The sequence below is a fragment of the Canis aureus genome, chromosome 8, assembly GCF_053574225.1.
Source record: "Canis aureus isolate CA01 chromosome 8, VMU_Caureus_v.1.0, whole genome shotgun sequence".
Lineage (NCBI taxonomy): Eukaryota > Metazoa > Chordata > Mammalia > Carnivora > Canidae > Canis > Canis aureus.
The window spans coordinates 69,431,389-69,878,012 of NC_135618.1; the positions used below are offsets into that span (position 1 = coordinate 69,431,389).

Here is a 446,624-nt window from a genome sequence, read left to right on the forward strand (position 1 = left end):
CAGCTTATGGGGTTCTGGAGGGCACGTGTGTAGCCTCTGCGTTTGCAACTCAAATTTTATCTTAAAGATTTTATTTTTATTCATTCATGAGAGACACAGAGAGAGAGGCAGAGACACAGGCAGAGGGAGAAGCAGGCTCCCTGCGGGGAGCCTGATGCTGGACTCAATCCCGAGACCCCAGGATCACACCCTGAGTGGAAGGCAGAAGCTCAATCATTGAGCCACCCAGGTGTCCCAGTAATTATTTTAAATAAGAAATCTATCTGGGGTGGCCGAATTAGACAATGGCAGGTGGGCAGAAGGAACCCTTTGTTTAGAAGCCATTCTCTTTCCCGACTGTCTGAAATATAAGGACAGTTACTTTTTACAAGCATCTGTGTGTATGATGTGTGCAATTCATTACTGCTCTCTCTTCATTTGGGAGATGATTTCTGAAGCAGACTCTTTTTTGGACCATCCTCCCAGTTCATCATTATGTCATTTCTTTGAAGAATGGCATCGTACCACCTGGATAGCACACAGTTTTGGGGTGAGGAGGGGTCAGCCACACTCTGTCTTGGGATTTAGCTGTAGTTAATTTTGGGACAGGCCTCTGTCTGTGGCTGGCCGTGAGGTATAAATAAATTCAGCCCTGTGGGAAGCCCTTGTCCTGCTCTGTGGACAAAGCAACAGAAAGCGGATAGAGACCATCTATATACAAAAAGACAAGAATGAAGTGAATATGGAAAGAAAAGCAGGGACAAGAGAACCTGAGAACCCAAAAAGAAACATCCTGAGCCATCCTGGTGGGCTGGTGTCTTTTCAGGATTCTGAAATGCCTCCTGAGACATTCTGGGTAGATTCTGGGTAAAGGTTCATACTCTTCTTTTCTTAGGCTAACTCAAGTTGGTTTCTATTATTTGCTACAAATATATAATATAGTGAGGTAGTGGAGGTTCTCTCTCATCCTCACAGTTGAAAATTACCAAATAAAGGCTAGCACTGAGCCTGCCAGGTGGCTCAGATTGCTCTCAGATGGACCCTAGCTGGTACCGATCACCAGTTTTCACATTTTTTGGCAATTAAATGAATTCCCAGGGTAACCAAGCTATATTATAGTCCTACCACTTAGCTAAGCAGTTTTAAGACCTTTTTGTTTTGAAGTATAATGCACACTTATGCAAAAGTGCACACAGAAAAATGTACAGTTCAGTGATTTTAGAGAATGAACCATTATGTAACCACCACTCAATTTAGAAATAGGACGTTGCCAATCTTCCAAAAGCCTCCCTCCCCAACCTGGACCTACTACCAAAATTACAGTCCCCTACTTTTCTAATAGTGACCAATATCCTGATTTTTATGGCCACATCCCCTACCCCCCAAACTAAGCATGCATATGTAATGCTATAGTTTACTTTTGTTGGGATTTTTTTTGAAACTTCTACTTTTTGGTGTCTGGCTTTCCTTGCCAAATGTCCTGTTTGTGAGGTTTGTTGATATTGTTGTATATAACTTCAGTCTGTCACATTTTTCACTGCTGCAGATTTTTCCATTGTGCGCATGTACCAGAGCAACTATATGTTGCACAACTGCATTTAAATAGAATGCAAAACCAGACAAATGGCATCTTTATTTTAGAAATTGTGTTAGTGGTCCTTCTTTGTGGGGGCAGGTAGAGATTGGAAAGGATAGTGAAGGGACTTCTGGGATGCTGTTCTAGTTTCTCTAGTGGGTGCCTATGCTCAATTGAGCTTTGATAAATTAATTCAGTAAAGTCACAGGATACAAAATTAATATACAGAAATCTGTTGCATTTCCATACACTAATAATGAAGTAGCAGAAAGCCAAATTAAGGAAGCAATCCCACCAAAAATAATAAAATACCTAAAATAACTTAACCAAGGAGGTAAAAGACCTGTACTCCAAAAACTATAAATCATGGATGAAAGAAATTGAAGAGGTCATAAACAAATGGAAAGATATCCCATACTCATAGATCAGAAGAACCATCATTGTTAAAATGTCCATATTATCCAAAGCAACCTAGAGATTTAATGCAATCCATTATCAAAATACAACCACATTTTTTCACAGAACTGAACTCTGGATGGAACCACAAAACACCCTGAATATCTAAAACAATCTTGAGAAAAAAGAACAAAGCTGGAGGTATCACAATCCCAGAATTCAAGATATATCTCAAAGCTGCAGTAACCAAAACAGTATAGTAGAGGCACAACAACAGAAAAGTAGGCGAATGAAACAGAACAGGGAGGCCCAAAAGAAACCCACACTTATCTGGTCAATTAATCTTTGACAAAGAAGGCAAGAATATGCAATGGGGAAAAGACCATTTCTTTAACAAACAGTGCTGGGAAAACTGGACAACTACCTGCAGAAGAACAAAACTGGACCACTTTCTTACACCACACACAAAAATAAACTCAAAATGGATTAGAAGGACACCTGGGTGGCTCAGTGGTTGAGCATCTGCCTTCGGCTCAGGGCGTGATCCTGGGATCCGGGATTGAGTTCTGCATCAGGCTTCCTGCTCAGTGGGGAGTCTGCTTTTCCCTCTCCCTCTGCTGCTCCCCCTGCTTCTGTTCTCTCTCTCACATATATAAAGAAAACAATATGGAGTTTCCTAAAAAAATTAAAAATAGAGATACCATATGATCCAGTAACTCCACGACTGAGTATTTACCCAAAGAAACATTAAATCAAAAAGATATATGCATCCCTATGTTTGTTGCAGCATTATTTACAATAGCCAAGATATGAAAACAGCCCAAGTATCCATCAGTAGATGAATGGATAAAGAAGATGTCTTATATATACACAATGGAATGTTAATCATAAAAAAGAATGAAATCGGGCAGCCTGGGTGACTCAGCGGTTTAGCACCGCCTTCAGCCCAGGGTGTGATCCTGGAGACCCGGGATCAAGTCCCATGTCGGGCTCCCTGTGTGGAGCCTGCTTCTCCCTCTGCCTGTGTCTCTGCCTCTCTCTCGTCTCTCATGAATAAATAAATAAAATCTTAAAAAAAAAAAAAAAAGAATGAGATCTTGCCATTTGCAACAACATGGATGGATCTAGAGGGTATTATGCTAAGTGAAATAAGTCAGAGAAAGACAAATACCATATGATTTCACTCATATGTGGAATTTAAGAAACAAAACTAACATGGACTTTTAAATACAGAGAACAGTCTCATGGTTGCTAGAGGGGAGGTGGGTGGGAGGATGGCTGAAATAGATAAAGAGGATTAAGAAATACAAAGTTCCAGTTACAGGGGCGCCTGGGGGGCTCAGCGGTGGAACATCTGCCTTTGGCTGCCAGGGTGGGGGGCGGATCCCGGGATCCTGGGATTGAGTCACACATCAGGCTCCCTGCAGGGACCCTGCTTCTCCCTCTGCCTATGTCTCTGCCTCTCTCTGTCTCTCATGAATAAATAAATACTTAAAAAATAAAAAACCACACACACACAAACTTCCAGTTATAAAAATAAATAAGTCATGGAGCCAAAAAGTCCACCAAAAAGTGCATAAAGAAATGTGGTTTAAAAAAAAAAAAAAAGAAATATGGTCTATAAGACGGTAATAACGTTGTTTTGGGACAGATGGTAACTATTCTTAATGCAATGAGCACTGAATAATTTATAGGATTGTTGAATCACTATATTGTACGTCTGAAACTAATGTAACACTGCATGTTAATTATACTTCAATTTAAAAAATCAATTGAGCTGTAAAGTTATGATCTGTGCACCTTGCAGGATGTATAATTCACTTCAATATTATGTTAAAAAAAAAAAGCCGATGGACATTCCAGCCAACAACGGTCTGGAATTGGGGGATGTCCCCAAGGAGAAAGGCAGCCAGCCCTCTTGGCCAGGTTCTCATTGCAGAACCTCTGTCCTTTCTGGGACTTGGGGCTGGTAATTTTTCACTTTTTTTGTTAGCTCTCTGGTGCCTTCAAGTGGATGTTTGTTATATTCCACCTGTTTTTTTATTTTAGTCTCCTCAGGAGAAGAGATGGGCTGAATCACCCAGCCTACTTTTATCAGAAGCAGATGTTATCATAATAGTTATCTCTGGGTTCCAAATTAAACTGAAATCCTGGATAGAGGTATAGTCACATCTGTTCAATTTTTGGGGGGAAATCTTCATGTTACCAGTGATTGTTACCCAATGTTATTTCTGAGAAGAAAATGTATCTTATTGATTGCTCAAACATTTCTGTTGTTAAAGTCAGATTTTGTTTTATGAATTTACTTAATTATATTAATAGGGGGAGACCTATTTTTCTACTGAAGTACAAAACTTCCAGAATTTTCCATTTGAACATTTTCCTATTCTGGTCAATCTTACTAAAAGCAGCAAGACTTATTCTATAAATACATCAGTACAAACCAATAATAAAATACACCTAGGGGTGCCTGGATGGCTCAGTGGTTGAGTGTCTGCCTTTGGCTCAGGCCATCATCCCGAGGTCCTGAGACAGAATTCCACATCGAGCTCCCTGCAGAAAGCCTGCTTCTCCCCCTGCCTATGTCTCTGCCTCTGTGTGTGTGTCTCTCACGAATAAATAAAATCTTAAAACAAAAACAAAAACAAAAAAATGCCAATCTGGGCTATTGCAACAATAGGAGCTTCCTTAAGCTTTATTTTTTTTTTTAAAGATTTTAAAAGAAATGAAAGACACAGAGAGAAGGCAGACACAGGCAGAGGGAGAACCAGGCTCCTCACAGGGAGCCTGATGTGGGACTCAATCCTGGAATCCCGGGATCACTCCCTGAGCTGAAGGCAGACGCTCAACCGCTTAGCCACCCAGCCATCCTGCCTTAAGCTTTACATGACATTTTAAGCTTTAAAAATTCCCATGGAAAGTGCTTTTCCTTTTTCTCAGCATTTTAATTTGGATATACTTACTTGATAACCAATGGATTAATTATTATCCTTGTCGTTGAGATTATTTTATCTACCTTCTTTTTGTAAGTTTTAAAAAAGATTTTATTTATTCATTTGAGTGAGACAGAGAGAACATGAGTGGGGAGGAGAGACAGAGGGAGAGAGAGAGAAGCAGACTCCCTGCTGAGCAGGAACCCAAGTGGGGGAAGTTTTATCCCAGGACCCTGGGATCATGAGCCAAAGGCAGTTGGCCTAACTGAGCCACCTAGGCACCCCTATTTTATCTACATTCTTTTTTTTTTTTTAACTTTTATTTATTTATGATAGTCACACACACACAGAGAGAGAGAGAGAGGCAGAGACATAGGCAGAGGGAGAAGCAGGCTCCATGCACCGGGAGCCCGACGTGGGATTTGATCCTGGGTCTCCAGGATCGCACCCTGGGCCAAAGGCAGGCGCCAAACCGCTGCACCACCCAGAGATCCCTTTATCTACCTTCTTAAAGGAACTTCTTGAGAAGTGTCATCTCTGAGTCCTTTTTGGCCAACTCATGGCCACTTTTCTGGTCATTTCCTTTTTCTGCTCCAAAGACTTCAAGAGCTAAAACTGATCTTGGATAGCCCCAGGTTCATTTTTCCATCACAAATAGAGCAAGAACAAGAGCACAGAGGGGACATGAGAGGGTGGCCATATAACTTATTATCCAAACAGGGGCACTTTTAAGGGTGAGACAGTGATGATACCAATCATTGCATAAGAACAATAGGAGTAAATTGGTACATCTTGGCAAACCAGCTATTTATTCACCCTAGTCAAATAGGACTAGCTTGGGAAGGGCGCCTTATGTCATGTTCCCTTTTCTGAACCCTACATCACTGCTTCACACAGATGTTCCTGTTAGCTTCACTATTTAGACTTGCCTTTAGTTGACACCAAAACTCAGGTTTTTACTTGAGTTCTAGAACAGTGGTTTTCAAATTTGAGATGCACCTGAATCACCTGGAGAATGCTAGATCATATCCCCGGTTTCTGTGTCTGGTGTAGGTCTGGTGTAGGGCCCAAGAGTCTGTATTTCTTTTTTTTTTTTTTTTTAAGAATCTGTATTTCTAAACAAGTTCCAAGTGGTGCTGATGTATCTAGGGACCATTTTATTTATTTGTTGGTTTTTTTTTTTTAAAGATTTATTTATTTATTTATTCATGATAGTCACAGAGAGAGAGAGAGAGAGAGGCAGAGACACAGGCAGAGGGAGAAGCAGGCTCCATGCAGGGAGCCCGACGTGGGATTTGATCCCGAGTCTCCAGGATCGCGTCCTGGGCCAAAGGCAGGCGCCAAACCGCTGCGCCACCCAGGGATCCCATATTTGTTGGTTTTTATTTGTTATCAAGACTCTAGGGGATTTACCATGCAACTCAGTGTTGCTCCTTGCTCTGACTGAACCTGAACTGATGTATACTAATCTAATTTGAAGGAGACTCTTACTTCAGAATCCTGATTTATAGCAGATAATTGTGATCATTGCTGGACTTTTTTATTCCCTGCAAATGAGCCCTTCCAGGTCTTGCAGGATGTTGATGTGGAGATACTTCACACCATGTGAAACACCGTAAGGTACACTATCCATTGAATCTCATCAATAGGGCCCTTTATGGTCATCCCAAGACTTTATTGCCCTATTTCCAAGCTCACTGCTGTTGAAATGCCTTTTCTTTTTTTCTTTCAAGATTTGATTGATTGATTGATGGGGTAGGGGGAGCAGGGAGATTGAGATTGAGAGAGAGAACAAGAGTGGGAGATGCGGCAGAGGGAGAAGGGGAAAGAATCTTAAGCAGACCCTGCAATCAGTGTGGAGCCTGACACAGGGCTCCATCTCACAACCCTGAAATCATGACCTGAGCCAAAATCAAGAGTCAGATGTTTAACCAACTGAGCCACTCAGGTGCCCCTGAAATGCCTTTTCTGTATAGTTTGCCAGGATTATCTGAACAGTAGGGAGTGCAACACATTGTGGCGTATCATGGGACTTGAAATGTTTTCAACATTTGAATCATTAAACCTGTAGCTCTATTCTCTTGAGCTTGACCAGCAACAGGCCACTGGGCTATGGGGCTGTAGGGGAAAGAAAAGGAGCTGCATGCACCTTTCCAAAAACAGGAAACCCTGATCTGGATAGAAACCGCTCATTTTCAACGAAATCAAATCAATTTTCAAAGGGTCTATCTTATTAGCATGGAATTTATCTTAAAATAACAATGCTTTCATGAAGCATCTACCACCTTTCATGAAGGTGGTAGAAAATAATATTGTCATCAAACTTTTGAATCACTCTCCACCTACTGAAAACATATAGTGTAACTTCCAAATATATTATGTTTTCATTTCCTCTGTAATCCCAGCCCTAGCCTCAGCCCATGTAAAACTCACTCTTCCCCTTGTGTCTCTCGTTTACTGTCTCACTATCATCACACGCTCAGCACCAGATGTGTGCTTGTTCTCCCCCCCAGACCAGGCAATTCTCTTGTAACCTGTACCACCTGGGTACCCCACAAGTCAATTCAATTCAACCACCCTTCCTTGGATTTGATTATTTACTAGAACAGCTCACAGAATTCATGGAAACAATTACCTATATTTACCACTTTATTATATAATAAAGGATACAGATGGACAGTCAGAGGAGATACACAGGATGAGGTCCAGAAGGATCCTGAGCTCTGGAGCTTCTGTCCCCCTGGAGTTGGGGTGTGCCACCCTCCTGGCATATAGATGTGTCCACTAACCCAGAAGCTTTCTCAACCCCATACTTTTGGGATTTTTATGAAGAAGGTAAAGTAGGTCACACATATTTTAAGACAATGATTAAGACAAAACACGATGCAAAATATGTTTTTAAATGTGCATCCATTTAGTTAATATCACACATATTTACACACTCGTTCTGTAGCGATTACTCAAAAGTACAAGGCAGCTTTATTATTTTTTTTATAAGTATTTTTTTTTTAATTTATTTATTCAGAGAGAGAGAGAGAGACTGAGAGGCAGAGACACAGGCAGAGGGAGAAGCGGGCTCCATGCAGGGAGCCTGACGTGGGACTCGATCCTGGGTCTCCTGGATCAGACCCCGGGCTGCAGGCGGCGCTAAACCGCTGCGCCACCGGGGGTGCCCCAAGGCAGCTTTAAAAACACAAATACAATAGTTTAAAAACCAAAAAATTAAAAACCCCACAAATCACTCGACAAAAAATAGCCAAGCTTTTGCAGATTAAAAAGTTTGTTATAATCTGTTTTTAAATGAGCTCTATTTTCCTAAGAGTAGGATGAAGTTAGTCACTCAACACACCACCCACTTTGCTACCCCACCAGTCCCAGCAGACATCCAGGGTCCTTGACCTGGGAGGGGAGGGTGACAGTGTCTATGGGTAGGCTTGAAAAGATTCTTGAACTCTATAAAACTGTAATATATAAACACATACACATTTATATTTGGGGGGGAAGAAGGAAGCCATAGCTTTCATCAGATACTTCAAGTCATAAATACAGGAAAGCAAGGACCTTTCTAAGTCATGGGGGTGGAACTCCATGAGGTGTTGAGGGCCGATCTGAAGAATCTGGGGGCACCTGGGTGGCTCAGTCAGTTGGGCGTCGGCCTTTGGTCATGATCTCATGGGTCATAGGTGTGAGTCCCATGTAGGGCTTCCTGCTCAGCGGGGACTCTGCTTCTCCCTCTCCCTCTGTGTGCTTTCTCACTCTGTTTCTCTCTCAAATAAATAAAAAATTTTAAAAAGAAATGAAGAATCCAGGGCACCTGGGTGGCTCAGTAGTTGAGCATCTGCCTTTGGCTCAGGTTACCATCCCGGAGTCCCGGGATCAAGTCCCACATTGGGCTCCCTGCAGGAAGCCTGTTTCTCCTTCTGCCTATATCTCTGCCTCTCTCTCTGTGTCTCTCATGAATAAATAAAATCTTTAAAAAAAAAATGAAGAATCTTTTTGAATGAGATGGGGGAGTCCAGGGGCAGAATTGTGGCTGCGGGCTAATATCACTACCATATGTTCAGGGTTGAGTCCCCCAGACTGATCACCCCCATGAGTTCCATCTTTGCATTGCTATGGGGTATCTAAGATTGGTAATAATTGGGTAACTAGGCATAAGGTCTAAAAATAATGGGATAAACTGTATTTTAAGCATGAATTAGGAGAATGCCAATATGGCAAAAGCTGTATGTTTGTTTTATATTGAACTTTTAGAATTTTATAGCGGGAAGGACATGAAGGTGTCTAATTCACCCACTCATGTTTCATGTGAAAGAACAGGATTAGGGAGGTGAAGTGACTTTCTCAAAATCCCTAGGTCTTCCTGGTTCTCAGTCCACAGCAGTTTTTCTATGCACTATTGTTTCTTCCTATATGTGGTAGGGCAACTTTTTAAAAAAAGGAATTATGATGCAAAATCATCTGTTTCTGGTAAAAAGGTAGGTAGCTCAGTCATTCAAGAACGTTTGCGTGAGTTGGATTACTTAAAATGTTCCAGTCTAAAAAACATCTCCTCCCACCACTTGGATGTGTTCAGATGCTGAGGATGTTCCAGAAGGCCAGCTGTGACTAAGTGCTGAACAGAGGCAGCTTCCTTTGAAACATGAGGTCATATCAAGCTGGGCAAATCTAAGAGCTTGAGAAGGCACCAAACCTTCCTGAATGTCAAAATGGTTCAGCTATTTTTAAAACCTTGAGACTTTTATTGATTTGACAACCAAAATGGGATGAAAGTGGTAAAAAAAAAAAAAAAAAGCCTGAAAAAATTTGTAACTTAGCTAACTTTTTATATACTCGGAAGATTTTTGTTCCATGTTGAAGCATCTGAAACTTGCATGTGTTGCGCGGCTGAGTTGTGGCTCCTGTCCCACTTTGTATGTCAAAAACCTAATCTCCAGTATCTCAGGATGGCTGTCCTTGGAGGTAGGGTCTTTACAGAGATAATTAAGTTAAAATGAGGTAAGATAGCCCATAATCCAATATGACTGGTGCCCTTAGAAGAAGAAATTAGGACACACATATACACATACAGAGGGAAGACTCTGTGGGGACATAGGGAGGAGACCATCTCTATAAGCCAAAGAGAGGCCTCAGCAGGAAAAACCCTGTCGACTAGATCTTGGACTTCCAGCCTTCCGAACTATGAGAAAATAAATTTCTGATTTTGAAGCTGCCCAGTCTGCCGTGTTTGGTTACGAGAGCCCTAGCAGACCAATATAACACGCAAATGTCATTTTGCATGAGAGGGCTCGTTTCTTTTTATAATTCTATGGAAACGTTCTTTACAAAGTCTTGGTGAGTGCACAACATGCTTCTCCCTTGGTTCTGTTTCTCCTTTCCAGAGCTTTTGGGATCTGATCCCCACACAAACCGCGTGTATTCTGGGCCTTTCTGCTTCTGCCATTTACCCTGAGTGTGGAGTGCAGAGACAGTTTTTCAGATACTGGCGCTTAATTCCAAAAGGCGCTAAGACAAAGATCCTTGTCTATCTCCTGTGATCACTGAGGTTCTGAACAGCTCTCTGGCCCCTTCCCATTCCGAAAATCCTATGGGGTATTCTGTAGGGAGTTGTGCAGCTAGAGGGGCTGGAGGGAGGGGCAGAGAGCTGGCCTTCAAAGTGTGTGGGGTGGCAGGTCTTGTGCTAAGTGAGGGGCAAGACTGGACACCTGTGAGCCCTTATCACACCTTCCTCCCTGCTCTGGCCAGACTGGGGTGTATATTGTTGAGCACTTACTGTATGCCAGCCTGGAGGTAAATTTTCCCTTCATCCTCACAGTGACATTCCATAGTGGCTATTATTACACTTATTTTACAGATAAGGATGTGAGTTCAGATGAGAACACTGAGGCATGAAGAGGCTACATAACTTCCCCAAGTTTACATGCTCTAGCAAGTAACAGAGCCAGAAATTTCATATAGTAAGTCTACTCAAGACCCACCGCATGCCTGCCACTATGTGAAGTGTGGCAACAATAAAGAAAAACCCAGACCTTTCTCAACACTAACTGGCTTTCTGTTAAGGGGAAATGGTGCAGAAGAGCAATTATTGCAGTATGATGGGCACAAGTGTTCTTATTCAGTTATGCCTGTGATCAGGGCATGGGGGCGGATGGTTTCAAATGCAAGACTTTGAAGTTCCTTAAAGTTTTCAAAGGTGATCGCAGAGCTGAGTTTTGAAAATGGAACAGTAGCTGGCCAGGCACAGAAAGGAAGCAAACACAGTTTATTGCAAAGACTAAGAATGACACCTTAGAGATGTATTCTTGGATAGGATCCAGGTCCAGTACCTAAGAGATGAACAACCTTGAGTAAATGTCTCAACCTCTGTCAGCCTAAGTTTTATTTTATCATCTATACAATGGAAATAGCCACCTCATATTATTTTGAGGATCAAATGAAATAACGCACATTTTTTTATCATCTATACAATGGAAATAGCCACCTCATATTATTTTGAGGATCAAATGAAATAACGCACATTGCCTGAAAAAATAAGTAGGTGTTCAATAAGTCATAAAGGATTTCCAAAGAAATGAAACTGAAGGACTCTTTATATAAATAGGGGAATGGCAGGGATGAGGCTAAAGAGGCAGCAGGGTTGAGATGATGCGGGCCTGTGTGCTAAGCTAAAGAAGCTAGGACTTCATGCTTTAGGCCATGGGGAGCCATTGAAAGTTGTAAGGAGGAGGATAGCATGATTGGATTTACATCTTAGTAATATCACTGGGGCAGCAGGGGGGAGGATGGCAGGAGGGAAGGAGGGAGCTGCATTGGTCCTACTGAGGGCTGATTTAGGAAGAGTCTGGATTAAGAGGGGGTTGGAGGGATGGAGACCGAGATATCTGATGGTAGGATGGCCAGGCCACTGTAACGGATACAGAGAGCCAGGGAGAAGGATGTGCCTCAGAAGATTAGAAACTCGCATGCTGGGGACAGACCAGCTTCAGAGTCAGGAGCATTTCCTGTGCAGGAATGTGAGAATTTGAGAGGCATCAGAGACAGGAAAGGCAAGAAAGCAGTTGCCCTCTTAGACTGCAGGGTTAGAAGGAGGTGAGCTCAGGGAAATGCTAGCAAACCAATTTATTTTATTTTTTATTTATTTATGATAGTCACACAGAGAGAGAGAGAGAGGCAGAGACACAGGTAGAGGGAGAAGCAGGCTCCATGCACCGGGAGCCCGACATGGGATTCGATCCTGGGTCTCCAGGATCGCGCCCTGGGCCAAAGGCAGGCACCAAACCGCTGCGCCACCCAGGGATCCCCAAACCAATTTAAACGAAGGTTGAAGAATAGCCTAAGTAGGAGGAAAACCAGGAGACTGGAGGCTTATGCCAAGGGAAGAGCGCTTTTTAATTTTTTTTACAGATTTATTTATTTGAGAGAGAGACAAAGAGAGAGAGTGTGCATACCCAAGTGGGGAGAGAGGCAGAAAGAGGAAGAAAATCCCCAGCAGACTCCCCACTAGCAAGGAGTCCGACTCAGGGCTCCATCCCCAGGACCCAGAAGATCATGACCTGAGCCACTGAGGGGCCCCTCCTCAGCCTCTTCTACCTCCAGCTTCCAAAGCTCACATCACACTCACTCATAAACAGCTGACTTCCTTGAGGTGTCATGGACTAGAGTTCACATTCGTAAGCCTAGTGCATGATGATCCACGTAGGCACTCCAAAAAAGTTTGTTTCATGAAAGACCCAGTCAGTGCTTCTAGACACTCATACCAACAACACAGAATGACAAAGGCTGTGACAGTACAAAGCGCACTGTCACAGTGTTTGGGGAAGCCTGCTTAGAAGATACGGGGGTGGGGGTTGGGGATGCCTGGGTGGCTCAGTGGTTGGGCACCTGCCTTTGGCTCCGGTCTGATCCTGGGGTCCGGGATTGAGTCCTGCATTGGGCTCCTTGTGAGGGTCCTGCTTCTCCCTCTGCCTATGTCTCTGCCCCTCTCAGTTTGTGTCTCTCATGAATAAATAAATAAAATAAATCTTAAAAAAAAAAAAAAAAGATACGGGGAACTTTTCGTAGAGGTCCTGCTTGGGCTGAGTCTTCAAGGAAAAGCAAGTCAAGTGGAGAAGGGAGTTTTGAGCAGAGTGAACAGGATGTTTTTTGTACATTGTGGACATTTCTACTTTCTAGGTAATCTGGGTCCACTTTCCTGGAAGGACAATTGACAATGCTGGATAAAGTCTAATAAGAGGCGCGCCTGGGTGGCTCAGTGGTGAGCATCTGCCTTTGGCTCAGCGCATGATCCTGGGTCCTGGGATGAAGTCCCACTCCCCACAGGGAGCCTGTTTCTCCCTCTGCCTATGTCTCTGCCTCTCTCATGAATAAATAAATAAAAGTTTTCAAAAAGAAGTCCAATAAGACATCTTAAAAGCGCTTACAGACCTAACAAGACAGCAAAGAATTACCAGGCTATAATTTAGGAGACCAAAGGACTCAGAGGTGGCAAACACACACACACACAAAACATAAAAAACTCTTTTTGAAAAATTGAGGCATGGGATCTCTGGATGGCTTAGCAGTTTAGTGCCTGCCTTTGGTCCAGAGGCATGATTCTGGAGTACCGGGATCGAGTCCCTTCTCCCTCTGCCTGTGTCTCTGCCTCTGTCTCTCATGAATAAGTCAATAAAATCTTTTTTTAAAAAATTGAGGCATAACTGACATGTAACATCATATTTGTTTCAAATGTACAACATAATGATCTATGTATATATTGTGAAATAATCACCACAGCAAGTCTAGTTAACACCCGTTATCACGTATAGTTATAACTTCTTGTGATGTGAAATTTTAAGATTTACTCTCTTAACAACTTTCAAACGTGCAGTACAGCATTATTAAATGTAGTCTCCTGCTGTACATTGCATCCCCAGGACTCATTTATAATTTGAAGTTTGTACCTCTTGACCCCCTTCACCCATTTCGTCTACCCCTTTGCCTTTGCCTTTGATAGCCACAGACCAACCTATTTTTGGTATCTCTGAGTTCATTTTTAAAAAAGATTTCATATATAGGGGTCAGTAGAGCATGTGACTCTCCATCCTGGGTCTGGAAGTTCAAGCCCCACACTGGATATAGAGATTACTTAAAAGTAATAAAACATCTTTCTAAAAAAGACTTCACATCTACATGAGACCAAATGGTATATGTCTTTATCTGACTTATTTCACTTTATGGTTGAATAATATTTCTGTGTGTGTGTGCATGTTCTTTATGTTCTGTATGTGTGGCATATTCTTTATCCATTTATCCATCAGTGGACACTTGGGCTGTTTCTATGCCTTGGCTATTGTATATAATGCTGCAGTGAACATGTGGGTGCAAGTATCTTTTCGAATTAATGTTTTCATTTCTTTCAGATAAATACCCAGAAGTGGAATTGCTGGATCATATTTTTAATTTTTTGAGGAACTGCCATACTGCTTTCCATAGTGGCTGCACCAGTTTGCAATCCCACCAATAGAGTAGGATGGTTCCCTTTCTCCACATCCTTGCTAAGCTTGTTATCTGTTGTCTTTTTTATAATCGCTATTCTCCTCCTCCTTTTGAGGAGGGGAGGGGCAGAAGGAGAATCAATCCTCGGCAGGCTCAACACCCAGCGCTTGAGATCATGCCCTGAGATGAAATCAAGAGTTGGACGCATAACCTGGGCACCCTGGTAATAGCCATTCTAACAGGTGTGAGGTGATGTCTTACTGTGGTTTGGGTTTTCATTTCCCTGATTGATTAGTAATGTTGAGCACCTTTTTATAGCATGTCCTGTTGGAAAAAATGTCTATTCAGGTCCTTTGCCATTTTTCATTGGATTATTTGTTGTGGAGTTTGAGAGAGAGAGAAGGAGCAGGAGGAGCAGCAGAGGGAGAGGGAGAAGCAGACTCCCACTGAGCAGGGAGTACGACAACGAGGACGAGGGGCTCCATCCCAGGACCATGGAATCATGACCTGGGCCACTCCACAATTATTGGAGTTTTTTGCTATTGAGTGTTAGGAGTTTCCTATATATTTTGGAGATGAACCCGTTACCAGGATTATGATTTGCAAATCTTTTCTCCCATTCCATAGGTTGCCTTTTTATTTTGTTGATGGGTTTCCTCGGTGGTGCAGAAGCTTTTTAGATGCATATCGCCCCACTCGCTTCAGTGCTTGCTTTTGTGGTGTTTGGTGTGTAAATGAACTCTTAGGACTGCTTTTGCCCTGAAGGCCTCTGCCAAACTCTGCAGGAAGCTGCTGTGAAACTGAGCCGCATTTCTGCTCACTGGCCTCGAAGCTGGAGAAAGACAGCAGTGTGAAGTCCGAGGGACACCCCCGCAACCCCCGCACCACACATGCTCAGGGTAAGGTGACACCAGACATATTATCTATGTTCTTTTGGCACAAGGGGCAAGATTCCTGTGAGACAGTAAACCAAGCCCAGGCATCCGGACGAATAGGAGACCCAATTTTCACCTTGAGGGGGTACAAGACCACTCAAGGGGGAATTTCACTGAAAGCGGTTGTTTTTGACGGTGCCCCAGGCATTTAGCAAAAGCAGATAGAAAACGTAGCAGAGATCCAGTTTTCATTTTAGCCACTTAATAGATGATTAAGTGCTATCTTCATTTGCATTTTCCTAATGGCTAAGGATGTTGAACATTTTATAACCTCTGGTGAAGCGTCTGTTCATATATTTTGTTCATTTTCTCACTGGATTATCTGGGGTGGGGGGGGTTTGTTTACTACTGAGTTCTTCGCATTTTCTAGATAAATCCTTCGTCAGATATGTGGTTTACAAATATTTCATCCCAATCTGTAACTAGTTTTTTCATCCTCTTAATGGGGTCTTTTGCAAAGCAAAAATTTTAATTTTGATAGAAATTAAATTTAGCGATTTTTCCCCCTTTACGGAGCCTGCTTTCCATGTCACACCTGAGAACTGTTTGTCCAGATCAGGGTTTCTCAAAACTCAATTTTCTCAATTTTGAGAATGCGAGCTAAAAGCGAACACGGCAGCTCTGTGTCACCCGTTTCTCACTTATCTATGTATCCATGGTGATGACCCTTTGGGCAGACTGTCAGAACTCCTGGAACATTTGCACAGCTGTGGGGGCGGCGGGTAGATGTTATTCTACATGCCTAGAGCAGTGGGTTGAGAAGAGCCAGGGTGTCAGTGTGTTTAAAACATAAAGAGGGGCGCCTGGCTGGCTCGGCCGTAAGACCATGAGGCTCTTGATCTCAGGGTTGTGAGTTCCAGCTCCATATGGGGGGGGGGTAGCGATTACTTAAATTTAAAAGGGGGGTGAGCTTGGGTGGCTCAGAAGGTTAAGCAGATCCCATGGTCCTGGGATCATATCCCACATTGGGGCTCCCTGCTGGGGCGGGGGAGGGGAGTCTGTTTCTCCTCCTCCCTCTCCCCCTTCCCTCTGTGCAATGCTCTCTTGCATGCTCTCCTTCAAATAAATAAATGAATAATCTTTAAAAAAAAGAAAAGGTAAACATAAGGATTCATGATGGTTCCCTGGTGCCTGCTGGCGCGCATGGCAGGTATGCAACCAGCTCGGTTTGAGATCTTTAGACCCTAAGGCTCAAGCAGTATTTCCTGGCCCAGGACATCTCACATCGCTCCCACTGTTGGCACACAGGGAAGGTGTGTCTGTGTTATCCCCGTAGAGAGATAAGAAAGCATGCCTGCATTTGACCTCTCCAGCCTTTGCTTATATCTTTTTCCTGCTGTTCCTGCATTCTGTTGTTTGCTCTAATAAATCCGAACCTTGAGTATAACTTTACATGGGGTTCTGTGAGTCCTTCCAGTGCATCATCAAATCAGTTATATGACCATTGAGACAGGGGGCTGTATTTTTAAAACTAAGAGTTCAGTTTTTTAAATTGTTAAAAGACTTCTAAACTCATCTGTGTCACATTGAGGGAGTTTGGGTAGTTTGTAGCTTTCATGGAATTGGTCCATTTCATCCAAGTTGTCGCATTTATACCTGTAGAGTTATTTACAATGTTCCTTTCTTTTCCTTTTAAGGTCTTCTGAGTCTGTAGGAATGGCCAGTATTTTATTCCTTGCGGCTTCTTTTGTTTTCAAAGCATCTTAATGGAAATCATCTGATGTGATTTCTAACTACCAGCCGCTGTGTATGGCAGGCAGGGCAGGCATTGTTCTGTGGATTCAGCTAACAAAGAAACATTCCTGCTCACAAGTGCCTGTTTCAGGGCGACGTGGACAGAAAATTGCAGAGCTGATATCAGAGCCCAGGGCTCCTAACTCCAAGCTTCTCTGTTGGTAATAAGATTCCAACTATCACTCCCATGTAGTCCTGTTGCCTTTCATACCTACCTCTTGGCCCTTTCTTAACTGGCTCTTGTACACTCTAACCTCCCCGTGTCATGCTTTTCCTTGAGTGAAGCCTTTTCTTTTTTTGGTTAAGATTTTATTTATTCATGAGAGACACAGAAAGAGGCAGAGACCCAGGCAGAGGGAGAAGCAGGCTCCCCGTGGGGAATCTGACACGAGACTCAATTCCAGGACCCCAGGATCACAACCTGAGCCAAAGGCAGATGCTCAACCACTTAGCCACCCAGGAGCCCCAAGTGAATCCTTTCTTAAGATTTTCCCCTTAGCGTACTCCCAGCCTTCTTACACCTGGCTTCTCTCCTCGCCCTAGGCCTTGACTTTGTCAGATTGTACTTGCTTTTCTTGGAGACCTCCAACATACCATGTCTAACCCAGTGGTTCTCTACAGGGAGCAATTTTGTCCCTCAGGGGACATTTGCCAAAGTCTAGAGATACTTTTGTCGCAATTGGTGAGGTGCTACTGGCATCTAGGGGGAAGGGGCCAGGGATGCTACTAACTATCCTACCAATGTCAAGATAGCCCCATCCAGAACAAAGAATTACCTGGTCCAAATGTCAGTAGTGCCAAGGTTGAGAAACCCCTGCTCTCATCCTATGCCTGGGGAGGCCTCTTCTGACTCCTGACTGGCTTTTTCTATGTGTGCCAGGACACCAAGGTTGTCATGCTTTGAATTTGTGGTGGATGACGTGCCAATCCGTGGCTCTGTGGGCCATGAGAGCTGCTTCCTGCTACATAGCCACAAGGTAGGACTCTAAACCCCTTTATTAGTCTTCCACATTGAATCTATGGAGATGGAGTTATTTTACCAATGTCTCAGTGTTGGGTGCTAAGCCCCATAGCCCGATTAGGTTATGGCCTCATCCACATAGTGTGTTAGTCACACTAACAGTGGAATGTTGGGAGCGGCAGGTGTCATGGGGATGATGGTGGGACTTCTTTCCCTAAGCACTGGAAATTTACGGTTGCCCATCATCAACTCTATGTTCTCAATGGTGGGTATTGTGCTTGTCTTTCACATGTGTTTGCTTTGGAATGACCTGGCTGGGTACAACCTGAATGAGGAGGTGACCGCTGGAGGTTCTGGTGATTGTTTTGACCGGGGTTGACAGTGGCTAGAAAATCATCCATATAGATGTCCTCTGCTTCCCTCCATACCATTCCCTCTATGGTTTGCTCTGTGCTGTGCTCAGCACAGGTGCCCAGTTTTTGAGCCCTGGCACTGGTGAGGTGATAAGAATTAATCAGGGATTTCTCTCAAGGGGTAGAACTAAGTAGATTGTTTAAAAAAGTTTTGCAGATCTTCTCTTCAAGGTGAGGGGCAGATCTAAGGGGTGGGGTGGCTTTAGTGAGGAGTATATATTTTATTGTAGGTTTTCTGGATAACAGAATCAGGGGAGATTGCTCTGCTACAGGCCCTGCGTCTGGGAGAAAGGGGACTGATTCTCCTAAAACATACTACAAGAGGGATATTTCCACTGCTACTCTACAGGCATTATTATCATGGCACTGCTGGGCATGTTCAGTGGCTATCATCCGGGGACCGATCATTAACCTAGTACTATCTTGTTGTATGCCCTGATCTGCTGAATCTTGGACACATGTTCAGCCACTTTTGTTGGCAGATCAGAGTTGAATGGTGGATATGGAATGTCATTCTCACCACTAGCCTCTTCTCTGGAGACTTCCTTTTCCCTGGTGGGCCAGCCTAGATTTAGGAATTTACAGCACATCATGGAACCTGGAATAGAGTCAGTGTGAGGCTTCTGGCCCGGATCCTCACATGCCTGCTCTTCCTTGTCCTAGATCTGCCAGTTCTTGGCCACCCAAAGATTTCTTCTTGATATTGGTAATTTGTGTCTTCATTGTCTTTTCTTTATTAGCCCTGCTAGAGGCTTACCCATTTCACTTATCTTTCACAGAACAGCTTTTTGTTTGCCCTTCTGTTGTTCTTAGGTCTTTCATTTATGATTTTGGCTTTTATTTCTTCCCTTCTGTTTTATTTGGACTTATTTTGCTTTTCCTTTTCTGGTTTCTCATGGTAGTACCATAACTTACTGATTTGAGCCCCTTCTGTGAACATTTAGTGCTATGAATTTTCCTCTCAGACTGTTTTGACTGTGTCCCACAAATTTTGATATGCTGCATTTTCACCTAGTTAAATATGATCCATTCCTTTGAGACTTCCTTTTTGACGCATGGATTATTATGTGTGTGTCCACGTGTTTGGAGAATTTCCTGCTATCTTTCCATTACTGATTTCTAGTTTGATTCCACTGCAGTCAAAGTTCACACTTGATATGATTTCAATTCTTTTGAATTTGCTGAAGTTTGTTTTATGATCCAGGAAACAGTCTATCTTGGTGAATGTTCTCTGGGTTGTCTGAACATTTTTTATAATTCCATTTTCATTTTTACTTGTTTTGAGTGCTTCTCTTGACATTAAACTTTTCATTGCTGTGGCATCCATTTCAAAGACATGAATCTTGAATTAAGTGGATGTCTGAGTGGATGGATGGCATAGATGCCAGTTGTTTTCAACTAGTAAGGAACCAGTTTACCCCCACCAGTTCTCCTTATAGAGAGCCCCAAGTAACCTAGATTAACTGACCACTTGATCTCATTTCTTTCTTTCTGTGCCCTAATTCCTGATTTTATGCCATAAATTTGCTAATAGTGTACTGTGAAACTGTAGGTACCCCACCCTCAATAAAGGCAGAGCCCTAAGTCCTTTCTCTCTCTCTCCACCCAGGACCTCAAGTGCACCATGTACCCTCTGGGACTTGTAAAAAACTGTGTTCTTCAAAGTTCTCCAATGGTTTTGCTGAGGTGCATCCTGAAATCATAGTAAGAACCACAAGGGCTGGGGAAATCTACGTGGCTCAATGACTAAGCATCTGCCTTTGGCTTAGGTCAGGGTCCCGGGGTCCTGGGATAGAGTCCTGCATCAGGCTCCCCACAGGGAGCCTGCTTCTCCCCCTATCTGTGTCTCTGCCTCTCTGTGTCTCTCATGAATAAATAAAATCTTTAAAAAAAATTCTTGATGTTCTCTCCACCCTCCAGAATCATCTTCTATTTGCATTAGACATTATGTCCAGGGTTTGAGCTGTAGGAAGAAGAAAAGAGAACTGCATCCATGTCATCTTATCTGTAACCACCATCAACCTCTTCTAATAGTTTGATGATTTTAGCTTATTTTTAAATAAAATTTTTATTTTAGAATAGTTTAGTTTTAAGAAAAGTTTGGAAGATATTAGAGTTCCCATATGCCCAGTTTCCTCCACTGACATGTCTTATGGTACTTTTGTTATTACTAATGAACCAATATTAATATATTATTAAATAAAGTTACCATTGATCTAGATTTCCTTAGTTTTTACCTAATGTCCTTTTCAAAGTGTTCTAAGATCCCATCCAGGATTCAGCATTCCATTTAGCTGTCATTTCTTCTCAGGCTCCTTTCAGATGTGACAGCTTTTTTCTGACTTTCCTTATTTTTGATGACCTTGACGGTTTGGAGGAGTCAGATATTTTGCACAAGGTCCTCAATTGGGATTCTCTGATGTTTTCTCTTCATTAGACTGGAATTGTAAGTTTTGGGGACAAAGACCACAATAGTGGTAAAGGGCCATTGCCATCACATTTTATTGAGGGTATATACCATCAACAAGCCTGATCACTGTTGGTGTGGACCTTCATCGTCTGGCTGGGATCGGGATTATCAGGGTTCTCCTGTAAAAAGCAGTGACTTTTCACCCCCACCTCATGCTGTGCTCTTTGAAAGAAGTCACTATGTGCAGCTGATATAGTTTCTTTTCTTTTCTTTTTTTTATCTTACACTTACATCATATCATTTTTCACAAATTCTGACTTACTGGAGGAATTAATCTATCCTGGACCCATATTTTTCCAAACATTTCATTTTGCTCATTACACCAATATGAAGCATTTATGTGGCAAAGAAAAGATCAAAGGCATGATTTGAGAGACTATTTCTCTTAATACTTCCACACACTCAAAACTGATGTCCTAATGCAGCCTTTAAATACTATAATAGGGATCCCTGGGTGGCGCAGCGGTTTGGCGCCTGCCTTTGGCCCAGGGCGTGATCCTGGAGACCCAGGATCGAATCCCACATCGGGCTCCCGGTGCATGGAGCCTGCTTCTCCCTCTGCCTGTGTCTCTGCCTCTCTTTCTCTCTGTAACTATCATAAATAAATAAAAATTAAAAAAAATTAAAAAAATAAATACTATAATAGCCATTTTTAGGAAAAATCTAAAGATCCTATGCAGCTGTAAGAGCAATGGAGTTCTTCTGAATCCTTCTGTTTGCTTCTGGGAAATTTATCAGAAGAAACAAATCACTTTCACTTTCTCTGGAAAGTTTATCTTAATTTTATTTACTTATTCATGAGAGACAGAGAGAGAAAAAGGGAGAGACACAGGCAGAGGGAGAAGCAGGCTCCGTGCAGAAGCCCGATGTGGGATTCAATCCCGGGTCTCCAGGATCATGTCCTGGACCGAAGGCAGATGCTAAACTGCTGAGCCACCCAGGGATCCCCTGGAAAGTTTATCTTAAAAAGAAACCTGGATCTTATACATCGTTTCCTCATGAATCTCCTAAATTCCCAAAAGGGAAACACATTTGTTAATGCAATATTTGTTCTTTTGACACAGATAGGGCTCTTTTTAGACCAGACAATGTTTTGTGCTTTGTGTAGCCTTCACAGCACACGGAGGCCTGTGATATTATCATCTTGAGTCCCCATAGGACTTGAAGCAAAAGGTTGCCCTTTTATATTACTAAAGACCATCCTCAGTTTTATGGTTTTGCTTTTATGACATATTTGTCAGAATTGGAACTTGTTTGATGCTACGTTTCTGGATATGAGTAATTATTTTTTTAAAGATTTATTTATTTGAGAGAGTGAGCAAGCGAGAGAGAACATGAGCAAGGGTGGGGGGTGGTGCAGAGGGAGAAGCTGACTACCCTCTGAGCAGGGAACCTGACTTGGGGCTCAATCCTGGGACTCCAGGATCATGACCTGAGCCAAAGGCAGGTGCTTAATAGACTAAGCCACCCAGGTGCCCCTGGATATGAATAATTCTTACGAGAAAATCTGTCTTGCTTACCAAATGGCTCCAGGAAAACATTGCAGAGGAATAGAGGAGGTTGCTTTGAATAAGAATATTGTTAGAATATTATCTGTATCCAGAAGGCTCTGTTCAGTTTCTGACATCACAGCAATCTCTGAGTGACTATCACCAACCCCCAGTTACCCACCTTAGCGTCATGTGAGTTTTAGAAAAGAGCAATTAGGTGGGAGCCTCATCAGACACAGAAACAACTTATAGAGAAAATTAGTTAAAATAATTAAGTATTGGAAAAGGTACAGACATGAAATAGAAATTCAAAGACCCACAATCCAATGGGAACTGAACCCATAATCGCAGAGGCATTTCACTAGCTGACAAGGTAGCTGTTTCTCAGATGGTGCTGAGAGAGGGTGGGAGGGTAGGGAAGAACCAGACCTTCACCACTCCCACTCCCCTACCCCGGCCTTATCTCAAGGTAAATTCCACTTGGATCCAAGATTTTAACATACAACAAGGAAACTACCAAATATACTGAACCAGCAAAAAAAGATTAATGTTTTAACAGCTCTATAGAGTGGGAAAAGTATAAATGTGCAACATTCAGAAGCCATAAAATAAAAATGTAGTAATTTGTTTGGCCTAAAAACCCCCACAAACTCGAGCCACAAACAACAAATTTGGAAGGATGGCTGCAACGCAGCTGACACACAAAGGGACAATACAATTCAATGAACAGAACTTTTGCAAAAGGTGAACAAAATTAAAATGTAAGAGGCAATGAACACAGGGAAAGATGCCTAACCTAAACGTGTATCACTTCTCATTGCCTAGATTAAACCAAGTAAGAGTTCCAGAGGTGAGAAGTTCAAGGCCACAGGCAAGGGACACCTTCCTTAGGCTCCCTGTGCCAGCTTTTGCATGTGGCTCTCCTCCACATGCTCCCAGGATGGCTGCTGCGCCTTCAGGCATCACCTCCAGGATGCCAGGATGCACGAGAAGAAGGGGGCCAAAGGGGGCCGGCAGGGAAAAGGCAAAAAGTTTCTGCTCTGGAAGTCCCCCACTTTAATGACTTCTCATGGAGGCCTAGTTTTGCTTACATCTCATTTGCTGGCTGCTCAGCAGTAGGAAGTTACTCACTTTTAACTTTGTCTCATAGAAAGCGCGTTAAGTCCTATGCACACTACTTAGGAATCTTCACAAAGTGAACACATCCATTTGACCAGCATCCAGATCAAAGAACAGAGGGGGAACAGCCGCCTTGCAAGTCCCTATGTGCTCCCTCGCAGTCACTGAAGAAGGTATTTTTAATGGGTACATTCTCAGTGTGACCAAAAGAGGGTACATTAAAGAAAACGAGAATATAAGTAACCAGCCATCTATCACACTCATCATATTCTAGATTGACCTAAAGACACTCTGACCCTTAAACCTTCTCCCCAAATCTTAAATTCTCCATCCAGGACATGTTCTGGTTCTTTGAGACAAAATGGCTGGGATTTACATTTGCTGGGATTTTATATGGTGAGACTGGGACACAGAGCAGGCTGGCCCAGAGCAGGAACTTTCTGCAGCAATAGACTCATAGGTGAAAGCAGTAAGGAGATCCTTATGGGAGGACGACTTGGTCTCCCACTGTGGAGAGATCTGTGACTAGGGAGACATCCCAGAGAACCATGAGGGACTCCATCCCGTGAATGGGATGAAGATGGGGGATAATTTGCACTTCTGTCTGTACCTTTGAGAAGTGAGAAATCCCCAAAATAAATGTGGCCAAATCTTAGAACTCAGGACTTATTATTACAGTGCTCATCCTGGAGAGAAACCCCATCATCAGTACAGGCACCTTTCACCAGGGCTTCCATCCTACTGAACACTGAAACATTCATCTTAGAGAGAAGCCTTATCTGTGGCAGAGAAGCCCCTGCCAGCACTCTAGCACCGCACGGCATCAACTCCTTCGCAAGCGACAGGAACTCTACAAATGCAATGAATGTGAGGGCTTTTGGGAAGGTAGAGCTCATTCAACGTCAGAGAATTCACACTGGAGAAAAACCGCATGCACGTAATGGATGCGAAACTGCTTTCAGGCAGTGCGCACAACTAATTAGACATCTGGGATTTCAGAACACAGAGAGGCTCTGCAAGCATAATGGGTAAGAAGAACCTACAATCCAGGTTCCAGCCTCAGATAATGGCAGCTAATTTCGCTGCGACTTGAGCCAGTCTTAGGTAATGAATATGGAGAACTATCTAGGGGAAGCAGGGAGTAGATTGAATGTGACGTCATTCACCCTCAAGAGAAGCCTGTGAACATAATCAACATGGAAAATCATCTGGGGACAGTGTTGCTGTTGAAGAGGTCACGGGAAAGACACTCTCATGTTGTATAGACTATGAAAGGACATTTAATCTGTAATCAGGCCAATTCATACTGGAGGAAAAAAAAAAAAAACAAACAAACCCTTGATTACCAAGGGAGGAGGAAAAGCCTTCAGTTCTCCTTCTTGGATTCCAGAGAAACCTTCGTGGTATACTGGCCAACTGTGGGGGTAGGGGGAACTCAGGGTGTATTAAGCATCACGGTAAAGCATTAGTCACATAAAGTAGGCGGTTACCCCCTTTCTGCTTCTTCCACCCCAAAGTTCTCATTCTTTCGTTTGATTAGATAAGAAACTGGGTGTGTGCCTTTAACGACTTATCTTCCTAATAGTATTGTTCTTTCTAAGCTTAGCTTGTAATTCTACTAGGTGTTCAGTACACTTCTGCTGAATGAATGAAGGAACACAGTGGGCAAGCGTCGGGGTTAGCCTGGTTTTAGCTTTGGGGCAGGACTCCTAAGATATGCAGGGTGCACAGGGGCTGCACCGAGGGGAGAGGCTTAGCTGTGGAGTTTGCTGGTTACAAACTCCAGGGTCACTATATCACATCGTGTTTAGATCCCATTTATCTGATGAACTTCTATGGGACACATGCCTCTACTACTGATGATGTGGGGATGGGAAGTAGGTGGCTGAGACTTTTCTCAAATTCTAGATGCAATGAAATATTGGCAGGATGCATTAGGAGGATGCCAGTTTATCTGTGCCATGTGTGTGAAACTAGAAATCAAAAGAGAAGATCTAGAGTTTCCGAGTTCAACATCTCATTGCACAAGGGAAGGGAAGACTGCACACTTTGTGTAATGCTGAGGAAGCACCCCCATCCCCCTTGCTTGATCAAGGTTGGGGCAGAAGACAGCTTAATCTATGCCTTTTCCACCTCCCAAGCCAACTAGGATTATCCCCAGACTCGCATTCGAAGTCCATAAGACACCCTTGTCTCCCACTATCTTTCCTCTCCAATTAAGGGAGAAGAGATTCAGATCTTGTGCATTTCTGGCTCCTAGCTTTGCTGAGAAGACAGGAAGAAATGGTGGAGAAAAAGGGAGAGGTGGAGAAGAGACAAAGAATGAAGAACATGAAGAACATGGGAGTGTCCCCACACAGGGAATGGCCTGGATTTTGTCCCTGTTAGGAATCTAATAAGGATCTAAAATGTCACGAAGCCTGACTAGAGAGGTAAGTAGAAGGCCCAGTTTTCCACCAGTTTAGTTCCAGTTGCCATAAACTCCTTCCAGCCAGTACTCAGCAATTCTAAAATCTTGCTGTGGACCTTGGCCTCCTGTAGAAGTGTTGCCCACCCACCCGCCAGCTGTCCATTCCAGCTTGCTGCTCCTTCCATGTGCTTTCCATGGCTTTCTGGCCCATGCTTAGGCTCTTCCCTTCTGCCCCTATGGCACTTGTGTGTCCCAAAATTCATCACTGAGCCCCATTTTAGAAGGCTCATGCTCACATACCTAGAACGTTCCTGAGGCTACCTCTTCTTGTGTGCAACAGGCTCTGGGAGTTGGGACTAAGTGTTGAACTTGCTCTGTAGGCTGTTAGAAATCTTGACTTGTATTTCCTACCACGCAAGTAAGATTCCACTGTCTAAATTTGGGGTGATTTCCCATTTGGATCTAAACCAAGAGCCATGGGGCTCTAAGAAAATGATGACCAAAAGGTTCAGAGGAGGGCTACACTGGCTAAGAACATCTTCGGCTTCAAATAGCAGAAATCTGCTTAGAAAATAAGACATTTAATTAAGGTATCAATAAAACTGGAAGTAGCTGGTTCCAGGATAGGTATAGTGGCTCAACGATGTCATCTAGGACCCAGGCTCTTTTTGTCCGTCTGCTTGGCCAACCTTGGTATGTTGGCTTCTTCCCTTGGTCTTGTGGCCTCATGGTCCCAATATGGCTGCTACTGCTCTAAAGTATCACATCCTCAAACATCCATGTTCAAAGCAGAAAGAAGAAGGGCCAGGCCATCCTTCCTTTAATCAAAAAGCAAAATTCTTCCCAGAAGGTCCTCCAGCCCATTTCCTTCTAGTTTTTATTGGCAGAATGAACTCGCATGGCCACCTCTAAGCCAAATGACGGCCAGGGAAATAAGGAAGGAGCTGGCCACAGTGACTCACAGGGGCCAGGTGGGCCCTGGAGCTATGGGACCTGAGGGCACCTCTGGGATAGGCTCTACCCTAGGCCTTCCATGGGGCCCAGTTCTGCTCGGCCGTCCTTTTTCCCTTCGCCCACAACAGGCTCATGGTTCCCTCCACTCTGAGTTCTTTCCGTGTCATGGCTTTCCTTCTCTAAGTTCCTTCTTTAGTCTCATTCTGGCCAGCACCTTGGTCCATGCAGGCCCTAGGTGCCCTAACACTATCCTGTCACACATGCACTGTGCCGATATGGTCTGAGTTTTTGGTTCACATTTCCCCAAAGGGGAATCCGACTGGTCTGACCGGCTTTCCTTCTATTTTTGAGCCAGTCAAGTGACTTCAGAAGCCACTGGCCAGCCTATAGTGGATCCTGTTCCAGTGACCCGTGGTGGGGAGGGACCAAGGGGCAGGGTCACGTGACACAACACAGCCCCCTGGTAGCAGAGGCCGAAGGTGGCAGCTCACCACAGAAGGGGCTCGGGGCAGGACAGGTACTGTGGCATGAGGAAGAGCGTGGGCAGGGGCTTTGTAGAGCCCAGAGCAACAATGTAAGGAGATGAAGTTACTTCATGAACAGAGAGGCTGTAAGGGAGAACATGGAGGCACCAGACACACAAGTGAAAAAGCCATTTTGGACATTTCCACCCCATTTCAGTGGATGCCGTGTGAAGAAGAGGGGAGGGATCCAGTTGGCAGACAGAACCAAGGCCCCTGTGCCATGGCCACAGTCCCTTAGCTGAATCCAGCCATTGGGGCCTCTCAGGTTGAGGCCCAGATGCGGCGGAGCAGAAAGAAATCGTCCCCACCTTGCTCTGTCGGATTACCTGACTCACAGAATTGAGAGCAGACATCACAGCTTCTTGCATCTGCCATGACTCAAGACCCTCCCCAAATTCCCGCAGCAGACACTCCAGTGAGTGCTGGGAGACAGGGTGATGTCTCTCATGATCACGGCTGCCCTGGGGATCGGGACCTTCAGCGCCTACTTGACTTGGTCTCTTAGAAACCATAGCATGGCTCCAACAGGCTGCAGAAGGGATTGTGGAAGGAGAACCATTTCAATGTGGCCATACAACCGAGACACAGAGTGGACTGGGGATTCCGGCGATGCTAGGAAAAATCCTGCAAGGGGAGAAGTAGCATCTTAAAGCCCGAGTGATGGGCAAATCTGGATTAGCAACCCTGCTCCTCCACTTATTCGTTGTATGCCCTTGGGCCAGTTATTTAACCTCTCTAAGTCTTATTTTCTTAAAATGAACATGAGGATAGGAAGATCCTACTTCCCGGGGCTGTGGTGGGGGAGACAAAGGGGTGCTGCATGTGAAGCCCTTGGCCACACAGGCACCAAATGCAGGGTGGTAGGCTGTTCTGGTCAGAGCCTCACACATGTGCTGAGTGGGCTCAGAGGCCCAGTGAGGCCCGGCTGCTCAGCGAGCATCAAAGGGCATGTCATGGCTGTTCTGGATGGGGAGCTCTACTGGTGTCCTCCACGAGGGACTAGTGGGGACAGGGGGTACACCTTTACATATCACAAAGCCCTTTACAGCTTCCCTTCTACACCGAGTTTCTTAAGCAATTTTCTAGAAGCCTTTGGAGTCGCTTCTTACGAAGAGCCTTCACCAGTTCCCTAGGAGAGCCAAGCTTAGAGCCACCTGCCCCTCTAGCACCCTGCTCCCCCGACACCTTCACTTGATTATCTCGATCTCCTCTCCCTGTTTGCATTAATTCCCATTCAGTCAGGTCTCCGGATGGTCATTAGGGGAGTCATCTGAGAGAGCATTCTGGAGACCCGCTGTAAATGACACTCCAGCTACAAACTTCCAAGCCCAGAGCACAGACACCTGGTGGCCAGCTGTGCTTCTGCCCAAAGACAATTGCGTGAGCTCCTGGTAAGCAGACAAACAGGCCACTGGCAAGGGTCCTCCCCTTCTTTCTCTCCTTAACCCTCGATGACCTAATCACATCTCCACCACTGGAAAGCAGCCCCCAGCTCCTAGGAGATGTGCTTCTACGGGCAGCACCAGCCCTCGGGACCGGCTCCTACTATCTGGCCAAGAACATTTTTAACTTGCTTTAAAAGAAAGCAGCAGAGAGCTTTCCAAGGCTATATAAAACCCTGGGCGTCCCCTCTTCGCGGTGAGGGGGAGGGGGAGGGGGAGAAGACAGGGATTCTGCAGCTTACAAAACGCAAGAGGGCGTCGTGTGCATTTGGACTGGACTTGGCCACATACCAAGGGGAGGATGCACTCACTGGGGAGTGTAGGGCTCAGGGGGACACTTGAGGACAGTCACTAACATCTGTTCTCCCAATCCCGCCATGAACTCCCTGGCTGCTGGTAACTACAGAGGCACCCCCCTACTGCACGCCAGGTGTATACTTCATTGCTCTTTGCCAGACACTAAGCCAGTCACTGTGAACACAGAGATGCTTCAGACACAGGCCTTGCCCTCAAAGAGTTGTTAAGTTCATGCCGAGGGGAGTCCCTACGCCAGCCAGACTTAATCAGGACACTGCACGGACAGCTGTGCAATACCACCAGCTGCTTGCCTGCCACTCCCAGGATTAGCCCCATGCTCACTGCTGCTGCTGCTGCTGGGGCTGCAGCTGGCAGCAGGGAGAATCTGGGTGGCCAGGCTGGCATTGGCGGGGGTTGGGGGTGGGGACAAGGGGTGGCAACAAGGACGAGATCACCTTCTTCCTGTGTGACCTGGAAGGGCACGGCAACCATCCCCGAGAAGGCAGGCCACATCTTCAGTCACGGGCACATCTCCGCCCACAGACTTGCTGAACCACAAGTCTGGCGGCTGCTTCCACTGCAGTGGCCACAGCCACAGCCCCATCTCCGACCCGAATCCTGTGGTGCTCAGAGGGGTCATGGAGAATACCGAGGACAGGATGTGAGTCTTCCTCAAAGAGCTGCCTTTAAGTCTGTTTGAGAAGAAGGCACAGAAATGTCATGAAAGCCTAGAGTGTTGCGTGAGCACTAAGGGGTTTCGTGGGCTGTGAACTCTCATAGAAGCACTGAGTGGGGGACACCTGGGTGGCTCAGGATTGAGCGTCTGCCTTTGGCTCAGGGCATGATCCCGGGGTCCTGGGATTGAGTCCCACATCGCACTCCCTACAGGGAGCCTGCTTCTCCCTCTGTCTGCTTCTCTGCCTCTCTCTCTGTGTCTCTCATGAAGAAATAAAATCTTAAAAAAAAAAAAAAGATGAAGCACAGAGTGGAGAGTCCATCCTCAGGCCTACAAAGTCCCAGGAAGGCTTTAGGGAAGAGGTAGGCTTCAGGCCAGGCTGGGGGGCGGGGGGGGGGGGCAAATTCGGAGCAGGGATGGGGGGCCTGCATTCCAGAAGGGGCCTGTGACGTTGGCAATGACCACGGGCGCTGGGAAATAGCTCACTCCTCACAGCCTTGTAAAAGTAATACCTTCTTCTCCTCTGTGCCATCACAGGAGGAGACAGCCAGGGGCTGGGAGGTCAGGTGTATTTTAAAACTGTTAAAGCAGTCACACAGCTTTGCTGCTTGGAATTGGGGACTTGTGATACTCCTGGTTTCATATGAGGTCATCACACTGTGAGGCCAGGACCAAGAACAGCCCATAAGTGCCCAGCCTTCCAGCCCCCAGGAGAACCATGGGGGCCACCCCAGGAGGACGGCTGCTCCATGGAGGCTGGGATCAAGACTTTCTGCTGACTCTAAGGCCAAACCTCACTCCACTGGCACGGTACATGTGGCCACAAGTGTGGACAGAATTCTGGCAAGATATCAAAGAGTTCATACAGAGGAAATCTTTGAATATTATGAATGAGGAAAAGTTTCCCTTCATTTCCTGCTGCATCCTAGAGAGATTCCCTGTGAATGGCACAGACATTGGAAAATCTTTAGGAGGAGACAAGCAGCATTCAGAGATGAGAAGGTCATGGGGAGGGGTGCGGGCCGCATAAAGAACACAAGCCACGTCAGCCGGACCACGTGGATGAAGGTGACATCCTCAGTGAGGCACCAGACCTCGCCCAACAGCAGATAAGCCATTCAATTCAGGAGCTCAACCTTGTAAACAGAATGAATTGAGGGCGGTGATCATTTGAGAAGAAATCAGCCCTCATTCATCTTCCCAAGATCCTGATGGGGGAGAGGGCTGAGGCTCCGATGAATGAGGGAGCTCATGGGGGGGTGTGTGTGTGTGCCACGTGGGCCTGAGTACACGGGATAGAAGATGGTCCTACCGCAGAAAAACGAACAGATTCTAGGGAAGGATTTTGCCAAACTTGAACAGACTGGCTGTGAGGAAAGCAGATGCCCTGTAGGACCTTCTGCTCAGGTGACAGCCAAGTTAGTGTGGTTCCTGGGGTCCCTGGGTCCATAGTGACTGAGCAGAAGAACAGAATGGGAACATCATCCCTCCTCCTTCTTTGTCAGTCTTCAGTAAAGTCTGGGGTCACCCTTCTTGTTCCTGCCTTGGCCTCCTGAGGGTGAGCTGGCACCCGTGCCTTCACATAGGCCCTGCCTGTCTCCTGTCTGAAAGGCCGGTGACTGCCATGACATGTTCCACGCTGGTGAACACAGCCCAGGGGAGGCTGCTCTGACTGGCTCAGTCATTTGTTCAACTGTTCCACAAGTGCCCTTTCAGCATCTCTTCAGCTCTGTCCCTGGCACTGTTATGTGGTGGGGGCAAAGGACAGGGGAGGAGGAGGTACAGGCAACAAGTGGCCCGGGGGACCATGGGGAGAAGAGAAGGGAACCAGGAAAATGGCAGCGCCTCTGAGATGGCAGGGGAGCGAGTCTGTGTCCCACAGTCTGGGGAGGAGGCTCTTTCAGGGGAGAGCACTGGGGAACGAAAGAGGAAGAAGTCTGATCTCCTGACCTGCTGCCATGTGTCAGGCAAGCGTATCATTCCTGGAGGGACCCCACAAGCCTGGTGCCCGTTAGTGCCACCTTGTAAATCAAGAGCATAAGGCATGGGCACAGCTAGTCAGTGGCAGAGCCAGAGCCTGAGGCTTGGTCATCTTACTCCTCGTGCAGTGGCCTTCCCACCACCACAGGGAGGCAATTGGCCCTTCAGCAGTGCTCATGCTCAGGCTGTTTCCAGAGAAGCAAGGGAAAAATGGAAGGCATCTGGTGATCTGGGGGAGCAGGGGATAGAAGGAAGATGAAAGGCGGATGGAAGGAAGGATGGAAGGGGGGATGGAAGGGGATGGGAGGGAGGATGGAAGGGAATGGGAGGGGAAAGGGGATGGGAGGGAGATGGAAGGAGGATGGAGGGGGATGGAAGGAGGGATGGAAGGAAGATTTGAGTGAAGGAAGGAAGGAAGGCAGGAAGGAAGGAAGGGAGGGAGGGAGGGAGGGAGATGGAAGGGGGAATGGAAGGAGGGAAGTAGACTGGCTTCTACACTCTACCTCAGGCAATGCGGAAGGGCTCAGACTCTCCCTCCTTCATCGGCTCAACTCAACAAGTCTATATTGAGCCCTGCAGAGCACCAGGCACTGTACTTCACTGCTGGGGATGTGAGTAAGACTGATATGGTCTGTGCTCTCATGGAACTTCCATTCTAGAAGGAGGCAGACAGTATCAGGCTATGTGATTTGAAAGGGGAAGTACTGGGCCCTGTGAAAGCACAGAGGAGAATCTCATAACCCAGATTCACAGGGTTGAGAGTGACTTTCGGGAAGAAGTAACCTGTTGGCTAAGACTCGAAAGAGGAAGGCTCTGCCTGTTGCACAGAGAACGTGCAGGAAGGTCTGCTGGTGATGGAGCAGAGGGAGAGGGGCCGCCTGACAGCCTAGCGTCTGCGAGGGAACAGCGCAGATGGGGAGGCACAGAGCCCAGAATGCACCCTGAGAACAATGGAAAGCCGTGAGGAGAGTTAAGTCTGGGGATGACCCAAGCAGGTTTGTGGCTTATCCCTTCCCTGGGAAGCCCAAGGCTGCCACAGTGAGGAGAGGAGAGATCCAAGGCTGCCACAGTAAGGAGAGGAGAGATCTGTCCAAGGGCTCCTCAGTTCAGGCAGGCATGGTCTTTTTTCCCCTTGTGCACCAAGAAGGTTTCCAAGAGAGGCAGTGAGCAGAAGGAGCAATGAAGCAAGGGCTCATTACGGGCCTTGGATGGAGCTGCCAATCCCGGACTAGAGCAGAAAACAGTCAGCTTGGGTACAGGTGTGTGTGAGCAAACACCCCCCTCTTGTGGCCGAGAACGGTATTGCCACTGTGTTCACTGCTTCCCGCCCTGAGAGCCAGGGTGGCTGCGGACCCCAGGAGGGACCCCAGGAGGGTCCCCACTCGGCTTGCTGCTGCTGCTTTTAGAGAAATCTGAATAACGGAGAAAATGTGCATACATGCTTAGAAACAGATATGAGAAAGACAATGTTACCAGTGATTCTGAACAGATGACTAATTTTTTTCATTTTGTTTAGGTGTATTTTAAAACTGTTAACGACATGAATTACTTTTGTTGCTAAAAGAATAAATGCATTGTTTTTGTCTTTAAAGGCAGATGCGACACAAAAGTGGCCAAAGAGGGGACTCAAAGTGGAGGCTGAGCAGCTCAGCTGATAGTGGTGTGGCTGGGTGATGAGCCAGCTCCCTGTGGCCTTGCACTCCGGGGGAGCACAACTCCAACCAGCTGCAAGGCCACACCAGGGCCCTTGTCTCGGATGAGGCCTCCTGAAGGAGCCCTCCCTGCTGTGTCTCTAGCTATGTCCCTCCTGCCCCTCTGCCTGTCTCACCAGACTGCTGCCCCTCTGACCTGGTCTTGCAGGTGGGCCTGACCGCCAGGTTCTTGGTGATTAGGAGGGTCCTCTCCTGGCAGGCTGATGCTGAATGAGAGTTGGGTCTGCCCAGAAGCTGTGACCACATACGCTACATGTATGGGGTCTCTGCTGTACAACTTTTCTAACTTGGAACAAGACACTCACCTGGCCTGGAGTTTTGGTCACTTCCATCATATCACTGTCGTGGCTGCTTCTTCCCTCTCCAGCTTGAGAACTCTTCTCTTGGGCAGGGAAGCTGCTTGGCCTCCCGTCTGGAGGTTCCCTAACGCTGGTCTAAGGTTCTGGAACATTCTGAGGTATATCCCAGCTCTGGTACCTGTGAAGCGTCACCCGTGGATCTTCTTTCAGCAAGTTCCTGATCTGAACAAGGTTGAACGCCCTGTCCTTACACCTTCACCATCTGGAATCCCTATGTTGAAAATTCAAATGTTACCTGTTTGCTCTGCAAAGAAAAGCCATGGAAATAAAATGCACACTCACTGCTGGGGATAGATTGAATAAACTATGACATACAATACAGCAGGGAAAGGTGAAGTATAGAAAAGTAATTAATGATCATACTTTTTCTAAAAAAAAAAAAAAAAGCCAAGGTTATGAGGGTGGTCTGGGTGTTGCAGTTGGTTAGGGAGCTGACCCTTGATTTTGGCTCAGGGTATGATCTCAGTGTCCTGGGATTGAGCCTGACTGGGGCTCCAGGCTCTCTGGGGAGTCTGCTGGAGATTTTTCTCCCTCTCTGTCTGCCCTTCCCCCTGCACATATGCTCTCTTTCTCGCTTTCTCTAAAATAAACAAGTCTTTAACAAAAAAAGCACATTATGAAATATTATGTGTACGGTAAGATTATGAAGTATGTTCTATTTGTTATTAAATTCAATTTGTAGTTTTTCAAATGTTCCATCATGAGCATATGGTACTTTTATAAGGAGAACACCCCCAAGTTATTTTACAAACCTGGATAGAAGATGAAAAAAACAGGAGCTTTAAAATATTTTTAAAAAATACCCTAATATTCAAGCGGTGGGGATGGAGGCAGGGCAAGAAGGAAATTCTGAGAAGTTTGGATAGACCTTGGGCTCTCCCGGCCACGCAGCTATATGTGCAGGAGGCGGGCAGCTGAGGAAGCTGCCCCAAAGGGCCAAGGCTAGTGACCCCTAAGAAGGGGTGTCCTGGGGTCGAAGCTTGAGGTAACTGTAGAAAGGGTTACCTGCAGGGGGAGCAGAGCTGGATTTGAGGGTGTGGCCCTGTGTTGGTCAAAGGACTCCTGATACATCATCATAATTAAAAAAAATAACTTGCACATGTAGGCACTTTATGGTTTACAAAGCACTTTCTCCTCCTTGAAGCTTATAGAGGAGGAAACAGAGGCACAGCACAGCCAGTATGCAGCAGAACCAGGACCTGAATCCAGCTGTTTCCAGCTCTCGCTGTACTGAGCTACGCTGCCCAGCTGCCCTTTAAGAGCTCAGGCACTGAGAGAGTATAAAAGTAAGGAGGATATTACACTTTACAATTGGAACCTAAACACTGACCCATTAGGACAGATGCTGATCTCATCTGGAGATCCTGAAGCCTCCTGTAGGGCCAGGCGATGGCAATTGGATGCTGGACTCTAGGAAGCACCTGAGAGTCAGAAGGGAGTCGCTGGGGTGGCCCAGGAGGCTGGCAGGGCACTCTGGGACACGGAACAGCAGCTGCTCACCAACCAGTCCAGAAGTATTTCACTACTTTAACCACTCATCCACCCATCCATTCTGGTGGCACCAGATAAACGTCATGCCAGCCTATGGCCTCCCCGATTGTGTCCCACAGATCCCGGTGGCGACAGATAACTCTAGAAGTTGTCCTATGTGTCAGTTATTTCAGCAGGGGAGCTCTGCAGTCAAACCACATTTCCACAGAAAGGGATGTGGTGGTCACCTAATGTAAGTGACCATGGACGTGTCTGAATCTGTGAAGTCCATTATTGGCCGCTTGGGCTCCTGCCAAGATCAGGGGCACTGTGGATCTAAAGCAGCAGCCCCCTAGCGGTGTCGTTTGGCTTTGCAATGAGCACTTACAGTCTGAGTACAAAAAATTGTACTGACTTCTGAGAATTTATAGCAGACGAACAATGAGGTTAACAACCTCTTCTCTGAAGTAAGAGACAGGAGTGTGCCCAGGCCACCCCCCGCCCCCCGCCGCCGCCTGCTTCTCCCTTGGGCTGGGATGGATGCTTTGTTGGGTCTGTTCTCTTGATTCCCAACTGAGAAGGCTCCCCTCCATATACCCAAGGTGGCTGGATCTCCCGGGTTCCCTTCAAATGCTCAGTACAGGCTACACGAAGGAAAGAAGAAAGGTGCTATTATTGTCAACAAAGGTCTTCATGAGCCACACCATGGAGTGTGCTTTAGCTAAAAAGCTAGCACACCAGAATTCAAAACAGCCTAGTACACTCAGCTGTGGCTGGGACACCAGTGGATGATGGAAATTCCCTGCTGTGCTCCAACTGGAGTTCAGTACCTCTTTGAAATTAAGGTCTCCTGCTAGTCAGATGATCACACTCCACTCCCAGCACAGGTCTGTAGGCTGTCATATCAGCCCTGCTTTCAACACAGGACCGACCACCCAAGAAAAAGATCGAAGACCCTGGTCTCCTCCCCAGAGGACGCTGCCTCTTACCACTGGTGTGGAAAGGGGTGGAGTTCTCAAGATCCATGTGTGAACTAGGGCCCACTGTGGCTAAAGCTGGTGATGTGTGGGGATTCTTGTGCTGGGGGTGGGGCTGCTATCTTCCTCCAGAGAACTTCCTGTCATGGAGATGGTTAAGAAAATAGAGGGCAGCCCCGATGGCCCAGCGGTTTGGCGCCACCTTCAGCCGGGGTATGATCCTGGAGACCCAGGATTGAGTCCCACATCGGGCTCCCTGCAAGGGCGCCTGCTCCCTCTGCCTGTGTCTCTGCCTCTCTCTCTGTGTGTCTGTCAAAATAGGGAGCTCTAAAGGAAATAAAGGTAATTACTTGCTTTTTTTTTTTTTTCTAAGAAAATGTCTTGTTAGACCTTTTCTTCCATTGTATTTCTTTTAAAATGATTCTTTTTTGGTCACAAAGCATTATTTGTTCATTGCAAAAAATAATTAAATGTTACATACTTAAAACATTCAAAGAGAATGTTCTTCGTAATCTTTTCTCCCAGAGATAATGTAAATTTTTAAAATTTAATTTTATTAAAAAGTTCCCCAGCTGAACCGAGGTAGAGTTGGGAACTGAAACGTAACTGTGTATATGTAAGGTGTACAACTTGGTGATTTTAAATTAAATTTTGATTCAAGTTTCAATAAAATAGTTATCTTAAAAACTAAGTAACTGGGAAGCCTGGGTGGCTCAGCGGTTTAGCACCATCTTCAGCCGAGGGCGTGATCCTGGAGTCCTGGGATCGAGTCCCACGTTGGGCTCCCTGCATGGAGCCTGCTTCTCCCTCTGCCTGTGTCTCTGCCTCTCTCTCTCTCTCTCTCAATCTCTTTCTGTCTCTGTGTCTCTCATGAGTAAGTAAATAAAATCTTTAAAAAATAAAATAAAAACTAAATAACTGATTTACGTTAAATATAACTAGGACCTACTAATAGGACCATATTTCTGGAACTTTCCCCTAAATGTCCTAGTTTCTCATAGTCTGTCTAGTTGCCCCCAAAGCCATCAGAACAGTCCAGAAGTTAGAAGTTCCAGTTTTTCTGAATCCAACCCACCTCTCCCCACTGCTTCAAGCTGAGTTGGGTGGTTCTAGCTCAGGGCCTCTTACGAGGGTGAGCCTAAGGCATCTACTGAGACGGAGAATTTTTTCAGACTTTGGATTTGTCATCCCCAGACATAGCAAGTCCGCTAAGAACAGTCTTTCCTAGTCTTTCTGCAAGACAGTATCCAGAAAGGATATGGGGAAGCCCTTACATCAAAGTTTCAAGAACACAGTGGATAAGGAACTCCAGGAGCCAGAAGTTTGGTCAGAAAGGTGAAACCTGCACATGATGTGTTGTGACAGAAAAATATGTATTATAGTTTCTGCAGAGAATGATTTAGATTTGAGTGGGTTAAATCAGGACTTAACTAAATGAAGCACCTCCCCATAGGAATGAGAATCATAATGTCAGGGAAGAAAAAATAAAAACTCTAGGAAATTATCCAAAATCTAATGGGATCCCCAAAGGCACCAGGGAAGAGCAAAGAGGAACATGGGCACAGTGTTGGACCAAAACAGATGTGGCCTCTGTTCTCCTTGGATAACCTACCCCTCCCTATCTTCACACGTTAGTCCCCTTTTCTACTCATGGGCCTGGTTCATTTTCTTACTCCCACTGTCCAGCATGACTCCCACCATAGCTCAGGGGTGCACTTGCAGCCTGTCTTACTGCCTCTGGGCAGAATGGCCAGGAGCTACTCCAGCTCCAGTAACTCCAGGATGGGCAACTCGCAGGCTGTCGCTGTGCCCTCTGCCACTGGCAGCAGAGCTCCCAGGGGCATCTCAGAACCTTGAAGGGTGGTCCCGAGCCTCCTGGTCCTAGAACTCCCTGAAGTGCAGACCAGCCTGCTCTCGGTTGGGAGGCTGATTACCTGGCAGCATGGTCTCTTTGCCCCACAAGTGGTCCTCTGCCTCCACCTTCACGGTTGGAATTCTGTCCTGCTTCTGACGGCCCTGGGAGCACTGGGACACAGCCCCCCTGACTGCTGTGCTCATTCTTGATGGGAGATGGCCCCAGGGAGGCTCACTTGTGCCGTGTGGGGGTTACATTTCAGAGAAACTTCCTGAGCTGCTTCAAATTTCAGAAACTTTCTGAAACACAATAAAGTGAAATAAAACTCCTTGATTAGGGGGTCCATTTCAACACCACTATAGACCGTGAAATGGTACAACGCACTCTCAGGTATTCCTCACCATTCCCGTCTCCCCTTGCCCGCCAGGCCAGTTTTCAAGCAGATGTCATAAAATTTTGGCCATAAGACCTGCAGTTGTCTCTAAGACCCTTTTCTTTTATATAGCATAACCCCAACAGCCTTTTCACAACTAGAAGGTTGAAACACTATCATATCGCCAATTAACCTGATTTTTAAAAACTGCACAATTAATTGGTCATTACTCATGATCCGAGTAAAGCTTACAGCAGGTTGCATTTGGCTGATAAGTCTCATCTATAGGTCCACTTCTTTAAAAAAAAAAATTCTTTTTTAAAATCTTGTAATCTGTTCAAAGTATGTCAGCTGGCTGTCATTAGAACGACAGGACACCTGACAGATGTCTGGGCGCCGGCTCTGCGAGGCCCGGCTCTGCGCTGGAAAGTGAGGCGTGAGCAGACAGACAAGGGCCCGGCCTAGCTCTGGGCTTCGGTTCCTCCTCCTCCAGCAGAAGAGGCGGGGCCTAGGCTCCCATCACTGGGACCCACCGGGCGAGCCGCCGCAGAACGCCCGCCGGATACCTTCCCCGGAGCCAGGGCCCACACTCCGCCGTTCCCGGCGGCCGCTCGCCTGCCTGGGCTCCCGGAGGCCGAGGCAAGGCGGAGGGAGCGCCCCTCGACGCCGCCAGGCTCGACCACAGCGGTGGCTGAGCGGTAACGGCCACCGCTCGGACCCCGGCACGGGCCCGGCACCCGCCCAACTACAATTCCCAGGGGCCTCTGCGGCGAGCCGGTCACCATGGAAACGAGTCGGACTCGTCGGCTCTGCAACCGTTGGTGGCCTGGTCCTGTGCGCGGAACAGTCCGCAGAGCTTCCAGACGGGACGGTCACGTGTCTCCGCCGCCCAGGCCTTGGTTCTGGGGCCAGAGGACACAGAGCCCCTACGCCTAACCGAAGCCATGGGAAGACGGAACTACATTTCCCAGAAGGCGCCGAGGGCACGCCAGCTTCCGGTCGCTCGGCACCAAAACGGTAACACCGAGCTGTTGCCAAAGGAGTCAAGTCCTGGGTATCTGGGCTTCTGAAGCCCGTGAACAGAGGAGCAGGAGACAGAGATGAGGGATAGAGGAGGAAAGGAGAATGGGAAATTTGGTTATAAAGCAACATTAAAGAGTACATCCCCGCCTGTTTACCTCTTTCACGGACGCTCAGGGCTAGCGCGAGCATCGCAAAGCCCCCTGGGAGAGGCTGGCGACGCTGCCCTAAGGCCTATGGGAAATGTAGTAATTGATTAACACTCCACTGAGCACCTGCGATAAACCTGGCACGCTAGATAGATTAAACGCCTTCTTGGCTCCGCTCAAACACACATTTTACCTCCTAAATCCTTAGGAACCTGTCCCTTTTCTTCATGCCAATCCTCAGTGCTGTATTTCAGACACTGCATTTCCTTGTCAACCTGCCCTCAGTCATGTTCCCCTTAAGTCATCTCTGCACAGGGCCACCAAAGTAATCGCTCCTGCTCTGCTTAGGGCTTTCCAGCGATTAATAATCAAGTCGACGCTCCTTGCTGGTAGATATTTGAACTAACTTACTGTTTTGGGCTGCTCTCCTCATACGTAAGAACCACATTTTAAAAAATTGTTCATCCTGTTTGCCACTGATACCTTAAAACCATTGTCACCATTTTTTTTTTTAAGTGAAAAGCACAACTTTTTGCTTTGACCAGTTGCATCGCCAAAAAGGGTGATAAATTCCAAGTGTATTTGGATTTGCAAAATATCCTTGAAAAGTACTTGAAGTAGGTTCCTATAATAAGAAACCAAGTCACTCCTAAGAAAAGCAAAGCAAAACAAAACAAAACAAAATTTCATTGCATGCTATGGGCAACACACCTAGGTATTTCCAGGCCTTGTAAAGTCACACAAAAGAGAAAAGAAGGATGGTTCTTGTATAAAGTACTTATCTCTCTCTCTCTCTCTCTCTCACACACACACACACACACAAACTACAGCTAGAAAATAATGTAAAATAGAAGAGCTATTTTTATTTTACATAGCATTTTGAACGTCAAAGGTCTGAAACTATGTCCTATCCAAAGAGCTGCTTAAGTGTGGGGTAGATCTGCACTGAGGCTTTTGAGAATGGTGGCATACTTTTAAAACCAATCAGAAAGCCTAGATAGGAATGAACTGCAGGAAGATAGATGAGGTGTTGCTCACATCAAAGCACCACGAGCTTTCCTTTTGAAGTGGGAATACTTGGCAGACACAACATTTCCATTGGCTTTTAACTTTGGTAGGAATAATGGCCAGTATCATAAATGTAGAGAATTATTTAAGATAAAGCAGTTTCAAAGTCACATAAAAAATCAGTAATCTTAACATTCAAAAGCAGAGAATTTCCTCCCTCCTCACTAATTTTATTTTTTTGGGTTTGGCTTTTTAAATAGGGATCCTTCATTTGTTGCTTAAGGAAAGAACACGTTTGTTGAGAAAATATCAGCCAAGGCCAGGATATTCTCAACCAAGAAGGTGGGGTAGGATGAAGTCAAGATCTGAAAGAGTCATAGTTCAGAGTAATTTTCTTAAGCAGTACAGTTACTCTTTTAATCGGTATATATATATTTTTTAATTTTTAAAGATTTATTTATTTATTTTGATAGACATATATATAGAGAGAGGCAGAGACACAGGAGGAGGGAGAAGCAGGCTCCATGCCGGGAGCCCGACGTGGGACTCGATCCCGGGACTCCAGGATCATGCCCTGGGCCTAGGGCAGGTGCTAAACTGCTGAGCCACCCAGGGATCCCCCTAATCGGTATATATTTTTTAACTCCTATATGTCTTCAGTTTCCAGCAAGTCTCTGCTCTTTGTTAAAACAAGTTAGCCTACTCCTGTGGCATAAGGTTCTTCTAGTGTTCCACAAAAAGTGTAACAATCTTCAGGAGCTTCCCTGAGCAATTCGGAGATGTGAATGTTCAAATTGTGATGTTAGGTGACTAACTCATGGTTTTCTTTACCAAGTTGGAGCTTCGATACTCTCTAATTTGATTGGTTTCAGGGAATATGATAATATGATGCTAGTTCTACCCAGCAAGTTAGTAACAGGGACAGAACTTGGCCCCCACACCCCTAACTTGCTGGGTTATCTTGAACTAGTTATTTGTCATCTCCTCTTACCTCCCCCAAGCCTGCTCCTCTTTCATTAGTGCCTCAGTGAATGGCATCTATGGTAGGCTGAGTTACGGACCCCAAAGATCTCAGGACCCGATCTCTGGAATGTGTAAGTGTTGTTTCATTACTCGGAAAAATCGTCTTTGCAAATGTGATTAATTTTTCTGTTGAACTCTTGGCTTATCATCAACAATCAGATAAAAATAATTCCTTTTTGTTCTGGAGCAGTGTTCTTCAGACCAATTATTCTTACTGCCCCTATTACATAAAGATGATTTGCTATAGTTGGCTTTAAGGTTATTCTGTGTTCCTTACACATGTTCCCCCCAAAGAGCAGGTCAGAAGGAAATTAACCTGACTTAAAATGTGCTCGCAGGTAACGAGGCAGTTTGCTAAGAGGTGACTGTAGTTCAATCTAAATTTACCAGGAAAGTGGCATTATTAGCAAATACCATTCTCTCTCACAGACTGCCCACACAGCTCCATTTCAACCTCCTGTTGTCAAAGTGAAGAGCACCCACGCCTATTGATTCATGTCTTAAGTGTCTCTATTTTTCTCTCACTCTCACTGGAAAAGACCTACATTTAACTTTAGATCTCCTTAATGTGTTTTCAGGTTGGCTATATTGAAAAAAATTCCAAATATAGGGGCACCTGGCTGGCTCAGTCAGTACAGCATGTGGCTCTTGATCTTGGGGTCATGAGTTCAAGTGCCATGCTGGGCCTAGAGCTAACTTAAAAAAAAAAGAATCCAAATAGAAAAATCATGGATGAACAACAATTCCTAAGATTAAAGCAAACAGTTTTACGATAAGCTATGAACTCACCGTATTTGCTTACTCTGAGCATTAACACTTTTGCCTTTTTTACAAATTAGGTGTTAGGACAATATAAACATTGTTTTTACATGTATTACTTGAAGGAATATTTACAAATTAAGTTCCCCTGAGGATCTTAAAAAACCTTTTACAAGATATATGTGTATTCTACCTTCTAAGCTGATAATGATGTCCAGATTACCAAGGATATTTAAATGAAAATAAAATATTGGAGAGTTTAAATGCTAATCTTTAAAAATATCCTAGGTGGGGGGTGCTGGGGGCGGGGCTCAGGCAGTTAAGCGTCCAACTCTTGATTTCAGCTCTGGTCATGATCTCAGGGTCGTGAGATCAAGCCCTGTGGTGGGCTCCGTGCTCAGCAAGAAGTCTGCTTGTGGATCCCCCCCTCTGCCTCTCCTCCATTCTCTCTCTGTCTCTCTCAAATAAATACATAAATCTTAAAAAAATATCCTAGGTGGGGTGCCTGGCCAGCTCAGTTGGTGGAGCATGCAACTCTTGATCTTGAGGTTGTGAGTTCAAGCGCCATGAGATTACTTAAAAAAGAAATCTTTGAAAAAAAAATCCTAGGTGAATTGTACACTAACGTTCTTAGCAAATTATTTACAATAACCAACAGATAAATGGATAAATAAGATGTAATCTATCCATGCAATGGAATATTATTCACCCCTAAAAAAGAAGGACATTCTGACACCTGCTACAACATGGATGAACTTTGAGGACATTCTGCTCAGTGAAATAAGCCAGTCACAAAACTTAAAATACTATATGATCCTACTTTTATGAAGTCCCTAGAGACAGAAATTAGAGAAAGTAGAATGGTGGGTGCCCAGGGGAGGGAGGAGGGGGAATGAGGAGTTTGTGTTTAATGGGTACAGAGTTTGAGTTTGGGATGATAAAAACATTCTGGAGATGGATGGTGGTGATGGGTGCCCAAATGCTGTGAATGCACGGAACGCCATAGAACTGTACACTTAAAAATGGTTAAAATGGTAAATTTTATGTTATGTATATTTTACACCAAGTTTAAAAAGAGTAACAGGATTGTTAAATTCAAAACTTGTCCTGGGAACACTCTTGCACTGTTGGTGGGAATGTGAACCGGTGCAGCCATTCTGGAAAACTGTGTGGAGGTTCCTCAAAGAGTTAAAAATAGACCTGCCCTACGACCCAGCAATTGCACTGCTGGGGATTTACCCCAAAGATACAGATGCAATGAAACGCCGGGACACCTGCACCCTGATGTTTATAGCAGCAATGTCCACAATAGCCAAACTGTGGAAGGAGCCTCGGTGTCCATCGAAAGATGAATGGATAAAGAAGATGTGGTTTATGTATACAATGGAATATTCCTCAGCCATTAGAAATGACAGATACCCACCATTTGCTTCAACGTGGATGGAACTGGAGGGTATTATGCTGAGTGAAATAAGTCAATTGGAGAAGGACAAACATTATATGGTCTCATTCATTTGGGGAATATAAAAAATAGTGAAAGGGAATAAAGGGGAAAGGAGAAAAAAATAAGTGGGAAATATCAGAAAGGGAGACAGAACATGAAAGACTCCTAACTCTGGGAAACGAATTAGGGGTGGTGGAAGGGGAGGTGGGCAGGCGGTGGGGGTGACTGGGTGGTGGGTACTGAGGTGGGCACTTGATGGGATGAGCACTGGGTATTACTCTGTATGTTGACAAATTGAACACCAATAAAAAATAAATTTATAAAAAAACAAAAACAAAAACAAAAACAAAAAAAACCAAAACTTGTCCTGGGCACCTGGTGGCTCAGTGGTTGAGCATCTGCCTTCGACTCAGGTCATGATCTTGGGGTCCTGGGATCGAGTCCTGCATAGGGCTCCCCACAGGGAGGCTACTTCTCCTGTCTATGTCTTTGCCTCTCTTTGTGTTCTCTCATGAATAAAATAAAATCTTTAAAAAAAACAATAAACTTGTCCTAAGTGATCAAGTAAACCTTATAGGTTTTTTTTTTTTTAAGATTTTATTTATTCATAAGAGACACAGAGAGAGAGAGAGAGAGAGAGAGAGAGAGAGGCAGAGACACAGGCAGAGGGAGAAGCAGGCTCCATGCAGGGAGCCCAATGTGGGACTTGATCCCAGGTCTCCAGGATCACACCCTGGACTGAAGGTGGCGCTACACTGCTGAGCCACCCGGGCTGCCCACCTTGTAGGTTTATAATGAGAATATTGTATCTCTTACTATTTTAACAGGGGTAATATTTGAGAATATTCACCTATTGCTATATTCTCGATTCTCCTGAAAATCCTATTTTTCTCCCAGGAAGCTGAGGGTTGAGAATGGATCAGATAGGCCAACTGTGGCAAGGAGTACAGTGATCCTGCCATATAGATCCACAAAAATCTGGCCTGTTTGGAGAACACAGCTGGCTCTCAGAGATGTGCAGGGCCAGGCCCAGCCAGGATGGGGCCAAGCCAGCCTGGGACCCCTGGTTCCATGCCAGGGGCTGTACCAAGCTTGGATTTGAAGGAGGTGGCCAGTAGGGTGGCCACTGACAACTTGACAGAAGTTAAAAAGGGAACCAGAGGACCTGCCCTTGGAACAGCTGCCCCAATCATAGCACAAACTCTGTCCAGGCACCCTGACACCATCTTGGGGAAAAGGAAGGTGAGGAAGTAGACTGTAACCTTATCCCAGAGACTGAACTAACTTGGAAACTTTTAAATTTGCAAGAGATGGAAAAAGAGTTGATTCTCACTACTCACAGTCCTTATATTCTGTAAAGTTGTCATGCGCACTGGATGAGAGAATGCCAAACCATGGCTTCTGGGGAAACGCAGGGTTAAGTTCCTGTGCGCCTCTGATCACATTTTCATCAACCATCAATATGCAACCTTGTTTTATGGAAGCTTATTTAAAGACACCTTGTTTAATATACTATATTGATTCATTGACATTGAACTCCCAGCCAACCACACTAGAATTCATGCTGAAATGAGGCTTATCGAAAGCACTAATTTTCTCCATAGGGCACATCCCAGCCTTTTTGCACTTAGGAATACTAGCCAGAGCTTCAGCACCATGTTTGGGGGTCATTGTAAACAGCGAAACCACTAACAAAAGCACAGAAATGTGAAAATATGTCACTAGACTGTGACAGGGACACTTATGTATAGTATGAGAGCTGAGACAAGAAGGCAGAGTGTGGTCTTGTTCAGCCTTGGCTGAAAACATTCATGACCAGTGATTCACATTTTTTGCCACTCTGAGTAACTGTGGAAGTGCTGTGAGTATTGATCTGGGGGTTGCAAATCAGTTTTAGCCAGGCAAATCTGCAAACACAGAACCATGAAGGAGGATCAATTATAGTTTTATTTGGCATCAGAGGTGGTCTAGGTTCCCTCACTATCTAGCATCACTATGCTTAAATGTATGAGATTTAAGCCAATTATAGAAAATGGACGAATCTAAGGGTGCCTGACTGGCTCAGTTGGTTAAGTGTCTGCCTTTGGCTCAGGTCATAATCCAGGGGTCCTGGGACTGAGCCCCACATCAGGCTCCCTGCTCAGGCTCCCTGCTCCTGCTAAGCCTGCTTCTTAGTCTCCTTGAGCCTGCCGCTCCCCCTGTTTGTGCTCTCTCCCTCTGTCAAATAAATAAATAAACAAAATCTTAAAAAAAAAAAAAGGAAGACTCTATCATTTTTTCCCCATATCTAAAGTGTAGGGGGCAGCCCCAGTGGCACAGCGGCTTAGCGCCACCTGCAGCCCAGGGCATGATCTTGGAGACCCTGGATGGAGTCCCACATCAGGCTCTCTGTATGGTGCCTGCTTCTGTCCCTACCTCTCTCTCTCTGCGTCTCTATAAATAAATAAAATCTTTAAAAAATATATAAATAAAAATAAAGTGTAGGGCTTAAGTTTTTGACTGTACCTCACTGTTATTTAGAGAAACAGAATGGCAGCTCTGTGAGGGTGAAGATTTTTATCTGTTTTGTCCATGCTGTATATCACCAATAGCCAGAGCAGTGTAGCACAAGTCAATATTTGTTGAGTGAACCAAGGAATGAAAATCACATTCAAACCAATACACATGAATTAAACTGCTGTATCATTTGGTTCTGACAGTTACAATTCCACAATTTTTATCACTTGACATATATGAAGAGGAAAGAAAAATAGCTCAGTTTTCCAGCTCGTGGAGAGGTTTGAGGCAAAGGAATCAGAATTCAATAATAGGATTTTCTCAACTGAACTTAGGACAGAGGACAAATGGTATGAGTCAACTCCCTGGCTGACTGGTACCTTAAAGCAGAGAAGGAAAATCTCTTCTATGGCCACAGGGAGAAGAAAATATCAGTAGCTGGGTAAGATTCCAGGTCTGCCCTGGGAAAACAGCTGACCTTATTTGTGAGGTGAAAGAATCAGAATGAAGGCTGCTTAGGTGATAATTGACATCTCCTCCCGGTCTCTGCTTTCAGACACTGAGTTGATTATGCTTTTTAAATACTTTATGAACTCCAACCTGATGTCTTCAGGGTCATCCTCAAGATTCGAGTGCACCAGCTTCAGCTTGTTCAAGGGGGTTGCTTAAAAAGGAAAATAATGTAATTAGGCGTGAACTTTTAACGAGGGGCCGTTTCTAGCTCCCAGTGACCTGAATCTTACTGAAGCCCATTTGCTTAACTTTCTAAAGGCCAAAAATAAAGTTGTGTCTTGCTTGACATGATTTAACAGATAAAGGTTTTATCACATGCCACTGCCGATGCACTTAGCATAGTGGTTGGCATTCAGTAGGTGCTCAATAAAGAGTGCTACCACACTGCCACCTGTTGATGGAATAACAACTCTACAAGCTATTTCCAGGTCCTCTTATGCCAGAAAGGAAGAGATTTCTGCATATCATGAGCTGTTTTCCATGAGCACCTTGAACCCTCTGTAAGGGTGTGTGTCACGTGCTAGTTGGGAATTTTTCTTGAGATAAGACCAGTCAGGAAAGAATGTCCCTAAAAGGACTGATGAGCAGCTAAAACCAGGTTTTTTCCATCTTGGTGTCTGCCTGCTTTTTTTTTTTTTAAAGATTTTATTTATTCATGACAGAGAGAGGCAGAGACACAGACAGAGGGAGAAGCAGGCTCCACACAAAGAGCCCGATGTGGGAGTTGATCCTGGGACTCCGGGATCACACCCTGAGCCAAAGCAGACGCTCAACCACTGAGCCACCCAGGTGTCCTATGTGTCTGCCTGCTTTTAAAGTCTCTCTGTCCTGGCCTGGATGCTATGCCAGACCTTCCAACCTGGTGATTCCCAATTTACATAGCAGGAAGAACAAATGTCAAGGACACAGTAGGTGCTCAATAACTGCACATCACCGCTGGTTTCAAAGACACAGAACAATATACAAATGCCCAGGCCACTCAAGACAAGAGCAGAAGGGAGAAATGGCGGTCTCCTTACGCAAAGACGGGTTTCCTTTATCACTTCCAGAGCCTGGTTTGTGGTGTGCAATCAACAGACACTGAGTGTCCTGTAAAAACTGCTGCTGGACGAAGCAGGAATACCACATCTCGATCTCCTTCAGGTGGCTTGGGATGTCAGCATTGAAGACGATCACTACTCCGTGTGAGTCCTTCATCAGAGCCGGCCAGCAAGACTCAAACCTACAAGGCAGAAAAGGAGACCTGGTGAATGTCAGGTGGTAGCTCTGGTTTAAAAATAATGTCTTTGTGTTAACTGATGGATGGCTTGTTATTGTGTCATGACCCAATCATTAAAGTTCCAAGGGCAATGCATGTCACCAAATAATTGATCATGCCCCTAATACATGCTAGGAAGTGTGCTGGGCCAGAGTCCAAGGTGGTTGGTGGGCAGCTGAGTCTTGAATCACTTGATGAAGCCAACCCTCTTTAAAGGAAACGTACTTTGGATCACCGCCACAATCCCATAGCTCAAATTCGCACCCCGTGCCTTTGGTGTTGCTGGTAATGTGTGGGTTCTCAAATTCCAAGATCCTAGAAAGAAAAACAACAGTAGCATCTCCACTTTGGACACATTATACTTTGGGAACGCCATCACCACCAAAAGTTGGGGTTGGGCCTCTCTGGGAAACCAATTTGTTGGGGCTCACCTCACTCCTTGGGTTGGGTTGTATTCGGTGATGTCAGAAGATTCTGTCAGGAAGTTGGCCAAAACGGTTTTTCCACTCTGTGGAAATGAAGATAATAAAGGGTCTTTGCTGAAGAGCAGAAAAGTAAACCATAAGCGAGCCCTCCAATCGCTGGCTTGGAACTGGGTGTGATGGAGTGTGGGCCGTGGCCACCCTGAGATCACCAAGGCAGAGGGTTCTCTGTGGCTGGGTGGACTTTGCTGCCTTATTATATGTGGTGGGCACAGCCTGGCCTGGGACCTGGCGTGCATGGGGTTCTGATGCTGGCTCTGTCGCTGTTTGACCTTACAACCTACACTGATTTCTTTGGCTGCCTCTCAGTCGACTTACCTGAGAACAGAAAAGAATTGTTAGTGTGAGTCTCTCTCCTGTCATGTTCCTTTCCACATCAAGAAACCAGTATGTCACAGATATAAAGCCACTGAGGCCCAGAAAGGGGAAGGGAGTTCCTCAAGGTCACACAGAAGTTCAAGGTCAGAGCTAGGTCCCACAGTGACTGGCCATGCCACACTCTCATACAGGGCTGTTTCTCCTCGATAATACAAGTCATACACAGTCCTCTTAAAAAAATAGCCCTCCTGGGGATCCCTGGGTGGCGCAGTGGTTTGGTGCCTGCCTTTGGCCCAGGGCACGATCCTGGAGACCCGGGATCGAGTCCCACATCAGGCTCCCGGTGCATGGAGCCTGCGTCTCCCTCTGCCTGTGTATCTCTGCCTCTCTCTCCCTCTCTGTGACTATCATAAATAAATAAATAAATAAATAAATTAGTTAAAAAAAATTAAAAAAAAAAACTTAAAAAAAAATAGCCCTCCTGGTCCTCCACCTAAAGTAGCCATCTGTCCATCCAGTCCAGTCTCTTCCCAAAAGTGGTAACTTGTATCTGTTTTCAGGTATTTTCTGTACATTCGCATCATTCATTTAGCAAATATTGTACAAGCTTGGATATAAGGCATTTTTTCTCTGCAAATTATTCCTCAGAAGAAAGGGAATCTCTTACACTTGAGTTCTTAAGAATCTCTGAAATTATGCCCTGCTCTCTTGAGTACTTTATTTTGAACAACTGTTTGACTAGAGTCATTTCAATTAATGCCAGTTTTGGAGGCTTGTAGAATCAGAAAGAGTGGAGTGGGGGGTAATTAATATGGCTTTAGTAATTTTTGCTGAGCATGTGGTCTCACAAATTAAATGTCACTTAAAAACAACACAGCTGGGACACCTGGGTGGCTCAGTGGTTGGGCATCTGCCTTTGGCTCAGGGCATGATCCTGGGTTCCCGGGATTGGGCTCCCTGCATGGAGCCTGCTTCTCCTTCTGCCTGTGTCCCTGCCTCTCTCTCTCTCTCTCTCTCTCTCTCTCTCTGTGTCTCTCATGAATAAATAAAATCTTTAAAAAAATAACAAAATAAAAACAACACAGATGAGCGGCACCTGGGTGGTTCAGTGGTTGAGCATCTGCCTTTGGCTCAGGTTGTGATCCCGGGGTCTTGGGATTGAGTCCCACTCCAGACTCCCTGTAGGGAGCCTGCTTCTTCTTCTGCTTATGGCTCTGCCTCTCTCTCTCTGTGTCTCTCATAAATAAATAAAGTCTTAAAAAACCCAAAAAACAAAACACAGTTGAGGGGCATCTTGGTGGCTCAGTCAGTTAAGCCTCTGCCTTCAGTTTGGGTCAAGATCCCAGGGTCCTGGAATTGAGCCCTGCATTGGGCTCCCTCCTAAGCTGTTAAGTGGGGAGCCTGCTTCTCCCTCTCCCTCTGCCCCTGCTCCTGTGCTCTCTCTCGAATTCTTATTCTCTCGAATAAAATCTTATAAAAAAATAAAACACAGCTGAGTGGTTGTTTGTAGAGATCATGAATATTTATCTATAGGATTAACAAATAAAGCAAATGGCCTGATATTATAGGAATGGCTCTTTGGGCTGGAATACATTTCTAGGAACAGGGTCATACACAGCTTCAAAAGGACTATCCTAAACTGCTCAGAATGGTGTGCTTTGTTGTGTGTGGGTTTTTTTTTTTTTAAGTTTATTTAAGTACTCTCTACACACAATGTGGGGCTCAAACTCATGACCCTGAGATCAAGAGTCACACACTCTTCTGACTGAGCCAGCCAGGCACCCCGTCATGTGGTTGAAAAGTGGCTTTGGTCATAAGATCCACTCGGGTGTCAAAGGTCCAGGTAAGGAGCTTGCATTGTAAAGCTGTGTCATGAAATGCAAATATGGAATAAAACAGTATTTCCAAATTAATATATATCTTTAACATAACTTTAAATGTATATGTCACTCCAGGAATACATAAAACCTTGTCAAAGTATATTTATGTTATTTCATGTAGGCCCTTAAAGTCTCTACATACGTGTTGGTCAAAACCAATTGATTGAGGAGAAGGGTTCTTCTAGGAAAATGAAGAAAGTATTAGGCACATAAGGTATTTTTAAGTGCCTAGCTTGCCAGGTACTGCTGAACCCAAGATGTAGTGCTAAGCACAGGGATAAAATCAAGCAGGATAATGCCACAGGGACTTTGAGCTGAGTGATCAAGTGATGAAGGCTGAAAGGGTGAAGTTTAAACCAAGATTTGGGATGACAATGAGTCACCTGAGCCTTCCAAGCAGAGAGGATAACTAGTTGGATGGCACCAGGCCAGGAAGGGGCATATGTTAAAAGGAATGGAAAGGCTGGCCAATCTGCAGAGCACTGAGGTAGAGAGAGAGTGTATGTGGAAATATATCCTGGTTGTTGAAGTTAGTTGATGAGTACTAGGAGTTCCTTATTTTTTTCTCTCTCTTTGTATGTTTGAGAATTTCCATTAAAAAAAAAAACAAAAGAAAATATCTATGGTTTACTTTTCATAATTCTGTGCATACTGTTATTACTTGTCTATTTCACTTACTAGTTTATGTCTCAGCGAGTTCTCCACGTCATCACTTCACACAGATGTGCCTCCTTTTGGGTAACTGCTGGAGTCTTCCCCAGTAAACCACGTCCCTTAGTTTACTTAGATGTTCTCTTACTGATGGGCACCTAGCGTGTTTCCAACTGTTTCATATCGTACATGGCCTCTGGGGAACATAGGTAAGTGTCCAGCTACTAAAGATTTTGAGAAATGTAAGTGCTGCACTAAAAGCTATGCATGTTTTATTTTTATTTTTCATTTTTTAAAATATCACTAAAGTCAGATGCATTTTATTTATTTTCTTGACACAGAGAGAGAGAGAGACTGAGAGAGAGCATAGGTGAGAGGGAGAAGCAGGGTCCCCCATGAGAAGGGTGTCTGATGTGAGGTTCGATTCTATGACCCTGAGATCATGACCTGAGCTGAAGGCAGACGCTTAAACCACTGAACTACCCTGCCCCGCTATGTATGTTTTAAAGTTTAATATTTGGATTGCCGATAAAGCTGTTAGCAATTTATAGTCCCATTGACAGAATCCTGAAGTACTCATTTCCCTAGAAGCATCCTCATGCTTCATGTTATCTGTGTTCTAACCCCTTTTTATCCAATCTGATGGGCAAATAAAGCATCATCCTCTTGTTTTAATTCGTGTTCCTGTTGACTCTGAGGCTGAACATCGTCTCATACTTCTTGGCCAGTTGTGCTTGTGTGCAGGGACTTCCCCTGTGCATTCTACCTGTTAATCCTTTCTTTGTAATGTTATTTTGCAGATACTTTCCCCAGGCTTACTTTCGCTGTCATTTTTTTCAAGGCTTCTTCATTTTTGTGTTGTGCTTGGAGACGACATTCCGTATCTCAAGCTGAATAACAATCTCTCTCCATATATGCATCTGATTACAGTGGTCCTTAACACGTGGTCCCTAGACGAACAGCATCAGTAAAAGGCAGATTCTCGGATCCCTCTCAGACCTACTGAATCAAAACCCTGGGGGCAGGACTGGCATATAGTGTTTTGAACAAGCCCTCCAGGCAATTGGGATGAGTGCTGAAGATGGAGAAGATTCACTATTTCCACGGTAGTTGTTTTATACATTTAGCTTTGGTCCCTGGGAATCTTATTCCTGTGTACGGTGTGAAGTCCACACGTAGATCTAATACCCCCATTCCCATCCCCACCCCCACCCCCGACACTATGAGCCAACCATTCAAAGACCTTGTCATGGTCGGTCTTTTCCTGTCTGCTTTTCTTGTCCGACGGGCATGATCATTAGGGCCAACCTCAGGGGCAAAGGAGAGTCGTGGGACCTAGACTCGGGTTCCAAAACGCCACTCACGACTCTCAGGACTTACGAAAACGGGGTCAAGATCTGGGGGCGCCGAGTGGAGTGCACGCAGAGGCCAGCGGCGCACCCCGGGGTGGGCGCGGTGGGACAGGTTTCCCCCCCCTCGGGAGCTCCCGGCGCAAGGCACGGTCCCGGGTCGCCCCGCAGCAGCCCAGGCCCCGCCCGCCGCCCCCGCCGGCCGGGCCTCACCTCGCAGGGCCCCACGAAGAGGATCTTGGCCTTCAGCATCGCGGTCGGACCACCGCAGGCCCGCGGGAACCCACAGCGGCGCGGAGGAGCGGAAGCCGCCCAGCCGATTGGCTGTCTTCGTTTCCAGGGCAACGGGAGCGGCCCGCGGGGGCCGACGGGAGTGGGCGGGGCCGCGGCGCGCAGGACTAAGAGCGGGGGAGTTCGTGCGCTGGCTCTCTTGCGCAGGCGCCCCTGGCCGGGCTGCTTGGGCTTGCGGCCGGAGTGGGCGTGCAAGGCCTAGGGGGTCGGCGGGAGGGAAGCCAAAAACTCGGGTCTAGACTCGCTTCTGAGCCGAGAGTACCCCAGAGCTCACACGTGCCGCCCCTCCCTCTGTGTGTTGAGGGGCTGATTGCAGGTTCCTGACCTGTGTTTTTCCCTGTAACCCGGAGAACTCAGACTGGCCATGCAGCTGGTGAGCTGGGTTTGGGAGCAGGCCTTCTGACGCCCTCATCACTCCGGCATGATACCGTCCACCTTGTGAGCTGGCTTCCCGCTCTAACCTAGAAAAAAGGCCAGAGGAAAAAAAAAAAAAAAACGCGTCTCTGGTCTCTGAATGGGTTCACCCCTGATTGTGCTTTGGGTGATCCGGGAGCAGCCAAAAGGACAATGCCCGGGCATAGTTAGGTCAGTATCCTTGCAGATGTCTGGACGCTTTGCTGCAAAATTCAGTCAGTAGTTCAGCCTTCAATTGTGGAGTTGGCCCGGAATTTCGGGAGAGGCCATGAAATTAAATGTCCAGACAAAATTTGCTAGGCCCCTGAAGTGCTAGTATGATAAAAAATACCAAAATAGGGATCCCTGGGTGAAGCAGCGGTTAAGCGCCTGCCTTTGGCCCAGGGCGCGATCCTGGAGACCCAGGATCGAATCCCACGTCGGGCTCCCGGTGCATGGAGCCTGCTTCTCCCTCTGCCTGTGTCTCTGCCTCTCTCTCTCTCTCTGTGACTATCATAAATAAATAAAAATTAAAAAAAAAAAACAAAACAAAAACCCAAAGCCGTGTCTTTAACTTTTAGTGGTATAGTTATATAGTCTTCATATTATAAAGAACTGCTGAATGAAGTGTAAGGAAGAGTCTACCTCAATTTCAAGATGTCATGAATTGACTGATTGATTGACTGAATGCCTACTTTATACCAGGCACTCTTCCAGGTACGGGGCATGTGTCTGTACCTCTGGAAGCTTTCATTTCAGTGGTGGGAATGGACATGAACTAGGCAAGAAAATAAAATACCTACTCTCAAGCAGAGATTATTTTTGTTAGTGGTAAGTGCTACTAATAAAGATAAATTACTAAAGAGTTAAGGAATGTGAAGGAACCGATTTTGGAATAGTCAAAGCACGACCTTGGCACAGAGGTGACATTAAAGCAAAAAGCTGAGTGAAGAGAGGGCTCAGGCAAACTGTGTGAAAGATCTTGGGGAAGAGCATGCCAACAGAACAGCAAGGGCAAAGATACTGAGGCAGAAATAAACTTGGCATGTACCAAGAACAGCCCAGAGAGTCCATGAGGCTGGTGCAGGAAGAATAAAGGAACATGGTAGGGTATGCTGTTGGAGAGTTCATGTAAGACTTTGGGAATTTATTCTGGTGGTGATGGGAAGCATGTGCCAGGAATTGTATCTGGCTATAGAAACTCTTTTACAGCAATTTAATCAAGTAATGAATTTATCTTTTTTCGTGTAACCAGAAATCTAGGGATAGCTATCCAAAGATTGATGCAGCTGCTCAAGAAGCGATATCCCGTCTCCCTTCCTGTCGGGGCATCTTTGGCATGGCTGCTCTATCTTTGGGTATTTGCTTTCCAGGTAGGAATAAAGGAGAACAGAATCAAAGGATACATATAGGCATCACACTCTTCCCTTTTCTCAAGAAAACAGTGACTTTCTTAGAATCCCTAGCCTGCTATTTCTCCTTATGTCTCATTGGTTAGAACTGGATCACATGACCTCCCTAACTGCAAAGGGGTCTGGCAAATGTAGTTTGTAGCTTTGCACATTAGTTTCCCCAAGGAGCCAGAGTGGGAGTGGGGGAAAGGAGGGTTGACTTTGGCTAGAAAGGAGCTGGTTGAAAAATCAGGAAGGTTTTGAACAGGGGATTGGCATGATATGATTGATGATGTAAAAGTGATCAGTGGCTGGGGTGCCTGGATGACTCATCAGTTAAGCATCCAACTCTTGATTTCAGCTCATGATCTCAGGGTTGTGAGATCAAGCCCCAGGTGGAGCCTGCATAAGATTCTCTCTTTCCCGGGGTGCCTGGTGGCTCAGTGGTTGAGCATCTTCTGCCTTTGGCTCAGGTCATGATCCCAGAACCCTGGGGTTCTGGGATCAGTCCTCACATTGGGCTCCCTGCAGGGAGCCTGCTTCTCCCTCTGCCTATGTCTCCCCCTTTCTCTGTCTCACATGAATAAATACATAAAATCTTAAAAAAAAAAAAAAAAAAGGATTCTCTCCCTCCTGCCACAGCCCCCTCCACAGCTTGCTCGCATGTATGCACACACACTCTCTCTCTTAAAAAAAAAAAAAAAAAAAAGGTGATCAGTGGCTGCTATGTGGAGCAAAGGGGACAGAAGTGACCTACAGATGCCAACTCAGTAACAGGTAACTTGAGAGAGGGATGCTGATGGCGGCAGTGGAAGCTTGATTAGGACACATTCTGAAAGTGGAGACAGCAGGAGTAGCTGATGGATTACATGCCCCATGTGAGGGAAAGAGGAGTTAAGGATGACCGTCAGGACCTTGACTTATGGGGTTTTGTGAATGTTTTGCTATTTCCAGACTTGAGAAGGCTGGGGGAGAAGCAGGGTTAGGGATGGGAGATTAAGAATTCTGTTTTGGGGGGCAGCCCGGGTGACTCAGCGGTTTAGTGCTGCCTTCAATCCAGGGCCTGATCCTGGAGACCTGGGATTGAGTCCCATGTCAGGCTCCCTGCATGGAGCCTGCTTCTCCCTCTGCCTGTGTCTCTGCCTCTCTCTCTCTATTTCTCATGAATAAATAAATAAAATATATAAAAAAAAGAATTCTGTTTTGGTGTGCCTGGATGGCTCAGTAAGCAGGGAGAGTCTGCTTGTCTCCCTCTCTCTCTGCTCCTCCTCCTGCTCACCTGCACTCTCACACGCGCGCACACACACTCTCTCTCTCCCTCTCTCAAATAAATAAATAAATCTTAAAAAAAAAAAAAGAGTTCTGTTTTGGCTATGTTAGTTTTGAGATGCCTATTTGATATTAAGGAAGAAATAGGATAAGATTCTGTACCTGATGGGAGAGATCAGGACTAGAGATATAAATCTGGAGGAGATATTAATCTGCACGTGAAGTACCATTAAAGCCATGGACTAGATGAGAATGAGTAAGGATAAGTATAGGCACAGAAGATAAGTGTAGACAAAAAGTGCTCTGGGACACTGCTATTTAGAGAAGAATCTAGCAAAGAAGTCTGAAAAGGAATGTCCAGAGGGGTGTGAGGCAAACTAGCCAAGTATAGCCTCATTTAAGCCAAGTGAGGACAGTGTCGTAAGAGAGGGAGTCATCCTTTGGTCAAATGCATCTGTGGATTCAGTGAGGTCAAGGAAGGTGAAGACAGAGTCGACCATCAGATATGATAAGGTGGAGGTCATTGATGGCTTTTAAAAAATACTTTTAACTTTAAACATAAATAGTTATGTCTGCACATAATATGTAGTTTTGTAAAAATGGCTAAATATGATCATGTGCTTGCTTTCTTTTGGTGCAGTTTCTGTTTTTCCTTTTTGCTTGGCTCCCTGACCTCACCCTTGACCTCTCCGCTTCCCTCCCTATCACTTGAAGTTTTTGTTCCAGTGAAGAGTAAACTCCCAGCAAGGAGTCTATGATAACAACCTGGGGAGTGTCCTTCAATATTTTTCACCACACATTTAAAAGATCTCATTCCCCATAGCTCTATATGCACATAGGTCTGTAACAGGTTACTAAAACATGACTATCCCAATTTCGGCTAAAGCTTGAAAGGTTGACAATAGATGTTAAGCAAGTTCCAGATTTTAGTCCTTTTCTATAGGACTTAGCATATAACCTGGAAATTATCCATGGAGAGTGTGCTGTTTGCTCAGCTTGGTCAAGTGAGAACTGGGGCTTCAGAGAATGTGTTCCTTGGTATTGGGGTGTTAGAAACTATGGGCAGATATGCTCCAAGGCAAGAAGGTAGGGAAAAAAAGAGGATATATCAGGAGTTGCCCAGAATACAGGAGATTTTCCTAGGGACCTAAGTAGGGAGGGAGTTGACCTTGAGTCATTTTGGATTTTGCCTGTGAGAACCCCTGGAAGAGGTGAACCTTCCGGAGAAGTTGGACTATTGGATGTCTCGGCTGAGGGAGGACATTGCAAGCTTTAATCTGGAGGGAAGTCACTATAAGGAAGAAGCAAATTAGAGCCCTCATGTGCCAGGGTCCCCCAGAAGATCTCCAGTGGGATGCAAGGTAGCATGGGGTGTCTGCTACTTCCAGAGGGCACCAGCACTGGATTATATCTTACTGTTACCAGTGATTGATTAAAAAGTTATTATGGGAAGTGCTTGAGATTTCATCTAAGGGATTGGAAGAATTAATTAGTCTAAGGAGAGGGTTTAAAAGAGATAGCTATGAAAAGGAATAAAGTTGTTTGAATAAATAACCCTATCAAATTCAGTTCATTTGATGCACTAGTTGAACACATGCATGCGCACACACACACACACACACACACAGAATATTCTGGAGGGTATTGTTTTACAAAAATGGGATCGAGTCCTAAGTATTATTCTTTTTTTAAAAAAGATTTTATTTATTTATTCATGAGAGACACAGAGAGAGAGAGGCAGAGACACAGGCAGAGGGAGAAGCAGGCTCCATGCAGGGAGCCAGACATGGGACTCGATCCTGGGTCTCCAGGATCAGGCCCTGGGCTGAAAGGGGCGCTAAACTGCTGAGCCAGCCCGGCTGCCACCTAAGTATTATTCTATATTTTGTTTTCTTTTTTGTGCTCGCTTTGGCAGCACATATACTAAAATTCTTTTCTTTTTCTTATTTTTTTTTTGAAATTTTAACTTGCTTTTTAAAAATTATTTTATTTTATATTAACATTTTGTTTGTTTGAGATAGAGTGAGAAAGAGAGTATGAGCAGGGGCAGAGAGAGAGGGAGAAGCAGGCTCCCCACTGAGCAGGGAGCCCAACATGGGACTCCATTCCAGGACCCTGGGATCATGACCTGAGCCGAAGGCAGACTCTTAACCGACTGGGCCACCCAAATGCCCCTATATATTTTTTTTTTTTTTCTTAATTTGACAATACCCTAGGAATTGCTAAGAATCATTTTTTGTGGTTCTGTTACATTTTTCAAAGCTTGTATGCTTCCTCATAGGCTGAATTTACCACAGTTATTCAGATTTTTTTAAAGGTTTATTCATTTATTTGAGGGAGAGTACAGCTGGGGAAGGGGCAGAGGGAGAAGCAGACTCCCTGCTGAGCATGGAGCCAGATGCAGGGATTGATCCCAGGACTTGAGATCAGAACCTGAGCTAAAGTCAGCCACTTAATGGACTGAGCCACCCAGGCACCCCTTGGATGTTTTCTTAATGATAGACATTGAACATGCTTCCAGTTAAGGACTCTAAAAACAATGCTGCAATAATGCTTTTGAATGTATACCTTTATAGACTGGTGCTTTTATGTCTATAGAACCCATGGAACAGAAAGAATTGCAGAGTCAAAGTATAGGTGTATTTTAGATTTCAACAGCTATTGCCAGACTACCTTGCCACTTGGTTGTTTTAATACTTAACATTCTAGCAGCATTCATTTTTGTCAATAGTATATATTTTCTTTTCTTTCTTTTTCTTTTTAGATTTTATTTATTTATTCATGAGTGACACAGAGAGAGAGGCAGAGACATAGGCAGAGGGAGAAGCAGGCTTCCCGTGGGGAGCCCAATGTGGGACTGGATCCCAGGCCCCGGGATCACTCCCTGAGTCAAAAGCAGACGCTAAACCACTGAGCTACCCAGGTACCCCTATATTTTCATGACAGTTGGTAATCTTGACAAATGGTTTCGGTGGAATGATGAGGAAGAAGATATGACTAGAGTAGGTTAAAAAGAGAATTTGATGTCTACTACTTATCTATTGTGATGTAACAATTTGCTCCAAAACATAGTGGCTTAAAACAATAAACATTTATATCTCATAGTTCCTGTGGGTCCAAAGCTGGGCATGACCTAGTGATGCCTGTGTCTTGGGGTTTTTCATTAGACTTCAATCAAGATGTTGGCTAGGGGGCTGGGGCCGGGGGCTGGGTGGCCCAGGCAATTAAGCATCTGACTTCTGCTTGGGGTCCTGGAATGGTGCCACGCAGCAGGCTCCTTGCTCAGCAGGGAGTTTGCTTCCCTTTTATTCTCCCTCTGCCCCTTCCCCTGCTCATGCTTTTTCTCTCTCTCAAACAAATAAATAAATAGAATCTTTGAGGGAAAAAAAAGATGTTGGCTGGTGCTGCAGCCCCCTCAAGGTTTGATGGGGGCGGGGGGAAGATTCGCTTCTAAGATCACTCATTTGGCTGTTGATAGGATCCAGTTTCCATAGACTATTGGTCTGAGGGCCTCAGTTCCTTGTTGACTGTTGGTCAGGGACCTCCCTCCCTTACTTGTTATATGAGCCTCTACAGAGGGTGACTTATAATATGGCAGCTGGGTTCTCTGAGAGTGAGCAGGTAACAGAATGAGAGGATGAGCAAGAGGGAAGCCATAGTCTCTTATAACCTAAGCCTATAACTGACATCTAATCACATTTGCCATATTATATTTCTTAGAAGCAAATCACTAGGTCCAGTCCACACTCAAATGGAAGGAATTACATAAAGGCATGAATATCAAGATGTATGTATCATTTAGGGCCATCTTAGAAGCTGCCTATGATGGGAGGTAATTGTAAGATGCTGATTTCCCAACCCCATCAATTTAACAATAGCTTTCACAAAGGAAAGAAATCCTGGCACGCTTGGGTGGCTCAGTTGGCTGAGCATCCAATTCTTGGTTTTGGCTCACATTGTGATCTCATGGGTCAGGTTTCCAAGCTCTGCAGGGAGTCTGCTTGGAGATTCTCTCCCTCTACCCATCCCCCTGCACAACTGCGCTTGCTCTCTCTCTCTCAAATGGATAAATAAATCTTTAGAAAAAAAGTAAAAATCTCTGCCACCTTAAATGTATTTATTGATTAAGATGAGTTTGTGCTGCCTATAAGGGCAGTCTAGATAATCTGGACCAGCTCTTCTACTGTGGAATAAATTAAAAGCTAAAAAAATAAAAAATTATTTGCCTGGAGGTACCAGGGAAAGAAGAGAATAGTGAAGAATTACCTGGCCAGGATCAGAGGAGGATGAAGGCCCAGGGAGGTGAGTCCCATGTTTGAGGTTAGACTTCCCTGGATGTTTTTGCCTGTTTCATAGGGAACAGCCAAGCAGCTGTTAGACTGAGCAGTAGAACTTCTTGAGACTTGAGGCCATGGAATGAAAGCTCAGTTCTGCCAAGTGAAAAGGGCACTGATGAACCTCTCTTCATTTGGGGGTCACCTTAGGATTAAGATAAAGTGGAAGTAGACAAGTCCTGACAGGGATGTTGGCTCAGCTTCAGCTTTTCATAATTCTTGTTTTGTTGTTGTTTTAAGATTTTACTTATTTTTGCAAGAAAGAGAGCATGAGCATGAGTGGAGGGGTGGGGCAGAGAGAGAAGCAGACTCCCTGCTGAGCAGGGAGCCCATTGTGGGACTCAATCCCAAGACCCTAGGATCATGACCTGAGCCAAAGGCACATGTTTAACCAACTGAGCCACTCAGGCACCCATAATTCTTGTATTTGTGTAAAGGCCATCAAAAATTGCTAGTGCCCCAGGTACCTGGGAGAAGGAAACATAAATCCTTTCTGGAGGAAGGTATATATATCATCCTGGGCCATAAATTATTTATACAGTGTTGGATTAACCATATCTAGCATGTAATAAAAATAATCAAACACATGAAAGACAAAGCAACATGGAAAGAAAAACCATAAAGAGGGGCACCAGGCTCTGGTGGCTCAGTGGTTGAGCATCTGCCTTCAGCTTAGGTCATGATCCTGGGGTCCTGGGATCGAGTGCCACATCAGGCTCCCTGCAGGGCGTATGCTTCCCTCTCTGCCTGTGTCTCTGCCTCTCTCTGTGTGTCTCTCATGAATAAATAAATAAAATCTTTAAAAAAATTGTAAAGAACAAGGATCTTAGATTATTGAATTAATCAGAAACAGATTTTCTATGTTTAGTATAGTATACTTAAAAAAATAGGATTTTTAAAGTAAAAGATAGGGAGGTTAAATGAGATAAAAACAAGATTGAACATTTTAGCAGAAAACTGAAAACTATGCAATTATATATGTATATTTATATATATATTCATATAGAACTTCCCATCCACATCTGCTGTGGGTACTTCCCCCTCATCCTCTCATGTCTCTTAAGATTTCTGTGCTGTTTCTCAGCCTGTTTTCCCAATTCCTCTTGGTCCTTTTGAATGCTCCATGATGCCTCTGGTCATAATTAACTTCACATAGTGGCCATTTCCAAAGTGTACCTTTGAAGATTATGTGCTTGAATTCTTGGTTTGGGGTTCTGAAGGAGAAGGAGGAGGGATGCATTCTCAGTTGATGAAAAATGAAGGTGGAGTGGAAATAATTTGGATGAGAGAGACTTTGTATTTTGCCTGGGGATTAATTTGACTGAAAGAACAAAACCCTTACAGTGACAAGGTCTGGAGGTTGACAATCTAGGGAGGGCTTGGCAGCTCAAAATTGGCCTCAAGCATCAGCTTCTTTCTGCCTTTTTTCTCTGCTGTCTTTAGGTTTAATTTAGTCTTTGTTCTCATGCTTGTTACCTCATAGTCACAAGGTAGCTGCTGTGCCACCAGGCGTCATGCCTGCAATTAAGGAAAGACTGCCGAACAACAAATGCTTTGCCATAGAGTCAGTCCTTTTTTGAAGCAATCAACGTTATTTAGTTATGAATAACTACATTTAAACATAAACATATATTAAAGTGTACCTATTTTAACGTTCTTTGAGTCTTGAAAAATGTGTAGACTATCATCTTACTTAAGACCCAGAATATTTCCATCACCCAAAAAGCTCCCTTATGTTCCTTTGTGGTCAATTCCTTCCCACCCCTGGCCCCAGGAAACCTCCGTTGTACTTTCTGGCACTAGAGATTAGTTTTGCCTGTTCTGGAATTTCATATAAATAGAATAACACAACGTTTACTCTTTTGTGTCTGGCTTCCTTCACTCAGCATAATATATTGGCATTTATACATATTGTGTCTATCAATAGTTCATTCCTTTTTATTGTTGAGTCATATTCCATGTATAAATATACCATCATTTGTTTGCCTGTTCACCTGTTGATGGTTATGTGGGTTGGGCTGTCTATAGTTTGGGGACTATTATGAACACGGTGTGTGGACATATTTACACTTGGTAAATACTTAGGAGTGGAATTGCTGGGTCATGTCATTATCTATCTATATCAGTGTCTATACCTGCCCCTGTATTTCTCTCTCTCTCTTTTTTAAGGAGTGTGTATGCACGAGAGCTGGGGAAGGAGAAGCAGTGAGGGGCCAAGGGAGAGAGAATGCTAGGCAGTCTCAGTGCAGTGCCTGACCCAAGGCTCAATCTCACAACCTTGAGATCATGACCTGAGCCAAAGCAAGAGTTGGATGCTTAACTGACTGGGCCACCCAGTTGCCCCTGTATTTCTATATCATACACACACACACTCCTGGTTCTTGATTTCCTATTTTATTCACTTGGTTATGCTCTATCACCAATTGTTTATTTGATGCTCAAATATCCTTGATTTGGCCATTGAGAGCTCCCTCAGGCTAGTGTCTGTGTCCTTTTGAAATTTTTCTTTCTGTGAGCACTTCTTTACTTTTTGGCACTGTTACATGTTCCCAGCTGGTTGTTTTATTAGTATCCCATCATAACCACCAAATGGTCTACAGGTCCTTCTGTATTTATTTTAAAAATTAAAAGTTTCAAAAGTCTAAGGAGCCTCAAAAACATTGTTCCTTTCACACCTGAAAAAACTGGGGGGAAATCTCACCTTTCCCCTGTCTTCTGCTTTTTTTAGGGCATGAAACATATACTTAGATCTCTAGCTGGGGCTTTAGAAGGCCTGGTGCCAGACACTTGGATAAACACTGGATTCCAGAGATGGATCTGCCTAGTTCCTGCCCCCAGGCAGTTCCTAGTCTAGATGGCAAGACCAAATCTGTACAGTGCTTTTCACATCATCATGCGCGTTCCCCTATATAATCTCATTTTAAATCACAGTTGTAGTTACTACTAAAAAGGAAGTGACTTTGGGGAGACCGGAAGCACGGGACTTCATAACCGCTCCAGTCCTCCTTTCTGTGTGAAAAGATGCGACACCCCCTTGTGCACAGAAATGGTACTGCCTCTCCTAGCCGGCCCCAGCTGTGTCAGTCCAGAGCCTGGGCTCCCTCAGCTCCTGACTTTACTTTATGTCACTGGTAGGTGCTATATCCCTTAACAACGCATGGCTTCTTTGAAAGGCATAATTCAAAAAGAAAAGAAAAAAGAAAAGAGAAAAGAAAAGAAAGAAAAGAAAAGAAAAAAAAGAAATGAAAAGAAGAAAAGAAAAGAAAGAAAAGAAAAGAAACAAAAGAAAAGAGAAAAGAAAAGAAAGCTGTCATTCATGCTTGGGTCCACTGGACCTAATTCAAAGCTTGGTACACAGTAGGTGCTCTCTAAATGTCAATTCCTCCTCCCTTTCTCCTAGCACACACACAGGCAGGTTCATTTATTCTATAAATATTTAAGTTAATGAATGTTCCCTTACACTTGCCTTGGGGTTTTAGTTTTTGTTTCCAGGTGAGAAAAAGAAAAAATGTGAACCGCTTTACATTTCTTGGATATGTGCACCATATAAATTTAGGATTATTATTATTGTGGATTATTGGAATACTTTGCTTTATGACTTTCATTTTAATTAGAAGAGGTTGACCTCAGATGGCTTAATACCCAGTCTTTGGTTCTGAGGGGAGCAATATGACATTGGCAGGACCAATACTGGATGATCTAAGAGTAATTTTTCTCTCAATTCTGTGACTGATGCAATAAAACCTTTCACTTGAAAAAACTTAAAGAAATACGTTTGACATATTTCAAATCCTTTCTATAAATTGTTGAAAAGATTTAATATAACCGCTAGTCATAAAATCTTTAATTTGATTTGACCTTCCACGGTCACAATTCTTACACATGCAGTTTTTATTACTAAAGAATAAATGGTGGATTTCCTGTTATTCAAGGGAATAAAAATGTCCTTCAATCACCTCCTTCTACAGCACAGAGATCTGAATGTATTTAGGCCAACTCTCAAAGACAGGAATGATCACAAAATGGTTTGTAACCTGCAAGTGTTCTGCTTTTTATAATTGCAAGCATCCCTTATTATTACCATTACTATTTTATTTTACTTTTTATTTTCAAATTTTTAAAACACAGGGCTCAGACCTATGACCCTAAGATCAAGACCTGAGTCAAGATCAAGAATTGGATGCTTCACCAGCTGAGCCACCTAGGTGCCCCACTATTATTATTATTTTAAAGCTCTAGCTGGGGATGAGGTTCAGCAAGTTTGGCTTAGGGCAAAATCAATAAGGTAAAGATTATTTTTCATCAATTCTCAATAGAAAGCCTGAGTTATGTCCTAACAAACAGGGATGTGGTTTAACCTGGCCCCTCTGTCTTCATTAGGTGATATCTTGTACTCGGGCTTTGGACAGGTAGTCGTGTGGTAGAAAGAGTGCTGGTTTTGGAGTAAGGTCGAATTTGAAATTAGTTAGGTGATCTTAAGAAAATTACTTACACTCTTGGATCCAGTGGAAGCCAGTATCCAAAATGGCTCCTGTGATCCTCATCTTCTGGTTTATAAGCTTTTCTGTGGTCCTCTCTTACCCTGAATAGGGCTGACCTATGTTACCAATAAGATGTTGAGGGATATGTGACTTCTGAAGATAAGTCCTGCAAAGACATTGTAGCATTCTCTTTGGTCAGTCACTCTGCAGAAAAACAGTTGCTATGTCTCCAGGACATAAGCAGCCCCGTGGAGAGCTCCGTGTGGTGAAAACTGCCTACACACTGGCATCCATGGACAGCCATGCGAGTGAGCCATCTTGGAAGCGGGGATGACCCTTGGCTCCAGCCAACATCTTGACTTGACTACAACCTTGTGAGACATCCTGAGCCAGAACCACCCAGCTCTACCCATATTCCTGAACTATTGAAACCGAGCATCAGAAAACAATTGTTGGTTGTTGTAATTTGCCATGTTTGGGAGGAATTTCTTATGGTAATAATAGATAACTAACTAACTAGCCTTAGTTTTCCACCCACTGAAATGGGGCTTAGCCCAGTCCCGGATAGTCGGTAAGAGGATTGAATGAGATGAGATGTACAAGCAATCTAGTGCAAGCCTTAGTGCACAGCAGGTGGTTGATATCTGGTGCCTACCACCCCTATAGCACTCTTGGGTCTTTGTAACACTTCCATGATGCTTTGGACTGATCCTCTCTTCATGCTCCTGATCATAAAGGTTTTCCCACTATGCCAAGTGTACCTTTTGAGCACTAAAACTTTGTGGTCTTCCTTTGCATTTTTGTTTGTTTTGGTAAGGAAGGAGCACTTAGTTGTTTAATCTCTCACCAATGAATTAATGCTTCTAACTAACACACCATGTCTTCCTGCTGTAACTTCTTTATTGATAGTTATTTCGCTCCTGCTCATTTCCTGCTTTTTTGACTTAGTCCACTCGAAATCCTGTACAGTATATTATATTTTCTTAAAACGGAGGCTATTGTATGTGTAAAAAGCAGCTGTGAATTCCAACTGCTTTTACTACCTAGAGAGGTCTTTGTTTACAGACTTTCTGCACTGTATTTATGTTCAAGAGTAAATCAGATCATGGAGGTGCATGACACTGTAGGGGACAATGTTTGGGGATGATTGTGACTCACCTGTGGACCACTTTGTTCTGCATGTGGCCCCTGCAGACTTTATGCACTCATGGAAAGACTCACTTTCTGAATGCAGTTTCAAATTAGATGCATTCTCTCCTCTTGGGCCAGGTTTGTTTTATTTGTTTGTTTATTTATTTATTTATTTATTTATTTATTTATTTAAAATATTTTATTTATTTATAAGAGAGAGACACAAAGAGAGTGAGAGAGAGAGAGCACAAGAGGGGCAGCTAGGGGCAGAGAGAGAGGGAGAAGCAGACTTCTGCTGGGCAGGAAGCCCAACATGGGGTTCGATCCCAGGGCCCCAAGATCATGACCAGAGCCAAAGGCAGATGCTTCACTGACTGAGCCACCGAGGCACCCCTTGGGCCAGGCTTTAATCTGAAATTTAATTAAGGTTGGGGGGCTTGGATGGCTCAGTCAGTTAGGCATCTGCCTTTGGCCCAGCTCAGGATCCTGGGGTCCTGGGATTGAGCCCTGCATTGGGCTCCTTGCTCTACAAGGAGTCTGCTTCTCTCTCTCCCTCTGCCTGCTGCTTCCCCTGCTTGTGTTCTCTCTCTCTCTGTCAAATAAAAAAATCTTGAAAAAAAAAAAAGAAATTTAATTAAAGTGATTCTAGAGTCTTCCTTTCGGAATAAATGCCACCCTCATATAATGTAGGCTTTATTATTATTCACGTATGGTGAGGCCAACAGATCAGGAGAGGACTGTCATTGAAAAAGATGGTTTGAGGGATTCCTGGGTGGCTCAGCGGTTTAGCTCCTGCCTTTGGCCCGGGGTGTGGTCCTGGAGTCCCGGGATTGAGTCCCACATCAGGCTTCCTGCATGGAGCCTGCTTCTCCCTCTGCCTATGTCTCTGCCTCTCTCTCTCTGTCTCTCATGAATAAATAAATAAAATCTTAAAAAAGAAAAGAAAAGAAAAGATGGTTTGTTACAGCTCCCCAAAGAGGGTATACATTCCACCATGCCTCCCCCATGATGGGGGGCAGACAGGGAAGCACCAGCTTGCCCACAAGGCAGAGGAAGTGAGGTGAACATGTGTAAAAGAAACTTTATTGTGGTTTCGGAACAGAATGAGTACAACAGGAAAAAGATTAGGCTGGCTAGTTTGAATAACTTCAGCAGGCTCTGGGGTCTAGGGGGGCTGTCTCTAGTGCTTCTGGCACTTAACCCTGGAGTGATTAGGACAGAAGGACAGTGGTCCAGAGTGTGTCTAATAAAGGAGGTGGCTGGGATACAGGCTCTGGATTGGCTGGTTTGCATATGAAAGGCACACTCAGCAGGCTAGTGGTTTCCTGTCTCTGAGAATTAGCTAGCCCTAGGAGGGCAGTCACTCCAGGGTCAACAAGGCTCTAGGTGTCAAAACACCAGAAACACATGCTTAATAATAATAATAATAAGTCACTTAATACTAGTTAACATATTATAAAATGCACCCTTTGATTTTTAAGTAAGATAATTATTTGTATAGGCTTTCATTTTTACCACTAAGTATGGATTGAAGGTTTTGTTGTTGTTTTAATACCATATGTTTAAGTCATAGGTTATAGTTGGAGAAGGAATTATTATGTAGTAGAGTGCAGGAGAACTCAGCCCTTTTCACAGGTTGGAGAGCTGGATCAGGAAGACCCTGATTGGAGGGTGTTGCCTGGCACCCAGCACGGGGAAGAGGAGCCGCAAACTATGAGACTAGATTGTGTTGTCTTCTGAAACAATTCCTATTGACTTGGAGAGATGTGTTTGCTTCCTAAGTCATGAGGAAGGAAACCAGTCACGAGGTCGGCTGGTAGGGAGATGGGGTGGGACCCCCATCGCCTTCCTTGCCCGAAGACAAGAGCTCAGCCCTCCCCTCACATTTGTCGATGCCTCAGTAGCCTGTGGGCCAAGCCTGAGGCTCTGGAGACAGCAAGACCCAAGAAAGGAGAAACAGGCAAGATCTCCTCTCCCTATGGGAAGGATGGAGAGTTCTATGAGAGAGGTGGATCACTGAGCTGGAAGGCTGGATGGTGCTGGGAGGCAGGGAGGAGTGGTTTGGAGAAGAGAAAGTGCAGGAGGCCTTGGATTACATGGGTACTTTCTTTTTCTTTTTTTTTTTTTTTAAACATGGGTACTTTCATATCTGCTCACTAACTTTCTTCCATAAAGCTCAAGACTAAATGTTGTTTTGTTTGTGTTTGTGTGTGTGTTTAAATAGGAAATAAATTTTCGTGGTTCAAAATAAGAATGTTAGAAAAAGAACTGTTCCAGTCCATCCCATTCTGCACCTCCTTCCTCAGAAAGAGGGCCATTTAAAAAAAAAGATTTATTTATTTATTTGAAAGAGCGAGCATGAGTGAGCTAGAGCAACGGAGAGGTGGGTGGGCCAGAATTAGTGGGAGAGAGAGAACCCTTAAGCAGACTCCTCGCTGAGCACAGAGCTTGATTCCAGGACCCCAAGATCATGACCTGAGCTGAAATCAAGAGCCAACCACTTAACTGACTGAGCCACCCAGATGCCCTAATAGATGACCATTTTTATTAGTTTTTCATGTGTCTTGCATTGTTTCCTTATATCAACAAATGTTAATATGTGAGCTTATTTCTCTATAGCACAAAGCCATCATACTCTACACAAGCCTGCCCAACACCTTTCTCTCCTTCACTTAGCAGCAGAACCCAGAAATCTTTTCATATCAGCACAGGGAGAGTGGCCTGTTCCTTTTGTACTGCTGCATAGTATTCCACTGTGTGGATGTACCACACTTTTAATTAACCAGATCCGTTTTGATGTACCCTTGGTGGTGCACATTCTGTTGTAAGCCATGCTGCCATGAATAGCACTGTGTGTATTTCATTTCTGACTTGTGTTGGTGAATATGTAGGGTAAGTTCCCGGAAATGGGACTGCTGAGTCAAAGAATATAAGCACTTTGGATTTGAATGAGTTGAGCTAATCTACCCTCTGTCTAGGCCGTGCCATTTTGGGCTTCCACCACTAAAGCATGACAGCCCCTGTTTCCCTGCAGTGTGTCATCAACAGTGTATATCATAAAATTAACTCTCAAAGTTCCAGACTAATGCCTATGGCTTGGGATAGGGAGATTTATGATAAAAACATTGGCTAACTGCCATGATATGTGTTTCTTCTCCTATTTGTCAGCTGGCAATTCATGTAGAACCTACCTGGCGGGTACAGGTATTCAGACATGGGCTGGTGACCAGTTGGCCTCATCAGGAAAGTAGTCTGGGAGGGGAGGAATAGACTTGACCATGGATGAGGCTGGACAAAATGCCCTGGGATGTTCCTTTCATTCCAATTGTCTGGTTTGATGATACTTTTCATCTATTAATCTGATTTTCTTCTTCCCTCCCACTATAGTTTACATATTAGAGTCATGTTCTAAAACATTCTGTAATTGTGTTTGCCCAAAGGCACACTTTCATGTCTAAGTACATGTCAACATTTCATGCACCAATCTGATTGACCTGACCGCCTAAATTCCCTTTTCCTTGTTTGACGGCCAGACTGAAGGAAGACATGCTTGGGTGTGGAGCATAGCTGAGTGGTTTTGGCAGCCCCTCCAGCAGACATGTTTTGGGAAACAGTTCCCTTCTCATGTAAAACAGCCCAGCGGCCTGAGCAGACCCATTCATTGGCCCTAATCTCATCCAAAGTCTCCTGGGAATTAACCCAATTACAAACACAGGGTGTTTCCCCACATCACTGCCCTTCAAAGCCCTTTACCATGATAGTCTAATCAAACTTCGAAGCTTGTTTCGGAAGGGAAGATGGTTTTCTTCATGTCACAGTGCCTGCAAGGCAGGACAGCACAAGGCAATGAAATAAGGAGCAGAAGATAGGTTGCCTATGGGCTTTCTTCCCACTGGCCGCCCCTGGGAGAACACTGCTGGGTTTGGTCCCCATCTTTTCTCTTTGAATCTCTTGGCTGGTAGTCATGTTCCTTAGACTATGAGCTAGAGGCATTACCTGTAGCCATTGGCAACTTAGGCTTTCTGGAGTCTCTCTAAACCCTAGCAATGTGACTTCGGGTCAGCCTAAATCTTGGTTGAGTCTTTATAAAATAGGGATAGTATCTGTTGTCATGGGATTCCTGGAGCAATAAAATGAGATAATGAAGATGCTTGGCATTAATTCATAGCCAGACATCAAAGTCAGACGTGAATTCGTTCAAGCAGAACAACCAACCAACGAACAAACCAACCAACCTGAAAACAAAGCCAACAGCATCATCATTGTCAACAACAGAGTGATTTGATCCCCTCGGCTCAAGGACCATCAGAAAAACATCACGGCCAATCAGACTGGAGCATTGCTGTCCCTGGCTCTCGTTGGGTGGGGAGCTGTGCCAGGCAGTGCTGGGTGTGTGGGGACTTTGTGCTCTGCAGCCAGACAGCCTGAGTTCAGAGCTCAGCTTCACCACTTCCCAGATGGGTGATCTTGAGCCAGTTACGTAACCACTTTGTGTCTCAGTTTTCCTGCCCGCAAAATGGCCAAAATAGTAGCACCTGCTTTGTAGAAGTATTGCAAAGATAGACGTGCTAACTCACCCAAGGAACTCTGCTCGGTTTCTGCTACCTGGGCAGGGCTCCATCACCGTGAGATTTTATAACTGTGCAAACCTGGCCCAACTCCAGTGTCGTACTATTCCATGGACCAGTCTTTCTCCATAGGCATGAAAAATTGCAGAAAAAGGGTATTGAGATCACTACAAATTAGAACCATGGGGGAGCCAGAAAGTGGCTTGATTGTGTTGTGTGGTGCTGTCAAATATAAACCGACTAGCTAATTAATTCTGCTCTGCAAAAACCAAGTGTACTTGTGTGAAGATTAATAAATCAGGAAATGATTCCTTTAAACTCCCCTCCCAAGCTTTGGGCCATGGCAGGGCTGGACAGGGAGCTGGGCTGCAGGACAGCAGAGCAGATCATAATCAAAGGTGTGCTCTCTCTTACATGGAGGGCAGGAGAAACCCAGGGCCACAGGACAGTCAGATGTGAGGCCCCCAGGGAAACAAGGCATGGAAGGTCGACTCCACAGCTCTCCTGTTATCAGCCAGTTATTTGGAAAGGTCAGAGATGTTTGGCAAATTCTTTTTTTTTTTTTTTTTTGGCAAATTCTTATCTGAGAAGAGATCTTTTGACTCAACTGAAGGCTCTCAAAATGGTGGAGAGGATCATGACCTGAGATGAAGGCAGAACTCACGACCCCGAGATTAAGAGTGGGACATTTTAACCATTGAGCTGCCCAGGCACTCTTGCCAGTGACTCTTGATCAGGTAACAAAGCAAGTTGGTGACCAGCCTGTTCCATCTCAGAGGGAAGCTTCTAGATTCTTCAACAGGGAAGGGAGGGCACAGACCTCCTCCTCTGCCTCCCCCTTCTTCTTCTTAACTTGTTAATAGGGACAATTTAAAATATGTACCTATAATCTGCTACAACAATTATCAGCCGTTTTCAATTTCATTTTATCTACCATCATTTTCTTCTTCTGGAGTATTTTAACGCAAATTCCAGACATCATGCCATCTTACTAGTATACACATATGTTTAACAGATTGGGGATTTAAAGAAAACCATAACCACTATGGCATTATCATACCCAATAAAAAAAGCAATGGGTCTTTAATATCATCCAATATCCAGTCCGTATTCAAGTTTCCCTGATTGACTTAAAAATGTTTTCACAGGGCACCTGGGTGGCTTAGTGGTTGAGTGTCTACCTTCAGCTCAGGTCGTGATCCTGGGGTCCTGGGATTGAGTCTGGCATGGGGCTCCCTGCAGGGAGCCTGCTTCTCCCTCTGTCTGTGTCTCTGCCTCTCTCTGTGTCTGTCATAAATAAATAAGTAAATAAAGTCTTTAAAAAAGAATTTAAAAAATGTTTTTTACAATGGATTTGTTCAAACCAGAATCCAAACAAGGGCCACCCATTGTATTTGGCTGTTAGAGTTTTTAAGTTTCTCTCTTTTTCTCTCTCTTTAAAAGCAAAACAAAGGGGGATACCTGGGTGGCTCAGCGGTTTAGCGCTTGCCTTTGGCTCAGGGCGTGATCCTGGAGTCCCGGGATCGAGTACCATGTCAGGCTCCCTGCATGGAGCCTGCTTCTTCCTCTGCCTGTGTCTCTGCCTCTCTCTCTCTCTGATGAATAAATAAAATCTTAAAAAAAAAAAAAAAGAGCAAAACAAGGGGTGCCTGGGTGGCTCAGTCAGTAAAGTGTCTTACTCTTGATCTCGGGGTCATGAGTTCAAGCCCCATATTGAGCTCTGTCCTGAGCATGGAACCTACTTAAAAAAAAAAAAAAAAAGTAGCAAGACAGAAAAAACCCTAACCTTTTAATTTTGAAGCAACTTCAAGGAAAATTACAAAGCCAGTACAGAGTTCCCCTGTATCTCTCATCCAGTTTTTCCTTAATGTTAATATCTTACACGACCATGGCACATTTCAAAAGGAGGGGATTAACATCGATATGTTACTATTAACTAAACTTTAGTTTATTAGAATTTCATCAGTTTTTCCCCCAATGTCCTTTTTCTGTCCTACGATCCAATCCATATTGCATTTGGTGTCTCTTGTAATCTGTAATGGTCTACCTTCTTTTTTTCCTCATGCTATTCATGTTTGGATAAGTTGTTTGGGTCAACTAGCCCATAGAATGCCTTGCATCTGGACTTTGCCAAGTGCTTCCTTTTGGCATTTGACTTGTCCTTGTCTCTTGTATTTACTAAAAATAATGGTTACACGTAGAGGCTTGATTAAATTGAGGCTCCATTTTTTTCTTAAAAGGGAGAAATTCCTTGTTGATGGTGCTTGGTACTTCCTGCTGTATCACATTACATGGCACACAATGTCTGAAGATCACACTTTCAGTGAGTTCTGGAGGATCTTTTTATTTTTATTTTTTTTAAAAAAGACTTTATTTATTTGAATGAGAGGGAGAGAGAGAGAGAGAGGGAGTATAAGCAGGGGGAGGGGCAGTGGGAGAGGGAGAAGCAGATTCCTTGGTTAGCAGAGAGCCCCATGTGGGGCTTGATCCCAGGACCCTGGGATTATGACCTGAGCTGAAGGCAGATGCTTAACCGACTGAGCCACCCGGCCCTAGAAGAGCTTTTTAAACCCTTATTACATGTTTGTTCTATCTACCATCACACTTTTGAAAAAAAAAACAAGTTTTTTCTCTTTGGCTGATTAGGTTTTTGTTTTTTGTTTTTGAGATGTCTGGTTTTTTAATCAACTCTTACCAGGGCCAAATTATTGATGCTAGTCATTCTACCCTTAAAATAAACACACTCAAAGGTTTTCATCATTATCAATGATAAGAAGTTTGCGAAACAAGCCAAGACGGCCTTTGTCCTTTTCTTCAGAGAGACTCTGCAAATGTGCAAGTGCCAGGGGTTGAGCTATCCCCGGACTGCAAGAGGTGAAATGCGATTTGCAGCCCCATATAACTCCTCTCACAGGAGGTATGGCAGAGTGGAGAGCCACCCTGAGTGATGTAATAGCCATAGGGCATGGATCAGGACCCCACCACGAGTGCCAGGAGCTGGTTGACCTTAGCCAAGTTCAGGGCCATCAGGTTCAGGTTCACATTTATGCAGAATGTGTTCTGCATAAACCTGGGGCAAACCATTCTCATGCATTGCAATGTGAATTGCAATGTGAATGGCAGCTCCTGAAATTGTGCAGTCTGCAACCTACACAAACATATGTGGCCACCCAGAAAAGTTACACAGCTCTCTGTGGGTCCCAGTTTTATCTTCTATGGACTGGCTGCACCAGGGTCCTGGCAGGAAACAGAATGGATCTTGGAAGGTTCAAATGAAGAGGCTTCAGTGAAGGAGGCCTTATAGACAAACTGACAGAGTTAAGGGAGCAAACCAGAAATGGGGAAGCATGTTGGGAATTATGCTGTTGTGGTCTCCTGGGAGCTGGAGCCTGGAAGGGGCCTCTGGCAGCAGCTGGAGTCCTGGAAGGACAGGTTATTGTCACAAACTTGGGTCTGAAGCTGGGAGGGAGCAGGGAAGATGTACCCCTAGCTCTCACTGCTCCCCCACCCCCCCCCACCCCACCCCCCAGGCTCCTCTCTTTTTCTGATTCTTCCCACTGGCTGGACTAAAAGCAGCCAGGTGATCCAGTCTGAGGTTCAGACTCTCAGGCTCAGAGTGCAGCAGAGAGGGGTGGCAAACAGAGAAAAGCCAGCGCTTCAGGGCACCTGCACCTGGGATTGGATATCAGATCTAAGACCCCTTACAATTCATAATTCTTTCACTCCAGGTATAACATTTAAAAAATATTGGGACCCCTCTTCCCCCTGAACCATGTTCGACCCTGATGAGGGAAGTAAATAGGGATGGGTAGATGTATGAGAGATGTGGACTAGCCAACAGTGATGGGACATGGGTCCCAGACACCCACTCAGAATGGAACACCTGTCTTGGCCCTGTGGACCCAGAGAGCACACTGAAGTCCAAATCCACACCTATCCTCTCTTATCCAAGGGCAGTACTTGCCCCTACCTTCCACACTGCTTTCCAGATTCTACTCTCGTCCCTCCTCTGGTTTCCCCTGATCCGAACCCCCACCCTCCCAATCCCCCCTCCCATTTATTCCATTCCAGCCACACCATTCTCTTTGTTTCTCCTTGAACATGTGACATTTCAGCATTTGCTGTTCCCTCCCCTTGGAGCATCCCATGCTTCTCCTTCCCATCTTAAAGTCTCTGCTCCAGTATCACTGGCTCAGAGAGGCCAGCACCCACATCTCGATCTAAAGCAGTGTCCTCCAACACCTAAAGTTTAGAAATGGAATCCCTGTGTTGCTTTCTTGTTTATTGCCGGAACCCCTGAGCGGAGTATCTTGATATCAAGGCTTTGTTCATCTTGTTCACTATAGACACAGGGTGGATTCCTTTCCACTGGTTTCCTAGGATGTAGACAATTCTTTCTTCCTCCCTTAAGTTATTCTATTGGTTTTGTTATGGCTTTCTTTCAAACGATTTCCCTGTTGCAAAGAAAAAAAATTCTTATGGTTAAGTGCCTGGCATGTTCTATGCCCTCAATAAATATCTGTCAAATGAAGCGATGAATTGGTGATTCCGTATATGTAGGGGGTGGCCTCAGAGGGTGGAAGGGGTGCAGGGCAGGCTGAGTGGAGATGGGTCCTGGCTCACTTCTCTCCTGGGCTCCTTATGATCTGCCCCATGACTTTACTGTCTCTGCCTCCATGGATTTGCCTCCTGAGTTCTAGGTCTGTCCCTCCTTGGATACCCTAGAGCACATCCACATTCAGTGCATCCCCAGGGGGCCTCCTTTCTTCTCTAACTCTCTGTAGGCCTGCTCCCCCATTCCCAGGCTCACTTCACGGCACTTCTAGAAGGGGGCAGTATACATGGTGACTAAGAGCCTAGACCCTGGGGTCAGACTGCCTGGTCTGAATCCCAGGTCTCCGTGCCTTAGTTTTTCAATCTGTAAAATGGAGATTATAATGGTACCTCATTAGCTTGTTGGGAAAAATAAAAAAGCATAGGATTTAAGGTGCTTGGGACAGTACCTGCATCTAGTAAGCTGGGGCTGTGGGTGTGACCCATTATCACCATGATCATCACTCTGTCTCCTGGGCAGAGACCCAGAGTCATCGTAGATACCCCCCCACCATGCTTTCTCTAATCTAGTGCTTCCTGATAAAAATATAACAGAGGTGGGTGTTATACTATATGTTGGCAAATTGAACTTCAATAAATAAAACAAATTAAAAAATAAAATTAAATAAAAAGGAAATATACTAGAAGTTCTATATGTGACGTTGAATTTTCTAATGGCCACGTTCAAAACATTTAAGAGAAATAAGGAAAATCAATTTTAACAATTTTATTTAGCCCACTATATAAAAAATATCATTTCAACATAGAACTAATGTAAAAGTTAGTGAGATATTTTACATTCTTTTATTTCTTTATTTATTAAAGATTTAAAAATTGTTTTTAAATCATCTCTACACCCAGTGTGGGGTTCGAACCCACAACCCCTGAGATCAAGAGTCACATGCTCTGCCGACTAAGCCAGCCAGGCTCCCCTTTCCCATTCTTTTTAGAATTTGGAACGAATTCTTTAAACCCAGGTGTGTATGCTCTACCTGCAGCTCACCTTGCTGTGGACCAGCCACCTCTCAAGAGTTCGATAGCTGCATGTGCTGGTGGCTAGGGCAAGTGGTCAGCAGGTTTTGGGGGAATTCTTTCTATCTGCTCTCTCATCACCACCTCTGCCCATCCTGCAGCTGCACTGTGAACACTTCTCTGCAAGAGCCTCTGCAAGGATTTTCCCAGCTCCAAACTCCTTGCTCCTGTTTGCTCTACCTTCTGTAGTCAGAGAGAGCTTCCTAATCACAAACTGGATCATTTCTGGCCTCTGTTTAAACTCTGTGAGGGTTGCTTCAGACCCTGGGAGTGGAGCTACTTTGGCCTTCAATGATGTGTCCCTGCTGGCACAGCCCAGCTGGCGTCACCTCTAGCTCTTGCTCATAGCTTCTCTGATTGGCTGCCTTGGGTACCATTCTCTGTGGGTTCACTTATCTATCTCCAGGGACTGTGACCCTCGCCTCTAGGTTCTGGACACCGAGCCCCAAACAATCTCACCTTAGCTGTTACAATTTCCCAAGCATGTGTATGTGCTCTGGGATTTATGTATACAAACTTTGTGTATGTGGCTTGCTCTGAGATTTATGTATGTAAAAGGAAACGGTGACAGATGATTTTAAAAAGATAGTTTGGGGCTAGATTATGAAGCACTTTGAATGCCAGGTGAAGAAGAGTTCGGACTTTATTTTGTAGGCAATGGGGAGCCATTGTGAGTGTTTGAGGGAGAGCAGCCGGGACAGAGGATGAATCTAAGAGGGACTTTTGGTATCAGGCTTAAAATGAGATCAAATCCAAATCCTTGGCACCCCCTCCAAAGGCCTGGAAGGGAATGACATGATCTGCTTTCTAGAACCACCTTTTCTGAAGGTCACTTAGGGATGGGTTGGAGAGAGGAAGTGAGGCAGAGGACAGGACACGTTGAGCTTCTGTAGGCAAGTCCCTTTTCTAATATTGTATGTAAGAATGAATATAGGCATGACCTGAATGTAGGTCCTAGTGACCCGAGGTGAGAATACCCTTTCCATCTTATAGAGACAAGGAATCTGAAGTTCAAGGAGGTTAAGACAGTTGTCCACTGCACTCCATAGTAAGTGTCTGAGCTGGGGTCCAGTTGGACCTGGATGCTTGCGGGAGGACCTGCAGGTGGCAGGGCAGCCTCTGTGTAGTATCAGCAGGTGCACCCCAGACTACGAGGCTGCTTCCCCATGGCATAATCTCTCGGGGTGGCTCTGTGTGAGCATACAGACCAGATGGGAAAGTGCCTCCAAGTAGAGCAAGACGGCAGCACAGGGCTTTGAAACAAATGGGTTATTTACTTTGACTCCCTGCTCCCCTGTAAGATTAAAAAAAATCCTTGTTTTACTTGGAGTTTAGTTAATATACAATATTACATTGATTTCAGGTGTACAACAGTGACTCGAAGATTATATATGTTACAAAATAGTTACCCTCTGTCACCATGCTAACTTATTACGGTATTATTGACTACATTCCCTATGCTGTACTTTTCATCCCCGTGACTTATTTATTTTATAGCTGGAAGTCTGTGGCTCTTAATCCCCTCCACCTCTGTTGCCAGCCCCCCACCCACTCCCCTCTGGCAACCACAAGTTGCTCTCTCTCTCTCCCCCACCATAAGACTGATTAAATTGACATGGTCTTCTGGTTATAACCAACGCCTTAGCTTTGATAATGCCTTAATTTTAAAACCCTAGAATTAATTTTTGGCTCTCTTTAGCATGAAAAGATTTCCCCCAAAGCCTTTAATTCTGCAGCCACCTATTTTTCCAATCAAAGGAAACACCGCGGGACTTTCATGGTCTTAATTAATGACTCTGTAATCAGAGTTCCACTCTGCCTGCTTTTATCTCCCCCTCCCCCCACTTTTTTTTTCTGGTTTCTCAATGAAGGGCTTATCTAGAACTTGTTTTGACTTCAAACAGACACTTCATGATAGTAAATGGCAATATGGTTTTATCAAGTGGAGCAACCTTTTCATTCTCTTTCTTCTGGGTCTTAGTATCAAAGCCACACTTAGAGAATGTGGTCTTCCTTCCTGTCTGGTTTTCCAGCAAAACATGCCTTCCCAGAAGCCGGGGGAAGGTGTTTTAGATTACAAGCCACAAAGACTTCCTGGTAAATCTTTCTCAGTGATGGCAGGCTGATATTCCAGAGGCTACCTGGAGGCTTTTCATTTGATGATTATGTCTGACAATCCTTGCTTAAGTAGTAAATGCAATAATTTTGGGTAGAGACGTGAGTGGGGCAGGTACAAGTCCTTGGAATGAATGGCAGGTTCCTTCTTTGATCTGGTCATCTACAGGACCCATCTGCCATTTTCATCTGTGGCTCTCTTTCTCTTTGTTACACACAGAGAAAGTACACACAGTAAATAGTCATGGTTACCCAGGACACAAAACTTGCATGAATGTCTGCCAGAAGCCATCGCTGGGAGGGCAGCTTGGCCCCCAGCTCTCCTCTTCCTGGGGGCGTGGGGGAAGTCAGCAAATGATTCACTAATGTGCTCAGATAGCCTGCTGATACCGACTAAGCTTTGCCTGAGTGGGAGTCTGTTAGGCCCAGGGATACAGAGATGAACGGGAAATGATCCTTGGTTTTGGTGTGGTGTGTTGTAGGGGAGATGACAGATGTGTTTAGAGGTAAGCATGGGGGCACCTGGGTGGCTCAGCGGTTGAGTGTCTGCCTTCAGCTCAGGTCGTGATCCCAGGGTCCTGGGATCGAGTCTCACATTGGGCTCCCTGCAGGGAGCCTGCTTCTCCCTCTGCCTGTGTCTCTGCCTCTCTCTGTATGTCTCTCATGAATAAACAAATAAAATCTAAAAAAAAAAAAAAAAAAAAGAAAAGAAAAAGAAGAAGTAAGCATGGCATAAGAAGATGGGTGTGGGCATAGAGGGTTGTGGAAAGATCTCTAGAAGCACCAAACAGGTTCAACCCTAGCTGGAGAGATTGGTGAAGCATTGGAGCCTGGCAGAGACTCATGGAGGAGGTGGGGAAACAGACTGAGGATCTTAGTCTGCTCAAGCTGCTGTAACAGAACACTGCAGACTGGGGGCTTATGGACAACAGTCATTTATTTTCCATGATTCTGAAGGCCGGGAGGGTGCCAGCAGATTCAGGGTCTGGTGAGAACCTACTTCCTGGTTCATAGATGTCGGTCTCCTCATGTGGCAGAAGGGGGAGGAGAGCTTTCTGGGGTCTCTCTCTCTCTTTTTAAAGATTTTATCTCAGAGAGAGAGAAAGAGCACAAGCATGAGTGGGGGGAGCGTGGCAGAGGGAGAAACAGACTCCCGCTGAGCAGGGAGCCTGAAGTGGGGCTCAATCCCAGGACCCAGGAAGCATGACCTGAGCCAAGGCAGCCACTTAACCCACTGAGCCACCCAGGGGCCCCTGGGGTCTCTCTTATTAGGGCACTAATTCCCATTCAGGGCACTCCACCTTCAGGACCCAATCACAGCCCAAAGGCCCCACCTTCTAACACCATTGCCTTGGGATTAGGGTTTTAACACGTGAATTTGGGGGGGAGACAGAAACATTTAGTCTGTTGCAAAAGGCATTCCAGACAAAGGGGAGCAGTCATGGTGATGGGAAAGATCTCACCCCAAGGAGGGAATATCGCTGTGGGGCTGGAGCAGGGAGAAAGGGTGTGTGGAAGTGGGGGAGGATAGGCAGGGAATGGATCATTTGGAGACCCCATCAGATACGGGGCAGGGGGAGTGGTGTGTGCTTGGTAGAGGAGATCCAGGGGTGGGGTTGGCCCATAGGGCTGTAGAGGGGCAACGGGGTGCTGACATCCATCTTGGGCTCTGCAGGCTGAGCCTGAGTGGGGTTATATCCACCCAGAAAATAGCAGGCACCTTTCCCTAATTCACACAAATGTGGATAGGCAGTGACTCTAGAGAGTGGAGTGTAGCTTTTAACCTGCTGAGTTTGAGGGCTGCTGGCAGATGAGGACACAGATGTCCGAGGGGTGGTCCATGGCCACAAAGGGGACTGAGCATTCAGAGAAACAGGACCAAGTGGTGGCAGCACCACCCTGTCGATGGTCACTTGGGTCCAGGGCTTGCCCTCTGTCATGCTAGACTTTTGTACACACCTTTCTTTGACTTGTTCCCCCATCTTGAATCCCCACCCCCACTCTGCCCTCTGACTTCAGACCTCCTTCTAAGAAGAACTTGGCTCCCTACATCACCCTAGCCCTGAGTCTGATCTTCAGATTCCCACAAACAAGTCCTCCTCATGGATTTCCTCTTGAACCCCGGGCTTCCAGGGCAGCCCTGGGGTGAGGATGGAACCCTAGAGTTGGGGTGGGTGTTTGAGGGGGATAGGCATCAGGGGATAGACCACAGAGAAATGTAAAGCCCTCACTCACCTGGACAACTGCCTTTGGGAGCAAGGATAGCTTCCTTCTGGCTCCTGAGAGGTTTGTGCATGTACACAGGTGTGGTACCCAGAGTGTGCACAGGTGTATGGAGCTAGGAGGCACCTTTCGCTCCATCCCAGCTCCTCTAACCCGAGCCCTTCTGCACCGCACATAATCCTGCCCTTCCCCCTTGCCATGTTCCTGCTCTTCATGCCCTCCCTTGCCTCTTACCTTTGTCCAAATCTCTTCTTGCTTTGAGGCCTCTCGTGAGTTCACTTGGATTTCCCGGTCACCAGAACCACCCCTCCCCCAACCCCCGCCTCCTCTGAGCTACTAACTTTGGATCACAGGGCATCAGGGACAGTGTTTCTCATTCACATCCTTCCTAAGGGTCCTGTAAGTCTGGCTGAGGGTGAAACTGATGTCTAACCTGGCAGGGCACCTCTAGGGCCTAGCACAGAGCCTCCCCTGTGCCCCTCGGTGTGTCATGCATTAGAATCTGCTCAGCGAGAGTGGCAGACACAGCTGGTAAAGCGAGAGAGAGGGACATGATCCAGATCCTGCAAAGATGTAGATGGACAGGCGCCAAAAGGTACAATCTCGCCCATAGGAGAAGATTTTCTAACCACCTCTGCAGGGCCAAGGGTCCCTTCACACCAAGCCACTAAGGCAGAGACATACGGTCTAGTCAGGAAAATCCAGGTGATGCTACAGTAATAAGCTACCCCTGGCATCTCAGTGACTGACCAAAGCTAGGCTGTCCAATGCCCGTTAGAGGATGGGTTGGGCGGGGGAAAGTTTTCAGCACTCTGGGGTCCAGGCTGACCCAGGCCTTACCCAGGGAACATTTGCTGTGGCAGGGACAGAGAGAAGACTTCGAGAAGCCACATCCCCCATCTCTCTTTGCCCACAAGTGACATGGTCTCTTCAGCTCATGCCCAGTGCCCAGAGCTAGTCACATGGCCCTGTCCACCTGCAAGGGGGACTGTGTGCCTGGAGAGGACAGCAGATCTGGATGTTGGTGAGCTCCTAGTGACATCTACCAGACTTGCTCAGGCCTGTTTGGGGCAAATTCCTCCACCCATTAGTTGCTTTTCCTGCCCCCAAGGGCCTGGAATCAGGCTCCACTTACTTACCTGACTCATGAATGAAGCTCTTCCTCATGTTCAGCTGACGCTGTCCATTTGTTGGCCCTCAACTCATCATCGAGGCTCAAAGAACAAGTCTGATTCCTTTCTTCTGCACGACTTGAGAGATCTGGATCATGTCCTGCTAGTCTTCTGTCATCCAAGGCCAACATCCCTCCTGTGGCCCCTCCTGCCTGCCCCGGCCACTCTTCCCAGCCACTCACGGTCGATGTGCCTTTCTATACTCTCATGGTGGTAGCCCTAAGTGCTGAGCCACAGCACCGGGCAGGGCATGGGGTGAGGAGCCCCGGGCAGAGCTCCCCATCAGCTTGGGCACTTGTGGGAGGGACATCGTTATGTGGCGTCATTGTGTCTCAACACCCTACCGTCTTCATCTCTGCACCAAGGTAAAGCCAACACTCTCCTGGTGTTGCCTCTTCATCATTTTATAATTTCAGTCCCCTGCAGTGGACTGTGTATTGGTGTCCCCCACTCCACCCCAATTCACACGGTGAGATCCTAATCCCTAGTGCCATGGAATCAGGAGGTGGGGCCTTTAGGAGGTGCTTAGTTCAAGAGGGTGGAGCCCTCCTGAACAGGACTGGTGTCCTCATAAAAGAGGCCCCAGCGAGCTCCCTTGTTGTCCCTTCTGCTATGTGAGGACACAGTGAGAAGACGGCCATGCATGAACCAGGCAGCGTCCCTCAACTAACACCGAATCTATCAGCCCCTTGATCTTGGACTTCCAGCTCCTAGAACTGTAAGAAAGAAATTTCTGTTGTTTATAAGCCCCCTCGTCTGTGGTATTCCGTTACAGCAGCGGACGGAGCCCAGTAACTCATCCTATCCTCTTTCTTTATCACAGAGCCTCCTCGTTAAGCTCTTTGGGAAAGCACTGTCTTAGCTGCGGCTACATCTGGGAGCAAACTTATCACCATATGAGTTGGGCTTTTGGCATTGGCAATTAGGCAGACTCCCTATTTTTGGGTGTTTTTTAGGTTTTGTTTTTGACACTTTTTTGATGGGGGGTTCGTTTTCCTTTCAAAATTCTGTTTGAGATCATGGGCTCTTGTGATAGGCAACCAATCTGCTGTCTTCTGAACATCTATTCCTTTTTATTTTATTTTTTAAGATTTTATTTATTTATTCATGAGAGACACACAGAGAGAGGCAGAGACACAGGCAGAGGGAGAAGCAGGCTCCCTGTGGGAAGCCCACTGCGGGACTTGATTCCAGGACCCCAGGATCACACCCTGAGCCAAAGGCAGACGCTCAACCACTGAGCCACCAGGTGCCCCTGAACATCTATTTCAAGACCAATGTCTGGGGAAACAGGTAGGCTTATACCCGCAGTTCTGCTGAGCAAAGAAGTGACCCCTTTTCTAGGGCCTGGCTGGATGCCTGTGGAGGTGTGTAGGGATAGAAGAAAAATTGAGGGTTCACATCTTCCAGAATATCCATGTTTTGCTCGCATCCTGTCCTGGCCAAGGATAGAAAGTTTGGAGCAGAACAAAGAAGCCCTTCAATTGTGACTGTCCTACTACCTTGAATCAACCCAGCCCATTTGCTGTGCTGTCCTGGGATCCGGAACAGCTGGGATTAGGGGCTGTTGGAGAAATGAGAGGAAACCTGCTCTGTGCCTGCATTGCCTCCCTGAACTTCTGGGGGAAACTGCAGAATCCACGACCAATAGGGCATTTGAGGGGGAGGGGGAGATTTCTGTTTTAGATTAACAGAAGGATTTATCATGCCAGAAGGTCAATATTTACCTTGGCTTCGGCTTGATGAGTATTTACTTCTCTGTTCAGTGGTTCATTCTGCTGACTTCAGCAGAACAGAAGATCTGCTTTTTGTCTGAGGAAGAGGATGCTTACTGATATTTTTCTTATCAGAAAGTCCTCACAATAGAGTTGTGGAGGAGCCCACTATTTGAGTGTGTGTGCGTGTGTGTTGGGGGGGTTGTCTCCTTTTACCAAGAAATCTGATCCCTCTTTGTACAAACAAGTCATTTTTTAAGGCACTTTTCAACTTACAAAATGAGGAAGGGTATAGGGTCCTAGACAAATCCCTTCTCTCAACTTCTTGTCTGAAAAATGGTAATTCTGAGAACCCCTGCCTGTCCATGTAGAGTTGTGGCAAACAGTTGAGGCACTCAGTAAAGCCCTGCCAATCCTCGTTTTTGTTGGGATTTTATTATATTGAGGTTGAGAGGGACAGGTTATGCGATCCCCCAAGGTCACCAAGGAAGAGAGGAGGAAAGACCCAGCACTGTAGATAGGGTTCCAGCTCTGAGTACCCCCATTTTTCTTAAAAAATATCTTATTTATTCATGAGAGACAGAGAGAGAGAGGCAGAGACATAGGCAGAGGGAGAAGCAGGTTCTTTGCGGAGAGTCAGATGCGGGACTCAACCCCAGGACCTGGGATCACACCCTGAGCCAAAGGCAGACGCTCAACCACTGAGCCACCCAGGTGCCCCTAGCTCTGAGCCCGTATGGCTCAATTTCTGGGGCTCTTGGGAATGGTGGTATCTGCCTCCCCAAAAGTGTTAATGTGTATTTGGGGGTGCCACAGGCATAGTTGTGTAATATTGAGACAAGTGTTGTGTGCCACGGTGACAAGACCAGCTAATCAATTCTAATGATTGAGGACCATTCAGTTACAAGGGTATTGCCTAGCCCTTTAGTTCAGGGTGCTCAAACTTTCCCACGGTTGCCACCCACCACAAGTATGTTCTATCTAAAAATATAACACAAATTGCACGTAATACACAATAATATCCCCATATTTGATTTATTTTTTATTTTAAAATTTTTTATCTTTCTTTTTTTTAGAGTCGGTTCCAGGCCCCATGTAGGACTTGAACCGACAACCTTGAGATCAAGTGTTGGATGATCTATCAATGGAGCTATCCAGGTGGCCTTCCCTTTTTTGTTTTAAAATAAATTTTTGTTTTAATTTGTTGAAGATGGAAGAAGACATACTCCGAGCCGCCTGAGAAAGCTCTGCACACTCTGGTCAGTTCCACCATTGGGGTTTGAGAAGGGTGGTGTTCTTCAATTTAATCCCTCACCAAAGCCAAGCAAATTATTTTTTTTTTAATTTTTTTTTAAATTTATTTATGATAGTCACACACAGAGAGAGAGAGAGGCAGAGACACAGGCAGAGGGAGAAGCAGGCTCCATGCACCGGGAGCCCAACGTGGGATTCGATCCCGGGTCTCCAGGATCACGCCCTGGGCCAAAGGCAGGCGCCAAGCCGCTGCGCCACCCAGGGATCCCAAGCCAAGCAAATTATAATTAACAGTTATCGACCATTATAAAGTGTTACCTGCAGCATTCAGGCACTTTGTGTGAATCATTCATTAAATTCTTTTAGCAAACCCAAACAAACATACGTGCCGTTATCATTACTCTGATTTTACAGTGAGGACGCTCCGAGAGGTTAGGTAACTTGTCCAAGGTCACACAGCTGGGACTTGGAGTTGGATTCTACTCACTGGCTTCTCTGACAGGAGTTTAGTGTGATGCCGCTGAACTGTTCTCCATTCTTCTTGGCTTCCATGGCCCTGCTGGTGGGGAGGGGGTTGCAGCAGCTGAAAATCTTGCCTAGAGGAGTGACAGCTTAATCAGCTTGGGTATATCCATAGCTGCCTTGGAGAGGGGAGGAGTGGAGGATGAAGGGAAAAGTGAGTTTCTGAAGACCAGAACTGGAAAGATCTTCAGAGACAAGCCAGTCCGGTTTTCACTTTACAAATAAAGACACTGGGGAGGACCAGAGAGGGGAGTTTACTCCAGGTTATCAGCAAGTTTGAGGGCATGAGGATGGGGGGCAGGAGTAGACATGGGGCTTCTGGGGTCTGGGCTGTGTGGGAGATATCATATTTCTTTTCTTGATTTTATGCATCTTTGTATTTTTATCTCTTACCATCTAAATGGAACTTCCTCTTGTTTGCAGAACATTTGTCCAAACTGCTGGCTGACTTTTGCCATTTTAGAGCCTTCCTGGTGGGTGGGGGGGAAGCCTTCCTGAAAAATGGCACAAGCACCCCGAGGGTGACAACCATGTTACTTGCTTTTCTACTAGCCTTCACTGCACGCAGCACAGCGCGGGACACACAGAAGTTGCCTGGTACGCGGTCATGGGGCCAGAATGAACTTATTGTCCTAGCTGTGAAGGGGAGGACCAAACTCAGACAACTGCTTCAGTCCGGAAGTTGCTGGGATGAATGAATTCTTTTCCTACAGCTTATCATTCTAAAAGAATCCAGCAGTGTACGGAGTAGTGTTATTCTGTCCTCTCTGAGGTCGTTCTAGCTGGGGTACAGCCTGTGGCCCTGGAAAAAGTGACTTTAAGATAAAAAGGAAATTCTTTTTTGATTTACTTTTTATTTTTAAGATTTTATCTGTTTATTTGAGAGACAGAGATAGTGAGAGAGAGAGCACGAGCGGGGGCAGGCAGAGGGAGAAGCAGACTCCCTGTTGAGCAGAGAGCCTGATATGGGGCTCGATCATGGGTCCTAGGATCATGACCTGAGCCGAAGGCAGACGCTTCACCGCCTGAGCCACCCAAGGCGCCCCAAAAAGGAAATTCTTAAAATACTAATCTTGTTCTCTTTACTGTCATGCCTGCAGCATAAAGATTATTTACAGTAACATGGAAATTCTCTTGTCTCATGATGAAAGTAAAGGAGAGGAAGAAGAAAGAATGTTTACAAATTCCTGGGAGATGAGGAATGACCTCATCACTTACTGGGTGTTGGCCAACTGTCCAGGGAGCATGGATCAGTTTTGGGGGAGGCTGTGAAAATACCCCGATACCTCAAATTCTCCAAATCTTTTAGATATCAAGAGGTGGATGGAGAGCAAGATGAAAAGGAAGTCATTCTAGGTCCAAGTGATGCTTCCCATAATGTGTTGCCCACTCAGAGATGGACTCATGCATCCTGAGTCCTACTCAGACTGGGGACCTGGGAAGTGTGGAGGTGCCACTGAAAAGGCTTCGGCAAGATTTGCACGAACTGAGTGGAGAAAGAGGGGTAGTTTGGGGAGAGGGTGAAGCAGTGTTGGATATATTTTGGGCTATACACTCAAGGGGGTACCGGTGGGATATGTAAAAAAAGAGGGCAAAAGCCATGGGAGTGGGCCTTTCCGACTACGTTCCCAAGGCCATCTTCCTGTCCTCCTCTAAAACCAATCCCACAGTTCTCTTACCAAATGTATTGCAGCCCATTAAGCACTTCCACATTGGATGACTTTTCTCCAGATGTACAGACATTTTACAGACTAGGAGCTCCCCACTGTTAACAGAGCCAGAGGTGGCCTCAGGGCCTCTGCCAGCCCCTAGGATCCTCTGGGAGAGAATTAGAAAGACCCCCAACCTGGGGAGTCCCGCACAGGCTGGATTTCAGGTCCCACCTGCGTCTCGCATGAGGTACACTGCTGTGGGGGTCCTGCAGTCCAGAAAAGACCAACTTGGGGCCAGGTTGGTGATGGGCTCAGCATGGGATCTGGGACTCCGCTGAACCATCTCTAAAAGGCGGGATTGTATTAGATCTCCCCCCACTCCCCCCATCAGTTACTTTTCAGATCCGATGCCTCATGAACCCGGTGACTCCAGGGACAACTTCTCACGCCAAATCCAGCCCTTTCCTCCTTCTGGGCTCACCTTGGAGAGACAGCTATCCAGGTAGAGGGTGGAGGTGAACAGGAAGAGGATTCGAGGCAAGCCTGGGTGGTCAATAGTTTGGTCCAAAGGGCCTTGGGCCAGGATCGTGTTATTTTTCGGCCGACTTCTCGTGAGCCTCGGTTTCCACCTCTGATAAATGGGAACGGTGCCCCCTAATACAGAGGGCAGTGTTGTGGGGAGTAAAAAGCTTTGGGCAGGTGAAACTGCCCGGCGTGCAGTGGACGCCCCACGAGCGTCCGCGGACCCGAACGGGGCTTGGCTGGGAAGCTCCTACAGGGCGTGTGCGCGCGGCCGCAGGGGCCCGGGCAGGTTCCCGGGCGCGCGGCTCCCCGGACCCCCGCGCCAGCCGCCGGCGCCTCCTCGGCCGCGGACCGCCGAGGGTTAATGAAAAAGCCCCACGCCCCCTTTGACGGCGCAGAGCCCACCTCGCCGAATTTGAAACGGCGGCCCTGGAGAGGCGTGGGCGCCCCCAGAAACTTCCAAGTCGTCGCCGGGCTCCGCTCGCTCGCCGGCTCCCCCGCTCTGCTGCCGGCGGGGCCGCGGGTCCGGTCCGGCCGCGGCTGCGCTCCCGCCTGTCCTCGCGCCCGGGCTCCGGCTCCCCCGGGCGGCTGCGCAAGATGAAGCTGGCTCTCCTCCTGCCCTGGGCGTGCTGCTGCCTCTGCGGGTCGGCGCTGGCCACCGGCTTCCTGTACCCCTTCCCGGCCGCAGCCCTGCAGCAGCACGGCTACCCCGAGCCGGGCGCCGGCTCCCCCGGCAGCGGCTACGGGAGCCGCCGGTGAGTGGCGCGGGCCTGGGGGCTGGGCGCTGGGCGCTGGGCGCTGGGCGCTGGGGGCTGCGCGCTGGGCGCTGGGCGCTGGGCGCTGGGCGCTGGGGGCTGCGCGCTGGGCGCTGGGCGCTGGGGGCTGCGCGCTGGGCGCTGGGCGCTGGCGGTGCGGGCCGGTGGGGGCTGCGCGGCCCCGCGGATCCGGGTGGTCGGGCCCGGGCGGCGGGGCTCGGGCTGCGGCGGTCTCCGGCCGCGCCCACCCCGTCTCTTCCTTTCTTTGCGCTCCCAACCTTCGCCCCTCCGGCTCCCGGCGCCGGGAGGAGGTGGCGGGAACCTGCGGCGGGCGCGCGCGGCGGGGGCGACCGTGGCTCGGTCCCCGCGTGTTTCCCGGCTCACGTGGCTCCGCCGGGCTCACCTGCGCGGCCGCGGCTTTGTGTTGGGGAGCAGGTTCCCGGGTTGCCGAGGCCGAGCGTCCGGGTCTCCCGCCTCTCCTGCCGGCTGCGCGGGGACACCCGAGGGACGACTCTGTCCCGTCTGGGGGGCTGCGGACGCGGAGGAGCCTCGGCTGCGCCTCCCCCAGCCACCCGGGGACCCGGACCCCGGCTCGGCTCGGATGGATCCGCGGCGGGGCGGGAGGAGGCGCGGGGTCGCGGCGCCCGAGGTGCCGGGACGCACCGGCGCTTCCTCCTCTGCCGGCAGGTGGCGCCCTGGCCATCCCCGGGACGGTGGGGCCGGCGCCTCCCCACCGCGCGGTTGAACCCCCCTCCCCCGCAAAACGCGAAAACGATGCTTAAGCACGCGAGCAAAAGTTGCCAAACGCCCGGTTTGCGCAGCCCCCTCGAATCTAGCTTTTCCTCATTTAATAATTACAACTCACGCGGCTGTACGAGCTCCCTGCAGCACACAACGTGCATTCACCGGGACTCCCCACGCCTTTTGATCCTAAAACCACTCCAGGGGGATCGGTTACAGCATTATCTTTCCTTGAAGTGCGGACGTTGAGCCCCAGAGGGAGGTCCCCAAGTTTGTGGCAACTCAGGACTGACCTTCTTCTGCCTGCTTTCTCCAAAACCTATGCTTTCTGCCGCGCCCCTCTGCTGATTATTAGGGAGGAAGGCAAGAGACAGGTCCCAGTTCTTTCTCCTTCCTGGTATTTATTTACCAAACCCGAGTGAGCTACCAAGATGAATCCTGGCAATGTCTTAGGGCCCCGGGGAAACTGGGATGTTTTGTGCTGGGCGGGCTGTACACTTAATGGCTGGGTAAGGCGAGACTCAGAAAAGCAAAAAAAAAAAAAGTGCTTCTGGAAAACTTTGCATACAATTTTACTTCCCTGATTTTGTTTGGAAATACTTACCCATGGCTTCTATTAGTAGTATTCTCCAAACACCCACAGTAGTGTGGCCTCTGCACACTTCCATATGAGAATAGTCTGAAAAAATAAACTTTTCAAGTTGTAGAATGATATGTATAACATGATCTCATTCATGAAAAAACACTCGGATTTATGGGTATTTCAATGCCCAGGAAAAAAAGCTTGTGGGCAAACATTTCTTGCAGTGATCTATATGGAGAGACCCGAGGCTGGAGGGCAGAGGGCGGTGAGGTGGGTGGACTTCCATTTTTTCCCTCCCTCTACTGGTGTCTTGTTAGCATCTCTTACAAGGAGCACATATTCATGTACTATATTTGTAATTAAAAGGTGTGGGAAGGAAAACTAAAAAAGGCTCCTGCAGGGTGGAACAGGCATGCTGAGAACAGCCAGAGGTGAAGTCGATGGGGAAACTGAGTGAATGGGGACTGGTGTTCTAGTGTTTGGTGGGCTGGAGCTTGGGGACCGCCACAGAAACTTGGAAGGGATTGTTTTAGCATAAATAAAAAGAGGTCCAAACAATTGTGGTCATCTTCCAGAACTCTTGCCAAGGATGGGAGCGGGGAGAAGGTAAATTAGGGAGGATCTGGATAAATCTGGGAAAATGGATTCCCAAATAGGATACTAGGAGATGTTAAGGAGGCTTGGGGCAGGTTCCAGATGCTTGAGATTGACGCTCCGGAGCATAACTGAACGTTGCTAGGCACAGTCCCAGCATGGGCATTGCAGGCTTGAGCTGGCCTGATGTCACCCGCTTCTGTGTCTCATGGACGGTCAGTCACAGGTGCCCTGCATCCTCGAAGTTCAAAAGCCCCAGAAGCAGAGGACTTGGAGACAGCGTTTGGCGCAGTGCCCTTCACAGCCCTGGCCTCTGCTTTGGCTCCGTATGTGTGTTTACAGTGGCTTGGTCTCCGTCGATGGGCCAAACGACAGAGCTGTTTCTTGACAAATCTTGAAAGACTTCTTGAAAGTCTTCCTTTATTTCACGGTATTGCTCCTGTTGGCATCTGATTTTTGGATGTGGTTTGTGTTCTCTTTCCTCTGCGTGCACCAGTGTGCACACATGTGTGTGTGAGTGCGCGTGTGTACTTGCTTATGTCCATGCCTCTGGGCAGGGCAACTGGGTCTGACATGTGCTTGTGGACATCTTGCCTAACCCAGGATGTTCTGATCTGATCACCTCTGTCCGAAGCCCAGGGTGGATCCGTCTATTTAAGTAATTTTGGTTAAAAAAAAAAAAAAAAAAAAAAGGACCCCACTTCCTCAGAGGTCTGGTCTAGCAGCCCTGCATGTGAGCCACTAATGATTTTTGCCAGCCATAGAGCTGTTCAGATGCCAAATCAAACCTGAAGGGAAATGCAGCATTAATCTACCTGCAGGCCTGCACTGAAAACAGAGCCCCTAATCCCCTGCCCCAGTTTTTCCATTCTATCCTAGTAAGCCTAATACATTTGTGAAACTCTTTAAAGTATGCAAATTTCACCCACTTCCCTTTCTCCTTGCCTCCTTGTCTCCCTCCCTTCTCTGCCACAGATATTTACTGGGGGTGGGGGGTTGGGGGGGCGGGGATCTTGTCTGTTGTCTCCTCCTCACCTCTGTTCTTTATCCAACCCTAAAGGGGCCAGAGAAGCAGCGAGTGATCAAGGCATAAGGAGTGAGACCAGACAAGGGGTTCTAGCCTTATCCGTGTTACACGTCTGGAGGAAGAAGTTTTAATTTAGATAAAAGAGAAAGCTTTATTTATTTATTTAAAAGATTTTATTTATTTATTCATGAGAGACTCTGAGAGAGAGAAAGGCAGAGACACAGGCAGAGGGAGAAGCAGGCTGCACGCAGGGAGCCGGATGTGGGACTCGATCCTGGATCCCGGGATCATGACCTGAGCGGAAGGCAGACACTCAACCACTGAGCCACCCAGGCATCCCAAAAGATAAAGCTTTAATATTAATTTTTGGAGTGGATGTGGTCTTCTGAGTAGGAGAAACCAGAAGATATGTGGGACCTGCCCAGATTTCAGCAGAGAAAGGAATGAGTATGTCCAGAGAGTGGTTTTGTGAGGCAGGGGACATAGGACAAAGCTGGTTTTTGCTTCTCCCCTGAAGGAGAGTGCTCATTCCAGAAAGCACGTACCCTTATATAGTGCCGAGGCATGAGAACACATGGAGCTCACACACTGTAGGGCTAAATGTCTACCTGCTATGACTCAGTCTAGCGGATGGTTAGGTGAGTGGGTTCTGTCCACCAGCCTTGGTGAGTGTACCTTCTCAGTGACCTGGAAAGCCGGGTCAATGAGGAATTCATAGATGCCTTAGATTTCTGTTCTGGAAAATGGTGGTGGGGGAGGGCTGGCTTTGGCCCACCCTCTATGGTGGATTCCTCCCACACTGTGAGGGGCTTTACGCACAGGCTTATGGACTTCTCAAGCTGCATGTCCAAGTTCATTCCAAGTTCACTCCAAGCTCCTTGACCTAGAAGGGGGCATGTTGGCTGCCGGGTCTGCCTGGAAGGATGGCCCGGATGGGCAAATTCTCTTGGCCCCACAGCCTCGTCATCTGGTGGGAGGGGCATGGCTAGAAGAGGCTAGAGCAGGACCCCCGGCCTGGGGCAGGGCCAGTCTAAGGGCCACTGCTCCTCCCACCTCGGCGTGGTGGGGGCTTTGGGCTCTGCCCATAATTCACGACATAGGCTTGCACATGTAACCTAACCTCCCTGAGTCTGTGTCTTGGTCTGCACGATGAGGATAACATGGAGACCAGGATGCTGGGCATGAGGCTTGCTGGGAGCCCCCATGTGCAAGACACCAAGAGCTGGAGGAGTGCACAGAAATGCTGGGTTTGCAAAAAACGGATCGACGTCATTCGATTGTTCTCACTGTGGTCAGGACAGATTCTGAGCTGCTTAACCACATGCGCAGGCCTGCTCCCACGGCCATCCTCTGGCCCTCTGGTCTTCTGTGCCATAGGCTGCCCCTCACCCTGCAGCCCCACTGACCAGCTCTTCCTGCAGATCATCTGGGTGTGCTAGCTGCTTTCTTTTCGGGTCACACCTTGGACAATGCTGATTCTACTGTGTGAGTAATAGTTCCTCCTACACCCTACCGGCTGGTGGCCTGTTCCATCCTTGTGGCTGTACCTGCGTGGTCTTGTCAACCTTACCACGCTCTCTCAAGGCTGCCCACTCCCTTTGCACCCCTCCCCCATTCTGCCATTATTCTGGGCACCTGGATGTCCAGGTGTGTTGATCACCACTACCCCATGTTACTCTAGTCGCCCTCTGCCCTGCCCCCCTCTTGCACCTTAGCCACTGTCCTTGGCCTTGTGCCTTGCCAGGCTTTCACTTCCCAGGAGGAACCTCCTCACACCTCAATATGTCAGTGCCATAAATTCTGGACTCAGGCTCTTCCATCCTACCCCTCGCTCACCTGGCTGACCCTTCCTTTGCTCACTCTGTCTTCTCTTAGCCTTCTGCTTGTCCCATCTTGGTGGCCTTCCTACCTTCAACTTCCTGTCCCCTTGACCTTGTCTCTCAGATGCCCAGAAAGGCCCCTGGGGGACCCTCCAGCCTTCTATGGAGGGTCAGGAGAGTTGTCGATCTGCTTTAGCAAAGCTGTTGCTCATTGGTAGTGGTGATGGGGTCTGGCATCGGGGCTTCCTGCCTCTCTGCCCGGGTACCTGGTGATGGGGCATTGTACATGCCAGCCCTATGATGCTGAGGCTGTGTAGCCTGGTCCATGACCAACTTAGCCCCTGTGTGTGTGTGGGGGGGGCGTTTTAGTTCTATAAGGATCCGTCTTTCTCCTCTGCACCACTGCCCAGTGGACCTCTGTCAGCTGCAGTAGAGGCCACTCTCCTCTGATTCCCTATGGTGGCTCACCATCGCCTGCATCAGCTTGGCACACAGGTTTCAATTCTTAGGTCAACTCTTAGTCACTGGTAGGAGCTGCCCAGGCCAGTGGGTTAAGAAGGATTCTGAGGTAGAGTCTGGGCTCTGTGAGGAGTACCAAGAGCATTGAGTGATGTCTCTGTGCCTGAGGGACAGGGAAATGGAGGCACGTGTGATATATTTGCATCCTTGGCCTTTATGATAAAATCCACTCTCTCCAGCATCTCATACAAAGGCTGCCTTTTTAAAGCCCAACTTTTGTCTTCTATGCCAGCTATACTGTGTTAGTTATTTCTGTTTCTTTGCATCTGCTGTTTAATTTGTTTGGAATGCTCTCCCATGAGCACCTAGAACACTCTGCTCACCTCTGTCTCAAGGTTTCTCATCCTCGGTACCCTTGACACCGAGGACTGGGTAACCCTTTGTCATGCAGCTGTCCTGGGCATTGCAGGGTGTCCAGCAACATCCCTGGTCTCTCCCGACTGAATACCAGGAGCACACCCTTGCCCCCAACTGAAACAACCATAAGTGTCTCCAGACACTGCCAAATGTCCCCTGGGGGCCAAATCACACCCATTTGGAACCACTGTTCTCTCTGGACTTGAAAAATCTTGATTTGGGAGACATTTAAAAATGCAGCATATAAAACTTTTTTTCTGGGACGCGTGGGTGGCTCAGTGGTTGAGCGTCTGCCTTTAGCTCAGGGTGTAATCCCAGATTCACGGGATCAAGTCCCACATTGGGCTCCTTGCATGGAGCCTACTTCTCCTCCCTCTGCCTGTGTCTCTGCCTCTCTTTCTTTGTCTCTCATAAATAAATAAAAATCTTAAAAAAATATTTTTTTTCTGCAGATGTTGTAAACCTATACCCAAGTAGAGAGCAAAATAAACCCCCTTGTACTCTGAGTGGGCTTTGTTAACTATGCACTTTGCCACACTTATCCTACTCCCCTCTGTCCTCCAACACACACATTCTGTTTGTGTGTGTAGAGCATTTTGTTTTATTTATTTCTTTCTTAAGTAGGCTTCATGCCCAACATGGGGCTCGAATTCACAACCCTGAGATGAAGAGTCTCATGTTCTACCAACTGAGCGAGCTGAGCACCCCCATATGGAGCATTTTAAACTATATCCCAGGGGTACTTGGGTGGTGTTTGGTTAAGCATCTGCCTTTGGCTCAGGTTGTGATCCTGGGGTCCTTTAACCGAGTCCCACATTGGGGTATGTCAAAGTCCTACCCCCAATATGATGACATTTGGAGGTAGACCTTGGGGCGGTAATTAGGTTTAGATGAGGTTGTGAGGTTGGGGTCCTCATAATGGCATTGCTGTCCTTGTAAGAAAGGGAAGAGAAACCCAGGCACGAGCTCTCTATCTTTGTCTGCTACGTGAAGACACAGAGAGCAGGTGGCCATTGGCAAGCCAGAAAGAGGGCTCTCACCAGGCACTAAATCTGCTGGCACTCTGATCTTGGACTTGCCCATCTCCATATCTGTGAAAAATAAGTATCTTTTAAGCCACCAGTCTATGGTATTTTATAGGTGGTGGCCTGAGCTAATTTGGGAAGACATGACTTTTTTTTTCCTGGAAAGCTGGCTGTTTCACCAAAACACCACTGTCTACTGGTTTCCTCTTCTCTTCTCTTTGCAATTTCTTTGCCTGGTAGAGTTTTCCTTCTTCAAGGGTAGTGTTGATTATGGTGCCTGTTAACATGTTCCTCTGTCCTCAATATTTCCAAAATACTGGAAATTAAATAGAGGTTTAAGTGGGTTTTGGTTCCTTCTCCTCCTCCTCCCCCTTATGATTATTTTAGCAAAAGTCCCTTTTTGGTTGTGTAGTATTCTTTTTTTTTTTGGTTGTGTAGTGTTCTGCCAACAATCATATCAAGAGTCACACTACATCTGGTAGTTTCTCTTTCTCTTGTGACATCAGCAGGTTTTGATGATCATTGTCTTCATTGCTCATTCATTAAGGGCTGCGAACTTGTCCTAATCGAATCCTGACATTTCTTTTTTGAATAATTAATTAATTAATTAATTAGGGAGAGAGAGAGCTGGGAGGAGCAGAGGGGGAGGGAGAGGGAGCATGGAGTCCAATGCAGGGCTCAATTCCCGGACCCAGAGATCATGACCTGAGCTGAAACCAAGAGTTAGGTGTTTAACCAACTGAGCTGCCCAGGTGTCCCCTGACATTTTTTTTTTTTTCATTTAATTATTGGAATACTTGTCTGATTTCTCCCTTACTTTTGTAGATAGTCATATTTTGAATTGGTTTATCTTTCCATTGTTCCTTTTTGCAAATGTAAGCATTTGTGTGTGCATGCGCATGCATATGTATAACTTCCTCTCCCTCATGCAAGGGTGGTGTACCAGTTGCATTGTTCTGCACTTGGCTTTTTGCTACTACTTTGGTGGGCTCTGGTGATTGCTCTACAGCATAGATATTTTCCATGTGGAGATATCTTCTGTGTTCATTTTTCACTCAGTTTAAAAAACTGTGGTAAAGGAACACATTACATAAAATTTACCATCTTAACCATCTTGAAGTGTACAGTTTAGTGGTATGAACTACAATTACAGTGTGTGAGCATCACCACCATCCCTCTTAGAATGCCCGGTTTCTCCTGTGTTCCTTTTTATGGCTCCGTAGTTGTGCATGGTGTGAATGACATAGTTTATTCAGCCCTTCACTGATTGACATTGTGTTGTTTTAACCATTTGTGTCATGTATAATGCCCCCATGATATGTCATTGTGCACTATTCATTTTGTAGTTTTGCAAATTGATCTTTAGGGTCCATTGTTACGAGTGGGTTTCCTGGGTTAAACAGCAAATGTGTGCATAATTCTGATAGTGTAGAACTTCCTGGCATAGGAGTTATAGCATTTGGCATCCTTATCAACAATTTTTTCTTGGGGTACATTTAAAAAAATATATTATTTATTTATTTTAGAGAGAGGGGGGCACCTGGGTGGCTTAGTGGTTGAGTGTCTGCCTTTGGCTCAAGTCGTGATCCCGGGGTCCTGGGATTGAATCCCTCATCAGGCTCCCTGTAGGGATTCTGTTTCTCCCTCTGCCTATGTCTCTGCCTCTCTCTGTGTGTCTCTCTTGAATAAATAAATAAAATCTTTATTTTATATAGATATTATATATTTTTTATATATTATATATATTTATGTATGTAAAAAAAAAATATATATATATATAGAGAGAGTGCATGAGCAGGAGAGGAGCAGAGAGAGAGGGAGAGGGAGACAATCTCTTGCAGACTCCCTGGTAAGTGCAGAGCCCGATGGTGGGCTTGATCCCAGGACCCTGAGATCATGATCTGAGCTGAAACCAAGAATTGGACACTTAACAGACTGAGCCACCCAGGCACCCCCTTGGGGTACATTTTGAATAGCCAGTTTAGTAATTCTGGGCAAAGTAGCCTTGTGGGAATGAGAGTAGACTTCCACAGCCTATACCACCTACAAGTTTGGCCCATCCCTCACTTTTGCAGAGTCTGTGGCAAGGGTACAGATGGAGCCCATACATCATATGTCCAAATATTGTCTAAATATTAAATAAAATCTGTTCCATCATTGACCTTGACAAACCTACCCTCCTAATGACTGGGTCGGGGAGTCAGGCTCACGTTTAGAACTCAAGACTCCTAGAGTTTTAGGCTGGAATTCGGCAGCGCAGGGAGCGCTATTGTTGACTTCCCTTCTTGTTCCATCTGACACCTTGCCCCTCGTGGGGCCTCATGCACACGCTGTGGACACTGTAGTCTAGCCTGGTACCTCCCATCCTGCCCTAACAACTGCAACAAGTATAGTCCTACCTCATGCCTGAGTGTGTCCAGCTGTTGGGGAGGGAATCCCAGGCCCCAAGGTACCTGCACTTGGTCTACAAGGGTGGCTGTGGTCTTGAGGATCATGTGCCCTCTACCCCACAGCCTCCTTGCCTGTGGGGAAGGGTGTGGCCAGCGGGAGGCTGGATGCAAGCCCTGGAAAGCACAGAGCTGAGAGTGGGGCTCCTCTTGCTTAGATTTAAGACAGTTCTGGGATACTTAGGTGGTTCAATGGTTGAGTGTCTGCCTTTGGCACAGGGCGTGATCCTGGGAGTCCTGGGATAGAGTCCCGCAATGGGCTTCCCCTGGGGAGTCTGCTTCTCCCTCTGCTTATGTCTCTGCCTCTCTCTCTCTCTGTGTCTCTCATGAATAAATAAATAAAATATTTTTAAAAAGAAGGAAAAAGAAAAAGAAAAGACTGTTCTGTGTACACGTTTCCTCTGGGGAGAAGCGGAGTGAGTTTCCACATGTATACCCCCATCTTTGAGAGTTAGATGGCCCTTCCCCAAATGTCCCTGATCAAAAAGACTCCATCACAATGACCACATTAGGCTGTGTCTGAATGTTCCCTTCCAGTTTCCTCCCTGCTACACCTGCATTTTATCCCCCATGAGGCTTGGGGACCTCCATCACCCACCTGTGAGGGAGGTCTCAGAAGAAGGGGGGAAAGCTTTGTAACTTAGTACCTTTTCCAGAACATTTCCCTAGCTTCTGGAATGAGGGGCCCCACATTTTCCTCTTCTACTGTGCCCCACAAATTACATAGCCTGTTTTGCTCCGGTGCTTAAGGTGTGGTGTCCCCAGAGCTGCAGGCTGCTGTCTGGCTCATCAAGATGAACCTGGGAGATGAAAGAATCAAGGCCCATCTGGACCTATCCATGATTCAGGAAGTCTGGGGCCCAAGGTCTGTGTTTTAGTGGCCTCCCCAGGTGGTTTATCATGCAGCCAGGTTTAAGAAGCACTGCGTAGGGAACAGTCTTTTCAGATTCTTTCATCAAGACCCAGAAGAAGAAATACCTTTTATATGGTGACTGAGAATGCCTGCGCATGCACACTTGTGCATCTGAAACAAGTTTCACAGAGTAATACTTACTGTTACCATATGTGATACTCTCTTTTTTATTGTATTCTATCGAGTTCATAAAAAAAGTGCTTGCCAAGACTCAGAAAATTGATTCCACAGCCCCTCTGGGTTAAGACCTGCCTGGGAGACCCTGTGCCCTGGGGGAATGTGGGGGGCTCCTTGCCCCCTCCACCCCCTACCCATCCCCCTTCGAGACTTGGCTCTCCTGCCTCTGCTCTGATTCTGAACTCTCTTTCTTATTGTTTCAGCCTAGCTGAGTCCTTGATGTGTCTCCTCTTAACCCAGAACACCACCCCCAGACTTTACTCCACTGTTTTATAGGGTAGCCACAAAGCCGCTTCCTTCAGGAAGCTTTCCAGGACTGAACTCCCTGCTCTGCAGGCAGCTCCCTGGGCCTCTTGGATCTGTGATTGTGGTTTTCGCCCTGAGAACTCACTTCCTATTTTCTTTCCCTGCAGATGGAATCATTTTTCCTGCCTGTTTGCTCCCTATTGTGGCCCTGAGCAGCCTACCTGGGACAAGGGTGCCTAAGCCAGCCCTGCCTGCACCCCCACCCCCTCTGGCCCCCACATGAGGGCCAGAGCAGGCTGCCCGAAGGCATGCACAAAAGGCCCTCTGCAAGCTCTGGGAGGGAATGATCACATCTGGGAGGCCTTGTCTCTGTGACTGGATCACAGGATTCCTGGCGCCTTACCTCCAAGGAGCTACTATTGAGCACCTATTGTATGAATGGTGATCAGTGGGGCCTTAGAGACTGGTTAGAGCTGACTGACCCCTGAGCGAGCGTGATGTGTGCTGAGTGGGGTAGGCAGGCAAGGGATGTTGGCAATTTTCTAAGGGAGTTTGGGTGTCTTGTGCCTCAGTTTTATCCTCTGTAAAATGAGGATTACAGTGTATACTTCGTAAGGTTGTTCCAAAGTTTAAATGAGTCCATACAGTGCTTAGATAAACGTGTTAGGAAACACTCTGTTTTGTCTGGTGACTAGGTACTGTGCTCACGTACCTTGCAGAGGTTGTGAGGATGGGGTGTTTCACAAACACACGAGGTCATGGCACCCTTTTCTGGGGAGCACTATGTCAGGCTGGTGTCCCGGACTCCATACTGTGGGAAGCATTGGCCTGGTGGATGGATCGGGGCTGCATGCTGAACACTTCCCAGGGAGTCACTTGTGACGTGGGTCTTGTAGGATAAACGGGAGTGTTCTCGGCAGTGACGGGAGGGTGTTCTGGGTGGACAGAACGGCGTGTCAGGGCTGGGAGGCATGACAGTGGTTATGTAGGTGTTAGTGTGGGTGAGTTCAGAATGGCTGGATCCAGGGCATCAGGCAGGCGCTGAGCAGGCTGGGCCCTTTCAGCCTGAGTGCAAAGCCTCTTTCTGCCACCCTGAGGAGTTTGGGGTTTATGTCTAGACATGGTCACAGTGGGTCTCATGCTAGCTTTGCTGGTGGGAGGAGAGCCAGCTAACAGACAGTGTCAGCAACTCCGGGCCACTTGGTGGACCGCTGATGGGCAGGGGAAGGTTGATGACCAGGGCTTCTGACCCTGCCCAGGGTTTGGGGGGTGCTGGGAGCCGGCGGCTTTGCTCCTTGGAACTTTGCAAAGACCACAGCATTTTCTCAGCTTTGAGAAGTCAGCAATGCATGGCGTTCAATGCACCTTGCATTTTTATAAAATACTTGTATTTTTCCTCCATGGGGCTTTTGTGGCATGCAGCCATGGGCCTGCACACGTCGGGATTCCGTGGCTGCTTGTTGAGTGAATGAATGAACAAAGACCTTGACCTCTCTCCTCTGGGAAATGGAGGCTGCAGCCTCTGCCCTCATGCAGTTCTATCCTTCTGAGGGGTCCAGGAGGGAGGTCCTTGTCTGCCCCTTGTCCTCACCAGGTCAGCTCTGGAAGCCGCCTATAAAGAAGCCATGGAGGCAACCTGCTTGATGCAGTCCTGCTTCCTCCTCTGAAATAGAAATGGGTGCACAAGTGGGCCTTGGCCTGAAAAACCACACGGAATGACCTCGATGTAAATATCTGGTGAGACTTTTTCCCAAGGCCCCAGGGTTTTCTGAATCTCCTCTCCTCCCCACCCCCGCCCCCAGCTTGTCTGTTATTTTAAAATCCATTCCCAGAGAAACAATTCCTATGGCAATAAGAACACTACTCCAGGCTTCTCTTGGCTTGAACGGGTCCGACACTTCATTGCCGCTTCGAGAGTGTATGAGCTGGACCCTGACCAACTCTGCCTGGGGCAGGGAATAGAGTAACAATAACTAACTGTTAGAGGATTTTCGGGAATCCTGCAGCCGATCCTAAGGAAGTAGACACACGGCACGCTGTTCTCCTCCCCGAGGAGTCAAGGGTCCCCGGCCTTTCCTGCCTGGTCTTCCTTTCCTTACCTCCCAGAAACCAGGGTGTAGATGGTTCTTTGGTGGCCCATTACAAGACCACCTTGAGAGGAGCTGGACTCCATCCAGGTTAATTCTGTAACTCTCCGGGGGTGGGGGGGGGGTGGAGAGGTGGGGGTCCCACCTCCTTTAAAAAATTTTTTTAAAAAAGATTTTATTTATTTATTTATTCATGAGAGAGAGGCAGAGACACAGGCAGAGGGAGAAGCAGGCTCCATGCAGGGAGCCCGATGTGGGACTCGATCCTGGGAGACCAGGATCACGCCCTGGGCGGAAGGCAGGCTGCGAGACCGCTGAGGCACCCAGGGATTCCCTGCTCCCGAGCCTCTCCTCCACTTCCCCTGCAGCTGGCTCCAGAGTGTTCTGCATAAAGGTCAGAGGTGGCTACAGACTGCTGACCTTCGCTGGCCTGCTGACCTTTGCCAGCTCCCCAAGGCCCGTAGTGAGGTTTCTGGAGCTTGTCCTGCCAGCGGTTAATGGCAGTTAGGAGAACCAGTTTGGGAAGTGAGTTTCCCTGATAAGGAAGGAGGGTGTGAATCCGGGGTCTGGGTGGCCCTGGCTGAGTCATCTGACCTTTCCTCATCTGCAAAATGGGGATGATGGTTGTATTTTCTTCATCCGATTGTTTTTCATCTGATCGTTCTTCATCCAATTGATCGTTTAGGTCCTTTAAGCTTCATCTGATCAGCTTCCAGGAGCTGATGTTCACAAGGTGCTTAGAACAAAACCTAGGAAGCACTTTCCATGGCTCGTTTCAATGATGAAGGCTTTCCCAGAATGAACCGGGTGCCGGGGGGGCCTTGCAAAGCCTGGGAAACGTGGTTTCACAGACATTGAGGCCACTCACCTCTTTTTCTGAGGAGCGTTTGGTTTGGATGGTGTTCCAGAAGATACGCTCTGGAAAACGCTGGCCTAGTGGGTCAGAGTTACTGTGTCAGTGGTTTATAGCACCCTTCGCCCTTCAGGAGCTGGTCTTGAGAAATCTCACCGGGGGCATTTCTCCCAGACTCCCCCTGCAGTGGCCCACCTGGTGCTGCCGGGGACCAGGGAAATACGGGAGTAAGGGTCCTATTGTCTCTTGAATCCCTGAGGACCCTGCTGGGGTTTTCAAGGCCACACTCCGGCTGAACCTCAGCTGGGGTCGGAGAGGGGGGTCTGAGATGCCCATGGTGGAATCAAAGGGCCCAGGAGTTTTTTTCTGTAAGAATTTATTTATTTATTCATGAGAGATGTACACACACACACAGAGGCAGAGACACAGGCAGAGGGAGAAGCAGGCTCCATGCAGGGAGCCCGATGCCGAACTCGATCCCCGGACTCCAGGATCACGCCCTTGGCTGAAGGCAGGTGCTAAACCGCTGAGCCACCCAGGGATCCCCAAGGCCCCAGGAGTTCTGATGAACTTCCCATCCCAGAGAGTGAGACCCTGTGAATGTGGATTTGGGGACAGGCTTTTTCTTTTCTTTTCTTTTCTTTTCTTTTCTTTTCTTTTCTTTTCTTTTCTTTTTTCTTTTCTCTTTTCTTTTCTTTTCTTTTTTTAAGATTCTATTTTATTTATTTATTCATGAGAGACACACAGAGAGAGGCAGAGACACAGGAAGAGGGAGAAGCAGGCTCCATGTGGGGAGCCCGATGTGGGACTTGAACTCAGGACCTCAGGATCACGCCCCGAGCAGACGCGCAACTACTGAGCCACCCAGGTGGGGAGACAGGGCTTCTTTGAGCCTATCGTGCCTGATTGGAGGACTCACAGCCCAGCCGGCCCTTCCTCTCATTGACTCTATGCCTCCGGGGTAACATGAACCTAATAGGATTGGGTGGGATTGAATGAGGAAGTGGGTTTGTTAGATGCAGACTGGTTATTACTCCCGCACGTTCCTGCCCATTGACAAGGGCTCCACCTGACAACATCCACCTCTCTGAGCAAGACTACGGGAGGGGGGTGGAGGGGGAGGTCCAACGCTTGCAGGAGGATGGGGGTTTACTCCGTGTGTGTGTGTGTGTGTGTGTGTGTGTGTGTGTGTTGCTCGCACCCATGATTGGCTGCAGCTGCCAGCCCAAGCATTTTGTCTCTGAAAGTATCTGGTCCTCCTACCCCCTTCCTCATTTTGGAAGGGCAGGGAGTGTGCAGCATTTGCTGAGAAGTCCCCCAGTCCCTGCCTCTCGGGAGGCCCTGCAGAGGGTCTTTCCTGCTCGGAGCCCCTGCACAAGGCTTAAGCTTCTGGCTTCCCTAGGGAGCAGGCTCTGGAGCCGGGCCACCCGGGCTGTCCTGTCCGCTGACCCCGCTGGCCCTGTGGGGCCCCGGAGGCGCCAGGGCCTGCGAGCACCGTCTCAATGGGGAAGCCTCTGCTCAGAAAGTGGCAGTTTCCTTCTGATTTGGCTCCAGCTGTCTTCGCCCTGGCCAGTTGCCTCTGGCATCTGACATTTTTGTCATTCCTGCTGCCCTGGAAGGGCTTATTTGGGGGAATCAGCACTTTCCTCTTCCTGAGCCTCTGTGATTGACTTGGCCACACGGCTGACTCTCTGGATTTGAGAGGGCTCAGCCTGTCCGGGCACCCACCGTTTCTGCAGCGATGGCATCCCGAGGCTGCACAGGGTTTGCTAGGCTCTTTTCTCTCTTGTGTCGCATGGCTGATGATGACAGTTAGCTCAGACTCTGGCTCTCTGTATGCAAGAGCCCTGAACATGTATGTGCACCTTCCTGGAAAGGTAGCTGAGCTTGCTGGGGAGACCCCCTAATCTGCTCTTTGCCTCTCTGGGTCCTCTGCTCACCCAGCTCCCTGTAACCTCAGCCTGCTTCCTGCTTTCGGCGTTCTGCTTCTCTTGGCCTAGTTAACTAACTCCTGAGCTCAGCCTAAGTATCACATCCTCAGGGTAACTTTGCTATCCCCCAAAGTGAGGCCAGGCCTTTTAGTTAAAGGCCCTTAGAGCTTGCTCTCAGACCTAGGAGCTCATTATAACTCTAAGTCAATCCTATAATTAATCGCTTGATAATTACTTAAGAGATGGTGTGCCTGGGTGGTGTAGTGGTTGAACGTGTGCCTTCAGCTCAGGGTGTGATCCTGGGGTCCTGGGATCGAATCCCACATCGGGCTCCCCACATGGAGCCTGCTTCTCCCTCTGCCTGTGTCTCTGCCTCTCTCTGTGTGCCTCTCATGTATAAATAAATAAAATCTTTTTTTTTTTAAAAGCTAAGATAATTACTTAAGAGTTGTCTCTATTGAAACTGAGTTTTCTGAGAGCAGGGGTCCTATCTGTCATGTTTGGTGCCATATCCAGGTTCTGGGAGAGTCCCTGGGTTACACAGAGTATCCAGCAAAGGACTAACTGCTTTGGAAACTGTATTAGCTCTCTACTGCTGCTGTAACAAATGACTACAGACTTCGTGGCTTAAAGCAACACAGGTTTATTACCTTATTGTTCTTGAGGTCAGAAGTCCAAAATGGGTCTCACTGGGCTGAAAGGGATTTGTAGAACTGGTCCTTCTGGAGGCTAGAAGGAAGAATCCATTTCCTTGCTTTTTCCAGCATCTGAGGGTTGCCTGCATTCCTTGACAGATAGCTTCTTTGTCCACCTTCAAAGGGCACTCTCCAGCCTCTCTTTGTAGCATCTCTCTCTTTGACTCTGATCTTCTTGCACTCCATCTCATAAGGACTCTGGTGATGAGGTTGGGCCCACACGGATCGTCCAGGATCATATCTCCACCTCAAGACCCTTAATTTAATCACACCCACAAAGTCCCTTTAACCATGTAAAATAACAGATTTACAGGTTCCAGGGATTAGGATGAGGACATCTTTGTGTGTGTGTGTCATTATTATTATTTTATTTTTTAAAATATTATTTATTTATTCATGAGAGAGAGAGAGAGGCAGAGACATAGGAAGGGGGAGAAGCAGGCTCCATGTGGGGAGCCCGACTTGGGACTCGATTCTGGGACTCTAGGATCATTCCCCTGGCCGAAGGGAGGTGCTTAACCGCGGAGCCATGCAGGGAGTTTGATGCGGGACTTGATCCCAGGACTTTGGGATCACACCCTGAGCTGAAGGCAGATGCTCAACTGCTGAGCCACCCAGGCATCCCAAGTGTGGGTCAGTATTTAGCCCATTATACAAACAGAAATGGAAAAGGAAAAGCAGATCAGACATTTGAGTCCTTGGAGAGTTGGGTTAATCCTGCATTTCAAACAGTGTTAATACTGAAAGTGGCTTGGAGCCTCAAAAGCCTGGTAAGACCCAGCCTTACATGAAGAGCCATACATAGTAAGAGCATGGCCTTCCCACCCAAGTTTTTATGTAGCTGTGAGGCAGGGACTTAATTTTAGTTTTCCCCCCAAACCTCCCCTCATGCTTCTATTGTATAATCCACCTTTTCTTAATAGTTTGAAATACCAATTTTATCATATACTAAATTTCCCTGAATACACAACACAGCCCTTTTTCTGAACTCTTAATCTGATCTGGTGCCAAAACCACACTATTTTAACTACTGTATCCTTATTGTATGTCTTGTTAGCTGATAGAGCAGTTCCTCCTTCCTTGTTCATCTTTATCAAAATAGTCTTAGCTGTTCTTGTACATTTTTTCTTTGGGGTGAATTTTATAGCTATCCTTTCTGGTACTGTAAAACATGCTGTTGGGATTTTAATCTAGGCTGTGTTGACTTAATGGATTCATAGAATTCGATGTTTATAAGTACTGTGTGTTTTTTCAGGAACGAGGTATATCGCTCCATTTATCTAGATCTTGTTATATTTCTTCTCAGGCGTTTTATAGTTTTTACTGCTATCGTGAATGAGTTCTTTTTGTTCCCTGACATTTGTAAATGTTTATGTCTGGCAAATAGGAAAGCTGTTGATTTGGGGCATGTTGGTTTTATATCCAATTACCTTCATGCATTAAAAACATATATTTTAATGGCTTTTCAGGTGGTTCTCTGAGGTTTTGAGGTAGAGTCCTAGAGTCTCAGTGTGTGTGTTTCCTTCCACACAAATGTCGCAGGTAGATGATGTTCCCCTCAAAACCCAAGTGGCCCAGAGCATTACGAAGGAAGAGAGGGCAGCGTTTCAGACTGGTGTGGCACTCTTAGAGAGTCACACCCACTAATTCAAGTGTTAGCTGTCCAGTTGCCTCATATGGCTGGGGGCTGGCTGTGTAGACAGATTCTGATCCTTCTGCACCTGTCAATGTTCATGTAGAGGAATCACAGAGACAGATAGGATTGAGTTATACCTGTGTCCCAGAGAATACAGAGGGTCAAAATTGCGAGTGTCTGGGATCTTGAGACACCCAGCAGGGAAACTTTGGGAGATTCTGGTATTGTCTGCCTTGGTTATCACCATGTCCCTGGCATCTGCCAATGTAGAGCCAGAAATAGGTGATCCAGCCAGGTGGGTTCCTACTGGGTGGACATCTGCCAGGTGTGATTAGGTGGGTAGGCTCAGCCAAGGTGGACTATGGTGGGTGAGCCCCAATCTCAGAACTTTGAAGTCAGCAGATTGGCATCAGAAACCTGGCTCCCCACTCTGGCCACAATCAAGTTTGCTGTTAACTTGCATCAGTCTACATATCCGCGAATCTTTATGTGGCCGGTTCCTGTGGAGGCATTAAATGAGCCATTAGAATCAGGGCTGTGTCGCACTTGCAATCCAGCATGGAGTGGTCCCTAGGGTTGGTCATGCTGCATTCTGGATTGTGTGTCAATCGTGAGCAGCTCTCCTCTGCTCCTGTCTCAACTTGCTTTATTCTTGTGTCACATATTTGTTCTGTAGCTGGGCTCAGGGTCAAGAGTCCCCTCCTAGATGGCTTTGTTTGCCGGGGCAAGTCACCCAGGAGTGAGCATGGACCGTGAGGTAAAACAATCTCTTCTTGATTCAGCAGCAACAGGACCAATTGGGACATCACTGTGTTTACTTCTCAGGCTAAGAAGTCCAACTCACTCAGAAGCTCATGATCTCAGGGCTGTATTCTAACCTGGGACAAACCAAGGAGTGAACAGGGAGCCCGGTGAATCCTGATCGGGTATGAGGGTCCAGGCAGTTGCACAAACAAGGGGTTGGGCAGAAAACCCGATTTTCAGCCTGGCCATTGACGAGGAGGCAGTAGTGCTGGAAATTGTCTGCCGGCTGGCCTGGGGCAGCTGCACGTGGGGACAGCTGTCTCAGCTTTGGACATAGGATCTGCCCTGAGATTAATAACAGAGCCTGGCCGTGCCCAGGGGGAGTGGAGAGGGGCTTGGGTTACAGTGCACCAGGAAATTCACCTGCCCTGCTGACAGTGGGTGGGTAGCCTGCAGGACGGATGGGCTCTGGGGGCTGGGGGTGTCTGGGCAAGACAGCTTACCACTGGCCAAGCCAAATCCACCCCCATGAGATGCAAGCTGATTCTCCCAAGAGCCGCTTTCTTTCCGCTGGACCCGAAACCAGCAGGAGCTGATCTCCAAGAATTATGTGAAGAGCCGGGAATGGAAACCAAATGTTGGTGTCAGGTAGAGAAAGCTGATGGAAGCCCTCGGCCCAGCAGGCCTGGGAGCGGTGGGGGCCTGGACTCCGGTGGCCAGCACAGATGTTTAGGTGAAAGGAGCCTGATACATTTGCTTTTAAACAAAAGTTTATATTTTCCTGATTATATTTATTGCAGATCATTTGGAAAATATGGAAACCGTGGAAAGGAAGAAATCATTTGTAATTCTGTTTTTTTTAAGTTTTAAGTTTTTTTATTCCTTTTATTGTGGTGAAACACACATAACATAAAATTTACCATCTTAACCACTTTTAAGTGTACAGTTCGGTGGCATTAAACACATCCACATGGTTGTACAACAATCACCATCACCCATCTGCAAAACAGAAACTCTAGGCCTAGTAGACAGTAACTCCCCAAACCCCTTACCCCCAGCCCTGGACGACCACTATTCTGTCTGTGTGAATTTGACTCCTCTAGGGACTTCATATAAGTGGAATCATACAGAATTTGCCTTTTTGTGGCTGGATTATTTCATTTAGCATCATGTTCTCCATGTTGTCCCAGGCATCAGCTGAATAATATTCCATTGTATGTATGGACCACATTTCGTTCATCCTTCCATCTGTTGATGGGTTATTTATGTTTCCTCAACCTTCTGGCTATTGTAAATAATGCTGCTAAGAACATGGCTGTACAAATATCTCTTTGAGTCCCTGCTTTTGATTCTTTTGCGTAGATACCCAGCTGTGCAATTGCTGGGTTGTATGGTAACCTATTTTAATTTTTTGAGGAACTGCCATACTGTTTTCCACAGCGGCTGCTCTGTTTTACATTTCCACCAACAGTGTAAAAGAGTTCCGATTTCTCCACATCCTTGCCAACACTTGTTATTTTCTGATTTTTTTTTTTTTTTTTTTGAGAGACACAGAGAGAGACAGTGTTTGCATGCGGGGTGGTGGAGGGACAGAGGGAGAGAAAGAGAGAGAGAGAGAGAGAGAGAAAGAGAGAGAGAATCTTAAGCAGGCATCAGTCTGCAGAGAGGTAAGAACAGCCTGACCAGCGGTGAAATGGCAAATAGTAACGCTCCCTGAGAATGTCTTAATGATCACTGTTTACCACCACCCTCTCTCATGGTCTGTGGAGGCTGAGCCATCATTTAGCACATGGGAGGAGATCTTGCCTAGGGCTTTGTTTCTGAGGGGGGGAGGGGGTGTAGTGTGATGACCAAGAGTCTGACCCACAGTTTAAGTCCTGCCTTTACCACCTGCCCACTGCATGACTGGCAAAAAGCTGTTTCTTCTCCATTTCCTCATCTGTAAAGTAGAGGTAGGCATTATCTCTACCTCGAAATTGGAGGTGACAAGTAAACAACAGACGTCTTTCAAGCACCTGACTTTATGTCTACTGGGTCATATATTTTAATTTTTTAAAATATATTTTAATTTTTAATTTCAATTTTGAATACTTATGAAAGTTGCCCATGTATGATTTATTTTTTAAAGATTTTATTTATTCATGAGAGACAAAAAAAAAAAAAAACAAACAGAGAGAGAGACAGAGACATAGGCAGAGGGAGAGCAGGTTCCCTGCAGGGACTCTATGTGGGACTCGATCCTAGGACCCCGGGATCATGCCCTGAGCCAAAGGCAGACACTCAACCACTGAGCCACCCAGTTGGCCTTATTTTTATTTTTTTAAAAAAGATTTTTCATTTATCATTTGAGAGAGAGCATGAGTGAGAGCATGAGCAGGGGAGAGGGTCAGCAGACTCCCTCCTGAGCAGGGAACCCAATGTGGGACTTGATCCTAAGACCCCAATGTGGGACTTGATCCTAAGACCCCAGCGATCATGACCCAAGCCTTAACCGGCTGAGCCACCCAGGCATCCCTTGCTATGAGGCTATTAACTCATCTGTAAACTCTCCCCTAGTTGAGCAGATTTCCTTCTGGTAATTCGTTAGGTATTCCGATACTTTCATCTCTTTGGAGTGGTTACTGCCCAGACCTCTGACCTGCTGAGATCTGGGCAGGTAGAAACTGAAACCTACAATCTTGGGTTTACTCTTCATCAACATCTGAGTGATTTCTTTTGCCCCAAGCTTTCTTTGCCACAGGGTCTCCTGTGTTGGACCCCCTCTTTCCTGCATTTTATATCCACAATTTTTGGTTTACTCCCTCACCGTAACGGAATGCATCCTTTAGTAGCTTTCTGAGAAAAGGCAGAGGATGCAGGAGGCTTGGTGTCAGGAATTCTGCCCCAGGGCCAAGGCTGAGACATCTATGTACCTTTCCTGTTTACCTCTGCCGTGGGGCTAATTTACACTAGGGTCTCCCACCTGAATTCCCACCCTCCTCAGGCTATACTGCCAGGGATCAATAAGCTTGGCAACGTGAGCTTATTGCTATGAATTCATACTTTCTATTAGGGTCTGGCTTCTTAGAAATTCCTTTCCTTTCTCTCCAGCCTAACCATGACTTCAATAATATGGACTTTCGACTTGATATTTTAACCAACATCATGAATTGAGCTGAACTGGGAAGGGTTTTGCGAGCAAGACAAGACAAGGATCTCGTGTGGGGGAGGGGGGGAGGGATAACCTGGGGAAGATGAAAACCAGAGCCTTTCTCCAAAGGCCCCAGGATAGGGGAAGCTGCTGTTTTTTGTAGGGAATTCAGTCTCAAATGATCTAGGTGGGCCTCCTACATGCTAGGAATTGTGGGGTTAACTGAGATAGATGCCACATGGTCCAGGGGCTCATATAGGTTGGACACCCACTGGAAGCAAAGACCCAAAGTGTCTGGGATGACAAACTTCAGCCCAGTCACAGATGCAAACAGCTGGGGATGAAAGCCAGGGACAAATAAGTGATGCATGAGTGAGTGCCTGACCCACTCAGGAAACTGAGGCACCCGCCTCGTCCCTCCTCCAGAGCAGGTCTCTAATTTCTCAGACAGGGTCCCAGAGTGAGGTCCTTGTCTTTGCTTTGTTCCTGCCAGACCCGCTTTCCAGAAGCCACTTTAAAGAAGCCACAGAGGCCACCAGCGTTAGGGGTCTTGCTTCTCCCTTTGAAGTGAGAGTGGGTGGAGAAGGGGGAGAGCTTTCCAGAACATTCCTTGAGACAGCCTCAATGTAAATATCTTGTGCTGTCTCCGGGATTGGGAACCCCTTCTGTGAAGTTGGGAAGCTGAGGGTCGGTCCACTCCAGGGGCTGTGCTGCCAGCTGGGCTGTGTGGAGGGGGCCTCTCACAGCCCCTGGAGCTCTGTGCCCCTCTCTTCCCCATGTGGCCTCAGGCCTCCTTCAGGAGCGTGTTCTGTCTCTCAGGTCTCCTCTGTGGCTGGTGCCCACGCCCTGGCCGGCCCCTCTGGCCTGCCCTGCTAACCAGAGCCTTCTGTGCGGAGGTCAGCGGGGCCTGGCTCTGGTCACGGGAGCTGAGTGGGGGACGGGACGGCGGAAGGAAAGGGGGCTTGGGGAGGGGCCTACCCCACAGAGCTGGAGCAGATGGTGAAGAAAAACATGGGCTTGTTTGCCTCTCTGGGGGTTCGAGCTCAAGACAGGAGTTTCTCTGGTTTGAGAAGTTTGCTCACACACAAGAGCCATGTGAGAATGTGTATGTTGGGGGAGGGGATGGGAGTCACCCGTTTGTGCTGCGAGGGCCCAGGCCTGGTGGGGATTCTGGTTGGTGTTTATCTTCCTGAGGGACTGACTTTGTCTGGGCTGTGCATTCATCCTGGGCAGGGGCTGTGACCTCCACCCCCTGAGCCCTGCACCCCTGCGCCCCTGCACCTCAGCTAGGAGTATTTTGGATGTGTGTCGGTTCAGGTCCTGTTGAGTGAGAGCTGGACTCAGGAGATTTTCTTTCTTTCTTTCTTTCTTTCTTTCTTTCTTTCTTTCTTTCTTTCTTTCTTTCTTTCTTTCTTTTTTTCTCTCTCTCTCTTTCTCTCTCTCTCTCTCTCTCTCTCTTCCTTCCTTCCTTCCTTCCTTCCTTCCTTCCTTCCTTCCTTCCCTCCCTCCCTCCCTCCCTCCCTCCCTCCTTTCTTTCTTTCTTTCTTTCTTTCTTTCTTTCTTTCTTTCTTTCTTTCTTTCTTTCTTTTCTTTCTTTCTTTCTTTTCTTGATTTTATTTATTCACGAGAGACACACAGAGAGAGGCAGAGACATAGGCAGAGGGAGTAGCAGGCTCCCTGTGGGGAGCCTGATACAGAACTCAATCCTGGGACCCCGGGATCACAACCTGAGCTGAAGGCAGATGCCCAACTACTGAGCCACCCATGGACACTGGTGCCCTGTGGACTTAGAAAGTTTCAAGAGGAAAGGAGACTCTTTATCTTCCTGGATGCTCTGCACCTAGGTCTTCCCTATGACTCTCTGGGGGATGGAGCGGATCTCTGCGTTTGGACCCAATTTTAGAGGACTTTCAAACTCTGTGGGCTTCAGTTTGGAACTAAACATGACCTTTTGCAGCGTTAGGCTGACTGTGCCTGCCTGTGTTTATTTTTCACTGCAAGTACAGGTCCTGTTACCCCCCGGCCCCTGAATGGGCTGGGAGATGAAGAGGGATTGGTCCAGGGTCACACAGCTGGGGAGTGGCTGCACCAGGGCTGGAATCGAGGTTTGCTGGCTCCATATCCTGTGCCATCTCTATATCATGCAGCCTAGGGTCTGTATTTAGATTGACAGAGTGGTAGAATATTCTAAAGCATACTGTATTAATAGAAAATGTAAGGTCTAGATATTTATTACTTATTACTTATTCCCAAGAATAGAAGGCAGGCCAGGCCACACAGGGCTGCATGAAGAAACATCAGAGTTCTCCAGGGGTGGTGTGGGGTGGAACGGGAAGCCTTGCTGTGGCTTTTGCTGGAAGGGACAGGTGAGAATAGGTAAGCAGGCTTAGGCTGGCTAGTTTGAACAATTTCAGGGGGCTCTGTGGTGTAGAGGCTGTCCTTGGTTGTGGGTGGCACCTGGCCCTGGGGTGAATAGGGCAGGTGGGTAGTGGCCCTAAATGTGAGAATCTCAAAAAAGGAGGCAGTTGGGTGTGGACTCTGGATTCCTTGGTTTGTATTTGAAAGCCATGCCCTGGGAGCAGGACTTTTGCAAGGTGACTCAGGCGTATCCCCGGCTTGTCCAGAGCAAGGCATGTCTGGCATATGCATGTAGGCAAATGTTAAAGCATCAAGTTAATAGAAGTGAGAAACACAGCTGATACACAGGTCCTGTGTGAGCTCATACTTGAGTGTTGTCAACTCACAAGTGAGTGCTGATCTGGCAGTTGGGGTTTTCAGGAGCCACTGCTTTTAGCTGCTGTGAACCCATGTGGGTCTCAGACAGGCAGGGGCATGTGTTACTGCTGTACACTGCTTAACTCGGTAATTATTTAACTGATGGTTTGTTTCATATCTTTGCGCTCTGTTAGACTACAGGCTTCCTGAGCACAGAGACCGGGTCTGTCCTGTGCACTACAACACTAAATCCATGCTTTTTATGTGTCACGTGTTTGGTACATTAACTCATTTATTCCTCACAATGATCCATGGGTTAGGAACTATTATTACTGTTTTTTAAAGATTATTTGAGAGAGAGAGAGAGAGAGAGAGAATGCAAATGGGGGAGGGGTAGAAGGTGACAGTATCCAAGGAGACACCTGCTGAGTGTGGAGCCTGATGCAAGGATTGATCTCCTGACTCATAAGAAGATCAGGATCTGAGTTGAAATCAAGAGTTGCATGCTTAACTGCCTGAGCCCCCAGGTACCCCTAGGTGCTATTATTTTATAGGTAGGGGAACTGAGGGGGAGATTAAACAGTTTGTCCCCGTCACATAGCTACTAAGGACAGAGCCAGGATTGAACCCAGGCTGTCCTAGTTCATGCCCCTAACCACTTAGCTGCCTGACCATCTGGGGCTTGAGGCTGGAGGATGAACCTTTGAGTACACATGAGGTGATATGAGTGGCCTGGTATGGACAGAGCCACGTATGTATGTGTCTGTATTGTGGGTGTGCAGGTGCATTATAGGAGCACAGGAGAGTAGTGTGGGAGCACAGGGGCAGGGAGCGGGGTGAGCCTGGGAGCAGGAGGATGGAAGTAGCTGGGGAGGAGGTCCTTCTGGGCAGAAGAGCGAGAAGTTGCTGTGAGTTCCCTGGCAGAGCTGGGATTCTGGAGGTGGGTGCAGAAGTGGGAGGGTTCCCAGGTTGATGGAAAAAGTAGGAGCAGAGGTGTCCTGAGGGTGGTGGGTCTGCATTCTTGAGCCATGTGCACCCATCTTCTGTATCCTGTCTACAGGACGTCTACTCTGTTCCTTTGACCTGTGCACCCTTTGTATTAACTAGGAACCAAGTGTCCAAGAACCAGATGTATGGTGATGTCTGGGAACCCTGAAAGCGTGCTGAAGGTTTGTGACCTAGTTCTCACTGGTCAGAACTGTGCCTCCCTCCATGAGCACAGTGTGGCCAGCTCCTGGCTGTGTGGCCTGGGGACCAGCCATGTGTGGGAGGCAGAATAATGGCCCCCAAAAATGTCCACGTCCCAATCCCCAGAGCCTGTGAATAAGTGACCTGATATGGTAGTGGGGACTTGGCAGATGTTGAGATGGGAGAAGGTCCTGGGCTATCCGGGTGCACACAACCCAATCCCCAAGGATCCCATTAGGAGGGAGGCAAGAGGGTCTGAGGGACTGGGGGACACAGCAACAGAACCTAGGGGTGTGATGTGAGGAAGGGACTGAGGAACACAGACCCTTTAGGGGGAACCAGGCCACTGATACCCTGACTCTAGCCCAGCAAGACTGAGTTAAGACTTCCAACCTCCAGAACTGTAAGATAATAAATACATGCCCTATTATACCACTCGGTTGGAGGTAATTTGTTATAGCAGCAACAGCAAGGCCATACATCACATCCCTACTCGGAACCCCAGTCTTTTCATCTGCAGAATGGTCACAACACTGTTGTTCTCTTTTGATTCCGAGTTTCTGAGGGTCAGACACCAGGAGACCTTCTGGTCTTCTGAGCTGCTGGAAATTTCTGTCACCCCAAAGCAGGTTTCTATCTATCGATGGATGAATGGGTGAAGAAAATGTGGTATTTATGTACAATAGAATTTTATTCAGCCTTAAGAAGAAGACACTCCAGCCATTTGGGATAACAGGGATGAACTTAGAGGATAGTATACTAAGTGAAATAAGCCAGAGGCAGAAGGACAAATGCTACATGATTCTATTTATATGAGTGATCAGAAATAATAAAACTGAACCTTTTAAAAAAGATTTTATTTATTCATTGGAGAGAAAGAGTGAGAATGAGAGAGAGAGAGAGCAAGCAAGAGGGAGAGGGAGGAGCAGACTTCCCACTGAGCAGAGAGCCCGATGCGGGGCTCGATCATAGGACCCCGAGATTACGCCCTGAGCCAAAGGTAGACACTTCACCAACTGAACCACCCAGGTGCCCCTAAAATAGTCAAACTTAAAAATGTAAAAGAAAATTGTCGAGTTTGTAGAAGCCAAGAGCTAGAGGGGTGGTGCCAGGGGCTGGAGGAGGGAGGAATCCGGGAGGTGCTTGTCAAGAGTACAGAGATTCAGTTATGCAAGAGGAGTGTCTGGGAGATCTGTGCAGCCAGGTGCCTGTTGTTAATAGTGTACACTCGACTTAAGTATTTGCTAAGAGGATAGCCCTGACCTAAGGGTTCTTATCACAAAATAACCATAATAATAAATAAAAAAGAGGGGATGGGTATGTTTATGGTACAGATGGATGGTGGTGCTGGTTTGTGGAGTTTATGTTTATTTCTGAATTCATCGTGTTGTTTCCATTAATTACACATAGGAATTTTCATATGTCAGCTGTATCTCGATAAAGTGGTTTATTTTAATTAATTAATTAATTTATTCATGAGAGACACAGAGAGAGACGCAGAGACACAGGCAAAGGGAGAAGTGGGCTCCCTGTGGGGAGCCTGATGCGGGACTTGATCCTGGGACCCCGGGACCACAACCTGAGCCAAAGGCAGATGCTCAACCACTGAGCCACCCAGGTGCCCCAGGAAAGTGGTTTAGAGAGAAGAAAAAAAGTAGATTTCCAGGCCTCACTGTCACATGTTTCCAAATGTCCCGCTGTGAGGTCTCTCCTGGAGGGGAGAAAACCTTATCCCCAGGAGTTCTAACCAAAAAGCTCAGCAATCCCACCACAGGACTGATTAAAAGAACCCTTTCCAGCAGCAAAACTGCAAGTCATTAGTTTGCAGCTTTCTCGTGTGTGACCGTTGGGTGGCCTGGTTTAGAGCATTCTGTGGCTCGTGATGGATTTAATTTTGTGTTTTGATCCCACGGTGGGAGCCACAGACAAACAGAAGTGCATTTGCTGGGCCCTGCGGTGGTGGTGGTGTCTGGGCTCCTGGGACCAGGAGAGGTGCGGAGGCCCGTCCTTCCCGGTGGCCCTGTGGGACCTGTCTGTCTGTAGGGGTTTCGGGGAGGGAAGCCCTTTCATCAGTGGGGCCCGAGGGGGAATGGCTCTGCAGAAACAAACCAAGAGCCAGATGCCAAGAGAGAGTTGTGATTCCTGCCTGGTGGTTTTGTGCCTTTCTTGCGGCCAGACGGCGGTGCCCGGAGGCCTTGGGAGAAGCAGCTGGAGGAGAGGGGAAAGGTGAAGGGAAGGTGGGCTGCCCGACTGCAGGGACGTTTGCCTTCCATCAATCTCCGTCCTGGGGCCGTCCACATTGGGGCTGCTAGGGGGAATCTTCTGGAACTCAGCTATGTGCCCATTGTCATTACCTTGCTTAAAAACTGCTCTGATGGCTCCTCTGGCCTCAGGCGAAGGCTGGACACCACCCTCCCCGTCTCCCCTGGGACCGCTCCAGCCCCACAGGGTTGCCCCGCTGGCAGTTCCAGAACTTTCGGGCCTCCACAGATGCCCGTCCTCCAGATGAAAGTCTATTCTTCAGTGCTGCCTGGAGTCAGATTGATGCTGGATGGTGGGGGGGACGTGGAGTCTGCACGGTCTGGTGCTTTCCATCCCTGCCCTGCACCAGCAGTGAGAGTCTGGAGGAAATCCGATTTCGTGTGTCCTGGGAGGGACCCGTGAGCCCTGGATGGACCATGCACAGGAGTGAGAAGGGAAGCAGTGACCGGGTAGGCCCCGGTCTGGTGGGGGGAGGCGTGAAGCTGTGCAGTGGGCGAGGGGTTCAGGGAGAGAGGGTGTCTGGAAGAGAGTCCTTGGAAAGGAAACTGTTTTGAGGTGCCAAGTGCTGAGCTTGCATTTGAACCTGGGGACCCGGCCATGCTGGGATGTCCTGGTGAAAATGGGCAGGGCCTCCTGGGGGAAGTCCTAGAGTGGATGAGCTCCCTCAGGGTGGGCACAGAGCCTCAAGGGACCTGGCAACCTTAACATCTAAATGAGGCTCAGAGAGGGAGGAGAAAAGCTGGAGCTGCTGGAGCTCAGAGTATAGGAGGCAGGGGTTGGGAAATATTCCTTCACCAAGAGCCAGGGACGAGGAGGATGGAGAACAGCCCTTAGGCCAGACAGTGGAGGTGTAGCTAAGTAGCAAGGAGGGGACAGGAGGCCAGCAGGCTGAGGGGTGACTCTGGGCAGAGGATGCTGAGCCTGGGAGTGTGGCCTCCTCTTCTGAGAACTGTGGCCCCGAAGAAGAGGAGAGGACTGTAATCCCCAGGAGTGGGGACCAGGATTTGATATGAGAGCCTGTAGCATGCAGATCTTGGGAGAAAGATTTAGTGCAGAATAGACGTGAAAGCATAGAAAACATGAGAGTTGGGAGGTGGCGGGGGGGGGGGGGGGGGGGGGGGGGGAGGGGGGAGGTTGGTCCCAAGCATGGCTTCCTGATCCCTGGTGAGTTGAGGGGTGGAGAGGGTCCCTGCTTCCCTGAGCCGGTAAGCGGGAAGCTTGGGGGCCTGGGGAGGGAGCCAGGTGCTCACCCACCTGTGGGCTCAGGGCTCCAGTGGATCAGGAGGTGGCGTGGCTTGTAGGAGGGGAGGAGGGGGAAGGGAGAGGAGGCCCGCAGAGGTGGGGGCGGAGCTGTGCCAGGCTATGTGGTTGGGGGATGGATGTCCCATCAACAGACCCAGCCTTGGTGTTGCTGGGCAGACAGGGCTGCAAGACCAGGAGGTGGGGGAGCCAGGGTGAAGACGGATGGACAGGAGCCCATGGATGGGAGGGAATGGCAGGGGCTGGGCTGAGGCGTGGCGGGTCAGAGTGCCTGTGGGAGTGTAGAGTTGACCTTCCGCAGCAAAGCCAGGCACCTCCCTTTCAGGGCTGCACCAGCACCCAGGTCCTTGTCTGTTCTCGTTACCTGCCTCCTATTTCTGTGGTTCTTTGCATGGTTGCAGACCCAGAGACCTCAAGCCTCCCTTGCAGCTCTGTCAGCTAGTGACTGCATCAGGGGCTGGGGCTTCACAAATGTTAATTGACCAAATGGCTTAGAATTGCCCTATCCTGGTTTATTTTTTATTTTTATTTTTCAGAGCATAACTACTTTTTTTTTTTTTTTTTTTTTAGATTGGGGAGGGGAAGGGTGAGATAGAGAGAGAGATAGAGAGAGAGAGAGAGAGGGAATCTTAAGCAGGTTCAGGTTCCACGTCCAGAGCAGAGCTGGACACGGGGCTTGATCTCATGACCCTGAGATCATGACCTGGGCTGAAATCAAGAGTTGGATGCTTAGCCCACTGAGCCACCCAGGTGCCCCTCAAAGCATCACTTAAATCACTTAAATACAATGAAGTGCAATTGGTAGGACTGTCCAATAAAATACAATCTTAAAGATGCCTGGGTGGCTCAGTGGTTGAGTATCTGCCTTTGGCTCAGGTCATGATCCTGGGGTCTTGGGATTGAGTCCCGCATCAGGCGTCCCTGCAGGGAGCCTGCTTCTCCCTCTCCCTATGTCTCTGCCTCTCTCTGTGTCTCTCATGAATAAATAAAATCTTTAAAAAAATACAATCTTAAGCATACAGCTTGATGAGTTTCTCCATAGGTGCATAATTACCTGACCTGATCACATTTTTGATCCAGAGCGAGCATTCCCAGCACCTGCGAGGCTCCTGTGTGTCCCGGTAGTGCCCCAAGAGGTGGCCACTGTTGTGGTTTCCCCACCATAGGACAGCTCCACCTGTTTTTGAGCTCCCTGTACACAGAATCACAGTGTAGATGCTGCTGTCTTGTCTGTTTTCATCCATCCCTCTCCACCCTTCAACTCACCAGGGATCAGGAGGCCATGCCTGGGACCGCCCCCCCCCCCCACCCCGCCAACTCCCATGTTTTCTATGCTTTCATAGATCTTTCTCCCAAGAGCCACATGCTCCAGGCTCTCATGCCAAATCCTTTTATTCTCTTCATGCTGGACATTTGGGTTGTTTCCTCCCTCATCCACTTTACAGCCTATTGGTGACTATCAGCTGGAAAGTCTCAGCCTGAGGCTGCTGCTTTCAAACGACTAGACTGAGGCACGGAGATTAGGGGTTGCCCAAGGTCACCTGGGGAGTTACAGGCAAGGCCAGCATGAGAACCCTATTTCTTGACTCACAGGCTAGGGATTTGTCCCCAGAGAATTTCTCAGCAGCTAAGTCCTGCTGGTGGCCCTTCCTGGGTTCAGGGTAGCCAGATCCACATGTCGCCTGGTGCTTGACTGTCCATGGCCCTATAGTCAGCAGGTTACTGAGCCCTGAATGGTCTGAGCTCTCACCTCCTGACCCCTAAACACGGCAATCGTTAGCAGAGGCGGCAGTTGACTTCGTGGCCCCACTGTGAGCCAGGCTCAGCACTGAGGGCTTCTGTGCCTTACAGACCTTCCCATTCCTGCTTCCCTGTCTATGCCTTGGGAAATGGATTTCCAGATCCTTCCCTAATATTTTGGCACTCTGTAAAGCTCTCTGAGGGGCTCCTTAGGGGAGGGGTGTGGACTCGGCTGACCTGAGGCCTTCATCATTGTGAGACCATGAATGGGTGGCAATCTGATTAAATCAGTTGCCTGGCTGGACTGGATGCAGGAAGCCAAGGAAGACTGGCAGGGCTGCTCACTCAGGGGTGGAACTGACCCCTGGGGTGTGGGAAGGGCTCTAAGGTGTTCATTAGGGGTTGGAATCTTCTAGATTACAGATGACAGTGTGTGTGTAGAGCTGTGGAATATGGTGGACGTGCTGGTGCATCCTCCATGCGATGCCTAAGTACCATCCCGGGAAGTATATGAATGAATGTGAGGCTGCTCAGGGTACCTCCTGGTGACAGCACAGTCGCAGGACAGCCAGGAGAGTGCCGGGCCCCTCTTGATGCACCTGGCTGGTCAGAGCTGTGATTCTTTCTCAAACACATCTGCCTGTGGTGATTTGCAGCTTCCTTTCCCTCATGCATCATATGTAGTCTCTAAGTGTGAGGATAGCAGATATTTGGATAAGGAATCCTATTTCTCTGGGCCTTGATTCTAATTTCAAAGATGCTTTCCCATGGGAAAGAATCTGGTGGTAAGGTATGTTAGCATTTGCAAGTCAGGATCCTAAACTTGTTTCTTCCAACATGTAGGTTATGTACATTTAATTCTCCCACGAACTCGCTTGTTCGCAGACATTTTACTTATCCCCCACTCGGTGCCCGCTGCGGCCATGGAGATACAAGTTGGATGCGTTTCTGCTGTCAGGGACCAGAGACAGAAAGAGACGGTGGTGTACCCCCCCTCTGAGGGGGTGCACAGAGGCTGTGAGTGGGTGGGCAGAGTTGAGGGGGTACCAGAGTCCAGTTTGTCCAAAGGGGATAGCAAAGATTTAAGAGAGGAGGGGCTGGATGGGGAGGAAGGGGCCTTTATAAATGTCGCTGCTATGGGCTTGGGCCCAGCAGTGGGGAGGGGCACAGCTCAGGCTGGGGAGAAGGACCACCGGAGGGCCAGACCTCAGGGGAGGGTAGCAGGAGTGGAACCTGCATCCACACCGCCACTGCCCCTTCTTTGTTCATTCATTTAGTCAGCACTTGTTCATGGATGGGCACCCTGTGCTGTAATGGGACCAGGGGCTGGGAAGGCGGGAGCTCAGTTGGGGCATCTGTCCTCCAGAAGCCAGCAGGCAGACTGGGCTGGTGGACCTCAGCATGTACCTGCCCACCATGTGCCCCACGTAATGGCTTTATTTTGCCGGAAGTTCTCATCCAGCCCCTGGTTTGGGGACAATTTTGCAGGTGTTTGCAGAACTACCTGCCTGGAGAGGGCATAGGCACCTCCAGCCCCGTGAATAGTAGAAACCTAGCCCTGGCTGGCTGGAGGACATGAAGAAGCCATTCATGCAGCCAGTCTGGTTTCCCAACAGTCTGACTTCTGGGTGAGAGACAGTGTCACTCTGGCCCTTCTGTCTGGGTGAGTGTGATGGCCTCTAAAAACCACCCGCTTCCTGTCCTGGCCCCTGCCGTCCCTCCTACCCCCCCACCATTCTCAGCTCCAATGCTGCCAGTAGGGAGTGGAAGCCCAGAGAGGAATGGGGCCAGTCCATGGTCACACAGTGAACCCAGGGCTCCAGATTCCTCTTCCAGGAAGACCTCTAGAACCCACTGGCTTGTCTCAGGTGGAAAGTGTAGGGTTCATGGTGTCTAAGCCATGTTTCCACGCTCCCCATTGGGGGCATTTACTGAGCTGCCAGCCTTCAGTGCTTTTGGCAAGCTGCCTCGAAGGGCTAGGGGAGAAAAAGGGCTCTAGGAGAAGCGGGGATCCCAAGGAAGAGGCAAACTCCATAAACAGCAGGATTTAATTCGGAATGCCGTGTTCATTCCCCGCCGGAATCGGAGTTGCTTCAAGTTCCCGGGCCCACCCTTTGCGGGGGGATGGAGGGGCTCCTTAGAGACTCAGAGCCAGCTGCGGGCTGCAGGGGGGCCACCCAGCTGGGCCCGGCATGTGGACGTGCAGCCCTGCTCTTTTGGAAATGGACACAGGTCTAGAAGGTGTTCTACTCACCAGAGACTTGCTGGGCTGTAATTTGTGTGATCTTCGGGGTATCGAATGCCAAATTCCACCCTCGTCCCTTTTGGCAGCCACATTCTTCAGATTCTTATCAGTTTTTTTTTCCCCCCAAGTGAACACTGGGAACCAGTCTCCCTGCCGATTGTGGGAGGATGGGAGAAAATTAAAACCAGGAGTCCTGGCTTTTGTCCCGACTCTGCCACCAGCTTGCTGTGCCACCTTGGGTCCTTCCCTTCTGGGGGCCTCATTGTCTCACCTGCAAAGAGGGGGTTGGGACAAGGCGATCTTTGCAGGACCTCCTGCAGAGCAGACCTTTCATAATTCTCCATCTGAGTCCATTGCAAGATGCTTTCTGGAAAATATTCCTAAACCAAATTCTGTCTGCTTCACAGAGCAGGAGACTCTTGGAGCAGTGCACAGGCAGCAGCAGGAGCTTAAGAGCGGTGGCCTTTGCACGTGTCCCCTCCCTCATGGGGCAGCCTCCCTCCTCCTGACAGTGCTGCAGTGAGACTCTCATAGACTGGCATTCTGAGTTCAAAAGGGCCAGGCCCTCAGGGGAATGTTCTAGTGACTTTGCACCTCATGCAGGCAGTCTGCTGGATGGCCTTTGGCTGCAGTATTAACCACCGATGTGGTAGCCTAGAGGTGTGCTGTCCATACGTCTGTATTCATCCATAGAGTTATTATTGCTCTTGAGACTTCTGGCAGCCCTGGAAAGTGGCCTCCTATTTTTACAGATGAGACACCAAAGCTCCCAACTTGAGACCTGCCCAAAGCCATGCAAGTTATAAGTGGTGCAAGTAGGACACAAGCTAGGCCTCCTGGCCTCACGTTTTTACATACTCTTTGACAGCAGGTTGTTTTGTCTGGGATGCTTTTAAATGTGGGTCATAAAAACTCTGCTGATGTAGGCTGAAACCACAAAGTCATTTAATATTTCACATACTAAGAAATGGGTGGCTCGAGGGTTCGTTAATTCGGCAGCATCGAATGCTCAAGGACTCTGCCTTTTTTTTTTTTTTTGGCTCTGCTCTCCCTAGGCTGTCTTCCCTCATAGCTCTAAGATGGCTGCCACAGCTCCAGGCATCACATCCTCATACAACTGTGTACGGAAATAGGGCTGAGCTTCTCTTCTTGAATCCTCCCTTCCCCACGGGTGATGGTATTTTCCAAGTCTCTTAACTAACTTCCTCTTGTCATTGACTAGAAATGAATGACTATCTCCACACCTCAGCCAATGAGATTATGATATTAGCCACCTTTCTTGAACTTACTGATGCCCAGAGTCTGAAGAAAACTGGGGTCTGTTAGCAAAGAAGGAGGAGGAAGAGGAGAGGACTACTGGGGACACACATGTCATACACAAGAGGTCAGTTAGGCGCTCATTTCCCTCACTGTTTGTTCTAAAGCACACAGTCCTCCAGAGTGCCAGCTTCAGAGGGCCATAGGTCCCCTGTTCTGTGCCATGTGAGCTCCCACACCTAAATGGACCTGGGGTATGGACATCTGACCCAAGGCCATAGGCCTTCTGGGGCCTGGCATGGACAGAGGAGTTGGGCCCACCAGAGTCTATGTCTCAGGGGACAGAACTGGGAGATAATGAGGCCTCCAGAACTGCTCAAAGTGTGGTCTGCAGGGAGAGAAGCCCGTACCAGCACGTTAACCAAGTGCATCACTAAGCATACATTTTTCTTTGTTGGAGGCAGGGCAGCTTCTTAGCCTGGCTGGCTGCTTCTGTGACACAGGCATGGTGGCAGCTCTCCCCACTGGATTACAGGGGGAGATGTGTCAGAGGCTTGCCACAGTGCCTGGCACATCCAAGTGCTCAGTAAATGTCAGCTACTCTTTTTCCTGTGTTTGATTCCAACTTCTATTGGTGGGTAGGGTCATTTTCCTTACATAGCATCACTGGGAACCCTGTTGCAAGTGCATATTCCTGGGGCGCTTGTGTGGCTCCATCAGTGAAGCGTCTGCCTTTGGCTCAGGTTATGATATCACGGTCCTGGGATGGAGCCCTGCATTGGGCTCCCTGATCAGCGGGGAGCCTGCTTCTCCCTCTCCCCCTGCTCTTGCTGTCTCTCACTTGCTCGCTTGCTTACTCTTTCTCCCAAATAAATAAAATGTTAAAAAAAAAAAACCCAATTCCTACAAATGCATATTCCTGGGCCCATCCCTGTAGGACCTGAGTTAGCAGGTGGTTTTGAGAGATGGTCCACTTGAGAAGGACCACTGAGGACATATTACTGGGTCCTGTCCTGATCTTGGACACAAAGAGAGCTCTTGCAGGCCCAATGCCTCATGGTCCAAGGTGGACAGTGAAGAACATCGGTCTGTCCAGAACAAATGTGTGGCACCTCACTACACAAAAGTTCTGGTGAGTTCCAATTCTCGTAGTGAGATCTGTGTCGCCAGAGCATTTCTCAGCAGGTGGCCTCCCGAACCGTGTGCAGGAATGCTGATCCCACGGAAGACATTTGGCACCAAAGTCTGGTTGCCTCTGGCACTCCTATTAATGGGAGTCATCGCGGATCATGATTGAGATGCTCCAGACCACGCTGTCTGTTCGGCCAAATTGTATACTCCCTCAGCTGCCCCCCATGCGAATGGGAAATTCAATCCGTAAGTGGCTAATGTTCCATATGAGGTTCTTTCCAGCCTTGTCTTGGGTGAGGGAGGCCTCAGGAATTCCCCACCATGGAAAGTGCTAGAGAATGAATGTGGACAGGTATGAAGTGGCACAGCTGTGCGGTCCAGGGGTGCGCTGGCTCCCTGTTGCCCACGAATGTGCATCGGAACCCACACACCCCATGTTAGAGCCTGAAGTCCACGTCATCGCCCTCCTGTTTTTCTAGAAAGATTGGGTCCTTTGCTATGGGGTTTTTAGATTAGCAGCCTTTCCCTGTGAAAGTCAGTGACCTTAAGATGACTTACATTCCTCCCTGGTCCTGCCTCAGAATGGACAGTTCCAATAAAATGTGTTGGGGGACACAGGCCAATCCATCTGCATATGCGGACGCTCCTACTGGTTCCTGTGTCCTGAAAACCCGTGAGGACCGAAGGGAACATACATTCAGTTATTCTCACATAAAACCGTCACCTGGTTGGGAGATGGAACCACAGGGACACTCACCTTGCTGGGAGAGGCTGTGTGGCAGTCCACGGGGGGCTGCATTGGACCTCGTTTGTCCGAATGGGGGACAGATAATGGAGAGATCTCTGTGAGCACCTTCACGGACTGTGTCCGTGTATCTGGGCCTGGCCGCTGGCCTCTGCCCCTCCACACTGCCACCTGAGAGCCCTCCTTGAACCCCACTGACTGGGTGTCCGTCTTTTTTCTTTTTCTTTTTCTTTTTTTTTCTTTTTCTTCTTCTTTTCTCTTTCTTCATGAGAGACACAGAGAGAGAAAGGCAGAGACATAGGCAGAGGGAGAAGCAGGCTCCCTCTGAGGGAGCCCAATGCAGGACGCTATCCCAGGACCCCGGGATCACTCCCTGAGCCGAAAGCAGACGCTCAACTACTGAACCACCCAGGAATCCCCACAGAAGGTTTTTTTTTAACAAGAGGGGCACCCAGAGACGCCTGCCTGGTTCAGTGGTTGAGCATCTGCCTTCGGCTCAGGGCGTGATCCTGGGGACCTGGGATAGCGTCCTGCATTGGGTTCCCCACAGGGAGCCTGCTTCTCCCTTTGTCTATGTCTCTGCCTCTCTCTGTATTTCACATGCATAAATAAATAAATCTTAAAAAACCCCACAACAACTGTGTTTTCGCCTCTTCTTTCCCAGTAGGATGGGTCTCCAAACCCCTCGTGGACTGATCATGTGTCCTTTACCCTCCACACACTGAGTGGGTATCCTGTGTCTGCCCACCGCCCCCTTGCAGGATGGGGCACCCACTGCGACCGTTGTAGGGGGGCTGCTCATCACAGCTGTGGTGGTGGCCTTCTGAGCTGTCCTCTTTCCAGGGGCGCTCACTGCTCTACGGGTCTGCCTCTCTGTCCCCCCCAGCCTGTGGAACATCAGCCACTTTGTTCTTGGTGCCCTGGGTGTCAGTTTGTTTCTTTCCTAGTTAGGGCTCATGGCAGATGTCAGGTGGAGTCCCTGGGAAGCAGATTCTGAGACGGGGTCCGGCATGGAGGATGTGTCCTGGGATTGATGACCATAGAAAGGAGGGAACAGAGGCAGGGGTCAGGAGACATTGGGCTGGGATGCAGGCCCAGTGACATCTACCACCGCCTCCCCAGGGAGCCCTGCAGCTATAGCGGACCTTCCGGCTTGTCCTGACGTCCGTATGGCTGGGCTCTTCAACTCGAGCATGGACCAGGCCCTGGGCAGGGGCCGCCTAGAGAAAACTGGACCTTGGGTGAGGCAGCTCCAGGTGGCTGAGGAGGTAGTGGGAGGGTCTGACTGCTAAGACCCTTGTCGAGGGGGATCTGGTGGCACAGCCCAGTGTCCACCCGCCCTGGGCTGGTGCAGAGGGGAGTGGGGTGTTCTCGACATTACTTACTCTGCACTAAGACAGCCTGAGATTGCCTTGGCTTTCGGAGTCCAGCGCACACGGCTGACACGCTGAACTTGTTGGCGAGAACCTCTACACCCCATCTGGGGCTCGTCTGGTGGATTTTGGGGCTGCAGTGCCAGACTCCATGTTCGCCTGGTCATGTTTCATCTTGTTAGATTTGGCTCCTCACTCCAGGCTGGGGAGATCTAGCTTGGATCCCTCTTCCCTCCTCAGACCCAGGCCCCTTTGCCTACCAGCTCCTGGTCTTCTGCAGTTCCTATCAGCAGCGCGCTGCCTCCAGCACCCACTCCAGGCAGCGTGGCGCCAAGTGGAGAGACCACCCTACTAGCTCTGCTGGGGCCCGAACTGCCCACCACTGTTGTCCCAGTGGCCTCACATGTGGGATGGGCCTGTCCCTCCGGCTTCCTGGTTTGCAGGTGGGATGGCTCCCAAAGGGACTTGGCTGATAAGAACTTTCTAGGCTATACTGTACTAGTTCCCTAACCGTCTGCTATCCTCCTGGGCAAGGTAGGTGCAGCATAGAGCTTAGAATTGAAGACTGAGCTTCCAGGTCTAAAATGACCACTTGCTCGGTGTGTGACCTTGTCTCCTCTGGAGGCTCAGCCTCCTTCTCTATAGAGCTCCTACCTGAGAATTGTTGCAAAGATTACATGAGATCACGTACGTGCTAGTTTCCTGGGGCTGCCGCATGTCCCACACACGGTCAGCTTCAACAACAGAAATGAATTTCCTCCTGGTGCTGGAGGTTGGAAGTACAAGATGGAGGTGTTGACAAGGGGGGTTTCTCCGGAGGCCCCTCTGCCTGGCTTGCGGATGGTCACCTTCTCCCTGCACCTTTACACTGTCTTTTCTTTGTACATATTTGTGTTCATATTTGCAAATTTCTTCTTTTTTTTTTTTTTTAAGGATTTTCTTTTGTTTTATTTATTTATTTATTTATTTATTTATTTATTTATTTATTTATGATAGTCACAGAGAGAGAGAGAGAGAGAGAGAGAGAGGCAGAGACATAGGCAGAGGGAGAAGCAGGTTCCATGCACTGGGAGCCCGACGTGGGATTCGATCCCGGGTCTCCAGGATCGCGCCCTGGGCCAAAGGCAGGCGCTAAACCGCTGCGCCACCCAGGGATCCCTGCAAATTTCTTCTTTTTATAAGGACATCAGTCACACTGGATCACAGTGCGCCGTAATGACATCATTTTAACTTAATTCTCTCTTTAAAGACTCTACCTTTTTTTTTGTTTTAAGATTTTATTTATTTTATAGGGATAGTGCGAAAGAGCACGAGCTGAGGGAGGGAGAGAGGGAGAGATTTCCAAGCAGACTCTGTGCTGAGTGTGGAGCCCCAACACAGAGCTTGATCTCATGACCCCAGATCACAGCCTGAGCCGAAGCCAAGAGTCAGAAGCTTAACGAACCGAACCACCCTGGTGCTCCAAGACTCCATCTTCAAATAACATCACGTTTTGGGTTACTGAGGGTTAGGGTTTCAACATAGGAATTTGGGGGTAGGGACACAACTCTGCCTACACCAGTACATGGGACTGCTTTGCCAATTGTAAAACAGGTTGTCCTGGGCTGGACTCTGCCCGCAGGAGAGGGTCTCTGCATGGTCAGGAGCCAGGCGGGCTGACTGTGCCAGAGTTGTTGAAGGGGTGAGGACCTGGCTCCTCTGCCTGCATCTCTCTGGGGGACCAGCTAAGCTCCAGGGCCTTTGCTCCAAGGGTATGTTTTCAGCATCATCTAGATGGCTCATCCCCGCAGCCATTGCCTTCAGGCCGCATACCTGAGTCCCCGTCCCCGTCCCCCCCTCCCCCGCCCCGAGCTCCTGTGTGCCCAGCTGGCAGGCAGAAGCCCTGGAACTGGTCCTGGGTGTTGGGGTAGGTTGTGGCCAGATAATTAGAATTATCAGGCCCAGGTGGAGAGGGGCCTAAACTCAACACCCTTAACCTTGAGATGGGTGGCCACAACCTCTTGCTAGGGCTCAGGACCCAGCACACAGCAGAGCCCGAGAAACAGTGAGTGCAATTGCATGAGACAAGGTCTTGCGGGGACATCGGGGTTAGATCTGCATACCTTTACGAGGCCTGCCCTGGGTCCACCGTCCTTGGGAGCCTATAGTCTTCTAGTACGATTAGGGCTGAGATAGGGCATGCACGAGACCCTGTAAAGCATGAGGCAGGAGTCCTTTCCTGGCCAGGGGATCAGGGAGGGCTTCCAGGAGGGGATGGAACTGAATGAAGACTGGTAGGGTAACAGTTGGTCAAATTGAAGAAGGTGGGGTGGCATGCCAGGGAGGACAGTGTGACAGTTGAGTGACAAGATTGAGGGTGGTAGGAGGTGGTACCAGGGAGGTGGGTGGGAGCTGTGAGGGATGGGGCCCTAAGAGAGGGTTTGGAGAGGGGAAGTGACAGGGACAGGACAGATTTGTGGTTTAGGGGGTGCCCTCTGGTGGCAAGTAGAGGACACTGCAGGGAGATGGGGCTGGAGGCTGGGAGACCAGGTACCAAGACTGTCCAGGTGCAAGATCAGAGGGAGCAGGAGAGGGGCAGAGGAGGGGGACTTGCCTGGTGTGGGGGCTAATTGGCTCACTCACATGGAGAGTGAGGGAGGGAGAAGGTGGAGTCTGTGGCAATTTGCTGGGAGTTCTGGGCAAAAGGACCAGTTTAGTGGTGCTGGTCACCAACATGGATCCAGTTGAGTCTGGAGAGTGATGTGCTCAGGATTGAAGTGTCCCATGGGCTATAAAGATGTGTGACCACTGCCCAGACAAGTAGGGCCTATATGTTGGGGTTCAAGGGGAAGCATGTTGAAGTGACTCAACATGAAGGTTGGAGCAGAGCATGGGACAGGAGCAAAGGGGCAGACTGGATGATCCTCCCGGGAAGGGAGGGCACTGTCAGAGCCCTGGGGCTTGGTTCAGGCTCCGAGCTTAGGGTCCTGGGGATGGAGGGGAAGTGTGAGTGAGATCAAGTCCCAAAGCAAAGGTCAGATGGGAGAACTGGGGAGGTTTGGGTCTCGGTGTTTGGGGTGAGACCAGGGCTATGGGGAGGAAAAGCTGCCATATTGGCATCTCCCTGGGTAGCAGGCAGCACTGGAGACTGGTTGGTTAGTTATATTCAGAGGTAGGCATGGGCCAAGGGAGTGTCCTGAAGGCGCTCCATTCCATTGTGCCATGATTTCCTGAAGCCACTTAGTACTTGTTGTCCTAAAAGACCCTAAACTAAGAATTTCATAACTTGGCCAAGCCATGGAGCCAAACACCATGGCGAAGACTGCTGTAAGAATAGCCTCTGGGTCTCGTGGAGCAGGGTCAAGTTGCTCTACCCCATCAGGGAGCAGACCTCATCTCCTAAGGAAAGGGACCTGGACAGGAGGCCATCTATCTCCAAGGCTGAAAGCGAGTTTCCCATCCAGGACCCTCCATGAGAAGGCAGCTGGGGAGGGGGAGGGGAGGTGCAAAAGAGACATTTGCTGCCCAAAGATAATGCCAGCCCTTTCCCATCCTGATGAAGGCTGCTGAGGACATCCTCACTGCCAGGCAGTTCGAGGACCAGCCCTCCCACTCTCAGATTCTGTGCTCTTGGGCCAGTTCTTCTAGAAGGCTCTTAAAAGGGATGTATGTCTCCTGCCCAGCCATTCTGTGGGTGAAATTATTCTCTAGTCCATACAGCTCTGTTTACTCCCCAGTATGCACCCATCATGGGCAGGGGTGGGAGTGGGTGGTACTGTGATGTCACTCACAAACAGGAGACATAGAATGTTCAGGTCATAGGGATCCTAAGAGGGACCCCACACGGGAGCCGAGTGCCTGACACCAAGATTCCCTGGAACCGTGAGGCCTGGAGATGAACAGGGTTTTGAATTCCATTTGAGCAGGCCTGGATCCCTCTTCCCTTGTCTCTGACTGCCTTCTTCGTTGTTTTTGGCCAGGTTTTGATTTTGGGAAGCCATTTACAGCCCATTAAAAGATCAAATGTCTGGATATGATGAATCGAGGCATTTGAAAATGTTTTGCAATTCACAGCTCATTTCCCTATAGAAAACCCCGACCCGGCGTGATTTCGAGATGGCTGGACTGCCTGTCTGTTCCAGGCCGACAGGGGCGGATGTTGGGATGGAGCACGGTCCTCGGTTTGGTGCAACCCCAAGAGAGTCAGGCTGGATGCCTGAGATGGCACTGATGCTCCCTGGTAGAGATGAAGGAAGGGCCCAGACTACTGACATCTTGCACAATTTCCAGACCAATCTGGCAGAGGCAGGAGTGGAGGTTTGTGCTGGGGAGGTGGGACCCTGCTGATCCTCTGGGCTAAAAGACTGGATTCCCTTCCCAGCTCAGCCTCAAGTTTGAGCTACAGACAGTGAGGTTTAACTGCCCACTACTTCTCGCAGCTGCAAAATGGGAAGGTCAGTCCCTATGCTCTTATGGACACTGTGGGGTTTTGATAGCCAGCCAATCAGTGATACCTCGGCTTAGGTAGTGCTGCATGATTTATGCACCACGAACCTGAATCTATCCCTATAGCCCCCACAATAACCATGAGAGGTAGAATTTTTTATATTTCACTGGGGCTCAGAGAGAGAGGACATCACTTTGCTCAAGTCACAGAGAATGTTGGTGGCAGAACCAGGTTTTGAACTAGGTCTCCTGGTGCCTTTGGGGAGAGGGATGGACTTAATCACTTCTATGCTTTTTGACTGCAAATTTTGGTAATATAGATTTGCCTAGAAAATTGTCAAGATTTTAGTTTTGATGCAAGATTACACATAATATTTAAGAATGATTTTAAATCTCTGAAATTCTCCTCTGTGTCTTTTGCTCATTAAGAATTGTTATAAACTTTGTCTATTTGAATTTTTTAAACCTGTTTTGTTGGCTCACTTTTTAAAGTAAATCTACTTCATTCATTTCTGCTTGAATCTTTGTTGATTCTTTTCTTCTTTCTCTTTTCAGAGTTTTCTAATTATTTTGTTTTCTGTTGTTACCTTTTTGCTTTTCTGGCATTTTGTTGGATAAATTAAATTTTCCTTTGTTTTATTTTTTTCATTGTTTGTCAGTTTTGTGTCCTCTTTCTATCCTTGCTAGTATTCGTTTTCAAATTGAAAGATATATTTGTGTCTTTTTCTGCTATACCTGAAGTTGCATAGCACCTGTGTCCTTTCCTTAAACAAGACAAAAACTCCAGCAACTTTCACTTCTGTCCCTCTTACAGATCTCTTCCATACTGAGATCACTTTGAATTGTAGAGCTAGGCTGTTATTAAATCTTTTTTTTTTTTAAAAAAAAGGTTTTATTTATTTATTCATGAAAGACAGAGAGAGAGAGAGAGAGAGAGGCAGAGAGAGAGGCAGAGACATAGGCAGAGGGAGAAACATGCCCCACGCAGGGAGCCCGGTGTGGGACTTGATCCTGGGACTCCAGGATTATGCCCTGGGCCAAAGGCAGGCACTAAACCACTAAGCCACTCAGGGATCCCCTGTTATTAAATCTTATTACTATTTATTTGCTCATAATTGCTTCTCATATTTAATATATTTCTTCTGTATCCTCCATTTACTTTGCTGGAGTACATCCTGCAGTGATTCTTTCAGAAAAGGTGACTCGTAAGCTTTCTAAGTTCCTGTGTATATGAAAATGTCTTTTTTTAAAAAAAATAGATTTATTTATTTATTTGGGAGGAGGGCGAGAATCCTCAAGCAGGCTCCCCACTGAGCCCAGAGCCCAACTTGGGGCTCAGTCCCACAACCCATGAATCATGACCTGAGCTGAAACCAAGAGTCAGATGCTTAACCGACTAAACCATCCAGGCACCCCTGAAAATGTCTTTATCTTGGCTTTGCCTTTGAAAGAGAGCTTGCCTGGGCATGGAATTCTGGGTAGTTGATATTTCCCCTCAGAAATTTGAAAACACTGTGTTTCTTGATGATTCTGGTGCTGCTGCTAAGAACTCTAATTTCAGTTTATTGTAGGTAATCTGTGTTACTTTCCTTTCTATGGCTTTTGGTGTTTTGTCTCCATCCTGAGGGTTCTGACATTTCATCACCATATGTCTGTCTGTGTTCACCTTGCTTAGCACTTGGTGGGCTCTTTTGGATTAAGAAATCACGTCTTTCTTGAACTTTCTTTTTACTATTTCTTCAAGTATGTACTTTCCTTGGCTCTCTCCGATCCCCTATTCCAGAGCTACTAATGGACAGACCTGTCAGCACGTGGTCTGTCCTCTGGGTCTCTCACCTTTCCCCCCAACACTTCCCACCTCCTTTTCCCCTGTAGTGCATCCTTGAAAAGTTCATGGCTCGGATTTCCTGCTCATCTGCTCACTCTCTAGTGTCCATTCAGATTTTTCAGCCCATCTGTTGTGCTTTTGGTTTTTATAGTCATACATTTCATTTCCAATAGATCTCATTTTTTCCATTTCATAATGTTTTTTTACAAGTGCACAATTCTCTTATCTCTTTGGGGACATTAATTATGTTTTAAGAAACTGTCTTCATCAGTTTGCTTTATTGTCTCTTCCTGAGGTGTGATTTATTGTCTGTTGAGTTGGTGCCTTTTGTTCATGGTGTTGGCCTTTTTTTCTCGAATAATTTGAACTTCTTGGTATTTGGGGGTTTCCACTAGCTCGTCTTTGCTTTACTATTTATGGCTGCTTTGACTCTTGGACGGTTGGTACTATAGATGAAGGGTAGAGAAGGAGTGTGCAAGAATTCAGTTGTATAGGGGTGCCTGGGTGGCACAGTTGGTTGAGCTTCCAACTTTTGGTTTTGACTCAGGTCATGATCTCAGGATCCTGAGTTTGAGCCCCTTGTTGAGCTCCATGCTCAGCCTCAGCGGGAAGTCTGCTTCTCTGCCTCTCTCTTCCGCTTCTTCTGATCCTCCCCCTGCGTGCTCTCTCTCTCTCTCTGAAGTAAATACATAAGTCTAAAAAAAAAAAAGAATTTGGCTGTATAAACTTGAGAGAGTCCCAGTTTCTCCTGGAGGTCATCAGCTTTTGAGGCACTCTCTCCAACCACACCTGTCTCAAGGCAGGTGAATCCAATGCCTGATTCTTGACACAGCAGGAGTAGGAATACAGGTCCTATCTGTCTGACTCCATGTACTATGGTCCTCTGACAGTCACTCTGGGTCCCTCCCCTAACCCAGTAGCCATATCACTTTCTCCCTAGTTGCACCCACATTTAGCACCAATCTTCCCTGTGTGTTTTGGGTTGGGCTTTCCTCTTTCAACTTAGTTCTGCCTACTTCCAGTCTCTCAAGCACTCCTCAAAATTTCTGGTCCACTGCTTCTTGTTTTCCAGTGCTGTTAGGATCTGATTTTTATTTTTATATACTTACATTTTCTGCTTTACTGAGTTATGATCAACAAATTTAAGTGCATATTTACGTTGTACATTATGCTTTTTTCCCCAAAAGTATACAATGTGATGACTTAATATACATTGTGAAATGATTACTACAGATTGTTAATACATTTATCACCTCACATAGTTACCATTGTTTCTTTGTTTTGTTGTAAGAACACTTAAGAGCTACTCTCTTAGCAAATTTCAAGTATGCAATATGATATTATTAACTATAATCACCACATGATTATACATATGATATACATATAATAATATACATACATATAGCTCTAATCTGTATGTTAGATCCCCACTACTTATTCGTTTTATAACTGGACATTTGTATTCTTGGCAACCCCTCTTCTACTCTCTAGTTCTTTGAGTTGGATGGCTTTGGATTCCACACACAAATAAGATCATATGGTATTTGTCTCTCTGTGTCTGGCTTATCTACTTAGCAGAATGTCCTTCAGGTTCATCCATGTTGTTGCAAATGGTAGGATTTCCTTCTTTTTTGTTGCTGAATAATATTCCATCATGTGTGTGTGTCTCTCTCTGTGTATGTATTTTCTATATTTTCTTTGTCCATCCATTCATGGGTGGGCACTTTTGTTGTTGTTACAACATCTTGACTGTTGTAATTCTGCAATGAATATGGGAGTGCAGACATCTTTTCTAGATTTTGATATTATTTCTTCGGATATATACCCAGAAGTGAGATTCCTGGATCATACAGTAGCTCCATTTTTAATTTCTTCAGGAACCTACCATTATGGCTGTATCTGTGTACATTGGGACCAAGAATGTACCAGAGTTCCTTTTTTTCCACACCTTCACCAACACTTATTGTCTCATGTCCTTTTGATAATAGCTATCCTAACAAGTGTGAGGTGGTATCTCATTTTGATTTGCATTTTCCTGATGACGAGTGATGTTGAGTACCTTTTCATATACTTTTGGCTGTCTGTATGTCTTCTTTAGAAAAACGTCAATTCAGCTCCTTTGGCCATTTTAAAATCAGATTATTTGTCTTTTGGCTATTGACTTTAGAGTTTCTTGTATGTTTCAGATATTAACCCCTTATAAGATGTATGGTTTACAGAAATCCCACAGCTCCCACAAAGGCATTTTCATCCATGGATGGCTGCCAAATCATTGTTACTGAGGGGAGATATGAGTGGGGGACCTCTGTCTCGCCATCTTGCTGATGTCACAACAGGGACTTATCTTTAGTTTTTAAATTTCTAGGATTGGGGGGATGGGGGCAGTGGGAGCCTGTGCTTGTCTGCCATCTGGATTCAATCACCATATTGTTTGCATATGTCCTCTGCCCCCCACTGCCATGCCCCAGTTCAGGCTTCCACACTTCTCACACTGCATCAGAGAAATTCTAAACTCGGACCCATTGGGTCATTACCCTGGTCAGAGTCCTTCAGTGGCTTTCCACTGACTTGATGATAAGACCCACATCTAGCCTGGCAGGTACCATGCCACTTCCTTTCTCCTGGCTCCCCTTCCTCCAGCCTTTGGGTAGCATGTGATTGCACTTGCCTTGGGCTGACTCCTATCTTTCAGTATCCAGGTGGTTGGCCTTTCTTGGGACTCAGGTTGGGTGCCTTGCTCTGTTTGCATAGTTCCCTGTGTGCATCCTTTGGTTGCACCTATGGCCTGGTGTTCCTGTGGGTTGTAATCACTTCCTTTTTAGGCTTCTTCACCAGAGTGGGATTTCCCAATGGGCAGGGGTTCATTACGAGGGTTTGGTGGCTGAAATGATGGATTCCTGGACTTGGTGGTCAAGAGGTGTGGGTACTCTCTGTTCCTCTTATGCCTGGACTGATGATGTTAATGGACCCCTTACCCAGGAGAATGAGCTCTCCCCTCCCACCCTGCACCTTGTGGAGGGACCCCTCCTTGACTTGCAGCAGCACCTCAAGAATAGGCAGGGCTGACATGACTGTTGCTTTCCCCACAGGCACTGGTGCCATCACACCGTGACGCGGACAGTGTCCTGCCAGGTGCAGAACGGCTCAGAGACAGTGGTCCAGCGTGTGTACCAGAGCTGCCGGTGGCCCGGGCCCTGTGCGAACCTCGTGAGGTAAAGGCTGTGGGGCTAGCCAGCTCTGCCCTTCCTTTCTGGCCCGTTGGGTGAATCCAACCTCAACACATGCTGCTCGGGAGGCGGGTTGACGCTTGGAAACAAGCGGAGCTTGCATTTATGGAGCACCTTCTGTGTACAGAGCATGGGGATATGTGTGGGCAAGATGAAAGGGACATGCTCCCCACCCTGAAAGAACCTCACAATCGAGTGGGCGTTTGATGAGGAGAAGAGCACCATAGACAGCAAGTGGGGAGAAGGGACTCCCCCTCACGGCCCCACCTCGTAGCCCCGCCCCTGGCCCCGCCTCCCTAGCCCCACCCCTCTCACCCTGTCCTCACAGCTCCGCCCCTCTCGGCCCCGCCCCTCTCACCAGCCCCCACCCACATCCCTCAGGCAGCTACTCAGCATTCACTGGGAGAAATCTGAATTCAGGGTCTCTGACACCCCACCTCACCTGCTCCCTAGTCCTCTTTCCTTCCAGTCTGTGCTCCAGCTCCAGCCTCGTTTACTCTCTCTCCACACCTGACCAACCCTGAGTTTCTGCCTCCAAGACCCTTACCCCTCTCTGCCTGGGACCACCTTTCTCAAACTCCAAATCCCTTCCCACATGAACAAACAAAATACAGAAACAGACCCATAAATACAGAGAACAAATTGGTGGTTGACAGAGAGGAGTGGGGGCAGGCCAGATAGGTGAAGGGAGAGTAAGAGGTAGACTTCCAGCGACACAACAGCCACACGGGGTGAAAAGTACCGCAGAGGGAATATAGTCAATAATATTTAACTTTGTATGGTGCCAGATGGTAACTACACGTGCCACAGTGAGCATTTTGTCATGGATATAATTGTCAAATCACTATGCTGTACACCTGGAGCTAATATAATATGTCAATGATATCAATTAAAAAAACTCTCAGCAACATCCATTTATGTTTGACCAAGTATCTGGGTATGCTGGCCTAGCCAAGTAGACACAAAATTAACCATCACAGGAGTCATGATGAATTGGGTATGTTTTCATTACCAAGGATGGAGAGACTGAGTCCAGGAGTCTTGTGCGGACACAGTGCTGCCCCCTGCAGGGCTCACATGCAGCCAACTCAGAATCAGCTTGCATGTGGAGCTGGGATCCATGATTCCGGTCCTGGGCGGCAGGCTGCAGAGCCAGTCAGGGGAAGGAGTGGCCTGTTTGTTTTCTAAATTTTCATTCTATCTTTCATTATTATTATGAAGAAAGTGGTATATACTCGCTGTCCACCCCCCCCCCCCCGCCCCAGTCCAAATGTTACAGAACTGAATAGGGTGGAAGATGAGCATTCTCCCTTCTTCTACTTGCACCTACATAATCTCATTATTAATATTAACAGTGTGTTATTCCAGACCCTTTTCTCCTCTTATACATCCTCTTATATATGTATCTTCTTTTCTTTTTTTAAGATTTTACTTCTTTATTTGACAGAGAGAATGAGAGAGAGAGAGAGCACAAGCTGGGGGAGAGGCAGAGGGAGAGGGAGAAGCAGATCCTCCACTGAGCAGGGAGCCCCATGTGGGACTCGATCCCAGGACCCCGAGATCATGACCTGAGCCAAGGGTGGACGCTTAACCAACTCAGGCACCCAGGAGCCATATATATATTTTTTTGTAAACAAAGACCGGATGATGTTCTTTTGTTCTGCAACTTGCTTCCCTCCACAAAAATATTTTGCAATCATTTCTGAAGAGCCACCTCATTTTTAATGGCTATGCAGCATTCCATTGAAGGAGAGGATCATCGTTGATTCCTCATGTCCTCATTTGATGGATATTTAAGTGGTTTCCTAGTTTGTTTGTTTTTTTTAATATTTTATTTATTTATTTGAGAAAGAAAGAGCAAGAGAGAGAGAGAGAGAGAGAGAGAGAGAGAGAATGCACTAGAGCAGGGGAAGGGCAGAGGGAGAGGGAGAGAGAATCCCAAGCAGATTCTACGCAAAGCGTAGAGCCCGACTCAGGGCTTGATCTCATAACTCTGAGATCATGATCTGAGCCAAAATCAAGAGGCTTAACTGACTCAGCCCCCGAGGTGCCCCAGTGGTTTCCTAGTTTTAACTATTATAGGCTATGTATGCTTCAATCAGCATCATTTTATATATGTGTATATATATATATACATACACACACATTATATATATACATTATATATATTATATATATAAAATATATATACATGTATATATAATATATACACAAAATATATATACATGTATATATAATATATACACATTATATATAACATTATATATATCATTATTATATCATTATATATATCATTTTATATATTTTTTTAACATTTTTACAGTTTTTTTAAAAAAACATTATTTTGGAATAATTCTCAATTTTCAGAAATGTTGCAAAAAATAATAAGCAGAATTTCTATAGATCTTTTATTTCAGTCAGCTTCCCTGTCTTGGTCAACTGGGGCTGCCATAACACACTACCACAGACTGGGTGGCTTAAACAACAATTTATTTCTTAAATTTCTGGAGGCTGGGAATTCCAGGATCGAGGTGCTGGCAGATTTGGTGTCCAGTGAGGACCACATGGCAGAGGGTAGAGGGAGCTCTGTGGGGTCTCTTTTATGAGACCAACTCCATTCACGAGGGCTCCACCCTTAGGCTCATGACTTAAGCACCTCCCAAACGCCCGCCTCCTAATGCTGCCCATCGATTAGGCTTCAACATACAAATTTAGGGGGAAATAGAAACATTTAGTTCATAGCAATCTTTTTTTTTTTTAAAGATTTTATTTATTTATTCATGAGAGACACAGAAGGAGAGAGGCAGAGACACAGGCAGAGGGAGAAGCAGGCTCCATGCAGGGAGCCTGATGTGGGACTTGATCCCGGGTCTCCAGGATCATACCCTGGGCTGAAGGCGGCGCTAAACTGCTGAGCCACCCATGCTGCCCAATCCGTAATCTTTTATAACCATAGTATAATTCTCTAAGCCAGAAAATTAATGATGATATAATACTATAAATTAAGTGTAGATCTTATTCAGATTTTGCCATCTGTCCCATAATACCCTCCTTCTATCCACCTCCCCCCCATTTTGCATTTAAATTGTCCCGTCTCTGTAGTTTCCCCAAAATCTGGGGCAGTTTCTCAGTCTTTGTCTTTCATGACCTTGATACTTTTCAACAGACCTGCCAGTTACTTTGCAGATGTTCCTTAGTTTGGGTTGGCCTAATGTTTCCTTAATTTGACTGAGATAGTGCATTTTCAGGAGGGAGACTGTCAAAGTGATGCTGTGCCTTTCTCAGGGCATCCTGTTAAGGGGTCCATCATATCAGTGGACCTCCTTCCTGGTGACGTTAAGATCAATCACTTGGTTACGGGCGGTGGGAGGGTGTTTGGCAGATTTCCTCACTGTTGAGTAATTACATTTCCCTTTGTCATCTACAGGTATCTTGTGGAGAGGTATTCTGAGTCTGTACAAATATCTTGTTTCTCATCCTCTTTCCATCCCCTAATCTTAGCCTCTCCATGGATGATTCTGCCTGCAATAATTACTATGGTGGTGCTTGGCAAATGATGATTTTCTAGTTTCCTAATTCTTTAAAATTTTCATAATTTTTAAAAGATATATTTATTTATTTTAGAAAGAGAGAAAGCAAGTGAGAGCATGAGGAGGGGGGACAGAAGGAGAGGGAGTGAGAACTTCAAGCAGATTCTGCTGAGCCTGGAACCCAATTTGGGGCTCGATCTCATGACCTGAGATCATGATCTGAGCTGAAAGCAAGAGCCAGACGCTGTGCCTCTAAATTTTCATAATGTTTTAATAATACAGTGTCCACACTGTATACAAGTGTATTGACAGTGATTCCTTCTGTAAGGGGAATGGCTAAGGAAATGGATATGTCCATTTTTTAAATTTTAAGAGAGAGATCTGCTCTTCACTCCTGTGCTGGAGGGATGGCCAGTGGATCTGTAAATGAAGACAAAGATGCTGACCCCCCCTTCCTTTTCAGCAGAAGGCAGAGAGATCCCACTCTCTCTTTCCTTCCCCTGTGCCCCCAGGAGCTGAGTTCCCAGGCCTTCCTGCCTTACTCATCAGCAGGAAGCCTCTGATGACCAGGTCGCCACCTCCTGATCCTAGAAGCATCTTCTGAGAGAAGGGTCTTAGGAGTCTGGTCTGTAGGTGGCCCCGACAGGGTAGACTGTGAGGAGTGGCTGTCCCGCTCTTCAAACATGGCAGCCGTCCCTTGAATGTAGGCCATTGAGAAGCAAGGCTATACCTGCCTCAGTGTGAATGCTACCATCTTGCTTTTTGCATGGGGAAGTCAAACTTGGAAATGGCTCTTTTCAAGACAGGGTATTTTGATGTCAGCAAGCAAATACTTGTCTTCAGAGTTGAGAAACGTGAAGAGTCGTGTGTTTCTATTTTTTCCCTACAGATTGCAGCCAAATTGAACTTGAGCCACAATCCTATGTATTGGGTACATCCCCCCAGGCAGCTACCAGGGTGGAAGCAAGACAGTGTGCAGACCCCTCCCCCAACACACATGCACACACACACACACACACACACACACACACACACACACATGCGTGCGCGCGCACCATTATATTGCTTTTGGGTTTAGCAAATGAACTGTCAGGATTCCTTTAGCTAAAAAGTCCTTGGGAAGAGGGCTGGCTTTCCTAATGTCAAAGTTACAAGTTGAGCCTTTTATATTTTCTAAACACAGTAAGGCACGTTTAAGAAAAGCCGAACAAGCTAACTACTGAACCGCTGACCTCAACTGAACGAGTTTCAGATGATCACCGCTTCTCACAACTGCGCTTTGCTTTGGGACTGCGGCAATGAGCTGAACACTGTTTCAGAAGCATCAGAGTCTTGTCCTCAGTGTGGGTGTTTACAGGCCTTCAGAGAGTTCTTTCCCTCTCCTTGGCCTTAGGCGCTCAGAACAGAATGTTCTGTCACAGTGGACATGCATTTGTCATGAGCCTTCCCTTTATTGAGAAAGACTTAATGCTCATTCTTTAGAGGAATTCCATATTTCTGTTCTCAATTATCATTGCTGCTTAAATTGCTATTATTTGTTCAGGAATGAGGGTTTAATGTACTTTCTCTCTCTCTCTCCAGGAATTCCTATCTGAGTTATGGTTGGGGTGTAGCCCCTCTGTCGATGGCCTGAGAGGAAGGACAGTGGGGCTTAGCACTGTCACCAGCTCCCCAGTGACGGGGGGCACCATGTGTACGCTCATCCTGGGTCCTAGTTTTGCTGGCTTCGCATATAAAAGGCCCTGTATTTGCAGTAGCTGCTTGCTGGTCTCTCCATCCCGCCCCTCCCCACCATTCCCTCCATTTCCTCTATCAAATGATGGCACTGCCCTGCTCCCAACCTTCCAGGAGCTTCCATTTCTCTTGCAGTAAAAGTCTATACCCCTCTCCAAGCTGATCAGAGTCTCATGTGACATGGACCCTGTTCCCCTCCTGACCCTGTGGCCCTCCACAAGTTGCCCTGCTCTTTGGGCTCTGGCCATGTGGCCTTTGCTGGCTTGGAGACTCTGTCTTTCCTCCCTGACACCCTGTCACTTTCCAGCCCCTTCCTTATCCTGCTTCATCTTCACACTGGTCACTGTGTGCAACACCATGTCTGTTCTGTGGTCAGCATGCTCACGGGCTTCTCTGCCTGCCAGCCCGGGGGCTAAAGGAGGGCAGGAATTGTCTCCCTCCCTTCCGTGGCCTCTGTGCCTGGCCTTCAGAGCTCAAGAGATACTATTGAATTGATGGTTCAGTATCAGGAGGAAGAAACGAGACCAAAGAGGTCAGAACCCTTTGGATTCATGCACAGCATGTGCATGACCATGAACCATGAATAATGAATGCCCTTCATTGTGGAGGAAAGTCCTTGGCTTATAAATTGACCCACAAACTTGCCACCAGGAGACTGAAGCTCAGAGAGCAAAGTGACTTGCCCAAGGTCATAAGGATAGTTATAGGGATTGGGTTGGGTTTAACTCTGGCCCATCAAACAGGCCCTATAGGGATGCTCCTGAGGTTTCACGGCCCAGCTCTCTTACTCCCCCAAATAAATACATGTTGACCTCCTCCTGTATACATGCTCTGTGGAGGCCTCCTGCCCTCTGCAAGAACCCAGACCAGGCCCCAACTCAGATTGCTGATGATCCGGTGGTGGTGGTGATGGTGGTGGCAGCAGGGGCATAATTAATCAAACCACGACGGAAGCAGGCACAGAGGGACGCCTTGGTGGTTCAGTGGTTGAGCGTCTGCCTTTGGCTCAGGACGTGATCGCAGGGTCCTGGGATCAAGTCTTGCATTGGGCCTCCCTCAGGGAGCCTGCTTCTCCCTCTGCCTATGTCTCTGCCTCTATGTGTTTCTCACGAGTAAATAAATAAAATCTTAAAAAAAAAAAAAGAAGCAGGCACATATTCATATGTGTCATCACTGCCGTGCAGGAGCAAGGTGCCCTGAGGTGAAGATGGGGTGGGGACCTCACCCCTGGACCTGTGGGCTTCCCTGAGCAGGGGTGCTCTGTGAGGGGCATTTAGTAAGGTATGAAAAAGCTCAAGATTGTGTAACCCTGTCCCACTGCAGTTATTATGTTTTGTAGTGTGTGTGTGTGTCTCTGTGTGTGTGTTTTAGTATAATTTAAAATTTTACAGACTTCTAAAGAGTCTGTCTGCTGCAAGTCTGTGAGCTGGGCTTTTTCTGAGAAGACCCTCTGGGTAGGAAGAGCTTGGGAGGTGCCTGGGAGCACTGTGCCTCAAGTGCCTCTTCCCCAAGTGTCCCAATTCTGTGGGCTGAAAGCGGTGGATGACATTACCAAGAGAGGCTTCAATATGGGAACACAGTTTGGGAGAAATGCTTCCGAGCTGAACCAGCAGCTCAAGATCTTGGGCTCCTTTGACTTCACTCTCAGCCAGCTCCCGTGTGTCTGCCCTGTTGTCCTTCAAGGTCACAGAAGGGCGGCAGCAGCTCCGGACATTAACAACAGTGTCCCAAACAAACAGGAAAGAGGAGGTGGCATCATGTTCTCCTCTCAGAGGGTGCTGCCTTTTCTAGAACCCTCCTGAAGCTTCCCTGGATGTCTCACTGGTCAGGATTTGTCCTCTGCATCTGGATGTCCCTGACTCTAAAGTGGCAGTGGTAAAAGGCTTCTCTGGGGGGGCTGTTGGAGGATGATGTGAGGCAGGCTTGTAAGAAGTGTTCTGGGAATGAAGGCTGAGGCTGGGCCATGGCTGACCTGCTTCTCTGAAGCAGATCCTGGGTATCTTGCCGTCCCCACCCCCACGGCCACCGCCACCTTGGAGGCAGCCCCTAGTGGGCGATGCAAGCCTGGGCACCCTCCGAACTTGGCGTTTTTCTGCTCTGAGGTTAGGGTGGCAAACTCTAGCTGAGCTCCCCTAGCTGCCTTGTGCCTGGGTTTGCTTATAGTCCTGGCTGCCCAGTATGTCTTGCCACATTTCAACCCCCACATTTATTCTTTTTTATTTTTATTTTAAAAATTTAAAAAAGATTTTATTTATTTATTCATGAGAGACACAGAGAGACAGAGAGAGAGAGAGAGGCAGAGACACAGGCAGAGGGAGAAGTAGGCTCCATGCAGGGAGCCCGACATGGGACTCAATCCCAGATCTCCAGGGTCAGGCCCTGGGCTGAAGGCGGCGCCAAACTGCTGAGCCACCTGGGCTGCCCCAACCCCCGCATTTATACAGAAGCTTCCAGGTTTCATTTTTTTTTTTTTTTTTTTGCCTTTGCAGCCTGTGGAGCAGGATGGGGCATGAGGAGGAGCCTGCCTGCCCCCACCCCCTGGGCCACAGAGCATAGTTCCTGGGATACCTGGCCTTCTACCCTGGAGGGAGGAACCCTTGCCCTGGCCCTTCCTCCAGCCATACTCTTCCTCGCAGGGCAGGGAGTCTGTGTGGCCAGGGTAATGTGTCCTTCTGGAGCCTAAGCTCCTCTTCTGGACCATTCTTTGGGTACCTGGCTAAATAGCCCTGAGGGCTTCTGGGTCTGCACTAGCCTCACTCCTGAATCTGGGGGACTGTGCATGGTGGGCACACCCCGAACCTCACAGGGCTGGCCAGGGTGGCTCTTTGTGGGAGTTGCTGGTGTGGCCAGAGCTGGGTGGTATGGGGTGCATCTGCACACAGTGTGTGTGGTGAGAGCGGGGTAGGAAGAGAAGGGGTGGTGGTTGGGGTCTCCCTTGTTTCGTTTATAAAAATGATGACAGGGCCTGCCACCTGGGATTGCTTCCAGCATTCAGGGCCAGTGCTAAGGTGTGTCTAGCCAGTGCCTGACTGTGATAAACCCCAGTGCCTTGGTACGGCTCTGAGAAGACACAGATGTCAGGCGGATGAGGAGTGGCTGGCTAGAGAGTGCAGGAGCGGGTTTGCTTCCCGAGGGTGGGGGCACCTGCGCCAGCATCCTCCTGCTGCCTACCCCAGGCCAGATCTGGGGAGAAGGGAATTTCAGAATTGCAGAATTTCTGCATTTCTGCATAGTTAGATTTGGGGATCGGCATGGATATAATCCTTGGTGAGGCCTCTCTTGGCAGAAGGCTCTGAAGTCAGCACATTATCTCATTACATCCTGATGACATTTTTATGACAAAAGTGTGCAGGTGAGGGAAGGGAGAGCGTGGTTGTGAAAACTTTGAGGCTTATTCAGAATGCACTTGGGGTCTGGCATGTGCCCCTGCCCTCTCCCCCAGGAGCCCCACCTCTGTGCTTGTGTTTATTTGCTAATGCCACCCTTTCTGTAAATATTCATGGAGAACCCTACCACTATGTAGAGGAATATGATGGAGAGTAAGACCAAGTCCTCTTCCTCATGGAGTTTATATTCATGTACATATGAAAATGAGAAAAAAATATCGCCCCATAATGAGTGCAGGAAATTAAGATGGGGTGATATAATTGGGGATGACTTTGGGCCACTTTAGAGCAGGCATGAGAGGGACCCTGAAAAGACGATGTTGATGCTGAGCAAGAGTGAGGAGATAGAGCCTCCCTGTGTTGATCAGGTGAGGATAGTTGGTGCAAAGGCCCTGAGGCAGGGAAGTCCTAGATGAAGGAACAGAGAGGCAGTCAGTGTCCAGAAGCAGAGCAGGTGAGGAGGAGAGTGTAGGCAGAGACTCCATGGCCAAAGTTTGGATTTCATGTCAGTGTATTGGGAAGTTTTAAGTAGAGATGAGAGTTTTAAGTAGAGATGAGAAATGATCTGATTTACGTTTCTGTTTGCTTAGCTTTTTGAGAGCATTGTCGATTCACACACAGTTGTAAGAAATAATACAGAAAGATTCCATGTGTTCTCTTTTTTGGATCCCATATCCTGGTCACTCTGTTCCTTCTGAGGCTGACATCTGGCCAAACTATACAATATGTCACAACTGGAGTATCGAGATTTTGACAACAATACAGTGAGGATAGAGAGTATTTTCTGTACCCCAGGACCCCATATACTGGCTTTCCGAAGCTACACCCACTTTCCTCCTGCCACCAAGCCCTCCCAAAACCCTGGGAACCACTCATTTGTTCTATACTTTTAAAGTTTTGTCATTTCAAGAATGGAATCACACAGTAGGTAGCCTTTCGGGAGTGGTTCTTCTTCATCATGATTATCTGGAGAGTCATCCCGGCTGTACGAACAATTCATTCTTTTTATAGCTGAGTAGTATTCCACGGGGCGGATGTCCTACAGTCTAACCATTTAGCTGTTAAAAGACATCTGGATGGTTTCCGGTTTGGGGCTATTTTGAATAAAACTGTCACCAACATTCGGGTACCTTTAGGTCTTTGCATGAATATGGATTTTCATTTCTCTGGGTAAAAGTTGGGAGTGCAGCTGAAGATTTTCTCCTGTGTTTTACAGTTTTGTGTTTGACATGATCCCTTTTGAGTTAATGTTTGCCCAAGGTGTGGTGTTTAAGGTAAGGTTCTCTTTTTTGTTGGTCTGTGGCTATCCGATTGCTCCAGCATCATTGCTGAAAAGCCCATCCTTGCTTTCTTGAACTGCTTTTGCATGTGTGTCATGAGCCATTTGAGCATATTTGTGTTGGTCTGATAGGTACTTTGTTCTGTTCCATTGATACATGAATCTATGGTTCTGCCAATACCACTTGGTTTTGCTTGCTGAAACCGTAAGTCTTGAAATTGGATAGACTGATTTTTTCCCCTACTTTATTCTTGCTCTTCAAAATTAGTTTAGCTGCTTTAGTTCCTTTGTGTTTTCATAGAAATTTTAGTATAATCTTATCTATAGCCACCAAAAATCTCGATGAGATTTTTGCAGGAATTACATTAAACCTTCAAATCCACTTTGAGAGAATTGATCTTTACTATGTGTGGAGTCTTCCAATTGAGGAATATCATGTATTTCTCCATTTGTTTGGATCTTTTTTAAAAAAGATTTTTTAAATTTATTTATGAGAGACACAGAGAAAGAGAGAGAGAGGCAGAGACATCGGCAGAGGGAGAAGCAGGCTCTCTGAGGGGAGCCCCGTGCAGGACTCAATCCCAGGACCCTGAGATCATGACGTGAGCCAAAGGCAGATGCTCAACCACTGAGCCACCCAGGTGCCCCTATTTGGATCTTTTTTGATTTATTTCATCTTTCATTGATTTCTTATAGCTTTTAGCATATATACCCTGTTCTCTCCCCTCCCCCTTTTGGAGTGATTATAAGTAATACTTTTTGGTAAAATTGGTAAATTTGACTTTCCAGTTCCAATGTCCCTGTGTTCGTTGCTAGTATATAGAAGTGCAGATTTTTTGGTGTGTGTCTATGTTGTATCCTCTGATTTTGTTGAACTCATGTGTTAGTTCTGGGCATTTTTCTCTAGATACCTTGACGTTGTTGTTGTTGTTTTTTTTTTTTCCCCAAGGACAATCATGTCATCTGTAGAGATGGTCTTGCCTCATTTCTGATCTGTATGTGTCATATCCTCACCTTACCTTTTCTCTAGCCAGAACTACTAGCGCTCATTGAGTAAGAGCGGAGAAAAGCAGAAAGAACGCTTTGTTCTGGTCATGGGGGCGGGGGTGAGGGGGTGGATGGGGGCATTTCACCAGTAAGTATAATGTTAACTGTTAGGATTTCTTGGATGTTTCTGATCAAGCCGACTGAGTTCCCTCTATTACTATTTTTCTGAGGGTTTTATCATGGGCCCGATGTTTGTCAATATTTTTTTTCCACCCTGGTTGACATGATTTTGTGATGTTCTTTCTTTAGCCTGTTAATATAGTGATTGCATTGATTGATTTTGGAATATTGAGCCGACATGGCATCCTTGGAATAAAATTCAGTTGGCCATGGTATATAATTTTTAGAAATATCCTGCTGGATTCTACTTGCTAATATTTTGTTTAAGGATTTTTACGTCTATATTCATCATGGATATCGGTCTGTGGTTTTCTCATTTTCTACTGTCTTTGTCTGACTTTGGTATCAAGGTGTCATAAAATGAGTTAGGATATGCTCCTTCTTCTTGCATTTTTCTGGAAGAGATTGTGTAGAATTGGTATTAATTCTTCTTAAACGCTTGGTAAAAATTCTCCAGTAAAAACATCTGGGGCTGGAGAATTCTTTTGAAGGAGTTTTTAAGCTACAAATTCAATTTCCTTAATAGTTATGGGGCTATTCAAATGATCTATTTCAGATTGAGTGAGTTGGGGTGATTTGTGTTTTTCGATGACTTGGTCCATTTCCTCTCAGTTGTTAAATTTATGTGCATAGTCCTACTATCTATTTCATTCCTGATATCAATAATTCGTGCCTTTTCTTCTTTTCCCTTTGTCAGTCTTGCTAAAGTTTTGTCATATAACTGGCCTTTTCTGAGACCCAGCTTTTGGTTTCACTCATTTTTCTCTGTTGTTTTTTCAATTTCATAGATTTCTGCTCCCACCTGCTCTTTTTTTTTTTTTTAAGATTTTATTTATTTATTTATGAAGCACAGAGAGAGGCAGAGACATAGGTAGAGGGAGAAGCAGGCTCCCCATGGGGAGCCCGATGTGGGACTTGGTCCCAGATCCTGGGTTCACGCCCTAAGCTGAAGGCAGGTGCTCAGCCACTGAGACACCCAGGTGCCCCCGCTCTCACCTGCTCTTATCTCTTACTCTGTCCTCCTTCTGCTGCCTTTGAATACTTTTTCTCTCCTTTTTGGAGGTTCCTGAGATGGACTGGTTTAGGTTTTGCAAAACAGTGGGAACAGTGGGCACAGGCAGGTGCAAGGTATTGGTGGCTCACATGGGGATGGATGCTAGCTGGGAAGTGGGGAGACACTTCCCAGGTGAATTCAGCAAGTGTCTGGAAGCTGGAATGACAAGAGTCTAATCACAGAAAGGCAAGGGAACAATCATGGATAATCCTAAATGTTTGGTTTGAGCGGCTGGCTAAGTGGGCATGTCCTTTATTAACCTGGGGATGCCCAGTGGTGTCAGCCCTCGGAGGTGGAAACCAGCAGCTCTGTTTTGGCCAAGTGAAGTTGGAGATGCCTATGGCGGCATTCATGGGAGGAGGGGCGAGAGTAAGAGGTTAGTGAAAAAGTCTGGAGTACCAGGAAGATTTCAGGGCTCCGGGCATGTTGCATTTCATGGACTCTTAAGATACCATTGGCAGGAAGAAGTACATTATCTTACAATCCCTAAGAATCAAACCAATTAAATCATGGCGCACCATCAACTGGAAGAGAAACCCCATTTTTTCCCACATTTGAAACTGCAAGACTGGACGTGGCCTTAGGGATGACTAGATGGAGAAGGGGTGCTGAACCCCACACAGTCTGGGCACCCCAACCTCAGAGGCTAAGGAGGAGGGGGCTGGCTAGGGAGATGGGAAGAGAGCAGCCAGGGCAGAAGGAGCATCGGGAGAACTGGGTGTCCCAGGAAGTGAGTTTTGGAGGGAGGGGATGAGGGAGAGCCTGAGTCTCCCAAATGCTCTGGGAAACCTGGTAGGATGAGGGCTCAGTGCCCATTAGAATTGGCAAGGCAGGGTGGCTGGGAACCCGGCAAGTGCAGTTTTGGGGAGTGGTGGGGACAAAGGCCAAGACAGACAGCAGGGGCAGAGTGAGGAAAATAAGGGATGAGAAGTTTCAAGAAGTTCTTGTCACGCAGGGAGCATAAGTGGGGCTGGGAGGAGCATGGGGTCAAGGGAGGGATTTTGTTTGTTGCTTTGAAGATGGAGGATACAGGAGCATATTTGTAAGCTGTCTGTAAGCTGTCAGGAATGGTCGTGGAGAGAGAGGAGGGCAGAGGGCTGCTGAGGAGCCGGGAGCCCAGGAGCCCAGGAACCGCAGCAAGAGGGGAGGGGACGGGAGGGCCCTGACTGAGCTGCAGCCGCGGGGACGGCTGCGAGCCGGGGCCCCCGCCACCCATGTGGGTTCACCCCGGTGATGCCGGCATGGTCTGATTTAGAGGACCTACCAACTCACGAGGGCCTCAGCGTCAGGCCTGCCACATCCTCCTCCCGTTATTCCCAGGACTCAGTCCGAGGCCCTGCACACCGAGGTTCCTTGAAGGATGCCTCCCTCGTCTTGCTGCAGAACAGAACTGTAATACAGCTGTGTCCTGTGTGGATTTTCCCATTCTGTGGTGGGTTTTTTCTTTTTTTTCTACATTGGATTTCTGTAGTGTGTGTGTGTGTGTGTGTGTGCGCGCGTGTGTGTGTTGGAGGTACACATCTGTAATGTTTACAAACACGAGGCCCGGAGGACCCTGCGAGGAGCCCGGGCAGCAGGCAGCGGGCATGGAGAGAGCGCCAGCAGGTCCCACCCCGGGGCCTGGTCTCACTTCTAGAAGTCCCTGCCTCAGCTTTCTCAGATCCCATGTTTGGTCTGTTTGGCTGTTTGTGTGGAGCTGCCTGAGCACCTAAGAGCAGGCACTGGTGTGCAAGAACATGGCCCCTCCCTTCCAGAACTTGTGTGTGATGGGGCTGGGGACCTGCTGGGGGTAGGGAATGTCAAAGAGTCACAGCCATCGTGTCCCTGATATGAAACCTGGTCCTGGGTTTCCCTGGGGTAGTGACCTTGGCACAGAGATCTGGGGGATGAGGGGGTTTCACTAAGGGAGGGGTGCGGTGGGAGGGGAGGGATGTGGGGGGAGGAGACAGTCTGGGAGGGCCAGGCAGGGGCCTTCTGCAGCCAGCTCCACAGTGAGAAGCCTGAGAACCAGCTCCGCACCCCTAGGAAGGCAGAGAGGACCAGCTGGGCCTCTGCAATCTGTGCCTCGGTTTCCTTTTCTGGAGAATGAGACTACACCTCCTCTGGCTTTGGGGTGGAAATCACACCCCTGGCTGTGCCTTGATCAGGGCAGCAAGCAGTCTGGCATTATGGATGCTGTCCTCCTGGCCTCCTGAGCCCCCCGGCTGCTGAGGGAGGGGGTAGGCCAGGTCCCCCCTACCTGCCCGACGGATTGGATCGGATCGGGAAGACCAAGCCCCAGGGAGTCGGGGGTTAAGTTTTCCTAGGCCTGGCTTCCCTGCCCCGCTGTCTCCCTGGCCCCTCTCTGAGCTCTTTGATGGCATTAGAGCCAACCTTTTCCAGATGTGCCGAGCAGAGGGGTTTGCTGGAACTCTCGGGGGCTTCATCGGCCTCCTTCATTCCCCTCCGCCAGACGGCCCCCTGCCAGCCAGCCTCCCCCCTCTGGTTGGGTCGCCTGCTGCCTGCAAGGCCAGGCGAAGCCCTGGACTCAGTACTTTCTTCAAACGCGGCCTTTCTTCCTGCCCCTCCTCCTCAGCCAGCCCTGTGTGGGTTGAGCAGCTCACCAAGGCGGACCCCCGCAGGGTGGGGGGGCTGGTCTGCGCTGCGGGCCCCTCCGCCACAGGACTCCCCCCTGCACCGTGGTCCTGGGCTCCAGTGCGTGGGAGACACTGCCTGCTGGGCCCACGGTCCCTTGTGTCTGGCACTGAGGGATGTCCGGCTGGGATGCGGAGGAGGCCAGAGCCTGAAAACCCCCTCCTCCTGCCTCTGAGCAGCAGTGGGACAGCCCCTTCCCTCCCACTGGCCCGCTGCTATTAATCAAGAGATTAATAATCTACTGCCTCCCTTTCTGAAACCCCCACTCCCATTTCCTGTTGAGTCTCCAGCCTGTCTCGGTACCTCCCAGTCTGGTCCTCCTCACGGTGGTCCCTGGTAAGGAAGTGGGGCCAGGGCAGGAGCCTGCAAGCTCAAGTGCCCAGCGAGGGAGGGGCACCGGTACCCCCAGCTGAAGTCTGTGGGCTGACCATGCCCAGACCATAACCCCCTGCTGGCATCCACTGAGAGACCTCCTCCTGATGCTTTGGACACCAAAGAGCCATGGCCTCCAAATACGCACCTCCAGAGATGGGCACCTCATCCCTCCTGGAACCCCGTTTCTCAAATGCCCTCTCATGTGACCTTGTGCTCCCAGGGCCACATTGGGGGAAACACAAAACACCTCTGCGCCCTTTCCAGGGCAACCGTTGAGTGGCTATAGGAATTTGGGGGGCCTAGAGGACTCCATGTCTTCAGCCCTCTGGCCTTTCCCCTAGGACCAACTGCTCACAAAGGTGGGTCAGCTTCCATACAATGGAGAAGATAAGAACACACCAGCCCCACCAGGAGGCCGGGTTCAGTCAAACCTCTGCCACTTGAGAAGCTGCAGTCTAACCCCATGCCATCCCCAGCCTCAATTTCCCCTTCTGTAAAATGAGGTCATTCATCCTGGCCCTGCCCCTCTTTCTTGCCCAGCGGCTGCCTGATTCCATTCCCCACCTTCCACCTCTCCCTTCCTGTCTGACGCTACCCAGCCACATGGGTAGTACCCAGTACCCGTGTCTGACCACGACAGTCCTCAGCGCCGCAGTCCCTGGGTGGCCTCCCCATGGTGGGGAGGGGTGTTCTCATGCATACACAAGGCCGTCTGTTGAGAAGCTGGAAAACCATATCAAGTCTTCCGTTTATTTTTTAATCTATAAAATAAGAGAGAAATTAAGCTCTACTGATTTTTAATATATGCAAAGACAGTAAATAATGCATGTAGATATAGGTGGGTAGGTTAATACATGTATATTGCAGGCTCGAACGAATTTTGCTGATGAGGAGCATGCTCTGGAAGGCCTGGTGAGCATCAGCCAGGGTGCTCTCCACAAATCTAGGCCAGACTCCTTGCCTGCTTTGGGGACTTTCACAGCTGCCTTGTCTGTGCCTTCTCTGCTCCCCAAATACACCAAATCTTACTCCAAACCAACTTCTGGTCCTGGCTGCCTCCTTGCCTTCTCAGCTCAGCAGACCTTCCCCAAGCATCCCATGATGTAGGAAGCCTTTTCTGGTCCCTACTGGTGGAAGTGGCTGTGCCCTGTCTCCCTGTCCCTGCTGGCCATCAGTTTCCAGGGATGTCCCCCAGCCCAACACCCTGAGCTCCTCCAGAGACCCATGGTGTCTTGCCTAGCATTGCAATTCCCAGCCTGGGTCTCCATCTGGTACACCATTTCATTGATTGTTTCCTTCATTCCACCAATTTTTATTGAGTGCACGTGATGTGCTATACACTGAGCTAGGCCTGGGGCGCAGCCAGCAGCTTCAGTGGGGGCGGGGGGGGGACAGTTATCAGATAAATAACTGCACAGGTGGTGGTGAGTGTTTGGAAGACAAGCCAGGGTTCTATGACGGTATAAACCCAGGGGATCCAGCCTGCGGTGGGGGTGGGTGAGACTGAGGGCGGCTGGTCAAGGAGGTTCTCTCGGAAGAGGTGGCACTTTTGCCCAGACTTGGGGGCACCAGACTTTGTGGGCATCTCAGGCAGAGGGAACAACAGATGACAAGTCCTGACACTGGGGAGGAGCTCCGTGGGTTCATAAACTCAAAGGCTGATGCTGCTGGGGTCCTGAAGGAGTTCAAAGAGGGGTAAGTGGGGAGGCAGCCAAGGTGGATAGTGGCCAGATCTGAGAAGTCCTCATGGTCATACTAAGGGTTTGTCCTAAGATTAAAGAGAAGCGAGGTAGGGTTATGGAGGAAATTTCTGCTTTGAAAACTGGAGTTAGTGTGGAAGGCAGGGTGCAGTAGGGTGGGGGTGGAAGCCAGGCACCAGTCAGAGGCCATTGCCACTGGTGGGAGGTTGGTGATGGAGACAGAACCACGACAGGTGGGAGGTGAGTAGTGGGCAGATAGGATCTACTTGGTGGAAGTAGAGTTCCCAGCACCCCAGGATGGGAGAGGCCCAGAGGAGGAGAGTCAAAGTTTCAGTGGATATTAATTGAGTGAGTCACAACCCCTAGGAGAATATATATGTCTTTGAGTTTGCCAGGCAACGGTGAGGGAAGTCCCAGGATCCAACTATCAGAGGGAGCAAATACAGAGAGGTCAGAACTCTCTAGATTTGGGTTATCTTGGGGAGGAAAAATACCAAACTAGTGAGGTGTGAGATGCCACATGGAGACTCCAAATTGTGTTTGGAGAATTTCAAGGTAGGAGGGGATCTTTGAGTCTGGTGCATCTCAGGCCCGACTTTATAAAGGGCTCAGCGAGGCGGGGACCCACTCCAGGCACACAGATGGACAGAAATGCATTGGAACAAACCAGAAAAAAAGCAGCCAGAAAGCCCTGTGTTTATCTTGCTGACTGCATGTTTGCTTCCCTCGGGCCAAGTCGGTCTGGGCTGTCCTTGTGTGTGTGTGGGGGGTGTCACCCTAACACAGGCCCCAGTGTCTCCCTCACCATGTTGGGATCTTAGCACGGCCAGTGAAACCAAAGGAGCCTCATCTGACCTTTTAGACGCATCTGGGGGGTGGGGTGGGGCAGACGATGGAAAGACTGGAAAGATGGGCTCTGGGGGGTATGCGGGGTGGGGACGGCCCTGTCCACTTCCTGGTGCTGCAAACCGACTGGGGGCTCCGCTGTTCACCAGCTGTACGGTTCAGGCAAGGACTCTGTCCTTATCCACGAGATGGGACAGCGATACTCACAGTGTCCGTGGGCTGAGCACCCTGGGCTTCAGCAGATATAACTCCCTCCCATTCCTCTTCCTTGCCTGTGCCAATTTTGGTACCTGTAAAGTGGACATGTATAACACTTTCTGTGGACCAGCCAGGGGCTCCTCCTCCAGCCTGTCCCTGTGGTTCTGTAGTCTTGGATGTGCGTGTGACCAGCAGGCTCCAGGAGAACCACCGTGTCATGTCATGGGAGTCAGTCAGTGGGTGCACAGTGTTGCCCACTTACTGCATGCTAGGTACAGACAAGGTCCTTGCCCTCCTGGAGCCCATGGTGTGGCAAACACAAACATCAATTACTAGTCAGGCGTGGGAACACAGTTTGCAACCTGGGGTAGTTGCTATGATGGCAGGGCACAGGGAGCCAGCTAGGAACGCTGAGCTGGTCAGAGGCCTCCTGAGGGCTTCCTGGAGGAGAGGGCTTTTGAGGTGAGGGTGGAGATGGCTGGGCCTTAACTGGGTAACAGAGTGAGAGAGAGAGAGAGCAAGAGAGAGAGCAAAAAAATAAATAAAATAAAATAAAATAAAATAAAATAAAATAAAATAAAATAAAAAAGAGAGAGAGCAGCCCTTAAGTTATCAGGGATGTAGTACACCGGAGATTTGCAAGGCCAGTACAGCTAGAAAGCAGGAATGAGGGGCTCAAGAGTCAAAGGGGGAAGGCTGCTGGACGCCAGGCCACAGTACTCAGGGCTTGTGGGCCGTGGTGTGGAGTTTGCTGTCCACTCCACATGACCACTGCAGTAGCACAGAGGCAAGAGAAAGACAGGATAGAGGATCATCTCCACCTTGGGGAGAATTGGGCCTCAGAGGCCAATCTCATTGCTTTTCCTCCAATAGCCATCCAGAGTCATTAAAGCCTTGGTGGTGGGGATCGCTCATGGACCTCATCCTTGGCCCTTCATGGTGCTGCCAAGGAACAAGGCTGCTGCCACCACCCGGATCTGCAGAGGTGCAGCCTCTGCTGGGGAGCCCTGGGGACTATGCTGGTTTGAAATCGATTGCTTCCTGGAGTGAGGGATGGGAGTAGGCTGGGAGGTCTCTCGGCTCCTTGGGAACAGTCTTGACACAGCAATGGAGGGTACGGTTGCCCTCTTACCTCATGGAGGCACTCAAGACTGTGTGTGTGTGTGTATGTGTGTGTGTGTATTTGTACTTCTGTTGATTGATTGATATTTTGTTTTTTAAAAGATTTATTTGTTTGTTTATTTATTTGAGAGAGCGTGCGCACGAGTGAGAGGAGCAGAGGGAGAGGGAGAGAGAATCTCAAACAGACTCTGAGCTGAGCATGGGGCCTGACGTGGGGCTCCATCTTGTGAACCTGAGATCATGACCTGAGCAGAAATCAAGAGTTGGATGTTTAACCAACCGAGCTACCCAGGTGCCCTGCTTTGATTTTTGACGAACAAAAATTATGTGACATTATTCATTAGGTTTCTAGGACCTATTTGTCTTATAACTAAAAGTTTTTACCCTTTTATTAATATCTGTGTCTTTCCCCCACCTCGTAGCCTCTGGTAACCACCATTCTACTCTGTGTTACTTTGAATTCTACTCTTTTGTTGTTGTTAGAGAGATGAGATCATGCGATCGTTGTATTTCTGTGTCTGGCTTATTTCACTCAGCATAATGTCCTCCGGGTTTATCCATGGTGTCACAAATGGCAGGATTTCCTTCCTTTTTGTAGCAGAATAATATTCCATTGTGATGTATGTGTGAATGTGTATAATTTCTTTATCCATTTATCTGTCAATGGACACTTGGGTTGTTTCTATGTCGGCTGTCCATTTGCAGTCAACATGAGGGTGCAGGTATTTTTTTGAGATACTGATCTGATTTCCTTTGGATAAAGACCCAGAAGTAGGGCTGCTGGATTATGTGATAATTCTATTTTTAATAATTTGAGGAGCCTCCAAACTGTTTACAGTGGCTGCACCAATTTACGTTCCCACCAGCTGCGCACGAGGGCTCCCTCTTCCCCACGTCCACATGAGCACTTAATATCTTTTGTCTTCTTGATACTAGCCATTCTCACAGGTGTGAGCTAGTATCTCTTTGTGGCTTTGATTTGCATTTCCCTTCCTAGTTATTTATTGATGTGGCCATAGCAGATGAGGCAGATGAGCTTGTGCTTGAGAGGACTTCATAGTCTGGAGAGGCAATTGATGAGGAGTAGCTTCATTACCATTATTATAATTGAAAACAGTAGCTGTATTAGGATTCCCCGGAGGAGCTGGTCCAGTAGGATACATGAAGGTACGTAGAAAAAGATTTGTTATAGGAATTGACTTATGCAATTATGGAAGCTCGGTGGTCCCATAATCTGCCACCTGCAAGCTGGAGACCCAGGAAAGCCCATGGTGTGCTTCCAGGGGGCTGATGGTGTAATTCCTAGTTCAAGTCCCGAGATTCAAAAACCAGGAGTGCTGATGTCCAAGGGCAGGAGAAGATGGATGTCTCTACTCCAGAAGAGAGTAAACCTGTCCTCCCTCTGTCTTTTTGTTCTCTTTTGGCTCTCAGTGGATTGGATGATGCCCATCTGCACTGGTGAGGGCAGATTTTCCTGATTCAGCTTACCAGTTCAGTGCTGGTCTCTTCTGGAAACCCTCACAGACGTATTACTAGTTATGCAGGCACCTGTTAGTCCAGTCTGGTTGACCCACAAAAGTACCCATCACAGTAGCCAACATGTATTGCATCTCCTACCTGGAAATTCTGTTAAGAACTTAATGTAAATCTCTCTGAGTCACCTTGAGCTGCTGTAACAAAACGCCACAGACTGGTGGTGGCTTATGGGATAAATGTTTTATTCAATAGATAGCCCTTGAGTTCGGGCAGTCCAAGATCAGGGTTATGGAGCAATAGGACCCCAGGTACTGCTGCTCGGCATGTGAACTGCTTTGTTCAAATAGCTTTGGGGCACCTGTTTGCAGCATCTACTAAAATGAAACGTATCCATCCTGTGGGTGAGCAGCTCTGCTCCTGGGAATCTACTCCAGCAAAATAAAAACGTGTTCACAAAGACTTGTATGGGAATGCTCATAGCATCTTTTTCTGTCATAGTTCAAGACTAGACTCAACCCAAATGGTCATCAACAAGAGAATGGACAGATTATGGCATATTTATGTAATGGAATATTATTTAGTGATAGAACAGAACAAAATGCCCTTGCACTTAACAACACAGTTGAACCTCACAGGCTAAGGATGAGTAAAGGAAGACGAGCTCAGACTAGTGCGTGCTGCGAGGTTCCATTTCTATCAGATTCTAGAACAGGCTGAACTAATCCCAGGGCAGAGAAGTCAGAACGGATATGCCTGGGGCCATGGGTGACTTTTGAGTTCGAAATGTTGCTTTACACATGGGTAAGAGTTTATTAAGCTAAACAGTAGACTTACCTATTTTACTTAATTAAATTATATTTTAAGAAAAATGAAAAAAACCATTAATTTTATTTTTTAAAAAGATTTTATTTATTCATGAGAGACAGAGGCAGAGACATAGGCAGAAGGAAAAGAAGGCTCCATGCAGGGATGTGGGACTCAATCCCGGGACTCCAGGATCACACCCTGAGCTGACGGCAGACGCTCAACCACTGAACCACCCAGGTGTCCCCAAAATCCCATTTTAATGTGAGGCATAACCTCGGTACTACCCTTCCTAGCACTTCCTGTGGTCGTCCATCCTCGTGTGGTTATGTGGCAGAGCGGAGCCATGCCTGCCTTGTTCATACTTAGGTTTCCATTGTCTGGGACACAGCAGGCTCTCTGTGTGTACCTGCCGAGTGCACAGATAAGTGTTGGGTTCAAACCAAGCTCTGTACAAGGTGCTGTGGGAGGGCTTAGCAGAGAGCCTGGGGACCCTGGACAAGAGGGCGGGTGCTTCATGGAGGAGGACAGGACAGGTGAATCACACCCTGAAGGCTCTTGGGAATATTTCTCAGGCAGAGTAAAGGAGGAAGGGCAGGTAGGCAGAGGAGCCTGCATGTGCAAAGGCCCAGCGGCAGGAAGAGTAAGTTGTGCTGTGGTGGTAGGAGCCTTGGCTGGTGGTGACAGGAGGAAGGGAGCCTAGAAAGATAGGCAGGACCTTCTGAACTGACTTAAAGAGCTTAGTCCTTAGTCCATGGGAGCCATGGAAGGTTTTGAGAGAGAGTAGTCGTAAAATCGGATCTGCATTTTAGGAAGATCACTGGGTTTTTGGACCGGACCCCAGTGGAAGAGCTGGGAGTTCTTCACAAAACGTAGGAGGAAAAAAACAACAACAACAACAAAAAACAAACAAACAAAGGTAGGAGGGTGAAACCCAGCCTGGGGCCAGGCTGCTGCCTAGGGCACTCAGGGGAGACCTGAGGGGTCTGCTAGTCTGAGCCCTGGCCCTCAGGGCTGGTGAAGCAGCGCCACCTACTGGTGTGCCCTGCTGCTGGGTGTCACAGGTCATCTGGTTCCTCCTGGTCCCAGAGTGAGACAGATCATCAGCCTATGACCCTCAGAATGAGGAGCAGAGAGGAACCTTCCATGGGGGACAGGCTTTCCCTCTGGTTCAGAGCCAGAGATCAGGATCTTGTGCAGATGTAGGGAGGACAAGCGTTCCCTTGTACCGGACAAACACTAATTAGTATTGGTAGGTTCGGCAGATTTTGTCTGCGTTTGGATCCTAGTCCTTCTGGCAGTGTGGCCTTGAAAAAGTTGCTTAACACCTCTGCCCTCAGTTTTCTCATCTGTAAATTAGGATTAGTAATAGTATCCACCTGTCAGGGCTGTTAGGTGTCAGCAGATGCGCAACACTCAGAACAGTGGCTGGTCCATGGTGAATGCTCAGCTCTTAGGTGACCTATTCTGATGTCTATCAGCATTGGATGCCCGGGCTGAGGGCTCGTGGGCTGGAGGGGGAGGGGCAGCCTATGGCCCTGGGGGGCCGGAGAGGCTGTGTGAGCAGGACGAGGGCCTACACTCACGGCTAAGCAGTCAGACCCCCCCGATCGCAGGGGTGACGGCCGAAGGGCGTGGGCCGGGAGGAATGAGGTCAGATCTGCATTTTGCAGACCCAGCATCTGTGCGTGCTTCCTGCTCTGGGTGCCTGGCACACGCACCCTCCCAGTGAGCCTCACGCCCTGCATCCTGGGCTCCATGGTGTCCTCATAAGTAAAGTGTGCAAGTCTATATCGTGAGTTAGGGGCAGAGCTCAAAGCCTGGCGAAGGCCAAGACTTCCATTCCCACAGTCCAGGGCTCCATCCACCCCGTGATGCTGAGGTTTAGGAGGCACCCCCGCCCATGGCATCTGCTCACTTGGCAGAATGCAAGCTGCCAGTGACTCGATCCTTTCTTTGCCCTGCACGCTGCCCCGGGTGGGGGTTCCATAGCTTTTCTGCTCCTCTCAGCTGGAGCAACATCTTATACTAGGAATTAATTTAAAAAAAAAAAAAAAACAACTAGTGTCTTTTATCTAAATTAAAACTTCCTTTCTCTCCTATCTGGGCCTGCTTCGGGCTGGGTGATCTGCTGCAGGAAGGTGGTGTGAGAGTGTGAGTGTGTGAATGAGTGCCTGTGAGTGTTGAGTGTGTGAAAGCATGTGAGTGCATGTGCATGTGAGCATGAAAGCATAGGAGCATGTGTGTGCATGTGGGAGGGTGTGCGTATGTGACACTGTGTGTGTGTGTGTGTGTGTGTGTGTGTGATTACCTATTCATTATCTATTTGTGCTCCTTAGACCCCGGCTCATCAACCCACCGATAGCTCATCAGGCCACTTGCCATAGGGAGTGGCAATGATGACACTGCTCCTCTACCAGCCCCATCCCTCTGGCCCTGTTGTAGCGCTTCCTGGGGGCAGTTGAGAGTCTAGCTCAACTAGACTCTGGTCTAGTTGTCCTGGTCCTAGCGTGGGCGTCTCTCCTGGCTTCTCACTGGAAGTTTCCTGCTCCTGGCTGCACACAGCCTCACCCCCCTCAGACCTCCAGGAGGAAGCTGGTTTGCCAGAATGTTCATGAAACATGAGTGAGAGGACTTTTTTAAAAAAGAGAAATTAGTGTAACAGGATTGTTCGGATTTAGCACAGTATTTCTGAAATCTGAGACGTGACTCGTGTGTTTTCCTGTCAACAGGGGCAACTCGAAATGTCACGCCTGCTGCTACCAATTAATTCATAATTTTTCCATTTGCCGATTAAGTTGCTTGGTGTCAGCAGATTTGGATTTTGTGAAGTCATGTAGCTTTGCTCTCAAGAGGAAGATGTGCAAACGTGATCAAGCAGCGAAGTTTTAATGGTGCACACAAATCAAATAATAAAGCCAAATCTATCCCCCTTGTGAGATTGGGTCGTGTGTGTGTGTGTGTGTGTGTGTGTGTATTGAAGTATGATTAACATTCCACCTTATGTCAGTTTCAGCTGTATAGTATTTGATATGATATTTGTATGTATTGCAATATGATCACCACAGTAAGTCTAGTTAACATCTGTCAGCACACACAGTTACAGAAATTGTTTTTCTTGTGATGAGATCTTTAAGATCTGCTCTCTTGGCAATTTTCATATATGCCACTCAGTATTATGAACTATAGTCACCATGTGGTACATTGCATCCCAGGACCTTTACATTTTATTTTACATCTGGAAGTTTCTACCTTTTGATCCCGCCTTCATCCATTTTGCCCACCCCTACCCACCGACTCTGGCAACCACCAGTCTGTCTCTATCTATGATCTTGGTTGCTTTTTTCTTAGATTCCATATAAAAGTAAGATCATCCAGTATTTATTTTTCTCTCTCGGACTTACTTCTCTTAGCATAAGTTCAACCCGGGTTCATCCATGGTGTCACAAATGGCAATATTTCCTTCTTTTTCGTAGCTCAGTAATGTTCCACCATGTATATAGACATCACCTTTTCTTATCCGTTTCCCCATCGATGGACACTTAGGTTGTTTCCATGTGTCGGCTCTTGTACATAAGGCAACAGTGAAATGGGGTACAGGTATCTTTTCAAATTAGTGTTTTTATTTTCTTTGGATAAATCCCCAGGAGTGGATCAAATGGAAGTTCTATTTTTAATTTTTTGAGGAAATGCCATACCATTTTCCATAGCGGCTGCACCTGTTTGCATCCCCACCAACACTGCATGAGGGTTCCCCTTTGTCCACTCCTCGCCAACATCGGTCCTTTCTAGTGTTGATGGTAGTAATTCTGACAGGAGTGAGGGGATAGCTCATTGTCGTTTGGTCACTTTTATGTCTCAAGGTTTAGCAAAACAGCCCCAAGCTTTTTTGCGAGAAAAATCTCAAAACTGCAGGAGTGTGAAATTTTGCCCTGGAATCCACAGTGGTTTGCCAGGGGCAAGGGTCCTATGACTGGACTGTAAGTTTTCATTGACATGTCCCTCTCATCCACTAGGCTAATGATTCTCTCGAGGATGGGACTCAGTTCTATTAGTCCATGTATTAGTCTACTAGTATTGCATGTAGTTGGCACTCAATAAGTGTTCATTGGATGAATCAACCAAAAGAAATGATTGGGACAAATCATTGGAATATTGGAATTCAGTAACTTGTGAGTGATTGGAAGTTGTACAGGTTCTAAGGATGGTTTTCTTTTCCTTCTTGGTCATCTAGGTTAATGTCTTAGCTCAGGATGCCATAGCAAAATATCACAGGCCAGAGGATTTCAACAACAGAAATGTGTTTTCTCAGTCACTTTCCTAGAAATCCCTGCCTCCCTGGCCCCTTGCAGAATCCAGACAGCACGTCTGCTCTGTTCAGTGGGAGGAAGCATGTGGCTCTCCCCGTGGCTATGGCATTGACTGGAAAGAGAGATCCAAATCCTGGCTCTTGGGGCCTCGGACCCAACAAGGCACCTGGTATGAATGGTGGGTGTAAGGTCCAGCCACCCGCCTTCTCGCTGGGTACTCACACAGCCTTTGCTCAGGTGTGTGCATGAGCTCAGAGAAATCTCTCACTTTCTCTGTCCTCTTCTCCTTGCAAGGCCACCAGTTCTGATGGATTAGGGCCCCACCCTTATAATAACCTCCTATATACAAACACAGTCACATGGTGGGGTGGGTAGGGCTTCAACATATGAATTCTGGGGACACAGTTCAGTCCACGGCAGATATTTTCCCATTGTAGGTGGCCACGCTTGGAGACTTGCAGGAAGGCAGAGCTGGGAGGGACTTTATAATGTGTTGGGTAACACAGAGAGGGGTGGTCACTTGCCCAGGGCTACACAGCCAGCAGGGCCAGGGCCAGGATGATGGGCTCCACTCCCCAGGAGGCTCCCAGAGGCCTGGGCTGGGTGCTCTCTGCAGAAGGGGGATGGCAGGGGGTGGGGGGAGCAAGTGGATGGGTGCTCACACTATCCTGATGCTGCCCTTGTGTTAGTTACAGGACTCTGATCAGACCCACATACAGAGTGTCCTACCGCACGGTGACAGCACTGGAGTGGAGATGCTGCCCTGGCTTCACCGGGAGCAACTGTGAGGAGGGTGAGTCTCCTGGGTTGTGGGGGGCCTGGGGAGTCCGGGACCAAGGGCTGGGCACCGGGTGCAGGGGGACGGGCTTCAGAGTCTCTGGGTGTTTCTACCACCCTGCCAGTGGGCACCGCGGTGAGGTCCCCGTGTGCATCGATTGAGTGGAGGAGCATCATGAGTCCTGGCCTAAGGGAGGACTGCTCTGCTCTGGATCCCACTCAGCCTGGAATGGAGGCAGGCGGAGCTGGCTACCGAGTCTCTGTTCAGCCGGCAGCCACGTCCGTTGTAGAATGAGGCAAACGGACCTGGTGGGCAGTGGGCTGGTTGTCCGGCCCTTCTGCCTGGCTGGAGCCCAGAGGAAGGAAGGGGGACAGGGGACAGGGCCCAGGGCTGGGGTCTTCCTTCTGGGCCCCTGGACCTGGTCTCAACCTGCCTCTGCAGCCCGATGGGGCCAGACACCAGCACTCAGGTGGGTCAGGGGTGGCCGGCAGCGAATCCTAGCTGTGCTCATGGCCAGGGAAAGCAGGTCCTGCCCGACCGACAGAGTCACAAAGCGTCTTGTTCCCCGTGTTAGCTGGCCAGCCTGGAGGCCCATGGGTCAGTTTTGTATTTGGAAACGATGGTTTTCCATGGTGTTGACTTTCTGATTAAGAAAATTATCTTCCATCCACGTTGAAGCAAATGGTGGGTATTTGTCATTTCTAATAGCTGAGTAATATTCCATTGTATACATAAACCACATCTTCTTTATCCATTCATCTTTCGTTGGACACCGAGGCTCCTTCCACAGTTTGGCTATCGTGGCCATTGCTGCTAGAAACATCGGGGTGCAGGTGTCCCAGCGTTTCATTGCATTTGTATCTTTGGGGTAAATCCCCAACAGTGCAATTGCTGGGTCGTAGGGCAGGTATATTTTTAACTGTTTGAGGAACCTCCACACAGTTTTCCAGAGTGGCTGCACCAGTTCACATTCCCACCAACAGTGTAAGAGGGTTCCCTTTTCTCCACATCCTCTCCAACATTTGTTGTTTCCTGCCTTGTTAATTTTTCCCATTCTCACTGGTGTGAGGTGGTATCTCATTGTGGTTTTGATTTGTATTTCCCTGATGGCAAGTGATGCAGAGCATTTTCTCATGTGCATGTTGGCCATGTCTATGTCTTCTTCTGTGAGATTTCTGTTCATGTCTTTTGCCCATTTCATGATTGGATTGTTTGTTTCTTTGGTGTTGAGTTTAACGTGGATGGAACTGGAGGGTATTATGCTGAGTGAAGTAAGTCAGTCGGAGAAGGACAAACATTATATGTTCTCATTCATTTGGGGAATATAAATAATAGTGAAAGGGAAAATAAGGGAAGGGAGAAGAAATGTGTGGGAAATATCAGAAAGGGAGACAGAACATAAAGACTGCTAACTCTGGGAAACGAACTAGGGGTGGTAGAAGGGGAGGAGGGCGGGGGGTGGGAGTGAATGGGTGACGGGCACTGGGTGTTATTCTGTATGTTAGTAAATTGAACACCAAAAAAATAATAATAATAAAAAAAAAAAAAAAGAAAATTATCTTCCCTCATCTTTTTTGTGACCTAACACACTGACTTTTGGCTTATGTATCTGCTTTTATTTTTTTTTTAAGATTTTATTTATTTATTCATGAGATACACACACACACACACACACACACAGAGAGAGAGAGAGAGAGAGAGAGAGAGAGGCAGAGACACAGGCAGAAGGAGAAGCAGGCTCCATGCAGGGAGCCCGATGCGGGACTTGATTCCAGGACTCCAGAACCATAACCTGAGCCGAATGCAGGAGCTAAACCGCTGAGCCACCCAGGGATCCCCCCATATCTGCTTTTATAAGTTAAGTAATTATAAAGTTCTAATAAGTTCTAATATTTTGGGTACATGCTTCTGTTGTAAATGACCTAAGATTTTTGGGTTATAAATAAGAACATAACGGAATAATGACAGAATGGTAATTATAATGATGATGATGCCTCGCGGGGCCTGTGGCCCAATGTGGAGTTGAAGAAAGGCTCCAACGGTGCCACCTCTCCTGACTCAGAAGGTGCCTACTTCTCGGAGGGGAGCTGATGCACACTTGAGGGTGTAGAGCCTCCATGGGTCTCTCCTAGGAGAGGGGCAGGTGGGAGTGCAGGAGTGAGGGGAGGACTGGCTCCCCTCAGGTGAGCAAGTGGGTGGCTGGATCCCATACTTGATGTGAGAGACCATTGTTCACACCCAGTGCCTTGGGTCTGAGGCCCTGAGGGCCTAGATTTGGATCTACCTTTGTGGTCAAAGCTATGGCCATGGGGAGGGGAGAGCCACTTTTTCCCTCCCACTGAACTAAGCAGACATGCTGTCCAGATTCTACAAGGGGCCAGGCAGGCAGGGGTTTCTAGGGAATTGATGGATTTACCCTGAAGTAACTGGTGGAATAACTGAGTGAATTTTCAATGATCAATAAAATGAACCACATTGGGCTCTACCCAGTGATGTCCTGGGTAGGCTCCTCTCTATTTTTTATTTAAAAATTTTTTTTGAGATTTTTATTTATTTATTCATGAGAGACACACAGAGAGAGGCAGAGACACAGGCAGAAGGAGAAGCAGGCTCCCCATGGCGAGCCCAATGCAGGATTCGATCCTAGGACCCTGTGATCATGCCCTGAGCTGAAGGCAGACGCTCAACCGCTGAGCCACCCAGCTGTCCCTCTGCTCATCTTTAGAGGCCTTTGCTCAGCACTGGGAAGGCTTTGGGGGCCCCTCTCTCACCTGCCAGAGAGACTCTAAGCTGCCCCCTGATCCCATCCTGGCCTCAGCTGGCTGTAATCAAGTGTTTTCAGGTCTGCTCCCCACCCCCTCCCAACTGTCGCTCGCCACCCTGCAGCCTGTCTGTTTCTTCTAAGGGTAACTGAGCCCGGCCCGAGTAGGTCTCCTTCCTCCCTCCCCTGGAAACCACTGCAGTGCTGAAGCATGTACAATTTTAAATCTCTCTTCATGTTCTCTTTATTAAAGGACTGATCCAGTAAATGAAGTGTAAGTCTCAGATGTCTGAGTCATAAACCTCAGGCAAATAGATAAAGAGCACATGTTTGATTGAACTCAGTGATTTAACCAGCAGCCTGGCAAAAGTGATTCAAAACGGGGATTCGAGACACTGATACAGATGCAGACCACAGGGCTCTAGACCACCCTTAGGTCAGATAATTCACTGGGAGAACTCAAAGAGCCAAAAAGCAATTGCACTCAGGCTTATGGTTTATTACAGCGAAAGGTGTGATTCAAATCCTCCAGGAGAAGAAACCCATGGGACAGAGACCAGGATGGTTCAACACACAGCTGCCAGTTGTCCGCTCCCAGTGGAGGCACGGACAGTGATGAACTCCTCCCAGCTAGTGTTAAACAAGTTGACAAAAATGCTGTGACCAGATGCTGGCAGGAGCCTAACCCTGTATCTCCCTAGGAATAGTGGTTCATATTTGTTAATTCAGGACCACAGTGACTTTATAGATCACGGCTACCATGAATAGGGAAAATTAACTGTGTCTAAGTATCTAGAACTATAGGTATATTTCTATATTTTTTCTTATTACAAAACTTAAATATGTGTTCAGTGTGGAAAAGGCGAAGACACCCAGAATCACACCTGTCAAGGCAACCTGGAGTGTCACTTTGGTGAAAAGCCTACAGATCTTTTTTCTGTGCCTTTGGTTGTACTATTTTGATAACTTTCTTTTTCATATGATTTACCATGAATGTGTTTCTCCTTGTCAATAGATAGTTTTCTATAGCATTATTTTTCATGGCTGTAAAATTTGAATATACCCTTTATTATTTTTTTTTAATATTTTATTTATTTATTCATGAGAGACAGAGTGAGAGAGAGAGAGAGACTGAGAGAGGGAGGCAGAGACATAGGCAGAGGGAGAAGCAGGCCCCATGCAGGGAGTCTGATGTGGGACTCGATCCCGGGACTCCAGGATCACGCCCTGGGCAGAAGGCAGACACTTAACCTCTGAGCCACTCGGGCGTCCCAGGTATACCCTTTATTAACTAAAACCGTACTGCAAGGTGTTTAAGTTGCTCCCAAGTTTTAAATTATTGATGATATTACTGTAAGCATCTTTTTTCTTTTTCTTTCTTTTTTATTTTTCTGACATAAAGTTTACATACTCTGATAGGCACCAATCTTAATTGAGTGTACACTTTGAGGAGTTTTTTTTTTTAAGATATTATTTGTTTATTCATGAGAGGCAGAGAGAGAAAGAGAGAGGCAGAGACATAGGCAGAGGGAGAAGCTCCCTGCGGGGAGCCCGATGCAGGACTTGATCCCAGGACCTGAATCAAAAGGGAGATGCTCAACCACTAAGCTATCCAGGTGCCCCTAGGAGTTTTGATACATGTATGAATTAACATCACCTCCTGGAAAGTCCTCATCGCTTAGCAGCCACTGTCCTGATTTCTATCATCAGAAATCAGTTTGGTCTATTCTCTGAACTTCATATAAATGAAACCATATAATCTATACTCTTGTGCATGGTTTCTTTCAATTACTATGTTGTTGAGATTTATTCATACTGTGATGTGTATATCAGTAGTTTACTAATTTTTATTACTCGATATTATTCCATTGTGTAAATAAGCACAATATTATTTATGCGTTGTCCTGTGGATAGATCTTTGGATTGTCTCTAGTTTTTGGCTTTAAGAATACAACTTCTGCAAACATCCTTGTCTTTCTGTGAACATATGTTTTTATTTCCCCTGGGTTAATCCTACAAGTGGAATTGCTAGGTCAGGTTGTAAGTCTAGCTTTATAGGAAAGACCCAAACTGTTTCCTGAAGTGGTTTTACCAGGTTGCACTCCCACCAGCAAAGTGTGTCCCAGTTGCTCCTCATCATTGCCAACATTTGGTGTTGTTAGTCTTTTTCATTTCAGCTATTCTTGAGGGTGTGAAATGCTCTGTCATTGTGATTTTATTTTGTACTTCTCTGTTGAGTAATGATATTGAGCATCTTTTTTTTTTAAAGATTTTATTTATATATTCATGAGAGACATAGAGTTCCTGCAGGGAGCCCAATGCAGGACTCAATCCGAGGACCCTGGGATCACGACCTGAGCCAAAGGCAGATGCTCAACCACTGAGCCACCCAGGTGCCCCTTGAGCATCTTCTTGTATGTCTATCTGACATACTTACCAGCCATTCTTACATCTTTCCTTGTGAAGTATCTGTTCAAGACTTTTGTTCATTTTTAACTGGGTTGTTTAACTTGATAAGAAATAGCCAAATTATTTTCCAAAGAGGTTTTAACATTTGTTAGTCCCACAAGCAAAGTGTGTTTCAGTTGCTCCACATTCTAGCCAATATTTGGTGTGTTAGTCTTTTTAACATTAGCTGTGCTAGTGGGAATGAAATAAAATGAAATGCAGTTTCTTCTTTTTCAAGACTACTTTTACACTTTAGTCCTTTTGCATCTCCATAAAAACTTTATATAATTTAACAATGTCTGCAAAAAACAAAAACAAAAACAAAACTGTGATGGGGAGTAGGACTGTGATGAATTTATAGACCAATTTGGGGTGAATAGATATCTTAATGAGTCTCCTGATTCATGAACATAGTATAACTCTCCATTTATTTAGGTACTTAATTTTTAGCTTCCAGAGTAGTAGAGGTATTGCTTGTCTCTTATTAAATTTATTTCTAACTGTTTTGTGGTTTTGGTATTTTTTGAAAAATGAGATTGCTTTCAAAATTTTCATTTCATACTTATTTTTCTCTTAGTATATAGAAATATATTTGATTTTTAACATTAACTTCATATGTAAAAACCATGCTAAATTCATTTATTAGTTCTAGTAGCTTATTTATAGGTTTCTTTGGATTTTCTACATAAACTATTATGTCCTCTGTGAATAAAGATGTTTGCTTTCTTCCTTTCAATTATGAATGCATTTTATTTTATTTTTCTTGCTTTACTGGAGTGGCTACAACTTCTGGTAAGATGTTAAACAGAAGTGGGAGAATAGGTATAGTTGCCTTGTTTCTGATCATGGGTGGGGAGAAGTTCTCCATTTCAGTATCAAGTATGGTTTTAGTAGTATATTTTTTTCATATATGCTGTGTATCAGATGAGGATAGTCACTTTTAGTCTGAGTTGAGACTCCTTATCAAGAGTGGTGCTGAATCTTGTCAAATGCTTTTTTCTGCTTCTGTCCTGAGGTGATCATTTTTTAATCCTTTATTTTGTTAATATGACAAATTACATTGATTTGGAATACTAAACCAACGCTTTGTTCTTGGGAATAACATTATTATTACTGAGATCAACCACATTTGGATGTATTATTCATTTTTCTATTTATTTTCTTTTTTAAAGATTTTTTAATTTATTCATGAGAGAGAGAGAGAGAGAGAGAGAGAGAGAGAGAACACAAGCAGGGGGAGAGGCACAGGGAGAGGGAGAAGCAGATTCCCTGTAGAGAAGGGAGCCTGATGTGGGGCTTGATCCCAGCACCTGGAGGTTATGACCTGAGCCGGAGGCAGATGCTTGACCATCTGAGCCATCCAGATGCCCCATTTTTCTATTTCTGTATTTGATATTTATCTGTAAATTTCTTTCCTTGTAACATCTACCAGTTTTTGGTGATGAGGGAGGGTTATGCTGTTCTCATAAAAAGAATTGGGACAATTTCCCTCCTCCTCTATTTTATAAAATCACTTTTTTGTAAAGTAGTTGGTATTACTTTTTCCTTAAATATTTAATAGAATTCACAGTAAAACCATGAGGACCTATAGTTTCTTGTGGGCAAGTTTTCTTTCTTTTCTTTTTCTTTTTCTCTCTCTTTTTTTTTTTTTTTTTGAGAGAGAGAGAGTCTGAGTGCTCAAGCAGGAGGGAAGGGCAGAGAGAGAAAGAGAATCCCAAGTCAGGTTTGATCTCAAAACCCTGAGATTACACGTGACCTGAGCCAAAATCAAGAGTCTGTGCTTAACCAACTGAGCCACCTAGGGACCCCTGTGGGGAAGATTTTGATAACAAATTTGTTTCCTTTAACAGACATATGGCTATCCATGTGTTCTATTTGTTTATTTTTTTTATGATTTATTTATTTTAGGGGGGGAGGCAGAAGGAGAGGGAGAGAGATTCTCCAGCAGACTCCCTGCTGAGTACAGAGCCCAACACTGAGCCCTGAGATGACAACCTCAGCCAAAATCAAAAGTCGGATGCTTAACTGACTGAGCCACCCAGGAGCCTTGATGTGCTCTATTCCTTAATTTAATAATTATCTGTGCATTTTAAAAATCAAATTTACTGAGGTGTAACTGATGTACAACTTATTACATATATATAATTTACACACACCAGGAGTGTACAGATCAGTAAGTTTTGACCCAATGAATAATTTTTTCCATAATTCTCTTCTCTCTGGTATTTTGTCCACCAACGTTGCCACAGCCTCCCTGAGCTCAGAGAGATTGCCATGTTGCACCTTGTTTTCTTCCTTCCATGAGCTCTGGTCGGGAAGGTGCCTCTAGGAATTGCCTCATTTGTTTTCTTCCCTCAGGAAATACTGTTCTGAATTGCCTCCTATTCAATGTCTACAAACATTTGTTTCATAAATTTTGTCCAATTTTCTAGTTTATGGTGGGGGAGCAAGTTCAGGATGAACTGATCTGCCATGACTGGAAGCAGAAATTGCATCTTTTCTTTTATTGAGTTTGTATTTATAGTTCTCTGTATTATTTCTTAGTAGTTTTAAAAAACAATATGCTTCCATTTATCTGCCCCACTGACCTTTGTGCTATTGATGCTGTATGTTTACAATCTAAATATGTGAAAAGCTTCCCAGTTCAATAGTATAATTTTTGCATTAAACAGATTATCTTTTTAAAAAGGGAGGGAATGGGCACATGGGTGACTCAGTAGTTGAGTGTCTGCCTTTGGCTCAGGTAGTGATCCTGGGGTCCTGGGATAGAATCCCACATCAGGCTCCCTCTGGGACCCTGCTTCTACCTCTATGTCTCTGCCACTTCTCTCATGAACAAATATATAAAATATTTTTTAAAAAAAGAGGAGGGAAGAGTCATTTCCAGTGATCTTTATTCCGCCTAGAGCTCTGAGCCTCCACTCAGTATCCCTTCTCTTTGAGCATGTCTTGTAGTGAGGTCTTCTTGTAGTGAATTCTCTCTACTTAAAAAAATTTATTATCTATTTTGCCTTAATTTATTTTTAATAGTCAATTAACTGATTAATTTGTGGCAAAATATACATAAGATTTACCATTTTAAACATTCTGGAGTATACAATTCAGTGGTATTAAGTACATTCATAATGTTTTGCAAACATGACCACTGTCTAGTTCCAGAACTTTTTTCTGCCCCCTAAGGGAAACCCTATACCCATTAAGCAGTCATTTCTCATTCCCTCCTTCCTTTAGCCCCTGGCAACCACAAATCTGTTTTGTCTCTATTGATTTGCCTATTCTGGATATTTCATATAAATAGAATCATGCAATATGTGGCCTTTTGTGTCTGACTTCTTTTACTTAGCATAATGCTTTGAAGCTTCATCCAAATTGTGGCATATATCTGAATAATGAATAATATTCCATTATATGGATATACCACATTTTGTTTATTCATTCATCAGTTGATGGACATTTGGGTTGTTTCCACCTTTTGGCTGTTGTGAATAGTGCTGCTGTGAACATTCATGTACAAGTTTTGTTTGAACACCTGTTTTCAATTCTTTCTGATTTTTACTTAGGATTGGTATTTCTGAGTCATACCATAATTCTGTGTTTAACTGGCAGAGGAGCTGCAAAACTTTTTTTCACAGTGGCTATACCATTTTACATTCTCACCAGCAAAGTCCAAGGGTTACAATTTCTTCACATCACCTCCAATACTCCAATTTTGGAATAATATTTTCATTGAATTCATAATTCTGGGTTGATTCTTTTTTCTTTCAGTACTTTAAACAGATTGTTTATTCCACTGTCTTTGGGCATCCATTGTTCCTGGTGAGAGGTCTGCTGTATTCATTTTGTTGTTTACCTTCTAGAATGTGTCTTGTTTCCCCACCCTGGCTGTTTTCAAGATGTTTCATTATCCTTGTCTTTCAGCTGTTTGACTATGATGCTATCAGGTGAGATTTTCTTAATTCTGCTTGGGCTCCTTTGAGCATCTTGGGTATATAAGCCAGTGTGCTTTGTTGTTGTTATTGTTGTTTGTGTGTTTGTTTTGTTAGGGAAATTTTGTTCATTATTTTGTCAATATTTTTTCTTCCCTATTCTCTCTTCTCTTCCTGAGGGTCCATTTGCTTATGTGTTAGATTGCTTGATAGTATCGTCAAGGTTCTGCATTTTACCCCTCTGTTCTTCAGTCTGGATAATTCTATTGATCTATCCTCCAGTTCATTGACACTTCTGACATCTACAATCTTCTGTTAAGCCCATTTCAGATAATGTTTTTTCAGTTCTAGAATTTTCATTTCTGTGTGTGTTTGGTTTATAGTTCCCTAATAATATTTCTCCATTTATTCATTTACTATGATCATAATTTATTTTATATACTAGAGCTTATATATCATAGCTATTTTTTAAATCCCTGTCTTCTATTTCCAAATCTGGGTCATCTTAAGGTTTATTTGTGTTGATATTTTCTCTTGACTTAGGTCACAACTGCCCCATTTTTCTTTCTTTCCATGTTAATAACTTTTGCTTATATATTGGACACTTTGTTTTTACGATTTTTATTTATTTGTTTTTGAGAGAGAGAGAGAGAGAGAGCATGCGGTTGGAGAGAGGCATGGGAGAAACAGACTCCCTGCTGAGGAGGCAGCCAGATGTGGAACCTTGGGTTCTGGGATCATGACCTGAGCCAAAGGCAGACGCTTAATCAGCTGAGCCACCCAGGCATCCCTCTATTGGACACTTTGAATGATAAATTGTAGAGATGCTGGTTTCCTCGAAGAATGTTGATTTTTGTTCTAGCAAGCAGTTAAATTACTGTTTGTGAAGGCTTGGTTTTTATGCTTTACTGGGTGGGTAATGAAAATCCCTTAGGCCTGAGATATAGTTTTTACTCCTAAGGCTTGGTCTCTCTGTGGTTGCAAAGGCAGGCCCTACGTGGAGAGACTTAAGCTCCAGACTCAGAGATGCTCAAGCTCTAAATCTTCCTCTTCCCATTGGGTGGCAGCTGATATCTCTGCTCAGCTTTTAGAGCCTCCTCTCTGTTGTTTTCTGCTGAGCTCATTGGAGTCTTCCCTACACGTGCACAATTCAGAGGTCAGCCAAGGACTTCAGGGGAGTTTGTACACACAGTTTGGGGCTCTGTGCTCTATGTAGTTTGTTCTTTATTAGATTTCTTCCTTCAGTTTCCAGATCCTCTGGCAGCCTAAACAACTGCAGTTTTTGACTTATGTTCTGGCCACCTTGTGCTGCCTGAACTAAATTTGGCCCTCAGAGGAAAAGCCATGAGTGTAGCAAGTTTTTTTTAATTAATTTATTTATTTTTAAAGATTTTATTTATTTATGAGAGATAGAGAGAGAGGGAGGCAGAGGGAGAGGCAGGCTTGATGTGGGACTCAATCCCAGGATTCTGGGGTCATGACCTGAGCTGAATGCAGATGCTCAACTGACTGAGCCACCCAGGCACCCCAATGTAGCAAGTTCTATTCTCTTTTTGCAAAAGTTGAATCCCTTCACTGTCTGCTGGATTTTTGTTGCTCTCGAGGGTCTTCATATAATTGTTTTAAAAATTATCTAGAGCTTGTAACTTTTGCCTCAAGTAGAGTTAGTCTGATACAAGCTACTCCATCATTTTGGAACGGAAACTTTGTGAACATCTTTTCAGCTAAATTTTGTCAACACCTTTAATCACTTCCTTAGGATAAATTCCTATGGAGAATTATTGGGTATCCACAAGGGGTATACATTGGGCCAAGGCTTTTGAATCCTATTTCCAAATTAGGCTCTAGAAAGGTTGCTGATTACACTGCTGTGGACGGATTCAGAGATTCTGGAGGGCAGAGGGTGTTGTCATTATCTGTGTGCTCTTGTGTGCCCAGCACAGGGCCTGGCACTTAGTTGGGGTTCTGGCAAGGTTGTGGACTGACTCTACATCTGGGACATGACCTGGGACATGATCAAAGGAGTCAGCATCAAGCGCAGGATATAATACCATTACTTCACCTCTAGATTTAATTTAAAAAGTAGTTTCCTTGGGGTGCGTGGGTGGCTCAGTTGGCTGAGTGTCTGACTCTTGGTTTTGGCTTAGGTCATGGCTTCAGGGCTTGTGAGATCGAGCCCCATATGGGGCTCCACGATCAGAGGGGAAGACTGCTTGAGACTCTATCCCTCTGCCCCTCTCCCTGCTCTCTCTCTCTCTCAAATAAATAAATGAATCTTAAAAAAAAGACAAAAACAAAAACAAAAAACTAGTTCCTGAAGCTACATTCCAGCAGGAGATGTCCCTCCAGTTAGCTCACTTGGCAGATAGCTGAGGTGACATCATCATCTTTATCAACATCATATCATTATGCCATTATTTCTTACCTATGGAATGGCACTTTACTCTTTAGCAAGGGCTTTTGGTTATGCTGTTCCGTATTTCCATGGTGTAGATGCTGCTGTAGACTGAATATTTGTGTCCTCCCTTCCAAACGTGTACACTGAAACCTATTCTCCAATGTGGTGGTGTTAGAAGGAGGGGACCTTTGGGGGTTGATTAGGTCATGATGGTGGAACCCTTATGAATGAGATTAGTGCCCTCTTAAAAGAGGTCCCAGAGCGCATTCCTTTCCCTTCTGCCATGTGAGGACACAGTGAACCAGGAAGCTGGCCCTCGCTAAACACCAGACCTGCCGGAGCTCTGATATTGGACTTACCAGCCTCTAGAAGAGTGAGAAGTAAATGCTTGTCGTTTCTTTTTTTTTTTTTTTTAATTTTTATTTATTTATGATAGTCACAGAGAGAGAAAGAGAGAGAGGCAGAGACATAGGCAGAGGGAGAAGCAGGCTCCATGCACCGGGAGCCCGATGTGGGATTCGATCCCGGGTCTCCAGGATCGCGCCCTGGGCCAAAGGCAGGCGCCAAACCGCTGCGCCACCCAGGGATCCCATGCTTGTCGTTTCTAAGCCCTGAGTACCTGGGAGGTTCCGGACACCATGTTGTTATAGCAGCCCAAATGGACCAACTCACATGCAGAGACTGAGGCTCAGAGATGTGGGAAGACTTGGCCAAGGTCATCAGCTGAGCAGTGGCTGATGCAGAGCTGGAAACCTGGGTCTTTTGCTCCTAAGGGAGTGCTCTTTCCCGTAAGCCACCGGGGGGCCTTCGAGGTCTCAGGAAATCCTACTCAGAGTTGTCCCAACACAAGGCACAGGCCAGCTGGACGTTGGCTGGCTTCCTTTTGGAATATCTAGGGTGGTTGGTCCCTGGTGACCAGAGGCCAGATCTTTATGTGGTGTTGTGGAAGAGATTTGCCACGAAGTTGATAGGCTCAACCGTCAGAAGATAAGTTTAACTCAAGTAGGAGATTTTTTCCTTTTGTTTTGTTTTGTTTTGTTTGCTTCAGCTGGAGTTGTAGCCAGGACAGGAAATGAATCCCCTGCGCTTCCATATGGGCAACGGCAGGCCCAAGGCGAGGTGGCTTAGCTAGTGCGGCCAAGCATTGAGCTGATTGATTTGAGTCCAGAATGGTGCTGACATTTCACCCCTGGCTCCAGCTCTGTGTATGAGTGTGTTTGTGTTTTGAATGGCTGAGGGTTCAAAGCTGGGAGGTGTTCTCTTGGGAAGAGGCTGCAGCCTCCCGGCCAGTCTGCAAAGCTCAGCACTTCAGGGAAACGATTCTTGATTCTCGATTCTCGAGGAGTCCGACAGCATTTCTGAAACTTGCCTACCATGGGGGAGGGACGAGCATGTAGGGTCATTTATTCAAATTAGCTGAGTACCTGGGAGTTCCAGGCACTGGCTTGGGTCACACTGATGAAGGGGAGACCTCAGGAGCTCCCAGGCGTGGTGGGGCCAGGAGAGTACACAGATCATCCCAATGCTGAGAAATAAGGGTTTTGCTTTATTTGCTTTGCTGGGGAACCCACAGAAGGTAAGCCTTGGGGAGGTGTCTTACTCTCAGGGCTGACCTTCTGGATCCAACCTGACTCCCTCTCTCAGGATTCCGCTCTGCTGGGATCCCCTGTCTCTTGTATGTTCCACCTTTTTCATGTGTTGGCTCCTTCCCATCAGTACGTCAAATCTGCGTCATCCTTTAGCCACCACCCCATCTTGAGTTTCTTTTCTTTTTTTCTTTTTAAGGTTTATTTACTTATTTGAGAAAGAAAGTGCATGTGAGCACGGTGGGGGGTTGCAGGTGGCAAGCTAGAGAGAGCATCTTTAGTAGACTCTGCACTGAGCCCGGAGCCTGACGTGGGGCTCAATCTCACAACCTTGAGATCATGACCTGAGCCAACAGCAAGAGTAGGAAGCTTAACCTACTCACCTACCCAGGGGCCCCTTGAGCTTCCCTTCTTGGCCGGGCTTTTTGGAAGAGCTGCCTACTTTCCCTGACTCATGCTACCTTGCTTCTAGGGCCTTCTGCAACCTGCGAGGTCAGGCCTCTGCCTCAGTTACACTTAGAAAGTCTTCAGGTCATGTCCTCATCACATTTATTTCTACTTCCCCAACCACTGGCAAAAAGCTGGAACCTGATTCATTCCTTGAATGAATGAATGATCACAAAGGCAATTTTCACGTGTGTGAGACATGAGGTTCAGCTGATGGATGTACAGTTATCCCCATTGTATAGATGAGAAATTGAGGCTTAGGGAAATGTTGATTTTTATGCGAGGCTCTGCCAGAGCCAGTGGGAAAAGTGGAGGCCAAGTGACAGGAAGAGGAAGATGCCACGGCCACTACTGGCTGAGCTAGAGAGAATATTCCTTGGGGCCTGACCACTCGGTCACTTCTGACATCTGCCTCTTCCTGGCATCCTTGGTAAACTTTGGCCTGGTGGGATGGCCGAGCTGAGGGCCTGCTATGTTGAGCATCTGCTCTTGTTTTTAGCTTCAACAGACAGCATGGCCTTGCTGATGAGATGCTAGGCTCTTTGATACTCCATCCCACCCTGGAGAGGTTCCAGCTGTTGGGATGGGTTTTGTTGTCAGACAGGCGTCTTTCGACACCTCCCATCATGCTGTGTGGGGCTGTAAATATCCACAGATGTCACCTGCCTTTTCTTTTTCTGGGAAGCGCTTGCACAGGGGCTGGCCCAGGTCACAGGCTCATCTTCCGGCTGCTGGGCTGTCTGCACATGAGGAGAGCTCTCAGCACTTCCCCTGGAGGCTTCTCCTTCACCCATGGGCATTTCACAGGGAGTGACAGGGGCCAGGGTGATGCCACGGGAGACGATTGCCAAGCTTGTGAATTTTCTGAGACTCTTCTGGGACCCACAATCTTTTGGATGATGCAACAGGGAATCTCCTTTCCCAGAAGAGGGATCCAAACCTCTTGGAGGTCAAGGGAAGGCCACCATCAACAAGCCAGCAGTGGGTTCATTGGATGAGGCATTTCTCTGCTAAAGCCTGTTCCTATTCTGACCTTCAGCTGAGTCTTTTCTAGAAAGAGGAGGGATCCTATAGGGAAAGGGCCCCACTTCTACCCATTGTGGCCTGAGAAGACCAAGTCGGGTCATGGGGCCAAAGACAAATGAATCGAGAAAGTCAGGAGGCCAGAGAGCTGTTGCAGATTGGGTTCCCCAGGATGGAGGTTCTGGGAGGGAGATATGTGAGGGAGGTCTACTGGTGGTATCCTGAAGATCAAGACCTGTTATGGAAAGGGAAGCAGGGTAGTTGGAGCAGCATGAGAATCTGGGCTGCTGTGCAGCCTCGGTGAAGGCCTCAGCCCATTCTCTGGAAGCTCTGACCCTTCTGGATGGCCCTGAATTGGAGGCCAAATGGTTGGGCCTTCATACCCTCTAGATGGCTGATGATTGGATGTGGCTGCCCAGAGAGGGCCATGACTTTGGGTGAGGACACTCCTCTGAGGCAATTCTCAAAAGGGCTCATATGGAGGCGAGCTGCCAAGCCCACAGCTTCCCAGCAGCTGAGGGTGAACCCTGCATCCTGAAGGGGGGCCTGACCATTGGACCTATGCAGCCTGCACAGGGAGGGACTCAGCTGCTGCCTGGCAGTCCGAGTGCCCCAGTTCTCAAACAGGAGACATGTAATCTGTACCTTTTATTGTCCTCCATACAGAAGGTCACAGAATTTGTGATCATGGAGATGTCCTCTTCCCTATGGGGCTTTCTGAGGACCAGACACACACACAGGAGCATTTCTACCTGCAGATGCCTGGCCTGCAGAGCTGATATAGTGCAGATTCTGAGGGTGTGGGTATTCCAGAGGGGGGTTCAGTCCCAGGAGCCCCTTGCTTTATGGCTCCTGGTGCTTTTCCAGCCCCAAACTCCCTGGCAGGTGGCAGAGGGTTAGCTGGGTCCCTGCCTCCAGCCCTTGATCACTGAGGTGATATTTAAAGGCTGATAGTGGAAATTGAGCAGGGACTGGATGGCCTGGAGGGTCTACCTAGGCCCTTCTGCCTCCAGAGAGGCTTTAGCTGCAGCCCTCACCTAGGAGTCCTTACATTTGGATGAGTGCTTCAGTTTTTTCAGAATGCTGCTTATTATTTTTTTTCTTTTCTTTTCTTTTCTTTTCTTTTCTTTTCTTTTCTTTCTTTTTTCTTTTTTTCTTTCTTTCCTTTCTTTCTTTTTATTTATTTATTTATTTATTTATTTATTTATTTATTTATTTATTTATTTATTTTTAGAGAGGGAAAGAAAGGGACAGAGGGAGAGAGAATCTTAAGCAGACTCTGCACTAAACATGGAGCCTGACATGGGGCTTGAGCTCACAACCCTGAGATCATGAATTGAGCCAAAATCAAGAATCAGATGCTTAACCAGCTGAGCCGCCCAGGGCACCCTGGCTGCTCCTTTCATGTCTCATTGGACTCCACCCCGGGCCTCGTGGCTGTGCATAAGTCCTGCTGAGTATTTGCAGTCTCCCGTCATGCATCCTCTCTGCGCTCTCTCCCTGAGTGCACTCAGTTTCCCTGATCCTTTACCAGACCAGAGACACCACTGTGGCCTCCAGCCGTCCTGGTTCTGCTGCCCTGGGGAGCTGGTGCATGAACTATGCAGGGACTGGCACAGGGCTTCTCTCTGCAGCTGATGGGCCTTCAGGGCTCCATTCTAACATTTTTCTTCCAAGGCCACACGACTGACCAAAACCAGCTTAGGGGCCACTGGGAGCCCAGAACATTCTCTCTGCCCCATTTTAACAGAGTTGCAGTCCCTGGGCCCGGCCGTGTAGAAGGGGAGGGGACAACTCCAGCCCTCCTGCTCCTGTGCAGAACATCGGAAAGTACACGGTGGTGACATAAGGCATCAGGCCCCTTCCCATGTAACCAGAAACCCATGGGCAGAGTGTGGCGGTTTTATACTCAGGACAAGCAGAACAGAGACTAGAACCTCACCTCCCTGAGGACCTACACAAGGCCTCCCAAATACGAGAAGGAGCCAGGCCAGCTGCATCAGGGCAGGGGCACCGTGTAGCACCATGAGGGCAGTGGTCTTCCACCCAGCCAACCACCCTCTTCCCCCTTGTGGTCCTGCTTTGCCCGAAGTGGTTCAGTTTTCCAGCTAGAGCTCCCAGCACGGGCATCCAGGTGAGGCTGGGATCCTTCCTGCCTGCCACAGTGCGTCTATCTCAGCCAAGGGGTTCTGCACCCCTCAGCTGCTAGGACGGTGGAAAGAACACGGACTTCAACCCAGGCCAAGGGTCGACATCCTGGTTCCACGTGCCAATGCTGTGGGCAAGTCACTTGCTCTGTCTCAAACTGTTTCCTCATTTGCAAAGTGGGCACAATGACAAATGTCTCATATTGTGTATCAAATGAGGTGAATAAAAAGTACACAAGGGGACATAGTCCATGGCACACAGCAGGCCCTTAATACGTGGTTCTTATTATGATTATTATGCTCCTCACTTGCTCAGTGATGATAGGCACAGTGGTGTTAGAAATACACGTTGACTGATTTGGGGGGTGGATCTTCCTCTTTAGATTATGGATGCTTGGGACCAAATGAACTGTAAAACTGAGGTTGTGTTCTGGTGTGTGTGTGTGTGAGAGAGAGAGAGAGAGAGAGAGAGAGAGAGAGAGAGATTCCACCTTTGTTGTTGTTGTTTTGGGGATTATGACCAGGATGTGAGCACAATACAGGACCTACACCTACAGATTCCCTGGGGACATGGGACCACAGAAGTAGGATTGACTCAGCTTCCAGTGAGCCTGAGCCATCCTCACCAGCAGAGGGTAGGTTGGTCTGGGGGGGTTCAGCCAAATTCCTCTGGGAGGCAGCCCATTATCACCAGAGACCCCGTGAATGGAATTTGGAAGGTGGCAGGTGGTAGGGACAGAGCTCGTGGTGTTGAGGCCCCAAATCATGACTGTTCCTGCCCATGTGACCTTTGTAAGGCCCTTGCCTATTGGTTCCTTCTCTGGAAATGAGGTTCTAGCAATCATTCTGCTGGGGGGGGTGCCTTTGAGGTCTGCAAGCCCATGGCTCTGCGCTCCCCTCAGCGGGGCTCCCGGCGGCCTCGGAGCAAGGCCTTCTAACGACACCGAGCTCTGGTTACTGTAAACTTCCCGCAGAAGGAGGCATACCTTACCATGATGTCATGTCTAGACACCCAGATCAGGTATAAATTATGAAGACAAAGTAGCATGTTCAGTGGTTAACTGTAAAACTTTAACGAGAGATTTCTGTGGCTTGAACACGTGTGGGGAAGGGCTGTTCTGGGAGGAGGAGAGGTGCTCACTTCCCTTTCCACTTCCGCTCAGGCTGTCTGCAGGCCGGGAGGCAAGGCCCTTAGGACTCGGCCCAGTCTCTGGTCTCAGGTGGCCGCTTCCTCCGGAGTGGGGAAGTGCCTGATGCTGGCGGCTGGGGCTCCGCCCGGCTGAGCTGAGTGGACCTTGGGCAGGTCACAGCCCCACAGCAGTGGGGGAGGAGGGCTCAGTCTCTTTATCTGTAAAATGGGGGCAGGGGATAGAATCTTCCAGCACAAATATTTCCATGTCCTGATCCTCTACGACCTGGCAGAGCAAATCGGTAGACACGCATGTCAAGCAGAAGGAATGCCTTTTTGGTTTAAGACCTACCTCCTGGGGGCTGTGGTGAGAAGGAATGTGGCAAGGCAGAGGAAAGGCTTCCAGGCTGTGAGGTGCCGTGCTGACGTGAGGGGCCTGCCCTGGAAATCCTGGAGTCTCCTCTGGAAAGGGCTGAATGCTTCGCCAGCAGCAATTTAGGGAATGTATTTATGGAAACGGAGATGGACCCTTTTTAGTTTTTTTTTTGGTCTGTTTGTTTGCTTTTCCGACACCAAATACATTTTTCTGACACGATTCTCCAATTCCCTGACGCCACCTGGGTGCCCAGCCCTTTGGGTCGGTTCTGACGCTGGTATCAGCACAGCCCCCACAAAGTAAAGGGCCTCAAGACTGCCCCCCACTTCTGAGGCCAGCTACAAGGTCCCCAAGTGTACCTGAACTTCTGCCACCCTGCTGACCATAAAGTTGTGGGTTTGTACCACACCCCATCAAAGCTGATAATTCATCAGGCTGACTCCGTGAACTTAAGAGACCTCTGCAATGATGACTATGGCTTTATTAGAGAGGATGCATTCAGGAACAGCCAAATGGAATAGGGCAGAGTAGAGGGGAAGGGGTGCGGGCTTACCATGTCCTCTCTGGGTGCACCACCCTCCTTCCATCACGCCCTTGTTCCACCAGCCTGAAAGCTCCCTGAGCCCCATTTTATGGCGTTCCATTACATAGGCATGATGGAGGAAATCATTGGCCATTAGGGAACGAGCTCAATCTTCAGCCCTTCTGCCCTCCCCAGAGGTTGGGGGTGGGGGAACTGAAAGTTCCAACCCCCTAATCACATGATTGGTTCTTCTGAGGACCAGCCCTCATCCTGAAGCCACTCGGGGGTGGCCCCACCAAGAGTCACCTCATTAGCATGAACCCAGGTGTGGGCTTGTTATGAGTAACGAAAGATGCTCGGATCTCTCAGGAAATTCCAAGGGTTTTAGGGGTTTTGTACTAGGAACTGGAGATCAAATATAGGTATTTTATTATACCATAGACATGAAGGCCTTCCGAGCTGGGGTTGGATAGACCACGAAGCATGCTGAGGACGCCCACCTTGGGGCCCTAGATTTGAGGCAGGGGATACTCTGGCATGTGGCAATGACTTTTCATGGTACCTGCAACCGGGAACATAATACAGGAGCCTGTCCCCTGACAGCACATACATCACAGCACAAGGACTTTGCTCCAATGATGTGTGGCTGAGAGATGACAGAGCTTTGGAACAGGGTGGCTGGCATTGCGTGACACTAATGTCTTTACTGGGGGGGTCGATCCGTTGGATCCCGGGTGGCACTGCTGCCACAAGAGAGTGGGCCATGCATGCTGAGGATACAGAACTCTGTGATCTCGGTACCTGTGGGTCAGTGTTGTGTTCATCATGCCACAGGCAAATGATCCCCAGAAGACCACAGAGCAGCTGGGATGAGGACATCCCTTTCCTCAGCCAAATGTTCCACCACCAAATTGCAGTTATTAAGTGCCCACATGCTCTAAGGAGCCCATAAACACTGGAATCCATGGCGCAAAGCTTTACTCCTTCCAGCTGGAGCGTTGTGGGGCCCCACTGGACCCTCAGGCGGTGGAGGTAGTACATTTGGCCCCAGGTTCCCTGTTCCCCCAAGAACCTCCTGAATGTTCTTTATGACTGAACATGGCCCAGAGTTTTCCTCCAGAGGGTCTGAATTTCTTGACGTGGACTTGGAATGTTCCAGAATCCCTGTGCCTTGCTCTGCTTTGAACAGTTATTTACTGCCTGGGCCTTGCATTCAATGCTTCTCTTGCTAATTTGGGACTTTCCTCTTTTTCTCTTAATTGCCTATATGTGTATCTTCTCAACTAGTCTATGAGCTGCCTGAGAGTTGGAACTTTCTCTGTGGCTTTTTGGTCTGCAAGGACTACCACCCCCCAGAGAAGGGGAAAAAATGGGGTTTGGAGCTTCCAGACCTACAGTCAAACCTGGCCTCATCACTGGCTTTGACATTTGGGATAAGCAAGTGATTTCCCTGAGCCTCCTTTTCTCCATCAATGAAAGGAGAAAACTAAGGCTTACCCTGAAGGGGTGTTAGGAGGAACAGGGTTTCCTGGAAAGTACCTGACTCTGTGCCTAGCACCTGGTGAGCATTCAGGGAATTAGATGATTAGGTGAAGATCAATTGCATGGATAGTAAGTGATTGATCCTGGATGAGAAATCAGGTATCACCCTATCATACTCATTAAGGAGGAAACAATGAATAATTGATCAAAATATGGAGTCACTGCAGCCAACTCTGGAATCCAGCCTGGACATGATGAGAAGCAGGTGGGCATCTGGTTGGCTTGGCAGCAGAAGAGTCCTCATTCAAAGACCAAGGGCAAGGGGGGGATTTCGGGGCCACTTGGTCACAGGGTGGACTCACGGAGCAGAGGCATGTCAGCAAGCAATGTGTGTGTATGTGTATTGTCTGCACTGTGAGTATCTGTGTTGCGTTTATGATGTGTGCAGGCACTGAGTGGGTATAGGATGTGTGTGGTGGTTGTGTATACTGTTCATGTATGTGTAACATGAAAGACATACTGCTTCCACTTTTTCACAATTACAAGCAGGACCACAGACAATACCCTAGGATCCTTGTGTACCTGAACAAAGACTTTCCCAGACTGAGAATATTTAACTTTTCTAGAATTTGTCAAATTGCTCTTCAAACCTATTGTCCTAATTTCTACTCTACCAGCTGTATACAAAATTTCCCCATTGCTCCATATCCTAGCCAATTTTTGATGTTACCAGACCTGATTTTTTGTACCTAATGGATGAGAAATTATATTTTGTTGTAAAGATGTACATTCCCCTAGTATATCTGAATTTTAGCTTCTTTCAGTTTTTGTTTGTCCAAAAATCACTCTATCTAGTCATTATTCTTTTTTTTTAATTTTTTAAAAAAATTTTATTTATTTATGATAGTCACAGAGAGAGAGAGAGAGAGTGAGAGAGGCAGAGACATAGGCAGAAGGAGAAGCAGGCTCCATGCACCGGGAGCCCGACGTGGGATTTGATCCTGGGTCCCCAGGATTGCATCCTGGGCCAAAGGCAGGCGCCAAACCGCTGTGCCACCCAGGGATCCCATTATTCTTTTTTTAAAAAGATTTATTTATTTATTTATTTATTTATTTATTTATTTATTTATTACCCAGAGAAAGGCAGAGACATAGAAGGAGAAGGGAGAAGCAGGCTCCTCACAGGGAGCGCAATGTGGGATTTGATCCCCAGACCCAGGATCATGCAAGCTGAAGGTAGATGCTCAACTGCTGAGCCACCCAGGCATCTCTAGTCCTTACTCTTGAACGATAGTTTAGCTGGGTATAAAACTCTAGGTTGACAGTGATTTTCCCTCTGCACTTTGGGGATGTTATTTCATCTTCTGGCCACTGTTGTTGCTGTGGAGACATCTCCTGAAGATGTTCTGGAAATAAGTCAACTTTTTTCTTTGGCTAATTGTAAGATTTTGTCTGTCTTTAGTGTTCCACCGATTATTATGACTTGTTTAGATATGAAGAGGTTTACTTCTCTGTTTAGGACTCACTGTGATGCTTGAATTGATATATGAAGATCTGTATATATTTTTAAAAGATTTTATTTATTTATTCATGAGAGACAGAGAGAGAGAGAGGCAAAGACACAGGCAAAGGGAGAAGCAGGCTCTATGCAGGGAGCCTGACGTGGGACTCCAGGATCATACCCTGGGCCGAAGGCAGGTATTAAACTGCTGGGCCACTGGGGCTGCCTGAAGATCTGTATATTTTTAAACACATTCCAGAAAACCCTAAACCATTATTTCTTCAAATGTTGCCTCTTTAAAAAAAAAATGTTGCCGCTTTACCATTTTCTTTATTCTTTGCTCTGGAACTCCTTATATATAGACAGAAGAAATCCTCATTCTCCATGTCTCTAAATCACTTGAATTGAAAGTTATATGCCTAGCTGACTGAGCCACCCAGGTGATTCTGTTTTGCGATTTTTCATGCTGCACTCACCTCTGTCACAGCTCATTTTCCTGAGAATCCCTTGTAGCCTGAATTGCGGAACCGTTCTTCCCCAAAGTTTTACAAGACTGAACAGGGTATCACTAGGCAGGAATAGACTTTTATTTCTTGGTTTGTGGGTTCCTAAAATTAATTCAGACCTTAGACCTATACAACACATGGGTCTGAGATTTGGGCACATAAGGGGAAATTTTCTGATTAAATCCAGGTAAGGGGGGAGACTTTATTATTCTTTTTCTATGCTGACTGGCAAGTAATCTTCTAGCAAAGGAGGTTGCTACCCTTCCTTATTTTGTGGACCCTTAGAACACTTGGGTGTGAAAGCCCCACACGGAAACAGCCAGATTACTGAAGTGATAACCAGTCTCCAACCCAAAGTCAGCCTCAGTGGCTGCTCATATGGTGGCTACTCAGTTTTAGTTTCCTCTTTATTTTTATAAGCATCTTCTTTCTTTCTTGGGAACTCAACCATGCATTTAAAATAATTGATGGGATCCCTGGGTGGCGCAGCGGTTTGGCGCCTGCCTTTGGCCCAGGGCACGATCCTGGAGACCTGGATCGAATCCCACATCAGGCTCCCGGTGCATGGAGCCTGCTTCTCCCTCTGCCTGTGTCTCTGCCTCTCTCTCTCTCTCTCTCTGTGACTATCATAAATAAATAAAAATTAATAAAATAAAATAAAATAATTGTTGTCATATTTTATTCAGCATTTCCACGTGTTTGTAGCAAGAGGTTTTTCTGATTTTCCTATACCCCAGGATCTCTACTTAATCTCCTGAAGCCTTAATTTCTCCCTTGCTGAAGTGGGAATAATGGTGCCTTCTACCAAGGGCTATCAGGACTAGGTAAGGATTTATGGGAGTAAATGGTACATATTCAGTAAATGCTAGCTGTGATGGTTACATTGATAGCATATATATTTCCTTTCTTTATTGATATTTTTGTGTGGCCTAGCTGGAGACCTTTGAAAATAAAACAGCTCATTTTTTTTCATGCAAGTTATGATCTTTAATTGTGCCAAATTTATCCTGAGAAGGAGGCGGTGGAAAAAGCGATGAAACTAAAAGTTAGTGTTCATGGGTTGTGCTAGTCATGCTAATATATATTATCTTGTACCATTCCTATAATAAGCCCGTGTTGTAGGATGTTGTAATGGTCAGGATGGGCCAGGTTACATTTTGGTAACAAAGAGCCACCAAGATTTCAGGTGGTTGATGCAACAAAAGTTTATTTCTTACTCGAGCATGTGTCCTGTGTGGGTCAGTAGAGGGTCTGGCATCATAGAGCTCCTAGGGCTCCAGGTTGACAAAAGTTCCGGCTCCCCAGGGACATATGCTTGGGAGTTAATGGACCAGAAAGAACATGGTTCTCATGGCTACTTCCTTTTCTGTGCTGCTCTATAGTCTGTCCTGAAGTCTGTCCACTGACCTGTGGCTGCCTTCAATTGCATGGTTGCTTTGGCCAGGATGCAGGGGTCTTCAGTTTCAGTTCTTTATCCCCAGGGTCCAGGACAAGGCCTAGCCCCAAAGAGGCCTCAGGAAAGGCTCTTGGGTGGGACAGAACTGCCTGTTCCTGCATCCCGAGAGCACATTGCTACAAACCTGGGGCTGCTGGGGCTGTGGGGGAGTGGATGGAGGAGCCTTGGACTGGGACCAGGCCTGGCTGCTGTATTCGTGTGACTTTGGGAGGTTACATCCTCTTTCCCAGCCTTCGACTCCCATCCCAGATGGTGGTGTACAGGGCCAAGTGATCTCAGCGGGTCTGAGACTCTGGGATTCTGGGATCCGTCTTCACCCTCCAGGCACGGCTGAACCTTGGGGAAGGGATGGTTGGGGATTGTTAGTCCTGTGGAGGAACCAGCCCAGTTCTCATCCCCTGCAGAGCCCAGGGCTGTCTGTGTCCTGCCCCATGAAGCTGGGTCTTGGGGTCCACAGGCCAGACCCAATGGAGACCTTGTGGAGGGAGCCAGTGGGGCTGTGCCTGAGCTGGGAGTTCCCCGCCCCCATCCCCCCCCCCCCCCCCCGCTGCTTTGCAGGGGGCGGGGGAGGGGCTGGAGCCGGTCCCCACCAGCCAGCCACTGCCCCTGCCACCGGCAGCTGTGGGGAACAGGACCCGGGCTGCATTTATAGAATTCCTGTCTGCAAAGGCCATGCAGTTGTTTTAGATTAGCATACAAATCGACATTAGTGTAGTACATCTGTTGTTAATCCACATCCCGGTGGAAGGGAGATGCCAACACGTCCTTTATTAGGCACGTCGATCCCATAATGTCCTTTTTTGCTGCCTTTGTCTTCTATCAGCGTCCATAATGGGTTCCAGGATGTCTTTTATTTTGCTACAGACCACGTTTCCTCCTGCCTAACAGATCAGAACGTAATGGATTCCAGGATGTAATTTATGCTATGTTGGAATCAGACTCTGTACTATTCATTCTGAAGCCTTTGGGGCAATCTCCAGGGAGGCCGGAGTCCTGTGTTTGCCCCCGTGGTCATCAGACACAGGCACTGCGACCCCAAGCACAGTCCTGGGGCCAGAGGGGGGCAAGGGAGCCCAGGCCAATTAAGGGAATTCCAGGCAGGCTTGGGAGAGGAGCCCAAGGGTGCTGGGGGGAGCAGAGGACACTGAGTAGTGAGGGGCTGGGAGGTGGGACACAGATGTTCGAAAAATGGTCAAAGCCTACGGGACTGGTTGTGGCCACTGGGCCACAGATGATGAGCCCCTGGAAGAGAGAACCTGGACCCTGGCATCCAGGGGGGATGAAGCCCCAGGGAGGTACCTCCCAGAGGAGGACAAAGCGATGTGAGCAAGGCCATTTCGGAGCCACCAGGCCAAGCTAGGTGACCCGAGTCCTCACTCACTGCTGACCCTGCGATGGCCTCTTCCCTCCTCTGAGGCTGACATTCTCTGCGCAGAGTCATCCCTCAGTTCTGGAGACACAGTCAGTGTTGTGGAGATGTACAAGGTCTGGAGAAACCCACAAATTTTGTTCCTGAGGGCGGTGTGGGGGTCCATGTGCGGGCAGGCCCGTCCCCCGCTTGGGAGGGGTCCCCTCCTCCTGTTTGTTGGGCTGTGAACAGGGCTGCAGCAAGCACATACATAAGGTGCCTTCGTATGATTTAGAGAAAGACGCCCAGGCCTGGGGTTGGGGGGGAAGGGTCTCTGGGGTGTTCTCTGTCATCAGGCCCCGCTGGTGTGGCAGGCACAAGGGTCTCTTCTGTGCACTGTGCCTTGGGCCACAGGCCTGGCACACACTCCTCAGGCTCTGAGCCCAGGGGTACACTGTTCAAGCAGATCTCAGGGGGATTCCTGCCCCTAGGGTGGTCGATACCCAGGACGCTGAGGAGGAATTGTGAGCTTCTGGGCCCCTTCCACTCTGCTTGTGTCCCCTCCGGCAATGGTCATTTATTGCTGTCCTGCTGGGAGATCCTCTCCCTCCCTGGTGAGGCAGCCCCTTCCTCACCAGACAGCCTGGATTGCTGTCTGAGCCCCCTCACTCTGTTGGTCCTGAGAGCTCCCCAGCCATGCCTGCCCCCCGCCTGCTGCCTGCCAGGCCTCTGGAGCTGGGAGCCCACATAGCCTCTGGGCTGGGGTCTTCTCCCATCATTCTGGACACCATCTGGGGCACACTTCAGGGGGCCTACCCCACTCAGGGGAGGGGCTCAGGACCAGCCCCCCCAGGCCACCCCTCCCTCATCTGAGATGTCACCCTCATATGCAGACCTGGGTCCACCACCCCACGGCCAGGGCCTCCAGCCAGCATGTCAGCCCTTTAGTTGGCCACCCTCCCGTGTGTGAGGGAAGCCCAATCTTGGAAGCTGGGTCTGGAGGGGTTCTGGGCAGAAAAGAGCGCCTCCCGGGGCGTCAGAGCCCTCTGCCACACTGGCCTTTGAGGCCGTGAGGCAAACCCAGAGTGTCCTTGCTGAGACCATTGCAGTACTTTGACACTGCAGAGTCTTTTTTTTTTTTAATTGTGGTAAGATATACCACATAAGTTTCACCATTTTAACCAGTTTCCAGTACACAACGCAGCAATATGAAGTCCATTCTCATTGCAATCACGTGGCCATCACCACCTTCCTCATCCAGAACATTCCAGTCATCCCAATTACTGCAGACTTTTAAAGGGGGAGAGAAGTTTACTGTGTTGTCCTGCCCAGCGCCCCCTCCTGGGCTCTTTCCACCTTTCCTGGTCTTTGAGCTGTCTGACGGCTCCATAAAGTTGTACACAGCGAGAAATGATGCAAACAGTTCTCGTCCATATTAATGTCAATGAATTGAGTGAGTCCAGAAGAATGCAGTTGGCTGTTACCCCAGGGATGGGCCCGGTTTGCATTTATTTGTAAACCCAGTGCAGAATGCCTTGCTTGCCTACATCTTCTTATGATTCCACGAGCTTTCTTTGAACTGCTTGTAGCATCTTTGTTCCCTCTTCATTTAATGCGTTCAATAAAATCTTTGACACGTGTTCATTTTATATTGGTACGAGAGCCATGGTTTTTCCCTTTTGTTAGGATCTGCCATGTGGCGACAGAGTTTCAGTCTGCGGGGTTGAGGAGCTTGGTTTAACCCCTGAAATTCTTCAGCCAAGGTCATATCCCCACATGGGGCCGGAATATGGGGACCCTCAGCAGGCCTGGGGATGCCCCGGTCACTCACGGAAACCTGGGAGGTGCTTTGCATCCCGCAGATGAGAAAGTCACACGGGCCCCCTCAGGGAGACTGGGCCAGAGTAGGGGGCTGGCTGTAGGGCCAGGCCTGGGGCCTTCTCAGCCCTTAGAGCCCAGCTGGGAGGAGAGGTGCCAGATATGATCCATCCTCTGTCACTCCTGGGAGCAAATGACAGTAGTTACCCGGCCAGCTAGTCAGCGCTGGAAGAGACTATCTCACCCGCTCTCTCCCGTTGCTGCTGAGGCCCCACAGTCAGGTTTGGACTGGCAGGCGCCCAGCACTTTCTGTGTACCAGCGCCCACGCTGAGCAGGTCACATCCACTCCTGATGACTCTTGGGACATCCGTGTGAGATGTGGGTATGAGCACTGCCTCCCAGTTCAAAGATGAACCTGCCAAGCCCGAGGAAGGTCAAATGACTGGCCCAAGGTCACAAGGCGGCCAGATGGGTGGCAGTTAAGAGTTCTAGGTCTCCAGCCCTAGGATCCTTCCACCGACACAGGGTGTCCAGAGGCAGAGAGACATCCCGGTGCTCCCAGTGGAACATTCCGGGGCCCCTGGAACTGCCAGGACAATGGGCTTTTGTTTGCTTCAGAAGAAAGGGAGTCGTTAATGAAAAAACCAAAACAATAAAAAGCATTTGCAGGGGGAATGTAAATACAGCCTGCTGGGTGACTATTAGTTTGTCCGAAAAATGCATCTGTCCCTGGGGGGTGGGGGTGGGTGGGGGATGTGGGCTTAGCTTCCTCCCCGGCTCCCTCCAGCAGGCAGGTCACCTTGGGCCCAGGCCCGGGGACACCATCTGGGGCACACTTGAGGGGGCCTGCCCCACTCAAGGGAGGGGCTCAGGACCTGCCCCAGGGGCAGTGGGTGGCGGAGCGCCCCCTGCAGCTGGCTCCGATAACCAGCATGCCCCACGGTCTCTGTCCATGTGTCCTGCCAGCTCTCCAAGACCATATGCTTGCGTGGAGTCCTCGTGGTAAAGCAGAGGCAGATCAGAGTCTCAGCTATGTGAACTTGGGCCCCCTGAGCCTCAGTGTCTTCACGTGTAAATGGGGACTATCATGCTTTCCCCCGGGGTGCTGTCAGCCACGCCAGAGCCACCTCCCACTCGCTCGATTTTATGGGTCACCTCCCACCTCTGTGGCGTCCTGCTGGTAGCTCTAAGTAAGCCATGGTGGGGGCAGTTACCCCACAGAAGGCTGCAGACACTGCAAATGAAGATTGTCCCCACAGAGCCAGTTGTTAACCATCTGCCAGCACACCACTGGTAGTTGTGTGGCAGGTGCTTGTCCTTGAGGGTGTGGGGACTCGGGTGTAATGGGAGGCGAGACTACTGCGTTTTGGACGGGCTGCTAAGGGTGGGGTCCTTGCCTGGAGCCCGAGACATTGGATGCCTGAACCCCGCCCCCTCCATGCCTCCCCACCCCTCCCCCCAGTCAGCACAGATGTTGAATTTAAGAGGGTAAGATTTGAACTCTTGAGGAAGTGATGTTTCTTGCTCATTTCCTTTTGCCCAGACAGCGGGATCTTTCAGGGAAAAGGCTTCTTTGTTTCTTCTTAAGGAAAAAACCTGTAGACAGAAATAGTGGTAAAAATAATATGGTTAATGATGGGGCACCTGGGTGGCTCCGTTAAGTGTCCGACTCTTGGTTTCTGCCCAGGTTGTGATCTCAGGGTCGTGAGATCGAGCCCCAGGTGAGTTTCCAAGCTCAGCACGGAGACTGCTCGAGATTCTCTCTCTCTCTCTCTGCTCCTGCTGCTCTTGCTCTTAATCTCTCTCTAAAATAAATACTCTTTTAAAGAAATAATATGGATAATAATGGTGATGCTCTGTCACCGTTGCTTGGACAGCCACCAGGTGCCAGGTGTTCGAAAACTATGGCATTTATCCTCCATCAAGGCAGGCTTTGTCATCCCCCTTTTATGGGGGAGAAGATTATGACACAGGGAGGAGCAGTCACTTTGATCAGAGGCATGGGGGGCGGGGTGCAGAGCTAGGGTCGCATAGGATCCGTCTGAGCCTGGAGCATCCTTTTCCCTCCTCACCGCACTAGGGAGTGAGAAGCCGGGGCAGACCAAACTGCCCTCACCCTCACCCTGGCTGCTCCCAGATCAGCCTGCCTCCCCTCTTCTTTCCTCCTCACCCTCTTCTCCCCCCACCCTGTTTCTTCCCGCCCCACCAAACTGACTGTTCCTCTTCTCTCCCTCGTCCAAAGTTAGGCTGAAGTGCTCCCACCCTGTCCCCTCTGTTTGCCCAGCAGGCTCTACTTGTCTGCAGAGGCCCCGCTCAGAAGTCACATCCTCTGGGAAGCCTCGCTGACTCCCTGGGGTCCGGGATAGGGCTGCAGTGGAGGCTTGGCCCATCAGCCAGAGTCCTCTCCACATGACACGAAGACTGGGGTGCCATGTGGTCTGCCTTGACACCCTTTGGCTGTCTGTTGGAGCCCGTGCATCTCTTCTCAGAATACTGATTCATTCTACCTTCTTATGTATGATATTTATGATGTTCTATTATTTATTTCCCAGAATCACACATAAAATACTCTAGCAGGGCTACAAATGGCTGCAGAATACAGTTATCAAAAAAACTTTTTGGGGTGCCTGGGTGGCTCAGTTGGTGAAGTGTCTGCCTGCGGCTCAGGTCATGATCCCAGGGTCCTGGGATGGAGCCCTGCGTCGGGCTCTCTGCTCAGTGGCGGCTCTGCTTCTCTCTCTCTTTCTCTGCTCCTTCCTCTGCTTGTGCTCTCTCTCTTAAATAAGTAAATAAATAAAAATCTTAAAAAACAAACGAAAACTTTTAAAAAATATAAACGACATATAGAATAAGGCATGTCCTCCTTGGCCAACGCACACATAGCAAGATCTAACAGTGGGCCTGATGCCTTCCTGAATTTCAAAGTAGTGATGAGCGTAAGCGATATTTCTAGCTAGCTGCAACAATTTTAACATGAAGTCTGCGAATTCCATAGGGAAACAAGATACAGACGTGCTTCCTCTGCTTTGTTGCTGCTGTTGTAACCACTTTCCAATGGAAGGAAATGCTACCTTTTAGTTCGAGGTTGGTGCAAATAAAGACCTGATTGTCTTTCCCGGCACTGTTTGCAAATTCCTGATTTCTATCCCTGCGTCAGGGATAGAAGGGGTTCCTTCAGGCCAGGATTGGGTTTTGTCTGCTTTTCCAGGACATTGAGGCACACCCGGTTTGGACCACGCAGACACACTGAATATAGTGACCAGCAGGTGTGTTGAATGAGCAAGTGAGTGAATTAAGTAAAGGAAGACGAGGCAGGGGGCTGGGCCGAGCTCCTCTCCAGGCACAGATCCTGCAACTGTGCAGGTTTTTTTTTTTTTTTTTTTTTATTCATGATCGACAGAGAGGGAGGGAGAGAGAGAGAGAGGCAGAGACACAGGCAGAGGGAGAAGCAGGCTCCATGCACCGGAGCCCGACGTGGGATTCGATCCCGGGTCTCCAGGATCGCGCCCTGGGCCAAAGGCAGGCGCTAAACCGCTGCACCACCCAGGGATCCCCTGTGCAGGTTTTAATAGGATGAACATGACTTGGCTTGGCCTGGCCCCGTATTAGAGAGTACACGTTCCTTATCTGCTGAAGGCAAGACGCTCCTGTCTGAATCAGTCCTTGTCAGGTGCTGCCTGGCTTTCCCCTCTGCTTCCAAACCTTCCTCCCAGCAAATGCAGCCCAAAGGAGCAGCCCCGGTTTTAGAAATTAATTGACCGTGATGCTCTTCTGGCCTGGAGACAAAAAGATAGTGAGTGTTGTCTTAAAAAGATGTTACACTATCCACCAAGACTGTCAGGCTATCAGGGAGCCACTTTGGAAGAGGAGCCATCAACCCCAGCTGGCACCCCTGCTCTGCACTCCCCATGGAGCCCCATGACCTGTGGCTCTGGGAGGGGAGGGTTCACCTCATTTTGTATTCATCTTGTTTTGCCTAACCTGTGGTGGGCAGCTCATGCACCAGACACTGGGTTGAGGGCTTTATAAGCATTTAATCTTCACTTAATCCCTGAGACTATCATGAGAGGAGATCATTCTGTAGAGGAGAAAATTCACCTCTCGAAGTAGAGAGAAGTTGGAGAGTGTGTCTGAGCTCACCAGCTTGTAAGTGCCAGAGTTGGGACTTGAACCTATCTATAGCCAGTGCCCTGAGCCACTAAGCTGTGTAGCTAAGATCTCTGTGTCAGACCTGTGAATGCTGAATGCTTGAAGATTGTAAAGGGAGCAGCAAATGCAAAGGCCCGGGGGCTGCTTCAGGGAGAAGCTAATGGTAGTTTGCATGCACTGGAGCTTGGATGCTTGGGTGGGGTGTGATCTAGGCTGGGCACGGTGATGCTGCCTGCCCAGCCTGACTTGAACTTGGTCCTGTTGGCAATGGGGAGCCATTCAAGGTTAGTGAACAGCGAAGCAAGCAGAGCTCAGTCTTGTTTCAGAAAGACCTCTCTGGTGTTTTAGGAGGAAGATTTCAGAGGGGGAAGGGGGCCCAGAGACAGTGGGGGTCACTGCTCTGCTCTTTCCCTCATTTCCCAGCATCCATCTGAGAAGAGCCATGTGGACTGGTGGAAGGGGGATCCTGGGGCTTCTGGTCCAGGAATTTCCCCCAAACTAAGGCGCTTTGTTTGCCTTTTAGGAAAACTAAACCTGGGGCTGCCTCCCTTGCTGGGTTTCATTGGTGCCTCCCTGGACAGCCTGTCCTGGAGGCCATCAGAGTGGCACGGTTGAGATGAGATCCACGCATGGGCACGGCAGCCCCTGGGGAGTTGGTGCGAGCACCAGGCTTGGGCTTGGCGAGCCTTGGACAAGCATCCCAGGCCTCAAGGCCCCATTTCCTTATCTGCAGCATGTGTGGCCTGCTTGAGACACTGCATATCCCTGAGTTTTTCATGATGTTGGTTTGAGTTTGCAGCGAACTCTCACAAACCAGCATGTAGGAGTGTGTTCCTTGACATGTTTGTCACTGGCTTCGGTGAAATCCGAGTGGACGTTTCCACGACAAAGTCTATTGTGGTTTTTTATTTGTTTGTTTTTTTGAGACACGGACTGGAGACAGATTCTTTGGGGTTTGCAAACTTGAGGGAGCCAGAGGGGCCTGGGCTGGCTCCCCGTGCGCAGCACCCCCAAGAATCTGGTCTCCATGGAGCGCTCGCAGGCACGGGTGTAAGCCGATCCCCGCACAGCAACTGTGCATTAATGAAAGTTTTGACAGAGAGATTTCATTTTGGAACTCACATTCCCTGAAGGGTTTGTAATAATTGCACTTGAAATGGAGCCATTCAGCCTCAATGCTTTCCAGATTGGGGGAGCAGAGGTATGCTCCTTCCTGGGAAGGCCGGGCTGAGGAGGGGGAGGCCGCGGGAGAGGCAGCCCCTCTCTCTGTGGATGCCAGGCCAGTGGCTGGCCGGGGACCTTGTGTCCACAGCTGTGATCTCCATGTCCTTATAACCATCCAGGGAGGAATGATGGTGACGGGCTAGCTGGAGTCTGAGTCACAGACTCAGTGGGGGTGGACTGGGGGCTCCCGGACCCTCCCCAGACTCTTTCTTTCATGCCCTAGAAATGCACTGGGGAATGTCTGCCTCTCAGAACCCTGATCTGTTCTCAGGTATGTGGGACCTTTCCTCAACTTGGCTTCTGCCTACAGGGGGTTGGGGGAGAGGGGGGTTGGGGGAGAGGAAGCAACCACGGAACAGTGTAACTTCAGGCCTCCCACTGCCTCTCTGGCTGACTCTGCCGCCAGCCCCCTTCTCTCTCCACCGCAGGGCCTTTGCATTTACTATTTCCTCCAGCTGAGACACTCTCCTATTGGGCTTTCTAATGGGGTGACCCCTGTACCTTGCCTCCCACCTTATCTATTCTTTTCCTCTGCTTTATTTCTCTCCATGGCACCTATCACCCCCAACATACTAGCCCATACTACATAATTGGCTTAACTATTATGCTAATTGCTTTTCTCAGCTGGAATGTAGATCCTTCTAGGGCTTCTATTGTGTTCCCTGCTGTATCCTGTTACTACAAAAATACCTGGAGAATGAATGAATGAATGAATGAATGAACAAAATAGGACCAGACATTGTGCAAGGTGACCTTGTGCCATTTGTGGCTGAAAGGTTAGTAGACCATCAAGGAGGCCTCAGCCAGATTCAGGGAAGCTTGTTTCACATGTCATTCGGGATCAGTTTTGCTTGAAGTCTGTTCTTCCTTGGAGCCAACACACATGAGCTTGCATGTCTGTCATCTCGCCCCTAAGGTCACAGGGAGTGAGGCAGGGCTCCACGGCTCCCCATACTCTTGTTTGTGTTCCCCTTGGTCTGGGAGGAGGCAAGGCTGGATAATCACCCCACTTTGCAGATGAGGTTCAGAGGTTAAGGAAGATCTGGTCCATTAGGATTGGCACTCTGGAGACCATGGTTATAAGGACATGGAGATCACAGCTGTGGACACAAGGTCCCGGGCCAGCCACTGGCCTGGCATCCACAGGACTGACCACATCCACATGACCACAGGACTGGTGAATGGGTACCCTCTGAGACACCTTTGGGCGAGGAGGAAGCCAGGGATGCAGGCAGACCTGGGTTCAAGTCCAAAGGATGACAATTCCTGGCAGTAAGACATGTGGGCAAATCACTTCACCTTCTAATTTGTAAGATGGACATCATGCTTTGCTCATAGGGTCATCAGAAGGACAAAATGACATCATATTTATGAAGCAGCTGTACAAGCCCATGAGCCCTATGCCAAACAGAATTGTGATGAGGGTCTTCGGCACTGGTATGTTAGACCTTGGCTCCCGCCAGCGGGAAAGGTTCTACTGACCACCAGGTCCCTGTAGGAGGGAGGCCACCTCCCTGTTTTCCTGGATTTCTCTATATGCCTTTAGCTCTAAGAGATAGGAGCCTAAGGCACACCAGGAAAGTCCCACCACCAAACTACAAAAAGGTTGCCTAGAGCCAGCCTTGGGATGGACAAGAACCAAAGAGCCATCCCTCCTGCCCCCCACCCTGTCCTCCTCTCAGATCTCTCTGTTCCTCATGTTTAGGTCTTTCTCTGGAGTTTGCCCCATTCATTCCCTCAAAGGAGCCTCTCCCCCAACACAGAGCACAGAGTGAGTGAGACAGACTCAGGGCCTTACTGATTGAGGCCCCAGAGGAAAAAGGGGTTCCTCCTGAGGCTGAGAAGGATAAACTCACAGGGAAGGATTGTGATTGGCCCACTTGGGTCACATATCCATCTGGTCTCTTGGCTGAGCCAGGGGGCAGGGATTTGTAAGGGGACAGCACCTCCCATTGCCAGAGTCAGGAGGCTGAAGGCCTGTCCCTGAAATAAAGGGGTGCTGTTGCCTGGAGATGGGGATGGGGTGCCGGAAAGCAAGCAATGAACATACCCTTCTCTGGTACAATGAATGCCATTAGCCATCATGTGGTGGTCAGATTACTGTCACCTCAGTTCCCTTTAAAGATTATTTATTTATTCATGAGAGGCATAGAGAGACAGAGACACAGGCAGAGGGAGAAGCAGGCTCCCTTTGAGGCCGGGAGTCTGATGCGGTACTCGATCCCAGGACCCTGGGATCATGACCTGAGCCGAAGGCAGATGCTCAACTGCTGAGCCACCCAGACATTCCCCCCTTTAAAACATGATCAAGCAAGGGGACTTAGCCCTGCTCTTGAGCAGAACCTGGGCACCTCTGTGACTCATCTGGCCCTTCAATAGGTAAGAGAAAGTCTGACAGTCACAGTCACAAACTTAGTCTCTTTCATTAACCAGAAATGACTATTTCCATGTCATAATCAAAACTCCCAAACTGGTTCAAAACAAAATCCACCACCTTCCCCACTCAGGGCCTGCTACAAGGCTGGCTATTCAGATGGGGTTTTCGCCTTATCTGCCCCTTCGTACTCCAGCCCCCCATCTCTGCAAGGTTGAAATGGGAGTCTGAGGTGGAGAGAATGCCAGAAGAGCAGGAGGGTGGCTGCTTGTCCTACATACATTACCAGATTCTGCTCTCAGGACAGAAGAGCTGCCCGTCTCTTTGGAGAGACGCTTCCCCCACCCCAAGCACCTGGGCACACCTTCTGGCAGTTGCTTATGCCTCTTTCTACCTCCGGGAATTTGGAGGCCACCTCTGATTCTGCTAAGGCCTGATCCTCTGTGAGAGGCTGCCCTGGTCAGCTCACTGCGGGCACCGCCTGTATCTGGTCCGGGGGAATCAACCACATATTCACTGCTCTGACAAGCTCTGAAAATGCAGATCGAGCCTTCCATTCTTGGTTTTACCACCAAAATAGCCAGCCAACCAACCTCCCACCTTCAGGATTTCCAGGGCAAGAAGCCCCTGACAGTCTCCTGTGTCGTGTCTTTGCAGGGGGCTCCCCTTAGGCTCTACAAGTGGCCCAACAGCCATCCCTTGAAGCCCACTCTCCGGACTTCAGAAGCAGACACCCCAGTCCCACAGCATGCCCCTTGCTCTTTGAATAAACCTTCGAAAAGCCTCTAAATCCTTTTATTATCTTTGATGGAGCAAATGGTTCACTAGGTTCTGGGATCACCTGCTTTGATCTTTCTGCACGATGGCTTGTTTCTAAATTCATTTTGGTATTTGGCAGCTCAGTGCTTTGGTGGAAACTCCTAGCTGAACATCCATGAAATGATACGTGGGTTAGTGAACGCTGTCTCTCTTCTGGGCATCATGTGAACGCTGTGCAGATTCTCTTACTGAATCCTTCCAGCAACATCATGAAATAGGGTTTGTTATGTTACACGACATGACATTCTATTATATTTCATATTAATATGTAATATGTAATCATATACAATGTCATAATGATACGCATAATATTATGATTGCAATCCCCACTTACAGATAATATAACGGAAGCTCTGAGATATTGAGTGGATTGCCAGAGGCTACACAGCTAGTGAGTGGCCAGCTGAAACCAGGCCTTTGACTTGCCTGGCAAGCTTTTCTGCCTTGATCCTAGTTGTGGAAGAGTGAGCACAAGACCTCCTGTTTCCGAAGTTCATTTGGTAGGAAATGTTCCTGCCCATGGGGGTGGAGGCAGCCTAGAGGCCCTGGCACAGTCAGAACTGCTGAATTACACCTTGCTAGAAGTAGCAAATCACTCCCTTCCCTCCTGAGTCTCAGAAGATCTTCCCCAGGTCACAGTGAGGCCCAACAAGCCTAGCCTTATGCAGAGACCCCTGATCTGGGGAGGAAGGGGTTTTTTGACAGCAAACCCTATGATCACAGACTCGTAGGGAGCTCCTTTTGGGTGTTTGGTCCCTCTCTGAGCCACAGTTGTCTTTAATATCTCTGGTGTAAATCAACCACCTGCAGACATGGGTCCAGCAGCCTGAGCTCCAGACCCCTGGGGTGGGGCCCTCAGCTTCATTCAAATCAGATTCTAACTGCAGGGCCCAGGAGTTGGACCTCATATCCGGAAGTGTTTTATTTTTATTCTTATTATAAAGAAAATTGCCCTGCTCATCTGAATGAAGCTGTTAAATATTGCTTAGGAATCTGTCAGCTGAAATAAGCCTGCAGGATTAGGGAGAAAATGAGGTGGTGGCCATGAGGGCTGTTGTTCTGGAGACCTGCACATGTCCCCATGCCTGCCTTGTTCCAGCTCCCACTGTCACCAGCTGGGTCTGAAGGGGCTCCCTGCCTCTGCAGGGGTGGAGTCAGGAGGGGGGGGCCTTGGAGGGGCTGTGAGCTTAGAGATGATGCCCCCTGGAGGTGGCCCATCTCAAGCCCACAGTCTTCTACCCTTTTTTTCTCGATTCACCAGGCAGCTCCTCCAGAGCACCTACCCTGTCTGTCCAGATGGAAGCCTGGCTCTTTGGAGGAGCTGTCTCTCTTCTTGACCCTTGTCACTCCGTCTGCTGATTCCGCCCCAGGCCCAGATCTCCAGTTCTGCCGTGTGCTCCATTTTGTCAGGATGGTCACTGGGGTCATCCCCACAGTGTTCACGACAGAGCCTTTTCCCAGTGGTGCTCAGACTCTTGGTGGTGTATTTGTGTGTGTGAGTGTGTGCACATGGGCCTGAGCCTTGTGAGCAAGCATGGGCTCTGTGTACATAGTATGTGTATTCTTGGGGTGTATGTACACATAGGATATGTCTGTGTGCACTGTGTGGACACGTGGGCCACGTGTGTACATGAGCTGCGCAAACATGGGCTGTGTGTGTGCATGAGTAGTGAGTATACATAGGGTATGTGTGTGTATGAGCTGTGTGTATATGTGGATTTTGAGTACACACATGGACTATGTGTATGTGGGTTAGGCTTGGGCACCAGATTCTGTTTAGTTCAAAGCAGCTCTCTAGAAAAATACATATAGGATGTAATATATATATATATATATATATATATATATATATATATATATATAATCTTTAAAAACAAAGGCAAACTTAAAAAAAAAAAGACTCTGGCAGGGTATATATACCCAGAGTCTTTTTTTTTTTTAAGTTTGCCTTTATTTTTAAAGATTTTTTATTTATTTATTCATGAGAGAGAGATAGAGAGAGGCAGAGACAGGAGGCAGAGGGAGAAACAGGCTCCATGCAGGGAGCCCGATGTGGGACTCAATCCTGGGTCTCCAGGATCACACCCTGGACTGAAGGCAGTGCTAAACCGCTGAGCCACCCAGGCTGCCCCACCCTGCCAGAGTCTTAGAGGTCATTTGGCCCAATCCCCCTCTTTGTTCAAATGGGGAGACTGAGGGATCTCTGGGTGGCTTAGTGGTTTAGCGCCTGCCTTTGGCCCAGGGTGTGATCCTGGAGTCCTGGGATCAAGTCCCACGTTGGGCTTCCGGAGCCTGATTCTCCCTCTGCCTGTGTCTCTGCCTCTGTGTGTGTGTGTGTGTGTGTGTTTGTCTCATGAGTAAATAAAATATTTTTTTAAAAAATGGGGATACTGAGTCTCAGAGGGATTATCAAGCATTCCATCCCAGCAGGCTTCTGACTCAGAAATTCCATCAAAGCTGGAGCCTGAGCCTACAAAGGGACTGGGGGCTGCCAGGGAGGAGACAGGGCTTGGGCAGGGGTTGGGCCGGAGCTGTCATCCCCGGGGACCCATGAACGGCATATTGCAGCTGCAGCCTGGGAAGCCGGCTTGACTGGGAGCCTCCTTTCCAGGCCCCATGTGCGTGGGCAGCTCAGCCCACGAGTTCTTGGGGAATCAGCCCTCCCCTTGGCATGCCCACCAAGTCTACCCTCCTCTTGGGTACTTCCGGGGATGGACACTCCCTCCCTTTCAGGGCAGCCCTCCCCAGAAGGACCCATCTCCTTGCTCTGCCCTGGGGCAAACGCCTCTCCCTCCTCCTCCTCTCCAGGGTGAACCAGTGCCTTCCAGGGCTCCCCAGGGCCCTGCCTGCCTGTTCCCCACAGAACTGCCTTAGTTTGCTCACCCTACTTAGGGACAAGGCCAGGACCATGCAGTCTCTCCCCTGATACAGCTCTTTTCATTATTTCTTCTCGCATCTATGAGGAGGATTCATCCTAGGGCCCTAGAATTGGATCTGTGGGACTCCCCCACTTGGAGTAGCAAAGGCACTCATAAAACAGAGGACCCTAAGAACTTGGGAGCCTCAAAGCCAGCAGTAGGGACGGGACTTTTGTCCTTTAGCCTGAAATCAGGGGGCACCGGTCAGGGCTGAGGGCAGTGAGGTGGCCCCCGTTCAAGGAGCTGGGGCAGTGTGGGGGTGGCGCAGTGTGTCTCCTTTTCCTGTGACAGGTGGGTGCTGCAGCCCTCTTTTTTTTTTTTTTTTTAAAGATTTTATTTATTTATTCATGAGAGACACAGGCAGAGGGAGAACCAGGCTCCATGTAGGGAGCCTGATGCGGGACTCAATCCCAGGACCCTGGGATCACGCCCTGAGCCGAAGGCAGATGCTCAACCATTGAGCCACCCAGGCGTGCCTACAGTTGTTTGACATTGATGGTGCTTTGTGGGAAGGGGATTGTGGGCAAGGTGCCCGCTGCCCCTTTCTCTCCACAGTCAGCCCAGGAAGTGGGGAGGCGGCTCTGGGCAGAGCCATGGCCTCTGTCCCCTGTGGACCCCAGCCTCCTGGTCCCCCTGGGCTCACTGTTCTGTGTGAGCCAGTGCTCCCTGTTTGCCACAAGCTGACTCTTCCTCACACTTCAGGATTTAGGGATCAAAGCCCCACACCCTCCCCATCTATGCTCTTCCTGACTTGGAGTGGTGGAGAGGTCTCTGCCACATTCACGCCAGAGGCTTCGGCGTTTCTGTCTGTCGGGGTGACGCCCATGCTGCTGTGAGAAGCAACATGTGTGCTGGGCTCTGTGATTCACCAGACATCTCTCCACTGCTCCTCTGGTCCTTCTCCAGGGCTCCAAGTGACTGGCAGCACACAGAGGGTTTTACGATTGTTTTTACTTACTCATTACACATGTGAGGCCCCAGAGCCCAGAGGAATTCAGTGACTTGCCCACAGTCCCCAGCCACCAAGCACTGGAGCCCAGGTTCTTGACTATTGTCCGGAATCTCTGGCTCCAGCTCGGGCTTGGACCACTGTTGTCCCTGCCTGCGGTGTGTGTGTGTGTGTGTGTGTGTGTGTGAGAGAGAGAGAGAGAGAGACACACACACACACACACACACACATGCACACAGAGGCCTGTGTGTCCATTCATGTGTGTGGATGGGCCTGAGTGGGGGTCCGGGGAAGCCTTTGCATGTGAACACCATGTGTGTACAAGTGTGCGCAGCCACGCATGCACACTTGTGCACAACATGTGCGTGATGGTCCTTCCACTGCCATTCAGGAACAGCCTAGAGTCTGGGATGACAGTGGGCAGCCACAACCTGCAATTTACTTTTCATGGTCTGTGTCCATCCGAAGCCTGTCTGGTGTTTATGGCAGCCTGTAGAAAGAAAGGGTGAACAGGCAGGAAGGGCAGGATCTGTGTCTGGGACTTCCTCTCCCAGGTCTGAGCCTCATAGGCTGGGTGTGGGGGGTGAGGCTACCAGGTCCCTGCACCACAGGCTGGGACCTTGGTCCTTGGAGAGTCTTCCAGAGTCTCTGAGGTTTTGTGGTCTCCTAAAAAAGCAAATGGGACACCTGGGTGGCTCAGTGGTTGAGTGTCTGCCTTTGGCTCAGGGCGTGATCCCGGGGTCCTGGGATCGAGTCCTGCATCAGGCTTCCCACAGAGGCCCTGCTTCTCCCTCTGCCTGTGTCTTTGCCTCTCATGAAAAAATAAATGAAATCTAGAAAGAAAGAAAGAAAGAAAGAAAGAAAGAAAGAAAGAAAGAAAGAAAGAAAGAAAGAAAGAAAGAAAGAAAGAAAGAAAGAAAGAAAGAAAGAAAGAAAGAAAGAAAGAAAGAAAGAAAGAAAAGGAAAAGAAAAGAAAAGAAAAGAAAAGAAAAGAAAGAAAAGAAAAGCGCATCCTTTGGCCTCCCTTCTGAGAGGTGTCTTTGTGAGGGCCTGCTGGTACCCTGGCCCTCTGTGGGGATCCGTGGTGCCCCAGAACTGACTGTGACACCATGTCCGGTGCAGGGCAGGGGGCCGGGTGCCAGGTGAGCTGGCTCCCCCCGCAGTCCCAGGAAGCAGGCCCTGTTATTCCCATATTTTGCATGGGAAGAAAGGCAGACCGGGAGAAGAGTAAGTGACCTGCCAGTCAGGTGACTTTGGTCAAGTCACAGGATCGTAGAACAGGGAGTGTACTCAAGGAGGGAATGAGAGTGTGTCTGGTACATCATAGGTGCTCAAGTAACAGCGTTCCCTCCTCTATTAGGGGGCCGGTCAGCAGAACATGGTCTTGGCCACACTAGCCAGCCTGAGATGGCCAGGCCTGGACCTCAGGCCCCGCAGGTGGTGTTAGGCCAAGGGCGAGGACTCAGGGGGGCTTATCCATGCTCTGCAGATATCTAAAGGGCTGTCACGGGTGGGGAAGGAGCCAGGGTCTCTAGGAGAGGACTAGTGAGCACACCTGGGACCAAGGACAAAGAAGGAGAGGTGCCCCCAGGCAATTTCCCCAAGAGGCTGTGAGCTTCTCATTGGTGGGGGATGTTGAGACAGAGTTGGACAGCACATCGGGGTGGCCTGATGACATTTCAAGCAGGCTCTGACTCCACATAATTGCAAGGACCCCACAAGATCCAGTCAGGCCTTGGGCCGTTCCACCTGGTCTGCTCCACCGTCCCCACCCAGAGAAAGCAGAGAATGTCGGAGTTGGGAGTCATCTTTTGGCACCCAGGCCAAACGCTTTCTCATAGGGACACTGAGACCCGGCAGCCCAGCTGGGCTGGAGCTGGCATACGCTGAAGGTGACACAGTGTAGTTACAGGCTAGAGTCTCCGTCTCCCGCTCGCCTCCCCACCTTGTCCCACTTCTGAAAACCCTGAAACAGGAGAAGCCATATCCTGGGCTGTCTCCCCACCCCCACCTCCCACACTGCTCGAATTTTCCAGCCCTGGCCCTCCCTTGCCCCGCTGCCTTAATGAACACAGGGTAAAAGCAGACCCCTTCAGAGTCTTTAGGACAAATGTTTGAGACTCACTGATGACCTGATCCTCAAAGACCTGCCTTTGACTCCCTTCCTGTGGGACTTGATGGTTGTGGCCCGGCCACCTCCTGGAATCCCGTCCCGACTGTGACAGGCATATTGCAAGCACATGTTTGCTGTCCGCAGGGCTGCTTGCAATAAACCAATGCTGAAAACCACATTAAAATGAGCTGGAGGAGAGGGAATCACTTTGTAACATGCTTTATTTTATTTTATTTTTGACTTGGAAAGAAGCATGTCTTGGCTGCTAATCAAAGAGTTGGTGGGGGCCTCTTAGCAGAAACCAAGCCGGTCCTGGTCCAGACGCGCACGTCGGGCCCCCTCGGACAGCAGTTCTGGCTCGAGGGAGCTGAGGAGGGGCCCCCAGACCCTGGGTGGCCCGCGTGGCTGGCCTAGAAGCTGGAGGTGGCTCCTTAGTACCAGTCCTGTGCCCACTGTCTCCAGCCTGTGGGATCCCATATCTCTTTCTTGTCTGGGCCAGCTGCAGTGTTCCCGGGGCGTCAGGTCTCCATTTGTTCTCAAAAACAAGAACTCCTTTTCATCACTAAGCGGGCTCTGTCGCCCCCATGGAGAATATATTTAAGGATCATTTTCGCACAAGAGGGGGACAGTGACTCAGATGGAAGAGCATCGTGGCTTTTCCCGACTTGCTCCAAGACCACAGGAAGATCCCACTCCCTCCTAGGTTTCTCTCCATAGCTCTGTAGGATGGTCTGGACCCTCATAGGGTTCCCAGTGAGAGTGCTGGCATCCCCGATTGATGGGTCATGCGCCGAGATTCATCCCTGTATGACCAAACACCCTCTGGCCATCCCTCTTAGATCCTCGAGCTCCCCTTACCTCTGCAAATCCAAGCTAACTCATCACCATTCACTAGAACCACTGCTGACTCCCCTTGCTCCATGATGGGCCACATTCTAGCAGCCCTTGAATCCAGAAACCTCAAAGCCCCAGTGCTCTCCTCTCCCTGGCTGTCCCAGTTCTGGGAATCCCCAAGTCCTGTGGGTACTTCTGTTTGCACAGCCTTGAACCCATCCCCTCCTCTCTGGCCCATGCCCATTTCTTAGTTTAGACCTCACTCACCAAGCACCTGGACCACCCCAGCCCTGTCCCATCCAAAATGGAAAGGAAACATTCCCTTCCCTGTTTCTGACCCTTCTGGATATAAGCCAAACAGCATCGCCACTAGTGTGTGCTCAGTGTCTTTGTAGGGATTAGGAAGAGGTGCCCCTTCCTCAAGGCTCTTGACTGCCATCTGCTGGAAAGTGGGTGTAATAAGCCTACCAATCTATAATGTGTGGGCAGTGATGGTGCCCCCTGGGGTTGTGCATGTGCAGTGTCCTGAGTCCAAATGTCTCGTGGCACGTGAGATCCTGGGATCCCTCATGTCTTGCACTCCTTATACCCACTCAGATCTTACCCTCTAATGATGCCGAGCTGTTTGAGGCATGGCAGTAAAGAATGTGAACTTGAGGAGATGCACCCAGTTTTCTCATCTGTAAAATGGACATAATAGTAAGTCCCTCCCTAGAAATAACATATTAGTATTTTTCTTTTAGTAAAATTCTTTCTCACTTCTGTCCTTTGGCATACATTCTCCCTGCTGAGAAATGTGTCTCTCGCACCCTGTTCTGCCTCTTTGATTGGTCAGCATCTCATCGTACCTCCAGGCTCCCCAGTCCCTGGGTGACCTTCAGACATGGCTCTAACAAAAGTTGTCTAGTCCCTTGGATGCCCCTGGGCTCCCTGCCAGCAGAAAAGAGGTTGCGTTTGGATCTGAATCTTTAGGCCCTCAAACTTTCCAAAGCTTGTCCTGAAATTCACCTCGACTCGTTTTGAGCATTTTGCTATTTAATACTGATTTTAAGCCAAGTAGCCATTAAATGGGATCTCAGTTCAAAATGCTAAAATAAATTAAATATCCCTTAGTAAATGTCATTTATTTGGTAGGTTAGCCTTCTTTACAAAAGGAGGTAAAGGGGGGATGTGAATATTAACAACTAACATGAACTGACTGCTACAGTGAGCTCCTCATGAGGCTCTCCTGTTAAACTCTCACAAAAATATCAATTTTATTCATATTCCCATTTTATGGAAGAGGACACTGGGGACTCAGGGTTAAAAAGCTTGCTCAGGGTCCCTAGGCCTGTAAGGGATGGATCCATGATTCTAGCTGTGCCTGATTGCAAGAAGAGGTTGAGAAGCGAGCTGGTCTGAGGGCTGCTGGTTCCTGCCCTGAAGTCTTAGGACTGAGAATGTGATGGGGAGGACAGGGCTGGAAGCCCCAGAGCCACAAAGCAGATGCAGTGGGGAGAGTTGTTCTTGGGGCTTTGCCCTCTGAGTTTTTGCTTGCTGTCATGGCCATTCCCCTGGGAGCTATGAGATTGTACTCTGGGAGGAAAGAGGTAAAATGGGCATCGGTCATCACACCATCTCGAGGATCAGAAGCCTGCATTCAAGTCCCAGCTCTGTAGCCCACTGGAGGAGTCACTAAGCTCTCGGGGCCTCTGCTTCATCATGCTAATATCTCATCTGCCTCAGGCTTAAGTGCCCACAGCTGGTGAGGAAGGCTATCTATCAGCCTCAAAGAGAAGCAGCGCCTGTAGGGCATGAATTCCCTAGTGAGATCGGCAGTTACCTTTCTTGAAGGGAGATGGGAGCACCTGGGTGGCTCGGTTGGTTAGGCATCTGACTCTTGATTTCAGGTCAGGTCCTGATCTCAGGGTCGTGGGATTGAGCCCCATGTTGGGCTCCACACTCATCGGGGAGTCTACTTGTCCTTCTCCCTCTGTTCCTCCCTCTACTCACTCTCTCTCAAATAAATAAATAAAATCTTAAAAAAAAAGGAAAGGGGATCCCTGGGTGGCGCAGCGGTTTGGCGCCTGCCTTTGGCCCAGGGCGTGATCCTGGAGACCCGGGATCGAATCCCACATTAGGCTCCTGGTGCATGGAGCCTGCTTCTCCCTCTGCCTATGTCTCTGCCTCTCTCTCTCTCTCTCTGTGACTATCATAAAAAAATAAATAAAAAAAATTAAAAAAAAAAAAAAAAAAAAAAAAAAAAAAGAAGGAAGGAAGGGAGGAAGGAAGGAAACAGGAGCCTGGGACTAAGGGATTTATATATCATACCAGAAGTGGCACCATTTTCAGACCAAGATGCTTTCCTATTAGGGCATGACTTTGTCTGTCATTCCTAGGGTGGAGCTTACTCGGCAGAGCAAAGCCCAAGAGGCCAGGGTGGACATGTCCTTTTGGGGCTTAGCCTGGAGAAGGGCTGGTGTGACCTCTTCATGAGGTGGTTAGAGAGATCTTACTGGCTGAGGGGCCTAAGAAGAGATGGGGGATCAGGGCATCCAGACTAGAGAAGCATATCCTGTGATTTGTAATAGATTTTCTGGTTTGTTTTTGAGAGCGGGCAAAGGGAGAGGGAGAGAGAATCTTAAGCAGATTCCCCACTGAGTGCAGAGCCCAGTGCAGGTCTTGATCCAGCAACTCTGAGATCATGATCTGAGCCAAACCCAAAAGTCGGATGTTTAACCAACTGAACCACCCAGGAGTCCCTTATTTATTTTTAAAAACAACCTCTTGAGGTAAAATTCATGTAACGTGAAATTAAGCATTTTAAAGTGGCATTTAGTACGTTCACCGTGCTGTACAACTACCACTTCTCTGTGATTCCAAAATATTTCCAGTACTTGAAAGTAAAACCCCGGAAGACATTAAGCTGGTCCTTCCCGTTTTCCTGCCACCCCACCCTCAGGCTCTGGCAACCACCAGTCTACATTCTGTCTCTGTGGATTTATCTATTTTGATATGTCATATATTGAGAATGGCACAACATAGGACTTTTTACATCTGGCCTCTTTCACTCAGCATGTTTTGGAGGTTCATCCATACTATCTCATGTGTGAGTACTTTATTCCTTATTATGGCTGAATAATATTCCAGTTTGCTGATCCACTCATCTATTTATGGGTATTTGGGCTGTTTCCACCTTTTGGCTCTTGTAAATAGTGGTACTGTGAGTAGAGAGCATTGTGTACACCTTGCTGTCTGAGTACTTGTTTTCAATTCTTTTTTTTTTTTTAAGTTGGCTCCATGCCGAGGGGCGAGCCCAGCGCGGGGCTTGAACTCATGACCCTGAACTCAAGACCTAAGCTGAGATCAAGGCCCTGACACCTAACTGACTGAGCCGCCTAGACCCCCTTCTGTTTTCAGTTTTTAGGGGTATATACACAAGAGTAGAATTGCTAGGTCGTATGCTGCTCAGATGCTTAACTTTTCCAGGAACCACCAAACTGTGTTCCTTAGCAACAGAGCCTTCTCATCAGCAATATATGAGGGTTCTTAGTTTCTCCACACCTTTGTTGATACTTGTGAGTTTCTGTTTAAAATTTTTTTTTCATTAGTAACCACCCCAGTGGGTGTGATATGGTAACTCATTGTGGTTTTGACTTACATTTCCCGAATAACTGGTAGTGTTGAGCGTCTAGGTCATTTGTGTATCTTCTTAGGAGGAACTTTCTATTCATCTCCTTTGCTCTTTTTAGAATTGGGTTGTTCATCTTTTTTTTTTTTTTTTTGCTGAATTGTAAACTAGAGTCTGGATACCAGATCTTTTTCGGATGTATTAATTGCAAATATTTTTTCCCATTCTATAGGTTGTTGACAGTATCTTTTGATGGACAGACATTTTTAATTTTTATGAAGTTTGATTTACCTATTTTTTTCTTTTGTTCTGTGGTGTCATATCTAAGAATTTATTGCCAAAGCCAAGGTCATGAAGCCTTATTCTGTGGTTTCATCTAAGAGTTTTATGGTTTTCACTCTTATATTTAGTTCATTGATCCATTCTGTGTTAAGTTTTGTATATGGTGTGAGGTAAGGGGTCTAAGTTCATTCTCTGCATGTAGATATCCAGTGTTTTCAGCACCATTGGTTGAAGAGCTATTATTTCCCCCATTGGATGATCTGGGCACTTTTCTTGAAAATCAGTTGAGGAGCACGTGGGTGGCTCAGTGGTTGATCATCTGCCTTAAGCCAAGTCGTGATCCTGGGGTCCTGGGATTGAGTCCTGCATTGGGATTGCTGCATGGAGCCTGCTTCTCCCTCTGCCTATGTCTCTGCCTCTCTCTCTTTGTGTCTTTCATGAATAAATAAATAAAATCTTTAAAAAAAAATCAGTTGGCCAAAATACATGTTCTACTTTTTTGCTTCTTTCAGCTGGGTGTTTTCCTGACTCTGCCACTTTCCAGCGTGTGCTGGGGCGGGGGGTGGGGGGGGATGGCATTCTGTCTGAGCCTTCATGTCCTTGTTTGTAAAACTTCAGCTTTACTCACTACTCAGGTTGTATGGCAGTCTCAGAGGCTCTATGTTCTGAGTTGTAATTGCCATGAATGGGCCAGTTCTGGGTTGGCTTTGCCAGCTGGGGACTGTCTCTTCCCTGCCACAACTTCCTGCTCTTCCCCCTTTGGTTACTGCAGGGGCCACATTGCCCTTTCTCTGTGTTTTAGCTCCTGAAAACTTGGAGGGGCCACACAATCTCTTAGCTCATTCTCCCCATAGCCATGTGTGAGAGTTGGACTTTCCACCTGCAGTTCCCTGGGGGTGGGGGGTTGGGGGGGATGCTAGTCTTCCTGTACATCTTCTTGTTGATTTATTCTGCAATTCTAAAAGAGTTTGCCAAAAAAAAAAAAATAAAAAAATAAAATAAAATAAAATAAAATAAAATAAAATAAAATAAAAGAGTTTGCCCAATAAGTTGGAAAGGAAGTCCCCAAATTGGGCCTAAGTCTCTGCTGTGTTGCCAGGATTACAATTCTGTTAGGTGTGTGTGTGTGCATGTGCGTTTGTGCACAGGCACGCACTGTGATTACTGCTGTCCAGAAGATGCCAGAATGTTCCAGCTCTAACAGATGCCCACCCTGCACCTCCCTTCCTCTCAACAGTGCTTAGTGATAACCTGTCCCTTTCCTTTCTTCTTCTTCTTTTTTTCTTTTTTAAGATTTTATTTATTCATTCATGAGAAACAGAGAGAGAGAGAGGCAGAGACATAGGCAGAGGGAGAAGCAGGCTCTCGATCCCAGGTCTCCAGGATCAGGCCCTGGGCCAAAGGCAGGCGCTAAACCGCTGAGCCATTGGGGCTGCCCTCCTTTTCCTTTCTTAACACGGAAGAAAACCCCCATCTGTGTAGAGCCCCTGCTAACTCTGGGCTGGGCCTAGTGTGGGAGTGGTGGGGCTTCTGCTATCCTACTCCTGTAATTTTTACCATAGCCAGGTGAGGGCGGTAGAATGGCCCACAGGACAGGTAAGGGCACAACTTGGCCCAGGCTCTCGCTGGGAAGCCCTGGGGACAGGTTCCTTAAGTGCTGATGTAGATCTCTGCTGAGAAGGGCTGGGACATCACCACATCCCCACTCACCCTCCTTTTGGGGAAGCCCCTGTTGGAACTCCTCACATCTTTGCCAAGTTCAGCAGCTGGCAGTTTCGATCCTAGAGATGTGACTCTTGGTTTCATCTTCTAGAAAACCTCAAGCCCTGTTTGTATCTGGTGGTTGACAATCATAGTGGTTTGCCCATTTCCTTTTTTTTTTAACCTACACTTACCCCTGGCTTCCCTTGGGTTTTCTGCCCTGCTCTTTCTCTCCCCTCCCCTCTGCTTTTGATCCATTGCACTGCTTGTGTGTCAGCGTCTCCACGCAGTCCTCCCCCAGTTCCTCGTCTGTAAAAGGAGGAACTGAACTGGACAGCAGCCAGTGGTGTTGACATAGAGGGGGGTCGTGCATCTCCTACTCAGATTTGGCCAGAGCTTTAGACGGTTTCTCCTAGAACTTGCCTAGGCCTGGATAACCATGCCCTGCAGCTTCCAAGGGTTCAAAGACTGTGAAAACCTTTTGGGGGTTCCCTGAGCTCTCATGAAGAAGCCTGCATCTAGAGTCTTTCAGATCAGGTGATAGAATGGAGAGGGACCCCCTAATCCTCACCGGGCCCCATTTCACATGGGGGTGGTTGCTTTTTAAATTCTTGGGCATTTGCCTACCCACCAGAGTGGCCTGGAGCTTTTCTCAGCTGGGCCTTAGGGATACACCACATTTAATTCAGGCAGAGCAGCAGACCCCTGGGGACCCCCCCTCAGACCTCATAAATTGGGAAGAAACCAAATGCTGTTGGGGAGCAGCGCAGCATGCTGAGGATATGGGCTCTGAGTGGAGCTTGGCCAGCTTCCGACTGACCTTGGACAAGGCCTGGCATCTCTATGGTCCGGGGGTGAAATGGGGTAACCTGGGAACCCCCCCCCCCCACCGGGAGGAGTGTGCTAGCACAGAGAGCTCGTGTCCCCCTTTACAAGGAAGGGGTAAAAGATTCTTTTGCCTCTTCCCATCAGTAGAGCTCATGTCTGTTTCCCCTAGCTAGGACTGAGTCACAAAAATTCTTCTATGATCCGTTTTCTGGCCCTCACCCCTGTTTTTTTTGGAAATCTGAAGCCACATCCTAAATTTCCTCTGCCTAATTTTAGTCTCTGGGAACCACAGCCCAGATGATGTCAGACTGAATATGAGATGCCATTGGTCTTCCTGGGCCCGACTGTCACCGGCTGCCCGCAGCACTGCCATCCCACGGGGACAGGTGGGAGGGGTCATGGTCATCAGCCACAGTAGGAAACTTCTCTATAGGAAATGGTCCTTGGCATTTGGGATCCACCTAAATGGTGGTGGGCTGGGAAAGGTTTTCCCAAGGGGAAGAGGCAGTGCTTCCTTCATTGGCAAGCTTTTTCAGGACACCCTGTACATGCCAGGAGCCAATTTGTGTCCAGAGGAATGGGCGAGATCCTCCTCTATGAAAATGGACCTAGTCCACCCCCCACACTCACCCAGCAGTGCAATTATTTTTTAAGACTTTTTTTTTTTTTTGAGATTTTACTTATTTATTCATGAGAGACACAGAGAGAGAGGCATTGACACAGGCAGAGGGAGGAGCAGGCTCCATGCTGGGAGCCCAATGTGGGACCCCGGGATTATGACCTGAGCTGAAGGCAGATGCTTAACCACTGAGCCACCCAGGCACCTGTAGAAAACTTTTCATTTATAAAATCCCTTGAAAATGTGAACACTTGATTCCAAGTTTCTTTCACGTCTTTGAAGGAGCCCTTATGAGGGAAGGTTCTAGAATCATAAGCTTTGGGGTGAAGACTCTTTTGCTTCTCATTCCTTTTTTAAGATTGTTCATCAGCTTCTGCCACTCTGAGGATAAATACCAGGCACCTAAGCAGACTCTCAGGGCCCCACATGATGGAGACCTGTGTTCTGTGTGCTGGGCTCTCTCCACACGCAGGGCCTTTGCACACACAGGCTGGCCCCTGCACCTGGCCAGCTCTCCTGCCATCTCCTGGCTCCTGCTCTGGGAGCCTCCACCGACAAACCACATCTGCATTTGAAGCTCCTCTCTCCATTTCCCAAATGGCATGTCACCACCCCACCAGCACACAGGATACCACGGTAGCTGTCTGGTGACCCTGGGTCTCCACCAGTGGACTCAAAACTCCCTAGGGCAAGGAACATATTGTAGCCGCAATACACAGCAGGGCATGGTGAAGGTCTGCTGAATAAATGCACGATGGAGAGGTGGATGAGGAAAGGATAGAAGGAACATCCTGAGCTTTGTTCCTGCCCTGCCTCTATGTGTCCACTGGCCTTAGCACAGCTGCTGAGCCCTGCACCCCCCAGTCAAGCCTCTGTGGCTGGGTGATACGTTTAGAATTCTCTCCTGCCTTTCCAATGAGATGAGACGTATTATCCTGAGCGCTCCTCTGTCCCTGGCCTCCATGTGGTCCTTACCCCCCCAGCCTCCCATTGCTTTAGTGACCCAGTGCCCTATGGCTTTGCAGAGGGAGGGGTGTGGGATGCGGGCTCCCCATCCAGCCCTCCCCTCCTCTCCTCTTCCCCACCAGCCTCAGATGTTCCACATTCAAGACAGCGGAAGCTGAGATGCTGGCCTGCCACAGGCCTCATGCACCTCCCAGGTTGGGCCAAACTCGCGCTCCCTCCCTTTAGGTCTCCAAGGGCCCCAGCCAGTGAGCATCTGTATCTCTTGGAGGCCTGGTCTCCAGAGCCCAAGTGGGGCTCCAGGCAGCTCCGAGAAGTCATAGAGGCAGCCATTCCAAGGAGGATGCTGAAGATGGAAGCCTCATGCTTGGAGATGCTTCCTGGGACCTCCCCCCATCATCAGGTCATCATGCTTGCAGGTGCCAAGCCCCTGAGGGGCTGCAGCCTGCACTGAGATGGCTGGTCCAGGGCAGCAGTGCTGACTGTCCGGCTGAGGGCTACAGCCCAACCCCCCTGGCCTTGGGGGAGGTAAGGTGGGTGGAGGAAGGAGCACTGGCTGGGATCACACAGAGCGGGTCCAGGGTACCCAAGCTTCTCTTGGATAATTCTGGCTAACTGCCATCTCTCTGAGTCTATTTCTTTGTCTTCAGTCAAGGTAAACAGCTTCTCCTCTCTTTTCACATAGAAAGTGAAGATGCTTTGGTCCCTCCTTGAGTTTGCACTCAGGCTGGGCTCTGCAGCCTTTGAGCAAAGCCCACAGGTCCCACGTCTTGTCCGGGCTGGGAGCTGCAGTGTCCCTGTAAACAAGTGGTGCTAAATACAGGCAGAGCATCAGGGGCCGATGGCTTCCCCGTTGTCCCCCACCGGGATCCTGGACTAGCGGCACGGACCCCTGGCCCTTCCACGTTCGCTGCTCAACCCTGACTGAGGTGTAGGAGCAGGAGTGGGGGGCGCAGCCCACACAACACAGCCCACACTCCCACATATGAGACAGACATGAACAAAACACACATGAAGACATGCCTGTGTGAACACGTGCTCGTTGAGGCTGGTGAACTTGCCAATGGGGTGGCTGACCCAGCCAGGGCCAGCATCATGGGGGATAAAATGAATTAGTATAACCAATGTGCCTAGAGCAGGGTCTGGCACCTAGTAAGCCCCCGAGGGGGTCGGTTGTAATTATTGCGATTATCAGCCCCAACAGAAGAAATCATGAAACAGTGGAACTGACTGATGGGCCGACCCCACTTCAGCAGACGTCACTCCTGTAGGAGCTGCATCCCAGGCGGCGGCAGGAGCCAGCAGGAGCCCCTCCTGGGCTCATATGGTGGCGCTGCCACTTATCCTGGCTGGGAGGGGGGCTTGGGGAGCCTGTTTCCCTGTCTGTCAATGGAGACGAGAGGGTCCACATTACAGGGATGGTGTGCAAAGACGAGGAGTCAGGGAAGAGTGAGAGCTACCTCGGGAACCACAGGCCACCCAGTGCAGTATGCAGGGAGAATGTGGGAAGGGGGGGGACGGGGAGCCAGGCTGAGGGTGCAGAGGCCATACTGTTCAGGGCTTTGAAGGGCGAGCCTAGGAGTTTGGACTTTATACCCCAGGTGATGGGGGCCTGTGGTCCAGAGAATGAGAGACTTGCCTTAAGGGAGCTGGCCATGGGCTGAGGAGCCCCAAGCTGGCCTGAGACGGCTGCAGGGTGGAGAACTTTTGGGAACTCACATTGTCCCGGGCTCTGGGCCAGCTTTGTCTCTGACTGGCTGGGTGTTCTCGGGCAGATCTCTACCCTCTCTGGGCCACCAACCATAACCAGATAAGATGGGGTTTGGGCTCTGTGTTCAGTGAAGGACCACCTGTAGGTACAGCCTTCACGGGCCTCCTGGGAATGCAGACCAGCCCCCGTTGTCGGGAAGGGGATTCCGTGGTCGGTCAGGGATGGGTCCTGCTTCTACAGATCACTCTACCTCTGGCAGAGCCTGGATGGCCCTGAGTTGGAGCCCCGGGCTCCCAGCATCATCTTGGAAATTATTAATTGAATCAGACTTGAAAACTGCCTAAGTGCTACTTCTAGTAGCATTAGTACTAGTAATTCTGATTTACTGATTTTTAAAAAAGATTTTATTTATTTATTTAGAGAGAGTGAGAGTTGGAAGAGGGACAGAGAGAGAAGGAGAGAATCTCGAGCAGACTCCCTGCTGAGCTCAGAGCCCAATGCAGGGTTCGATCCCACAACCCTGAGGTTGTAACCTGAGCCCAAATCAAGAGTCACATGGTTAACTAACTGAGGCACCCGGGTGCCCCTTGACTTATTCTTTATATACTGGTTCTGCCACCCTCAGGAAGCCCTCCTGGATTTGCCTGCTCCCTGGCTCCCTTGGCTTGCTTTAATAATGGTCTCGTGGGTGGTCTCTCCAGGCCCGCGGAGCTCTCAAGGGCTGAGTGTGTGTTCTCACTCCCTGAATCTCGAATGCCCAGGACAGTGCTTCCTGGCCAGGGTGCTCAGCAGTGTTTGTCGAATGAACTTCTGTGAGGTAATTTACTAACTACTGCTCCAAATACTGGGCAGAGGTGAATGCTTCACTTTCCTTAGGAAGGAGTCTATGTTCCAGAACCTTCCAGGGTCATTTCCATTTGGGGAATTGCCATCAGGATCTGATGCTGAAAGCCTGTCTTCCCCCTTCAGGTAGAGCCTCAAGCCTGCCTTCCAGAGCTGGCTACTGTTGCTGCTCCAGATCCTCGCATGCCACTGAGCCCTGGGGCCTCAGGGAGGGCATTCCACCTCTTGGTTTTTGAGTCAAGCATTAGCCTGGAATGTCCTATATTGAAGCCTTAAGAGACTACCATGATGGGGATGGTGGTACCCGGGTGGCTCAGTTGGTTAAGTGTCTGCCTTCGGCTCAGGTCATGATCCCAGGGGCCTGGGATTGAGCGCTGCATCAGTTTCCCTGCTCAGTGGGGAGCCTGCTTCTTCCTCTCCCTCTGCCCCTCCTCCTGCTCATTCTTTCTCTTTCTCTCTCTCTCTCTGTCAAATAAATCTTTAAAAAAAGAGAGAGGAGGGGCACCTGGGTGGGTCAGTGGATGAGCATCTGCCTTTGGTTCAGGTTGTGATCCCAGGGTCCTGGGATCGAGTCCCACATTGGGCTCCCCACAGGGAGCCTGCTTCTCCCTCTGCCTGTGTCTCTGTCTCTCTCTCTCAGTCTGTATCTCTCATGAATAAATAAATAAATAAATAATCTTTAAAAAAAAAAAAAAAGAGAGAGAGAGGGATGCCTGGGTGGCTCAGCGGTAGGGTGCCTGCCTCCGGCTCAGGTTATGATCCCGGGATCCAGGATTGAGTCTCACATTGGGTTCCCTGCAAGGAGCCTGCTTCTCCCTCTGCCTGTGTCTCTGCCTCTCTCTTTCAGTCTGTATCTCTCATGAATAAATAAATAAATCTTTAAAAAAAAGAGAGAGAGAGAGGACGACCATGATGGGTGTGTGTGTTTGTGCACAAGCACATGTGTTGTGGGTACACATATGTGTGTGTGCCTGTGCATGTATGCATATGCATGCATGTTCATGTTTGTGCATGTGTATGCACACACATGTGTTTGTATATGTGTGTGATCCCAGTGTCAGACTCATCATGCCCATGCAGAGCTTGGACGTAAGAGCTAAAAAGATCTTTGGGACTCACACACACACACACACACACCATACTTTGTGAACATGTGTATATACATAAGTATTATACATACGTATGAATATTATACATACATATAAATATTATACATATGTGTGTTATGTAAAAAACTTTGGGCCCAAGGGATTTGACTATGGCCAAGGATCAGGAGCCCCTGTTCATGCTCCATAAAGGTGTGGACCCACAATGGAACATCATGCACTGGGCATCTCTTCATAATCTAGTTGCACATGACCTCTCCATCTAGATCACTGTGAAAGTACCAGCATGTACATACTGTATTCTATCCTGTATTTGGATCGGCTGGCTGGCTGACTAGCAGGAAGAGAACAGGGCATGAGGCTGCCAGCCCCTTCTCTGCCTCCTCTCCAGGGCAGGGGTCAAAAGTGGGGGCCTGCAGGACCCATCCAGGAACTGTGGTCCCCTCAAGCTCCAGGAGCTCAGGTCACCTAAGGAAGTGGACAGTTCTGTTCTGCTGATGCTGACTCACCCATGGCAGGTGTCAGGGAGTGGGGATCCATATTCTCAGGAATCTGGGACCAAGGTTTATATCTGAGTCAGAATTGGGGTGGGACTGGGGGCTCCCTGTACTGCAGATGCTTAGATCTGCAGCTCAGTGAAAGAGGAGACAGGAAAAGTCCACCCCTGGCTCCCCGAGGCAGCAAGGAAGCTTGTCTGTCTAGACTCTAGATGGGGAGAAGTAAGCCCGAGAAATCAAAAGTCTCGGGCCTCTGCTCCCACAGGGAGCCTGGGCCGCAGAGCTGGTTCTGAGGTTGGAGCTCTAAGTGACTCAAGTGGAAACATCCAAAATAAAAGATTAACTATTCAAATCCAGCAGCGCAGAAAAAAATGTAACAGATCACGATCAAGCAGAGTTTAGCAAATCTACTCATGTAATTCGGCTCATTAATCGTTTAAAAAGTACAGGTCAGCACCTATTCATGAGAAAAAGCGCTGGCGAGCCAGGCAGGAAAAGGACCTCCGGGTCACGCAGATGCTGGCTACCGATGGCACAAGCCAGCATCATACCAGCCTGAGTCCCAAGAAGTGTCCCTTCAAAGTCGTGAATGGGATTCAGAGGCAGCCCCCGGACTTCACTGCAATACCATGAGTTAGAAGAATAAAAGGCACGGAGAGTACCGAATGTCGGTGTGACAAAAGGCAGTGTAACCAAAGCAAAAACCACAGGCCGTGGACAGGGGGCACGTCTCTGCCATGTGTAAAATGAGACACTGGGTTGGGATCAGAAATATAGGAAGACCTCCCGTGAATCCGTGTGAAAAAGACAGAAAGATCCCATAGAAAAATGGGTCAAGGACATGAACAGGCATTTCAGGGTCTGGAGGAGAAGTGGCTTAGAACTCTAGGAAAAGATGTTCAGCCTCATTAGCAATGTGGAAAATGCAAATTCAAACCGCAGTGAGATAGCATTTCACACCCACCAGCTTGACATCCTTTTTTCATCTTGGACAGCTGCCTCTCGGGGCTCCAGGGGGCTCTGGGGGCTCCAGGGGGCTCCAGCCCACAGGGCTGAGGGGGTGTTGGAGGAAGCAGAGGACCGGATGCCCCCACACACATTAGGGACGCTCACTCCTGACTCCTCATTGTTCTTCAGGACTCAGCTGTGGCTGGACAGTGAGCAGTTTGGGAGCCTTCCCCAGGGCCTCTCCACCTCACCCCACACCCCCCAACCCAAGGCCCCGGGGGCTGCCAGGACCGCTTCCTTGGAATGTGCTGGTGTCAGGCCCCCACCTCCCAGGCAGCCAGCTGTGTCCCTGGCTGCCGTGCCTGGGTGTGATCTGCAGAGCTAGGAGAAGGGAGCTCAGAGGGTAACTGGATCAGACTGCCCTTCCCTTGCGCGTGGACAGACCCCTCTCCCAAGAGAATCTGCACCCCCAGCTCCCTACCACCATATCCCTAAAGCTTAGAGAAACTGAAGGGAGGAAGTTGTGGCTCTCTACCCTTCCCACACTGCAGGCCAGCTGTGAGAACAGAGGGCAGGCACCAGACACCGAGGCCAGCCTTTGGCTGTCTCCCTACCTGCAACGGCTTTGCTTCTGGCCTGAGCCTTCTCCCATCTAACACCCCTGGTGAGTCCCAGAAGCCTGGGATGGGACCGGTGTGGACACCAGCCCTGTTGTTGGGGCTGCAGACCAGCGTCTGAGTGCTGGAAAATGTAGCCCAAACCAGTAGCTGTACTCTGTCTTCTTCCTTGACTCTGTACCCAGATGGAGCTGCTGACTGAGGAGGATGGGCATTTCTGGATCCCAGACCGCTTTTTGTCTTCCTGGGCTGGGCAGTCTCTTCCCCCTCTCAATTATGGGGACAGTATTTTATTATTTTCTTCTTAGGCTCTGTTGGCAGGAGAGAGCAATGGGAGAGTGCTTTGTAAACTGTTGTGCTTCCAGTGGTAATGTATGGCCTCGTTCTTACTATGGTGTAAATGACTAAGAAGGATTAATGATGTGCCCACCCTGGGAAAGTCAAAGCTCATTAGATGCATAATCAGGACTGGGTTTTAGCTCTAGGATGACCACTGCCCTAAAAGTGTGACCATGGCCATGAGCCACTTTACTATCCCAGAGCTGTGTTCTAATCTGTCTAAAGGGCCGGGTGAGATAGATCTAAGATCCTTCAGTCTGTTCAGTTGTATGGGAGATTTACTTTCTTTTTTTTTTTTTTAATTTTATTTATTTATGATAGTCACACAGAGAGAGAGAGAGAGAGGCAGAGACACAGGCAGAGGGAGAAGCAGGCTCCATGCACTGGGAGCTTGACGTGGGATTCGATCCCGGGTCTCCAGGATCGCGCCCTGGGCCAAAGGCAGGCGCCACCCAGGGATCCCGAGATTTACTTTCTAATACGAGTACAAAAAACATTGCCCTTTCTCAGACCTGCACTCTGTGCTAATTCTGCATTCCCTCGAACGGACCGGTTCAGGGCCCCATGAGGTGACCTTGGTTTTCTCTTCTGAGCAAAGCAGCTGAAGTTCAGAGGGTTAAGGAACTTCCCCAAGGTCACACAGCTTGGTGGGGGCAGGGTCCAGAGATGACTAAGCCTCAAGCTACAAGGCAGCCCCTGTAAATTCTGCACAAATGCCCGTGTATTCTTCAGATGTGTTTTAAACTACTGGGGCAGTCGTGAGGGAGGGAAACGACTCTAAGAAAGAACCAGATCATATCTGAGTGATCCTCCAGGCTACAGCCAATTGATCCGTCCTCAGTGAAAGTCTCTGCTTGGTGAGGGGAGGGGCCTTACCCAGTGGTCCCCTAGTTGCCATGGAAACCGCCTCCTGCTAGGACAGGCCTTCCAGATTTGACCCCCTCAAGAGAGAGCCAGGAGTCTTGTCACCTACCAGCTCCTCTTTCCTGGCCTCCTCCCCATGTCGTGACCGGAGAGCAGGTGGCCCAGGGCTCCAGCCAGACCTATTGCTGGCCAGGAGCGGTGAAGGTGGCAGCTGACCAGTGGATGGTGGCCCCTGAGAGCTGGGTGTGTGGGGAAGGGGGCAGAAGTATGTTAGCCCCAGATGCTGCGGGATGGGCCTCCTCACGTGAGCCCCCCCTTGGATGTCTGAGCACCAGAAGTCAGAACACCAATTCCCGTCCACCTCTTGCCGTGAGCCCAGGGGCCGGAGGTAGCTGCTTCTGTGCCCCCCCGCCCCCGGCAGGCAGAGCAGCTTCTCTGTCTCTAAGGTCCCAGAAACAATTGTGTGTGTTGGAAAAAGACCTCTTCCTTTTAAAAAGCATCTGAAAACTGCTTCGAGCACTTCTCCAACATGAGGGCAGGCCTGGGGTCCCTCCAGCCTGGGATCTGGCCTCAGGAAGCCGCAGGAAGAGCCCCATGTTCACCTCCTGGCTCCCCTAAACAGCACCATGAGGCAGATAGAGAAGACTGAGGCCACAGCTGGAGCCCACTGAACCCTGATTTAAAGCCGAGCCGTCTTGGGCCTCCACCTTGCCTTTGGAAGAGGAGGCACCCCGAAGTGGGGGAGGGATCTGTTCAGTTCTTGCTCTCCTGTGTCTCCTTCCGCTCTGCTGGGGCTCCTCCCCCAGTTCACTGCCCCATCCAATCCCGCCACCTGGGGACAGACCAGTGACAACTGTCAGCTCATAGAACTCTGCTGTCATTTCCCTCCGAGAGCCCTGACGACCAAAGAAGCTCCACCCCCTTCTTGCTGTCTTGCTGTCTTTTGGACACCTTATCTGTTTCATCCTGAGCCCTGACCAGTGCCCAGTAGGGAAGGCCCCACTCCAGCTCCAGGCTGTGGGTGCTGCTCACCACCCGGAGGAGTTCAGAAGCCCCTGGGCAGAGTCAGACGACAGTCCCCACCCCCTACAACCCCTACAACCCCCCCATCCCCACCCCCACTCCATGGTCCGGAAGCCCCTTGGTCAGCCAGCTTCACTTTATGGCCCTTGACCCTTGACCTAGGGCTTGGCATCTCCTTAAAAAGGATTCTTTCCCAGTGACACACAACAATGGCAGTACTGACTCTAGGTGTCACATGGACCAGCAGTCACAGAGCTCGTCTCCCTCGGCTGTGCTTGCTATCATCTTTCAGGCCCAGGCGATGCCATCTGCCAGCTGCGTGAGACCCCACAGATATTTACAGTCTGTTTCTGGAGGAGGGAAAAAGAGTCAACACTTCAAACAATAACGTCGGATTAACGATACGAAGCTCAGAGTGCGCTCAAGAGAAGCCACCAAATCCCTGACCCCAGATGACAGAACAGGGCGAGGGAAGACTGGACCACTTCTTTTTGTGGTCATGAAATCCCTTTGTGTCCCGAGGGACATCCCTGGACGACCTGAAGTCCCTCCACTGAGCAAACGGTGGCACAACTGCCTTCATCCAAGTACCCCCTGCTTCAGGGACCTCACCCCACCAGCTGAGAGCCCACAGGTACCTGACCTTGCAGGTTTTGGAGTGTCTCTGATCTGGTTCCTGCTCCTGCCTGCAGGGCCTGGGGCAGCTTTGTCACCTCTGTCTCTGGAGGCCACTGTCCAAAGGGCAGGGACAAAAGCCTGGCCTGGCCTCACAGGGCAGGAACTATTGTCTCAGTTTTTCAAGGGTCCCCCTGTTGGGGAGCGGCTGAGCTGAGATGGAACGGGGCCCCCCACTCCTCACCTGGAGTTTGGGATGCCCGAGACCCAGCCAGCAGTCAAGCAGCCTCTCCAGCACATGGGATGCTTCACATGGGATCACGTATCTCCAGAGCAGCCTGAGAAGGAGCCCTGATGGGGTCCGTCAGCTCGCAGGAAGCAAAGCCTGGCTCCTTTGCCCACGAGAGAGAGAAAGAGAGAGGGGGTGGCCAGCTGATGGCCTTCTGGCTGCGGTTACAGACAACATCCCTGCGTCTGACCCACGGGCAGGGGAGGCCAAGAGAGGGCTGTGCCCTGCCCGAGGACGCAGAGCAGACCCCACTTCTGGCCCGTCAGGGGCACATGCTCACACAGCGGGGACTGGCCTCTGGCCTTGGTAGCTGGTGGGCTGCTAGCAGGGGCCTGCAGCCCCTTGTCCTGTAACCTCTTGTTGCTCCTTTGGGTTCCTTTTCCTGGAGTTGCCATGAGGGAGGTAGGTGGGGCGGGAGGGCCCCTGGCCTCCTATCGGTGACACTGGGTTTTTTTGTTTTGAGACAGAGAGAGTGGGAGGAAGGGGCAGAGAGAGAGAGAGGGAGAATGAATCTTAAGCAGGCTCCACGCCCAGCACAGAGCCCAACAGGGGGCTCGATCTCATGACCCTGAGATCATGGCCTGAGCTAAATCAAGTGTCGGCCACTTAACTAACTGAGCCCCCCAGGCACCCTGATAGTAGGGTTTTGTCACAGCTCTGTGTGACCTGGGAAAGCCTCCTCTGCTCTCTGAGCTGCCCTTTGTACAGGTGTAGGTTGGGACCATGGATTGTGGGTACTCTCCTGCCACATAGGTACCAGGTGAGACCAAAGGTGTAAAAGAGCTTTGCAGACCACCAGGCTCTGTATAGATGGGGAATGTTTCCAGGCTTCCACCCGTGCCTCAGAAATGGACCAGACAGACAGATACATGTGCAACGTGCCCATAAGCAACATGCACAGACACTCTCCTGTAGACCCCCTGGGTGTACAAACACGTGCGCACACACACGTGCACACACACATACTCACGTGCATATTCTTACATGTCTGCATTTATGGGCTGCATTACTGGGTGGGGAACATGTGGGTTGGCCTCCCGCCTCACCCCTTCCTGCCCTGACCCTCTTGGAGCCACTGATGCTACCCCGAGCCAGCCACGCAGGCACCAGCCCCTCTGGCTCAGCAGCCCCCAACCTAAGCCACTGCCAGCTTGGTTATCTTGTTAGTTGGGGCCTCTGGGGGAGAACAAAGAGAATATGTCAGCCCCTATATAGCAAAGGGACATAAGGTACTTGTAGGAGGGATCTCATTTCTTAAAGAAATGCATTTATTTAATTCCTGCTGTTTCCCCACAGAAGTCGAAGGCCCTAATGTTTCAGAAAGGAAATGGCATGGTGGTCTCAGCCAGGATGAGGGGCCAGGGTGGCGTCTGGAGGAATTTCAGAGCACTGCAGTGTGGGATCCAGGAGAAAGCCCCCTGGGACCTCAGACCTCTCTCAGGCCAGGGCCTGAGGCAGGCCAGGGTGCAGCTTAGGAGCCAGGAGCCACTCCCTGACTGCCTCGATGGGAATCTGGGCTCTGCCACTTACTAGCTGTGTGACTCTGGGCAAGCTACCCAACCTCTCTGTGCCTTGGTTTCCTCATCTACAAAATGGAGATAATGGTGGTTCCTATCTCATCAGCTTTGTAGGAATCAGACGAACTTAGGTGACAAGGAATTCCTCAGCACAACGTCTGCCCTTTGAAGGGCGTCTGGCACACAGTAAATGCTCCGTGAACATGAGTTGCCAGTTTTTTTTATCGTTACTATGGCCTGCATCGCACCACATGGGCCAGACCCTCTGCAAGCCAGAATGAAATGAACTTCAGCATCAAAATGTCTTCCTCACCTATACCTTAAATCCCTTTCTGTTTTCTTGGGACTTGAAATGGAAAGCAACACTTGCCACGTACAGTGAGGAAGCTCCCAGAACAGACCTGTCAAGTGTGCCTGGGAGAGCCAGCCACAGAGCGGCCCCCTCCCCTCCCACCTGGTCCCACTGAGATCCTCCAGGGCAGGCGCCCTGGATGGTGAGCTGGGGGTCCCCTTCTAGTTCTGCTTACCTCCTGAGAGGATAGTCCCCTGTGACAGGGCTATAGGCCTGCCTCCTATTCCTAGAATACAAGAATGGATGAGACGTGGCTCCTGCCCTCAAGGGGTGTACAACCCACAGGGTAGGAGCGGTACACAAAAGGCCATCCCCACCCAAGGGGAGCTGAGTGCCACAAGCAAGGTGTGTACAGGGCCCATGGATATTTGTGGGAAAGCAGGAGCCAGAATTTGCCTGGAGTGGTCATGGAAGGCTTCCTGGAGGAGGAGGTGCTTAAGTAGGAATTAGCTGATCAAAGGAGTAGAATGGGAGCCATTTCTAGATGTAATAATAAGACAAACAAAGACCAAAGGCCTAGAAGGGTTTGCGTACTCAGAGCATGGCAAGTAGCCCACACTGGCAGGGTTTGTCCTCAGGGCAATGGGAAGCATTGAAGGGTGACATGTCAGATTGGCGGTTTAGGACGAGCGGAACAGCATGACATGTTTTTCACAAGTGGACTGCATCTGTGCCCCAGCACCCACCTCAAGAAAGAGAACAGTTCCATCACCTTTGAGGCCCTCCACCTGCCTCTTCCCATAAGTGTCCTCCCCAAGGTAACGGCTGACCTGCATGCTAGTGCTCAGAGCTGGTTCCCTGTGTTGGAAGTTCAAGAAAAATGGAATCACACAATGTGTGCTCGTTGGGGTTGTCATCTTTCACCCAGCATTATCTTTGTGAGGCTCACCCCCACGGCTGCATGTGGCTTGCACACACTTATTATAGTGGACTGCTCCACTTTGTGAATATTCAGTTGATCCAGGCATCCACTGATGGAATTTGGGTTATTTATAATTTGGGGTTATTAGGAACAATGCTGCAGGGAACATTCCGGCACATGTTTTTTGGTGAAAGTATTTATTCATTTTGTTGGATACGTACCTAGGGATGGATTTGCTTCCACTCAGCCTTATTAGAAACTGCCAAATGGTCTTTTCAAGTGATTATATCATGGACACACCGGGGACACTGTCTGAGAATTCCCGTGGTTTCCATGCTCGGTAACTTCGGCATCATTAGTCTTTTTAATTTTAGCCATTCCAGTGGGGGTGTGGGAGTGCCACACTGTGGTTTAATTTGCATTTTCTGATATGGCTAATGAGTTGAGCTCCTCTGCATATGATTATTGCCCTTTTGGATATCTTACTTTGTGGAGATATGTATTCCGAGAATCCTCTTCTACTTGGTGGTAGGCCTGTTCGTTCTCTTGTGATGAAAATAAATTCTTAATTTTTTGAAAAGACTTTATTTATTCATGAGAGACATGGAGAGAGAGAGAGGCAGAGACATAGGCAGAGGGAGAAGCAGGCTCCCTGCAAGGAGCTTGATGCCGGACTTGAGCCCCAGACCCCAGGATCACGCCCTGAGCCAAAGGCAGATGCTCAATCGCTGAGCCACCCAGACATCCCTAAATTCTTAATTTTAATGCTGTGTGCTCTGGCAAAGTCTTCTTTAACATTAGTGCTTTTTGTGTCCTGTTGAAGAAATCTGTATTCCCTCGTCATGAAGGTAGTTGCCCATGGCTTCTTTTAAAAGCTATATTTTACCTTTTTTTCTTTGTGTTTTACCTTTTGCATTTGGATTGACAGTATATCTGGAAACAACTTTCACGTGTGGTGTGGCATTTTTTTCTTTAAAGATTTATTTATTTATTATTTTAGAGAAAGAGAGCACACGTGCATGGGGAGGAGGGGCAGACGGAGGAAGAGAGAGAGAATCTTAAGCAGGCTCCATGGTCAAGGGGAGCCCAATGCAAGGCTCAATCTCATGACCCTGAGATCATGACCTGAGTCGAAATCAAGAGTCGACACTTAACTGACTGAGCCACCCAGGTGTCCCAGGGGTAGAGGGCAGGGTCCAATTCTTTTATTTTTCTTTTCCATTTGGATAGCCACTTGACCCAGCACTGTTTATTGAAAAGTCTGCCCTTTCTCTATGGTACTGCTTTCATTTTTTTTCATAAATGAAGTGACTATAAACATGAGTCTATCTTTGCACTAATACTACAGTTTCTCAGTTACTATAGTTTTAAAGTAGGTCTCAATTTTAAAGTTCTCAATTTAAAGAAGTATACGTCTTCCCCTTTTGTTCTATTCCAGATTGCCCTGGATATTCTTGGACCTTTGTGTTTTCATATACATTTCAGAACTCATCTGCCACTTTACACATACACACACACACACACACACACACACACACGCAACCTTCTGACGTTTTGTATGGGATTGCATTGACTCTATAGGTCAACTGGAGAGAATGAACATATTTATGATATCAGGTCTTCCAATCCATGAGCATAGTATGTTTTTCCATTTCTTTAGTTCTTTAATTCCTCTCAGTGATGTTCTATAGTTTTCAGTAGATTTTTTCCTCAGTAATTTGATAACTTTATGATGCTTTTGTGAAAGATGTCATTATAAAATTTCATTTTCTATTTGTCTATTGCCAGTACATAGAAGTGCGGTTGATTTTTGTAAACCATATTCAAGCAATCTTGCTAAAGTAACTTAATAATTCTAATTATTCCTCTTTAGATTTTGTTGGGGGAAAGGTGCAGCCTTTCCACACCAAAGGTTGGGGGCGTGGTCCAGCCATGGTCCACATGGTTCAAGGTCAAGACTCGTTGACCTTGAACTCTGGGCTAGACATGGAAGTAGAGAGGGTGGAAGACAGATTTGGTCAGCCTGGTCAGCAGTGATGAGGTGCAGAAGTCACAGACTTTGCCCAAGCTTAACCATGGTCCTGACACTGTGTGCATATCCATTGAAAGTTGCTGCTCCAGCCAGGGTACCATAGCCCAGGCCACCATGGCTTCATGGGAAGGGAAGTCCTGGGTTCTAATTCTGGCCTTTGATTGACAAGCTGTGCACATTGCTGAACCTCTCTGAATCTCATCCTTCTCACTCACAGAAGGAGGGCAATATGCCCAGGTATTTCTTTCTCTAAGCCAGTAGGTGCCTGGTAAACACTGGTGAATCGATTTCACTCACCAGCATTGTCCCTTTTGCCCATGGGGTAATTCTGTACATCACCAGGAAGTACTGCAGTGCAGGGGCTGCGAATGTGGATGCCCACAGGGGATGAGATGGCTGGCTGCGATTGTGTTCTGAGAAGCTTCAGTGCTGTCGGCTCCTTGGGGATTTCTGTTTCCACCGTGAGGACACCCATGTGAGGCTCCCCCTCTCTAAGAAGGAACTCAATTATTCTTCAATAAAAGTCTTGGCAGAAGTTCCTGAAAAATCTTGCCTTCTCTGTGATCCCTGATCTACAAAAGGATGGAATTTAATTATTCTGTCCTGCCCATGAGCCCCAGGGCTGGGCCTGGCATGCAGCCACAGCTTGATCCAACCCGTAGGCTCCCTGGCCCCCGATGGGGTTCTTTGCTCCGGCATGCACTGGCAAGTATAAGGGAAGCACAGGGTAGGTTCCCCCTTTGGCCTGGCCTTGCCCTCTCCGTCTTTCCTTTTAGGGTAAGTGGCTTAGGAAATCCAATGTGTCTATGATTACCTGGATATGCAGCTCCCTAGAAGTTAACTGGAAAGGTGATATCCTAGGTCCAGGTGCTACCAGAGCCTCTCTGTTCTCCATGGGGCTGGCCCACAGCCCAGTGGAGACCTTCGATAGATTCTGGAGCTCCAGCCTGCAGCTAGCTTGCTCCCTCCACCCCGGACCCCCATCTTCCTCCTGGCAAATTAGACCCCTACCTGTCATAGGAGCTTAAGCCAGGGATCTGTACGAGGTCTGTTTAGGCAGATTGCCTGTGTGAGGCCAGGCAGAAAGAATCTTGTAAAGGTGAGGGGTTGGGGGCTGAGAGCAGACACTCCAACATCCATCCCTGCTCAACCCCTTACTCACTGCATGTCCACTTCCTCCTCTGTAGGTGGGAGGGAAGACAGGGTCCCTCATGGGCTGACACAAAGATTTCAGGATGTGGTATCATCTCCTGTCTCTAAGGACTTTGGAGTTTTGGTTTGTTTTTTGAAGTCTTTTTCTGTCTGCTTATTATCTCTATTTTCTGAGTTTGCTTTTTTCCTGTTTGTTGTTTTGGACTTTGTCTTTTGCATTAGAGGCTCTTGATGCATATTTAACAGTCAGACACCGGATGCTGAACGGGCTCGGGCTGCAGGAGTTTGCAGCCCTCCCAAAGTCACCACACATCCTGATCTTGTCTCTTTGGCTGGAGGGGCTGTGACCTAGCTGAGGGGCATGGCCTGACTGGAGGGGTGTGGCCTAGCTGGCAGCGGGGTGTGAGTGAGAAAGCAAAAGAAACCAGGGCCTACTGAAGACAAGGACTCCCCCTCACCCTACAGCAGTTTCCAGCTGAGTGGGGTGACCAAAGTCTCACCAGTAGAGGAGGGTCCTACATGGCCCCCGTGGGAAAGGAGGGAGGCACCAAAAGAATGTGTGACCTAAGACTGGACTCTTGGGTAGAACAGGGCTGACCTCAAGGATAGTAAGATAGAAGGGTACCAGTCATATCTGTGCTAGGCCCAGCCCAGCTCTTGTCAAGGGAAACTGAGGCCACTTAGGACCTCCTCATTCCTGTGGTCCCTTGTGAACACACCTGGCCAGCCCTGCCCCCATCCCCATAGCATCTGACCCCACGGACCTCCCTGGAGCTTTCTTATAACAGGGGGATTTTAGGGCTCTCTTCCAACTGCACTCTGCTGGGGTTGGCCTTCTGGTGACATCCACCTTGCACGTGTCCCCTCTTGTGGATCCATCTCTCAGACCTCTCACAGAAGGGGCCAGGTGTCTGGGGACAGGGCCACCTGTGTGCCCTGGCTCTCCCTATCAGGGTCTTATGACCCCAGCTCACAGTGGTCTCATTTGGCCTCTCGATTTCTCTGCAATTGGCAAGGTCCCCCTTTGGGCCCAGGCCTGGAGAGTCAGCCTCACTTGGGAGCTGGGTCCTGAATTCTAGACACAGAGCCATCACCAGGAGCCGTACTGGCTGAAGGAAAACGGCAAGGGGATTAGCAGATGTTCTGTCCTACAGTGGGTGTACAGAGCCCAGCAGGAGAGTCGGGGGGCAGGGGCACAGATGGCAGAAGCAAAGAGACCAGGAACTTCAGGCCCTTGGAGCTGATCCAGTATAGACCCTTTTTACAGATGAGAAAACAGAGGGGCAGAGAGGACAGATGAGGCCCTCTCTAGGCTCACAGTGGGTTAGTGGCCTTATAGTTCTCTTTCCACTGACCACACCAAGCAGTGAGTCCTCCCTCCTCTCGCTCACACACACACACACTGGTTTGCCTGGCACATTCACACTTCAATACACACATATTGGCAAAGAGTCATAGGCACACTCTCCTGCATCACCAGGAATGTGCTGCAGCCCTGGGCACTTATGGGCCTGTGTGTGCTGGGGAGGGCGCTGGGATCATGGGAATCCCTCCGGATCTTGGGAAGCTGGAGCATTCATCTTAGCCAGAGGAAACCAAGAACCAGAGCCAGTGGGCAGGGCCCGATCTGCTCACTGAGCCATTCAGCACCCTCAGTGCCATTTCTAGGTCCCCACTGCTCCCCTGAATCATTAGAAAAATTTAAACAAACATAATATAATTGCTTGTCGATGACAGAATGCCAGGGGAACCATAAAACCCGCCTGGTCTCAGCGCCTGCCCAGGCAGGTGGCACGGGGAGGCCAAGCTGGCAGCCTCAACCCTGCCTGCTGGCTGGGCCTCCTGGGCCTCTCTGTGGCTGGGAAACTGGACCCCCCCACCCCGTGCCCGCTGCCAGCCAAGCCGCACCTCACCGGCCAAGAGGGGTGCCCGGTGCCAGAGCAAACTGGGCCCAGGCCCAACATACTTTCCAGAAATAGGTTCCTGCGAGAGCCTGAGGCTCACCTCTCCCTCCCCAGACCTTCTCCCCTGCAGAGTCCTGTTTGTTGCCTCAGACCCTGGAAATGCTCTGTTCACAGCCCCTAAACGCCTCTGGAATGTTCACTGGGCCAGGCTGGGGTTCTAGTTCACAGCTCCCCCACATCTGTCCTGCCTCCTGCTCTTGCTGCCGGTCCCCAGGGTGGAGTGGTGCCCTCTGGTCCTGGATGGGGCCTGGGACTCAGGCAGTAAAGTCACTTTTCACAGTCCTTCAGGCCCGTACTCCTGCAGAGCCAACGCCTGCTCCCCCGTAAGACCGAAAGACACGGCTGCTAGGGGAAGGTTCCTGGGCCTTTGCTCGAAGGGCAGGCATCCTCATTCATTATGCCCTGCCCTCCACCTCATCAGTGTCAGCACAGGGTCACCAAGGGATCCCTGAGCAGCAATGGCGCCTCCAGGTGGATGAGAGGGTGGTTGGGGAGGCACAGGGGTGGAGGGAGGGAGTGGGGACGAGGGTAAGTAGGTGGGGGATGAGTGGTGGGTGGCTAGATGAATGGGGTCGGGGCAGTGGGTGGGTGAGTGGGACCTGATTTGTTTTGGTCTCTGTCTTTCCATTAAAGGCTTATTTTAAGGCCTGAGAATCCTGAGCTGTCTGGTTTTTGTTTTTGTTTTCCTAAAGATTTTATTTATTCATGAGAGAGGCAGAGACACAGGCAGAGGGAGAAGCAGGCTCCATGCAGGGAGCCTGATGTGGGACTGGATCCCAGGACCCCGGGATCACGCCCTGAGCCAAAGGCAGACACTCAACCACTGAGCCACCCAGGCGCCCTGCTTTGTGGATTTTTATCGCTTTTCCTTTCTTCACCACCCTTTCTTGGGTGAAATGAGGGGGAACCATGTGGGTTCAGCACCACCCCCCTCTCTTGCTGGTCCTTGGTGAAGTCCTGCCCTGTATACATTCTTCGAGTTGTTTGGAAGCTTCAGTGTTTATGCCTCAGTCTCTGATCTGTTTTATGTATCGGAGTTACAGACAAGGTTTTATTGAGGGGGGAAAAGAGTTCTGTTCTTAAAATATGCTTATAAACCACTGACTGGGCCCAGCCCAGGGGAGCCGGGGAGGGACATGAGGGTGAACGGGGCCTGTGCCAGCCCGCATAGCATGTCTTGTGAACCCAGCGAGGGCTGGCGAACAGACGGGCCCCCTGCCCTGAGGCCCGGCACCCCTGTGGAGGATGCAGCCTGAACCACGGTCCTAAGACCCCTAGCCCTCCGTCCCCCCATGTCTCAATCGCCACTGCAGCCCACAAACATTAATGAGGGGATTTACTTTCGGGGATGCAGTTGGGGAGCTCTCCAAGGATGGGGGTGCTGATGGGGGGCAGCTGTGGACACTGCTGGTGAGCTTCAGGCCTCCATGCAGTCCCAGGGCCTCTGATGGTCAGCCCCCAGGACACCAAGTGGGACCTACTGAGTTACCCTGATACCTCCGTGTCCATTTGGCCCAGAATGAGGTTCCTGGAAGGTCAGGCTTTGAACAGAGGGAGGGATTTAGGCATCCCTTGACTTCTGGAGCGATGAAAGCTCTTTAGAACAGCTTTGAACCGTCTATTTACTCTTTAAACAGCTCCGGTCCCCAGGGCAGACAGACATAAATAGATAATTGTAGCCCAGGGAGATGTATGCCTGGGGAGTTAACCGTCCCTGGGCTCCCAATTGGCCTTCCGGTTTCCAGTCCCTCCCACGCCTGCCCACGGCACCTGCTGCTGCCACAGTGAGCTTTTAAAAATGCAAATCTGACCTTGACGTTCAGCCCCTGCAACAGCTGCCCACTGGCCTTGGGACACTGCCCAGAGCTCCCCCGCCAGGCCTCTGGTGTTAGGGCCCAGCCCACCGCTTGTGGGGGCTGCGGGGGATCCCCGGTTTGCTCTGATTCTGACAGGCTGCTGCCAGACCCTCCCCTGGTCTCGCTTGTCTCCAGACCTCAGCCTCTTTCCTCACCCAGCCAGTCATGCGCATCCCTCAGGCCTCACCTTGGATACCCCTGCCTCCAGGATGTCCTCCCTGACTACTGCCTCCCCTGACCCCAAATTAGCATTGCTGCTGCCCCATGATACTCTTTTGCACATTCTGTTCTTACAGCCCTAGCGCAGCCCTTGCCAGCCTGTACCTCTTTGCCCTTCCCCCTCCCCAGACAAGTTCTCAAAGAGAACACATCCCCTTTGCCACCTATTTATCAGTTACTGGATTTTTTTTTTTTTTTTTTGAGCTCCTACTTTGTGCCAGGCCCTGGGATTTGTAGGCAAATAAAATTGACAAAGACCCCACCCTCATGGCACTCCAAGGCCAAGGAGGCATCTGGTGCTGGCTCAGGGCTGGCTCGGACGCTTTGCTGAATAAACGGACAGTAGAGTGTGCTGTGCTCAGAAAAGAGGCAGCTCAGAGGTCAGGCAGGCTGCCTGGAGGAAGAGGCACTGAAGATAAGGCTCTAAAGGCTGGGCAGTGGTCTTCCAGGAAAGCTGATCCAGGAGCTCCTGGCCTGCCGGCCTGCGGAGAGGCTACTCTGGTGGCTGCTGCCCTCACCTGCTCTCACTCCATTCTCACCCTTCTCTTTCAGAATGCATGAACTGTACCCGGCTCAGCGACATGAGTGAGCGGCTAACCACGCTGGAGGCCAAGGTCAGATGGCCTGGGGTGCCCGGCCTAGGGAGCTGGCGGGTGTGTGTGAGGGTCCCGCATCAGGTACCTGCTGGCCGTGGCTGGGGAGAGAGCCCAGCCCTAGGGAGGCCAGTGGGCCCGAGTAGCCTGGTCTCGAGCTTGGGTGCTGCTGGGGTCTCAGTGGCTCTGGGTAGCCTTCTCTGGGCTGCGCCAACCTCGTGGGGTCGGGAAGGGGTGTGGGGAGAGCCAGAAATCTGGAAGTCTCAGACAGCAGGCCGGTCTGGGTGTGAGTCCCAGTGACTGGGGGGCTGGATGCCCAGAGGTTGACCCCTCAGTGGAAAGAGGAGGAGCCCCTGTACCCCCACAGCTGCTGCCCCCAAACCTGGCTCCTCCTCTTCCTCCCTGTCTGGCACACAAGGCTGAGCACCAACAAGCCTATGGAGGAGGAGCTGCCGGGTACCTGTTAGCTTTCGCCCTGTCTACATCAGGCGGCGGCCTGGGTCACCTCAAAGGCAGAAGAACTGAATAAAGGACAAGTAATTTATTGGAGTAGCCTGGGTGGCTCAGTCAGTTCCTTCCACTAGGGTCATGATCCCGGGGTCCTGGGATCGAGGCCCACATCTGGCTCCCTCCTAGCAGAGAGCCTACTTCTCCCTCTCCTCCTCTCTCGTGCTCTCTCTCACTGTCTCTGTCTTTCTCTTTCAAATAAATAAATGAAATCTTGAAAAAAAAAAAAAAAAGGTAGTAAGTCCAAGAAGGGAAGGATATGTGAGGTGCAGGTGTGGTAGCAGCCAGGTCACCCTCCTGGACGCCGGGGCTCTGTGCCATCTGACCCCTCCGAGAGACAGTGCAGAGCATGCTTGGGACAGAGCTGCCAGGGCGAGGAAGCTGGCAGTCTCTACCATCCATCAGCAGGAGACACTTCTGGGCTGTGCCCCCTTGTCACATCATGTCCGTTGTCTCACGTACCTGCTGAAATAGCTCCTGTGGCCAGAGAAAGCCCTGGTGGAGAGTCTCAGGTGCCTGCAGGAAGAAGCCAACGCTGTGGGGTCCGCGGGCCAGACCCTGACTGGGGACGAGCCCTATTCTCCTTTCACGTCCCAGGGAGCCTGGTGAAGGACAGGCCCGGGCCCGGGGTTTCTGTACCCTTTCATATCTGAGGAGCCTCTTGGGGCAAGGGACCACTGGAGTCGCCTGGCCCAGGAGGAGCGTCTGAGCGTAGGAGCATATGAGCATGGCCTGCTGGCAGGGAGGCCAGGGAGAGGACAGAGCACTGAGGTCACCTGAGAGACACCCCCCCACCCCAGCAAGACCACTGAGCAGGTCCAGAAGTTGAAGTCCCTGCTCAGAAAAACCCGACGGGCAGGTCTTCCCAGTAGACACATACTCATACACACATAGAGACACACACGTAAGACACATATGGACACACACACAGACATACAGACACACACAGATACACATACATAAGACACATACACACGAGCACACAGGAAAACACACAAACATAGACACACCGAGACATACGTACGTGCACATACAGACACACACACATATGCATATACATGTAGACACACACACACTCACAGCCCCCTCCAACCTGACATTCCCTTTGGCCCTGCCTCTTGCCTTGAAAGCCTGATCATGAGGGTATCTGCCCAGTGGGATGGGGGCTGCCGGTGACTGTCACTTGGAGTCAGAAAGAAGTGGGACTGCCACCCACCAACTAGGTGGCTCTCGCCCGAGCTCCCACCTCCACCTCCTTGTTTGTGCAACGTACCTGCTGGAGTAAAGGGCAGCCGAGGCCTCGGATGATGTGGCTGTGGGACCCGGCTTGGGAAAACGATCCAGCACTGGACAGAGGAGAGGCTCTGTGTTATCACCTATGCCACATTGGGGTCCCCATCTTCCCGATGGAGGCACAGGTGTGTGGGAGATGCCCGTGCAGAGCACACGGCATGAGAAGTTCCGGGGTACGAATGGCCTCCCAAGCCCATCTGCGGGGGGGGGGGGGGGGCAGCAGCCCACACTCCTGGGCACAGGCTGGGGATGGGGGGCCCCGTCCTCTGCTTGGGGTCAGTGGCTCTGCGGGGCATGGGGGTGGAAGCCTTCAGGAAACAGACACTCCCACATGAGAAAGCTGGGGCTGGGGAAGCCCTGGGAGGGCTGGGGGGTGCTGTGGAAGATTCTGGGGCACCTGAGATTTGAAAAAAAGGAGGGGTCCCCAAGCCAGCTGTCCCGAAGGACATTTTCCAGACACCTGAGGCTCCGAGTGGTTTGGCAGTGTCAAGCGACAGCCTGCCCTGGCCCCGGCCCAGCATGTCGGGGTGTTAAAAGTCGCAGCTCTGTGGGAGGACTGGCACTGTGCTAGCTGTCCTCCGCCCACCTGGCCCCCGCCCTCCTGCCTGGTGCAGCTCCTCCCTGTCCTCCCACCCTGACACCTCGCTCTGCCCCGACAGCAGGCCGGGCGTGAGGCTTGCCCCTGACCCTGCGGTGAGGGTCGTGACCCCTCTGCAGACCCCGGGGGTGGGGGGTAGGGGCAGCGGGATGTGTTGGAGGAGCCCGCGGTAGGTTTCCTGCCCAGGAATGGCTCTGCCTCGCCAGGTCCCTGCTCAGTTCTGGGCTTCAGTCTGCTGCCCCGTGGAATGGAAACAGGAGTCACTTTGCTGCCCCTCACCAGGCTGTGTCGGGGTGGGTCTACAGGGGTAAGCTTCGGTGCAGAGGTGGGGGGGAGGTAGTCTGAGTCTGGGGTGTGCAGAGAGGTGGCTGCCACCACTCTCCTTCCAGATTCCCAGGTCAGGGATGGGTGATTCCTGTCTCAGTTTCTGTCTCTTCTCTGGATCACCTTCCAGCTGTGTACCTACCTGTTAGCATGCCTGAGTGTCCCCTGGGAGCTTCGTCAGCCCAGGTCAGAGGGCCCTGAGAGGCAGTGGCCTGGAGAGGGAAGGGGACGGAATCTGGCCTAGCTGCCCAGACAGCCTCTGCTGAGGCCAGGCACGCGCCTGCCAGGCTCAGGACAGCATGGAGCGGGGCCAGTGGCTGTGGTCAGGCCAGTGAGAGCCAGGCAGGCAAACTCCAGATGGGGAGTCAGAAACCAGAGGGCTGGCAAAAGAAAGCAGTAGCTCAGAAGCCTGGAAACCGAGGCTTCTGCCCTTTCAGACAAAAGGCCTGCTTTGGTGTATCAGGAGGGACGTGTTCAGCTATAAGGAACAGACACCCAGCCTATTCGTTAAGGACATTTGTTGTTTGCTCAACAAGAAGTCTACCAGAAGGTGGTCTTGGGATTGTTTGGGTGGCTTAAGAACTGAGGCTCTTCACAGTCTCCGCCTCCACCTCCTTTGTGAGTTGGCTTTTGTCCTCATGGTTAGTGCCTCATGGTTATAAAGTGGCTGCTGCAGCTCAAGACATCACATCCTCATACCTGTTCAAAGGCAGGAAGTACAGGCTCTGGCAAAGCAGCCTGACAGGCTCGTGTGTCTGATCATCCAGCACTGGGCTATATGCCTCCTCCTCGTTGCAGGCGAGCTGGGAAAGTAGGTACCGGGCCAATCATGATTCCTCCTCTGGGGCACACCCACAGGTACACAATAAGGGGTTCGTGAGCCAGGCAGCCATCAAGGTGTGCTCCATCTTCCCTTACCCCGTGAGTGCCTGAGTTCCCAAAGGACCCAGACCTGGGAGCTGATCTGGGATTCCTGTCACCTTCTTTTCCTGGGACAGCGTAGAATGGCTGTAGGGGGATTGCGGGGTGGAAGGCCAGTAGGCAAAAGTTTCCTGATTTCCTCTTTCCCCTCCCCCTCGGTTTACACTCTGACTTCACCGACCACATGGCCACATGGGGTGGAAGGGAGCCCGAGGGGGTTTCTCTGTGTGAGGGCCACAGAAGCCTCGACTTAGCTGGTCTCTTGTGCAGGAGGGCGGCCTCTCGGCCAGTCATCCAGGCCGCGGTGATGTCATCAAGGCCACTGGCCTCCGAGGCTGGCTGCAGTACAGTTTTCTTGTGTTGAGTCCCTACGCCCGCTGCTGCCCGCCCTGGTGAGGTCATGTCAGCGGGAGTGGGATCAGTTTCTCCAGGAAGTTGGCCATGGTCAGGCCAGGAGGGCTTGGACTCTGGCCAGAGCTGATGCTAACTTGGCTGTGGCTGGGGCTCCTCTGCCTGGGTCCGTGGGCTCTGTGGGCCTTCGAGTGTGCATGGGAGGTGCCCCACAAAGAAGTGAGCCAAGGGGGAGGGGCAAAGCTGCAGGTGTCAGGTCCCCTGGGGGTGGGTCTGGAGCCCTGGCAGGGAAGGGGAACACCTGGGCCTGATCCCAGGAGCCCATAGTGGGCGCCCCTCCCCTGAGCCCTCAAAGCTGCTCCCACCCCTCTACTGCCTGGTAAATATGTCCATCTGGAAGCCCCCCTGAGACACTGCAGTTCAACCCAGTGCCCCGTATTGATCACCTTCACCCCTAAACCTGCCCTCTTCCGTGTCCTGACTGGCTGATGGCAATCCCACCGTCCTGGGAGCCAGACCAGAACCAGGGGACCCACTCCTGCCTTCACCCATTGTCCTGTCCCCAGGCCCAGGGCACCTGGCCCTGGTAGTTCGTACCCTCATCCTCACTGAGCCCACCGGCCTGAGCCCCCCATTCTGTGTCATCGACAGCCAAGTCTCCTTGCCCCGCCCCCCCACTCCTTCACTGCCCCATAGCCCCTAACCTCGGATGGACGTGGCCAGTGAACTTCCCAGTGGACATTCAGTGGCCGGGGCAGGATCATCACCCTCCTCTCCCCGAGGGGATGCCAGGGTCAGGCGATAAAGTTCCACCCCCAAGCTGCTGTGTGATGGCAGCCGGCTGCTTACCTTCTGTGTGCCTCCGTGAGGCTCCACCAGAGCCAAGGCTGTGGCCCAGCTGTGGGGAGGTGGCCCAGGTACCTCATGGGACCCTGGTCCCCACACCTACTTGCTGGGCTACCTTGGGCAAGTCACTTGTAGTCTCTGGGCCTCTATTTCCACCTCACCTGTGATGTAGCTGCCTCAGGGGCCCTTGTAAGGACTAGAGGGGGGAGGGGCTCAGAGAAGTAGCCTGGTAGGGGGGTCTCTAGAGCCTCAAGGGGCAGGAGTCCACCCATCCAACACAGATGGAGATCCTAAGAGCTGGTGCAGGGTGCCACTTTGTTCCCAAGGATCCTCAGGGACGGTTGATCACCCAGGTCCAGGGACAGGGCAGGACTGGTGGGAGGGAGTGCTCAGGGGGCCCCTTGGCTGCACACCCATGAAACCTCAGCCCAGCCCAGGTCTGGGCGCCGTGAAGGCAGCTCTTTGACCCTGTGACCAGCCAGCATCGCAGGAGGCACGGAGGGCACAGTGTGCTGCACGCCCCCACTCTCTCATGGATCTATAGGGTCAGTCCCATTTTGGGAAAACCGAGGTCCAGAGGTCCCAACACTCATACGAGGATGCACAGCGGCCACCTAGTGGTGGCCTCCTAGTGGGAGAGCCAGGATTCAAACCAGCTCCTGTGGCAGCAGGGCCCACGCCTCCCCCATTAGGTGGCACATAACGGCGCGGGGCTCTGGGGGACCGTGCCCGCTCCCCAGGTGGTCTCTCCTGAGGCAGGGCTGCCGGCACACGCAGGAGGGCATGGCCTTCAATTCGCAGGGTCAGACAGGTCGCCAGGAGGTGGGGAGGGGGCCCTGGAGTCTCAAGACCTTCCCGGGGCTCAGGAGCGAGGGAAGGGGCAGGGGGCGGAGAGGCCAAGGGGTACCCGGAGAGGCCTGGGGAAGGCCAAGTGCACAGGCCCGGCCCAGGCGAGTCGGGGAATCTAACAGGATGCGGGGTTCTGGCTCCCAAGAGCTGGAGGGAACCTGAGACACCAGACTTCCTCCCCGGGCAGATCAGGGTGGAAAGACTGGGGGCACGCGCTGGGCGGAGCAGGAAGCCAGGCTGTGTCCGCAGGCCGTGGGGAGGGTGGGGTCTCCCTCTCTGCCTGGGGGGGCCTACCCAGGGTCTCAGCACCTGCCCGCTGCCTTGCTCAGATCCCTGGTGCACAGTGCCCCCTGCTGACCTCGTGGGGGGACTGCAGGGACTCGCAGGGGCCTCTAGGGCCTGGATCCAGGTTCACCTGAATTAGGGAGATGGTGTCCCTGCCCAGGCCCTGGGTCTTCCCAGGCTGTGACCCCCCCTGCCACCTCTGTCAAGGGGAGAGAACAGGGCAGCTTTCCATGCTGGTCCAGGTGGCCACCTTTTGGTTTCCTAGAGCTCGTCCTAAAAACCACACCCCAAGCCGGGCCCACTGTATGTTTTCAGTAACTCCTGTGGGAGGAGCCAGGGAAGAGGGGTGACCACAGATCTCCCCCCACGGGAGTACGGGGAGCCTGAAGATGTCCCGATGGTGACCTGCTTGAGCCCTCCGGTCCAGGAGGACTCTCCTGAAGTGGCAAGAGGCAGGCACCGGTAGCAGAACCTTCCCGCAAGGGGAGCAGTGGTGTGTATGATCACCCGCACCTGGCCCTGGGCAGCTGCAGGTCTCAGGGGGCGCGTGTCCCTGCGCACGCGTGTCTCTAGCCTGGCCAGGGGTCCTGACCCTCTGCTTTGTCCTGCTCAGGTTCTCCTGCTGGAAGCAGCAGAGCAGCCCGCAGGCCCGGGCAATGACCTGCCGGTCCCCCAGAGCACCCTGCCGCCCTGGAACGAGGACTTCCTCCCCGATGCCATCCCCCTCGCCCACCCGGGGCCCCGAAGGAGAAGGCCCACGGGCCCAGCTGGTGAGTGAGGCCTGCAGGGGAGGACTCCAGCCAGCCTCTCCGGGGACGGCGTCCCAGCACACGGTCTCCCAGGGCCTGTACCCATAGGTCACACGGCAGGCCCTTTGGATAGAACGTCCCTCCCCCCCCAGATGGTATTTTGAAAAACTGAGCTAACAGCTCAAAAACTGGGGGGTTTCACACAAAAATCAGGATTTGAAGCTTCTCTTAGAAAAATAGAAGCTCTGGCCATTGGGGCTGCAGCCCCTCGTGGAAGCAGTTGGCTGTAGCCAGATCGCTGCTGGCCCCACAGACCCACCCCATCCAAACTGCTATAGGCCTCACCCTCTTACCCCGCCGCGGGGTGCATGTCCTCATGGCCCGCCCCGCTGCCTCTTAGCACCTGCCCTCAGGCCCCCAGCCTCGCCATCCCCTCCTCGCTCAGCTTTCCTGGGAGCTTATGGCCTCCCACCCCTTCCTGGGGGGATCCTCGCTGAACTCCCCGGCTAGAATGGGGGCACAGAAGCCACCCTGCAGTCTGCTCCTTTCCTGGCAGATTCTGAAGTCGGGACTATTTTCTCTCTGCAGCTTCTATGCATTGGGCTGTGCCCTGGGCGATGGTGGCAGTGTTAGGACAGTAGTGGTTAGGGTTGCTGAATGCCGGTATCTGTGCTGTGCCGGTTAATAAATATTTTTCTATATCACCCTCAGCTGTACAGGTATCATTTCTAATATCATTCCAGTAAGTTTATAATGCTTGGGGGTTACAGAGGAGAAAACCAAGGCTCAGATAAATGACCCCAGGGGTCACCCTGTGATCCGGGGGCATTTTGTCTTGATTATTCTCGGGCCCACTAGAGCCCTGGGCAGGTGGTGCTCCCTCCCTCATCTCTCTCCCTGTTGAACCCACAGCTTCTTAACACCCCTGCCCAGACTCAGCTCTGAGCTCACACTCTGTGCTCTGCCTGTCCTCTGCCTGGTTTCCCGTGTGTGCCTGTCTAGTTGGGAGAGGGAGCAGAGCCGGGAGGGCACAACCCCCAGCAGTGGGAACATCTGTCACCCAGTCCTGGGAGGAGCAGATACTGTGATCTTCTGATGGGGCTGGAGGCTGTGGGAGGAGGGGTGAGCTCAAGGGAGTGGGGAGCATCTCAATCTGGGTCCCCTGGTTCACCTCCCAAGGATTCACACCCAGGCAGCTGCCCCTGCCCACTTCTTCCAAGTCCTTCTGGGACTGGAGAAAAGGGGGACTTCCTAACCTTCAGAGGACCCAGGTCCCAAACCCCCAGCCAGGGAGGCTGGGAGGGGCACTGGGTGGGTCTCCTGGGCCACTTTCTCCTCACCAGGCACAGTGCAGTTCCAAGAAATGGCCACCAGGTGGGGCACAACCCCTACAAATGGTGACACCGAGGTGAGCCCGGGAATCCCTGAGAGCCAGTGAGTTGGGCACCAGGGTGCTTCGGGGCTGCCTGGGGGTCTCCGAGGAGGCCTCATTGGGGCGCTCTTTGCCACAAGCGCAGTTCCTGACCCCCAGCGCGCAGAGACAGCAGGACTCCTGAGGGAGGGTCCCAACTCCTCTGCAGCCTGGCTCTGGGCCCTTGAGCAGGGGACCATACCTTTTTGAGCCTCAGTTTCTTCACCTGTGAAATGGGGACAAGTAGCTCTGGAGATTGTAGGAATCAATAGGTACAGAAACAGTTGGTGAACTGTAATGAGGTCTCTGCTCCTACCAGATGGCCCGGGTGGGCAGGCCCAGGGTCTCCTGTGGCTGCCCGGCCCACGGTGTTCTCAGGGCTCCTCTCATTCTCTCCTCAGGGCCCCCGGGGCAGACGGGACCGCCAGGGCCTGCAGGTCCACCAGGCTCCAAAGGTGACCGGGGCCAGGCGGGAGAGAAGGGCCCAGCAGGACCTCCTGGTAAGGACACACCAGATCTGACTTTATCCACTAGGGGAAGGGGCTGAGGGTTCTCTCCTATCTGACCAGGTGAGGCATCTCATAACCCCTGATCTTGCTGGGGTGAATGATAGGCATTGTGGGGGACTCCAGGCTTGCTTCCTCCCACCAGCACCCCCACTGCCACCCCATCCCAAAGACTTTAGGGCCTGGTCTGACCCTGGGCTGCAGGAGGAACAGAAGGCTCCGGGAGCTGGGGGTGCAGGCGTAGGGGTGGGGCGGCTGGGGCCTGGGGGCTGTTCTCAGCTGTTTAAACACCATCTGTAGAGAGCTCCCCAATCCCCCCTGGGTCCCGCAGGGAGGTCCTGGGAAGGCAGGTGTATGGCCGGCCTGGGCTGGCTGCCACCCTCGGCGCCCTGACAGAGCTAAGGCTCTTCTAGGGGGAAGGCCTTGCCTCCCTTGCCTCCCACCCAGCTGTACCCGAGTTCCCCAGGCCAGAAGGGAAAGCCATTTCACTCACATCCCAGGACAGGCCTCTGGGGAGCCTGGTCCACAGGCCACCACCAACCTGTCTCCCATCTGCGGGGTCAGCCACCAGGCCCAGCCCTCACGTGACTCCTTCTCCCACTGCAGGGCTCTTGGGGCCGCCAGGGCCCCGCGGGCTTCCTGGAGAGATGGGGCGCCCTGGCCCCCCCGGCCCCCCTGGCCCAGCAGGCAGCCCGGCCTTCCCTCCAAACAGCCCCCAGGGCGTCCTCTACTCCCTGCAGCCTCCGACGGACAAGGGCGGTGAGTGCCCCCCCAAGGGACGGACCCTGGGGAAGCAGACCCGCAGGGAGCCAGGCAGCGGCCTGGGAGCCAGGCTCCGCCAGGTGGCACAGAAGGATCCCAGGGAGGCTGATACTAGGCCCCCAACCCAGCTCTTGGTCCCAGCCTGGCCCATCCCTGCCCCGGTGCTCAGCCTCTGCTCCTGGGGTCCTGATCCCCCACAGGTTGCTCTGGTGTCTGGCCGGCCTCAGTTTCCCCACTTGGTGACAGGATCAGGAGCACATCTCCTTGCAAATCCCCTGAACTGAGGCCACTTAAGTGTTGGTTGAGCACCTACTATGTGTCATGCATGGTTTTTGTCACTGGGGCTACATTAGTAAGCAAAACAGCCTTCTGCCCTCAGGGGCCACAGTCTGGAGTTTCTGAACCAGAAACATCCACCTGCCTGTGGGGATGGCAGGAACAGAGAGACCCTGAGAGTTGGGTGGGGGCACCAGTGTCATTCAATTAAGTGCCCTAGGAAATGGGGCAGGGAGGTTTAAGAAGCGGGTGACATCCCAAGCACTATGGGGGATGGGGACCCCTTTATCTTGGTCAGAAAAACCCCAGTCCCCTCCTGCTGGTGCTTCTGTCCCGCCAGGCGCACAGCCTTTACCACTGACCCCTCTGGGCCTCTGTTTTCCTACCTGTAGAGTGGGGGCAGCTAATACTCCCTGATGGAGTTGCTCTGGTGGGAGGCACTCATTTGTGAGTAGAACGGAGGCCCTGGGCTGCCCTTGGCGGGTGCAGGGACCCAACTGGGTGAGAGCAGAGCCTTCTGGAGGCAGTGGAATGCACAGGACTCAGGGAGAGAGCAGGGCTCAGCCGCACACTCCCGGGCCACAAGGAGCTGGCCCAGGGCTCCAGCCGGCCCGACTCTGGGCACAGCTCAGCACTGCCTGCCGGCCACCTGCAGCACCCTGAGCCCTCCTCAGATGGGACTCTCCTTACCCCCGGCCCTGGGGTCCCCAGGGGAGGGCTGGCTGTGAGCTTTGGGAAGAGTGGGGACACCCCAGGGGGGCCCACCTGTTGTGCGCCCGTGGAAGAGTGGTCCAGGCTTCTGGGTGCAGAGGGAAGGCCCAGGGTAGCCACTCCCATCCCTGGCATTTCCTGGACCTGGCTTCTCTGGGTCTGGCTCTGGGGACCCGGCAGGACAAAGTCACACTGGGAAACTGGGAAACAGCCTGGCTCTTTGAGGCCCTGAGGGAACTTTGCCCCAGAGAGACCCAAATCTTAGGAACTGGGCTGTTAACACACCCCACCCCTACCCCAGGCTGAGTGATGGGCCCCGTAGCGGCAGCCCAGGGACCTGTAGCTCAAAGAGGTAGGCAGGGAGGGCTTCCTGGAGGAGACGCCTCAGGAGTGAGCCAATTAGGTGTATCAAGAAAGGACCGGTAGAGTGAGTGTTGGGAGGAGATTTCTGGCCTGGGGCACTGGGGAGGTGGGTAGGGCAGGGCCAGTCTCTAAAGGGCCTGGAATGCTCTGGAAGGAGATTGTGCATTATAAGAAGCCCTCCGGGCTTTCCCTGCTGTTTGCTTTGGCCTCCAAGGGAGCAATAGTCTCTGATTGGCGGGGCTGCTGTGAGGCCCAGTGGAGTCAGGTGTGCCCGTCCTGGCTCTGGGGGAGCTCAGGTCCAGCACCCCAGCCCTGCTGGCCCTGCCCCACCAGTCACAGGCGGCTTTACTCTGCCCACAGACAGAGACTCACAGCTGGCTTCTGCTGCTGTGGACACAGTGCTGGCCGGCGTCCCAGGGCCCCGGGGCCCCCCCGGCCCTCCAGGTAAGTGCACAGGGCAGCCACACAGCCTGGCTGGGACTGGGTACCCCCTTGGAGCTTGGCCTGGGCCGCAGAGCCTCGTGGGGCCAGTTAGGGGCCCATGGCCTTGGCAGGGAACTGGGGATTGGGTCTGTCCCAACCCACATGTGTGGCTGGAGGTGAGTTCCCTGGCTTCTGGGTGGCAGCTCCCTTGTGGGACTGGACACAGGAACTGCAAATATTTCTGCTCAGGGCTGCCCCCCTGTGGGCCCAGGGTATATGGAGGGGGGAGGCAGGGGGTCAGCACAGGGGTGGCTCTAGGGGCTGGTAGGCCAGGTGCCTATGAGAGGCAGGAAACCCTGGGCCTTTTGGCAGAAACCAGAGGCACTGGGGCAGGGGATGGCCCTGGGGCCCCTGGGGGCTGGATCTTGGGCCTGGCCTGACCTCTACTCTCCAGGGACCTTCACTGGAGGGGAGGGAAGGGGAGTGTGGGCCCCTGGCCTGCTCACCAGGTGTGTGGGTGCCTCGTCTCCCCTCATTCATATTTCATGCATTCACTGAGCACTCCCTACATGGGGCCAGGGTCTAGTTTCCAGGCTTCTCTTAAAAGGTAGCATTTGAGTGAATACCCCAGGGAGGGGAGGGAAGGTGCTGGGGGTGGTATCTGAGGGAAGCGGTACTTGCTCTGACTGGAGGAAGGGTGCTAGCCTGACCCTATGAGCGCTCCCTGGCCTACAGAGACAGACCTGTAAATCCACCTTGGCCACGGGTGGTAGCAGGTCCCTGTCAGGGACTGGCCTAGAGAAGGGGTCCGGGTAGGTGCTAGAAGGCTTCCTGGAGGAGGTGATGCTCAGCCTGAGACTAGAGGAAAGACCAGTAGGAAAGAATTTGTTGGGCTTTGGAGGGAATGGAGAAGCTCCAGGAGGAAGAAATAACATCTGCAAAGACGCAGAAAGGAGCTTTCCAGAAGAGTATCAAGGTGTGAGGTAGAGGGGGCTGGGCTAAGGACTTCAGGAGCCCCAGGAGGGACCTAACTGAAAAGTGGCTCTGGGAAGCCATGTGGAGAGTGGATGGTCAGGACGCTGATATAGTAACTAGGCAAGAAGGGTGGCATTAGAGGGGAAGATCCTGGGTCCCCAGGAGGGGCAGACCTAAGAAAGATTTGCTGGGAGACTTGCCAGCTGGGGTGGAGGTGCGGGGTGGTCTCATAGATGAGGCCCTGAGGGAAGAGCAGGTTGTGGTATAGGGTGGGCAGGGGACTGGCCCCAGGTGACCATCTGTGACTCTGCCGACAGGTCCCCCTGGGCCACATGGTCCCCCAGGACCCCCAGGTGTACCCGGATCTCAGGTAAGGACTTCCCCACTTCTGACAGGGGAGGGGGCATTGTCTTCCCAGGAAAGAAGAGCCAGGCTGTTTCCCAGCATGATTTGCTTAGGAAGGGGCAGCCCAGCTGGCCCGTCTGCAGCTCAGCTCAGGCGGGACCCAGGGAAGGACCTGGGGAAGGTGGGTGTGACCCTGATGTCATCAGCAGCCTCTGCTCTTTGCTGCCTACTCCCCATGCCAGGGAGGTGTTGGCACCATTCCCATCTCGGGAGATGAGCTAGCTGGGACCAGGAGAGGCCAGGTGCCTCCTGAGGACAGACAGATCACAGAACGTCCACCCCAGCTTGTCACCGTCCTCCAAGAGTCAACTGTGTGGGAGAGGGCACCCCAAGGCCTGGTGAGGTGGCCCCAAGCCCCGGCTTGCTCTGCCTCTCCAGCTGTGTGACCTTGGGTGCAGAGGCAGCCTCTCTAGGCACTGCCTGCCTTGGCTGCTGAGAGGGGTATGCAGCGCTTCCCCACGTGGGTTGTTAGGAGGGCCCAAAGGAGAAAAAAAGTGCTACAGAAGCCCAGGGCCTGGGAAAAAATCACACCAAGGCGGGGCCACCTAGATGCAGAAAGGGTGCATGTCCTGCTTCTGGAACTCCCTGCCGCCCCCACCCTCAGGCCTGCCCACCTACTGCCCCAAGGTCCCTGATATCAGGCTGTGCTGGGGTGGCAGGGGGTGGCCCCCATGCTGCCAGGGGTGGGAGTCTGGGCCTTGGCTCTGGGAGTCCACACACCCCTTCACCCCTTTAGACAATTGGTGAATGTCCCCCAGACACCCAGGGCACCAGCACCCCAAGCTGAGGGTTACGGCCAGGCCTGGGGGCCTTGGAGAGTTGATGTTCTAGATATCCAAGAACCGGTGTCCCATGACCCTGACCTGCTGCCTGTTATCCCCTGTGTTTCTTCTACCCGGGAGGACGCAGCCTGGAGGGGCGGGCGGGCGCACCTGCCGTGGAGTGGCAGGAGCCCTGGCCCGGGGCCCGGGGCACGGAGCACAGGGCGGCCGCGGAGCAGAGCCGGCTGCGGGCAGGGCCTGGGGGGCTGCAGAGGCGGCAGGAGGCCCCTGGGCCTAATCTGCGCAGAGTCCAGGCCCTCCAGAGCCGGGCGCCCCAGGCGGGGGGGGGGGGCCTCAGGGAGGAGGCTTATGAGGGGGCAAGAGAGAATGCCAGGGCCTGGGGCAGGAGTGTGGGGAGCAGCCCCAGGAGCTGTAGGAGGCGGTGGCGGGGGTGGGGGTGCCTGGGCCGCTGCCCCCCCTCCCCCCTGGCAACAGGCAAAGTCAGGAACCACGGGACACAGGCCGCCCACCCGCTTGTGCCCCTGCTCTTGGAGATACGCCGTCCTGTAACCCCAGCAGTGCTGGGAAGGGGAGGCTCAGAGGGGTTCAGTCACCTGCCCGGAGCTGCACAGCAGGGGTGGGGCCCCTCTCGGGCTTTCTTCTGCTGCCTCCAAAGCTTGCCAAGACTGCAGTGGGTGCTTTGGGATAGCGTTATCCTGCCAGGCGGTCTCTTATGAGGGTCTTGGGGCCCTTGCGGGGAGTACCACTAGGGTGGCTGTGCAGACCATATCCTTGTGGGGACCTAGGCTCATGAGGTTCCAAGGAGGTTCAAGGGGGCCCAGTCAGGGGCCCCTGGGTGGCTCAGTGAAGCATCTGCCTTTGGTTCCGGTCATGATCTCAGGATCTTGGGATCAAGCCCCACATCAAGCTCCCTGCTCAGCAGGGGGCCTGCTTCTCCCTCTCCCGCTCCCCTTGCTTGTGCTCTCCCTCTCTCTCTCTCAAATAAATAAATAAATAAAATATTTAAAGCAAAAACAAAATACAAAGAGACCCCGTCAGAGCTGTTCCTCCAGTGCCCCTTAAGAGGGCGTGAGCAGGCGTCCTCATGGAGGGCGTGGTGTCCTTGGGCTGCTGGCATCTTGACCCCTTCCCGCTTTGCTGTGGTCTTTCTGTGAGGCTGAGGGCCTGTGGCCAGGACTAGGAGGCCTGAGGGCACAAGGCAGTGCCCAGCTCATCTCTGGCTCCCCAGGCTCCAGTCCCTTTCCAGGCTCCAGTGCCAGGGCCTGCCCAGGCCCCCGCACTACAGGGACGGAGAGACATTCCAAGGTTTGCCAAATATTGACCATGTTGGAATAGTCACCAGCCTCCTGTGCTCCCCATGGAAGAGCCAGGCCGTGGCTTCACTGTGGACAGTAGGACCAGTCTGGTGACCCAGCCACTGCCTGTCTCCTTCCCTCATCAAAGAGTCAAGGCCTCTGGGATGGAGCGGAGGTGGGGGGTCTCCCAGGGCTCAAATAAGAGTGAGAAGGGACAGTGGTGGGGAACCAGGTGGCCCCTACTTTCTCCTCTGAGCAGGACAGACTTGCGCTTGAAGCCCAGCTCTCCTACTTTCCAGCTGGGTGACTCTGAGCAAGTCATTGAACCCTGGGTCTGTTTCCCACCTGTGAGATGAAGGCTCGCTTTGGGTGGGCTTGTAGTAAAGGGGTTAGTAGATGCGAAGTACCAGGCCCCGAGAAGACCCTTAATAAATGTTCTTCGTTAACCAGATATCTCTTGGGGCCTTATGGCATCAGACACTGTGCTGGGCACAAGGACAAGGACCCCGGGAGCCCTGCAGTAGCTGACAGAATGGGGGAAGCAGGCAGTGAGGAGGAAGGAAGCGTCAGGAAAGAAGGGAATGAGGCTGTGTGATGGAGTGAAGGGGCCAGGCAAGTGGGGTGTGACAGACGTGCAGAGGTGACACTTCCCCTGAGACCTGAGGAACCAGAAGGAGCAGCCATGCAAAGATACCAAGAAAGGCCAGTCCAGTAGCCAAAGAGCAAGTGCAAAGGCCCTGGGGCAGGGTCTGACCAGAGGGGCAGAGTGTGGGTTTCTGTTACAGGGAAAGGGGACTCTGGCTGTGGCTATGGTGGGTTTGGGCTCTGGGGAGCCTTCTGTGGGGAGCCTTCTGGCTGGACCTGGACATGGATGAGAGTCGTTGAGTGGGACCGTCGCCATTGGCGTCGCTGTCACACGTTCTCTGGAGGCCCCTCCCAGAGGGGTGGGGGCGGGGAAAGGCAGTGCGGGCTTTGCCATCTTTGTGTGACAACCATAAGGGCCCATTTCTCAGCTGAGAATACCAAGGTCTCTGCCAAGGCTCACTGAGCAGCCAATGGAGGGTGGCTCAGGTGGGGCCCTCCCGTCTCCACCATGCCGTCCTCCTCCCATCCTGGTGCAGGGAGGCTGAGGGGAGGACAGAGGTATTAAGGGCGCAGGCAAGGCCTCATCTGTGTTGTCTGACTTTCTGCAGGGCCTGGCTGGAGAGCGGGGCATGACAGGACCAGCTGTAAGTGTGTGCGGCTGTGTTGATGGGCCATTCCCAGGGCGGTGGGCTCTGGCGCAGGCCCAGGGTCCCGGGTGGGTGGGGGTCTGTCCCAGCCTGAGCTCAGCTCCACAGCCACCCCAAATATGGCCTGATTCTACCCTGCCCAGAGAAGGGGCAGCCTGCATAGGGAAGGGGTGCCCTTGGAAACTGGGGAGCCCCTCACTGGCCTTGTGAGCAGGGACCGAAGTAGCCTCCTGGTGGGGGGTTGGACGAGAGTCCTCAGGTCTCTTCCGGGGAGCCCAGACCCCTGAGTTAGCCTGCTGTGTGGCCTGCAGAGCCCCTTCCCTCCTCTGAGCCTTCCAGGGGTAGAGGCGCAGACAGCTGGCCTCTAATTTCCCCTTGGAAAGCAAGGGGTGCAGCAAAGTGCAGAGGTGACACTTCCCCTGAGACCTGAGGAACCAGAAGGAGCAGCCATGCAAAGATACCAAGAAAGGCCAGTCCAGTAGCCGAAGAGCAAGTGCAAAGGCCCTGGGGCAGGGTCTGACCAGAGGGGCAGAGTGTGGGTTTCTGTTACAGGGAAAGGGGACTCTGGCTGAATGTATGAGTATGAGTATGTATGAGTCTCAACTCCTGCCTGCAGGGCCAAGGAGGCAGGCACCTCCTTGTGGCCAAGTCTGAAGTTAGGGGTAGAGCCAGGGAGGAGGGATGGAGCTTTGCTGAGCACCTACTGTATGCTGGACACGGGGGAGGCACTCTTCATCCATAGTGAGTTTAAGCTTTGTTATGACCTAGCAAAGCAGGACTTTACTGTTCCCGTTTTTCAGAACTGGCAGCTAAGGCTCAGAGAGGTTAAGTAGCTTGCCCAAGGTCACATGGCTAGGCAAAGATGGAGCCAAGATTTCAACCCAGGAGCATTAACCTCCAGAGCCATGCCTCCTCCTGGCTTCTGTCTGATAACGATGGTGAGCCCCGTCACGGAACTTCTGGCACCAGGCTCCAGTCAAAGCTCATAAATACTGATTTATTTCATCCGAATACTCCTATGAAGTAGGCAGCATGAGTACCCCATTTTAGAGACAGGAGCACTGTGGTGCAGAGAGGTCAAGTAACTTGCTCAAGGTCACCCAGGATTCCAGGTGGGTGTTATAGTGAGGCTGGTACTACTGGCGGTGGTTTAGAGGTGGAAGCAGAGAGAAGCAAGGACTTGATCCCTGGCAGAGCTCAGAGCTGAGCTTGTGGGGTTTCAAACCTGGCTCCTCCGCACCCCAGAAGCACAGTAAAGGCCCTAAAGCCAACCCATGCTGGGCGCGCAGGGGTGCCTGGGGCCTTCAGTGCTCCTCTGCTCTGCTCACCCCAGGACCGGAGTTCCCACAGGCCCAGCTGTCAGGGTCTGGGACCCAGCACCCCTGTCCTTCGGCTCTGCCTCCCCAATCCGCCCTGACTCCCTGCCAGCCCCCACAGACTGCCCGAGAAGACATTGTTGACTGCATGGTTTTTTTCCTAGGGTGATCCTGGCGGGAAGGGGCAAGAGGAGGACAAAGCTGCTGCCGAGGTAACTGGTCCTGGGGGCCATGCTTCCCACCTGCCCCCTCGGCTGCGTCCCGGCAGGAGGCGGGTGCCCAGCACATCTGTATCAACACCTAGGGCACTGGGTGAATGGGTCCCTGCCCGGGGAGGCCAGTGGGTGAAGTAATGATTGCAGCATAGCCGCAGATGGGGGACTGGCCTGGGGGCAGAGGACAGGGAGGACCCTGCCGGGGAGAAGCTTCGGGCTGCAGGCTGCAGAGTCCCTCTCCAGGGACAGGAAACCCCCTGGGGCATGGAGTTGGTGGCCTAGAGGATCGGTGGGCAGGTAGACAGATGGCTGGTGGATGTGGAGAAGACGGTGGGGGAGTAAGGATGGGAGCAGGGGGCGGCCAGGGCTAGATGGGGTGGGGAGGGGACGCAGATGGAGCACGGGCATGACCCTGGGGACCCATTGTCTTCTAGGAAGAGGAGGGACGCCTGAAGACCGGGGTGATGGATAGAGGGGATGAAGGCAATGGGACCAGCAGGGGAGACCTTGCAAGCTGAGAGCAAGAATCCCCTGGGTGTGTCAGAGCTCAGGGAGCAGCCGGCACAGGGGGCATCTAGCGTTCTCTAATGAGCCAGCCTGGGGTGACTGGGGAGGTGGGCTGGGCTGGAGGGCGGAGGCTGGGGGGCCAGGGGCCCTTTGGGAGGCCCTTGGGAGACTGGAGACAGGAGGAGAGGCTGGAGCCAGAGCAGCTGCGGTGGGTTACAGGAGGCAGGGGGGAGAAAGATATGGGTGCCAAGGCATGGGCATAGATCCATAACCTATGGTCGCCCCACTTGCAGGGGCGGGGTATGGAGACGTACGGTACTTACGACTTCATTAGCTCTTCGCATGCATTCCATGAGAGTGCATCCCCATGGCTCAGGGGCATGGGACTTAGCTGGGGACCTGGACCTTCTGCTCCTCACTGGGGCACCCCCATCCTAGACACGCCCACAGTATGGCTTTTGATGGTCTTTGGATCCCTGGAGGGAGGACCTCTCTCCTTAACCTATAGGATACTTTTTGGTTTCCTTTCAGTTTTTGGTTTTGTTTTGTTTTGTTTTGTTTTGTTTTAAGCTGGCTCCATGCTAGGCTAGAACTCACGACCCTGAGATCTAGAACTCACGACCCTGAGATCTAGAACTCACGACCCTGAGATCTAGACCCTGACCTGAGATCAAGAGTCAGATGCTCCACCGACAGAGCTCCCCAAGCACCCCACCCTTTTGTATTGTTTTAAACTAGATTGATCTGAACGTCGTGACACAGCTGTCACATTATGCCAGCCGAAGGCTGAAGTCATTCTGGGGCTGACTTCAGAGCGGGGCCTGATCCCCTCACCATCACTTTTTTTTTTTAAGGTTGATTGATTGATTGATTGATTGGGGACACACAGAGAGAGGCAGAGACACAGGCAGAGGGAGAAGCAGGCTCTGCTTCTGCAGAGGGTTTCTGCAGGGAGTTTCCTGTCCCTGGAGAGGACCTGATGCAGGATTTGATTCCGGGACTCCAGGATTACGCCCCGGGCGGAAGGCAGACACTCAACCACTGAGCCACCCCGGCGTCCCCACCATCACATTCCTTTTCAGAGTGGCCTGGTCACCTGTCTTCTCAATAAACCAGCTCATTCATGTGTCTTGGTGCATAGGGTCTGCCCAGGTGTAGACCGGCTCCCCAGCAACGGGGACCTGTCATTGTCAAGCACTCTCGCTGAAGCAGTGGCTATTCCTTCTCTTTTTCTTGCTGGGGTGGCCACTCTCAGCAACTCTCGAGGTGGAGGCAGCAGAGGGGGGTTGGTGCAGAGCCAGCAAGGAGGTCAGCCACACTCTCCCACCCATGCTAGGTGCTCTGCCCTTGGCAGGATATCTTCTGGAAAGAAGGGCACATGGGGGAAGAAGCCAGGCAGCCACGGAAGCAGGAAAAACCGAGGCATGAGGGGGACAGGTCTGGGTGTGAAGCAGCATGAGGGGGACAGGTCTGGGTGTGAAGCCTGGGCTGGCCGCTTCCAGGCTGGCCCTGGCGCCGTCCCTGCGGCCAGCCCTGACCCTGGCTGCTTCCTCCCCGCCAGGGTGAGGGGGTGCAGCAGCTGCGGGAGGCCCTGAAGATCCTGGCAGAGAGAGTCCTCATCCTGGAGCACATGATTGGGATCCATGGTGAGCTGTGACCAGAGCCTGAGGCCAGCTGGACCCACAGCTGTCCGTAGAGTTAGGGATCGCTTCTGCCCCTGCCTCCCTACTCCCTGCCACCCTCATGGCAGCTGCCGTTGCCTCTGCTTTGCCTGCCTCGATGACACCTCCATTTGGCTGTCAGATGGTCTTCCCCAAATCCCAGTCAGACCCTGCCCTGTGCCTCCCCTGCTCAAGGACCCTCAGTGGCTCCCTATTGCCCATGACTGATGTCCAGGCACATCAAGTCCCAAGCCCCTCCCCAGCATGGCCTGGTGCCCAGTTACACGAAGCCACTACCTAGTCATCCTGTAACCTCTCCCCGCCCCACCTCTGTGCCTTTGCACAGGCCAGTCCCTCTGCCGGCTGACCACCACTCCCACTTCGGGTAGGACCTTCTCTAGGGTCTCTTCCTCTGTGAAGGCGCCCTCCTGCCCCACAGTGTTCTGAAGAGCCTTCTGTTTTCTTATGGCGTGAGCTTTGCATGTCTTTCCCTGGCATGCTGGGAGGCCCTGGTGGCAGGGTGGTGACTGGCAGCCCTGCAGGGCCTGGAGCCCACCCCCGGTCAGCATTTGTTGCAGGGTGAGTGGGAGAAAGCATGAGTTAGTGGGTGCCCGTGTGACAAGGTAGCCCACTGCTGCCTTGCCCTGTCCTCGCTGGGCCTGTGGTCTCCCCCGCGGGCTGGGCACCAGAAGCAAAGGGGCCTTTGAGGGCTCTCAAGGCCTTCCATGAGCCCACCCGCCTCCTGTCCTTCCAGATCCCTTGGCCTCCCCCGAGGGGGGCTCTGGCCAAGACGCTGCCCTGAGAGCCAACCTGAAGATGAAGCGTGGTGGCTCCGCGCCCGACGGCCCCCTCGCGGCCCTGCTTGGCCCCGACTCTGGGCAGAGGAGCGCTGGCCGGGCCGGCGGCGGGCAGTAAGAGGCCGGCTCTCCAGGACAAGGCCCGGCTCTGCCAGAGACCCAACCCTGAGGCCTGTGTTGGCGTGCTGGCTCCTGAAGACACCCCAAGCGGGACTGGGCTCCAGGCACCGACGATTGTGCGGGACACTGGCTCCCAGGGGGGACTTGGGGACAGATGGCAAGTCCAGAGGCAGAGTCCAGAGGGCCCTAGCACCCTTGGCGGGGCCCCTTCCTGGTCCCTGCCCTCCCCACCCTCACTTCTGCAGGAGACGGGATCTGGGTGGGCTGGGTGGGGCGTGAGAATAATCCTAATACTCATCATTTACTGAGTCCAGGCCTGTCCAAGGAGCTTTCCCTGCATTGTCTCATTTAACCCTTAGGAGGTAGGCTTGTTATCCCCACTTTTCACGGGGGGGACGGAGGCCCGGTGAGTCTAAATCACCTGCCGAGGCCCCCTGGTTCTTTAACCCTCGACCCTGCCAGCTTCCTGTCTTCACAGGGGAGCTGAGTGGGCGCAGGGCCATGGGGAGGCTGGACCGGTCCACAGGGAAGAAAGGCAGGGTCCTGGGCCTCCTTCCTCGACCCCCTCCCCAGGGCTCAGGGTCTGCTCCAGGGTCTGGCAGTGTGTGGCCTGCAGCTGCTCTCAGAGGCCTGGGAGACCCTGAATAAACACATGACAGTCCCACGGACTTGGGGACAGTGAGAGAGGAGCACCGGGGTGCAGAGACCTTCGTACTAAATGGGCATCGCCCACCAGTGCCTCCCAGTTTCAGAACCCACCCAGGCCTGCCCCTGAGCCAAGAGCAGGGAGGGTTTACTGGGAAGGCCATCCCTTGCAGCCTTGCCCTCTCTGGAAATCTATAGGGTTGGCCATTTCTGGCATCGTACAGCAAGTCCCATGTCCCCTTGACAAACTAGAGATAGGACAGCCACCCGAGTCCCAGGCCCTGCTGGGGGAGATGCTGTGGGCCCAGGCCAGGGACCCCAGAGCAGCTTAAACCACAGGCCTCAGGGTCCCTCAGGCCACAGGTCCCCTGTGAGCCGGGCCAGCCCTGGTGCTCCTCTCTTGTTGGGCCAGGGCCTGGTCTCCACAGCAAACTCAGAGATTTTGGTGCTACCCTGGCTCATGTCTCCCCTCAGGGCAGGAGCCATCTGTCCCCAGTGTCCATGGTGCTCTCCGGAGCGGGTGGCCTGGTCCTGCCAGGCCCTGGTGACCTCCCCCTGCCATCCAGGCCCCGGTGCCCCATGAGAGGCAGGACTGGCCTGGGGCCCGAGGTGTGGTGGTCAGAGGCGGGCGGGAAGTCTATAATGCTCTGACAATAAAGGTGCTCTCCCCACTGGGGGTCTGGTGTCCTGTGACGCAGGTGCTGAGGGAGGCCGGCCCCCGAAGTTCACATCTAGTGACCACGTGGCTGGATGTGGGGACAGGCACGTCCTGGGTGGTGCCACACACACGGCACGGGACATGTCAACACAGCAACACAACGGAGGGGACAGCTAACCCACCAGGGGCCAGGGGAGGAGCCTTGAGGTTCAGAAGGGCTTCAGGGGTCAGCGGGAATCGGCTAGACAGGAAAGGGTGCTGCGGCAGGAGAATGGCATCGGGGAAGGCTCGGAGGGGCCGAGGAGGACAGCTCATCGGTGACCCCCGTGCACAGAGCATACACCCAGGGGCGGGAGGCCGGCCAGGCAGCGGCGGGAGTGCGTTACCCTGGAAGACTGAGCCCCTGTTTTTTCTCCAGGCCACCCCTTTGGCTCACTGGAGCCCCCGCCCCTTCACCTGAGCACCCCACTTCTGTTGAGGGAATCCTCACCCCCTGGGGCCACCACAGGACTGAACCCCATCTGACAAGCTGAGCCATCCACCCCTTCTCATTCTCCCAGCCCCATGGAGGAGATGAGACTGGAAGGGAGATGATCCGCTTTGCCCAGGACCCTGAAGTGTGCTGCCCCCATGGCCGTCAGCGCAGGCTCCGTGTAGGCCTCTCCCTCTGGATGTCTCGAGGGCAGGCCACTTCCCCACTGACATCTGTATTCTTTTTTTCCCCTAAGATTTTATTCATTCATTCATGAGAGAGAGGCAGAGACATAGGCAGAGGGAGAAGCAGGTGCCCTGTGGGGAGCCTGATGTGGGACTCGACACCCAGGTGCCCCTGACGTCTGCGTTCTTAAACCAGGGGCCTGCCACTTTTGGAGGGTGAGGACTGAGCACGGGCAGGGCTAGGTGTCCACAGGGGCACCTAAGGCCCCTCGGGGCAGGACAGCGGCGAGCAGGGAGGTGCGAGTTCCAAGGACCAGGGCCTGGCTCTCCCTGGATCATCACGTTCTAGTGCTGAGCCCTGAGAGGTCAGGATTCTGAAGTCAGCCTGGCCTTCCCAGTCCTTGTAAAGGATGTTTGTCAAAGTCGGGCATAGAGCATATTTTGTATCAGCTGGTTAACTCAACACGTAGCTTTTCAGTATGTAGATACCTGGGATGCCTTCATTGGTACCCTGGCCCTGGATTGCACAACTGTCTGGGGCCAGCCTTGGGGGGCTAGCAGAGTCTGGAGAGAGTGTCTCCAGCATGGAGGCAGGACTGGGTGCCCAGGTGCCCCCAGGCTCCCGGGTGTGGAAGGGAGTAGAGGGAACCAGCTTCCTGTGGGAGGTCCCCCACCAGCAGGGTGGACAGGCCAAGGACGTGGGAGGCCCCAGGCCCCAAGGGCCAGGGCTGTGGGACAGGGTCTCCCTGGGGGAAGGTGGTCACAAGCTAATCCTTCATAAGGATGAGGCGAGGCATTGTGCCAAACACGCGGCATATGTCACCTCCCTTCTGTTTCAGAGCTTTCTTTCCCATTTTGTGGAGGGTCTGCTAAGTCCCAGAGAAGTTGAGTGACTTGCTCAAGGTCGCACAGCCAGTGGTGGTGAAGCCGGGCTTCCGAACAGGTGGGAGACTGGAGGCCGTGCCCCTGGCTGCTGTGCTTCTGGAAGGCAGAGTGGGGTGCACGTAAACCAGGAGACAGAAACAGCACTGCCAGGAGGGGCAAGTGTGAGCAAAGGCTGGCGGCGGAGGAGGAGCAGAACCGATTCGGGGTGGGGGGGGCAGCAGAGTAAAGGAACCCTCACAGGGGAACTGAAGCAGCTGCCAGGTGCCAGATCTTGGAGGATCTCGAATGCTGGAGCGGGAGGAAGCTGACCTCTAGGGGACCGGCTCCCCAGCAGGCTCTCATGGCCAGTCTGGCCCCTTCCCTCCTTCTGGCCTGTAGAGCCTCTTACTGAGATGCAAGCCAGCCTGCGCTGCCCCCTGCTCAGAAATCAGCTGTGGCTGCCCTGGTGCCGGCCCTGAGCCAAGGCTCCGCAAATGGGCCGGTCACCAGGGTCCCGCCCTCCGTGCTGCAGGCTGCATGTGCCTCGGCACCAGCCCAGGAACAGGGCCTGAGCCTCTCTCCTTGGCTGGCCTCGTCTCTGTCTGGCCTGCGGGTGCTGGCTGCCCAGCCACGTGGGGGCCCTTGGTGCTTGCAGGATGAGGGGGAGAGCAGGTCGGAGGGGGTGTGGTCTCACACTTCCAGCCCTGGGGGACACCCGGCTCCTGGCTTTGGACAAAATCCTCAGAGCATCACCTCCTCTGACCTCTGCAGTCCAACGGGACCAGTTGGGCCTCTCTGGTCCTCTCTTCTGTCTCAGAATGGAGAAGCAAGCCACCCAGAGCCCCCAGCCAGGATGCTGTTACTGGGCCTCCAGGACCTGCGACCGCCCCTTCTTCCCCCACCCTGGGGGAGGGGCTTGTGAGCATCAGCCCAGTGCAGGAGGAGAGGGAGGGAAAGGAGCTCCCACCCCTGCCAGCCACCCAGGGGGTTAATGAGGAAGAATTAGCACTGGCCCACGCCCTCACCTCACCTCACCTCACCTCACCCCAAACCCCAGGCTCCCTATGTCTGCTCTTGCTCTCTGCCCTCCAGGCACCGCTTGCTGCATGCACCTCTCTCCTGCGTCTAGATCAAACCCGACATTTCTTCTCAAACACTGACAGGCTCCAGCCCCTGGTATGTGTGTGTGTGCACACGTACAAATGTACTCAGGGGCACACACGTGTGCATGTGCTTGAGTATGCACACACATGTGTGCATGTGTTTGTGAGCATGCATATGTTCTAGTGGGTATATAGATTTTTGGGGGTAGTACAGGGGACAACAGCATCTTAGTAACACCTTCCCTTCCAGGCCTCCTCCCCTTGGGTCCTGAATAGCCATGGTCCCTCTTGTCCTGGGGGACCTGGCCTGGGACTGCCCTGTCTGGCTTGTGGGATCCTTGGCCCAGCTGGGCAGGAGCAAGGCAACTGAAAAGGTGAACGCTGAGGCAGCCCCCTCACTCAGTTCTCCTCTCTTTGGGGGGGGAGAGTCCCCCAATGGCCTCCTGGGCAAGGCAGGTGTGGGACCCACAGCCAGGGACCCCTGCTTGCTCTACCCTCAGTCAGCCACCTGCCAGAACAGAAATTTAGGACCCCCTTGGTCAGTGGGTAACTTCTGGCAAGTGCCCCAACATGGTGAGGGTCTTGGGCTGGTCAGCCAAAGCTACTGGTAAACACCCCTGCGCTGACCCCCGGGCCGCCCGTCATCCTGGCCCCTCTTGTAGACCCCTTGGAATCCAGGACCCCGATCCAGCATGAAGAGCCAGATCTGGTTGTTAAGTATCATTGCTATGTGGTTGTAAAATATTTTTAATGTGCCTCTTGACACAAGCGGCGAGAAGCCACTGGCACAGCTGGGGGTAAGGGGGTGTGCTTTGCCTCTGCCTGGGGACACATGACAGTCTCAGGCAGTAATTCGCAGCTGCCATGAAGCCTTGAGATGTGGGAGCTCCCACAGGAGGGGCTGGATGGCCTTGGTCAAAATCTTGGAAGTAGGTCAGAAACCTAGTTCCGTCCAGGCTGGGGTTCCTCCAGGGCATTCCAATAGGACCCCACATTCCCTGCCGCACATGCTAGGGATTAGAACCCAAAACAACATGGTACAACTTGGGGATCCCTGGGTGGCTCAGCAGTTTAGTGTCTGCCTTCGGCCCAGGGCGTGATCCTAGAGCCCCGGGATCGAGTCCCACATCGGGCTCCCTGCATGGAGCCTGCTTCTCCCTTTGCCTGTGTCTCTGCCTCTCTCTCTCTCTCTCTCTCTCTCTCTCTGTCTCTCATGAATAAATAAATAAAATCTTAAAAAAAATAATCCTTTAAAAAAAAAAACATGGTACAACTTGTTTCCTGGGACTGAGAGGGAACCAGGGTGTGGCTGGAAGTCAACCAGACACTAGCTTGACCCCTGGGGGCTCTGGGGTCACCTCTGAGCCTCTCCCTTCCCAAGATGCACTGGGAAGCCTGCTGCTGGCCAGGCGGGAAGGGTATTTGGGGGGCACATTCTTCTCACTCTGCACTTGGCAAGTCTAAAGACCCTCAAGGGGCTATTCTCCTGCCAGATGGGCAGGAACTGCCTGACTCTGGCCCTGGGCCCCAGCCCCAGCCCTCACGGCTCTGTTGACCCCGCTAGGCTGTGACCTTCTTGTGGGCAGGGTCACATCTGCGTCCCCAGTGCCCCACTCTGATCACTGCAGTGAGTCACAGGACATTCCCAAAAGGAGACTGATCGCTTTCTCGACCCTAGGAGGCTCTAGGCACTAGGAGACCCTAGTGACTGAGGTGGTGCACAGGGAGGCAGGCAGGCATCCGACATAGGCTCAGGTCAGAGCAGAAGTCCCCTCTCACCCAATTATCCCACACCTGCAGTCCCAGCCACCCCCTGAAGTTTCTGGAACACCTCTCTCCCAGACCCGTTTTATGGATGATAAAAAAGAGAATTTCATAAGATTTTCAATTACTTGAATTCCAGGGAGATTTATTTCCAATGTTATTAATAAATTCTAATGTCACCTATAACTTTCAATTGCCAGTTAATTAACTTGCAATTGGTGCATTGTAAAAGGCAAATTAAATACTTTTTCAGGCAGTGGCTGGTAAATCTAATGAGCCGGTGTGCCCGAAGCAGACAGCGGGGCTCACATGTTCCAGCCTCACCTCCCTCCTTGTCGATGGGTGTGTGGCATGGGCAAGTAGACAGCGGGGCCTCCGTGTCCTCATCAGGAGGATGGATCACAGAAGCTGCTTCCAGAACCTTCATGGTGTCTGGGATTGAAGCTGTTTTTTTTTTTTTATCTGCAGGTAAATGCAACAAACGGGGTCCCAAGTGGTAAGTGGAGTTGAAAGTTCTTGCTCTGACACTACAGGCTGGGTCACTGTACCAGCTCCTGGGGCTGCCATAACAGATTGCCAGAAATGCTTGCTGCCACAGTTGTGGAGTCCAAAATCCGGGTGTCGGCAGGGCTGTGCTCCCAAGGCGGTCTCTCGGTCTCTCGGGGAGAATCCGTTCCTTCCCCTTTCCAGCTTGCAGTGGCTCTGGGCATCCCTCTGGCTGGGGGCTGGCCGTCACACATGGCCTCCTCCCCTCTATCTGTCTCGTCCTCTGTATCTCTTACAAGGACTTGTCATTGGATTTGGGGCCCATCTGGGTGATCTGGCAAGCTGGGAGTCTTAAGATCCTTAACTCAATCGTATCCTCAAAGACCCTTTGTCCAAATAAGGTCACATGCAGAGGTTCCAGGGATGAGGACTTGGACTTGTAGTGTGGAGGCTGTTATGACAGTGACCTAGGGCACGACTGTTCACGTCTTGGGGCTTACATCTTCCACCACATCAAAGGGCTGAACTATTTGGAGCAGATGCCTTACCATGTGTCTGGCACAGCCCTGATGGTCACATGTATTGACTCACGCCACCCTGACAAAACAGGTACGTTGTCACCTTCATTTTGCAGGTGAGCGAATTCAGGCAGGAGGTTAAGTGACTGGCCCAAGGTTGCCCAGTTCAGAAGTGGTGGGGCCAGGATTTGAACCCAGGCCATCTGACCCTGCAGCCTACATTCCCTTTTTCATAACTGAGCTTTTGAAATTGTTATTATTGAGCTATAATTCACATACCATCAACTCACCTATTTCAAGTGTATAATTCAGTGGCTTTTGGTGTATTCAGAGTTGTGCAATCAATTTTAGGACACTTTCATCACCCCCAAAAGAAAGCCGGTACACTCGAGCACTACCCCAATGCCCCCATTCCTCCCACCCCTAGGCAATCACTAATGTGCTACCTATGAATTTGCCTATTCTGATGCTCTACCGACTGAGCTATCCGGGCTCTTGAATTTGCCTATTCTGGACATTTCACATACCAGAATCCTACTGGTATGTAAGCCTTTTTCTTCTGGCTTCTTTGAGCATAATGATTTCAAGGTTCATCCATGTTGTGGATGTGTCTGAGCTTCATTTCTCTTTATGGCTAAACAAGAGCCTGCACTCTTCACTACTATGTTGACCTGTAAGGTCCGTCCCTGGCAGCTCTGAAAACCTTTCTGTAGGATTGGCACATTCCAGAAATTTCTACCAAACCCTGAGGCTTGATCTTCAAGGATTCTGCTGGAGTTGGGGGATAGAACCTTTCACCCTCTCCCCACAGCACTGTTCTCTCTTTACAAGATTCCTGACACAGCAAGACCCCAGGGATACCAGGCACCAGTGAGTGTGCTAGAATGCCAGCCATCGGGCCTGGCTGCCCCCGAAGTGGAGCTGTTCTGCCCTCACCTGAGGCAGAGCTCCTGACCTTTCTCACATCATGGCTCACAGAGAATGGGATGATGTTGGTACAACACTAGGGATAAATGATCGGGGCTGCACCTGGTGGCCACGCCTAACCTGGGGTCTCTGGCTATCCCAGCATTCCTCTGCTAGCCTCCCAAGGCCATCACCTGAGCCCACCTGATACACACAACCGTAGCAAAGGTGGGAAGCTCTGGTCTCAGGTGTCAGGATGCTCCCCGATTTGGCTTGAAGTATTTTTCTGCAGGGAGCCATTCTAGGAAAGCCTTGTCTGAGCTGCTGAGGACTCTGGGGCAGGGGGAGATTGCTGCCAAGAGACCCCCCTTCACCAGAGCTTGCCTGTGTGGCTCAGAATAGCAGAAGGGACCCTGGAATCTTAAGTTCCAGTTCTAACATGGCACCTAGCTTCTTGTATGCTGTTGAGGGGCCCATACCCTCCCTGGCCTCACTGGGGACACTATGGGGATTGGGCTCTATTGCTCAAGGGTTTCTGCCGAACACTGCTCCCTCCCCAGAATTCCTGGCAGGAGTTGGCATGGCTGTACCTTCTCCAAGATTTTTCCATCCAAGGGGTCAGCTGCAGCCTGTCCATACCTCCCCCGCCCCGATTTACTAACTTGCACTTGTGAACATTCCTGGCCTCTGTCCAGGGCCAGTCTCTGGGGTGCTGGGAGTGCAGCAGCCCCTAGCGTTAGAAGTAGGAAGCCCATCTTGATCCATCCCTGGGGATAGACATGGCCTCATTAGAAGCCAGGTTGCCAGGAAAAGCCCTGCCTCAGCTGCCAGTACCACTACTCAGCAGCATACCCTGGGTAGGGGTGGAGGATGCCCCCAGCCTGCCCCAGCCTTCCCCTCCGCCGACAGGCCCATCGATAGGTCAGTCCCTAGGTTGGAGTAAGCCAGTCCTTGCCTTCTAGAGTGTGGAAAGTAAGGAGAGCAGTGAGGGGACCCCAGGAAGGAGCCTGGAGCTCCCCTGGGGGGAGGAGCATCCTCTCAAGGAGGTGACACAGCTAAGGCACCTGAAAGATTGAGTAGAGTTAGCCAGGTGGTGGAGGGGGCAGGGCAAGCCCAGCATGTGCAAAGGCCCATCAGTGTGGGAAGGAGAAAGGAAGTGTTAGAAGCACAGGGAAGTTGCCAGAAAGGGGCTGGGAGCCGATGGGAGAGGAGGGAAAATGAGATCAGATTAAGAAAGGTGAAGATTTGTCCTCATGGTAGTGGGCTGCCATGGAAGTTTCCAGCAGGGGAGAGACACAGTTGGACACTTGTATGGAAGGAGCCCTCCAGCCAAAGGGCATGAGACCTGAATGGTGGCAACAGAGAGGAGAGGACAGTTGCAAAGAGTTGGGGAATGGGTGGGCAGACTCGGTTCTTCACCAACCAACCCCCCAGACCACTCTGCCACTGGTTCAGGTGGGCCGGCAGGACCAGTGAGGAAAGACCCCTGCACCGGGGCTCTAGGAGTCCTTGAACCTGGGGCAGCAGGGAGGAGGGGTGGTGAGTGCTTGAGGCTGGAGGCCCAGGGCCAGCAGGGCAGCCTACAGACGTGCCCAGTGGAAGGCCAGGGGTACCACACCCAGGTCCAAGTGCTTCAAGTAACAGGGGCTTATTGCAAGGCTACAGGGACCTCGGGGGACACTAGGGTGGGGGTGGGGGGAGTTGTGCCGGATCTAAGCTGGGGTTCAGTGGAGGAAGGAGGCTGCTGACTCCCATGGCTCTGTCCTGTGCCCATCCCTGTTCTCAGAGATGGGTTGTCCCATCTCTGCTCACCGCTTCCATCTGCTCGTGACTTCTGCATCTTACCACAGCTGCCATGGCCACTTGCTCTCCCCATGTAGCTGGTGGCTTTGCAGTCACCCAGCGCTCAAAGTGGGTGTCAAGTACCTCCTTGCTCCGCCCACCCCCTCACCCTGCCAGTGCTCAGGCTCCACAGGGCCTTCCCAGAGGTAGGACTCCTCCTCTTTGTTGGCAAATGAGCCCAGGCTGAGGTCTCATCCCTCCAGGCTGGACACAAATACCTGATCAGGAAGGAGGATGCTCAGGGCACCTGGGTGGCTCATGGTTGAGCATCTGCCTTCAGCTCTGGGTGTGATCCTGGGGTCCTGGGTTCGAGTCCCACATTGGGCTCCCCCCAGGGAGCCTGCTTCTCCCTCTGCCTATGTCTCTGCCTCTCTCTCTCTCTTTTATGAATAAATAAATAAAATCTTTAAAAAAAAAAAAAAGAGAAGGAGAACCCTTGGGACCTAAGGCTGGAAGCCTCAGAGAGCACAGAAGTGTGGCTTTGCTGTCTGTCAGTGGCAGCAGCTCTCTCTGGGTCAACAGAGAAGGCTCAGCTTTGTGTTACATGAGTGCTGCGTTCTCGAACGTGGCCGTGCTGTCCCCACCCTCCAGCTACTTAAGGATCATGATGACGTTCCTCCAGGTGCTTGGGACATAACAGGACCAAATCATTGACTACTCTCTCCCCTCACTGCCTACCTCCTCAGCTCCAAGCCTTCTGGCAGGTCTGGCTCTTAACAGATGGGACACCAAGGGCCTTGGCCTTAATTTTCCTTCTGTATGGTGGTTGATAAAAGGAGAATTTTTTGAAAAGTCAAAACCAAAAAGGTGCATCTTAATTAGGGAGGACATGCAGGGAGGCTAGCCTGAGCCCTACTGGGCACCAGCTCTCCACTTTGTGAGAACAAATGCTTTGAACGCAGCCCCGTTGCCATGGTGATCACCGCATCTCAGCTTACGAGGTGGCATTGAAAATCTGTGGGGGAAGAACAGATTATTCAATAAATGATGCCGGGACATTTGCTAAGCCATTCAGAAAGAAATAAAATTAGCTCCTTCCTTCACACCATATTCCAATATGAATTCAAGAGGATTCAAAGATTTAAAACAAAGAAGGAAATCATCAAACACTCAAAGAAACTATAGCCAAATATTTGATCTCTGGGTGAGTAAATACCTTTAAAACATAAAAGCAGCAGGAAAAAATAACAAAGAATTAGATAAAATTTAATACATAAAAATTTAAATATGTTTTTAAAAAGCCATTTAATTAGATTTATTGGGGAACTATAAATAAGGATAAAAGTCACAAAAAAATCTGACAAATGGTTAACACTTCTAATATATAAAAAGCAATGACAAATCAATAAAATGAACATTCCAGGAGAAAAAGAGTCAATGGGAAATGTACAAAAGAAAACACAAATATTTTAAAATATTGAGCTTCACTAGTAATCAAAGAAATGCTCATTAAAACACCAACTTTCGGGCAGCCTGGACGGCTCAGCAGTTTAGCACCTGCCTTCAGCCCGGGGCATGATCCTGGAGACCCGGGATCGAGTCCCATGTCGGGCTCCCTGCATGGAGCCTGCTTCTCCCTCTGCCTGTGTCTCTGCCTCTTTCTCTCTGTGTCTCTCATAAATAAATAAAATCTTTTTAAAAAATAAAACACCAAAACTTTTCCCGTTGGATTGTCAAAAATTGTTTAAAATTGTAATACTCAATCTTATGGAATAGAGTGAAAGTGAGCTTTTTAAACCATGAGGGTACAAATGTGAGGGTACAAATTGGTATAAAATTTCTAGGGAATAAAAAAAAAAATTTCTAGGGAAAAACTGGCTTTATGCTACAGAGCTTTAAAATGTTCATACCATTAACCTGGAACCCCACTTCCAATACATTTTAAGAAGATAGTCAAGATTGAAACTAAAATGCGAATACAATAATATTTATTGTAAAAACTATAAATTTGTAATTCACTCAAACTCTAGGGTATGGCTAAATAAATTACAGTGTATAATTATGAAATATTGGGCACTTATTAATTAAACTAATATTTTGAAAAATATTTAATGGCATGAAAATATGTCTAAGATAGAAGATAGTATATCTGGCTGGCTTTGAACATGTGACTCTTGATCTTGGGTGATGGGTTTGAGTCCCATGATGGGTGTAGAGATTACTTAAAAATAAAATCTTAAAAAAGGGGGGGATCCCTGGGTGGCTCAGTGGTTTGGTGCCCGCCTTCAGCCCAGGGCATGATCCTGGAGTCCCAGGATCAAGTCCTACATTGGGCTCCCTGCATGGAGCCTGCTTCTCCTTCTGCCTGTGTCTCTGCCTCTGTGTGTGTGTGTGTGTGTCTTTCATGAATAAATAAAATAAAAAATAATAATAATTTAAAAAGAAAGAAAGAAAATAGTATATCAGTTGGGGTTCTTAACTGCTGGCATTCAAAACCCAGTCTGGCTGGCTGGCTAAAGCAGAGAAAGAATTCACTGGGAGAATGTTGAAGAGCTCCGAATCATCAGGAACATGGGAGAGTTGGACAGAGAAAATAAACAGGCAGCAAGACATCCACAAATGCAGCTGGAATCAGGAAGCTTCTGGTGAGGAAACTGCTCAGAGTCTGAACAGAATGTCCCTGCGGCCTCACCAGCAATGTGCCCAGGATGTCGTTGTGTGTTCTATCAATGTCTATTTGGTTACTAGTGTTGTTCCTTTAATTTCTTTTGCACACATTTATAGTGTATTTAAAGTTTTTCAATAAGTCTGGTGTTTAGGCTCCCTTGGGGACTGTAACTGGGTCATACTTTCTTGTTTCTTTGCATGGCTCATGAATTTTTGTTGAAAATTGGGCACTTAAAATAATATAATGTCATAAATCTGGGATCAGATCTCCACTTCCCAAGGGTTTGTTGTTACTGCAATTTGCTCTTGTAGGTGCTGCTGATGGTTTCATTAGTAACTTTCCTGAAATAATCTTGTGGTCTGTGTTCTTTGCTGTGTTTAGCCACTGAAATTTCTGTGCAGTTAGCTTAGTGGTCAGCTACTGATTGGCTAGAGATTTCCTTAAATCCCTTAAATCAGTAAGTCTCCCAGTCCTTGTTGAGGGGCTCTGTCTGTGTGTTGGGGCATGCCTTCAGTGCTCTAGCAAGCAACTGACAACTCTGTCCTAGCCTTCCCTTCCTGCTTTTACAGAGCCTCAAGGTCAGCCGGAGGTGAGACATTCAAGCTTTCACAGGTCTTTCCTGGGCGTGTGCACAGCTACACACATATGTGCATCCCAGGGACATGTTGGAGTATTTCAAAGCCCCCTAAGGACATCTCATTCTCCAGTTTTTATTTAGCCTCTCTTTAACCCCAACTGATATCACTTTTTCAGGCAGCTACAGTGTTAAACAGTTGCACCTAATTATTTTTGACAAATGATCTGGAGTTAGAGATGTTCACGCAAAGCAATCTTTAAGGCAGGTCAAAAAAAGCAACCCTGGGAATGGAGCTTTTCAGAGAGTTGCCCGACAGATCAAATAGTGACAATTCCCTGGATATGGGGCTTTTTTGGAAGCTCCAAATCCGTTCTTTACCTTCTAGTGGCTGCAGGGCTGCTGGTTGTTCTGACCACCATAGTTGTGAGACTATCATTTTTCAATGAAACTGGGGAGAAGGAAATGGGAATAGGGTAGGTTAAAACTTCACAAAGCTTGCTGTTCTTACTGTGATTCAGCCATATTTTTTAAAAAAATAAATACTCCTGGGCGATTGGGTGACACAGTTGGTTAAGCCACTAACTCTTGGTTTCAGCTTGGGTAATGATCTCATTGGATTGAGCCCTTGTGTAGGGCTCTGCACTCAGTGCGAAGTCTGCTTGGGACTCTCTTCTCTCTCTGCCCCTCCCTCCTGTACATGCTCGCTCTCTCTCTCTCTAAAAAACAAATAAATAAATATTTTTTAAAAACAAAAATAAATATTGTTGCAAGCCTTTGGTTAATTTCCAAAGTCATGAAAAAGTTGCTTCTGATGATTTTTGCCAACATGCTCATTGCTTTTACAAAGGAACATATTTTTGGAAGTCCTTACTCTGTCATTCCAGAAGTGTTTCACCCCACCTGTTTGTGTACAGAAAATTTTATTGGAAAGCAGCCATGCCCATTCATTTATATATTGTCTATAGCTGCTTTCACACTACAATTGAAGAGCTCAGTAGTTGCAACAGAAACCATATGGTCTGCAAAGTCTAAAATAAGTACTATCTGGCCTTTACAGAAAAAGTTTGCCAACCTCTAGTTAGGCAAGAAAATGATATAGAGATTGGAGGAAGTAAATTGTCATTATTCACAGATGAAATTATTTTGCATTTAGAAGTTTTTAAAATTTGTAAACAAATTGTTAGAATTAATGCATGTTTAGCAAGATCGCTATACAGAACTCAACTGCAGGACTTCTGGATCCTCCCAAGATAGTGTAAGCACATTCCATCCTACCTCTCCCACTGATTACAACTAAAACGCCAGGACATAATTCACAGAGCAACTATCTGAAGACTTTCTTACTTACTCTGAAAAGTAAGTCAGAGTAAGTGGATTGGGGAGGGAAATCAAAGATTGAAATATCTGAGTTCCCTGGTTGGTTGGTTTCTCTCTTCACCTTTCCATGTTAAACTCTAGTATAGCTCAAATCCTGGAACTGCAAAGAGGGTGGAAACAGAAGAAACTCTAAGAAAAAAAAAACTGTCTTTCTGACCAGAGAATCAGGAACGGGGTATTTTGCAGGACAGAGAGCATGACAGGAAAGTTCTTTCTTTTTTTAAACCAGCCCTGTCCTGAGGCAAGCTCCGGTCATGAGTACATTCCTGGGGGTACCAGCCATCCCACAGGCACCTAAAACATTTCTCTCTGGTCAGAGAGTGGTTCCTATCATTTGAAGAGGGTGAGGAATCTCCATGTTCTCTTTTTTCTGTTGCCCCTTCTTGCTGAGATAGACTCGTTTGTAGGGAATGATTAATAGCACACAGCCAACTTTCTAGTGGGAGAACCAGGAAAGTGGGTCTTGGAGATTTGGACAGTGTGGGGGAAGTCATGGAGAGGACAGAGCTGGGGAAAAGGATTCTTCAAACGCATGCACACAAAGTCCTAAGACTTGAGTTTTGTGTGCGTGGAACTAACCTGAAACAGCCTAGCAAAGGCTTTGAGAACAGAGATCAGAAAACTTCCTCTGTGAAGGGCCAAATAGTAAATATTTTAGGCTTTGTGAGTAACATATGTTCTCTGTCACATATTCCATCTTTTTCCTTCCTTTCTTCTTTCCTCCCTTCTCTCTCTCTCTCTCTCTCTTTTTCTCATACAAATATAAAACCAGTTTTATTTCATAAGCCATTATAAAAACAATCCAAGGCTGGATTGAGCTTGTGGGCTGTAGTTTGCCAACTGCTAGTGTAGACCACTACCAAGATCCCAAACTGGCCTCTGGGTAGTGCACACATGGGACTTATCAAAATAGCACTGCAAAGGTTTTTAAAATGGAACTTGCTTTAGAATCACAGTTCAGAGGAAGAGAATCACAACTTGGCATCTGAAACTACCCACATGACGTCCTTTTTTTTTTTTTTTTGTCCTTATTTTTTAAAAAATCAACATTTATCAGAAGATTTTAATAGGACCTAGAATTTCACAGTACTCAGAATTCCAGGATAAAATCAAAACATACGAAGAACCAGGAACTTTTCAATAATTCTTAAGGGAAATGATAAACAATGGATGCTGTATTAGGGTTCTCCAGGGGAAAGAGGCAGTAGGATATATAGCTATAGAGCAGATACAGACATGTAGATAGGTACAGAGAAAGATGAAGAGGACATTCATTATAGGAATTGGCTCATGCAGCCATGAAGGCCCAAGTTCCACAGTCTGCCATCTGCAAGCTGGACACCAGGAAAGCTGGCCATACAATTCAGTCCAATGATCAATTGAGATGGCCGTGTGTTTTGTTTTGTTTTGTTTTTCATTTTGCTAATGTGAGATATTACATAGGTTGATTTTGCTATGTTGCATCCTTGCATCCCAGGAATAAATCCCACTTGGTCATGGCTTATAATTCTTTTAACAGGCTGCTAAATTTTGTTGGCTAGTGCTTTGAGGAAGATTTTTGCACTAATGCCCATAAGAGATATCGGTGTATGGTTTTCCTGTAGTGTCTTTGTCTGGCTTTACTATGGCGTAATTAATGCTGACCTCAGAGAATGAGTTAGGTAGTGAGCCTCTCTCTTTAATTCTTAGGAAAACTTTAAGAATGATTGGTATTAGTTCTTTAAATGTTTGGTAGAATTGGCTGGTGACGCTACTAGGTCTAGACTTTTTTTGTTGGGAGATTTTTAATTACTGATTCAATCTCCTTACTAGTTATGGGTCTATTGAAATTTTCTATTTCTTCACAATTTAGCACTGTTAGATTTTGTGTTTCCAAGGATTTGTCCATTTTATCATTTTATTTAGGTTATTGTTGGGGGAAGGTCATCCAGAAGACATGACAACTGTTGGCCCGTGGGACCACACGGGTCCCCACCAATCAAAGACTCCTCACCCCCTCCCCTGTACTTGGATTATGGGTTCCACTTGCCTTCCCTGCTCCCGATGGCTGCTTCAAGGACAGAGCCTTGAGATAATGATGTGGCTTTCAGACTGATATATATGACCAAATGCAGTAAAGGCGTCTATATAAGCTTTTAAAATGTGGCAGGTGGGTGTGGAGATCTACTCATCTCTCAGTTGCCCAAGACGGGCCTTACATGTAAGCTCCCTGGCTTATTACACCTGCCACCTCCCAGTCTGGAGAGGCCTGTCTCTTTCTTGGCTTTCTCCCTGCCCTCTGCAAATGAAGCCAGTTTCAGATCACACCCGGGAAGCTCCCTAAGAGCCTGCAAACCAACAGTTACTCAATTTGTTGGCATGTGGTTGTTCATAGTGTTCCTCTTATAATCTTTCTGTAGAATCAGTAGAAATATCTCAACTTTCATTTCTGATTTTAGTAATTTGCATCTTCTCTTTTTTTCTTAGTCACTCTAGCTAAAAATCTGTCGATTTAGGTGAACTTTTCAAAGAACTGACTTTTAGTTTCATTGATTTTCTTCTATTGTTTTTCTATTCTCTTATTGATCTCTGCTCTTTCTTAGATCTTAGGTCTTCTTTTTATAATTCTTTTTTTTTAAGATTTTATTTATTTGAGAGAGAGCATGGAGCGAGAGTGAGAGCGAGAGAACATAAGCAGGAGGAGGGGTAGAGGGAGAGGGAGAAGCAGATGCCCCCCACCCCTCCCCGAGCAGGGAGCCCAATGCCAGGCTCTATTCCAGGATCCTGGGATCATGACCCATGAGCTGAAGGCAGACACTTAACTGAGCCACCCAGGCACACTGTCTTCTTTTTATAATTCTTTACGTTGAGTTGTTGGTTTGAGATCTTTCTTTTCTTTTTTTTAATGCAAATGTCTATGTTGATAAATATCCCCCTAGGTCCTGCTTTTGCTGCCTCCTGTAACTTTGGGTATGTTGTGGTTTTGTTTTTGTTGTCTCTAAGTATTTTCGCATTTCCCTTGTGATTTCTTCTTTGATCTACCGGTTGGTTAAAAGTCTGTTGTATAATTCCCACAATTTTGTGAATGTTCCAATTCTCCTTCCATTATAGATTTCTAACTTCATCCCTTTGCAGTCAGAGAAGATACTTTGTATGATATCTACCCCCTCAAATTCCTTGAGACTTACTTTGTGGCCTAACCTAGTCTTCCTGGAAAATGTCTCCTGTGCACTTGAGAGGAATGCGTATTCTGGTTTGGGGTTGATTGTTCTGTATATGGCTGTTAGATCTAGTCTGTTTGCTGTGTCATTTCCTTACTTATATCTGTGTGGCTGTTCTATCCACTGATGCAATTGGGATATGGAAATCTACAGCTAATGTTCTAGAGCTGTCTGTTTCCCCCTGCAATCCGACCAGTTGTTTCTTCACATATTTTGATGGGCTGCCATTAGGTGCATAAATGTTTATACCATATATTCTTGCTGTATCAAACCTTTTATTTTTTATTATTTTTTAAAGACTTTATTCATTTATTCATGAGAGACACAGAGACGTAGGCAGAGGGAGAGGCAGGCTCCCTGTGGGGAGCCCGATGTGGGACTTGATCCCGGGACTCTGGATCATGCCCTGGGCTGAAGGCAGATGCTCAACTGCCACCCAGGCATCCCCAAACCTTTTATTAATATATCATGTCCTTCTCTTCCATAAACTCTTGAAAAAGTTTTTTTATGGTGGCTATAATCAAAAAGACTTTTTAAATTATAATAAACATCTCTTTTTCTATTTAAAATCTATTTTGTCTAGTATCAATATAGCTACTCCTGCTTGGTCCTCTTTCAGTTGCTATTTACATGGAATGCATTTTTCCATCCTTTCACTTTCAAGCTACTTGTATCTTTGGATTTAAAATGAGTCTCTCACAAACTGATGGCTCCCAGAAGGGAGAGGGGGGTGATGGGTGAAACAGGTGATGGGTATGAAGGAGTGCACCTGTTGTGATGAGCACTGAATGATGTACAGAATTGTTGAATCACTATATTGTACATCTAAAATTAATATTACACTGTATGTTACCTGGAATTTAAATAAAGACTTCAAAAAAAGAAAGTGAGTCTCTTGTAGACAGTATATAGTTGGATCATGTGTTTTTTTCCATTATGCTCATCTCTGTCTTTTGGAGAGTTTAATTCCTTTATGTTTAACATAATTACCAATGAGGAGAGACTTCTGTCGTTTTGCTATTTGTTTTCTATATGCTTTATAGCTTTTTTGTGTTTCTAGTTTCCGGCATCACTGTCTTCTTATGCATTTAGTTGAATTTTGTAGTGAAATGTTGAAATTTCTTTCTCATTTCCTTTTGTGTAAATTCTATAGCTATGTTCTTTGTGGTTACTGTGAGGATTATGTGTAACATCCTAAAGTTATAACACTCGAATCTGAATTTATGCCAGTTTAACATCAATAAAATGCAAAAACTCTACTTTATAGCTCTGTCCCCACCCTTTTCACGTGTTGGTGTCAGAAGATTACATCTTTATACTTTGCGTTGCAAAAAACATAAACTTGTGGTTCCTTTAAATGCATTAGTCTCCTGCATTATGTAGAAAACAAGATTTAGAGTTGCAAACCAGTTATAGTAATACTAGTTTTTACACTAATGTCTTTTGGTAAATATATTAGTCTTTCTCTATGTCATTTTTTTTTTTAATTCCAGTGTAGTGAACATAGAGTGTCATATTAGTTTTAGGTACAATCTAGTGATTCAACAATTCTATACTCACTATTCATCATGGTAAATATATTCTTTTTTTAAAAAAAGATTTTATTTATTTATTCATGAGAGACACACAGAGAGAGGCAGAGACACAGGCAGAGGGAGAAACAAGCTCCCTGTGGAGAGCCCAATGTGGGACTCAATTCCAGGACCTCAGGATCACACCCTGAGCCAAGGGCAGATGCTCAACCACTGAGCCACCCAGATGGCCCTCTTTTTTTTTTTTATATTTATTTATTTATTTGAGAGAGAGAGAACAAGCAGCGGGAGGAGCAGAAGGAGAGGGAGAGAGAATCTCAAGCAGACTCCCTGCCGTGCATGGAACCAGATGTGGAGCTTGATCCCACAGTTCTGAGATCATGACCCAAGCTGAAATCAAGTCAGACACTGAACTGACCAAGGTACTCAGGTGCCCCACAATAAGTGTACTCTTACTCCCCTTCACCTCTTCCACCCATCACTCAACACTAAAAATGTATGTCTCCTAAATTCTGTAGAAAACAAAGGAAAAAAGTAAAGTTACAAACCATTGCTACAGTAATACTAGGTTTTACCATCACCAGTATATCTACCTTTAATTACTAAGACTTTTATTTCTCCATCTATCTTCAAGTTACTGTTTAGTGATCTTTGATTTCACCTTGGACTCTCTTGAGCATTTTTTGCAGAGTGGGTTTTATGGTCCTGAAATCTCTCGGCTTCTGTTTATCTGGAAACATCTTCATTTCTCCCTCACTATTGAAGGACAGTTTAGCCAGACATAGGGCTCCTGGTTGATAGTTTTATTCTTTTGACTCTTTGAATACATTGGCCCAAGTTCTGGCCTCAAAGTTTCTGATGAGAAATCTGATAATCTTATCACTGATCCTTCATGGGTGAAGATTCACTTTTTTTTAAAAGATTTTATTTATTTATTCATGAGAGACACAGAGAGAGAAGCAGAGACATAGGCAGAGGGAGAAGCAGGCTCCTTGCAGGGAGCCCAATACAGCAGCACTTGATCCCAGGACCCCAGGATCATGCCCTGAGCCAAAGGCAGACACTCAACTGCTGAGCCACCCTGGCATCCTGATCACTTCTTTCAGGATTCTCTCTTTGCCTTTGCCTTTTGAAATTTTGATTATGATGTGTCTCGGTGTGGGTATCTTTGAGTTCATTCTACTTTAAGTTCATAGAACTTCTTGGAAATTTATATTCATGTATTTCGTGAAATTGGAGAGGTTTCCAGCTATGATTTTTTCAAATATTCTCTGCCCCTTTCACTCTCTTCTCCTTCTGGGATTCCCACAGTGCATATGTTGGTCCTTTTGATGGTGTCCCATAGGTCTCTTGGGCTCTGGTTACTTTTGTTCAACCTTTTTTGTTTCTGTTCCTTGGCTTCAATAATTTCCATGGTCCTATCTTCAGGTTCACTAATTCTTTTCTCTTGCCTGTTCAAATCTGCCTTTGAATCCCTCTAGTGAATTTTTCATTTCAATTGTTGGACTTTTGGGCAGCCCTGGTGGCCCAGCGGTTTAGCACCTGCCTTCAGCCCAGGGTGTGATCCTAGAGTCCCGGGATCGAGTTCCGTGTCGGGCTCCCTGCGTGGAGCCTGCTTCTCCCTCTGCCTGTGTCTCTGCCTCTGTGTGTGTGTGTCTCTTGTGAATAAATAAATAAAATCTTTTTAAAAAATTGTTGGACTTTTTAGCTCCAGAATCTTTCTGGTTTTGATCTCCTTACAGTACTTCCATTTTGTTCACATGTCATTTTCTTGACATCCTCCATATCATCCTTTAGTTCTTTGTGCATCATTGATAGATGTTTTGAAGTCTTTGTCTGTCTATCTGCCATTGGGTCACTTTCAGGGAGAGTTTCTGGTGAATTATTTTTTCCCTTTGATTGGGCTGTACTTTCCTGTTTCTTTGGTATGCCTTGAGATATGTTGTTGTTGTTGAGAACTGGACATTTGAATCTAATTGTGTGGTAACTCTGGAAATCTACTCTCACTCTCCCTCCAGGTTTGCGGTTTTTATTGTTGTTGTTGTTGTTGTTGTTGTTTGTTGTTTCAATGGTTAAAGGCTGTCTCTGTGCTAAAGATCAAGCTGAGGCGGGTGTAAACGTAAAGCCTTCTCAGATCTTTTCTGAGCCTTTCTCTGAGCATGCTGATCACTTTCTAAATTTCCCCAAATGGGCAGTTGTTTTGAATGTCTTAGAGATTTTCCCCCCACCCTAGCTCCTGCAAGTTACGCTGCCCCAGGCACATGGGTATAGCTGCCTGCTGTGGGGATAGGGGTGCGGATGGGTAGCTGCTACTGTGCTATGAGCTTAAAGTGACTAAAATCAACTGCAGTCAAAAAAATTCTTTTAAAACAGCTTTATTGAGATATAATTCCTATGCCTACAATTCACCCACCTACAGTGAACAGTTCACTGGCTTTTAATCTATTCATGGTTTTGTGCAACTATCAGGACAATCAACTTTAGAACATTCTTATAGCCTACCCCCCCCCCAAAAAAAACAACCATATCCTTTAGCCATCACTCCCAATCCCTTCATGCTCTCTGGCCCCCCCGACTACTCATCTGGTTTCTGGCTCTGGATTTGCCTGTTCTGGATGCTTCATACAAATGGAATCACACAGTCTGTGGGCTTTGAGTCTGGCTTCTCTGACTGAGCATCATGTTCTCAAGGCTCATGCATGTTGTGGCAGGTGTAAGTGCTTCCTCCACCTTATGGTTGAATCATATATGGTCCACTTTTTTTTATTTGCTTTATCACTCATCTCCAAATCAACTGCAATTTACCATCTAAGGCTTCCCTTGGAAGGTGAAGCCTTCAATAGACTCCAGAGCCCCAAAATATTTATATCAGACAGATTCTATCCAGTGCAATTGCTGTCTAGGTGGAGGGACAGATTCCTGGTGCCTCCTACTCCATATCCTCCCAGAATCCCATGTTAAAGTTTTTAGAGATTATGGCTGTCTGCCACCTGAAGACCCAATGTCATAGAGGACTTTTTTTTTTTAATTTTTATTTATTTATGATAGTCACAGAGAGAGCGAGAGAGAGAGGCAGAGACACAGGCAGAGGGAGAAGCAGCCTCCATGCACCGGGAGCCCGATGTGGGATTCGATCCCGGGTCTCCAGGATCATGCCCTGGGCCAAAGGCAGGCACCAAACCACTGCGCCACCCAGGGATCCCTGTCATAGAGGACTTAATGTGGGCACAGATGTATCTGAATGTTGTAAGGGGTGAACTATAGCAGGTGCTTTTGGGTGTCCCCGTGTGACACCCCCTCAGCTTCCCTCTGTTTGGACAGCAGCTGGGTGGCCAGTTTTAGGTGAGCTCGGGCACACTGACAGTATCACATGTAAGCCTGTGACATGTGTCCTTACCCCCTCTGGCTCACGGTCCTCTCCAACAACAAGGGCCTGTTGAGTCTTTGAGCAAACACTGCAGGCAGAACTGGGGGGAGAGTTAATACTCCCAAGGGAAACACTTAGCCACTGGGGCACAGGAGGCAATGGATGAATGTTCCATCCTCCTTCTTCCAGAAAAGTCAGCTCTGGAAGACTTTCTGTACTCTTCTCAGGGGTCCCTACAGAATCAAGCCCCCAAAGCTTAGAGTAGTTATCTGCTGCTTTTCATCTTTCTCCCAACACTCCCCTTGCTCCTTATACATATTTCCTGAGATACCTCTCAAATAAATTCCCAAGACCTTGTCTTAGGCTCTAATCTGTGGGCAATACAAATTAAGACACCCCCTAATCAAGGGGTCCTGGTGGAGGGGTTCGGTGGCCAGGGCAGCAGGCGAGGCACTTCCAGCGTTTAGAGTGGCTGCCACTTACTGACACATAAGGAAGCGACATTCTGGGATGCCTGGGTGGCTCAGGGATTGAGCATCTGGCTTCAGCCCAGGGTGTGATCCTGGAGTCCCGGGATTGGGTCCCACATCGGGCTCCCTGGAGGGAGCCTGCTTCTCCCTCTGCCTGTGTCTCTGCCTCTCTCTCTGTGTCTCTCACGAATAAATAAATAAAATCTTAAAAAAAAAATAAAATAAAAGGAAGCAACATTCCAGCTGTGACAAAGTTCAGAGCTTAGTTAAGTCATCTACAGGCCTGACACCCAAGCAAGTCAAGCCGTTGACAATCGGTTCTTTCATGCATTCATAAAGTTCCAAGAGAAGGAAAAAAACCTTTTAGGTGGTGATCTGATTGGCTGGGCCTACCTCTCTGGTGTCCGATGTGTGCAAAGCAGGTAAATGGTCGTTCTTTTACTGAATGGGGCTTCAGCCAGAAATTTGTCTTATTTTGTTTGGTCTGATGGTCAGGTTGTGCCAAACACTGCGTATGATGCTTAGAGTGTTAACCATGATATTAGCAGAAAAATAATGTTCGTGGGCACTTAACGAATGCCAGGACCACGCTCAACACTTCACATGCAGTATCCTGTATGACTAATTACTCTCTGGGGTTACCATAAGTATTACTTCCTTTTTCTGGATGAGGAAACCGAGGCTCAGAGAGGTTAAGTGGCTTGCCCACGGTCACTTAGCAGTCAAGTGACAGAATTAGCATTCTCACCCTCCTTCTCTGCTCCTTAGTGGAACTGTGGGTTCTAGCACCTCGCTCAGTGCCTGGCAGGAGGGTGGGGAGGAGGATGCCAGCAGGGGCCTTAGGAGATGGGTTCAATTCTGCACACTGGCTCCAGTGCAAGGCCCAGCTCAGAGTGTCCACCGGCTGGTGTCCGCTTCTTGAACCTGTGCACACACAAGTGAGACCAGCCCCCAGCCTCCCTGGGTGACTAGCAGCAGCCTTGAACTCCAGTCTGGATCAGGCTTTCTCAATGCAGATGAACTGCTGTGGATGTTCTTTGGACATAATTTTCAGTGAGACAGGATCATTTGGAAAGTCATAAATACACATTCAGATGCACGTGATGGATAATAAACTCGGCTCCAACGAGTCACTTGAGTCTCCATAAATCTTGGCTGCATTTTCTTCCCTGGTGCCTGTAAATCAGGCCTCTCTCCTCCTCCTTCTCTGTCTTCCTGGCCGCCCCTACCTGCCATCCGTTATGCTGCAGGTGGAGCATCTGACAGCCGGCCCCACATGCTGCCCTTGTGCCCCTGTGCACATCCTGCCGCAATCTTGGGGGGCCTACCCGTCTCTCCCACTTTAGGCCTCCTTTGTGCTTTGCCGAACAGCAGCCTTGCCACATATCATGGTTTACACCGGCCTGATGGGGTTTTAACAACATGCAATTTTTAAAAGCAGGCTGTCCTGTTCCTCGCCTCCCCCCTCCCATGGGCCTGGGGCCCTGTGGGTGGTTTGCAACTTGCCAACAATGCAAGATGCCAGGAAAACCCGATGGGGTCTGGAGTCAGACTCCCGATTGAAGCGGTTCTGTAACTGGAGACTGCGGCCCAGTCCCTTCTCTCGGCCTCAGTGCATCCGTCTGCAGGATGGGCACAATAACCCCTAGTTCCCACGACTTTCTGACCCTGGAGGATGATTCTCAGGTAATCGACGTCAGTGGAAGCCTCACAGCTCTGTTGCTTAACCCAAGACAAATCTTTAATTTTTCTCCTGCAAAGTTCCGCACGGGGTGTCTCCTTTACCCCTTAGAGCTTCATTATCTGGAGTGTGTGTGTCCCTCCAAGACCCCTGCAGCCAGAGGACAGGCACGCGGGGAGACCACGTGGCTAGTCGGTGAGCATTTGCACTTTTGCCTTTGCACTGTTGCACATGGCTAGTTGGTGCGTGTTTGTTGACTGCTTAACGAAGTGCGAGTCACCAGAGAGGGCTGGGGTGGGCTCTGGCTGAGCCTCAAGGTGGCAGAGGTGCGCGTGGACCAGGATGGGCTGATTTATGCCCAGCCCTCTTCCAAAGTGGCACATGGTGGCCCCGGCCCCATGGGACCTGCCTGGGGTGGCACGAGGCTATGCACCAGAGATGCCTTTTGGGGCCAGTTTAGCAGCCTCTCCTCCAAACTTAGCAACCTCCCTGATGGGGAGGGCCCTGGGGTGCTCCCGCCACTCTAAGTAGCCATTCCCCTGGGTCAGGGTGCAGGCTCTGAGGTCAAAGAGATGGGTCAGAGACGTTTCAGATCCCCTGTCGACCCCTCCAAACCTCGTCGAGGCAGCCCTTGGATCTTTCCCAAGCTTCTTAGTTTTCTTCTATGTAAAATGGGGCAAGTGAGGTCACACTCAGAATTCTGTGGTGGTTCTAGAAGGGTACAGAGCTGGGTTAGGAATAGGTGCTCAGGAAGTGGGGTTCATAGAGGTTGCACCATTTTCTGTGATATAATGTATGCTCTCTTAGGGCCACGCGGTCTCCTACATGCTCCCACCACCCAGCCCTCCCTGGGGCTGACACTGAACAGCACCCATGGCCTTTCCAGTCCCTGGATCCTCCCAGCCTCTGTTGTGGGCTTCATTAGTCGAGAGAATGAGAGGAAGGCTCCCATCCACAGCTGGGTGCTGCTTGCAGGAAGCCCTCTGTGATTTCCCTGGTTCTTGTGAGTTGTGGGGACAGAGTAGGCTACTGGTGGTCCTCTGCACTGTGGCTGGAGAAGGAGGAGGCAGACTGGCATATGAGGGTCTCCTTTGTTTCTGGGGCCCACCCACCCACTGAACAACCTCCCATAGCTGGGCCATGTGGTTTCCTGACTGGAAGTCCTCATGTGTGGTCTGCCCTCCTTGTCAAGCATAGAAGCAGTGGGGCATGGTAAGGCTGGGAAGCAGGATATCCAAGAGGGCAGGGCCTGGTGTGGCTGGAGGAAACAGACTGCTGTGGTACCCTCTGCTACCAGCGCGAGGGGTCGGAGACCCCCGGGGCCATCCCTCCATGGCTGAAGACAGCTGGGCTAGAATGAAACCAGTCTAAACTGTAGGGACAGACGCCCTGAGTTCTAGTCTTTGCCTGGCTGCTAATTTAGCATGTGGCCTTAAGCCAACCCTTTCATGCCTGGGTCTCAACTTGCACATCTGTAAAATGGGGATCATATTCATCCCGCCCCACCCTACAAGGTTAGCTACAAAGCACTCGAGAAGGGGTTCTACGTGGGGGTGGGGAGGAGAGATGTGGTAGAGCCAGAGGGAACCCTCTGTTGGGGTCTAAAATCCTCCCGGTGACCAGCTCTGGGCTGGGGCAGCAACTTTGCCTCCTCTGGAATCCAGGCAGGACCCAGAGTTCAGCACTGGACAAGTGAGGGGCTGTTGTTTCTCCTTCCTCCCACCCCAAGGGTGAAATCTGTTGCTTGTCCCTAGTGGAACTCTCTTTTTCCATCTCCCATTCTCAAAAGCACCCCATAAAATACCAAAAATAAACACTGTGCATGGCTTTCATTTGAGGAGGGTTTGTCTTTCCCCTTTTATTACTTCTTACCACGACATACCAGCCTTTCATCTTTGCACACCCAGGTCAGTGACCCTGGGAGGCAAGCCAGAGGCAGTGTGTCTGTGCCTCTTTGGTCAAATGAGGACTCACTTCTTGGAATGCTGGGGTAACCACAAGGGGCTGCCTGGGTGAGGCAGCAAATGCTGAACAGATGAGGGAACACTGGGCCTGGGTTTTGAAGGGTGAGTAGAAGGTTGTCAGGTAGAGAAAGTGGGATGCAAAGAGCAGTCCCAGCAGAGGGAGCAGTATGTGCAAAAGAATAGGGAAAGAAATAGACTGGCTTGTTTTGGGAGCAAGTGGAAGGTCAGTGAGGCTGGGTATCAGGGTGCCTGGGGGAGGAGAGGGGGCCCAGAGAGGCCAGGAGGGCCAGGTGTAGAGGCCTTGAATGCCAGGATAAGGAGCCAGACTTCATCTTGACGGCCATGGGGAGCCAAGCAGGAAAGTAAGCGAGGTGAGGACGACCGGGGACACCTGCCCACCGGGGCCAGCTTTGTGACAGGGCTGCTTCTTCAAATGTTGATGGGAGGTTGGAGGTGGCAGGGTGATGCTTCTCCTCCCCAAACTCAAAGGAAGGCTTGAAAGAATCTAAAGGGAGCCTCCATATAAAATGACTTTTAAAAAGTCAACATTAAAAAAAGAATTAAAAAAAAAAGTCAACATTTCCGTGATTTTGTAGAAATTAATCAGGAACACATGTGTTCTATTTTTCATAAATTGCAAGAGATCAAAAGGGAAGGAAAAATCTCTTAGGGTAAAAGACAATGTGAGTTCCATCACCAGCTGAAAGGCCCCACACCACTGCCTTCCATCCGGCACTTCCTTCCACCCAGCATCCCTGTACCCCTGGTGGATGTGAACCCCAGGCTGGACATGGGCCACAGAGGGGGCTCAGACACAGCCCATACCTGAGGTGCTCACAGGCAGGCAGAAGCACCAGCTATGAGGGGCGGTGGCAGTCGCTGTGACCAATGCTGGGAGGGAATGCCCAGGGTTGGGGAAACCCAAGGGAGCCAAGCCAAGTGAGGGAAATAGGACAAGGGACAATTGGAAAAGAGAGAAGATGTGAGCTGGGCACAGATCGGGATTGCCTTGAATGTGCTGCTAACGAATGTGGATTTTCCCGTGTGCTTTCCTCTGGTGCTATTTGAGGACTGGGACTTGGGGACAGAAGCGCCAGTCAGCCTCTTACTGTGAGACTTTGCTCCAACCTCGAACCTCAGCTGGTCATCTGTAAAATGGGATGATGATGAGGCCTACTTCCTTCCATCCATCCACCCAGGGGAGCTGTGAGGGGCTGTGGACAGGTGGGCCCTCGCTTGGGCCTCTCTCACCACAGCCTCATCTCTGCTGGCCTCGCCTGGCTTTGTCCTCTGTGGGGGCCGCAGCCAGGGGCAGGGAAGGCATGAGAGACAGCAGTCCCTCAGGCTTCCACCCTGCTCTTGCCTAGCATGTCCAACGGCCCGGGAGTTCTGCAGCAAAGAAGAGGGGCCCGGGCCTCCCAGGATCCTGACGCTCCTGCCTCCAACGGGGGTGGCGTGAGGTCAGGGGGCCTGGCCCGAGACTCGGAGCTCCCAGGGCCCCTTATGCTTGGACCTCGGCGTCCAGGTCTAGGGCTCCCTCTCTCCCCCGCACCCTGAGCTGAGCGGCACCCAGCCTGCCACCCCGCCCGCCCCGAGGTGGGCACCGCGCCAGCCCTGCGGGCGGGCGGTGAAATAATCCGGCTAGACGGGCTGCCATCTTGGCACGTCCTGAGGCGCCCGGGGCCGCGGGGAGCTTCAAAAGGAAAATTAATGTCTCTTACCAGCAATTAGAGGAAATTATTTAGATAGAAATCTTGTTTTATATCTCCCCATTCTTGTTTTTCAATCCCCAGACTTTGATTTGTTTCTTCTTCAGGGATTCTCAGAAACACACCGAAGCCTGGGCCGCGCACCGAGGCCTAATGAGCGCTGGGGCGCACCTGGCGTCGCGGCCTCGCCCGTTGAGGCAGCTTCTGAGGCGCTGTGCCTCCTAAACCCAGCCCTGGGGTCTTCCAGCGTGCCTGGCGGCCCTTTGGCAGCAAGGGCCATGCTCCTGGGGTGGGCAGTCGTGGGTGGGCCTCTGCTCTGGCTGCCTTTCACCCTGCCCCCGGGGGGAAGGGAGGGCGACACCAGGGGCCTAGGCCCAGCCCAGGTCGTGGAGTCTGGGGGTGGCCTGGTGCCAAGGGCAGGCCTGAGGGGCAGGGGACCAAGAGGCAGCCTGGGTGAGGGCCAACAGCCTTCTTCTGTCAGCAGGGGCCCCCCCAGACCTCCACCCTTCAGCATCTCCCTGCTGCCTCAGGTGAGGTTCCAGCTCCACGGCTCGGTGCTCAGAGCCCTGCAGATCCATCCCCACCAGCTTCCCTGGCAATGCCCCTGCCAGTCAGCCACCCTTCAGCTGCCCACAATGCCCGGATTGTCTCAGACCAGAGCTGCCTCTGTGATCCTGGGTCCCCACACAGCCTGGGCCCGAAATCAATGGCCTTATCTTTCTCTACCTGGCCAATCCCGGCACCTCCTTCCATGTCCTGTCCTGCCTCATCTCCTCAGAGACACAGAGTCACATTCCTCCTCCCAGAAGAGTTGGTGCTCCCTGCCTCTGCCCTAATCCCATCAAGCTCTTTATGGGCCTAGGAGCTCCACAAAGCCAGGGAGCAGATCTGCTGCATCTCCGGGTCCCCAGTACCGAGTGGCCCCAAACAGCCTTCAGCCTTCAGCAAGTGACAGTGATTGCCCGAATACATGAATGAATCAGGGGGCAGATGGAGCTTATTGGAAAAGGCAGCAGGAACAGTGTCAAGAGACTAATCGTGACATGTGTCTCAGTCACTTCCTCCCTGTGTGACACAGAGCAAGTCACTTTGCTTTTCTGAGCCTCAATGTTCAATTCTGTAGAATGAGATTAATGGTTCTAGCCCTGCCTGCAAAACAGAGTTAGGAGGATAAAGCAAAATAAAGAAGTTGGGATCCCTGGGTGGCGCAGTGGTTTGGCGCCTGCCTTTGGCCCAGGGCGCGATCCTGGAGACCCGGGATCGAATCCCACATCGGGCTCCCGGTGCATGGAGCCTGCTTCTCCCTCTGCCTGTGTCTCTGCCTCTCTCTCTCTCTGTGACTATCATAAATAAATAAAAATATTAAAAAAAAAAAAAAAAAAACAAAATAAAGAAGTTGAGATGATTTGGAATTATATTAAAGCCATTACCATCCATCTGCCTTCTTCCTTCCATCCACCCATCTGTCCAGTGACCCATCCATTATCAACTCATCCTTCCATCCATCCATCCATCCATCTAACCTTTTGTCCATTCTCTTAAGAAGCACTCACTGAGGCCTCCTATGTGCCAAACCTGAGGGACCTTAGGATCTGAGGGACCAAGAGGGGGCTCAGAAGCAAGACCTGCCTCTGGGACCCATTCCCAGGGAGAAGTCAGCAGCAGCATCAGAGAGACATAGGCAGGAGCTGAGGGAGCAAGGAGGAGCTCAAGTCTTGGGATTGCAGCCCCAAAGGGCTGCTGTTTCTTACCACCACTGATGCACCTTCTGCCCTCAAACTCAGCTTGCTTTGGAAATCCTAGGAGACCAGGAACATCTCCACCAGGAGTCCACCCACAGGGCATGGACATGGAGGTGGAGGTGAGGAGGCAGGAAACCTAGGCACAGAGAGGTTAAATCATGACTCCATGACTAGGAAGCTGCTGAACTGGGATGTGGGACCAAAGACACATTCCTAACCTCTACCTTGTACTGACCAGTCAACAGCCTGTACTCAGGGCCCCCAAGTCATCCCAGCAAAGTGCCAGTCAGTGGCTATTCAGCACCTGCTTACACCCTTCCCCTGTCCAGGCAGTGAGGGTCCTCCATGGATAGCACTGACTATGAGCTACTCTTCCATGGATGGAGGTCCATGTTGGCTGTGGTCCTGCCCCTGGACTTTGTTTATTCCTGCTGTCGTAGAATGTCTCCATCGAAAACCCGAAGATGGCAGTGGTAGCACTGAGCTTTCTCTTCCCCAGCCTGGGTCCCCCTCTAGGCTTCCCCAGACTGTCACCTCCCAGCTGTTAGTCTGGCACAGAAGGCTGAGTGCATCACAGAGGCCACAAGAGAGGGGAGGCAGCCCCAGAGAGCGGAGGGAGGAAAGTACATTGTGGCAATAATTTGGGCCTTAACCTTGTTCTTAGCCTTATTCTAGTCCTTCCAAGCATTAACATTTATCAGCCCCAAATCCTATTTAATCACTCAGCCTTCATTGCTGTAAAATGCCTTGATTTTATTTTGGGGAGAGGGTAGCGATGAATCAGTAAAGCCACCAGCCAGCCCTCCTGAGTTTCAGGGCATGTCTACATCTGGGTCCTTTCTCCCCCATGGTCGCCAGCCCACTGCTTTGTTATGCATACCTGCTGGATGTGCATGTGTGCCCACCTGCCCCAGCCTGCTCCAGAGAGTGGGAGGACAGGGTGAAGGCTCACCCAGTGGTGCTGGGACCTGCTCATGCCAGATCCAAGAGCTGTGCTCATCTCTCAGTAAACCAACGTCATGATGACATCTTGGAATCAGCCACAGTGAGAGCATTTATACCTGGGGATTGACAGATGCTACACATTGCCCCCCCCCCCCCATTTGCCAGCACAATACTGAATCTGCCCCTCATCATTCTCCTTCACAGGGATTCTAGGACATGTTCATTCACTAACGCATTCGATATTTGTTGGGCGCTGCTGTGGGGCACAATAGGATGGAGCACGATGGGCTGGGACTTTGGGACACTCTCCGTACCAGCTCAGAGGATGGCAGGGCTGCCCTGGGCTATGTGCACAACCCACATTATCTCACAACACCGCGGCCCATTTTATAGATGAGAAAATTGCTGGACTCCACATACTAAGGGAGCAGTTCTTGTCCATCCAGCTCCAGACACTCCAAAATAATAGCGGTGGTGATTTTTGTCTTGTTTGACCTTTGCCACAGCTCCAAGAGGAAGCCATTGATTTGATCTGTTGGCCACTGAGGAACCCGAAGCTCAGAGAAGCTGACCGGTCCACCTTGCAAGTCTGAGTGAGAATGCAGAACTGTCTGTCCAAGCCCCAGGATGGAGATAAAGTGAGCCCTCTGGGGTGAGGGGCCTTCAGTTCTTGTCCACTCGAGACTCCAAGGTTGATCCTGGATAAGTTACTTCCCACCACTAAGCCATTCCGCCCTAGCTCTAATCTCCCTCTGAGTCCCAGACTCTGGCAACACTACAACCTGGGCTTTATTCTGTGTACCACGGACCTGGACCTCATTCTGGAGTGTCCTATGGACCCTGGGACTTAGCCCATCTCAGGTGGAGACTCTGTTTTCTTGTCTGTGAAATTAGACCAACAACAGTTTCTACTTGACATAGTAGGGTATTAATGGGATACAGTATTGTACTTCTAATGAGCCCATCGTAGGTGCTCAAAAAATGTTACCTGGCTAGAAGCGTGTCCATGGGCTGCTGGCTGTGGTGTTCATTAGTGTGTCCCCTGAACATTCGAGCATCTGACAATCACTTGAAATCCATAGCCATTCAGCCCATCCACCTGTTGACCTTGACAGGTGTCTGGTGAATTAAAGATGTCCACAGAATACTGGTCCCTTCCTTCAAGAGGTCTACCTCTTCTCCCTTAGAGTCTAGGCTGGTATTGTGACTGCTTAGCCCACAGAACACCATGGAAGAGACACTCTGCTGGGCCCATTCCCAGCCTTTAAGAAGACCAGCAGCTTTTGCTTCCTCTCTCTGAGATATGCTGTCTTGGAATCTAGCCATCTTGTTCTAGAACATGCAGAAAGCCACATGCAGGCACTCTAGATGACAATCCCCACTAAGGTTCAGACCGACATCCAGCTTTGGCTGCCAGTTACATCTGGGATGTTCCAGCCCTGTCCAGCCCCCAGGTGGCTGCAGTCCCAACCAAACATTGAGCAGGAGTGAAAAAGGAGACCCTCCCAGCTGAGCATGGTTAACTCATAGGATCACAGGATTTAGTAAGATCGTTATTGCTTTATATCACCTAGTTTTGGGGCAGTTTGATGTAGCAAAGGTTTGTACTCAAACCTTATGGTATACCTATTTACAAGACACATATGCATTTCTAATTATTTACTAATTTTTAAAAAGATTTTATTTATTCATGAGAGACAGATAAAGGCAGAGACACAGGCAGAGGGAGAAGCAGGCTCCATGCAGGGAGCCCGATGTGGGACTCGATCCTGGGTCTCCAGGATCATGCCCTGGGTTGAAGGCAGCACTAAACCACTGAGCCACCCAGACTGCCCTTATTTACTAATTTTTAAAAAAGCAACCACTCTAGGGGCACCTGGCTGGCTCAGTCGACAGCGCACGACTGCAGAGTGCAGCTCTTGATCTCAGGGTTGTGAGTTTGAGCCTCATGCTGGGGGTGGAGATTACTTAAAAATAAAATATTTAAAAAAAAGTAACCACTCTCTCTTTTGAACAAGAATCAGAAAACTATGGAAAACAGTCAGCTGCCTGTTTCTGTCTGGCCTGCAAGTTAAGAATGGTTTGGTGACTGGTGCGTGAAGATTACATGAAATTTGAAATTCAGTCTCCATCAGTGAAGTGCAGTTGGAACATGCACATCTTCTCTACACACCAGCCACATTGCTTTGGCACGGGGGAAGACCTGCGTGTCACAGCCAAGGCCTGACAGCTGCAGAAGCTAAGATTAACTACCTGGCCCTTTGCAGGAAGTTTACCGATCCCTACTACAGAACATTAAATATGTATCGCCATTCTGAACCTAAATCCCTGAGTAAAAGGATTTGTATGTGTTTCTGGGCATTTATTCACTTAGTCCACTGAGTAAAACCAGCAACAGCAAGAACTCACTGTGGACTTTTTTGTTTATTTATTTATTCATTTGTTTCTTTAAAAGTTTGCAAGTTTTAAGAAGTCTAAAAATGGGCTAATGGTGCAGAACATGTAACAAATTATGGGAAGATTGGTAAGATAGCAACCCAAAAGAGATCAAATTGAAACTTTTTGATGGAGGAGGAGAACAAAGATTGGACAGGGAGCCCAGCTGGCCAGGGCAGTCCCTAAAGCCTGCACCCTGCAGCCCACCTCGCCCTACCCCTATCTCCACCGCCCTGCCCCGGGGGGTTACAACAGCTGTGCCTGTCTTTGTCCCCAGCCAGCTTCCCACCAGTGGCCTTCTAGGCCTTTAGGTAAGTCAGCCCTTCCCCTGGCCCCTTCTTGCAGACATCCTCGCCCGCCCCTTTGCCCTCCCATACTTTTTTTTCTGCCAGAAGTCCAGGTGGAGCTTAGAGTCCCCACTCCGTGAGGTCTACCCCCACAGCAAGCCGTCATTCGTTCCCTCTGTTCCCGAGGATCTGTGGAGTCCCTCTAAGAGCCCACCTGAGTGTGGTGTTGCTGAGACCCACTTACTTGTCCTGCTCCCTGGGCTGGAAGCATCTGAGGGCAGTGATGGGGCCCCAGGGGAGGCATCAGAGCCCTGCAGCCCTTGCTGATATCTAGAAACCCAAGAGTACAGAGCAGGCAATCATTGCATGCCTCTGTGATAAGGCTCCTCCGTTCCCATACGCTGCTCCCCACTCCCCGGGACCAGGGATACAGAGAGATCAGGGCTCTTCGCCTGGTGGACACATTCAGGACCAAGCCTGAGCTGCCCCCACCCTCCCCTGGCCTCTGGCAGAGCTTCCGGCCAGGCCGAGTGGCCAAAAGAACCAGCTCCCGTTAACAAGCCGGGTGCTGACAGCTGGGTCCTGGAGAACAAGGAGCCCTTTGAAGGTACAGCGCCGGGCGGGCCGCACATTCAGGTACATGATCTCACCTCATGGAAACCCAGTGGGCCTGCCAGAGGGCCTCGTAAAGCCTAAAGCCTTCGGTGACCCAGTGTGGAGGACACAAATCATAGGTCCCTAGGCCTCCCAGGTCTGGCCAACACCCCACTCCATGGACAAACGGCCGAGTCCCGATAGGGGCACAGATGGGTGGGACCACAGGGTGCTGGGGCAGATGCAGGGCACCCTGGATGGCAAGCCCAGGCCCAACTGGAGCCCAGCCCCCTCAGCTCCCACTCCCCGGGACACAGCAGCCTGTCTGCTCTGGTCAGTCGGCTTTGGCAGAGTTAGCTGGTATCAGGCACACACACACACACACACACACACACACACATACACACACACCACCCCAGCCTGGTGGCCCTGACACGCTGGGTGTAGCTGGGGGCTGGGGCTGAAGGGATCTGGGTGTTGTCCCCCGTTGGCCTCCTGGTACCTGAGGGGAAGGCAGCGATCAGGGGAGCAGTGGCTTCATCTTGGATGGAATCTTCCAGAACTCCTTAACCTGTAGCTCACGGGAGGCCTACTTTCTGTGAGTTCACAGGACATGGCCTGGGAGCCCAAACTGACCCCGACGAATTCTCAGATGACCAAAGAAGCACTGCCCTCTGCGCTCCTGGCATGGCTTCTTGGCTCTACTTCGAAGATGAGCAGCAGCTCTGGCTTCTCCAAGTACTTCTCCAAGTACTCCCGTGGCAGGAGGCCAGGACTGGGTGCGCACACCTCTCACTGCGTCCGGCCTCGTGACGTGTCCAGCAGTGGCCTCAGTCATCACTCTGTGGACAACAGCGTGGGCCTTCCATCCATCCCCCATCGGGAGGCTCTACCACAGGGCCCACGTGGGTCTCCCAGCCCTTGAGGATGGCTCCTCCACGCCCTCGGGATGACCGCCCAGCTCTGGCTGGAGGCCCAAGGCCCTGCTGCCTGAGCCCGAGGGCTCCTCCCAGCCTCAGGGCCCGTCTCCTGACCACCTGCATAGCTTGGCCTCTCTGCTGCCTCCCAAACCTCCTCCTGCTCTGGCTCACTGGTGTCTACCCCTGGCAGTGAGAGCTGTTCTCTCCTCCAGACCCCCCAGGACTGTACAGCCCATGCCAGGGACTTTTATGGATGCGCCCACTGCTCTCTGGACACGGCTGCTGAGGAACAGAAGCTGGGCGTGAGTCGGCTCTGACTCCCAGGGCCCCGCATGGCCTGGCCGAAGGCAGTGTCCACTAGAGGTTGGCAGAGAGCATGCATTCAAGAAGTCTGCTTCTTGGAAGGCAGCCCGACCACACCCCAGGAGCAGAGAGACGGCCGACTTTGAGGGCAGATGACCCTGCACAGCCTTGGCCTCAGTGTCCTCATCTGTGGAATGGGGATCCTAGCACCCATTTTTCCCCCCATTTTAGCCATGCTTCTAGGTATGTATCTTACTGACATTTTAACTTGCATTTTTCTCGTAAGGAATGAAGTTTGGAGATCCTTTTTGTCACCTTGAGACCTTTGTGGTGGTTATTGTCTTTCTATGAGTGATATGTAGGGTTTTTAAAAAGTGTACTCTCGATATGGTGTCTGTGTCAAGATCTCTTGTTGCTAATCACAGGTTTCAGGGACATCAACCGTGTGAAACCACAGCATCGGGCCCAGCAGGAGGGTGCTCAAGAAACATCGGCTTCCCTGCAGCCCTAGATGCCTCCCACCACCTGCCTTTCCACTTGCACCTCTTTGCCCTATCCTGGTTCATCTGAGATGCCCCTTCCTCCTGGGCCTTTCCCTTACACCCTGAGTCTGCCTCAGGACCCAGGACCAGCCCATCCCCAAGCTGAGCAACCCCAACTTGAACACTCTTTGGGGACCTGTGTCTTCCATGCCCAGTCACAGGAAACAGACCAGAGCTAGGGGCTGGACTCCAAGGCAGGCAATAGGGAGAGCATGGATCCTGGGGTCCTCAGCCCTTCTGCGATCCTCTCTGCCACTTCCTTCCTTTGTGTCCAAAGCCAAGCTGCCATTCTTCTCTGGACCTTGGATTCCTCATCTGTAAAATGGGCTCTCCTGCCTGCCTGGCCCACTTCCCAGGTGGTGACAGGCCTAAACCCCAGGGTGGAGGTCCAGGTCCTACCTAGCATGTGACCCAGGCCCCTCAGTACTTGGTGACAGGGAGCTCACCCCATCACTGACAGGTTTGCGTAGAGACAGCCTCCATCCAAGAGTGCCTCCCTGGATGGTAGTCCAGTGAGTGTCCTCAGCTCCCCAACCAGGACCACTCTGGGACCAGCTTGATCTGTCCCCCAAGTCTCCTGAGCTGGACAGATTTCTGGGATGCCCGCTCACCCTTTCTATTTTATCTGGATGTGCTCAAGCTGGCCCGGGCTTCCCAACTTTTACAGCAGACTCCTGTCTGCCGGCAAAAATTTGATGAAGCTTGGGGGTGGGGCAGGAAGGAGAACCAGTAATTACAGAGCTGTTGAGGGCGTTTCTGGGATGGGCACTGCGCTGAGCGGGAGGCCCACATGGAAAGAGGGCAGGCTGGATCGGAATGGTTGCCCCTGGGAACCTGAGCCTCGTGGCCCCATCCTTGGCCCTTCCATCCCCCACCAGAGCAGCTGGGAAGCTTGTTGCTCTCACTGGGCGGCCAGACTGCATAGAAAAGGACCTCCGCAGGGGAGGTGTTTGGAGGCCTAGAACTGTGTCCTTGGCTAATGCAACACTCTGATGGCACTGCGAGGAAGGCAGGAAAGGGTGAGAGAGTTCTAGAGCTGAAAGTGGTTGGAAGGTACAGAGTAACCCCATCTGCAGACCAGGAAACCCAGGATCACAGAGCGGATCACATGACATATGGTGGCAGGCATTTCCTCTTGCCACCATCTTGTCCTGGGAGACAACCCCCTCCCTCCAGCAGGTTTCCAAACGGGCAGAAGGGTTAGGATGAGAGCCCTCTGAAGCTGCTTCTCCCTCCACTTGGGTCCCTAGGGCTCAGGCAGTCTCAGTTCACATTCCTGGACACAGGAACCTTGACAAAGGCTGCTTCCCCCTGAACACAGAGCAGACCTTCTGGCCCTGCAGGGACACAGGAGTGTGCAGTGTAAGCATTGTTTCATGGACTGTCTCTGGGTACACAGGAACCATCATGGGCCACCTGCTTGGAACAAGGACATCACTGGTAAGTGAAAACGATGAAGAGCTCCCTGTTGCTGGGCCCTGGGATCCCTTCCATGATTCATCTCTGACCCTTGCACCAAGCCATTGGTGAGGATGGTGAGCACCAAGCATGGGGTGGTACACGCAGATCTCTCTCTCTTTTTTAAGATTTTATTTATTTATTCATGAAAGCTAGAGGGAGAGAGAGAGAGAGAGAGGCAGAGACACAGGCAGAGGGAGAAGCAGGCTCCATACAGGGAACCCGACGTGGGACTCGATCCAGGGTCTCCAGGATCATGCCCTGGGCTGAAGGCAGGCGCTAAACTGCTGAACCACCAGGGCTGCCCAAGGACACGCAGATCTCACAGATATTAAGTAGCGGAGCTAGGACGTGAACCCAGAGCAACAGCAAAGTCTGGGCTGAAGTCACTGGAGCATACCTCCTTGAGCCAAGGGTTTCAGCCCCATTACCAGGAGTGACTCTAACAGCTATACCTGCTGCCTTGCTTGGCCTAGTGGTAAGAAGCCAGGACTGATGGAGCCGGACTGCCTGATTCAAATCCCAGCTCTGCCACTTATTGGCTGTGCATCCTGGGGCCAATGTCTTACCCTCTCTGGCCCCAGTTTTTTCATCTGCGAAGTAGGAATGGTGACAGGCTCTCCTTCCCATGGTTGTTGGGAGAGTGATATGTGTGAGTGCCTATAAAGCATAGTGTGGAGAGGCGCTAACTGTATGCTGCTGTCTGTAACAGGATATCGAGATTTGAAGAACTTAAGAAACCTGTCACTCATCCAGAAATCCAGCAGCCAGGACTCACGTTCAGTCTTGTCTGCCCCCAAATTACATGTTTAGCCTTGTGCCCATGGCTGCCCAGAAGACGCCCAGGCCTTGGGGAAGCTGGAACCCGGCACGGCGGCTCGTCCGTCAGTAGATGGCGCTGTGGTGCCACAAGGGCCACCCTGGCGCCAAGAGCTTGTGTTCGCTCATCAGGTCTTGCACAGACTGGGGTCCTCCCAAGCCCCGGCCATACCGTACACGAGGAGCTGCCCTAGGAGGGAGGTACCACTCACCCTGTTTCTCTGAGGAGGAATACTAAGACCCAGAGATACTCAGTCACTGGCCTGAGGACACAGCTGCTATAAGGGGTTGGGGCTCCCCGACCCCAGATGTGCCCACTGAGATCCCCAGCCCTGCATCCATGACATCTACCCTACCCTCATGGGCCCCAAGAGGCCACAGTTATTCTCCGGAGCTTGATGGGAACCAGGCATCCCCCTTCTGCCCCCACCATGGCTGGACATTCCAACAAAGCTGAAGCCGCCAGCTTTGAAGTCAGAGCTAAGCCCCAGATTAGGGTGGCTCCAGGCTGGCCTGTCCCTCCCAGCTCCGTCGCCAGGCCCACGCCCACGGTTCCCCCCCAGTCCACTGTCCTCTTGGCACAGAAAGATCTGGGGCCCAGAGAGGGAAAGGCTTGCTTCACAAGACACAGCTCCTCTCCTGAAAACCATCTCCCTGCTAAGGGGCTCCAGGTCCCCCCATGACTTGCCAGAGGCCTGAAATACCATCTCACAGCCCCCTATCACCAGCTAAGAAGTCTCATGTTAATGTGTTGTCCCCCTTCCCAGCCCCACTGACACACGCGCATTAGTACCTATCACCCCAGGAACGCGACTCGGACAGGAATGTGATCTGAATACATTCGGGGTGTGGGGCGGATGGAAGGGAGACAACTGTGGAAGTTGGGAGAGGAGAGCCCCCTCTCGCTGTCAGCTTTGTCATCTGTTCATGGCACCTCCATGACCCTGGAGGGTCCTTCCAGCTCAGCCTGCCTCAGGCTCTGTGATCTTGGTTGGGTCACACCCACATGGCAGCCAGGCAGGTGTGGGAGGGGAGAGACATCCCTGCATACCAGGCAACAGGCTAGGGGCTTTATGTACCCCTATCTTTCTGTCCTGATGAGTGACTCGGGTTCTAAAATTCAGCCAGCAAGCTGGGAGAGCTGGGGCAGAGGGGGCAGGTGGAGTGAGGGCAGTGGGTGCCACCCTGGGTGGGCTTTAGGAGAACAAACATGCAGAGTGCCCCCGGAGACAACGAATCAGTGGGACTGAGCTGGCGCCTGACTCATCCAGGGAGTTTGGCTCCAAGACCATGAACTCCGAGCCTACGCGAGGGCCCGGCAACAACCTCTCGTGGCTGAGAGCCCGTCTGTCGGTCTGTCTGTCAGCAAGCAGCCACACTCCCTTGGCCCTGCCCTACTGGAAGGAGCCTTTTTGTTCAAGCTAACACTTTCAGCATAGGGGTTCCAGAACTCGTGTTCCAGAGAGTTCTAGAACATCTGCTTTCCGAATAGCCTCTTACAATCTCTTCTCCAGAATTCACCTCTTCCTAAACTTCAGGGTTTCCCACCCCCACATTTATTATTTTTGTCCTTAAATATTGTCTATTGTCCTTAAATCGACTCACGTACATAGATTTCTTTGAAGAAAGCTTTTCCTAAAAACCTCACTACCAAAAATGAGAAGCTAGTTCCACACACCATAAATAGGAGGTGACCATAAAAATACAGAAGGTGAACAAAACCATATTGCTCAAGTCTGGCTGGCTGCTGTGGCTGAAGAATCCTCTTGGCCTGGAGTCTGCGTCCTGATGGTTAAGAAGGGCAGTGGGCTGGTCGGAGCCCCACCAACATCAAACTAAGCCGCTCCACTTGATATAATCAAGAGTGGACTTCTCTGGAAGAAGACTCCCTTTTTCCATCTTCCACCTGGAGGCCTGTCATCATCTTTGTCTGCATTTCCCCTACCCATTCTTCAGGTTATCACCTCCTCCGGGAAGCCTTCCAGGCTGGATTGGTGCTTTCTCAGTTGCACAGGCCTTCCCTGACCTTGCACTTGTCACCCTGGGTTATTAAATTGCATTTGTGTTCATGTCACTCCCAATGACACAGAAGTGTCCCTGCTTCTAGGACACAACTTTACCCTGGCCTATAGCGGTGGCCTCCTGCCTCCTCACCTGCCCCTTGCCCATCCATCCCTCCACCACCTTGAGTCCTTCTCGCCTTATGATGTCATTATCGGCCTTGGTGTCTGTCTCTCTTTCTCTGGACGTGGGCTCAATGGGGGCCTGGGTGATATCTGCTGGTCTACCACTGGATCCCTAAGCCTGGCCTGCATGAAGCAAGGAGCTATCCTGTGAGGATAGCACTGCCATGATCTTCATTTTCCAGATAGGGAAACTGAGTCACAGCGAGGTAAATGACTTGCTCAGGGTAACCCACGCAGAAGTGGCAAAGTCGGATACAAACTCAGGCATCCGGGCTGTGGAGTCAGCCAAGGTTACCACAACCTGCGTCCTGTGCAGGGCTTTTCTTTACCTTTGTCAGGTGAGACTTGAAGGCTTTATGTGTGAGACACACAGACAGGACACTTGGGGTCCCCAGAGGCCCAGACTGACCCACAGCCAGACTAAAATCTTGGTCCAGCCCGAGGCTCAGCTCACAGCGGGAATGGGGCAGGTTTTCCCACCAAGCAGACTCCGGCTGCTGGGGCAGCCTCGAGAACCTCACCGCCTGCCTTCACCGCGGCCTCCGAGGCCTGAAATGCCAGCGGGATGTTTCATTCGGCTGAGGGCTAGTGTCCCTGGACTGAGGCCTCCGTGGGCCCCCCCACCTCCACCCCAGCCACTTGCTGGCTGTGAAAAAGGTGCAGAGTCACCCCCAGGGTTGCCACAGAGACGGCCAGCGGAGGCAGAGCCGGCAGGGCCCCCCAGCAGCCGTGGGCCGGCCGGAGGGGCTCCCCCTCTCCCGCGGTCAGCAGAGGCTCCCCGGGAGAGTCCCCGCCCAGCCGGCTCCAAGCCCCTGGGGTCCGTCCTGGAAAGACCTTCAAAGGACTTGGCCATTCCTGAGTGAGCGCCAGGAGGGAATCTGCTCTCAGAGTCAATTTAGCCAGCCGCACGGGTGGAAGGAATTTGCCGTTTCTCTTAACAGCGACCCCCTCGTGATTTATACGGGGGCCACTGTCCGAAGGCTCCGGCTGACGGATCACAGTGGAAAATCAGATGCCAAGACCCAGGCGGCTCCCTGGGCTAATTACCTTCAATGAGACCCAGCTGGCTGGGGGAGCTGGCGGGGCCAGGGCAGGGCCAGATCCCTGCACCCAGCTCCCTGGGGATTGGAGGCCTGCCGTGGCTGTGCCTGGGCTTGCTGCCCGTCACCTACCGGGCCCGGGCTGGGGCCACCAAGAATTCCAGGAGAGCCAGTCTGACCAGCTCTCAGGTGAGAACGGGTCACCTTTCGTACAGCACAGCTAGCAGGCCCAGGGAAGCCCACGGCCTCAGGGTTTCCTGCTGCCCAGGGGGCTGGAGATCCCTGAGCCTCCAGGGCCCATGGGATACCATTCTGTTTGTGGGTGACTGAGGCCCAAATGGATGGGGCAGGCCCCCATGGAGCAGTGGGCTCTGGACTGGCTGTGGGCCCTGCCCATAAGCTCTGGCCCATAGTAATGCCTTCTTGGAGGCCCGGAGCCCACAGCACTGGCCCCAGAAGCTACCTCCAGAGGCCTCATGCAGTTCAGGTCCACTCTCCAGGCCTGCTGGAGTTGATTAAATGTTTCTCAAGAGACTACTAAGTGCCAGGCCCTGTGCAGGGTGCTAGGGGTACGGTGGAGGACAGAATCCAACCTGATCCCAGGCTTAAAGACCTACGGGAAGGCAAACGCCACTTGGTGCCATGAAAATGCCCTGGAGTGGGGGGGTGACCCATTCCAGGCAGCAGAAACTGGGGATGCAAGGCGGAGCGGAGAACAGAAAGCTGAGTGGGGTGGGTGGGCCAAGGAGGGGGTGGTACCAGGCGGGAGAGTGTTCCAGGCAGAGGGGAGAGCATATGCAAAGATCCTGTGGCAGGAGGAAATGTGCACACTCAAGGAGCCAAAGAGCCAAGAGGATGGTGGTGCAGGGGGAGGTTAGGAAGGTCACAAGGAGGTTCTTGTACCTTTAAAAAGCAATTCCAGATATGACTCAGGAGACATAGTGAGTCTATTAACTCACTAACATAGTTAGTCTATTAATGCTGCTCCCAATTTCTTTCGGACTTTCAGGACACTCAACTCCCACCCCAGCTTCCTGGAGTAGAGGAGGATCCAGTGGGGACCTATCTGGGAGGCCTGTGGGGCCAACCCAAGTGTACCTCGAGAACTGGATGGAAAGTCAGAGAGATTAAAGGCCCCTGGTTGTGGGCTCAGGTCAGGGACAGCCGAGATCACCGATGAACCACAGTAGAAGGAGAGGGTCCATGAGCAAGCCATGCTGTGGAGTCGCCAAGAGGGGCAGAGGCCAGTGCCTTGGAGCCACTACCAGCCTCACAACTGACCCAGCGCTCTGCTCCTGCCTTCTTCTCCCTGGGCCACGGGAGTCAGCTCACTCCCATGCCTGTGAGGCCAGAGCCCATGGAGGACAGAAGTGGGCGTTATTGCCATTACAGATCATCTCTGGGCCCTGGACCAGAGGGGTGTAAGTGGATGGATGTCTGAAGGATGGAGAAATGAATGAGCAAAGGAATGGCCCCCAGTCTCCTCTCCTGAGCCACACAGAGCCCCTCTGGCCTTCCCCGCTGGCGGCCCGGTGTCCTTGTGGAGCTGGGTCACTGCAGGAGCTGGGTGTCAGGTGGGCCAGCAGGTGCCCAGGGCATCTGTGCCCTCTAGCTTGGCTCTGGCCTGGTTCCTCAGGGCACAAACAGGTCTGACGGGTTCGGCAGCTGACATTCTGACTTCCAGGAAAGCCAAACTCTTAGAGAGCAGAAGGAACAAGGCCTGGGCAGAGAGAGGGCTCTTCTCAAATACTGCTCCCCTCTGCCATGGGCCTTCCCCAGCCCCGGCCCGCAGACCTTGCCCTTGAGCCAGGGAGCTCCAGGCTGATGGGCACACCTCTCTCCCCACCTCCCCCACAGGCAACAAGGAACTCAGGAGGGTGAGGGACAAGGAAAGGAACATTCTCCTTGTGGCCCCAAACTCTGTCCCTACCCCCACATCCCACTGCACTGGGTAGTAAAGGGTAGAGCTTACAGGGGCAGGCTCAGAGCTGGGCAGCCTGGGTTCCACTCTCTGCCCCACCAATGACCGTGGGCAAGCTCTCTGCCTCCCTTTCCTGTCCTGCACTCACAGGGCTGAGATGCATCAGGGTGCATGCAGACCTCAGCCTGGAGCCTGGAACTTGGGATCCCGCGTTGTTGGCATTCCTCCATCTGATCATCTCCGGCAGGTCTCACCCCCCAGCCTGCTGACCACCGCTCTCTGCCTGGTCCTCCTCCTGCTCTAAGGGCTCAGGGTTACTTCCTGGCCTCTTCTTGTCCCACTGCCAGCTGTCTCTTCACAGGCTAGCACAGGCTCTGGCTCTGCGTCCCATGCTGGCCATTGCCTCCTAGAGCCATAGGCATAGCATCCAGCTGCTCCTTGCACCTCGCCACTCACATTCAGCCCCAAACTGAACTCAGCCTCTCTCTGCAGGGCCAATTTTCCTCTGAGTCCTCCCATCCAGGGCATGGTGCCATCAGTCACCAAAGCCATGTCCCCACAGGTCCCCCAATGCCCATCGTCTCCACCCTGTATCCTGACTATAGTGTCTTTTCTCTTTCCCTCCTTCCCTCCCCACCAACTTTCTCTCTTTCCTCTTTCTTTCTCTTGCCTTCTTTTTCTTTTTCTTGCTCCCTTCTTTCCTGTTGGGATATAACATAAATACAGTGAAGTGCATTAATTGCTCAAATCTTAATGGTACCATTTGATCATCTTTCATGTCTATGCCTGAGTACCTGCCACCAGATCAAGACATAGAGCATTTTCAACTCCCATGGGTTTCTCTCATGGCCCTTTCCTACTCCAAAAATAACCATTATTCTGCCTTCTGCCTCCATAAATTAGTTTCACCTGATTTCGAACTCCACATAAGTGGAATCAAAAAGTATGCACTCTTAGACATCGAGATAGATGGATTGGAAATGAGAGTCCAGATATAAACCCATACAATTCTGATCAGTTCATCTTTGACAGGAGTGCCAAAACTTCTCAAAGGGGGAACATAGTCTCACCAACAAATGGTGCTGGAAGAACTGCATATCTATAGGTAAGGAATGAAGCTGGACCCCTACCTCACACCATAGACAACAATAACAAAGCCCTCAAGATGTCTTGATGTCCTAAATGCGGAAGCTGAAACTATAAAACTCTTAGAAGAAAGAATAAGCATTAAAGAACACTATTAAGAAAGTGAAAAGACAACCCACAGAATGGGAGAACATTTTTGCAAATCGTGTATTTAAAGAGCCTAGTATCTAAAATATATAAAGAATTCTTACAGCTCAGCAACAAAAAAGATAAATAACCCAATTTAAAAATGGGCCAAGAAGCTGAACAGACATTTCTCCAAAAAAAGATAGAAAAATGGTCAATAAGAACGTGATAAAATGCTCAGCATCATCAATCGTTTAAGGAAATGCAAATCAAAACCAAAATGAGATGTCACTTCACATCCACTAGGAGGGCTATTTAAAAAGAAACAAAAAACAGTGGGGGCACCTGGCTGGCTCTGTTGGTAGAGCATACAACTCTTGATCTTGGGTTGTGAGTTCAAGCCCCACACTGGGCATAGAGCTTACTTAAAAAAAATTAAAAGTTTGAAAAAGAGGGATCCCTGGGTGGCGCAGCGGTTTGGCGCCTGCCTTTGGCCCAGGGCGCGATCCTGGAGACCCGGGATCAAATCCCACATCGGGCTCCCAGTGCATGGAGCCTGCTTCTCCCTCGGCCTGTGTCTCTGCCTCTCTCTCTCTCTCTGTGACTATCATAAATAAATAAAAATTGAAAAAAAAATATTTAAAAAAAAACAAAAAAAACAAAATCTTAAAAAAAAAAAAAAAAGTTTGAAAAAGAAAAAAAACTCCAGAAAATAACAGTGCTGGTGAGGATGTGAAGAAAGTAGATTCTGGAGCATTGCCGGCAGGCATGTAACATGGTGCAGTCATTTTGAAAAGATGCTCTGAAGAGCAGTTTAGCAATTCCTGGAAAATTTAAATATAGAGTTACTATATGACCCATCAATTTCACTCCTAGAAGAGAATAAAAAACATGCTCGCACAAAAACTTGCACATGAATGTTCACGACCCTGTTACTCATGATAGCCCCAAAGTAGGAACATCCCTAACGTCCATGAAGAGATGAGTGGATAAACAAAATGTGGTCTAGCCATACAATAGAATGTTATTCAGTATAAAGAGGAAAAATACCACAACACAGACGAACCATGGAAACATTACGCTGAGAAGCCAGACGCAAAAGGCCATATGCTACATGACTCCATTTATATGACATGTCTGGAATAGGCAGGTCCATAGAAAAAGAAAGTAGATTGGTGGTTGCTGGGGACTTGGCACAGAAAGGGATGAGGAGGGACTGTTAACAGGTTTCTTTTGGGGGGTGATGAAAATGTCCCGGATGTAGATAGTGGTGATAGATGCACAGCCCTGTGGGTATACTAAAAGCCACTGAATTATATACTCTAAAATGATGGATTTTATGGTACATGAATTTTATCTTAATGAAAAAGGTATCTTTCTTTTTTTTTTAAAGATTTTATTTATTTATGCATGAGAGACATAGAGAGAAAGAGAGGCAGAGACACAGGCAGAGGGAGAAGCAGGCTCCATGCAGGGAGCCTGACGTGGGACTCGATCCTGAATCTCCAAGATCACACCCTGGGCTGAAGGCAGAGTTAAACTGCTGAGCCACTGGGGCTGCCCCCAAAAAGTTATTTTTCTTAAAGATTTTATTTATTTATTCATGAGAGACAGAGAGAGAGAGAGAGAGAGAGAGAGGCAGAGACACAGGCAGAGGGAGAAGCAGGCTCCTTGCTGGGAGCCCGATGGGGGACTCGATCTGGGACTCTGGGATCACGCCCTGAGCTGAAGGCAGACGCCCAACCGCTGAGCCCCATAGGTGTCCCTTAAAAAGTTATTTTAAAGTATGCCATCATTTTAAAAGTTAAGGGTGCTTTCTTTTGTGTTTGTCTTTTTTTTTTTTTAAGAGCTTATTTTTACATTATCTCTACCTCCAGCATGGGGCTCGAACTCACAACCCTCGATTGAGTTGCACACTCTACCAAGGGAGCCAGGCAGGTGCACATTGTGTGTATGTGTCTTCTTCCAAGTCATATAATAGATCACAGCGTCACCGTGCTGTGGTGTGTGTCAGCTTATTCTTACTGCTGTGTAGCGTTCCAGTGTGTGGACATCTTACATTCATTTCGGTAAATGTCTCTCTTTTTTTTGAGAGACAGCGAGAGCAGGAGAGCCCTTGGGCACCAATGCTTGAGCGGAGAAGGAGGAGGGGCAGAAGGAGGGGGAGAGAGAAAATCAGAGAATGTCAATCAGGCTCCACGCCCGCATGGAGCCCGATGCAGGACTCGATCTCATGACCCTGAGATCATGACCTGAGCTGAAACCAAGAGTTATCACAGTTAACCCACTAAGCCACCCAGGCACCCTGTCATTTCTCTTGATGGATATTTCTTTTGCTTCCAATTTGGGACTCTTATAGATCCGTGAGTTCTCACGCTTGTCTTTTCAAGGATATGTGTGGACATTTCTGGTGGTATCTGTGTAGAAGTGGGCGTGCTAGGTCAGGATCTGCACCCATTTTAACTTCAGGAGGAAGGACTGCTGCAGGCTGCCAAAGTGGTTGACACTTCGTAATCCTGCCAGCAAACTCTGAGACTTCTATTTGTTCCACATCCTCATCAATACTTGGTGTTGTCGATCTTTTTTAATTTTAGCCATTCCGGTGAATGTGTTCTATAAGGAGGTTTTCATTTGCGTTTTCCTTATAAGCACTGAAGCTGAGCATCTCATGAAGTCTTTCTTGGCCATTTGGAGACTATTATTTTTTTTGTTGGCACATGTGTGGTTGTTAGCTTTCCATTATTGATGTGTAGGAATTTTTTTAATGTTTCTCCATAAAGTTTTGGGTTTTTTTTTTTTTTAAGATTTGTTTTTGAGAAAGAGAGAGAGAGAGACAGTGTGAGCACCGGCAGAGGGAGAGGCAGAGAGAGCAGGGAGCCTGATGTGGGGCTTAATACCAGGACCCCCAGGATCATGACCTGAGCTGAAGGCAGATGCTTAACCAACCGAGCCACCCAGGTGCCCCGATGTAGGATTTTTTAAAAGTATGTTCCGAATACAAGGTCTTTGTCAAAACCTATTCTCAATGCTGGGCTTTGCCTTTTCACACTCTGCAGTGTCTTTTGCTCAGTGGAAGTGTTTAATTTTGATGAAGTCTAATTTATGCACTTTCATTTATTTTATAGTTGATGCTACATGTGTCCTGTTTAAGGAATCCTTGCCTACCCCTTGAAAGTCACTTGGATCCATCCAAACCCTGGCCTCCACCTTCTTGGCCTCTGCCCAGCTCCTAGCTGCAAGATCTGCCCTGCACGGCCTCTCCCCCTCCCATTGTGTCCCCACCCCACTTCTTGTCCTCCTCACTGCATGACCTTCTGGCCCAGGGACAGGGCTGGCTCATCTGTGTGTCCCCCAGAGCGGCACCAGGTCTGGCACGCCCAAGGTGCTCAATAAAAGCTTCCTAAATGAAGGCAATGTCCTGTGGCCCAGCTGGGGATCATTAAAACTGTCAATTAGTTCTAAACACCAGCTCATCAGGAACAGTTGAGCAAAGCCGGGGGAAGTAAAAAGTTTTGGAAAAACCACCAACACAGGAATGTTTCGCTTTCTCACCAACAGGAGCATTAATCACGACAACTCAGGCCTCGTTAGTGTTATTTATTCTCCCTTTGCCCCCGAGCCATGGGGCCAGGGGAGCCTCTTCTTTGCACACGTGGGCTGTAGGGGCTCCCCGGTGGTCACCCCAAAACACCACCGGTGTTTGCTGCCTCTGAATGGTGGGGGCGGGGATCCCTGGCCTCCTAGTCCTTCTCCTCACCGTGTGTGATGACGTAGCACAGGTTCTGGTAGTCCAGGTTACCACACACATCTGGCGGGAAAGCCGCAAACATCTGCTTGACCTGGAGAAGGAGCAGGGTGTCAGCTTGGACATGGGTGGAGTGGGGGCCAGAGCCGGGACGTCACCCGGGGGCGACAGGCAGAACATTGGTCCCCTCTCTGCAGACAGAGCCAGGGATTGAGGGCCCAGAGGCCAGGGTCCCGCAGCCACCCCCACTCCTCCTTGTCCCCCTCCAAGGAGTCAGCGTCTAAAGAAGAGCGATCTCACGGGGCTGGGGCTGGGCTGGGCAGGACCTCCCCCAGAAGATTCTAGGCAGTGCCCTGGAAAGCCCGCACTCACCTCCTCCTCACTGAACCGGTCTGCCTGGGTCATGAGCTTCTCTTTGATGCTGCTCAGGGGAGAGGAAGGGTCAGGTTCAGGGGAAGCACCACCCTGGGGTGTGCACATGCAGATCCCCAGTGGGGAGGGGGGGTTGTGAGAGATGACAGGCGGCGGGGAGGCGTTGTATGCCAGGAGGACACCAGCCAGGTGTCTGTGTGGCCTCAGATGGACTCCTCAATCACTGAGACTCAGTTTCCTCCTTTGTAACCCAGACTCTCCTCCAAGGTGGGGGACCAAATGAAGTGAAACTTGGGACCCTGCCATGACCTTAGGGCCCACTCTGATGGCCCACTGTGTGCTAATAATCAACCTCCAGGTTCCTGAGTGGAGCCTCTCGGCCTCGGTTCTAGATGCACCACAAGGTCAGTGGGTGGCTTGAGCTGACATCTGCATTGTGCCTTCGAGAGTACAAGGTGCTTGCGCTCCGCCAAGGCATGGGAAGGTCCTGCCTGGGTCTCCTTTGCTCCTCATAGCCGTGGGAAGCAAGTGCTATGAGCCCCCTTTCACAGGGAAAAACTGAGGTTCGAGAAACATCAGGATTTGCAGTGATGGTGGGGCCCGTGTCCCTGGGATGTCCAGGGGAACAGCTGCCTGCAGAGGTCAGAGCTGCCTGGGCCTGGAGGGGCGGCGAGAGGTGAAGCCCCAAAGAACTCCTGCCCCAGGAGCTCGGAGGGCCCCTAGGCCTCTCAGGGGGTACAGCAGGCAGGGAAGGACCAGAGGCCTGAGCCGGGCCCTGAGCACCGAGTGTCCTGTGGCGCCGGCAGTGGCGAGCCCGCTAAGGACCAACGCACATTTTCCATTATTTATGTTACTGTGGGACAGTCACAGTTTCCAACTCTCCAAGCTGGGGACTGTTCTCAGACTCCATTTCAGCCAGAGCCTCTCTGTGGCCTGCCTGGCAGGTCGCCACAGCTTCCAGGTCCCGTATCCCCGGGTGGGGGTGGGGGGGGCTTCAGTTCCCAAACTGGGTCCCTGAGACAGGCCTGGCCTTGCACTGGTGGGAGTAAAGGTGAGTCCCAGTAGAGGGGTTGGTCCAGGCCACTCCGGGGGTTGCCCTCATTGCCTCCTGGGGGCCCCCAAGAGGAGTGTTGGGAAGCACAGACCGAGGGAGGGGTGAAGGAGAGGGCCCCAGCCTGCAGGAACCCTGAACAACCCCTCGCCTACCCTGGGGAGCATGTGACTCACAACTTTGGAGGGGTGGGGGTGGTGAGAAGGTGTGAGAGACAAGATGGACCTTCTCTGTTTCCCCTCTGCCCAGCCCCTGCCCTCTCCTGTCCCCCAACACCCCCATTATGTGATGATTCCAGCGGGCAGCAAATCTAGTCTCAAAGCCTTGGGGCACCTGGGTGGCTCAGTGGTTAAGCATCTGCCTTTGGCTCAGATTGTGGTCCTGGGATCGAGTACCACATCAGGCTTCCCACAGGGAGCCTGCTTCTGCCTATGTCTCTGCCTCTCTCTGTGTGTCTCTCGTGAATAAATAAATAAAATCTTAAAAAAAAAAAAAGAAAAGAAAAGGGACGCCTGTGTGGCTCAGCGGTTGAGCGTCTGCCTTCAGCTCAGGGTGTGATGCCAGATCCAGGGATCGAGTCCCCCATCAGCCTCCCTGCGTGAAGCCTGCTTCTCCTCTGCCTGTGTCTCTGTATCTCTCTCTGTGTGTCTCTCATGAATAAATAAAATCTTAAAAAAAAAAAAAAAAAGCCAAGGCCTCAAGCATCATAATAGTCAGGAAGCCTGTGCCTGGGGAGGAAATCTTACCTGCCCCAGGCCACCCACAGGCCCAACGAGACCTCAGAAGCTCTGGAACGACTGCCCAGGGAGTTTGGTGTCCTAGCCTCTTGGCAGGCTGGCCCTGCCCACCGCCCTTGGCTCTGCTCGGCACTCTCACTGGGCTGAGGCACAGCAGGATGAGTGCCCCCACCTCCACAATGCCAGCCCAGTGGTCCCCAGGGCAGACACAGCATCCAGGGCCTGTTGCATGCAGGAGCTACCCCACTTAGACCCTGCCCACCTTTCCTTCCCTGCTCTCCCCCTACCTGTCATCCCCCATAGCCTCCGGCCACCCTCTCACCAACCCCACAGACCCCATGCCCTGTCCCTTCACTGCTGTGTTCCTGCATCTAGAACATTCCCTGCCCCAGCCTAGGCAGCACGTTGTTGCCCTTGAAGGCCCACTTCCACCCGCACTCCACCTCACCACTGGGAAATCTGCCCCTGGTGACCCCACACTCCATATACACTTCCGTGTAAAAACGGGGACACTGAGTCCCAGAAAGGGGAAGAGACACCGAGCGATGACTGAGCTGGGCAGGGCAGTGCCCTCCTGGTTCCTGGCCAGACACTGCCCGAGCTGGCTAAGCATTGGGTGCCGGAGGAGAGTGGGGCACAGCCCACCCCGTCCTCACCCCAGCTCGCTTATCACCTGAGCATCTGGGGAAGGAAAGCCAAAAGGAAGGGCAGAGTGGGGACACCTGGGTGGCTCAGCAGTAGAGCATCTGCCTTTGGCTCAGGTGGTGATTCTGGGGTCCGGGGAACGAGTCCCACATCAGGCTCCTGGCAGGGAGGGAGCCTATGTCTCCCTCTGCCTATGTCTCTGCCTCTCTCTGTCTCACATGAATAAATAAATAAAATCTTAAAAAAAAAAAAGGAAGGGCAGAGTGGACTTACAAATCAGCCTTGACGAAACCTTTTCCTTCGGTGTCAAAGACTTTGAAGGCGTGGAGAATGGTCTCCTCAGGGTCTGTACCTAGAAGCAGCACACACAAGGCAGGGAGAGAGCCAGGGTGAGGAGTACAGGCTGGGGCTGGGCAGGAGCTGGGCTGGGGGGGCGGTGGGGGGGCTTCGTCCCCAGTGTCCACTCCACAGTGGGAGCAAGAGAAGGGAGATTTTTGAGAAACAAGGAGTAGGAGTAACAACCGAGGGCATTACATTTAGTTATGAGCAGCCTGCACAGCTGTACAGGGAGACCCCAACTGACCCCACCTTTTTTTAAAAAATAGATTCTATTTATTTATTAATCGGGGGGCGGGGGGAAGAGAGAGAGAGAGGCAGAGGGAGGAGCAGGCTCCATGCAGGGAGCCTGACATGGGACTCGATCCCAGGTCTCCAGGATCAGGCCTGGACTGAGGCGGCACTGCATGCTTAACTCTCCTACCAATGGACCTGATCTTATAAATGGAGAAACTTGAAGCTCAGAGGTCATGATTAGTGAGGGTGGGGGTTGGGGTGGGGTCACCTCTGGGCCTCTCTTGCTACCCACGACATGCACAGGTTGGAAAGACAGTGCTGTACTTGGGGCTTGAAGGCTGGGCTTGGGCAGGGGCACTGGTAGGTCTGCAAGATGGTCCAGGCCAGAGGTAGGGGTGGGTGGAGGGTGGTGGGCTGCGGGGGCACAGCCAGAGAAGTTCTGTTTTGTCACCTCCACTGTGTGGGCTTGGGGGGGAAGATGTCCTTAGAAGGAGTTGTCTATTACCACAATGGGAACCCCCTGGTTGTACAGCTGGGGAAACTGAGGCCCAGAGAGAGGCAGGGTCTCAACTGAGGCCTCATAGCTATGAATGACAGGAGACCTGGTGCTTTTTTCCCTCTGTCACACTGCCCCTCTATTCACTGCAGACCAGGCATGTCCTTGTCCTTTCTCAAGGCTCAGCTATGTCACCAGGGACGTGGAGGCAAAGGTGGTGTTTGTTGCCCACCTCCCAGGATCAGTTCACAAAATGGGTCGCTAGTGATAAAGATCTGGTCAAATGTTGATCAGTGATGGTTACAAACCCCTCTGAGTGCTGTGTGCCATTTTAGTTCCTGGAAGCCCCAGGACACCCCATGTGGTGGGTACTGATGTCCTCAGTTTGTCAAAGAAGAAACCAAGACAGAGGACCTTGCCTGAGGTCCCCGCTGATAAGGGGAGGGAAGGTCTGAAACTGAGTCTCTGGACTCCAGAGCCCCCTGCTTGTCCTGCTGCTCTGTGTTCCCATCTGTCAGACTGGGGACACATACCGGGCAGGATGCTATCTGAATCACTCGGCGTCCCTGAATGACCGAGCCTGGCACAGTGCTGGCCACAGCTGTGGGCTTCCTCCAAGGAGGGCAGTAGGGACCTGGGGGGATTACCCAGTCCAGAGCCTCAGCCCAGGGTTCCTCTGGGGCAGAGCCCCAGGCACTCCAGATTCTGGTCTCAGAAGCAGAGAGGGGGTGCCCAAGGGATTATGGTGGGGAGCTGGTGGGAAGTCTTGACCTCCCAGGGTTTGAGAGAGTCCTCCCTGCTGGGGCAAGCTGGCTCCAGCCCACCTTCCTAAGGACCAGTGGTCCCGGGCTCAGGCCCAGTGGCCAGAGCAGTGACCTCCTGGGCAATGACCCTGGCCCGACCCTCCCCTCTCTCCTGCCACAGAAGATCTCTGCTCTGTGGACTGCAAACCACAACAAATGAATGGGCTGCAGAGTGGCCATTGGGAATCATATGGCCAAGTGTCCTCATCCCAGTGAGAGGGATGAGAGGGTGCCTGCCCCAGCCCCCTGACCCCTCTCCTGTCCTCACTGCGGCCAAGTGTGCAGGCTCAGCCAAGTTCATATGACAAGCTCAGATGGAGCCTGGTACCCCTGCAAAGATGAGAAAAAAGCTGCAGTCTCTTGGCCCCACCTGGCCTTGGGTCATAGCTCTTAGCTCAGCCGTCACCAACATGAGCTTCGGGCCTCTGCCGCCTGCATAGAATCATTGGCTAGAGTCATGTATGTCTTTCCTGCAAGTATACCCCTACCCCAGCCCCAGGGGGTTCTGAGCTCTTCAAGGAGATGGTCACAGTCCCGGGAATAACCCCTAACAGCTTCCCAGAGGAGGGCCAGCTCCAGCTCCCCACTCACTCCATGTCTGGCCCTCAGTTTCCATGGAGGGTGGGGCCATTAGGTCACAGGTTGGCTTTCTAGCTCCAGGAACAGCCAGGACAGTGTGTGTGGAGGCTGTCGTACTTTCCAGCAGGCCACAACCCATGAGATTATTATGATTTGCTGCCAAACATCATCCGTGACGTTGCTAGGGTCACCCCTGTCGTGGGTTGAGGGTGACCCCCAGAACATATGCCTGTGTCCTTATCTCCAGAACCTGGAAATGTCACCTTACTTGGAAAAAGGGTCTTTGCAGATGTAAGGAAATGATGTTGAGATGGGGGGACCATTCTGCATTATCCCAATGGGCCCTAAATCCAGTGACAATTGTCTTTCTAAGAGTGAGGGACGGGGAGATGGCCAGGCAGAAGAATAGGGGGCCGTGTGACCACAGAGATAGGGATGGGAGGAGGCAGCTACCAGGAGCCAGAAGAGGTAAATAAGTGGGGCTCTCCCCTTGAGCCCCTGATGGAAACTCTTGTCCAGATTTCAGACTTCTAGATGCCAGAAATGAGAGAGAACATTGCGGCTTTTTTGAGCTGTCAAATTTGTGGTTCTTTGAGCAGCCTCAGGAAACCAATACAATTCCCATTATACAGACAGAAAACTGTGGTGCAAAGCCTGGCCCAAGGTCACCCTGGGGATCAGTGGGCGGCCACCAAGCAAGGGCAGCCCGAGTGTGGGGGGTGATGTGTGTGGGGAGGAGTCTCACCTCCCAGGGAGTCACGGCCCAGGAAGCCTTGAGCCCAGGAAAATGCTGCTAAGGAGCAAAGGGTAGCTCCCTGGGGCCCAGAGAGAAAGGGGCCGGGATTGTCCTGACCACTGCCCTGACCCCACACCCTAGGCCTGAGGCTGCATCTCAGGAGGGGCAATGGTTAGAGCGAGGAGTCATGGTTGGGGTTCTATCCCAGCCACTTTGATGCTGGGGCACCTGGCACAGGGATGGTGACCTCTGAGCCTCTAGATCCATTCCCTGGAAGCTGTGTGAATGACCCTCCTGGTACTGGGGTCAGTCACGGTAGCTTCCAGAACCCCCTTCCCAGTATCCTTCCTCCCGTTGGCCATGAGGCAGAGCAGGTAAGATGAGCCCGGGGATAGGGAAGTGGGGCTGGGGCTCCGTCCTGATGTTGGGCGGAGGGTTTTCACACAAACTGTCCCCTCCCATCCCGCAAGGCAGGCATCATTACAGTCACTCCTACTCTGAATAGAGGTAGAAACTGGGGCGGGGCCCAGGGGGCATCCGGGGCTATACCATGCCCCCAGCTGTCTGCACACAGGGCCAGGCTGCCCATGCCCCCCCCAGGGCCACCTGGAGCCCCACTCACCCTTCAGTTTCTCCCCAAACATGGTCAGGAAGACGGTGAAGTTGATGGGCCCGGGGGCCTCCTTCACCATGGCCTCCAGCTCCTCATTTTTCACATTGATGCGGCCTGGGGGAGGAAGGGGGGACACCCAGGATCACCATGAGGAACAGAGGGCATCCTGCCCGCCAGCAGCCCAGGACAGCAGAGCTCAGAACCAGGGAGCGTCCTGCAGGGTCTCCCAACTCTACTCTCCCACTTCCCCCACCCCGACTCAGCCCTCAGGCCCTGCCCACCTCCTGGGGGACCTTAGAAGGGGGACACATTCAGCCACAGTTAGCCTGGGGCTGCCCCCAGCCTCACCACCCCCACTGCTGCCTCCTGGGCCTCCCTGGAAAGGAGAGCAAGTGGGTGATTATCTCCATTTCACAGATGAAGGAACAGGCCCAAAGTAGCCGAAACAGAGGTGCAGAGCTCAGAGCGCATATGCTCCAGGAGGAGGTCACCTGGGGTCGGGTGGGGGGACTCGGGAGTTCCTCATGGTCCCAGTGGAAAACCGTACCTCCAGGAGCTCAAAGCTTAGTTCAGACATGACTTGGTTATGCCCCCTTCCTGCGACCTGAACCCCCACCCCGTTCATGCCTTAAGGCGTCTCTGTGGGCCCTTAGAAAGGGCAAAAGCCTCCCTTGGCAGCCGAAGCCCAGTAGCCTTGAGTCCTGTGGACATGTCCAGCCTCCTCCCCGAGCATCTCCCCCTGCTCTCTTGCCCTCTTACCCCACCCCAGCCTCCTAGGCCAGGCCTTTGCATGGGCCATTCATGCACCTGGTGCCCGCCCTGCATCCCTGGCCCAGACTGCCTCGAACCCCCAGGAACCTCCCCTGACCTTCCAGGCACCGGCCACCCCTCCCCTGTATCCCCATGGCACCCAAGCCCCTCACACCCATTACAACTGCTGCCCTGGCCTGTCCCCAGGCACCCACTCTTTCCAGAAGGCCTGGGCTCAGTTCTGCCCCAAGCGCTGAGCTTCCCCAACTACTGGTCACCCACCCAAGGCAGCAAAGGTGTCCCTCAGGTCCTCCTTGTCGATGAAGCCATCCCGGTTCTGGTCCATGATGGTGAAGGCCTGGTGGAGACATGGGTACTGAGCAGCCACCTACCCACTCGTCCAAGCCTGAGCCCCTCCCCAGACCCCCCCCACACACACCCGGGGCTGTTGTCTTGCACACTGCTGTCTGGATAACCTCAGTACAGACCCCTCTGGCCGGCTGGCGTCCTGGCTCAGCATGGCACGAGCACAAGAGTGTTGGCTAACCCACTCAGCTCCCCCTGCACACCTGGGGCGCTATGGCCCTCCCTCACTTCATGCTGCAGCAACCCCATTTCACAGAAAGGGAAACTGAGGCTCAGAGAGCAGAAGGACTCGCCTGAGGTCATGCAGCAAGCAAAGGCTTAGGCAGAGAGGGGCAGGGGTTTGCCCAAACACAGCAAGTCACACCCCTAGGCGTGGAGGTGCACCCCGGCAGCCTCTAAGGGGAGTGACATCATCACCCCCACAGACTGAGGGTGACCCGGGCCTTGCCGCCCCCCCTCCCAAGTGCTTTTTCCATGCATCGCACTGACCAACCAACCTCTTTAAACTCCTGGATCTGGGATTGATCAAACATGGAGAAGACGTTAGAGCTGGCTCCGCCTTCTGCTCTCTTGCGGGCTCTCCGCGGTGCCTGTGAGGTGCCAGGTGGGGTGCTGCAGGAGCCCTTCCTCCAGAGGTCACCATGCATCCTGTCCGCCCCCCACGCCTCACCCCCCAGAGTGCCACCCACGGTCCCAAACGACACGGCCGCCCCGGGCCGCAGGGTGCAGCAGGCGGACAGGGAGACTTGTGGGTAAGCAGAGGCTGGAGGCTGGGGACCCCCCACCTTCCTGACCCAGTATGGGGAACCCGAGCAGTATACTAGAGAGGACCACATCTCCCTGTGTCGGGCCACATCTCCCTGTGTCGGTCCCTCCTCGGGGCTCCTCTGCGCCCACCCAGGGCACAGCCAGAGCTCAGGACCCATCTCTACAGCAGGCAGAGCAGGTGACCATCCACGTGGAGGGTCTCTGGCCAGCCGACCTGCCTCCACATGCCTCTGTCAGGATATCAGGGGCCTGAGAGCCCGCCACTGAGCATTCCCTGAAAGCTCTGGGTCCCCAGGACCCCCCCCACCAAGGGGACCTCACCCACAGCAGTATTCACCAGGAGTTGGCCACAAGGGGAAGGACAGCCCGGGCTTCACGGGGCAGGAGGAGGCAGGGGTGGTGCCAAGCCCCTGTCCTCCCCCCCCCAGGACCTGGGCTTCCCCTGCCCACCCCAAGCCCCTGTGTGGTCTCCCCTCCCCGAGCTCACGCCTGTCCCGCCCCCCCCCCCCCCCCCCCCGCCCTGCACTCACCCCCACTTCCCCTCCGGCTCCCAGGCTCAGGAGCAGCAGCGCCGGCTGACTTATAATTAGCTTTTACTGGGTGCTTTGTCTCCACTAATCCTTTGAAAGGGGGCTGGCAGGGCAGCCAGGACGTTATGATGCTGTAAAACCTCTGTAATATTTATAAATCCCTTCAGACATCATAAAGAAAGGAACCTCCCTGCGGGGCTCATCTCACATAATTACATACACATTTCCCTCTGATTAATAAAAAACAATCACTTCCGCCTGTGGGCTAGTCTACCCTCTCTCTCCTAGGACCTGCCCTCGGCCTGGGTGTCCCCCATCCTGCCTCAGCCAGCCTATTACGTCCCTCTTGTGGCACGTCACCCCGCTGTGTGCCAGGTCCTCCTCCAGGACACCCAGGAGAGGACGGGATTGTTCGCTCGGACTCCCCAGGAGCACCCTGAGCCTCAGGGCCCTGACCAGCCAACCTCCTGCTCTCCCAGCTGGGACCCTTCCGAAAGGAACACCTCACGGCGGAAGGACATCCCCCAGACCCGAGTTCAAATCCTCTCTTTGCCGCTCACAGCCCTGCGATGTTGAGAAAATCAGTTGCCTGCTCTGGAGCCTCCGTGTCCCCATTTATTAAACCAAGATGATGCCCACCACAGAGCATCAGGACATTTATTAGGTGCCTGCTGACCTCTAGCCAGGCCCTGTGCCCGGTCCCAGGGACCTCGTGCCAAATCAGGCCCTGCTTTGTCCCCAAGGATACCCCCCACCTCCCTGTCCAGCTGGGAGACAGATGATCAGTAGAGAGTGATGGAGGGAGTGACAGACACTGAGAACACAGGGAGGCCCCTCTTCTGCTGGGGTATTCAGAGCAGACCTCTCAGAGGAGGTGGCTTCTGAGCTGAGGTTGACAGCCAGGTCAGAGTTCTCAGGCCAGGAGGGAGAGTGAAGGTGTGAGAGCCAGAGACTTGGAAGTGCCGTGCCATTGAGAGCCTGCAGGGCCACCCCAGGGGCTGGAGACTGGGGCAAGGGGCGGGCAGCAGGGCAGGCCCCATGGCAGTCTGCATAGGACCAGGGCCATCCCAGAATATCAACCCCGATCCCCCAGGAGCCATGTCCTCTCAACAGGAGCAGTCCTGCCTCTGCCATGAAACCTCCAAGCCTAGCCCACCCTGCCTCCCTCTAGCCTCCTCTTCCTCGTTCCTACCCACCCTCCACCACCACTTCACCTCGGCAGCCCCCCCACCAAGTCCAGGAGACAGAGGCCCAAATTGGGACCTACATGGATAGACTGGCCATCCTTTAAGGACAGTCCAGGGCAGGCCAGGTGCAGGGATAACATCAAGGGTGAAGAAAAAGGTCAGGACCAGGGACAACACAAGGTCAAGGTCAAGGATGTCAGTGAGAGGAGCAAGGTCAAGGTCAGGGTAAGTTCAGGCATGAGGTGAAGGCCAGAATCACAAATGAAGTCAAGGTCCCAGGATGAGGTCAGAGTCGAGGAATGAGGTCAGGGTCAGGAGGCAGGGCAGCCCCAGCCTTCCCCCTACCATGGTCTGAAGTGCTCCCTCTCGATGCAGCAGGGCAGGCAGTTCTCAAAGATGGCTCTTTAAATAGTGCTCCAGGTCCGGACAATAGTTTGGAAGGTGACAGAGGACAGGATGGAGGCCTCCCTGCCAGGCACCTGTCAGGGGCCATTTGGAGTGGGTGGGGACCAGGCACTGTCCAAACCGCAGGATCTCCGCCTGTTCTGGGCCAAGCGGATCTCTGCACCCAAGAGACCATGGCCCAGGAAGGGGCACTGGGCTGAGAACGCACAGTATGTTGAGGCCTGGGACCAGCTGGGAGGACTTGGCCTTGGGCCATTTGAGGTCAACAATGCTTCCAAGGCAGGGCCGCCCTCACCAGCTGGGAAAATTCACGGCTGCAACATGGCCCGACCCCTTGGGCTGTGTGACTTGGAGTGGGTCACCATCCTTCTCCGGTGCAAAGGGGCAAGCACGTATCAGCCCCAGTCAGCTCAGGGAGAGGCCCCTCAAGCAGTGCGACTACTGCCTAGTGGTTGGTTACCAGTGCTACCATTACCCCCTCCAGCCCTCAGGCCACTGAAAACATCTGGGGAGCTGAAAAAGCAGAGACAGCCAAAAGAAAAGTGGAACCCCAAGTGGAGCCAAAAGAAAAGGTGACCCCAATGAGAGAGAATTGGAAAATGAGATCGCCATTCCACGCTGGCCACACGTACCCCCAGACGTGGACCATCCCCACCAGGCCTGATCCAGCCCAAGAATTCTCCAGCAGATGTGCCAAGCCAAGCCCGCACCTGTCCCTGGCAGGACCCCATGTGTCCAGCGTAGCCCAGCAGCCCCCATCCGTCCAGCCAAGTTGGCTCTCATGTGGGACCCACCACCTCTGATCTGCTGCCAGGGCCGGCAGTGCTGGGCTCAGGCAGCGAGCCCACCCGGCTCCAGGCACTGCACAGCTTAACTGTCCCTGGAGCTGGTCTCCAGGCCTCCAGGCCCCAGGATGGCTGATCCCTGCCTTGGGGGAGGAAACGTGATGATGACAATAAGAGCAGCAGCTCACGTTTATAAAAGGGTCAGGGCATGTTCTAAAACATGCGTCCTCACCCCCATTTTCCAGGTGACAAAACTGAGGCTCTCACAGGTGAAGTCACTCATCTAAGGCTGAAAGCAGTGGTTCCAGTGGTTCTGGAAAGTTCTGCCCATCCCGATGCTCACCTCCCTGACCTCCCTGGGACGTAGGATGGAAACTTCCACACTGAGCTGGGGCCAGGACTGCCATCCTGACCCCTGGCAGGGACCAACCACATGCTCCACAGGCGCCCAGCAGGCTGGGGTGAACGCAGGAGATGGGCTGTGTAAATGCGGCAGGTCCACAAGGAGGGGCAGGGGGCTGCTGCCCGCACCAGCTATGGGGAGCTGCCCTTCGTTGCCCAGTCCGCGAGCCTGGCCCTGCGTGGGGAGAGATTTGCCATCTGGGGCTTTACCACCTGCTTCCTGCTGGCCAGAGGCCTCCTAAGCTCCTGCCTCTGGGGATCACCACCCAGGACTCTCACCCACGGAGGGGCTCCGGAGGTCAGGCCAGTCCCGCGTGAGTGAGCCACCCAGCTGTCAGGAGGAGGGAAATGCAAGAGGGGATGGCAGTGACAACAGGGGTTCCATAAGCTTAGCAAACTAGTCCTGATGTCCTGATGTTTTCCTTGCCCGGCCTCCTTCTCCCTGTAACAAAAGTGGGGAGCCCTGATCAAAAACCTGGTCGGGACTGTGATAACTGACAGGAGAGATGGGGGGAGAACTTTTGTCCCTGGGGCGAGCAGGGCTGTGGCGAGGGGGTGGGCCTGCAGGGCCCCGAGCCAGGAAGCTGTGAGCTCTGCCTACGTCGTCGGCCCTCACTTGGCCAGTGAGCTGGCGGCGATGGCGAGTCTGTTGCCATTGCCGTCCGGGCCACACTGTTTGGCCCAATGGACCATGGGGTGGTCCCCAAGGGGCCTGTGCTTTCAGCCAGGGGCCTCCTGGGAGTAAGTAGCTTTAGAACTGGAATTCCAGGTCAGACTGGGGAAGTCAGAAGAGTACTTAGCCCCTTGTGAAGAGCACCCCACTTTCCAGAGGGCAACTCAAGGTCCCAGGGGTCACCAGACCTGGAAGGGAGCTTGAAAGGCATCAACTGCCTTTCGACATGGCCTGTCCCCTGCGAAGTGACAGCTGTCACCCACATCACGAGGGAGCAAAGTGGGCCAGGTGACCTCGCCTATTACATCTCTCCTAACTGTCCCTTCTAATTCTTCATGGTCAGCAGGCTGTCCTCTGCCCCCCAGGCCTCCCTCCTGGCCGGCCACCCTCTTGACCTTCACCATTTTCCCGATGATTTGCGAAATCTCCTTCCTCCAAGCCTTTGACCATGGAGAGTATTCCCTCACCCCAACCACACCTCCATCCTCCTACTTTCTTTTCTATCATCTCTCACTTCCTCCTGGAAGCTTTCCTTGGTTTCCCTTCCCTTCCCTCCTCCACTACAATCACTGCTTCTCTCTGACCTCTGCTCTGTAGATCTGTGACTACCTGCCTTTCCCTTGGCCTAGGACCTTACTGTCATTGCTCCTTGGCCTCCAGCCACCTGGCCTCTAGGAGCACAGAGGCCTCAGTAATTCTGGCCTCCAGGAGTTGCTCATACATAACCTTCCACATGGGGAACCATTGTTAGAGACTTTCTGGCTAGAGTGATCTCAGAGATCCAGTGGAATCCACTGGCCCTCTGAGCCCTGCTAGATGCTGAGTGTCCTTTGCAGACTCTCTCAAGTGACTCTTGCTTTGCACATCATCTGTGATGGGGAACTTACCACTTCCCCAAGCAGAGGCAACTCAGAATTGGCAAATGCTCATTGATTATCTGCTGTGGCCCTACCCGGGTGTTCTGGGAGACTAAAAACTCATCCTTGACAAATTCCTGGGTTTGAATCATTTTAGTAACACAGTCAGACAATGTATGCTGCGTGTATTCATTCATTCATCAAATATTTATGGGTACTTTTGAGTGCTGAGCATTGCAGACACAGACGTGAAAAAAACAGGTATGGTTTCAAGCGTGAGGGGACAGAGCACCATGACCTGTCAGAGGAGGCTTTATGGGCTGGGGTCCATCTGACTGTGACTCGAAGAATGAGGACAAAAATGGGAGTTGTCATTGCTCTGCGGAAGAGCAGGGGGATGTGTAGGACATCCCAGAGCACTCACAGAGCTGCCCAGATATGAAGGCATATAAAGTGAGGGGCCAGGGTCAGGCAGGATTGGGGAGCAGAGGGGCCAGGGGAGCTCAGGGGCGGCAGCCGAACCCTCCAGAGGTGACCCAGGCAGGGACTGGCCAAGAGTCCCCAAACCTGGCTCGGAAGCTCCCTCTTCTGGTTTGGGAGTGACTCCTGACCCCTTCTCCCCCTTCAACCGTCAAACCCAGTCAAACCCATAGCTCTTTTTACAGCAGGATGCCATAGCCACAGGCCCCTTGAACAGGATGCATCATCCGTGCTTCTGCAGAGTGAGTGAGTTTGCCAGCCTGCCCAGCTACAGCCATAAAACAGGCGGAGGCATTCCGGGAGACATTCTTCTTAGCTTTAAAGGCTTCTCTGTCTTTTCTAAGTGGTTCCAAATTAGAGGAAGGCTCCAGACAGGGGCGGGCCTGGGGAGGAGGGGACACGAGGGAGTTTGGGAAAAGACAGACCCTCCCCCTAATTGTCTTCAAAACCTTGGTCCTCCCGTCTGGTAATTAGGGAGTTGACAGTGCAAAAGGCAATTTCCTTTGGGGTAAGAGGGAGAAAACAGCTAATTGGCTCTAAGTCTGGGTTCTGGCTGAAATATTAACTACAGGGTGGTGGGCTGCTCTGGCCTGACCCAGGCTCTGGCCCTGGTCACTAGGAAGTAGGGAGGGAAAGGCCAAGGAGCCATGCTGCCTTGGGCAGGCCAGTAAGGCATGTGGTGCTCCCTCTCCCCAGCCCCCGCACCCCTGCCCCTTGCGAGCTCCGGCCCACTGTGCCGGTAGCGCATGTTGGATATCCCTCGGCTCCATGCCGGGTTTATTGTTCTGGATTCTGAGTGGGGAGCATCGTCCTCAAGGAGCATGCACTCCCCGGTATTGGGGGCCTAGCCTCCTAGAGCTTATTTGGAGAGCCTCTGGGGTGGGGAGGAAACCGCTCCTCTGCCCAATCTCTGATTTCATTACTGAGGATGTCAGAGGGAGGTGGGGGTGGTGACAAGTCAGTATCAGAACCCAGACTTCCGGACCCCGGCTTGCAGGAGGTCCTTCCCACGTGCTCACCTCTCCTTTCTCAGACCCACGTGGCTGCAGAGGTGGACGGGGCTGGCCTGCTGACCAGGTTACAACTGAGAGAATTCAAATGTCCAGTAATGGGAGCATGGGGCTCTCGGTGCAGCATTACCCACCCCAGAAAGTGAGGGTGACATGTCTTGCCAGCCACAGTAGCCACAAGGCAGGTGAGACCCAGCACCAGCTGTGAGTTATTGCAGGGATTCAGCAGCACAGAAACAACCTAGTGATTATAGTTCAGAGTCAGCTCAACTCAGACATGCGATTATAAAAGTGAACCTGTCCTTGGGCTGCATGAATAGAGGTCTAAATCCTCAATCCAGGGAGGTGACAGTACTACCTTCCACTGACTTACACAAACAATAAGAGACCTATGCATGGATTGTGGCTGAGGAGCGAGGGGCTCTCAACTGGAGAGAAACAGCTTTAGTGGAGAGCATCACTGTGGCAGCTTTGTCAGTTTATCAGCTGGGCCATCGCCTGTATACCCACCTGGTTGGGACCAGCACTCTACAGTCGCCATCTTCCCTCCCCCTGGTGTTTGTAGCTAGGCTCACCACCTGTCTCCCAGCTTGGCCCCTTGGGAACAACTTTCCCTAGGTTACCCCCACTTAAATCCAATCATTTGGGTTATTAGTTATTGCCATGTGGAGAATCACACCCAAATTACAGGGGTGCATTCACGGTTCTATGAGTCAGAAATCCAGGAAAGGCATAGTGAGGGTAGCTTATGTCAGCTTCATAACATCTAAAGAATGTTCCCACAGCTGGGAAGACATCAAGGCTGGGGACAGCTGGACGGCTAGTGCTAGAACCATTCAAGGCTTGACGACTCACATGTTTGGCGTCTGGGCCCAGAAGACTTGAAGCCACGGCTGTCAGACTTCTATGTGGTGGCTCAAGACACCAGCACTGCTATCCCAGCAAATGAGGTGGAAGCCTGTGGCGTCCTGTGACCTGAGCTCAGAAGTCACAGAGTGACACTCCTATCCTACTGTCTTGGTCAAAGCGGGTCACCAGGCCTGCCTGGTGGCAAGGAGAGGCCGTCTAGACCCTGCCTCTTGAAGGAATGCACCAAAGTATTTGCAGGCATTCTGCAACTGCCACTCCCAGCCAGCCTGGGCTCGGGGGAGCTCAGAAAGTGGCCTAAGCTCGCAGACCTGGTCGGTAGAGGAGTCAGCATCCAGAGACAGTCTGGGGGGACTCTGTCCTACCGAAAGTATGTGAGCCCAGAGAGGCTTTCCAGAAAGCTCACCTGGGGCCAGAAAGTGTGGTAGGTGGTCACTCTCTCTCCACAGCCAGAAGGCCTGAGTTTAGACAGGGGCCAGAGCAGGGATGAGAGGCCGGGGCCCCTGGTTCACAAAGAGGCGGACACCCCTTATCCCACTGGACAGCTCAGGAAACTGAGGCCCGGAGCACGGAAGGGCTGGGTCAAGGTGCCACTGTGAGACTCACACCCCATCCCCCAAGGGCTACCTAGAGCAGAGCCAGGAGATGCGAATGGGCCCTCCCTTGAGACGCAGGGTGTCCCAGTGGCAGATGGTAGCTCAGGCAGGGCTTGGGCTTGGGGCCCTCCCAGGGGCCCGGAGGCTGCCAAACAGGCCCAATTTGCTGTACTAATATGTGCTTTCTGCTGCTTGGAGCCTCCTCACACCCTCTCCTGTGAGCCGGGCCAGCGGTAACAGAACAAACTATAATTATGTCAGCCACACCCTGCTGCCCTAGTTTAGCAATTAGCCAAGTTGCCCAGCATCCAGCAGCTTCTACCCCAGCCTGGCTCGGGGTGGAGTCAATCAGAAGCCGGGGGTGGGGGGCGAGGGGCCGCTTTTTAAAGTCCCCACCTATCCTCACCCAGAAATGAATCTGCAAATGGGGCTTCCTTCCCCAGCTGGCCACCTATGGCTCCAGCCAGGCCTCAATCACCGAGCCGGGGCCCCCCACCCCACCCCACAGGCTGGGGCCCCCACGGTGGAGCGGACAGTGAAGAGCAGAGCCCTCCCCGGAAGACATCCCTCCCTGGTGCCCGGGCTTATGGGCTGATCTGTAGGGGGACTGGCAGTACAGCCACAGGCTGAGCATCAGGTAGACCTGGGGCAAGTCCTGCTAGGCGCAGCTGCTCCGTGGCCTCCCACATCGCTCAAATTCCCCAAGATCACCTCATCTTCACCCATAACACAGAGTGGCTCATTAGCACATTGTTTCAGCCAGGCTTTGGCTTTTTGTCTCTCTCCTGTCTTTCCCAAGCCCTGGGTTTCCTCCTTGGCCTCTGATTCCATGCCTCAATCTGACCAATCCTTTTGATCTAGAATCCCAGGTGTCCAGCAATTCTGAATGCTGCCTCTGCTGCAGGAGGCCAAGGCTCCTTGGATATGGTACATAGTGACCTTCAGGTTTGTCTTTAATCTCAGACATCCAGAGCCAGTCACCGAGGCAGGAACACCGTGCGCAGCTCCAGGTGTACTGCCACCACCTAGAACCTAGACTACAAGGGAAATGGTAACATCTACAGTGAGCAGTGAACAACCCCAATGGCTGCACGTGGCAACCCTTCTCCAAGGTGCATAGTCTCAACTCTTTCTCTCAACCAAGTATGATACGTGTCCTGGGGGCACAGGTTCAGCCACCCACCTAACCTCTCCTGCGGGACTGCTAGCCCAGAAGGATGATGTTCTCTAGGAAGTAGAGGAAAGACTTCTTCCCCACTCTCTTCTGGGTTGGTGCTATCCTAGAGTTCTGAATACAGTTCTGGTCTACTCTGTGGGAGAAACAGATAACACTGAAGGAGATATTGCTGAAACTTGGGAGATGGTAACAACCCAGACCCACATTGTCCGGGTCTAGCCGGGGCTGTGAGTCAGCAGATAGCCCAGCAGAACTTCTCAGACCTCAGGCTTACAGAACTGGATTGATCATGATCGTTGTTCACGGGACACCCTCATCACTGGATCATGCGTGGCTTTTGCTTTTTCTTCATTTAACTGATTGATTGATTGATATCATGAACACCCATGAGCCCTTCATCTGACCCAATAACTAGAATATCACCAATAACTTGTATCCCATCCAGCAAAAGCCACCTGAATTTTATCCACTCTCTTGCTTATTTTTGTTTTATTACATATTCATGTATGCAAAAAAACATATTCATGTATGCTTACAAAATACATTGTTTAGCCTTGTTTATTTTTATTATTTATTATTTTTTAAAGTAGGCTCCATACCCATCATGAGGCTTGAATTCACAACCCTTAGATACAGAGTTGATCACTCTATTGACTGACCCTGCCACGTGCCCTTAGCCTTTCTTATTTTTAAACTTTAATTTAAAAGTACAGCAAAAGTCTTCTGACTTGTTTTTTCACTCAACATTATATTGCTAGGTATAGAAAATTGAATGACTGGCTCCAATCTTTCTCACCTCCCAGGTCAGCACCTTTGCCCTGGCCTTACTGTGGGCAGACTATTTTCCTGCCCCAAGACTTTGGGCTTAGCCATGTTGTGGTGCAAGGTCAAAAATTCAAGCACTGTCTTGATATCTTGGAGCAGAGTAGCACTCGTCAATCCACAGACCTTTGACTGAGGCAGGGCTGCCAGCCAAGCTCAGTCTAGATTAGCTGAGATCAAGCTACCCCCAGCCAAACTGTAGATTCATGAGAAGGAAGGACTATTGCTTTCACCGTTGAAGGGAGACTTGGGGTATTTGTTATGCGGCATTATTGCGTCAATAGCTGACCGTTACACTGAAATTCATCTGTCTTGTCATGTGAAGCTGTATGTGGTTTATTCTCATAAAGGTCACTGCCTGGGTGGCTCAGTGGTGGAGCATCTGCTTTTGGACTGGGTTGTGATATGGGTTCCTGAGATCAAGTCCCATATCAGGCTCCCCATGGGGAGCCTGCTTCTCCATCTGCTATGTCTCTGCCTCTCTCTCTGCGCCTCTCATGAATAAATAAATAAGATCTTTAAATATATATATATATAATTAAAAAATAGAATCTTTAAAAAAAAGAAAAAAAATATTTTAAAAGAAAAAAAGTTCTCTGTTTTAATGTAGCTAAATGTCTCCATCTTTTCTCTGAGGACTGGTGTTTCTTGAACCTTCTTTATTAGCAGCAAACAATACCAACCACAGCTAGTACTATATTTTCTATAACAGGGATAAGTGGGATTATGTCAAATTCACACGATAAAATACTGGGTTGCAGTTAAAAATCATGTATCAGGTGAATATTATGATGTAAAAAGACAATCACATTATAATAAGTAAAAATAGCAAGTGACAAAATATCACAGAGGATTCTATTTCAGTGTATGCTGGATGAACTGGAGGCTGCCCACCTTGCAATAGGCCCAGACTTGGAATAAAAAGCAAATAATTCGAGTCGGGTACATCCCTGCAGGGAAGAGAAGAGAGCCCTTTACTGCTGGGGCAGGTTTATTGTGATCAAGCCGGGCTCCTGCCGGCAGACCTACCCTTCCAAAGGGAGTCAGGCCAAAGCTGCACTGCTAAGGGAAGTATATTCACCTTGATTTGAAATTGGCCTGTGTTCTTCTGAGAAAGAAATCATGAAAACAGTGCTGGCTTTGGGGACATGTGCGTAGCTCTTGTCCTCCTGAGGGTGACCACGTAGCTCTCTCTGGCAAGGTCCTGAGCTGGGCCGGGCCACCCACCTGCATCACAAGTGAGGTGTCAGAATGGGGTGGGGGTGGGGGGCAGATGGGGAGGGTCTGGGGATTTTTCTATCAGAGAAGCTTAGGAGCCACATTCTATTGGAAGGACTTGAATTAAAGTTGAAATTCATACAGGGGTGCCTGGCTGGCTCAGTTGGTAGAGCTTGTGACTCTTGATCTCGGGGTCCTGAGTTCAAGCCCCATGCTGAGCATGGAGCCTACTTAAAAAAAAAAAAAAGTTAAATTCATATAACAAGTGCCCTGATTATCCATACTGTCTGTTTCAGGTGGCTGGAGCCGGGGACAGGGGCGGGGGGCACCTGTAGAGAGACTGGTGGGAGAGCTAAGACCCCTAAGCCGGACCCCTAAGCCGGGGCACCTGGGGTGGCTCAGTGGTCGAGTGTCTGCCTTCAGCCCAGGGCGTAGTCCAGGAGACCTGGGATTGAGTCCCACATTGGGCTCCCTGCCTGGAGCCTGCTTCTCCCTCTGCCTGTGTCTCTGCCTCTCTGTCTCTGTGTCTCTCATGAATAAATAAATAAAATCTTAAAACAAACAAAACCCCTAAGCCATCCCTCGTGCCATGTCTGGTCTAGAGTCAGAGGGTGGGAATTTCTTTCTCCAGAGGGGAGGGGAGGAGCATCCAGGATAGGAAGGCAAAGCCCAGGATGCATCAGACAGAGGGATTGTGTGGGGAGAGGGGCACAGGAAGAGAGAGAGCAGGAGGAGGGCCCTTCCCCTCCCTACTGAGAATGAACTCCACAGAGTTTCAAGTGTCCCAAGTTTTCTTCTTCCACACTGTCCTGCCATCCAGAGTCCCAACCTTGGGGGGAATGCAGGTGGCTCCTCTGACCCACATGTCCCACCTTACCATCCACCTGCTTGGGAAACTGTGATAGTTAATTTTATGTGTCATCTTGACTAAGCCATGGTGCCCAGATACCTGGTGACATATTAGTCTGGATGTTTCTGTGAATGTGTATTTTAGATGAGATCAGATCAGTGGACTTTGGGTAAAGACCCTCCACATGTGGGTGGGTCTCATCCAATCAGTTGAAGGTCTTCATAGAACAAAAACTTACCTCTCCTCGGCAAGAAAGAATGCCATCATAATGCCTTTGGAATCAGACTGTAACTTTTCTCTGAGTCTCCAGCTACCAGCCGACCCTGCAGATTCGGGACTTACAACATCCGCAATTACATGAGCCTATTCCTTAAAACAAATCTCAGCCCCTCCCTCCCTCCCTCCCTCCGTCCCTCCCTCCTTCCCTCCCTCTCTCTCAGCTAACCATGCCCTGCAGGAGGAACAGCTGCAGGAATCAGGTGAGACTGGGCTGGCTTGGGGCAGAGGGAGAAGTCAGGCTTCCACTCCACCCAGGGAGGGATACAAGGTAGCGAGCTCCCCGGTGCTTTGCATGGGGCCTGCCTTCTGCCTGTGTCTCTGCCTCTCCCTCTCTCTCTCCCTCTCTCTCTCTCTCTCTGTCTCTCATGACTAAATGAATAAAATCTTAAAAAAAAAAAAAAAAAAAAGAAAAGACTGAACTCTCAAAGACAAACAGAGAAGGGCCTTGCTCCCTCCCCGCCCCACCTCAGAGACCCCCACCCACAGGGCTGGACACATGGGGGGGGTTTGTAGTGAAGCCGCCCAAGGTCATGATCCTGCCTCCCCGGGGCACAGAGGTGCAACAGAAGCCTTACGTTGACCTCGTTGACCTCGGAGTGCTCACACTGTGGGGAGCCTTTGAGGCGCCCCAAAGAACCAGGGACACTGTTTGAAGTCCCGGCACCTTCTAAGGATTCCGTTTAACAAGCTGGGTGCTACGGGCACCTGGATGAAAGACGCTATATAAAAACAGGAGATAATTACCAAGTAAAGCCATTTTCTTAGAAACAGGAAGGTGCCATTTGCCAAGAGTAAACAGTGGGGGCAGGCCCTGCCCGGGCGGAGGACCCGGCGGCTGGGAGAGTCACTCTGGGTGGGCTCAGAAGCCAGGGTGAGTCAGAGCCGGGGGCACGCGGGCCGCAGCTGCCTCCCCTGACCCCCCCACTGCCCTTTCCCTGCCCGGCAAGAGTGGAGGAAGGACCGCGCCGCGCCCGGACGGTGCGCTCAGGGGCACCCCGACACCCTCTGCAGGACGCGACCTCGATGAAGAGCCAGGCAGGCCCCGTTCCATTCATGCCACAAATGTCTACTGAGCGCCCCCCGCGTGGTGCCGCAGGAGGCAGGAGGCCAGCGCGCTGCGCCCCAGCGCTAACCTGCAGCAGCCGGGCCTCCCTGGTGCTTCTGTGGCCCAGGTACTGTGTCCCGGCTCCACCCGGGCCGGCCATCGAAGCTTCACCCCAACCCGAGAAAATCAGGGTCCCGATTCACAAAGGAGGCTCAGTGACTTCCCCAGCTAGTAAATGAGACGCTGCAGGCCCTGAGCTAGTAACCAGGGCACCATAGGGCCTGCCCCAGCTCCTGCCTTGCCCGCAGCCTCCCTGGCACCTCTCCCTTAATGGGCAGCCGCATCCTGCAGGTCCCCAGCCTCCAGCTGGACCCGGACCTCTCCCCAGCCCACACCTCTCTCCCGGGGGCCCCTCAAATCCAGCTGGGGAGCCAGGCTGGGGAGTCAGGCTCCTCCTCCACAAGCCCACACTGGCCATACCCCCCTTACTGAGAACCAGCCTTCCAGCCTTCCCAGCCAGCGAGCCGGGACCAGCTCCCACCCCTCCTCTCCCTGCTCTCTGCGTTCCATCCACACGCAGAGGGTACAGGCTGCATCTCTCTCTCTCTTTTCTTTTCGATTTTTTAAAAGATTTTATTTATTTATTCATGAGAGACACACAGAGAGAGAGAGGCAGAGACACAGGCAGAGGGAGAAGCAGGCTCCACACAGGGAGCCCGACATGGGACTCGATCCCGGGTCTCCAGGATCACACCCTGGGCTGAAGGCGGCGCTAAACCGCTGAGCCACCCGGGCTGCCCTTCTTTTCAATTTTTTATTTAAACTCCGGTTAGTTATCACACAGTGCAATAATGGTTTCAGGAGTAGAATTCAGTGATTCGTCACTTCCGTACAACCCCCAGTGTGCATCACTAGTGCCCTCCTTAATACCCATCCCCCATCTGGCTCATCCCCCAGCCCCATCCCTCCATCAACCCTCAGCTTGTTCTCTATTATTAAGAGTCTTTTATGGTTTCCCTCTCTCTCTTTGTCCCCCTCTTCCCATATGTTCATCTGTTTTGTTTCTTAAATTCCACATATGAGTGAAATCATCGTTATTTATCTTCCTCTAACTTACTTTGCTTAGCATACTCTTCCTTCCATGTCATTGCTGATAGCAAGATTTCATTCTTTTTGATGCATAAGTAATATTCCATTTTATATATATCACTTCTTCTTTATTTTTTTTTAAGATTTTATTTATTTATTCATGAGAGACACACACTGAGAGAGAGAGAGAGAGAGAGAGAGAGAGAGAGGCAGAAACACAAGCAGAGGGAGAAGCAGGCTCCAAGCAGGAAGCCCGATGTGGGACTCGATCTCAGACCTCCAGGATCACACCCTGGGCCGAAGGCAGATGCTCAACTGCGGAGCCACCAGGTGTCCCTCACTTCTTCTTTAGAGGCTGCACATCTCTGAAGGGACAGTTGGAACCTATAACCAAGACCTGCTACTCAGAGCAGATCCAAGAAGAGACTCGGCTCTGTTTACCACCTGCCCTGGTGACCTGGTTACCATTAGCCGCTAGTTAATTCCTGCTTCCCTGCTCAAGGGGAAAGTTCTTTGTAAACAATAAAGTTCCTAACAATGGAAGCAAATTTTAAAACCCTCGAGTCCAGGGGCACCTGGGTGGCTCAGCTGGCTAAGCATTTGCCTCCGGCTCAGGTCATGATCCCAGGGTCCTGGGATTGAGCCCTGAGTCAGGTTCCTGCTCAGTGAGGAGTCTGCTTCTCTCTCTCTCCTTCTGCTCCCTCCTCCCCTTACTCCTGCGCTCTCTCTCTCTCTTTCCCCCCAAATAAATAAATAAAATCTTAAAAACAAAACAAAACTACACACTCGACTCAAATGTACAGGCATAGTCCAGTTTTCCAAAATCACATGGCATGTGGAGATGTTTGGATCCAACATTTCACAAGGGAAGCAACCTACTGCATCTGGCACCTATTGTGTGCCATGGTGAGTGGATCTCAGATCGTAGCTACTCCAAGGAAGCTATGATCACTCCCACCTTGTAGATGAGGAGCTTGATCCTCAAGCAATGGGAGTGCCGCATTGGCGAGAGACAGCTACATCAGAGATCAGCTCTTTCTCTGACACCTCCTGAACTAGCTTTCTATTGCTGCATAAAACATAACCACAGATTTAGGGACTTAACACACACGTTTCCATAGGACAGGAGTCTGGACAGCTGAGTTACCTGTAGTCAAGCTGTCAGCTGGGCTGTTCTCTCACTTGAAGGTTTGACAGGGGAAGAATCAGCTCCCAAGCACATTCATGTGGCAGCAGAATCCATCCCATTTCTTTGTGACTGTATGACTGAGGGCTTCATGCCAGTTGACCACTGGCAGCTGCCTCAGGTTCTAGAGATCCCTATGGTTCCCTGCCCTGTGGCCTTCCCCAAAATAGCCATTGACCGCATCGAGAGTCTCTCCAGCCTGCTAAGACGCAGTCTTCTATAATGTGACAATCAGGGGAGTGGCATCCATCACTTTGGCCATATTTTCTCGATTAGAAGCCAGCCACAGGTCCACTCACACTCAAACAATAGGGATTATGCAAAAGCACAAACAAACAGGAGGCAGAAATCATTGGACGTCATCTTAGGGTCTATGACTGACGTGCCCCAGGAGGGACAAGGGGCACACCCAAGCCCACTAGGGTAGTCCCAGGTCAGGCTTCCAGAAGCAAGCACTGATACAGAGTTTGTGATGCAAGAGGCTTATTAAGAGTCACTCATGTGAAGGGAGGAGGAAAAGCAGGATTGGACGGGTCTGACAAACCTTCAGCCATGCCAGTAGGAAGTGCCACAGCAAGGAGGGCCCCGCTGAAGCCTCCCATGTGAAGACGAGGTGGCCAGACCTTAGACTCTCTCCTTGCCAAGAGACCATGAGCTGAGGCGGGCAGACCCTGAAGGCAGCACATCCTCCCTTGTGCAGGATTGGGAGGCCCTCCTCCAGCTCGGCCCCAGGAACCTTCCAGAGAGACTAACTATCCAATCAAGGCAGCTGCTTTTGTTTTTGGAGGTTATCTGCTGCTAAGAAAAGCTGCTCTTCCTGGAAGAGCACTAGGTAATGCCCAGGTTCCTGGCCCCCACCCCGATATACACACCATCACCACCACCATGGCAACTTCCCCCAGTGTGACTACTTTCAGAGCTGGAGTTTTTATTTATGTATTTATTTTAAATTTTTTATTTATTCATGAGAGACACACACAGAGAGAGGCAAAGACATAGGCAAAGAGAGAAGCAGGCTCCCTGTGAGGATCCCCATGTGGGACTCGATCCCAGAACCCCAGGATCAAGCCCTGAGCCAAAAGCAGATGCTCAACCACTGAGCCACCCAGGTGCCCCAGAGCTGAAGCTTTTAAAGAGGTAATGAAGGTTAAATGGGGTGGTAAGGGTGGAGCCCCAATCCAGTAGGACTGGTGTCCTCTGTAGAGGGAAAGGCCATGTCAGGACACAGGCAGAAGGCAGCTATCTGCAAGCCAAGGGCAGGTCTCAGGACAAGCAAACCCTGCCCACACCTTGACTTACACTGCCAGAATCGTGAGCAATAAAATCCTGTGGCCTAAGCCTCCTGGCTCAGTGGGACTTTGTTATGATGACCTGAGCAGATGAGCACAGGACCCAAGGGAAGCAAAACGTCTGGTGAGGAGCAGACCCTCAGCCCCATCACTGGGAGCCTGATTGGAAAGTGGCTGATAGGTCCCGGGAACAGCTGGTCCTGAGACGCCCCAGGTGAGGCCGCTGGGAGGTGAGAGGGGGTCCAAGGCCAGGTCGCCCCTGGTTGTGGCAGGGAGAAAGGCACCCCTCCTCTCCTTCTCTTCCTCGGGCCTCGGTTCCCTACCACAGGACCAGGGGATGGACCAAAGGGTCACAGAAGCCCTTCGAGCTCTTATTGTAGTAGCAGAATCTAGCCTGAAGTTCAGCCAGGGGCTCAGAAGAAGCTCCTCAGATGAGAATCCGAGAAAGTGAGAGCCTGATATCAGGCCTTTGACATACACTCTGGCGAGAAGTTCCCAGGGTGTGTGTGTATTGAGGTGGGGGCTGGGATTTGGGGCGTTATCAAGTGTTCTACCAAGAAAAGCACATCACATGTCCTGATTTCAAACTATATTACAAAGATATAGCAATCAACACAGGATGGTACTGGCATAAAAACAGGCACAGTAGGTGTGGAGGCCCAATGGACCAGAATTGAGAGCCCCAAAACAAATAATCAACAAAATAAAAAGACAACCTAGGGAATAGAAAAAAAAATTTGCAAATCACAGATCTGACAAGGTGTTAATATCCACAATATATAAAGAACTCCTACAACTCAATAACAAAAAGAAAACAAGCAATGTGATTCTTAAAAATGCGCAAAGGACCCAAATAGACATTTTTCCTAAGAAGATCCATAAAAGGCCAATAGGTCCATGAAAAGGGGCTCGGCAGCACTCAGCATCAGGAAACGCAAATCAAAACCACAATGAGATCTTGCTTCATACTTGCTAAAATGGATATCCTCAATAAGATAAAGAATAACAAGTACCAGCCAAGAGGTGGAAGTGGAGGGGGGGGGCTGCGTGCTGCTGGTGGGAGTGTAAATTGCTGCAGCCACTGAGGAAAACAGTATGGCAGTTCCTCTGAAAATTAAACATAGAAATACCATATGATCCAGCAATCCCACTTCTGGGGATATATCCGAAGGCAATGAAAACACGATGTCTGAGAGATATCTGTACCCATATGTTCATAGCAGCATTATTTACAATAGCCAAGACATGGCAACAACCTAAATGTCCACCGACGGATGAGTTAAGAAAATATGGTGTATATAAATATTTCTGCAATGGAATATTATTCAGCAATTTGAAAAAAAAAAGGAAATCCTGCTGTTTGTGTCCACATGGATGGACCTTAAGGGCATCGTGCTAAGTGAAGTAAGTCAGACAGAGAAAGACAAATACCATATGATCTCTCATATATGTGGAATCTAAAATAAAAACAAAACCCAAAAAAACCAAACTCATAGAAAAAGAGATCAGAAAAAAAAAGAAGAAGAAAGAAAAAAGACATCAGATTTGTGGTTACCAGAGGCACTTGATTATAAATCAGTTATATTTCAATAAAGCTGGTTTGGGGGAAAAAGAAGGGAGGGGTCAGGGCCCCGCCTCCTCCTGCCCACCCCTCCCCCCCAGAGCCTGGGCCTAGAAGGTTTCTCCAGCATTTGGCTTTGTCCCTTCCATTCCCTTGCTGGCATTCCTGCTTCAGGTAAAGTGCCGTGGCTTCCCAGAGCTGCAGAGAAGCCAGCAGAAGGAAGCATGAGGGAGGGAGACCAACCATCCCAGCTCCCCCAGACCAAGGGATTTCCCAGGACAGGCTTTACAAGTCAGTGGCCCATTGTGGCCACGTGGGCTGGCCTGGGGGGTTGCCACGGAGGTCTGCAGGGTGGGCCCAAGGAGGCCACAGGAGTCCTGCTGCAGCTGGAGGTGGGGAGGGTTCAGGGAGTGGCCTCCCCCGGGGAGCCCCCTAGGCACCTCTCTCCTCCCTTTGCCCGAGCACCTCTTCTTCCTCCCACTCCCCAACAGGACCAGAGCCGTGAGAACACTGAAATCACCAGCTGGGAAGTGGCAGGATTGGGATTCCAGCCCAAAGAGCCTGGCTCTCTCTGCAGCCACACTGGTAGGCCCTGCACTCCCCGCCTCTCTGTCCTACTGTGACCAAAACCAGGAGAAAGGCAGCTTCATCACCCACCCAGTCACCTGCCACTCCTCCCAGGGACTAGGTTTTGCCCTCCCAGCTGGGGACCCTGCAGGAATCCCACCCCCCTGTTGCCTGAGGAGGCCCCCATTCCAATGGGCAAGAGTCTACCACCCACCCACCCCGCAGTTGTGAGAGGGACCATCCAGGGGGCCTTGCACCAACCTAGGCTTAGGGAGGGTGGGCCACGCCCTGCTGTTGCCCCCACAATGTGCATTCTGCTCTCCTTCCTTCCTGCAGAATCCTGACTCCATGCCTAGCTGAGATGCCACTTTTCTGCTTTCTTGAAGATAGAGATAATCATGTTTCAAAAATCTTGCCCAAGATACATGACAGGCATTGAGTACTATTCCTAGGAAAGTGCCTTTGGAGGGAGGCACGGACCTGGATGCCCTCCCCCGCTTCCCTCTCTGTGTCACCAAGGATGTAGACGTGATGGCTGGAGCAGTAGCAGCTATCTCAAGGCCAGGAGGGGACTCTGAGGATGGATGGCATTCAGTAAGGATAGTGAAGAGGACAGAGGGAACCAGGGACATTAAGAACATCACGGAGTTCCAGCATAGCCACGAACCTCCTATCCAGCCACCTTGGAGGACAGGCTATATTACTCTGTTACTGCAAACACAGTACCTAACTGATACAAAATACTTTTAGGAGGAGGTAATGCTGGAACTTCATCTTACAGGAAGTAGGTCTGGGGCAGGCTGACCTCAGGTAATACCAGTACCTTTCCTGCCACAAAACAGTTTTGGGGCCAATGCCCCTGGACATGCTCCCGAGGTCCTCTGAGAGGGAAGCAGGGCAGGGGTTCCCACCCCTTCGTGGCCCTGAGGAACCCAGGACTCCTGCCTCCACCCAGCTCTCCCGCCACTCAGCTGCTCCAGGCCCAGCCTTGCCCCTGTGCCACCTGTCCCTGTCCTACGGAGGCCAATGTGCAGCCTCGAGCCTGCGCCCGCTCGGAGCCCTGGAGGAGTCAGGCCCTGCTTCCCAGCAAGTGTGTTTCCACCGCCTTGTTTACAGTTGTTGAACTACTTTCGTCAAATTAATTAAATACATGCTAAATCCTCTCCAATTTGTTGTGCGATAAATTAAAGATGCTGAGATTGTGAAATGCACAACAAAACCTGTTTATTCTGATAAAAGCCCACATGACAGCCCGAGTCAAACGTCAGACAGGCCGAGGAATCCGCTTCTACAAAGGCTTCGTCAGAGCGGGGCTTCCAGCTGCCAAGCCTCCTTGGTGGCCAGGGTCTCCTCAGCCCCTTGTGGCTACCCGAAATGACGACTCAAGGTAAAGAGGGAGGGGACAGGTCCCAGGTCACCGGAGAAGATGCACGAAAGCCAGGACTGCAGAATATAGTCTTTCCTCAGCATCTCCTGCAGGGCTTTCTCCCTGCTCCCTGGGGGCTGGCACATGTGGGAATAGTCACAGCTCACACAGGTCCACTATGCACACAGGATCATCTTCTAGCTCTGGCTTCCAGTCCCAGGGACAGCTTTGACAGAAGCAGTCACCAGAGGCTAGAACCATGCCCAGAAATCCTCTGGGGTCCAGGAACACCCCACCACCTTACAGCTAGAGTCCTAGAACCTGCCTCACCCTATCCCTGCTCTGGGCAAAGTGTGCCCCATTGGTCCAGGTGAGCACGGCAGATCAACTTTGAGAGTCCCCTTCACTCATCCCCCTCCCCTGCAGCTGCCCGGTAGAAAGAGGGCATGGGCCTTCCAGCCAGAGAAACTGAGGCACAGAGAGCTTGCATCCATCAACTGGTGGCCCAAACCCTCACTTTCCTGAGCATGTGGATATACAGATTCAAAGCAACTCTACAGCACTGCCCACGTGGATCACTCAGCACATCCCCAGGTGTATTTTGTTATTCCCATTTTGCAGATGAGGAAACAGGCCCAGAGAAGAGAAGGGGCTTGCTTGGCTCCCATAGAGGAGGGATGGAGAGCTAAGTTCATGAGAGCCTGAGCTGCTGGTGCCCAAAGCCCATCTCCCCACACCACCATACCCTGGTTGCCACCCCCTTCGCTCAGCACAACCATGTACTCTGGGCATCTTGGGGCCCAGAGCACAGGTAGCAGAGATCTAGGTGTGGGCCTCATCTTTGCTCCACCCCCATGAGCGAGGCGCTGCAGGATTCCACTCACTGAGTCCCTGAGAACCGCAAAGCAACATGGATTGACACCATCTTATAAACCCCAGATCCCTAAAGGAATGGAAATTGTTCCAGATGGGGCAACCCTTAGCAGGGAGGGTATTGACCGAGAATCAGTAATGGGGTAGAGCCAACAGGATGTAGCCTGTGAGAGAGCAGAGGAGGGAGGCAGGCATCGGGCCTCCCCTCACTTGCCCTGATGTGGGTAACAGGGTGCATATCGTTTGTGTTCAATCAGAGAAGCAGAACCACTGTGAATTTTATAGCATAGGAATTGGCCTTCAAACCACTGGGGAGGGTCTGGGAAATAAAGATCCAAAGAAAGAAGTTTTACAGGGACTGGAGGAAAGTCCCCAGGCAGCCCCCTTGAGGCAGAGGTACAAGTGGAGCTTGGGGAGAAATCTGGAAGTCGAGCAGATTGGGCTGCTGGAGTGGGAGGCTGAGGCCAGTGTAGACACTGACAGACGGCTAGGGAAGGCCTCGACTTCCCAGCCTCCCCGCTGTGAGATCACAGCCGAGGAAGTACTGGGTCGCTGTGAGTCAGCAGGGCCTGCAGTCTGGAGGAAGAGCTGGCCGTGGATCAGGAAGAGGAAGGAGTGAGGACAAAGTGGCATCTGCTGGCACCTGTGCGTCTGTCCCTCCCGCCTCCAGCCACAAGGGCCCTCGGAGTACAGATTTCTTTTTCAGCTAATTCTACCTCGTAGGCTCATAAAGGGCATGGGGTTCTAGGAAGCGAGTTTCCTGCCAGGACACTCAACAGAGCACAAACCGCCACAGAGGAGAGATAGAGCCACTTGCAGAGACCGGGCACCTAGGACGGGGGAGGTACAGGCCGCGGGATGGTTTGTGCATGTTGTCTACTGCTCAAGTGCACTTGGCTAAGGGTTCAGGGGCGAGCCCCCGATCCTGGCATAAAACTGCTTCTACCTGGAGAAGGGGTGTCTTTTTCTAACTTACGTGAGATACCCTTTGAGCCTGGGCAGGTTGGGGAAAGAGGACATGTTCCAGCCATGATGGAAGGTGTTTGGTTGTCTGTGGGGTTGAGCTTCACCCAGGGCTTGTCTTTCCCACCTGTAGCCAACAGGGAGGGGTCTTCTCCCCTTTAGGGCTATCCACGAAGGCTGGATTAAAGGTTGGATCAACAGTAACAGGCTCAGGACTTATGGATCATCCTAAAATCCCTAGAGGGCAGGGCTGGGCCCAGGGAGGGGTGCCAAAGGGGTCGGGGGCCAGCTTACTCCCAGGGAGAATTCTGCTGTAGGCAGAGCTATTTCAGAGAGAATCAGCTGCCTCTGGAGGTGATGAGCTTCCGTTCGCTGGAGACATGCAACCAGGGCTGGACAGTTGCTCCAGCTGGTCCAGGGGGTGTAACGAAGCATCAGGCTGCAGTTGGGCTACCTGGCTCTCCCGTGCCATGAGTCAATAATGAGAGACGGCCTCTGAGGATGGGAGGTGGGGTTCCCCCCTCGCCCTCCCCCACCCTCCTCCATGCTCACTTCTTTTTGGAACTAGCTTGGGTATTTAGAAGATTAATTTCATGTTTGTGCAAAGCAGAGGATTAGGAGGGGGAGGAGAGTGAAGTTCTCTGTAGGTTGTTAAGGAAACATCATCTAAAAAAAGACTCTGGCAAAATTGCTGTGGATACCAGTTACAGCTGAATGCGCCACTTACCTCCAACAACCCAGGGCTTTTAGCTGGTAACTTGCTGTCGTTCTTTGCAGTCTCGAAACCCATGTGCTCTGGGACATTAAAACACAGAGCATGGTGGGGTTGCCTCCTCCAGAGCCAGAAGGACGGGGACGTCCCATCACCAGCCCTGTCCAGCCAGAGTCCAGGCTACAGGCCTCACGCAGAATTCCGCCACGGGGATTGCTGGCTCCTTTGTGCACCGCCACCACCGCCTGCATTACCTCCTCTCAGAGCTCCTGGGGGCACCAGGAAAGAGGCTGAGGCTCAGAGGGGGCACAGGCTCACCCCAGCGCACACAGCAAGCCGCTGACTCCAGTCCAGAGCTCCAAAGCTCCTCCTCTGAGCTGCCACTTGCACATGACATGGAGGCAGGGAAAGTCGCTGGACCACGGCAGGCCTCTCCCCAGGCCTCAGGGACACAGCACCTGCCACCCATGTCCAATTTTTTTTTTCCAGCAATGGTTTTATTGAGATATAATTCACATACCACATAATTCACCCACTTAAAGTGTGCAACTCTTTGTACATTCACAGAGTCATGCAGACTCAGCACGATCAACTTTAGATAATTTCTTTCCATCACCCCAAAAAGAAACTGTGGACTTTGCAGTAGTCACCCTCAACCTCGCCTTCCCACAGCCCCAGCAACCACTAATCTGCTTTGTCTCTGTGGATTTGACTATTCTGGGCCTTCCGTAAAAGGAATCATATGCTACAGGCTGCTTTCACCTGGCACAGCGTCTTGAGGTCCCTCCATGTAGCGTGCATGTCCTGTCTACGGCTGAATTATAAAATCCCACTGTATGCACCTGCCATATTTTGTTTATCCCTTCATCCACGTACGGACATTTGGGTTGTTTCTACTTTTGGCTAATGTGAATAGTGTGCTATGGACATGGGCATACAAGCTTCTGTGTGGGCATATGTTTCTGTGTCCCTTGGGTGTTTCTATCCTTTTGAAGAGAAGAAACAGGGAGACTGAAAGTGTTTGAAACAAACCTCAAGGTGGATGAGAAGATCAGGCAGGAAAGATCACAAAGGGTGGGGGTGGTCTTGGCAGGCTTCCTGGAGGAGGCAGCACTGCACTGGAGCTAGAAGGGCAGACAGGAAGGGAAGAGACAAAGGGGCTGGGAAAAGCAAGGGCCCCATCCTAGCACCTCAACATCTGCTGAAGTCTTCCCAGAACTGTGGGAAGTGGAAGGTGAGAGGCCCTCCTTGCTCTGCGGACTAGAGGCACCAGCATCTCCTGGGAACTTGTTAGAAATGCACATTCTTTGGCCCGAGCCCCCATCTGTTGGATCAGAAAAGCTGCTGAACCAGCAGCCTGTGTTTATGGCCCTGCCGGGACTGACGCTGTCTCCGCTGTCTCCGCTGTCTCCGTGTAAGACGCTCTAGCTCTGCTGGAGATGCTCTGGGCAGGTGGGGAGAGCGTGAGGGGGAGGAGAAGAGAAGCGAGAACCCAGCACTCAGGCTCTGGCCCTGCCCACCCCATCCCCCCAGCTCCCTAGCTCTATGTCTGCCCTCCTCCAGGCCCTGCCAGGCTGCTATTCCTACCAGAAGCTTCTAATCCCTCAAAGTGTCTCTTTTGCGATATTGTCTGATCTGGAGAACAGCTAATCGGTAAACTAGGATCTGGGCCAGGGCCCCCGCCCCCCCCACCTAGGACCTCTCCTGTCTACCCAGGCAGTGGGTTACCTCCTCCAGACATGCAGGCGGCACCCTGGCAGGTCAGATCTGGGTCTGAGCAGAAGCCAGGCAGGGGGTGGGGAGGCAGGGAGCCTCCAGAAGGAAGTGGCTGAATGACTTGGTGATCTCCATACAAACAGGAACAGGGTAGGCTCCAGGCTGTTTGCGTCCCCCAGTATCCCCCCCACCCCCCGGGCATCCCAGCACCCATGAAGCCAGCCTTTCCCTCACTCCCTCTGGTCCCTGCACACCTTTCCCCAGCCTTCAAACCCTGTAGCACAACTCAGAAGTAGCATTCAGTCATTCACTTAACAAGCCTGCTTTGGGTACCTGGCATGCCAGGCATGGCATAGAACCATGGCTGGCTCCAGCATCAGCACAGCCCCAGATCATTGCCCTGCATGAGTACAACATGCTAGTAGGCACACAGGAGGTGCAACACCCATTTATGGGGTCAGAGGGGGCTTCCTGCAAGAAGCAATACCTTTTCAGAGCACTGGAAGACAAGCAGAACTTGGCCAAAAAAAAAAAAGGAAAAGAAAGAGGATTCTTAGTCCAAAGATGAAAACCGCTGGCACCTTCTTATATCATCAGCACAGGGCTCAGTACTGCTGGGAGGAGTGGGCACATGACCAGGAGGTGGACTGGGTGGCTGGTGGGTTCTAGGGAGCAGAGCCCTGGAGACAGACCAGACCATGGCAGGAAAAACGCTCACAGAGCTCTTTAGGCTGGAGCCGAAGTGATGAGATTTGGAATTTTTAAAAGATATTTATTTATTTATTTATTTATTTATTTATTTATTTATTTGAGAAAGAGAGAGAGAGCACAAGAGCAGGGGGTGGGGGGAGAGGAGCAGAAGGAGAGGGAGAAGTAGGCTTCTCACTGAGCAGGGAGCCTGATTCAGGACTCGATCCCAGGACCCTGGGACCATGACCTGAGCTGAAGGCAGACGCTTAACCCACTGAGCCACCCAGGCATCCCATCATGCTTTCTACAATGTAGGGAGGGAGCTGGAGGGGTGTGGCTGAAGGCAGGAGGAGAGCCCAGTGCTTGGACTCGGGTGGTGACAGTAGACATCACAGCTGGTGTTCACCAAAGCCACTTCCTCATCTTCCGGGGCCCACAACTAAGTTTCCAGGGTTCCTTTCAATTAGCTGTGGTTTAGGGATGGAGTTCTGGCCAACCCACACAACAGGAGGTGATGTGCACACTTCGCAGCCCCATCTGTACAAATCACCCACAGGCAGGGCTCTACACTCTTTCTCTTTCCACCCACTGGAGGTCAACACCCAGGCCAACCTTGGAAGCGTCCAGCGGAAGATGGCAGACCTGCCATGAACCCGTGAATGAGGTGTCAGGTGGGGGGCACATGCAAGGAATGACAGCTTGGAGCAGCCTCCCACAGTCACAGCTGGAGGAACTCCCACTGACTGTACATGAATGAAATAAGTCAGAATGAGGTAAGTCTCAGAAATAAGCCCTTGCAGGGGCGCCTGGGTGGCTCAGTGGGTTAAGTGTCTGCCTTCGGCTCAGGTAATGATCCCAGGGCCCTGGGATCGAGCCCCACCTCGGGCTCCCTGCTCAGTGGGGAGTCTGCTTCGCCCTCCCCTGCTGCTTCCCCCTGCCCCCCTCCCTCGCCACTAGTGCTTGCTCTCATGCCTTGCATGTGCTCTTGCTCTCCCTCACTCAAACAAATAAATAAAATCTTAAAAAATAAGAAGAAGAAGAAAGAAGCCATTGCAGGGGTTTACTTGTTATGGCGGCGAGCACAGGAAAGACATGGAGTGGGTACAGCAAGGATAAAAATCAAAAACATGTGACATCAGCTTAGGAATTGGGTAGCAGAAGACAAGAAAATAGACTTCTCAGCCTGGGAGGCTAAGGAGCTCCATGAAACCATGCCAAAACTTTGGGCGACACTGCAGTGGTTGGGTCTGCAGTAACCCCTGTTACCAGAGAGCATGCCATGCGCTCCCTGACTCTGTAGGTTTAGGGAAAAAGACTGGAAAGAGGCAGCATGATGTGTGTGTGCTACTAAGGCCTGGCATTGGTAAAGACCTTGCAAGAAAGAGATGAGCTCAGGAAAGACTGAATCAGTTTGTGGACACAAATAGAAGGGAATCGAGAAAAATCCAGAAACTTGGGGCTTTCCAGGGTTTGAACAACTGACCTTTTCTGGCTTTTAACTTTACATGTTATATAAAATTTACCCTGAAATAAAAGCTCTCCAAGGAAGCTGACATAATTCAGGGGTTAGAGGATGATCTTCTCCAATTAGTAAAAACTCCAATTAATAGCCCCAGGGGGATTCAATAGGAAAACAAAAAAGAACTGTAGGAAATTTAAAATGTGTTTGCCAGAATTTTAAAAATATAATAAAAGTTACTGATTACAGTTGCAGGAGAAAGTAGGGAAAAAGAGAGAAGAGAAAAGGAAAGATTAGATGACAGGGGTCAATTAAGGAAAGTCAATATTGGGAATTCCAGAAGAACACAAGATACGGAGTGAATAAATTATCAAAGACACACAGTAGAGAAGTTTCCAGAGCAGAAAGGCCACGAGGCTTCTGATTGCACATGGCTGAGCATCCAGCTTGGTGAATGACTGATTCTAAAGCAAACTCATGAAGACACATCACAGTAACACCTCAGGAGGCACCCTCTGATAAACAGATGTCCCTAACATTTCTGCTGGGTAGAGGCAGAAACGGGTCACCTGCAGAGAAACTATGAACCAACCAGCCACGGACTCTCGTCCACAGCACCATCTTCCAGAAGATAATGGAGCAACGCCTTCCATCTTCTGAGGGGAAATTATTTTTAACCTCAAATTCTAGATCCAGTCAAATTAGCAATCAAACCAGAGGACCAACTCATTTTTTTATTAGACATGCAAAGTCTCAGCTAATCACTTACCCACTCTGCCTCCCCCTGCTCCTCCCACCAAGAGAGAAAAAAGTAAGTAAATCAAGAAAGAGGAAGAAATGAATTATAGGGCAATAGTGGCTCCAGCCCAAGGGGACAGTGAAGGAAAGTTCTAGAATGACAATGTCCCAAGCAGCAGAGAGGTTTGCATAACCATGATAGTGGAGGCATTTTATTAATTTGCAGCTTTCATAATCAGCCTATAGACAAAGCAGAGAAGACTTAATTCAGGTTAAAGAATGCAAATTTTTCAACCACGAAGGTGGAAATGGACACATGGTGGCTGTGGGGAGGGAAGAGGGAGAAAGAGAGCTGGCACAAAGGACAGAGGGGACCACAGCCTCATCGTGTGCAGTAGGTTCTCAGTAATTGAGGAAGCAAAGTTCTGAAGATAAATAATAATAATAACTGGGAGGAGAGATGGTAAGTAAGATCTCAGGTCTTGGAGCAAGAAGTCGTCAGATATCTACAATTGATAAAGCAAGAAATCCCAGCACGGGAGACATGTGCCATCCTTACTGGCCACTCAGCATCTGGGTTCCTCTTCCGTGTTTGGGGAATCATCCTGCCACCCATAGAAAGGGGGAAATGCCAGATCCTCTTTCCCAGCCTCCCTCATGGCCAGGGTCAGGTTCGGCCGCAGCTTGGCTCAGCCAATCAGGTGCACTTGGCCGGACTGTGATCCAAAAGCCACGGCATGGAGAAGCAGATGCCACACAGATTCTATTCCGGTGAGGTGAGGCTGGAGCCTGCTGGGGGTGATGGGGGCCCACCTCGGCTTCTACAAGTGGCAGGGAGCACAGAGCAGTGTCCTGCATCGGGGATGCTCAACGCACAGGCTGCAGCATCCCGGCTCCTGCAGGGGTCTTCACCAGGCCAATGCCAAGGCATGAACTGGGGGCCCCCCACCCACCAGATCTCCAGCCTCCTATTGATTTTATGGGCCTCCCAATATGCTTCAAAGGAGTGCTCTTTCGACTTAAATGACCCAGAATTGGTTTCTATTGCCTACAACTCAAAATGCTGATGGATATAGGTGGCATGAACTTGTTCTTAGAGATGGGAAGGTAATCTCCAGGTAGAAATGAGGACAAAGACAGGTGCAGGGTACCTGAGGAGGGGTGCCTGGGCAGCGGGGAAGGACAGGGCTCCATGGCTTTTCCTCTTCTAAGCCTCTCTGTATGACATTTTTCTTTAACCCATGTGCTTTCATTAATCTGATTACAATTATATACATATATATATTTTTTTAATTTTAGAGCTCAAGTTCTAGTTGCTGATAAGGCTCAGGTTGTGATGGTGTGTGTGGGGTGGGGGGTGGATGGCTGAGTAGTGCAGACAGGAAGCACTGGCCAGGTGTGGCATAGGTCACCCACCAGGCACACAGGCTGTCAGGCTGGTGGCACGAGAGAAAGCCTGAGTTGGGGGCCGATGTCTTCACTGCACGAGGAGTGACGGAGGTAGATGAAGTGAGCCTCAGGGGTCCTCAGAGCAGCTGCTGCTGCAGCCCGGGGAGGCCAGGCTCCGTACTTGATCCACTGCCCAAGCTCGCCTCCCTGCCCACCCGCTGGTCCCTCTCACCTCACGTCCGCACCCACCCAAACTCCGACAGAAGCCCGTAAGCAGCCCTCCCCGGCCCTCATGACGTCCCACACTGGTATGTGCACAGGAGGGAGCAGGCTTGCTTTTCAGACAGGTCAGCAGTGATGTAGGGGATGAACGGAGAAACTAAATACATTTTCCCAGAAGACTTGGCAGGGAGGAGGGAAGACAGGGCTGCCAGTGGCAAACAGCGTACCCAGGGAAGAGAGGTAGACTGTCTGTGGCTGGGGACCCCCAGTTGCTAAGCTGTCGGCAATGGGTGGAAGCCAAAGGCAGTCAGACTTGGGTTCAGATAAGTTCACTTGGAGGAGTGAGTTACCTGTCAAGGGACGTGTGTAAGCAAGCAGAGGCCACACCTCCACCCAGGACTCTTGCCTGGGGTGAGCATCTCCCCCGGCGCTGAAATACTGAGAAAAGGACAAGAAGAAGAAGACCAGGGGGAAGGAGGGGAGAGCGAAAGAGGGCGCAAGGCAAGAGCAGAGATGGCACCATAGCAGCTGATAGAACAGCAGCTCAAGATGGAAACATGCCTTTATTTGTGAGGAATTTGTTTCAGCAAACGAGAGACAGTGATGATGCTCAGGCTGTCTCCTGAAATGAATACCATCTGGGGAAAAAAAAAGATCAAATTCAACAGGACCGTTTTTTTTTTCCCCCGCTAATGAACTAAGCCAAGTTTTGTGCCTGTCCTGATGCATCTTTTCAGAAAGAAGCTCTTTATGCCCAGGAGCCGGGCCACCCTTCTGGCCAGATGAAGGAGAGGTTCCCTGTCTGAGGCTCCTTGTAAAATAACCGATGTTTATTGTGAAATATATTGCTCCAAATATCAGGTTAATTATTCCCTTGCTTTTCCTTCAAACCACCCACATTTGTATCCCTAAGTGATATATTGTTTCATTTGCTTGTCTCTGACCTTAAGATAAATGGACATGGACGCATACTGCATACATTTTTCTATGACCTTCTTCTCTTGCTACATTGTTTTGGATGGTTCATTTACATTGATGTGCGTAGCTGTATTTAATTTGTTTTTATTCTCAATGGTATTCTACTTGGTGAATATGGATATTTTTTTATCGACTTGTGGATTGAGAGGTTTTTCTGTTTAAATTTCCAAATGTATACTGTCTTTTCCAGTTATCTATTTATCATTGATTTCTAAATTAATTTCACTGTGGTCCTAAAATATAGCCTTATGATACACATTCTTTGAAAGTTGTTGAGGCTAGCTTTATGAACGAACGTGATCATTTTTCATAAATGTTTGTGCGCCCTTGAAAAAAAATATTCTCCTGTTGTTGGATACAATGTTCTCTGTATATCTGCTTGGTCAAGTTAGTGATATTTACTACTAATCTTGTAAGTACTTTCTTATTTTGATCCATTTCATTCATGAGTAATTGTAAGCAGTAAGTTCAACTGTCCCATTATAATATTGGATTTTGGTATTTCCTTTTACATCTGTCCATTCTTGTTTTAAATATTTTAGGCTATATGATTAATGTATAAAAGATGCAAATTGTCTATCTTCTTGTTGAACTGATTGTTTTTTATTTATCATTGACTCTCTTTAATCTCTGGTAATGCTTTTGTCCTGAATTAAATTCTGTTTTATTTTTTAAAGATTTAAAAAATTTATTTATTTTAGGGAGAGAGAGTGAAAGTACAAGAGTGGGGAGGCGCAGAAGGAGACAGAGAGAGACAGACAGAGAGAGAGAAAGAGAAGCAGACTCCCCGCTGAGCAGAAAGCCCAATGTGGGGCTCAATCCCAGGACCCAGAGATCATGACCTGAGCCTAAGGCAGATGCTTAACTGACTAAGCCACTCAGGCACTCAAAGTCTGTTTTTGTTTTTTTTTTCTGACATTAACATAGTTGTCCCATTTTCTTTTCTTTTCTTTTCTTTTCTTTTCTTTTTTTTCCCCTAGAATATATCTTTCTATCCTTTGGTTTTCAATCTTTCCGTGTCCTGTTTTTTTTTTTTTTTTGCGTATCCTTTATAAATAGCATAGGTTGATTCTATTTTAATGTTCTTTGAGAGTCTTTATCTTTTAACTAGATAGTTTAGTCCATTTCTGTTTTAGTGATTGGTGATCAATTTGGAAGGTTCTATTTTTAAATATTTATTTATTTATTTATTTATTTATTTATTTATTTATTTATGAAAGAGAGCTCAAGGGGGGGCGGTGTCAGAAGAAGAGGGAGAAACAGCTCCTTGCTGAGCAGAGAGCCCTACTCAAGGCTCAATCCCATGATCTGAGCCGAAGGTAGACGCTTAATGGACTGAGCCACCCAGGCATCCCTATTTTTTTACTTTTAAAAAATATGAAAAGGGGGCACCGAGATGGCACAGTTGGTTGGGTGATGGACTCTTGATTTTGGCTCAGGTCGGTCTCAGAGTCAGGAGATCGAGCCCCATGTCAGGCTCTGTGCTCAGCAGAGTCTGCTTGAGACTCTCTCCTTTTCCCTCTACCCCTCCTTCCCGAGCTCTCTCTCTAAAATAAATAAATAAATCTTAAAAAAAAAAAAAAAGATAAAATGCAGTCAGAAGTGTTAAGTGGCTTGCCTGGGGCTGCCCTATTAGCAGGTGCCAGACTTGGGATTCAAACCCATGCAATTGGTCCCGGGGCCAGAGCTTGCATTACACTGAATGGCCCCTGCCATGTCCAGCCTCTGGGGATCTCCGTATGAGAGATGAAACAGGAAGGCAAGGCACAGCCTTGCTCAAGCTTCACAGACAACATGTGCACTGGGCAAATGAAAATTTCCACCACTATGTGACTATCCATAGATGACGGTCAAAGCACCATGAGCATGGACATTGGGATAACAAATAAATGTTAGTGAGATGAATTCACAAATATGGCATCCACAAATAAAGAAGCTTAACTGTATATAATCTTCTTTTATTCTCTGCCATAAAATCGACTCAATATTATTTGCCTGGTTCTTTAACTACATTTCTGGGAGTGGATGTGCTTGACCAAAATGGTCAATGTCTCTGTGCTTCAGGATCATCATCTATAAGATTTCTATCTTAGATTTCTTTCTAGAAATAATATGAGTCCAAAGAACCACATGGGATCGTGTAGAAGTACTCAGCAAACAGTGAAGGGGTTGCTGCTTCTTGCAACCTGAACCCACAAGTGCAATGACAGCCTGGTTCCATGCACCATTTCCAGTTACTCCCACAGAATGGAAGTTTGTGTCACCAGTAAATGTCCCAGGAAATGTCTCACCCCACCCCACTTCTCTTGTTGGTGATTTAATAAACTCTGATTGAACATCGATTATGAGTTCAACGCAGAAGGGCCGCTTGACAGCAGGAATGTCAGAGCTGAACTAAAGAGATAATCAAGTATCAGATCCAGACCTCAGAAGATTGTCCAAAGGTAAAGACTTGGCCACAGAAACCAAGAGAATGATCTACTCACCCCACTTACCCAGAAGGAGCTGCAAGAACAGTCTGTCCACCCAGACAACACCAAGGCCCTAAAGGAAAGCCTGTCTGTGCTGCCCACACACGAGTTGCTGAGGAGCAGCTGGCAGAGGGGAGGAGGGTGCAGGGTCCCAGAGGACAAGCGGAGAACGTGCTTCTAGGGGAGAGGGGTCAGTTGTAGCAAAAGCTGCTGAGAAGTCAGGAATGATGTAGGCTGGGGATGGCCCATGGGATTTGGCACATGTCATCCCATTTCGTCCTTCTAAAAGTAGGTTCAGAGGAACACGTGTCTTGCTGGAGGTCATACAGTGGGGAGGTGTCAGAGGCAACACTGAAATGCCAGTGGTTACCTCCAGCTGCGGGCTCCTCTCCTGGCCCACCCCTGCAGCCTCTGGCCAAGAGCCCTGTATGCTCTATCAAATGACCCTGAGCTGGTCAGTGCTAGGAGGATATCCAACCTCCTGGGCAGTCACAGGGAACATTTCTTGACCAGTTACTACCAGCAAGCCCACTTCTAAGGGCTTGGCTCATGTGGACTTTTGCTCCTCACAGGAGTTCCAGAACATTCCATATGGTGACATTGGGTGGAGGGTGTTGACACTGCATTTTGAAGAGAATCTCAGAGTCCTGCCTCACATCCATTTCACAGCCGAGGAGACTGAGGCACATCAAGTGTTGTAACTTGCCCAACACCACATAGTATGAGTCCCCCACAGAGCGGGACTCCAGAGTCCCTCCTCCGTTACTCCAAGAATCAGCCACAAAACCCTCTTCTGTCTGTCCTTCCTGGGTCGAAATCTTCAGGAATTCAGCTCCTCCCTTGCCCAGTCCAGTCCTGAAGGCCTCAGGCCATCATCCGAACTGTCGGGAGGCTGGCTAGAGAAGGGAAAGGTGCTAGAGACAGAGGAAATTGCATTTGCCTGAACCAGCGCTAGGGGCTGTTTGGGAAAGGGGGTGAGGTTCAGACCCCCCCAGCCCCGGCCTTAACAGAGCCCTCTGTTGGGTTCATCTAACTTCCTTTGAAACAAGGTTCTACTGAGGCAGGAAATGAACAAACCAAAAGGTTTAGGGATCCCTGGGTGGCTCGGTAGTTTGGCACCTGCCTTTGGCCCAGGCCATGATCCTGGAGTCCTGAGATGGAGTCCCACGTCTGGCTTCCCACAGGGAGCCTGCTCCTCCCTCTGCCTGTGTCTCTGCCTCTGTGTGTGTGTGTGTGTGTGTGTGTGTGTCTCATGAAAAAAATTAAGTCTTTATTTAAAAAAAAAAAAAAAGTTTAAAAACCAAAGGCCTCAAGTTCACTGGTTTCGAAACTTGAACTTGATGAGAATCTCCAGGTCTTCGTTAATGTGCATGTGAGGGGGACGCGGGTACCAGCTGTAAAAGAGGCCCGGGAGATGCTGGGGGGGCTAGTCGCAGACCCAAGTAGGGAGAACAGCCTCCTTCTTCATAGGTCTTGTAGCTGCTGGGCTCTGATGGGCTCCCCATCCTGGCCCTGCCTGCAAACACCCCTGAGCCTGTCATCTCCCCACACCCAGGCCCTGAAGCCCTGGAGTGGATGGTGTCCCCTAGGAGCACACGGTCACCCACTCTGGCTGGCCCGGCCTTGAGCTCTCTGCAAAGTCTCCTCATTAGTGACCAGAAAGCCTGGGGGGCGAGGTGGGGTGAGGGGCCGCCCCACCATTTCCCAGGGCCTAGTAGGGGCTGAGAGAGGCTGTAACGGCAGCCAGCCCCAACTGCCTTCCAGCAATCCATCATTATCCCTTCCCTGGCCCGGTAATTCCATTGTTAATTAAAATCCTGCAGCCTTTAATAGCATAGCTCATAATTGCTGTTTTTACCAGTCCTGAATTGGCTGTGCGGGCTTTGGGGGGACCTGGGGCTTGGTTTCCTGGGCTTGGCTTTGACGAAGCTCTCTAGCCATATATTCACCCACTTGCCCTCCACCAAGAGTCCCCCACGGGTTTCACAGCAGGGTGATGATGGGGCCCAGTGTCCCCCACCCTGGGCCCCATGCCAGTACCCCCTCAACATCTCCAAGGAAGGAGGCAGCTCTCCATCCCCCAGAGGTGCAAGTCTCCACAACAGAGCCCAGGGGAAGTCTGGTCTGAGCACATACAGTTGGCCCCGTGGGTGCTCTGAAGCTTCCTGCTGACCTTGTCTGCATGTGGCCACATCTCCTCTGATGCTCCCCACCACCTGAGCCCCTGCTGTATGAGCAAAGAAGCTGAAGATCAGAGTGGGAGGAGGATTTCTCAAGGCCACACAGCAGGCAGACAGCAGAGCTGCCAGGTCCAGAGTTCCCCTCTGCCCCCACCTACCCACACTCACCGCAGCCCCTGCTTCTCTTCCTCAGCCACTGAAGTCCCCTTAAAGTCTGAGGGATTATCCCCTAACTTCTGGGAAGGTGATTGCAGTACCTCTCTGAAGAGAGCTCCCCCACGGCATGGACCCCTTCCAGAGACAGCCTGTGCCCATGGGTGCTGAGTGTGGGTCTGTGAAGGCCCAGCCCCAGCCCTGAGCCTGGCTGAGGTCTGGCTGCAGGGCCAGCTCTCCCTCTGCTGTCCTTCCCCCCCAGGTACTGATCCCAGGAGCATCCCCATTAACCTTCCTGCACACCAGCCCTCATCCGGAGTCTGCTTTCTGGGGACCTGACCTTCCAGAACCGCCCTGACCTTTGGGAGTCCAGGTCCTGCTCCCTTCACTCTGCCCACCCCTCATTCACCCCTGGGGTGCCCACCCTCCCCCCTGCCCATGACCCAAGCTCCTTACCCAGTTCATGCTCCTGGTCCTCTGTTCCTCGGAATAAAGAATCAGTCCACTCAAGCTGTAAATAACCTCAGGTACACCCAGCTGGAGGTCACTGGAGGCCAAGGACTCCTTCAGTGTCCTTTACATCTCTGAGGTCACCTGTGTCAAGCCCATTTTGAATGCTCAGTTCATAGCTGCTTTGGCCAGCATCCAGAGAAAGGGCACCTGGGTGGTTCAGTCTGTTAAGTGTCTGCCTTCGGCTCAGGTCGTGATCCTCAGGTCCTGGGATTGAGTCCTGTGTTGGGCTCCCTGCTCAGCTGGGAGTCTGCTTCTCCCTCTGCTTCCTCACCCCTGCTTGTACATGCTCTCTCTCTCTCTTTCTCTGTGTCTGAAATAAATACATAAAATCTTAAAAAAAAAAAAAAAGTAAAAGAAAAAAAAAACTTCCAGAGAAAGAAAACTGGCATGGATCCAGCAGTAGGATCTCGCTCACTCCAGGATCCCGAAATCAAATGGGCATGATCACCTTCTTTTTCGTCATAAGGAAGACGAAGTTCAAAGAAACTAAGCACATTGCCCAAGTGGTGCAGTGGGGATTCAAACCTGCATCTTATCTACTCCTAAGAGGCGAAGATGTCCAAGAGACAGCCCATCCCTACCCCCTCCCCGGGAGGCAGGCACCCCACCCCACCCAGCTGGTAGGGGTGCACAGGGCCCAGATACTGCAAGTGAACCTGCCTTGCTTGGTGCCAAGTGTAAGCTGCCTGGAGACCTGGGGAAGAGTTTTGTTCAGAGCCATGGCCAGGAGGGGAGGGCCGACTATGGCCAACAGGGTCACAGTTCCCTCCCTCCTTTGCGTCTCTCTGCCCCCTTCTTCAGGTGCCCAATGCCTGAGAGCTGTCCCTCTCCTGCTGCCACACTGAGGCCACCTGGGGTGCCAGCAGGAGGCAGTGTGGAGCAGAGAAGAGCGAAGGCTCTGGAATCCGGTTGATCTGGGAAAGCCCTTAACACTGCACCTTCTCCAGCAAGTTACAGTCTCTCTGAGCCCCATTGGATTAGTTTTCTTTTTTTGTTTTGTGTTTTTTAAAGATTTTATTTATTTATCTGAGATAGAGCATGAGAGAGAGAGAGAGAGAGAGAGAAAGCACGAGCAGGGGGCAGGGCAGAGGGAGAGAGAGAAGCAGACTCCCCACTGAGCAGGGAACCAGATGCAGGGCTCCATCCCAGGACCCTGGGGTCATGACCTGAGCCGAAGGCAGATGCTTAACCAACTGAGCCACCCGGGCGCCCTGGATTAGTTTTCTAGGCTGCTGTAACAAGTTACTACAAATGGAGTGGCTTAAAACAGTGCATATTGATTATCTTAAGTTCTGGAGTCAGATCTGACATGGGTCTCACTGCACTAAATTCAAAGTGTCAGCACGGCTGCTTCCCCCTCCAGAGGCTCCAGGGGAGAATCTCATCCACTGGCCTCTTCCTCCTCCTATGACTTTCGACTTTCCGCATCCCTTGGCCCATGGCCCTTCTCCATCTCCAAAGCCAGCAAAATCCTCTGCAAATCTCTAACTTCACCCTTAAAGGGCCCTCTGATGACATTGGGTCTACCCAGACAACCCGGATAATTCTTGTCTTAACATCAGCTGATCAGTGACCATAATTTCATCCGCAACCTCAATTCTCCCTTGCCATGTTAGGTAGCATATTCACCAGATCCAGGGATTTGGAAAGTAGACATCTTGGGAGGGGATGAGGGTGCGTGGAAGGAGTGTTCTTCTGCCTTCCTTACGCCGGCACTGTAGAAGAGCCCAAAACCCGAAGCTATCATAAATAGATGTTTAATAAATGATCCTGGTGACTGTGTGTTTTTATGCTAATTGATTTAAATAAAAAACAAATGTAGCCCTCACGAAAGGGATCAAAAGCCTTAAAGGAACCACAGGGAGGTCCCCCCTGTAGCCCCAAGCCTGACAGTCCGGGTCCCTCCAGGAAGTGCTCTCTCCAGCCCAAGACTTACACCCTGGCTGTTAGGGTATCTCTTTAGGAGGTGGGCTAGCCTGAGTTGTGTGCCAGGACTTAGTTAATTCTGGCACAATCATACCTCCAAAGCCAGACTCTGGAGCTGAACTGGAATGATCCACCCCAGACCTGGCATTTCCCAGACAACTCCCAGAGGCAACTAGCCGGGGAGGGCTACCTCCCAGCCAGGCAAAGCCAGCTGGCTCCTGGCCTCTGGAAATGTTAGTACTTGGGGTCCATTGAGTTTTCTGACTCTTCCTCAGATGTTTAAAAAAAAAAAAAACAAAACAAAACTCTGGGCCAAGGGAATTTGCTACTTGAGGTCTTATGCATTTAAATGAAAATCAAGTCATTGATCCCAGAGTCTAATGTCATCAGTTTGTCTTAAACAAAAAGATATGCAAAATCCTCAGATCTTTCAGCTCTTTTCCTTGAGAGAAAGGAAGTCAAAGTTTCTCTTGTGAGGTAAGTCCTGAGCCTCCAAAGGTCTTGCTTCAAAGAAGAACTGGTCAGGCTGCTCAAGTCTTCACTCCAGGGGCAAGCCTCCTCTCCTGCTTACTATGGACAACTGTACACTCTGTGCACTGCACAGATATATCCAGCTCAGGTGTCAAGGAGTGAGCATGGGGCTTGAAAACCAGCCCCCACTGCACTTACCAGTGGCATGTATTCCCCCAGGGTTGGCTCCTCCCAAACAGAATGCACAAAAGCATAGTACAGGCTCATACTCTGCTTCACAAACTAGATGTCCATCATGGACAATATGTGGTGCTTCTGCACATGACCAGAATGCCGCTCAGATCAAATGTGACGCACCTCCCATGTTGACAATTCTCAATTGTATACTGTCTATTTCCTATTTGAAGAGACAAGTACATGAATCAAAGTTTAGCTGTGATGGCAATGTCAAATTTCGATCCCAGTGTCTAGACATGCTCAATTTTTGTGCTCATCTTATGCCTACCAGTTAGCTATTTGCATACCATAGCCCTACTCCTTCCCAGTGTGGGTCCCCCAGGGACACTCTGGGGCCTCCTGGCCACACGTTTTGGGAGATGGTCAGAAACCATGGCAGAGGTGAGGTCTAAGAGGGACTCCAGGTGAGGGAGTGCTGTCCAGAGGGAAGGGCAGAGAGACTTTCCTCCCATAGGCCCTGGCTTTCCATCATACTGCACATGCTCTTTGTGGTAGCTTCTTAGCTGGTGTGGAGGGCTCATCTCAGAGGAGGATCTTGAACATGGCCTTGGAAGTCACTCAGTCATGTCCAGTACATTCTACTGGTGCATATAGGGCCAGCCCATATTCAAGGGGAGAGCATAGTAGGAAGGCATGAACCCCAGGAGGTATGGCTCACTATGGGGGCCATCTTTGAAGACTATCTACCACAGGGGAGGTTCCTATGGCAGGGGCAGGGGAGCAGAACAGCCAGACAGTTCCCTCTGGCTCAGGTTGAGCTGGACTTTTTCAGAAATGTTCCTGGGGCACCTGGGTGCCTCAGTGGTTGGGCATCTGCCTTTGGCTCAGGTCGTGATCTCAGGGTCCTGGGATCGAGTCCCATGTCGGGCTCCCCCCAGGGATCCTGCTTCACCCTCTGCCTGTGCCTCTGCCTCTCTCTCTGTGTGTCTCATGAATAAATAAATAAAATCTTTAAAAAAGAAAAGGAATGTTGTCCGTGATTGATTTCACGACTATTGTTGCCTGTCCCAGTTACGACAGAGCACCAGCCCCACCCTCGGGGTGCCTAGAGTCACCAACTATTGGGAATATAAGCACGTTTTTCCTATAGGAAATTGTCCTTCCAGGTGGAGAAGTGGTATGAGATATTCCAGGCCTCACTACTCAGTCCGATCACTGATTAAGTATCTGAAATTTATTAACTACAGCCCACTCCATGGTCCAACCAGTCTAGAAATGCCCTGGAATTTTAGTTTTTCCTCAAGCAGTCTCAAAATTATTTAACTCACTCGTGGATTTTCAGCCACATCAAGGAAGTACACAGCTCTATATTCATCCAGTGCGTTGAGGCTGATCAAACTTTCCCTTCTCCAAGTGTTGATTTTCCCCTGGAAGAAGAACGGTAATGGGAGGGAGGCGAGGTTGGCCAGATGACTAGCCTCCAAGAGCCACCACTGTGACCAATGGGCTCCAAGTATCTCTATGGCCTTGGGCAAATCCCTACCCCTGCCAGGCTCTTAGTCTCCCACCTGTAACATGGGGATTCAGACAAGACGACGCCTGGGTCTTTCCAGCACCATCTGCCCCACTTCAGCACATGCAGGAATGCATCCATTGCCGTAGGATTGGGATTCAAGCCCGGCTGTTCAGAGCAGATTGCTCTTCCCAGATCCAAGCCCCTAGCATTTCAAACCATTGCAGACGGGCGTGCGCAGCCGTGGAAAGTGATCCGCAATCCATTCGCTGGCCCCCAGCTTCAGCGGGGCGGTGGGGCCGGCTGGGCAGCAGCTTGGGATAAGGAGAAAGAAATTGAGACATGAAGTCAGCCAGGCTGGGTGAAAATCCAGGCTCCTGCTTGATTACGGCCTTGACCTTGAGAAATTCCTTAACCTTGCCGAGCCTCAGTTTCCCCACCCGCAAAATGAGGGCTAAGATGCAGGCCGCCCGGGAGAGGCCCGAGGATTCAAGAGCACGTCCCAGTAAGGCTGATGCAGCGTCTGGAAAGCACCGTCTGTCTCGAAGGCAGTGGCGCTGATTCCTGTCACCCGCGCAGAGCCTTCCCGGGGATAATTGAGGAGGTCTGGGCTCGGGGACACTCCCCGGCGGGCGGCCGCAGGCTGGAAGGGCCACGCGGCCCCGCCTCCGAAGATGGCCTGGCTGTCGCGCTTTCTGGCACGCCTCCCTGAAAAGAGGACTCCAAAGAAAAGGAAGCAGACACTCCGGGCCATAAATATTTCAGAGCCCAGTGAACGTCCTTTCCCCAGCGCCGACTTGCCATATATATTATTTATAAAACCATAACTTGAGTTGAAAGGTAGTCGTCAAGAAATAGAGAGTCTCACTCAGATTCACTTGGTGATTGGAAAAACAATCTAGAAAGGGAGAAAATAGTGTTGGCCAGACGAGGTCACAGGAGGTCATCTGGTCCTGCCCCTGGCTTCAGCCCAGCCCAGGGGAAGTGTGACCGGAGGGTACAGCAGGGACAGGCTCCGGACACCTGCACCCTGCTGGTCCATACCGCCAGGGGCCTCACTGGCTTTTCAGGAAGTTTCCATGACATTACAAACAAAAATCGACATGTTTTTTAAAAAAAATCTTCTGGGAGGACCTGGGTGGCTCAGTGGTTGAGCGTCTGCCTTCGGCTCAGGGCGTGATCCCGGGGGTCCTGAGACTCGATCCTCCCCACAGGGAGCCTGCTTCTCCCTCTGCCTGTGTCTCTGCCTCTCTCTCTCTCTCTCTCTCTCTCTCTGTCTCTGTCTCTGTCTCTGTGTCTCTCATGAATAAATACATAAAATTTTTAAATAAATAAAATAATAAAATAAAATAATAAAATCTTTCATTCCCCCCTGTGTAATAGGGAGCAGAGCTTACAATGAGAAAACAGGCCGAGGAGGGTGGCCACAGGCTGTTGAGGAAGCAGAAAGAGCCCCAGACCCGGATTTGGGAGACCTGTATTCCAATTCTTTCTGGCTTGTTCCTAGTGCAACATCCAGCAGGTCACGGGGTCTTCCTGGACTCCGTTTCCCCCATCTATGAAATAGAAGACTCAGCATTTCCATCCTAAAACAGATGCCTGGTGGCACCTCCCTCTCTCTCCAGAAATAGTTAACTGATAATATGACCTATTTGAGTATATAATTTTAAAAATCAATGTAATAATGCCTTCATTTGTAATATAAAGGAGAAATAAGAGTGGTATATAATCAAACAACATTTTGGGGATCCCTGGGTGGCGCAGCGGTTTGGCGCCTGCCTTTGGCCCAGGGCGCGATCCTGGAGACCCGGGATCGAATCCCACATCGGGCTCCCGGTGCATGGAGCCTGCTTCTCCCTCTGCCTGTGTCTCTGCGTCTCTCTCTCTCTCTGTGACTATCATAAATAAATAAAAATTAAAAAAAAAAAGAAATTAAAAAAAAACCAAAAAAAAAACACAACATTTTGTATTTTTTTAAGATTTTATTTAATTATTTATTTAATTATTTGACAGAGAGAGAGAGAGAGCACAAGCAGGGGGAGAGGGAGAAGCAGGCCCCCCACAGAGCAGAGAGCCCAATGCGGGACCCGAACCCAGGACCCTGAGATCATGAGCTGAGCCAAAGGCAGACGTTTAACCAACAAGGCCACCCAGGTGCCCCCATATTTTGTATTAAATGCTTCAGCATGTATACACTAGAGATAGAAGTGAAGCAGTAGAATTGGAGGTTGGGGCACCTGCTCATCCACTCACCATGAATGTGACATTTCCAAATACAGGCTGGCGTCGTGACGCTGTACTGGACACTCAAATACCATGAGCAGCCTTGCGTCTGGGGACGTGTCTGGAGCAGTGAACACTCTCAGTAAAATCCTGAGACAGAACAAAAGACAATCTCTCCTCAATTTTCACTGTGGCTGCATGCCTTGGAGATTCTGTTTTTGCTAAAACTATGCAAAAACAAAACAAAACAAAACAAAACAAAACACCAAAACACATACTGTGTATTAATACGTCAAACAAAGTCCGGCTCTAGGCTCAGATCATCTTCAACAAGTTTTTCACCCATAGGAATGTCTGGTGGGACATTTGCAGTTTGCGTGGGAGGCAGTAACCGTTCTTCACAGCACATTAGAGGCCCAGGCATCCCTGCCCACCAAGTGGCAGTCCCCGCTGCCAGCACTGTGACCACCGAGGAGTGCCCCCCCATGTCCAAGACACCCCCAGGAGCCACCGGACAAGCTGCTCCCAAGGTCCTTCTGCACTGCTCTGACCATCTAACGCCACCCACAAAGGGCTTGATGACAAACACTCACCTGAAAGCCAGAGTGGCCACATGATGGGCACTTCAGTTCCTGCCCCGCCGTCACACTATGGTGACAGCAGTGGCCAGAATTTCCAGACAAACTCAACACTGTTTGAATGGAGGCCAGAGTTTGTGGGAGGGATCCCCGATCCTTCCCTTTCCCCACTCAGGAAGTCGGGCGTCTGATGAGCACAGAGGGAGTCCAGCACCCCACCAGCCAAGGCTCCCAGCCATCCAAACAGCAGTGCCCGTGAGCAGCCTAGGGACAGTGAGTCCATCTCCTGGGACTGTGAGAGCCCACAGTAGCCATCCCTCACCACACCCCAGCGGTTAGCCTCCAGCACCCCCATCAGAGAAGATCCAGGTCTCTATGGGCTACTTTGCAGCTGCCTGGCCTATGTCAGGGGACAAACGGGTTCCAAAATTCTGAGACTCATGCCCACCCCAGGGCTTGCAGCTGCATTAGGGAGGTGGCTTTACCCATGAAGCCACAAAGTGACAATGCATGGCTGTGAGCCACCACAGGTGGCCTTGCAGAGCCTTGGGATGGCCTTGCTGTCACCCTGCTCTGCCACTCACCAGAGGCCCCGCAAGCCTTAGTTTGTTCAGCTTTCCAAAGGGCATAAAAGCCATACCTGCACTGCAAGGCCTGGGAGGACCCACTGAAATCTGCATGCAAACTGCTTAAGCAACAGTCACCCTCGGAATTCTTACACCAGCGGTTCCAGGGCCTCCTCAGCCGGTTCCCTGCAGTAAGTCCACTTCCTCAGCTCCCAACTCTGCTGATGTAGCACCTCCTTCCTCCAGATGTCTCCCAGAACCTGCAAGTGCCCCCGGGTCTCCTGTGAGTCCCTGGCTCTCTCTGCTACCAATGGCAGCGCCATGCTGCTTCCTCCCTCCTGGCCTAGACCACCTGCCTGCACAAGGGCCCCTTCCTCATTGCCAGAAAGTAGGCCCTGCCTCCCGGGGCACCACCATGCAGGGGCTGGCCACCTGTGGGGGGTGCCTCCCCGTTCTGAGCCTCTCTGTCACCCAGGCTCTGGGCAGAGGGGCTGCTACCTCGGGATCCCACAGCTCATCCGGACCCTGCCTGTCCCAGTTGTTGCCCACAGCCTCCTCCCCGTGGCCAGGGGCCTGGCTGGGCCCAGACTTCCCCTGTGCCCTCTGCTCAGACTGCGTACTGGACCCTCCATCCCCTGCACATTGGGACACTTTTCCATGCCCACAGTGGGCACAAATCTGGCACCTAAGGTCAGCGTATCATGGTTCTGAGCAATGGGAGGTGGGAGGAGGGTGGGGAAGAGTACATGGGCTGGGAACAGTCTGGAAGCCTCTCAGAGACAGCAGAACCTGAGCTGGTAAGGCCTGGGCAATGATGGGACCTGATGTTGACAGAGGCGCGGGCCTCCCAGGAGAGACAGGATGTGTGCCTAGGCCATGCCATGGGCCCCAGCATCTGCAGCAGGGCATTCTCGGGCTCTTTAAGATCAAATACCTTTAGTAATCCCCCAAACATTTGAGAGGAAAGGAGCACATGGCCTGGCTAAGAGGTGAAGGGAGCAGAGACCCCTCATCTGTGTTGGGGGTTTGCAATACCTGCCCCAGAAGGAGACATGAGTACAAACATGACTGTCCTGGAACTGCAGGCCGGGCCCCACCGTGCCCGTGACTGCAGTGTGGTCATTCTCACACGGGAAGGCCTCGCAGAAACTTCCAGACTGCTGTCTTCTGGCCCCGGGACAATCTGTTCCAGGAGGCCTGCTCAGACCCCAGGAATCCTACCCCACTTACTCCCAGTGGGGTTGTTAATGCTCTTCCAGCTGGTGGGCACAGCACAAAGTGTCCAGGAAACACGCTCAGGGGGAGTAAATTTCCTCCTCAAATATGTGCCCCCGCAGGGCCGGAGGACACATCAGCCTCCAGGAGCAGTGGCCCCGGCCCCCCTGCTTTAGCCTGGACCCAGCTTGTCTCCAAATCTGTGCTCAGCAGCTCAGCGGCTTGTCAGAGCAGCTGCTCAGCTCCGGCCCCGGCCTCCACCACCCCCGGTTCCCCCCCAACCTCCCGCCACATTAAAAAAAAAAAAAAAAAAGAAATAAAAACTGGACGAGTTAATTTGCTAAAATGGAACGGAGCGCAATAACTGATTACATTTTTCCCCAAAGGAAGCTTGAGTTAATTTGGCCGGTGACTCATATGCCAGGCTGCCAGTTACAACACACCACCCCAGACACAACTCCTCGCTGGGCCCAGCTGGCAGCCGCCCTCCCCACTCACGGCTGCGGGCCCCAGGGTCCCTGCTCTGAGAGGCGGTGTCCACACAGAAACACGTGCATCTGCACTCACACCAGGTACAGACAAGCACTCAAGTGCACACACATACGCGCGCGCACATGCAGCATGCACACATGTGCACACACATGTCCACGCAGAACTACGTGCATGCACACACACATGCACATGCACACTTGGGATGCCACAACACTCTGGCCTGGGCCAACTGAGTAAATCATTTGGTAGTAAGCTCTGCAAACCAATCCTGGGGGAAAATCCAATGAGAGTACCTCATCCCAGGACGCCTGGGTGGCTCAGGAGGTTGAGCGTCTGCCTTCGGCTCAGGGCATGATCCTGGAGTCCTGGGATCGAGTCCCACACCGGGCTCCCTGCATGGAGCCTGCTTCTCCCTCTCCCTGTGTCTCTGCCTCTCTCTCTAATGAATAAATAACTAAAATCTTTAAAAAAGAAAGAAAGAAAGAAAGAAAGAAAGAAAGAAAGAAAGAAAGAAAGAAAGAAAGAAAGAAAGAGAAAGAAAGAAAAAGTACTTCATCCCTAAGTCATTCTTATTTTTCCCAGAATCTTAAAGCTTCCAGGGAGCAGAGGATGGGGCTGGCAGGGTGTTCATGGGAGCCCTGTGAGCTCTGGGTGGAAATCCCAGGCCCAGCAACCCATGGGTGGAGGCCACAGATGGGCTTCTTCATTCCCCTGGGTGTGAAGGGCACCTTGGGACCCCTGTCTACCACATGGCCACCTTTCTAATGAAAGTGGCACCGAGGTCCAGCAGAGGCCCCCAAGGTAGTCCTTAGAGTCAAAAGACACATTTGCACATTGTGTGACTTTGAGCAAAACTCCCTCTCTGAACCTCAGTTTTTTCTAGAAAATGTCTTCATCATCTGGTGGCACAATAATGGGAATGTATCTAATAGCACTGACCTGTACATTTCCAATGTTAAGATGGTAAGTTTTATGTAATTTGCATTTTAACACAATTTTTTAAATTGAAAAAAGAGGGGGAAAGAAAGGCTTAAGCTTTCTCCTTCTTCTTTCCTCCTTATCACTGGCTGGAGTGTAGAAATGATGGCAGGAGCCCTAGCAACCTTTTTAGACTCAAAGATGAAAGTCACCGTTGAGCGCAGCAGCGCAGCTGGATGAAAGGATACTGTTCCTATGACGCTGTAGAGCTGCCAGATAAACCCTACACTGCTTGTGTGCAAGAAATAAACTACTGTTGTTGTTTTTAAGAATACATATGCTCATACTTGAGAAAACTGAAACCATTTGGAGGGGTTGATTGGGACAAGGATGAGAAATATTTCCTAGGACCCCTCACCCAGTTATCTTCAGCAAGGGAATATGGCCCAGGGTTTTGGGTTCTGGCTCAATTCACCCACCAACTTCCGTGGGACTTCAGGTAGATCAACTGCTTCCCTAAGCCTGTTTCCCTACCCATCTTTTGACACGAATATTACCAGTCTCAGTTTTTCAAATCTGATTAGTGAGAGGCCCCAGCAGGGAAATCACGTAGCAAAGGCCTGGGAGCAGCAAGAAGGGGGTCCCACAGAATCTGAGGGAGAGCCAAAGCAGAACAGGTGAAGGAACCCCAGCAGCTGGCCCTTGATCCTCTTGCTAAACCCATTTTACAGGAGAGGAAGCTGAGAAAGAGCAGGGAGGTCTGAGAGGCTGGCCAGAGCCCAAGGGCACCAGGAAGAGCAAGGGGCCCAGGAGAGGAGCTATAGTCCCACAGGCCACGTCCCCACCACAAACGTACTGGTGGTCAGAGCTTTCTGGAGCTGAGGCCCTCCTATCAGATAAGAAAGTAGAGGCAAAGCCCTCCCCACCAACCAGTTCAGGATTCTTTTTTTTTTTTAAGATTTTATTTATTCATTCATGAGAGACAGAGAGAGAGGCAGAGACACAGGCAAAGGGGAAAGCAGGCACCGCACAGGGAGCCCAGTGTGGGACTCGGTCCTGGAACTCTGGGATCACACCCTGAGCCAAAGGCAGACGCTCAACCGCTGAGCCACCCAGGCGTCCCCTTGTTCAGGATTCTATGTGATCTCTGTTAGGCCCATACTGTGGGTCTCCCTAGGGCCCAGGGAGAGGAGCTAGCCTTAGAGGCTGGGTCTTAGGGGAAGACAGGAGCCAGTTCCAGCACTTGGGATGCAGAAAGAGGAGGAAATCAGAGAGAGAATTGCTGGGAAGTGGCATGGGTGAAAAAAAAGTGTTTGCTGGTTTCCAGGAGGGCCTCTTGCCTCCCTGGAGGAAACTGGGAGTTGTTATCAGAGTGAAGGACAGAGATGCCTGTCCCCAGATAAGCTCCAAGAAAATCTCTCCCTGAAAGCTGACACATCACAGCAGGCAGGAGACAGTACTCATGGAGGCAAGACTCCACTCCCAGACTCCTGCCAAACCCAGAGCCGAAGGCCCAAGCACAGAACAATAGTCCATGCATGACGCCACAGCCAGGGAGCAGAGGCCAGATTCCTGGGCCAGCAGGCACCAGCTGTGGCCACTCTAAGGCACACTCAGGCCCCACCATGCCAGACCAAGCCCCATGGTGCCCCACCAGGCCGTCAGCATTGGTTGGCACTCCTGCTTTTAGGTAACATCTACACAGCCCTGGTGTCGGTCAAGCCAGCTTGAATCTTCCCTCTGTCACTTAGAAGCAGAGGATCTTGGACAAGGAGGTTTTCTAACCTCCTTAAGGTTCAGTCCCTGTCTCTGTAAGGAGATACCCACTCTGGGGGCTGAGCTAATGGCCCTCAGCCAGTGGGAACCCCTTCCCCCTCCCCATGGACATCTGTGGCCTGATCACTCCTGGGAAGGGCATTACGTACGGAAGGACAAACTGTGCTGGTCACATTTGTGGTCACCATCCTCCAATTTCCTCCGCCATCACCATTTCACGTGCCGACAAGTTCCTTCCACTCCAGCAAGCAGAGAGTCCCAGAGTGGAATGCCCCCAGGGCTCAGGTCTCCAGTCCTCCTCCTCATTTGGGGTCTGGAGCATCAGGTTCTGGATTTTTCGAGGCCCGAGACAGCAGAAGAAACACCCTCGTCCTCCCGCACCTGGAATTTTATTTTTTTAAAACATTTTATTTATTCATTTACGAAGAGACAGAGAGACAGAGACACAGGCAGAGGGAGAAGCAGGCTCCATGCAGGGAGCCCCATGTGGGACTCGATCCCAGGTCTACCAGGATCAGGCTGAAGGCGGCGCTAAACCGCTGAGCCACCCCGGCTGCCCTGCACCTGGCATTTTAAACCACACACTTAAAAAAAAAAAAACACACTTAATGGCTGCTGGGTGTCCTCATCTTTTCCACCTGAAGATCCTCACACAGGGCTCTCAGACTGAGGCTGTAAAGCTGGGTGGCCTCCACGTCCAGCCTTAAGGAGCAATTTCCTGCAGGGCCACAACTCGAGGGAGCATCTGCTGCCAGTGGGACTGTGGGCGGGGGCTGGGTGGGGACAGAAGGGGCCAAACCTGGGAGCCGCCTGCAGGTCCCTCTGGGGTCACAGGAGGGCTCCAGCTGCTCCAGGAAGAGGGGCAGGGCGTGGAGGGCAGGTTGTACCAAAGTGCACGGCCGAAAGGGAAGCTCTGCCCAGTGTTGCATGCACACCCAGAACACACGCAGAGCGCACTTACACACACTCTCGTACAGACACACATTCACATATGCAGTCACACACACACAGATGCACAGACACCACCATCACGCTGTGCCCCCAGCATCATAAAGCCGGTGTGCATGGCCTTGCCTCCCACCGAGGTTCCAGTAGTAATGGGGTCCCGCTCAATCCTAGGCCCTTGGACCACGGACCCCTCCGGTGTTTCTTCCTGCCTGCCCCCTGGACTTCTGCCTCATCCTTGGGCCTGGAGGTGGGACCTTGGGAGGGGACAAAACTAGGACTGAATCAAGGTCAAAGCCTGCTTCCCGCCAGCATCTGCCTCCACCCCTTCCGCCCCTTAGGTGTCAGGTGTCACCGCCTGCTCCTCTGGGCCAATTGAGGGCGATTCCTTCCTTCCCCTCTCCCCCAGGGATGCAGAGGCCCAAGGACCTGGGGGCCCAGCTCCCGCGGGCAGGGACAGGTCGCGCCGCCGCTTCCCCAGAGGGCCGCTAGGTGGCGCCGCGCTAACGGGGATCGGGACGGGCGGGCCGGCCGCGGAGCCCCTGCGCCCAGCTGCTCGCCCGCGCGCCCCGTGCCCCAGACCCGGCCCACGCTCCCTCCAGCCCAGGCTCGGGGTGGGGCTCAGGGCACAGGGCACAGCCCCTGGGCCCCCTCCACCACCCCACCCCTGGCCCCTCTTCGCCCCTGGGCAGCAACTTTGGCCTCCCCTGCTGCAGACCCCACAAGACGCCCCGGGAGCAGGGGCATAAACAGGAAGCTTGGTGAAGAGCCTGAGAGTCTGGGTTGGGGCTTCCTCTCTCTGAGCCTCAGTTTCTTGATCTATAAAATGGAATTGATCCTGGTCCACAGAGTAGATGACGTCAGAGTGAATGATTCCTGGCACTGACTCTGGGCTCGCCAAGCAATGGTGCCTCAGTTTCCCCTTCATGTCTCCCTAGGATCACCTCACTTTTGCCTCTGGCCCCCCAGCTGCCAAGTGCTTGTGTCCCTGGGCATCCTCATCACCGCGCAGGCTACAGCTCAGAGCGTCTAATGAACAGCCACGGGAACAGGAAGACCATGTTCCCCTCCTTGGCAAAACTGGCCCAGTGCCCACCTTCCTCCCTTCCAGAATCCAGAGAGACAGAAGGAGGCCCTGGGCTGCCCGCACGCACCAGACTTCTCCTGGCCTCTGCTGGAGTGATCCTGGGACAGAGACACCACATCCCATCAGTGGCCTGGCACAGGCGGGGGAGACGGAGTAAATGCTCAATAAATGCTTGTTAATTCGATTCATGTGAGGAACAGATGGGCGCTGACAGCCCGTATGGACTCCACTCTTGTCCGGGCACCGTGCAAGCGGGCTTCTTTACTATATTCTCCCAACAATTCTGGGTGGTTTACAGACAACAAGGCAGCTGGGGCTAAGAGAGCCCAAGGTCACACAGAAGAGCAACGACAGCCAGTGTTGCCACATTCCAGGGGCCCCAGACCCTCACTGTGATGAGCCCCTCTTGCCCTGCCTGAGACTTACCCCCAAAGTATGGTGACTAGGCCACTCTCAGACTTTTGGACTCAACTCTACCTCTGTCCCTCTGAGGCTAGCCTTTGCAGGGGCTGATCATCCTGCCAGGAAAGAGAGCCCACCTCCTGCAGGAAGCCTTCCAGGACTACTCCTTAAGTGGAGGCTTCAATGGCCCCTCCATGGCAGGATGTGTTTAGCTTAGCACCTCACTTGGTCTGTGGCTCAGACACATGGACTCAGCCAGCGGTCAGGGACCACACCACCACCACCACGATGCTGTTCCTTGAGGGACCTGCACCACCTGCCAAACTCAGCTTACAAAGAAGCTTTTAGAAGGGCAGTTAGGGTATGCCATGGACTGAATGTGTCCCTCCAGCACTCATACCCTGAAGCCCTCATCCCTAAGACAAGGGTGTTAGGAAGTGGGGCCCGAGAAGTGAGTAGGTACAGCTGAGGTCATGAGAGTGGGGACCCCCACATCACGATCAGCGTCCTTAAAAGAAGAGGAAGAGAGACCAGAGCAGAGACTTTCTCTGCTCTGTGAAGGCACAAGCAGAAGGTGGCCACCTGCACGCCCGGCAGCGCCTCTCACGGAGGACTTCCCAGCCTCCGGAACCGTGAGAAAAAGCCTGTCTGTTGTTTGAGGGCCTGGTCTGTGGTGTTTCTTCCATGGGCCGAACTAACAATGGGGAGATGATAAAACCGGGCGGCGCATGGGCCAGGTGACCAACACGGTCACACAGCAAACCAGAGCAGAGAGTAGACCCAAATCAAGGTCTGTCAATACACTTAGTGAGAGAAAATATATGTAAGGAAAAGGGGAGGAGCCAGAGGACCATGAATTTAAAACACACACACGCACACACATACACACTCACTCAAGGGACCGGGCACAGTCACGCTGTAGAAAGCAACTGGAAGCGAGTGACTCACAGCCAGAGATGTCCTGTGCTGGGCCCTAAGCCTTGTCACCCTCCACATGTCATCTGTCATCACTTAGCTTGCGTAGCCAAGAAAGCTCTGCCTCCGGTCCCCAGGACTAATGCCCCTGATCACCTAGGGGCACACTAGGACCCCAGAAGCCCTCTGACATCCAACCTCTCTCTCTCTCTCAGGGTCTCAGGCCAAGTCACTGGGCACCATGAACATTCTGGAAAGTGCCTCGAAGATGGCCTCATGGAGCTCTGGGTTCTGGCCCTGCTCTGCCCCTGACCCTGCGTACCTTCGGGTTCTTCTTTGGGCTTCATCAATACAAGGATGGGCTGGGGTACAGGGCACAAGGTGTGCTGGGAGCGGCTCACAGCACTCTAGAGGGATCGTGCACATCTCGGCCTGGGCGGGAGAATTTACACCATGGCAAGCAGCAAACACTACTGCTTCCTCCTTCCTTCCTTTGTTGCCTTCTTTCTCTCTCTGCCTCTGGCTCTAGTCCTGTCTTTTTAGAGCCAACTGTCAGTCATTTACCTTCAGAGGTGGGGGGCCAGGCCACAGGATGGCCGGTGCAGGAAGCAAGCTGGCACTTCCAGCAGCACACCTGACCCCTTTGGTGCCCCCAAAACCTCTGTTCTTCCACTTGCTGGATTTCTTCTTTCCCTTACACGAACACAGAAAACCCTGCTGATTCTGGGTGGGTTGAGCTAAGTTCCCCACCAGCCAGCCCCCTACTTGACATGTGCCTCAAGCGTATCTGGTCCCAGAGCATCCCTGGAGGAGCCAGTATTCTAACAGAGTCACCTCTTGGCCTCGTGAGGACCATCGGTAGCAGGAGGGGATGGCTTCTGAGGCTCAACATAGGGAGCTGCTACAGCGAACCCAAGCCACCGAGAATCCGTTCACACCACCCCTGGAGATGACAAAACAGACCATCAGTGAGGTCGAGAGGCAGGACCCTCACGGATTCAGGCAGCACCAGCATGCAGCCGGCCTTATTTGGACAAGGGCTCTGCTAAAGCCGGCCTTCGAACACTCTAGAAAAAATATAAAAGTCCTTGCTAAAGCTAGACTCAGGACTGAGACAGAGATGCTTTACCTACTTGAGGAAGGGGATCCCTTTCAAACACTTCTACCGTGTGCATCTAGACACACCAAACCTGATACCCTGATCATGCTCTGCCCGTGGTCACTAAAGGCTGACACCCTCCTTAACCCCACCCAGAAGTCAGAACTGGTGCCCACGCCGAGCATTAATAAAACTCCCTTTTAAGAGTAGCCAGCCAGGCTGCTTTCCTCTTTCGCTGAGCAATATTTACTCAATGAGAACTGGAGCCAAAGCCTGCTGAGTGCACACACTCAGACACTCTCCGTGTCCCTCTGGCCCGGCCGCCCCCTTTGTGGGGTCTGATGGCAGAGGTCCTGGGGTGGGCATGGCTGGGCCACAGGTGCCTCGGCTGGGTGCAGGTGCCGTGGCTGACTCCCCCCCACCCCAGGCCCAGGGGTGGCTCTGTCGCTGCGCACTTGGCACATGCTGACTGGTCCGGCGCACACCCGAGCAAGCGTCTGGCAGAGTGGCCTGAGGGGCAAGCCGGTAACCGCCTGCTCTGAACCAGATCACTGGCTTTCCATCAGGCTCCAACACCCAAACTGGCTTCACCAGTGAAGTCCCATGCGGAACCCCGGGATGCGAAGTGGATACACTCAGGGCGGCTGTGGCTAAAGCGCATCTTGCCGGCTGCCCCTCTTCTTGGGACCTCCCTGGAAATTCCCGCTCCGCTGGCTGTGGTTTCCACTGAGGCTTGATTCTCCCTGCATCTGAGAAACCTGAGTTTAGAGATCACTCCAGCCTGGGGATGTAAAAAAAAATTACCAGAAACAAAAACTGGAGGTTACAGTAACAATCCCAAAACTCTGCTTCCTGGGCTCCAATGCTTCGCTCTCTTCCCTCCGTGGATACTCTGGCTCCTCGGGTTCCCCAGACAGAAAAATCTTCTCATTCTCCACCTGATGGGAGCCTTCTTCCCTCTACTGCTCCAGGTCACTGTGGGAATGATGTTCCTGGTTATAAATGCCAAATCAGTGTCTAGAATGCTGAGATCCCACTGTCCCTACTTCACCTGTGAAGGACTAGGCTAAGGAGCCACATCCCCTGATCACACAACTGACAATGTGTCACTCAGTCATTCAACACCTGTGGGCCAAGCCCTGTGCTGGGTACCAGGAACACAGTGTGGCCTGGAGAGACAATGCTGCTGCCCTCATGGAATGTGACATGGAAACCGGAAAGGATACTGGGAGTTCTAGCCTGGATCCATATGTGCCCCTATGAGAACAGGAGGAGAGCTTTGGGGCACATGGAAGGACCCTGACTCAATCTGGGGATCAGGGCAGGCTTCCTAGAGGAAGTAGCCTCTGAGCTGATACCTGGAGAGTTAGCCAGAAGGAGAGGATGCAGACAAAATGCATTTTGCCAACAAGAACAGCATGTGCAAAGGCCCAGGGGCAGGTGAGAGTTAGATAAACCGTGGGAGGAGTGTGGGAGCTGGAGTTTGGTGTGTCTTGGAGTGAGAGGGCCAATCAAGGGGCAGGCCAGGTGGCAGCCAGCCTTCATGGGGAGCTAAGGGAGCTAATCTTTTCAGTGAAGATTGCACAGTGTGGGGCTCAAGCCAGGGTGGCTGTGGGGAAGCCAGTAGCTGCACAGGGCCAGCTGTGCCTTGAGGAAAGACAAAGAAAGTCACCTGGTGTTTGGGGCTCACCCTTCGCATTGTGGTGCCCCAGAGCCCTCGGGAAGCAGTTCTGAGACTGTATCAGCCTCCACTGCAGCCCTCGCCTGAGTCTTGGGCACTCCTTGGGCTGGACTTCTGGGCATGGACAAGTGAGGGCCCTCACTGCTCCGGATTTCAAATGGTGCCAGCCCGTAGGGGGAGCTGTGGATCAGATCCAGGGCTCTGGGCCCCCCCAGAATGCCTTCTCCTGGGCTGCCCTGGGCAGGGGTGCCGCTGTGCCCCTGTGCTGGAATAGTGTCCAGAACTCTGCCCTCCACCTGCCCTGGTGCCCGCCTGTGGGAATGTGCCAAAGGCCTTGCTCCCAGGCTTTGCTCCCTGCAAAGAGTGTCCATCTTCCTGCAGCTGCTTGGGTTCCTGGGGCCCTGTGGCTGATGGCTGATCCAGTTTCCTTCTCTGTGTGGCCTACCTTAGGAGTCCAATCGTCAGGCCCAGCAAATGGCCCTCAGGCCATGCAATAATAATCAGAACAACATTATTATCATGATTATTTATTGATGGTCATGTTTTGAGTGTTCCTGATCAGTCCCTATGCTGTCTGCCTCACAGGTTTCTTATGTGATCCTTGCAATTACCCAAAGTTCTGTATGACTCCCGTTTTAGAGATGAGGGGATGGAGGTCAGAAGTTGTGGATCTGAGATTCCAACCAGACCTGCAACCTGCTTCCTCTTGCTTCCTTCCCCCACCCCGACCCAGGGACCCTGTCAATTCCCCTTTATGTTCATTTTCATTTGAATTTTTGGTTTTTTTGTTTGTTTATTTTTCTAAAGATTTTATTTATTTATTCATGAGAGACACAGAGAGGCAGAGACACAGGCAGAGGGAGAAGCAGGCTTCCTGCAGCGAGCCTGATGTGGGACTCGATTCTAGGACCCCGGGATCACTCCCTGAGCCGAAGGCAGATGCTCAACCACCCAGGTGCCCCTCATTTTCCTTGTTTTTTATCCTACTGCCTGCATCACTGTACACCTCATGAAATTCTTTCCCAGACAAGGTCGGTACAACTATCCAAACAACCAAAGGTAAAATGAAATGAACCCCTGCCCAGCACTGAGCCATCATCCACCACCCAAAGGTCTGCCTCTGAAGGTCCAGCTGACCTTACTCCCTGGAAGCTCCAGGGTGCTCCTGCAAACAAAGCCTGGGCAGGCCTTCCCTCCAGTTCTCCACAGGACAGGGGACAAGGCTTGGACCAAGCTGGGGGCTGGCGGCCCACAGCCATCCATTCATTTGCTCACTCATTTGATCGTGGGGCACACAGGCACACTGTTGGTCTGAGTCTCCATAGGGATCTCCAGTCTGGCTCGCTCTCATCCAGGGGAGGTGGGTCTTAGGTTGGTGGATGTGCAGTGGGGATGACACTACGGGTCCTGGAGGAGGGGTTGCCATGTGCCTCCAGGGCTGGGGTCTGTCGTGAGGTTGCACCCTGCAGCCGCAGATGCATGCCGCCTGGCCAGGCCCCAGAGTCACTAGCCCCGTTCAATGGCAGGAACTCCATCACCTGCTCAGGCAGCTCCAGGCCCTCCTGTAGACCGAGGTTTGGTTTCTGGAGCACCCCACCAAGCCTCCCTACAGAGGAGCTGCCACACCAGTGGGCACCAAGCCCCTGCCTGCCTCTCAAAGCTACCCCAGGTCCACCAGGACCTGGGAACAAGGCTCTTGGGTCTGGGAGAGGGTTTGAGACTCCACCTGCCTGCCTCTTATTCCTACCTCAGCCTGGCTGCCCCTCCCCAGGATGAGAGGCAGTAGAAGAGAAACTTTCATTCCTCTTTTGTGCAGACAGACGGACAGACAGACTGGCTCATCGGCACTGCAGGACTCCCAGGGCTGGCTGAGACTCTTTGACAACAGGGTGGCAGGTTTCCTAGGGCCCCTTCCACCATGGTGATGAGGACAGGGGAGCAGAAGTGCAGAGGAACAGAACAAAGGCAGGACTCCCCGGGTCTCACCCTAGGCCCCCCAGCCATCACCCCCACGGGACCCTGCTGGCTGGTGACCTCTCCATGGCTCCTGGAGGGCCACTGCCCTCTGTGAGGAAGGGCGCCTCGCAGGCCGAGAGGTGGGGAAAGAGTGGTGCATTATTGTGCACTTTTTCTTAAGTCTGTGATAAGCTCCTTCTATTAGACTATAGATCTCGTCACATAAAATAGATTTGTGGACTCACAGCCGGGGAGAGCCACGTTCCTGAGCCGTGGAAATGGCTCATTTTCCCCCTCTTCCTTGAGTAACTGATGGTCATGAATTTTTCACCCAAATGTCGCCACTAAAGATGTCACTAGCCTCCCTCCCCTGGAGGTTTTATGATCTGGCTCTAATGGGGTGGGGGTGAGGCCATGGGGGGAGGGGGGCTGTGTCCTGGGGGCCAGAAAGGGAACTGGGAATCTGGTGGGGGGTAGCTGGCGACAGAGCCCAGCTTACTGAGCTGTTGCTGTGGAGCTGACCCACTCCATTTTCCAGCAGCCCGGTGAGGGAGGTGGCCAATGGGCTGGGACTCAGAGAGGCTGAGTAACTTGCCAAAGGTCACAAAGCTTGGTAAGGCCTCAGTACCACAGGTCAACTCAGCTGTGGAAGGGCTCCAGAGGCTGGGCCGGTGACGGCTGTTTCATTCACTGCCGCTGTCACAGACCTGGGTCCTGGGGCAGGTCACCCCCGACCCCCCCAACCCCCCACTCCCAGGCTAAGGATCTTGACAAGCAGGTAGCACAATGCAAGGAGCAGCAGGGCTGAGAGGCAAGGCATATACTTGCATTCCCTCCTGGATGGAGCAGTGACTCTTCTGCGAGGGTCACAGTCAGTCACGTTGCGGAGGGACACAGCCTTTCCTCCTGCAGAGCTAAACTCTGAGAAACTGAGTCGCTCCTTGAAATGCAAGATGTGTTTCCCTTCTGGGTGCCATCCGTAGCTCTTGTGAGGGAGGGAACAGAATGGGCACTGGAAGCCCCCCACCTGTCCCTGCTTGGGTGGGGCAGGAGATGCAGGTAGACTCCACCACGCCAACACCTGCAGACCAGAAGGGATGGGATGACAGCTCCCTACCCTCTGGGGAGGGCTGGGCTGCTGGATGGAAAGAGACAGGTCTGGGAAACCAAAGGGGGAGAGAGCTGAGTGTGGGGAGCAAGAATGTTCTTGGGTTACCATCCACCAAAAGTCAAGGTCGGTGGGGCCAGCCTCCCCTTCGATGGTGTAGGGGTGAACCCTACAACCAACTCCCCAGTCCTCCTCTGAGCCACAGGGTCGCAGTGAAATTACAATGGTACCTGCATCACAGTCCAGCATCTGTCCGGACTCCACAGACTGCCACCCAGCAGGAGAGACACAGGACAGGGGTTTCATCTGCGGGAGAGGATGGGGGCCTAGCTGGGAAAGAGCTGAAGTCACCCTGCCCCAGATAACTACGTGGAGTCCTTGCCATCACCGGCCACCTAGAGCCAGGAGGACCCTCAGACTGTGAGCTCATGATTCTCAGGTGTCAGGTGTCAGAAAAAGCAGACTGTTGCTGGTCCCCGGCTCTGGTGCCCCCACCCCAGCTCTGCACGACAGGAACAGAGGAGCCCTGCGTGCCTGGAGGTGGGGCATCCCTGAAGCCTGGGGTAAAGGAAAGAAGTCTTCTTCTCTTTTTTTTTTTTTTAAGAGCTTGAGTCTGTTCTTTTGAGTGTGCTCACAGTTTCTTCTCTTTTGTGATTTATTTTCTTTTTATCATTTTGTAAAATTTATTATTTTTTTTTTTATTAAAGTATAGTTGACGCAGTGTTGCGTTAGAAAAGAAATAAGTATTCAAAGCAGCTGCCAGAGACTTGCTGGGCTGGAAAGGACAGAATGGCATCAAATGCTTGCATCTTTTCATAGCCTCCCAGCCAGGAGAAACTCTGGCTCTTGCTTTTATCCTAGCAGTGACGGGAAACTCACCACCTCTAAGCTCAGTCCATCTGCTTACAGCTCTGCCTGGAGAGTGAAATGGAATCAGCAACTACTGCCCCCAGCCTCCTCACTGAGCCATTCTTCTAGGGACTCTTGGGGACCCCTCAGGGACCTGCAGACTGTGGTCCTTTAGCAATTCAGGCCCACCACATACCAGAGCCAGCTTTGTGGTTCCTGGAGCACCCTCGTGTCCACAGTCTACTCAACACATCAGCCTTTGAGGCAGGAAGAAGCCCAGGCCCAGGTTACTGTCCCATCTTTCAGATGAGGACGCTGGGCCACACAGGGAGACAGTGGAGGATGGGTCTGGAAGAGCAGGACACTGTCCCCTCTTTGCCACCTTTTTTCTGGCCCCAGCCTTACGGCACCTGCTGAGAACCAGCTCCAGCTGGTTTCTGGTCCTACTGTGGGTCTAGCCCTAGCCCTGCTCTGAGCCCTCCATCACACTCTGCCAGGACCCAGGGCACTGACTGGTGAACCAGGGTTACCCGAGGATGTCCCACCGAGGGCCCTGCCAAAACCTCTCCATAGGTTGCCTGGCCTGAAAAGCAGGAGGCCCTGGTTCTAGTCCCTGTACTCCCCACCTCATCTCAACCTCCTCCTCTGGAAGATGAAGGAAGGGGCTTCTCCAAAAAGATGAGAGCCCCACACACACCTGGATCCCTGTGGCTCAGCACTTTGAGACTTGGTGCACATGAAACTGCCAGGATCTGGCATTGGGGGCAGGGATGTGCCAGCCAGGCCCATGGAAACCCTGGCAGGCCTGGTGAGCTGGAACAAGGTGTCCAGGAAGGAACGATGGTGGCCTTTCAGCTCTCCCGGACAAGGGTCCGAGACAAGTGGGGGTCTGAGCCCTCAGCCACTCTGCAGAGCCCACTCCTAAAGATGAAGAAGCACAGCTGAGGGTCTGCAGGGAGCCTGTGGGAAGGGGGCAGCAAGGCTGAGGGGTGGGGACGATGGGAGGAGGAGAGAGATCCAGCACTGAGCCCCTAGAAAGAACCAGAAAATGCCCATGGACTGATTGACACTTTGCAAGAATGAAACACTGCACGTGGCACTCGGGCTGCAGCAGGTTATTGCCCTATAAATGAGTAAGAAACATGTTGACTGATTCACAACCAGAAGGACTCGAGGCTGAGACGAGTAAACAGGTGATTAGAGCTCTAATGGGCGCTCAGGTGCAGCTGAGCAAGTTGCTAACTCTGCCTAGGGGCAAGGAGATGGCCAGGAAGACTCCCTGGAAGAGGTGACAACTCAGCTTATAGCTATTATGGCACTCAGACTGCAGTTCTCCTAATGGCAGAGAATGGCTGACTCTCTGAGCTGGGTCAGTCGTGTGCAGCAGAAAGCGGGTCAGTTGCAGAGAGAAGAGGGTTGGGGGCAAGCTCAGAATCACTTTGAAACTTTCCAGTTTTATCTTGAAAAGACATGCAAATTTTGCATTTTGCTCCATAGTATAGCCTTGGTTTTAATAGAAAAACACATTTTCAAATTACTTACCACATTTATGAATAGATAAGTCAAAGGGACAGAAAGAAAGCCTAGAAATACACCCCCCATCCCTGGAACTAGTAATGTAGGATGAAGTTGGCCTCTTATATCTGGGAGGCAGAGGTGTGAGTTTCAATAAATGGTGTTGGCACAACCAGGAGACCAACTGAGCTGTATCTATGCTTCACCAGAAAACCACCAGGACAAACTCCAAAGGGATCCAAGATTTAGATGTAAAAACTGAAACCCTAAGGGGGGCTTGGGTTAAGTGGGTTAAGTGTCTGACTTCAATTCAGGTCATGATCTCAGGTCCTGGGATAGAGGCCTGTGTGGGGCTCCCTGCTCAGTGGGGAGTCTGCTTCTCCCTCTCCCTCTCCCCCTCTGCTCATTCTCTCATTCTCTCTCTCTGTCTCTCAATCTCTCTCCCCTCCAAATAAATAAAATCTCAAAAAAGAAAAAGAGAAACTGAAACCCTAAGACAGAGGAAAATATGAGTGACTCCCTTTAGAACGGCATGCAGAAACTCTTCCAACAATGACTTGACACTGAAAAGCCAGAAAAGACAATAAATTACATTAATAATAATAGGAGAAGAAATACAAGCAGCCCTTAAACCTATGCAAAGAGAGCCCACTTCATTCCTATGAAGAGAAATCCGAAGTAAAACTGGGACAAGGATCCCGTTTCTTACCAATCAGATAGGCAAAAATCCAAAAGTCTGACGACACAGCCTCTTGGTAAGGCTGTTGTGTTGGGAAACAGGCACTCTCCTACATCGCTGGTGGGAATGCAAAATGATACAACGCCGATGAAAGATGATTTAGGCATTCTTATCACAGTTTCAGATGCATTGACCCCTGTGACCCGACCATCCCACTGCTGGGAATTTACAGACATGTTAAACACGTGAGAAACGATGTACATACATGTGCATTCGTCACAGCTGTGTGTAATAGCAAAAATCTGGCAACGACCAAGGGTCTATGTGAAAGGAGTAGGGAATTAAAGCATGGTAGAGCCACACGGTACCCTACGCAGCTGTCACACGAGGCAGAGGTGGAGGAGGAGGACGGAGGCCAAGGGGCAGCTTTCTGCACACAGAAGGCTCCCGTATACATTATTAGGTAAGGCTCAAGGACTCAAACAGCACATAGGTATGCATATATGTACCACTTTATATATTTACGTAAAGAAATACTGGAAGGATACACAAGAAACTAAGTGCTTCTCTAGGGAGCAGGGGTTTGGGGTGTTGGCACATGGATGGAAATGCAACTTGCATTTCTAGGAATAAAAAACTTGCCAGGTAAGTACACGTTGGTGTTTATCAGGTATTTACCTGGTGGTCTGTTTATCCCGAGATACCAAGTCCTAGATCCACAGGACTCTGCCCCGCTCCATTTGGGGAGAAGGGGTTGCAGGCAGCGGGGAGCCAACAAAGGGTTCCAGGCAAGGAGGCACTTGTGGACAAGAAAGCCCACAGCCCTGTGACCAGAGCTGGGCATCAACAAACACCTGTGCAGGGCAAGGGGACCTGTGGCAGGGGCCCTGGGGGAGGCTCTAGTTCAAGAAGGGACCTCTTCTGTGCCCAAGCACACACAACCCCTCACAACCCCACATGCCCAAAGTTCGAGCTCCCTGGGATTGGCTTAGCACTGGCTCCTGGCTTCTGTGCAGGCTGCTTTCTGCTAAGGAGGATTCTCCAATTTGGGGAGAGAGGCTCAAACAAGCCTCAAACAAGTCCACAGGAGCCAGTTTCTGAGCCTAGTGGCCAAGGCTCTAAGGCTCAGTGGGGACCTGGTGGATGCTCCTCTCCTCCCTTTCAAAATAGCCTCCTTCCAGTGTACAAGGGGTAGATGGGAAGAAGGGATTCCTAGATGGCTCTCCACACCCCACCTCCTTCAGGAAGCCTTCCTGGATTCATCGAGAGGGTGGGACACTCCTTCAGACACACCTTGAGCCACAACCTGTCCAGGACTGGGACCCTTGATCCTGATGGTACATCATCCCATGACCCTCTCCTTAGCCCTGGCACACTGGGCCCCTGAGCCAGAAGGCACAGCCCCTCACCATCAGGCCCCAGCATGGGTGCGGCTCTGTCCAGAGGAACATGCCAGTGAGAGCTCTCTGCAAACTTTAAAGGGCTGTGCATCAACAGTGTCTCCCTGGGGGAAGGAGACAGAGGCAGAGCAGGAGGCAGAGCAGGAGGCAGAGCAGGAGGCCGTCTACCTGTGTTTCCCCCACCACGGGTCTGGGTTTTACTGCCCCACTAAATGCCATGTTTGCTTGCACCCCACCCGGCGGCTTGTACACACCTGTACACGGAAGGCTGTAATTTCTCTGCATGAATCACAGGTAGGATCACACCCAAGTTACCGGCACTCCGCTCCTTAGGGCGGGCTGGCCAGGCAGTCGCCTTTGTCTTCCAATTATGTAGTGTTTTATTGCTCTTTTAACTGTAACAGAAACACCCAAGGAGGCAGGGTCTGGAGGGCTAATACTGACATATGGAAAAGCCACACAAAACCACTGGATCTGGGACCCGAAGGAAGCTCTGGCTCTGGACACAGTGGGTGTAAGGAGGCTGCATCGGGTAGTGGCCTCGCATATGTTCTGGCATCCTGCAGGCCTGCATTCAAATCTTGGTTCTGGTACCAACCAGCTGTGTGACCTCAGACAAGTAGCTTCACCTCTCTGAGCCTGCATCTCCTTTTCTACAGAACGATACTGCTGAGAGCAGCACGGATAACTCAGCTGGCAGTAGACATTCCATCAATGTGGAGTCCTCCAGGGGCCCTCCTCCAGGTCAGTTTTACAGACATCCTTCCTCTCCCTCCAACTTCCTGTCAATCTGGCACATGCCTTGTACACAGTAGATACACAGGGCTGCAGAAAGAGCATGGGCTTTAGAGTTCATCTTTCATCGATTCCATAAATATTAACCAAAATTGGGGATCCAGAGACCCGATCCCTGCCCTCAAGGGGCTCACAGTCCAGCCAGAGAGGAGACCCAGAGCAATAACCAAGGAGACAAGACAGGCGACAAGCACCACTACCAAGGGAAGCCCGAGGGGTACCCTCCCACCCAAGCAGGCCCCAGACAGGCATGAGGGCTCAGAAGGCATCTCTAGGGTGATGCATGCCTGACTCTGTGCCCCAGAGGAAGAGTTGGGGTGATCCAGAAGGGGAGCACAGTGTCTCAGGCAGGAAAACTACATGTGCAAAGGTCCTGAGGCAAAACACTGCTGTCGCCTAAAAGGAAGGATGCGGGGAGACAAGGCTGGGGGAAGTGTCTGTGGTGACATCTAAAAGGGCCTTTTCAATCCTGAGGAGTTTGAAACTGAGGAGTTTGAGGTTTGAGCTCAATCTAGAGGACGCGAGGAGCCTAGCGACAGCGAAGGATTTGCAGTATTCTGGTGCTCTGGAGTCAGAGGGCAGGGACAAATGTGAATTACAAGGCCAAGGGTGGAAGCAGAGGCAGTTCTGAGGCCAGGGCGGTGATCCAGGCAAAAAGATAGACGGGGCTTGAATCTGGGGTAACTCCCTCCCGCCTCAGCCACTTACTGGCCGTGAGAACTCAGGTGAGTAATTTAGAGACGCCTGACCACGGTTCCTTGCTCCTAAACCTCAGCGGGGACACCTAGTCCCCAAGGTGGCAAGATTCCATGGGAAGAAAAAGAGGGATTCATCCACACTGAGAAAAATAAAGGCATGGGGACAAGGGACAGCTCTTCCATGCACTGGAGTGCCAGTGGAACCTGCAGAAGGAGCCCTTGGCCAAACAACCTGTGATCGCTGCTGCCCGTGGATGCTGAGAGGAAAGGACAATGGTCCGAAGAGAAAAGATGCCTCGTCTCGAAGGACCACTCCTCGGATATTTATTTGCTAATGAGAGGAGGAGGAGGACGGTAACTTTACAGGGAGACACACGCAGCCCGCACACCACAACCAAGCGATCCAGGCTAACGTACCAAGGCGTCGAGCCACGACGCACCGAGGACACGCCGCTGTGCCTGTGCCTTCGGCGCTAAGATGCATAACCTCATCCCGGTCACGAGAACACTCGGGATGAACCAGACGGAGGAGCTTCAGCATAACACCCAATCGGGACTCTCCCGAAGTGTCCAGGTTATAAAGGTGAAGACGGACGCGCGGAGGAGAAATGACTGGCTGAAGCCAACGTGGGGTCCTGGCTAGGGTCCTGGGCCCGCGAGGGGGTATTAGGACGATCAGGTGACACTGGGCATGACCCGCAGTTCACTTCCTTAGGATTGTGACAACGTTAATTTCCCTCTTCGGGGCATCGTACTGCAGTTATAGAAGATGCTGACTTTATAGGGGAAGCTGGGCGAGAGATACAGAGGAATTCTGCAACCGTTTTTGCAAGTTTTCCGGAAGTCTGAAATTAGCTTAAAATAAACCGTTTTGTTGTTTTTTTGGTGTGTTTTGTTTTGTTTTGTTTGTTTGTTACAGGATTATATCCGTGGTTCTTAAACTTGGAAACACATCTGATTTGCTTCGAGGATCCTCAGCCCCCTCCTCAGGCCAGCTGGATCAGCATCTCCAGGGGAGGAGCCCAGGCAGGAATAGTCTTTCCAAGTCTCCAGGATGCCATCGACAGCCCCGAGGGGGAGGGGACACTGCTGTAATCACTTGGCCCATAGCAGGCCTTCAATAAATCATCGTCTGCTCACATAAATGCGTTAGTTCATCAATTGACACCTTTGTGCATTCAACAGCTATTATTGAGTACCTACTGTGTGCAAGACACAGCAAGGATGCAGTGATAGGCAAGAGAGACGAGATCCTTATGTTCTTGTAGGGGAGACAAACAGTGGGTAAGGGAGATTATTACACATGATAAGGACTCTAAAGGAAATCCGTGGACACGATAGAGAGTAAATGGAGGAGTGGGAGCTCCTTTAGATGTAGTAGTTCAAGAAGGCATCCCGGAGGAGGTGACATTTAATCTGGGAGAATGGGAAGGATGGCGCCGGCATCTTTGCTACAAAGAGAACAGCCGGTGCCAGAGACCCAAAGCAGCCCGAGTGAAGGAGGGAGCATTGGAGAAAGATCACAATGAGGAGTCAGGATTTCATTTTTGACTCAATGAAAAGATTTCAGGAAGGGTTTGAGCAGGGTTGGTCGGGTGGGAGGATGATCTTCAATCTGATTTAATATCTTTATTTTATTTTATTTTATTTTTATTTTTATTTTTATTTGAGAGAGGGGGAGAACACGAGCAGAAGGAGGGGCAGAGGAAGAGGGAGAAGCAGGCTCCCTGGAGAGCCAGGAGCCCAAAGCAGGGCTTGATTCTGGGACCCTGGGATCACCACCTGAGCCAAAGGCAGTCACTTAACCTAATGAGCCACCAAGATGCCCCTGGTGTAGGATTTTAGAAGACCTCTGGAAAGCAAAAAGATCACTCTGGCTGCCAGGTGGAGAATGACTTGTCAGGAGGCTGCCTCTGTCCAGGAGAGAGATGATGGTGGCCTGGACCCAGGGAGATAACAACAGTGGAGACGAGATGCCAACCCACTGAAACGGGCCTTGTGTTGAGCCGAGGTTGGGGATAAGCAGCCCCTTGCTGGGCAGCAGAGCCATGTCGCCCTTCCACATTCAGCCTCCTGTTTGAGCCCTACTGTCCCTCCAGCCAGAGCCATCCTGGTCATGAAGTCCCCTCCTACAGAGGCACCCACATGCCTTAATATATCACATCCCACACTAACCTTGGAAGCCACATGTTCTCAGCATCCCTAATGCTGATGGGAAAACTGGAGCTCAGAGGGGTGAAGGCATTTGCTCAACATCACACAGCAAGTGATACCCAGGACCGACTGTACCCCTGCCCCAGGCTTGGTCCCTGATTGGGGGCCCACCTCCTCCCGCTGAGCCAGGAGGATGAGGGGAGGTGTTGGCAGAAGGCTGCCCTGGTACTCTTGTGGAACAGGGACAGGATGACAGCCCAACCTGGGCTGGGGCCACACAGTCTAAAGATGGCAACACTTTTCTGCCCAGGGTGTCCAGGAGACGCCAGGCTCCCAGGAAGCTGTTCTCACTAAGGTGTCAATGACTGATAGCCAGTCCTTTCCTGAAAGGGAGAGAGTGCATGGGGATACACAATAGGCTTCAAAAGCAGGAGAAACAGGAAGGCATTGAAGATAGAAACTGTCACCTCCGATTTGTACCCTCTTGGCAGCCATAGCCCCTTTGGGGCTCAGTTATTAGCTGCAAACTCCTCCACTTAATTCTGAAAATCAACAACAGATGTTGTTGCTCAGCCTCTCGTCCACCACCCACTAATGCTGCAGTCCCCTCCATGGTTGGTGGCTGTCCCTCCCCAGGCTTGGACACCCCCAGTGACAAGGCCTTATGCTTATCAAGGGATCTTACATTATTTGACAGAAAAAAGCAGAAAGTGCGTTCCTCCAGGTGTGCAACATGCAGATACATATAAAACAAACACGGGTGGATCTATTGGACGAAGATCCCCAAAGCCCAGAGAGGTGGCAGGAACGGAGCTGGGATCCAAACCCAGGCAGGGAGCCTGATTCTGGAAACCTCTCCAGCAGGTGATCATCCATCAGTGGGTGCCAGGCCTGGCCAGCTTGCCCCGCCGTTAGCTCCCCCTCTGCCTAAAGTGCAGCTTCCCAAAGGCCACTGTAGGGCTGGGGGCGGGAGAGGGCATGATGGGGGCACTAGCTGGACTCAAGACGAGGCTTCCTCTTTTCCTGGCGGGGAGCGGGGGTGTCTCGCTCAGGACAGCACTTCGCCCTCTCTGAGATGCACTCAGAGAAAAGTAGCGCCCATAAGCCCGGCTCCCCGTGGGCCCCGACAGAGACTCCTCCCCAAGCAGCCCCGGTGGGCTGAGCACACGGAGTCCTCCCGCAGTGATTATGGGACTCTGGGACAGTGGAGGCCAGCCTCTCCTCCTCCTGCAGGAGGCCCCCCACGTCTGCCCCTCTGCCCGGTCCCACATTCCTCCAAGGCTGAACCAGCCCCTGCCCTGCTCTCCCAGGGACTCCAGGCCCCCAGCCCCGTCCTCCCACCCAGGCCCCAGCAGCCTCCATCCCGGCCCCTTCCCTCCCTGCAAAGGCTGCAAACGCTTCTGAGGGCTGGAACATCTGGCTAATGACGGAGAAAGTGCTGAGACGACAGGTTATTTCAACACTGTCATCATCCGTTGGGTATTTCAACACTCGGTGCTTGTGCAAGAGACATAATGGGACCTGTCATAAACTCACGCTGTCTCAAAGCTCAGGCACGTCGCGGCGGGGCTGACGAGGAGTTGTTGGGGTTTAGCAATAGGCACTGTCTTGGGGCCTGCAGCCTCCTTAGGGTTATTTTGGCTCCACCGTGGAAGGCCCTGGAGAGAAATCTCAAGGTGTCAGAGAAAACCCAGAGCAATTACCTCTCGGGGTAATTAGATGGTAGCAGAGATAGATTGCCCGCCTTCCTGCCTTCCCCTCCTGCATGCCAGGGAGAGGGAGAGGGGAGGACCAGCTGCCCCATCCCACTGGGCTGGCCCCCACCGAGCCCGGCCCCGTGCGGGAAGGAGGCCACAGATGACCTCATGGAAGCAGCAGTGGTGAATCATGGCCCCGACCATGTTCCCACTACCCTGGGGGTTGGTAAGCGGGTGGGTCCTCAGAGGTACAGCTCAACACCCCTGGACGGCCACCCTCCCGTCATGGTGGCTTCTCCAAAGGACCGTGGGGGAGGCTTCAGGGACCTGCCAGCCTCTCTTCAGCAGACGGGAGTCAGGACTTGTACTGGGAATCCTTGATCCAGCTCAGCCCCCATCCAAGATTTTGTCGGAACCCCAACCATCCTGTTAGAGGCCAAGTGGAGAGTTGAAGGTAGCCTAGGGCCAGCCGCAGCAGGGAGGCGGTGGCCACCCGTATGGGGACTGCTGTGGCTGGAAACAGTACTGAGGTCCCTGCCGCCAGCTGTATGGGGCAAGCCTGAGTCACTGCCCCGAGTTGGCAAAGCCAAAAGGATGTGTGATCAGGGACTCCCAAAGCCAACTAGGGCCAGGCTGAGCTATGTCCAGGCTGAGAACCAACCCTCCCCTCCCCCTGACCTTCCCCTCCCCCCCATGACCACGACCCCCAACACACATCTGCAAAGAGTCCTGGGAAGGAGGGTCCTGGCTGGGGATCTGGCCAGCGCTCAGGGAGGAGTGTGGGGTCTAAGAGTAGGAGCCTAGGTTTGGGACAACAGGCCACAGGCCACGTGGGGAACACGCAGACCTGGTCAAGGCTGGGGCCTGAGGCCGTGGAGCCCCAGGAACATGGATTCCCTTGAGTGGACACTGGGGAACCACAGAAGGTCTTTGACTGTGGGAGTCCTAAGCACACCACGCAGCTTTGCGCTCTTTTTCTAGGTTCCATCTGGCTGCAAGAACTACTGCAGGAGAGGAACTCTCACTTCGAGTAGAGAGTTCCAGGGGAGGGTACAGGAAGGCAGGAGGTACCGAGCGTGACCAAGAAGCTGGACTGTGGCCAGATGGGGACGATGGCCAGAATGAGCCACTGGAAGCGTGAGCCCAAGGATATTTGCAAGCAGATGCCATCACAGGATTGGGTTCCATGCGGGGAGAACAGGGACAGGCCACAGGGGTGGGGGCGGATTCACAGGAGACTTTGGGGTCTTGGTGCGAGTCAGCCCCTACAGGCCCCCAGCGGGTCCCACATCCCTCCACCAGCAGGGACTCATCCTCTGCTCTCATCGAACCTTCTGGAGTCAGTTGGAGATGAATCAAGAAAATGGTTTTATGTCGTTCTTGGCTCCGCCTCCTGGATTAAAGCTCCTTCCTGCCCAGAGAGGCTTCTCCCCACTGACCCCACCTCCTGGCCCACCTCCTCTTCTCCCTCCCCGCCCCCACCCTGCCCCGTGGTCTCTCAGGGCCTTCATTCGGGTCCCCTAGAGGGTCGGCCAGCACCCACAGACTCCTCGACAGGGCCCATACCTGTCCCTCCACGGTTCTGCCCACGTGCTCCCCCGCTCCAGGCCATACCTCCCTCCTGGGTGCCCCTGCAGGTTCCCCACCCCCACCACCTGCCAAGGCTGCAGGCAAGTCCCACCCCCTTCCTGCAGGCCCCAAGCCTCTGTCCCAGTCCCCCCCCAACTACTTTATAGTTAGTGCAGCTGCCAGGGCTCAACCGGGCATTCAATGCCCTTCCTGGGGCAGGGACCTGTCCGCAAGGCTGTCACATCCCCTCTGCCAGAGGCTGTTTTCCAAGTGCCCTTTGTCACCAGCCTCAGACATACAAAGGCTGGGCAGGGAGACAGTTTCCTCTGACTGGGGCCTGAGTCTCACTCGGTGCTCACGCCTGTCCGCCATGGCAGGCAGGCAGGTACCATCATCATCCCATTTACAGGTGAAGGGACACACTGTGCCCATAGGGCAGGGCCAGTGGCAGCCGTGCTCTGCTCCCCGGGCAGGCGGAAGCCACCCAACCACTGCCTCCCCAGCACCCCAGCCCCGCTTCCTCCCAGGTGCCTGCCTGGCCTCCCAGGTCTCAGACTGCCCTTGCCCCAGAACGAAGCGAGCAGCCGTGAATAGCAGAAGCCTGGCCTTGGGCTTGGCAGGCACGTCGGCAGTCCCGGCTCCACCCCTCCTCTTGCTCCATCATCTTGGGGAAGTTATTTAGCATCCTGGGGCTTCTGTTTCCATTCCTGCAAAAGGAAGCAGTGGCCTCAGTTTCTCCGGAGAAGAGACAGGCACATGGCATAATGGAGAACCACCCCTGAGGCCAGCCAGCCATGGGGCGGGCTTCTAGCTCTACCTCTTGGAGTCGGTCCCTCACTGCCCCAGGCCACATCTTCTCATCCGTAGACGGGATACAATCCTGCGTCTCACACACAGCCCAGGACAGGTGCAGGGGAGGTACTGTATGGTGTTTTCAGCATGATAGTCCAGGTTCCATCTGGCTCTAGAACTCTCTGTGGTTCTTTGACAGACCATCTTCCTGGGGGCAGCTCAGTAGATCTGAGGCTGGACCACCGGCGCCTCGCCCAAAGCAGGTCTGTGGTCTCGGTAAAGTCACAGCTGCGAACCCAGAAACGGACCCATTCCCCCGAAGCCGTCAGGACTTGCTGGAGCCCAGCCAAGGGGTCTCTGTGGGGGCTCCACACCCCCGAGGCAGCAGCCCCTGTGCCCCGAGTGGAGGCAGACCAGCTGGGACACCCTCTCACCCCCCGCCCGCCTTGCTCTCTCCCCCTCGCCCTGCCCCATGACGCCTCACCAGGAAGCCCTCTTGCATTGACATGTCCCTCCCAGGGTAACGCGCTGCCGGCATCTGAGGCTGATTCACCCATTCCCAGGCCGGGATGACCAGACATGAAGCCGCTGAACGCACCGGGAGCCCAGGACAAGGAGCCGGGAAGGGGCCCAGGTTCCGCAGCGGGGCTGGGAGGCCGAGCGGGCAGCCACGGCCGCGCAGCCCAGGCCCCGGGCCCAGAGGTCCCTCCCCGCTCGGCGCCGCACCGGCCGCAGGGGACGCCCCAGCCCGCGGGAACCGGCGCACCGGGGGCGGCGGAGCCCGGGGAGGGCGGCCAGGCCCGGGGCTGCGTGGGCGCTGGGTCCGCTGGGCTCGGTGAGGGCCCGAGACCAGGCCGGCCTCCCGCCGTCGCCCCCCGCTGCGCTGCCGGATGGCACCAGCTCCGCGTGCATCTGCCTGTTTACATTTCCCCCAACGAAAAGCAGCTTTGTTTATGGAAAAGAGCTATTTCGGTTCCACGGTTTCTCTCAACTCCTCTGACTCGCAGGAATGGCTGCTGCTCTCTTGAGGGGCTGAGAGAAGCCGCCTCCACCTCCCTGGGGAAGGTGCCCAGGGCTCCCCCGGTGGGGCAGGGCTGGGGGCCGCATCCTGCCATGGCCTCCTGGAGGAGGGGGATGTGAGGACCCACGTCCCTCCATCACGAGCCAGGAAGCTCGCCCGGATGTGAGCCAGAGACTCGGGCACACGGTGCCTCTCATCACCCCGCTCTTCAGCCCCCACCAGGTGAGTGACATCAGCCCTGCCACACAGAGGAGACACGGGCCCCAGGGGTGAAGTGGTATCTCCGAAGTCACAGAGCTGGTGACGCCCAGGGGTTCCGCTGCAGATGTCATGCCTGTTCGTCACCAGGTCACCTACCATGGAGGAAGATACGCACGTCTCATGGAGGGGCAGTTGGGTGGAAGTCCATAGGTGTAGCTATTTCTTTTTTTTTTTTTTAAGATTTTATTTATTTATTCGAGAAACAGAGAGAGAGAGAGAGAGGCAGAGACACAGGCAGAGAGAGGCACAGGCAGAGGGAGAAGCAGGCTCCACGCAGGGAGCCCGACATGGGACTCGATCCCAGGTCTCCAGGATCACACCCTGCGCTGAAGGCAGCGCTAAACCAATGAGCCACCGGGGCTGCCCAGTTGTAGCTATTTCAATAAAAAGCCATGGCAAACATTTTATTCCAGGCTCAGGAGACAACGAACAATGCGTGAGCAGGAATAATTAAGTTCTACGACGTGGGTCCTTCTCCAGAGAGAAGCTACCATCTTCTAGATGAGAACCCCAAAGCTTGGAAGGGGTAAGAGGAAACAAATCATGGCACCCCCTGCAGAAAGAAAAAACAAGAGGCAGGTCCCCCAGGCCCTGTGCACCTGCTTCCCCACACAGGAGCAGAGGGTGTGCAGGGTGGGTGGTGGAGGGTTCTCCCGAACGCTCGCGGTGGCCCTGGATAGAGTGCCTGCACACTCTCCCTTCCCTCATGACCCTGCACACTTCCTCCGTGGAATTTGTGATTTCTGGTACACACGCTGCCTGGGCCGCCAAGGCAGGTCAACAGCTGTCACTATGACAACAAAGAGAAAGAGAAAGAAAAAGAAAGGCTGATGGAGGTGGAACACCCCCTGGAGAGACAGCAAGACAACCTCAGGACTCATTGCCCTGCCCCAAGGAGGGAAGTGTTCCTGGAGGCAGGGACAGGGCCACAGGGGCCCCCTAGGCTGGGGATGGAGATAAAGTGTGTTTAGAGAAGAGCTTAGAAGTTCTCACACAAGGTGGTAAACACTCTCAGAGCTTTGTGCAGGGCTTCTCCTAGTCCTCTGGGACACACAGCCTGTGGCCTCTGGTGTCTGGAACCTCCCATGTGGCCAGCGCAGTGATGTGGGCCTGGGGTCACCTGCTCTGGAGCAAAGCTAGGGTTCCTAAGCCTTGGGGAGACCTGGCTTCCCTCAGGGCCTTTTGTCCTAGGCTCCTCCTTCCCTGGTTTGCCTGCCACCCCACATGCAAAGCCACAGAGGAAGTCTTCAGACTCTTGAAGGAGGGACACACGGTGCCAGGTGGCTTTGTGCCTTGAGCAGACAGGTGCCCCCTTTACAAAGGTACCTGGAAGCCACCCTGGCATCCAGAGCAGCACTGTTCTGGATGCCTTTCCTCCATCCTCTTGGGTTAGTCCCTGGAGGGAGAAAGATCACAAAACAAGGTGACCCCCCCACCCCCTCCAGACAGGAGAGAAACGTGAAGGGGAAGCGCTATGCTCATCTAAGGGGCAGCCAGGGCTTTCCAGGATGGACCTCTTGAGGTCACTGTAACTGAGTCACCACCCAGGCTCCTTCTCTCTCAGAACTGTCCCCAAAAGAGGAAAATGTGGCCCCTTGACCTAACGGCCTCCTGACCTGGGTGTTCTCCCCAGCACCTCCCCAGCACTGACTCCTTCACATCTGTTAATGAGGACATCCAGCCTGAACCAGGCTTCTCCTGCTCCCGTGGAAAGCACCGTGGTTGGCTGACAGTGGTAGTTTATAAAATACAGTATCAGCCTTGGCTGACCCTGTCTCCCTCCTGAATCATCTCTCTCATGGTTTGGGGGGACCCTATGACCTGGGAGGGCCACTGGGCCCAGTCACACCACACAGGCCCAGGCCTGGAGCCCAGGAACCCTTCATAGTTGAACACGGCCCTTCACAGTTTACAGAAGGCTCTCTCTTGCCTCATCCCATGTCACTCTTTGAAGTGGAACCTCAAACACCTGGAAGACACAGTGCCAGGACCCAGACCCCACATTCCCCACCTTGGGTCACAAGTATTGCTACAGAGCCCACTTGGTTCCCAGGGCTGGTGGTAGAGCCCTGGGGTGGGTGTGGGCCCAGCCTCACCATCCAGCCCCTAATGCAGTAAGGGAATTCTGCCAAAATCCACCTCCCCTGAATCCCACCCGTGGCCCACCCAGATTCTGCGATGTGCCCCCATCCCTTTGCCCAGATGGCCAAGCGGCTCTTCAGCCTCAACCGGAGGCCCTATCCCGTTTCATCACTGCATGCTCTTTGCTTTGGCCATAAAGTCTCAACTCCTCCTTACTGAGAGTGGCTGACATGTGGCAAGCCACCTGTTTCCTGTCCACCAGGACCTATTAAGCTTCCAGACTGGTCCCCGTACATACTGTGCTCCCCCTTCCAGGCCCCGGCCTGGAGTTTCATGCTTCCGAAGCCCATCAGTCGAACACATCCAAGACTATGGGTACTCTGTGCCCACTGCAAATTCCACCCTCCACAAAGTCACCGCACAATAAAGGTGGCCGCTACCCAGATCGCATCTGACACGGGGGTCACTCTGCCTGGCATCAGAGGCTCAGGCCTACCACCTTGGTCTCCTCCACCAGACAGTGAGCTCCTGGGGTAGGGAGTGGGACACATGCACCACAGGAAATGACTCAGCCCAGGGGCCCTATACACGGCATAGGGCCCCCCAGAACACGAGAACTGTCATGGGCTGAATGAATGAGCAAAAGGATAAATAAAAGAAGAGGAAGTAGTGAGGCCTGTGGCCAGCCTTGGGGTGCTCTTGCCAGAGTGCTCTGTTAGCAAAGGGCAGAGGAACCCCTCACCAAGCACACCCCCTCACCCCTGCTTCGAAGAGCACCCGCACACCATTCCTTTGCCTGCCCAGCGCCTCTGGACCCTCCCCCCCCATCCAGGGAGATCCCCCCCTTATGACTCTGCATCTTCCCTCTTCTCGCACAAAAGCCAGCCGGCCCCCATCAGCCGCCCTCGCAGCAACGAATTAATCATGTGACCTGAGCTCCATCGGTGACACATCAGCCAGACTTGGGACGGGCCAGGAGTGGCCCAGGAGGCAGGTGCTGTACAGAATCCACTCTGGCTAGCAAGGGGCAGGGACATGACCCAGGGTGGGGGGCAGACCCCAGGGTGGATCAGCAGTTCTGCTGTGGGATTTGGGTCCCTACTCCTGGCTCTGGTACATTCGGTCTTTCTCAGAGAGTCTGAGCAGAGGCTGCTTTGGATCTTGAGGCCTGTTCCATGGCTATGAGGCCTGGCTCTCCCCTCTGGGCCTTTGCCCTGCTCCTGCCTCTGCCTATCCACACCCCCCAACCACTTCTGTTAACTCCTTGTCATCCTTTAAGACTCGGCTTCTCGTTACCTTTTTCTGGAAGCTTCCAGCCCCAACCCTTCTGGGTTAGGTGCTTCCTCGGTGCTCCCAGAGCCCCCCAGGGGCCACACCAGATGGTAACTGCCCATTGCCACACCTGTCTGCGTCCCTACTGGGTGACGATGCCCCGCCCCCTCCCCAGGGCAAGGGTCATATCTGGTCCACTCAGGGCATCCAAGAGATAAATGCTCACATTTGCTGAGTGACTGAGTAAGTAGGTGGGAGAAGCCAGAAGTCTCTGGGTTCTGTGAAAGTCGGGAGAGGGAAAAGCAGTTACAGGATGGCCTTGGGACTTGGTAGGCATGCCCAGCGCTCCCTGAACCCCTCCCCGCCATCCCCCCACCCCAGGCCAGCAATCACCTATTCAGCTTGCACCCATGCAAGGGGAATGTATGAGGCTGGTCAGTATCTGCTGCTCCATCTACCATGGGTTTCTTAGTGAATTCAGTGGAAAAATACTTCCCGGGAAATAAATCTGGAGTTACCGACTGGCTTCAAGGCCCCTTTATCCCACATTGATTTGTATCTTGGAGATTTAAGCCTCTCCATTTGTTTGCCGGAGACGCTTGTCGTGCAGATGTCGACGCACGTGGCCGCAAGAGCAGTTTCCTGAGCGGCACTGAGTACAAGTCAAGTGCATCCCTTTGGGACATATTCCTCCTCCCCTGACATGGGCAGGCAGGGAAGTTCCCGAGGAGCCACTCAGAGGCCATCAGGCCTCTCTCCCGCACCAGCCAGGCCACCACGGGCTGCATGGGAGTCGAAGTACTGGAAGTCTCTGCCCCTCCAGGTGGCGGTCACCAGAGACTCACAAGGCTGCACCAGAATGATCCACAGCCCACCCCAGCCTGTGCATGGGAAGCACATGAACTCCTTCCTCAGGATGTCTGCAGAATCTGTGGCAGGGGCAAGACGGGCCGCATCCCATCGGTGCCGCCTCCGCTGAGCATCAGTTTGGATGGTCTCAGCTCCTTGCTCGAAATGCCTCAGTTCTCTGGCCACCCGGACATGGAGGTCTTTTTCCTTCGTTTCCATTCCCCAAACCCACTCACACCAGGCATTCGTGTGAGTAGAAGTCTTACTGACAGTTGGAGAGGCAGAAAGATCTGCTTTGTAATTACAGGAGCCTCATTAAAATCCTTCTCCCTGGATGTCTCTCTGCTTTTTCCGCCCTGGTCTACTCTCTTTTCCTTCGTGCCCCTCAAATCCTGCCTACTGTCAGAGCAGAACTGTCCAGCCCCCGGAATCCCATTTCCTCCCCTGGAGAGGCTGATCAATTCTCTTAAACAAGGAGGATGCGCTTCGAAGGAGAATTTGGTGCCAGTTCTTAAAACGATGAATTTTCAACCCTTGGGACAGACTTGCCCTCACACCCGACCCAGTGCCAGGCACCTCTTGCCTTCCAGGGACCCAGAATTGAATGGAGTACAGATGCAGACCTCACAGAGTCCAGGGTCGGGGGCGGGGCGGGGGGGGGGGCAAGCCCAGGTTCACCACAGCAGAGCGGGTGGGGAGATACTGAGCAGAGGGAAGCACAAGGACAGATGAAGGGCAGCTCCCTCCACGTGGAGGAGCCAGATAGGGCTTCACCAAAGACATGGAAAATATGGCCTGGAGGGGGTTCCATGGGGGGGGGGGTTGCAGCTGGACCAGAATCCTTATCAGTATGTCTCTCAGGCTGCGCTGTAATCACTGGTTGCTGGGTCTCCCTTCCCTAGCAGACTGGAAGCTCTGGAAGGGGATCTCCCTTCAAGGGCCACGTTTAATCAACCTCAGCCCCAGGAGGAAGGACGGGAGGAAGGTAGGTAGGGGCAGGAGCCAGGGCAGCATCTAGAGTCTGGAGGCGCTGGAAGCCACAGGACCCCTGACGCTGCAGCAGAGACAAGAGGCAGAATTGGCTGGATCTGCCTCCTACACGTACGCGGCAGTGGATGTGATCACTTCCTACTGAAAGTGGGCCGGAGGCAGGGCTGCAGGTCCCTGGGTCACTCCTATGAAGGACCTTTGCCGTCAAGTGCTATGACCACCGACAGTGCCCTGTGCGCTCACATCTGTCCAGCACTCTGCAGTTAGGAAGAGTGTGACCACCCGCAAGCTCAGCAGAATCAAGGTGTGGTAAGCCCTGGGCACTGGGCACCGTTTGGGACTCCTAGGAGGTTCTCCAGTCCTCTCGGTGTCCCCGTGCTTGGAGCTTCCGGAGCACGGAGAGTAGTACGCGCGTAGCAGTTAATTACAGGCTGCCTTGCATTGTTCTCTGATTACTGTTTCAGGCTGGGGAGGCTCCTCACCTGCTCTGGATCCTCGAGCAGAAAGGATGTGCCTTCTGCGTCTTCTCTGTGCCCAGCACCCCCTGCAATGCCAGCCTGGAACCAGCACCCCTTCAAAAGCATCAGGGTCAGGTGATTCCTCTACACATTGGCCGCACGTTAGAATCACCTGGGAGGTTTGATGAAATACTGATGCCTGGACGCCCCCTCCAAGGAGGCTGATTTAACTAGTCTGCAGTGGGGCGCCGGGCACTAGTATTTTCTCAGACAAATAATAATTATTCTAGTGTGCCGTGAGGGCTGCGAACCTCTGCTGCAGCATCTAGTGCGACAAAAGCCAGTGCTCATGGGAAACGTGTACCTTGAAGGAAGACTGGCTCTTGGTACCAAGTTTTGTCCCTTTCCAGAGCTCACCCATCCCAACAGCTTTCAGGTCCCCACGGCATCAGATGACTCCTGAATCTCGGCGTCCAGCCCAGGGAGACTTTCAGCTCCAAAACACAAGCCCCCGGGGACAGTACATACAGTACGCAGCTCCATCTGTACCAGGACCCTGCCATCCTGCTGAACAGCTGCATTAGTCATATGCTTTAGGCTCTCCGTCACGGGAAACCAACTTGAACTAGCATAGTCAATGGAAGGATTTGGGGTATCGCCTACAGCCCTTGGGTGCAGGGTACCAGCGGGCCCAAGGGGGAGGGGAGGTGGCTAATGGCTGCCTTTTGGGGTGAATGCACCCACTGCCACACTTGGAAGAGCAGGCACTGGGGAGACACCCCAACCTCTCTCTGCCTGGCCTGTAATCTCCCGCTGCTCTCTCATTGGCTGAACATACCTGGAAGTTAGAGAGAGCCCGAGTGCTGCAATCCACAGTGGTCAGCTTTCCAGGCACAGAGCATCTGTAGAAACGAATATGAAACACCATGAGCACTGGACAGCCACCCAGATGGACTCTACCCTTGGGCTTCCAGTTATCCAAGGGATTTAAAGTCACCCTTGCTTCCCCTGTTTGTTCTCCCCCACTGCCATATTCCCATCACCAAGTCCTACCCTACCCACATCACCTCCCAAATGTTTCTGGAGTCCAGCCTCTCTGTCTCCATTCTCTCTCTTTTGGACTTTTGCAAATTCTCTCCTCCCCTGGCTTCTCCATGTCCAGTCGAATCCACCCATCCAGATGCCATTGACTTGGACCCATGGCCCTTCCCAGCCAAAACCCTTCCAGGACCACCACCCCTAACCCCCACTGTCTTCAGGGTAACAGGCAGACCCACCCTGCATGCTCCAGAGCTACAGATCCCCTCCAGGTGGGTTGGAGCAAAACCAGCAAGGTTGGTGACAGCCTAGCTTAGAAAACTGGGCCTCTTCCCTTAGGCAACAGGAACCTAAAGGAGTTTTGAAAGCAAGATTTTATTGCCCTTCTTGTTAACTTCTTATTTCGAAATAATTTCAGGCTTTCCAAGAAGTTGCAAAAATGGCACAAGAATCCCCATCTACTCTATCCAGAATCTCTAAATGTCAACGGAGGACACGGTACAAGGATAAAATCGAGAAATACTACTACCTAGCCCAAACACCTTATTTGCATTTCTCAGATAGTTGCCCTAATGTCTTTATTTTCTGGTCTGGGATTCAACCTTGGGTCACCCTGCCTTCAGCTGTCACAAATGTCTGGTCTCCTTTCATCTGGAACAGTTCCTCACCTTTGTCTTTCGCAACCTCCATACCTTTGTGTCTGTACTGGCCCCTTGTTTTCTAGAATGCCCCTCTCCTGGGTATTTTCTGATGTCTCCTACCATTTAATCCAGGGTATGCATTTTGGGTAAAAATGCCACAAAAGACGGGTTGTATCTTTCTCAGTGCGTCAGAGCAGGTGGCACATGACGTCAGCTCGTCCCAATATGGTTGATACTAATTTTGACTGTTTGATTGAGATGCTGCGTGCCAAGTTCCTCCAGTGTAAAGTTGTTATTATCTCCTTAGTAAGGATGCCCTGGGGAGGGTACTTTAACACTGGAAATGTCCCATTTCTCATATACAACCTGCCCACCAATTTTAACGCCCATTTAGCATTCTCACCAGAAACAATCTCTACCCGGGCATCTGCCAAATGGTGATTCTCAAGCCCGCCACTCCTTCTACATGTACTCATTGGAATTCCACTGTCAGGACAAGAAAAGCGGGATCCACCCAACAGAGGACGGTCTCCAGGAACCATAGCAGTTCACCTGACATATGGCAAACCATATACCTGATAAGGAACTTTATCTGGAGTATATGAAAGACCCTCACGGCTCAATAATAAAAAGACAAATGAGCCAGTTAAATAAATGGGCAAGGGATCGGAATCTAAGTTTCTCTAAAAAAATACAAATGACCAATAAGCACATGAAAAGATGTTCGATGTAATGATTAGGGGAATGCAAATCAGAACCACTGTCAGATGTCACTTCACAACCACTAGGCTGGCTGTAATAAAGAAACAGACACTAAAGAGTACTGGTAAGGCTGTGGAGACCGAACCTCTCCCTTGCCTCTCTGGTAGGAATGAAAAGCGGTGCAGCTACTTTGGAAAACAATCCAGCCTCTCCCCAAAAAGTGAAATATAGGGTCACCATGTGACCTAGCTCTTCCATAACCAGGTGGATACCCAAGAGAAATGAAAGCCTCCGTTCACATGAGAACGTGCACGTAAATGTTCAGAGCAGCATCATTTGCGCCAAAAAGTGGCAAGAATCCAATGCCAGTTCAGTGATAAATGCATAAGATGTGGCCTATCCACACGACGTGCTATTATCCAGCAGTACAAAGAAATGATGTATGGATACACGCTACAACACGGGTGAACCTTGACAACATGATGCTGAGTAAAAGAAGCCAGCCACAAAGAACCACATATGCTGTGATCCCATTTATGAAATGTCCAGAATAAGCAAATTTATAGACAGAAGGTAGATTACTGGTTGCTACAGGCTGGGGCAGAGGAGGGAAGGGGGCGTGACTGCTAATGCGTTGGGGTTTTTTTTGGGGGGGGGCTGCTAAAAATGTTCTAAAATTCTGGTGATGGTCACACAACCCCGTATACTAAAAAACATTAAATTGTACAGCTCAAATGGGTGGGCTGCATGGTATGTGAATTATATCTCAATTATTTTTTAAAGATTTTATTTATTTATTCATGAGAGACACACAGAGAGAAGCAGAGATGTAGGCAGAGAAAGAAGCAGGCTCCCTATGGGGAGCCTGATGCAGGACTCGATCCCAGGACCCCGGGATCGTGCCCTGAGCCAAAGGCAGACACTCAACCACTGAGCCACCCAGGCGCCTCTCAATATATCTCAATTATATCTCAGAGCTCCTTGGGAGCTTCTCCACATCCCCGCCCAGCCCAGCTTCCAGCTGCCCTCCACACGCCCAACACGCCAAGCAGAAAAACGACCGTCTCTCAGGCCAGGCAAACCCAGCGCCAACTCAACAGAGTTGCCCGTGATTAAGACTAGGAAGATTCACGGCTACGTCCTGACCAGCTATCTCTTTACTCCCCAGTGAAATATCCTGAGCCAGACTGTGGTTTTGTGACTTGAGGCTCAAGTCCATGAATCAACATAATCTACTTATCAAGACCAAAGGCTGCGGTCACTGTGCCTGCAGAAGAAACAACTCGTATTTCTTGGCGCCTTCATGCCAGAGGGCTGGGCCGCACCCTGGTGCCCAATGGGGAGCCTTGCCCACGGATCCTATTGGACTAACCACACGCCACCCTGGGGCATACCTTTCCCGCAGCCGTCACGGTTGTGCCATTTGGAGCCTAGCAGTCTGAGTCCCCATTTGCTGCTTCAGTGACTCTGGTGGGTTAGCTAGACCCAGCCAGGCCCATGCTGGGTACCCTGGCTTTGGCTTCCTTGCTCTCCTTGACATGACGATGTAAGACACGACTATATGGGGGATGGTGAAGTGGGACAGGGGAGTTAAACGTATAAGCTCTCAGCCATAAAATAAATAAATCCTGGAGATGCAGTGTACAGCACGGGGACCACAGTTAACCACACTGTATTGTATATTTGAAAGATGCTGAGAGAGTAGATTTTACATGTTTTCATTACAAGGAAAAAAAATTGGGAGTTGTTTGAGTGGCTCAGTGGCTAAGCATCTGCCTTCAGCTCAGTTTGTGATTCCAGAGTCCTGGGATCAAGTCCTGAATCAGGCTTCCCACAGGGAGCCTGCTTCTTCCTCTGCCTATGTCTCTACCTCTCTCTGTATGTCTCTCATGAATAAATAAAATCTCAAAAAAAAAAAGACTTTCATCTAAAAAAAATTTGTTATTAAATATGGTGCTGAATATTAACTAGACTTACTGTGGCGATCAGTTCACAATATATAAAAATATTGAATCGTTATGTTGTATGGTACATGTCAATTATGTGTATAAAAAAAAAGATCAGAAAAAGAAAACCAACTTCAATCAGGGCCCCTTCCTTTGGTTTAAAGTACTTTGATAACTTCCCAGTATAAAGAAGGAGCTCCCGAAGTTGGTCTGCTGTGACTTCTGGGGGGCAGGAGGGACCTGCCCCACCAAGGCCCTGCCAGCACATGGCCATCCTGGTCCATTCACTCCTAACCACATGGGCTCTATCTCAGCTTCCCCAAGTTCCCTTGTCCCCACTGGCCTCCGGGCCCCTGGACAACTTTCCCACCTTGCTTTTCTCACACCTAGTTGATTAGCTCACAGCGTCCTGAGATCTCTGTTAAAACCCCTCTTGATCTTCCCTGATGCCCCAGAACTCTTGAACCTCTTTCCAGCACTGGTCAGCATTGTCGATGTTGGTATGAGGATTGAACTAATGTCTGTCTCCCCTGCCAGGCTGTGTACTCTCTGAACCCTGGGGCCTCTCTGCTTTACTCACGCTGACACCCCCACCCCTGTGGCTGGCCTAGAGCCTGGCACACAGCAGACATTCGGAAAGCCTTGTAGATAGGAAAAAAAAGAATGCTGTCCCGAAGTCTCACTGGAGCCCTTCCTGCATTCAGCCTCCTGAATTATTCCATTCTCCCCAAACATAAATCAGATCATGGCCCTCCTCTGCCTAGAACCTTCCAAGAGCTTCCCACTGTGATTGTAATAAAATCCAAAGCCCTTGCCTCAGTCTGCAAGGACCTGCAGGGCCTCAACCCTCCGCCTCCCTCATACATCACTAGGGGAAGTCCTGAAGAGTTCTAAGCAGAGAAAGGCTTGGCCTTCAGAACTGTCACTTTGACTTCTTTGTGTCCCTTGACCTCTCCAAGTGCATTCCCATCTCCACATTGTGTGGGGCCAAACCAATCAGGAAGGGGGGCCAGCCCTGGACAGCAAGCATGAGCTGAAGAACCACCACCTGCCAGCCTCCTGGGGCCCTGTCCCCAGAGCACAGCAAGGAGTGGGAGAGGGCACTGGCCCTACCCCGTACAGAGGAGTGCTCTACCACTGACATCATGCACAACTGCCAGCATGCAGTGATAATAAAGAGCAAAGCAAACTCCAGATCAATTTTATTATTGTCATTAAATCCCCCCCACTGCCCGAAAGCCAGAAGAACCACAGACCACTCACATAGCTCACCGCCTTGGCACGCCACGGCTCTGTGGGATGATGTCCACCGTTCATTCTCCTCTCTGTCAGGTGTAGGAAGAGGCTAAAACCTCATGTTCACCCCTTAGGGGTTCCCTGCTACAGGCATGGATTATATGTCACTCGACATGGCCAGGCAGGTCAGTCATTTCCTGCTGGGGAGGGAAGTCAGGGCTCAGTCACCCAGTCACACTGCAGGAATTCAAGCAGCTCCTGATGTGACAGGCTTTCTGGATAGGGGCTCTAGAAGGGCTATGGCATTCACTTCAGATCTACTGGCCTCCTCTGAGATAAGCATGGGAATTCTTTTTTTTTTTTTTTTTTTAAGACTTTATTTATCCACTCATAGAGACACAGAGAGAGAGGCAGAGACACAGGCAGAGGGAGAAGCAGGCTCCATGCAGGGAGCCCAACATGGGACTCAATCCCAGGTTTCAGGATCAGGCCCTAGGCTGAAGGCGGTGCTAAACCGCTGAGCCACCCAGGGATTCCCAAGCATGGGAATTCTAGATCCTTCCCTCAAATCTCTCTAGTTGTGGGGCTGCCTAGGGGGCCTGTGGCAGTCGCTGCTGATGGCGCTCAGGGGCCAAAGCAAAGCAGGAAAGCCTCCGAGTGTTCTTCCTATTTGTTTCCTGCGCCAGCATTCCCATCGCCCTGATCTACACATATCTTACTCTCATGTCAGGGAGGCCGACTTCTCCGCATTTTTTGGATGAGTAAACCAGGGCAAAGTTATAGCCAATGGGGAGCCAGCTGGTCAGACTCCAGTGGGGAGCACCTCCTATGCCTCTGACCCCCACACTCCCATGGCCATGTGGAGGAGAGGCAGGATCAGGGCCCTGTCCTCAGAAGGGACCAAACAAAGTCCTGCTTCACGAGTAGGGAGGCAGTAGAAATGGTTGTGAATTGTAAAATTTCACCAGAAACACCAGGGAAGGAAACGCTGGCCAAGTGGGCAGAGAAATCCTGGCCAGGAAAACAGCCTTCTGTTCCAGGTTCCACAGGGGGAGTCAGACAGATTCGGCTGCTCGGATCCAGCCCTCGTTAGGGCCCACCGCCATCCCAGATGCCAGCACGCACACCGTGATGCATTTTGTCTTCGCCACCATCCTTGGCAGAGCACTAATCATGCCCATTTTACGGATGATGGAACAGAAATGCCTCCAAGAAAGGCAGTAACTTGTGTAAAAGAGTCAGGAGCTCGGCCTTCTAGCCCAGGGCTGTTTTCAGGGATATGTGAACCCCAACCTCCCTAGCCCACCCTCATCATCCACCCCCATCACCCATTTCCATTCCACCGCTCCCCACCTCCCACCCTGCACAGATCCAGCCTGGGTCTTCCCCACCTGCCTGCAGGCCTGTGCCAACTGCAATAGGAATCCCAGGACATTCCCCTCCTCAGCCCCATCCCTGAATATTTTGTAAGAAGAGAGCACTCCAGAACTTTGGGCCCAATATGAAGGACATTTAGTAGATGTTAGAAAAAAATAGTCAAGTGTGTAATGAATTCCTGAAAACTTACATGCTGGGATCCTCATTTTACCCTCTGACAATCTCATAGCTAACAAATCAAAGAGGGTGGCCAGGGCGGGCATGGCCAAAACAGACCTGGGACCAGATCCACATGGAGCTACCAAGGGGCCAGAAGGTAGCTTATCTTCCTTATCTCCAGCTTCCTGAACCTTCTGAATTGGAGAACTTGCTCTTCCAGAAAGACCTAGAATGTGGGATAGCCCCAGGAAGGGATGGGGTGTCAGGGCTTCTGGACATACAGATCAGCCTCGGGATCTCCACCACTGGATACCTCCTCCCCTCAAAGCCTCCTCCAGAGACCTCACTCCTCTGAAGTGTATTCCCAGCTGATCGAGCTTCATCTTGCCTCTTTTCACTATAAGCCCAAGTCCATGAGGCAGGGATTTTGGCCCACAGAGCAGAAGAGACTTGTCTAGAAGCTCACCTTAAATTCTCTCCCTCTCCAAGCCCCAACATGTTAGGTCTGTGCCTCAAGGGTACATTTATAATCTGACTTCTCGTGTGGGCATATGAATTCCATCCCACTGGCCCACCCAGAATCCGAGTTCTGGGAAGGCAAGGCTTGGGCTGGGACTAATTTTTGCATGCCAGAATGCTAGCTCAGGGCCAGGCCACAGGAGGCAAGAACTCGGGGAGAGGAGGGGAGGTAGGAGATTAAACATGGCAGGTGGCATCACTCAGGACCTACAACCCTGCCCTGATGGGGCCACCATAGCAAAGGGAACCATCCATTCAGCAAATGTTTATTTGAGCTACCATAAGCTCAGCATCATTACAAACACTGAAGTGACACCAGAGAACAATGCAAAGTCTCTGTTCTCATGACATTTAATTCCAGAACTTCCCAAGGGGAGAGCAGGTAGGATGTTTGGATGCAAGTGACAGAACCCAAATGGAACAAGCTTAATCAAAATGGAAAATCAATAAATAAAACCTTAAAAAAAAAAAAAAAAAAAGCAGGGAGGGGGTTATCCCTGGGTGGCTCAGCAGTTTAGCACCTTTCTTTGGCCCAGAGCATGGTCCTGGAGACCCGGGATCACGTCCCACATCGGGCTCCTTGCGTGGAGCCTGCTTCTCCCTCTGCCTGTGTCTCTGCTTCTCTCTCTGTGGGTCTCTCATGAATAAATAGGTAAATAAAATCTTTTTAAAAAATGGGAAATCGGGGTGCCAGGGTGGCTCAGTCTGTTAAGCACCTGCCTATGGCTCAGGTTATGATCCCAGCATCATGGGATCAAGCCCTGTGTGGGGATCCCTGCTCAGCGAGTAGTCTGCTTCTCCCTCTCCCTTTGCCCCTCCCCCTACTCATGCTTGCTCTCCCTTGCACTCTCTGTCTCTCTCTCTCTTTAAAATAAATACATGAAATCTTTTTAAAAAAAACTTTTTGGATTAAAAAAATAAAGGAAAATTTATCAACTCCAGTGACCTAAATGTAGGTCAGGCAGGGGAGGCACTGGCCTTTCAACCCTTTAGAGGCAGGACCCAGCATGCCTCTGGATGTGCTGCTTATCCCTGCCTGTCTCCATGGGCCAGCCTGGTTTGCTCTCACTGCAGACCCCTCTCTCCCACTGGCAGCTTCAGACTCACTCCTACCAGCTCCACCACCAGAACACAAAAGAAGTTTTGTTCTCCTCACCCTAGACTTTTAAGCCCCAGGGAAGGACTGTGATAGGTCTCAACAGTATCACACGACCACCCCTTGACCCAATTGTGATGGCCAGAGAATTGGGTCCATTAGAAGAAGCAAGGAAATAGTGCAGGACAGTCTAACAGGTGTTTACCACCCACGGATCTGATTTAGTTTGCTGCTCCTATCAGCTCTGGAAAGGAAGGTGTCTTAGGCCACGCAGGCTACTATTACAAAAAATACCAGAGACCGAATGGCTTAGAAACACCAGAAACAAAAAAAAAAAAAAAAAAAAAGAAAGAAAGAAACACCAGAAACTAAAAAAAGAAAGAAAGAAAGACCAGAAACTTATTTCTCACAGTTCTGGAAGCTGGGAAGTCCAAGATCAAGGCTCCGGCAGATTTGGTGTCCTATGAGAGCTCTCTTCTTGATTCATAGCTCTCTTCCTGATGTGTCCTCACTGGGCGGAAGCGGCGAAGGATCTCTCTGGGGCCTCTTTTATGAGCACACTCATCCCATTCATGAGCACTCTACACTCATAACCTAATCACCTTCCAATGGCCCACAAACAGGGGGTTACGATGTAACACACAAATTTAGGGGGGATACAGACATTCAGACCTCAGCAAGAGGGCAAGAAGAAAGAGCAAGTACTGGGACACCCCTCTCCTCCATTCGGATCACTACCTCGGACCAGTGCACGTTCATGTAGGAAGGGTTTTAGGAATGATATCGTCCACTCAGTCAGGTGGTCAAAGAAGCTCTGAAAAGCTGGAAATAGGATTATCATAATCACAGCTACTATTTCTTGAGTGCTGGACACTCTCTAAATATCAGGGGAGCACTTACTCTCCCACCCCTTAATTTTTCATTGGGAGTGGGGTGCCCACATTCCCTTCCTGCTCCCCATCCCATTTCTGTACGCCCCCTCCTGGGGAGGAGAATGGACTTGCCGGATTGGTGAAGTTTGGAGAAGGAAGTGACCGTTCCAGCTAGTCCCTTGTGGGCATGTTCCTTTTCAATCGGCCACCTACAGAGAGGCTCCAACTCCTGTGAGTGTCTGTGTCAATCTGGTCCTGAGCTTGGAAGGGGAAGAAGTTGTGCTCATTGGCCTACCCCAACCCCCAACAACATGTATGTTATCATTATCCAACAACACAGGTGGGTGAGTATTGCTACTGTCTCCATGTTAAGGACAGGGCCATGGAGACAAAGGCCACCCCGCCAGCCGGGGCCAGGGCTGGGACTCAGAAGTTGGTTTGCCAGGGCTCTAGCCTGTGTCTTGGCCTCCCTAGAACTCAGGATTGGTGACTTCCAGTCCAGTTCTTTCTTTCTGGCACCAGGTCATCTCCTGTCACAGAACGGGCCTCAGAGAAGGCCCTCAGATGTCACCAGTGGCTCCCGGAAGCTTGCAATGAAAACCAGACGTATCAATGGAGTTTTCATCAGAAAGGACTGCATGAGATGCCATGTTCAACCTTGTGTGAAATCAGGCTTCCAGCCACCCACCCAGAAATAACCCTATGTACCTCCCAGGGTTAGTATGTGAGCATTCCATATTAAAGTACACGTAAGGGGGCTCGGGGGTGGCCCATTGGTTGAGTGCCTGCCTTTGGCTCAGGTTGTGATCCCAGGGTCCTGGGATCGAGTTCCGCATTGGGCTTCCTACAGGGAACCTGTTTCTCCCTCTGCCTCTTTCTCTGTGTTTCTCATGAATAAATAAATAAAATCTTAAAAAAAAAAAAAAAAAAAAAAAGTTGGGAAGCCTGGGTGGCTCAGCAGTTTAGCGCCGCCTTCAGCCCAGAGCGTGATCCTGGAGACCCGGGATCGAATCCCACGTCAGGCTCCCTGCTTGGAGCCTGCTTCTCCCTCTGCCTGTGTCTCTGCCTCTGTGTGTGTGTGTGTCTCTCATGAATAAATAAATAAAATCTTTTTAAAAAAAAGTATATATAATAATGCTGAGAACCAGGCATGGCATGCAGAAAATGCCTGATACCTTCTGGCTCCTGCAGCTATTACCATGTGACCTTAGACAAATCACCTGCCCTGTATGAACTTTGGCTTCTTCACCGATATCATGGCCATGGTGATGGCACCCAGCAAGGTGGTCATGCCAGGGTTCTATGAAAAGGGTATGGGGAAGCTCTAGCAGAGGTCTGGGATTTCCCTCTGGAAACCCTGGCGAGCTCTTGATTCTTTCTGATTCCTGACCCTAACCTCGTACTGGCCTGACTCACGGAGGGCCAGATGGCTGCAGCCTGGTGAGAAAGGGCAGTTCTGGTGGATAGAGCAGCATCACCTGGACTTGGTACTCTGTGTCACCCACTTACCAGTCTCGACACACCAGCAGGCCAAGGAGAGGCCTGTGATTCACCCCTGCCACCACTGTTTCCCCAAACCAGTGCGGGACATGGCAGAGGAGGGCCTGGGTGAACAGCTGTGGACAGAGCGCACGAGTGAGCGTGTCAGTAAATGGGTTAGATCCACAAATACTTACCGAGTGCCCATGATTGTGCCAGGCATTATGAATTGCGAAGCAAGTAGAGACGGCCCTATCCTCCCCTCATGGAGCCTCCAGTCTACAGGGGTAGATTTTTCACAGGTCTCTATGGAGACCCCCCCTTGGGGGCCATAGCACAGAATTCAGATTTTTTTTAAGGATTTTATTTATTTACTCATGAGAGATGGCGGGGGTGGGGGCAGAGACACAGGCAGAGGGAGAAGCAGGCTCCATGCAGGCAGCCCAACGCGGGACTCAATCCTGGGTCTCCAGGATCAGGCCCTGGACTGAAGGTGGCGCTAAACCACTGAGCCCCCCCGGGTTGCCCCCAGAATTCAGATTTTATCTTAAATCTTATTGAAAGCCATTATCACATTGTCGGCAAGGAGAGATACGACCTGATGGGCATTTCGGTTGCTCTGGCTGCTGTGCAGAGAACGGATGGAAGGTGGGGCCGATGCTGTGGCCACTACGGGTGTCCAGATTGTGGGCCATGGCAGCTGAGACCAGGAGACTGGGGTGGTGGCCACACAGATGGTGAGTTGTAGCCTCATGGGGGGTGCATCTGGGAGCTGGCATCCCCACCCCGGGATGTCTGATCAGGAGCCGAGGGTGAGAGGGAGGGATGAGTCAGAATAATTTCCAAGTTCCTGGCAGGGTGGATGGTGGCAGTGTTTCTAAAGAGGACAGTCAGAGTCCGAGTTGGGGATGAGGAGAGTCGGGCCTATCCCGGGGACCCGGAGGAGGTGTTGGGGGGCAGCAGGTACCTAGAGGTGAGTCCCAGAGGGCAAAGGGACAGAATGGAGGACGGATGGGTGAGCGGGTGCTGTTGCCACAGCCAAGGTGCTTGGATACAGCTCTTCAGAGTTCCTAGGAGGTGGGACCCCGCATTGGGAGACCCAGCTGGCTCCAACCCCTCCACAGACTGTCACCCCCGACTTCTTCTGCCCCAGTGATGCATACTCCTGTAGTCTGGGGGACAAAATGAGGCTTGGGCAGGAAGAGGAGATGGAGGCAGTGTGGGCAGACTCCAGGGACGACAGGAGGGGTACAGAGCGGGGGAGAGAGAGAGGGGCCTAGAAGCTCCTTCCTCCTTGGCTTTGCACAGCTGCCCAGGCCAGAGCTGGGTCAATGGCCTGCACTTCGTTCCCTCACCTCCAGGGGAGGCCAGCTTGCTGTCTGGGTCAGGTATGGAACTCCGCGGCAGGGTCCCGGCGCTGGGGACCCTCCTGTCCCCTTCCCACCCTAATGCATGGCCCTCCTCTGTCTCCATGACCCCATCACAGCCTGTAATTTCCAGTGCCCCCACCAGGCGGTGAGCAGTTGAGTTCATGGACCGTGTATGTGCGCCCGCACACAACTTTTCCATCTTTCTTCATGCTCCTGGCCGTGCATACTAGGTGCTTAATCAATGTTTGTTTCATTGAATTAAAAGTGTTTGGGCTCCCGGATGGCTCAGTGGTTAAGCATCTGCCTTCTGCTCAGGTCATGATCTGGGGGGCCTGGGATCGAGTCCCGCATCAGGCTTCCAGCAGGGAGCCTGCTTCTCCCTCTGCCTGTGTCTCTGCCTCTTTCTCTGTGTCTCTCATGAATAAATAAATAAAATACATATTTTTAAAGTGCTTGATTCATCTTTTGTAAGCTAGGATTAAGATCTTTCTGTCTCTGTCTCTCTTTACCTCTCTCTCTCTCTCTGATAAAATGGCACTCAGGGTGGGGATAGAGGACTTCTCAGGGAGACCTACTACCCCTGCTCTGGATGGTTGAGGAAGGTTTTTTTCCCCCCAGTTTCCAGACCTGCCAGAGACACCAAGCAGACTGTCTCCAGCTGCCCGCATCAGTCCACCACGGTGGGAGAGAATAACAAGGACCCTATACTGGGTACACACCATGTGGCAGGTGCAATCACCTCACCTGCATTAATTACGTCCATCACTTCATTCCATATCCCCACGACATAGTTCAAGGAGTACATTTAGAAGAGCACTCAAGAGGGCCAGGTGACTTGCCAAGGACGCTCAGCAAACTCACGGTGAGCCTGCCTGTCCTCAAGGTCCCTGCCCCTGGTCACTCTGCCTCCCGACTGCCTGCCTCTCAGGAGGCCTCTCAGAAGTGACCATGTAGTGGGACCTTGGCAGGACCCAGAGGAGTATAAGAGGAAGTGGCTTGACTTGGTGACTCCACTCCTGCCCCTCCTCCCCACCCCCACCCAGGTGCACGGAGATCTTTCCTCTGTGACTCCGCACCACACCAGCCTGGCAGTCAAAGGCACAATGTCTCTCGCCTAGGACAGAGAGACATAACCCTCACATCAATGCCAGTAACGGTTTACCCACTTGGCTTCCTGTTAGGTTTTTTTCTTCCTTCCCCACAGGGGTGTCTCTTATCATAAACTTCTTAGGAGGGTTGTTGTGCTGGGCTGTTTACCATTTGGTGACAGTTGGTGCCAGAACCAGCCCCTGGGAAAAATGAGGAGTAGAGCAAGCCCAGGTGGGCCCTGGGGTCCAGACTGGACGGGACAAGCAGGCCCCGTGCAGTCAATGTCAAAGCCACATCCAGCTGCCCTGCCAGAGGCAGACTCCATCTTCTAGACAGGACCAGCTGAGGCAGGTGGAAGGGTTTCAGCTTGCTGTGGAGCTCCCTCCGACTGCAGGGAAGAAAGAGGCAGGGAGTTGCAAATAATCCACCAGATGGATAACTGAGAGGTGGTTGGGTCTGCTGGGCTGGGGCTTGCTTTGGCCTCCAAACTGGGAGTTCTGGGTTATTCACAATGAATGCAAAATAAGAGAATCTGCTACATGAATTGGCCCTTTCTCATCCTTCTACTTCTTAACAGTCTTCTAGCAAAGACCTCTTAATGCCCTGTGGTGTGAGCTCTGTCTGACCTGGTGGCCCAGTTCTAAAGAGTGTTTTGCATCCTCCTGGGGGTCTCTGAGGCATAGCCCAGCCCTGAGCCCTGGGCCCCACATCACCCTGGGCCCCATCTCACCCTCATCAATCTGCCCAGAACACTTGAGTCTGAGACCTGTCTACACTTGCTCATCCCCACCCCGCCCAGACCCCAGAGCCCCAACCTCAGCTTCACTCAGGGCTGCTAGGCTGCTGGTCGCTCTTCCTATCTGCTCCTGCCTCGAGATGTCCGTCCACCTGAGGGATCACCTCCGGACCAAATATTACTCTCCCCGGGGAGGGGGTGAGGGTCTGGACTTGTGATCACCCATCACTCACCTGTAAACCAGCTAGGTCTCAAGCCCCCTGACCATCCCTCTGGGCCTGTCCAGGGTCTAAGTTCAAGGCTGACCCAGACCTGACTAACCCTGAACCTCTCTGGCCAATTCTCTCGAATCGTGCCATGTCTGGGACACATAAGGAACAGATGCAGTGAATGAAGACAGAGGGAGAGCTGGTGTGGGTTCAATTGAGAGAAATGCTCGAACCGGGCACAGAGGCATGGCCTGGGGTTGGGTCGGCCAAACTCTGACCAGTGATGGCAAAAGAGACTCTCTTACCTGGTATCCAGAAACCGACTCCTACAGCTGGGTGAGGCTCAGAGAAATAGGCTCTTGGATCCCCAACTTTAGTTGAGATGCCACAAAACACAGAGGCATGATCTAAATGGAATCCCACCAGCCCTCCTTACCCACCAGACTGAGATCTAGGAAGGAAGTCTGTGCCAAAGAGGCTCGAGTCATCTCTCAGACACTGCCTCTGGTCACAGTCACATAAAAGGTGAGATGTACAGAAAGAAAACAATACGTGAGGAGGGTGGAGAAGATTCGAGAGCCCCAGGTGGCCAGTCCACGGCTTCCTCCCGCCCAGCTGCCCAGCCGCCTCCCCTCCCCACAACCAGGCTTGGCAGCGCTGCCCTGAAGGTGCTCAAAGGAGGGCTGAGAAACTGAGGAAGTAGAGAGACAGCAGCACGTTCCTGGAGACCTGTGTTCACAGCCCACCACTGCGAAGACACACATGGGGACCGCACATGTCCAGGGCTGTGGGTAACACAGGACACTGAGGTGCCAGGGGGTGGAGGGAAAAGTGACATGTGTGAAAGCTTCTGAAGTTACTCATTCCCCATTCATTCCTTCGACAAATATTTATCGAGCTTCTTCTAGGTATGTAGTATAGGACAGAGATGAGCTCACAGACTCAGGCCAATGGCCTGAGTTCAAGTCCCTTTGCTTTTTTTTTTTTTTTAATTGTTTTCTAATTGTGGTAAAATAACCTAACACAGCGTTTACCATCTTTACCATTTTTAAGTGCACATTTGGCCGAGGTCTGTGCAAAGGGACTATCTGTGCTTCTGGCTCCACCTAACAATTTTTTTCCAGTGCTTTCTGTCTCCTTGTGGGCACAGGCTGCAAGGGACATAATATTGTGGGCAGAGGGGCACCTGGGTGGCTCAGTGGTTGAGGGTCTGCCTTCGACTCAGGATGTGATCCCAGGGTCCTGGGATAGAGTCCCGCATCGGGCTCCCCATAGGGAGTCTGTTTCTCCCTCTGCCTATGTCTCTGCTTCTATCTCTGTGTCTCGAATGAATGAATGAATGAATGAATAAATCTTTTAAAAAATATATATTGTGGGCAGAAATCATGGGTCTGGAGTTCCAGCTGTACCTCTCCTGGGCAAAGTGGAGGTAGTGAGTGTGTGTGTAGGTGGTCCCCAGGGTAGAGAGTCCCTGCACTTCACCCCTGCATCTTTCCCCTCAAGCCTGCCTCCCCTTTAACTTTGAAAAGCTCAGAAGCTCCTCTGGAAGTCAGAGCCAGCCTGCAATCTGCATTCACCCTAGAGTCAGGCAGGACCCCCGGGGGGGGGGGGGGGGGGGGGGAGTGTGAGGGTGGAGAAGCTTGGGGCACCCTCAAAGCGCCAGGGGAGGGGGAATCCTGAGGATTGAACCACTCCCAGGAAGGAGATCCCCAGGGGGAAGGTGGACAGGTGGCAGGTATAAGGACAAAGGGGCTCCAGCCAAGGCAGGGATGTTTGGGGCCTGAGGGAGATAGGGAGGGCTGTGCTGAAGATCCCAGAGGTGAGAATGCCTGGGAAGGGGGACTGGACTGGGAAGGCCCCCCCTAGCCGGGGAGCTAGGGCCCCTTGCACTGCCCTGCACCCACCGACTGAGCAGGGACGGCCCAGGGAGGTGGATCCGGCCCAACTCGGAGACGGGCAGACGAACGCTCACCCAGAAGACGTCATTGGCTCTGGAATGCAGAGCCGGGCTGGGAATGCAGTGACAGCGCCCCGGTGGCAGCCCGCAGGACAGGAGGAGGGCGCCTCCCGTTCCCGACTCAGGGGCCCTCCCTCCCCCGCCCCATCGACGACACAGAGAAAACCCACAGGTGACAAGTAAGGACTCTTGGAATGTGCCCCAGTGAAAAAGCCCTGAAAATCCAGCCACCTTGTTACCCAGACGGGGAAACTGAGGCTCGGGCAGGGTGCCCGCCCCGCCCCGCGAGCGTCCCGCTGCGCGCGCGCCAGGCAGGGGGCGCCCTTCCCCGCCCGCCAGCCCCCCGAAGGAGAGCTCTTAAGGAGTTTTCCCTTTCGCGTGAACTCGCCGCCTCCATCCAGCCGCGCGGTCTCAAAGGTGAACATCACGTAAATGCGTTGCAGATGTGCTTCCTTCCATTCCGGCTACCGCGGGGCGCCTGCGAGCGGCGGCCGCCTCCCGGCGCGATCCACGCCGCGTTTTCCGGCCCGCCCGCCAACTTTTTCAAGCTGTAGTTATTTGATAATGATTTTTTTTTTCCAAACCTCTCCCAATAATTGTTATCCTCCCCGCCCGGTGCGGCTCAGGTGATGGGCACAGACTGCAGACGCCGCCTCCTCCTCCTCCTCCTCCTCCTCCTCCTCCTCCTCCTCCTCCTCCTCCGGGTGCACAGCAGCAGCCCCCGGGGTGAGAAGCCACAGCCCGGGCACCTTCTGCAAAGCCAAGGTCAGAGGTCGGTGTCTGGGCCAGCCTGGCGCGGCTGGAGGACCTCCAATGGCCCCCACAACCCCACAAAGTTTCTGCACGACCCCCCACCCCCACCCCTACCCACTAGCCAGGCCACCTCCCCAAAGCCCACTCTCAGGGGTGCCCATGGCTGTCTGATGGACGACTGAACAGAGAGGGTGTGCTGGGCACTGAGCTCCACACTACAAATATTGCTGGGCACCCACTGTATGCCCGGGCCCTGGGCAAAGCGCTGGCCTCAAGGACAAGCAAGAATAGGGCCTGCCCCCTTGGACTCCCAGTCCAGAGGAGACTGGGACCACACATCCCTTACTTGGAAAGATGAGAGGGTTTCCAGGCCGGAATTCAGACCAGAAACTGCTCAGAATAGCAGAGTGGGACAAGGAGGGCTTGACCCCTGAGTAGAGCTTCCACACTGTCCTCCCTTAACTTTCCTCCTTTACCCTGGCCTCTGCAAAGGGTCACTAACAGTCTGGGTGGAAGCCTCTTCTAAGAAGTTACAGGGCTCAGAAAATTGGGTCACACAGGTCAGGGTAGATAGGCAAGGGTCCAGACTGTTGAGGTCTCTGAAGCCACCCAAGCAGACCGCTGAGAGGCAAGGCCAGGTGTCCCTTTGGGAGTTTAACCCCCAAGGGAGGAGCCAGGTGAGCTCTTGCTTCCCCATTTAGGGATCACATGTGTTTCTGATGTTCAACTAGAGTGGTTTGATAGAGCCCTTTGCTGGAGGGGGAGTGACACCCCCAGAAAGCCTTAGTTAAACCTGAATGAATTTTAAGTTTTTACACTGACACATATGAGGTGGAATGGGGGCAGCCAGCAGCAGGGGGTGAAGGAGGAGGAAGTGAAAGTTAAGAAGGCAGAGGGGCAGCATGGGGATGCTGAGAAGAAGAGGGTGCTGGCTTTGAGGCCAGAAAAGAATATCCTTGGGCAAAATCAGAGGGCTCTGCTCCCCCACTCCCCTCATGGCTGGATCTTCCAGGAGCCCTCCAACCCCTGGAGCCTGGCGCCCACCATCCAGTAGGCTGGCTCAGAGACACCATGTGCTCAAGAGTTACCAGTCAATTCCAGTGAATCCCAGGGTAGCTGAGGGGCAGCATGGGGGTGTGGCAGTTGGCTCTTTCACAAACCTGCCAGCTCCCCCCACCAAGTGGTGGGACCCTCCTTGAGCCTTGGAGAAATCTGTCTTCCTGTCTCTCTGGGTCCAGTGGAGGCCCTCACAGCCCTCCAGGAGGGGGCTCCCCTAGACACCTCCCCTCCCCGTCCAGCTGGGAGGAGGGGCGTCAGCTGCAGAGTTGGAGGCCCCTTGTCTAAAAAGAAGCAGGATTTATCTCAGTTTGGGGAGGTCCGGGGCCCCAGAGTCCTAGATCATCATTAGTTCCATCAAAGAGGCGGCTGTGATCTGAAGGGGCAAGATGCATGGCGTCCAAATTGGAAACAGCCCGGGGGGCTCCGGGGCAGGAGCCGGGCTGTGAGGGGGCTCAGGCTTCCCCTGGGGAGCCCGGGACATGGGAGGAGTCCCACAGACAGTGCACAGGAAGGGGAGGAGGAGGAGGCAAGAGAAAACATTCCACTCGGGCTCCAGGGAAGAGTGCCGAGTGAGATGGAGCAGAGCCAAGTCTTCGAGTCAAGGCGGCCTCCCCAGGGGGACAGTGAGAGAGGGCGGCGAATGCTGCCAGTGACCTCAGGGCCTACTGTGTGTCTGGCCCCGGGCCGCACGCCCGTATGCATCCTATTGGACCGCCTGCAGAAATAGAAAGCACTGCCTTTGCTTTACAGACGGGGAAACTGAGGCTCGTCAGGGCGAACTGATGTGCCCAGGGTCACTCAGCCCAGGTGCCTTGCTCTCCAGGACTTCATGCCTCCCAGAAAAGGCAGAGCAGAAGGAAGAGTGGCTCCCACGGCTCCTCATCCTCAAACCCCCAGCTATTGCCCAGCCTCAAGCTGCAACCTGAGAGTTTAAACTCCAGGTCTCCAGGTGTGACGTGGAGATAGAAAAACAGGACAGAAATATCTTCTAAATATTGGGAAGTGATGACACTCCAGACAGAAGTGGAATTTGTTGTGTGTGTGTTTTTCTTTTTAAGTAGGCTCCACGCCCAACGTGGGGCTCGAACTCATGATTCTGAGATTAAGCATCACGTATTCTACTGACTAAGCCAGGCAGGCGCCCCCAGAAATGGAATTTAAAGGACACAGTCAGCTATAAAAACAAATTTTAAAGATCTCTTGGGGGCAGCCCAGGTGGCTCAGCGGTTTAGCGCCACCTGCAGCCCGGGGTGTGATCCTGGAGACCTGGGATCGAGTCCCACGTCGGGCTACCTGCATGGAGCCTGCTTCTCCCTCTGCCTGTGTCTCTGCCTCTCTCTCTCTATCTCTGTGTGTGTCTCTCATGAATAAATAAATAAAATCTTTTAAAAATAAGTAAATAAAATGTCTTTAAGGGGAGATAGAGTTAGAGAAATGCTCAGGCTAGGAAGCCATCCCGAGAGAAGGAGGGAAACGCTGAGCAACAAGATTTCTGCCCAAGGGGTTCCAGAAACTTTACATATAATGCTAAAAAATGGGACATAACCTAAACTTCCAAGAACAGGGAGATAATTCTATGTGATGGAATACCATGTTGCCCTTGAAAATGATGCCTGTGGACGGGGTTCATTGACACAGGAAGTGCTTCAATACGACATTGAGGAGTAAATGAGATAAGTCTAGGTAAGTGCCCGGCACACGATAGACACAAAGTCCTGACCGTGGTTGGTGCGTGATAAAGGCAGGAAGGAAGAAGTACAGGGGAATGATCTCCAGGCGCTAAAACAGCAAATGCATAGAAAAAGGCAGGAGGGAAATACAACAGAATATTACTGAGTTGTGACATTAGAGATTTTCTGTAACAAGTGGGATTTTAAAAATTCATTTTCATTTAATTTTGTGCAGCATATTAACTTAGAAAAATTTCAAACATACAGCAAAGTGGATACCTCTTCCTAGGTTCTACCAGTACCCTTTTTTTTTTTTTAAGATTTTACTTATTTATTTGAGAGAGAGAGAGAGAGAGAAAGTATGAGCAAGGGGAGGGGCAGAGGGAGAGGGAGAAGCAGGCTCCCCCCAAGGACCCTGGGATCACTACCTGACCCAAAGGCAGATGCTTCACCGACTGGGCCACCCAGGCACCCACCACCACTAACTTTTTATCATGTATTCATCTATCTATCCCTCCCTCTATCCATCCATAAATCCTGTGTATTTTTTTAAGGTATTTTAAAGTAAATTGCAGGCAACAGTAACTTCACCCTAAATACTTTACCCTGAAAACATGCATGTCAGGAAAAATCATGTGTAATAGTTACCTACAGGACAGAGGCTGTCCTTAGAGCTGAGAAAAGCAGCCCCAACCACCCCCCCTCCTGCAACAGGCTGGTCAGGAAGAACTGAGCCTGGCTGGGGTGAGGCCTGGCCCTCCTGGCTTACTCTGTGCATAATGTAACCATGACTGTGAGCTTGAGCGCAAGTCCCTGGAGCCCTGTGGTTCCTCCCCACCTGAGGCAGGGATAATGAGATGTAAATAAACCCTTCTTTTGGTCATCTGAGGACATGGTGAAGGTTACTTAAAACGAGGCCTGCACTCACCTTGGGCTTCCTACAGGGATAGAGTTGTCAAATTTCGCAAATAGAAATGCAGCACACCCAGTTAAATTTGAATTTCAGATAAACAACACATTTTTTTTAAGATTTTTATTTTTAAGCAATCTCTACACCAGACCTGGGGCTCAAACTTACAACCTCTGAGATCAAGCATTATAGGCTCTACTGACTGAGCCAGCCAGGTGCCCCACACGTTTATTGATTTATTAATTTTGTTAGTATGAGTGTGTCCCCGGCAATGCTTGGGACATGCCTATGTTAACAAGTATCCCGTCTATATTGTATCTGGCGGCCCCATGCAAGATGAGAAAATGCAAGATGAGAAAATGAGCAAGCATGGCTGAAGGTGGGAACAAGGTTGGGATTCTTGATAGTGAAGTCTCCTGCTTATGCTGTACTTTGTAGTGGACAAAGTGTTTTTCTGTCCTCACCTGAGACCCGCGATTGCCATTTGAAGTTGAAGAAATTAAGGCTTGGGGAGTCCAGGGTCCCCACCCAGCTGACTGGGTACGCACTTATAGCTCAGCCTCAGTGTGTGGTCTTCAAGGGAGCTCTCTCCCTCTCTAGCTCCTCTCTGGAGGCCTCAGCAGATCACAAAACCCACCAGGGGGCTGTGGGACCAGACCTGCAAGCCCACAGCTCCCATGCTCAGGGCCCACCACCCCTGCGGTAGTTGACTGTGTGTCCATTTAACCAGGATATAGGGTGCCCAAATGTTTGGCTAAGTTTAATTTCTGGGTGTGTCTGGGAGGCTGTTTCTAGATGAAATTAGCACTTGAATCAGTAGACCCCGTAAAGCAGATGGCCCTCCCCAGCAAGGGTGGACCTCACCCAATCAGTTGATGGCCTGAATAGACTGCCTGACTGCTGAGCTGGGACCTTGGTCTTCTCCAGCACTCAGACTGGAACTTATCCCACTGGCTCCACTGGTTCACAGACCTTTAGGTGTGTCTGGAACTTACACCATTGGTTCTTCTAATTCTCAGGCTGCAACTCACTAGTTTTCCTGGGCCTCCAGCTTGCAGATGACAGATCCTGGGGCTCTGAAGCCCCATAATCACAGGAGCTGATTTCTTATAATGTATCTTTTTTTTAAAGATTTTTATTAATTTATTTGACAGGGAAGGAGAAAGCACACAAGCAGGGGGAGAAGCAGGCTTCCCAACGAGCAGGGAGCCCAAAGTGGGGCTCAATCCCAGGACCCCGGGAACACGCCCTGAATCAAAGGCAGACGCTTAAAAAACAACAACAAAAAAAACAAACAAACAAAAAAAAAAAAAAAGGCAGACGCTTAACCTCCTGAGCCACCCAGGCGCCCCACAATGTGTCTCTTTCTATCTGTATGTATCCTATTCTGTTTCTCTGGAGAACTCACATAGGTCGCCCTGGGGTGCTAGAAGGGACAGATGTGAATTAAGAGGCCTTGGCAGGTCGCATGTCACATAGTGGGGTTGAGGCTCCCAGAGGTTATGGGGCAAGATCCGTAGAGCAGGAGAGAGGGAGCATCCAGGCTTCTACCTCCACAATGCTCTTTTCAGGGCACCCTCGGGCTGGACATGTGGCTTCTCGGGGAGGACACAGGCACAGATGGTGGCAGCATGGAGTGACAGGAGCGTGTCAAGGCGTGTGAGTGGGTGCCACGGATGGGAAGTAGGGATCCCTGAAGTGGTAAACCCTGCCGAGTCCTCCTTCTGATTCCCCGGACCTGCTCTTTCCCGGGGCAGCCACTAGCTCCATTCTGGAAAGAGTCAGACCCAAAACGTTGAGTTTATGAAAAGGAGGCTAGGCCAGTCCCTCTTCTAGTTAGCCTTTCGTTCGCATGTGATCCAAGTGTTTGACCATTTACTTACTCCCACGTAGTGATAACTGCTCACTCCACCGGCGGAACTCTGAGAGCGCCTGACAGGTCTCTAGTTAACTATCTCCCAAAAGGCTCATTTTTAAATAACCTGTGAGTGTTTTCACAAAACAACATGAGGATTTCTAATTTTGTCACTCCTACAAGCATGCCTCATTTAGCCAAGACTGGGGCAGCCAGTTTGGGGACCTGTGAGTTAAAGATTCAAGGGTAAAATACAGTCCCTGGGCTCACACACCTCTCAGGGCCAGAAGGTTCTCCAGCACACCACGGAGGTCCTTCATGTCCTTCACCTTTTTCCCAGCACCTGCCCAGCTATTGTCAGTGTTGGCCACCAGAACCACCCCGGGGTTGGTCAAGGGCTTGAGCAAGCCAGGGCCCAAGAGCAGAACCCAGATGTAGGCTCTACCGAGTGATGGTTTTGAAGCTCCGATCTGCACCAGCCCTCGTGGTGAAGCTGAGCCCAGGGAAGCTCTAGTGAGATTCAAGCTCTAGGGTCCTTCTTACATCAGGTGTGTAAATGTATCCCATATGTTCGGCCATTGCTTCACTCATCGGTTCATTGCATTCAAACAGTTATTTAAAAATATAATTTGTTTTGCTGTGATCATTCACCGAAAAGTGTGCTTTTAAATTTAGCAATACAGTAACCAACACTTTGTAGGTCACATATTGTCAGATGCTGTTCTGACAAAGTAGGGAAAAACTCACTATCTGAATTTCCATGATCTGCTCCCCCACCCCCCCAGACACACACACACACACACACACACACACACACACACATCCTGCCCCATGCCAGAATTTTTCTTCTCTGTAGGAAAGGGTGTTATTTATTTATTTATTTATTTATTTATTTATTTAGGTTTTGTTTTGTTTTTTACTTTGAACTCCCAAGATTAGTTTTTGGCAAGTTTCCTTTGCTCTCTACCAAATGGTTTTGAAATCGTCATCATTTCTCTGAGATGATAAACAGCGAAAGATTGCTTTTACTTTTGAAGGCAATGAAAACATGTCTACGGTTTCACTTTGAAGCTCATCAGGAAAAAAAAAAAACAACCCTCCTATAACATTTAGCACGTGTAAAGGAATTCTCAATTCATGGGCCACCTGTGTGTCTGATAATCATTTAATGCTACTTCCAAAGTTTCAATAATCTCTGTGAACAGCTCAATCACAGCAGATAAAGCCTGGCGATGCATGGCCCCATGTGACTTGCGCCAACTACCCCGTGTCCCCGGTGTGGCTTCGCTGCTCTGGTTACACGTGTTTTGGGTAATCGCCAGTCTTTTCAGAGATGAATAGATGGCATGGAACAAAGAACTGAACACAATGAAAGCATGTCATGGGTTTTTTTTTTTTTTTTTCATTTTTCTGCAAAAATGATCGGCATCACAAAGTCCAACCGATGGGCACGACAGTGTGCCTGAACAGCTCTGGTTCTTGCTCCTCATGCCACTGGGCATTGTCGTCCAATATCCCCCACATTTGTCATTGTGGATTTGATCACTTTTGTGATGAGTCCCGCTTTGATTTGCTGCAGATAAGGCTTCATGACCCTATGTAAGTCTACACCGGTCACCTTTTTCAGGACCAGCAACAATCCATGCGTCTTTGTAATTGACATTGTGACTGAGACCTTTCCTACCTAAGCCACGGGGGCTCTTTCTCTGCCCCCCCAGTGGTCTTGTCGTGATATTGAATCCGGAGACATTGATATCATCTGCTGTGCCCTGTCACATTTCAGGTTGGATTTTTTTTTTTTTTCTGGCAATTTCCTTTTGAATTTGCTAACTCCTTTAGGCATCGATGAATCTGTAAGTTAGAAGAGCTGGCTTTCTCTCTCCCTCCCAATTGCTTTTATTCATAGATAAAATACACTTGTCATGACATCTTAATGATAAACACTGTTTTCCAAGGAATAAAATATGTTTAACTCTGAATTTCAGGTGTATTCGAGTTTCCGCAAGCCGTTATGAGTGAGCAAATAATAATTTGTTAGTGACAGTTTCCCCGAGAAATCAATATTTTCTGCCCCCTCTACCCTAACTGCAGTGATTTTAAGTGCATCTTATATTTTTTTGAATTTTTAGATTTTTCATGCAGATTTTTTTTTCTCCAAAACAGAAACCCCTTGTACTACGGGAATGATTCTCCTCTGCAGGTGTATTTTGTTGGCAACCCATGGGCACAAGTAATGAGGGAAGCATGTTTTATCACCTCATTTCCCACCCCTTGCAAATCTAAGCATTGGGAGTCCTCAGAATTTCCAGATCTGCCTTAAACTCCTCATACATTAAAAATAAGTTATAGGGAGCACCTGGCTAGCTCAGTTGGTTGATCTCAAGGTTGTGAGTTCAAGCCCCACATTGGGTGTGAAGCATACTAAATAAATAAATAGGTAAATAAATAAATATTTTAACGTATTCATCACACATTTCAAATTATGTGTGGTATCCTGACTTGAAACCATATTACTTTCTGTATATTGGTGTCATTTGTATACAAATTAATTATTGGTAATCAGTGAAGTGCTGGATTGTACCATGCTGACTCCATTATTAAAGAATAAAAAAATGGGGGCCCCTGGGTTAAGCACCTAACTCTTGGTTTTGGCTGAGGTCATGATCTCAGGCTTGTGAGTTCAAGCCCACTGTAGGGCCCTCCGCTGAGCATGGAGTCTGCTTGCAATTCTCTCTCCTGCCCTCCTCCCCTGCTCTCTCTTGCACATGCTCTCTCTCAAAAAAAAAAAGGAGGGGTGGCACCTGGGTGTCTCAGTCAGTTAAGCATCTGCCTTCAGCTCAGGTCATGATCCCGGGGTCCTGGGATCAAGCCCCACATCAGGTTCCCTGCTCAGTAGGGAGTCTGCTTCTCCCTTTCCCTCTGCTGCTCCCCCCTGCTTGTGTGCTCACTCTCTCTCAAATAAATAAATAAAACCTTAAAAAAAAAAAAGAATAAGAAACGAGTAACACCTTGTCGGTATTTTTTTTTTCAAAGATTTTATTTATTTATTCATGAGAGACACAGAGAAAGAGAGAGAGGCAGAGACACAGGTTCTGTGCAGGGAACCCGATGTGGGACTTGATCCCGGGACTGCAGGATCATGCCCTGGGCCGAAGGCAGGAGCCAAACCGCTGAGCCACCCAGGGATCCCTTGTTGGTATTTCTAAACATGGGTCCAATACCATGAGAGTCAGACTGTCCTGCATTCGAAATACTCCTTGGAGCCCTGTTTCGACTAGCCACCTGATTTTTAGATCGGCTGAGCTGAACTCTTCGAAATACGAACATAAGCTTTGATTTTCACATCTTTTCCCAATAATCACACTTAGCAAGAAAGCAACCATCGCAGATCATGATCAGGATATCCAGTCATTAAAGGAGAGTAAGATGTTTGCCCTCCCAGTGACACAAAGCTACGCGCTTGTCACTGTGAACATGGGGCTTCCCCGGTGAGTGGGCAGAGTACAGAGTATCCGTCAAGAAAGAGGGCACGATGGATGGATCCCGCTACTGTGCTGGTGCTGGTGCGAGCTCTCACTTGGTGAGAAGATTATTGTGGCTTGTACCGCTATAGCATGAGCACCAGTGTGAGCTGTTTCTCACGCCTACGTAGCTAATTGTACAGCTTTTCGACTCTACGCTGTCATGTCTCCGGCACGTCCTTCTTCCTCTCTTTGGGAAGTTGGGGTGCCTCCATTCATTCTCTGACTCCTTGGGCTTTCACCAGGCCCTTCTATGTAGGCCCATAGCTGGGCCCTGGGCACACAGATGAACCACCCATCACATGTCCTAGCTGGGAAGCTTGTAGCTCAGAGGGAAAGACAGATGTAGACCCTTCTTTTTTTTTTTAAGATTTTATTTATCTATTTGAAGCAGACAGAGAGAGACCACAAGCCAGGACAGGGGCAGGGGCAGGGGCAGGGGCAGGGGCAGGGGAGGGTCAGAGGAAGAAGCAGGTTCCCTGTTCAGCAGGGAACCTGATGTGGGGCTTGATCCCAGGACCCCAGGATCATGACCTGAGCTGAAGGCAGACACCTAAGCCACTGACCATCCAGGCACCTCCAGATGTAGACACTTCTAAACTGTTTTTACCTTCAACTCTCCTGACATCAATTGTGTGCCGCCCCACTCCCCCACCTCCCTGCCACACACACAGATGCCAACCACTTCTCTGACTTTCTGGACACCAGTTGGATGTCCTACAATTCACAGAGCTTCCCCACCTTCTGCAGGTATACCACCTCCCAGCCCCTGGTTATGGCCACCAACCTGAAAGCTCTCTGAACCCTTCTGTGTAGGGGATTTTATGGAGATTCCATTACAGAAGCAGGATTGCTCAAATCTTTGGCCATTGGTGATTAATTCAAACTCCAGCCCCTCTCCCTTCCCAGGTCAGGGGGTGGGGATGAAAGTTTCAACCCCCTACTCTCAGAGCTGGTTCCTCTGGTAAGCAGCCATTCTGAGGCATCAAGGGTCACCTCATTAGCAGAAACACAGGTTATGGATGAAAGGGATTTGTTACCAAAAAGATGTCCTATCTCCTCTATTTTTCAGGAAATTCTGAAGGTTTGAGAAGCTCTGTGTCAGGAACTAGGGACAGAAGCCAAATACATGCAGTCAATTACCTGTATATAATTTCTGACTTCCCCAAAACTTAACAGCCTACTGTTGAGCAAGAGCCCTACTGATAACATAGTGGATAAACATGTATTTTGTATTTATATGTATTATATGCTGAATTCTTACAATAAAGTAAGAGCGAGAAAAGGAAATGTTATTTAAAAAATTATATGGAAGAAGGGTGCCTGCGTGGCTCTGTTGTTTGAGCAGCCAACTCTTGATTTTGGCTTAAGTCCTAATCTCACGGTCATGGGATCAAGCCCTGAATTGGAGTCCGTGCTCAGTTCAGAGTCTGCTTGGGATTTTCTCTCCCTGTCCCTTTGCCCTTCCTGCTCATTCTCTCTCTCTCTCTCTCTCTCTGTCTCTGAAATAAATAAATATTTTTTAAAAAATCATACAGAAGAGAAAATACAAGTGCAGTATTGTCTCGTATTTATCCAAAAATGTCCACACATAAGCAGACAAACCCATGTTGTTCAGGGTCACCGGGACTTCTCCCTGTCTCACAAAACACAATGTGGTAACTGTAGAAGACAGGTGGGTCGTTTCTTCTGGTTGCAGCGAGGAAGGAAGAAGGAGCCAGTTTTCCAGAAGTGACTGGGACCACCCATAATCCCCACTGACACCCCCAAAACTACACAACCCAAGCAAAAGCAATGTCCAAATTGAGTTTCAAGGTAGGTTCCCAGTCCCTTGACCCAACCCAGAATTCTGGTGCTCAAAGTTCCTCCAATCAGAAGTGGGTGCATGCAGTAGAGGGGGAAGGGGGCTTTCTCAGGACCTTCTGGCCACCTTTGGGGGAGAGGCGGGCTCTTTGCCGACGCCGGGAGTATTCTTCACATGCAGAGAGGCCCCCTAACCCCAGGCGCCAAGCCTTGTGCCGTCTGTGATGGGTACATGTAACAAACACAGTCCATGCTCCAGCTCAGACACACTGCAACAGAATCTCCGGGTGTCGGCACCTAGGTGAACTGCCTGACCACAGGTGTGAGAAAAAGAGGGTGGCATTCCCTGAGAAGCCACAGCCCCTGGACCACCATTTAGGGTCAGTGATGGGGACCTTGGTGATGCCGGCGGCTGCCTTGAAATGAATGGCAAAGGCTTCTCGGTTGTGACCTTGGGCCCTGCCCAGTGGCCTCGCCAGGGAGAGTGTGCCTTCTCAGGCCAGCTGACCTCTGCTCAAGTCAAGCCACAGGGAGGGAGGAAACCAAATACAGTGTCTGGGTTGGGCTGGTACCTCTCCCACTTTTTTAACCATTTGCTGTGCTCCTAGCCTACTCCTGCTTCCTGTCCCCCTCAACACTGTCGGAGAGCAGCCTCACCATCCCTCTGCCGATCTGCTCCTCTGTCGATCTGCTCCTCTGCCTCTAGCCTCTGCCCCCGCCTTATCCATTCGCCAAGCTGCAGCCTGGGCAGTGGTCCATGATGCAAATTGCTCTCATTCTTCTCCCATCTAAATCCTTAAATGACGCCCCCCCCCCCCTTGTCTACAGGGAGATGTCCAAACTCAGCAGCCCAGCATTTGGGACCTTACAAAATTCTGAAACACTTCCCTTGTCTCTGAATAACCCTCTTTATCCCCCAACCCCTACCTACCAGCCCCTGATTGTGACGTGTTTGGGCATCACTCATGTTGGGTAGCATAGTGGCTGGGAGTGTGGCTCTGGAGGCCGGCTGTTCAGGTCCAGATCCTTGCAATGCCAGCTACAAGTCTTTCAGCATGTGAATTTAAGCAACTTAAATTCTACCTCAACTGCCACATCTGAAAAATGACGACAATAAAGATTCCTACCTCACGGGGTTGCAGTGAGGACTAAAAGATTAAACACATATGTATAAAGCCCTGGAAGCATGCCTGGCACAAAGTCTGCATCTAACAAATATCCACTATCTTGGCTTGGCTCACACTGCTCCTTCCACCTGCACGTCCTTCCACCCTTCTCACTGAACTCCTATTCACCCTTCAAAACAAAATGCAGCTTCAAAGTCCACCTGCGACCTCTCCAGGATATCTACTTCCTCTTTTGTATTTCCTCCACCTCTTGGACTCCCCTCCAATGTCACCTGAGTCACTGCTTATCTGTCTCCTCAACTAGGCTATGTCTTATTTACCCTTCCCCCAAAAGCCCACAAGGCCAGTTTGATGAATGAATGAATAAAACTTCTGAAAGAGCGATGAGAAGAAAATTTCCCCCAGTATCGAACAAACACAAAAGACCACAGTATAAAGAAAAAACCTGAATTCTATCTATGCAATCTTTCTTAAGGCCATAAAAGACTGGTTATGTTTCCCTCTCAAAAAGAAAAATATGAAAAACTAGATAGAAGGTAGGGAAGTATATATATATATCAGAGAGATAATAAAGTAGAAAAAATTTTTTTGTTTAATTAGTCATTATGATCAGGCATCTATGGAAACAGATGGATATTCACATTCAAGACAGACAATCATCTACTTATTTAGCAATGTATAAACAAACATGAAAGTTGGAGCCTAAAGCGTCAACATTGGTTCCTTCAACAAGTGTTTCTTGACCGGAAGGATATGAGAAAACAAGATCCAATCTTTGCCTTCAAAGTCACCATAGGTCAACAGGCAACTCCAGTCCACCTTGTTCTGATACGATAGTCAAGGGAGGGTGTGCCAGAGTGTGTGGGCACACCAGTGGGGAAGACCTAGTAGCAAGGGAGATGGGGTGGAAGAGACAGAAGACGAATGTAGCAACAAAGCCCTTGAGAAGGTTGGCTGGGGATGGGAACTTTGGAGGGTTGTGGAAAGTTCTAGAACTCCTTGGGGGGGAACGTTCTAGAACTTGATGGGGTGATGACTACCTGAGTGTATGCAATTGTCAAAATGTACTTAAAAGGAGTATATTGTAGTGTATGGGACTTATACCTTTTTTATAAAGTCTTTGAGGGGCGCCTGGTGGCTCAGTGGTTGAGCATCTGCCTTTGGCTCAGGGAGTGATCCCGAGGTCCTGGGATGGAGTTCTGCATCGGGCTCCACTTGGGGATCCTGCTTCTTCCTCTGCCTGTATCTCTGCCTCTCTCTCTGTGTCTCTCATAAATAAATAAATAAATAAATAAATAAATAAATAAATAAATAAATAAAATCTTTTTTAAAAAAGCGTTTGAGAAGAAGAGAATGATGGTGGTGCTTGTCATTGCTGTGGGGAACATAGAATTAGGGCAGGAGAAGGGGTGGAAGGGAAGACTCTGAACCCCATCTTTAACATGGGGAGGTTCAGGTATCTGTGGTTTTATACTAAAAGTGGGGTCCCTACCCCTGCGTGTCACCGGTGACAAAGATTCTCTCCTTGACCAAAGTTTACTCAGGCTCCCTAACTCTTTTCCAGCTAAGCCCTCCCTTTTAGACTTCCGTGCTTGTTTCGGCACTCTCCAATTTGAGCAAGAATCCTGCTCAGTGAGTTTAACCAGAATCCCCCATTCTCCATATCTGATCACCCTCAATAGCTGACCAAATTCCTTACCCCAGTTCTATACCCCTCTCCTCGCCCCAGGGGATGCTGACACCCTGGCCTGCCTTTGGCAAGAATCCTGTTGGGTCGGTTTAGCCAGAATCCCCCTCACCCTTGATGATTCCTCTGACTAATTTTCTATCACTAACCCCACCCTGCTCCTTGGCTCTGAGTCTCCACGTCACTGGGGCTGAGCCCAACCTCCCTCCCCTACCGCAAGACCCCATTGCAGTGGTCCCTAGATCTAGCATGACGGCTCCCACCCTGAAGAAACTTCTTTAGCAAGTGTCACTGGATAATGTTTTCTTAAATCCTGGGAATCTGTTAGAGACTCAGGATCTCGGTGCCACCCCAGACCTTCTGAACCCGAGAGCTCACGTTAATGAGATCCCCAAGTGAGTCATGCACACGTTGAGTTTGAAAAGCACTGATTTAAGTCTCCTGGAATGCCTCCTTGAGGTCAGTGACACACAGCTGTGACAACTTATAGCCACAGAAAGGCAAAAGGCACATAGTAGAGTGGCAGGTCTACATGGGGCACCCCCGCCCTCAGGTGGCAACCTGGCCAAAGGATGAAAGCAAAGAGGTCCAGGGCCCCTGATTTGGGTCCTGGTCATTTTCACAGTGAAAAGCAGCCTGGTCATAAAGATCGTCAAATTCACCAAGGGTTTTCCACACACGTGGTCGTCTTTTTTTTTTTTTTTAAGATTTTTTTTTTTTTAATTTATGAGAGATACAGAGAGAGAGAGAGAGAGAGAGAGAGAGGCAGAGACACAGGCAGAGGGAGAAGCAGGCTCCACGCAGGGAGCCCGACGTGGGACTCACTCCCGGGTCCCCAGGATCACACCCTGGGTTGAAGGGGGCGCGAAACCGCTGAGCCACCCAGGCTGCCACATGGTCGTCTTTGAGTCTGGCTTAACCCTACAAGAGGCTGGCAAGATCAGAGTGAGTCTTTTCTCAGCTTTACAGATGAAGAAGATTGAGCTCAGAGAGTAGGGGCCTTCTGCACAAAGACGAAGCCTAGGCAGCCTGTCGCTTGACTGCAAAAGGCCCCCTCAGTAGAGTCAAGAGACTGGGCTTGGGGGGGGTCTTCGCAGGTGGCTTCTAGAACACCCTGGGAGGAGAGGGCCAGCCCCGACTTAGAGGGCCTCCCTAGCATAAGTCCTTGCTTGCCCAAGTGCCTCACTACAGTCTGGCTTGTTTTCCAGGAATACCCAGCCATTTCCCCACAACGCCCACTCAGGCCGTCTTTCAGGTATTGGGCCTGACCCGAGCACACTGCACAGAGGGCTGTGTCTGTCACCGGGATGGCAGGGGAGCCAGAGGAGCTTTACTCGGCCACCGGTGCCCACTTTGACGCTTATCCCTGCAGCCACTGAATCCTGGCAGGGTGAGGGGGTTCAAGTCTAGGGCCATGGGGCATCTCTCTGCTGCTGCCAAGCAGCCTCTGGGGGGGCTGTTTCCTGCCATCTGCTCCACTCCAAATCTCCACACCATAAGCCCGTTTTCTGGTCTCCAGATTTCGAGCTCATGCACACACGTCAGAGCCCACCCTTGGAGCTCAAGCCTTCATTATGTACAGACAGAAGTAGAGCCCAGAGAGGGAAAAGATGCTGCCTATGTCACCAAGCAAGCCAGGGGCAGAGCCAGCTCAACATCAAAGCCTACCCTTTCCAGGGCTTCCTGAAAATCACGTGTGCATGTGTGCCTCAGCCTGGGCTTCGCCAGGGCCATACTCACAGGAGGCCTTTCATGAGCAGCAGCCGTGTGGTACTGTTAGCCCCAAATGCCTGCCTCAGGGCCCTTGCATCTGCTGTCCCTCTGTCTGACAGACTCTTCCTCTCAACATCCCCAGGACTTATCTTCTCAGGACATGCATGGATCCAGGATCTAGGATCAGGCCCTGGGCTGAAGGCGCTCCTGAGCCACCCGGGCTGCCCCTATAATAATGGTTTTCTTTTGTTTACTCGCTGTCTTCCCTGGCCTGAATATAAAAGCCAGAGTGGCAGGCACTTTGTTTTGTTAATTGCTGTATCTCCAGTGCCCAAACAGTACTTGGCATTTAAGAGGTGCCCATGAGGGGCACCTGGGTGGCTCGGTCAGTTTAATGGCTGACTCTTGATCTCAGCTCAGGTCTTGATCTCAGCGTTGTGAGTTCAAGCCCTGAGTTGGGCTCCATGCTAGGCTTGGAGTCTGCTTTTAAAAAAAAAAAAAAGAGAGAGAGATGCCCACAAAATATTCATCAGATGAATGAATGAATTGAACCTGTGAACACATCCCTATTTCCACCCTCCACCGCCTCTGTGGTTGGCAGATTCAACCCCTTGCCCTCACTATTCTCAGGGGTGTGCGTGAGGAAGATGGGGGCTTCATCTTCATCTTGCCCTTGGATGTCTAATCTTCACCCTCCTCATGCCGCCCTGAACTCCCAGCACTACCACCATCCCCTGGAGTCCTGCTGATTACTCATCTGAGAGTGGGCTCTCCCCCTCCCAGGTGAAGTGGCAGACAGTCTGTAATGCTGTCTCACTGCCTAGTCAATCCTCATCCCTACCTGTGGAGGCAGACACAATTACACCAAGAATCCAAGGCTCAGAAAGGTTAAGTAATTTCCCTGAGGCCACACAGCTAGTAAAGGAGCGGAGTGGAGACTCCAACCTGACTGCCCTGAATCTGGGTTCTGTCGTCTGTCCTCATCTATGCCGGCTCCAGGGCCCGGCACGGAGGGAAGAATGCCAACACTGGGGTAATAAATGTGAAGCGCCTAGCAAGTAGTGAGGGCCTGAGAACCCAGACAGGGCTCTGCTACAGGAGTCGGTTCTCTTGGAATGTTGTCTGACGGGTCAAGCAACCCTTCTCGGTCCTTTCTTTTAGAACACCCACCAGGAGCTTGCAGGAGGCAATGAGTTCCTGGTTCTCTAGACGGTTCCATCCATCATCAGCAGAGGGGGCTGAGCAGTTAACGGGGCAACCCAAGCCAGGGGGTCCATGCCACCATCCTGAGCAGACTCTGGGTCCTGATGCTGCAAAGAGCAGCTCCCGCCAGGCTTCTGTGACCAGCCCAGCCTCAGCCTCAGCCTCGGTGAACAGTGGCAGACAATTTATTACCCCATCACATTTCCCAACACCTCCAGTGGGGAGGAATGTTCTTCCCTACATTGAACTGAAAGCCTGCTTCCTGGAAGTTCTGCCCATGAGCCCTTTGAGGCCTCACAGAAGAATTTTTCTTCAGGAGAGCGAGGATCTCTTGCCCCACCAAGTTGCCCTCTGGTAAAATGATTGTGGGTTCCCTCACGGTTCCACACATGATAGAGCTCCTAATCAACTTCCTTCTTCTTTATTCTTTTTTTAAAGATTTTATTTATTTATTTTTTTTTTTTTAATTTTTATTTATTTATGATAGTCACACAGAGAAAGAGAGAGAGAGAGGCAGAGACATAGGCAGAGGGAGAAGCAGGCTCCATGCACCGGGAGCCCAACGTGGGATTCGATCCCAGGTCTCCAGGATCGCGCCCTGGGCCAAAGGCAGGCACCAAACCGCTGCGCCACCCAGGGATCCCTGATTTAATTTATTTATTCATGAGAGACACAGAGAGAGAGGCAGAGACACAGGCAGATGGAGAAGCAGGCTCCATGCAGGGAGCCCAACACGGGACACGGGACCGGATCCCGGGTCTCCAGGATCACGCCCTGGGCTGAAGGCAGCACTAAACCGCTGAGCCACCCGGGCTGGCCTCCTTATTCTTTAAAAACACTCAGTTCCAGAGAACAGAATAGTCATCTCCCTCTGTATGAGAAACTAGGCCTCTAGTAATATAGCCCAAATTCACATTTGCTGTTTGAGCAGCCATCTCCTAAACCATGAAAGGTGTGAGCTGAGTTTGAAGAATGACAGGATTTTCATCCAGTATCCAACACAGTGAAGATTGGCAGTTGGCCTCAAAAATACACACAAAATGGTCAGAGAAAATGGTACGGCCAAAATCGTGAAGTCAAAAACAACCATGCCTATTTGGAGGAGAAGCAGGTCTGACTGAGCCAAAGGTTCACAACGGGAGTCCCAGGTCGAATGGGGGAGTTGGGACAGCTCATGCAAAGTCTTGAACAACAGATTCAGGGGTTTGAACTCCTTGCAGGCCTAGGGAAATGACTGAAGGTTAGCAAAGTTATGGACATGCTGGCTGTTGATTCAGAAAGTTTATGGGCTTGACTAAGGTTAGGGAGGAAAGGAAGAGAGCCCACATTAGGAGGCTCCCCTGCCATCCAAGTGGAAGATGAGAAATTATAGAATGTCACCAGGAAGAATAATAAGTGATGATCTGTATCTCCCTTCATCCATCATTGAGAGAAATCAGGGCCCAGAGAGGGAAAGTGTCTTGCGCAAGGTCACACCAGCTATCAAGGAACAGAGCCTGGACTAGACTTGATTTTGTTGTAGGGTTTTGTTTTGTTTTGTTTTTTTCCCTAATTTCCAGCAAGATGTCTTTCTATTACATCAGGCCCTTGCAGGGGATGACTTGGATCTTGGTACCTAGTAGGTATTCAAAAATATATGTGGGCTTGGTTTGATATGCTACCTGGCCTAGGTTGGTGGTGACAAAGAGGCATTACTGAATGGGTAGCAAGAAGATGATGTCGGGACAGGGTTCCACTTGTCCAATACAAGGGTGAGCTCACTCCACAGATACTCTTTCAAGGATCAAGCTGCTGAAAACCCCTACAGATCCAAATGGGCTCAGAGCCCTCCCTGGTCCCTAAGGCCATGGCGTGAGCACACAAGGAACATCCATCTGACCTCTGGAGGGAGGCACTGCACACAAATCCCTGGACTTTCTGCAGAGGGACACCCCCAGGACACCTACAATCCTCCCTCCAGGGTGGGGGACTCAGCTTGGGAGAACTGACTTCCTAGCCTCCTGCCAGCTGACCCAGGGGCTCTCTGGGCCACCTTGAGCTAATCACTTACCCTCTTTGAGTCCTGGCTCTCTCATCTGTGAAATGGGGGTGATGATACTTACCTACCTCATCGCCGAGTTATGGGAATTAATTAATGTTTATAAAGGACCTGGAGATCCACAGATGAAAGGCGCTATGGAACTACAAAGTATCATTACTGTAATTACATTACACTATTATATCTCAGGCCAAGGGCTTTCTGCAGCTTCACTTATTACTGAGAATGGGCGATGGGTTGCAGATAAAACCCAATCTCCCCCAACCATCGCTCCAAACTCCAACCAAACTCCATCCAGATCTAAATTCCGGGAGATTCCATCAGGCTTGGAAAACATGACAAGCGTCTCCAGCCCCAGAATTCCCCCAGGGGCAGAGAGACAATGAGAAAGACTGTCTTCTGAGTCTCCTCCTGAAAGCAACAGTTTTTGGGGGGGATGGAAGTGGTCTTAGGAAATCATGGGCTCTGCTGAATTCATGCAGGTACTGCACCCCCATTGCACTGACCCTGGGTTGTCTGGCTATGTGCTCTCTTCTGAGGGCCCTTTTGGTGTTAAACTGGGACCCTTACGAGACCCTTTTTCATAATTTCCCTGGCCCCAAGTCAGAACCCACTTCCAGACCAAAAAAAAAAAAAAAATAGAAGGTGGCTGCCCACGTTTATTGAACCTCCAGCGATTCGTGCATTCACCCATCATCACCCATTTCTCAATTCCCCAGCCTGGCCAGGTAGGCGAAAGCTAGATCAGAAAGAAATATAATTACCTTTTTATGAGCTTATGACATGGTTGCACCCTCCTCGGCTGCCAGCTTGTCCAGTCACTCACAAATGATGATATACATACTATAAATTATATCATTATCGACCTATAATTACAGGCAACATATATACAAATCCCCCTGAAGGAACTGGGGCTCCAAGATTATGTACCCTCAACCCTCGATCCCCTGGGAAAAAGCCCGCTGCCAGGAGGGGAGTTAACCTATTTCCACATCTCATGGACGCTCGGTTAAAACAACAGAGACGCCCCCTGTCATCTTCATGCACACACCCCCGGGCTCCCCCAGAACATATCAGCTCTCCCCGCAGAAGCACAAAGCCGGAGATGTTGGTGTGAACAAATCTGGACATGTGAGGGCGAACTCTCAGGGGGAGACCGAGAACAGAGGCGCCCTGGCACAGAGCTCCAGGGGGAAGGGCTGGTATCCAGACCCTGGAGCAGGCCCCCAGACACTTCAGCTGGGTGTCTCGGAGCCCTGTGGCTCCCCTCAGGCCTTGGGGAATACCCTCAAGCACACCCCTGCCTCTCGAGGCTAGCTGAGCATCCGTGCCTTCAGAGTTGTCCTCGTTCCACTGGGGTGATTTCCAGGGATTCTGGCAACATCTACATGCCTGCAAACCATCCTGCAGGGTGGCAGCGGGGTGAGGGGATGGGTTGGACCTGCCTGATAGGGCCTGTGGACCCTCCCTGACACTTGGCTGATGGCAGAGAGCTATGAGTCACAGCCCAGCTCAGTTCCTCCCGGGGAACGACCTCTGGGCAGGAGGGAGATGGTCAGCTGGGCTGCACCCCAGTTACACTCTGGGTCCTGGGGCCAGGCATCTACTCCTCTCTTTCTCCCTTGCATCCTTCTATGGACCTCCCAGGTCAGACTCTGGGGAGAGTCATGAAAAGGACAGAAGCCGGTCCTGAGGAAGCTCATAGGGAGAGGCCCATGGCTGGAGGAGCATCTGCCCTGAGATAAATGGGGCAGCATCACACCTGGACAGCACACAGGGTGGGACAAAGAAGGGGGGGCAAGACAGCTCCGGGGAAGGCAGAAGCTGAAATTTAAGGGATCAGTAGAGACTTTCCAGGTGGGCAAATGGGGGAAGGAGATTTCAAACAGAAAGAACCACCCCCACTTAAAGGCACCAAGGAAGGGATGACAGGGTCTGGTGTGTCCAGGCAGAGGGGAGCCTTCCAGCAGGATGTCCAGGGCAAGCAGGGGCGTGGTATGGGGGCGAGGCAGGATCCTCAGGCCAGGCCTGTCCCTTGCCACCTAGGACATTCCACTCGTCGTTATACCTCCTCCTGCCAACCACCGTGCCCTGTGGCCCCAGCTCAGGGACCCCTGCTCTGTGACCCTGCTCCAGGTGCCCCAGCACGTCTGATCACACTGAGTCTGTGAGGCCTGGATGGCTCTCTGCCCCAATTCCCAAACAGCCGGGCCCCAGGCAGCTCTGAGAACCAGCCCCCAGGCCCATCCACCCACAGCGAGAAGCCGGGGACTCGAGTCACAAGTGGCAGGCTCACGGCAACCAAGAGCCTCCTCCATCTGGCTGGCAGGCGACCCCAACTGTAGCTCGTCCTTGAATCACATCTTGTAAAAAATCATTTGCACATTTGAATTCAAAGCCCCTCAAAACAGTATAAACACCACCATTCCGAGTACCATAAAAACCACGTTGAGCATTTATGGAAACTAAAACATGTGTATTAACATATGGCAAAAATTTCACTTACTGCATCTTTTTAGCATTGGACTGATGCATGAGGCATCTGTGCTAAAAGCGTTTGAGTGGAAGCTTCAGAAAAGAGCAGAACGCGAAAAAGGCTGTCGCCAAGACTGGGTTGTTGGCAGGGCTGCAGGGAAGCCCGAGGACTCGTCCCGGGGAGGGCCTGGGCTTTGGCGGAGGGGAGCAGGGGGTCCACCCACCAGACGGCGGGATGGGGGTGCACGCACAGCATGGCACGGTCACCCCAAACCCAGCAGCGCAGGCTCCCTGGCTCCCAGCCTCTCTTCCCTCCTTCTCATCCCTTGTTTTCTTCTCCTCCCACCCCAGAGAGCAGATGGGTGTCAGGGGAGAGGGTGGTCAGCATTGGAAACCAGAGAGGAATGTTCTCCAGGGACTTTTCTCTCACCTCAGTCCCGGGCAAGGGAGAGTTGGATTCCCTGGTGCCCCATAGCCCATGGACCCAACTCTGTCGGGGCTCCCAGAGCAGGGCTTCCATCAGCTTCCACCCGGAGCTAGCAACCCCTGGAGCTCTTCCAGGTGGCCGCAGCCTCCATGACTACCTTCCCTCCAAAGCCAGTTGGGAACATTCCTCTTGTTCCAGGGCTCTAGGCACACAGGGTCCCACGTGCTGGGCTCTAGTCCTTACACCAGCTTGTTTCCAGCTGCGGCAGATGCAGGTTAGAATGCCCAGGCCCTCACAAACCCCAGCATGCTGGTGGTCAGTGGGTCCTTGAAGCAGTCCCCGACACCAGCTTCGGCCTCAACCTGGCAACTGGGGGGAGGGAGGCGGCAGCAGGTTGCAGATGGAGGTCTGACCTGGTTCCTTGGGGCAGCCTGTGGGCACGGGTGCTGTGGGCAGGGATGTGCTGGTCACTCTCGGTTGCTTTGGAAGAATAAACCAGCCTGGTCAATAGCTACGGGCTCCAGGTTGACTCATGGCTTTGATGAGACCTGTTTTTGTTTTTTTTTTTTTAATTTCTTTGAGTGATTTTGCTATCATGTGTCTTTTTTTTTTTTAAGATTTTATTTATTTATTCATGAGAGACACAGAGGGAGGCAGACATAGGCAGAGGGAGAAGCAGGCTCTCTGCAGGGAGCCTGATGTGTGATTCGATCCCAGGACCCTGGGATCATGCCCTGAGCCAAAGGCAAACACTCAACCACTAAGCCACCCAGGTGCACTACCATGTGTCTTTGAGAAGAGGCCAGACAGGCATTCAAGTTCCCTCTGAGTGGGAGACCATCCCAAGGAAGACACGAAGACCCTTGCCGGGCAGTGTGGAGCAAGTCTGTGGAGGGCTTAGTCACAGATTCGCGCTCCTAATTACATGGACATCAAGCATAGAGGTACTAGAATCTTGACCCTTCAACACCTTGCAGATGTAGGCCTGGGCTGGCCCTCTGTCATTTGATGGGATGGGGCTCCTCCCGATTGGAGGGGAGGGTTTGGGAGTGAAAAGCCACATTCCTGGTAGCAAGTGGGAGCATCATGACCACAACTTGATCACACCAGCTGCCAAGAAAGGCCCTTCTGGTGTGGGTGGGTGCCAATGGGCCCTTGGGTTTTGTGTCCGGGGCTAAGCGAGTCTATCTCTCTCTCAGACAATAGGATCATAGCCCAAGGCAGGCAGCGTGGGGGTAACCCAAGCCAGCCATGTTGCAGTCAGGATGTGCAACCACCCAACAAGGGAGGCATCCGGATGGTCATCTCTTTCTTACATTTGAGGAAGCTAAGAACAGAGAAGCGCAGTGACCTGCCCAAGGCCACATGCCTGACAGGTAGAAAGGACAGCACTCAGAGCTGCAGACATTGTGCCCCACCCCTGGCCCATGGGTCCCCTCTATCCCCAGAAGACTCCCAGGTGGGAAAGCTTGATGCTTTCGCTGGAAACCTAGCTCCAGAGAGCAGATCCCCCCTTTCTTGCACAGTGGGTGCCAGCTGGGTGCTTGCTCACTCGTGACCAGAAAGTGGCCTCTCAGGGTCAAACCAGTCACCTGGGGCTCCACGTCTTTAGCTCTCAGTCCTGAAATGGAAACAAAATAATATCCAACTTTCCTTCTTTGCCTTGATAAAGATCAAAACCCCGAAGGTAATGTCAAAGACCACCAACCCTCGCCCAGAACCAGCATCCTGGGTTTGGAGTTTATTCCAGTCCTGTAAGGTCTCTGGTCAGACAAAAGAGACACAGAGCGCCCCACCTGACTTTCCCTTTCTCTCCTGTTCAGAGAGAGAGCGAGAGTGAAAGTACCCCAGGCACAAACATGCTAAAAGGAGATAAGATGATACCCTCTCGTTACCGTCCTGGTATTTCGACTTCCAGAGATGGCAGCCCAGTGCTTGCATTGGCAAAGAAAGTGGGGTAATTGATCTCAACTTACGACATCTCTCAGAATGTGCTCCTCCCTGCTTTAATTTCAGCCTTAAGGTGTGGAGAAGCAGCCTGCTCTCCGAAAAACAAGAAAAACACATCCTCCCGTTAACCAGCGTGCCACATGGCTGCTGGCCTTTCTCACGCCTACCACCCGAGGCCCCCATGCCCCCACCCCAGCCCCAAGATGGTCCAGGGTCTTTTCAACTGGATCTGTCCCATTCCAGCTTCTTCCTGCTGGATGACCAGAGCGTTCTGTTCTGAGGGGTCATGGGAAGCTATGCTGTGGCCTCTGGAATAAAGATCCAGAGACAAATTCAGGAAATGGGAAAGGCAGTTGTGATGTCTCTGGCATTCAATGCTCCCCAGGGTTGGGAGGACGAGACCCCTCCTGATTTCCCAGGAAGTGCTTCCTGGGACACTCGTGTTGGCAAGGGGGTGGTTCACAGTGGCTAGGAAGGCCGGAGGACCTACTTGGAACCCTTGGCCCACACAAGTGTGATGAGAACCTGACCCCACTGTGACTTCATGCTGTCAATTCAAGTATCTGCCTTCAGTGTCTCGCCCTGTAGTAAGAGGTGGTAACTGACCTTCCAGAGTCCCCAGAGGGCCCAAGGATGGTGTTGGGCATGCAGGAGACTGGCACACTGTAAAGCCCTCTTCAAAAGCCAGCAAGAAGCCAGGGTGAGTGGACGTGGGTCCAGGCCAGGTGGCATATCTGAGTTCCCTCGAGAATCCACCATCGTCAGCATTCCTTTGGGAAGAGCCTTAGATAGTCCATTGAGAAGTGGACGGGAATGGGTACATTTCTAATCTTCAGAGGAAGAAAAGGCATCACCTGTGCTGGCTGGCTCACAGTCACACAGAATTTCTGGGTCCTTCCCAAGCAGGCAATGACATCTGGTAACCCCATTGTCTGCTATCTGCAGGGAGAAAAGTGTTAGACTCGAGGGGCAGATGGAGTTTGCCTAGCGTGTCTGTTCTCTTCTCTGCTGCCTTTTCAACTTTTCTTGGGAATGCAGCAAAATAGCAGCTGTTCATAATTTCATGAATAAAGAACTATGTAAATTTCAGCTATGAAAATGTGTTGCATCTCTTGTGGGCAAAGTGTGGTATATGCTCCCGCTCAGTCTCTATTTCCATCTCGTGTGCATCTTGGAGTTTATCTAAACTGCATTCGCCGGGCAAATGCTCTGCTTCAGACTCCGTCCCGGCTAAGTGATGACAAGTCATTGCTCCCCTTCCCTACTGGCCAGAGCGAAAGGCTGACAGGCCAGGCTCCCAGTCCTGGTTCTAATTCAAGCTGTGGCACCTCTGAGTGAGGTGCCAGTCTCTGTGTGATTCTTTTACTGACCTGTAAAATGGGTATATTGACATTTCTCTCCTTTACAGGACACTCGTGTGATAATTAGGTATTTGTGAACTAACTTCCAGCAGCCTTTGGATGAGGAGGCCAAGCATGTTTACAGTTTTCTTCTGGATACCTGCACAAGGCCAAACTTGCCAGTGAAAGATTCCATCTTGACTGGGTCCAAACAGGTACATGCAGCTCAGGAGCTGCCTTCTGCCCCATTTCCTCTACCCCTGGGAGCTTCCAGAAGGTGTGTTCACACTGCTTCTGAGAAACATGTTGTACTCTTTACTCACAATCTTACCAGCTCAGCTCAGAAGTAGCAGGAGGGGTCACCCTGTTTGATGGGTCTCATATGGGAGAGATCAAGCCTACTGTGAATGGGTTTGAGGTGTGGCCTTAGAACCCATGTGTGTTCAGCTCCTTAGAAGGGGGAACTTTCCGGTGTGCCCAAAGAGATGGACCAGGCTAATAGGGAAGGATGAAGGTGGAGGTCTGGTGGCCAGTGGTCAGGGTACCACGAGGAAACACGTGCCCATCAGTCACCTGGGGACCTTGTTAAAATGCAGACCTTGTTAAAATGCTGGTTGACTATCTGTCTTCTGCTTGGGTCACTTCTCAGGGTCCTGGAATCAGGCCCTGTGTCAGGCTCTCTGTTCCATGGGGAGTCTGCTTCTTCCTCTCCTTCTGTGATATCTCCTGCTCTCTCAAATAAATAAAAATAAAATAAAATAAAATAAAAATGCAGCTCTTGACTCAGCAGGCCCAAGGGAGGACCTTAGACTCGGCATTTCAACCCAGTTTCTGGTGATACCAATACCACTGATACCAGGACCACCCTCAAGTATAGCTGATCCCTTGACATGTCTTCCAGCCCCAAGTACCTACACTTCTGTGATTCTATGGACAGGTGAATTAATTCCCTGGAGGTCCCTGTTGGCTTAGACTAGGAAAGGTGGAAAAGGAGCCAGAGAGCCTCCCTCAAAGGTGCCCCCCCGCTCAACATCCCCCTACTTGTCTTCCAATAGAACAGTGGCTTTCAGTTTTGTGATGAACAGCACGACATGGGTTGCTTCTGATCCCATGGGCTGAGGCTATTTGGGGGCCTCTTGGAGTCATGCTGCTTTGGAAAGCTCGGCCCCAAAAGGTTTCCACGGAGGCTGGGGCTACTGTGGTCAGTCGGCTTCATAAAATACAAAGTTCCCTTCCATGGTCAAGGTCAACAAAAGAGAGCAAGTTACAGGAATTCTATTGTGCCCACAGGAAACTGGCTGGCCAGGACCAAAGGAATCTGTGAACGAGAACTAGTCTCTGCCCAGTTGTCTTTTGTTGCCTGAGGCTCCGTCCATTCTCCAAGCCCAGCACACTCCTGCACACACTCCCCGACAATATTTGAACTCCATCCACTGGTTCCAACAACTATTTTCCACAAGCTTCCCTTCTCTTGCCAGGTACCAGGTCTGGTGCAGGGGACACAGAGGTGGGCCAAGCACAAGGCCCCTCCCCATATCGGACCATGAAGAAAAAGCAACCAGTACACAGAGGGAGGGCTGAGGTAATCAGAGAGGGCTTCTTAGAGAAGGTGAGATTTCAGGTGGACCTTAAAGATTATAAAGATAAAGATCATTGGAAATGGGTCAGCCAAGAGTATGAGAAGGGAGTAAAGAATGCACGTGTCACAGAAAGACGTCCACAGGGAAGCGTGAGGGCTAGGATGCTGGTAAGAACATCACAGGGTACGGCTGCTTTGGAAGACAGTCTGCAGTCAATCAAACAGTTAAACATGGAGTTAACCTATGACCCAGCAATTCCTCTCCTAGGTACGTACTCAAAAGAAGGGAAAGCATATAGTCCCACAGAAATATGTACACTAATAGCAGCATGACTCACCATAGCCAAACAGTGGAAACAGCCCCAAACGTCCATCACTCAATGAATGAATAAACAAAACATGATGTGTCCACGCACTGGAGTATTATTCAGCTCTAGAAAGGAATGATATATGCTACAATACAGATGAGCCTTGAAAACACTATGCCAAGAGAAAGAAGCCAGACACAAAGGACCACAGATCGTATGAGGCCATTATATGAAATGTCCAGAATAGGCAAATCTTTTTTTTTTTTTTAAGATTTTATTTATTTATTCATGAGAGACGTGGGGAAAGGCAAAGACATAGGCAGAGGGAGAAGTAGGCTCCCTGTGGGGAGCCCAATGCAGGATTCAATCCCAGGACCCCAGGATCATGACCTGAGCCGAGGGCAGATGCTCAACCACTGAGCCACCCAGGTGTCCTTCCTGGATCCAGATTTTTGAGGAAAGTAGGCTTTAGCAGGGGGGAAAGTTGAGCTGGGAGCCACAGAAAAAGCCTCAGCCGATGCTATGGCATCCTCTGGACCTGGGATGATCCATGAGAATTGTCATACCTTGTGGCAAGGGGGCGGGCCCATTGAGTTGGGGGCTGCCTTCCAGGAAGGGGCATGACCTTGAGCAAGTTGAGTTTTGGGGGGGAAGGGCAGTCCTCAAGAAAGGATTCAGTTGAATCTTGTGGGCCACTAGCACTCCCTCCCCCACCATTCACCACATTGCTCTTCAAAAAGGCTGGAGATCCACTTTCCACCTGCTTAAAGCAAGGAGCCTCACCGTCAAGGAGTGAGCCTGTCCCCCAGGCTTCATAGCTCCGATAAAACAGAAGAACGCAGGCTTAGAGGGTTCCTGGCTGGGTCATTTGATAGAGCATACAACTTTTGATTGCAGAGTCGTGAGTTCGAGCCTCATGTTAAAGGTAGAATTCACTTAAAAAAAAATTTTTTTTTAAAAGAAGGCAGGCTTGTTTCAAAAGGACTATAATAGGGATAATCTTTAAAATAGCTGCATTCTAACACATTTCTGGCACAAGAAGGAACCCGAGCCCTGCGTTGTCTCCTGTTTCTTCCTTGTGCTTTTTTTTTCTTTTAAAACAGTCTGAAAATGGAGATACAATCCATATAACATAAAATTTATTCCTCTTTGTAAATCTTTTTTTTTCTCCCATTCTGTCATTTGAAGGCATTTGTGTACAAGGCTCACCCTTGAAGAAGCAGCAACACTGACAGTCAAGATATAAAGATTGGTGGAAAGTTAGGATGGTAATTATAACAAGTGTCATCAGAGAATGGCTGAAGTCATTTTTTTGCTTAAAGAAATGAGATTCTCCGCAAAGTTTTGATATGTTCCTTGTTGGTTATGTGCATCAGCCACTGATAAACATCCATGTATATAGAATAGAAAGAGACTCGCTATCCCTTTATTTTTTTTAATATTTATTTATTTATTCATGAGAGATACAGAGAGAGAGAGAGACAGAGACATAGGCAGAGGGAGAAGCAGGCTCCATGCAGGGAATCCGATGTGGGACTCATCCAGATTCCAGGATCACACCCTGAACCAAGGGCAGATGCTCAACTGCTGAGCCACCCAGGCGTCCCTGGCTATTCCTTTAAATATTCTTTCAGCATAAAAGAAGGAAAACTGGGGCATCTGGATGGCTCAGTGGTTGAGTGTCTGCCTTTGGCTCAGGGCGTGCTCCTGGGGTCCTGGGATCGAGTTCCATTGGGGTCCCCGTAGGGAGTTTGCTCCTCCCTCTGCCTAGGTCTCTGCCTCTCTCTGTGTCTCTCATGAATAAGTAAATAAAAATCTTTTAAAAAAATGAAGGAAAGTTACTTTAGACTATCCACTGAGGTTTTTTTTTTTTTTTTTTATCAATAATACATGATGTCCTGTCCCACCAATGAAAGTGAATTGGATCATCAGATTGCCTGAGCTACAATTTAAAGCCACCTTCCACTACCCACAGTTCCTGTTTCCAAATCAACTCAAGTAGAAAAACAAGTGTAAAAAAAAAAACCTTAAATAATTATGGAAGTGGGCAGAAGGCTTTTTTTTCTTTTTTGTGATCAAAATGGTTGATAACACTTGTATAAGGAGGGAAAACATCTCACATAAAAATTTAATCTGAGTGTTTTTGTTGTTAAAAATCTCCTGTGAATCATGAATTATGAAAAACATGACCGGGGTAGGCTGTGAACAAGTTGATTCAAGTATCTTAGGCATCTGATGATCTCACGCCCCAGTCCAGCTTGGCTTCTGGGACTGTCAGGATTTTTATCAGGTTCAGAGCTCACTGATGGCCTAATGCTGGCTCTGGGCCTCACCCGGCTCCTTTCACACCAGCGCCAGATGTTTGGAAGGCGCTCAGGAAATCATAGCGAACCAGCACTTGGCTGGTCACTGGTGAATACAGTGGCAGTGGCTGGTATGGCTCTCCTGTTCTCAAATTCAAAGAATGGCTCTGAAAATGAGGAGCACAATGAGATTGACTTAGACCTCATGATCTCTGACCTTGGACTCTTAACTGAAGTGCGAACCTGGCTCCTTCCTTCATCAGGTGTTTTTCTAAACACCTACTATGTGCCTAGCTTATAGGCTATAGGAATGCAGTGATATGAGACAAGGTCCCTATCCCCAAATGGCTCAGTCCAATGGCAGAAACTGAAAAACAATTGGAATATGTTTAGACAAACAGACTTCAGATAACTTTTGACTCTGGGATGGAATCTGTGTGACGTGCATTTGGGGCCAAAAGATGGTGTTGACCTTGAGAGTTGGGGCCATCTGCTAGGTCCAGAGAGTGACTGGCTGAACGCAGGCAGAAAGACTTGCCTGCCCCTTGCGTGGGAGGTGTTAAACTGGGCAAAGAAAGATGTCGGTGACAAATCTGGTGTCCAGTGTTAGAAAATGCTAGCAACTAGCTAATCAGAATAGAAGGGCTCTGGCCAATCAGAGTGGATGCCGGCCATGCTGGGGCTTTGCTTGTGCATGTGCAGTGTTGCTGAAGCAGGGAAGAGTCTGGTGTAGGCTGGAACAGTGACTCCAGGATGGAGGCTGACATAGTCAGCAGGGGCTGAGAGGTTTAACTCAAGGGAAAATGAAAGAGAAGCTAAAAAGTTAGCAGGAGACAGGCCAAGCAAGGGTGTTTCAGGATGCTCACCCAGGTAGCCCTGTGGAGTGTCAAGTGGATGATTTGGTCCCTATGTCCTGTGTACCTGAGAATACAGATGCCAAGCTTAATGGCATGGAAAGGACATGAAAAGTTGAGAGGACTGGACCACTGGTCCCCTGCTCCCTTTCTTTCTGAATGCAAAGACAGCATCCAGCCACTTGATGTCTATTCTTATCAAGTTGTCCATGACTTAGAGGCTACAAGCATGACCTAGGCTATGCAGACCTGATTAAAAAAAAAAAAAAAAAAAAAAAAAAAGATTAATTTTTTTTATTTTAGCTCTAAAAGAGAGAGAGAGAGCAGAAGCAGGAGGAGAGAAAGAGAGAGAGCAGAAGCAGGAAGAGGAGCAGAGAGAGAGGGAGACTCCCTGTGGACTTGGGGCTTGATCCCATGAGCTGGAGATCATGACCTGAGCCAAAGTCAGAAGCTTAATCCACTGAGCCATCCAGACTGATTTTTTTTTTAAAGAAAGATTTTATTTATTTACTCATGAGAAACACAGAGAGAGAGAGAGAGGCAGAGACACAGGCAGAGGGAGAAGCAGGCTCCATGCAGGGAGCCCGATGTGGGACTTGATCCCAGGTCTCTAGGATCATGCCCTGGGCCGAAGGCAAGGCGCTAAACCACTGAGCCACCCAGGGATCCCCCCTCAGACTGAATTTTTAAATCACCTTCTCATCTCTTTTTTCCAGGGTCACCTAAGTCCTGGTGCAGCCCAACCCAAGAGAGAAGTCCACACTTGCCACACGCTCTGGAGAAGCGCTGCTTTCAACAAGGCCTGATCTCCTTCTAGATTGGCTGGAGGGCTTGAGATGTCCCCAGCACACCATAGGCAGACTGATAACATCAACATGGAACCACAGTGATGAGTTCCCAAGAATTTGAACTTCTGCTATTACCAGACACCATACCAGGTACTTTATACACGTAATAGTTAATTTATTCCCCACCACACGTTTTAACTCATCTTTCCTCCAAAGCACAAAGTCACCAAATATACCGTAGCATAGCTCTACCCCTCAAAATGGGTCCATAGCGATGAGTGGAGACCAGTAAGGATGCTGGACCATCTGTTAGAAGACTCTTTGGCAAAATGACCAGCTTCTGTGCACTTGCCTGCTGGCACCCCGTGAAACGGCAAAATTAGCACAGATCACAGACCTTCAGGGTTGGTCTCAAATCCTGGAACCTGAAAACACGAAGCCCACCAGTGCCAAGAGTCCGTAGAATTATTGCCACTTTGCAGATCAGGAGACCCCCATTCAGTGTCAGTGGCTGACTCGCAGTCAGTCACCCAGCTGGACTGTGGCGGAACCAGGACTCACACCTGGTCGTGTGTGGCTCTGAAGCTGTGTCATCTTTCGCTCCCTGCCCCGTCCTCTCAGTGATGTCTGTTCCCAAGTTATCTCAACGTTCAGGGTTTAAAAATATATGAATTCTCATGGGAGCTAAGATGCTACTTTTCTTTTGCCATCAAGAGGGTCTATTGAAGCTGGATCTGACCAAGTTCCTTCTGTGAACTGAGCTCCCGCACATGCCTTGTCTTCAGATAAACACTTCCAGGCTAAGCGTCATCACCCCTATTCTTTCTGGAGAGAAGGTAATCTCCCAGTGGCCCCCGGGCTTCCTTTTCTCTGTCACAGTCCCTGGTGATGGGGGAAGACCATGCATTCTGACACCCAAGGACCTCAGCTCTAGCTTTATTTGGCAGAAATACCTTGCTCCATCACCAGCCAGGCTCAGAAACCATGGGTGACTCTGGAGAGCCGGGGATCTCCCATGACATTTCCCAGCCATTTGCAAGAGTCCATAATCCTTCATCACCCTATTCTACTCCGCATACGTCAGGGCAGAGGGGTCCTGTAGTGGTTTCTCCCTTAACCCTCTGAGCTAAATGCCCTCAGATCAGAACTGCAAAGACCGCGCTGCCTTGGACCCAGCGAGAGATGGGCTTGATGAATAAGATTGGTCAATGCCTTCATTCATTCAATGCATCATTATTGACAGAGCCAGGAGATAAAACAGTGAGAGGGAGAAAGACCCAGTCCCAGCCTCGCTTCTGCTGGGGGTTAGCAGAAAAGACAAGCAAACCAGGGGCCCTTGGAAGGCTTGGTAATATGCATACTGACAATGGGGGAAGAAATGAATGAAACCCTAACCAAATACCACTTTGGTGTGTGGAGTTTCATATATATTCTCTTTCTTCCTTCTTGTTCATTTACATATAAGTTAAATACATATTTGGAAATCCCTGCTGTATCAGGCAGGGGCCTACCAGAAGACCAGAATCAAACACAAATGATTCAGGAGAAGTTAACCAGAGTCTAGGTACAAAGTGCAGGAAAATTGAGAGTGTCACCTAGGGGTGTTGGGCCCCCTGAGATTAGCAGCAGCGGGAAGCTGTTACTACCCCAGGTCGGAAGGGGGAGGGCGGGAGGGCGAGGGTTGTGACAGATGGAGCCTCAGGGGAGGGAGGAATGGTCTGGTGAGGGGTGGCCTGGTGGAAGCAGTCCTTTTGGGAGAATGCAGCTGATACCCAAGCTCCAGAGGCAAAGCAGGGAGTGGGGAGGGAGTAGAAAGCAAAGCCCCTGCTGAGGTGCGTCATTCCAGGCTTATTATGCTGAGGAGCTAAGAAGAAGCTAAGGAAGAAGAGTGTTGGCACAGAAGAAAAAGTTGGCCCGGGGTCCTGGGATTGAGTCCCTCATTGGGCTCCCCGCAAGGAACCTGCTTCTCCTTCTGCCTATGTCTCTTTCTTTCTCTGTGTTTCTCATGAATAAATCAATAAAATCTGAAAGAAAGCAAGAAGAAAGAAAGAGAAAGAAGAAAGAAAGAAAAAGAAAGAAAGAAAGAAAGAAAGAAAGAAAGAAAGAAAGAAGAAAGAAAGAAAGAAAGAAAGAAAGAAAGAAAGAAAGAAAGAAAGAAAGAAAAAGTTGGGCTAGCTGGTTAATCTGCGCTGTTTGGGTAGTCAGAGTGCGTAATTTAGTCTCAAAATGGGAGAACTGGGAAGGTGAGGTGGTGATGGTGGTGGTTTGTCACCATCCTGTCTGTATCGATCAACTAAACCGATAACTGCCAGCTGTCCCATTCCCTGTGCTGTGAATTCACAGCCATAATGTGTGTGCATCTGGCCCTTAACGAGAGTTCATGGAGGCTGAGTAATGTTTGGATGGAGAAAAAAAATTATTGCATTCAGCAATATGATCTTCAGCAATCGACAGCTGGTGATGGAAGAGCCTTCAATCTTTTATTTCGTCTCAGGCTGAGCAGCTAAGTCTGGTGTTTAGCTGTCTGTTGTATTGATTTCCAAAACGACAAAGAAATTTCCAAAGCTGTCAAACAAACAGGAGACGTTTATGAAATGAAGTTGCGTCTCCTCGCAATTTATGATTTCTTCCTCATCAATTATGGATATTTCATTAGCGATTAGTCAGAAACTTGAAGCTAACTCTGGAGTTTGTCATTTAGAGTTTTCATATCAATTTCCTTATAACACGAGAAATAACATTCCTATAAATAAAGCAAAAGGCTAAGTATGTAGGCGGATAATGAAGAGCAGAAAATAAAACATCATTTCCAAACATATGCAATTATGAAAAATAGAATAACAAAGCCGGCGATGTTTCAAATTAAGTTCCTAAATGTACATTTCATTTAAGCTTAATAAAATATCACTTATATTGCAGTAATACCATTTAATTATTAAAAATCCTATCCAACCAGATTAATAACTGTGTAAGAGATGCTTGTCTAAATTCTACGTTTTTCCTCCACCCAGCAGTCCCTCATTATGAAGACCATCCCTCATTTTAGAAAGAATTTTCTTCTGTCCTTCAAAGACCTGCTGTTAACTCATTTTTAACACTGTAAATTATTTACATCAGAAGCTTGGAAACAGCAAAGTAAAATAGAGAAGATGTCACTGATGTATCATTTCGTGTTTATTTTTCACCTACTCTGTCTTACTGGGCTCAGGCGAAATCTTGAAGAAACATCATTCATAACCATCTACAACTGAGTTTTGAGGACAGAAACCAGACTGTGCTGGGACATATTGTACGTACCTTCCCAGACACTGGACATGTTCTATCCTAAATACTCTCTGCAACAGGCCCATGAGGCGAGTACAAATGCCCCCAGTTTGCAGACGGGGGAAGAGAAGCTTGGAGTGACACAGCCAGTAAGCGGCAGGGCCTGATCTGACCCTACATGTACTGCTTCAACATTTTGTGCTTTCTCCACTCAATCATGCTGCTAAGACAACTTGTGATAATTACCTACTATAATTCCCAACACTGCAGTTCACATCAAATGCCACAGCCTTCTGATTTGGCTTCCGTTGGATCTTAGCAATCTTAACGCCTGATAACAGTAATGGTGCCAACCCCCTCCCATGACACACTGTGTGAATATATCAAAATTGATGGTTTTATTAATCGGTGACATGCCTTGAAAATTCAATCTCACAGGGTAAGAGTTTGGGGACTTGGCAACCAGACAGAGTATGCTGGGGAAGTTTCTGTCTGTATTTAAAATGTGTTCCTGGAGTTTCTCTGTCCTTTTTGTGGTTGCTTTTTACTCCAGGGTATTGTAACATTGGCCTCAGGACACGAAACAATCAGACATTGGTTGCTCAACGGGATTTGTGTTGGGTGGGAAGCCTATTTTTATTCTATGAGAGTCACTGCTTTTTCTTTTCTTTTCTTTTCTTTTTCATCGAGTTTGGGCTTTAGAGGTTTTGGAACAGAGAAAAGCTTCAGGGATTCACTTGACCACAGAACCATGTCTTGGAAGTCAGTATGATGAAGCCAGTAGCTTAAGAGTCTGAGAAAGACACATCCATGACTGTGGTTGCAAAAGAGCCTAGGACTCAGAACGTAGGACATGACAGACGGTCCCTCCTACCTTTTTTTTTTTTAAGATTTTATTTTATTTATTCATGAAAGACACAAGCAGAGGGAGAAGCAGGCTCCGTGCAGGGAGCCCGTTGTGGGACTCCTGGCATCCCAGGATCAGGACCTGAGCCGAAGGCAGGTGCTCAACCACTGAGCCACCCGGGGTCCCTCCTGCCTTGTGAACTCAGGACAAGGAGATAAGGGACCTCTACTCCGGGCAGTCCTGGTGGCGCAGCGGTTTATCTTGGAGATCTGGGATTGAGTCCCACATCGGGCTCCCTGCATGGAGCCTGCTTCTCCCTCTGCCTGTGTCTCTGCCTCTCTCTCGCTCTGTATCTCTCATGAGTAAATAAAATAAAATCTAAAAAAGAAAAAAAAAAGGGGGGGACCTCTACTCCCAGCTCTGTCTACTCCAGAACTTATGAGACGTTGAAAGCAACTTGATCCTGAGACACCCCCGCCCCCTACTACCACCACCAGAAAGCCTCCAGTCTGGTTCTCTACCTCCAAGGACAAAACTGGCTCACTGTGAGCCATTAGCACAGGACTTGCCCACAGGAAAACAAAACAGTTGTTAATTTCGGGTCACCAGTGAAAGGATGCATCACTTCCCTCCCAGCCGCCCTTCCCCTACCTTTAACACCTTGCATTATACGGTACATTTGTTATAGCAAAGGATCCATACTGATGCATTATTATGAACCGAAGTCCACAGTTTACATAAGGGTTCACTCTTGGTGGCGCACAGTCTAGAGTCTGGAGATACGCATAAGGTCATGTATGGACTATTGCAATATCACATAGAGGAGATTTACTGCCCTAAAACCCCAGTGCTATGGATCCCTTTCCCGGGCAGTTTCATTATCCTGGAGTTAAGCGAAAACCATACTCCTGGAATCAGAAAGCATGAACAAATATCATACTCCTGATGGGCTACGAACATCGTATGACAGATCTGGGCTCACAAACAAAAATTGTAATAGCAAAGAAAAGAATTATAGGCAGAAGAATGTAAAACGGGGTTGCCGAGGGAGGGTAGATCTTCACTGGGTGAGGTCTGAGCCCAAGTCAATGCTTCCCTTAATCCCACAAGGTGGGTACCATAATTATTCTATTTTACAGATAAGGCACAGAGTTTAGGCAATTTGAGTCCAAGGATGCAGAGAAAGAGCAGGCTGCATCTAGAATTTGAATCTGGGCTGCCAAGAATCAGGGAATGTTCTCTTAACTTCCACCAGGAAGCAGGAGCTTGCTGCATCATTATTGCTCAATTCACCACAGCCCTGTGGGACGGGGTAGTTATGGTTCAGATGTTACAGGTGAGGCCACAGAGGCTCAGAGAGGTTAAGCCACCAGTTCAAAGTCACCCAGCAGTATCGCGGCAAAGCCTAGGGTTCGCACACAGGTCTTTGCCCTCTGATGTCCGAGCCCACGACCTTCTCTGCCCTAGGGCCCCGTCTCCTCTGAGAAGAAGGGTGGGTGAGGATTCAGCCCTTTCCTTCATCAGCGGAGTGGCCGCTACAATTGTTCCCGGGAGCGCGAGGCAGGCAGTTTTTAAGAGAAGCAGCGACAGGAAATTTGGTCTATTGTTTGAAACAAGAGGTGCAAACAAGTCTCCGCTTTGAAGTGCTGAATAACAAATCCCGCCGGGAATGGAAAGGCGAGAAGCTACAAGATTCCTGAGCTGGTGTCAAATGCACAGGCAGTGGCGGAGGGCAGGAGGGGAAGAGGCGGCCCTCGGAGAAACTGGGGCAGGATTTGTTTGAAGAGAACGTGTCTTAAATAGATCAGGCTTACAGAGGACAGCCAGGGGCCAGGGGGTCATTTCTCTTTTTTCTCCAAGGGAGCCTGTTTTTGAAGGAAAACACCAGGTCCAAAGATGGGGGTGGGAGGCGAGCAGCTCAACAGTGAATCGCAGAGCAGTATTCAAAGAAAACAACACCAAACCCCACCACCTGGTCCGCCTGGGTCGGTCATAAAATGCTATCGCGTCCAAGGAGCTTGTGTAAACTAATCCCACCTCCCACTCACCCAGTCCGCGTTGCATTTAGGAAGCAGAGAGGGTAGGATACCCGACTTGGAATGATTTGTCATTGTTTTACTGAACGGTCCGTCTTCGCCCCTGATAGCGAACCCATGACCCCACCCTCCCACCGCACTGGTAGCCAGAATGGGATCGTTGATCAGATATTTCCCCAGACGGTCTATTAGACCAGGCTCCCCTAACGTAAAGGAGTGAGAACCCCCTGGGCAATCAGCAAGGAGAATCCCGATGCTGGCTAGGAAAACACACCCCTCTCTCCTGCTGCTCAGCTTGCCAAACACCCTGTCTGGCTGTACTCTGGGGGACTTTTGACTCTCCCCGCCGCCTCTCATTTGTAATCGATGTCTCATTCAAGACCAAGGTCAGGTTATCAATCTTTATTATAGATGCCCTGGACTAGGGTGTCTGGAGCCTCCAACTGCCACAGAGAAATGTCTGGAGACAAAAGCTCCACGGGGAAGGACTGCTGGCAAGCAGGTTGCTGTAAGGTAAGGTGGAGGGATCCCCTCCTGGGCGGGCAATACCCAGGACTTCCTGTCCCAAGAGGGCCACCTGTCCCAAGTCCCAGGTGCGTTCCCACTGACCAGGTTGGAGCCCTGGGTGTGACAGGGGCAGCCCTGTACGGACACCAAACATTGGAGGAGTCTCCTTAGATCTCTGGTCTTTAGTTTTCTTATATGTAAAATGCTCCCTGCCTTGCAAACCTGCTGCGAAGATCAGAGATAAAGCTGTGGTGGATGTCTCAGGACAGATGGCAGGTGCTCCCTGGATAGTAATTGTTGTTATTTGGTGGTTTTACAGACAAAGATGACTCTTCCAGGCTTGTGACTTTCAGTCTGGCCTTTTTACCCTCAGGACATCAGTAGATAATAGAATATCCTGCATGACTCTATTCCCAACCTCTTCCAAGAGTTTCCATTAAGATGTCTTGTTTGGGGGAGGCCTGACCTCAGAAGTCCCCGAAGGGGAAAGAAGTTCCAAGGGAGGTGCATGGCTGAGTCAGAACGGGGCTGGGTGCCTTGGACCCTGGTCTCAGGAGCAGTATCTACCAGCTACAGCAATGGACCTGCACGCAGTTGGGGTTTCCTAGGTTTTTACCTCCATCAGATATTATGTTCTTTTGCACATCAAGTAATCTCTAGAATGGAATCAATTACATGTTCCCAGTGTCTCTTCAGCCAGATCTTAAACTTTCTCCAAGGGCAGAAGCTACTGCATTTCTTTTTTTTTTTTTTTTTTAATTTTTATTTATTTATGATAGTCACAGAGAGAGAGAGAGAGGCAGAGACATAGGCAGAGGGAGAAGCAGGCTCCATGCACCGGGAGCCCGACGTGGGATTCGATCCCGGGTCTCCAGGATCGCGCCCTGGGCCAAAGGCAGGCGCTAAACCGCTGCGCCACCCAGGGATCCCGCTACTGCATTTCATTTGGCTTTATATACATCCCCCACCTTGCCTTCCTTCCCGCCTGCCCCCAGTACACATGTGCATACACACACACACACACACACACACACACACACACACACGATCTCCACCAGCCTGACACAGTCTTCAGGAGCAATTGCAGACTTAAGCTGACTCTAGTTCACATCACATTTGGGAAAGCAGGACACTCTGCTGCTCTATATGTGGTTGTGGTCTCAGCCCTGATTTCTGAAATAAAAGGTGGTCTGGGGTAAAGAGTCCTCGAAGCTGAATATGAGCGTAGCCTTTGCCAAGGTCAGACCTACCAAAGATTTCATTCTGCTAATAAGTGCTTACATTGCCAAAAGAGAAGGCTGAAGGGTTACAATGCCCTGTGGCATGAAGAATGTATGTCAGGGAAGTGAAAGGCACTTACTAGCCAGCACTGACATGGTACAGGATGAGCAGGCTGTGAGGGGCCATTTTGTCTCACTCCAGGATTTTTTAAATAATATTTTATTTATTTATTCATGAGAGACACACACACACAGAGGCAGAGACACAGGCAGAGGGAGAAGCAGGCTCCATGTAGGGAGCCCCGTGTGGGACTCGATGGCAGGACCCCGGGATCACGATCTGAGCCGAAGGCAGACGCTTAACCACTGAGCCACCCAGGTGCCCCTGGGATTTCTTTGCACGGTGTTCAACCATCTTATAAGGAAGGATCAGAGGACTCCTTCGGGCTCCAAACTGGGCACATAATAGGCCCTCGATACATATTTTTTGGAGGAATAAATACATAAAGGTATACATTGCTTCAGAAAGGCATTTAGGAGGGTCAGCCGAGATCAAATCATTGAAAGGTGGTCAGAAAACTAGCAGGCGCTTGGCAGCCTGGTTGAGAAATCCAATCTCTCCATCAAACAGCTCTTGGTGCTCTGAACCTCAGTCCACTTGTCTGTAAAATGGTATTCTATCAGCACGAATGCAGAGAAGCAAAGTTAGGGTCCGTGGATGTGATTCAGCTGAGAGTAAGTAGCGGCTCGCTTTTCATGGGTGCTTGCTCCATGCAAGTAGAGCTCCAAGATTTGTACGTTAGTTTTCTGATTTCATGCTCGCAGCACACAATGAGGTGTGTGCTTCTTTTGTGGAAACTGAGGCTCTGCGAGGTTACATAATGTGCTCAAGTTCAAACTGTTCATTACTAGAATTTGAACTCACATCTGACCCTGTCGTTGCTGGCTTCAATGCAAACTGCTTCTCCTTAGCCCTGCTGTTTAAATGCCGACGGATAAGGCAAGAGAGTCTTTTTGACATGGTGCGCTGCAAATAGGCAGTCAAGTGGGAATGGGTCGTTCGCAGGAACAGCATGTCTGGCAGCACCGTGACACATTGTTCAAAACCCCTGCCCCTTCCGAGATACCACCAGCATCTTCCCATCTGGCCAGTCTTTAAGATGCCAGCCTTCTTTCCCCCTCCTGGGCTCCCGGCTGAACAACCACACTCACCATTTCCCTTCTATGTGTGGATTTAGTGTGTGCTGCATTGTGCATGATTTCCTGATCCCAAACACCCTCCACCTTTCTTGCCACCTCTTCCCTCCCACCCTGTCCAACACCCCAACATTTCTGAAGTCTTGGCTCACGAGAAAGCATCTCAGTTCATTGCTTGGATCAAAGCGAGTGCTCTGGGGGTATCTGGTTGGCTGAGTTCAGGGCAGGCAACTCTTGATCTGGGAGTCATGAGTTTGTTTGGGGTGGGGGGAGACATTACTTAAAAGTTTTTTTTTTTTAAAAAGCTAATGTTATGGTATGTATTAGCATTTTAGTTTCTTCCCTGGATATCATTTGTCTTCTGCTTAGGTTGAATACTTATTTTTTTTTCCCACATTGAACAAGATTGTTATTTTTTACTATTGTTATGGACCTATTCCCAACAAAATTGTAAGCTTCAAAAGACAGGGACCTTGCCTGCTGCTTCTGTGTTTCTTTATAGTGTCTGGCACAACGCTTTGCCCAACAGATAGTGTTTGGTGATTAGATGGTGGACGTTCCAGCATTATTGGTGACATCCTTATCTGCCCTCAAAACAACTTTTGTAAAGAACACAGGGAACCCACACAGCCATGGTTTGTCATTTGGCACCGTATCTGTTATGCCTTCTTCCACTGACTGTAATGACTTCAGTTTTTCTCGAATGCCTTTATATTTTATACTTGCTTCAATTAGTATTAATAGAACAATACCTTGTGCCTTTATGGGATCTTTCGCTGGAGAGCTCAAAAGCATTTTACAAGAAAGTATTAATTATTCCTATTTTACAGGCAGGAAACCTGAGGCAAAGTCAGTGACTCAGTGGCAAAATTAGGACATGATTTTCCTTCTGTTTTCAATTGTCTATTTTAATCACTAGGTCACGCTACCCCTTCTGGTTAGAGTTAAATTGCTGTTTAAAAAATGCCATATCAGGGACGCCTGGGTGGCTCAGTGGTTGAGCATCTGCTTTGGCTCAGGTCATGATCCCGGGGTCCTGGGATCAAGTTCCGCATTGGACTCCCCTCAGGGAGCCTGCTTCTCCCTCTGCCCATGTCTCTGCCTCTCTCTCTGTGTCTCTCATGAATAAATAAATACAATCCTAAAAAAATATAAAATCCATATCAGCCTTTTCCACCATCCTTATTTTGAATAATATTCACAATTTTCCTGTATTATAAAGATAGTTTATGCTCATATAGAAATTATAAAAAATACAGAAATATTAAAGAAACTAAAACTTACCCATGAAGTCATTGTCGAAAGGCATGCACGGTTAAGACTGACGTATATTTCCTTATGGCATTTTATGTGAATACAGAATATGCTGTTCTTTGTGGCTGGGCTCACCCTATGGCCTGTTTTCAGCTTATATGATGAACATTTCCTTGTCTTGTTACAAATTTTCAAGCATAATTTTTAATGGCTACACACTATTTCATCATTTCTGTGCTATTGGGCATTTCTGTATTGTGGGACATTTAGGTCTTTCCATTTATTTATTTATTTATTTATTTTTCTATTTGCTTGTTTTTTTTTACCAGAAATACTTCTGTGCTGAAAATATTTGCATTTCATTCTTTTATTTGACATTTTTACTTTTCAGACTATACATGTACATGTGTGTGAATATTTTAATTAGAGAAAACGATTGCTAGATTAGAGGTCCATTCTCCTGGCTTCTTTTTTCTATCTCACACACAAACAACATTTTGACATCCTATTGAGATTCTGCTAGCTACTTAGACCTCTAAAGATACTATAATAATACAGAGTCTCAAAAACTGACACTAGATCAAATATCTATTGTGAATGGAGCTTGAGGGAATGAGAAAAGTTTTTTATTCACTGCTAGAAATATCAGCTTCCCTATTTTCCAGTGGAACAAGCTTTTGGAATCTTCCAAACCACAGTTACCAGGGAAAAAATAATATCCAGCCAAACAGTGCTCATGACAAAAGAAAATCTAATTACATTTCATGAAAACAAATCTTCATTCAACTCCAACCATATAACACTGCAGAGATGTGTCATAAATGATCTTGTGGAGAAACAAAACAATATTTTGCTTCATGTTGTAAATGTGATTTTTTAAAAAGCATGTCTCTACTCTATATGTCTTGGCATCAGGGATATAGTTGTGTGTCTAAAATACTGGATGGCAAACTGATATTGTGAGAGCAATATTAATAATGAAAGGTCAATATAAATAGAATGCATATGGCTCCCACTTCCCAGGAGGAAAGAAAAGGAATTAATATAAGGTCTTAGCCCAGAACATGAACTTTACATTAAGCAAGATAATAATAATATTTATACAGTACTTTACACATTTCAAGCCCTTTCAAGCTACTGTCAATGTACACTATTAATTTCTAGTGATTCAGCAATGACATCAGTGAGAGCATCATGTAGGAGGGCATTTGTTTCCATAGTGCACAGGAAATAAGTAACACCCCATGAACACGGGCATCTCACGAGGAGGCAGAGGCAAGAAGGGGGAAAATGAGCTGTGATATTCTAATAATCTCAAAAATTCAAGAAAATTTATATTAGAACAGAAGTTCGGTAAAAAGAGACTCTGGCAGGGGAGGGGGTGTAGCTGGTGAGGTGCAGTTGGCAGAAATTGTTGGGTGATGGGAAGCCCCAGGACCTTCCTTGGGGCTTGGGAGTCCCAAAGCAGTGAGCACTGGAGTCCGTGAAGCTCGATGTATTTCCAACTGTAAGACTAAGCTCCATTCGAAGGCTTCAGCTTCTAGCTTTCTTGTTTAAGAGCGGAGGAGAGCAGAATGTAATCATTAGAGGTGCAGAAAGATACCTAGAGCTAGTGGCATGGACATATGCTGTCCAGAAGTGTAAGGCAAAGTTAAATGGTGGGCCAGAAATGAAGTCTTTGAAGATTTCTAAAAGGGTCTTGGAGACTGAGAGAATGCTGTCACCAGACAGAGGCTGATAGGGGTGGTGAAGAGGAGAGCTCTACTGCTTAGAAATCATTATAGTTTGTTCTTACAAGTTTGGCAGGTTCTTGGTACAATTATATAACTACACATACATTTGGCGGATAGAGATGAATTATGTACTATGCATGTAATTACATGTAGCAAAATGTGTACTTTTATTTGGTGGGTATTTACATAGTAGGGTGAATAGCGTACTTAGAAATAATTAACATAAAGTATTATTTAAAAAACAAAACAATTAAAAGTAGTTTGGTTTTCTTGAGCTCCCAAAAGAAAAAAAAAAAAAGAATCTGGAATCTTCCTTTTATTTATTCCAGTAGTCCATGCCAAATTGTTCTGGAAGGCAGTCGCCAAAGACAAAAGGAAGACAAAGTAATTTCCTTCTGTTATTCATACTCTTTTGATTTAAGGAAAAGGCCTCTTCAAATTTAAAGTGTCTCAAAACTTCTGTCTGGCCTTAGATTTTCCTAAATTTAAAACATTTACAAATTCAGTCGACGTGAATGAATACCTTGATTTAATTTTCACCTTCTATCTTTGTAAAATTGAGATTCTCTTATGACTTATTAGGAGTATGATTCATTTTTACCCATGTACTACAAAGTAAGCACGTATTTATGTCTGTTTGTGAATAAATTATGATGTAAACGTTAAGCATCATGTCTTGTCTCTGCTTAACTGTTTCTTGTTGAACACGCTTCAAAAACAGTACTAATTCTGATGCAAAAATATTCAATAAGTGTAGTAAAGTTTCGGAATGAATCTCTTTAGTTTTCTTTTCAAGCATATCACATGAGATCTCTGAATTTTTTCATTATCTGTAGAGTTTAGATCATTTTCCAACTTTTTCTGGAGATAAAGTTTCTAGGTGAAACTTCATTTTATGAGTCCATTATAAATAAGATCTCAGAACATAAAGACTCTTGTGAGAGAGAGTATTTTTTTTTTAATAATGCTCTACATTGTGAGACATTTTTCATTTTGGAAGAATTTTTTGACAGTTAATTCCTTCAAAAAATTAGGTGACATGTATCAGAACAACTACTATCCCAGAGTCTTTAGAAAACAAGGCAATATTATTTTCCTTTCTTTGGGGGTACCAAAGAGGACCAATTTAGTCATGATCAACCCATATGGTATTTTAGAGAATTTGCCAATTTTCACCTTAGGATTTAATCAACTGTGTGTAGAGGTCAGGAGAGTAGGAAAATGGAAATTTCTCAAAGTGCTTTAACCATTTTTGGTAAGTTATATCCATTAATGTTATCACACCCCCAGTACTGGCTACTGTATTTTTCAGAGGCGAAACCAAATAGGTCAGAAAAGAAACTTAGGAATTCTGGACCTAGATTCCAGTTGTTAGTTGCTTTATTTGGTGCTAAGCTGTATTTCTTTTAAAGGTGTCAGCAACAAACATTGATTGGTTACTCCCCACTCTCCCCAGCCCCGTTGTCCCCACCTGATTATTTGGGGCTTGATTTTTGAAAGCTGGGGATGGAGAATTAGTCACAAACTTGGGAAGTCTGAGCTTTCCTTCCCTAAAAGGAGAGCCTGAACGTCAAAAAGTGAGAAGAATGCTTCTGTATTGTTTTCCTTCGGCTCCATTGTAAGAAAATGACTTTTAGTCAAAATGCTTTCCTGTTCTGGGCCAGTTGCTTGCTAACCTGTCTCTTATACTTTTTCTTTTTTTGGGGGGGGGGTTCTAGTCATTATCTTATTGTCTTTGTGGGTCCTAAAGGAGATCTAAGTCCTAAAGCCTTTCCATTTTCTGAATATTTTATACAGAATACAATTTAGTAGATCTACTATGTTTGGATGTCAGCAAGTCCTCCTAATCTTCCACAATGCTAAGACAAAGTCAAGCTGAAAAAAAAGAAAACCCGAAGAAAATAGTCTTTAGAAATAGACATAATTTATTCTGATTCTATGTCTCCACTCAAGAAAAATTAAATATGCTTTTATAGGTCCCTGATGATTACTTCACTCTGCTAAGATAATTTTTGATCAGTGGTTTATTTTGAATGCCATTTTAAAGTGGTAACATTTTGTGGTGTTGGCAAAGTTATTCCAACCCTCCCTTTCCTCCCCAGGAGAGCAAGAAGCCTTGTATAACGCAAAACTTTGGTAGAAGACATCCAAATGTTATTTAAATAGAGCTTGACCTCTGGGCCAGTCAATGTATTGTTTCTTTCCTGGCCAAGTTAGCATGCAAATAGTGTAAATACAACCAGAAATGTAACAGGGGTATCTAATACTCATCAAATTTATTTCTAAAATATTGCAGTGGATTCAGAACCCTGAATTCCAACCAGATGTACTTCTGGAGTATTACACAGGTCATATATATTTCACTTTTTTTTTGGTTCAAACCCAGGGGATCGACACGATAATTAGATTGAGAACATCTGCACCAAATCCAAACCATTTCCCTGATCCTTCCTTGAGCCTTCCCCACGGGAGCGGTCTTTTTATTTATTTTTTATTTTTTAAGCCCTTGCACATTTTATTTGTCTAGCCCCCTTTAGGGCAATTCCGAGGTTTTGCCTGCCTGCCACCGCACATATAGGAGGCGAGCGCAGACGTACCCCCAAGAGTAGGATACGGGGGCGGGGGGATCGTTAAGGATGTGGCATCTTGTCGGGACAGGAGTCCCCAGAGGTGGCAGTGCAGTTTCCCGCCTGGGGCCTGGCTCCGGGACAGGGCGTGGCCAGGCGCGGGGCGCGCGGGTGGGCACGTGCGCGGGGACCCGAGGACGCGAGTGTCGGGGCGCCGCTGCCCTCTACCGGGCGGCGCGGTCGGAGCTGCAGTGCGGCCGCCTGGCGACAGCGCGCGCGGGCTCGGGCGCCCCACACCAAGGCGGTCCTCGGCGTTCCCGAGGTCGCCACTGCCCTGCCCGGCGTCACAGCATCGGGGGCCGAGGCTCGCGGCGCCCCCCCGCCCCCCGGCCCCCCGGCCCGGCTCCTGCCCCGCGCGCTCCCACCACCTGCTTCCTGCCCCTTCTGCCGGTTGGGGCTGCGAGGCCGGGACGCGGAGGGAACCCCCCGGCC

At 50.1% G+C, this 446,624-nt stretch overlaps 3 protein-coding genes and 4 long non-coding RNA genes across 26 annotated transcripts; 4 read left to right on the forward strand and 3 right to left on the reverse strand.

Annotated features, from left to right (window-relative positions):
- Nucleotides 1–1,582: 1,582 nt before the first annotated feature.
- On the reverse strand, nt 1,583–53,230 carry IFT22 (intraflagellar transport 22). 7 transcript variants are annotated; one of them, XR_013385412.1, is made up of 10 exons: nt 53,073–53,230; nt 48,611–48,687; nt 48,405–48,494; nt 47,941–48,143; nt 47,009–47,072; nt 38,216–38,435; nt 33,781–34,045; nt 29,563–29,799; nt 11,366–27,992; nt 1,583–11,295 (listed from the first exon to the last, which is right to left on the reverse strand). XR_013385412.1 is itself a non-coding variant. In XM_077908092.1 (5 exons), the coding sequence occupies exons 1-5, from the start codon at nt 53,109–53,111 to the stop codon at nt 46,924–46,926; spliced, it is 558 nt and encodes a 185-aa protein (XP_077764218.1). In that variant the 5' UTR covers nt 53,112–53,229; the 3' UTR covers nt 46,454–46,923. The 7 variants fall into 7 exon arrangements, 2 of the variants coding, with proteins under 2 accessions (XP_077764218.1, XP_077764219.1); XR_013385411.1 differs by having other exon boundaries at nt 1,583–27,992; XR_013385413.1 differs by lacking the exons at nt 1,583–11,295; nt 11,366–27,992 and having other exon boundaries at nt 29,314–29,799; nt 48,444–48,494.
- Nucleotides 14,488–34,004, forward strand: LOC144319660 (uncharacterized). Of its 3 annotated transcripts, none has more exons than XR_013385418.1 (5): nt 14,488–14,600; nt 15,124–15,257; nt 17,908–18,004; nt 25,741–25,912; nt 33,356–34,004. It is a non-coding gene; the product is annotated as an uncharacterized LOC144319660 (long non-coding RNA). The 3 variants fall into 3 exon arrangements; XR_013385419.1 differs by having other exon boundaries at nt 15,144–15,257; XR_013385417.1 differs by having other exon boundaries at nt 14,488–15,257.
- Nucleotides 53,231–87,847: 34,617 nt separating the features above from the next.
- COL26A1 (collagen type XXVI alpha 1 chain) lies at nt 87,848–284,747 on the forward strand. Of its 7 annotated transcripts, none has more exons than XM_077908096.1 (13): nt 87,853–88,272; nt 135,056–135,178; nt 161,498–161,601; nt 231,204–231,265; nt 237,832–237,988; nt 239,780–239,878; nt 240,491–240,643; nt 242,357–242,440; nt 243,712–243,764; nt 247,070–247,105; nt 248,589–248,636; nt 250,708–250,792; nt 251,562–253,043. In XM_077908096.1, exons 1-13 carry the CDS (start codon nt 88,115–88,117, stop codon nt 251,720–251,722), a joined length of 1,323 nt encoding a protein of 440 aa, XP_077764222.1. In that variant the 5' UTR covers nt 87,853–88,114; the 3' UTR covers nt 251,723–253,043. The 7 variants fall into 7 exon arrangements, with proteins under 7 accessions (XP_077764228.1, XP_077764222.1, XP_077764223.1 ...); XM_077908097.1 differs by having other exon boundaries at nt 87,855–88,272; nt 161,504–161,601; XM_077908098.1 differs by lacking the exon at nt 87,853–88,272 and adding an exon at nt 129,516–130,009.
- Nucleotides 284,748–284,891: 144 nt separating this feature from the next.
- LOC144319663 (uncharacterized) lies at nt 284,892–287,199 on the forward strand. Of its 2 annotated transcripts, XR_013385424.1 has the most exons (3): nt 284,892–285,086; nt 285,575–285,698; nt 286,267–287,199. It is a non-coding gene; the product is annotated as an uncharacterized LOC144319663 (long non-coding RNA). The 2 variants fall into 2 exon arrangements; XR_013385423.1 differs by lacking the exon at nt 284,892–285,086 and having other exon boundaries at nt 285,095–285,698.
- A 12,447-nt stretch (nt 287,200–299,646) lies between these two features.
- On the reverse strand, nt 299,647–319,295 carry MYL10 (myosin light chain 10). Of its 4 annotated transcripts, none has more exons than XM_077904959.1 (8): nt 319,164–319,295; nt 311,880–312,042; nt 308,021–308,113; nt 307,440–307,515; nt 306,417–306,521; nt 302,881–302,959; nt 300,175–300,223; nt 299,647–299,896 (listed from the first exon to the last, which is right to left on the reverse strand). In XM_077904959.1, exons 3-8 carry the CDS (start codon nt 308,054–308,056, stop codon nt 299,798–299,800), a joined length of 444 nt encoding a protein of 147 aa, XP_077761085.1. In that variant the 5' UTR covers nt 308,057–308,113; nt 311,880–312,042; nt 319,164–319,295; the 3' UTR covers nt 299,647–299,797. The 4 variants fall into 4 exon arrangements, with proteins under 4 accessions (XP_077761085.1, XP_077761082.1, XP_077761083.1 ...); XM_077904956.1 differs by lacking the exon at nt 319,164–319,295 and adding an exon at nt 310,354–310,487 and having other exon boundaries at nt 311,880–312,013; XM_077904957.1 differs by lacking the exon at nt 311,880–312,042 and having other exon boundaries at nt 319,164–319,269.
- A 1,146-nt stretch (nt 319,296–320,441) lies between these two features.
- Nucleotides 320,442–328,329, forward strand: LOC144318183 (uncharacterized). 2 transcript variants are annotated; one of them, XR_013384000.1, is made up of 3 exons: nt 320,442–320,629; nt 327,091–327,184; nt 327,503–328,329. It is a non-coding gene; the product is annotated as an uncharacterized LOC144318183 (long non-coding RNA). The 2 variants fall into 2 exon arrangements; XR_013383999.1 differs by lacking the exon at nt 320,442–320,629 and having other exon boundaries at nt 326,991–327,184.
- A 47,794-nt stretch (nt 328,330–376,123) lies between these two features.
- On the reverse strand, nt 376,124–392,994 carry LOC144318184 (uncharacterized). The gene is made up of 4 exons (XR_013384001.1): nt 392,843–392,994; nt 389,309–389,481; nt 384,557–384,620; nt 376,124–376,700 (listed from the first exon to the last, which is right to left on the reverse strand). It is a non-coding gene; the product is annotated as an uncharacterized LOC144318184 (long non-coding RNA).
- Between the last annotated feature and the right edge of the window lie 53,630 nt (nt 392,995–446,624).

Excerpts from the sequence above, each read along its gene's own strand:
- IFT22 (XM_077908092.1), bottom strand. The coding sequence starts at position 53,111 with ATGCTGAAGGCCAAGATCCTCTTCGTGGGGCCCTGCGAG. Across the intron at positions 48,688-53,072 it reads TCTTCGTGGGGCCCTGCGAG|AGTGGAAAAACCGTTTTGGC; the intron begins GTGAGGCCCGGC and ends TCATTTCCACAG. Across the intron at positions 48,144-48,404 it reads GATTGTGGCGGTGATCCAAA|GTTTGAGTCTTGCTGGCCGG; the intron begins GTACGTTTCCTT and ends TCTGCCTTGTAG.
- MYL10 (XM_077904956.1), bottom strand. Across the intron at positions 302,960-306,416 it reads GTTTGGGGAGAAACTGAAGG|GTACAGACCCTGAGGAGACC; the intron begins GTGAGTGGGGCT and ends TGCTGCTTCTAG. Across the intron at positions 299,897-300,174 it reads ACCGGTTCAGTGAGGAGGAG|GTCAAGCAGATGTTTGCGGC; the intron begins GTGAGTGCGGGC and ends CTCCTTCTCCAG.
- COL26A1 (XM_077908096.1), top strand. The coding sequence starts at position 88,115 with ATGAAGCTGGCTCTCCTCCTGCCCTGGGCGTGCTGCTGCCTCTGCGGG. Across the intron at positions 88,273-135,055 it reads AGCGGCTACGGGAGCCGCCG|GCACTGGTGCCATCACACCG; the intron begins GTGAGTGGCGCG and ends CTTTCCCCACAG. Across the intron at positions 247,106-248,588 it reads GGGGCATGACAGGACCAGCT|GGTGATCCTGGCGGGAAGGG; the intron begins GTAAGTGTGTGC and ends TTTTTTTCCTAG.